Consider the following 576,716-nt stretch of genomic DNA (forward strand, 5'->3'; position numbering starts at 1 on the left):
AATGGTGAAATGCTCATTGGGTCAACAGGGTCAGACAAAAGCAGGTGACGGAGAAAAGACACATGTTAAATGAAAAAGAATTATAGCAAAATAAGGCGAAACATTATTTTATTTTATTTTTTAAGCAACCATTGTATTCATTCCAATATTAATTTGCTATGATTCAGATGTGAGTGATTCCTGTACAGTGGCAGATGGGAAGGTTCAGTCCGATCAGTACCGTGATTTGGCCCACAGCAAAAACCCATTTTCAGAATCAACCTGATCGCATCTACGAATTGGTCGTTGGGCAGGAAGCGGGTGGAATGACTCCAGCTGTTTCCCTGATGGATCAGAAACCATCATCTATTGATTCATCTCTCTGTTCTCAGGTCACATTGATCACTGGCAATGTTTAAGTGAGCTTTCTCTTCTCTCACATTCACATTGATTGTGTAGGAGGTTTGCTGTTGTTTAATAGGAATCTCATGGAGGATAACATTGGACAAGGACTTATGAGATTCCATTTCTACTTACTGTCCATCCGGTTAACAAAATGTCTATTGAACTTCTATAAATAAAGTACTTTCTGAGATGCTGAGATGACACCTTGCATTTAGTGCAACAACAAAAAAATAAAAAAAAATAAAAAAAATATAAAAAAAAGTAAAAAAAAATTAAATTAAATTAAATTAAATTAAATTAAATTAAATTAAATTAAATTAAATTAAATTAAATTAAATTAAATTAAATTAAATTAAATTAAATTAAATTAATAAAATGAAATAAATAAAAAAAAATGAAATAAAAAAAATGAAATAATAGAACATAAAATAATAGAAAATGCCAGGAGCTATGGGCAAAATTAGTCCAAAACACAAAACCCAAAAAATAATCGAGATAAGTCAAATCGCTTTAAGCGCGATTTCATGTTAATTGCGATTAATTGCACAACCCTATTATAGAGAGGTTTTTTTTACTCTCAAAATACTTAACTAAAACATTATTCATAAACACTGAAATTTCTCTGATCAATAATTTCACTGCATGCATTAGAGAGTTGCAGGTATGACATCACGTTGTAGGCCAAAAAAAAAGGAAGGTGGTTAGAATTTCAGCACTTCCAGTTTCCAAGTCATTGTTTTTTTTTTAATGGGGCTTTGGTTAAATGGCTGAAATAAGGTCTGTGTTGAACACAAGCTTAAAACACTTTCACGTTTTATTCTACAACATAAAATAGTATTTACAGTAAAACAGTAATTACCCCACACGTGATTTTTTTTAAGCCCTTACACGTCTTGAAAAAGGGGGTTTACTCCTGGCGACTGCATTTATGCTTCAAAATATGACGTGTTCGTCTGTGATAATTATCTTGGTGGACAAAATATGCAATTATCATAAACTTTTGTTGATCACAGAGCTTGTTTAGCAATAATCCAAAAGCCTATGCTATGAGAAAATCCTATTGGGTTTTTCTCAAGGGAACCAGTGAGATGCTAACTTCCGGTCGGTTACGTCATACCTGCACCACTCTGTAATACAAGGTTTTATTTGGTCTTTTTTTTTTCTTGGTGGACATAAAAGAAACCTAAAAACTTAAAAACTTTAAACTGATGTGACTAGAAAAAAAACACATTTTATTTAAGGGAGGCTTTAAAACTCATTGTATCCTAGCTGTGATTTCTATCACGCTTCTCGTATCGCATTTAGGATAGTAAGTGTATAGGCCTATTATTATTCACCCCATGTCTACATCGAACATATCTAAAACCTCTCTGCCTTATCTGGTTATGCTAACAGTCCTCCACAGTATTTCACAATGCACTTCACAACACTCATCCTCTCTCCTCTCAGTCAGCTACACGGACTCTTTGAAAAGTTCTGCGAGAGATCCTAGTTAAATGAAAAGTTTGATCACAGCCATCATGTCATTATCCGTGGGATCGAGAGTGGCAGAAGGCCGGGTACGGCAGCTTTAAAGTCAGACGGCAAGCCACTCTGCATACAATTTCCTCCACGAGTCCCCAGAGGCGGAGCAGTGGTAATGGAGAGCAGGAGCAGACTGTCATTATCTCCCTCTGTGACGCTCCATCTCATTGTAGAGCAACAGCACATTAGTAGACTAACTAACTACATGCGGAATAGGGGCAGTGTGGCGCGTGGTCGAGGATAAAGGACAAACATATGCTGCGGGCATCATTACGGTGGTGCTAATCAGCTTTTAATGGAGTCACAAAGCATTAAGACTCCCTGTATTGTTTTAAAAGTTATCCATTGCTTCATATTGTTCTCTCTTGAAACGGATGTAGTTTTAATAAATCTTGCACAAATATCGGGTGGACGGATGTAATGACATGTATACAACAGCCCTATATGCCACCCCTAACTTGTAAACTATAAAGCGGAATTGAATTAACGCAGATGCACAAATACATTCACGTTATGCAAATAGCAGTTTTAACACTTTCATTATGTTACATTTTCAAAATCTCTCAGTTAAACTATATCAATCTGACGGAAGCAACGTGAGGTTATGTTGTGTTGCAGCTGCTGTTTAGTGCTCTCCATGTCAAGCATCAGTGGGTGTTAGATTAGACTCGCGGCTGTGTTCATGTGCATGTCTTGTAGGCAGGACTGACTTATGGTCAACAGCAGGACAGTATCTGCGATCGTGACAGCTAAGGTTAATAAAAAGGCACAGATCTGTGCTTCAGGGTAGAGAGAGAGTAAAAACCCTTGTCCTTTGCATGACCAGCATTCAAAAGGTATATTTAAGCCTCTGGTGGTCGTCGAGCGCCGGTCAAAAATGTGTTGTTATTGTTGTTTTTTTAATTAAATGAATGTATTATATTTTAGTTTGTTCATGTCTTTTATTTAATATTTTGTATTTTTAGGGGATTTTATGGTATAATGTTGGATTTATACAGTAGTCATAACCCATTTATTACTTGTAAACCACCTTTTGAGCAAACCTGAAAATGAACATTTCCAACTGAAATATAGATAGATAGATAGATAGATAGATAGATAGATAGATAGATAGATAGATAGATAGATAGATAGATAGATAGATAGATAGATAGATAGATAGATAGATAGATAGATAGATAGATAGATAGATAGATAGATAGATAGATAGATAGATAGATAGATAGATAGATAGATAGATAGATAGATAGATAGATAGATAGATAGATAGATAGGACAGGACAGGACAGGACAGGACAGGACAGGACAGGACAGGACAGGACAGGACAGGACAGGACAGGACAGGACAGGACAGGACAGGACAGGACAGGCAGACCATGGTCTGCAATGGTCAGTATCTATCAAAAGTGGTCCAAACAGAGGAGCTAAAAAAATTTAAGTTAAAGCTGGCTCTCAGAGAAAGGTGTCAAGAATACACCGTGCATTGCAGTTGCATATGGGTTTGCATAAGGGGCTATGTACGGGGGTACACCAAAAGAGCCAACAGTGGGCATGTGAGCGTCAGAACTGGACCATAAAACAATGGAAGAAGGGGACCTGGTCTAATAAATCAAGTGTTTTCAAGTATTCTTTTTATAGTTTTTATTATTTTTATTAATTTATTTATTCATTTAAATGCATAAAGGAAAAATCATGTATGTCATTATAAAACAATTTGGGTGTTTGCAAACAGCATTGACTTGTTTTATGAGTGGAGCCTACCTGGTGGAAAAAAAACAGAGATATAAATGCCTCAACAGCGGCTGTTTCAATTGACTGCTATATGTAAGCCATTCGCCTTGTTGGAGCGGTGTGATGCTTTGGGCAATGTTCTGCTGGGAAACCTTGGGTCCTGCCATCCATGTGAATGTTACTTTGACACACACAACCTACCTAAGCATTAATGCAGACCATGTACACCCTTTCATGGAAACAGTATTCCCTGGTGTCCTCTTTTAGCTGGAAAATGCACTCTGCCACAAAGAAAAAATGGTTCAGGAATGGTTTGAGGAGCACAACCAGTTTGAGGTGTTAAATTCCCCAGAACTCAGTCCAGTCAATCATCTGTGGGATGTGCTGAACAAACAAGTCCATACCATGTCGTACCATTCTGATAAAAAAAAAAAAAATTTACAGAAGATGACCTGAGGGTTAAATGCTGTCTGATATCTAAGGCAGAGGTCTTCAACCAACTCCCTGTCACATTGCATACAATTGAGTGTTTCATTATTTCTTTCAAAACACAATAAAATCAGAAATAGGTTGTTTCCATGTAATGGTTATACCAAGCGGAGCAAAGAGCTGATGGCTTTTTATTCAGTAGTTCTATTAGAAGTCAAACCCCAGCTAGGAAAAGGTCTGCAGGGGGTGTCCATATGCTTTATTATGCTCTATAATGGCTGAAATTCCACCTGTTTCCTCAATAGAACGCTGTGGGGGGAGCTCAAAAACTTCAGTTCAAACTTGCTGCTTGGCAAAAGCAAGTATTAATTGAAAGGATGATGTAATACTTTGTAACAGAACAAGATTGTTCGAGGATTAAACTAGGTCACTAAACTTTTACAGTATGTCTTGTTTTTAAGAGTTGGGTCAACATGTTTTGCGGCACATTCCACGTCTTTTTTTATTTCAAGTATTCTAAATTATGTATGTTAACTTGTAAGGGGAGACTGGGACTAGTTGTCACACTTTTTACTCCAGTAAAAGCTTCTCGTTGTAGGTTTACTTTTGAAAGTCAGTTTAATTTTGTGCTAGTATATTTTATGAGATATAGTTATTTTTATATTTTTCCTTTTCTTTTTATTAAAATGTTTGTTTTTTTATTTCATTAAGTTGAACTAAATGAAAGATAAATGTTTTCCTGGATGCTAGGTGAAATAAAATACAATAAAATAAGTTAAAATATTGTATTTCACTTAACATTTATTTCAAGCAACATATATATTTTTTTTCTACAACAAAAAAGCACAGAAACATTTTCGTCATTATTAACCATTCAGGGGTATGCAAACAGCGTTGACTTGTTTTATAGATGGAGCCTATACCAAGGAGAAAAACACAGATATAAATGCCTCAATAGCAGCGTTTCAATGGGCCGGTATACATAAACCATCCACCATATTATAGCAGCATTTGAACATTCGAGAGCATGCAACAAGACGAAGGTGTCAGCTGACACTACATTAAAAAGTAACCATAGTAAAAGTAAAACCATTAAAAGTACCATATTGAAAACATATATAACAATACATATTAAAAAACAAACCAACACATTCTCACCTGTGAAGTTATTCCACAACCAGAAGCTGTGCAATGTTTTAGGATCATTTATTCTTTATTGACCATTGCAAAATGGCGGAAGCACTGACATGCTGGAGTCACAGACTTTTCACATAGGAAAAGATGTGTCATGATTCAAGCATTAAAAAGCATTGTTTCAAGCATTAGAAACAAACATTTATGAGACAGTTGTCAGAATTCATTAGTGAGTTGATTTCAAATATGAAATTTAATCGTAATACTTGACGAAAAGGTTTGGAGAACTGTATGTTTCCCCATTCAAAGAGATAGTTTAAAAGATGGCCGTCGAGTGAAGCCACTCTGGTGGAATGTGGAATCTACGTGTATATGTCTATGGCAGAAAACGATATAGATGGAATCACTTTCAGAATGATTTTTTTCCAGATGATGAACAATAAAAATCTTGAAAGCCAATCTGAATCCATCCTGCTTTAAAGGAAGTGCATGTAAGATTGTGGCCAAAACTGGTACTGCAATCACGATCCCCTCCCCTCTGACTCGAGGTTGCCAGATTGGCTGCAGGATCCAGCAGGAACGTTTGTAGCTGGAGCTGAGGTAACTAGAGCAGAGCTGGCAACCCGGATGCCGAAACACTACTGACTTCGTGATTGGTAGATCGGTGGAGGGCGGAGCTTCAGGCCAAAACACAACATGCCAACATCAACATCAGATGAGGGATACAACAACAACTTTTAAATGACAATATCCTACTGTTGTCAGTGATATAAGTACTTTAAATTAACATTCTTTCTTAATGTCCGGGCCATTTTATGATAAATTGAAATACATTTCTTACATACAGTTCCTTTAAAGAGCTTGAGCATTTAAAGCAGCATTTATGCATTTGTACTTCGACTATAAAATAATTATAGATATAAGCCTACATAAAGCCCATAATTTGTTCGATTTATATAGCGCTTTTCAAGGCATTCAAAGCGCTTTACATAGAAGGGGGGAATCTCCTCAACCACCACCAATGTGCAGCATCCACCTGGATGATGCGACGGCAGCCATATTGCGCCAGAACGCCCACCACACACCAGCTGATTGGTGGAGAGGAGACCGAGTGATGAAGCCAATCAGGAGAGGGGGATGATTAGGAGGCCATGATGGACAGAGGCCAATGGGCAAATTTGGCCAGGATGCCGGGGTTACACCCCTACTCTTTTTCCAAAGGACATCCTGGGATTTTTAATGACCACGGAGAGTCAGGACCATACAGACCACAGGGTGAGCGCCCCCTGCTGGCCTCACTAACACCTCTAGTGTCATAGCCCTGTTCTTCCCTACACAATACACAAATGATTCACATTTGGTGGTGGTTGAGGAGATTCCCCCCTTCTATGTAAAGCGCTTTGAGTGCCTTGAAAAGCGCTATATAAATTGAACAAATTGTTATTATTTATTATTATTAATAATATTATTATTTATTATTATTATTATAATATATTATTATTATTATAAAGTGATACAAATATATAATTACTAATTAACTCATATTTACTATAAATAATAATGTTTAGTGCTGTTATTCCTATATGGTCTCATTAAACCAGTGAACTGGTCCTGATTTAAAAAGGTTGCATGATCACTACCCTAAAACAATATGTGAAATAAATGAAGTGCAATCTTTTTTCAGTCATGTTTCTTATGTCACAATCCATTCATTTTATGTTGACAGTCTTCTCGCAAACCGCATCAATAAGGTGATTAACGTTAGGAATTTTTCAACAGATGTGTTTTTAAAGGTTTGATGAATAAATTAACATGAAGTGGCAGAGGATAAGATGACAAGAGTTAATGTCAAGTCTCGTGTGTATGAAGTGTATCTGTGGGAGCATGAAAACTCTGTGAAACAGAGCAAAGAAAATTCAAGGCTCTTGAATGTTTATAGAGCATCACACATGACTAAAAACGGCACATGATTAATGTTCTGGGTAATTCACATCGATCCATCAATCAACGCAACAACACTAGTCATGCAATGAAGAATAATTCTTAATTATACATCACTGATGTACATATACTTGATGTCATTTTTCTTAATATAGTATATCAAAGTGGAAGGGACAATTAGACATTCAGCTGAAAATATCAATTGTCACTTGACTTTTTGTCCAATAAAGTATACAGGTATTAATGTATACAAGTATTATTATTATTTTTTTTTTTTTGCAATTTGAAAGTGTTTGGTGACATTAGCGATGCAGAAATGACATACTTCACCTTTAAAGAGCATTATGTTCTCAGTGAGAATACAACAATGAGGATGTTCTTACAGGAAAGTAAAACAACTGACAGAAAGACTATAGGGAGATAATCCCTTCAACGTCCTGCATTTTGATGATAAAGGAATTTTCAGACGCAATCCCTCCAGGAAGTATTTAATCCCAAGAAGACACACACACACACACAAAAAAAAACTCCTAGCTTGCATGATCTCAACCACCTGGAATCACAGTGAGGAAGTGTAGCCTGCTGATGTGGGAAGATTTATAGATGCCTGCTCAGGCTAATTCCATTAAAACACAGCTCAAGTCTTTCAAACACATGATTTTAACAGAATATATTTATAACATAAATTCCCCTTTTTCTTTTCTTGGCGGCTCAGAAAAATATTTGATCAACTTAGCATAACAATAATAACAGTTGGTGAGGAACTGATTAATTTTCCCTCATTGCACTAGAGGGTTCATTTTGAGTCTATTGTATGAAGTTACATGTTTGTTCCATTTTCAGTATGTTGATTTATTTTCTAAACAACAAAATGTAAGATACAATTTATGTGGGAGTACTTAAATGTCAAAGAGGCTGCATTTGTTTTTAACTGTGTGTGACACTCTGAAAAATGATGTTCAATGACACTAATTAAATAGCTAGCAGAGAACGTTCCTGCAAAATAAGCAACACTCACCAACTGTAAACTTTGATATGAGTTTATTTTATTTGATCATTTGGCCTTTATAATATCTTAAAAGCTCTGCTGAGATAATAGTTAATCACAAAACAGTCGGCCAAGCAGCAAGACGAACACCACAACAATATTAAGATAATATTAATACTGAAGTGCTCTGCCGGTTACCCAGACATGCAGTCTGATGTATGTTTCAAAAATACCATGACTATATAATCTGACCACTAGATAAAATTTCTTCACAATCAGAATCAGATCATTCCAGAGAGCTGCACCAATAAGGCATAACATTATGACAGTTGAAGTGTATCACACTGATTATCTCTTCATCACAGCACCTGTTAGTTGGTGGGAGATATTAAGCAGCAAGTGAACGTTTTGTCCTTAAAATTGATGTGTTAGAAGTAGGAAGAATGGGCAAGCGTAAGGATTTGAGCGAGTTTGACAAGGGCCAAATTGTGATGGCTAGATGAATGGATCAGAGCATCTCCAAAACTGCAGCTCTTGTGGGGTGTTTTAGGTCTGCAATGGTTGGTATCTATCAAAAGTGGTCCAAGGAAGAAACAGTGGTGAACCAGCAACAGGTCATGGGTGGCCAGGGCTCATTGATGCACGAGGGGATAGCTCAAGAAATGAATGCTGGTTAATGTGCCCTGCCACAAAACCAAAAATGGTTCAGGAATGGTTTGAGGAGCACAACAACGATTTTGTAGTGTTGACTTGGTCTTTAAATTCCCCAGATTTCAAACAGATTGAATGTGCAGATTGGATGTGCTTACAATACATGGAGGCCCCGCAACTTAGAACTTACAAGACTTAAAGGATCTGCTGCTAACATCTTGGTGCCAGATACCACAGCACACTTCCTGGGGTCTAGTGGAGTCCACGCCTCGACAGGTCAGTGCTGTTTTGGCAGCAAAAGGTATATATATATATATATATATATATATATATATATATATATATATATATATATATATATATATATATATATATATATATATATATATATATACTATTTTACTTAAAACTCTTGTTTTTATAATGTTAGTTCTTGAAAGAACCCTGAGCCAGTCCATTTAACAGATCTGATCTTTGTACTGTAGATTCTTTTAAAAGGGCCTTGCGATGGAATTAGGAAACTGCACAGAATTTTTAGTTATCACCAGTATGATCCCAATGAGACTTTACCTCCTCACTAATTAGCTTCCAGTGAGTTATGATAATAGGTAGCTAATTAACCAACGTAATGAACCTCTTCCTAGACCTCAGTGAGTTTATAGCACTTCCCTTTCCAACTGCAGCGGTACATTTAAGCAGCCTGATAACCGCCGGATAACCACTGGGATTTTCCACAGATCCACTTCAAAGAGTTGATGACCTTTCTCAGATGATCCGTAGAGCCAGAGAGATGTGCAAAGCTTACAGGATATTTATACTGAAGTTGCACATGCAACAATGATCTAAAGTTCAATGTACTGGTTATTTCAAAATACGTTTCTTAAAAACTTCTGAAATCAATTCCAGCAAAACACAATGCTATGTGACACTTATTATTATAAATCACATTATTAGTTATGTATGTGAGGTCAGATGGTCTAATCTTAAAGGGGTAGTAAAACACATTCTTTTGAAGGCTTGATTGTGTTTGGGGGGGTGCACTGTAATGTGTTCTTGCTTAAATTGTAAAAAAAATGCATAATATATTTCATATATTTTACCTTTATTCTACATTGCTCTGTCCCTCCTGGTAAAAACGGTCTAATGGTTTCTATGGTTCTATGAAGCTGGTCCCTCAAAAATACGCAATGGGCTCAGATTGATAAGCTGCCCATCCTCTGATGGCTACTTCAAGCAGGATAATGCACCATGTCACAAAGCCACTGAGAGTTCACTCTACTAAAGTGGCCCCCACAGTCACCAGATCTCAACCCAATAGAGCATCTTTAGGATGTGGTGGAATGGGAGCTTTCTGCCCTGGATGTGCATCCCACAAATCTCCATCAACTGCAAGATGCTATCCTATCAATATGGTCCAACATTTCTAAAGAATGCTTTCAGCACCTTGTTGAATCAGTGCCACATAAAATTAAGGCAGTTCTGAAGGAGAAAGGGGGTCAAACACAGTATTAGTATGGTGTTCCTAATAATCCTTTAGGTGAGTATATTATATTATATTATATTATATTATATTATATTATATTATATTATATTATATTATATTATATTATATTATATTATATTATATTATATACATTTGTTATTGTTACTTCACAGTGCATTTCTAATGTAAACAAATACAACTTTTTATTTTAATAATGTATTATTAAATGTTTAAATTAACATGAACAAAAACAATACAATTAATAAATGCTTTGGAATTGCAGTTCATTATTACTTCATGTTAACTAATGTAGTTAACTAATGCTAATTAATGAAACCTTACTGTAAAGTGTTACCATTATATTATATTATATTATATTATATTATATTATATTATATTATATTATATTATATTATATTATATTATATTATATTATATTATATTATATTATATTAATTATATTATATAGTTACAAAAGAATATATAGAATAGAATCTAATAATATAGTCCATCTGTAGGCTATACTGTAATCAAAATAAATCAACCATGGCATATAAAGAGACAACAACAGCATTATTATGCATTGCTATTGTTCTATAACACAGATACCAGCAAGTGTTTCAATAATGTTACTGTATAAGCTCTCTACTTTGCCCATCTAACTCCTGTAGTTGAGATCTGCACATTCGGGAAAGTGCACCATTACCACATAATGAGGGAGCTGTCATAAAAAATTACATCTAAATTTTATTACAACCTACAATGCGCTCTCTGCCTCTTGTCAGAGCATACGATGAACTCCCATGAATCAGAATAAGCACGCCCCCTTTTATGATTCATATCATTCATCTTACAGAGGAGCAGTCTCAGAAGATACAAAGAGTTATCACACTAATTCAGAACTAGAATAATAAGGGAATTTCCTGGGACTGAACTCTAGTAGAGAGGGTGAGTATAGAAAAGAGGTGTTGAAGGATTAATTAGGCTTTGGTGCACCTGGTGAGAATCAGGCCCAGTTGGAGAGTAATGATATATGCCCATGCTGGTCAAGGATTACAGACCGTGCCTCTGATGCAATCTTATCAACCCCATCCACTGTGACTTATTAATGCTCCAACAACACCAAAACACTTCCACTAAGTTCCTGTACACCACCTCCGGCAAACACGGTGACTTGCAGTTTCACTCACCAGCTTTGAGTGTTTTTCTCTCACAGTGAGGGTCTGTTTTTGATAAAGACTGCCAGTTCAACCAGTCGTGCACACAATTCCGTCTTACTGACATACCTGGGGGACTTGAGTCTGCATTTTCTTGTAAATAAAATCCGAAGCCTACAATCTGGCCACGCAGCAGGAGGCAGTGTAACTGAGAATTTGAAAGGTCCTTCTGACACTGTGAAATGTGCAAATCAGATTCTCAGTCATACTTTTAGAAGTCGCACTTTAGAGCTTTAACTCAAGTTGAAATGTGAAGCAATATCACACAAGCAAGACTGCAGCTCTACTGGATGTACGGTCTGTCATAAAAAAAAAAGAAGTGTACAATAAGTCACTTACATTCCAGATAAAATGTGCTCCTAAAAAGTTAAAAAGTTAAGTCCTAAAAAAACGTTTCAATTAGTTTAATTAAACCTAGTCATGACAAGCAATCTTAATGGCTAGTGAAGATTCTGTTTTAATGCCAGAGGATGATAAAGTACAAGAGCATATTCTGTTTAAACAACCAGGATTCCTCAACTAATGGCATTATGCTGGAGAGAGTGTGAATCCCAAAGCGTCCAATGCAGCAGAATAACCAGCCCAGCTGTCATAAAGTATGCTGACAAGTGTCACTGGGGAAGAGTTTGCACAAACTATCTCTGTACAGGAACTATAGTGTTATGCTATAGTCAGCAACTTTCCTCAAAATCACCATATTTCTCAAAACCAACCAACAGCAAGGAAATATATAATAAGACACAACATAAATAAGGTACACAAATTATATGTAGCCTACATTTATTCATATATGAAAAAATGTCCGTTATAAAATTGATAGTTCTAGTCCTTCGAAGCCATTGTAAATTACTCTACAAACATATGCCTGTGACCTCATTACATCAGTTTTGTTACTCTGTGTTTATTTTATGATTAAAATACATTTTAAAATGAATATTTTTATGCAATGAAAATATGCATGTTTTGTTTCTTGTATATTTTCATTGTCATGTGTTTTAACCACTTCAGCTCTGTAGCATATTTCAAATAATTATGACGTATGCAAATTTGGACCCAAATAGTCCAAATATAAGTGGTTAACCTGACACATGATATGTATGGAGGACCAACCCTGCACAAATTAAAAATAAATAAATGAATGAATGATTAAGTAAATAAGTGAATAAATAAATAAATATACACATATACGATCAATAAATGTAAAAATAAATGAACGCATAAATATAAAAATAAATGTAAAAATAAATATAAAAATAAATGTTAAATTTAATTAACAAATAAATAAAAGTTAAAAAGATATATTTTTATAAAAGCAGAAAATAATAAATTAAGGGAAAGATAATACAAAATTGTATTTGATTAAAAATGAATCATATTTATTTTATCAAGTCATTTATTCTGTTATTTATTTTCCTATTATCACATTTATTTATCTATTTATGTTTTTATTAATTTACATATATGTATATTTATTTATTCATTCATTTATTTACTTATTCATTCATTCATTTATTTATTTTTAATTTGTGCAGGGTTGGTCCTCCATAGATATGTGATACTGTTGATACAAAGCCAAAATGGAGTTCAAATTATTATTCTTTTTTTATTATCAATTCTAAAACAAGATATGCAATTAACAAAAAGCACTGTTCATTAAAATGCTAAATTTGGTATTACATAAAAAAATCCTGTGGTGAATTAAATCGGTCATTCAGCATTTGGCTCATATTCGCGATCTCATAGCCTGACAAGCCAGACCCACATCAAGTTGGTCTGGAAACTCACCATTGACAGGGCTCAATCCGAGGGGCGGGATAAACGGTTGTCTTTCAAACTCCCTCTGCACTGCGTGCACACAATTGGATAGCGCTACAACCAACCAGAGCGACGAAGGTGAAGCAGAGCTCGTTGACAGATTAAACTTTCGCCATATCCGGTCAGCAGAACACATCTTCCCTTCTTAAGAATGACTTCAGTGCCATTCTTTTTTTCTTTTAAAAGCCTAACTACAAGTCTTCCAGACGATTCGAAAGACTAGTTTCTGTGTTTACTAGTAGCACGCAAGTCATTATGTTAAGCCCCGCCCACCGACTCTATACACGATGTGATTGGCCATCGACAAGTGACAGTGACACTTATATTTGAATCAGTACTTGCTCTGCTAGAAAACGCTGAGCCATTTGAAGCTGTGCAGATTATAATTATATTTGTTTCGTTTTCTGTCTGAGGTAACTTTGAGTGAAACTTCGCTTCATAATTTTGTGTCAGACATTGTCACCTTGTGGATTAAATGTGAATTGCACTCATTATGCATTTAAAGGGTTACTTCAGCGATTAGCATATGGCTTTGTATCAGTAGAAACCCTGGAGAATATTCAAATTATTGTGCTTTCCCCTCTCATATCTCCCTGAGACAAGAGATTTATGCATTTTATTTCTGGAAAAATTCCTCCTATGATGCAAAATGGCGATTTTTGCATCATAGGAGGAATGTTTGCCCAGAGGCTAAAGACTACAGCCAGCAGAGGGAGCCATTTCCGCATGTTTTGAATCCGGCATTGGGGGATGGGAGATTACACTCAGCTTGCAGGGAGAGCTCAGCTTGCAGACAGGATCATTTAAACGAGCTATGGTGAGCAATGTAAGTCTTTTAACTTCTCAAATTCATTTCTATGAAAGTTAAGCTTGCAAAGGCATGAACTGAAACGCGCCAGACTGAACTCGCGTTGTGAATGTATGCCGCGAATGTAGTCGCGATTACCTCAGCTCTCATCACTCCTGCAGTTAGTGCTCAGTGCTGTGACACTCGCGGTGACTCGCTCATTATATTGAACAGACACGTTCAGTTTTTAATTGTAGTGTCTCTAACTCAGTCACAGTAATGAAGTTGTTGGCGTTGGGAATGGCCTCACAGGGCAGCGAAGCATTCTGGGAATTGTAGTCTTTCATCCCCATGGGACAAAAATACATTTTCTGTCTTTTCTCAGTCTAGAAGACACCAAATTCAAAAATAATTTCACATTTCTACTGCATTGATGACCCAGTTTAAATACAGATTCATCTTCCCAGTGCTGAAGTACCCCTTTAAGGGTTAAATAGTCTGGTTCAGAGTTTGCTGTAAGCCAGTCCCTTTTGAAGCCCTCCACCTTCCCCAGCTCCACCTGCCTAGATATGAGATTTATATTTGTCTATTTATGCAGCAGCATATCTTACCTGCTCACAACAGCGTTTCTGTAAATCTATTAGCAGTAGCAACTCCATATTTGCATATCAGCAGCAATAACCCAGTCAAAGCAATGTAGTCCGCTGAGACAAGTACATTAACATGCCATAAATATCACGCTAAAACCTTTCAGAGTTGACATGATTAAAATACAGTTTTATGTATTATGTATTACTGATTGTTCTTATACAATGCTTACATATCTTAATCTGAAATGAAATATAGATAAAGTCTACCACACACACATAATTAGCCGTTTGTTATATGCACCTACATGCTCTCACACAGAGTTTAAATCTGTACTCTGTGTGTATGTTCAAGGAGACTTTGGTTTACGTGCCATGTGGGGTTTACTGATTTTGCCTCAGTCGATGGACAGCATTTCAGAATCTCTGTAATCCTCATATACAATTCAAAAAGTGCATTTTAAACCTGCATCACCGAAACCTACAGCTGCCACAGCACAAGGGTAAGAGGCTAAGAAGAGCTGAAGGTAGATGGAGGAAAGAAAGGATAACAATTAATACAAGAAGACGTTTTCCAATCAGTTTATGCCCCTGTGTGAAATTAAATTTCTGTTTATGGGCACGCTTTCATTGGCTGTGATTGACAGCCCTGACAACACCTGTGAAGGGAAATAGTTTTGAAGAGTCTGCGGCGTGAGGGGGTGCACACAAATCTTCTTACGCTTGAGATGTAAACACACCTGCCACCTCGCATATAACAGCAGTGCAACGTGTAACCATACCTCTGTTCTACCAGATATATTCACCGCATAAAACAGAAGACTGATTTCTGTTTAACTTCATAAAGCACCATACAAGTCATTTTTAATCTGTATTTTTTTGTATTATTTTCAGTTAATTTTTTTTAACAAAAATCTAAACATCGTTGTAACAAAATACATTTAGTCTTTTTGCCCCATTGATCAGTTTTTTCTTTCTTTAACCATAAACCAAACAACGTTTAGTGTGTGAGGCTTAGACATATTAAGAAATGTAATTCAATCTCTAAAAACAAGTATTATAATATAACTTTTAATGTCAAGCACATTTCTTTTGGCTGTAAGCAGCACTCTTCTAGTTCTTATTGATGATTTTCAAGACCAATGAGGTGTTCACATGGAGACATGCTCCTTTCTAACATGGATAATAAGGCCCTATAGCACAAGCAGTAGCATGAAAGCAGGAAGACTATATATATATATATTATTTTTATTTTTATTTTTTTACTCTTTGGACACAATTATTGACACCCCTAGAATTTGTTATATCTCAGAAATATATTCCAATTCATGAAATTGTCTAGCTATGACTAAAATAAATAGTTTATCACAACGAGTAAATCCAAAGAATATAGTTCTGATGTGCAACAAAAGATTGTTGAGCTTCACCAAATAGAAATTGGCTGCAAGAAAATAGCTATAGCATTGAAAATCCCCTTTTGCACCATCTTGGCAATAATTAATAAGTTCCAACCACCTAAAGGTGTTACAAGTCTGCCAAAAGAGCCATTTCTGTCCTTGAATTGCTTAACTCCAGGTTGATTTGGAAAAGAATTATTAATAAGTGATTAAATACCTTTTTGGAGAGAGTAATCTGTACAGTAATCAAATTATACTTTTGAAGATGTAATTAATAACTAGTAATTGATTACTTTTTTAGAATAACTTACTAACACTGAACAGCACCTATCACCAAGTTGTTTGTGAGGGTTTCAAGACATATTCTCCTCGCTCATCCAAAACTCCAGTATATTCAGTTGTCAGACACGGCTGGAACTTCAAACGGTACCGCCTTCTGTGGTCAGATGAAACATAGTTTTAAAAATAGTTTTTTGGCAGCAAACCCACCAGATGGCATCAAGGATTCTATCAAATACAAATTAATAATAAATAAAAATCTGATGGCTTCTGCTAGAAATCTTATAATGGGCCATGGTTGGATCTTCCATCAGGACAACAACCCAAAACAAACAATCAAAATCAGCACAAAAAATGTGTCACTGAGCACAAAATGAAGCTTCTGTCATGGCCATCTCCGTTCCCTGATCTGAACCCTAAAAAATAAGTGTGGTGAACTGATAGGTCCGAGTCCGGCTCGAGAACGTCCCGCGCCGCGCTTTTTCTTCTCATGCGCGCATGTTTCTGGTGCTTTCTTTATAATGCACTGCGCGTATTTATTTAACTCTTCTACTTCCAATGTTTAGTGAGCGGTGGAAGCAGAGCTCTGCACACAAGTCCTGACACCTGCTGTCACACATCCACGCAAATTAAGAAATACAGCTAATGTTAGCGCTGTCCTCCTTAAAGTACCGGTACTAATAAAAGTCCATATGGTACCTTTTGTAATAGCAGGGTATCGCAATACTTTTCTAGTACCGGTATATCGTGTAACACTATTCGCAGCATACATTCACAACGCGTGTTCAGTCTGGCACATTTTTAGTTCATGCCTTTGGAAGCTTAACTTTCATTGAAATTAATTTGAGAAGTTAAAACACTTACATTGCTTAGCATCCGTTTAAATGAATGCCTGCAGCTGAGCTGTGCTGTGAGTGTGATCTCCCATTCCCCATACGCGAGTTGAAAACATGTGGAAATGGCTCCCTCTGCTGGCTGTAGTCTTTAGCCTCTGGGCAAACATTCCAAAAATGACGCAAATATCGTCAATTTGCGTCACGGGAGGAATTTTTCCAGAAATAAAATGCATAAATCTCTCATCTCAGGGGGATATGAGGTGGGGGCGCAAGATCATTTGATTATACTCCAGGGTTTCTACTGATCCAAAGCCATACGCTAATCGCTGAAGTAACCCTTTAATAGTCATTTGCCCCAACAAGTAAAGTCATAACATAATGATACCTTAATAAATCATTAGCTAATGATTAATTAAAGCATACAACTGGAAGTTGAAATGCATTCCCCCATTGGTAATTAACACATTCATTTAAATGTTTAGTTAATATAATATGTTATTAATAGGCCCGGGACTAGATTAAAAAAAATAATCTAATTAATTAGAGGCTTTGTAATTAATTAATCAAAATTAATTGCATTTTAATTGCATATAAATATTTGACCTGAGAACAATGAGAAGTAATTTTTCACATGTATTTTTAGTATACCATTGAATAATGACTGAATACATAAGCTTAAACAAACAAAACATTGTTTATTTATTTCTGTCCAGCAGACCAGTGCAATGTTTGTCATTAAGTGTAGCAAAAGCATATTTGTGATATTTGAGGCTCGATGTGCTGCGGTGATAAGCAAATTCCTTGTTGTATAACGTTAGCTTGCACACAACCATGCTCTTGTCGACGCTTCCATCCTTTTGTTTTTTAAAACAAAATTTCCCATCCACGAGGCCAAGCAAAGCGGTCTCATCAGCTTCTTCGTTCATGTTCACTGGTTTGTTGTTGTCGTGACTCGTGCGCGCTAGTTGGTGTTCCAGTATAATCGGTCCGTCGAAACTCATTCATTGAAAAACGTTCCGCGGTGCAAAAATAAGTGTGGTTAAAATTATGTTTTTTTTTTTTTTTTTGCGTAATTAATTAACGTGTTAAAGTCCAGTAATTAATTAATCTTACTTAACGCATTAAAGTCCCGGATCTAGTTATAAAGGAATTAATACATTATGACACATTTAACTAATAACAATTTAATGATTACTTAATCTATTAATCATGTAGAATCTTCATTAGTAAGTTATGTATTAAACATTAATAAATGGGTTAGTTCCAGTTGTAATACATTAACTCATGATTATCTGTGCATTAGTTAAGCATGAATTAATGCATATTAGTGCACCTGTGTTGTAAAGTGTTACCCATATAACAAATGGAACTCCATTTCTATGATTATTTTATGGTCCTTTGTCATTTTAGAGTTTGACAACCCTAGTCATGAATCACTTTCATAATAATTGAAACCTCAATACTGTGAGTAAATGATTTACATGTTTGCCTTTAATGTCACTAACTGTACAAAGACCAATAAGCAACATAATAACAAACACAATATTAAGTCATTTTGGTACACAGACATTTTTGGACAGCCAGTCGATCTAATACTAATTCAGGCTAAACCAAGAACCAAAGAAATGTTCAAACCACCCGACAACCTCACAGTTTCTAGTTTCAGCAAGACTTGGATAAAATTAACATAACACCTCTATCATATAACATTTGCCAAGCTATGAAGTTGAGAACAGATAAGAAAATCTCAGCTGAAGTTCTGCTAAAGCCGTCAGGGCCTGTTAGTGAGCCAGTATTTTACGTAACGGCAGTGTAAGGCTTAAGTCAGTGAGTCATGAGGCAAGTCAAGTGCTTCCATTGAATATAGTCACGCTTAACCCTGAACTGCTCCTTCAAAGAGAGACGCCAGCTGTCAGAATGTCAAACGGAGCAATGTAAAAAAATAAAAAATATGACAAAATTAGCAGCACTGCATTCATTTAAAGAGAAATTACTATACTCTTCTTATTAAATATTTATTTTATTGTTTCCGGTCCAAATATCTAAACTATTATTAAATCAAGATGCATTTACTAGATGAGTAAAATATTTTTTTTTTGTTTTCTATGGGGGAGGGGAAGGGTGAGTTTTTTCTTAAAACCCAATAGGGTAAAAAATGATCGTATTTCTGTTTGATAAAAACAAGAAACGAGGAAATGAGAACAAGATCATTTGTTTGCAGTGTGAAGCATATCTAGCCTGACGTGGTCATACTCAATTCTAGTCAGAATATGAGTCTGAAACTGCTCCATTGGGCTGTGATTATGAGAGGCGTGTTTCAACCGAACCAGGAAAGACATAAATTGGATAGACCTACAGACCTCCAATTCATGAAATTGTCTAGCTATGACTTCTTGTTCCACAGGAGTTTAAGTTTCAGGAAACACAAAGGCCAAATGCAATAAATAGTTTATCACAAAGAGTAAATCCAAAGAATATAGTTTTGATGTGCAACAAAAGATTGTTGAGCTTCACAAAATAGAAATTGGCTGCAAGAAAATAGCTATAGCATTGAAAATCCCCATTTGCACCATCTTGGCAATAATTAATAAGTTCCAACCAACTAAAGGTGTTACAAGTCTGCCAAAAGAGCCATTTGTAGATCCCAAGCCATCCTATGACACTCTTCTTTCAGACAAATACATTTGGAGTTATAAAATAAAAAAATGTCCTGGCTAATAATGGCTTGGATTAGCGTAGCTGGTGTGACATATGACTTCAGACATATAGCGTACATGTTTTAAACCGCATGAGGTGTTTAACTTTCTTTGTAAGTGAATATGGAAAGCAGTCTGGCAGCAGCTAGATATTTTACTTGTAAATATGGATATTTCTCGTACACAAACCCATTGATTCGCTTCAGAAGGCCTTTATTAACACCCTGAAGCCATGTTGATTATTTTGGATGGATGCACTTTTTTGGTCTTCAGATTTTCGGCCAACCATTCACTGCCATTATAAAGCTTGGATTAGCCAGGATTTTGTTTTTTGTTTTTACATAACTCTGATTGTATCTGTCTGATAGAAGAATATACCTTGGGTGGCTTGAGGGTGAGTAAATCATGTTTTTTTTTTGTTTTTTTTTTGGGTGAGCTAACCCTTTAAGAGCCTGAGCAATTTGAACTTAAACTTGTGCACAAAAGTTACAGAGCAACTTTCAATATACTGTGTGAAAAAAAATATTAGGCCCTACTCCACAACTCTAACCTGTATGTATAAGAACCGTCTGTGAGACGGTGTGAGCACCCTTCCTTTAATGTGGTTTCTTTGTTGCCGTCAGTCAGATGTTTTTTTTTTTTTTTTTTTTTTACACAAGGCACATCATTAGTATCTACGGTGAATCCAGAGGTATGCCGCTGTTGTATTTTACTGTGCTGTAATCATCACCAACCATTAAAGACTTCTCTGCACCTACAAAACATAATTGAATGTTTTTTCACATACACATGTAATATCTTAACCTGCTTTTTACGTTCCCAAACATAACCGATTGCGTTTATGTGAACTTGTGTGTTTTTGACTTAACCCTGGGTGTATTTGATCATTTAAGCACAACCCGTGAAAGAGAAAGGGTTCTCTTTTTAAATGGTCAGTTCACCCAAAAATTTTATTTATGTCTAATTACTTACCCTAATGTCGTTCGACACCCGTAAGACCGTCGTTCGTCTTCAGAACACAAATGAAGATATTTTTGTTTAAATCCGATGGCTCAGAAAGGCCTCCATTGACACCAATGTCATTTCCTCTCTCAAGACCCATAAAGGCACTAAAGACGTCGTTACAAAGCCCATCTCAAACAGTGGCTCTACAATCATTTTATGAAGCGACGAGAATAGTTTTGTGCAAAAAATAATAATAAATAAGGACTTATACAGTGATGGGCCGATTCAAAGCAAGGTTTCGAACGGTTATGAATCAGCATGATTCATGATTCGCCAATATCACATGATTTTAGCAGTTTGACACGTGACTCAATTCACGTGAGTCAATACGCTGATTCATAACTGTTTGAAACTTTGTTTTGAATTCGGCCCATCACTATATAAGTCGTTATTTAAATTTTTTGTGCACAAAAAATATTATTGTCGCTTCATAAAATGATTGTAGAGCCAATGTAGTGAGATGGGCTTTGTAACGACGTCTTTAGTGCCTTTTATGGTTCTTGAGAGAGGAAATGACATTGGTGTCAATGAAAACCTTTCTGATCCATCGAGTTGCAACAAAAATATCTAAAAAGTTTAGAATGAAATGACTTTAAAAATGAATGCAGAATAATGGCATTATAAAATGGATGCATAATAGGTAACCAATCAAGGTAAAACAATATTTAACAAAATCCATTCCATACTAGATAGATAGGCCTACATATCTACTAGTAGAAATTTCACTAGTGGGCAATGAAACGAGTGAAATGCTGACACGTCTTTATTTTCTTTTTTGGAAGTAGATATTATATTTCTAGATTTTTGAAATACATTATTTTTTTAAATTATTTTTTTTATTAATATGTCAAGTCATTTTAACTACAAATTTCTACCATTGGTGGAAAACAGATAAGAAAGTGACAAAATAAGACAATATTGCCCCTTTCCCAAGGCTGTAGACGTAGACAAGGTGACCTACTCAATTAGACACTCTACAGGCATTTACAGCTCCCGCTGAACCTACTGGAATGGGAAAACCATCTCTGCATATGGTTTCATTAATCATTAAGTCATTATGTTAAGCTGTTAGATGGAAATCACTCTTAAAGGGATAGTTTTTTTATTTACTCACCCTTAGGTTGTTTCAAACTTCTATGCATTTCTTTGTTCTGCTGAACGCAAAATATGATATTTTGAAGAATATGGGGAACTAAACAGTTGATGGACCTCATTGACTTTCATAGTGTGGAAAAAAAACTAAAATGGAAGTCATTGGGGTCCATCAACAGTTTGGTTAGCAACAATCTTCAAAATATCTTCTTTTGTGTTCAGCAGAACAAAGAAATTCATTTAGGTTTTTAAAGGTGAATAAATGATGACATAATTTTCATTTTTGGGTGAACTATTCCTTTAAAGGAACCACCGTTTTTAGAAATAGGACTTATTCAACTTCTTTCCTTAATTTAGGCAAATGCATTTTTGTCTAGTTCTGTTTTTGTTTCGCAGGGTCGTCGCTAGCTTAGCTTAGCATAATGAATGGAATCCTATGTTGTCAACTAGCATATCCGGAGTAAAAGTGATTTAAAAAAACCCACCTAATCACTTCTTGTGGCCTGCATATTCACAACTAGTACAAATAGTGATGCTGATCAAGACTAGGCGATTTCCTAGGCAGATATTGACTTGGGACTATATTATGGAGAAGCAAAAGTGAAGCACTGCTACTTGGGCGCCAAGATATCACGGCTCTCATCCTCACCTCCTCTGGCTGTTGAGTGATCGCATTGTGTTGTCACCCTGATGTCTCTGCTTCCAAGCAGTGTTTTTTTTTTTCTCTCTCTCTTTTACTCGGGACATGCTAGCTGGCAACATAGGATTCCATTCATTATGCTAAGCTAGCGGCAACCCTGCTAAACTAAAACAATGCATGCACTGAGACAAAAATTGCATTTGCCCATATATCTAAATGTAGGAAAGAAGTTGAATAAGCCCTATTTCTGAAAATGGTGGAGTGTTCCTTTAAGTTAAATTTTGGCAAACTGCATTTGAGGCACACAAAAAATAAAAAATAAATTAAATTCTCTGGTCTGATTTAAACTCGTTAAACTCTTCAGCCTGAATGCCAAGCACTGTGACTAAAATGGCTCAACACTGAGCTAATACTGTACCTACAGTGAAACATGGTGATAGCAGCATCATGCTGTGGGGATGTTTCACTTAGAAAATAAGCCTTATGTTTACAGATAATTTTGGCAACCTCCAGGACATTTTTGAGTACATTTATATAGAAAAAGCAGCAAACAATATAGCATTTCAATCTTAAAAGGCTGTACTTTTCAAGCTGCATGCTTCTAATTAAGGGCTGAAATTAGTTTCTTAATCATATTCACATATTAAAAATGTTAAACACCCAAGAACACTGTGGCCCATTCATCAGGGTTTAGTAAAGCTTGAACACACCCATGTTTTGGGCATATGAAATGTTGCATATTAGTAAGCTAGGTCATACAGTCCTAAAAAAGGAAGAATGCATCCACCTTTTTCTTTTTGGGGTTAAAAAAGGACATAACATTATGCTATGTGATGATGGTTAGTTAAAGGTACAATATGTAAGATTTTTGAATTAAAATATCAACACAAAAAAAAAAAATACTAGAACAATGTTATATATTTAGTTGACTTGTATACTTACATTATCGTGCATATACTGTACTTACAGACAGTGTCCGTGCGTCGCCTATCAATGACATCATACCCACGCGTTACCTTCGATTTCCGTTTTTATTTTGTAGAAACCATGGAAACACCAAAGACACTTTAATATTATATTATGTTTTTTATTAGACAGGTGAGCATCTGTTTAGATTCATCAACAGAAAACAGCGCTGCATTACCCCACATACGCATGACCGGAAGAATAATAATAAAAGCTACACTGCTTTCGCTCAAGCGCCCTCGTTCTGCTCCAATGTTCAACCCTGCTTCATACTACAGCAATGTTAATAAATCTTTAATACAGTACATTAGCTCATTCATGAATATGATTTCTGCCCGAGTCCCATCGGATTCTTTTCCACCGGCTGTAGGGTGAAGACAACAACTTCCATGATTCCACAAAATCAAGGCGCCATCAAGGTACACCTTTGTTTTGAATAAGTGACCTCTACTGGCAAAAATGACATATTGTGCCTTTAAGGTTATATTACCGTTATCGCAATCGTGTAATCTAAGTCGAACATGTCCTCAATGTGTAGTACATTTTCAAATGACATCAATACTACAATGCTCCGCAATACTATAGCAAACACAGTTTATCTCCATCTCAATGACATTCCCACTAATGTAGTATATTCAGTGAAAAAGTGGGTTTTCTCAAGCTGTGATTAATGTAAGCTGCTGTAAAGCTGTTTATTTGATGCCAGAATCATGGCAATTTGTCATTGTAAATCTACTAGTGAAAGAAAGCTGGTTAGAGGACGCGGAGTCTAACAGCTGGATGAGGGGGTGATGCACTGAGGGGTAAAACATCCGCAGGAGCTCCCTACTATAAGCAACGGTTGCCATGGCAACGCTGGGGGAAATTAGGTGTTAAAGGAGTATCTTGTTATGCACAAAAGCACCAGTAATTTTGGTTTGTAAGTTAGACAGTAGATATATACAGTCATCAGAGTGTGGAAACATTGCATACTTAAGTGCTTTTTGTAGTATTTTATGACATACCAGTCATCAAAATATACTATAAAACCACTAGTGTGTGTGCGTGTGCCCGTGTTTAAAATGTGTGACTAATGTCCTGTAATATCCGATGGAATATTTAATGTCTTTTTTTTTTTTTTTTTTTTGCATGTGTCCATTTTAGAAATGCTGCTCCACCAGTTCGGTTTAATATCAGTTAACTGTGGCAGTACCGAATCTTAAGTTTTAAAGCAGCTTGCTTTGTAACACCTTCCCAGCATCTGAAATGTGGGACTGCAGCTTCAGCGCCCTGGGTGGAATTTAGAGACAGAATGATGATTTCAAAGGAAGCTTATTCAGCTGTAACAATCCGATGAGGAATTCAGTCTCAGGTGGTGGTGGAAGTTTGCAGTCGGTCTCTGAGCAAGAGGGGATTTTCCAACCTCTATTTATTTCCTTTAAGCTTCACTGCTTCTAACAAAAAATCATTTGCCCGTGTGCATTCGTAGTTTCAAGGTGTGTTTATTATGTATATACTGTATACATCATATAGATAAATAATTGTAAACGTGGGTTTAATGACAAATAAAAATGCAGCAGTTATACTCATCTATACTAACATTATTTAGATGGATTATATGTTGAAAGCGTCTTCTATGTAGATGCTGAAGGACAATATATTGTATATTGTAAAATATAATGTATTGGATAATATATAATTATATAAGAGTTACATTTGTTCTGTATTAGAAATAACAGATGCACAGTTCTTCCTTAGTTTTGTAAGATGTCTGAGAGACTCTCCAGGTGGTCTGAAACAGTCGACTGGTATGGGTGAAAATTATGATTATCTGCAGAGCAGCAGTGCTATCATTAACCTGTCAAAGTCATTGTGGTTGGAGTTATTTGAAGTGTCACCATTCAATTGCACAAAATATCACACGGTTATCAAGCTGTGCTCCAAACTTTTGGAGGTCGCTTGTGATATGATATCAGATGTGAGGATTTTCTAGGCCCTGCAGGGAAGGTCCTCAGATTTCAGCTGGTGAATGGGCCTATCACGGAACTCTTCTGGGCTACTGCACCGAAGTCTTTGCAGAGGAGAATGATTGGCCCTCGTCTGGGATACGTAATGTACCAGCGAGTTGATGCTGCAGTCACATTTCCATGGGTTATCCTGCAGATACACCTCCTTCAACCCTAAATCAATCAGAGATGTCAATAACATGTTAGACTTAACAGATAGGAATACATTTGTTTTCCTGTTTTCGACCACACACTATAGAATTTTTGAAGTCATTATACCGTATTATGTACCTCTGTTTAAGATCTGTGGATCCTACATCCTGACATAACATCACATGAAAAACCGAGGTGCGTATACAATGTTTTCAGAATTTTAAGGTAAAGATGAATCAGTTGAATGATTATTTTATAAGCAAAGTTTCCAGCAAGAGTCTTCTGCTTTCTCAGTCGAATGAGCCAGATTACTGACTCTTACCTTTTGTCTTTAATGGCTCTTGGGCCCTGTTTAGCGCACTTCTCATAATCTTTAGCCCCCATCTAAAAAGAGTCAATCCCAGAGACCCTTCCCATGTTAAAATGGCCAAAATTACAGCTGAAAAAAAATATGTTTACAGCCTGGTACAAAAAGTGGTTTTGGTCTATATAGCTAATTTCACCTTCATGACAACTTTGAGGGGGGATCATTTTTTTTAAACTCATCCATTTAAATTATATTCAGATACTGCATAATTAACGGTGTGGGCACTTTGAGTGACAGGTGGATTGTACCTCAGCTCCATCCACGTCTCGCCTCTTTGCCCATTTTCAGTTGTCCGTGACGCACGATGAAGCACTGCCAAGATGGCCCACTTGCCAAGAAGCCCACTTTGGGCTTCAAAAATGCTCTTCAGAAACCCGTTTTATTCAGTCTGTTTTCGAGTACCTCTAGAAAAGTGGTCAAAAGTAGACAAACTCGAAACGTTTTACACCACTTGATGCGATCAACTAAAACACATCTTAATACCAGGTGTAAACAGGGCCTAGGAGCCCCTGTCCCAATCATTGAATAGTTATGCTGAACGGAGTACCACTGGACTTGACTGCAGCGACCAAACAGCAAATTCAAAATAAAGAATCGTGCTAAATATACAACCGAGTCTCCTGGTTTTTCGCTTCTGAGTTTCCTACACCTGCTAGCAATTATCTTGAGAAACCCATATTCTTTTCTATTACATTGTGCTCCATCTAGATAAACACAGAAGCATGTCTCATGGTAACACCCCCTAAGAAACAAGTCAGATGTGTCGGGAACCTTAATCCAGCCTAATATGGTGTTTCCTTAGAACTGATAGTAAGCTAGTCATTCGGGCAACCCATCTACTAGGTTTTAAATATTCGATTTTGAAAATCCTAATTCTTACCTTGCATGTTGGCTAGCATGTTGCCATCAATGGCATGAAGTCGATTCCCACTTAAGCCCACATGAGTAAGTTTAGGTGTATGGCGGAATACGTCAGCTGGCAGGCTCTCAATTTCATTCTTTCTGATATAAAGCTCCTGCAGATTGGAAAGACCTTCTAGTGTGGACGCAGTAAGTGTGGAGAGCAAATTGTTGTCCAGCACCAGCATCTCAAGACCAATCAGGGGCCCAAAGGTCCCAGCTTGAATATTATTCAGCTTGTTGTTGTCCAAGTTGAGAAAAAGCAGCTCTTCAAGTCCAACAAAGGCTTTGGGCGAGATCCTTTGGATGCGGTTCAAAGAAAGGTCCAGAACTTTAAGGGCAATCAGAGGCTTGAATACATTTGGTGGGAGAGCAGTGAGGCCGTTTAAGGGCAGATCCAGCTCTGAGAGGTTCCTCATGCCAATAAACATGTTAGGTTTCAGGCTAGCTATCTGATTCTGGCCCAGCATGAGGAAGCGTAGGTTTAGGAGATCTTTGAAGCCCTTTACTGGAAGTTTGGACATTCTGTTTCCTTGCAGATTCAAAAGCATCAATCGCTGGGCACCAGCAAATGCTTCAGGGTGTATTGATTTGATTGAGTTTCGCTCCAAGTTTACGCTTTCGATTTTTGGGACTGAGCTCAGGATGTTGTTTGGGAGGTCCTGTAGAAAATTTTCACCTTGAAAATAAAGAAACAAAATGAAGCAAAAGAGGATGGTTTGATTGGTGATGATGTAGCAAACATCGCTATGTTCATACTAAGGGTTAAGAACTTGAGTGCAAACAGTCAGGTCCCGGAAGTTTTTTTTTTTTTTTTAAACAATCATATTTAGCAAATTCCTGGTGAAAAACTACATGAGCCTAAAAAAGAAAGTTCCAGCAGTCAGAGAAACAAAACATGCAAATCATGCCAAAAAATCTCTTTACTTCTTGCCCATTTCCATCAAGAACTGCAAATAAGGCGATAGCCAGTCTACTTATGCTCTCAAAGTACTTAAATATTTGTAATATGAAATATGTTGTTTCTATTTATGTCATCAACATCTTTAAATCAATAATTGTGTATTTTCCATTGTTTTTAATTAGGGCCCGAGCACAGATGGTGTAAGGACCCTATTGTAATAGCTCAGCCTGTCATTCTCCTTTTCCGAAATGGATCGCATTTTTGAGGGCCTAAACATGCTTGAAAACTCAAGAAACTTTGCACATGATATGGGTTTCAGAATTAGGTATGACAAAATCTTCAAGTATGAAATTTGGTAGACACATGTAACACCCCAATACCAACAAAAAAAGTCCCTGGGAGTAAAATCTGAACAGGAAGTGATATATTTGGAATTTTCTCTGCCAGATTTTTGCTATTTCCAGACGCTGTACTTTAACAGGCTCCTCATAGCGATTTCATAAGATCAACATCGTATTTGGTCAGTCTTCTCTAAAAGCCTTTGTGACATCAAATTGCGCAGATTTTGAGTTTTCCCTGAAGGGTGTGTCCATGGAGGCCTGACAAAGTTTGATGTTTCGCCATGAAACAGAAAGTTGTTGTAATTTGGGCATACAATATGTGATCTGCCTCAAACTTAACATGTTTTATTAGAGTCCTGGCATGAAGATGTCTTCAGGTCAGGACTCTAATAAAACATGTTACGTTTCTATATTCAATATTCAATAAGTTTCTATATTTAAATATTCAGTTACAGACATAGTGCCATCTGTGGGCAACAGGAAATGTTTTACAATGTGATTAACTCCTCATAGAGATTTAACCAGAACATCACATTTGGCCAGTCTAATCTTAAGGCTGCAACGATGTTAAATTGTGAAGATATTGAGTTTTTCCTCTGTTTCAAAAGTCTGTTTCACCTCTGAAATGAATCACATTTATGAGGGCCTATCATGCTCGAAAACTCATGAAACTTTGCACACGCATCAGAAGGGGCGAAGATTTACGTCTGTTATTAGTTTCAGAAATAGGGGATTCAAAATGGCTCAATAGGGCCACCTACAAATTTTCTTTGCATTTTTTTTATTTTAACAGATAAACATCAAATTTGGTCAGTCTAATCTTAAAGGAGTACTTCAGCAGTGAGGAGATGAATCTGTATTTAAACTGGGTCATTAATGTAGTAATGTAGTGAAATTATTTTTTTATTTTGTAATTTCTAGACTGAGAAAAGACAGAAAATGTATTTTTGTCTCATGGGGATGACTGCTTCGCTGCCCTACAAGGCCACTCTCAAAGCCACCGCTACTAGATTACTGAATCACTTTCACTTTCCCACCGCGACAGCGTTCTTTTTCATAAAATCAGTTCAGTTAGAGAACAGACACTACAATTAAAAACTGAACGTGTCTGTTCAATATGTGATTTAGCCGCTGAGGGTGTCTCACAGCCCAAAATGCTGCTGGAGTCACATTCACAGTCATGGATGAGCTTGTGATGAGAGCTGAGGTAAACGTGTCCGCTGCATAGATTCACAGCTCATGTTCAGTCTGGCGCGTTTTCAGTCCATGCCTTTGAAAGCTTAACTTTCATAGGAATTAGTTTGAGAAGTTGAAAGACTAACTTTGCTCTGCTGGCCGCACAGTTTAAACATGAATGCCTGAGGCTGCAGCTACGAACTGAGTGCTGTGAGTGTGATGTCCATCCCCCACGCTTGAGTTGAAAACATGCGGAAATGGCTCCCTCTGCTGGCTGTAGTCTTTAGCCTCTGGCCAACAATTCCTCCGATGGTGCAAATGGACGATATTTGCATCATGGGAAGAATTTTTCCAGAAATAAAATGCATAAATCTCTTGTCTCAGGGGGATATGAGGAGGGGAAGCACAATCATTCAAATATACTCCAGGGTTTCTACTGATACAAAGCCATATGCTAATCGCTGAAGTAACCCTTTAAGGCCTTACCAATGTTAAATTGTGAAGATCTTGGGTTTTTGCTAAAAGGCGTGTCCGTGGCAACCTGACAAAGTTTGTTTCGCTATAAAACAGAAAGCTGTTTTATGTCAAGCATGTCCAGAAATTGCATGCTTTACACTGTAATCCAATCCCATAAACGCATTTAAATGTGCCAAGACGTACCCAACATGCTAGAAACATGTTAAATCAAGCAACACTTGGCTAAGTGCTAATGTATGCACCACCAAACGGGACGTTGCTGTAACTCAGGCATACAATGATCAACCTGTCTTAAACTTGGGTGTAGTCAAAAATATAAACAATACCCAACCCTTTTAGTTATTATTAAAGACGTTAAGTCTTGTACCTTAACAACGTTTTTTTTTTTTTTTAAATACCTATGGGAAAATACTTCTGGAACCAATGCCACTGAAAAACTGAACACTGCACTGTTGCACTTGTACAGACAATACCTTAAATTCTGCAGCTGATTTATATATATATATATTGAATGAGAAACCTGAGCTGTATCAAGGGACAAGAATGGAGTCCTGAACCAAAAACTTTTAATGGTAATTTAGATAGAGATATTCTGGATTGAAAATAGGGTACATTCTGAACAGGTAAGGAGTAAATTAAAGTTACAAGAAGATTCTATTACTAAGAACATTGCACTATTACTGAGAACATTGCTGCTCACCCATTTTTAGGATCCACGAGTCCAAAGGGAGTTTGAGTGGCATGCTCTGAAGTCCCTTCTTTTGACAGTTTACTTCAGTCTTTTCCGTACTGGATTTCTGGCTGCATTTACAAGCAGTGGGGCAGTTTTCCACGGCCTCTGCAACCCACAGCCACAACATGGCTAACCCTGCAACCAGCTTCATAGCTGAAAACACGCAGAGCCATTGATTTAATTATGTCACGAAGGACATTATAATCCTACCGAAAAGAGCATTAGAGGTATTAGTGCAAAGAGAAACCCACATTTTGCCTTAAAACGGACATACCGTTTGTGTTAGATGCAAATTAGTCATGCAGACTTACCTTGTGATCAGATGCTAAATGGACGTCTCAGTTCAACTCTGCTTTTTCACGCAAAGCAAGCCGTTCTGTGCTCGGAGGAAGTCTGAAATGAGCCGAAATGTTTGCCCCTCTAGCAAAGTGAGAGCTCTGCACAACTCCCAGCACAGCACGTTGGTGAGAAAAATGACATGCACAGATCATGACAGGTTTCCCTGCCAAACGAACTCCTGCGTCCCTAGAGAAAAATCTGCCGGCATGCGTTTTGGCGTGGGTGTGTGAATTCACAGGGCACCTTATGCACGGCTTTGATTGTTTAACTTGGCAAAGGTACGGTCTGGTTCACGGCAGACTGATGTCACTGTTATATCAGTGAGCTGCACACGTGATAATAGGGCAGGTCGATGAGCACCGGTGATCGGTGGAGTCGCCGCAATCGCTCGGCCCTCGGAGAGCCTGCTGAGCTGATAAGGACAAGGACCTCATACATCTTTCCCCTTGGGCTTTTCTTGGCATTGTCCGCCAGGATTAACAGTAAGAGCGAGTCACAGTTTCTCAGTTTCTCGCGAGCATCATCAGTGTCACTCTCGTTTATGCGGCCCGAGCGCTTTGAAAGAGGAGGGCTGGCTGCAGGAAACGCGCAGACCTCCAGAGATGTTATTACAGCTGTGTCTTTAAGTTTGACGTGTCTGCTCACCGAGATGATTTTATTGCGCGATAAAGACGAAAACTCTTTCGAGGACCGCCAACAGCAACACAATATGCAAGCCATCTGGAGCAGCATAATTATAATTTTCTCCAGCACCAAGCTGAGAAAAACCAACGCACCACCTCTAGCCACCCAAAAAGAGGAGCAGTCAGAGCAGATGACAAAAACGCCTGCGTGATTGTGATTTATGTGTTAATGCTGCATCTGTTCTTTAACAATTATTAATTTCTGTATCAAGTAAACAACAACAACAACACAAACAGCTAGAAAAATAAATGCTTAAAATGGATTCCATGACTGCTTTTACTGCGTTCATGAAAAAGCTACTTCTTTTAACATCAGTGAATCCCCAATCAAATGTGTTAATAAAACTGCATCTCAAATAGATTTTTCAATGCACTATAGCTCTGCGCTCATGCTCACTGATGCCAAATAGTGCCAAAACCGGACAAATTCCTATAATTTCCAGTGCCGTAATAAATTGCAAATGGAGCCAATCAACCGTGGCATGCTGCAGACAAGAACAAAAAAGACTCTGGCTGAAGACAAAACCTCACATACATTCTCAGATTTATGTCCACCCCCAATGCCTAGGCTCTATTAAAAATGCCCATCTTGCTCTGAAAAGGAGGAAACAATGGTTAACCTTTTATATCAGTCCCTGGCGAGTTATGATAAATGTACCCGGCTTGGAGCAACACTATTAAACACAGTTGAATGGATTTTTGAACGGACACGGATTGGATTTCACGTGATACAACAATATTTGACTTTGATCAAACGGTTGTTTATACAGTCACAAAAAGTACGTGTTCGAATGTGTCAAACTCACAGGACATTGTCTTGGGAAAGAAGAAAAGAGTCTCATTTGAAAGTGAAAAGCACTTCACACAGATCCAGGCTAACAGATGTTGTCTGTAATAAAGTACAATTTAGCATGACACTAAAACCAATTAGCTGTCTAATGTGCACGTTCATGGGTACTTCATTTGTTGCGCATTGGCCAAGGAACTAAATGGTTTCATGCATCAGTCACTTTTGTCATTTCCCTTGATGGGGGAAGTGATACTCTGACACTAGATCCTTCACCCCAGGAGCCTAAAATAAACATTCTTATGCCAGTTGACCAATCACAGAGCAAAGCTTACATCAATTGTACATCACATTGCTGACATCTAGTGTTAGACTGTAGCTAATGCATAAGAATATCACTGATGTGTCTAAAAGGCCTGTCCCAATACCCACAATTGCATGTTTTTTATGGAATGTGGAAATATTTATTATAAATGAATTATCCGTTTCACTTCATTATTTTTTTTAATTCATGTGCCCTCAATCTTTAACTCATCTTGCAGCAGCATCTCATCTCTTCTCTGATGATGTGTTTACTGGCGCGAAACACCATGTGTTTGGTCGCTTCTAACTTGATCTCCGTTTGGTACCATAGTGAATGAACTGGGTTTAGTGGGCTAAGCTAAATGCTATCAGACTGTCACCGCGCGTCAAAGAGATTAAGTGCACGCACTGAGACGAGAGAGGTATGTGTTCAAATCGTCTTAGTTAAGGAAATAACAGTTTAATATGAAAAAGTGGTGAAGTATCCCTTTAAGACAAGTCATTTCACTCGGCGGCCATCTTTGAAATGCCTTTCGGGCATAATAGTGCAGATCCTATTTCTCTTTGAATGGGGAAACATCAAATTTTCCAAAACTGCTCGCCAAGTTTAGGATTAAATTTCACATTTGAAATCACCAATGAAATCCAAAAACAACTGTCTCATAAGTTGTCTCTAAATGCTCGAATCATGGCAAAAAAATAATAATAATTCAGCCAAAGGGCAAAGGACAAAGCTAATGCGCATACGCAATCCTGAATGTGCATCTCAGAACAATGCCTGTTTCTGTAGTAATTGGAGCTTTTAAAGGGGGGGTGAAATGCTGTTTCATGCATACTGAGCTTTTTACACTGTTAAAGACCTGGATTCCCATCCTAAACATAGACAAAGTAAAATAAAAAAAACTAATGTTGGACGTTTGATGGAGTATTTCTGTGTCAAACATACTCCGTCCGGTTTCTCAAAAGTTTCGGAGAGTTTTTTTCGAGTATGGCTCGACTTGACGTTACTAGAGCGGAAGGTCCTTGTATGGGCCGTACGGGCTCTTCTCCCGGTAGGGTGCGCAGGCGCGTGACTAGAGCGAGAGAGGAAATGCACGCCCATACACTCCCGCCGCGCTCCACTTTATTCCTATCTGTGACATCAAGCGACTTCAACGCTTCAGCACAGCAAGTCACTGCTGTCAGGACTTCCCCAAATCATACCAAAGAAGTGTGTTTTTGACAGAGCGGTCCCAGCGATAAAGGTTCGGTCCTGCTTTGGAAGCAGCCGGTGAGTAAAACTGCTTCAAATGTTTATGCTGTTGTCGCGTGAGTAAACATCAGTTAGTCGCATACAATAGTCCATAAACCGAATCATGTCCTCATAAACTGCGAGGAAACACACACAAATGTTGACAGGCCACTAAATACAGTACATACCACAGAGACGGACGTCCTGCTGCTACTGTTTCTCCTGTTCAATTTATTTCAGCCTGGATCATATATCTATTAGCTGAGCTGGATAGCCATGGGTTTCTCCACGCTTGAGGACGTCACCGCTTTGCGCTCTCGTCATTTTTTAGCTCCGCCCACTGGATACGCCTCCAGGCGCTCGTTTTTTTCCGGAAAGACTCGGTACAGCCCATATTTCTTTTATAAATACAATAAAACTAAAGACTTTTCGGAGATATGAAGGATGCAATACTACTCTATAGGTACTCAAGATTGGCATGAGATTGACTGAAACTGAGTGTTCCCCCCCACCCCCCCACCCTTAAGGAAAGCTGCAGGGACGCGATGACTTTACTGATCAATACACTTACACTTAGAAGGTGGTGCTTAAAGGCGCACTATGAAGGTAAAATAATTAAATAACTTGGCCAGTGTTATATATTTTGTTCAGTTGAGTTCTTTAAAATATCCCAAATGTTTCCAACTATTTGTAAATTCTGAGAAAATTGCTATTTCAACCAATTAACTGGGATGTCTGAGGGAGTCGCCTGTCAATTATGTCATATCTGCGTTACCCTCGGTTTCTGTTTTTTGTTTGTTTGGCAGAAACGCTTTACTCTTAGCAGTGTGAACAAGTGTCACAGCAGCCGCTGAGCGAACGCACAGAGTAACGTCATAACATCATTTTAAACACACTTAAATGTATCTGATATGATAAACAGAGCTGCGCTACCTCATACATGACAGGAAAAGCGTAAATTACTGTGTCCCGTCATAATAAAAGTCCTGTTGCTCGCGAGCCGTGTGTTTGCGTAACAATCGCTCCAGCGGCCTTGCTCAGCTCCCTCAACACTCGGTCCTGCTCTGCTTCACACTACAGTAACGTTAATAATCGCATCCATGAACATGATTTCTGCCCGATTCCTATCCCGATTCTTTTCCACCGGCTGTGAGGTGAAGACCACATGTCCGAAGATTCTCCGCTCAAACTAGGCATCATCAAACCATGCCTTTGTTTTGAATAGGCGCCCTCTAGTGGATGGTAAAATTACATAGTGTAGTTTTAATCATCATATTGGCCATTGCACTTTCCATTCATACGTACTAGTTTAATAATGGAGAGACTTTCGTTTGTGTTTTTGACCAACACTGTTAACGTTACGTGACATGAGAACAATTCGTTATTTCGGTTTGTATGTTAGCAGGGACTCACTAACTTTAATTGTAACTTAAAGAGAGTATGAAAACCAGAAAATCCTCTCAGGATACCTGGAATCAGTGTTAAAGTACCCCAGCCACAGCGTTTTACCATTTTTGTAGAATAAACACCATCAAACTGATGACAGCTTCATTTTTTCCCATGTTTCTCTTTGGCGCTGAAACCTAAAGTTGGTCGAGGTGAGTAAGCAAGAAATGCTCAACTGCCATTGGGTCATCTGCATTCGAGAGGAGGGGCTTACCCGATAAGTCAATTGTACTATTAGTATAGGCTATACTTCTTTAAAACTAAAATGAGGAAGTATACTTTCAGTCTTCTTCTTATGAACGTCTCAGAAATGTACTTAAAATTACACTGAAATATGCAGTGCGTAATATTTATGAGACAGAATATTTATGATATCTATCGACAGAAATGCAATATAATATACATAACTATGCTTTCTGTGCTGTATAACTACTAGGGATGCAACCATACAGTTAGTCCACGGTTCAATACATATCTCAGTTTTTAACCACCGTTTTCGGTTCAGTTCATTTTTTTTTTGTTGCTATTCTATTAGGCAACAGGTACAGAAAGAGGCTAAGGAGAAAATGTTTTTATTGCTATACTCTTTCTTCATTTTACTTAAAAGACTTGAAAAACCTTACTTAAACTTAAAAATTTACTTTAAAAACCCCTTGTACATATTCGTAGTGTATTGTATAATATAAAATAAATATATATAAAGATTTACAGTGGCAGCTCAGAGATGTACAGTAGCATTTAAGTATGAAATTATATGAATAAATGTCGGCTAAAATTAAAACTACATAGTCTTCAATATACATTGTGTCACAATTCACCAGTGTGTGTGCCCATGATCACCACTAGAGGGCACTCCACCCCGGAGTGTCACTCCATCAAGTACTACTTTACCCATTATCCTTTGCCCGGACTCATTAGCACTCACTGTTTACAGCTGTGTCTCATTATCCTATTTTCCTCACCCTATATAAGCCTGAATATCGCTGTCATTCATTGCAAAGTCTTGTCTTGTCTCACACTGCATTTCTGAGTGTTATCCCTGAATTCATTGCACTTGGTTTGAATTCTTGCCTGTCTCAGGTTACCCTTTTGTCGCTGTCCCTTGTTTTGTTTGCCTGAATGGACTGCCTACCTGTGTATGACCTTTTGTCTTTTCTCTGACAACGATTGTGGATTATCCTTGAATAAATACTGCATTTTGATCCTACCTTCTGTGTCAGAGCAGTTCGTTTCACATTGATTAAAAGCTACTGTAGTAAAGGTCTTTTTTATTCAATAGCAGTGATTGATTTGCTCTTTGTCCTTTTTTGTTTTATTAACATAATTTTAGAGGTGAACTCTCCCTTTAAGGACAAATGTTCACAATCACTGCGCTGCTAAAACGTGTTCGCATCTCATATACAGACACACACGATTTTACTTTCACTTTAGACATAACCGACTGTTTATATATGTTAAACTTGTGTGTATTTGACAGTATTAGCACAGTAATCACGTGTGTTTGCCAGGCTTCCATGTCAAACCGTGCATAAGCATGTGAATGAAATGTTTAACCGGCAAGGCTTTAAAATGCATGCAAATAATGAACTTTTGTGATTGTGAATAACTAGTGTTCCTTGAGTATAACTCTCTGACACCAGCATTTTAAGCGTGGAAACACCCCCTAACTTTAGTGCATGTGATTGGATATTTGCTCATATCGTGTGTGTAGACTCACAGGCACACTCAAACAGAGCCGATATAATCTGAGAGAAATATTTCACACGGAGAGAAATAGAAGTAGTTAATTAAATGCGAAACTGGGGTGAAAAACGCAATTCACAAGTGTGTATTGAACCGTGAATGGCATACCGAACGGTTCAATATTATATTGAGAATTGTGGCATCCCAACATAATGAACCGTTATGTTTTTTGAATGAGCCATTTGTATCTACGTACACAGCAGGTCTCTTTACAGTGGTCACCATTTTGTGCCACCATGTTTTTACAGTAGCCCTAAATGAACAAACTTCAATACAGTGCTAGCTATAGACTGGGTAAACCCAGCCTGATCTGCCGGTGATTTGATTTCACCTGACAACTCAGTCTGGAAACCCAAAAATGTATTTCTACTGCTTCTGTTACACTTTTGCAGGTCCCATTCACAGACTGGCTTTTCCACGTGGCACTCTGTTGATGGGTTTAACACGATGACAGATATAGAGAAAGTTGATCACACCTCTTGTGGTCTGATTGGTTGATGGACTATCCAATTGCATACAGTGTTATTCAAATAATGCTCGATCACACCTCTTGTGCAGTAAAATACAGAGCAGACTCCTCAGACCAATGTTCAGTTTTAAATTGAGCTTGGTCTGGTGATAGCCAGACAACTCTCTGTCTCAGACAACAACATTTTTGTCCTGTTTCAGCTTTTCAATGTGCTTTGAAAGGGAGGGGTGAGCAGTGGGAGGTGGCAATTCGCAACCTCACTACTAGATGCTACATAGCCTGACAAGCCAGACCCACATCAAGATGTTTGGTCCGGAAACTCACCATAGACAGGGCTCAATCTGAGGGGCGGGATAAACGGTCGTCTTTCAAACTCCCTCTGCACGTGATAGGATAGCGCTACACCAACCAGAGCAACGAACGTGAAGCAGAGCTCGTTGACTGATTAAACTTTCGACATATTGGTCGGCAAAACTCCGAACACATCTTCCCTTCTTAAGAGAAACTTCAGTGCCGTTCTTTGTTCTATTCTCAGAGAAAAGCTTAACTCCAAGTCTTCCAGAGTCGCGGTCAAAGCTGATTCGAAAGACCGCCGTTCGCCAGCTTCTGTGTTTACTAGTAGCACGCAAACGCAACTCGGCCGCCCCGCCCACCAACTCTATACACGATGTGATTGGCCTGACCAGATTTTGTTTTTTACAGCTCAGACGTGTATTGAGAGTTGCTAGACAATACTCGCGGCAGATTAGATTTGCTGCCGCTAGGGTGCGTCTAGATTTCTAGGCTAGATGCTACATTTATTTAACTAGTAAACAATAAACTAGTAAAAATGAAATTGCTGTAAACTAGTTGTGTACTGAAAGTTACTACCTTCACACTTAAACACTAAAGTGGCCAATTTAGTCCCAAGTAGTATTGAAATAGTACACAAGTATACTACTATTAAATTGATATTAGTATACTAAGGCCTACATAAAGTATACTTAATTATTACTTGAACTCTACTTAACGCTCACCACACACCAGTGATAGGTGGAGAGGAGAGAGGGTGATAGAGTCAGTGCATGGGGTTTAGGAGGCCATGTAAGGGCCAGTGCAGAGAATTTGTCCAGGACACCCCTACTCTCCAGTGCCATGGGATTTTTAATGACCAGAGAGAGTCAGGACCTTGGTTTAAAGTCTCATCTGAAGGATGGTGCTTGTTGCAGTATTGTGTCCCCATCAGTGACCTACACAGAGCACAAGGTGAGCACCCTCTGCAGGCCTCAGTAACACCTCTACCAGCAGCAACCTTGTTTTCCCAGTTGGTCTTCCATCCAGGTACTGACCAGGCTCAGCCCTAATTAGCTTCAGTGGGAAACCAGCCTTGAGCTACAGGGTGATGTGGCTGCTGGTTTTGATATTTTTTCATTTTTTTAAATTTCAATTTTCGATTATTTTTTTCTTTCAAATTAAATTCAAAGTAACTCACAATGACATGCCTAATCCTTCAGCTCAAAATATTTTACACTGGGTGCCTTTGCTGACCTATAATAAAATTGAAACCATGATATTTCATGACTCTTGTCACTAGATGGCTTAATTGCCCTATATGGCAAATGAGCTGTTCTGCTGGGTCCTAAAGTAGTTTATCTTCAGCATGCATTCAGATACACATGCAGGGCTCCACATTAAAGCTTGTCCGCTTGTCCAGGACAATTGGATTTTTTGAAGGGACAAGTGAAAAATAATTGTACTTGCCCGACGGACAAGAGCCTGATTAAAAAAAAAAAAAATCAGCGAATCACCAAAATGCAAGAATGATTGTGCATTAATTTAGTGTAAGTGGATCGATAGTGGTGGATAATAATATATGATCAACTGACAATAACAAGGTCGCGCTGTTGACACTCGTGCAGCCACTCGAGGAGAAATTACAAGAGCGTTTAAGATGTTTCCTGAATACCATCACGACTGAAAATGACACTACTTTTATATGACAGTTTCATAAACAATTAATTAACATTCACTTACATTTACATTCACTTAAAGTCACTTACATTTTAGATGCTATATTGAGTGCTTTTGTTAGATTTCAGCAGCGAAAATCGTTCACACACAGCAGAACCGTAAAGCGAACGATTCAGTGTTTGAATGAATCGTTTGAATGAACGACTCAATGACTCACACATTAAGACGGCCACCTGCTGCCACCTACTGGAGGTTTAGTTTCATGTTTAAACATACTTTCCAAAAAAAAAAAAAAGTCTATTCAAAACTACAGATCTCAAAACATTGTTTAATGCAGTTGTAATTTTTCAGTGTAAATTATTTTATTTTATTGTTAACAGCCCTTATAGTGTCTTAATTTAGTTTAATGTATTGATCAAATTTAACAATATAAAATTAAACCTGAAGCATAGCATATATTTAATAAGATTAGGGGGGAAATGCCCTTTATAAAAGGTAAAAATATCACAAATTTGAAATGATTCAATAAAAAAAAAAAATTCACAAATATGCAGATTTCAATGTGTCAAAGCTGATTGAACACTGGTGAGTATATTGCTTCAGAATAAATTATAGTTACAACACACACACACACACACACAAAAGAAATATCGAACTTTTTTCCGGACAAGCAATTTTTTTACTCGGACAAGTGAATGAACGATTTACTTGTCCGAAGGACACGCACATGAACATGCTTAATGTCAAGCCCTGACATGTAGACATTATAAATTTGAGCTATTTTAGTTAACATTTTCAGCAATTTTAGGCTTTCTATGAGAACTGAAGCATTCCTCATATTTCATTTATTCCTATGGGGGTCAAATTGACCTGCGAGGGTAGGATTTTTAAATTTAAACTACTAAAAACTCCTCAAATCTAATCAATTTTTTAAAGGTTCAAGTACAACAGAAGTCCTAGAGTCTTGAACCAAGTTTTTAGTGGTTCGAAAATTAAAAAGCCTACCCTTGCGGGTCAAATTGAATCTTTGACCAGAGGGTAGGATGAGGGTTTACTAAGCGGGTGTGACGCATCACCTAAATCTTTCTGCTTGAGGTCACATATGCTGCAGATATCATGCAGTACAAAATAAAACACTGACCAAAACTAGCAGGTCCTTCTCAAAAAATTAGCATATTGTGATAAAGTTCATTATTTTCCATAATGTAATGATAAAAATTAAACTTTCATATATTTTAGATTCATTGCACACCAACTGAAATAGTTCAGGTCTTTTTTTAAATACTGATGATTTTGGCATACAGCTCATGAAAACCCCAAATTCCTATCTCAAAAAATTAGCATATCATGAAAAGGTTCTCTAAACGAGAAAAAAGTTTTTTATCAGTACATTAAGGAAAATAATGAACTTTATCACATATGCTAATTTTTTGAGAAGGACATGTACACGTTCAGAATCTTACTATTAAATTATTGCTAGGCAATGAGGTCCTTTTTATTTAAAAAACAGAATCATCTTGAAATATTTTTTTAACCTCAAACTCATGAAAAAAGTACTGCAATTTTTAGATCCCTATTACACTATATGTATTTTGTAAGGCAAACCCTGCTCTAAACAGCTGATTGCAGTCTTTAACCATGCTACATTGTATGATTTTTGGTTTGCCTGACATCTGTACCAAACAATGGGCTACTATGGGGCTTTCATCTGCCTGCCTTCATTAATTCTCTATTATTTCAGAAATAGATCTTTCGTATGGCAGTGTTGAGTATATTGCCTAGTGGGGCTCTTGCTTGTGCCCACAAAGCCCTAGTTCACAAACATTACCTGCTCAGCCTGTGCTTTGCTAAAATTATAATTAATTGGTAGCTGTACCAATCAGATGACAATTTTTTTGTAGTTTTTTCTTACAGACTCCTGAGTTACTATATGCATGGACAAAATTTCTTTTCTTCTTATATAATATTAAATCCAGCCAAAATAAGAAATTTGAAATCTTTACAAATAATCTAAAAATTGGGGAAGAACATTTAATATATTTTGACAATAAGATTCATTTCTTGTTTTGATAACACATTTATCAGTTACATGTCATTTGACCAGAGTGGAATTATTGACAGAAAAAAAAAAAGCAGAATACAAAGAGGATGGTAAAAGACTAACAACTACAGTAGGAATCAAATCAGACTCAACAGTCAAACGCAACTTTGAATATCTACACATTAAAAAAAAATCTAACCTGTAAGAAAAAAATAAGATAATTATGTAATCAGTACATTTCATTTTGCGGACATGGCAGTCTTTTTTTCTAGAATGGTTTAATTAATAATGGGTATTAAAAATAGCATTTTTACAGAAATTGTTTGTAACAAAAGCGAACACTCTAAAATGTAACCAGATAAATAACATTGTACAATGCTTCTTTTCACTGCGATTAAGTAATAGCTCATCTTAGCTATAAACACTTATATAAAACTCATAAGGACAAATGCCCACAAGTGATATACTTGCATAAAACATATGCAAAAGTAATAAGTTAAGAAAAGCATTACATTACACATTCACAGTTGAGCATTGTCATTTTAAATTAAAACCTTAATAAAAATGTTAAGAAGTTGCGCTACCTTGTACAAGATTTAAGTTCAAAGTTCAACGTTTTTGTTCACAGCACACAATTATGATTTTGAAAAATATACTGGGACACTTCACATAGTGCCTGAAAACCAGAGTTTTCTACAAAAAAAAATCTAATTTTTACAGGAAAAATCTGAGGTAGCAAAGCCAAATTTTGTGAACTTTGGACAAAAGAAAGTCTTTTAGCATAGTGCATAGTGCCTAAAATGCCAACCAAAACAAATTTTTGTATTAAATATGTACAGAAATTAAGAAAATATAGTTGTTATTGTTGTTTTTCCTTCACAAATTGCTGGTCCTGAGAAAGAACATTACATCTTTTCTTACTATACATATTAAAAAAGAATATTCCATCATACACAATATACAAAAGCATTATGCAAATTGTCATTACAAAAAGTCAACGGTAAATAGCCAAGCAGATACTTTGAATGTGTATATGTGTACATGAGATGAGATGGCAAGTTATGGATGAGTAAAAAAAAAAGTACATCTGTACAACAATATACATCTTTAAGAGATCAAACTCTGAAAATTGGGGCAGTGTCCACAATCCGTAAACCTTTTGTGCCAAGGCAGAAAATTTGGTTTCAATTTGGTGCTCAATTGCGAAAAAAGTCAAAGATTTAAAATGACAGCAAGCTGCTAACAACTCATTCCCTGTCTGATGTTCAATGTCATCCTGAGGAAAGTGTTCTTTGCCTCGAGTGTCCATAACAGATTGAGTCTGTGAGTTCTCAGTATATCCCAGGGAAAATGCGGTACGGGACAGCTTTGCAGTAGTCTTCCCACGCAGAGCCGTACTTTTTCCTACACTGACGCTCATCCCGTGCATTACGGTGCACCAGCAGAGTGATCAAGTAGATCAGGTAAAAGTATGGGATCAAATGGTTGAATCCTAAAGGACAAGTCAGGGATAAAAGTGGTGGAATTGAGTCAAAACAGGCTGATTAGATAGCCTAATTTCATCAGAAAGGTAAACTGAAGCAAATACTAACCACATGGCAGAGACCACGCCAAGCCCATGATGATATCACCCAGGTAATTAGGATGACGGACGAATCCCCAGAGACCAGACACAATAAGACTCTTTCCAGTTGCAGTAGGTATAGTTTTCAGGTCTGATAAGATAAAGGAAAAACGATTTAGACCAAAAAGTCTTACCATTTTATGTTTATTCTTTTGTTTTATCAGTTTCAAAACACTTACGAGACACTGCTGGGTCAGACGGGTTTTTCCTGAAGGCAAACTTCTGAGAGTTGGCTTTCCGGAAAATGTAGTACCCAACTCCTGATGGAGAGGTTCAAAAACTCAAGGTTAAAGTCTGTTCATATCAATATCCTGTTCTTAGTGGCTGAATTAGCATATACATGTACTTAACGGTGTAGGGGGGGAAAACTGACCATTCATAGTGATGAGGGTAACGATCCAGAATACTGAGAGGTCATTGGGATGGCTGACTAGATAGTATGCTTGACAGGTGAATGTAAAGGGAACGAAAGCCAGATCTCCAAACGTCAACATGAATCCGAAACCATCGTAGACAATATCCATCATGGTCAGAAGTTTCTCCTGAAATACACAGTGATTTTATTAGAATCAGTTCATGGTTTCCACAGTGCATTAAGATGTATTTATGTTCATTTGGAAAACTCTTGTATGTTGTACCTCATGCCAAAAGCCATCAACAACCCACAGGAGCTGGAAGATGTTGACCAGGAGCATTGCTGGAGAGGGATGCTCTAGATTCTGGTGCTTCATTTCAGCGAGCAACATCGCAAAGTTAATCAATACCTGTGGAAAAAACAGCAATTATGTTTCTTCAATATGAAAAAAAAAACACTTTAAAAGGAAAATAGTTTTTTTTTAAAAGATTAAGGAATCGCAAGAAATCTGATTGCTACTGATTCAATCTGGTAAATGGCAAAAGTTTGACCACAAGAGGGAGCAAAAAAACAATAACAATACTCACCCAACCCATCAGACCTGGGCGCATTTCACAGAAGAACTTGATATCGAAGTTTTTGATGCGGGGATTTAACTCTCTGCCCATGAAGAAATCATAAATAATGTAGCCTAGAGGATTAAAAAGAATAAGCATAATCTAGTAACTGTACCTGACATATAAATGCAAACCATTCCTTGCCATCTCTATAAAATGACTTTATTAAGAAGGCTTACTTCTAATCATAAACAACTATGACTGGTCTATTTTAACTGGCACTGTTGAAACTTGAAAGTAACAGGAAAAGCATGACAACTTATTTATGGATGATCATTTAAACCCTAATAATGGGTATGAGAAACTTTAAAAGCCATCGAAGTGAAAGTACTCCGAGCTAAAATGGGAGAAGTCAGTCAACACAGCTTGATCTCACACTATGCGTCTTACCAGAGTTCCCTCCAGGAGCGAGTTCTTCTCCAGACGCCCAGCGGGAGCGGATGAACAGGTAGACGCTGAGAAGAGTGACGATGAGCAGGGCAGAGGTGTAGAAATGCAAGAAGTGAGCATGGATGTAGCTGAGATCCACCTCCTGGTACACGGCAACACCGACTGCCATGGCCGTGAGGAGGAGCGCATAGAAACCTGATGGACAACAGAATCGGAGATCATTAAAAACAGCTCGCTCACAAATATTAAGCAAGCTTAATTTGAAGTCTTTTCGATCATTGTCAAAACAAAAACTTAGTTCTATTAACATTAAAATGTATCAATATTGAAGACTGACCATTAATCCTATATTTCAACGTTTTCCCGTTCTTGAGAGGCATTCCTTCAACGAGCTGTAGGTTGGAGAGAAAGAGGATTTACATCTGACCACCATAATCTGTGTGGTTATTATCTAAAACCACTAAAAGTAGCTTTCATTAAATCAAATAAAAGTAAATATTAAAAAGAATGAAAATGACAAAAGAACAAAATAACTAAATCTTAATTTAAAATAAAAAAAATAACAATACAAATGGATTTAAAATATTTTAATAATAGAATATAGATAATTATAAAATTACGCTGGTATAGTACTGTCATGTTTGATAAAAGCAAACTTAAATGATAAATCTTTGTATTCTGCAGATTTTCCTAATATTCAATCATAATGACTAAAATCCTATATCATGATATGCAAAATTTTATATTACAGTAATCCTCAAATATTTTATATATTGCATAACCGTGTAGTTAGGGATGCACCGATATGAATTTTTATCCAATATCGATAATTTATTGTATTTGAAATACGATAACCGATATATTGGCCTATAAATCAATATCCAAATTTGATTAAAAAGAGACTGATTAAAAAAAACAAAAGTCTCACTATTGAAAGCCATGTCTCAAGCACTTCAACATACATCAAACATATGTAACATAGCTTGAACAAATTTCCTTACCACTTTCCTTACCAAAAACAAACAAAAAAAACTTATAAATAAAAAAGCAATGCCTGCATAATGCAAACAAGTGATAGCATATACAAGTTCAGAATCTTACTTTACAATTACATTATTACTAGGCAATCAGGTCCTTTTTATTTCAGAAAAACCCAGAATCATCTTGAAATAATCTGTTTAACCTCAAACTCATGGAAAAGCACTGCAATTTTTAGATCCTATCTTAATTACCCTTAAGCGGTTGGAAACGAAACCAGATGTTTTCCAGAGAGGCTCTTTATCTGCATGCCACCTCTAGTGATTAATCTAATCTAGCCTGCTTCACTGCAGCTAACAGGCAAAGCAGAAACAAGAGCCATATAGTTTTGTGGTCATGTGCCTAAACCCAGGTCACAGGGACTCATGTGATTGCAGACGGTACCTTTCCGACAGGGAGCAGGGACAGGACGGCCTGGAAGAGAAGCCAGAGCAGGACGATGCCAAAGACCTGGCAGTCCCAGAGAGACTGAAGGGGAGGAAGCTCAAGGGGGAAGCTCTGAAGACTGGCATCCTTCTGCCCACAGAGAATGAGCAGGGCCAACACAGACACAGGCAACAGAAACATCAGGAAGAACACACCTGAAAGACAAGAGGGAAGGGGATCCTTTACTATAATCCTATCTATAATTTCATTTTAAATATGCTAGAGTTTAATAAGCGGAAATGCACAAAAATATTTAGTAATATAATAAATATAATTAATAGTTTACTGATGAGAATGTTTGCATTAAAAATGGCCATATTTGACACTTTTTTTAGCATTTGTTATTTATTTATGTTAGTCATTTAGTTTCATAACCGAATACTATAGATGTTGATAAAAATTGGTCTTTTTTTTAAATGCTCTGACAATCATTTTCCTCCAAAAATCTACACAAAACAAAATTATATTAATTCATTGACAAGACTCACCAACTCTTCCTCCAAACTCCAGATCAGTTGTCTTGATAACAGCAGGTGTTTTAGTTTGCGATAATGCCTCAGTCTCTTCCTTTTTCTCCAACTCTACTGCCTTGCCATCGCCCTGGTCCTTCCTGCGCCGAAGATTGTAGCGTCCACCTGCCTGGTTCTCTGATTCAGTTTCTGTCTTCTGCTATTAGAACATTACAATGAGTCAAGATTGAACACAAAAGAATACAAACCATTTCAAACAATAAATAATTTCATACCCACACACACAGAAAAGTTTGGAGTCATTCATATTTTTTAAAGAAGAAATTAATACTTTTATTTGATAAATGGCCAAAAGTGATAGTAAAGACATTTATGATACAACATATTTAGATTTCAAACTAAAATATTAAGTATGCAGAACAACTGTTTTCAACACTGATAATAATAGGAAATGTTTCTTGGTTATCAAATCAGCATATTCCAATGATTTCTGAAGGATCATGCGACTGAGGACTGGAGTAACGATGCTGAAAATTCAGCTTTGCCATTGCTGGAATAAATGGCATTTTAAAATATATTAAAACAATTAATGTTTTATATATATATATATATATAAATTGCCACAATTATTAACTGCGGCCTTGGTGAGCACAAAATACTTCTTTTTAAAAGCATTTTACTAACCCTAAACTTTTGAACTGTAGTGTTTATGTGTTACAGCCACCCTAAAACTACTGATTCCCAGTTTGAGAAACTGTAAAATAAAAATGTGTTGTGTCAAGCTTAGTCTCAATGTTTCAGTGGCAATCAATCTCGCCATCAGTCTAAGTCAAGAAAAAAAAATGTTACTATTATGTGGCTGCACTACTGTAAGGCTAAAGCAGTCTGGTCATGCTTTGGAAAACCCATGACCTTTTGTCCCATGAGGAGAAACATGCTGAAAAACGTGAGGGTATGATTAAACAGAAACCACAGTCAGCTTTAGCTTTGTGTGCACAACTAAATGGGCTCCTGTCACACATGGGAGGCACAACATGCATGCATCATGACATTCCAGCCTTTACTAGACCAGTTTCCAACATATAGAAACATACCTCAGTGATTGCAGAAGCTGTTTTATCTGTATTATTTTCTTCTTTCTTCTCATGTTTGCTGTTGCTATTGTTCTCATGTGTCATCGGCTGAGAGAGATGAAAGTCAAGGACACATGAGGTGAACAAATGAGGAAAGACAAATAAGATAACAGCATTAAAATTAGTGGGTTAATGGCTCCGAATTAGATTAAACTCGTATACTTGCAATCAACACAAGAATGCCAGTTGTACAGTTTGTACTGTATTTCTTAAAAAACAAATGCATCCTGGTCAGAATAAGAGACTATATAGTGTGTGACTGTGTGTGATTTCAAAACTCATTAAAAAACTGATATGAACATCCTGGGTGAAGACAGAGCATGTAAAGAGAAAGAAAGACGAATGTGTGTTTGTTTTGACCTAACATGAGTGTCCTTACCAGGGGTGTGAGTCGGACCTCCAGCGCTTCTTTGAGTTTGTCCTTACGTAATTCTGTGGTGCGAGAGGAAGATCGACGGGGCGTCCTAGCTGGAGAACGGGAGCGACTACGACGAGGGCGTCCCGGTGAGCGAGAGCGGGATCTGGACCGAGAACGTCCAACACCCTGCTTAAATATGGCCAAGCTCTGCAATAAAGAAAACAATATACACAAGACACTGTAATTTAAGTTCAGTTAAATCTCTGTTTACCTGGCATTTTCAGAAGCACAGATTAGAACCTAGAAATTAACAAAGTTTTAGGATTCTGAAACATTTGAAGAAATAATATGACATTAAGAAATATTCTGCTCAATTTCAACGTTTTCATTTTTACAGAAGGTCATATGGTCTAGCACAAGAAGCGTTTTTGAATCATTCTCAAATCATACTGGAGAGGTTTTATACCGTAATATCAGATTCCTTCAGCTCCAGCTCAGTCCCGTCTTTGTAGATGACGGTGTAGAGCCGAGTCTTGTTTTCATAACTTAGCACCTTGACCTCATAATAAAGGTTACTGCCAGGCCAGCGGCCCATTACAGTATCTCCACTCTGAAACCTTGTAGCTGGCATCCTTGCTTACCTACAAAACAAATAACACGTTAACAAACTTCTAGACTATGTAACAGTCTGGAAATTGGGACATACTAGAAACAAACTGCATAAACACCAACTCAATGGTATGTTAATTATAGTATCGTTCAGCAGTGCAGTCCTTAAAGATGTAATTTCTGAGCCAATAGCATCAACAAACTTTCAACTGGTTTAAGAACTCAAACAGGTTATACAAGACAAAGTCCTCTACTGAGTTTATAGTCTGTCACAGAGCTTATATTTTGAAGGAAATTAACCTATGATAGCTTACAGTTGACTCTGCATATTAAACTGGGATTTACATGGAAAAAGCACACATGATCTAAATTCTATCTAGATCTAAATATTCTGTGTGAATATTTCAAACTTGTTCAATGGTAAACCCATGAGGGAAACACCGGAGTAGCTGCACATGGCCTGATGACAATGAAGCGGTGATGTCAGCTGCCGTCTCAGAAGTGCTGATGGGTCTGAATTACACATCCACACTGTACTCTCGGCACCAGTGCTATTGTTGAGCTCTCAATGGCCTTTATGAGAGGGATTCTACTAGGGCAGCCCCCTAATTTTCGACTAATGGTTAGTTGACTAGAAGAGGCTTAGTCAACCAAAAATGTTATTAGTCGTTATAGTTGCAGAAAATAAATATAGTTACTTAATGATGAGTCCTTGTGGTAATTACAGTATGCCAGGCAGGAAATCCAAACTTTCGCCTTAAGTATACCGAGCGGTGTGATCACTATTTTTCCTGACAGCAGCGGAAACAACTCAAAATACTCTGTCAATTTTGATCATAAAGATAGGAGTAATACATAATTTGAAAAGTAAAGGGTCTTTTATTTGTGCAAACACACCTTTGTAAAATCATCAACTTAAAGGGTTAATTCACCCAAAAATTTCAATTCTTTCATTAATTTCTTCCCCTTATGTCGTTCGACACCCGTAAGACCCGTAAGTTCATCTTAGGAACACAAATTAAGATATTTTTGTTTAAATCTGATAGCTCCCTTCACTGACACCAATGTCATTTCCTCTCTCAAGACCCATAAAAGGCAATAAAGACGTCGTTACAAAGCCGTCATTACTATCTCACTACAGTGGCTCTACAATCATTTTATGAAGCGACGAGAACAGTTATTGCAAAAAAACAAAAAACGAAATAACGACTTGTAGTGATGGCCGAATTTAAAACACTTCTTCCTGAAGCCTCTGAGCTTTATGAATTCGCGTATCGATTTATGATTCAGATCGCGTGTCAAACCGCCAAACTGCTGAAATCACGTGACTTTGTCGATCCTAACTGCTGATTCAATACACTGATTCATTAAGCTCCGAAGCTTTGCGAAGTGGTGTTTTGAAATCAGCCATCACTATATAAGTCGTTATTTAGGGAGTTTTTTGCACACAAAAAAACGTTATTGTCACTTCATACAGTTATTGTCACTTCATAAAGTTATTGTAGAGCCACTGTAGTGAGATGAGCTTTGTAACAACGTCTTTAGTGTTTTTTATGGTTCTTGAGAGAGGAAATGACATTGGTGTCAATGGAGGCCTTTCTGAGCTATCGAGTTTCAACAAAAATATCTTAATTTGTGTTCCGAAGATGAACAAAGGTCTTAGGGGTGTCGAACGACGTAAGTAATTAATGACAGAATTTTTATATTTGGGTGAAATAACCCTTTAATCTCTGCAGCCCAATACACAGAAAACATTATCAATAAATTATTGAAATGTTTAGACAGTCTCCTTGCTGTTTTTTCACGACACATTTATAATCATTACTTTTGCCGTTGCACTGTGGTAAGTGTTATGCATGTGCTTGAGTGATGATTAGGCTATGTATTATATACAGGCAATTAAAGGATCATTATTATAATTTATATGGTTCATTAATAAGAGTGATTATCTTAAATGAATGACTAGTAGACTAGAAAAAACTTTAGTCAAGGGCAGCCCTAGATTCTACTATCATACAGGTAACATGAACTTCTGGCCAAATAAATGACTTTTTCTAGCTACAGACAAAAACAAATCATAAAGAAAAAAAAAACAATAGTAATTGCTTAACAATATTAATAGTAAAGAATTTTTATACATATTCACACTTTTCTTATTAACTGGTTCTTTAAATTTTGATCTACAGATAAGTGGCATTTGGTAGGTCTCTAGAGAAGAGTCCAAAAATACCATTACACTACATTCAGAATTATTAAATATTATTATATTTAATTATCATCTAACTTTTAACTGACATCCATTCTAAAAAATAAAATAGCATTCAAGTTTAAGTACCCCCAAACCAAGACTAAAAAAACAAGAGTTTGCAACTATTTAAGATTGCCAAACGTTTTGCATAATATAGTAAATTCATAAATAATAATGTTTTAATAATGCATATTACGTTTTTTCATTGTTGCAGTTTAACGATTATGCTCTAGTCTAGTGTCATCATATATTTTAACATAAAAACAAAATTTGTAGATTTTTTAATTTAACAAACGCTTGGTGCTGATAAAAAAAAAAAACTAAATAAAAACAGAATGCTTAGAAATCCTTGCAAATAAATTGCTGTAACAACCAAACACCACCACAACATGAAGCTTAATTTTTTCTTACCACCAACACATGAATTATATCAGCATTAGGCAAGTAACGTTGTGAGTAAAAAAAAAATGTCGCTCACACATATAGAAGCATTTTAGCAGTCAAGCACACACTCCATTATAGGAACCCCCCCCCCCCCCCCCCCCCCCAAAAAATCTTATTAAAACCACATGTAAAGCGAAACCCATAAAAACATTAGCCATCTAAGTTACCCTAAAACCATCTAATCCCATGAAACACATTCCAGACATTCTTGAACCAGAACACACTGACACACACCCAACACTTGAGTTGAAGTCCAGTGCTGCAGAAATCCCATGTGCTTCCCAAGAGTTGAAGTGAAACTACAGAGCAAAAGATTTAAACTGTGTGAATGTGAGTGGGTGGTGTCTGTTGCCATTTGTTATGCAAATGTAGGGCACACGACGACACGCGCGCTTTACTATCACTACCAGCGGCTATTCAAAATAAAACTTACTACAGAAAACCTGACTTGTTTAAATCAACACATATATCAGACACTGACCACATTTTTTAATTTTTATTTGACACGAACAGACCAACAAAATACGGCTTAGGCGGACTGAATATAAATCCTGAAATGTTTAATACAAAATAATAAGTCAGTAAAATAAACTGCCGTTGTTTATTAGTGTTTTTCATGTGATACGGAGGCAAACAGCATTCACGTGCTGTTCCTTTAACATAGCAAAAGAATGACAGGAATGGAGGGAAAACGTCATGTATTCAAAACCATTGTCAGTCAGCATGCGAGAGGCTCATACACAAAACAACAACATTAAATCAGTGTAAATAAACAACATGTACAGAAACAAACTGCTATATTAAACGAATAGTGTATTTAACACATATTTACTGCAAAACCACAGAGTCAAAAGGCTATAACGTGACTATTTTTCGTGGAACGAAGCACTTGCACTTTCGTGGACAAACAGAACAATGAAACCGAAAGGTCCAATATGAATTAAGATATTAACTTAAACAAATGTTAAAAACGAATGCAGAATTGAATTATGGCGATAAAACAGACGAGTTGTGTTAAGACGACAATAAATGCGCGCCTTGCCCAAGTTTCCTGTGTAACGAGCCGGCTGGAAATTCGGGTTATTCGTTCAAAACCAAACACCAAAACAACGATAAACCGTTTTATTAACATAAATAAAAATTATAATTGTTTGGTCGAATATATGCAGAAAGTAGTGACTGTTAAAAGCAATTATGTTTCAGTAACTTCATAAAGCAGAGTTGCGGGCGGACCGAGCGCAGATCTAGTTCTGTACCGTTAACTACGCAGTCACAATAAAGGCATTTCCAGACAAAAACATTAAACGTGCAAAGTGAATTCAATAAGATTTCTTACCTTCAATCGATCTTAATTCCCTAATAATCGCTAAATCTTATCCACGGAACTTCATAAAATAAAGAATATTGTTTTAAAAAACTGGTCCCCGCTCTGAATACGTTCCTCCCTCTATGACCGCTCAACCTACCAGCGTCCTTGAGGGCGGGAAGCTCTCTGATTGGCTGGGGGTTCCTGTTTTTAAATTTCTGAATTTTCTGATTGGACTGCGGAGGAGTTTACGTGAGCGTTGATTGGAGACGAGGCATTGCGCTCGAAAGGATTCGGGTTTTACAAAATGGAGTCCTTGTCCTGACGAGAAAGTTGATCGGTGAGATATGAGAAGAGAGAGGATAGACAGCCGACGTCATACGTTGTGCTTGCCTTGTACCACGAAAAGTTTCTTGTAAATGCTAAATATAGTTCATTATTAACGGGTAGAGACACTTAAAGGTTCAACGTAATGTTTATTAAACTGGAGTTGACGTTAATAACTCGTATTTTTCAGACGTATCAGTTGGAGGGTAATACTTTTGGAATACATTTCGAAAACGACAACGGTTAACTTGAGTCTTTTATGTGGAATTCTTCTGGATTTAATTTATTCAGATTTATACTGTTTATAAATGCTTTTAATCACCCTTTTCTGATGTAACATGTTGATTGAAAGGTGTTAATATTGTTTCGTCGTTAATTATATTAAGCTTATAATCTTGTCAATAGAAAAGGTGGCATTTTAGAAAACACTGAATACAGTGAATATAAAGTTTAGAATGATAGACAATCCATTTTATATATATTTTCAAGGGTTTAAGTTTAAAATAGTATTTTGTAATATTACATACGGTATATGTAAATCTTATATTGAATGTAATTTCTATAATGACTACATAAAATTATTCTAATTTTTTTTTAACTATTATTACAATAAACAGCTTCGTGTAGAAAAATAGTCCATGCGTATGCAGTTTGCGGTCTCATTTGTCAATCCCACGTGTTCATTACAAACCTAAACTGTTATGCTGGAGTAGGTGCACAGCAGCTAGTCTCACTCAGTTTCCGTTTTTGCAAAGTTGCATCGCTGCATATTACTTCAGGAGAACTGTAGCAATGCCTTTACATGATCAGTCCTGGATTGTGCATGGTGCTTGAACTGCTATAGCTGCTTTCTAGCCCATGTAAGATTGCACTGGAGCTGTGTAAACGCGATTTGTGTTACTCTCATCTTTAGTTGCAGTGTTAGTTCAGTCCTGCCTTCTTCCTGTTTCCTGCAGCAGCAAACAGAAAGCAGCATTTGCTTTCAATGAGATGTGGTGTTGAAGTTATGCCATATTAAACAAGGTGCAAAATAGTAAGAGTTAAATAAGCTTTCAAAGCTTACTAAGATAAAAATGGAGTAGATATTAATTTAAAATAAAGGCATTAATATATATGTTGTAAAGTTTACACCCCTTTCAGGATGGGTTTGCGGCTTTTAATCAATTCAATTTGTGCTTTTCAATTCATAAATAAATGCACACATCAATGTATTGCAATTTTTATTTAATTTGCTCAAACAAAACAATGTTAGCATGTAAGAAACTTCTAATTAACATGAAAACAGTATGGTACAACATGAACGATAAAAAAGAAAGATAAGGAAACTGAAAATTGCATTACAAGGACATTCAGTTGAATATGACCAGCACAGTCTGCTCATTATCGAGTCTCAATGTGCCATTAATGTTTTGCTAATATAGTTTCAACTGATTTCCACCACGACAAAGATCATTTCTCAGATCCCACCAGCATACATGGTCTTAACCATAACAACTGTAATGCAACAGAAAAAAAAGAAGAAAAAAATGACACTGAGAAAAGAATGTGAACTCATGTTTGATTTTAAACAAGATCGTAAAAGTGTCTTTTTTAACTCAATGAAGCAAAATGCAAAACAAATGAATAAAGTTATGGCAGGTCCTAAATTAATACTCTCTATATATATATGCTTTTACATTTTTGACATATCAAATGCAACTTCCGAACAAGGCACAAACCATGAAGATCACAAACAGGTTTATCCAGGAATGAATCAACCCTGATCAAAACATTTCGCTTTACCTAAAGACCAATCTGCTTAACCTAGAAACCAATCAACAATAGTTATTTGTCGTCAAAACAAAGGTGGATCAGGAGAGTGTGAATTTCTAGAGATTACCGTTTAGCTTTGGTGATACTGCCGATCACGAAGTGCCGGCCGTCTTGAATCATTTGAACTTCTATGGGTTTTTAAAGTGCAATCAATGCTGTAAACACTCTATACAAACGTTCTGATTCCTTGAGAGATTATGTTTGAGTGACTACGCAAGTGAAAGAAAAAGAAAAGACTACAAAGGATCGACAAGTGACCATGGCGTGGGGTAAATGGATAACTGAGGAAAAATCTGATCTGAGAGAACATCACAAATGTTCTGTTATTCTCCTCGAAACTTGCACAGCCTATAATCACACTTCATGTTTGTACAAAGATTTCTTGTCTTAAAAAGCACATTTCCTAATAAAAGTTCCCTAACAAAAGTGTGTTGGAAGATAAAGCCCCTCTGAAAAACAGAGCCAAGTGCCTTCTGGTGTGCAGAAAGAGGTTAAACTAAATGATTGGACAGACAAAAAAAAAAAAAATCCCATTCAAAAAGCTTTGATGTGTTGCTTGGCCCTCATTAGACACTCCAGACTTCTTAAGTTGTTAATACTCCATGCAAAATGAATCATTTGCCATACATGATCTTTCACATACTTGAATCAAAATAAAAAAAGGAAGATTAGTCAAATGTCATCCCCCTGCAAATTTATTATGGCTATAAAGAGGTGTCTGTTGTGAACTGCACTTTGAGAATGCGTATGGAGAACATTCATCCACAGTTTGAGGGCAGAGTGGATAACCGATCAAAAATGAAAAAGAACAATGCGTAACAATGCTACACTTATTGCTTATGAACCGAAACCAAGATTATTTTTCGTGGCAACCATTTTCCCCTTACCGTTCATAAGAAGACATGCACTGAAATTGAAAGAAATACTAAAAGAGCCTACGGTGAATAAAAAGTTCATAGTATTTCTGGTTAGCACTATCTACAGATACGGTCTGAGCTGACGTTGACGTCAACTTTAACTTCGATTGGCTGAGAGGATTTTGGTAGAGAGCTACAATGATGTACAGTAGAAAGGCATTGTCCTTCGTGATCTTCCCGAACACTTAGCGAACACACAAGACGAAGAAGGTATACAGATAACAGTGGCTCATTAGAGACAGCCTGTCAAGCATTCACTTTTGAAAAGAGTCTGGATAATAATGGAAACCGACCAAAAGAGCGAGTAAGCTACCTGATATGGTCATGGCGTACATTACAACAGGTTGACTGAATGACTTGCAGGTATGTTTATTTTCTCATCATTTTAATGTACATATTCTGGTTAAAATAGTAGGAAGACAAGCTTTAGAGTCCTGCAGCAATAGACCATACTCATTTGGTTGGCCATATTCAAGGTTTTGCTCTATACAAGGCCAACTGAGTTAACATTTTTTCACCACCACCACCTTTTAAATTCATAAACAAAGCCTGCCCTTTGCTAAACAATGTGCCGTAGAATGAATGTCATCTGCTTGATTTACAATTTCACTCTTCAATGGTTAATACAGTATGTAGTTCAGTAATAGTTTGTCTATTTTCGTCATTTTCTTTCCACAGTAAAAGTCATCCATTGCATACTGACAGTCACTTCCTTAAGACTGTGTCCTGACTCCCCCTCAAGATGGGGCTTTTGGTGTATGGCGTTGCTTTGAGGCGTCTGGTTATCCTCACACTGATACGCCTCCTATGCCCCCACGCTCAAAGTTTGTCTTTCCCGGCATCATACTTGACAAATCCACCGAATTAACATGGTTATTGTGATCACCACTGGTTAAAACTGTAATTTTCCATTTTCATTGCTTTTGATAACTGAAGCTGACCTCTGAAGTGACATATTGTGGTTAAAAAATACAGGTGCATCTCATCCTCCTATGCAGAGCTTGACTTGCCCAACTCCTCCCTGATTGCTGAAAACACAAAGACGACAGAGTTAGAAACGGTACTGGTCAGATTCAGTTACATTTTACACTAAACGTCTCGCAGTCAAAGGTTTAGACACAAACTCATTCATTATTACTGTTTAAATATATGTTCGAACAGTGATGTCACTAAAACTATGAAAGAACACAAAAGTAATATTAGAATATGGCATGTGACCAAAAAAAACCAAACAACAACCTTAAATTGATACAATTAATAAAAGCTTTGTATGATTAACACGTGTTCTTTCACATACTCATTAAAATAAATGGTTTTATTTTTATTTTTTAAATTATATCTTTATACTATTTATTTTCTTTGAAATGTACTTATAAATAATTGAATACAATACTCGCATCTAACAAGTTTTTGTTTACATAATGTGTGTGTATATATTTGTATGTGTGTGTGCGTATTAATATAGGTGTGCATGTGTGTATACAGTATTCACAACATGTATAATATATACAGTATATATTATGAAAACAAAATATTAAATTAAATTATTAAATTAAATTATTTTATATTAAATGCGATTAATTGTGATTAATTGATTTGACAGCACGGATATATACTGTATATAAGTGCTGCCAAAGCGATGAATCACAATTAATCATATTTAACAAGTTTTTGTTTACATAATATATGTATAGGGCTGTCAAAAGATTAATTGTGATAAATCCCAAAAAATCCCCCCCAAAAAGTTTGTTTACATAATGTGTGTACTGTGATTAATTATTGTATAAATGTATATATTTAAGATATACTGTATATATCTTTATATAAGTTGTTCTTAAATATACAGTATTGTTCAAAATAATAGCAGTACAATGTGACTAACCAGAATAATCAAGGTTTTTCGTATATTTTTTATTGCTACGTGGCAAACAAGTTACCAGTAGGTTCAGTAGATTGTCAGAAAACAAACAAGACCCAGCATTCATGATATGCACGCTCTTAAGGCTGTGCAATTGGGCAATTAGTTGAAAGGGGTGTGTTCAAAAAAAATAGCAGTGTCTACCTTTGACTGTACAAACTCAAAACTATTTTGTACAAACATTTTTTTTTTCTGGGATTTAGCAATCCTGTGAATCACTAAACTAATATTTAGTTGTATGACCACAGTTTTTTAAAACTGCTTGACATCTGTGTGGCATGGAGTCAACCAACTTGTGGCACCTCTCAGCTGTTATTCCACTCCATGATTCTTTAACAACTTTCCACAATTCATTCACATTTCTTGGTTTTGCTTCAGAAACAGCATTTTTGATATCACCCCACAAGTTCTCAATTGGATTAAGGTCTGGAGATTGGGCTGGCCACTCCATAACATTAATTTTGTTGGTTTGGAACCAAGACTTTGCCCGTTTACTAGTGTGTTTTGGGTCATTGTTTTGTTGAAACAACCATTTTAAGGGCATGTCCTCTTCAGCATAGGGCAACATGACCTCTTCAAGTATTTTAACATATGCAAACTGATCCATGATCCCTGGTATGCGATAAATAGGCCCAACACCATAGTAGGAGAAACATGCCCATATCATGATGCTTGCACCTCCATGCTTCACTGTCTTCACTGTGTACTGTGGCTTGAATTCAGAGTTTGGGGGTCGTCTCACAAACTGCCTGTGGCCCTTGGACCCAAAAAGAACAATTTTACTCTCATCAGTCCACAAAATGTTCCTCCATTTCTCTTTAGGCCAGTTGATGTGTTCTTTGGCAAATTGTAACCTCTTCTGCACATGCCTTTTTTTTAACAGAGGGACTTTGCGGGGGATTCTTGAAAATAGATTAGCTTCACACAGACGTCTTCTAACTGTCACAGTACTTACAGGTAACTCCAGACTGTCTTTGATCATCCTGGAGGTGATCATTGGCTGAGCCTTTGCCATTCTGGTTATTCTTCTATCCATTTTGATGGTTGTCTTCCGTTTTCTTCCACGTCTCTCTGGTTTTGCTCTCCATTTTAAGGCATTGGAGATCATTTTAGCTGAACAGCCTATCATTTTTTGCACCTCTTTATAGGTTTTCCCCTCTCTAATCAACTTTTTAATCAAAGTACGCTGTTCTTCTGAACAATGTCTTGAACGACCCATTTTCCTCAGCTTTCAAATGCATGTTCAACAAGTGTTGGCTTCATCCTTAAATAGGGGCCACCTGATTCACACCTGTTTCTTCACAAAATTGATGACCTCAGTGATTGAATGCCACACTGCTATTTTTTTGAACACACCCCTTTCAACTAATTCAACTAATTGCCCAATTGCACAGCCTTAAGAGCGTTCATATCATGAATGCTGGGTCTCATTTGTTTTCTGAGAATCTACTGAACCTACTGGTAACTTGTTTGCCACGTAGCAATAAAAAATATACTAAAAACCTTGATTATTCTGGTTAGTCACATTGTACTGCTATTATTTTGAACAATACTGTATATGCATGTGTATTTACATATACATAATTATACACAGTACAGGTGTAAAAAAAAAAAAGAGACAAAAAAAGGTTTATTTTGGATGCGAATAATCATGTGACAGCACTAATGTGTATATATTAGGGCTGTCCCTGCTAAAACGTTAATGCATGCATTTAATTTAAATTCCTTAACGTCTTTATTTTTATTTAACGATTAATCACACAACAAGAGTGCGATTAATTGTGATTAAACACTAATATATTGACAGCCTAATGTATATGCATGTGTGTATATATATATATATATATATATATATATATATATATATATATATATATATTCACAAATACAAATCAATAAATGATCAAAATTATTTTAAGATCATAATAAACACTTTTGACTGCATGAATGTCAAGTATTTTTATGTTTCTAAAGTATTAAAAAGCTCAATGAGCATCATATATTGTGGCAGTACAATGCAACAAAATGTTACCATCAATAAGTTCTTCTTTCAGCTTTGATAGTTCCTTCCTCATCTCTTCTAGAATGTCCTAAAAACCAAAGAAATACATTAAGAATTGGATTAGAATAACGTTTGTTTCTACAAACCAAAGAGTCAGAAAGCGGATGTCACTAAACAGTGTTCATGTCAATAAGATTCCATTTAAGACTAGAATATATACACTAGAATGCAAAAGAAATTAGCTGCTATAAGGACATTGTGCCAGGTAAATATAGTGGCACGAACCTGTGCTGAGTTCTTATTATAAGCTATTATATACAATGCAGCTATAAAAGTATTAAATGACAAGAGAGCCAGATGAGTAGGTGTATGTTACAACATCAACACATTACAGCTGCTATTAGTAACTCCTCAACAACTAAAACACACAGAGCACTCGGGGAGAAAAAGCCGAGGCAGACAGAGCCGAGCGACTTGTGTAACTGTGTCCTCAGATAAGTGCGATTCCTACATATGCCTTTCATATCTAACATGCTCATTCTTAGAGAAGGGAGGCTTTGCCTTTGTAGAGAGGACTATAATTGTACACACCCACAAAAGCGTAACTGTGCACTGTGAACCATTATTTCTCCCTGAGTTTTTTAGGAAGTGCTGTGAGGAGAAATTGTACCAATAGCTTTGGTAACACTTTGCCAAACGTATTGAGGAAGTGAACAGCCCCTCTTTCAAACCCGAAGGGCTAAAAGGTTAAATGAGTTTCAGTTCAAGATAGTTACTTATTGGTTTTGAGAAGTACCTGTTTCAATCTGTCGTAGTCAAGAGCTTCTGTTGGCACCCCGTTGGCACTTATGGATCCTGTAGGAGTTGGTGTAGACCTTGGCCTAAGAAGAAAAGATATGGTGTGTAGCAAAGCTATTTTAGTCACAGAAGTCAACACTGTGCAGTCAAGATGCAAGGCAGAGGTTTAGTGACACGCTTTAACAGTCATTTCAGATACCGCGTAAATCTACACTGTTACAGCACCAATTACAATTGGTGATTCAAAGAATATACACAGCATTAATATTGGATAAACTCAAGATGTGTGAGGAAAATGCAAGCTATTTCAAGATTCACGTCCTTGAAATCATTGTACCGAAAAGGAAATTCACACAGATATTTATGCATAACTGGGTGACATGAAAATGAGCCTTTAGAGGAGCTGCAAATTCTTCAAAACTTACACATTTGTCAAATCAACCCCAACTAAAATGGCACAGCAAACCAAAAGTTGGAGACACGATCCACACTTCAAAACACAATGCAGCTGCCGTATCACTCTCATGCTTGACTGTAGCTGAATCAGACTTTTGCCAACACAATAATCACCATAGGGTGGTACATGGGAAATGATGGAAATGACGCTTTATCTATCCCATCGGAAAATAAATAAATGCTGAACAGTGGGTTGCCTTGTGTAAAAAGGAAGTAGAAGTCAAGCGGATAAGCACATTGTAACAGCTTAAAGCCAAAAACAAATTACAGAGCAAAAGTCATTTGAGAGACACAAGCTTTTACAGCCTGAAGGCTTTGTATCAAAGCTTTCTGCATTTTATATGTGAGAGGATAAACCAAATTAAATGCACATTTGTGGGGGGAGCATGTTATCTTTGAAACCAGGTGGACAAATTGGCAAGAGTGGACAAATGCTCCAGCTTCCTGATATGACCTTTGACGACACCTAGTACTGCACACTATATATCAGGATGGTCTAATAAAGATACTATGGTTAAACCTTCATAGCTTCCTCCCTTTCTCAAAGAAAAGACACATTCAAAAGGATGATTCTCTATAACTACAGGGGGGTGATTATTATTACAATTTACAGATTTTTTCCCCTTTATTTACATGAGGATTATAGTCTTGGAAACAAATTTTTAAGCCTTAATTTGTTACTTTACAATATGTATAGATTTTACTGAAATTTTATGTGAAAACGAAATTACTATAAACCCTTCGTATTGTGTGAAAATTATTTATATACATTACATTTTAAAAGTTGGAGGCCTCTTTTGCTCACCAAGGCCGCATTTATTTAAAAAAATACAGTATAAGCTGTACTATTGTTACATTTTAAATAACTTTGTTGTTGTATGTTTTAGTACATTTTTAGAATATTTTAAACAATAAAAAATTCCTGTGATGGCAAAGCTGAATTTTCAGCATCATTACTTCAGTCTTCAGTGTCACATGACGCTTCAGAAATAATTTTAATATGCTGTTTTGGTATTCAATAAACATTATTTATTATTATTAAAAATGGTTGAGCTACTTTATATATTTTTGAGGAAATTCAGAAATATTTTTTCAGGAATCTTTCATGTAAAGAAAGTAAAAATAAAATGTATTTATTTAAAATATATATATTTTTACAACAATGTACAAAAAGTCTTAGCTATCACTTTTGCTCAAAGTAATGCATTTAGATTGCTAATAAATGATTAATTTCCCTTTCTTTAAAAGAAAAACCAAAAGAAAAGAAAAAAAGACCCCAGACTTTAGAGTACATATTTACACAAATGACCCCTCATGTGCTGCCATATCCATTTTTTCAAAGTCCACAGGATCAAAAGTGCTCAAAGTTGAAGAAACACCAAAATAGTATATATGCATTTTTGCTATAAAATCAGCAGGGAAGCATTAAGCATTTTATTTATGCATTTCATAGTGATTATATTGTTGGCAACAGCAGAATCTTTGTGTAAGGAGAAAAAAAAAGGAAAAAGGAATAACTGTAGACAATCACTGCAGCAACCCTTATCCTATTTAAAGAGCACTCTCAAACAAAGTCTAGAACGAGTTCTCAAACTAGCCTCTTATACCTGTTTAAGGAATCATAGCACTTGTCAGTACCCATCTGATTTCTCCATGGTGTGTCCCGTCTGTGAGAGTAAAGAGACTAACCAGGTCAGAGGTCAATTGTATGGATCTGAGCTATTTCTTTTCATAGTAATCTTATGTATGCACTAGATCTAACTGAGGTGAAAGGAGAAATATTTCTATTTCAGTGTAAGCCCTATTGTAATGTGCTTCAATCATTTGTATAATCGTAAATGCCTGAATGGATGACATATAATAAGCAAAAGGAATGAGCAAATCCTTTAAAAAAAAATGCTGAACAGCTCTGGTACACACAGATCTGATGAGATGCAACAGCACTGTGCTTTAGTGATGTCAAACACGGGACCCGACTGCCTGCATTCTGACATGCGATTGTGAGGAGCCCCCCCCCCCCGGCCACAAGCACATGATGCAAAGCAGTCGAAGCGACAATAATTCAAATTAGCTTTGAGAAATCAGGACCTGGCGTAGAGTCAGATCCCAAAATCTGGAGAGTTTTCTTTAAAAGACACTGTGAGTTGGTGGAGATATAACATGCAAATGATTACCTTCCAATGACTGGTGATTTGCTACCATTCATGGTGTTTGTCCTCTCCCAAGGCTTTCTGGGCATATCTGTAAAAACAATGCAATGCAATGTTACATTTGATGATGCTGGTATTCTCATATTTTTAAAATAGTCATGGTTTTCAAATGGTTTTGCTTGAAGACCCAGTTAAAACCCAGTTGCTAACCTAATGATTCACAAGGAGCATTATTTTTTAGTTCTATCTTTCTTTTGCATTGCTTTCCCTTGCTTACCTGGTGTGCTACAGGCTGACACTTTTGGAGTTATGGTAGCCTCAATGTCATCCTAAGGGAGAAATACATTTTTCATTAAAAAGTATGATCATATCAATAAAATTAAGAGATGTCTTTATGTGCAGGTTTAGTCAGAGAATGTAGACAGCTGAATAAGGCATTATATTAACTCACAGCTTTCTGCTCGGGCTCTGGTGAGGATCCCTTCTCAGCAATTCTTCTCCTGTATCAAATCATTGGAACATATTCTAATAATTAACCCTTTTAAGCAAATTCCAAGACTTATCATTGTTTGAAAACTAGGCCCTGTTTCTATCAATGCAATCCTTCTGGTATTATAGACAGATAAATCACGCAGTTCACCTCCTGGCCAGCAGGGCGCTCATCTCCTCCATTAGACCTCCTCCTCCAGGTAAAGGACCATTCCCACGGGATGCCTCAGGCTTGGCACCACCAGAACTCACCGCTGGTCCTGCGGCTGAAGCCAGGGGCTCATCACTCTATGGTAACAAATAGGATTTGGAATTGAACATGTTTAGCATTTCTGATGATGTTTCCAAAAAAAAAAAACCTCCAAGACGTTATCCGTTTTAAGGCCCTGATTTACTTCAAGCGAACCAAAAAAACAAACTGGTGTGATGTAATTTCAAACAAAATCAGGTCAAAACCGAAGTTGGTTTGGATTTTGTTTCGGGAGTTCGAAACAGCTTGCCAAGTTAAACATCTTTGAACTATCACTGGTTCGTGAGAATATATCCCCGATGACTTTGACGTGAAAATCTTCTTTGGTTCATTTCTTCAGTCCGTTCTGCCGCAGGTAAAAACTGACACTGACACTGTTGTTTCATGTTTAATATGGTTAAGCTGTTTGATTTAAATCAAGAAATCTATTGTACAAAGTGCTATATAAATAAACATGATGCGACTTGACTGGAGAGATTAATTGCAGAGCTCTTGCAAACATATCCACATTACTATAGAACTTATTCACAAGAGCGCCATCTTTGAGTTTTAACGGCAATGAAAGCGAGGCTGAGGAATAAACATTCTCTCTTCAGTGGGTTGTACTGTTTTTGTACTGTGTTTTTTGGATTGTTGCCCCAGATGAAACGCTGCAAAAATATCTTTCCAAGAAATTTCACTGGACAAAAAAACTCCAGACCACATGAGCTGTGGAAAATGATAAGTGATCTTTGAGCTTTATACTGCTTTTTACAGTGGATACCAAGGAAATGTCTGCTGTTTTCTAAATGCTGTCCTTTAAGGGGGGATTTTTTATTATTGAGAGGAAAGCATGCAGCACATATTTACATATTCATCTAAACACTGCTCCTAATAGTGTATTCTATACTGATGTAAAAGCATTTCATTTGTTTTACCCTCAAGCAAAGAACGAAAAAGAACTTTGCCTTGAGTATATCAGGGCCTTTAGGGCACAGTGTTAAGACATTTCTGGTGTAATTCAATGCTATAGAGTGTTTAACAGGTCCCAAACCCTTACCCTTGGCACTTTCTTTAGCTTGGCTCCAGCAAGGGCAGCTGCGAGCCCAGAGAGCCCCTTGTTCTCCTCTGTGGTGGGTGAGGGGGTAAAAAGACCCGAGGGCAAAGGTGGGGCAGGGGGTGGAGGTGGTGCTGGTGGCGGAGCCTGACCTGAGGGTGGAGGCGGTGGCCCAGGGGGAGGGGGGGGCCCTGTTGGGGTAAGCGTGGGGGGCAGAGGTGGTGGAGGAGGAGGAGGGGGACCAGGGGGTGGCGGAAGTCCAGCAGTGGTGGGAGTCACAGTGGAGCCGGGAGGGAGGGGTGGTGGGGGTGGAGGAGTTGGCATCCCCTGTACTGAATCTGTAGGTATTAATAAATAAAAAAAAGAACATATTAGTTAGGATATGTCTTTGTAACTTCCTGTGCTCATCAGTTAAACTTTGATTTGTTCTATTTAGGACTGTTTTAGACATTAAAACATTATAACAGTCAAAATGAGCTAAATGGATGTCAGCATATTAATGTAATTAATATAATTTAGGCTACCATTGTAGTAATAATAATAATTCACATCCAAAACTTATTCATAAAAGTGAACACAGACAGATGACATTAATACATGATTGAACACGTGTCCATAGCAGATGATCATTATAACATGATACACAAGGAAGAAACTGATGATTTATAAAAAGATGGGAATATAAAACAAATCTGTACATAAATTAACAAAATGCAGAGATGTAATTGGGGTATTGATTTCACCCTATCTAATCCTTATAATGTAACAAAGTTGATCTTGCATCACTATGTATAAAGAGTAAAAATTTAGGAAGGTATCATCCTGGCTATTTTTAAAAATTTCCTTTTTTGGGGGTATAACAGCTGAAGTTTATGTGACATGCAAGCCTACAAACGCACTCAAGTTAATCATATTAGTGTGTAGAATTTAGCTCAATGTCAAGCTGCATCATGCATATGAAGTGTGAAGTCTAAAACCTCTTCTATAAATAATTCAGAGGAAGAGTTGATCTTATTTCTTCATTGCTGATGACCTGACCTCAAGAAAAGCTCTGTATGTAGTGTGTAACATAAACCTAGTCAAAGATGAAATGTTTTTCATTTGATTTAAACGTTGCTTTATAAGAGGATGTTTCATGAATCAAATGTGTGAAAGTGAATAATAACCAACGAGGATGTGGGGTGGCTGGTTATAGATCATGTAAAGCTTACTGTGCAATAACAGTTCACTTGTACATGCTGCTAACATCAAGACCTTCTTTACCATAAACCAATAATCCGAATGAGATGGTTGTGATAAATTGCAGGAAAAAAATGATGAGAACTGAAGCAAAGACATCCGCTGTGCAATCTTTGAGACTCGATTCAAAGTTTCACGAGAGAGTGGAGATGTGTTTTCATGCCATGCCATATCACACAATTACAGGCCACACAAACGAGCACTCATCCAACCGATGACCCTGGGAACCAGCACGACCCAACAGACAAGACAACACAGCAAAACATATCCTGAGGACTTTCACATTGAGCCAATAAGCAATCGATAGTAGCCAATTGCAGCCAAAAGCAACCCAGCTCAACATGGCAGGCCCCCTCCTCGAACCCCAATTAGCGGGTTAGTGGAGGCTGAGCGACACAGAAGAGGCCTTACCCGGCTGGCTGGGGAAGTCAGCAGGCTGAGTGGGCGGCTCTGGAGCACAGGAGCAGGAGTCTCCCAACCCAGAGTTAACAGAGTGCTCAGCAGAGGCGGGGAAGGCTGTGGAAGGAGAAGGGAGAACAGCAGGCTGGGGTGAGGGACAAGACACAAGGGGAGTGATGGGCAAGGTGGGTGAGGGAGAGTACAGGGGTGGTGGAGGTGGCGGCGTTGGGGGTGAAGAGAACGGCTGACCCGAGACAGGGGATGATGTGTGGAAGTGAAGCGAGGTGGGTGGCCCGTTGGGCGCCGAGATGGGCGAAGGGGGTTTCTGGGAGAGCGGACTGGGGGCCGGGATTGCGATCATCGGGCGAGGGCCCGTTGCCTTGCCCGGGGGGCTGCTGATCATGACCGGAGGGGAAGGCGGTAAGGGAGTGAAGTTGTTAGCCGTCCAGATGACAGATCTGGAGGCGGGAGGAGGAGGAGCTGGGGCAGGGGGCGGCGGTGTGGGCGGGGCAGGTTGCCTGCGAGGGACAGTGGCGTAATGAGGCAGGACCGGGTGGAAGGCAGAGCCTAGCGACGTGGCGAATCGGGAGGCTGAGTGACGCAGGGGCGGTGTCGGAGGAGTGGCCGTTGAGGGCGATGGCGTCGGTGGAGGGTAGCTGGGTGTGGAAGGAGAGACGGGTGAGGAGGAGGTGGTCTTGTATTCGGGAGGTGGAGGAGTGTAGAGCGTGCTTTCAAACGCTGCACACAACCGGACAGGACAGGAAGGAGGTAGCAGCAACCGTGCAAGGAGGAAAGAACACAAGACAAAGAGAGAAAGGGGGGAAGGAGACAGAAGAGAGAAAGGGGGCAAATGAAGCAAGAAAACCAGCAGAGACCTACAAGTCCATCATATGTACTTATTTCTGTCTATGAACAGGGAACACACTAGAATTAGTACAATCGGTTAGCTGTGGAAAACATCATGAACTGGAAAGGATAGATCACCTCCAACACGTGAGCAAAATGTTACACAAACATCTTGTTTAGCATGTAGTACTTTCAGGAGACTGCACCGAAGGGTTACTGTAACTCCTGGATGCACATGAGGTTAGCGTCATCACACACCTGCTAAAGGCTAGTCATCCACTCTCTGCATGCCAAGAAAAGGATAATGAATAGAAGTTATGCTAATGAAAACTTGTTTGATCTTTTTGCACTTTATACGATCTATCACTTTAAACTCTGAATTGGATATCAAAACTAACCCAATACTCATACATTTCCACTGAAACAACATCATTGGTGACTCATGAGGTGTGTCAGATTGACAAACATATGCACTAAAAGATGTACAAAACCATTAAGTTAAGTTATGGGTCAGTAAGATTTTTTAATGTTTTTAAAAGAAGTCTCTTATGCTCATAAAAATACAGTAAAGACAGTGCAAAATATTACAATTTTAAATAACTAATTTGAATATATTGTACAATGTAGCCTTAGCCAAAGAAAGTTATATCTGTGGTGGCAAAGCTGAATTTTTAGCATCATTACTCCAGTCTTCAGTGTCACATGATCCTTTTAATGTACTGCGGGTACGGAACGTATTCAGACCCCCTTAAACTTTTCACTCTTTGATATATTGCAGCCATTTGCTAAAATCATTTAAGTTAGTTTGTTTCTCATTAATGTACACACAGCACCCCATATATTGACAGAAAAACACAGATTTGTTGACATTTTTGCAGATTTATTAAATAAAAAACAAAAACTGAAATATCACATAGTCCAAGTCAGACTCTTTGTTGTGACACTTAAATATTTAACTCAGGTGGTGTCCATTTCTTTGGATTATCCTTGAGATGGTTCTACACCTTCATTTGAGTCCAGCTTTGTTAGATTATATCGATGGACTTGATTAGGAAAGCCACACACCTGTCTATATAAGACCTTATGGCTCAGTGCATGTCAGAGCAAATGAGAATAATGAGGTCGAATGAACTGCCTGAAGAGCTCAGAGACAGTATTGTGGCAAGGCACAGATCTGGCCATGGTTACAAAAAATGATTCTGCACTTAAGGTTCCTAAGAGCACAGTGGCCTCCAAAAATCCTTAAATGGAAGATGTTTGGGATGACCAGAAGAGCTATCGGGGGAGAACAGCCTTTGTGAGAGTGGTAAGAAAAAACCCAAAGATCACTGTGGCTGAGCTCCAGAGATGCAGTCGGGCAGATGAGAGAAAGTTATAGAAAGTCATCCATCACTGCAGCCCTTCACCAGTCGGGGCTTTATGGCAGAGTGGCCCGACAGAAGCCTCTCCTCAGTGCAAGACACATGAAAGCCTGCATGGAGTTTGCTAAAAAAAAAAAACACCTGAAGGACTCCAAGATGGTCAGAAATAAGATTCTTTGGTTTGATGAGACTAAGATAGAATTCTTTGGGCTTATGTATAAGCGGTATATGTGGAGAAAACCAGGCATTGCTCCTGTCCAATACAGTCCCAACAGTGAAGCATGGTGGTGGCAGCATCATGCTGTGGGGGTGTTTTTCAGCTGCAGGGACAGGACGACTGGTTGCAATCGGGCGAAAGATGAATGCGGCCAAGTACAGGGATATCCTGAACGAAAACCTTCTCCAGAGTGCTCAAGACCTCAGACTGGGCTGAAGGTTTATCTTCCAACAAGACAATGGTCCTAAGCACACAGCTAAAATAACAAAGGAGTGGCTTCACAACAACTCTATGACTGTTCTTCAATGGCCCAGCCAGAGCCCTGACTTAAACACAATTGAGCATCTCTGGAGAGACCTATAAATATCTGTCCACCTAAGTTTACCATTCAACGTGACAGAACTTGTTGCATCTTTCCAAAAAAGACTTGTGGCTATATTAGATCAAAAGGGTGCTTCTACTAAATACTGAGCAAAGGGTCTGAATAATACTTAGAAGCATGTGATATTTCAGTTTTTCTTTTTTAATAAATCTGCAAAAATGTCAACAATTCTGTTTTTTGTCAATATGGGGTGCTGTATGTACATTAATGAGAAAAAATGAACTTAAATGATTTTAGCAAATGGCTGCAATATAACAAAAAGAGTGAAACATTTAAGGGGGTTTGAATGCTTTCCGTACACGCTGTATAAAGATGTTGTATAAAATCGAATATATCTTACTGAGCCCAAACATTTGAACAGCATAGTGTACATAAATAAATAACTATGAAACCATCCCCCGATGTTATTAAAGTCCAGGCTTTTTTCAGTGTGCAACACTCGATTTTATACAACATTCTCTATTTACTAGTGTAAGGCAACACAATTTCCAATATATTTAGGGGTGTTTATATAGGAAATGCATGTAAATTCATGTTTTGGTTTATAGAGAATCTGCACTGTAAGAGTCACTGCCTGCCATATGTTGGCAAAATCTTTCTGCTCTAGTGATTCTCATAAGCAGCCTGCAGACACAGCTGCCCTCCTGCTGCGCGAAGCCCAACACGCCCCCTGAGCACTCTTCAAAATACACGTCAACACACAAGCAAACACAAATTATCATGCCATACATTCAGGTCACTTGCTTATTAACACTTTCCCATTGTTAAAGCTGGCTTTGTGACTTGAGTGCAGCTGATGTAAGTTTTTTTTTCCTTGTTTTAAATGATTACGTAACCTGTTTGTCCCTTACTTTCTTCCATTTCACTTGCCTTCTTTGCGTTTCTACACTATTAGCTTTGACAAGCAGACCAGATGACCCGTGATATAGCGCAGTATGTTCGCCAGAGTGACTTAATGAAATTCTTCCACTCCTAAAGCACAGGCGGTCACATGGCAAGACCAATCGGCTGTGCTCTAGATGGACTAATCCAACTTTATTAAATCAACTTGTGACTAGGGATCCTCACATACACCATTTTTAAAACTAATACGTTTATTTATTTACAAATTGCAAAGCATGCGAAAGTGAAAAAGTGAACATTTTTGGCTAGAATTATTCAATTACACCTTCCATTAAAAAGAAGTACCTGTATTCACTCATCCCTACTAGTGACTAATGATACAAATTTTGTTGCACCCATCCGGTAGGATCTCAGGTTATTTATTTGATAATCCTTCTCCCTGACATGACTCAGAAGTCACAGAGTCAAGACAAGATCCATTAAAAATACAACTGGCACACAGAAAGACTGCATAACAGACCTAAAACTCAACTTAGTGTCAATTCAACAGTCAGAATAAAACATTAAAAGCGTCTGCCAGTCAAAATCGCAGTGAAAAACACATCCTAGCTGTACAAAGCATTTACAAAAAACCACTGATAATATTCATGTGAGAAATTTGTGATCAGGAAATGTTATTCCTGCCTTCCTTGAGAGCTTTTGGAAGTGTGTCAAGTGAATATCAATGTTCGAATCTGATCTAAGGGGAAATACTGTCAAGATTTTAGTCTTCTAAAAATGACATCTTCACAAATATGACTCGCACTTTGGTCATGTACAACCGAAACCAGTTGAGGTTGCAGTTTAGCTTTAATACATTCCTGAGCAAACTATACTTTAAAGGTTTCTTTGTACTTATGGCATTTCTTCTGTGGAATAATCCATGTTACTATATCCAAAATATAGCAGCAGTGGCATACAATACAGATTATCTGATGCAAAGATCACACATACACCATCAAACTAATCAGCTCAAATGTTTAACACTTGAATGGTATTTACGCCTGTTAAAGCCTGAGGCCTGACCTCTTATACAGTCTGTGGAATACACATTCTCCCTCCCCCATATAGCAGAAAAAACGTGTATCTTTGGACGGTGCGTGATTCTGAGAAATGTATGTATCTAATGTGATGAACTCAAGTGCATACTGTTTAAACACAATTATATAACAGGCCCTTTAAAGTCAACAGTTAATCAAAATGTACCTTTTTACTTTCTTATTGCAAGTAAGTTCCTTGTCTTATTTTGAACTATTTATAGGTGCATGTTATTCCAAAGCAAAATAAATTTTGTAAAATCTAAAACCTTCCCTTTTCTGCTCATATCATTTATACAGGCTATTGGATAATTGTAGCCAATTAAAGGGATAGTTCACCCAAAAATGAAAGTTACCCCATAATCTACTCACCCTCAAACCATCCTAGGTGGATATGACATTCTTCTATCAGACGGATAAAATGGGAGTTGTATTCAGAGATGTCCTGGCTCTTCCAAGCGTTATAATGGCAGCCCAAAATTTGAAGCCCAAAAAAGTGCATCCATCCATTTTAAAAGTACTTCACACGGCTCCAGGGGATTAATAAATTGATGGGTTTTTGTAAGAAAATGTTTCATATTTACAACTACGTACATATAACGGCATAACGTACAATATCTAGCTTCCGGTGGACAGCCTTCCATATTTACCGTATGAAAAACTGCCATTATAAAGCTTGGAAAGGCCAGGACATTTTTTAATATAACTCCGATTGTATTCGTCTGAGAGAAGAACGTCATATACTAGGATGGCTTGAGGGTAAGTAAACCATGGGGTCATTTTTATTTTTTAATGAACTATCCCCTTTTTTTAAATTCAGTCTGAATACATTTTGTTACATACTTTTTTTTTTTTTTTGCACTATCCTATTTCTATCCTAGTAAGACGTAAAATTACAAACATTTAAACAGATTACAGCAACATTTGTATTGGTGCTTGGTAAGATCCACAACTCCTCTCTACTGTCAACTAAATCCCCCCACCCTGGAGTCCTGGCAGGTTACCCATATAATCCTAGTGGGCTGTACACAGGAGAATGTGAGAGAAATGTGGTTAGTTTCATCAGCTTTCAAGCTGTGGATTCAGACTCTTCCAACATACTGACAGATGGACACGTCAGGAGAAGATCGCCTATTGGTATAATAAGACGCAAGGAGTACTAGTGTTCCTTTCCCTCCGTCGAACTAGAGGCCAAGCACATACTAAAAATATATCTTACAGCGAGAACAACAAAAGGGAAATCCAAAAAAGAGATGCACAATATATCAAGACATTTATTTTTGTTTAACTTCTTGCTAGCGGACGATATTGGATGCTATGTTTTGGGCACTCGTTTCTGCCAATTTTTTGATTTTATATTACTTTTGTTACCTTAAAGAGATAGTTACAGAAGATTTAACCTTTTTTGAACACCCTTTCCTATAATGGAGGTCCTACCGTTTATATTCAAAAAAAAAAAAAAATTCTTTTCAGTCTTTTATCGGTTATCAGCCATAGTATGAAAATTATCAGCCAGAACTGTAATATCGGTGCATCCCCAGTTCAAACGCATAGCTAACATTAAATAAATGAAGTTTCAAGGGCATAATAACTGCAACACTAATAATAATAAAAAAAATATACTACTAAATCATTTCTATGTGCAGTAACAGCATTTCACAGGCATTTGCATGCTCAGCATAGTCTAAAACAGAAGAAAAGCCACGTATATTGTTAGTTTGTGTTAAGACCTTATTCATCTTTCGACCCCAGCCCATCCTGTCTACATCTTATCTGTCAGTCCTGTCTATAAAAAGACGTTGGAGAAGATAAAGGTGCTCACCGGCGTTGGAGATGCGTCTTCCTCTCTCCCAGTCCATCTGCTCTCTGTCCAGCTGCTCTTGGTGCTCCCTCTCTTGCTTCTCTCTCTCCGTACGCTCTCTCTCCATCAGCTCCCGCTCTGCGCGCTCCCGTTCCTGGCGTTCTCGCTCCAGCTGCTCCTGCTCCTGACGCTCACGCTCCAGGCGATCCAGACGTTCCTGCTCGGCACGTTCCCTCTCCAGGCGCTCTCGCTCCAAACGATCCCGCTCTGTGCGTTCCCTCTCGGTGCGCTCCCGTTCCAGCATCTCTCGCTCCAGCCGTTCCCGTTCTTGCCGCTCTCGCTCCAGTCGTTCCCGCTCTTGCTCCTTCTGCCGCTGGAGCTCTTGCAGCTGCCTGAGGACACATAAGAGCAGAAGGGGATGTGTGAGTTCAAGGTAAACCTATAACTTCACAATTACCAGGTTACACCATTAACAACCATGACATAACACTGCATTAGAAAATTCTGATTTGGTTTGTGTAGCTTTGGTACTATATATGCTATGGTTCAAAAGTTAGGGGTCCAGACGACAAATCGTTTTTTTTAAGAGAAATGAATACTTTTATTCAGCAAGGTCCGAAATAAATGGATCAAAAGTGACAGTAACAACATTGTCAACATTGATAATAATAAGAAATGTTAAGCATCAAATCAGCATATTAAAATGATTTCTGAAGGATCATGTGACACTTAAGACTGGAGTAATGATGCTGAAAATTCATCTGTCAACACAGGAATTAATTACATTTTACAATATATTCAAATGGAAAACTATATAGACAGACAGACAGACAGACAGACAGATAGACAGATAGACAGATAGATAGATAGATAGATAGACAGATAGATAGATAGATAGATAGATAGATAGATAGATAGATAGATAGATAGATAGATAGATAGATAGATAGATAGATAGATAGATAGATAGATAGATAGATAGATAGATAGATAGATAGATAGATAGATAGATAGAAATTTTAAATTCTGTTTGAATTTTAAACACAAAAAAAATTCAATAATTGCGTGGGAAGCATAAATTGTTTAAAAATCGTTCATTGAATCTCAGCATAATTTAAAATAATAGATAAAATATAATATAATATAATTAATAAAATAAATCTCCAATTTTAAAAATGCAAGTTCAGCTGGAATAGCCTAAAAATATTTTGTGCACAATACACTGGCAAAAACAAATCAATAAAAAGACACACAAAAAAACAATGTACTGGCAGAAAATTACCCGGATATATTCAGTAATTTTACGGACATTTCCGTTAACCCTAAAACATAACGTCCAAGTTCAAAAATAAAAATACAGGTAAAACACCTGTAAAATATTAATAGAGAAAATTCTGTCCAATTAATACAGTACATAATGCTCTATTTGACTGATTTATTTAGAGTGTAGATTTCATTTAAATAAAGAATATTTATAATGCCACAAATTTGTATATAGATAGATAGATAGATAGATAGATAGATAGATAGATAGATAGATAGATAGATAGATAGATAGATAGATAGATAGATAGATAGATAGATAGATAGATAGATAGATAGATAGATAGATAGATAGATAGATAGATAGATAGATAGATAGATAGATGATTTATGAGATCCAGATGATTGAAAAATAACCTTGAGAAACCTTTTGTGCTCTTCAATTTCAGACAGTGTATAGCAGGAGCCTATTTGGAAAACAGCTGTTTGGGGCCGTTACAATGTGGCTTAAAGGGCCTTTGGGAAATTTACAGTAAGGAGACTTTTATAGGCTTTTATAGAACAAATAAAAAAATGACTTGCTTTCTTCCAGATACGGACGCAGCTGACCACTAAAATCGCAGTACATCACATCACACACTAGAGGGCAGCACACCCAAAAGGGTCACAAGAAGTGTGAGAAGTGCCAACTTCAGCATCAGACCAGCTCGCCTGCAGATGTTCTGCTAAGTAAGGGTTTATGAAAGATTTGCTTGTCAGTCCTCTTGTGCTTAATCAGCATCCAGCACATCCCCATGCCCAGAATTCCAGTGTGTAATTACATTAGAGAGTCAGATACATTTAGACTGCGGAGAGCAGGGACAGTAAATGAAGAAAAATGGGCCGTTTGCAGCTCTGGCTCTGAAACTGGACAGATGGACCTAACTTGAAAACGAGGGGCAGAACAAACTGAAGAGCATTCATGAAACAAGGAAAACTAAATACAAAACGATATGAAGATGATATGGTGTTGTATTATTAGGAGTTTTACATCAAAGCATCATTTAAGGTTCATTATCCATGCTGCCCTTAATGTGCCATCTTTCCACAATATTTGACTTTAAAAACACTTTACCAATCATATTGTTCCAAATCCAAACCTGCTATAACACTACTGTGATCAAAAGTTTGTGTTTACATAATATATGCGTGTACTGAGTATAATTATTATGCATATATAAATACACGCATACAGTCAAACCAAAATTTATTCAGACACCATCAACATTTCTCACATTATCACAGTTTATTCGCTATAATGGTAATAAAATAAATAAAATAAAATATGAAAAGTGTGTCAGAACAAATTAATCTCTATAATGTCAGATAACTAAAAGAAAGGTAGGTAATGGATTACAATCAACCAATCAGCTGTTAAATATAAGCACAATTATATAATACCAATTTAGGTCAACCAGTTACCAAGCAATGCTTCATTTTGTTCTGTCTGTGGTGTGAAAGGTCGCATTAGAAATGTAGAAAATTAGAAATATTTTCTGCAAAAAAAAAAAAAAAAAAAAACCTTCAGCAAAACAGTCAGGTCAAAGTGTCTGAATAATTTAGGTCCCAAAGTTAAACTGCTAGTCACTATACAATTAATTTTTAGGTATGTCACAGTTTAATGTATTAAGCTATACATAATATATATATATATATATATATATATATATATATATATATATATATATATATATATATATATATATATATATATATATATATATATATATATATATATATATATATATATATATATATACATAATAAATATACACATATAAATATACATAATAATTATACACAGTACACACACATGTAAACGTGTGTAATCATTTGACAGCCCTACAAAATATAATGGGTTCCTAATCAAAATGATTTTAGCGTAATTTTATAGTCATTTAAATGATTAGTAAACAGTCCAGTGTAGGGGCTTTTCTCATGGCAAAAGGGAGAGCATATTTTTTCGAAGAAACCTGAATAAATAATGACATTTTTCATTTTTAAGGTGATTTTTCATTTTAAACTATTCCTTTAAGACACCCACTTTCACCTTTTGTTCAGTTATATAACGCTTGAGGATCTCCCTTTGTGTTTGTGAAAACAGACAGCAGCTCACTGAAGAGCTGTCATGGGAACCCGGATGATCAACAATCGGTTGTCACTGGGGTTTGCATTAAGACAGGTGATCCGGTTCTGTCCATCTGTCAAATAATCTCCCACATGTCTTTTTGCATGAATGGGAGTACATGATATCATTTCCTGGGACCTTGCCAGGCACACCTTCCACTCAGTATGACACTCATCGCCATGACAAATACCAGCTCAGGTGCAGTGACATCATGCCTCCACAAGTTTCCAAAGAGAACAAGATGGGAAAACCACACCCCCATCTTTTAAAAGACCCCTTGAGAAGAGCACGTTTACGCCTAAGGCTCCAACTGACATGGTCACACCTGCTTCGATATAGTCACTCATGCTGCATCATCGGTCCTGTCATGGAAACCAAACTCAAATCTCATAACTAAAGAACTCACAATACCTTAATAGGTGGAAACGGTAGTAGTTCTGTTCACTTACACAAAAGATATCCTCGATTTTGACTTGAAGGGGTTTCATTGCAATATTGTGTAACTTAAAGGAACACTCCACTTTTTTTAAAAAAAAATAGGCTCATTTTCCAAGTCCCTTAGAGTTAAACAGTTAAGTTTTGCCCTTTTTGAATCCATTCAGCCGATCTTTGTATCTGGCGGTAGCACTTTTAGCATAGCTTAGCATACATCATTGAATCGGATTAGACCATTAACATTGCTCAAAAATGACCAAAGACTTTATTCTTTCAAAGATAATATTTTTCCTATTTAAAACTTGACTATTCTGTAGTTACATCATGTTCCAAGACCAACGGAAAAAGAAAAGTTTAGATTTTTTAACCGATTATTGATAGGAACTCTTCTCTCATTCCTGCGCAATAATCAGGAAACTTTGCTGCCGTACCATGGGTGCAGCGGCGCAGTGATATTACGAAGGAAATAGTTCCTAGCTATATCGGTCTAAAAAACAAAATAGCAACATAATTTTCCTTTGGTCTTGGTACATGATGTTACTACAGAAGAGTCAAGTTTTAAATGGGGAAATATAGTGAAAGTCTTTGGTCATTTTTGAGCGCGATGCTAATGGTCTAATCCGATTCCATGATGTATGCTAAGCTATGCTAAAAATGCTACCGCCATATACAGAGATCGGCTAAATGGATTCAAAAACGGTAAAACTCAACTGTTTAACTCTAAGGGGCTTAGAAAATGAGCCTATTTTCCAAAAAAGTGGAGTGTTCCTTTAATAATACCTTTAAAGTAAATGTAGCAAAAAACAATTCTTTGGAATGTCTCGCTTCAATCTAACTGTAAGAACAACAGTCGTCTATTCAATTGACCTTACGACAGCAGTTACTTAACTACGCCCATCACTTTCCAAGGGCGGGTATGCATGTCTGCTAGGCTTGGGCGGTATCCAAATTTTGATACCGTCAAACCTCCTCCCTATTTTACCTCGGTATACGGTATTACCGTGAATAATTAAAACATTATGTAAGGCTCAGACAGCGTCAACAAACTGTTGGCTTGGCTTATATATATATATATATATATATATATATATATATATATATATATATATATATATATATATATATATATATATATATATATATATATATATATATATATATATATATATATATATATATATATATATATATATATATAGGCCTATATTTTTATTTTATTTTTTACATTTGAGCCCCTGCCCCTGAGAAACTCTCTGCACGTTTTATGCATACCGTTATGAGACAATTGACTTTTTTTTTTTGTGAGTCCCATGTCCACTTGATTTTTGTGGAGTTCATGCTTATTGCTTACATTGCCAGCTGTGTGACAAAAGGCTTCGGCAATATTACAGCATAGTCTGAGGGTGCGCTCGGTTTTTCATCCACGCAGCAGTGAGTGGATGGTGGTTTCGGATATGCGCCCTTAGGTTCAAGGTATTTCCATCTCTCGCGGTCATCTTTTTGTTGCACAATTTGCAAATTGCCTCGTCTGTATTTACTGTCAAAACCCAAAATACTTCCAAACTGCAGAAGTTGTGTTCTTTTTCGAGACCGAATAACTCGAATAAGTATTAGTATTAAATATTTAATAATTAATTGTTGATCAGCAATATGTAAGTTGATCTGTTTTTTTTTTTGACGGTTTGACGGTATTGAAACTGATACCGTTGCTATTTTTAGATCCCACGGTATACCGTTTTACCGTATTACCGCCCAAGCCTAATGTCTGCCAAATAAAATGATGTAACAAATAATGGCCTAAATTGGAGCAAGTGTTAATAAAAACTCCATGAACACATTTTTAATTTAATGGACTAAACATCGCTTTTGTCATAAAGAATGACAAGTCAATGCTTGTCAAAACGAACAAAACTCTGGCCACTCTGGATATTCAAATTACATGCGGCACAAAAACACCTTTTTACCATAGGTTAAGGAATTTGGCAAGAAAAAAAAAATAGCACCAAGGCTTCTCTGCGCAACAATTAGGGGGCGTTTATGCTACATTTTTCAACTAAAAACCATAGGGCTGCCCCCCAATAGTCGATTCATTTTTAGTCGACTAGAAGAGGCTTAGTCAACCAAAAATGTTATTAGTCGTTTATAGTAGGTTCGTTTATTAGTCGGGGAAAAAAAAAACCTCATGGGTTAGATTGGTAACAGCGGGTCCTTTATGTTGGGCAGAAAGTCCAAACGCTCGCCTATCATCCATCAACCTTAAATATGGCTTATCATTTGACACATGCAAAATAGTAGCAAGTTAACATGGCTGCTTGTTCTCACATTAACCTAGATAAATGTGGACTAGCCTATTATTAGGCACACATCCAAGTGTGTGTGCGGAGTGTGGAAGCTGAATTATAGCACGCGTACTGCATGACATGTTACGTGTTATATCAAAAGTAGCCCAATACGTCATTTGATGCAGACTCATTTTATTTCTGTAAACTTTCCTCACAGACATGAGAAATACATCTCTAAAAAGCTTGAAATGTCTATTTTAAAAATGGACTGATTCAAATGGAAAGAAAATATTCTACGATTATTTTATGAAACGTGCATATAAGCGCATGCAATATTCAGCGGAGATGACAAGTCAGCATCATCAACTTCATCACTGCAGCTGAAAACACTAGTATATCAATAAATTAAATGTTCAGTCTCCGTGTGTTTTTTTTTTCCACGACACATTCATAATCATTACACACCGGTGCGCTGTGGCAATATGTGCGCTTGAGCACCGATAAGACTATAGGGAATTAAGCCTCATTATTATAATTTATTTGGTTTATTAATATAAAATAGTCAAATGTGCGCTATTATTTGGAGCATATCCAAGTGTTTGTGCGGCGTCAAATTATGTAATCCGTATAAAATTTAGCCTACATTGGCTACAGGAGCATCCTCTACTGCGGGAAATTAGTCAGCATCGTCGACCTAATCTCTATAAAGAAAACACAGAAAACATTATCAATAATGTATTAAACTGTGTTTTTTAAAACATTCATAATGTGTTTTTCATAAAGCTGTATGTGTGTGCCTAAGCACATATAGACAATTAAAAGCTCATTATTATGATTTATCTTATTAATATACTAAAAACTGAAAATGTATTGTGCGTTTTTTTTTTTTGCTGTTCCTTTACATGTTTCGGGGACCTGAAAATGCAGACATTTGAAAATGGGTTTTAAAGTGCACGTTTTTGAAAACAACACTGCTACCATCTCTGTGAAAACTACAAAAACGCAAATTTGTGAAAACAGCCACATCTTGTGTATGATACAAAACCCTCTATAGCTTCTCCAACTTGTCAACTTCTGGCCTAGTGTGCATAATACAGCATTTTTAATTAAAAAAAAAAAAAAAAAAAATCCATGGATCCACGCGGATCCATGTGAACGGGGATTGTTTTGACAACATTGTCACCTGTATGCAAAAAAATTTAAGGGGGGGGGGGGGGGGGGGGGGCACTCAGTTTCAGTCAATCTCATGTCAATCTTGAGTACCTATACTATAGAGTAGTATTGCATCCTTCATATCTCCGAAAAGTCTTTAGTTTTATTATATTTATAAAAGAAATATAGGCTGTACCGAGTCTTTCCGGGAAAAAAAAGAGCGCCTGGAGGCCAAAACCAAATCTTTATCGCTGGGACCGCTCCGTCAAAAACACACTTCTTTGGTATGATTTGGTGAAGTCCTGTGACAGCAGTGACCGTGGAAATCAACTTTGAGACGTGACTGAAGCGTATGTTGTGAAGCTTCCCGTCATTTCTGCGTTCAAATCGGTTCAAATGCAGCGCTGCCTTCCCGGAATGCTGTGCTGAAGCGTTGAAGTCGCTCGACGTCACCCATAGGAATAAAGTGGAGCGCTGCGCGACGTAAGTGTTCACGGACGAGTGGATCTGAGCAAGTGTTTATGGGCGTGCATTTTCTCTCTCGCTCTAGTCACGCGCGCGCACCCTTCCGGGAGAAGAGCCCGTACGGCCCATACAAGGACCTTCCGCTCTGTTGATGTCAAGCGGACCCATACTTGAAAAAAAACTCTCTGAAACTTGTGGGAAACCGGAAGGAGTATTTTTGACACAGAAATATTCCATCAAATGTCCAACTTAGTTTTTGAAACTTTGTCTATGTTTAGGATGGGAATCCAAGTCTTTAACCGTGTAAAAAGCTCAGTATGCATGTAACAGCATTTCACCCCCCCCCCCCCCCCCCAATCAAAATAAGTATAAATTAAGTGTAAGTTCATTGTTTTCATGTAAACATACCCTCAGATTAGCAAAGGTAGACAAAGTACACAACTCTACTACTTGAGTAAAAGTACCATTGGTCAAATATTACTCCGTTACAAGTAAAAATTATAAAAACTGATTTTTACTTGAGTAAAAGTACAGAAGCATTTGGTTTTTAAAAGTTCTTTAAAATAGTAAATTTCCTTTTTTTCAATGCATTATTTTATTTTTGTTGCATTATTGAATAAGTACACATTATGCCATCAAGGTGATTTAAGCCAGTCAGTGACGCTCCATCTGACATGCTAGCATACGACTACCATAAACTCATTTCAATTATTGTATAAAAGTTACAAAGCTCTTTGCAAAGCTGCTGTCACTTTAAGGCTGAATGCAAGAACCCTATACTCTGATACACATCCGATATCTCCCAACTGTTTACTCTTCTCTGTCTCCCGACCCAGACATTTACATTTTTAAATATTTTATGAGACATGCATCTTTTAAATAAAATAAAACGCTCTGACTTTCCACTTCTGGGAACTTTGGTAGAAATGTAGCGGAGTAAAAAAGTATGATATGTCTTTCAAATGTAGTGAGGTTAAAGTAATACACTTCCAGAAAAAAAATAACACTCAAGTAAAGTACCGATACTCAAAAAGTGTACTTAAGTACAGTACTCAAGTAAATTAACTTAGTGGTACTGTCCACGTCTGCAGACTGGCTATTTTGGGCTGTCAGTCATTTATCTGTCGTAAGGTCAATTTTAAAGGGGGGGTGAAATGCTGTTTCATGCATACTGATCTTTTTACACTGTTAAAGACTTGGAATCCCATACTAAACATAGACAAAGTTTCAAAAGTTAAGGTGGACGTTTGATGGGAGTATTTCTTTGTCAAAAATACTACTTCCGGTTAGTCATAAGTTTCGGCAAGTTTTTTGAGATCATGCGTCCCCTTTGACGTTAATGGGGGCGGAATTTCCTTGTATGGGCCGTACGGACAATTCTACCGGAAGCGCGTGAGAGAGAGAGAGGGAGAGAGCGAAAGCAACAGGCTACGCCCATCAAAGCGCTGGCTTGTAGGCTGCTGCACAGGTGATGTGCACATAACAATGTCACCAAAAAAGTGCGTTTTTGGTTGGCAGACCAAGACAGTCCTGCACAGATTCCCCAAAAACCTCGCGTTAAGGCAACAGTGGATGTAATTTGCTTTTCCGGATCAGCAACTGAGTTGCGCGAATTTTTATATCTGTTCGCTGCATTTCGGTGCCGACTGTTTCATAAACAAGGCCCAGCTCGACGCCGGATTTTCCCGATCGCCTAATGCTGAATGATGGAGCAGTCCCAACGTTAGAACCGCAGGCGGTGAGTAAGACTGCTTCAAATGTCTGTGTTTTTGACTATGCTCATCAAGTAGCCCAAACATGATCACGTATAGTTAATTGATCAATAGAGCATGCGATGTGTAGTGCGTGTACATTTGTTTAGCTGGCCACTATATGTGTAACTTTATGTTTGTGTATTGTAAAAGCACTCCAAACAACAATACACAAAGAGGGGGGAAATATGTTGAACTAAATAAGCACGCTTCTTCATTCAAATGGGCTACTATTCCGTGTCTTTCTATGTAAACACTAACTTAACCTGCCGTGCAAAACCAGTCCGCTTACTGTCTACACAAACCACGCGTAAACACACACACACACGTGCACAACTGCACTTCCCACATGTACACCTTCAAAGACAAAAATACGACGATATAATTCAAGTATAAATATGTAAATAACACAAGTCGCTAAGCATATTATATAGTTAGTGTATAACTTGTACCACATATAGACGTCCTGCTCTAGTCGTTTTTGCTGCTGCTCCTGTTCAACTGCAGCCTCTGGGTCTGATTCCGGATCATAGATGTATGGCTGTATCTGATTAAAAACCATATTTTTATTTTGAATAAAGTTTTTTTCCCGCTGTTAGGGATGACACAGCTTTACGACGCACTCGACTCAACACAATAGCAGCAGCGAGCACACGTCATTATTTAGCTCCGCTCACACGACACGCCCCCACCCGCTCGGCTTTTCTTCGGAAAGACTCGGAACAGCGCATCTTTCTTATATAATTATAAAAAAAATAAAGACTTTTCAGAGATATGCAGGATGCACTGCTACTCTATAGGTACTCAAGATTGACATGACACTGACTGAAACTGAGTGTTTCACCCCCCCCTTTAAGCACTTTAAACAACCGCACCAAGAGTCGGGGTTTAGCAAAGGGTCAATTCTTCAACATCTGAAACTGATAAAAGCGCAGTTGGGTTGAGTCGAGGGGAATAAAACTATAAAAACTAGCCATGAATCCACAAGGTCTATGGTCATCTTCCAAAAAGAGCTTCCGCGTGCATGGTCTACTGCCCGAGTTATCTATATATGCTTAATTTAGTTGCCTTATCTTTTGAGAGCTGCTCTTGTACCTGGGTTCCCAGAGGATGTATCCTGAGCCACTCCATTATGAAATGCCGTTGCGGGGTGGATTGCTGAGAGTGTGTCCCACTTCCCCAAAAATCCCAGCTGAGCCTGAGCCATGCTCTCAGAGATGTAATTAAAGAGCAGAGGAAGCCTCGCTCATGTCTGTGGTAATATACTACAGCAAAAGTTCACGCCAGCCACACCGGAGCCAGCCATAAGTCACCCCTGAACAGAACAAGCCCCCTACAGGAGATGAGGATTGACCGAACACTTAACAGAAATAGGGTAAAACGGACATGTGATATTGAAGGCCTATATTTAATTTTAGTTAAGTATGACAGCAAAGATGGGTCAGGTGAGGTTAAATGTTCATGATGCAACTGCTGTGCAATCCCAGCGATCCTACACGGATGGAGGGGTCATAATAATATCAAGGGCTTCTTGTTTTCGGAAGCTGCTGAAAATAAACCCTGAACAAACATCACTTTAAACCAAACTGGCGTTTGACCAACAGGAAAAAGGATTTATTGGATCGTATGTATGCACTCCTTGTTTCTTAAATAAGAACGACACCCCAGACCTGTTCACAAGTGCAGTTCGCACCATTTCGGTTGAGTGCTTTATTTGTGCCTAGTCACATTGGATACATATACATTCCCTGGCATAGGCGATCACAACATTCTGAAATAACTAGCAGCACAAACACTTAAAATTAGAAGTGGGATCTGCTCTCGGGCGAGACCGGAAGGGGCCAAAATATGGGGTTTAAAGGGGTGGTTTCGTGTTTGTTTTTTTGTAGGCTTGGTTGTGTTTAGTTTAACATGCCTTAATACTTCTTTATTTATGCCGTATCTTTCTTATATTTTACCTTTATTCCACACCACTGTCTCCACTGTCCTTTGAACTTTGCTTCCTGCTTCTAAAGCCCATCCCTCCAAAAACACAATGCTCTTAGATTGGTTAGATGGCCAAATGTAGTTTCATGTATTTTTATTGGCTGAAGTGCTAAGCACAGGTTGTCCTGAAACGCCACGCCCCTTACCGTTACAGGCAGAAGTCACATCTGGGACAGTGTTCATGTTAATAGCAAGGGTTTATGATGTCACCAACCCAGGAAGAAGCTTGTTGTAGTCCAAACCGGCTGTTTTTGTAGGCAATAAACTGCCATAACTTTAAAAGACAATATCTCCGTTTGCATTGAACTTTCAGCGCTGTAACTTTGCAGATACTGTTTATGCTCAAGCAGCAACATTACACACTAACTAAAGTTAAAAAAGTGAAATCGCATGCAACCACCACTTTAAAGGGTACAGCAACCCAGGCTGCTAGACGGCCTACGTTAGCAGGCCTTTTTCTCTTAAATTGGACCTCAATTTCATCTGTGAACTTAAGCATCACCTCTTAATGATCATGTCAGCAAAAACCAGCATCCTGGTTCTTCAACATTCCTATGCATTTACATATGGAGGTCACTTCAAGGTATGTTGTTTTGTTCCACTGCAATGACATAATGAAGCATGACTGGGATTGTTCGCATGTTTTGGAGCAGAGCCAGACATATTTGTCAAAGGGCCATTGAGTATTCTTTCAACTTAAGAATTTAAGAACTTAAGAAGAACTTAAACCTGCCCAGTCAACAAGTCAAGAAGTCTGTATAAAAAATAAAAATAAAATTGTAGGCAATGGACCAAAACAATAGCAATTTGGAATCTGCACTAGTTTAGAGCAATTTTACTGCATACTTGCGCTTTTTGAATATAGGAAAAAACTACAAGCAATGCAAAATTTGCTTACTTTTTTATTCTCAAACACCCCCTTCTTAAGCATGGAATAAGGGCTTAAAAGATGGGAAACATGCAGCAGATCCATTTATTGGCGTCTCCGTTCCTGACATGAGTTACCAAGGAAACAGTAGCTAAAGGAGTGTAGGCGGCTCACAGCCTGATTCAGAATGTCTTCCAACAACTTACTACAACAGATTCTAAAGGCAGTATGACTTCATTGGATTTTAAAACAGGGCGATAATGCAAAACACAACACAGAAAAAATTTACAAAATAAAAACTAATCATAAAGAATATCTGTATATATTGCATAGAAAAATGTAAGTACTATAACAGTGGTGCTCGATTAGTCAAATTAAAAATCCTATTTTTATCTCCTATTCTTAGTATTTTTGTCTTATTTTCCAGTAAAAAAAAAAAAAATAATAATAATGTGAAACAACATTTTACATTTATCTTCATTATCTTGAGAACATGTACAGTACCAGTAAAAATATGGGGGGGGGGGGGGGGGGGCTGGTGTTGTTTGTCTCCTCAAGGGTGTAGATTTTATTTGAACATTTGGGGTTGAAGTGTGAACCGTTTAACCATTAAAGGTCACAGAACCAGAAGGTCAACTCTCCCTTGTGAGATTTGTTTATTTGTATGTTTATTTTTGCTAAATGGCCGACACATGCAAAGTTGGTAAATAACATAACTGCAAAAAAAGTAGTTAACAATCACTTATTTGCCAAGTGCCATAAAAGGCAAAATTTACTTAAAATATTCTTCTACTGAACATGTTAATTTCCTTCAAGAACAACTATTTTTACACATAGAAAACCAATTTAGTCAACAATTCAAAAAGCTCTTGATTCTAACTTGTACTTGGCCTTCTAAAAAAGCAACATAGTTCTTGTAATTGTTTAACTATAGCATTTGTTACAATAAGGATACAATTACAGATAAGATCATTGTTTATTATTATTTTATTTTTTTTATCTATAGCATTTGTTATAAAAATAGCAACCTACACATTTCTAAACTACAGCTACATGTCACATTTGAAAAAGAATTCTTTAGTGAAAAATCTTATCCCATAACAGATTATCTATTATAATTTCTTCAACAAGTTTACCACAATAAATACACTAGAACATGATGAATTCAAGTAAAGGTGGTCAGGAGTAGTTTAAAAAGCTTTCTTATTTAAGTTGGTGGAGGATGATATTTTCCCATCTTTTAATCAGTATTTGTAGTTTATGTGTTAGATTTAGATCATGTTTGACCTACTCCATAGTATTTTAAAGTGATACATTCTCAATAGAATTCAAATGGTTTGCACATTTTATCTGGTGAACGAGGATTGTCGCGCCATGCATGCAAAATGAAGCAATTTGGCTTCAGTCATATTGCACAGATGATTGGTCCGTTCAGTTCATACAGCTAATAAAACCAATGAACGTGGGATGCATATAATGAATTAACAGCCTGGTTCTATGTTTCGTGTGGGCACTCAGAGTACTAGCACAATGTGAGAAGTGCTGGTATACGCAAGGAAAAGAGAGTGTACGCTACTGATTAAAGGTGTCAAGAACTGGCTTTTTTATTTTTTATACTGTTGTTTGAGGTCAACTAATGGCGTTTGTCTGGTTTTTACATTCGAAAACATCATAACTAATAAGTAATAGGTTATTTTCTACGCTGGTTTTGAGGCTGTCTTCTGAATACTGGGTTTTGATGGGCATGCCGCACTGGAGAATCGGAAGTAAACGCCCACTAGGCTAGGATTGGATAAGATTTGCATATTTAATGATGTTTTTATTAAACAAGGTTCGGGAGGAACTCGTTCAGATAATTGACACAGGTGGAGAGTTCTCAGCTAATCAACAAAAGAGGTGTATATATACGCAGCTGTCTTACCTCCATTTTGTTGATAGTTTATCAGCATCCCTCCACCACCCCTTCTCCACATTTTGGTCTTTTTGGTTCCAAAACTACTTACATACGAGGGGATACTCTGGGTTCGGGCCGAAGTCCGAGCTTGAAGCCCTCCCCCCCGGACAGCACGCCAAATACGCATTTAAATTTACTCTCTATAAATTATATGTAAGTGTGAACTCATGAAATGAGCTTCAGCTGCCCTGTCAGTTCAGTTCACATGAGGGAGGGATTGTTTTGAAAGCGGCAACTAAAATGATTCTCTTGATCAAAGGGCTCATAAACATCTTTATCACAATGATTTTTTTCTCATCCACCCACACTTGATTGGAATATTATTTTTGTATTACTTGGCCCGCCCGATTGGTGGATACAAGCGTGAACCACGCACACACACACACACACACACACACGCACGGACGCAAGAAAAGAATATTATTTTACTATTTGAAATTCACCGGCCTGTGGACGGGCTTACGTTTTGGTAGCCAGCTGAAGAACACATAGCTCCGGGACTACTATTGCATATAAAAAAGACCTATTCCTGTACCATTCATGTCAGATCCAATATAGAAGGCACAGCATGGTGTTTTAATCTCAATATGTCTGCAAATCCAGCTTGACCTGAGACTTGTTAACAAATGATTCCGCTTGAAATGAAGCGAACACACGTACATGTCTTCCCCACGTCAGCTGGAACTTCATTAAAAATAAATGAAGTATCACATTCCTACACTGTAAAAATTATTTAGAATCTGGTTGCCTTAAAATTTCATTGAGTTCATTGATATCAAAATTTGAGTTAATACAATAAGCATTTTTTGAGATTTGACAACCTTTATTAAAATATTATTAAAAGATTTTGTAAGCATATTGGGTAATTGTGTGTGTGTTTTATTTCTGATGACGCAGTGAAACATGCCAAATAGTGCTATTTTCATGACTTATCAAATTTTTTATGTGGTTAGGATACAAGAATATTTTGAGGTTCTATTTATTAAACAAATTTCCTTCATTGTATCAACTCAAAAATTATATTTCAATAAACTCACAATTTTTAGGCAACCAGGTTACTTACTTTTTTAAGTTAAACCAACAAAAAATGTTTACAGTGTAATGTTAGGATCCGAAAGGAGGCTTATGCAGCGACTGTGTTCTTCCACAACCAGGTTATTATTATTCTGTAGAGGCGGTTTTTCGCCACACAATGACGTAAAGATGCGAACACGATTGTTTTCTGGGCCTGGTGTCTATAAAAGCTTTTCTTTGACAAACAAGGAAGTTTTCATCTCTGAAACTACACTCTAAAAAATAAGTCAGTGGCTTAGTAAATATCTCAGTAATAATTAACTTTATTAACTTAATAAAATCTCTCAATATCATTTACTTGATGGTTTTAGTTAAACATACCAAAATAATTGACTAAAAATCCAACAGGTAATTTTGTATAAAATGTATAGTTATATTTAAGTTTTTTTCACTAAAATAATTTAGTATTCAAATAACCAATTCTTTATTTTAAATATACTTAATACATTTGCGAAATTTATTTCAAGATATTTGAGAATGGAGAATTAAACCGATCTGTTTCAAGAACCACAAATATTACTTAATTAAAATCAAGATTATTAATATTTAACACACACTGAAGAAATTGAGTTAATTTACTCGATTAAAACAATGCGCCCCTCCCCCACCCTCTGACGTGACGACAGCTGGACGGTTGAGTGAGTGCGGATATTTGAATTCTCCTCAGTCACCAGAGCAGTTTCTTCTTCTCAGCGTCGCAGAATTGGGGCATTTCCTCTGTGAAATTCAGGTTTGTATGTTTTTTTTTTAATTATCTATATAATCATTACTGTGCTAAAAGGCATTTTATTTAATTCAAAACAACGTACAGGGACAGTGTGAGTCACCTTAAGTTAACGTGTGGCGTTGGTCTTTGAAACGCCTGCTGTGTTGCTCAAAACACACAACTTTATTCGTAAAGATAATGAATATAATGAATTCGGATGATAAAATCTTATTAAAACTGGGCACTGTTTGTTTGTTGTCAGGTTATGGAGTCTGGCGCCTCGCAGCATCTTTCAGCTACGAGTGAAATGCAGGACAGCGGTCTCAAGTTCAAAGTCCACCCGCAGACCGCTAACGTTAGTCCATCTCAGGCTCGAGAAACAGCGCTGATACGGTGGAAATGGGATAACAGACCGGTTGATTACACTTGAATTACTTTTAAATGTTTAATTTTTACTTCTAAAATGTTTGTTACATGAGTTTAAATGTTGTAAAATAACTGTTATTCTTTACATGTCAAAACAGTAATATATGCTGTAACGTCATTGCTGTACTCGACAATAAAGGCAATGTCATGTATAAGTGTGTTTGTGTGGACTGTGGAGTATTTTACAAAGGTTTAGAGGAAATTAAAGTTATACTATACAAGTTAGTAATACTCATAAATAAAAACAGTTCATATTAGTCATAAATATTGCTTATCATATAAATCATATAAATGCTTTTTACCCAATTTTTTCTACTCAATTGAATTTGTTAATGTAACAAATGCAGTTACTCAGATCTACTTAATTTTTTTACTTACATTTACTCAGTTCTTATGGTGTCTATAATGGATTTCACTGCTTTAAAATTTACTCAATTTGTTTAGTGTAAAAATGTTTCACCAAAAAAATTGAGTAAATCATAGTATTAGTTTTTAGAGTGTACCAGGTTATTCTTACATTACCATGACCTTTTATATATCAAAAGCTCAAGGGAAAGTTGACTTCTCAATTCACCACCCCTTTAAAATAGACAAGAGCTGGTACTGAAAATCGGAAAAATAATTAAATGTAGAAAAGAGGCCAACATTGATTAAACAATGGCAGACCCACTGTGAGAAAGTGAGCAGAATGAGCACCATATTGAAGTATTTTCGACAAGTGCAATTCCCCTCTCTCCTGGAAAGGCCCAGCAATTTGGTTAACATTGGCTTTGTCCAAACTAAGCCATATGGTGTCTTTTGCGAGGCTTCCTCCAAAATTTCAACAGATTTGGGCCCAGCTCTCTGATTCCCCCTACACAGAAGGAAGAACATCTGAGCAGAGAGGGCGGTTCAGCTCAGCTCGAAGGAGCTCAGAAAGCAGGATGTGAGATTTCTGTAGCTGAAGGGTCATTCATAAAGAGATGACAGACATCCGCATTATTGTGCCGAAGTGTGAAGTGGTGATGATTATGACGACAATCAGCTTTAAATTATGCCATCAGTCTGTTAATGAGGTGGTGGCTCCAATCTCACCCTGCTAGCAGGATACGGTTGAGGAAATGGGCTTTTGTGTCTCCACCTGACAGATGTGCTGAAAGCTGGCAGAGCAGCAAACCTGTATCAGCGTCCCGCGGACTATTTTTGTCCAACCATTATGCCACTTCATGTCTTTTTAATCAAATACTAATACCGTATATTTTTGGCTCACAGAAACACGAGCCGACCCACATGTCACTGTGGTCCTCCTGGAGCAAAGAGGACCTAAAATATTAAAACAAAAAATAAATAAACTAAAAACTACAATCTATATATCTTTATATATGTAATCCCTCGGAAACTGTAATCCAAGATGTCCTGTGACACAGCCAAATATTAATTTTTCCCAGCATGAAAAGATCACAAATGTAGCATGCCTTGAGTACAAAGGATGGCAGTCTCTTCGACCAAAAAGGGTATAAATGCACAATTCTTTCTTTTTTTTTTTGTCATCATTTCATTGTGAGGTTAACAAAAATGCACAAGCCTCTAATTCAAAGCATGTGTGTACTAAAACACTCCACAAAATTAAAAGACGAAGACAATACAATCCTGAAAAAGCTCAAGCTAAAAAAAAGGACACCGACTCATACTGAAAGAATTTAGATGTGAAACCACAGAAGACAGAGTGACAAATCCTCTTGAAGTCTCCAAACTCCCCTTTTTGTTCATTGCGTCAATATATTTGTTACTGTGAGTATTAGGATATTATGCAACATCAGTTTTTTCACACTCATGGCTCATTTTAAGGTGGTCTGCATTGGACAAAAATATGTGCTACTATAGTCAAAAGCACATTTGCTCTCGAAATACAAGTCAATCACGTTGTGCATAAACAGTTCTGTCTTCAATTTGAAGGGATAGTTCACCCAAAAATGAAAGTTATCCAATAATTTACTCACCCTCAAGCCACCCTGTATATGACTTTCAGACAAATACAATAGTTATATAAAAATGTCCTGGCCAATCCAAGCTTTATGATGGCAGTGAATGGGAGCCCAAAAAAAGAGCATCCATCTATTCTAAAAGTAATCCACATGGCTCCGGGGTTTTAAAAAGGCCTTCTGAAGAGAAACGATGGGTTTGTGTAAGAAAAATATCCTTATATATAAAGCTTTTTGAAGCAAAATATCTAGCTTCCGGTGGACCACCTTCCAAATTCAACTTATGAAGAAAGTGTAACGCATCTCGTAGTTTAAAATGCTTACGCAACGTCCAACATCATCGTCAGTTACGCTTATTTCGTTAGTCGAGTACAGACAGTGGAAGCTAGATATTTTACTTATTAACATGTTAAATGTGGATTTTTTTTTTTTTACAAAAACATATCGTTTTGCTTAAGAAGGCCTTTTTTAACCCCCAGAGCTGTGTGGATTACTTTTATAATGGATGGATGCACGTTTTAGGCTTCAAATTTGGGGCTGCCATTTCACTGCCATTATAATGCTTGGAAGATCCAGGATTTTTTTTTATTATATATAACTCGGATTGTGTTTGTCTGAAATAAGAATGTCATATACACCTAGGGTGGATTGAGGGTGAGTAAAACATGGGGTCATTTTCATTTTTGGGTGAACTATCCCTTTATGTAGTGTTTTTTTTTTTTTTTTCAAGATGACTGTTCAGAAAAAAATCAACTGGTGTGCTTCGGAAGTTACTAAAATTCCTATAGCATGCTAGTATGTGATTCTTAATTTAGAGTGACCTAAGCAGCCTTTTGACAAATCTCATTCACACCACCAGAGTGTGGTCTGTCTGACAGCACTACTAATTCATCATCTGACAGAATACAGATGCACCGATGGCTGTTTATAAATGACTGTGAGGAACCTGCTTCTCATTCCTTTCTTCTGCTCTCCTTCTCAGACGCATTGTATCAAGTTTGCATCACGAGATGACATCAGACCGTAAGAATGCACCCAGTTCCATTGACTGCAATAGCTAAATATGGCTATGGGCCGGTACGCCACGGCCGGCCGGGTTGGCGGCAGCAGGCCAACTCCATTACACGCACTCAAAGACATTCTTTCAGAGAATATGAGCCCTTCGATTTCTGGCAGATCTTTCACAGACAGAGGAAAATATCCTTTTATGGAGCATTTCCACTATATACACTACAACACCTGGCTGATGAACACTATCTGTTACAATGTATGAATGAATGCTTCAACTTCCTATAAAATGTATAGTTCACCCCCAAAATGAAATTTATGGCATTATTTACTTACCCTCATGTTTCTGAAAACCTGAATGACTGACTGAGGAACTGTAACTAAACCTGATTCCTGAATTGAGTGACTCTTATGAGCTTGTTCTTTAAGGAATAGTTAAAAAAAGACAAGTTACCAGTTAGAATCAATCTGAGACAATGCCCTGTATTATTTACGGAATTAACAAAGAGTCTTTTATATGTCAGTCAAATAGACAACGAGAAATTCAAAGAGATGGATCAAGTGTTGGCATTGTTAAAGGCACAATTAGTCATTTTTCGCTAGAGGTCGCTTATTCAAAACAGGCGTAGCTTGACCACGGCAGGATTTTGGAGCTTTTATTACACAGCAGACGACTGCTTCTTCTGGTCATGTGCATGTAGGGTAACCATATTAGATATATTATTTGAGTGTGTTAGGTTATAATGTGTGTTCACTTGGCAGTGACTATTAGGCACAAACAATAGGACTAACTGAGCTAAAAAAAAAGCTAAAAAAATGAACAAATATGTCGATGAATGAATCCAAACGGTTGCTCACCTGTCTAATAAAGTACATAATATATTAAAAGAACAGCCCACTTTTTTTAAAAAATAGGCTCATTTTCCAAGTCCCTTAGAGATAAACAGTGGAGTTTTAGCATTTTTGAATCCATTCAGCTGATCTCTGTATCTGGTGGTAGCCCTTTAAGCATAGCTTAGCATACATAATTGAATCCGATTAGATCATTAGCATTGAGGTTAAAAAAATGACAAAAGACTTTCAATATTTTAAATATGAAAAATATTATCTTTGAAAAAATAAAGTCTTTGGTCATTTCTGAACTTGATGGTCTAATGGTCTAATCCGATTCAATGATGTATGCTAAGCTATGCTAAAAGTGCTACTGCCAGATACAGAGATCGGCTGAATAGATTCAAAAACTGTAAAACTCAACTGTTTAACTCTAAGAAAAATTAGCCTATTTTCAAATAAAGTGGAGTGTTCCTTTAAAGAGTCTATGGTGTTTCCATGGTTTCTACAAAATAAAACAGAGGAAATCGAGGATAACGCTGCTATGATGCACAGTCCGTGTCCTGGTTAAAATTGCTAATTTCCCTGGATTTAAACATTCTTGGAAACATTTGGAATAATGCAAGGACACAAGTCAGCAAAATATAACATTGTTCTAGTGTTTTTTTGTATTTTAAATCCAAAAATCTTACATATTGTGAAATCATTATATTAAAATCATTTTCATTCATTGAAATGCTGGAATAAAATAAAAAATAATAAAATCTAAATAGAACTATAAACAAATACAAAAAAATTACTACAATTTTAAATTAAACTGAATTTTATTTGTATTAAATTTATTAATAAATGTTAAACAAACAAATATTTATTATATAAATAATAGAAAATAACAATGGGTGGGTCCCATCATGGTTTCTCACTGTACTTCCTTATTTTAATCTGACCCAACACTTACTACACTCTGGCATGAAAGCATACTAAAACAAAGTTGTTGGTCTACCACAGCTCATACTGAAATTGGGTCTTAGGGCACCCTATAGTAATTATAGCATTTTTTCGCAATATAAATTCACAAACTGTCCAAAGACTCTCTGACCTTGACTACAACTAGAATACAAAACGGAGAAAAATCAATCGATGGAACACTTTCTCAAAAATAGCCAGTTTTGAAGGGAAGGCCAGAGCTATTAGGCCCTCCACAGCATTTATCCATGAAGGCAAGAGAGCCAGCTAGCACTGTCCATCCCACACTATTTTAATAAACTCAAAAACCCAGCCATGATGTGAACACTTGACACAAATGATAACAAATCGTTAACATGTCTGCAGTACACTGAATCCTTGTACACTCCTCAGGCGCTTTACTATGCCGTGGAGCACATCTGTCTGGTGTGAAAAAGGCAGCCAAACAATGTTTGTCATGCAGGACGTGAAACTGTGTCCAATGGCGTCTTCGTCTGGCTCAGAGCACTCAGGGAATACACCAATAGTTAATGTTGAACAGGCTGCAGGGGCTTTGCAGATAAAGCCTGTGAAGATTTGACATTTCTTCTGTAGCGAAGAAGTAGGACATGACCAATGCTGAGTCACCATCAAAAGACTGAGATCATGTTCAGTATTCTGAAGCACCCCAGACTCCTTTGGGTACGTCTCATGCAATGATGCATCGCTGATGGAGAAACAGTAACTGTAACAGAGCTGTAGAAGTTCTTTCACTTCTCTCCATCGATGCAAACGCTAATAACTTTCATTAAGTTATTAAGGACAAAACAAATTCAAAATGGGACCTTTTTATATAATAAATGTCCGTTTTTACTGTGAATGATGAATCATGCACATTAATCAAAAGAAAAAATGGGCAGAAGGATAGTTTTTATAATATTTCTGCCCCTTTGCAATAATTTTCTTCTAATGCAACCACAAAGGCACACATTAATAATCACACACAAACACACACAACCTTACGAATCACATTTAAATTTACCATTGTCATTACGTCCTATATTAAATATCCCAAAACGTTTTATCTATGTTAAAATTATATATGATAAAATTATATTGCCAGGCCAAAAAGAAAGTGGCTTGTCATTCGGATTTAAATAGGCAAATATTTAAAGAAACTGTATGTAAGAAATGTATTTGAATTAATCATAAAATGGCCCTGATGTGTCACTAGACATTAAGAAATCATGTTAATTTCAAATACTTAGATCACTGACAACAGTAGTCCGGCCAGGATATTGTCATTTAAAAGTTGTTGTTGTAGCCCTCAACTGATGTTGATGTTGACATGTTGTGTTTTGGCCTAAAGCTCCACCCTCCACCGATCTACCAATCACAAAGATAGTATTTTTTCGGCATCCGGGTTGCCAGATCTGCTCTAGTTACCTCAGCTCCAGCTACAAACGTTCCTGCTGATCCTGCAGCCAATCTGGCAACCTCGAGTCAGGGGGGAGGGGGAGAGGTATACACCGCTCTACAGTCATTTGAAAGTTATTGCAGTACCAGTTTTGGCCACAATCTTACATAGACTCTTAAAGGAAGTGTATGATTGGCTCATTATTGCCGTGATTATGATGTTTCTAGCATGTAATATATAATATCACTGATGGAGTTTGTAGCTTTTCATTTCTTAAACAACCATGTAGGAAGACACATTATGGCCATGATGTTGACCAAACAAGATCTTGACCAAAAATGTATGCACCTTTAGATGGAAATAATAACATTATATAAAATGTATTTCCATCAAGTGGTGCATCAATTTTTGGTCAAAATATTATATTGACAATGCAAGAGTCAAGCACTGTGTAAAGTCTCCTCCAGCGCATCCCAAAATCCTGCAATGAATTTAAGGTCTAGACTCAGAAGTGCCAAATCATGTGTGAAAATGATTCTTCGTGCTCCCTCCCATTCTTTCACAATTATTGACATTGTCATACTGGAATATGGTCATGTCTTCCTATGTGGTTGTTTAAGAAATTAAAAGCTACACACTCCATCGATGATATAATATATAACATACTATACTATAAACATAATATGACTGCAATAATGATTCAATCATCAGCTCTAAAGCATTTGCCTATTTAAATCCAAACAGCTACCCTTTTTTTTGGCTGGGCAGTGTGTCCTTTTTTCGTCATATAATAAATATAAAATGGCAAGTCTAACAATGCCACCTAACATGACTGTATTCACAATATAGCACAGCCTTTTATGCTTTATGGTAACATTTTACTGCAATAGCCTTAATGCAATAAAATCCAATAAAGATGCAATAGTTGCATCAATGGTGTGGTATTAAAGAAACAAGTAGAAGGAAAAACTCTGTCAAGCAGTTTGTGAGCTTTGAGCAAGCAGCCTCAACCTTGACTGCAGCTTCCTTTGGGAACTCGTTGCAGAAAATCTTTTCATTAACAAGACCTGGGTGAGTAAAAGCCTCCGTCATCCTTTGAAGTCCACAGAAATCTTGATAAAAACACGCTCATGAAAAAGCTAATTCAGAGCTTCAAAGTGGTGATTTAACTGAACTTAGTCCAACAGACATTAACATCACATTGCTGCGCTATCTGCGTTTGATTCTGCAGTGTGAGGGTTCACCTGGTTCATATTCTCACCATCACACATGCAGATGTCAACTCTGAATCTGTGCACGTGTTTGCCCATAAGGTGGAAGTTGTTTTTGTGTTTAAAATCATCTTTTAAGGTGTAATAAGCAATTTTTCACACTAACATTTTTTTTAGACCATAAATAAAAAACAATTTTGATGAATAAACTTACAAGGACAAAAATAAGTCCAATATCACTGTTCTATTGGTATTTGGGGAAACAAATAAGACGCCTTGAAACATACAATTTACTTATAACACCCTGCCTATAGCTCGTCCTGAGTCAACATTACATGCGGCAACATTAGGCAGTTTTGATCCTGTTTTTACATCGCTTGTTTCTGCTTCTTCTTCACATGTATTTTGATCTGGAGATCATGTACTCGTTCAAAGGATGCGTAATAGCGTCCCCTACAGTATAACTGTGGAAAAAAAGATTTTGGATTCGGATTTTTAACAGAAGTTTCATGGCCCCCAGAATATTCAGTTGTATACAAATCTGAATATGCTATACATCAAAATAAAGAACAGACCCTGTGCTTTTTATTGTAGCTTCATGCATTCTTCTTTTTCTATTCAACACTGTGGGTGTTGCAAAAAGCAGAGAAAAATCATTTTTTTTGTTAAAGACTATGTCTGGATCAGATTCAGAATGCTGATCAAATCATAGATGGACAGTCCTATAGCTCGTCCTGGGTCAACATTACATTCGGTTACAATAGGCAGTTTTGATGGTGTTATTACATCCCTTGTTTCTGCTTCTTCTTCACATGTATTTTGATCTGGAGATTCTGTACTCGTTCAGAGAATACGTAATAGCGTCCCCTACAGTATAACTGTGAAAACAAGGAAAGCTGGAAAATTCCATCAATGGTGGGGAAGCGTTGTCTAATAAATGATGGAAAATGTTCTTGAATTGCGGGAAAAAATTGACTCAAGCTTCATCACATCAATACATGTGTACTATTTGCTGCAGTCAGTGTCTGTAACGGTATTTACCTTCTCTGCACCTCCAGCTCCTCCGGTGAAGGGCCATTCTGCACCTGAGGGGTCTGTCTTGGCAATGGGGGGCCTGTGGAAAGAGAGGAAAAACCTGAATTAAGCATCAGTTTGAAAACTTATGGTAAAGAAATAAGGACTTTTGCACTGAACAGGCCCCAAAATAGTAACAGAGGACCAGGTTTGAGAGAGAGAGAGAGAGAGAGAGAGAGAGAGAGAGAGAGAGAGAGAGAGAGAGAGAGAGAGAGAGAGAGAGAGAGAGAGAGAGAGAGAGAGAGAGAGAGAGAGAGAGAGAGAGAGAGAGAGAGAGAGAGAGAGAGAGAGAAACATGGAGCTGTAAGACACATCGATCAGGTGAGTTGGACAGCAAGAGTTAATTAGGACATTTTATATCAGGGAAAGGGGAAAAGATTATCTGTAAGAAGATCCCATCAGCAGTAGTTCAAGCGACTGTGCATTAAAAAAAGGCTACCCACCAAAACAGAGTCGGAGCCAGGATGAATTACTTAAGGGAGCATCCAAAAAGCCAATAATGTAGATAAAGTGAAATATTTGTCACTTAAACTAAACTAAATGTAACACTATTGGCCCTATCATACACCCAGCCCAATGCGACGCCAGGCGCAATGCAAGTGTTTTTTGCTATCATTTTCACATCCATGCCGGGAATATATCACGCAGAATAAAAACAGAGCCTTGATATGATCTTGTTTTACAGCACAGCTTGGGTACTTTTGCCAGGTTGGATTTGAGAGAGCAGGGAGGCAGAGGTCGGAATGAAAGCTTAGCACGAACACAGGACAGGTCCCTGCCATGACACGATTGACTAATCGATCAATGCAGCATTGTGCAGGTGAGAGAGGTCTGTTTACAGAGTCTGGAGGTAAGGCTCTCTCTGTAGCTCATTACCAGACTACATATGCCCTCCGCCATTTCCTGTTTATTTGCTTCACACAGCAGGGCATTGCAAAAACAAAACCTTTTTTTATCCTTTCACCTGTTTAACCACATTTTTCCCACTGCAGTTCAATCATTTTAGTGGGGGTAGGTCATCTAAATAGCCACATAGCCAAACTATTTACTACAGAGCAATAGTTCTTGTCCATATTGCCAATTTGAGACCTTCTGTCCGACAAAGAAACAACAGTTAAAAGTTTATATAGTTTTTACACATTTCACAGTTTTATCTGAAAGGGGGAAAAAAAGAAAAGAAAAACAACTGGTGAAATCATTTAGTAAACAAAAATAAAAATAAAAATCTGTAATCGTGATTAAAAACATCAGAGATTTGGATATTTTATATTGTGATTATTTCTCAGTCTCCAAATTAACAACTTATATATTTTTAGGTGTTAAACGGAAAAAATTAATCGTACGCGTTAACACACTAATTTTGACAGCACTAAACAAAACATTAAAAAAATCGTAACATTTAAATTGAACAAAAAATCGTTAAAAAAAAACAACTGAAAACGCAACCATATAAAACTTGAAAATAACTAAATATAACAAAATTTAACGCAAACAAAAAAAACATTACACACAAAAAACTACAAAAACAAACCTAACATTTAAAATGAACAACAAATAAAATAAAAAAACAGAAAACGCAACCACATAAAACTTAATATCTAAATATAACAAAAATTAAAACAACAAACAAAAAAACAAACATAATGTTTAAAATAAACACAAAATAAAATAACAGTAAAGGCAACAACAAAAACCTAAAAAATAACTAAATAAAACAAAAATTAAAACAAAAAGCGCAACAAAACAACAACAACAAAAACAACATAAAACTGTTAACGTTAACCCATAAAACAACATTCAACAAAATATAACATTTTTTTAAAAAAAACAGCAAAACATATAAACAACATTTAACATAAAACATAACATTTAAAGGTGCCCTGGAATGATTTGAAGCAATATTTTAAATTGTTCTTTGATATCTAGAGGGTATTTGGCTTATTTAAGGTCAAAAATTGTCCAGATACAGTTTTACAGGTCCATTTACAACCCTAGAAATTGTCCCTAGGGTGTAATGCTCTGTTTTTGCCTTATTTGGAAGAGTCATTAATATTAATGTTGAGTTCTGCTCTGATTGCGCAGCTCAGTGATAGCTAACACATCTATAACATCCGTCATGGCAATGATTTTACAATGATAGCCTCTCAACTTTGAATCACGAACTGAACTGGTAGCGCGTAAATATGTTGTTTGTACAGTAACGTTTCAGTTTGACAGTAGAGTGCTGATTTAAAAGTCGATTTATTTAGCCAAACAAAGTAATGTAGAAGCCACTCAAAATCGTCAGTGTTATGTTTACTACTCACCCGCTCCAAAATGATCATACTTCAGTTCTCAAAAATGTATATTTATTTAACAAATTGACTTGAAGCCTTGTCAAATGACTATCTTTTACACTTGGATGGTGGAGAAGGTGACGTTAGCTACAATGAGCGATCTGTAAGAAACTAAACAGTAGTAGTAAACATAGTTCGCTTCTGAGTTATGTGTTGATGATGAAATATAGGCTCATTTAGATTTCAATCAGTCAAAAAGGATCGACATACGTATCTACTGTTGTATTTTATGACAACACTGACAGGAAAAAATATTAACCTTTGTCATTTGACAAACTGTTATGTGTGCTACTTGGAGTTTCCAATACTAGCATCTTGCGTTAAATCTAGACAACACAGGGGATATTATCGTAATGTTGTCTTACTAAGAAACTTTCAATTTAATCCGAAATGGGTTTGGCAGTCTATAAGTGGATAACATCACTACTTACTGCTTGCAGGAATACAGTTGGAATCTGCCCTTTCTTCAGTTTTAGACGCTGAGCGAATCCTGCTATATTGCCCCAGGTTAGAAAAACTGTCTGTGGTGAAATGAGCCGAGCAAACGAACAACTTTGAATTACTTTGTTGTGGTATCCAATTGTAAATAAACATCAAACATGACTGTTGACCTCCTGACAATGAACATGGGCTGACATGCAAGGCCCTAGGCAAGATTTACATATGAAGGAGGAGGCAACGGTGTTTGAGACTCACAGTATGTGATGTCCATGAACTGACTTTTTTCATTTAACTATGGCAAGGTTAATTCAATTTTTCATTCTTAGGGCACCTTTAAAACAACATCTGTCTTGGGATAAGTACTATTTTTTTAATCAATATGAAAGTTGGTGAAAAGAAGATCATGGCATGCAATGCGCACCAACGTTAAACTTTACCTTAACCAGAAACAAATGGCTTGCAGAACACATTAATTGGATTAAACAAGTCTGAATGTAGAATTCTCCCTACAGCTCAAGACTCCATGAAAAAATATGACATTAGAGCTGAGCCATCTGGACAAGCCAAGCAGTAATCAAGTCATCTGTCAAATCTATTCCAACATTACAGTTTTGTGCCCCACTTTAAGAAAGCCAAGCGGTCCTGACTGCCCATGTGTGTGTAACCCACTCTACACTCGTCCCTTCTCAAATGTTCTTTGTCTTTAACACATAAAACACACCTACGTTAGCCTTAATGTGTATGCAAAAGGGCTGTTATATAAGCAAACACCCTAAATTCATCCTCCTTTAAAACAGAAACAAACATTACTCTTAAAATATGTTGAGCTAATCATAAATGAAAATCACAAAACCAGTTCATATCTAACGAGTCAGCAGATTAAGCCACTCCAGAGACTGAGGTACAAATGAACTTCATTGGTTATTATGGCCTCTTTATAGAGATTTTCAAGTGCAATGAATGCAATTTAAAACTCGAAAACAAAGGCAAGCATACTTGGCCCATTTAACCCGGACAAACTGAACAGCACTTTAAAGGCTGGCTCTGGTCCAAAAGCACTCAGTGTCAGCCTTAATATGAACCGATCTGCCTTCAAGCCAGTTCGGTAATGTACTACCATTAGATCACACACTGATAGCATTACCTCCACTGTACTTCCTATTCTACCAATATTCACAAATAAAACAATACAAATAAAACATACTATACATATGTAATAAAAAAAGAGTATATTTTTCATTTTATAATGTTATTCATTATAAAAAGTCACAGCAATGTGTTATTTAAACAGCACTACCTATTAGTTTATTAGAAATTGCAACCAGAAAATTATAATAATCAGACAGTGAAACCAAAGATCTCACACAAACACCAAGTCGTTTAAGTTTCCAACCGATTCAATTGATAATTTACAGACTGACATTAAGCTAAAGAGTCCGAATAGCACCTACATGAGAGGAGAGAACCACCGAGCCTCTTCTGACAGCAGATGTACTGTAGAAGTCCATCCTGGTCTTTAGGTGCACTTGTAACAAGTGCACTAGAGCCGTTCGCATCAATCCCCAAACTGCCATCAATGACTCCATGAGATCTCAGAGACAGCAGCATGTTGTTCCGGCTATTCTCAAGCAAACACTGCTGTGGTAAAATAAGACCGGACCAGTAGGCTAGCAGTTAGACGCTCTGCCACAGCGTTCACAGAGCAGGATGTGGTCCACTTATTGCACTTTCCGGACCTGATCAATTATTCATGCCTGGATGGGCGAAGGGTAAAGCGGTCAATGTTACAATCACATCATAACTATTACGATCAGGTGGGTGGAGAAAAACATGGATGTATTTCTTAACCCTTTCGAGAAAAAAAACAGCAAGGGACGCAGATACAGAGGGACTGAAACGCTGCCTCTGAAACCTAGTGAGCTACATACAAAGGACAATTTAAGATTTACATTTCAGGAAAATTCAAAGAAAATGTTTCCCACACAATGGATCAAAGGCGTCTCAGGAAGTCTCTTTAAATTACTGACGGGGAGATAGCTTGTCTTAAAAGGCACAGGATCAAATAATGAGCTTGAAATCAGGTTATCGGATGATGTCACCAACAACTAATGGCTACGAATACACGGGGTGCTTACTTTCACAGAGTTGAATCATCTCTAAAAATTCATACCGCACACTAGGACCACAATTAGAGACATAATAAGCTCAAGGGAGGTAAAATACACACGGCTTCCCTCTGAAACTTAATGGTACCATATACTAATATTAAAAATAATATTGGCTCTCATTTTGTAAAAAAAAAAAAAAAAAATCAGGTCTCCAATTGAAAAAAATTCTAGTGACTGACCATATGTACATTTTTCAGCTGGCCAAATTGAATTTCTGCGAATTGATGCAATTTCATTCAATTTGGCCAACTGAAAAATGTAGATGTGATCAGTCACTAGAATATTTTCAATTGGAGAGCTGAATTTTTGGTAATGAGTGTGTTCTGTGTATATTTTTTGCACTATTTATTATTTTGTAACCCAACATTTTTAATGTGGTCCTGCCTCTATTGCCTTATCAGTGAAAAAGTGACTGCTGGAAACAACCAAGAATCATGGTTTTTGCTAGCATGCATTTAAGCGGAAACACAAATATTAGTCATATAACTTGCTGGATTTCTAAATTTACGAAATAAATATAAGAACAACTGAAACCACACGTACGCAAAAATAACTTGCTCTGTATGGCTTTATAATCATGTTAAGATTAATTTCATCCTGACATTCCCATAATTCCATTGAAGTATATTGCATTAATTGTATATAATCCATATATAAAATGATATAATGAAATTATTAAATACAATTTGATCATTAAAGAGTAAGAAAAGCTGCGTTATAGCTTCAGCTGCGAGGTTTCTGTGAATAACGGAGATATGCGCATATGTACAGCTGGCCAATGAGAGCTGTATTTGAGGCATGGACTTCACTAGACTCCTAAAGGTGTGCTGTCTGTTGTATCTGGCACCAAGATGTTAGCAGCAGATCCTTTAAGGGTCCCCATGGTTCGGACTTGTTTGTTCAGCATCTCTGCACAGAGTCAACACCTCAAACTCATGTTGTGCTCCTCAAAGCATTCCTGAACCATTTCTGCTCTGCGGCAGGGCGCATTATTTAGCTGAAAGAGGCCACAGCCATCAGGGAATACCATTTCTGTGAAAGAGTGAACATGGTGTGCAACAATGCTTAGGTAGGTGTTACATGTCAAAGCAACATCAACATGGCAGGACCCAAGGTTTCCCAGCAGAATATTGCCCAAAGCATCACACTGCCTCTGCTAGCTTGCCTTCTTCCCATAGTGCATCCTGGTGCATATGTTCCCCAAGCAACGCAAACACACCTGGCCATTTACGTGATATAAAAGAAAACATGAATCATCAGATTAGGCCACCTTTTTCCCATCGCTCAATGGTCCCATGCTGATGCTCACGTGCCCACTGTTGCCACTTTCAGTGGTTGTTTCTATCAGAAGTAGCATTCACTTCTTGAGCAATTTGAGCTACAGTAGCTCGTCTGATTGATTGGGCCACACAGGCCATTCTTCTCTCTCCACGTGCATAAGTGAACCATGACCCTGTCGCCAGTTCATCACTGCTCCTTCCTTGGACAGCTTTTGATAGATACTGACCACTGCAGACCGTGAACACCCCACAAGAACTAGTTTTGGAGATGCTCTGACCCAGTCGTATAGCCATCACAATTTGGCCCTAGTCAAACTCACTCAAATCCTTACGCTTGCCCATTTTTCTGCTTTTAACACATCAACTTTGAGGACAAAATGTTCACTTGCTGCCTAATATATCCCACCCATTAACAGGTGCTGTGATGAAGAGATAATCAGTGTTATTCACCTGTCATAATGTTATGTCTGATCGGTGTGTATACATTTGGAACATTACATTAGGGTAAGTAAATGTGACCAAAAATGGTATCTCTTTAAAGCTACACTGTGTAACTTATTCTTAGCTAAAAACACTTAGTTCTTTCAAAAATATATGTGCTCATTAATGTATATTTACTTCTTTTAAGTAATAAAGTATTCTCGTAAGTTTATAATATGCCATTGAAAATGCATACGGGTGAGGGGTTCGAATGCTGGTCGCCATGTTGCTTCTCCATCTTGAAAGTACATTAGCCAAAGAGGGACATACCCGTAAATTCAAGCTTCGCCTTTCGCGTTTTAACACTTGACTCATGGACGAGGTCGAACTGGAAGCCATGTTAATCTTGGACTGAATCGGCCACCGTAGGAGTTAAAACGAAAACAGTATTGAGAGGAACAGAAACTAATATTCTCTGGATGGTCATATACCTTTTCACTAGCCTGACAAGCCAGACCCACATCAAGATGTTTGGTCTGGAAACTCACCATAGACAGGGCTCAATCCGAGGGGCGGGATAAACGGTTGTCTTTCAAACTCCCTCTGCACGCGATAGGATAGCGCTACAACCAACCAGAGCAATGAAGGTGAAACAGAGCTTGTTAGATTAAACATTCACCATATCCGGCCGGCTAAACTCCGAACACATCTTCCCTTTTTAAGAATGACTTCAGTGCCGCTCTTTGTTCTTTTCTCAGAGAAAAGCTCAACTCCAAGTCTTCCAGAGTCGCGGTCAAAGCTGATTCGAAAGGCCGCCGCCGTTCGCCAGTTTCTGTGTTTACTAGAAGCACGCAAACGCAACTCGGCCGTCATCATTATGGCCCCGCCCGCCGACTCTATACACGATATGATTGGCCCGTCCAGATTGTGAGGAATACAGCTCAGAAGGGCATTGAGAGTTCCTAGACGACACTTGCGGGCAGATTAAATTTGCTGCCTCTAGGGTGCGTCTAGATTTCTAGGCTACCTTTTCACCACTAGATGGGGGAAAATATATCACAGTGTAGCTTTAACATTTAAAGATCTCTCAAACATTCAAAAGAGCCACATTAAACAGTTAAATTAACCCATAACCCCCCTAGGTGTGACAAGGAAACAGAAAGCAGCTGATTGACAAATGTCCCACCAAGGTCATGGTTGGTCAGGTCAAAAAAATTAATTTACATGGAAGCAATAGTGTAGCAACTAATTTACATAAAGATATTGCTCAAATCCCTAAACCTATGAGCATTGGTAATTGGGATGTTTCCCTTAACAAGCACCATTAATCCTGCCCAAAGGCTTGACAATCAGACTAGGATTGATACGCCACCTTTTCTTGAAAGACAAGACCAATTTTTCCTCCTCAATGTTTTACAGCAACATTTGGGTAAAAAAAACATCATCTGACGCACAGCCTCATTACCACACCCTGATGCTGTCACCTTGTAAATACAACACACAAATCCCCTTATCATTCATATGTGTCGCACAACACGGGCACAAGCTTTCCAATTAATTCCACAGTTGTGGTTACGCAAATGGGAAATTAGAGTCAAGTGCTGCATCATTTTTTAAGACGAGGAAGCAAACGATTATTCCTCAAGCTCTAAACAGATTCTGATTGAATAGTGAGCAGGTCAGTGAACCAGTTAAATGTGATGTTATTAAAGCAATTTAGATGAGTCAAAAGAAATGCTTTAAGTCAACGAATACAAAATGAATACAGGTTTCTGTCTTGGGGTAGAAAGATCAAGATAACAAAGACTATGTGTGTACTTGCAGACATCCTGGGATTTAACGAATATGGCATCATGGTTTCGGCGAGTCTCGTTACTCATGGCTCCAAGTCTGAGACCAAAAGTCTGGTAAGACATGGGAGTGGGACCTAAAAATAGCAGAAGTTACCAGGTTCTACTTACTACAACTTGCTTAAAATATTTGTCCATCTAGTAACAGTCAATTAAATTCAAAAGAGCTGTATTGGCATGAGAAATGGTACATTGCATTCCCAAAGCAGTGTCTCATGATATATCACCCTGTAATGTAAAAATTAAACGAAACCAAGCAAAAACCAAACCAAACAAACAAAAACAACACAAACCAAACACAAACAAAAGCAACACAAAAAGTTACACAACACAAATAAATAAACAACACAAATAAACAAAAACAATACAAACACAAACCAAAACAGCACAAACAAACAACACATATAAACAAATCAACAAAAAACAAAAACAATACAAACACAAAACAAACAAACAAACAAAACCAATAAACAAACAAACAAACAAAAACAACATAAACAAAACAAAGAAAACACACAAAACAACATTAGTTGTTACTGGGTTCTACATATTACAACTTGCTCACAATAGTTTTATTCCATGTAGTTACAGTCCATCATGTCCACACAGATATGATCCAATGTAAACATAAAACAAATCATTTTTTATTTTATTTTAACTAGTAATGCTCCTAGCCTTAGATCAGCTGTTTTGTGCACAAGGTGTTGATGTTTCCACCAGCATTACACCAGAGATATTAAATAGCATCACCTGATCCCACTTCAGCTCAGAGTGGGGCAAATGAATGCAGTGACAGGAATGAGTTGCAAAACCATCAGGGGAGGCTTTTTGATGCAATGTTGCCTAATAAAAGAAGCTCTGCTTGGAAACAGTTCTGTCATTTGTAGTCCAAGTGAAACAAGAGCACACTTTTGATTGTAAAACCCAACCCCGAACATGTGCAGAGTGTAAACAATCATATTTAGTACTTCTGAAATAAATCAACAAGACTGCTTTTACCCAAAGACATCCTGTCAAACAGCAGTCCATGCAATGCAACTTTTGTTGAGATGACTGACATCCTTACAGGCTAGTCAAACTAGCTTCATTACATTGTGTAGACTATCGCAAACACGTCACTTACACTTCTGACAGAAAACGGAATGACATTGGAAAACTGTATTATCTTGGAAAGACAAATTAAATAGAGGAAAAACCTACAGGATAAGCAAGTTTGAGAATGTGAGAATGGCTGGTAAAATACTGACTCAGCACACAGAGCTAAAACAAGCACACATTTCACAGAGAAAAACAGAACCGCTCTCGGATCGTTATGGACAATCGGTTTCAGACATTTAGTGGTTTTCCGTGATAAACTTGGCATTGCAGTGCTATTAAACCCAGCAAATGAGTGTGGAGAGGTTAAGTGGTTTGATTGGATAAAATAGAGCTACAATTAATATGCCTTGACCAGTATTTTGGTTTGACATTCAACAAATTCAATTCTAGAATCATGTTCCTGTCATGGTTTGAGGGAACTTGAAAATTGCAATGAGCTTGTGCTATGGTAAAAAAAGAAAAAAAAGAAAAGAAAAACGATTCTACAAAATGATAAACAATGCGCAAATAATGGTGAATGTTGTAAATTGAATCGTTATACTTTTCATCATAATTGTGCAATATTGTTATTTTGTACAAGTTTTTACTGAAAAAAGAAACTAAGCTTAACTTAATAAATGTGCCATTAATACAGACACTGCATCCGACAAGTTTGCTCACTGATACCCCAACTCAGAATCTCTGGGCTTAAAGAAAATCCAAGGGTTTTCCCACTTATAATTAAGATTTTTTTGGGACGTTTATAGAGGAGAGTGGGGCACAACCTAAAACGTTTTGACTTTCTCAGTTTGTGTAAATCCACTTGGGGTTTAGAGTATACATTTTTTCCCACATTAATTGCACACGTTTAGTACAATTATGTGGTTTTGTTCCATTAATACGGTGTATACTTTTTTGTTGATTTCCCCACGAAAGAATGGAAGTGAAATGTGACAACATGCCCCATAGGTGGGATACATTGTAACATGAGGGGCACATTGTAACATGAGCAAATGACAGCTTAAAATGTTATCTGATATAATCAAAAAAATATCCAAAACAAACTAAAATATTTTGTCAACAAAATTCCATTATTAACTTTGTGAAATAAAAAAAGGCTTTTTTATCATTAAAAATACACACATTTTTGATTTTGACAACAAACACATCACTAATATAGCTATACAGCATAGTTAAAAACAGAATAATGATGAATCATTTCTGAACATTGACTGAGTCCTTATTTACCCTTTTCTCATGGTTTCTAAAAATAATTCATAAAAGTATAGAATATACAGTAATAGCGTAGTTCTAATAAGGGCTCATTGTAACGCAGTGTTGCAACGCGCCCCACCTGCGCGACTGGGATTTAAATCGTGGCTCACGTCTTCTGCTGTTACATCAGCATTAAAGAACGATCTCAACTGTTAAATATCAGATATAATATTCAAATAATACCAGATTTGTCTTATTTTAAATAAACACAAAAACAGAGATGAAAAATAAATGTAAGAAATTTACTTTTGCTATGGTAAAATAAATGTTCAGTGATCTCTTCCAAAGATTTTTTTTTCTCTATATAGTGTTGATATGGCAACTAGTAAATACACAAAGTTTCGTAATCCTGGCATGTGTGTATAGTGTAGGTTGTGCCCCGCGCTCCCCAGCGTGTTCAACTTGTTCCGACATGGCTTCAACGCGCCATTAAAGGTTGCGCCACTAGTGGCAACAAACGGAAGTGCGAAAATAAATGTTTTAAATGTCATTGGTCAGCCAAACTGATAATTCCTTCCCTCAGACCAATGACAACTGGTTGAGCCTATGAATGGTGCACTTTAAATCAAGCACTACACCTTTTTATTTTGTAGCTAGTGTTAATGAAGCTAAATATTCAAACTATCATTATGATAAACATCATATCACATTCTTTAACTTCATTGGTGCTCAGGCAGATAATGCTCGTTTCGAAGACATGCCAACAACAGATCCAGACTTTTAAAAAGGTCAGATTTTTAAAAAGGTTAGATGTGTCTACATCTGGAAGAGGGTATATTTTGCTTTATTCATATCCATTTTATTGCATACCAAAAGCACATTACAGTTTGTCTGAACCTAAACGTGACATAATTTAGTCCTGTACCACACTAAAGTACCCGACTGCCCTTGCTGAGAGTCTCTGACGGTTAAAGCCCCTTCCCTCCCCATCAAACTCACTCCTCAAGATGATCTCAGTGCGGCTGATCTTCATCGGGAAGCGGTAGACTCTGGGGGCTGGCATGATGGGCAGGTGCCTGCAGGCCTGCCTTTCTGCTCTGGTGCTCTGAACCCGGACCAAGTCCCTCTGGGAGAGTTGTGCTAGAGATATTGAGCTAAAATATTGTATACCCAAGTCAGATTCCAACAAGAAAAATGTAGAATGTAAGAATGAAACTGTATAACTAAGCTCAGAACTCAAAATGAAGCTAATTCCAAAGCAACAAAGCTAACCTGCAGCCTGGAAGAACTTAAGAAATGGCAAAGACGAGCTCTGCCGCTATTGAGAAATGTAGAGGAAACCCTTCTGCAACGAGGACTATTAAGAGTCTGGGGCAAGAGGATGATCTCACCGATAAAAAGTGTTTGGGGCTACCGACGTCATCTTTCCCACCTTGGCAGTTGGAGCAATCGGGTGGTCATGTGGTGTCAGGTCAGAAAACAAACACATACCAGACGCAGGACCCAGCCCACCCCTTTCAAGCCATATTCAGGCTCCACAGCCAGAAAAACAAACTCTTTTTGGCTCAGGAATGTTCTGTCCTGCTATTTCCCCTCAGAGGAACCATGTCTCGAAAGATAAACACCTGTCCTGCCAAACTGTGAAGTCTCAAAGCAGGGTGACCTTCATTTAGACCTCTAGACGCAGACGCAGCAGGCTCCTGGGGGTCTACGTCTGAACGGGGTGAAAAGCCCGCTTTGTTCTGACATGGATGAGCTCATGCAATCCCACATATTTGACGACTGTCAACAGGTCATCACAAGACAGTATTTATACTCTGAAAGATGGCACAAAACCTTAACTCGTGACCTTCTTACATGTTGTGGTTAAGCGACAGACTTGGCATGATGCTATATGGAAGCTAGTGACTGGTAAAATTAGTGCTCCATTTGATTATATATGATCACATGTATTAGTAATAACAGTTACCAGGCACAGTTTCTGAGAAACAGAACGACTTTTCTGACTATACAAAGCTGTTTTTCCTGTGCTTCTAGTTCCAAATTTTCCTTCCTCCATCTTTCCATTTCGGAAGTGATGAAATGAAGTTCAGGACACATGAGCCATGTGAGCCATCTGGGCTTATAAAGATCAGATTTTTCCCATTTTAGGAATTAATAAAAAGTGGGTATTAATCTGAAAACTACATAAGAGGGAACTTGTGGCTTAAAATTGTGCACTGCAGAAATGATTATACATATTACACGGTCTTGCTCATCAAGCACATTAATCTCTTTTTAAAATTCTTACTAAAACTTATATTTTACAGTAAAGAGATACACAAATACTCATTAATAATTGCACAACACTAGTACCACATCAGTCGTCGGCTGATATTAGACTTTCTTTTTTTAACTGCTTCGTATCAGTCAATATTTGATATTGTGCATACTCATTTATATTAGATTTTTATTTTTATTTTGTCTTCATTTATCGGTTATTGCTCATAATTAGGGCTGGGAAATTGATTTACCGCATCCAAAATAAAAGTTAATGTATACATAGCATATGTGTGTGTGTACTGTGTATAATTAATATGCATATAAATACACACACACATGCATGTATATTTAAGAAAAATATATATGTAAAGTATGTATATTATTATAAGATAAATTATATAAATACAGCATATACATGCAAATATTTCTTAAATATATATATAAAGGAGTGTGTATTTATATACATAATAATTATACACAGTACACACGTTATGTAAACACAAACTTTCATTTTAGATGCGATTGATCACGATTAATTTATTGCCCAGCACTAACCATAATAATAAACAATTATCATGGGTATAATAATACATCATTATATTGATATATTGTGACATAAAAATGTGACAATGTATTGTTGATGTGGATATACTATTGCAATATTTAAGCCAAAATATTTATATTTTATTAATATTTACTTATTAATAATAATAATAATAATTATTATTATTATTATTATTATTATTATTATTATTATTATTATTATTATTAAGTAAATATTAATAAAATATAAATATTTTGGCTTAAAATATTGCAATAGTATTGCACCATGAGTTCAGTATCGCAATTTGTATCGTAGGTGTATTGCTACACCCCTAATAATGATTGTCTTATTGTATCATACAATAAGACAATCATTATTAGGGGTGTAACAATACACCTACGATACAAATTGCGATACTGAACTCATGGAATATGAATATTTGTGCAACTCGATTAAATATCTTGAATGAAAAGTTCAATAACAGTCCACATTGTCAAAGTGATTATTAGGTAAAGGACAAAGTCCTCAATGAGATTTCACAGCATGAGAAATCACACTGCTTCAGCTAAGCCAGGGTATTGAAGTAGCTTAACCAACAGCAGCTAAATTACCCAACTGTTACCGTCCCGTCAGCACTACAACAAACTTCACATCCGAGTCCCAAACCACAAACACCTGCCTGTCTGTGCCAGTAAGCAATCATTCCTTTGTTCACACATTTCAAGCAGTCATGTCAAGGTGGGAGATGAACAAAAAAACTATAGTTAAGAAAGAGTAAAGTTTACAATAATTAAACTCGATTTACCCGTGGGAATGATAAAAAGTGACATTTCTCATGTACACTCCACAGGCGGATTGTCTGGTTTGGACAGTTTGATTCTCGATGACAAACGCGTTCATACGTTTACCTCAACAATACATCAATCAGCACATCTATCACGCCTGCATGTATATATAGTCCATGTTGCCAAGAGCTCTATGGCTGTCTGCCTTGCAAGAGCTCCTCAGTCATGCTGGCAACAGCATTTATATAAAAAACTCACAAAATCTCTCACAGTCCATGGCTCCAGTGTCAGGGTAACATCACCCTGGCATGTGACTCTGTGTTGCACATTACACCCGACTAAAATTAGCAGACACATTCTAGGGGTTTGGAAAAAAGGGCTTTTGATTCTCCTGGACCCCTCAACCAGCATATAACACAGGGCTGGGAAGGTTACTTTTATTAGATGTCACTACTGATTAAAAAATGCATGCGTTACAAAGTAATTTGTAATGTATTTCGTTAGACTAAAGTTTTGTAACTTCATCGAAATACTTTAGAATGCTAAGGTATGAAACACAACATGACCACCAAACATAGCACTTGATTTTCATCTGCATGTTATTAGAAACAACACCAGCTTTCCAAAATATTTCTTATAGCAAATAAATGAAAAAATAACAAAAACGGGAAAAAAAATTTATGCTCAAGAAGGCAACATGATGTATTAAGATCTGGGGTGTGTACAGGGTACATTTTCAGGGAAACATCTAGTTATTAGCTTCCGAAAGGCAGTACTAAATAAAACAATATGATCTTTAAACATAAAAAAATAAGAAAAATGTACACATCCTTTTCAAAAGTTATCACCTCCTGCTCTTAATGCACTGTTTCTCATGGAAGCTTGTTCCTGCCACTAAATATAAAAATAGAAAGGTCATTTGCATCTTACAATTCTATTTTTTTTTCTCAGAATTGAGAGATTTACACTCACAATTGTGTGTTATAAAGTGAGAATTCTTAGCCTGACGTGGTCAATTCTAGTCAGAATATGAGTCTGATCATATGCGTGTTTCAACCAAACCAGGATATACCGACAACCAATCAGAGCAACGGCGCGACGCATAACGTTAGTTGTCAAATGTCAACAGAAATCAACAGCACTGTGCTGGCAAGTCAGTGTTTTTTTCCCCAGAGGGTTGTTTTCCATGTCCGCGGGTTGAAGCGACCTCAATTATGTGATATGTAGACCCAGGAATGCGAATTGTAGCAGGCAACCTCGCCAAAATAACAAATTTTAACCCAAAAACTGCATTTTTTCCCCCCAGAGAACCCTCTCACGAAGCTATTGTTTTGGGCTAGTAGTTGGCGGGTTTTGTTGTAAAAACTTGGCAACCCTGTCTGCACGCATGCTGGAATAAACGATCTTTGCCAGTGTTGTAAAAAAAAAAGAATTTAAGGTTACACAGTTACTTACCAACATGATCATCATTTCAGAGATAAATAGTGAAGGTGAATGCATATTCAAACAAGCTCTCCGTTTAGGATTTGGACAAATTCAAACTGTTTATCATCTGTCCGTCATTGTCTAAAGCCCGCCCTGATGATTTCATTGGTCCGAACAGTTTCTGTTCGGGCATAATCACTCCTCTATGGATCAAGTCCAGACCGAACTGCCCGAGCTCAAATGTTGTGGGCGGGGCTGAGATCGACTAGCATCCAGGCTAGAGAATTCTGAGATAAAAGTTTTGGCAATTACCTTAAAAATAATAATAATAATAATAATAATAATAATTTGGAGAAAAAAAACTCAATTGTACATTATAACTACCAACTGCGAGTTTATATCTCAGAGTTCTCCGAAAAGAAGTCAGAATTGTGAGTAAAAAGTCACAATAACCTAAACAAATAGTTCACCCAAAAATGAAAATATAAATACTGTTCGGTTTCCCGCAGAAACCGATCGTTTCGTGTCTTAACGTGTGTTAACAATGTGTCGCCATGAGCCGCAGGGTTTAATATGGATTCGTATGTCTATGTGTTTTTTGCTCTCATAAGCCCCTTTCACACTGCGATTCCGGCAAATACACAGATAATGCGACCCGGCATTTGTTCCCGGGCTGCTAGATTTGGTCCATTCATACGGCCAGCGAAATACCGTAATATGTGCGCTTTCACACACAACGCTTAACGGTCCCGGGTCGAGTTGACACGTGACATCCTGATGTGACGTATAATGGCGAGCGATCTCCGCTTCAGCGCGGATAGTAAGAAGCTCCGTGGTCTCGAATTGTGTCCAGTTTGCACACATTTCTGCTTGCTTAATATTAGTTTCTTTTGTAGACAAACACTCTGCGTTTAAAACACACTAGCTCTTCTGGCACTGCAGGGTTGTATTATTGAAAAAACAAGCTCTAGGAGTCGCACGATAACTACGTACACGTTGCTTTTGTTCACACAGCGCTCGTCCCGGGTCGAACCCCGCAATGTTACTAGGTCCCCAACCCGGGTTCAATTCGGTAATCAATTCCAGGACGTGGTTGCTTTCACACAGAAGGTGACCCGGCAATGTTCCGGGAATATTGCGGGTCTGACGTGCAGTGTGAAAGGGGCTATAGAGGCTCTCGCAACGGTTGGAGATAAAAATCTTCATTTGTGTTCTACTGAAGAAACAAACACACCTATATCTTGGATGTCCTGAGGGTAAGCAGATAAACATCACATTTTCATTTTGGGGTGAACTATTGGGTCGTGGCTCATCCATGCAACAACAGACAGTTAAGATTCAAGGGTATGTCACATTTTTTAAGTAGTATTTTGTATAAATTCAGTCACAGTTTACATTAAAGAGATAGTTAACCCCAAAAAATTAACCCCTGATTTACTCACCCTTTAAATCATTAGGTGTGTATGAGGTTCTTCTTGCACACAATTACAATCAGAGATATATTCATTATTATTATTTATTAACTTCCGTTAACTATTGCACGTGTTCATGAGAGACTGAACTCGTTCCAGCTTTTGACGTAGGATGCAGGCCTAGCGTAAGTTCCGGTGACAAACACAGAAATGCAGTGGATGGAGCAAAACAAAACTTGGTTCTCGCGAGAACTAGAATATTCTCACGGAGCTTCTTACGTCATACACTGGAACACCAGTCTCTCGTGAACGCACGTACGACAAAGTTTTAAATATAGTTATTTTTCTTACACAAATGCATCGATTCGCTTCAGAAGGCCTTTATTACACTGTGTCCTAACTACATGTGACGCGATAAGATTCCAGCGAAAAGCAACTTGTCTGTCCACACCAGACGCGAAGCGACTACGAGACGCAACAAATCATTCAAAAACCACAGCCAATCAGAACAAGGTGTGGGCGGGCTCTAGCGGCAAGTGCACGGCACCAGAGATTAATCTTGACGGCACTCGCATTATCAAATTCACAAACCATTTAAACTACTAAAATACATACTGAGTTACTAAAACAATCGTTGTCATAGATACTTGTTTGTTGTTCACAGTTTGAACGCTTTTGTTTCGATGTGTTTAATTTCAAGATCTGAGGTGAATTATCCTTTGCTGCTTTTAGTATGACAAAACAGGTAGTGCTAAATTATTTTCAAAGTAACATTATACACTTTTAACATTAAATAAAGCACATAAACACTACCTGAGATTAACATTGCCATGCTTTGTGTTGTTGTTCCAGCCGCTACATCGCACAAAAATAGAAACCGTTTCTAAAATAGATTCATCGTGTGTCGCCGTCGCGGCTGGTTAGGACAAAAACTCGAATTATCATGGAAAAGATACCTTTTATCGCGTGTCGCAGCGCGTGTAGTTAGGACATGGTGTAAACCACCCAGACTTTTATGATGGATAGATGCACTTTTATGGACTTCAAAACAGAAACAGCCATTCACTGCCATTATGGATTAGCCAGGACATTTTTTTATATAACTCTGATTCTTTTTGTCTGAAAGAAGAATGTCATATACACCTAGAATGGCTTGAGGGTGAGTAAACCATGGGATAATTTGAATTTTGGGGTGAAATATCCCTTTAAAAATGTTTAAATGAAATAAATTAGATTAAAATGAAAAGTAATCACTTTGTTAATCTAAATTACTTTTCAGATGTCACTGTAATTTGATTACAACCTATTTAAAATGTAACAGTTTTGTTTATGAAAACTGATTTCATCATAAATACCACTAATTTATGAAATACAGTTTTGTATTTTAATCAAGTAACTGAGCTACATGTATTTTGTTACTTCCCAACCCTGCATATACATGTCCCTTCAGGGGGGCGGAAGACAACCTGCACAAAGTATATACGCAAACGTCTCCAAAGAGGATGGCCAGTACCTAAACATAATGACATGACGCACAACAAAAAGGCACAAACGGATCACATACATTCCCATCGGGCCATGTGTGATGCTCCAAAAATACAAACACAGCAACTAAGAGTCTTAAAAAAAGAGATGACTACATTATTCCACCTGAGTCTTTGTTTAGACAGCGTAAAAGTCAGTGGATCACATTCTGGGATGGAGGCATGTGGTATTTGACAGGTATTAGCCCACCTCATGAATATGCTAGGTAAACACCGGCTGACATGATTTAGTAACAAGTCTCCCTAGCAACACTGCAATTGCCTGTGCAATCAACAGGGGGGGGGCATTTTAATTCTCTTTATTTTCTTCAGCATGAATATGCCAAGTGTGTTAATAAATAATAACATCAAATAGCCAAGAGCTAAATTGTTTAAAACAAATCAATTGTTTTATTGCCCGGCAGTGCCTTAAATTTACTAAATTACTTGATTGGTGATTTATTCTAAGAATGTAAATAAATACGAGTGAAAAACAGTCATGAAGGACTTCAAGTTCAAAAACGCATAAGTACTGTAATTTGAAATAATTTGCAGTGTCGCAAAACAAACGTCTACAAATCTCACATGCACCAAAGGTTATTGGCATCTTGAATGAACTTCATTCAGAGCTTCAGTAAAAGAGCTAATACACATACTGCAAACAAGATCATTTAGAGACCTGGACACAGCGCAGCCATTTAGCCCTACCGCAGCTGTACACAGCTTAATGTTGACAATGGAGTGAATTAAGGGGGAGCCAATTACGGTCATATGGGATCCTACTGCTGGCTGGTTAGTGCAGTTTAACACATTCCCCAAAATCACTGTGTCCATGCCAGGTACCTACTGGCATTAGACAATTGAGCAGAGATAGTGTAGCGCACACAACAGTGTTGGGGAGGGATGCTGCTAACGCAACTTCATTTGTTTGTTATGTGGCATGACAGTAGCTCTGTGGTTCTGAAAAATAGTCCATTTTTTCCAGTTACAAGCTGCTTTTTCTATAAAAATGTTTTATAAAAATTCACAGCATCGGAATTGATCGCGTCTCACACAGTTTTCCACACTTTTAACCCAATAGACAATAATCAAACATAATTTGCTTCCTACGCCACATTTTAGGTTTAACATTTTGTTCAAAGCTGCTGTTCAGCACTATACATTTCAATTCAGTAATATCAATTATGGTGTTTTCTAGTTTTATTATTTGAAACATACGCACACAAAAACTTTGGAGCAGTATCAGACTCAAAACTTTGGAGTTAAAGCTACACTGTGTGATATTTTCCTCATCTAGTGGTGAAAATGTATATGACCATTCAGTGAATATTAGTTTCTGTTCCTCTCAATTCTGAATTTGTTTTAACTCCTACGGTGGCCGATTTAGTCCAAGATTAACATGGCAATCCCCCTCTTCACATTCAACATGGTGCCATCCAGTGTTAAAACGCGAAAGGCAAAGCTTGAATTTACGGGTATGTCCCTCTTTGGCTAATGTACTTTCAAGATGGAGGGTCAACATGGCGACCGGCATTCGAACCCCTCACCCGTATGTATTTTCAATGGCATATTATAAACTTACGAGAATACTTTATTACTTAAAAGAAGTAAATACACATTAATGAGCACATATATTTTTGAAAGAACTAAGTGTTTTAGCTAAGAATAAACTAAAAAAAGTTACGCAGTGTAGCTTTAAATAAATAAATAAAAATTTAAAGAAATTAATACTTTAAGCAAGGATGCTTATATATATATATATAAAATAATGGCTGTTAGAAATTCTGCTTTGCCATCACAGGACTGAGATACATTTTTAAATATTTTAAAATAAGTTCTTATTGTAATAATATTTCAGTTTTTTACTGCAATTAAATGCAGCCTTGGACATAAGAGAATAAAAATAGGTAACCAACTACTGTAGTTGAACTACCTTAAATTATGAGCTATTATGTCCCCAACACTGGCACAAAGTACAAATAAATGTAAACCTAGCCTCTAATAAGGAAGAAAGTGGACTAAAAGAATGAGGAAAGGACGATAGGTGCAAGAATGCGTGCAAGGCAGATGAGAGGGGGAAGAAACAAAAAAATCCCAAAGGTGAAACTTCTGCGAGGAAGACTTCTCTCCCCCAAGGCAACAGGAGATGAGCAGACATTTCTCCATGTCTCTGGTGAAAATTTCACAGTAAACAGCATGTTACATAGTTAATTCACTCACTGTTTTTGGACTGCAACAGTCAGGATTTGGACTGCTAGGATATCCGCGCATCAGCAAAGTATGCATAATTAACATCGCTTTGCATAATTAACTTCCGTGCTATCAGGTAATTAATAGACAGTAATAAGGCCACAGAGTCTGAAGCTTCCTGTGGTGATAACAGGAGCCCAGCGCAGTGACTAGATAACTTTCCATAGTGAGATTAGTGAAACAAAGAACTGAAGGTCATGGAAAATGGCAACAGTCACAGGTTCTATATTGCTTGAATGAATATGGTCTCACAAATTCTCTTCATCCCTTCTCAGATACAAATAAATAAATACATAAGTAAAACAGAACTGTGGAAAATACAGCAGGTTTTTATAGTGGTACGTTTACACACACACAATAATGACTGTGGTGGTCAAACACTAAATTTACATAACCAACAAAAAAAGAAATGCTATTCAGCAAATTCAAGTGGGCCAAACGAATCAGTGAATAATTTTCTAGAGTTAGTTCATTTGTAGTGTTGAGCAGTTCATATCTATAGTAGTATCGCAGCTTTCATTGGCCAAGGACCACCCAGAGGCCGTCTGACTGACATGTAACTCAGCCAACCACAGTTAGTTTTGTTCCGCGTCACGTTTAGGGGCGTGAAAACGTAAAGTCGATGTCCCCGCAATAACGGCGTCCATCTATGAATTATTCTTTTAAGAACGTTGTGCAAGTATACTGCAACAGTGGAGCCGTGATTTCCGCATACTTTGGAAATTCCAGTGCTTAGTTGATCCTGGTCACTGTCACAGTTGTAAACACGAAGCCGCACTTCTTTCATGAGAAGTTGGTGTCAGGGCATTTGTTTCCAGGTGGACACACCATAGAATGTAAAAAAATATGGACGCAGTGTCCGTGACGTCACCCATAGGATTCTGAAGAGCAGTTTTGAAGCGTAAAGTAGGGTCGAGTGACTAACATGACTAACAGACAGCAGACAAACGGCTATCCACCTGTCACTCAAAGTGGCCACGCCTTTAATTATGCAGAACTTTAAGGCCTTATATAATGTAAACAAATGAGTTATTAAAAAAAAAAAAAAAAAAAAAATCACCCCTCTCACAGTTATAAAGGGCAACATTAGATATAGCCCAAAACCACATTTTATATCAGGCTGTAAACATTTTTTTTCTGCTGTAAAGTTAGGCATTTTAACATGGGGCTCAATGAGATTGTGAGCCAGTCGAGGAATTGCAGGTTAAGTCACTTCCGTATTGGCTTCAACAGAAACTCGAGGAGGTTGCTGCTTGAGACACACACGTTTTGTGTACATCCTGTAAAATTCAACCAATCAGATGACGACTTCGAGACTCCTGAAGTGTTCCCAGATAAGTGTGCCATACGCATCAGATGTTCAGCCAACATCTGTGGGCATGACGTCTGAGGTTGAGACCAGTTCATTTGGTTGCATTATCCGAACAAATTGACTCACTGAATGAGTTGCTAACTATTTGAAAGAGAGAGACATTCTAGTTTTATTAGATTAGATTGTCTTACTACAGTGAATCACTGCTCATTGAACAAAAATAGTTTACTACTGGAAAGGATTCACTGTTTTGAAAACAGGTGGCCTACTGTCATGCTACAGAAAAAAATAATTAGTAATTTTTACTACTTTTAGAGTTTAACTCTCTAAAACTGCTTAGAACCAGTGTTGTCAATGTGAACTAAATTAATTCATTACAGAATTAATATGAAATAAAATATAAATATTAGATGAAAAATGTCAAAGATAATTAGAAATGTTAAATTGGCAACTAACTGAAATAAAAAAAAATATATTAAGTTAAAGCACTAACATTTCCAAAACTGCAAAAAAAAAAAGAAAAAAAAAGAAAAATACAAATAAAATAAAAATCATATAAATGGCAAATACACATAATAAAAGGACTAAAATGAAATCTGATCATTTAAAATATTAAATACTATAGCAGTAAATAAATAATGCTGTAATAACTGCTCAGAACCCGGTCACAGTCAAACTCAGGCATGCGTTTCCCAAAAGCATTGTAAGCCAAATAGGGTAGCAACTTCTGTCATTATCAGCATAGTTCAATAAGTCAGTGTAATGATACCCTCATGTCATGATTCGATACACATCACAATACTGAACTCACGATCATGTACTCTTGATTAAAATGCTAAATTTGATATTACATCGAGGGTGGAAATGAATACGCTTGGACTTGGTTCTGGAGATAAGTGTTCTCTTTAGTTGGGCTCTAGACCCTTGACTGTGTAATATTATGCCGCCTTCACGTGCTATTCGAAATTTGATAATTCCCACTTCGGAAGTCATGATTACGAGCTTATCACAATCATATTTTGTAATGTGAGGGCGTTTATGTGCAATTTTTACCTAGGAAACTCGTATTTACGATAATTCCGATAGCAAGTGAAGGCAGCATTAGTGGTTCTCTGGCTGCTTTGTCTTTGCGAGACACATTTGTTAAGGAACAAAGAGTCAAGAGAAAATATCATCAAGTAATGTTGTTTATCCATTGATGATGATAACATCATCATGTATTGGCAGAATCCCTTAACTCGTGTAGAGTCAAATGCTCTGGCTGTCAAAGCGGTTATTAATAGTTTTGAAATATTAATTAGAATAGCCATGAGATCTTTCACTGTTGTGGTAATTTAACAATTTATTTATTTTTATATGCACAAAATGTTTAAATCTATTGCATTAATTAGAAACACACAGAGACATCAAGAATCCGCGTCTGAATCTCTACAATGGTGACAATCAAAAAAACTAAAAAAATTCAGATAAACAGATCAACTCTGAACATAAAACAAGCTACAAAAACATCAGAACAAAACAGCAAAAGCAAAAGCAAATAGTAAGAATCAAAGAAAATTTGTCAATTCAGATCCATAATTTATTCGTGCCGCAATGCAAGTTGGGACCCATGGGGAAGTTTTGATTGGTTGTACCCAGCATGGTGTACTGAACTTCTGGTGTACCCAGTTTGGTGAACTTAAAGGAGGGGGTGAAATACTGTTTCATGCATACTGAGCTTTTTACACTGTTAAAGACTTGGATTCCCATCCTAAACATAGACAAAGTTTCAAAAACTAAGCTGGACGTTTAATGGAGTATTTCTGTGTCAAAAATACTCCTTCCAGTTTCTCAAAAGTTTCGGGGAGTTTTTTTCGAGTATGGGTCTACTTGACGTCGATAGAGAGGAAGGTCCTTGTATGGGCCGTACGGGCTCTTCTCCCGGAAAGGTGCGCGCGCAAGCGACCAAAGCGAGAGAGCAAATGCACGCCCAAAAACACTGCTCTCAAGGTGCAGATCCACTCATCCGTGCAACACTTCTGTCGCGCTGCGCTCCACTTTATTCCTATGGGTGACGTCAAGCGGCTTTAACACACCCGAATAGCATTCCGGGAAGGCAGCGCTGCATTTGAACCGATTTGAACGCACAAATGACGGGAAGCTTCACAACATCGCTTCAGTCGTGTCGCAAAAGTGGATCTCCACGGTCCATCCAATCTGTTATTTTCGGAAAGACCCGGTACAGCCTTTCTTTCTTTTATAAACATAATAAAACTAAAGACTTTTCGGAGATATGAAGGATGCAATGCTACTCTACACTGTAAAAAAATTTGATTGATTTTTGTTGGTTTAACTTAAAGTAAGTAACCTGGTTGCCTTAAAATTTTGAGTTTATTGAAATTAAAAATTTGAGTTGATACAATGAAGGAAATTTGTTTAATAAATAGAAACTCAAAATATTCTTGTATCTGAACCACATAAAAATTTGATAAATCATGAAAATAGCACTATTTGGCATGTTTCACTGCGTCATCAGAAATAAAACACACAATTACCCAATATGTTTACAAAATCTTTTATTAATATTTTAATAAAGGTTGTCGAATTTAAAAAAATTGTCATTGTATTAACTCAATTTTAATTTCAATGAACTCAAAATTTTAAGGCAACCAGGTAACTTTTTTTCTAAATAATTTTTTACAGTGTATAGATACTCAAGATTGACTGAAACTCAGTCCCCCCCCCCCCCCTTAACAATTTAAATACAGTGAACGTGAGCACCAAGTTAAGTGAACTTAAATATACAAGTTTTGGGAGACTCCATTACTCAATTGAGGGAACGAGTTTACTCAAATCAATTGAGTTGAATCAACTTATTAGGGTTTTCAGTGTACACAATACAGATTGTCACTATGCATATTGTTTATTCTTGTATTGCGATATATCCTGACACAGTATATTGTTGCACCTCAAATGTGTCATTTCGAATATATACAAATTTAAATGTCGTCCTTTAGTTTTTCAAGAGATTTAAAGGGCATCATTGACGAGTTTACAACTAACCAAACTTCCCACATGCAGCCAGGAATTGTGTTTCCTGACATTTATGTGGGGAACTTATCGGGCAATAAAAAAAAATATTGCCGTTAATCTATTCTCAAAGTTGGGTTGGGAGCTGGGTCTATACTACGCAAGCTATGATAACTTCCACTTTGATATTTTGGCACGGATGTATGCCTAGAGACCGAGTCTTCGAACCTGCGTGTATGCCGTATGTATGCCTACTGTCAAATTACCACATCAAACGTGACGTGCTAACATGGATACAGCTATGAAGCTGCTGGGTTTGCTTCAGGGAAAATGTATTTTTAAGAAGCTTCCCAATGGAAACATCGACAAGACTAAGGTTGTCTGCACCTTGTGCAATGCAGAATTAGTTTACTGTAGGAGTTCTTCCAGTCTCGAGTACCACCTAAACGCACACTTTTTTGTCATTCCAATAGAAAGATTCAGTGGACTGTTTACGTGAGACGTTATCTAAACCAATCTGGGGGTTTACGTGTGCTTGCTTTCAGTCGGAATCATTTTGAGACATTCGCACACAGTTTGTCTGCCGCATCTGAAATGTCGACGCTGTCCGGTGTGCAAAGAAAGAGAAAACGCCACGCAGCCGCCCCGCGGATGACACGCAACAGAAACGCCACGCTCACACCACGTTGCCAGCCGGTTGGGGCAGCTTCTTGAAACACTTACGGCAAATTGTGTGGGTCTTGTCAACTACACGATTGCCATCCTTGTTCTCCACCGGGTAGCTGAAATGTTGCCATACTGCTGACTTAAAAGTTGGACCTGGACAGGAAGGATAATTCTGGGAGTTGGAAGAGGTGTGTCGCGATTCTGCCTCCTCACATCGCGATACAGGTTCGTGGACCTGCGTATTGCGATTTCGATTTCATATCGCATATCGTTACAGCCCTACTAAATGGCCACCAGGGCTTATATGGTTTTATAAAAGGTATTTATTTGTTTTATTTATATATATATATATCCAATTACTATGGATAATAATACTACTACTATTAGTTTGGACACATTACTATTTGTAATGTTTTTGAAAGAAGTTTCTTCTGCTCATCAAGCCTGCATTTATTTGATCAAAAATACAGGAAACAAATGTAATATTTTAAATGCAGGCCTGATGAGCAGAAGAAACTTCTTTCAAAAACATTACAAATAGTAATGTGTCCAAACGTTTGGCCTGTACTGTATAGACACACACACACACACACACACACACACACATGCATACAAGCATATATTATATGCTTGTCAGTTTTTTATTTAAAAACACCAAATTATGCAGAATATAAGATGGTAAATAATTAATTGATGAGTTGTCAATATAAAACAATACAACAGGGTATGATGTTACCCCAACATTTAACATATTGACATAAAATTATACATGCAAATCCATGTTTCGCTGCCTGTAGTTTAGTTGTGTCTGTGAATTGCAGCGATCCATTTGCTTGTCTTATCTGCAGTTTTTAACAGTCTGTAAAAATATACCTTAGATCTCAACAAACCTATCTGTAGAGTCAATCTCAAAGCTCTTTCCCGTTTTAGATGTGTTTTGTGAGTTTTCGCGACACTCACGCTGAAAATAAATGCTGCCACTCTGTCTTCTTGCCACTCAGTGGTCGTAACCGCAGTCACTCAGACTGCCGGTGATGTGCCATGCATACCCTCTATACTCTTTTAAATAGTTGTGAGTGACTAGCTAGTTGGTTTCTCCAACAATGCATCATACCGTAATATGGTAGTTAAGTGAGTTAAATTGTTGTACAGGAAATGCACTCCTGGTTAGAGCATGGGTCGTCTACAAGCCAAAAAATCTTACAGTGACATTAATGTGTCACTGAAACATTGTTTTCCGATAATGAAAGCCTAACTGAACAAAATCCAAATTTTGCTGAAATCAATACAAACAATCCTTTAAAAAGCTTCCTTGCCTCAAACACAAATGGGGTTAACAGAATGACCTGACTATTGTGATACACTGTAGAGAACAGCTCAATATGCAACAGTTCAAGACTCACTGATCAGCCATATCTCAAAGAGACAAGCAGAGACCAGTCCACAAAACAAAGCATCATCTGTTTCTAAAGGGAAAAGAGCCTCAGCAATGAACTGCCCTGCCACGCTAAGAACATTGAGCTCAGTATGGGGATGACCTCCCGCTGTGACCGTGACAGGGTCTCAGACGGCAGAGGAAAAATAGGCAGAAAGCGACACGTGTATGAGCACATGCAGACGCAACCACTGCAGATAAATGGATTGCATGCAGACTGTTATTCCCAAGCCAAGGCACCTCCCCCTAAACCCAATCAGCGCAGAGAGGTAACCCAGACTCTCTCTCTCTCTCATAAACAACACACACACAAAACAAAACCCCCTGTGAGCAGGCCCCGTTTGCTAAATTACAATTAATTGAGCACAATAGGCTGAGTCTGGCTCCAAATGTGACCTCACTAACTAGGCAGAGACCAGAACACAATTAAGTTCTGCAGGGCTTACCAGCGCCAAACAAAAACAGTAATAGAACCTTTACTAATTAGACTGTTTTAGATAGATTTAAATAGCATCTGACATAAAATACAAACACAAAGTGAATATTTTGTAATTTGCAGCATCAGCAATCTTATGGTAAAGCCTGTGCATTGGGGTGATTTTACAAGTATTAAAGGGTTAGTTCACCAAAAAATGAAATTGATGGCATTAATGACTCACCCTAATGTCGTTCCACACCTGTAAGACCTCCGTTCATCTTCAGAACACAGTTTAAGATATTTTATATTTAGTCCGAGAGCTTTTCTGTTCCTTCAATGTACATTATACTGTCCATGTCCAGACAGGGAAAAATAACATCATTAAAGTAGTCCATATGTGAAATCAGTTAGTTAATTAGAATCTCTTGAAGCATCGGAAATACATTTTGGTCCAAAAATAACAAAAACTGCGACTTTATTGAGCAATGTCTTCTCTTCCGGGTTTGTTTTCAATCCTCAAATAAAGATTTTAATGGTTATGAATCAGCGTATAGATTCATGATTTGGATAGCGTGTTAAACTGCTGAAATCACGTGACATTGGCGATCCGAATCATGGATCAATACGCTGATTCATAACTGTTTGAAACAATGTTTTGAATTTGGCCCATCACTATACATCGTTATTTCGTTTTTTTTGCGCACAAACTATTCTCGTCGCTTCATAAAATTATTGTAGAATCACAGCTTGACGCCGGATTTTCCAATCGCCTAATGCTGAAGGATGGAGCAGTCCCAACGATAAAGGTCCCAACGTTAGAACCGCGGGCAGTGAGTTAGACTGCTTCAAATGTCTGTGTTTTTGCCTATGCTCATCAAGTAGCCCAAACATGATCACGTATAGTTACTATATATATTACTATATATAGAAATTGATCAATGGAGCATGCGATGTGTAGTGCGTGTACTTTTGTTTAGCTGGCCACTATATGTGTAACTTTATGTTTGTGTATTGTAAAAGCACTCCAAACAACAATACACAAAGAGGGGGGAAATATGTTGAACTAAATAAGCGCGCTTCTTCATTCAAATACGCTACTATTCCGTGTCTTTCTATGTAAACACTAACTTAGCCTGCCGTGCAAAACCAGTCCGCTTAATAACGTTACAATTGTCTACACAAACCACGCGTAAACACACACACACACGTGCACAACTGCACTTCTCACATGTACACCTTCAAAGACAAAAATACGACGATATAATTCAAGTATAAATATGTAAATAACACAAGTCGCTAAGCATATTATATAGTTAGTGTATAACTTGTACCACATAGAGACGTCCTGCTCTAGTCGTTTTTGCTGCTGCTCCTGTTCAACTGCAGCCTCTGGGTGTGATTCCGGATCATAGATGTATGGCTGTATCTGATTAAAAACCATATTTTTATTTTGAATAAAGTTTTTTTCCCGCTGTTAGGGATGACACAGCTTTACGACGCACTCGACACAATAGCAGCAGGGAGCACACGTCATTATTTAGCTCCGCTCACACGATACGCCCCCACCCGCTCTGCTTTTTTCGGAAAGACTCGGAACAGCGCATCTTTCTTATATAATTATTAAAAAAATAAAGACTTTTCGGAGATGTGCAGGATGCAATGCTACTCTATAGGTACTCAAGATTGACATGACACTGACTGAAACTGAGTGTTTCACCCCCCCTTTAATTTGTGTTCCGAAGATGAACGGAGGTGTTACGGGTGTCGAACGACATTAGGTTAAAGGTGGGGTAAGTGCTATCTGATAACCGTTGTTGTTATTTCAAATCACCAAAAAAAAACACGCCCCTACCCCCAAAAGGGCCTCTGCCCTATTTTGATAGCTCCGCCCCACACATACGTAGCCCAGTAAAAGACTACAGCAGAATCTGTGTGTAACTAATCCAGGTCGAATATTCAATTAAAAAGTCTCCCCTTCCATCAGAAAAACACAAACCGTTCTCATGAAAAACTCGATAGAACACGAGCCGACAGTCCAGCTAACGATATATTACAATTATGACCGGATAAGGGTTATATAGATCATAAAAAAGAGGAAACAAACATATATTGGGAGTATAGTATCTTACTTGTCAGACACATTTTGAGGGCTGATGCTTGAAACAAACAGTGAGGGGTTAGATGCTCCATATGATGTGGAAATGAACGGGTCTTTATCATCGCTGAAGTGAGCTACAATACGATCACAAATGGACAAACAAGCGAACATGACACACGAGCATATTCAAGCAAAAGCAGCTAGTTCTCAGCTAATGTCCGTCATGTGCCGTGTGTTTTGAATAATGACGTGCACATAGAGAGAGAGAGCTCTTCTCACCATCAATAGTAGACACGCCCCTTACCTGCTGATTGGCTACAAGTTTGTTATTCCACTCGACCAGAGTCCTTTTTCTACAACAGTTTTGAAATAAGACTTACCCCACCTTTAAGTAATTAATGAGAGAATTTTCATTTTTGGGTGAACTGACCCTTTAACATGATAAATAAATACTACTAATAAAATAATTATTATATATTTATTTAACCATTTAATGGTTTCAAGAACGTAGCACTTTTATTAAAACCATTTTATCATCTTCATTTTAATAAACTTTTATTATAAGGTGCAGTGTGTAATATTTATGAGGATCTATTGACAGAAATGCAATTTAATATACATAACTATGTTTTCAGTGGTGTATAAAGGTCATTACATAATGTACCGTTATGTTTTTATTACCTTAGAACGAGCCATTTTTATCTTACACCGCTGCACTTACAGTGAAGTTATAATTTTGTGTTGTCATGTTTCATGTGTCATGTGTAGCCCTAAACAGACAGACTGCTCTACAGAGCGCTCGCTAGTCTCTGCTGTCTCAGACGATGACATCTTTGTCCTGTGTCGGCCACTGTAGCTTCTCTATGTGCTACAAATGGGAGGGGCAAGCGGAGGCACCTTTAAAGCACCTTTAAAGCTTCGGCAATGAGTCAACCAATAATTTTTATTTCTAATAATCAGAACTATCAATATTTTTATACTTTAAACAGATGATTCTGCTGAATTGCTTACAGTAGTTACTAATTGTTCAGTATATATTCTTTATATGATTTTTTCCCGAAGTGTCTGGATCACTATCACTTTTGGAATGCTGTGTAATAGTGCCATTAGCAACACAGACGCCAGTTCACACAATTCACACGTCATTAAACTTTGCACAATGGTGTGAAAACAGCATTCTCACCTGCATCCTGAGAGTTCAGCACCTCCAGGGCATGCATCATGGCACTGGCAAATACATTGGCATCTTCTTTGCTGCCAAAGTTAAGGCCGTACACCTGCCGTGCATCTCGCCACTGGTGAAAGGTTTGTGTGGCCTGGTTATATTTCAGCCCCTTGGGAATGGCACAGTTTATTACCACCTGTAAACAGAAGAGAACAGCATAATTAAATTCAAAGCAATACTTGAATATCAGTTGTTTTGAAACCGGTCCTAACTAAACTTAAAAGTTCAGAGGACTGTGAAGCACATATTGACTACTAAGCTGAAAGGGAGGAGCAGTCCATACAATTTCACAGGTAAAATGTGGTGCTAAACATAGTAAAAAAAAAAAAATAATAAAATCAAGCATATTAAAGGGATACATCACTTTTAAAATACTTGGTATACTACAAATACATGAACACATTTATAATTGACATATTGCTTGAGACTTAATGATATACATAATTAAACAAGTGCTGTCATACGATTAATTGCAACTAAACTAAATGTGTGTTTACATAAAATGTGTGTACTGTGTACAATATTATGTATATACAGTAGGGCAAAAAAGTATTTGGTCAGTCACCGATTGTGCAAGTTCTCCCACTTAAAAAGATGAGAGAGGCCTGTAATTTGTGTGATAGCTACACTTCAACTATAAGAGACAGAATGAGAAAAAAAACAGAAAATCACATTGTCTGATTAAAAAAATTTTTTTTTGCAAATTATGGTGGAAAATAAGTATTTGGTCACCTACAAAAAAGCAAGATTTCTGGCTCTCACAGAACTGTAATTTCTTTTTTAAGAGGCTCCTCTGTCCTCCACTCGTTACCTGTATTGATGTCACCTGTTTTAACTCGTTATCAGTATAAAAGACACCTGTCCACAACCTCAAACAGTCAAACTCTAAACTCCACTATGGCCAAGACCAAAGAACTGTCAAAGGACACCAGAAACATAATTGTAGACCTGCACCAGGCTGGGAAGACTGAATCTGAAAATAGGTAAGCAGCTTGGTGTGAAGAAATCAACTGTGAAAGACCACTGATAATCTCCCTCGATATGGGGCTCCACACAAGATATCACCCCATGCAGTGAAAATGATCACAAAAACGGTGAGCAAAAATCCTAGAACCACACGGGAGGATCTAGCAAATTATCTGCAGAAAGCTGGGACCAAAGTAACACAGGCTACCATCAGTAACACACTACGCCGACAGGGACTCAAATACTGCAGTGCCAGACGTGTTCCCCCTCCTTAAGCAATTACATGTCCGGGCCCATCTGAAGTTTGCTAGAGAGGATTTTGATTTTTTTAGAAGAGGATTGGGAGAATGTCATATGGTCAGATGAAACCAAAATAGAACTTTTTGGTAAAAACTCAACTTGACGCGTTTGGAGGAGAAAGAACGCCAAATTGCACTATACCTACTGTGAAGCATGGGGGTAAATGGGGCCATGTATCGTGACATTTTGAGTAAAAATCTCCTTCCATTAGCAAGGGCATTGAAGATGAAACGTAGCTGGGTCTTTCAGCATGACAATGATCCCAAACACACCACCCGGGCAATGAAGGAGTGGCTTTGTAAGTAGCATTTCAAGGTCCTGGAGTGGCCTAGCCAGTCTCCAGATTTCAGCCACATAGACAATCTTTGGAGGGAGTTGAAAATCCTTCTTGCCCAGTGACAGCACCAAAACATCACTGCTCTAGAGGAGATCTGCATGGAGAAAAGGGCCAAACTACCAGCAACAGTGTGTAAAAACCTTTGACTTACAGAAAATATACTTATTTCCACCATAATTTGCAAATACAGTTTTTAAAAATCAAATGTGATTTTCTGGATTTTTTTCTCTCATTCTGTCTTTCATAGTTTAAGTGTACCTATGATGAAAATTACAACCTTATCTCGTCTTTTTAAGTGGGAGAACTTGCACAATTGGTGGCTGACTAAATACTTTTTTTTACCCCACTATATAAATAAACACACTTGCATGTTTATATTTAAGAACATGTGTTATTTATTATTTCAATATATATATATATATATATATATATATATATATATATATATATATATATATATATATATATATATATATATATATATATATATATATATATATATATATATAAATGCAAATATTTCTTAAACATATACATGTATGTGTGTATATTCAATATGTACTTCTTTATTGCACAATGCACATTTCTTTATATTAAGCCTAAAATGTGTTTTTAATTTCACTATTAGTAAGGATTATATGATCTCTGTATAATATCAGTCTATAAATGCAAGATATGTAAAGTGTACCTAAATTATACTTGCAACAGTTCCACTTTAGCACAATCATATCCATAAGCATATATTTAGTTGGACCTCAGCACTATTTTTGGATAACTAAAGTGCATTAAGTATAAAACTAATGCAGACTTTCAGTATATCAATTTAGTATACAAAAAGTACAATTGCAGGGTATTTATATTAAGTACATAAATATGGAAATATATTTGTAGTATACTTAGCATAAAATAAATGCATTTCAAAATAATTTCAACTGTTTGGTTACCCACATCCTTCAAAATATCAGAAATTCATACTAGTTTGAAAAACCTTGAGGGTGTGTAAATGATGACATAATTTTCATTTTTGGGTGAACTATCCCTTTAAAGCCTTATCTGTACTGGGAAAAATAAAACTCATGCTTAATATAGCCAACATATTCCGTGTTTTGCAAAAACCTATGCAAAGTCATACTTTTCTCATGAGATCAAGTCGATAAAACTCAAGGCTTCAAAAGTAAAAAATTCTAAAACCTCTCACAAAACCACCTCAAAGCAGAAACATCTGCATTACTGAAAGATGACAGATAACGCTGCATTTCAGGGACCGAAACTCCTTCTCTAAAAGATTTACAAGGACGAACTAGAGATTGAAAAAACTGCTGCTTGCAGCACCCCTATTCTTGTGGATAACAAAAAAAAAGTAAATGCATTTCTTTTTAAGTGTCATAAAAGTTACTGAGGCCAGCTCGGCTCCAGACAGGTATTACAGCATTAACACTAATTGGTAAATATCATAACTGCAAATAGGTGGGAGATACTTAGATATCAAACACTTGACTGACTTCCTAAACTCACCCAACAGCATGTCCTCAACAGGGTGAATCTTTCTCGAGCTTCTGTGGTAACTGGCTGTTTTCCCAGTCATTTCAATTTCTCATCCTTTGACATCAATGTAATTATCATAAGAAGTGCAACTAATTAGCAAGCGTTATAAAAGGAACTGTGAACTGTAAGCCATTCTGTCACAACTGACAAGAGCAGAAAACTTCTCAGTTTTCTCAACACATTAATGAAACTGGGTCATAGTCCTATACAAGCAACAGAGTCCATTTTTTAAGTATATATACTTTTCATTTTTCAACCACTGGTAATGTATATTGTGTTTTTATTAGTGAGCCTTGTTCCGCTTGCTATGATGTCTTCTTCTTTCATTTGTGTCTACTAAATTAATAGTACTGGCACATTTGCAAGTATAGATCTGAACACATTAGTCAGTTATATATAGATGACAAGGCTCTCATGGTAGGTCAAACGTGAAACGCTGTTGACATTTCGCTTGTGTGCGGCGCTTTACTCATTTTGGTCATGAAACCATCATGAATGGCTCCTCAACAAATGCCAGCAAGTTTCCTGAAGTAATCTGACACGCTCCTCAGATATCACTGTGATGATTGTGCCGTTCATGTATTATTAAGGTAACCAGGACTAAAAAGGCCTAGCTACTCTCAAAGGCAGAAATAGGGTTTCCACGAAACACTGAATAACCATAAAATAGCAATGAGTCATGTACAGTGTCACCACCCCCTCAGCATTTCTGCCATTTGTGTAGCAGGGTGCAACAACCACAGTCAGTGCTGAATAAAGGTTACCTTTAAGTGCACATTACCTTGCACTTCACTTAAAGTGTAAAAAAGTGTCCTCACCTAAACAATGGAAAAGAAAAAGGTTTCTTTAACGGTTCATTTCTTCGCAGGAAATGAACCGATAAGGAAAGAACGAGGCCAGTCACTAATTAAATAAGCCTGCAGTGAACTATCTGATATGAAACACTAAATTTAGCAAGCAAAGGTGAACTGTAGCTTCTATTAAGGCTGCACGTTATTGGGAAAACAAAATTAGTCGCAATATTTTTCCAAAAATTATTTACACACCAGATATCCTTTTTTACTAGTTGGTGCAGGAAACTACAGTTGAGGATAGCAAAATAAAGTAACATATTATACTCAAAAATTCTTCATACAGTAAAATTGATTAAAAATTTGGGACCAAATTTATTCAGACACTTTGACCTGACCATGTTTTTCTTTAGTTTTTTTACATTTTTACTTTAATTGCTAATGCGACCTTTCACACCACAGACTGAACAAAATGAAGCATTGCTTGGTCATTGGTTGAAGTAAATTGGTATTATCTAATTGTGCGCTTAGAGGGTTACTTCAGCGATTAGCATATGGCTTTGTATCAGTAGAAACCCTTGAGTATATTCAAATAAATGTGCTTTCCCCCCTCATATCCCCCTGAGACAAGAGATTTATGCATTTTATTTCTGGAAAAATTCCTCCTATGATGCAAATATCGTCAATTTGCATCATAGGAGGAATTTTTTCAGAAATAAAATGCATAAATCTCTTGAATGTTTGGCCAAAGCATAGACTGTAAAAAAATATGGACGTAGTGTCCGTGACGTCACCCATAGGATTCCGATAAGCCGTTCTGAAGCTTAAAGTATGGCCGAGCTGGGCGTTGCCATCTTGTGAGCGAGTCATCGCGTGTCACTCCCGGATAACAGAAAATGGGCAAAAAGGCGGGATGTGCGCGGAGCTGAAGTGACGCAATAACTCTAGACGGCGGATAAATGGCTATCCACTTGTAACCACGCCCTTAATTATGCAGAGCCGTAAGGCTTTATATAACGTAAACGAATGAGTTATAAAAAAATTCACCCCCCTCAGAGTTGTCATGAAGATCAAAATTAGCCTTATAAGCCAAAACCACAAGTTGTACCAGGCTGTAAACATGTTTTTTTCTGCTTTAAAGTTGAGAATTTTAACATGGGGCTCAATGAGATTCTGCTCCCTTCTGGAGCCTGTCCCTAGTGGCCAGTGGAGGAATTGCAGTTTACATTACTTCCGTATTGGCTTCAAGAGAGATCGCGGGAGGTTGCCGCTTGGGCCAAAGGCTAAAGACTACAGCCAGCAGAGGGAGCCATTTCCGCATGTTTCTCGGAGCTACAGGCACTCATTTAAACGGAGCTATGGTGAGCAATGTAAGTCTTTTAACTTCTCAAATTAATTTCTATGAAAGTTAAGCTTGCAAAGGCATGAACTGAAACGCGCCAGACTAAACTCGCGTTGTGAATGTATGCCGCGAGTGTAGTCGCGATTACCTCAGCTCTCATCACGAGAGCTCATCAGCTCATTTATCTGACTCCTGCAGTTAGTGCTCAGTGCTGTGATACTCGTGCGGTGACCCACTCATTATATTGAACAGACACAGTTTAGTGTGTTTTTAATTGTAGTGTCTTCTCCAACTCAGTCACAGTAATCAAGTTGGTGGCTTTGGGAATGGCCTCACAGGGCAGCGAAGCATTCTGGGAATTGTAGTCTTTCATCCCCATGAGACAAAAATACATTTTCTGTCTTTTCTCAGTCTAGAAGGCACCAAATTAAAAAAGAATTTCACATTTCTGCTACATTGATGACCCAGTTTAAATACAGATTCATCTTCCCAGCTGATTGTTTGACTGTAATCCATTACATATCTTTCTATCAAAGTTACCTGCCATTATCAAGGTGAATTTGCTCTGACACGGTTTAACACAGTTCTTATCATATTTTGTGGCCATTTTCTAAACTATAGCGAATAAACAATGTGATAAAGTGAGAAAATGTTGAAGGTGTCTGAATAAAATTTGGTTTGACAATTTTACCAGATGATTTGAATAGCTCTAGTTGAAAATAATTAATTGTTCTATAATAATTAGGGTGGTTTAGAGAAGTGAATATGCATAAAAAATAATAAATCACAAGCAGTGCGCTTTAAGCAGTGCTTTATGTTTTTCAAGTAAATCTTCAGGTAAATCAACAGTTGAATAAATCAAATGTAAAATAAGTGTCTTCACTATATAAATGAAATATAACTAATAGAATTCATTCATTTTCATAATTTTTCATCATTATTTAAATAATTTTCTCTCTCTCTTTTGCTATTTGATCACCATTGGTGACAAACAGCTGTGCCATTGGTGACAAAACACATTAGGCTGCTGTCCCTTTAGGAAGAATGCACAGAACTAATTTTAAATGACATTCATCCGTTTTCTTTCGACTGTGTTTACATGGATACTAAGCGAGTGTTTACATAGATACTCATACTCAGTGTGCACGTATCCGATTAAGCGTGCGATTATTTTCTTAAAGAAAGAAAACTGAATTCAGCGTTCACGTGCTGTCTGTGCGGCTCAGTGTGCGCACAGAAAGAAGTGTGCGAGTACTCTTTCGACTTAAAAACACATGCAAATATGATTGTTATACTTTGCAATTAATCCGAGAATCACACAATTTCGGAATCGGGATGCAGCTGGCCCTATACTTGACATCACAATATCAATGCTAAAACAATATACTGAGCAGCCCTAGTTTCTATGCAACTTAAAAGAAAAACTGTTACCAAACAGGTTTTCAAAACACTCCCCATCAGCCATCGGTTGAAAAAAACTAATAGCTCAGCTTTCAGCTGAAAACACATTCAAGTGTTTTGTTTATAACAGAGAGTCTGTTATTTCTTTTGGTATATTGCATGTTCAGATATTCATACAACAAAATATTCAGGGGGCCATGAAACTTTTGCAAAGAATTATCAAAAATGATGGCGTTTGCGATGGCTGGCAACTTTTTTCAAAAAAAGGTTTCAGCACAATATAGCTGAACACTTCAAATAGGCTGTTTAAAGACACAATCTTACAGAGCCTCCACTCAGTAACCTTCATAGAGAAATTGATTGGCTGCCTATTAACAAGGATTTAATGGACTTGGTTATATCAGGATACAGCATACAAATAAGTCCTTGATGTCAGGTAATATAATGCAGACTTTAGAAATAGGCTGTGTTGAAGGACAGGACAGCAGCAAATATATTGGGCCTAAAAAAACAAAAGGATAATCAAAATTATAATACATACAAGCAAGTGTTGCTCATTTTAAACGCAAAAAGGTTGCTTAGTCAAAACTAAAATTAATATATACTAAAATATAATGTATTATATTTTAGTATATTAATATATATAAAATTAATAAACTACTAATAAAAAAATAATAATAAAACAATCCTTTTCATTCTAAAGGACAGAGCGAAGGTAGAAAATGATAATGTAACCTGAAACACTAAAATGCTGGGTTGTTTAACCCATGCTTGGGTCAAATATGGACACGCCCAACTGTTGGTATACATTTTTTAATTAAACTTTTAAACGCAGTGGTTGGATTTGTCAATACTTTGAGCCAAACATGATTTGAACAACCTAACTTTTTATTTTTTTTTATTTTTTTAGAGTTAACAATTTTTGATGCATGAAACCTTGACTTGTGTATTATAAGTGGATCTCAGGAAAAATTAAAAGAATGACTATATTTAAAAATATATATAAATACAAATACAACTTAAGCTCTACTGACCACATCTGTGGCATGCTCGCTTGCTTTTATAAAACAATTGGAAAAACGTGCAGAAGAAATGCAAGTCTATGGGCCAGATTTACTAACAGCTTGCGCCAACGCAAACCCTATTTTGCCGTTAAAAAACTACTGTCAGGATAAAAAATTAGCACTGAAAAGGCGTGGGTTATTTTTGCAGCTGAACTTATTGCATAATATGCATTTGTAGGAGTTTTCCCTTCAGACGCAAAATTTATGGGAAGAGAGTATTTAAATCAATTGATTTACTAAGGTTTGTGCTCATCACTTTACTGTTTTTTTGCGCCATTATATACCATTAAAAAAAAACATGTCTTAATCCAGATGCTAACTTGCACAGCTCTTGGTAGATCGCATTCACACGCAGAACTTTCCACTTTCTACTTCCATCTGTGTTTTGTTGGAATTGCGCTCACGCTATATACGCCATATATTTCCAATATAAGCACAAAACGGTTCCTGAACAGACGCTTCCGTTTTTAAATAACCAATTTTCCAACTAAAGTTTCAAGAGTACTGTGTTTTTTGTTCTGTTTCCCTTCATTATAAACAGTGTAGCTCCTTGATTAAGCTGCATTTTATGTTTTTACAACAAAAATGCATTACAAGCAACATTTAACATTGAAAGCATGTCCCTTGGTCGGCCATCCCACAGTTAGTGCTTTGAAGTTTAGAAGCAGTTAATGAAGTCTCTCCCACTTCATACTGGAGTTCACAAAATACACAAAAAGATGACCAATAGTTGAAAGGTTGCTTAAGCAGCACATACCGCTCACATGTAGACGTTTTAGCAATCTCATGAACTTTATGTACTGCTAATAAAAAGTAGACTACAGACATTTTTCAGTAATATGTCCTCACCCTATAAGTATTCAGTGCAGATTGTGCAGAATTTTTTCACTGCCACATTATGTTTCCTGAACACGAACATGGCAGTTTTACATAAGACATGTTAATAGCATTCAAATGGGACCATGCCAGGGTTACAATTAATCTCAGCAAATGCCACCTTAAACCCAGAGACAAATGGCTTCCTTACCGCAGTGAAAGAGTTCTTGTACTGAACCTAAAAATCATGAAAATAAGAAATTGTATACCATTTTCATTTAATACAGTAGCTACAGGGGATAATTAATCCAGTATTATTAATGCTTCGGAAAAAAATGGGATTTTTAATGTTTTGGTGACTTTTTTCTTAATTTCTGTTTAAACCATAAACCTTTGCATATTCAGTTTTAGGTCAGGATATAGATTGGGTGTGTGATAGATCCAAGATGTAGGTGTGAGGTGTGAAAAATGAAGATTTTTAACTCCAACCGTTGCTCGTATAATGCATGTCAATGGGGTATATTTCTATGAGAGTAAAAACGCATAGACATACGAATCCATATTAAACCTTGTGGCGACACACTGGAGTCTTAAGACACAAAACGATCGGTTTCTGCGAGAAACCGAACAGTCTGTTATATTTTTACCTCATAACAGACGAATATCATCTAGTATTCCCCAGCACTACACACACACACATATACATATATAGATTTCCATCTACGTAATCTACGTAAATATATCTATGATCACAGCGGGTTTTTTTTTTTTTTTAACTTTTCTGATGGAAGTGACTGCACTGCGGATTACTATATGAGATTTGTCTGATATGAGGTAAAAAAAAAAAATACTGTTTGGTTTATCACAGAAACCGATTGTTTTGTGTCTTAAGACATCAATGTCTCGCCACGAGCCACAAGGTTTAATATGGATTCGTATGTCTATGTGATTTTACTCTCAAACCCCATTGACACGCATTATACGAGCAACGGTTGGAGTTAAAAATCTTCATTTGTGTTCAACTGAAGAAACAAACACACTTACATCTTGGATGCCCTGAGGGTAAGCAGATAATTATCACATTTTCATTTTTGGGTGAACTATCCCTTTAAAGGAACAGTTCACTGAGGGGGAAAACTATCATACTCTCCATCATGAAAGTAGTTTCTTTCTTCCATGGAACACAAAAGGAGGAAAGGACAATTTACTGGCCATTCTTCCCCATATAACAATAGTGAAAGAGGACCTGGGCTGTCATTACAAAATGACAAAAAAGCAAGTAGTCTACATGACGTGTACTATATTTCGAGTCTTCTGAAGTTGCTATGTAGTGCTGTAATGGTGCTATGTAGTAACAGTCAAAGAGCATGAATCGTTTGAATCACCCGTTTGATCATTTTTTGGACATTGACATCTCAAATCCTCATTCACTTTCATCATATGAGAAAAAAGTCGCCAGTACATTCTTCATCATTTATCATTTCTCCTTTCATGTTTCACAGAAAAAAAAGACTTTTGGCGAGTAGATGATGACAGAATTGTTATCTTTCAACTATTCCTTGAAATCCAACAATGAATCACTTAAAGGAAAAATGAACAGTATTTTCCAAAATGTAGCCAAGCGTAACATTCTTGTAATGACAACAAGACCAGGAGCATTTCTCATGAGATGTTATTCTCTTTAAACCACGCTGCGCTGATCTGTGAGCCGCTCAAACCTCCCGTGTTCTGTGTCATGGGTCATCAAAGCAGCGCAGTGAAACCAGACCTCTCTCTGCAGGGGAAGCCAACAAGGCCAAGCAGACCACTCTCAGTTAAACCCACTGGATGTGGATTGCCTTTACGACGTTCATATTGGACTAGATTCTAAAAGACGTCAAATGCATACACATAATACATACTTTATTGTTAAAAAAAAAATAAGAGGAAAAATATAATCCCAATTAATGAGTTCTTTTTTTTTTTCAACGCCATCGACATCATTTTAAAATAGCAAATATCTACACTAAAAAAGTAACCCATTACAAGTAACTTGAATTGCATAATTCAACAAAATATCTGTTACATTTTCAAATAAGTAACGCAAGTTATTTTGTTTTCCTATTTATTGACTGACAGCTCGTCCCAATTTTGAGAAAAATCATATGTATAGGCAATGTTTGTAAACATTATGTTATTGTAGTTTTAAAATAAATGAGAAAATGCATTTACTAATCTCACTTGCACAAAAAAAGATTCAATATTCTTCAAAATTTATATTATTATTATTTATTTATATTTATTATTATTCTTCAAAATCAGTCCAAAGCAAAATCAGAATACCATACAAACCTCCAATAAGTTAAATAAAACATATATTTGTATGCATTTAATCTCAATTTATTGACCAATGTCTTGCTGCTGACCTTTGATGATTCTATTTAAACCATAAGCAAAAATGCCATTAAATGTTTTGTTTCTATTGGTGAAGTGTTTTTTTCCCTGTGTGTCCTATTCTTACGTTATCCAGAATGGCAGCACAGCTGAAAGGTTTGAGCTGCGCCCTCTATGTTACACATGTGAATTAGCATTTCCTTCACCCTGATGCGTATTTTTTTGTTTTTGGTGTGAAATGGTCTTTACCAAGCGGCAACTTCCCCTAGTTTCTGTTGAAGCCAATAAGAAGTGACTTAAACTGCAATTCATCAACTGGCCACTAGGGACAGGCTCCAGAAGAGAGCATAATCTCATTGAGACCCATGTTAAAATTCCCAACTTTACAGCAGAAAAAAACATGTTTACAACCTGGTACAAATTGTGGTTTTGGTTTATACGGCTAAGTTTGTGAGGGGGTGAATTTTTTTTAGAACTTACTCGTTTCCATGATATAAAGCCTTAAAGTTATACATAATTAAGGGCGTGGTCACTAAGTGACAGGTGGATAGCCGTTTGTCTGCTGTCTGTTGGTCATTGCGTCACCTTAGCTCCGCCCACATCCCACCTCTTTGCCCATTTTCTGTTATCCGGGCGTGACACACGCTGGCAAGATGGCTACGGCCAGCTCGCCCCTACTTTACACTTCAGAATTGCTCTTGGAATCCTATGGGTGACATCACGGACACTATGTCCATATTTTTTTTTATAGTCTAGGGTCTTTACATTTGCCCAAACATAGATTTTTTTTATATGTACAAGGCAAGCCCAGTAACGCAGAAAAAGTAACGCAAAAGCAATGCAACACACTTTTCTTAAAAAGTAACGCAATATTGTAATGCATTACTTTTCAAAGTAACTTTCCCCAACACTGGATCATAAATGCAGCATTTATGAATAAATATATTCATGAATAAAAGCATTTATAAATAAATCAATAAATACAAGTATAAATAAGTAATTAAATCAATCAATAGACAACATTTATATTAGCCTGACAAGCCAGACCCACATCAAGATGTTTGGTCTGGAAACTCACCACAGACAGGGCTCAATCCGAGGGGCGGAATAAACGGATGTCTTTCAAACTCCCTCTGCACGCGATAGGGTAGCGCTACAACCAACCAGAGCAACGAAGGTGAAATAGAGCTTGTTGATATATTAAACATTCGCCGTATCCGGTCGGCAAAACTCTGAACACATCTTCCCTTTTTAAGAATGACTTCAGTGCCGTTCTTTGTTCTTTTCTCAAAGAAAGCTTAACTCCAAGTCTTCCAGAGTCACGGTCAAAGCTTATTCGAAAGACCGCCGTTGCGTCGACCATCGTCATTATGGCCCCGCCCACCGACTCTATAGACGATGTGATTGGCCCGGCAAGAGTTAGGGGATTGCAGCTCAGAAGGGTATTGAGAGTTGCTAGACGACACTCGAGGGCAGATTAGATTTGCTGCCGCTAGGGTGCGTCTAGATTTCTAGGCTACTTTTATATAAAACTAAGGGTAAATATTGACCTCTCTACCTGTCAACAGATCATTTATTTGTCAATCCATCATGCTCCTAAATTTTAAATTTTCTCTTACCTGGTGGTCCTGAATTTTACGGCCCACTACTCTGAAGGCGTTGTTGCCAGTGTGGTGATAGATGTGGACTCGACTAAAGCCTGTGGATCCACCAGCCGGAACCCACTTCTTATTGGCGTCGTCATATACCATGACAGCAGCCCGCGCCTGACAGATACTCTGCTCACTGGAAAGGAAGAAAGAGAGAGACATATATATGATTGGCTGATGGAAAACATTGGTCTTCAATGGTTAAATTCACTCAATGAAACAAATAAAAGATGCTCTCTCGTTAATTTTCCTGACCTCCCCCGTCTCTGGTCTAATGTGGCAATAAATATGGGATCCAGTGCATTAAATTCAATGAAAAGTCATCAGAATTTAATAGTTCCTTAAACCTATGCAGACTCCAGTAGTTAAACGCTCTGTTAAAATCACAGAAAGCTTTAAACCACAGAGAAGTAACCATCCATCATGCGATCCTGCATTGGCACTCAAGTCCAGTACACCTTTATAGGTCATGCTTTCATTAAGCAGTCACCCATTAAATGTAAACACTGGAAATCAATTTCCCCTGTCTCTTTGCTCACTTTGCACTATAGAGCAACTCTACCTTGCATATAACACTAAATTATTTACAATGACTTCCAAACTCCCACTGCGTTAATAGAATAGCACAGCCACTGAAAGGCTTCTCTTGTCATGTGATCACATCGAAGCAACACTTTTAATGCAGGTGGCAAAAGGAGAAAGCAAGAGGAAAAAGTGGAAAAAGTGCTCTGACCGTAAAAAAAACTTCTTGTTGCGCACATCCCCAATTCTAGAAGCCTTGACAATGCATCTTAATATATCTTTCTTTGTCACTTTGTCGCAAAACAGACCACGAGAAAGAAATGAAAGCTAGATTTTATGTAACAGTTCATGTCCTAACAGTTCTAGACGTTCTGGTTAGCACATGGTGTAAAACTAACAACAATCACCGGATGTCCACGCTACTTGATTTACACTAACCTCAGTTCTCACAAGCATTGATGTCACTTAAAGGAGTACTTCAGCGCTGGGAAGATTAATCTGTATTTAAACTGGGTCATTAGTGTAGTAGAAATGTAATTTTTTTTTATTTGGTGCTTTCTAGAATGAGAAACGACAGAAAATGTAATTTTTGTCTCATGGGGATGAAAGACAACAACTCCCAGAATGCTTCACTGCACTATGAGGCCACTCCCAAAGCCACCGCTGCTGAATCACAGGTGTTTCTCAATGTCAAGGATGCTTCCTTGGAAGGACGGATCCTTCCAAGTCACTTCCTTCAGAGGCTAGGCGAGGCTCCTCTTTAGCATTCGGAGAACACGTAAATGGAACAGGCTAGCAAGTGCACGTCATTGCGTCATTACGTCAGTGAAAAGGTCCGTTGGCCATCAATAACGTTATTTGTATTTTTTTAATATCAATACAGTAGTTTGATATTTAAAAAAAACTATTGATAGAGGTGAGGGACCGTGAGAGCGGGCCGGTGGAGTGATAATGAGCGGCAGCTGATCGCCACACCGGTCTCGGCTCACGGCAGTGACGGGAGTATAATTGGAGGAGCGTGGAAGGACTAGGCCTGGACTTTATGTTATGGTTTGTTTATGTTTTATTATGTGTGTGCGGGCAGTCGCCAGTGAGGGGGCTATTATAAAGTTGTTGAACGTTTGGCGGTTCCCGCCTCCTTCCTTCCCACCTACAAACCCCGCTACAAGCATATTTGCCCCGTTCACGCTCCGAGTCCGACTCCGGGAACGTCTGATAGCAAAGCTGCGCGCATAGGATTGTGGGTGATTTGAGAACGCGAAGTGCGCGAAGGCTACTCATATGCATCCTTTCCTGTATATGACATATTTTTCAAACGAAGGACTCAGTCCTTGGTTGAATTCCGAGGATCCTCGACATTGGAACAGTCCTTCGTCGGATGTCGATGACGTAGCATCCTTAGAATTCTGGCTTCCGAGGATCCTTCCTTGACATTGAGAAACGCCTACTGTAACACTTTGACTTTCCCACCGCGATCGCGTTCATTTTCACAAAATCAGTTCAGTTTAGGGCTGGGACAACGCGTCGACGTCATCGATGACGTCGACGCAAAAAATACGTCGACGCAAAATATGCGCGTCGATTCGTCAGACTCAAAATAAAGATGGCGGCGCCGGAGAGTAGTAGCAACCATAGATGTACATAATAAAGTATATTATGTAATTAAGTATATTATTTATTATGTATATCTATGGTAGCAACACGAGTGGCTCCTCAGACTTTCAGAAGTGCAAGGCTTGCGGGTTGGCCACAGTCTATGGGGTTGGCGCGCGGTGCGCACGGAGCATCACAGGCATGCGCGCACGCGTTTTGTTGTCACGGCTACAAAAACAAATTTCTGCACACAGGAAGACAGATGTTTTGGTAATATTTGATGTATTTTAATCACAAAAACAAACGTGTGCATCAAGTGAAAGCATCGGACACATTGGCTACGTTACCTACATAATAAGCTGTTTTAAATTTAAAATGTTCAATGTCTAATCGCGCTGATGTGACCGAGGGTATCCATCCCCTAAGTGAGCAGTTTCATCCCAGGACTATTCCGGTTTTAAACGGAATATTGGCGCCCATAATGCACTCTACATGTAACTTTTTTCACTGTCATGCCGCGGATGCGCGTGGCGTTTCTGTTGCGGGTCAGCCACGGGGCTGTGTGGCGTTTTCTCTGCCTTTGCACACTAGAAGCGTGTCTGACGCGGCGCTGCTGCTGCTATTGATGCGGAGGGAAGCCCTATTCCTAATGTTAAACATAAATAGCCAACTGATACAGCAAAGAAAACGTCGGGAGTAGCCACATATCTATGGTATTGACGGCAAAATAGGCTACAGAATATGTCGTTCTGTATTGACAGTTGCAATATTTCAAAATCGATAATTGACGTTTTTTATTATTACAATTAGGCCTATATCTGCATTTATGTAAACCTACAGACTTTCAAACATGAAAATGTAATTTAATAATATGTATTCGCGTCAAAATGATATATAAACATCTTTTCCTATTCTATTTTGCCTGGAGACGCTCCCAACACGTGAAAAATAGGCGCTCTTCTATTTCTAGCATGCACGCGTTTTCCGCGCGTCACAGTCAGTGTGCAAACTTCAACCTGTTAACATGTGAGCCGAAACAAAAACGGACACGCCACGCAGCCGAGACGTTCACGCTTGCAGTGTGTCCCCGGATTTGATTAACCAACTTGTTGATATTTAATCGATGGGCATAGCCTGTAGGCTGAGTTGCATACATAGAAAAATCGTATAATATGTTTCTTTGTTGTAGGTTAATATTTATTTATTTGTGTGTGTGTGTGTGTGTGTGTGTGTGTGTGTGTGTGTGTGTGTGTGTGTGTGTGTGTGTGTGTGTGTGTGTGTGTGTGTGTGTAGCCTACTTTATGTTTTCAAGGTTTTATTGAATGCATTGCTCTTGTATAGTCTTACTTTGGAATTTTAAGAGCAATAAACATATATTGCAATGTTAAGGAATTCGTTTTTTCATTCAGATAATTAAATCAACATGTATAAATTGCTATTAGGCAATTAATGGGGAGATAATCGGTAATCGAATCGAATCGTAACCGAATCGGACAGGGAAAATTAATCGTTAGATTAAGCGATGCATCGAAAAAATAATCGCTAGATTAATCGTTTAAAAAATAATCGTTTATCCCAGCCCTAGTTCAGTTAGAGAACAGTCACTACAATTAAAAACGGAACGTGAAGGGGTCACAATCATTCGAATATACTCCAGGGATTCTACTGATACAAAGCCTGCTAATCGCTGAAGTAACCCTTTAATCACATACAAAACCTCTGGGAAGATGGAAACACTAAGACGCCACATGTCTAACAGAATCAAGTTAATTTGGTCAAATAAATAATCACGACAAAGCGCTGTGTAATGTACGTTGACAGACTGTTGAGTGTTTTGTTTTGCTTTTCCATGAAATCAATCTGAGGACTGAGATGAGATCCCGGGATCATCCGCCTAGCAGATAAGGGCTAATCTAACAGGATTGTCCTCTGAGACCAATCCCTGCACTTTAATTAAAGAAGAAGCATGCGGGAGTGGGCCGAGCGGGCTCTCCGGTGCTCTATGTCATATTACGGTGTAATTGATGGCAGACAGTCAGGGAGCAAATGCTTATTACAGGGGAACTGGCCGAGGGGAGGAAGCCATGACATGTACAAAAAAAAAAAAAAAAAAAACCTCTTTCAAACCTGTTTCAGTCTTTTATGGTTTGAATAGAAAACAATTTACGTCTTGCATCATTATTTAACCCAAGTTTTTTTTGTTTGTATAGAAACAAAGGAACAACTCAACCCAGAATCCTATTTTATTTAATTTCATGTTTTATATTTTCTTTTATTACTGACATCATATACAATTGTTTGGTTTTGGTTTAAGTCTTATTGTGATTGTAATAATTGTACCTTTTTTAACCAAGCAAGTCAAATGTATAAATAAATAAAAATATATTATAAGCATTACAAGTAACTTGAGTTACGTAATCGGATTAGTTTTTTCAAGTAACTAGTAAAGTAACATTACTTTTAAATTTACAACAAAATATTAGAGTTACTTTTTCAAATAATTAACGAAAGTTACTTTGTTTTTCCATTTATTGCCTGACAGCTCTTGTCGCTATGTTGAGAGAAATCGTGAGTAAATGCAGAGGCGGTGTGTGTGTGCTGTGTGAACATAAAGGTTTTTGTAGTTTTAGAATAAATATGAGCAGGTATTTAGTCATCTCACAGATTCACTATCAACCAAAATGAATACAAACAGTGAAATGCAATGCAATGAAAACAGCACTAATTAAATATATTAAATTACACAAATATATTTTATGCATTTAAATCTCACTTTATTAATCAATGTCTTTGCTACTGACCACTTCAACCATACTAAGCAAAAAAGACTTTAGATCAGTAACACTCGTGTTTCACTTTCGAACATTTTTACTGCTGAATTAAGCATGTTGAACTTTCTTCTCCTGCATCCTTTTCTTCTTCAATCCAGAATGAATGAGTACGGAACGTTTTTTTTAAAACAGCACCCTCTACTGTACAGGAGTAAATTTGCACTTCTTTAATTTATACTCGCCCCGTCCGCATGAGCGCTAATGTATGCGGCAAAAATGACTTCCGTGGCTGCGTCTGAAACCTGAAAAATTCTTCATTCTGAAGACAAATTTCAAGGTAGGAAGGCATCAAGGCATGTCAGAATCTGTTGTTAGCTTCCCTTCCTGTCTCCTGAGAGACTTTCATCTCATCGATTTTAAAGATTTATAAAATTTGATATCCCACAATCCTGTGCTTTCCATTCTGTGACAGTTGAGCAGGGGGAAAAAGCTAGCGTCCGAAAGTTGCATTAGAGGGTCAGTTTGTGTGTAAATGTAAATTTTTTACCAGCATTTACCACTTCTGGTGTAATTTCCAGTGAGAAATTATTAATGTAGTAATTCAATAGTTCTAACCAAAGCTCGCTAGATCATTAAAATGTTACACTACCTTAGAAGTCTGTCCGAAATCAGTTTCATGAGGTGCGTTCCAAAAACGCTGACTCACAAATCATTGTCTGATAAGGCAGTGAGGCAACGAGTCAGCTGCCTAGGTTTTCAGACGCAGCCCATCTCGTAGTATGTATTAGTGCGCGTTGAGTGACGCAAAACCACTTTTCGTATGGCGGTGTGCGGCACATTTTTTGCAGCTTTCCGTGCGGCTCCACATCCGAAGATGCACGAACAAATTAGTTGCTTATATTTACAAAATGAGCCTATAAAAGCAGAAATAAATCATTTTATTGAAAATAAAAGTCCATGTTTAATTTATTTATTTATTTAATCATGAAACTAAATGAAATCGTTGAGTGAAATTAGGAAATATATTTAAGATTGCTAATTTAGCTGTATACATGTGTACATGCATTTTGTTCTAACATCACAAGTAATATTATCAAGGTTTACTGAGCTTTACACTATTCTTTTTTAGTGTGGTTTTTGGTAAAGTGTACTAAAATAAATATCGTCACCTGTGTACAGTACTACTTCTGTTCCTGATGGTTTATAGAACAATTACTCCGAGTTGCCCTCTGTCGTTTCAAAGAATAGTACAACGGCGAGCACGTCGAGTATAGACGCCTTGTCCATTTAGGGAGGCGAAAGTATAAACCAGGCTTGAGGCTTATTCATTTTACTTTTGGTGTGAAAGGGCCAAACTCAAAGGAGAAACTCAAAGTAATGTAACATTACTTTCCATAAAAAGTAACCAAGTACCACAATTAGTTAGCCTGACAAGCCAGACCCACATCAAGATGTTTGGTCTGGAAACTCACCATAGACAGGGCTCAATCCGAGGGGCGGGATAAACGGTTGTCTTTCAAACTCCCTCTGCACGCGATAGGATAGCGCTACACCAACCGGAGCAACGACGGTGAAGGGGGAGCTCGCTGACTGATTAAACATTCGCCGTATCCGGTCGGCTAGACTCCGAACACATCTTCCCTTTTTAAGAATGACTTCAGTGCTGTTCTTTTCTCAGAGGAAAGCTTAACTCCAAGTCTTCCGGAGGCGCGGGCAGAGCTGATTCGAAAGACCGCCGCCGTTTGCCAGTTTCTGTGTTTACTAGAAGACTGTGTTACTAGAAGCACGCAAACGCAACTCGGCCGTCGTCATTATGGCCCCGCCCGCCGACTCTATAACCTACACGATGTAATTGGGCCGTCCAGATTCTGAGGAATACAGCTCAGATAGGAATTGAGAGTTGCTAGACCACACTTGCGGGCAAATTAAATTTGCTGCCGCTAGGGTGCGTCTAGATTTCTAGGCTAACAATTAGTTACTTTTTTTAGGGAGTAACGCAATATTGTGGGCCTTATCCATTACTCTTTAAAAGTTACTTTCCTCAACACTGATCATACCCAGAACTCTACTCAGCATTCCAACTGCCCAGCTTCATCTTCACAGCACAGACCTCAGCATTAAAAGCATCAGTAAGAGGGTGAGAGGACAACAGTTGACAAGGACGAAGAAGGCCATACTGCTGGTATTTGCTGATCTCATACCTGGAAATCTCATACCTGGAAATGTTTCACCCACACCTTGCTACTGTATGTTAATTCAATCTGACACTTCAGCATGCCTGGAGAACTGTGAAGTTCAAACATGCAGTACGATTACACATTAAGAACAGCGTCAGTCCACCATTCATGTTTATATCGTTTTTCTGATCTGGCAATAAAATAACCTTTACACAGATAATGTTTCAATTCAATCTCATATCAGAGGCGCAAATAAATTCCAAGGAGAGACAGAGGCAAGCACACAGGGTTCAGTACACAATGCACAGTCAAAATTATGAGAGCTACGCAATGTATGCTCGCATTTTCTCATCAATCGTAGGATTAATAAGCCATTTAGGGAATTGTCAAAATACAATTGCTCTGTGCTGGATGCAAATTTAAAAAAATAGCTTAATATGAATAAGCTAAACTACTGGTGTGTGGGTGATTATGCATGCTTTATGTATAAAATAAAGTTGAAAATGTATATTATTTGTCTTTCTTCAAGGCTCAAGTAAACAATGGTAATTATATTAATAATTATATGAATGTTAATAGGCAAATTACTTTCTGAATCTTTGTTGCATGTCAAGCGTTTGACATTTGGATTAAAGATGAACTGAAAAAAAGTCTGGTTAAAGCTTAATTGAACTAATTTGGCTGTAAACAAGCACTATGACAAAGTGTGATCAAAATTCGAACATCCAAAGTACTGCAGCAATGTAATCAGGAAACATTTCCATTCCTTCATCTCTTTAATGTCTCAGCACCTAAAAAATACGACATCCGAGGGCTTCGTGCTGAGGCTGCAGTGACGCGAGAGCAAGCGCTGCCTGCAAAGTGCTCTGGGGAAGAGCATGGTAAACCAAGATCTGATTATGCAACCCAGCGCCCACAACATCAGGAGAAATAATCATCAACCTTCTACACAGCTCAAAGTAACGTCCTCAATGACAGCTCCATCGTCTCTGCCCGTTTAACACACTCATTCACAAATAAACTAAGATGAAGGGATGCTTGTTGCAGCATGTGTGACACTGGCATTGCGCCTATAAACAAGGATGCGGATTCTGCAAGCTGACAACACACCTAAAAAAATAATAATTATGCAACATTGTGAAAATCACTTTTTTATGTGCTTTTTATTCAGCCAAGTCATCAGACAAGTTTGACTAACTTTATTCAAATGTATCAGCAAATGCAATTTGTATGCATTAAAAAGTGTTAATAAAATTGCATTAAATACTGTTTAGGTACATACTAATTGAAGACTAGAAAAAATAATATGCTGTTTTCATTTTATAAAAACAGTCAAAAAAGACATTTTGCTACCACTTTATTTTAGGGTTCAATTCTTGCTATTAAGTAGTTTCTTATTAGCATGCATATTAATAGGATATTGGCGGTTTATTTGTACCTATAAAGCACATATTAATGTCTTCACCTTATTCTACATCCCTTCCTAACTTAAACGCTATGAAAACCACCTTACTAACTATTAATAAGCAGTAAATTAAGAGAGCAAAGGCAAGTCACAGTTAACAGTGAATGTGTTTCCCATATCAACATTTTAAATTTATCAGCCAACAATGGCTGTTGAAATTATAGTGTCGCTGCTTTTATTTTTATGTAAAAATGTATATAACAAAATTATTTAAAAATTCATTCATTTAAGAATTGCATACTGTGCATTATACAATTCACAAGTTACAATAGACTACTTGTAAATTATACATAGACCTTGATATGCGTGTCAATGTACGATGAACTAGCCTGAAGGTTTGATATGAATCATGCATGTCACAAAGGCCAACTCAGACACACACACACTTTAACACTTAGGCCTAGTTCGTTTACACAGCTCAAATTGTCTAACACTATAACTCAAACAAGCTGCCATCTCTAAGCCACATCACAAATCCACTGAGACACCAGCAAACACAAATCTCCTCACGAGTCAAGCAGACCCACTGGCCTCAGGTCCAGATATCTTCAGCAATCCTGCTCAGAGGCCAAGGGATTTCTGAGATCTCTCGCAAAGAATATCAAGAAAGAAATGCAGACAAACAGGGAGACAAAGTCTCAGTAAAGGTTACCACCGCACCATAATATATTACAATAACCCTGTAGTTGTGTGATGGCTCAAAGTTGTTTCAGCTGTAACTCTTCAAACTTCATGCAACACCAACAGAGAAAACCACAATGTGTTTCACACAACGAAGGAATAAAGATCTTGATGGACAAAGCGAAAGAGATCATGCTGGCTGGGAAATATGCCCTCTAAACTTTCATAGACCATGCTGCAAGAGAAACAAAAGACAAAATAAAAGGGATACAATTTAGCCTTCTTTGAAAGCCATATTTGTATATTCATATTTTGCCAACTTAATGAGGAGCACACATTTGGGTCAGTGAGCCAATTCAGTTTAGAAAAAAGGATATTTTCATGGATGGCTAGATATATGCTAGCCTAGCTCTACCCTCCTACGTACTTCCGCTCAATTTTCATTTTCCTTCAGTACTACGTCTGGGACTGCTGTGTAGTCTTAGGTTTTCTCCAAACAAACCGGTCCAATTTTTACCGGTCCAATCAGCGAACAGAGCGAGTGGCTGAGAACGATGACGTTGATGTCGAGCGCTAGTTTGAGTTGTAGTTCAGTAATGGCGGCGGAGAAAGATGCAAACTAAACCATTCATTGCATTGTGGCACCGCTGCCGAATATTGAGAAGTTAAACCCCCGAGCAATAACAGTCTTTGCTGGGGTTGGTGGCCATGATGTTGTGGCCCTCCAACAGGGTAAATTCGGGAAAAGTTTGATTTTCCAGATCGCTTCGTTAGTGATGAAGGAGTTGGCTGAAGCTATTCGGACGGTAACTGTTTCTCGTGGGGTCGGAAGGTATTGCCATCATTTAAGTTACATGGACTGGTCAGTGATTTTATTGCCGTCCGTCTCTCACCACCCGTGTAAAAATCCCTGGCCGAGTTACCGACTGCTTTTGACAAACGCAAGGCCGTGTTGATGTAACAGCTGTCCTGATGTACATCTCTGAGTTTTCAACAATATATCACTTCAAAATTCATTGTTTGTAATCATTTTTGACCACTGCAGAACACCATACGGTTGCTTTGCTGTTATTAGGATGCGTTTATAGACTTGTATTTCCTTAAAATGCTGGCAAGTATTTAGAAGAGCAATATATTTCATCACCGCTCAAACAAATTAAAATAAAAGCACAAACATTTGAATTGGTCCGTTATTTATAGCAGCATTTATTATCATACCAAGTATATGACATTTTATTTACAGCATACAATGGTGTTACGGACCGCGTGAGCGCCGCGTTCCCGGTCACAGAACTCTCCTCTCCCCCGTGACGTGAATAAATCACAATCCGAATGCACAAATTTTAGGTTTTATCCTATAGTTTTATTACTGAGGTGGCATGCACATGTGCACTTTTATTTTGTCGGATTTCCATGAGTGAAACAGGCGAAGGGCGCATGACATAAGTCACGACCAAACGTTAGCGATTGGTTTTGGCAGATCCAGAGTGGCTCAGAGCAGATCCAATAGTTTTAAACCTCAACAGGGTGCCCGCCTTCGCGGAAATAAACCCTTGTCAATGGAGAGTGGCCAGACTCTATGTACAAATGAAATGTACGAGAGTCTGGTAAAAACAGGCTAGATAGACGCACCCAACACTGTAAAAAAAAAAAAAAAAAAAAAAGTCAGCCTGAAATTTTTAAGTACAATCGACTTGGATGTTTAAGTTATTTCAAATTAGATTATGATAAACTGACTTTAAAAAATGAGTTGCATTTTGAATAACTTATTTAAAAAAAAAAGTTTAACATTTCTTAACTTATTTTGATGAGTTAAAACAATGTAAAAAAATTGAACAATTTTTTACAGTGTAGCGGCAGCTAACGTAATTTGCTGCCCGGGACATCTAGTAACTCTCCGTTGGCTTGCGAGCTGTAAAAACCAAACTCTGGTCAGGCCAATCACATTGTGTATAGAGTCGGTGGGTGGGCTTAACAATGACGGCAGAGTTATTCCACCTAACTTCCCTGCTAACAAAGAATGGCATTGAAGTCACACTTAAAAATTGATTGTTCTCTCCCTACTGATAGTGCTTGGTTGTAGCACTATCCAATTGCGTGCAGAGGGAGTTTGAAAGACAACTGTTTATCCCGGCTCTCGGATTGAGCCCTGCCATTGGTGAGTTCTCAGACTAAACATCTTGATGTGGGTCTGGCTTTTTAGGCTGATGGCAGTAAGGGCTGGAAAAGCAAGAGAAACATTGGGTCGTCATCAGGTTTGGGGGAACACTGGAACATCTCAGGTCCTGTGACAAAAGGGGCTCATTAAAAGCCTTCTATGGTATAGCCCTTCTCTTTGGGCATTGACAAGTAATCCGATTCACAACTGACTGTTAGGAACTGATTATTTTTGGTAAATCAAAAGGCACAGAGCATACACAGCTCTGTCTGATTCCAGAAACAAATTGCTCATATGAGCTGGTTTGTTTAATGGATTTTGAATAAGTCTGAAACACTGTAATAAACTCAAATTAATAAAAAATAGAATCAGAAATTTTGAATCAGAGCTTGTGAAACAGAATTGAGCATCTGTATAGATATCATGCCTTATTTTCCAACAGGTTTCCCAAACAATCGCCTCATCTGTCATTGGTCAGTTAAACGGGTGTTTCCTCTCCAAACTCATGCCTTTGGCTGAGCCAATATAATCATGTTCAAGGATATTACCACCACATGGTTTACTTGTACTTACTCATGTCTGCATATTTAAACTGGGATACGAGAAAGCACACGAAAACTGAGAAAAAAAATTACACACTTCGAATTTAATAGAAAAATGGACCAAATAATCAATGGCAACATGAAGGGCTAAATATCTCATTTTAAACCATTCTACGTATCCCTAAGAGGGCAAGAGACTAAAATAACACTTCTGCTGCATTTTACCTACTCAACTAGCCACAGGTGCGTGAGAAAGAGCAGACAGGAGCTATTTTAAACCATACTCCTGTAACAGAGATGGCTCAGGCTGAGAGCTGACTGCTCACAGGGAGCTCGAGGGTCCACGGTATGGTGTAGGCGTAGCAGGGAGCTGGAAATAGGCTCCAACTCCCACTGTGAGATGTATACCGTCTCACAGCCACAAGGTGAGATCAGCATACAGCGACAAAAAACTGAAACCCTGAGCACCGTCTGCAAAATGAGATCATGATTAATCTCACAGGATATACCTTAAATACATACAAGACATAAATAACATAATACAAGAACAGGCACTTTTGACTTCAAAATTTTCCTTCTGTGGCCCGTGGAAAAGATGGCATACAGGTTTTGAAACAACAATTGATTAAAGTGACTATTATGCCTTTTCCAATATTCCCTTTCATGCAGTGTGTAATATATCTGTGTGAGAATCTAAAGGGTCCGCAAAATTTTACAGATAAAGTTAGTGAAAGAAAAGCAATTCTAAAATAATTCTGATTCTGAACTGCCGAAATTAGTCGTCAATAATACCAGTCTAACTTGCGTAACATTCAAACGTAACAATGCAACAAATTTGCATAATCGATAGTTTTCATTGGCCGCCCGAGAACGTCTTTCTTTGACCCACCCTGAAGCAAATATAGTGGGTTCGTGTTGTGTACATGTCATGAAGATGCTGTTTTCTGCACTGCCAAAGCAAATTCTTTGTGAACGCTTCCAAAGGATGAGGATGTTAAGAGTCAGTGGTTAAAATGTCTACAGTTATACAACAGCAGTATAACCAGTCATTTTACTGACGATTGCTTTTCAAATCTCTGCGAGATCAATGTGGGATTTGCAAAGCGATCCATTAAAGTTTTTTTTGGACCAACTTGCTCCTCTGAATCATGAAGTAGGATTAATTATCGATATATTTTTTACAGTGTTTACAATGTATAGTTGTGTTTTTATATATTGTGTAGGTCTCTGGCCAACTCGCGTTATTACTATCTTACTGAAATAGTTCTGCTAATCAGCTGTGGGCCACTATTACCTAAATTGGTCTCCATTAATGTAGATTGTTTGTCGTTCCTACTACTTAGAGTAATTATAAAGGATGGAGTAAGATTTTGGTTTGCAAACTATGATGTAACATCAGACGTTCACATTAGAAAATATTTTTTTATAATGATAAAAATAGTTGCATTGTTGAAAATAAGAACTTAAGTAACTTGATTAAATAAAGGTTAAATAAATTAATTAAAGCTTGGCTAACTTATGCACCATTACTGATGGACCTCAATAAATGAGAAATATACACATTGCCTAAAGACTTTTAGTCCTAAAGAAGTTTAGGTCAAACTGAGAAACGTCCTGCTCAAGTCATCCTTGCGATGGAGGTTGGCGTTTAATAACTAGTCAATGTTTCGTCACAAGACTCGCACTAAAATTGATTAGGTAAAATCCACACCCTTGTTACTGTCTGTCTTCACAGTGTGTACAATCGCTGAGCTTTCAGGAGGCTTCCGGAGCTGAAGTACAGATATGGTCATGAGCTTTTAGTCTCAAACACAAGCTTTAAGTGATTGACCAATCACAACATACTGGGCCATCTGACCAATCAGAGCACAGTAGCTCACGGAAAGGAGGGGCTTAGAGAAACAATCTTCAAACGAGTCATTTCCACTCTTTGAGATGAGGTGATTTGCAATGTATATTATTTACTAGAAATATTTACTAGAATATTATTTATATTTATTAGAAAATTTAAGTGTTTTTAACCTTTAATGTAAACCTGGGAACATGTATAACATGTATAATAGGGGAGCTTTAAATAATTTCAGTTTACAGGTGAGCCCCATTCTTATAATTACAAGCATGAGCAAATGTTTTCGAGGAGGAGTCAGTGTAGGTGAGGAATTTCTGAATTTTGCTCTTCTTATATGACGATAAAGGAGGCGTTTGGAAGGGGGGATGTCGAACTCACTATAAGAAGCAGCATGTCAACCAATTCAGCTCTTGTATCGGTTCTCCTGTGCATTTAATTTCCTCCATTTTGAAGAGGATACTATCCGTGATACAATCTTCATGCCAATTCAAAAGATTTCAGACGTAGTGATCACACACTAGTGTCGAGAGAGACATCCTCATAAGTCACAATCCCTCGTTGGTGTTTTTGCTCTCTTTTGGTCTTTTTATAGACTGAGGAATTAAAGCCATCACCTTAGCAACACTGCGTACGTGGGTGGGTTTTATGTGTAGCTCCTACATAATACTGGGAAAAAAGTCTGTATGAAGGGGGGGCAGAGCCATTCAGGCTTCTCTTTCACTTGCCTTTTGTTTTGCTCTATAGCACAAGCTCTAAGTGAATGATCAGCGCTAAATACAGTTAACTGGTCTATCCCCCAGTCTATCCAGAGTTATGTGAAAATATTAGATGGACGTTAATACTCTCAGACTGGTGTTCATTGTTCACCCTTACTATGATCCTTAGCAGCTAATGACAGTGACTGTTTCCTTCCTCAGTTGAGATGGAGAGTCCCTGAGCTGCCAACACCTCACCTCCTCCACAGAAACTGCAAAAACTGGCTTAAAAATACACTCCACTCACAAACCATGAGTCACGCAGAACACCCGTTTCGGTAGATGCCAGTGCAGATTCATTCATGCCATGCTTTGCAGGACAATGGGAGACATCATCACTGTATAAACAGCCCTGGTGACATCCTCTGCATGGGCAGCTATTTGTGAGAAGAGTCTGCTTTTAAGCCACTGGCAAGGGGACAAGAACACACTTAAAAAGGGCAGAAACCAATGCTAGCAGAGGGATGCTTATACAGTTTTAATTCACTGATATTTGAGTACGCACACAAAACAGGCTATAGGAAAGCTGAAGAAAAAAACTCAGCACCCTAATATCAACTATAGCATTAACTTTAGTGAATCAATTGAGAATTTTGTCTGGACATCATTGTAGGGGTGGGCAATAAGACCAAAATCTTATGTCCCGATATGAGTCATTTTATTCTATACTATGCAAATTCAATACATTTCAAATTAAAGTTACAAAAGTAATTCAGCCGTAAGAGGTTTTCTTTGTACTGTTGTCTAACTAACAGTAATGACACAGACATCAGCAGGTTTATTATGCTGTTGTCACTTTAGCTATTTCCCCGCCAAACACAGAATTTTTCGTTATTTATGAGAAAACGCTTCCAGGCCAAGAACCAGGGGTGTAACCCCGGCATCCTGGCCAAATTTGCCCATTGGCCCCTGTTCATCATGGCCTCCTAATCATCCCTCTCTCCTGATTGGCTTCATCACTCTGTCTCCTCTCCACCAATCAGCTGGTATGTGGTGAGCGTTCTGGCGCAATATGGCTGCCGTCGCATCATCCAGGTGGATGCTGCACATTGGTGGTGGTTTGAGAAGATTCCCCCCTTCAATGTAAAGCGCTTTGAGTGCCTTGAAAAGCGCTATATAAATCAAACAAATCATTATTATTATCATTAAAAACTGAATTTTCTGTGTTTTCACTATTAGACGCTAGGGGGCACTATTGCACATCTTCCAAATGAGTGCAGAATCTCCTGATCAAAACACACGAGTAAGACACAGTAAAACAAGTGATCGTATGTAATCACATGCATAAGAAAAATAACGTGATCATCATCATTAAACATCACATGATTTAAAACTGCCAAATGTTAGTGAATGAAATGTAGACCCAGAACGAGCTACAGGACTGTTCAGGCATTAAGGGTGTGGACAGACTCAATCTACTCCATCTGTGTTTGATCCTCGCTCTGAATCTGATCTGGGTCTTTCACAAAAACATGATTTTCTCAGCTTTTGGTTAAATTTTTTTTTTTTTTATTATTTTTTATTAAACATACCTATGTTCAAGTGTTGATTAAAAAAAAAGGAATGCAAGAAGCTAAAATAAAACTTTTTTTGTTTGTTTGTTTAAAAGAAGAGGCTTTTCCATTTGATATATAGCATGCTCAGATATTCATAAAACAAAATATTACATTTTGGTGAAAATAGTCAAAAACCCTGGCGGTGACTGGCAACTTTTTTTTAAAATGCTGGCGGGGGAAAGAGTTAAGAGCAAATGCACGGATCCAATATACTGTTACCATGCATTTCTTTTCTTTCCTTAAATGACTGTTACGAGGACACTTGCAACACACAAAGTATGTGTATTTAACCGTTCAAGGTCAATTACAAAGCGAAAATAACTCTGTTCAGTACTCACATGCCTTATGGCCAGCAGCTTTATGTGCACTTCTCTCTGACAGCCCTCAGGCCTAGTTTGCACCTGGTATTTAGAGGCGTTTTGATCAATTGGATCACAAGTAGTCAAGGGAGACATGCACCTTTACACCTGGTATTTTAATCCGTCTCTTTTGTTCTTACATTTCTTACTCGATTTGTTCGGTTTATGGCGTTTATGCCAATCACACTGCTGCTGGCGACAGCATCAAAGTGGCCGGAAGTCATTTATTTTCAATGTGAGCCAGCGGCTTACTCCGGCGAGCAGTGGCGCGGTGCATCTTGGACAATTTGGCCGTCGAGGAGACTTGAAATCAGGTCAACTTTATGGTAATGAGATATGACGCAGTTCAGCGGCAACCAATCGGAATGTAGTAGTCCTCCGCTTGAGAGGATTCCAGAGAACACAGTCCTGTAAACTTATGTTCCTATCACATTAGTTCAAACTTCAAACAGTAATGTAAAGATAAAGATAAATGGAAAAGAATTTAATGAAATTGTACATTTTTGTCAAGAATATAGTGATCATCTATAATTTCAATTGATGAAAATGTCTTATGATGTCTTATGTCTCAAGCATCAGTGAATTATGACCTATCCTCCCCTCTAAGACACATTGATGAAACCACAAAGCACTTTCTTAAAAAGGTCGAAGAAAACCTTGTCATTGTGGAAAATAAGTGTTTTGAATGTTTTAAGTCAGAGAATGTGTTAGTGAACTGAGGATGCAATACTTTTTAGACCACAAAACACTTCAGAGATTGTCTATTCTAACTGATTTACAACATGCCAATATATATTGCAGCACAAATGTATGCCTTTTTCCTTTAGGCGTCCTTGTTTGACTGGCCATTAAAAACATCAGCAAAATACTGCTATCCTAAATACATTTTCTCTTTGACAGCTGCCATCTGTCATCTTTATCTAAGCAGTGTGTCGGGTATAATCCACACAGTTTGACATGTAGGAAATTCAAGATATTCATGGTTTTGTAGTAAAGCCAAACGGATGGCATTATGACTTAAGTATAAGAGATGATACTTTCCTCTTTTGATGAGGAACTTGTACAATACGTTTCCACTTACAATTGGAACTCAAGCTAACAATAATTACGGTGACCTTTGACAGCATCATGGAAACCACAACCTTCCCTTCACACACACACACACACACACACACACAACTATTCTATTACATCTCATCACTGAATGGGTAAACCTCCCAATTTTTACCCTGAAAGTATACATTCACTTCTGAAGATAATACTTGCTATTCACTCAGCAGAGAAAGTGATTGGATGTAATTTGCCATCTCTTCGGGACCTGTATACCCCCAGGACTCTGAGGAGGAAAGTTAAGATTGTGGCCGATCACTCTCACCACTTTCTGAAGTTCTCCCTTCGGGTAGAAGACTGAAGTCTACAAAGACAAAAACCTTACGCCACAGGTTTTACCCATTTGCTACTGGCCTTATTAATGCTTCTTCTTATGCATTATATTAATGCACACTACTCTGACTGTATGTTACGTTTTTACCATTTGTTTGTTGATGTCTTAGTCTCTTTTGCTATTTTTTTTCTTAAAGCACCTACATACCACAACAAATTCCTTGTACATGTACTGATTCAGATTCAGATTCTGAATAAACAGGACAGATTCGGAACAATCGATTGTAAAGGAACATTTTGCAATTGTGTAAAAATGTGTTTATATTAAATAGCAACAACCACAATAATTATAAACATATATTTATAAAAAAAATACCTAATAATAATAAATACACACATACACACACAAATATAGATATATATAGATATATATTTATTTATAGACGTTTTTTTTTTTTTTTTTTTTTTGAGTAAATGTGGTGCTAAAACAAAGGTGTTAACCGAAACTAGCATTCCCGGCTCATAAAAATATAGTGTTGATACTATTATTACAGTTCTTTTTATATTATTTTATTAAAAATAAAATTAAAAAAAATATTTGGGAATGCTAGTTTCAGTTAACACATTCTCTCCACTTTAAATGTAAAAAAAAAAAATCACATCTCTCTCTCTCTCTCTGTGTGTGTGTGTGTGTGTGTGTGTGTGTCATATTTTAGATATGTATATAAATAAACATTTAATTTTTAGATTTAATTTAAATATTTTCCATATGTAAAAAATATAAACTATAAATAAATGCATTTAAAGTGGAGTAAATGTTACCAAAGCAAAATAGTGTTTACCAAAAAACAAAAACAAAACTTTAAAAAAAAAAGTCCTGGCTCATAAATCATAAAACTGGTTTTCCTTTGCAGTATCCAAAACATAAGCATCAGCAAAACAAGGAATTTCAAAAAGTCTCCTTATTCCAGAAAAAGCTACCGCCAACACCTCACCTTCAGAATGACTGAGGCTCTCTGAAAAACAGGTTCACACTGTGTTTACATACACCAAGGCAATTAATTTTTTTTTAACAAAGTAGCAGCATGCGAGTGCTGACAGCGACCTGTTTTGCCTCCACTGAGCACCCTTTCACACCCAAAGAACGCACAGTGACTTCTCACACCAAACCTTTTGCATGCATGGAGGTTCCCCTCAAGAACGTCATGAGTGATTCTTAGTCATGGCTGCGAGTGGCAGCATGGTTTATAAAAACTACATGGAGAAACACCTTTCCTCCAAAGAATTTGAGCACTTGAGAACATGGTTGAGACCCCTTGTTAGTAAAATGAGAACTTTGATTTGGTCTGCAATATTTGTGGGATGGGATAAACTAGCCATGAATGTTTGATGAGTGAATTTGCAGTGCACAAATGTTGGTAGCCTGCCACTGGTTTTACAGGCCAATTTGTGCATCTCCAATCCATTCCACAGGGAACTATTAGAGCACATGAAACTGTAATCTTACTGAAAACATTTTCCACCACACTTCCTAAAGCAGCTCACACCCTCCATAATTACAATAGAGCACCGCTTTATTAAACCCATAATCCCAGAGAGCCAACGATGGAGAACAAATTAAACCGATGTAAAGCTATGCATTTCCACCATGTCTTTGAGCTACATTAAGGATGCAACAGTTGCATAGGAAAACAAACCCATGAAGCCTGGGTGTGTACGTACCGGTGGACTTCCATTTTCGAAGGGAGGGAGCATCTTTCATTCAGTATGAAGCCGGACACCTTGCATTGTGCTGCAGACTGGAGCTGCATGGCTTCCCCCGGCTCCGACGCTGCGGATTCGATCCCGATCACACTCGCCTATTCATCGCGTTCCCTCTATTCTGAATGCATCAGTGATTCATTATTTAGAGATGGGCGCAAGTCAGCGGCGCTTCTCCATGCTGCTCGCGTACACAATCCCGCTTTTCACAGCGCTGGACGGTAACCTGGCAACAAGCATTTGAGTGCTCACAGTTGTTAAAGGAGATCACGTTTGGGAAGATGAAATTGCTACGCTGTGTTAATACTGCTCAACTGAGCAGGCTTTTTCCTGCCCTGCCTCTCTCTCTTTCTCTCTGTCTCCCTCGGTCTGGTCTTTCCTACCCCCACCCTCCTCCTCTCTTTATTCTGTGCTTTTCGGTTTCAATAGTGATTTATCTTTACTGGCTAAGCTTGGTTTTGAAGCAGCATGTGCACGCAGTCATCTGTGCAGAATGATGTAAACATTAGCTCAAACGCATTATTTCAAACACAAAACACTAATATTTAATGATTGAAAATGAGAGGTAGCTTTGCCATCAAAAAGAAGTAAACCTTAAGTGACCTCTCAGGTCACCCTGAACTACTTTAAGCATATATGTAAATGTGAGTGTAGAGCACTTACGGTGGGCTGACACTCAGTACTCAAGGGGGCGCTATAGTTGCCATTAGATGTTGGTGTCATTAAACAACACGTGTTAAAGGTGCAGTATGTAGTATTTTTGCAGGAAAATATCCAAAAACAGCTAGGCCAGTGTTATTTTGCTCAGCTGAGTTCTTACAATATCCAACTATTTGTAAATTGTGAGACAATTCCTGTTTTAACCAAGGAGCCGTGACGTCTAAGGGAGTCGCCTGTCAATTGCGTCATATCTGCGTTACCGTCGGTTTCCCGGGTTTATTGGGCAGAAACGCTTTACTCTTTTTTATTTTCTTCTGGATTCTGTTCTATGATTAAATACAGACACTTATTTCTTTCTTTTTTTAAACATTTTGTCTAAATGTGTTACATTTTGTTTAAAGAAATTAGATAATATTATACGTAGAAGTAGTAGAAGTACTATTACTACCACTAATTTGAGAAGTACATCTTGCTATACAATATAATGCTGTTTTGTCAATTTGAGGTCAAACAGAACTAACTCTTCCCCGCCATTGATGGAAATTTCCAGCTTTCCGTGTTTTCACTGTTATACGGTAGGGGTGCTATAACAAATCTTCTGAAAGAGTACTGAATCTCCTGATCAAAACACAGGAGAAAAATAAGCAGAAACAAGCGATAGCATATGTAAGCTATCAATAAATAACGCGCTCATTAACATTAAACAGCATCAAAACTGCCCAATGATACTGAATGAAATGTGACTCAGAATGAGGTCTAGGACTGTGCAACCTTAGATGGACTCAATCTACTAAATCTGTGTTTTGATCATCATTTTAAATCCGATCTGGTTTTAGTATTTGACAATAATGTGATTTTCTAAATTATTGGCTCAAAATGTAGCTTTTTCTAAAATGTATCCAAATTCAATTGTCGATAAAAAAAAATGCATAAGGTTGTTTGTTTGTTTTTTTTTAAGAAAAGCAACTGTTCTTTTTTTTTTGATAAATTGCCTTTTCTGATAAATTTTGCCTTTTTTAAATCTTCTAAAGAAATATTCAGAAAATTTGGTGAAAAATGATCAGAAATGCTGACGGTAGCTGGCAACTATAAAAAAAAGTTAATTTTATCATGAAGACTTGAGTTTTTAGCACGCGCATCTGATCGTCTTAATGTAGGTCAAATATAGGAAATGACTCCATTTATTGTTGATATTGTCGATTTTTTTGTTTTTGTTGTAAATATAGATTTAATCATTCAACCCTACCTCGAGGCTCTAGCATTACAGTAGTTATAAAGTAGTTTAAAAAAAAACAGAAAAAGACGGTTTATGCTGATATTTGAAATATAGCAACCCTAATCTGATACCCTTTGTAACGCACTCAGTAGAGAAAAACACAATACATCACTAAAGATGTACTATTGTATAAAACATTTACAGAGGTACAATATAATCCCTTTAAATTGAAAAAAAAATTCAAGGTACTGAATCTTCAAAAACCAGGGAATGATTTGCCCAGCACACTGAATTAAACTTTGTTCCAACTGCTGAAGGCTGGAGGCCAAAAAATGAGCAATCAATCTGAACAAAATTGCTGTCCACTACCCTGTTCTCAAATGGGAACAGCTCGACATGATACAGAGCTGAAGAGGGCAATAAAGTCAAATTATTTACGTATTTAAAGCATGATCTCTGAGCAGTAAAACATGGAAACATGTGACAGATGCACTCTGGGATCATGTGGTTTGGTGCATGGCACAGATCCTGTGGTTTGCGATTGTCTGGCTTGTCTCCACAGGAACAGATGGGTGTGAGTGACAGGTCAGGTGCAAAAGAAGGGCCTTGTCATTTTTGAGGGTGGGGTAGACTCTGATCATAATGCGCGGTCACGCTCTAAGCTTCCAGTCTGTAAACTGCAATTAATCACTCAGGCGCTGACGAGGGCAGCACCGGTCAAGGACCCATCCAAATCAACAATCACTGACAGGGACGGGTTGACAGCAAGAGAAATCAATATGACTTTGGTGCTTCTCAATAGGGGTGTCAAGATGCCAAACTTTTAGTAGTCGATATCAGTAAAAATTCATACCAACTGCAAAAGAGCAAATATGCTAATAATAATTTAACAATTATTGAATTGTAATAATATTATTATTTGTTATTTCAACGCCACAGCTAATATCCTATGATACTAATGCAATATTCAATAATAATAGAAATTCAGGTAGTTACAACAACATTTACAAAATGTATATGCAAGAAAATCATGAGGAAAGAGGAACGAGACTTCACTAATTTGTGTTGCCAGACCTTTCTTAAAAAAAAGAACGAGCCTACAATAAACCAAAATAAATCTAAATTCTTAATGGGTGTGTTCACAAATGTTCGCTTGATTCATTTGGACTGGACCAAAAATTTAAATTAATTCAATTAATTTAGTCCTGGTCCACTTAGTGTTCGCAGTGGCATTTTAACACCGAACCTAAAGGCACAGGGATATGTTAACAACCTGATAGGTCAGCTTTTATTACGCATATTTTGTGACGGAACGTACCGAACATCCAAAACAATGCTGTGTGCTGGGCTAAATGCTCTTTTTGTGTATAGGCCTGTCGTGATAGTCAATAAATCAATTAATCGAACCTTGCTAATTTTTCCGGCCGCGATAATTTCCACTTGAATGCTTGTTTGTTTTCTTCACCTCTAGCGCAGACTGTGTGCCGGCGTGATGAGACGTCATGCTCGGCCAGATTCGCCAGGAAATCGTGCTTCTTCGGTTGCAGAGCCACACGCAAAGTTACAAAATTTGACGTGCACACCGCCAAAGCGAAACTTTAGCTGCGTCTCATTTCGTTTAATTTTGAAGGCTGCGTCCTCCGGAGGTCACATCCTGTGAAATATGCAGTATACAGAGCATCCTCAATCAGAATTAAAAGAGACGTCCTTTGTAGGACACACAAACAATAAGTATCACGTTGTTATGCCAACACATTCTGCCTCGTTGTGCTCTCACGCCAGTTATATGAATGAAACTTATTCATAACTTGAAAATGCCTATGAAATGTTCCTTGTCTTAAAAAGCAATGTACCGTTCTAAACGTTTAAAAAGCACTAAACACTTGTAATCCTGTTTACCACAACTATCTGTTACTACAGACGTTACTATATCCTACAAAAACATGCTGAAAACTAATTACATTTAACCACCACATCAACGCTTGCATGTATACAGACTTTTCTTTCTTTTTTGTGCGGTGGTGGCGTTTTTTCTAATAATATAAAAAAAAAGATGGTTGTTAACAACAACGCAAAGAATTGTGGGTTATCTGCAGCAGCGAAGGATACACCTCACGCACACTCCGAATTCCTGTGAAAGAAGGGCACATTCGAAGGTCGCATTTGGAGTGTCCTACTCACTTTTTTAAATGAGACAGCCTTATGATGCATTCAGCCTTCAAATGTGACCTCCGGAGGACCAGCCTTCCGAAATGAGACACAGCTTTTGACTCCACTCTCCGCATTGACGCCATATTTGCTGTGTGCACCCTCGCGCTCGCATAGCCGCGTTGAGTATAAACAAGGCTTAAAGCTACACTGAAGTTGGCATTTTGATAAATGCAAGTTAATTCCTCAGTTCAATCTTACTGATCAATCTCTACAAACATAAGTTCCTGTAGAGATAGTAATACACAACCTCCTTTTTTTAACCAAAAAATTAAAAGCATATCATAAATGTCTTCTCTCTTGCTGTAGCAAAATCTCACCTATCCGCAGAGATGGTCAAGTCCAGTTCAGTTTTTGCATTACATGATTTTTTTTTAAAAACAGTATCCTAAATTGTGGATAATTAAGCTATATATCATGCTTAATTACATTTCTGGAGTGTTAACGATTAAAAGAAAAAACAACAACCATACAGAACCAAAAACCGTGACCCAAAAACCATGATACGAACCGAACCGTGGGTTTTGTGAACCGTGCCACCCTATGCACCTAAAACACAACCATCCGTTGCAGTTTTCATCCATTTTATTAATTGTTTTTGTTTGTTTTGATCATTTATTGTAGGGCTGGGCGATATGGCCCAAAAAAAAAATCCCCGATTTTTTCACCAAAAATTCGATTTACGATTTAAAACGATTTTTTCCCCTCCTACTTAAAATCAGTCTGCAGATGACAAAGAAATTGTTCAAAACAAGTTTTAACTTTATTTTGTTTAGGTAAAATTAAATATTTGCAGCTTGGTAGAAGTGCCACCTGGGGTGCAAAACTTTCAGCATGTGAATAACCCCGGACTATTCCACAGTATAAATGGGCACCATATCTTTTGCAATATACAGTATACATATCAAAGGTTTATGAATTGATATGCAGATAAAATTAACTTTTATTAACAACAGTAATGTACAAAAAAAGTATAGGGAAAATTTAAATGTAGCCTAATGCTCTTATTAAATATAGATTAGCATTGTTCTTCAATAGTCTCACACTGAACTGTTCGACAGCTTCAGTGATTATTAAAGGAGCTCTTTACTTTACTGTAATTTAGTCACAATTTGAAGAAAAGTTTAGTTTTTCCTGAGACTGTGACTTCGTACTTTCCATACATTAGGGAGTGGAAATCGCTAATAAATCAATAAGTGCTCTTCTGCTGGTTATAGTGGTGGGCATTTCATATATTTTTTTAAATAAAAATTCTACAAAATGGATTACACATTTTAAAAAAAATAAACTAAAAAAAACATTCAACTATTTCTTTCACAAGACCCCTTTAAACTTTTAGTTTTACAAACCATCACATTAAAAATAACATTACAATCGGATATCTAGAGCTTTGAAGTGCTGGAAATAAGTGTGAAGCTCTTGAAAACCATTGGAAAGTGCTTGAATTTTAATCTCAAAAGGTTGTACGAATCCTGAGATAAATAATGACAACAACCACGTTAAATCCAAGTGGTTTTACTACAGTACAATCGTGGTAAATGTTGGTGATTTGTGACTGAAACCCCTGACCAGAGCCGGCCCAGCCACTAAGCGACCCTTGCAATTGCAAAGGGCCCCGTGGCCTGCAGAGGGCCCCCTAGAGAGCGCACGCACCTCGCCTCATCTGTTTGGGGAGGTGTTTATTATACTCGAAGCGCAGACTGGGTGCAGGCGTGATGAGACGTCATGCTCGGCCAGATTCGCCTCGAGCTTCTTCGGTTGCGGGGCCGCACGCAAAGTTACAAAATTTGACGTGCACACCGCCAAGCGAAATTGGGTCTCGCGCACTCCTCGTTGACGCAATTTTTGCCGTGCACGTGCGGACGCGTCAAGTATAAACAAGGCTTAAAGCTACACTGAAGTTGGCCGTTTGATAAATGCAAGTTGATTCTTCAGTTCAATATTTGTGTCTAAAAAAGGCACATAAGTTCCTGTAGAGATAGCAATACACATTCTCCTCTTCTTTTTTTTTTGCCAAATAAATGAAAGCATGTCATCAATGTCTTTCTCTTGCTGTATCAAAATCTCACCTAGCTTTCCTCAGAGATAGTCAAGTTCAGTTTGTGCATGATTACATGATATAACAATTGTGTTAATACTGTATCCTGAATTGTGGATAAGTAAGCTATATATCATATTATGCTGAAGTAAATTTCTGGAGTGTTAACAAGTAAAAGCAAAAACAACAACAACAACCGTACAGAACTTAAAAACCGTGACCCTAAAGCCGTGATACAAACCGAACCGTGGCTTTTGTGAACCGTGCCACCCCTAATGTGTACCTAAAGCAGTTTTCATCCATTTTATTTATTGCTTTTGGTATTTATTCAAGTGTATTTTTTGTTAACAGACTGAGTCCATTGCTTTTCTTGTTTTTTGGTTGTTTTGTTAATTTATTGTGGATATTTAAAATGTTTTCCATATCAGAGTCTTTAGAGATAAAAGTTTATTGATCTTTAAAAAAGGTGTACCTGCATTATTATGCCATTATCATTATTTTAAATGAAAATGGGTTTAGAACGAAAAATCGTATCATTTATCGCAATAATTTCTTGACCAATTTATTGTCCAGCAAAATTTGTTATTGTGTGCTGTTTTTGCCTTTTAAACTCTGGTGTCAATTAAAAATGTTTCTTTGATGGTCAGTGAAAATCACTTTATCAGTCTTTTTATTCAGCAAGTTCATCCGTGTGTGTTCATTGCACTGCACTGCCATTCAGCTCAGTGGTATCATAATTTTCCTGTTAGACATCAAACATGGAACTCAACTCAAGAACTCAAGGTCTTTTATTGACGTTCTGTACATGTTACCACATAAGAACGAAATACGTACTCAGGACCAGCAGCGTAAAAAAAAAGATAATTATCATACAGTAGGCTACATAGAATAATTAAAACATAATTTAATAGACTACAAAATTTTAAAGTAACATAGTAGATATATGTACAGTATAGTTATAAGGTAGTCATTGCTTTTCTTTAGGCCTTACTTAAAACGGTCAAGGGCCTCCAACCAAATTTTGCTTAGGGCCCCCAAAGGTCTAGGGCCGGCTCTGCCCCTGACCTTCGCTCAGCTCTGTTTGATCTGATATCTGTGGTTTATAACAGAATTCTGCGCCGACCGCTTCCACTAGATCACCGTAGCGATGGTGTGTTGATTTAAACGGTCTCTCACTGGATCAGCAGCGCTGTGTATCGTGTCTGTCACGAGATTAGCCCGTGTGTGAGCTCGCGCTGCGTTCGTGTCAGCGCAGCTTTAAATGAGTAGGCTATAGCGCCTAGCGCGGTTCCGTTCAGACTTCAAACACACTTTGCAGCGGGGTATTGTTAATTGTTCTGTGAAAAACTGAACCAATTACGAATGACACTGTATGTTGTTAGACGCGATCCTTGTTGTTTGTGTACCTCTGTGGCAAACGCGCGCGGGGAGGGCTGAGCCATTACGGGAGCTCAGAGGGGAGCGTCGGCGGATTTGAAAGAGAAAACCGATTTTCATTCACAAAAATCGTCGTAAACTAAAAACTCGAATTAATTCATAAAATCGATTTATCGCCCAGCCCTAATTTATTGTGAATATTAAAATGCTTTACATTTTCAGTGTTAAATAGTCTTTCGAAATAAAAGTTTATTGATCTTTGAAAAGGTGTACCTGCATTACTATGCCATTATCATTATTTTACTACAATATTATTATTTATCGCAATCATTTCTGGGCAATTTATTGTCCAGCTAAATTTGTTATGACAGGTCTGTGTGTGTAGCTTACATTTTGACCAGCTGAGAACTCATGAAGGGCTTATAAAATGTGTAAAGGAGTCAAAACAGCAGCAGGGATCCCTCAGTCACACACACAAACGAAGACCTGCTGTGACCAAACTGCAGTGTTCACACTTCACAATGAATCGCACTAACAGAGCAATCGCACCTGGGTTTGTTTTGATTGAACCAAACAGGCCGTTCACAATCTGTTGGTCTTATTGTCAATGGGTGTGTTCACACTACACCCATTGACAATAAGACCAACAGATTGTGACCAGCCCACTTTAATGACTTGAATACTTTATGAGCCATGCCTCCCCGAAAAAAAAAAACAAGGCCAAACATGCTTAAAAATCAAAATACATGGCAACACTGCAATAGAGTGCTCTGTTGGATTGGATTTAAAACTTCATGAAAGCAAAAAATGTTCACTCTTGTTTTCCATTTCATTGATGGAACACACAAATATTTTGAGAACAGTGAGTGTTAAATCGCACTCCAGCAAATGTGCAAGTACAAGCAACAGAGTCTCACGTTTTGAGAGCAGCGCAGTTACGCAGGAATCAATTAGCTGCTCTGGATCTGAGAGCAGTATGCTAATAAGCTACGCTACGGACTACTTCAACAGCAAACGTACACCTTTCAAATCTCAGATTGACTGTAGTTGGCGTGCAACATCCCAGATTTGTCAGGCACTGAGAGAGCCACCTGGAAGCAACAGGTTCCCGTGAGTGGGCGGCGCAGTCGGGTCAGGCTGAGAGTGTGAAACCTTGAGCCCGGCATCGGCGGAACACATGGTGCATGGGAGGATGCATGCAACACCTCTGCTTATAAACCACATGTCCACAGGAGGCCTGGCACTGCCGTTTCAAGCTTTGTGCCTTTGCAGGCAGCGGCAACACCACCATAGAGCCAGTATGGGCTTGTCCCTTTCTATAAAACCAGCACTCCACAAGAATACAAGTCCCTACATGAGCATCTTCCTTTCGCCATAGAAAGTCACAGTGGCTAGTCAGAATTGCTTTGCTTAACCTAAATATGGCCATTAAAAAAGCTCCAAAATAACGTGCTCTATTAATCTGAAAATATGAGAACCCACAATCATGTCTACTATATTGTGACTTGGGGTGAATATTTGCTCTGACAAATGCCTAGATTGAAGGGTTGCGTGATTAATAATTTTTTTATTGTGATATAAATGTCTGCTTCTCGCTATTAATTACAAGTAATTGTCACGATATTGTAGCCTGACGTGGTCATACTCAATTCCAGTCAGAATATGAGTCTGAAACTGCTCCATTGGGCTGTAATTATGGGGCGTGTTTCAACCGAAGCGGGAAAGACCTCAATTGGATAGACCTACAACCAATCAGAGCAACGAAGCGAAGCATTGTCAAATGTCACAGAACTCAACTGCACTGTGTTGCCAAGTCCGCGTTTTTTTTTTTCGCAGATTGTTTTCTATGTCCGCGGGTTGAAGCGACTATTATGTGATATATAGACCCATGAGTGCGAATTTTAGCAGGCAACCTTGCCAAAATAACACAAAGTTTACCCCCCAAACGGCATTCTCTCTCCACTAAGATGCAAATTCTGTCATTAATTACACACCCTCATGTTGTTCAACACCCGTAAGACACAAAAAATATATAATTTACCACTTTATTTACAAAAATATTGACCTGCAAGCCAGTAGGGGAAGAACCATGTGTTGACTCAAACCATGACGCATGCGTGTCGTGTTGACTCAAGACCGGAAGTTGTTCCATGAAAATGCTTTGGATAATATTATTTTGTAAATAGAGAGGTAAATTATGTTTTTTAAACAAACCACTTGAGTTGCTTTAAAAAACAGGTTAAACCACTGGAGTCACATGCAATACTTTAATGAGATCGTTGTATTGCGTTGGGAGTATTGCTACTAATGGAGGCACAGAAAGCTTTCGGATTTCTTCAAAAATATCTTAATTTCTTTCTTATCGTTGTATTGCTACTAATGGAGGCACAGAAAGCTTTCGGATTTCTTCAAAAATATTTTAATTTGTGTTCCGAAGGCGAGTAATGACAGATTTTGAGTATTTTGGGTGAATTAACTCAATTTTTCAGTCCAGTGTTGTAGTTAAGTCTTCCCAACCTGGCGACCATACTCGTGCTCTGCTCTCGCTCTCTCTCTGGGCTACAAGAAAAGCACTGATGATTTAACACTGAAAAAATACAGAGGCTGATGTTGAAGTTTAGTAATGTCATTTTGAAATTCTGCTCAAATTAAAGGGCCATACAGCAAGTCTGTGTTCCTTCCCGATGTCGCATCTGTGATTTACTGCTACTAAATCTGTGAGTGAACCATCTCTGTGACAAACTGTAATAAATCCAAACATGAAACTCGACCCTATTGTTTGCGATCATGATTGGTGAATAAATGCACTTATGCAAAACCTCTGTGCTACAATAGAAAGTAAAAAAATATATATTTTGTATTAAGATTAGAAGTCACCCTTTTTTCATTTCCATTAGATGATGCCATCATAGTCCATGCACAACCTAAAGGGCTATTAGGTGAACGATTTAATGATTATCATGCAGCCCTACTAGATTCGATTATTAGTATTTATAAAATTACAATGCACCATGAAACTTGCTCAACTTGAGTTGATCCAAATCAATAGTTTTAGTAAAAAACATAATATTATGCCAATAAAAAATACATTTGAACTCAATCAAAAATACAATAAATGTAATTAATATACTTTGGCAATTAACTGTAGTAATCATAATCAAATATATTCAATCATATTTAATTTTCAGCAGATGCCTTATAAATCAATGTATTTTTACATCTATAATTGCTCAAAGCTGAAATGCAAAACCATGCGAATGACTTTACCTTAACATATGCAAGAACTCTATCCTGCCCCTAGCAACAACCTCCCAGTATGCTGCTGTATTCTAATATATGTGACAGCAGACAGACAGACTGACTGCTAGGGTCTGGCTCCAAGCAGGATTCCAAACAAAACTCAAACCATCTCAATGTCACATTAAAAACTAAATGCTTCAATAGGCATCAAGCATTAAATGACATTAAAACCATCAAGAATCACTGCATTGCTTTACATAAAACTTTTGGACTTAAGTGTTTAAAGGTGCTGTATGTAAGTTTCTTGACTGTACTAAAGCATAAAAATGGCATAATAAATTTGCAGATATTTCAGAAACATGCCAAGTTCACATACATGTTTCACTGGGGGGAAAACAGTTCAACAGCCACTTATTCTACTTTGAAATGTGTGTTCTGTGTCGGAATATCTGTTTTTATTTTGGTCCGTGTGATCCCGCCCACTGCCAATTTACCCAATTTTGTTTCAACATTCCGGGTTGCCAGCGTATTTTAGCCATGGAGGCCAGCAAACAAAGATATCGCAGATTCTACCCAACCTAAAAAACCTCTAGCTGTCAATATAACACTGCACCTTTAAATTTCAAATGAACTCAATACATCAGTATAGCCCCTAGCAGTAGAAAGACCATGAATCATCTGAAGTGGTGAGGATACGACTCATCCGGCCTTAGACTAAACAGACCTCTGAATAGTGCTGACAGAAGAGTTTCTTCATACCAACACTTACAGGCAAAACCTTACAAAAGGTTAAGTGAGGTCACCAAAAAATATACCACATTATGATCACTACTGACCCGGGGTGCCTTTCCCAAAAGCCTTGTTATGCAACTAACGGTCACCATTTCCATTGAACTGGATTGGGTAACAACAGAACTTGCAATCATAGCCGGCTTTGGGAAGCACACCCCAGCGTGGTAGAAACAGAAGTCAAGGAGATACAGGACTAATTCATTGTTATTTTGCTATTTACATACACATCCTTTCACTAAAGCTAATAATCATATGGTTTTGATTTTAGATCGCATCCAGTAAAAAAAAATGGTTCTGAATAAGCCAATTTTCACTTTCACTTCAAAAAGATGGAGGAATGAAGACTGTGCCCTTCAAATTTGCAAAAAGAACAGCAGAAGGCCACAGGGCTCTTGTGTTCTCTGCACTCTCAGAAGCAGACAGACAGAAAAATCCCCAGATCAGTACCAAACATCATCCTCTGAATAACAAATGGAGGGAAGTAACGCAGCACTGTACATATTCACTCGTTCTTCCTCTTTTACATAATAATAATAATAATAATAATAATAATAATAATAATAATAATAATAATAATAATAATAATAATAGACAGGTCACTTGTAAAGATGTTAACTAAGGAAGCATCACAGATGATTTCACTGGGACACCAGCTATGCCGAGGGGTAGAAAGAGACTGGATTAGTGCAAGCAGGACAAGCAAGGCAATGCTAATGATCTACTGCAGCACAGACACAAAGACCCATACAGAGTATCAATATCCCATGCAAGCAAACACATACGGTGCATGGTTCCAGGTGACTTATTCAGCAATTACTTCAATCAGCTCAGCAAACTATAATGACTGTATATGCCAGATGCCTGCTGCGTCATGACAGAGAGCCTTGTAAACCAACAGATTTTATATTTAGACCCTTGTTAGCATATATGAAAAAAAGAAAACGAAAAAAAACCAGCTGAATCCTATTATATAATATCACAAAGCCAAGAAAGAATCTCCCAAAATAGCATGCATCATTTCAACATTCAAGCACACAGACAAAATAAATGTTTAAAAAAAAGATATTAAGCAGGATTTCCCATTCATTTGCAAATACAGGAAAAGTGTGTGTATGTATAAGTGCATGTGTGTATATGTACATGTGTGTATACATATATGTGTATGTATGTGTGTATATACATACATACACGTGTATATACATATATGTACACACACAATGTATGCATGTATATATGGGAGAGTGTGTGTGTGGGGGGGGGGGCATGTTTTTGTGACATATGAGGACACAAATGTGTATAATGACATGGGTATGACATTGGCCATGTCCCCACTTTTCAAAATGCTTATAAATCATACAGGATGAGGTTTTTTTAGACAGTACAAATGCAGAATGTTTCCTGTGATGGGAAGGTTTAGGGGTAGGGGGATATAAAATACAGTTTGTACAGTATAAGAACCATTATGCCTATGGAGTGTCCCCATATGTCACAAAAACAAACGTGTGTGTGTGTGCATGTAGTATGTTGATTATATAAATCGTATGGTCTATGTTGATTATATAAAAATTATATATGTATGTGTATTATTTATTTATTATGAATAAATGACACGTCAGTACTTCAACAGATTTTAGAAATGAACACACATGGTGCTCATCTATAAGCAAAACAAGCAAATCAAAAAGGCATGAAAGTTTAAACAGACAGAACAGTGGAATAACACTCACAAATCAACTTTTTTATACTGAAGGTGCACCTACAGTACACGCCAAACAAAAAGCATCTGGAGATTTGTAAACACTTGTAAAAATAAGACTTGTGAGACTTGTCTTACAGAAACCACTTTGACAGAGGTGACTGTCAAAATCATTTTGAAAACAAGTCGGTTGAATTTGTACAGTGCTCTTCTTAATTCACATTGCTTCAAAGCAGCTTAACAGAAAACAGTGTCTAAGTACTCCTAGTGATAAAAAGGCAACAATGACAATGAAAAAGCTACAAAATCACACAATACTGTGATTTTGAACCAACTGTTTTGTACATAAAACCTGTCTGACTACACTGCTGAGCTCATTTACATATACACTGAGGAAAAGGAAAAAAAGCCACATCATTCCCCATCTGTTAAGGATATATGCACATGCTGGTGAGTTGCTAATTTATTGTTGAGACAGGAGCATAGTTCAGCAAAAACATCAAAACCCAGCTGGCTGTGTGGGGAGAAAGCAAACCACAATGACTATTAGAATCCATTGATTCATGATACCTTACACACAATATCTAATGAGAATGGTTTGTACTAATTTCTACAAACCTGGATACACCAACACAACTTTAATTTGGCATAATAATATTTAAAAACAAAACTGTATCACTGCTTAAGTGCATTTAACCTTTATACTGTACTTTAAAAACATGTTTGGTTGGCCTATATATAACATTTGTAAATAAAATTGATTTAACTTAAAATTAACTTGGATTGAAATTCAGTTAATTTATGATATTTAATTCATATTTAAAAATGATTAAATAGATATACTTGATCAAGTATTATACTGTATTTACTGTACACGCTATTTTAACCGTCACACTCTGATAAGCACATTTATTTTGGTGCTTTTGCCTACACCCTTCTCTGGGCTCAAAATAATTAGGTTGGTCACTCCGTTCATCCTAAATTTAACATAAGGTGGTTGAGTTTAATATTCACTTTATGTTGCGATAACCTCAATCCACTTTTACTTCAAGTTAAAACCTAATCAGCAAAAGCCAAAGGGTATACTTTATCGTCTCTATTTTTACTCAGACATCAGAGAACACCAAGATTAGTTATCAGGAAAGGCATCAAGTACGATTACTTTCCCATATGTTCATGATACAGAAATATCCAGAATTCATTTACAATAAATCCTCTACACGTCCACGCGCCTCAACCGACCACTTTCTTGGAGACTTACACGTCACGTGTCATTGCTGCGTGTTCCAAGCCTCCACCCGTAAGGAGTCTACCTACTCCTGTCCTTCTCTAAAGTTTCCAGATTCCTCTGAGCCCGAGATGTCCTCAAAGCTGTCAGTTTCCAGACGAGTCTGTGGGACTCGGAGACGGAGCCGGGACAGGCTTTGTCGTTAGGACCCCTCCCTCAGGGTTAAATCGGTCCGGCTGGGCAGTCCCCTCAATGTCCCCGCTCCCCAAAATAAACCTGCTGACTGAAGGGTGTCATCATGAGCTCACTGACTTTTTTCTCTTTCGCCCTACGTCTCTCATTCGTTTCCCAACTGGGGCAGTGGAGCAGTGACAGTTCATTTACTGTCTATTAAATCAAACCCAGATGGGATGATACAAGTCTAACAAGCATGAATGATGACTGGTAGTTAAAAAGCTCTGCTTCTATGAAGGTCACAAGAGGGCTACAAACCACAGGCTTTGAAATTAATGCAGTATTATGATGAATTCTACTTTATTAGGTCTTGGTCAACTTTCAGAATTGATCATTCACATCAACATGCTACTTCCCAAATTTATCAATTGGCTCCATTTCAAATTTGTCGGAATCTGAATTGAAATGAGCACACTTCATAGGACGGTGAACTGCAATGACAGAAAGAGGGATTCATGGAACCTTCTTCAGGTTCGACATCATATTTTCAATTTTCACAACTAGAGTTCACAAGTTTTTTTGTTGTTGGAAAAGACGTTTCATTTGCTGAACAATCAGTATGATGTCAAACAACAGTACAATCCATTGAACACTATTTCTATCCCTCACAGCTTTGTTTCAATTCCTGTCAACAACAAAAAATGTATAGCTACACTGATTAAGCTCTATTGTAATACAAAGAAACTGCAACTAATGCATTCTGGGAAAATAAGTGTTCTTTACATTTTTAAAGTAAGAATGAACAAATGGTTTTAAAACTTTAATGACCCTGGACGTCATTGTCCTCATTCACTTTTTAAAGTTAGACATCAACCTTCTTAGTATTCCGCAATCAATTCATTATAAACAATATAACAAGAAAAAAATATTATAAAATAATGCCCGTTTTAAACATTTTTGTAAAAAAACAAATACAAAAAAATAATTGTATAGGGTCACTAATGACCTGAGGTGTGTGTACGTATTTTTCTTTTACACAACCATAATTGAATCTCTGAGGACTGAATAAGTGCAATTCACCTTTTTTCCGCAAGGTGACAACGTCATACACAATGAAGTGATGGTTCACTCATAGTTACGGCAGGCAAAAAAAACCCGGAAAAATAAGTATCATCAACAAACCTTGAAATGGCTGAGCAATGTACTACAGAGGATGTATTGAACACAATCAGATATATGTGTCACTGTCTCTTGATGGTGCATCTGGATGAAGATGCTGTCAGTGATAAAAATGTTGACTTGAAGATGTTGAAAATGATAGTTTTGAGAATATGTTTGAGATTGCCAATTTGAGCCCGATGCTAAATGTACTGGGAAATGAGCTCTGATGAGGTTCTAAACTTACAAGCTCCAAAATATGCTTTATTTTATTCTTCTGTAATTGTAACACTAGGAGTTGTATATTATTGTAACAGAGATCCTTGTTGGATATAGATCCAGGTCGCTAAAGACCAAATATTTAATAATTAATTGGTGAAAACAAGCTGTCAGGCCCATATTCAAAATGTTTAAACTCTTTTCTCTTCACAAACACTTTTCTTATTATTATCGGATCTTATCGTGTGTGTGTGTATACAGTGCCTTGTAAGTATTCGGCCCCCTTGAACTTTGCGACCTTTTGCCACATTTCAGGCTTCAAGCATAATGATATGAAACTGTCATTTTTTGTGAAGAATCAAAAAGTGGGACACAATCATGAAGTAGAACGAAATTTATTGGATATTTAAAACTTTTTTAACAAATCAAAAACTGAAAAATTAGGCGTGCAAAATTATTCGGCCTCCTTAAGTTAATACTTTGTAGCGCAACCTTTTGCTGCGATTACAGCTGTAAGCCGCTTGGGGTATGTCTCTATCAGTTTTGTACATCAAGAGACTGACATTTTTGCCCATTCCTCCTTACAGAACAGCTCGAGCTCAGTGAGGTTGGATGGAGAGCGTTTGTGAACAGTAGTTTTCAGTTCTTTCCACAGATTCTCGATTGGATTCAGGTCTGGACTTTGACTTGGCCATTCTAACACCTTGATATATTTTTTTTTTAACCATTCCATTGTAGATTTTGCTTTATGTTTTGGATCATTGTCTTGTTGGAAGACAAATCTCCTTCCCAGTCTCAGGTCTTTTGCAGACTCCATCAAGTTTTCTTCCAGAATGGTCCTGTATTTGGCTCCATCCATCTTCCCATCAATTTTAACCATCTTCCCTGTCCCTGCTGAAGAAAAGCAGGCCCAAACCATGATGCTGCCACCACCATGTTTGACAGTGGGGATGGTGTGTTCAGGGTGATGAGCGGTGTTGCTTTTACACCAAACATAACGTTTTGCATTGTTGCCAAAAAGTTAAATTTTGGTTTCATCTGACCAGAGAACCTTCTTCCACATGTTTGGTGCGTCTCCCAGGTGGCTTGTGGCATGTAACTTTAAACAACACTTTTTATGGATATCTTTAAGAAATGGCTTTCTTGCCAGTCTTCCAAAAAGGCCAGATTTGTGCAGTATACGACTGATTGTTGTCCTATGGACAGAGTCTCCCACCTCAGCTGTAGATCTCTGCAGTTCATCCAGAGTGATCATGGGCCTCTTGGCTGCATCTCTGATCAGTCTTCTCCTTGTATGAGCTGAAAGTTTAGAGGGACAGCCAGGTCTTGGTAGATTTGCAGTGGTCTGATACTCCTTCCATTTCAATATTATCGCTTGCACAGTGCTCCTTGGGATGTTTAAAGCTTGAGAATTTTTTTTGTATCCAAAACCGGCTTTAAACTTCTCCACAACAGTATCTTGGACCTGCCTGGTGTGTTCCTTGTTCTTCATGATGCTCTCTGCGCTTTAAACGGACCTCTGAGACTATCAAAGTGCAGGTGCATTTATACAGAGACTTGATTACACACAGGTGGATTCTATTTATCATCATTAGTCATTTAGGTCAACATTGGATCATTCAGAGATCCTCACTGAACTTCTGGAGAGTTTGCTGCACTGAAAGTAAAAGGCCCGAATAATTTTGCACGCCCAATTTTTCAGTTTTTGATTTGTTAAAAAAGTTTGAAATATCCAATAAATTCCGTTCCACTTCATGATTGTGTCCCACTTGTTGTTGATTCTTCACAAAAAATTACAGTTTCATATCATTATGTCTGAAGCCTGAAATGTGGCAAAAGGTTGCAAAGATCAAGGGGGCTGAATACTTTCGCAAGGCACTGTGTGTATGTATGTATGTGTGAAATATGTATATAGTATAGTTTAAGTTTTATAAATGAGACTTTTGTATAAAATAAAATAAATGTAATTATATTTAATTAGGATGAATTACCTACTCTCTGAAAAATGTTTCAACCCATGTTTGGGTTAAATGGTCTATGTATTCGAATGTATGAATTAATATTCAAATTAAAATGACCTAATTCAAATGATGTAATTAATAAAATAATAAAATGAATAAGTTAATAAAAGTAAGTCAAATAGCAATTATGCACTTTGCTATCGGAATTCAAATTCAGGAACTGAGTTGTAATTTTAAAGGCATTGCTAATTCAATTCTGAATAGTGCACAGTACTCACCTCTGCTTTCAAATGTTCCAAGTGTTAAGGAACAAGAGGCTAAACACTCTAAACTCGACCCTAAGGTCTATTTCCACTCAAGTAAGCAAATTCAGTACATGTTGTAGTGATGTAACTGGCAGACAAGGGGTTAGTCCTTCAGTCCGAGGAAGCTTTTCTAAAGTTACCATGGTGAGGAGCTCTGCGGTGAAATCCTATCCTCGAAAGAGAAACCAAACTGCAAGTCTGAATGAGCCGGGATCCAAACAGAGGACCACTATTAAATAGGTCCCTTAAAATGCAGACAACCCTGTATCTTTCTCAAAGCTAACCTTTCAATGCTGGCCATTTGTTGAACTGGTCTCTATGGTGACTTGGCCTCGTCTGTCCATCTGAAGAGATGGGACCGATAGACTTGGAGGGGAAAGAAAAAGGAACAAAACTTTTGCTGTTCTCAGACTATCTGGAACTTGGTCGAAACATTCAGGAGGACAGCCAAAATCATTTTTCTCCATCTCTGGTTTGGAACAGTTGAGAGTTTTTGTGGTGTTTTACATAGCAAGTAAAGCTTGGGTGAAATCCCATAGTAGCAACCACAGTGAGGGCCTGCATGTTGTTATTGAGGAACTGAGGAGCAATACAATAATTCAAGCATATAGTCTGGCAGGGTTTGATCTGAATTCTCAAATGAAAACCTCTGCGGCAGGGAGTGTTTGCTAGCGACAGGGTGTTGCTACAACAACGTGAAGGTAAAGCACGCTGTGAAATGCAGTTTTTGTCTTTGAGCTTGTAAATGTTGCCAAACATGTCTCACCAAGTGCAACCAATGCCCTAAATAATGTGACAATCAACCAACCGCAGGTGACAACTCTGGGTTTTACTGCCACTGCTTTGAATGAAAGAAAAAAAAAAAAAGAAAAAAAAACCCTTTCTAAACATAAACAAGAAACATACACTTCAGGCTGTGGCCTTCTTGTAGCAGCTGCCAAACTTGTGTCTAGTTGTTGACAGCGCTGACTATAGAGCTCTACACCCAGTTTCTCAGGAAATACTACAGCAGCCTCTGGCCATCAGCATTCAGCATCTCTATACAACCAAAGTAGCCGCTGGACACTGCTTTCAGATACACTTTCCTTTCTATATTGAATCCCAGAGAACTGCTGTTATATGGAATCAGGTAAATATTCAAACAGAAAATAAACAAACATTCTCCATGTCAGCAAACTTCAGAGCTATTTGCCCATTGCATTAGATAACTTCTTTGCTAATGCTTTACAAATAAGGTTACATCTGTAACATTAGTAAATGCATTAGGAATCATGAAATACTGCACAATACTTTTATACATTATTAACATTTTAAGGTTTATAAATGAATGTGTTATGAACTAACATGAATTAAAAAGTTAGTTTTGTAACAATATGACGGTGAGTAAATGATCATTTTGGTTTTAGGGTGACTACTATCCCTTTAACAATGAGCATTTTCATAGATAAAATAATGCTGTAAAAAGTTCCTTGTCAGATACCTAATGCATTAAGTAATATTAATGAATTGAACCAAGGTTAAAATCGAGAATAAATATCTGGATCAAAGAGCACACCCTTAAAAACGTCAGGGAACAAAACCACACGGTTTGTCTAGGCTGTGAAAGCCTCGTCTCTTAACTTGGTCAACTAAAAAAACCCAGGTCACCCTCGGTGCTCTGTCACTCAGCTTACGAGCAGATTTCAACAGGCAAAAGCTGGATCTAGCGCTTCAGTGATGCTGAGACCATAATCCCTAAATCTTTTAATATCATGTACAAAATTTTCAGACAGAGGAGAGAAAAGTCATGGACAAAGATGAGGTCTAATAGCTGGGTCAATAATCGATGGTAGGAGTGGGCAGAATGACAAAACCATATCATGTGTATCATAATCCACCTAATCTTGCTGGGAATGCAAAAAAAAAAAAACACATATATTATATATATATATATATATATATATATATATATATATATATATATATATATATATATATATATATATATATATATATATATATATATATATATATAGTTTTTTTTTTTATCCACTAAATTAACTAAGTATCATTAGTTAATTTAGTGGATAAACAAAAATAATCCATTTAGTGGATTGTTTTGTTTATCTACTAAATTAATTCCAGTATCATTTTATTTTACTTTTTTGGGGGTTGGGGTTAGTGGTCATAAACCACTAATAAAATCACTAAAGTATTCATTACAACACAATGGTAAAATTGGCATCACTATAACAAAAGCTTCACACTATGTCAAAACTCAATTACTCAAATTAAAAGTTAATGTGACCGAGTATCAATTCAATTCCATATTAATGAGTCAAGTTCTACCATTATGATCTTATGAATACGATTTATTAATAAATGCCACCCTTGGGCAGGCCCTTCACCAAAGGGGTGGGGGGTAATTTTCATAATAATAATAATAATAATAATAATAAAGTCATTGAGTGACGTGGATGTGACCATTCATGTATCCCATTATGAATCATCTTCAGCTGCGTTTAGCTCTCATGAGCACTAATCTCTACAACACTAACTTTAAATAACACATACTCTTCAGAAATATCAATCAGAAGCTTAGGCTGAGTGTGTGTAAGGACTGGCCATGGACTAGAATGGAATTTTCTTACTCAAACCACTAACTGCTGCTGCTTCTGATTGCTTTTAGAGGGTAAAGCTGGCCATTGCTGCTGGTATAGGATCAGTTAACTAACATCATAAGAGCATATTGGCAAAACATTTAGTAAACGTTCCAGCTCGTATCCGTGTTTCCGCTCTGGATACCATCAAAGGTTTCTATTTACAACATGTTTTCCCAGCGTTGAGCCAATGTAGCCAATCACAACATCTGTTGATTTTTATATATCACAATGGCCAATCAGAAGAGTATAAGTTAGCACTGAATAAAAACTTTTGAGCAGCTACTAGAGTTCTGCGCATTTGTAAATATTCTCATTATAACAAACTATTATGTAAAAAGATATTCAATGTGCAGAAAAAAGGAACTTTATGTATTTATAAATGATTTTTTCACTTGGAGATCCACCATCCCCAACTATTTTAAAGGATAAGTTCACCCAAAAATGGAAATTATACTATTAATTACCCAACCTTATGTTTTGCTAGCTTACCACTGGGCGACACGGCATGCACGCGATGCCGACACAGGAGCTAGCCTATGGTGAGCCGCCGTTCTGCTGTAGGACTTGGAAGTGCTACACTGTATACACAACATCAACAGCGTAAGAGACTTGCACAGATGAGAAGAGATGGTTGAATAAAGTGGTTATTTTTGTATGTCTTATATACATCTTAATTTGTGTTCCGAAGATGAACAAAGGTCTTACCAGTTAGAATGACATGAGGGTGAGTAATTAATGACAATTTACATTTTTGGGTGAACTTTTAATGGTGAGTATTCCCAAAGTCTTTCAATTTGCCACAGATGTACATATTTTTATTGCCATTTTGTATGTATTGTTTTTATTATTATTGTGTTGTTGATGGAATTGAAGAGCTTTTGTGACATGTTCATGAAGTGTATGCATAATGCAAATGAGTTTGTGTAGTTTTAGGCTAGACTACCTGTGGTAATCGTGGTGTTGTTTTAATATAGATCTATAGTTGACCTAGAAGGATATAGGCCACTTGTCCAATTAACTCAGGACATAATAGTCATTGACCAAGTACACATTAGCATATTGACTGTTTTTGATCACAAAACTGATACATTGCATTGATTGTGGGCAAGTCAATTGTTTGGGATGGAACATAGAGTATTCTCCAGGATTACATTTCCTCTTAGGAAACATCTTACAAAAAGATCCACAGGAATCTTAACATATCTAGAAGATCGTGATTATTTATCCTTCTTCTTTAGCGCATTATGACTACATATTTTTAAATGACACAGAAAAACTTTGAACTGAATTGCGCACGAGTGGTCACTGACCAGTAATCAACTGATGGTTTAGGATTTTAGGACAGGCAATGCATTGTAAAAAAATATATATATAAATAAAAAATAAATAAATATGAATTTTGTAAAAATAAAAATAAAAATAAAAATGAACAATATAATGAGACTAAGCAGCAGATTGCATAATTGTGATAAGCCAGAACACAACTGCATAATTTGCATATATAAATAAATAAATAAATTGATCAATATATAAAACACCAATTTAATACCTAATTAACAACAAGTTAAATGAACCTAAATACCTAATAAAACTATCGCAAACCAACTAAACTTGACAACCTAGCCAACTAATTTAGCCTGGGAAAACCCAGACAACTTCTGGCAAATTTAGATTTGCTCTGCAAGTAGTCTGGCAAAGAGCTCATTCAAACCCATTTCCAATCTGGTGAAATCACAGCACCAATCAGAAACGTTCCGGCGGGTTTTATACGATGACGACAGCGCAGCAGCGGCTGTGGACCATCACTCGTGTGAATCAGCTATCGCGTCTGTTTTAAGCGATTAAAACGTTTCCTTTTCGTTAAAACCAAGCAAAGAACAACACTCGGCTACAAGATGTGGATTACACCGGCTACTTTGATGCGGAGGATGGGGAGTGTGATCATGTGCTAACGCCACACAGCAGCTCTGGATCTGGCCTTTATGTGCTTTTTTCCTCACACTAGATCTGGTAGTCATGTAAAAAATGTAAATAATTGTAAATAAATAACTAGCGTAACTATGCTCAAGTCTGAAAATTTTCTAACACATCTAAAATGACTGAATTTGAATAAAGTTTGAGACACAATTTTCCAAAGACTCCTCAATATTATTTTATTTTCAAAATATTGCAAATCATGTTCTAAACGCAAATGCTTTACAACAGGGGCAAATGCGATCAGAACTTGATGTTTTCTGTTTGATCATCAATCCAAGATGTTTCAGTCTGCCTGAAATGCTATTAGGTTTTCCAACTTTTGCAAAAATGTTGATGGAGTGGCGGTGGACACCAGCTATTATCATATTTATTTTATAACAACGGCAAAAGTCTTCAGAAGCCATTGCAACATCTTCCTCAAAATCACAAACAGAGAATTGCTGTCTCTGATGATTCTCCGTCGCTCTGCTACATCATCGTCCGTTGGTGACGCCCCTTTGGAAATGATTTGTCTATGAAGCTTTGCCAGACCAACTCAGTTACCACTGAGAATGGTCTGGTTTTAACCAGGCTACAACTAATTACCAAATGACTAACCAACTACATACATACTCAACAACCATCAAAATAAAATTAAAAAAAATTGGTTTATAAAATTAAGTGACTATTTGTTAAAAAACACTTGAGAAAAATTATTTTGCATGTTTTAGTTACAACTAAACCAAAAGCAGAGCGGTCATCTCCCCCAAAATAAACTCTGAACCAAACTGAAATAATGTTCTCATTAATACCCCACTGAGTCTAGGGATGTGTTTGAGTCTTTCTATCCCGCTTTCACTGAGGTAATCAAGTCCACATGGAGGTAAGAGTGAGCCGCTCCGGTACCAAACATGGCAATCAGTGTGTGATGAGTCATGCTCCCTTTTAAGCTGCCTTAACCCCCTGCTTTCCATTTTTCACTCACGGAGAATAGCTCTCGAGTCAGAGAACTGGATGCGTGCGGGTCTCCACATTCCACTCAAAGCTGGAACTTTAAGTGATCTGGATTGTTGAGCTCATCAGTACAAGCTGGGGCTACTCCAAAGAGGACCAAAAAAAGAGAAAGAAAAATCACAGCATACTTTCCACCTCTTCAGGCTATCAGTCATGAGGGCACCAAACTGATGCTGAGCACTAAAGCAGCACAGTACACTTTAAGTAGGGTTGGATGAAGTCCAAATACCATGAATACCAAATTGGCATCAGGAAATGTCTACAGTGAAACAATCGCAATGGACGATAACATTGGGCGGTTGTATGTGAGCATTAAGCTATGTTATGTGGCACGACATTTGGCTTTAGATAAAACTAACAGAGGATGTAGCTCTGAAATAACATTACCACAAACGATCCTGAGGGCTTGTGGTGTGATCTGCACCACTGTTTTGCACTAGAAACATGTTTGGATGGAAACATGCCGGGGTCCGGCATTGGCCTAGTTTGTATAGCCTATAATTCGTTTGCCATTTTTTGCACAATAAAACTAATCTTTAGGGATTAAATTGTGTTAATTAAACTGTTTTGATTATATTGTAATCAGGAACAACTTAATTTGCCGGGATCACGATACCGGCTCAACATTGTGATGTCTGTTTGATAATTTACTGGCCCAACCCTAACTTTCAACCAAGCTGAAAACCTCCATGATAGGTAGACTTCACTCAGTTATGATGAAAGACAATGTGAACCATGCCAGATTAATGTGGTTAGCCAATCCCAACAGAGATCGTTTATATACTAAAATGTAAAAGTTGATAATAAGGTTGATATGATTTTTTAAGTGCCCCAATTATGGTATTTAAATTTTTCCTAATTTTGTTTCTTGAGGTTTACATACATCAAAGGTCAAAATCAGTCCCTCTAAATCTCTACTTTCCATAAACCTGCTCTGCTCTGATTGGCCAGACGGTCCAGTCTGTTATGATTGGTAGTCTGTGTGTTGGAAGCTAACTCTCCAATTACTATAACTGTACTTCAGCTTAGGAGGCTTCTACAGCGATTGTACACACTGTAAAGACAGCAACAACAACGTGGACCAAAACTCCATCGCAAAGACGACTTGAGAACCTTTCTCAGTTATACTCTACTCAGTTTAAGGTGCATTATGAGATGTTGCAGCTGGAATTCCTCACCATCAGCATTAAGAAGTGCATGTCCATAAACAAACCAATGTGTTTGTATTTCTAATTTCTTGCAGTGCCCTTGCGGGAACTGTACCAATAACATTGCATACATTAGCTGAGCACTAACTTGAATGACTTATGTAACATTTAAAGTTTGCAAAAAAAATCTTGCTCCACCCTTTATCTTTACTCAAAGTATAAGAACGACAGACAATCTGCATGCATAGACACAGTTTTAGGTAACAGTGAGCCCACAGCTGATTTGCAGTAGTATTTCAGTAAGACAATAATAATGCGAGTTAGCGGGGACCTACACAATATAAAACACAAAACTACATATTTTGAACACCTGGTAAAAAAATATATACAGCAATAATTAATCATACATACAGGTTGTGATTTTGAGGAGCAAGCTCATCCAAACAAACTGGGTAGTGACCATCTTTCAAGAGCAAGCATTTTGTGAATCCTGCGTTGAACTCAGAAATTTGAGAAACAGTCATCAGTAAAATGATGTTTGGGGGTGAGTCCAATTGTTTGCGGGTAGAAAGCACAAAATAGGATTGGATTTAGGACACGCTCAGGACCGTACAATGATAACGAATATGAATTACTAGAGAAAAAAAAAGGACTATTCACGTTAATACTTTTTAAGAACTGCTTGCACTCCCTTAGAATAAATGTACTAATATTTGAATCTCTTGCGTACATGAGTGCCTAGTCGTACGGCCAGGACATTCATCACATTTCATACAATCAGAAATCATACGGCCGTCTTCTATCGCACCATACACAAGACTACACACTGATTTCTCTTTCACAGTTTATTTTTTTTAGCATAGCCCAACGAAAAAGTCTGTATCTGATATTTACAATAATATTGCTTGATTTATTTAACATATATCATATCGCAATTCCATAGCAATTGCAAATTGAATTGTGAAAGCAACTTTAGCCTACAGTACTAAAAAGTTTTACTGGACTTATGAGGTACAAGTACAAGATTCCTTTACTGAGAGAAGCAATAATTTCCAGATGTGTTTACATTATTTATGGCATATATTAGCGGTTCAGAAATCAGTACTATATCTGTTAAGAATAATAAATATACAAACACAAATTATAAAGACACATTTTGGGTAAGCTGTTTATTTTCATTGAGTTTTACTTTTTACTTTCAAGCTGGTAAGCTGAAAAATTGCGCACCATTTGTGAGTTTTTTTCCCCACGCAGGTCATGAGAGTGGCTATAGCAGTCCATAACACAGCAAGTGTACACCATTAAAACATTTTTTTTAAACTATATAACAATTTTTAACATCTACCTCCACTACTACACATTCGCTTATGTTGTGTCCGTGTCCTAAAGTCCACGAATGTATTGCGTTGGTGACATCACGTTCCCATTCTCTATACCCTGATGTGCAACAAAGATCATACTAAGACAAGACAGAGTGTAATCCAAGGCACATTTGACAATAATGCTAAATGATCTGGCAGCATTTGTCTTAATTAAATCCCAACTGGCTGCAGGACCTTCATTACGAAGCAGAAGCCAGCCATGTGACCCTAGCCTGGCCCTGCGCTAACACCCTCTGCAGTCTCCAGGGACAGCTGCAAACTGCAATCACGCAAGACCATACAACCTCCCTTGGTTTAATGCTACATTCACCATACTATCAAATTATCCATCTCATAGGGATGAGAGTATATACAAATGGTCAGCATGAAGACTTATCTTGGTCTCAGCTTACCCATGTATATTAAAGATGCAACTGATCAATTCTTCCTCTGATGTTTATTTGACAAATATTCAGTAATATGTGGAATTCAATCTTCATAAAAAAGCATTATGAAGTGTACTTCACCTTCAAGGTTTAGTAGTTATATTAAGTGTAGGGTGTTTTAGAGAGAAAAAAATAGTGTATCCAGTCATTCAACAACTCTATGGCTTTAACGGGCAAGCTGTAGTTAATCACGCTGTGCGCTGCACGGCTCTTAAAGTCAGCCCAGACTCTCAAGTCAGCCAAAGAGTCCGCTTCGGGGGTTTTCAGCAAGACTGCAGCCTGTGCATTTTCAAGCCATCCAAAAGGAAAAAATCCTCAGTGGAACACAACCATATTCACATTTCCATTTGTTCTCAGACCCTATGGAGTATGTAATTGATTTAGATATTAACTGACTTTAAAATTGTACCATCTCACTCCTTTATAGGCTTCTTTATAGGGGTTTATTCTTACATGAGACTGGAAATAGAAATCTGACTCCAAGATAGAAACACTCATGTTAACTACTTCATTCATGCTGGTAAGCACTCTAGTTCACCGGACCAAACAATAGACCAACAAATTAATTAATTTCCGCACATCAGTTTAGAGAAGCTGTCCATTATAACAAACCATTAAGAATTATTTGTTTGAGCTATGACTCAAACATATCCTTCATATCTCAGAAGAGTCTTTAGTTTAATAATATTTAAACACTGTAAAAAAAATATCAATTCACTGAAATTCAATTTGGCCAACTGAAAAAATGGAGACATGATTTATTTTTTTACAATGATTATGCTATAATGATTCTTTCCGAAAACAGCCAGACTTGTGGCGGTGTGCAGTGGGTGGAGATAAAGAGTCACATGCACACACACGTTCATGTTGTTCACATTATATACACTGCGCCAACTGCCAACAAAACACACATTTGATGCAGTTTCACTCACCGCCTGAGGTTTCGATTCATGACCGGGAAGGGAAGAAGAAGAAAAAAAAAAAAAGAAGAAAAAAAAACCAAACATGATGCAGTTTCAACATTGCATAACTACGTTGCTGCTCCAGAAAAACAAACTGCATCCACTGTTTCCTTAACGGGTTATTTGGGAAATGGAACAATCTTTCCTCACAACCAGAAACACACTTCTTTAGTGGCATTGTTGATTTTGTGGTCTAAAAACCAAATGACAGCGCTGCCAATGGCTAGCCTGGTTTTACCAGACTCTCGTATATTTCATTTGTACATAGAGTCTGGCCACTCTCCATTGACAAGGGTTTATTTCCGCGAAGGCGGGCACCCTGTTGAGGTTTAAAACTATTGGATCTGCCCTGAGCCACTCTGGATCTGCCAAAACCAATCGCGTTTGGTCGTGACGTATGTCATGCGGCCTTCGCCTGTTTCACTCATGGAAATCCGACAAAATAAAAGTGCACATAAAGTGCCACCTCAGTAATAAAACCATAGGATAAAACCTAAAACTCGTGCATTCGGATTGTGATTTATTCACGCCACGGTGGACAGGAGAGTTTTGTGAACGTGGCGCTCACGTGGTCCGTAACATCATTGTATGCTGTAAATAAAATTTCATATGCTTGGTATGATAATAAATGCTGCTATAAATAACGGACCAATTCAAATGTTTAAGTGCTTTTATTTTAATTTGTTTGAGCGGTGATGAAATATATTGCTCTTCTAAATACTTGCCAGCATTTTAAGCAAATACAAGTCTATAAACGCATCCTAATAACAGCAAAGCAACCGTATGGTGTTCTGCAGTGGTCAAAAATGATTACAAACAGTGAATTTTGAAGTGATATAGTGTTGAAAACTCAGAGATGTGGATTCGGACAGCTATTTCATCAACACGTCCGGGGATTTTTCCGGTGAGAGACGGGTGGCAATAAAATCACTGACCAGTCCATGTAACTTAAATGATGGCAATACCTTCCGACCCCACGAGAAACAGTTACCGTCCGAATAGCTTCAGCCAACTCCTTCATCACTAACGAAGCGATCTGGAAAATCAAACTTTTCCCGAATTTACCCTGTTGGAGGGCCACAACATCATGGCCACCAACAAACCCCAGCAAAGACTGTTATTGCATCTTTCTCCGCCGCCATTACTGAACTACAACTCAAACTAGCGCTCGACATCAACGTCATCGTTCTCAGCCACTCGCTCTGTTCGCTGATTGGACCGGTAAAAAATTGTTCGGAGAAAACCTAAGACTACACAGCAGTCCCAGACGTAGTACTGAAGGAAAATGAAAATTGAGCGGAAGTACGTAGGAGGGCAGAGCCAGGCTAGCCAATGGCCTCCGTAACCCGAACAAAGCTCATTGATGATACAAGGAACATACAAGAAATTTCTGTATGTTCAGGTCCATACTTTCCTAAACTTGTTTGTGTATTTTGCAAAGATATGTCCTTTAACTTATTTTTTACAATTTTGGCCAAGTTTAGTATGATAATCCAACTCTTTAACAGTGTAAATAAGTCAGAATGCATGAAATAGCCTTCAATTATATGGCATATACTGTCTGCCTCTAGGTCACAAACATTCATATAATTCTAACACTGAAAATGATCAGCACCATTGATAGATTTGGGTCACTCCTTTTCATTGAGAATAAAGAATACTGGGAAATCTTTCTTGAGCAAAACCGCTTTGATACTTGGCTCTTGATTAGCAGAACGTGTCGAGACCACGTGAGGAACCCCTTCGACGACTTATTCCTCTTAAATCATAATTTCTTTCTATTAATTACGAGCTGTTTTGCGCTGGGTCTAACACTCTTCCTTCGCTTTGCGCCGAGCAACGTATTCCCTCGCGGACAGCGGAGAGAACATTGATCAAATGAGAAAAGGGAGAGAAGCGAAGAAATTCTTCACATATTCACTCCGGGGCTGGCCACGTGCCATGAAAACACTCCAGAGGCCCTTTCAGCACATGGCCGGTGGGAGGACGAGGGGGGGTGAAGAAGAGAAGGGAAGGAGAAGTGGGAGGGCTGGTTAATATTCTGACAGCACAACACAGTCAGGCTGGATGCCGCAATGAAACTACACCAAATTCCTAATGTGCTCCCACTGGCCAGAAGAAGCAGGGAAACTGCATCGTCCTCTAGACAGCCCCAGAGGAACAGAAGAACACATATAGATGTGTGTCGGTAGCTGTAATGACTATCTTAATTGAACCAATGGTAATGGGATCATGTGCAAGCAAATGCATCTTGAAGACAGAATACTGGCCAACTGACAAATAACAACTAGCATGTGCTGGTAAATACTCTGGATCATTCTATGCATCTGTCCATGAAACCCTGTTAGTCTTTATTAACCCTCTCTGGGAGGGCTGACAGGTGTGAGAACATTCTGCTGTTGATGGCCTAATGAAAGGGAAGGCCCTGTTGACTAACTCTCACCTGTTTCTCCCACTGGTGCAAGTGTGTTTGGGATTGACAAGGACAGATAGAAAAAGAGACCACTAAAGTATGTTCAGCTGTTTCATAAAAAAGTCAATGCTGGAATGTCAGTGTTGGTAATACATTCAAGGAAAAAGCATATTCAGGGCATATTTCATCCCAATACAATAAATTAATTAATGAAATCCTTTATTTTATTTTTTATACATATGCTCATTTTCATTATCAAAGTAAAAATACTACTATTCTGATGTGTATTTGTAGCCATTGTAGTAAATATTAAAAGACATTAAAAATATATATTCCAAATGATTAATGTTTGTGTTACATGAGGAGATTATTTTTGTACTATGGTACTGGGAATTGTGGCTATAATGTGCTTAAAGGGTTAGTTCCCCCAAAAGTAAAAATTATCCCATAATTTACTCACCTTCAAGACATCCTAGGTTTATGACTTTCCTCTTTCAGCCAAACAAAAATCGGAGTTATATTAAAAAAATATCCTGGCTCTTCTTAGATTTATAATGTGAGTGAATGGTACCCTAGAAAAAGCACATCCATCCATCATAAAAGTAATCCATATTACTCCAGGGGGTTATTTAAGGCCCTCCAAAGAAAAACAATGTGTTTTTGTAAGGACATTTTTTTATTTAACTATAACATCTGGCTTCAGGTAACGACCATGCACAAGTCTAGTTCCAGACAAAACACCAATCACGAATTAGAAGTCTAAGAACAGCCCTATTGGTTTGAACCACAAGGGACATCGACTTTCACCTAAGCTTACGCTACTCCAATATCCTACTACATCATATGTCGGGTCAGAGGTCACTCTTCTGCCAGAACTAGACTTGCATTTGGCTACTACCAGAAGACAGCAATTAGTTTATAAAGTTATAAATATGGATTCTTCTTACCAAAACACTGCTTCGTTTCAGAAGGCCTTTAATAACCCCCTGGAGTCCTCTGGATTACTCACTCCCATTATAAAGCTTGGAAGAGCCAGAATATTTTTAATATAACTGATTGTGTTTGGCTGGAGAAAAAAAAAAAAGTCACACATCTTAGATGGCTTGAGGTTGAGTAAATTAAAGGATCATTTTCAGTTTTGGGTGGGTGAACAAACTATTTAAAAAAATGTATTTTCTTTAAAAGAAAAACAATCCCTTTTTTATTTCTTGACAACTTTTTCCATGAGATTCACCTAATTTATGAAACATGTAAACTGCACCTTGAAGGGGTTGAGGTTATGTAAACATGCCTTTTTGTTAGTAGATAAGGCAGGTGCAGAGTATGTCCCACTAACCTCAGCACACACCCAAACCCTAGAACAAAAATAAGGAAAGAGGTCAGAAAACCCAGTACCAGCAGTAATGTAACATAACCCTCAGACTAGGCAAACAGCAAGAAGAAAAACACTGAGGGGTTATAAAGACGACGTCTGCAGGACAGCTGCTCTCTATTTCACACAGATGGGTCAACATAAAGGCCACCTGTTCAGTACAGAAACCCTGAGAGATCCCAAACTACAGGCCAAAAGTGGCAAAAAAAAACAGTTCTAAAATGAGAAATGTGCTCATGAAGAGATACAAATTGCCCTGCATGGATGGAAGAATGGATGTTTTATTGAATCCCAAAGTGATGGGAAAAAGCATGAAGTGCAGAAGTCAAGTGTTCTTTACTCTGGCTGTGCAGAAAGAACACAAATACTACACAAAAACTCAACCTTAAAAGCCTTCATTTCTCGTCACAACATCTTTAAAGGGTTAGTTCACTCAAAAATATAAATTCTATCAATGATTACTTACCCTCATGTCGTTCGACACCCATAAGACCGATGGTTCAGCTGGGCTTTCATTGACACCAATGTAATTTCCTCTCTCAAGACCCATAAAAGGCACTAAAGACGTCGTTACAAAGTCTATCCCACTACATTGGCTCTACAATAATTTTATGAAGCTGTGAGAATTGTTTTTTGTGCGCGAAAACTAAATGACTTATATAGTGATGGGCCGAATTCAAAACAACGCTTCGAACGGTTATAAATCAGCGTATTCATGATTCGGATCGCGTGTCAAACTGCTGAAATCACGTGATAATGGTGATCCGAATCATGAATCGATACGCTGATTCATACACTCTAAAAAATTCTGCGTTGAAAACAACCCAAGTTGGGTTGAAAATGGACAAACCCAGAAATTGGGTTGTGTGAACCCAGTGAATGGACCCATTCAAACAACCCAATTTCTAAGTTTGCCCATTTTTAGTTGTTTTTAACCCAGCATTTTTTTAGAGTGTAACGTTCGAAAAATTGTTTTGAAATCGGCCCATCACTTCATAAATCATATTTATTTTTTGTGCACAAAAACTATTCTCGTCTCTTCATAAAATTATGTTAGAGCCACTGTAGTGAGATGGGCTTTATAACAACATCTTTAGTGCCATTTATGGGTCTGGAGAGAGGAAATGACATTGGTGCCCACTGCCCACTGTTCAACCTCAGGAAAATGTGTGTATCTTTGAAGAGCATTAATAGTGCAATTAGTCATGATTGTCTGAAATTCTCTACATGTACTGTCAAAGATCAACACTAAATACACTTTTCAGAAAGAAAAAGAAAAAGTTACAGGTTGTTCTGTTCACTCATGTTGCAACTTAGAAAATTCTGGGTCAAGAATGATACTCGTTTAGCTGACGTACTTAAAAGTAGCTATTCACTAAAAGATAACCAGCATGCACCAAAGAGTGGGATGATAGGATGAAAGGACATGAAACTAGTAAAACAGGGCACAATTCCACTGTAGAAGAAAGAAGGATGAACAATGCATTCAAAAATCTTAATGTTAATTTACTTAATCATCATTGTTTTCTTTATAGTCTTGTTTTCCAGTAAAAATCCTTTAAAAAAGCTACATTTACTACAAAACAAATCTAATAAGTTAAAACTAAACTTATCACACAATATATCTTGAAAGCATTTCTTACACACCTGCAAATTGTTGTTTCTTGTTTTTCTAACTACATTGATATAATTATCCTTCAAACTATTAATAAAGTACCGAGAAAAATATACTTCATTCAATATTTTCAAACAAGATTCAATATCTATGCTTCAAGTAAAATTCTCTCATTTAAAGGATGTTTAGATATTTGAACAGAGCTGACAATAGGGTCCTAGTTCAAAGCACATTCATTGAACTGATGGCAGCTTCAATCGACCAAATATTTCTTACGCATACACACATACACACACACACACACACACACACACACACTTGCAACAGCTATGATTAAAGGCATCATCTACCAGTTTGACTAAAAAGGGCTGAAATGGACAATCTCAAAATACAGTACTGAAGGCAAAGCAAAAACAAGCCAAGCCCAAGATAAATATCATGAAAAGAGAGATATCACACCATAAACTCCTAAAAGGTCAGATACTCTAGTCAAACTTTCAACAATTCCACAGAAATATGATACACAATGAGACATACCAGTAACAAAGATAGTCGTTCCAAAGATAAATTCTCTCACAAAAACGGCTCACAATCTCATGACACATCAGCCATCTCAGAAAACAGAAAACTATGCTTCTGGCAAAGGATGGACATAAGAATTTTTTTAAGAAAACACATTAATTATGTGACAAAGTTGCTCTCCCACTTCTAAACTTCACAGCAACAATTATGCAAAGTCAGGTCTTAAAAAATGAGACTGTGGCACTTTGAACTTTCAGATACAACTTTGAAAAAGGAAATCTGAATTATTGCTTACATAAGCAGGCAGTGCCATTATGAGTCTGATTAAGACATTTCATGATGCTGTTTTCATGTTTTTTTCAGGGATGTTCTCTTGGCTTTGTGTGCTGTGAATGGCACAGCTTGAGGTGGGCAGAAGGCAGACGGGCTGCTGGGTTCAATCGTGCAGCTGGATTAGGCTATGATCACAGATCTTTCAGAAGCACATGGGATGACAGAACTGATGCATGGCGTACAGGCTGAAGGATCACGTGACGCTTCTTAGCGGTGGCATATTAAATAGGGAATGCAGATGTATTCTTTACATTCAATCCGATATCGATATAAAAGGGCACAAAGAGGGATTTAAAAAAGACAAAAGACAAGCTTACATTAATGAAACATTTCAAATACAAGAAAGATTTTGCATGGGAAAAAAGCAAGTATTAAAGCCAACTACGCATACAAGATTGAGGGAAAATATCAGAGAAATAAACTTGTGGTATTCAAGTAGGCCATTTTTGCCAAATGTCAAAGTGGGATTTAACAGTATCTCAATCTCCAATAAGTCGATTTGAGCTTTCAAGTCCGTTTTTGATAAACAGTCTGAGAATTCAGAAGTTTAGTTTGATGGTTTGAAGCTCATTCTCTGTGGTCGGGACTGTTTTGTTAATCGGTTACAAAAGCCAGAGAAGGTTTTACAGCCAGTGTCCAACAATCCAGTTTCAGGGTCGAGCTCTATTGTTGTACACACAAAAGGGAGATGTTTTATTCACAATAGCAGGGCACAATATTATGTAGGGCATCGGGGGCCTGGCGACAAGGAATGCGGACCGATTGCCTCTCAACCTTTAAAGCTTCTATCGATTGTGCTTTAGATGGTTTTGTTTATATTAATAGACATCAGTGCATCAACAAATGTGCTAAAGCATCCTAGTTGGATAGTGCGATAACTACATTTTTACATTATAAGGTCATTTTTACAACAGCTAATAATTGAGATGCAAGACGGTGCCAGTTGGATTTTTTTAAATGAAGCAACAGGTCGAGTTTGTGGTGTGATATGCAAGATGTGAAAATTGCGGCAGTTTCAGTAAACCAGCTGGATATACACCGTTGCCATGGACGACAGGGAGAACTTGGAAACATCTCACTGTCAAATGGCGCAAATGACCAATCCGAGTCTACTAGCGTAAAAAGTGCTGATTGTTAATACTTAAAACCTTGCCATAGCAAGGAATGTATTTGCTGATAAAGAAAAGTCCTTATCCAAGTCTTCTTTGAGATAGCTGTACGACTGTGCAAACTCATCAGAATTATGTGTTGTGATAACATTCACAGCTGTTTCAACACTCTACACATTAGAGTAATTATCCGTGTCCTCCTCCGCAGCGGCGAAATGCAAGCACCACGCGCTGCCCCTTAAGCTTCTTACAAACCCAAACTTCACAACGAAAAAGTGTCCTTTTTATAGTGACAGCAGCCTAAAGGGAGAGTGCCTACCGAACAGTCATTCCAGCTACAGAAACAGCTTCACAAACACAGAGGGACGGTGGTAGAAAGGATGCTGTTGGACGACAGTAGCAAATCCGTCACTTGCTGTTGTGCTGTGTAGCAAGCCATCTTGAAAACAAGATGAGGGAAGCTGGCCAGAATTTTAAACCAAATGGACCCTCACCCCCACACACATGCACAAAACATTTCATTTTTAAGAAGCAGAAGCAGTATCTGTTCAAAGTGAAAAGGCCTTAATACTGGCGCAGTGATTCCGAACTGAACGCAGATATTGGGGATTTTTGTTGGTTGGCTTCACCTAGAGGAGAATCAGTAGTAGATCTTGTGGAGAAAAAAATCAAAGCACAAAATTTGTGTGGTTGTAGATAGGGATTCAGCCAGAAGGCATGAGAATGATGAAAACCACAAGCTCTCCAGTCACGTAGACATCCGATACGAAAAGGCTGGTTCCTCAAGGGGCTCAGATAAGTGCCAAAAGTCTGTTTAAAATGCCGGTACTGGTACTTAATTCAGGTCTTTAGAATTAAAGGAAATATTTTAACCTTCATACAGTCGCCATTTACATCACATATCCTCTGTATTTGGATTATATTCCAAAAAACTCTGTTATCAGCCCTGCCATGGACAATAAAACCATATCTGTATCAGCTGGACCAGTTTGGCCCAACGTTGGCAAAGCAGCAGCTAATAATTTAGAGTTGGGTGGCTGTTTTAGCTCCATTTTTCACACATCATTTCATTGCCTTAAGTCAAAAAGCCAAACAGGCCCAGCATAATTTTTCCACCCAGAGCTGTTTAATGGCTGCTGATTGATTACAATTTAACCAACAACAGGTAGAAAACTTTAGAATTGTTCCTTTCATAGGAAGTACAGATTAGCCCCAAGGCATCAATGCATAATGCATTATGTTTAGAGAGAAAGATTACGAATAAGTAAAACTAACCAACTAGTTATACCTCCCCAGCACTTTCCTGAAATTTTCTTCTTAATTAATCCAACAGACTTGGCACTTCAAAAACGGATCACTCCCAGCTAATCCCATGATTCCATACTCTTGAGAGAATTGGTCATGTGACAGTTCCCAAAAGTGTTTTTTCAAAGTTGGATTTTTATTAGAAACTTTAATTAGAAATTAAACTCATTAAAATTAATATAAATTATGAAATCAAATGAAATGAATCATCCGAAAATCAATGCACTAAAAATGAAAATCACTTTAAATTGAATTCCTCTAGTGTTAACACATGCCATTAAGTTCCTCCAAAAAAGGAAAAAGGGTGCATTGAATACATTTCGCATTCATGACCAGTCCTCGTTGAGGGAACAATTCAATGTTGATGCAGCATATGTGGTTTAAATTCGGAAATCATGCAATAATTAGACAATGTACAAAGATGGATAACCATTAGTCTTTGTCAGACCCATAAATTAGCATATTTGGACTGAGGACAGAATATTACTTTCAATTAAGAAGATTGAAAGTACTTTTGAAAATACTTTCTATGAGTATTTAAAGGTACTATAAACATGAAAGAACATTAGTTTCATGGCCAGACACAAGGGAACTTTGGACAAAAAGCTATGGACAAAAAAAAAAAAAAATTCCAATGAAAAAAAAACACACAAAAAAGCTTAATGTTCACTGCTTACATAGAACAGGTGCTTACTGTGAGCACTATAGAAAGGGTAAAGGAAACAAAATAGGGAAAATAAAGAAACCCAAGTAAACCAAAACATATGGCAGATATATACTTTCTTCTGCCTCTCAACACTTAGGAGACCCACATGTTGTAGAGTCAGCAAGGTGCTGAGAGGAAATTAGGCTGGTAACATGCTACACACAAAAGTGGTTTGTATTTATTTTTGTGTCTATATTAATAGGTTAGAGAGTTCACACTCCACAAACAAGCAAACCTCTATAGGTGCAAAAAGAGTTTTGGTTTCAGTGCGGAGCTCATTTTTACCATGCAAATGATTTGAGGTGATGATACACAGGGCAATTTTTTGAACAATGTTGCAGAGCGATGTTTTTTGGGCACTTTCCCATTGAGAATGGGCAACAAATTTGTATACTTTAGGTGTGTCTCACCTGGTTGCTGGTTAACGGCAATATTACCCCAGCAACATTGCTCAAAAAGCCCTGTGTATGCATCATCACCTTTAGGCTACACATCAAACGGTTGTTTGCTAACTGAATCACTTAATCATCTGATTTATTCAAAAAATAGGCTAATTCATTGAGGAACAAAGACGAGAGCACTCGAGTCAACTCTTCAGGTCACATAATTTAGTGGGAAAAAATAGAAATGATCATCTGTAAAGCGATAAGACGTGGACATATGAGAATTTATCAATATCTTTCTAAATGTGCACTCTTTTAGGCTAAAAGCCTTAATGGACCCGTTTAATGTAGCCACGTGATCACAAATAAATGGCAGCAGACGCAATTTAATGCGTCCTTCTATGTGCCATTGGATTATGGCCTTGAAGCTCGCATTTGAGTAAGGCCCGATAGTGGAAATTTGACTAACAATTTCTGACAGGCATAGAACCAAACAAATCAAATTAATGCAAACAGGTAAAGTCAGGGTCCTTTACTGGGCTGCAACCCAGTCAAACCCAATGGTAAGTTCGGTCATACAACAATTTGCAATGTCAAGCAGCATAATGAGCTGTTTTGTACACACTCTTGTGTTGATAGGGTTTGGCAATATATCATCAAATTTGACAATTTACACAGTTTCTATTCTGCACTATTAACCCGGAAAACACTTTATTTTCCATTCACTTATTTAACAACTCTATGTGCATTGCGAAACAGACCTTAGGTGGAAAAAGTGATGTGCTACAAACACGTTGTGCAAATGTAACAGGAACTGCAGTTTATCTATAGATGCTATCAAACCTAACAAGCCTATATTTTAAACACTCTGGAAGTTTTATTGGCCTATAAAGCATCTGGGGCATCTGGGAGAAGACCTGGTAATCAGAGGAAATAAGAGGCAAGAGGTACCATAAGAGGTAATCAGAATCCCTCAACTTGTGGCTTGCCACTGAATCAGTACATTGAAAATCCAACCTGCTCAGAGCCATGATGGCAGGTGTGATCATCATCAACCCTTGACAAAATAAATTAAGTGAATTTATAAGAGCAGCAACGGTAAAGGATTTGTGAAGACCACTCAAATGCAGTCACACATGGAGCGATTTGTTCATTAGGGACCTACAAATCCATGACAGACTGTTAGATTTCACAATCACATGCAAATCTGAAGCTAACAGACAGTGTTTTGCTCTAAACTCCAAAGGAGTCTGAAACACCTTTTATTCTCTACATTGTCTAGTTCGTATTTTATGTCTGATGGCAGCAGACTGTTCAGCAGATGTCTATGATGAAGATGGAGCTAGGCTAGAACCAAAATCTTGCTTCTAAAAATGTCGGTCAAGATAAGACAATGATCCCACACCACCTGATTCGAAGCTCATCTGCCTACCCAAAAAACAAGCCTAAGTTTCAAGGTGACTGCTAGCTAAGTCAACAATGAGTGTTAGGGGGAAATTATAGTGTCATCTATCTATTAATATTGCCTGCAATTTGTGCCATTATTGTTACATGTTACCTAAATAACCATGGTCAAGTAAGACTGATGCATGATTATGTTCCATTTTGTTATAATAAAAAATGAAAATGATTTTTTTTAAATCAGTCTACATAACATTACATAAAAATAGGCCAAATTGTTTAGATATAATCCAGCACATACTTTGCCTTGTTGCTGGAATTGCGGAGTGCAACAATGCATGTAACGAAACTGAATGATGTCAAAATGATGTCATCCAAACATATTCAGAATGTGAGCTTTGGTATATCCGAAGCACAGTTATTAAATGATGATATGACTTGCTTTAAACAAAGTAATCAGTGGTAATCCACTATGATTAAATGTATTTTTGATTGCTTTTTTCCAATCTAAATTCCTCTAGAAGCAACGTGGTGGTAAGTGAGGAGTGCAACAGGATGAGTCTGAGCACTGACGTCAGAGATAAAGAACTTTCACAGAGAGCTCTGTATATAAATGAGAGATGAAATGGAAAATATAATAGGTGACAGAGTGTAATAGAGGGGGGGGGGGCAGATGAGACAGTATCTCTACCAAAGAGAGTAATTACATAAGGAGAAAATGAAAAGTTTAAATGGCCCCTTCAATACAATTGTGCTCACATATTTTTCTGTTCTGATTAGACTTGAATATTCTGAGGGGACAAAAAGATACAGCGAGAGCATACTGATGAATTCATACAGACACTACAAAATTCAGAAAGCCTTGATTAAGCCTATATATAAGAGAGCAGCCTGATTTGAATTTGCTGCACTGGTAATTTGCTTAAACAGTCTGAAAAGACACAAAAAAGTGCTCAAGAGTACAGTTAAAATGCACTAATAAAAAGAAAACGACACATGACTTATTGAAGTCAATTCAGTTAGGCTCTCTCTAACTTAAAAGGCACTTATGATATATGAACCAGACAGCAGTGTAACTGACCTGGCCTTCTTGGAAATGGGTTGGGACTTTTCGACCTACAGTTAGTAACAAAAAATATACAATACCAGTCACAACCTGACACACTACTCATTCTTCACAACTACTTTTTTCCCCCACAAAAAAAAAATCAGCTATTAAGTGACAGACTGAAGTATGGAAATGGATCTTTATATATATATATATATATATATATATATATATATATATATATATATATATATATATATATATATATATATAGATTGAGTTATGCATGCTGGACACTGGATAGTTATTACTTTTATAAAAATAACTAAATAACAAAATAGATGCATTTATGAATTTAGTTTTGTGAAGAAACACACAGGCTTTGTAAGCTCATGAGAAACATAAATGCAAGTGTATCCAAGCTTTTGTCCTAAATTCATTCATTTGACTCACAAAAATGCTAATACAAACAGGTTCCTTCCTCAAACACATAATAAACCTGGTCGTGTCCACACAGTTAAAAGCTTGACACCTCCCAACACATGCTCGTGATGAGTAAGAGGGAACAGTCTGGGTCTAAAAATCACACAAACCACACCTGTTATGGCTAACAAACATGAACGCTCGCCTCCGCTCAATCACCCTCCAGAGCGAGAGACAATCCTGTTTTTGACACAAGAGGCATCCCACGTACATCTGAAGTGCTTTACTATGCAACACCCCGGTTCGTAGGAAGACAGGCCAAATAATACAGCAGAGATTAATCTAAACCTAAGGGGAAGGTTATGTCATATCATCCAAACTCTGTTTAAGGGCAGCTCGTTTCTGCTGAAGGCTGCCAACAGCTGGCTCTTTCTTCATATGTCTTTGGTGGGAGTGTGGGAGGAAATACTTAGTTATCCTGATAATCAAAGCAAGGCTTGAACATTTTAACACATGCTCTCACCAGATCACCATACACTGAGAACATGCCTACAACACAATGTAATGTAATGGAGACAATTCTCAGTAGATCAGTTATTAGCAACGAGTGTATGACTAATGTTTTTTTTTTATGACAATATTTTAATCCAATAATAAATGCGGGGAAATGGCTGCTTAGAACTGGCATCGTCCTCTAAAAAAATGAACCCAATGTGTAAAACTATGCTCTTTCATTCTCTTGAAGAGAAGTGTCAAAGTTGTCACATAAGCTCAACTAGGCTTACATGATGTATCCTAAAAAAAAAAGATCTCTGGAGTTCAGTGCCATGCTGCATTGCAACAACTGCATATTTACATGATACTTCATAATATGCATAGCCTGCCTATACATATGTGCGTTTTTCCTCACACCCAATATGAAGTAGGCTATGCAATTATGCAGCCAGCAACCTTTTACTAATTGATCAATGTAGCTGTAATAATTCGAATGATTACTTTTAACAATACTATAAATGAATCGCATAAATGCTACGACAACCTATATCATAAACAGCATTTATTTGATCTTCTGTTTGTTTATGAATTATTTATAGGCAGTGCGCAAATATAGCCACGCACAATTTTTCCCCAAACAAGAGCAGCGAATACATAAATGCCTTTGGGTTGAGATTAAACTAGATTTGACTTACCTCATGGTGATTTCCGCGCTATTTATTCGGTGTTATATAATTTCAGAGAGTTTACAAAGTTCGCACTTGATCACAAAAGATATGAATGAAACGCCGCAGGATCAGAGAGTTTGTCTCCCGAAAAGTAAAAAATAAAAATTAAAGTAAATAAAAAAAATAACTAGATCTACATGATCTACCGCATTGCAGCTGTATGTAGATGCTGCAGCACAAAGAAAATTGTAAGTGAAAATGTAATTTTCTGTTTGGTCTTGCAAGCGCCTGATCTTCTAATAGCGGCAACGTGCCGCTGGGATCCCCTTCTACAGCCACAGCACAGACGCATAGCTTTACTTGGCTACGTCACTACGCAAGAGACGCACAGGACACGCCCCCATTCATTAGGACTGACAGACATCAAATGAAATGTCTATTGTAAAATACTACTGTAAAATATTAAGATATAAGTATATATATAATATATATATATATATATAGCCGATAAGTGTAGGCTATGTCATTCTGACTATGATCTGTGTGCTGTCAGCTGTTCATAAAAAGAGCCATTGGTGTGCTTGCTTTGATGGTAGCAGTGAAGGATCTGATGGTTCATCACAAGTGTTCAAACCTTGCGACTTGAGCCCTTCATCTCGATTACCATATCAACTACCACTGTCACTCATACATCTCTGAATATTATGAACTGTGGTGTATATACGTAGCCTATATATGTCCAAGGTCTATGACTAAAGGCAAAATGAAAGAAATCCTTTGGTATAGATTAGAATTAGATTTTTCTGTGTAAATGTCCTGTTGTTGTTTTTTAGTCTACACTACCATCTACTGGTGCACTCTTATACAATTTAGTACACATGCTAAAATGTGCTCATGCTTGAGCCTCAGGACACCTGTTTTCTCTTCTCTTCACACATCTGTATCACAGTTATGCCATTGCTTTTTAGACCATACTTAGTGGTTAATTGAGTGTTTAAGTTAAATAACCTTTTTATAGTTTATTTTCATTAATATTCGTGTATTAGTATTATTAATATTATTTTACCCCTCTATCTGCCTGGTCTTATAACATTGTGTGGGCTGGTCTTAAAAAACATAAAAAACATCATGTTGTGTTAGATACATTTATTATTTTTTATTGATTGTAGCAAAAATGGCAATGCTCTAACAACATTTGTTAACTGAATACATGAAGAACAATTGATATTAAACATGATATAGATGTAACGAAGATCAAATTCCAGAAATATCTTCCCAATCAGTTTCTGCAGATGATGAGGTTGTGAGATGTGACAGCATCTGAAACACACAACTGAGTTTAGAGTTACAGTGTCTCTTCCAGTTTATGCAAAAACAATTATTTTTATGAAGGCCAAAATGAACAAAAATGAACAGTATGTGAGCCCTTTACAATGTTAAAAGGAAAAGGTGATGTAAGGTCAAAGAACTTTGTGACTGGGTATGATTATGCCTAAAGTAGCCTAATAATATTAAATATCTCATAATTGTTATATCTCTGTCACTCACTTGGTGGAAAAGAGAAGTAGCCTATCATTAACTAAACAGAGCTCACACTTGCATGTTCTGTTAAACTGAAAAGAGAAAAAGACATGATAGGTGGAAACTTACAGTTTGAAAGTTAAAATGTATTAGATATTTTAAGAAAGAAATTATTTACCTGTTGAGAGTGTGTTGAAGGTCTGTGTAGTGATGAGCTCCAGAAATTCAGTGATGAGGTGGCTTTGACAGGCGGGAATAAAGAACCCTAAACTCTAACACAAAGAACCATTTCAGCATATAAAGGGTTCTTCAGGACAACTATAGTGTAAAGAACATTTGAAGAACATTCTTTTTTCTTTTAGAGTGTATAATTATATATATATATATATATATATATATATGTGTGTGTGTGTGTGTGTGTGTGTGTGTGTGTGTGTGTGTGTGTGTGTGTGTGTGTGTGTGTGTGTGTGTGTGTGTGTGTGTGTGTGTGTGTGTGTGTGCGCGTGTGTGTCTATATATATATATATATATATATATATATAGTTTTTTATGTTTAAAAATTACACTGTATTAAAAAAATTATGTAAGTTGGGACACTTTTTGCCATTGAGATGACTGGGAAAATGTTATCCAGGATTACCCAAACAGTTCTTTATATTCTTCTATGACTCTCTTTAAATACACGTCAGTGTAACTGTCGATCACTGGACCTTTGCGGGAAATATGGAAATATCTAAAGCTAGTTCTTGTCTAGGATACGATGAGACATGGGTTTACCAGCAGGAAGCGCATGGTGGCTCAAAATGCCGAATACTCCTTTGAGCCGCATTGATGTTTTGTGCTTTCCTTTTTAACTCGAATGTGTAATCATTTCAAAATCTGTTATTCTACTGGCTACGTAGATAACATAACCATGGGAATTCGTTTTAGCCATTTCTATAAAATGGTTTTAAATAAAGTCATCGCAAATAAATAACTGATTGATCCGCCCTCTCAGTGCATTAAAATGTCACAGTTTCCACGTGACAGCGCGAACACTAAGCTCCGCCTTGTCTTTTCTGCTTATGCATTCTACACCCTAATTCCCTCTGTCTAATTCTATTTCTCTCAACCAATCACAATCCTCAAATCAGATCACGTAGACTACGTAGAGACTACTCGTCAGTGTGCACGTTTTATATTGGCTAGGTCAGCTGCCGTCCAATCAGAGTGCGGTTTTCTAAGACTAAAAGTGGCCATGTTTTATGCCACCTGGGTTTGCTTCTAACAGCTGTATTTTGCTACGCCTCTGAAGTATTTAACAAAATACACTATATTTCGTTTTTATTACATCATGCCTTATTATCAGACGTGGGAAGAGTTTGCGCGAGCAGCAGAAAAACTTTATTTGACGGACCCGATGAAGGTAATTGATAAACAGCCTTTTATTTTGAGGCTACCCGGCTACAAGCACAGCTCATGTTCACATATTTTACAGCCAAAAGCAACTTTAATTGTGTCAGATGTATTGTAGATGGAATTCGAATTGTTGTCGGTACGTAAAATACAATATCATGTATATGTATGCCTGAAAAGGATACTGTCAGCCAGAGAAAGACTGCAGTATTGAAACCTGATTTGTAGCAACTGATGCACTTAACTCTCTTGTCAATGTTCATTCAGGTCAGAGTGGTTCTGAAATATCGACACTGTGATGGAAATATCTGTATGAAGGTCACAGATGATGCTGTGGTAAGTTTTGATCCCTTTTGAAATTGTTTATGGTCTTCTGTAGCTCATGTTATATTCACTACAAGTTTCTACTCAGTGTTTACAGTACAAGACTGACCAGGCCCAGGATGTGAAGAAGATTGAGAAACTGCATGGGAAGTTGATGAGATTAATGGTCTCCAAAGAGACCCACAGTGGATCCATGGAAATGGACTGATCAAATCAAAGGACCTGTTGGGATTGGACTGTTGTTTATGACTTCTGTCTGACACTGAAGCGAGACTGATCTACAGGAGGATGGAGATTAAGTTTGGTTGATGTTTATTGACAATATACTGAGAACGTTCAAGATTATGCTCATTTTGAGAGCAAGCAGCAAGACGAGAGGAAACATCCTACAAGAGGCTGATTTTTGAGTTCTTATTCCGGAGGTCGGACAGTGTTGTAATGGTTATACAGTTGTTTCATTTGGTCAGCCTATAATTTAATTTTTTGGAGAAAGTGGGTTTTTAACAGCAACAACATCAAGGGAATACATTTCGAAGCAGGACCTTCATTTCTTAGATGACAATGAAATCCCAATTTGTATGTCTATGCATGATGTACAATGAATCTAAATAAATGTCTTTTTTCACCCATCCCATTTCATTTTACTCTTTCTAACAGCATTGCAGTCAGCAGTGCGTAACAAATGCTTTTAAAGATAAATAATAAAAAAAAAACGTTATTTTATTTCAACACTTGATATGCTGTCGTATAATGTCCAACATTTGTGCACATAACCTCTATCATTTTAGCCAAATTACTTTTTTAACCTCTTAACGTTCACGAGGACGTGGAAGCACTGATAACAATGTTAACGGCAATATGTACGATTTTTAGATTGAGATATCCAAAAAAAAACAAGAACAATGATGTATATTTTGTTGGCCTATGTACTTGGATTATCCCTAACGTTTCCAACGATGTTTAAATCCAGAGAAATCCGCCGTTTTAACCAGTGTTACGGACTGTGTCCTTGCGTCGCATGTCAGTGACATCATATCCAAGGTGAGCTACCCTTGAATTACAGTTTTACTTTAAGGGAAATCTGCTTTATAAATTGTTTTATTAGATAGGTGAGCAACTGTTTGGATACATTTATCAACAGGAAACTGATCATTGTTATATATGGAGGACTGCTGGAAACATTGATATGTTGTTTGGTGTCTGAACTATCCAGCAGCCATTTACTGATAACTGATGAAAAATAAATCAATCGATCAATAAATGTAAAAATAAATACATGTGTAAATGAATAGATTTAATATTAAAATATTAAAAAAAATTAAGAAGTAAATAAGTTAAAAATATATTTTTTATAAAAGCAGAAAATAAGAAAATTAAGAATCATATTTATTTTATTAAGTTTTTTAATCTTATTTTTCTATTATAACATTTATTTATCTGTTTATTAATTTACATGTGTATATTTATTTACTTATTAATTTATTTATTTTTAATTTCTACAGGGTTGGTCCTCCATAGTTATACCGCTCAAAATGGCTCGTCTTATTTGAATTGCTTGTTTTACCATGAGCACCATATTTAACCACGTCTCGGAGAACACAATTTTGTTAAGTGGCAAACATGGCATAATCAGAAAAGGCTTTTTCTATCATGCATTTTAAAATTAATTGCACATAATTTAGCAACAGTCATTTAGTCGTCTAGCTTTTATTAATGTGATATTCTAATCTGTGTTGCCAAGTCTGTGGTTTTCCTGTGGAATTGAATTGGCTATTTTAACACCCTTGCCGCAGCAGACCTCCACATTAAGCATGTATGTGCTTGTCCTTCAGACAAGTAACTCGATCATTCACTTGTCCAAGTAAAAAATTAGCTTGTCCAGAAAAGAAGAATTCTTTTTGTAAATGTTGTAAATATAATTTATTCTGAAGCAATATTCTCACCAGTGTTCAATCAGCTTTGATACATTTTAAATACCGGTATGCATATTTGTGATATTTTTACCTTTCTATAAAAGGCGTTTTCCCCCTAATCTCATTAAATATAGGCTATGCTTCAGGTTTCATTTTATTTTGTTAAATATGATCTATACATTAAATTAAAACAAGACACGATAGGGCTGTTACCTATCAAATTAAATAATTTATATTGAAAAATCACAACTGCATTAAATAATGTTATGAGATTTGTGTTTTTGAATAAACAAATAAGAAACGTTGAAAAGTACATTTAAACATGAAACTAAACCTCCAGTAGGTGGCAGCAGGTGAGCCTCAATGAGTGAATCATTGAGTCGATTCCTTCAAACGGCTAATTCATTCCAGAATGAGGCAGTCGATTATAAATTTGTCTTTGAAACTTTGATTCAACCGATTCTTTCAAACACTGAATCATTCAGGAACACAGTTTTGCTGTGATGTTACGGTTCTGCTGTTTGAAACTTAGTTTGCTGAATAAATTTAACAAAAATAGTCAATATTGCATATAAAATGGAAGTGACTTAAAGGTGCACTATGTAACTGTCCATCCGCTAGAGGGTGCCAATTCAAAACAAATGCGTAGTTTGATGATGGCAAGTTTGAGTGCAGCATCTTGTGACATGTAGGGTTGGGCATCGTTTTGATTTGAACGATTCTGATTCCGATTCCGATTCTTACTTTCGATTCCGGTTCTTTTCGATTCTCGATTCCGATTCTTTGAGGGGTGGAGTCAAAACATGTCACATCAATATTCAATGCTATTTTCAATACCACGGGGGAAAAGCGCTGCATATACTGTCAATTAGATATTTTTTACATAATTTTTTTTTTGTCTGTTTTTTGAAAGTCTAGGCAATCAAAAATGTCTTCTGAAGAGATCACTTTATATGATAAAGCTTTTAAGCTTTTTCTCTTATATAAACATTGATCAATTACTATTAAAATTATCTCACAAATATTTGCTAACTCAATGTATTTTTTACAACAGGGTAATTATGTTGCAATAGCTTACACACAGCACAAGTAAGCTTGATTTCGAATGGTAAATTGAATTTAAAAAGACGACTAAACAGTAATTACATAAGAACAAATAAACATATTATAAAAAATAGCACAAATAAATAAAATAGAATAAAATATATAAATGAAATAGACTGCTTTATTTTTTCAGGTAGGTCTAACATTCAGGTAAGAAACTGAATTAAAAAACGCAAAGTGGCTAATTAAATTTAAAATAACATTGGATAATGTTTTTTGTAGTTTGACTTTGAATGACTGCTGTCCCTTTAAGAACTGCGGCACTCATGGATCCTGAACACTGTTCCTGTTACTCATTCGTCATTTCTTCCTGAATTGTTCACGACTGTGTTTACATTAATACTCTTCTAAATGTGCACTGAGAATTTGGTTGATTGTATTTGACCAATAATAAGCTGGAAAAAGAAGTGAATATTTGCACTTGTATGTCAGAGGCGGCTTTATTACGGTATGTGTGTGTGCGCTTCAGATGTGAGCTTGAAATCTGAGGGATTCGTAGAATTATGTGCAATCCCGCGCGAAATTCAGACCGATCACACACACTAACACTAACACGCTGTCGTAAGGAAAAGTCCAGCAGAACGTGTGTCCGTAGTGTTCAGAGGGTTAACCGGGCTGAGTGAGAATATGCGGCTGCGCGTCAACTCGCTGTCAGTCAGAGAAAGAGAGGAGAGGAGGGCGCAGCTGGGATCGATAGGCTACTCTAGAAACTGAGCAGGCTATCGTATCTTTTCAGATATTTCCGTATCTATATTTTTGACAACACTAGTTGCACTGTTTCGACCCAGGCTTTTTAAAAGTGAAATAAATCCACACTTCAGAGCGCCGTTTACCGGACTTCCATGGCTAAAAGAACAAGCGGGCGCGCACGGGAAATTAGGTGGCCATGGAAACCAAAACTTGCGCGTTTGGAACCGAAGATCGGAACCGAAAACAAATTTTCTAAACGATTCCGATGGAATCGTTATTTTTTAAACGGTTCCAAGTTGGAACCGGTTCTCGATGCCCAACCCTAGTGACATGTGGTCTTCACCTCACAGCCGGTGGAAAAGAATCGGGATAGGACTCTGGCAGAAATCATGGAGAGACGGTATTAACATTAAAGAGGGGGGAGGGGGGAGGTGAAATGCTGTCTCATGCATACTGAGCTTTTCACACTGTTAAAGACTTGGATTCCCATCCTAAACATGGACAAAGTTTCAAAAACTAAGTTGGACGTTTGATGGAGTATTTCTGTGTCAAAAATACTCCTTCCGGTTTCTCACAAGTTTCGGAGAGTTTTTTTCCAGTACAAGTCCGCTTGACGTCAACGGGTCGGAATGTCCTTGTATGGGCCGTACAGGCTCTTCTCCCGGAAGGGTGCGCACGCGTGTGACAAGAGCGAGAGAGAAAATGCACACACATAAACACTGCTCTCAAGGTGCAGATCTACATCTACTCGTCCGTGCAAAACTTCTGTCGCGCCACGCTCCACTTTATTCCTATGGGGAACATAAAACGACTTTAACGTGCCTGCATAGCATTTCAGGAAGGCAGCGCTGCATTTGAACCGACAATTCGGGAAGCGTCACAACATCACGCTTCAATCGTGTCGCAAAAGTGGATCTCCACGGTCACTGCTGTCACAGGACTTCACCAAATCAACAATGTTACCAAAAAAGTGTGCTTTTGAAGAAGACTGATGTTGTTGCTTGTTCTGTTCAATTTATTTCAGCCTCCGGATCCGATTCTGGATCTTATCTGTATTAGTTGAAACTGATTGATAGCTATGCTTTATTAAGGGTAACGTTTTCTTTTCCACGCATGACGATGTCAGCTTTCAGAAGCTCTCGTGCTGTAGCTGCGCACTCGTCATTCTTTAGCTCCGCCCACACTATACGCCTCCAGGCGCTCGCTTTTTTGCAGAAAGACTCGGTACAGCCTATCTTTCTTTTATAAATATAATAAAACTAAAGACTTTTCGGAGATATGAAGGATGCAATACTACTCTATAGGTAATCAAGGTTGACATGAGATTGGCTGAAACTGAGTGTTTCACCCCCCCTTTAAGGGAAATGGCATCTAACTCTCAAAAGCCAAAGGCACATGTCACTATGCCTATTGGCACATCCGGTCTTCATTGGCATGTGCCAGTGGATAATGGCATGTGTCACTGATATTATCACGACACACTGACATGACACCTGATTGGTTCACACACAGTCGCGGAACATGTTGCCCCGGCCCAATTTAACCACATACATGCATATATATTCAGTTCATGACACCTTTAGTATGGCTGCACTACTGGGCCACTGTAACCCGCAGATAGAAATCGCATTCACGTGAGCACTGAGATGTGAAAAGGGCACTTTAACTTTGAACTTAAACTGAAGCCTCCTCGATCGCCCCCCCCCCCCCCCCCAAGTGGCCGGTCCCAGTATAGCCGAACAGAGGCAAACTAAACAATCAAATTTCACTTCAAATATTTTTTCCCCAGAGTTAGTTTATGTCATTGTAGGCAGTTATCATCGTCATGAATTCATTTCAAGCGTTCGTTTTTTTAAAATAAGTTTAGTTTTAGTTAGTCATTTGATGCTATAAAAACGGGTGTGTGATGTCATGATTGACAGTTGAGATCGACATCTATGAGTGAAGTTGTCACTTGGGCACTAACAGACTTTTTTCGGGATTTTTGGGAGCTGATTGTTTTCTTTAATTTAATTTCTACAGTTCCATAACTGTTTATTTCTGCATCTGTGAGAGTATGGGCGGGCTTTTGATATTTTTGATATATTCCTGCTCTATACGCAACTCTGGTCCCGGACTTTTTTTAATATTATTTACTGTTGCACTAAAATCCAAAAGTGAAGAATTTATGTTATTTATTACCTGATTGTTCAAGCTACCTCACAGAAGTGCTCTGTTTGAGTTGTTGAATCTTAAAATAAGGTGAATTAAATAAAAAATAAGGAACATCCTGGATCGTTTTATTCTTTTTTTATGTATTTTAGAAGTATCGGATCGGGACTCAGTATCGGCAGATTCTAAAAATCAAATGACTCAGGCTAGGACTCAAGGGCAAAAAACCTGATTGGGACATCCCTAGTATCAAGTATAATTGTTTTAACCCATAGACCGTAAAAAAATATGGATGACTCGACATCATCCGTTTCCGCTTGCCAGATTTGAAGCTTTCAGGCGGCCTGCACGGCGCTGACATCTTGGGAACAAGTCTGCGCAGTAGCGATTTCGGGACCGGAGTTGCTAAGAGCAGGAAGTACAGCTGCAATATCAAAAGCCCGCCACACACTCGCAGGTGCAGAACAATTAATTATGTTGGTGTGAAATAAACAGTTATGGAAATGTAGAAATTAAAGCTAAGGCTCTGTATGTTCAACATGAGTCCTTGAGATACCTTTCCATCGGATGTGGAGGTGAAGCCAACAACTCCAATGATTCCACACTCATTCATGGTGTCAAAAAAGGTACGCCTTTGTTTCAATCTGTTGCGACCTCTAGCAGCATAAGAGAGCCTACATATTGTGCCTTTAACCTTTCGTTTTATATTTGCTGCTGGGACTTCAGCGTTTGTAAATAGATATAATTTACTAAAAATCTGACTTACCTGTTCACGATGACCAACACATAGGCTATTAGTAGATTTGAGGACATTTCCTCATGGAAAAAAAGTATGGTCTATTACCCCTGTTGTAAGTGTACTAAACACTTGGCTATATCTTGTCAATATAAGTTACATTTTATTATGTTACCGCAATGGAGAAAGTATTTTGTAAGCAGGCCATCCTAGGGAGATTTTCAACACTGTCGGTCTTCAGACAATCTTCACTAAACAGCCATATGTTCTGTTTAATGAGGTTCAAAATAATTGGTCGTTAGATAAACGTGTTTTACCTCAGAAAACCCTTCCCGAACAATTGTCTGGTCTTCTCTCTTTGTGCGGGCGGCCGCGCGCTGCTCCAGACCTCACGTTTTTTCGCGAGTGAGGACAGCGCCGCCGTTGGAATTTTTTTTTATTATTTTGATTAAAAATGATTCATATGTATTTTATCAAGTCGTTTATTTTATTAATTGTCCTATAATCATTGTTTATTTATTAATTAATGTATTCATTCATTCGTTATTTATTTTTTATTTCTGCAGGTTCATTCCTCCATATGCCACGCACAAAGCCTTAAATAATATGAACATTTACATGTTGTGTAATTAAAATGTTTGGCCGTTTTTAAAAATGTATTGGTTTAAAAAGAGAACTTGAAACCATATCTAAAAATGTGAAATATGAAAACGTATTTTCGGTGAGCAGTTAGCTTTACTAAAATAAAACGACCACTATTATCAGAAAGAAAGAATAAAGTAAACAAATGTCACAGAAAAGAATGACAGAAATGTGTTTTCCATTAGTGGAAGGAAGTGTGCGCAGCGCCGCCTGAGCGCCGCCTTCGTAACTGCATGCATTTCCCATAGTGCATTTGGGCTTATGTTGCGTCTTCCCATGCGTCTTCCCAGCAAACACAGTTGTGACGACGTCGTCAGTTAGTTGTCATTTGGTCTGTGTAACATTACTTTATGACAAACGTTGCGAGGACATCGTGGTAAACGATCACAGCATTTCTTTGCTACTTATTGAGGCAAGTGTCTGCTGTTATTAATCATGTTTTTGCATGTTTTGGCTAGTTACTTTAACTAATATTAATCTACAACATCAGCAGAGCCTACTAATCGGATAGTGCGCTGGGATTTTTGATGCTGATGGGTCTCAGCTCGTTCTTTTCATATCGTATTAATTAATGCAGTAATAATAATTAATTTTTATGAATGACTATTCAAACACTTTTGGTTATACAACTTTCAATAATAACTTTTATTATTAAAACTTCCCGTTCTTTGCAATAAAGAGTATAATTTAGATTAGTCTATTGTTATAATTCCACTATTTAGCCTTTGGATTATATATATATATATATATATATATATATATATATATATATAACCCTTTGAAAAAATATAGTTTACCTGCAGAAAAAGTAATTTGTCTGGTGATATGTTGCATGATATTTCTGTGAATAATTCATAATTGTAACCGCACATTATGCTGAGATTCCTATTTATAAGGTATTTACAGTGCATTATGAGTTAGACAGAGAAAAGCTTTGTCATGCATGGTGACCCACATGTTGTTACCACAGAGCTTTGTCCACCCTAATCCCAGTGCTGGGAATGTTGTGCAACAATAAACCTTTGCTCCATTTTGGTGCATGCATGCATTAAAATCATGTTGCCTAGAGGTTGAATAAAAAGTTGCTGGTTCAGATTCTGCAAGGGGTGATCCATGTTGGGAGTCAGGTTAAATCTAGCTGATAATAAATATTATTTGCTTCATTCCAGGCCTTTAAACCATGTACATAGAGTTGGCAGTAGCATTGGGGCTCGGGGCAGTGATTGCTCTGGTATTCCTGAAGAAGAGAAACAATGTCCTGAAAACACAGGATGGGTGGTGGGGTGTTGGAGCTTGTCCCCAAGGACCTGAGGACGATAGTATCCGCCCGTTCAAAGTTGAAACAACTTCAGAAGAAATTGAGGTAAATCCTGATGTCATCATCAGAATCCAATTTTGCATAATTATCTCTTTTGGATTTGTCTTTACATAAAAGCTTTTTTAAATTCCTTAGGATTTGCACCACAGGCTGGATCAGACCCGCTCCTTTCCTTCTCTTGAAGACAGTCAGTTTAACTATGGCTTCAACTCCAAATACCTTGATAAGGTTGTGTCTTATTGGAGGAATGATTTTAATTGGAGGAAACAAGTGGATAAACTGAACAAATATCCTCATTTCAAAACGAAAATCGAAGGTGAGCCAAAACTAGTACACAGCAATAGAGAGAAATACACAATAAAAGTATGCTGATTTGCCAAAAAAAAAAAAAACTAATATCTAATATGATGAGTTAAAAAAAAAAAGTGAATGAAAACTTTCACGTTCAGTATTTTTACAAAATTGAGCTTTAATGCACTAGTCAACAGGGCTAAAGACTAACGTTTTTCACTTAGGAGCAGAGTGGCCCCGAACTGAAAATTTTAGGGGCACAACCAGAAAATTTAGTGGCGCACACCGAAAATCAACATGCTAATTTCAACTGTTTTACTAATAAACACTCAAAAGAATGACACAATTTTGAGCTAATAGCGTTTTGTATGAGATGTGACAGAACATGTGATTTGTTGAATTCAGTGCCCTTTATTGACCGAGACACTTTTGAGTCTGAACGAGAGATCTAGGTTCATGAACGAATTGAATGAACTGGCACATGTTGTTCGGGAAGTTAACATAATGAACCAGTTGTTGAACGATGCTGATTACCACCAGGTAGAGCTTGGCTCGTGTAGTTTGGCATATTTTAAAGCAAAGAAAGAAATGTACACTTTACCACTGTAATGAAAGCGGTGAAATAAAGCAGGCGGATGGTTAAATGATTGATGTGCAGAGTATAAGCACTGTGTAACGAAGTTCGTGGATGGAAGGAAGGAGGCGGGAACCGGCGAACTTTCAAAAAATTTGATTCAAAATAAATAAACAAAACGAAAGTAAAACCGCAGGCAGCCCCTCACGGACGACTGCCCACACACGCACACACATAATAAAACGTGGGCAGCCCCTCACGGACGACTGCCCACACACACATAATAAACCGTAAAGCAAAACTCAACATAAAATCCAGGCCTGGTCCTCTCTCGTCTTTCGCTGCCTTTGCTCCTCCTTTTATGCTCCCGTCACATGGCTGCGATACGAAACCGGTGTGTCATGCAGCTGGCACTCATTAACACTCGTCACCGGCCCGCTCTCGCGGTCCCTTGCCCCGCTGCTTGCCACACACTGGTTTTGTGTTTGTATTATGTATGTTTGAAAAGGTTTCTTCTTTTAAATAAAATGTCTTCATTACGTTTGAGTCACGTACTTCTGTAAAAACTGTAAAAAATAAATAAAATTAATAAAACGTGACAGTATTGGTTAAATAGATCTCGTGTGTCACGTCAGCAAATATAGCATTCTAGAGAGCATGCAATTGGAGTGATCTTTAGCATTAACGCGGCCAAATTTACTGGTCTTACATGTGCAACTGGATGCAAAATTCAGTTGCACACACTCAAATTTTGGTAGCAAAATGCAACCATTTGGTCAAGTGTACCAGACAAATATCAAATGTTTCATTTTAATGACAACCTATATAAAATGTATCATTTAATTTACAATCTGCAAAGGAGGGGACAAATATGTTCACTTTTTATGTTTTGTTACCAAACGCTGTTTGAATGTAGTAAAACACCCACATATATTGCAGAAAAAAATCTGTGTTTGCATTTTCTTGTGTCACTGACCATAATTCTAACCTTGACATCAGGAATAGGCTTCAAATAATGTTATAAGTCTAATAATCATCTAATAATTGAACAAATCGTTCTAACTTCTCACAAAAAGAATCATATTTTTGTGGCAGTTTTGTCCTCAGTGAGTTTGGGATAAAACAATACGTCCACCTTACAAATGGTTGTCGAAAGCAGAAATGCTACGGAATGCACGTTTTGGTGAGAAAGTGTATACAAGTATAATCATGCCAAAATAAGTACGAAACAAATGTGTGATTTCATTCAGCAAATATCATCCAGGGCAGACTGTTGTTTTTCACAGATAAGACACCTACATTTTGCATGTATTAAAGTACACAACAGATTTCATTTTTGTTCTGTGTTGTGTCCTCTATAAAAAAAAAGGTATTGATATTCACTATGTTCACGTGAAACCGAAGAACCTACCAGAGGGAACCCGCGCAGTGCCCATGATGATGGTACATGGATGGCCAGGCTCCTTCTATGAGTTTTATGGTATCATCCCTCTGCTTACGGAGCCAGCCAGCCCTGATGACATAGCCTTCGAAATCATTTGTCCCTCAATACCTGGTTATGGTTTCTCGGAGGCCCCACATAAGAAAGGTAAATGGCAAACAACCCACCCTGACAGATATTTTGTTGTTTCAAAAACGTATAATTTTATTGATCATAATGTGTTTTGGGCAGGGTTCGACTCTGTATGTGCAGCGCACATATTCAATAAACTGATGAAGCGACTTGGTTTTAACCAATACTACGTTCAGGGAGGAGACTGGGGCTGGATTATTACCACTAATATGGCCCAGCTGGAGCCCAAGTATGTATAAAAGCATTGGTTCTCAACTTTTCTGACTTCAAGGTTCCCCTTTGTCCAAGACCATATTCAAAGCCCCTTTTATTTTAGCTGATATGTACCTCTTGTATTTAACATTTTAATTAAGATTATGTAAAAAAACAAAAAACAAAACTATATTAAAAAGAGTACTTCAGCGCTGGGAAGATGAATCTGTATTTAAACTGGGTCATTAATGTAGTAGAAATGGGGGGATATGAGGAGGGGAGGGGGAGGTCATTTGAATATACTCCATGGTTTCTACTGATACAAAGCCATATGCTAATCGTTGAAGCAACACTTTAAAGGGGTGGTTCTGTGGTGTTCCTTGGTTGTGTTTATGGGGCACAGTATAACATGTCTTAATCCTTTTTCTTTTTTTTTATGCTGTATTTTTCTTATATTTTACCTTTATTCCACACTGCTGTCTCCACTGTCCTTTGCTTCCTGCTTCTAAGAAACCCATCCCTCCAAAAACACAATGCTCTTAGATTGGTTAGATGGCCAAATGTAGTTTCATGTATTTTTATTGGCTAAAGTGCCAAGCACAGGTTGTCCTGAAACGCCACGCCCCTTACCGTTACGGGCAGAAGTCACATCTGGGGTGTAAATAATCGTCATTATTGCCATACCAATTTTTGTTATTGTAGCATGAATATATGTTTCACAAAAAATAAAAAATTATGAGCCCGTTAAAAAACCTGTACATGCCTCTACTAGTCTACTGCACTGGCCAAATGAAACGCAAACGTGTTTTGCATGACTGTAGCTGAAATACCATGGTATCAAACTCAATAAATAACAGTTGTACACTAATAACAGAAACGTCAAAAATAAATAATGTTTGCGAGTGTTATTACAGGTTTGTTAGTGTTTGTAGCCGTTTGTTGGAGAAGTATGAAACATTTTAGTTAACTGCCTAGCGTAGCCAAACCACGTTTGTCTTGATGCAACCAAAACACACACATAAACTACACATTTAAAAGACATGTACTTACAGGTTTAGGCCCATAAACAGCAGCTTCTGCCTTTAAACTGGGAACTGCTTCATCTTTTAGTATGAGCCTTTGAGCCAGGGGCATAGCCATCTTTTCAGAAGTGAGGGGGACAAAAATGGCGTAATACCATTTTTTTTGGACCAATATAGTTTATCACATCTCTTGCTTTTAATTGGGCAATATATCAAATACACTGCTGAACAATAACCACTAATTAATATCTATAATATTATTCTCCTATTTTTATGCCAATTTTATGATTGGTTTATATACTACAAACACTTGTGCATTAAGACTCCATAGATTTTATGCAATGTAAAAAATATATATATATTCTGATGTAAATCATGCTGTTCTCTGTGTGAATATATAGTAAAGTGTAATTTATTCCTGTGATCAAAGCTGAATTTATCATCATTACTCCAGTCTTCAGTGTCACATGACCCTTCACTAATCATTCTCATATGAGGATCTGATGATCAACACACACTTAGGATTATTATCAGTTGTGCTGCTCATGGTGCTGCTTAATTTTTGTGGAAACCATCTAAACATTTGTGGTAAAATTAAAAAAGAGTAATTAATACTTTTATTGATCAGACATGCATTAAATTGATCACAAGTGATATTAAAAATATTACAAAATATAATAATTTATTTAATAAATGCAAATAAATGCTGTCCATTGAACTTTCTATTCATTAAAGAATCCTGAAAAATAACATCTAGGCTATCATGGTTTCCACAACATTTTTAAGCAGCACAACTGTTTTCAACACAGATAATAATCATAAATGTTTACGAATCCACTTTTGGACTTTCTGTGAGAAAAAAAACTCATATTTTCCTCATCATATTTAGATAGGAATAAAATTACAGGTCATGCATAGATTAATTTTTTGTCTCTGAATTTAAATCTTGATGTATTCACATGTTTCTATGTAAATACACTTGCCCGTGACCTCAAGAAGCGCGCTATCAACCGAGATTAGAGAAAGCTGTTTTTAGCGTCGCTGTTAACTTGCCCGCCCCTGCGCAGGTAACGCAGATTCGAATCCCGCTCGGAGCGGGTCGACTAGGATCGGTGGACCCAGTAAAAGTGCGGGGGACAAAAATACATTTTATTAAAAGTGAGGGGGACACGTCCCCCGCGTAATCTACGCCCATGCTTTGAGCATTAAGATTCTTGAAGCTGTCTTCCATGAAATGTGCAGCACAGATGGCTAAATTTGCATTGTAATCAGCAGGAACTGAATTAAACACATTGTAACCATTGTTCCCGAAGTCCGGCATTATTTAGGGTGAAAATAACATTGTTTCGATGGCATGTCTGCAACACTCTAGCCTACTGCAACAGCCCTCTCTTCCGTAATGACTGCGACGTTGCCTCGCCCAATTTGTTGCGTGTTCTCGGTGGCAGTGTTTATCTTAATAGCAAGGGTTTATGATGTCACCAACCCGGGAAGAAGCTCGTTGTAGTCCAAACCGGCCGTTTTTGTAGGCAATAAACTGCCCTAACTTTAAAAGACAATGGCCCTCATTTATCAAAAGTGCGTATACCAAATTTCCAGCGTACACCCAAAACCACGGTGACTTTGAGATTTGTCAATATGGATGTTGCCGTACGGCATGCTCAAATCCTACGCCAGCTCAGGAGGTTGTGTACGCACGTTTGAGTTAGTGCGAAAATGTGCAGAAAAACAATTCCTAACACCACAAAACGCACTGACAAGATATGCTATATTATGACCCACTGTAAAAAACAACAACATAGTAATTATAAACTTCAGTGTTTATTTTTGAGCAACGTAGACTTCAATGTTTAATTTGTGTGACCATAGGCTACCAAAGCATTTGAGGCATGTATTCCTCCAGTTGCGAGCGAGACTGGGACTGAATAATTCAGACTGACAAAATAATAAAAATTACATTCTTCTTCTTTTAAATAATAATAATAAAATAAATAATAATGGCATTCTTCTTCTAAATAACAATGAGCGTCATTAATAATAAAAATCATAATAATAATAATAATAATAAAAAGAATCTTACAAATTGTCATGCAATTATTAATGTGAATGAATGGTAGGCTACTCCACATCACATCATCATATCGTACACCCCGATACATGTGCCGTGATACGAAATTAAATGCTAATTGTTTCAAAACATGTGCTGTAAAATAATGCACTGTGATAGGTAATTTCTCATCCAAACAGCTTTAAACTGCTGGAGTGCGCTTCTCAACCTCCACACTATTATCAGTACTCGTAATTTGGGTCCATATTTTGTTTTTGTGGGTGCCTTTAATCCCACTCTTTAAACTCCCAATTTCCAAATAAAACAATTTCGTTTTTTTTCCACTTTCCTGGGGATGGTCTCGATGGGCGCGTCTCAATCATCTCAATAGTTCAGTAGTCAGGGCACTGATCAGGGAGTCAGCCCATTGACTTATGTCCTAATCAGTGCCCTGACTAGTGGACTAGTAAGATGATTGAGACGCGCCCGATCTCCACGTCGGAGAAGTTTCGCTTCTTTGCCGTCTTCCGTGTGTTCATGGCGTAAAATGAGGGCGTGCGGGAGGCGGAGACTTGAATATATAGGGGCGTGTTATTCTAATGACGATCGTTTTCAGCCGCGGGATTTATCAAGGGCAGGTATGTCATACACCTGGATTGCAGAGGTGCGCACAGCTTCATAAATCAGGCGGTGAGAGGAGTGTAAGCATAATCTTACGCCAACATATACGCCCGTTTCTACGCAAGATTGATAAATGAGGGCCAATATCTCAGTTTGCATTGAACTTTCAGCACTGTAACTTTGCAGATACTGTTTATATTACACACAATATTACACACTAACTAAAGTCAAAAAAGTGACATCGCATGCAACCACCCCTTTAAATGATTTTAAGACCACTGTTTGATAAATACCAATTGAATCATCAGTTAGAATGCAGTAAATTATAGCCAGATATATCAAAGGAAGATAATGTGTACTAAAATAAACAGATTTCAAGAAGTACTTTTTTTTTGTTCAACTTTCTTCTCTTTAGAGCTGTGAAAGGGATCCACGTTAATTTCGTTCCACCTTCAAATTTTGGCTTTTCAATGGTGCTGTCTCTACTTTTTGGTCAACGATTCCCCAAACTCTTTGGCTTCACCGAACATGATGTGAAACGTCTTTTCCCTTGTATGGAAAAGCTCGTAGTGGACGCCGTGAAGGAGACTGGATACATGCATATACAATCAACTAAACCTGACACTGCAGGTGAGAGATGTATTTAAAGTGAATTAAATGGGTAAAAAAAATGGTCATCTTTGAATAGAGTGCAAAAGTCTGTGTCTGGAAATAAATACATTTTCACTATAGGGAACATTTAAAGACAGATCTACTGTCAGCTACAAGGTTGTTAAAGGTGGGCTAGGTAGGATTGATCTAAAACACTTTTGTCCAAATTTGTTTAAACTTTCTTTATATGTCAATACATATTTAAAATGTAAGTACTCTGAAAAGGAGAGTATAAAAATCAAGTGACTCTAGACTTTTTAATCTGCAATAAACACCGCTCATTATTTTCGGGTTGGGGACGAAACAAATGATTGGCTTGGGCGACTGTCACTCTCTCTCCCTACCATGGCGACCACCGCTTTCGCTACAGGATCTGCCCACACATGCGCGCACCCCTAGGAAGAGTAAAAGCATTAAAAATGCACGGTGCCGGGTTTTGCAGTCAGTGAAGGCAAACAATGCAAAAAAAGGAAGACAGTAGGCCTACATGTAAAGGTAATGCACAAGAAGTCTTTGGATAAACAAAGAAATCAAACGTGAGTAAATATCAGCGTGGCTTTCCAACGATGTTGAGAACTGAGGGACCTAAAGGGGCTGAAAAACGACTCATTGCTGGCTGTATTTCTGCTGGACAGGTAATCTTTCATTTTGATTATACATTTTTTCGGTTTATGTTTTCATGCATGTATCACTAGCACATGTAACTGCCTAATATAGCTAACATAACATTACTTAGCATAAAGTTACAATATTATACACTTAGCCATTAGTAAAGATGATAAATACTCAATATGCTTAGTTCAAGTAGATCGCTGTCGAGTTGAATTGTGCAAAACGTAACTTAAGATAACAAAATGCTTGTGTAAAAGCTAGTACATCACATTCAGGAATTTTTTTTAGAGCTAAGTTAGCTTTAGCTACTTCTAATCAGCAATGCTTTCATCATGGAAACTCTTACATGCAAAACACAGTATGTTATGAATTTTACACACGAAATTCATCTTTATTACAGTATAACTGATGTTATTGGGGGGGGGGGGGGGGAATTTATCAATGCTACCCGTTTTTAGCTTTGCCTTATAAATATAACTAGCTTGTTACCGAATTAAACAAAAAAAATATTTTAAACTTTACCAGTATCGGTATTGAGGGAATGCATCGACGTCACTTTCCCGCCGGAACACGCCCCCTCAGCCGGGGCTGAGTGGCAGAAGAGCTGCTGCGTGACCGCAGCTATTAGAGGAAAACGCGAGTATAGCAAACAATTATCAGTTTAAACTAAAGGTTGGGCTCGATATAGTGGTCCTTACAACTTACCACAGATTCAGTGATCCATGGATAATGACATGCAGCCAGGAATCGAAATTTTTATGGGCCTGATTTCGATGATTATTTATAACTGATCAGTCATCACATTTTTCGCTTGAATCCCGCTTGTGGAGTGGATCATCCACTGTGGATGGGTCAGTGTATTGAAGCCTGTATGTGGCCGCTTGTCACGAATGGAAAACAAAAGTTTTATTCAAATTCTGAATATATTATAGACCTATTAATAAAAAATAAATAATAATTATATTGCCCAGACATGGTGCAAAGAGTGCTCCCTTTATAATCACTAAAAGCTGTCACTCATTCAATAAATGCAATCTCATAGATTTCCGCAGTGAAGCTGGTATACAATAAATCTTATTTTCACGATGTCTGCACTTACAGAGACGCGTGTGTTAACTGAACTCAGCACCCGGACAAACAGTCGAGTGGTGAATGGATTCCAAGTTCAACACCTGTGATTGGCCAACTGCGTTGTAGATATCTACAAACATGTCTGTGATTGGCTACATTACTCACCGAGGCGAAAACACGTTGGAAATGTAATTATTTCACGAGTGCAAATACAGATACACACTGGGTCATTTGCTAGCTCCTTTTTGCTAATAATATGCTATTACGAATTCCTACGGAGGATTACAGATCCTAGACAAGCAGTTATCGGCAGCGTTTCCCTCTTAAAGCACAGAAGCAGCAGCAGGTTGGTGGTTTGAGTGAGAAAATTGCATGCTATTATCATGTCCGTCTCAAGCTAGGAACAGTGATGTCCACTGGGTCCGTGGACAAGCCTCCCCCTACTCCCCTTCTGGCGCCGGGCCTGGTTTTGTGTGTTTTCACTGTATTCACACTGTAAACCAGTGCTGCCTCCAGTGCTGTGGTCTTTCTGCCACTCAGTGGGGCGTAATCACACTCACTCCAGCTGACGGTGACGTCACGTGCATTCCCTCTATTCTAGCTTGATAGTGAGTACTAAAAGTATAATCTTATTTATTTATATTCATACTGATAAAGTTAGATGTTTTATTACATGTGATTCTGACATGATGTCATGCACACCGCTCCTCTTGGGTAAATAATGCGTCTTCCAGCAGAGGGGTCGGTGTAGCGCGTTCATGTATTTTGGGGGCGTGTCTTTGGAAAGAGCCCAGAAGGGAGAAGGTGGAGTGAATGGAAATAATGAGCTGTCTTTAAAACAGTTGTGAGAGGTCTACAGACACTCAAATTTTATACTTTCCTTTTTAGAGTACTTACATTTTAATTATGTATTGATATATAAAGAACGTTTAAACAAATTTGGAAAAAAAGTTTTTTAACCAATTCTTACCTATCCTACCTTTAATCCATGGTCTTTGTTTCAGCTGAAACCATCAGCCATTATTTTATTATTTTAAGATAATTGTTTAACAGTGGAATTCCTGGTGAAAATTAATACCTTGAGCATGACTAAATGATGACAGTTTTCATAAAGACTTTTTTTTAAATCCCTATGGTAAAAATAAATGGAAAAAATACTTACTGAACTTGCACTACTGAAAACAGGGCAGGCACTATTGCACTCTATAGACTCCACATATAAATCATTGGGTTATATATTTGGTTTTATTAAACACTGAATTAGAATTTTGATTTGAAGCATGACTGTATTGCACAGGCCGTGGATTGAATGACTCTCCTGTTGGTTTGGCTGCATACATTTTGGAGAAATTTTCAACCTGGACCGATCATGAGTTTAAGAACCTTGAGGATGGTGGACTGGAGAGGTAGTACTTTTTTAGTTTAGCTTCACAAAAAAATTGGTGTTCAGTTAAATAATCTGTTGATTCCCCAACAGGAAGTTTTCTTTGGATGATCTACTGACGAATGTGATGATCTACTGGACCTCTAGGTGCATTATATCCTCCATGCGTTTCTACAAAGAGAACTTTAGCAAAGGCTTGAACCAGCCCCATGCAAAGTAAGAGAAATACAGGCACTGATTAACATTATGTGAAGCTGTATCGTTTTTTGAACAATAGTCAATATAGTTTTCTATAGGTAATATTAGACACAGAATGTAGAATTTACACAGAATGCTTGTGTAAATATGAACACTACCATCTGGGATTGGAAAGATTTTTTTAACGTTTTTAAAAAAAATGATTATGCTCATCTAGCCTGCATTTATTTGAATAAAAATATGGTTGAAGTAATATTGTTAAATATTACAAATTTAAATAACTTTTATATTTTATTATCTTTTCAAATGTAATTTATTCTGTGATGGCAAAGCAAAATTTTCAACATCTTTACTCCATTCTTCAGTGTCACATGATCATTCAGAAATCATTCTGATATGATGATTTGATGCTCAGGTGACAGTTCTGATTATTACCAATGTTTGAAACAGTTGCTTAATATTTTTGTGGATATTGTACTTTTTTCTGGATTTTTTAATAGATAGAAATTTAAAAAAAACAGCATTAATTTGAAATTGACTATTTTACTGTCACTCAGTTTAACATCTCCTTGCTGAATAAAAGTATAAAATAAGATCTTACTGACCCTAAAGTATTCAATGGTAGGGCATAATGCAAAAATACTTCATTCATTTGCCATTTCTCTTTCACCCGATAGGCTTCCAGTTTACGTTCCAGCAGGTGTGGCCTCTTTCCCCAATGAGTTGATGCACACCCCTAAAATGTGGGCGACACAGAAATACCGTAGGCTGAAGACTTACACTCCTATGGCTCGTGGGGGCCATTTTGCTGCTATGGAGGAGCCGCAGTTGTTGGCAGAGGATGTTCAGAACTTTGTCAAGATTGTAGAAAAGAGAAAGAGAAAATGAAGAATTCCCAGCATTTATAAAATGACCATGAAGTTAAAAAATAAATTTAAAAAACTTGGACCACAACAAACTGCTAATCAACAGCATAATGAACAAATGTATTACATTTATATTTAGGTAACATCACTATTTAATGCTAGGAAATATACTAAGGAATATGAACCTTCATTTTATTGTAATTAAATAATTATATATATTGACAGGTTTTGATTTCAGTGCGATTATTTGTGAAGATGCTGAAGTGTTTTAACAGTATTTGAATGAGATGGGAGATGAATATAATTATGATATGAAATGGTATGAAATATTTTACTTGAACCTATCCTTTATTAAAGCACTTTTAAGCAGTTATTGAATTTTGGTGATATGTGGCAATGACTGAAAGCACAAAAGACTGTCAAGGAAGACATTTTATTGTTATCAAGACAAATTTATCACATTCTCATTACAAACATTTCATCAAGAGGAAAAATGAGCGTTCATGACTCAAAGTAATGCCCACTAGAGTGGCTGTCGGTTCCTCTATTCTGCATACATTTATTTAAATAAAATGATCATCGCTATAGACGCTCTGCAGGCCAATGCAACTGCTTCTTTTTCACATAAAGGAAAGTTCTTGTCGAGAACTTTCACGACCAATCAAATAAAGAGACACTAAGTGAAGGCACGCCCAAAGCAATGAAGCTGGTCTGACTCCATTGCTTATGGTTTTCTGGAATGCATATTTGGGAAAATAAAATTGGAAACCTTCCATAAAAATAAATATTCTCATAATATTTATACAAACATAAATATTATGCATTTAAATATTTATTTTGCACTAACAACTGTGCTTTACATATAAAATGTGTATTTAAAAATATGTCATAAAAAACAATTCTCACAGTAGAACTCAGTGAGGGGTTTTTTCCGTATCGGCCCCCCCACAGTTTTAGATTGTAGAACAGCATAGTTTATAATAGTTCAGTCCCTGTCTGTGCCTCAACATTTTGTCCTGTTGTAGACAGATTTAAAATGTGCTTGTGGTGATTTATTCTTTTTTTCATCGCTCAAGGGGGAAATGCATTCTGAATTAAGACACTCTTAGGAGAGAGAAATAATAATCATTGGAACAATTCAGATGCAATATTCAGACGGTAAATTCAAGTGTTTTATACTATTAAAAATTCAGGTGTTTTAAAGCCTTTACACATGATTCAAGTAATTTCCGGTATGACAGATGGCAATTGATCCAGTCTTAAACACACTACATTAGGACATGAGTAATGTTTAAAAAAAAATGTCTTACACAATGAATATAATAACAGAACATGAGAAATCAAGCTATGATTACATTTTACATCAAAGGGATAATCTCTATTGGACCATGTAAGTGGAATGCTCAAGTTTGTAAATATCAAACTAATTTCTTATTTCCATACCTGAAATAAATATCATTATTAAATCTAAAAGCTTGAACTGGATGGATTAAAATATAGTGTAAAAATAGAATCATTGAACACACATCGGCTCTGTAGCAGACGTTTGAGAATGCTAATTCACACAGGATGCGTACTTGCATTAAAAAAAAAAAGGAATGTAAGGATACACTCAAAAGGTTTTTTTTAACTTGAAATAGTGTCTTAAAAATAAGCCGTTAAGCGGAAAAAGATGGACACAAAGTAACTTTTAAATCACGGCAAGGTAGATTGTGACGGAACAAACTGAATACAGGACGAGTGAGAAATCAGCAATAAAAGATGTCAGAGACACAATGGCCCTCATTTATCAAAAGTGCGTACACCAAATTTCCAGCGTACACCTTGCGTACACCCAAACCCACGGTGACTTTGAGATTTATCAATATGGACATTGGCGTACGGCACGCTCAAATCCTACGCCAGCTCAGGAGGTGGTGTACGCACGTTTGAGTTAGGGAAATTCGCAGAAAAACAATTCCTAACACCACAAAACGCACTGGCAAGATATGCTATATGATCCACTGTTAAAAACCACAACAACAACATTCAGTGTTTATTTTTGTGCAACATGAACGTCAATGTTTAATTTGTGTGACTTTACCAAAGCGTTTGTTCTGTAGGCATATGTATTCCTCCAGTCGCGAGCCTGTGCGCTTTATCTGACGTTTCCTGGCCCGGCAGCTGCGCACGGACTGGGACTAAAATAATTCAGACTGACAAAATAATAAAAATGACCTTCTTCTTTTAAATAATAATAAGATCAATAAAAACGACACTCTTCTTCTGAATAACAAGCGTCATTAAGAATAATAAGCATAGGCTAATAATAATAATAAGAATCTTACAAATTGTCATGTAATTATTAATGTGACTGAATCTTACTCCACATCACATCATCATCATCACTGTCGTACACCCCAATACATGTGCCGTGATACGAAATTAAATGCTAATTTTTTCAAAACGTGCTGTAAAATAATGCATTGTGATGGTAATTTATCATCCAAACAGCTATTTAAACTGCTGGAGTGCGCTTCTCAACCTCCACTCTATTAAGAGTACTCGTAATTTGTGTCCATATTTTGTTTTTGTAGGTTCCTTTAATTACACTCTTAAAACTCTCAAATAAAACAATTTCGTTTTTTTTCCACTTCCCTGCATGGTGATGGTCTTGATGGGCGCGTCTCAATCATCTCACTAGTTCAGTAGTCAGGGCACTGATCAGGGAGTCAGCCCATTGACTTATGTCCTAATCACTGCCCTGACTAGTGGACTAGTGAGATGATTGAGACGCGCCCGATCTCCACGTCGGAGAAGTTTCGCTTCTTTGCCGTCTTCTGTTTGTCCACGGCGTAAAAATGAGGGCGTGGGGGAGGCGGAGACTTGAATCTATAGGGGCGTGTTATTCTAATGACGATCGTTTTCAGCCGCCGCATTTATCAAGGGCAGGTATTGCGTACACCTGGATTGCAGAGGTGCGCACAGCTTCATAAATCAGGCGGTGAGAGGAGTGTAAGCATAATCTTACGCCAACATATACACCAGTTTCTACGCAAGATTGATAAATGAGGGCCAATGAGTCTCGAGCAGTGCTGGGGGTAATGCAAGTTATGGAATCAGATTACTTTTTTCAAGAAATTAGCAAAGTAACATTACTTTTTTAACAAAATATTAGTTACTTTTTCAAATAAGTAACGCAAATGACTGTTTTCCCATTTGCTGACTGACAACTCTCATGATTAGAAATTGTGAGGTGCTGCGTGCGCTGTGTTAACATGATGATTATTATAGTTATATTGCATTTAACTCATCTCAATTGCAAAAAAACAGATTCAGAATGAATAAAAACATTGAATCGCAAACCTGCAATAATTAAATATGTTAAATAATACAAATATACTTTATGTATTTAATCTCACTTTATTAACCAATGTCTTTGCTTCTGGCCTTTGATGATCAAATTCAACCATGCTAATTAGCAAAAATGGCTTGAGATAAACATCTCATTTGTGTTTAACTTAAAGTAAGAATGTTGAACTTTCTTATCCTGCATCCTATTCTGAACATATATTTTCCTTCAACCGAGACTTAAAAAAGCCTTTATATTTGCCACAAATAGAACTGTTGGTTTTTTTATAATTAAAAAACAAACAAGCAAGCTCAGCCCATCCACGAAAAAGTAATGCAACACAAGTTACTTTCAATAAAAAGTAACACAGTTACTTTTTAAAGGAGTAACACAATATTGTAATCCATTACTTTCAAAAGTTAATGCCCCCAACACTGGTCTCGAGACTCTTTAAAAAAGTTGTTATCATGTCATGTTATTTTAAAAAATGCAGCGCCCATAAGCGAGATGTGGTTTGCTTAAGAAATTAATTCCACGTGTGATGAACATGATTCCACATAGTAGGATTCTTTGAAGACAAATGTAAAACTGTCACAAGACCAAGATGAGATGAACAAACACACAAAAAAACTCCAAAGGATGCGAGACTTCCACAAACTGTTGACCCAGAGCGCGCATAACCTGAAAACATAATCGATTATCTGCGTTTGTGAGATTGTGACAGGTTCAGAGAAAGTTCTCATTCCAGTCTTAGGCACAATACAAGGACATAAGAACCCTAAAGCAACTACAAATGGTATGGCTTAGACTGAGGTTTGAATCTGGACTAGACAGCAAAGCACAGAAAATGCCACTAAAACATAAACTAATTACAAGAACTCAAGTGCAACCAAATCAGTTCATATGCTAATACTGATAATTATGAGCAGTAACCAGCACTGAGGTTTCAATTCTATGCAGTTGCAGTTAGTCTTCATAGTACTCTTGATACTATAACAAGCATCTTTACTTATATATCTAAGATCAAATATGTGGATAATAGGCTATTGTACATTTTAAAGAACAATGTCTAAACATCTTTTCCTAAATAATCAACTATACCAAAATAATATACAATCTAGGCAATATATCATATTTTTGTTTTGTTGAAATCTTAAAGTACAGTTAGCCAGGTTCTCACAGTGCAGAACATCATGGGAATTCCATAGTAGGGCGTCCAGATGCTTAAAAAAACCATCCTATCAGGGTCAGGGCCATGCTCTGTTTGGGTTAGGCTACGAAACAACAAACTAAAGAAACAATTCACTCATAAAACTACATCATACATTCATATGAGGAGGCACTTGTCACAAACAATGGGCTTCATTTAGGTAACTACAGATTACACATGCATTAGATTCATTGTATGCATCACAATATGGCACGTCTTTACTGCAGATGACACGCTGAAAGTTTACTACATTTACTTTTTTTGATACTAGCAATTCTTCATTCGCTGTAAACTTTTAACTCAGTTTAGAGAACACATCGTCTGTAGCGCTTTCAAAGGCAAACAGAATGGAAAGGCTAATGGTAGTGAACTTTGGATGAAACAGATTCTTTGGGAGAGAGGAACCCCGAAACTTGAACGGCAGTGACATTAAACGACGAAAGATTTGTGCGAAACCGTGGTCTTTCTTCTGATGAACCATCCATCTTAAACCTGGCAGTTCAGCGTGCTTTCTTTGATTTGTACGTGTGCGTATATAAAGACCCAGCAAAATTCAACTACGTAATCTTATGATTATATCTAGGACATGTAAACTAAAAGATTTAGGTGATCACATCAGCTCAACACATCTCAATTCGTTTAACGGGATCCCAAACACAATATACCATTTTTTTAAGAGAGACCACTGACATCATAACGTATCACATATAAACAAGACAACCCCTCACCTCCATCGCTGGCATCTGTTGACATTCTGTTAACATTCTAACAGATGTTTTCCTCCTTGAGACTGTGGGAAATGTGTTAAGAGTCCTTTAGGTCTGTCGTAGTATCGGGTATTTCACAAAGCTGTTTCCTGCACCGTATGGGCCAGGTTGCAAGTTGGCTGGGCGGTTATCTGTTCTTCTTCCTCTTCCCTGATCTTGTCTTCTTCTTTAGTGCAGGCAACACCGTTGCTCTTTTTCTGGGCCATCTGGTACGGCTTGTGGTCCAGACCTTTAGGCTATAGCATAGAAACTGTCATAAATAGCCATTCATAATGAAAGTAGGAATGTTGTAAATAAAACTGGATTTTGTAAGTGATGCTAACCGAGCATTCTATTGAGTTACCTTTTCGCCGAGTGGGGTTACACAGCAAAGTTTCTCCCTGTACCGTTCGGGCAGAAAGAACAGCAAATTGCCAAGCACAGGGTAAATAGTACCTGGGTTCAAGTCCTTCTCCTTCCATGGCCCTAAGTGAACAAAGAACAATATTTTGTTTTTCTAATATTTTATTATATACAAACTGTAATTTTTTGCAACATAATAATCAATGTTCAATAACTGAAATAAAATAAAATGTAAACTAAAAAGAAAAACATAAACTCCAAAAACTTGAAATGTTGGCTTGCTAATGCATTTAGATAAAAAGGTTAAAAAAGAAAATACTAAAATTACTTAAAAGTGGTGTGTAATGCTATATTATATTTGTATATTCTCATGCTAAACATGGCCAACATTTCAAGAAACAAGTTGGACGTATGATGATGAGTATTTTTACAAGTTACGGAAAGTTTTTTTCAGAGTATGGCCCTGTATGATGTCATAAAGGGAGGAATTCCTTATATGGGCACTTCTCGTGTGTGCACATCAACCAGAGCGAGAGCGAGAGCAAGAGTGAGCCCATCAGCGAGCTTTGTTCGAGTTACGGGAGCCGTCGGCAGCGTGGGCTTTTTGATTTTTGGCCACAAAATCAACAATGTCAATAAAGAGGTGTGTTTCTGGTTGTGAGGGATAGATAACCTTGTTCAGCTTCCCAAATAACCCAGCGTTCAGGAAACAGTTGATGCAGTTTGTGTTTCTGGAGCAGCGAAGTTCTGCAAGTGTGTTTGTTTGTTTGTTTGCAAAGATTGTTCATTCTAGCAGGTGTGCAGACATGGTTGCCAAGTTTTTACAACAAAACCCGCCAACTACTAGCCCTAAACAATAGCCTCTCGGGGGGGTTCTCTGGGAAAAAAATGGTGTTTGGGGGGTAAAATGTGTGTTATTTAGGCAAGGTTGCCTGCTAAAATTTGCACTCATGGATCCATATATCATATAATAGTCGTTTCAACATGCGGACATAGCAAAAAACCCCCGGAAAAAAACGCGGACTTGGCAACACAGTGCAGTTGAGCTCTGTTGACATTTGACAATGCGTCGCTTCGTTGCTCTGATTGGTTGTAGGTCTATCCAATTGAGGTCTTTCCTGGTTCGGTTGAAACACGCCCCATAATCACAGCCCAATGGAGCAGTTTCAGACTCATATTCTGACTAGAATTGAGAATGACCACGTCAGGCTACCAAAATACAACTGCTAATAATGTCATTCTAGACCAGGAGTTTTCAAACTTTTTAGTGCTATCGCGTTTCCACCACAGGAACTTTCCACAGGAATCAGGGACTTTAAGGGTGGTACTTGGTGTGTTTCGACCGCAGGAACCAGGGTCTAAATAAACGTTTTGGGTAAAAATGTACCCATCAAAACGGCCCTGCTTGCGAGGTAGTACTTTTTCAAAGTTAAAGCAATTTTGGGGGTGGGACTTGGGCGTTGAACATGCTGATTGGTTGAATCAGCTTTTTTTATTTCAACAAAAAAAAAATCCTAGATGAGACGAGTAAATTCATCCTCGTCTCACGAAATACATGAAGGTAAGTGACCGGTGAACTCGGCAAAGAATAGAGTAAACCATATAGTAACTTCAAACACAGTCAAATTATAACTGTCAGAAATTAGTTACTGACACTTCCATAGACATCAGCTTATTTATGCTGCTACTTATGTGCATTTAAATGTCTGAAACCTAAAATAAACATGATGTAGTTGAAAACACTGAATCATTATGATATGACAAGCGCTGAGCGTGTCTGTCTCTGGCTCAGCGTCAGCCAAAGCGTAAAATGATGGCACCGAAATGAGGAACTGAAATCTGCGTTCTGATATACTCGTATAGGTACCGCTGCTATATTGGCAGCGGGTTTCGCTACCCAACCCTACGTCACCGCACTAACCTTCACGGTACTTTAGACCGCGATAGAAATGCAGACAGCAGCAGGTCTGGGGGAAAAAAAGAGTTACTGGGAAAAAGTTCCTGGGACAAATGGTTTCAGGTCATTTCGGTGGAAATGGGGATTTATATGATGATACTGATACTGTTAGGGACCCCCTTTAATAAAATATAAAGACACATATACAGTATATAATATATATGTGGTCATTTTTCCTTTATTCATGTGCAAAACAGTAAGCTTGATAATATTAAAATATCAAAGAATGTTTTTAAAAGAATAAGTGATTAGCTTTTATATGTCACTGGACTAAAGCATGAATAAATTGAACTATTATCTATTTACTTTGTGTATCCAGTGTATCTCCCCAATATTATAATTTAAGAGTAATAATTTTAAATTGAAGTGTTTAGAAACACACTTTACCTGTGAGAAAGCTGACCAGTAGTCCCACCACCACAACTGTGGTAGAATTATGAGCACTGTACCACATGTATGATAAAGAGTACAGCGCCTGAACTCCAGAAGGCCTGAAAAGACAAAAACACACAATAAATGGGCCGGGTTAGTCTGTAATATAGCTATCATTTTGAAAAAACTTTATGATTTGTAATCAGGGGCCAGCTGCACTATGCCACTACAGTCTGCATGAAACAGAAGTTGCAATTGTCTTCATTTCCCTATTGTGACGTATATGCATAAACAGCTTCTCGAACTAAATAAAAAAATTAGGGCAGGACTTGTTTTGTCCATTTGGGAATTGATTGGATGGTTGGATCATTGTGGTTTGCTATTGGTGTGATCTCATGTGAGTGACAGGTTGTCCCGCCCCATATCAGAGAAGAGAAGTTGCTTCAAGAGAAGGGGAAGTTATTTCAATTAAAGTTTATAAGGGCACATGAATTTTAAAATAATAATGTGCATAGAATATATTATAATAAATACAACAATATTCCATAAAAAAACAAGAATAGCCTATTTTGATTTCATGGTTACTTTAAAGGGATAGTTCATCCAAAAATGTAAATTCTGTCATTAATTCCTCATGTTGTTCCAAACCTGTACAATATTTTTAAAGAAATCCGAGAGCTTTCTGAACCATTTATAGGCAGCAATGTCATTGCAACTTTCGAGGCCCAGAAAGGTAGTAAAGACATCATTACAATAGTCATGTGATTACAGTCTAGATCAGATTCAGAACGATGATCAACCACAGATGCAGTAGATGGAGTCCATCAACACCCCTAATGCTTGAACAGTCCTGTAGCTCATCCTGGGTCCACATTTTATTCAGTAACATTAGGCATGTTTAATGTTGATGATCACTTGTTTTACTGCGTCTTCCTCATGTTTTGATCAGCAGATTCTGTACTCATTGAGAAGATGCGCAATAGTCTAACAGTCTAAACACGGAAACCGGGAAAAATCTGTTTAGCCGGGAAGCGTTTTCTCACAAATAACGGAAAATGACGCGTTTGGCTAAATTCTATTTTTTGAGTAAACTATCCCTTTAAGAACTAATGTGACCAACTAGCAGTTAGCCAAGCGATAACCTCTTTTTGCTCTCAAAATAGACAATCTATGCTGTAATGCAACAGACTTCAGAAAAAGTTATGACCTGTCTTAAAGAAACGATATGTATAACCAGTATGACCAGTTTATGCAACTGTTCACAGAAGCTAAAATAATCCATTTCTGATTGGTCTAACGTAATCAAGCGTTTCAGAGCAGAAACTGGATTCTTGAACACCATTAAATGTCTTATAAATACGTACCTGGGTTTAGTTGTCATGAGCGTCGTCATGACAGCTGTTGTCATGTTTCCTACATCAGGTATGAGGGTCCCATTTATCACAGGTGGTGCAGACATTCGTGAAACAAAACTGCCGATACCGATCCAGAAAGCCATGACCAGCCCAGATGCCAGTCCAACCAGGGCACCCTGAAAACACATTCAGTCCATGAAATGAAATCATACCATGAGATCATCTACTAAATGTCACTGCATTAGTGACATACTTACTTACTTAAAATATATTTACAAAACAGTTTTGGCTCAGTAAGATTTTTTTAAATAAATTAAAACTTGGAAGGATGCATTAAAATAAATAAATAAACATTTGTACAAAAAAAAAAAGTGTCAGTAAAGAGGTTTTCTTTTTTCAATAAACAAAGAACCAATGTAACTGAAGACTGGAGTAATGGAATAACGCTTTTTGACTTACAGTGGAATTGGCCCAAGGGAAAAACATCCCAAGACAGAAAACGCCAAGAAGAGGTCCTCCCACCATCCCAAATATACTGAGTGCTGCCTAAAGGTTAAAACAGATGGGAAAAAACACAGAGATAGACAGAAAGATTATGTTAACTGTGTGATCACATTTTATGAAATTGCAGATCAAATTAACTTGTATTTATCTTATTTTTATACCCATGTTAGATAATCATGGACCTCACCTGCAGCACAGAACCCATTAGGGATGCGATGTACGCCATAGCTAGGCACACAAATCCATAGCCGATAGCTGTGCGGGAATATAATAACAAAACAAAAATTATTTATCTCCCATGATGGGCTTTGATTTTAGTATGGACAATATCTTGTTTAAAGGGTTAGTTCACTCAAAAATGAAATTTATGTAATTTATGACTCACCCTAATGTCGTTCCACACCTGTAAGACCTCCGTTCATCTTCAGACACAGTTTAAAATATTTTATATTTTAGTCCCAGAGTATATGCAGTCTATGCACACTTTACTGTCCATGTCCAGAAAGGGAATAAAAACATCATCAAAGTAGTCCATATGTGACATCAGTTAGTTCATTAGAATCTCTTAAGCCATTGAAAATAGATTTTGGTCCAAAAATAACAAAAACTACGACTTTATTCAGCATTGTCTTCTCTTCCGTGCCAAACTGCTGAAATCATGTGACATTGGCGACCAGAATCATTGATCAATTTACTGATTCATGAACCTTTTGAATCTTTTTGGAGGAACACGGAAGAGTAGACTGATGCTGAATAAAGTCGTAGTTATTGATATTTTTGGATCAACATGTATTTTCGATGCTTTAAGAGATACTAATGAACTAACTGATGTCACATATGGACTACTTTGATGATGTTTTTATTCCTTTTCTGGACATGGACAGTAAAGTGTGCATAGACTGCATATGCTAAAATATAAAATATCTGTGTTCCGATGATGAACGGAGGTCTTACGGGTGAGGAACGACATTAGGTTGAGTCATTAATGACATAAATTTCATTTTTGGGTGGACTAACCCTTTAATAGTGCTGTACTAAAACCAGGAACATAAAGGGAGGAGATGGACAACTCATAGACAAATCGGAAAGGCTCTGGCTTCCAAATAGTTATTGAAAAATAACCTACCCAACATTTTCGATAACAGGGTGGCACGAGCCTCCGTCATGGCTGGGACATGTGGTTTGATCAGGTCCTCCATGGTAACCGTTGCCAGGGAGTTGAAGGCAGATGAAATTGTGCTGTAAGATAAAGCAAACACTATTTTAAGAATAAAATTAAAATAAAATTACAGTAATCACAAACTCTGGTTAATACCTGAGAGCTCCACTAAACAGGCAGGCAACAAACAGTCCCGGTAAACCAGGAAGATCTCTCAACACATCCATAACAAAGTACAGCACCATCTAGAGAGAGAGAGGTACAATATAGCAATGTATATGTTATGTATATGTTTATTTATATGTTTTACATGTTTTTTTTCTTTCTTTCCTTTTTTTAAAGGACATATTGTATGGATCTATCTATACCTGTATAACTTGTTATATGTTTAATGCTTTGGCAACATTGTACTATCCGACAGTCATGCCAATAAAGCTGAATTGTGAATTATAAAATAGTTATACTTGTAATTTAAAATAGATTCAAAATCAGTTATTTTACAACAATTTTTCAATCAATCAAATGACTGCATTTTTTTTATTTTTGAAAGGTAGTGTAAATTCAACAATGTTGTGCAGAAAAACAGGAAACTATAAACACTCACTAAACAAAAGTATAACACTCACTTAAACACTCACTTAAAACAAAAACAATAGTTGTGTAAAGAAAAAAGAAAGAAAAAGAAACTCCGACCTGGTCATTCGTTTTGACATAGCCCTTATCCAGAGGGCTCTCCTCCCCATATCGAGCGAACATAACAAGACCCATTAAACAGCCCAATGTGAGCACGATCTGTTGGCATGGAAACACCGCATAGCAGGACCTGGAGAACAACACACCCTAAAAACTTTTCAGATTGTACTGGCCACTTTATGAAAACAAATATAAACCACCAATATACACATAATAAAGAAACATCACCATGGTGCTCTGAAATCATAGAGTTTTGTTGCAAGTAATTTAATATAAGAAATGCACCAATGGTGTATAAAACAAGTTTACAGTTTCAAGTTCTATTGACTTAACCAGAGAGAGGTGTTTTCTTACATGATGGCCTCTTTCTCTGTGCGGGAGCTGAGGTATCTCTGGACCTGAGCCTGATTCACTCCATACAGGGCCAGCATGAGGAAAACGCCCCCCACTCCTAGAGTCCAAAACGTGTGCCTCTCTAAGGGGTCAGGGTTCAGGCTGTCACAGGGGACCACAAAACAATGAATGAAGGCTTCAACTGCAAATCTGGTATGTGGATCAGTGCTTGTTAGATAATTTTAAAGGAACAGTTTAACCAAAAATGAATGACATGAGGCTGAGTAAATAGTTAGTTTTGGGGTAAACTGTTCCGTCAAGTCAACTCATATCTGGAGCAAAATGATATAAAATCGCAAAACTCACTCAAGGCCTGAGATACGGCTGCCGTTTTGTGCTTTCCTCCATACCTCGGCGATGCCACCAGCCTGGTGGGTGCCAACCACGATCACTGCCAGCTGCCCCGCAAACATCACGATTGTCTGGAACACGTCAGTCCAGATCACTGCTTTCAGACCACCCTGGTGCAGAGAAGTGAGGAACAGGTGAGTTACAATGTAGTAGACTACCATTCTAAGGTTTGGGGTTGTACAAATGTTCAATGTTTTTGAAAATAAGTCCCTCTTGCTCACAAAGGCTGCATTTATTTGATCAAAAAGCAGAAATCCAGTAAAATTGGAAAAATAAATCTTGTGTAAGATTATAAAATGTCAATCAACTTACCAATGCTGTATAAAGTGTGCTCACCAGTCCCATGGCTAGCACTGCCCCCCAAAGGTCAAACCCTGTAACTGCAATCACAAACAAATCCAAAGAAAGATTTACTAGAGAAAAAAAACTAAAATTAACTTCTGATCTGATACACAGTCAAATGCATTTCTTCTAATGCATAAATAGTCTAATTTACCTGCATTTAGTGCAAGTGCGGGAGCATACAAGACAACTCCCATATAGATAACCTGTGAAAAAATGCACAAATAGGGAGATGTTACAGTTGCAAGCACACTAGATTGTATGGGGACATGACTTTTTTCTCAGAAATTCCCCATCTAGTAACTGATAGTTTTGAGAATCATTACACTTTAGATCCACAACACTGAGTAAAATATTGTCCATCAATGGGGGGGAGTGTCAGAATAAGTTTGTAGGTGAAAGTTCAAGTTTTTATACTAACAACGGGGGTCTTTGTGCCTAGCAAAACTGGAGTAAAAGACAATATTACTTTAGATTATTAGATAATATCCTACTTGCTGCATAGACCCAGGTGCTGCACATAACTCACCATCTGAAAGATGAAGGTCACAGTGCCACATATCCGGACACTTTTACTAAAACGAAGCTCCAGATACTATAAAGAGGGAAAAGAATGAAATGTAATACAAATAGAAACTCCATAAAGCAGTTCTGGGTTAGCTGAATGATGGCAATTTACAAAAAATTACAAACAAAAAAAGATGTTCAATCATGAACATTGATAATAACAAGAAATGTTTATTTAGCACCAAATCAGCATATTAGAATGATTTCTGAAAGATCATGTGACTGAAGACTTGCATAATGATGCTGAAAATTAAACTTTGCCATCACAGGAATAAATTATATTTAACCATATATTAACATAGAAAATATTATTCAGTGATTAAATATTGCTGTTTTTCTGTATTTTTGATCACAGCCTTGGTGAGAGACTTCTTTCAGAAACATTAAAAAAATCTCGCCCACCAAACTTGTAATGGTAATGTACATCTTATTTACTGTCATAAAACATTATGTTTTTAATCACTGGAATGCTTGGTTTTGATTGGTCCGAATTTTACTGCCAAATATTTTTGTATAAATGAAGGTTAGGGTTTATTTTGCTATCATAACTGATGGCCATTACAATTGTACATTTTAAAACTAAAGCCCTATTCGCATGGGACTAGTATTATCTAGGGACCTCTGGTGATTTGTAATAATTGCACCACTACAGCTTCCATTTTGCACTCTTTTATGAAAAAACTGAAAGACAATTTAGAGGGATTCCACCCTTTTTAATGAATATCAAGGGCTTTTCCATGATCTTTCCAGTTGTTTGATGATTACTGGATAAGGACTTTTAAAAAGACTAATTCACTATGAGTCATTCACTGAATTGTAAACCAATTTCGATTCATTAATAAACAAAAACTCTGATTCCCAAACTGAGATACAGACTCCAGTCTCTCAAACAAACAAATGCAGTGAAAGTGCTACCTCATAGGCGCTGCTGAGGCGAAGCCGATAGAAAACCGGTATGAAAATGTGTGCAGGGATGAGCAGGCCCAAGAAGTAGGAGCAGCCCAGGAACCAGTACTGCGTGCCATGTGTGTAAATCTCAGATGGGGCACCCAGGATGGCTACCGCTGACTGAAAGGTGGCCAGCAGCGAAAGGGACACCGGAAGGCAGCGCATACTGCGGTCGGCCAACAGGAACTCCTGTGTGGTCCTCTGGCGACCCCCTGAGAAGGCGTAGTAAAGGCCGATTCCAGCGGAGGCCACTAGCAGCACGACGAAAATCACGTAATCCACCGTGCTGAAGTGCATTTGAACTACGTCCCCCATGTTGCCGTGAGGTGTGGAGAGGAGCACACGGAGCGGTGTGGCCCCTGGATGATCACTGAAAGGTCAGTGGATAGTTGCCCATTGCGTCATCATGAAGGATTGCAGGTGACGTGCTGTAAAAAATTAAAAGACTGTTTAGGCCAAAATTCTAACAGAATATCTATATTATACTTACTGATTGCCTACTAGACTTACTTATTACACACTCTTTTTTACAGGCAAAAATAAACATTTAAACTAATGCATTACACAATATGTGCAAAAGTGCTCAAAACACTTTAGATTAGGCTACAATTATCACTATTAACTAATTACTAACTATGACTTTTAACTCAATAAACTGCTTAATAATAGTTTGTAATGTTGTTGTTTTATGTTTAGGCAGGGCCGTAACCGCCATAGACATTGAGGGGGACAGCTCCCCGTCAATAATTAAAAATGGCCAAATATTCACTAATACGCAGAATCTCAGGACTAACAATATATTTGACGCAAATTAATGCATATATTGTTTGCAAATAATCCCAAAATTATTATTCTCCAACTAGAATTAGACCTAGAATTCCATTCACTGTTGTTTCTATGCTTTATAAAAAATTGATGTTAAAAATGGCCCCCCAATCTTCAAGACATGGTTATGGCCTTGTGTTTAGGTATTGGGTAGAATTAAGAAATGTAGAATATGGTCATGCAGAATAAGGCATTAATATGTGCTTTATAAGTACTAATAAACAGCCAATATCCTACTAATATGCATGCTAATAAGCAACTAGGTAATGATGAGAATTGGACCCTGAACTAAAGTGTTAACTTCTCTTGCACTCAAAAATAAATGCAAGCTTGCAGTCATTTGTGGAGGGGCGGGATTTAAGCAGACTAAACTATCGAGTAATTAAATTTTGCTTAAACAATGTGATGTCGGAAAAAAAGAAACAAACATGGATGAATTATTAGCATTTAGATCTATATCATGCATTTGCAAAATAGATGATTGAATTTTCATTTCATGCTGACTTCAAACTGTTTTTCATTCGTAAATCAAGCAACAACAATTCTTCAAAATATCATTTTTGCATTTTGTATTACACAGAAACATTTAAATCATGCAGGTTTGGAACGATAATCTTGTCAACAAAATTTTTGACAAGAAATGAGTTCTTGTTACAAAGATGAGACCCTTCATGGCAAGAATCAAGCTGTTCATAAGTTAACTATACTATGAGATTATTCAACTATATCCATAACATAAATACCTGTGAACTTCTCTCTAACTTCTGTATGTCAGTATGTGAAATACAATGTTGTCACAGTAGCCAATTTCTTTTATAATATCAGTAGAACGTCTAGAACTGCTGCTGCAAAGACAGTAATGTCACTAGAGTGAAAGCTGAAAGCACAGTTGGCGTGCCTTTGTTTGATTAAATCTCTACATCATGTTTTCTGAGCTGCTGATAGGTGGCCTTAGGACACAGCATGGTTTTAGCAGTCCTATTCAACATAAAAAACATCAACAAAGGTTTAATAAAAATATATAAAAAACAGAAGACTCCACATCTAAGCAAAAATGTATCTAAATCCAATTCTTTTGACCTAATTTTTCTACATATGCAGATACATAAATAAAATCCTTTAAAAGCTATATAGTCTCCTTCTCTTAATGTCTTAATGAGCCAAATAAATTTTAAACCGCATAAAAAACAGCAGTTTATCAATCGCACAACCCTCCGGTCTTGTGAGGCACATTATGAGTCATCATGTGACTTAGAATGTCTTTTTAATTTAATATTGTGCCTCTAGTGTTTCCTGTCTATTCAAACCAGCTTACACACAACCAGTCTAACATGTTCTGACATTCTGTAAGGTTCAAGCTTATTCACACAAGCATGTAATGAATGCACTGTGTTTTAGTGTATTCAGTCCAGAGAAGTCAGCCGTGACTCGGATGCAGAATGAGAAAAAATGTAATAGGTGATGCTGAGAGGATGGTGCTGATGAAATAGTAAGCTATTGTACTATTCCATCTAAGAACTTGGCGATTTCCTAGGCAGATATTGACTTGGGACAATATTATGGGGAAGCACAGGTGAAGCACTGCTACTTGGGCGCAGAGATATCACGCAAGCTAGCGGCGACCCTGCCAAACTAAAACAATGTATGCAGCCATGCACTGAGACAAAAATGCATTTGCCCACATTTCAAAATGTAGGAAAAAAGTCCTATTTCTAAAAACGGTGGAGTGTTCCTTTAATCTTATATGAACATAGATACACCTGAGGTCAGTAAGTATTTGTTTTTTAAAGATGCATTACGTTGAACAAAAATGACCATAAATACATTAATGTTACAAAATATTTTAAATAAATACTGTTCTTCTGAACTTTCATCATCAAAGAATCCTTAAAAAACTCTATTTTCATAAAATTATTAAGCAACACAACTGTTTTAACATTAATATTAAAGGTCCCATGGCATGGATTTTTTATTTTATAATGTTTCCTGAGGTGTACTTATATTGTTTGTATGTTTTTTACATCAAAAATTTTCATAATTTAGAAATAAAATGCATTTTTTCTATTCTGATGCTCTTATATACTTTCTGTCCTAAATGTTTCAAGGGGCGTGTCTGCTGTGAGACTTTAGTGAAAACACTTGCTGTTGTGATTGGCTGACATCTTTGCATTTGAAATGAGATGTTGTGGAGGGGGCGTGGTTTAATGAGGCACAAGCAGCAGATACAGCACTCAGTCCAGACAGAGAGACAGAGCTGGGGAAAGATTGCTGAGAAATTGTTATTGTACCGATTTGTTGAGAGCGCAAGTTTATTTTGTTTGAATCTGAGAGCTCTGAATAAACACGAGTGAACTTTGCAACGTTATTTCTCTCACAAAATGCTTTCACCACAGCTAACAACAAACACGACATCAACATGAATACAGTAAGAGCTTCTGGTAACAGCGTCATTCATTTTACCGGCAAGTGTGCACTGCAGATATACGCGTGATTGACCAATCCAAACATTATAAAGAGTGTTTTTTGATCGCTCTCAGTAGTTTAATGATTTAAATAACAATTTTGTTTCATGCTACAAACAGAAACATCATAAAGTTGATCGTTTTAGTCACTAGCTTGATTCACTGATGCCGCGGGACTGACAGTATTAAACGATTTAGAAAGAAAGTCTGTGTGAACTTGAATGATTAGCTACACATCAGGAATCACTGATCCCAGATCAGGCATTAATGAACACTGTTACTCACTGTTTGTGGCGGTGCTGTTGAATCCATATAGTAAAGCATGAGCTGACATCTCAACTGATAAACTGACTCCATTCTCTACTAAATCTCTGAGCAGGCAAAGCAGAGGAAGGGGAGGAAACCTTTCCTGGTATGACGTCATAACAGGAGAATTCAAGATCAGCTCGTCTGAGCTCTCATTTTCTCAAAGGCAGAGAAAGACAGCGTTCACACCGATCAAAATTTCTAGCCAATTTGGGACAATATTCAGGCTAGGGGAACTCATATTAATGTTGAAAATGTCATGCCATGGGACCTTTAAGAAATCTTTCTTGAGCAGCAGATCATCATTTTAGAATGATTTCTGCAGGACCATGTGACACTGAAGACTGGAGTGATGAAGTTGAAAATTCAGCTTTGCCAACACAGGAATTAACTGCATTTAAAAATATTTTTAAAAAAAATAGGGATTCAAAACATAATATTTCACAATATTACTGTCTTCTTTACTGTATTTTTTATTTATAAATGCAGCTTTGGTCAGACTTCTTTCAAAAACATTAAAATAAAACTTCAACAGTGAACAGAAGGGAGAACTGTATCACTTTGTTGAATATTCCCTTCGTTTAAATTCATCTGCACACATTTAGTAGCAAGCAAGTTTACACAATATCCTGTAAAATGGTTAAAGGTCAACCATCATACTAAACTTTCTTGCAACTGTGTAAGTTTACTAACTCATTTACTGACTACAAGTGCAAAATCTGTAAATTAGTTGCATACTATAGAGCCACAATCCTGTCCTGTCCAGTGGAACAATACGTCCTACAATGAGGCACCATGTGATTCTGGTAAGCTGCCTGAAGGGAACTACAGCAAATATGGCATTTTACATTTTGAGGTAGAGCTGAACAATCCTGGATAAATTGAGAATCAACATCGATACCAATTTCACGATTTTCCCATGAATCTGAACAGACAAACTAAAATGAACATGGGTTCTGACAAAATGTTAAAAGCTGCAATTGTTAATTGCCATTTAATTATTTATTTATTTTTTATTTATTAATTTTGGTTTGGATACAAAAAAAAAAATCTGAACTATAAACTTGTATCCCAGTAATTCTGTGATAACTTGAAAATTTGTAACAGACACAATATATAAAAATACACACACAAAGTGAATTAATTGGTACTTTTGGCAGCAGGTGAGTTCTTTGAACAACCAATTCTCTTAAATCTGATCCAATTTTAATAATGATAAAAAGTATTTTTTTTTAAATTACAACAGCTTTATTTTATCATTTTATAGGATTTGATTGTCAGTTGTAAAACTCAAGCAAGAGCTTAAGATTCATTGTGTGTGATCAAAGCTGATGTGTTGGCTATTTGCTAAGAGATAAGTCTCACGTGTGCCATAAGAATATGACAACAAAAGACTCTGACCTAGAAGCTATGTGGCAATTCAGATAACAGCACCACGCAGGAGATGTTTGGGCTGGAATGGAGGATTTTACACCAATTTAATCATTCTAATTTCTTATGTGAAAGAAAAGAAAGGACAAACCGGTTCTTATCTAAAGGACAGTGAAGAAAATGCAAGGACACACAGGCAAAGATTTGTCAACACTTCTTCCCTGTCAAGGTGGAATATAGCTTGCGTATTTTTGTTTTTTGTTTGTTTAAACCTAAATCTATGATGGATAAGAAATTAAATGTATCCAGGGGAAAAAAGGGACAAGCCTGGATCTTTTATGGTCACAAGGCTTTTGATGATCAAACAGTGGGATAAAAACGCAGCAAAGTGTCTGTCGGTTTGATTTTCTTGAGCCTTTATGATCAAGCCCTGCTCCTGCCTATGACTTATTAAACACAGTTTATGGCTCATCAAATGTAAAAGCATCAGAACCCACTGTACGACGCTGAGTGCCCTGATTTAGATGATCAAATAGTAAACATCAGCTGTTCTAACCATCCAATCAACAAACAATCCAATGGTTCCAGTATTTATGCCAGTTTATAGGCGACACTTTCTAGTACCAAAAGAGTAAATCTAGCTTGACGTACAACTTTCAATATTAAGCAGAAGTTACATGGCAAAGCTGTCAGTCAGGTATAATATAATATAAAAGTCTGATTAAGAAACTTAAACACTGTTAGAGTCAATCTTTAGCTGAAATCAGAAAACAGGAAATAAAACAGGGCGTTTTCAATAGAACAAGTTCTGACATGAATTATAGTACTGGTGAAATTAAGTAAGTGAAAAGCTGTCACGCTACTTAAAATACCAGGCTCACAGCATGCCAGAGGGCCAATCAAAATGATTAACAATGCCTGAAAAGTCATTGTTTCGCCACCACCAGGATTAGAATATTCAGGGACTACATGTAAAGTGCCAAGGCTATGAAAGAGAAAAATCCGTCATTGTCTACTCATCTTTTTGCTGTTCAAAACCTGTAAGACTTTAACTAACCCTGAAACCCAATGCTGTGCCTATCACTACTGTAGTGCATGTACATTTTCTAATTGATAGCACAAACACCCTTTCGAGTCTTGACATAGTGTTCAGACAAAAATTACTGGTTTCAAATTGCCAAACATTTGTGGAATATATTCATAGTTGATGTGATAAAATACATTTTCTAGTTATTCTGCTGAACAGACGTGATCCTGTGGAAATGACTTCATTGTGTTTATTCAAACAGCCATTTGGTTAAAATAAATCGCAAAAATGTTTCGAAAAGTAAAGTTAGTTCTGAAAAAATAGATGCCAGATGCTTTCCTTCACTATCCGGTCCAGGCCACCGTCAAACACAAATTATAATCTATGTTCTACCACTTCGAAACCAAGCAAATGCCAAATAATGAGTGAAGAGAATGTAACAAGCACTAATGAATTAGATAATGAACAAATACAGCATGGAATCATTAGCTGTGTTTACATGCTACCAAATAATCCATTAGTAAATGGATTGACAGCTCAATCTGACTGAAAAGTCTTCATGTAAACACCTAAAGCCTGGCACACACTTAACGACAAGCTGAAACATTCTAAGACTGAAATTAACAGAAAACGGACTAAACGCAACTGGCACAGACCTGGCGCGTTTGGGCATGATCAGTTCCGAAACTGGAAAAGACTGCGCATGTGCAATGATGTAGAAATGGCATAATAGGGTATGACAGCATGGAACGAGCAGCAGTTGCTGTTAAAGGTGCACTGTGTAGTATTTTTGCTGTAAAATATACAAAAACCACTAGGCCAGTGTTATATATTTTTATCTTACAATACCCCAAATGTTTCCAACTATTTGTAAATTGGGACATCTGAGGGAGTCGCTTGTCAATTGCGTCATATCTGCGTTACCCTCGGTTTCCGGTTTTGTTTGGTAGAAACGGTTTACTCTTAGCAGTGTGAACAAGTGTCACAGCAGCTGCTGAGTGAACGAACAGAGTAACGTCATTTTAAACGCACTTAAATGAATCTGATATATAATAAACAGAGCTGTGTTACCTCATACTCATGAACGGAAAAGCGGAAATGGCGTCGGCGACTGTGTCCCGTCATAATAAAAGTCCCGCTGCTCATGAGGCGTGTGTTTGCATAACAATCGCTCCAGCGGCCTTGCTCAGCTCCCTCAACACTCGGTCCTGCTCTGCTTCATACTACAGTAACATTAATAACCGCATCCATGAACTTGATTTCGGCCTGAGTCCTATCCCGAGTCTACTGGCTGTGTGGTGAAGACCACATGTCCCAAGATTCTGCGCTCACACCTGGTGTCATCAAGCTACGCCTTTGTTTTGAATAGGCGCTCTCTAGAGGACGGAACAGTTACATAGTGTAGCTTTAAATAAAATGTCATAAATGACTCATGCTATTCAAACATTCTCCTACCACTCATCGCCTGTGAAGGCTTTCCTGTAGCTCAAACAGTAGAGCGTGGTACTAGCAATGCCAAGGTCATGGGTTCGATTCCCAGGGAAAGCAAGAACTGACAAAAATGTCAAATGTGCACCTTAAAATGCAATGTAAGTCGCTTTGGATAAAAGCGTCTACCAAATGCATAAATGTAAAATGTAAATCTAAGTGTCGCAGAACAACATGCCATCAATCCTCACTTCATACTCTCATCCACAGACACTATTTTTAACTTAACACTTTATATCTACGGTTTAACTGCTTGATAAATATAAGCAGCACGGCATAATGGTTCATGTGCTCGTCATCTTCTAATCCGGACCTAAATATTAAGTCTGATCTTTAAAACAAAGAGAAAAAGCAATATAGGAGAATAGTATGAGCAAACAGCAGGAAAGTATTTAGCATTCGTGTAAACACTAATTTCAGACTCAACAATCTAAATGAAACCACTCCGATTTAAACAAAGGGTGTGCATGTAAACACAGACATTGTAATACATTTGCATCTTTTTGTGTATTAATTGCTATTGTATCGATGGGCATGAACAGGACATGTTTTCATTTTGAGGTCTGAAAAAGAAACAAGGTCATCATATGGCATTAGAACAACACCAGGGTGAGTAAAAATTGCAATTTGCTCAGATATGCATGCATGTACTTTATGTAGTCTTGTGAAGTCTGCATATAATGTTCAACTCTTATTTTAGTTCATATTTTTAGCTCTTTTTTAATTATGTTGTTTAGCACATTTAATATAATTTAATTACGGTATGTGTGGTTTAGTTTTTGTAGTCCTGCGTCCTATGTTGGTCATATTTTAGCACTTTGAGATTCTTCTAAATGAAAAGTGTGTTATAAATAAAATCTATTATTATTATTATTATTATTATATGTACCCACCATGGTCTTGGAGGAACGCTGGTTCATTTTGCTGTAAATAAAGCTACTCTTATGTTAATTTTCATTTTTGGAACAACTAAACCTTTACACTTTTCATCCAACAAAACATTTATTGGGGCTGTATAATTTCTTTACAGCAGCTTATGCAACCCAACGTTCTAAAACAATCTGGCTGATTTGGTTGCAATACTATGCACATGTTACTGTTTACAGTGACATTACATATGACATCTGATAAATCCAAGCATTTGCCATAATGACAGCCACTTACTGGTACATTGATTTTTTATGACAAATTAATGTCCTGAAGGCCTCTTTAAGTATTAAGTATTACAAAATAAAGTACAATCTGGGTTCTATGGGTTGAAATGAATTCTCTTACAGATAGGCTACAGTTATTATAAATATTTTCATGACACCAGTTCTGCAAACACTGACATGTCGCGCGTGTTATTACACGCTTTATCAGTAGGTGACACCATGACATTTTCACTGTATGTTTTAATGGCGGGATACGACACTGTTTTAAATTACAATCTAATCAAAAACGACATTTGATGTACGTAACATCAAAGAAAAATGGCGTTTAGTTCAATTATATCGTCCACTATTAACGGCCAATGCCCACGCGAGCACGAGCCACGAGCTTGAGAAGGAATATATTGCGCGTGTTATCAAGAAAAAGAGCAAGGGATATTTTATTTCATTTCATAGTTAGATAAGTTACATGTTTAACCCGATTTAGCGTAAAGCTACGAAAAGCTATATTGCTAGATTCCACATGTTTACTGTGGATGACTGTCCTTTAACGTTTCATACAATCAATAGCTGCGGAAAATACCACGCTGTCTAAAAGGTAATGACATGCTGATGTAAAAGAATGACACAATTTCGTCACGACAAAACGCATTGTGCGCAACCCAGTAAACATATAACGTTACAGTAAAAAAATAAGTGTAACGTACACTCCAACGCAAATAAACAACTCTCTCATTATAACAAACGAGGCTGCCCACGCTGTAGCGATATGTGCGCGTGCAGTTTTTAGACTGTTTTTATTCAGTCATTCTGCTCAGCTATCATGTATTATCTTACCTTGGTCAGAGTTCATGCGATGAATAATGAGTGATGAATGAAGGAAGGTTTAGACCAGTCTCGGTTCAGACTTCAGAGACCACCCCTACTCTCCTTGACATCACGGCAAAGGTTGCAGCTCCATGTGCTTCTGACGTCACGCTGGAACGTCATCGGGATTGTTACGTTGAGCAATATGGCAAGCCGGATTAAACAATATGGCAAGCTGGACTAGTGTAACCCTAAAATGCAAGACTTTTACCAATCATTACATATTCAGGACTTTATTGACCCAGGTCTCTGACACGGATCTCTACCTGTCGCGAATATATAAGCTTCCTAGTTTAAAAAATGTAAATTGTTTAAATTTTAAGAAATTTTTCATTTTAAGAAGATTAAAATCAAGCATTTTTGGGTTCAGTTTAAGCAGATGTTACCATCATCTGTCCTCTCCAATAGTATCCAGCTGCAGCCCGGCAGCACACCAGTTTCAGAACCCATCCACAGAACCGGAAGTGAGGGGCGGGGCTTAAACAGTCATAGTTGCGCTATCCATATATGTAACTTTCTTTTGTCAAATATAAGGTGTTTTCACATGGATTTTGATCTTACCGATGTCTACAATATTAAAGCAGCACTTGGCTACTTTTGCTCTCGGGGTCCCCCTACAGTCTGGAAAAAATAATGTCCTCAACTACTGTCGTAAGATCTGTCATCCTACAACAGGGGATGCCATCGCGCGTGCATTTGTTGATATGACAGCCCTGATAGCCCTGAACTAGTGATGCGTGGGTCGTCTCATAATCCGCGGACCCCGTATGTCTATTTAATGGTCGCGGGTGCGAGGCGGGTTGTAAAAATATATACAGTGGTGTGGGGCGGGCCAAATAACTTCATAAAAGCATCCCGCGGGTTGGTGCAGCACTAACAGTTCCCCTGAACACTGCAAGAGGAGTTCAGAGTTCTTCTGGCGTCGCATGTGAAATGTCTTCATCCCAGGTACAGTCAGTGGCATGTTTCAGCATGTCATATGAATATAATTTCATGGGTTTTATTTTTTTCAAACGCCAAATAATCACGATGCTCACGTTTACAAGCCAGCGTCATTATAGTAGTCTATTGGTTACCGTTTTACAGAATCTATATGATACTTTCAGTTCAATGTTTATAATTTCATGGGTTTTATTTTTTTCAAACGCCAAATAATCACGATGCTCACGTTTACAAGCCAGCATCATTATAGTAGTCTATTGGTTACCATTTTACAGAATCTATATGATACTTCAGTTCAATGTTTGAGTGGTAGGTAATCATCGTCAAGCAGGACAGCATCGGTCGGGCACGCCTCCTTCAGCTCACGCCGACGAGCAAACGCTGGTCACATGTTGATCCTCGTCCTGCCTTTAATCCCATCACTTTTTCGCTTCCTTTTATTGCTTTCCTCCAACAAAACCTTTTCTTTCTTATTTGTCTGTGCTGCTTCGGACATGACTATATTATCCGACGAACAAAGTTGGGCTCGCATGTCCGAATTTACGGAAGTGTGGGTGTTGGTGGAAGTGACATTATTGCCGTAAAGCAGTCGAATTTTGTAGTTCTTTTTTTTCTCGGGTTACTACCCGAAACCCGAAGTTTAAAAGTATGATTAAAAACGATACAGAAACCATCAGGCTATGGCAGACGTGTCATTCAACCTATTGTAAGTCGATTTATCATCACAAGAGTCTTAAAAAATATATTATGAAGGTTGAAAAGTTACCTAGTGCTGATTTAAACAACCATACTTTTAGATAAAGTCACTTTTCAGTTCATATAATATACATGTCATGATGTAGCCTACAATGATCAACATTTTAAAACATAGCCTGATGCTTATAGGCTAATATCAATGAATACAAAGAAAGTAGTTTATACTTCATGGAAACAGGCTAAAACTATACACAGTTTTTATTTTTAAAATATTAATAAATGAATAACATGTAAAGTGTTTCCCATTAGACTATAGATATATTAGTATTATTTCGATCACATTCATGTTGTTACAAATAATACGGACAGAAAATAGCCTGAGATTTAATGTTAATGGACACAAACACTGTTGTTTATAGTTACTTCGAAAATACTACAATTTATTTGTATTATTGTAAAAATATATAAGGCCTACATTAACATGTTATAAAGATTTTCCCATTTGACTCTATATTCAATCGTATTATTTTGATTAAAAACAATAGAAAGAGAGTGTGACATTTCTATTTCTCAAATGTCAAATAAAAATAACTATATAATACAAAGCCTTAAAGTGAAACATGTTTTTCTCTGAAAGAAAACAAATAGGACATATATAAAATATTTCTAGGGGTGGTCACGTGACCCAGAGTGAGATGGCTGCCTGATTTCTTTGCTCCGCTCAAACTTTAAAATAATTTACATTTCTCTCCTCCGACTTCTCATTTTACTTCGTTGAACGGATTTATAACTATGTCAGACACACCTTCTGATAAAGATTTTCCTATTTTTGGCTCGACGCGCTCACAGAAGGCTAAAGAAAAAGATAAGAAGAAACCAACTCACCACGCGCCTTCGGCTGACGCTAACGTTAACACTGACGAACCTCTTCTAGATATGTCGCTGATTTTATCAGAAGTAAAAGCCAACGGATCACGCCTCGATGGAATTACTAGCCGTCTGGAGGGGATAGCCAATTCTGTGTCTTGCCTTCAGAATTCATTTGCTGCCCTCACTGAGAGAGTTACGGGCGCCGAAACTCGCCTGGATGAGGCAGAGCGGAGGATTTCGTCGGTCGAAGATTCGGCAGCAACTACAGAAGGACAACTGGCCAGCTTGAAGGTGACGGTGGATCAGTTGCAGACAAAGATAGACGATCTTGAAAACAGAGGCCGTCGCAAGAATCTGAAAATAGTGGGTCTGCCAGAGAAAGCGGAGGGCGCGGGCCCGCTCTCAGCGTTTCTGCGAGACATGATCCCTAAGTGGTTGGATCTGCCTGCTGACTTCCCTGCACTGGACATCGAGAGGGCCCACAGATCTCCCACCTTCGCTTCTGCCAGTCCGAATTCAGCTCCGAGAAGTATTTTAGTTCGGTTTCTACGGTTCACGGACAAAGAAGAAATACTGAAAGTGGCCCTGAAGAAGACTGTTACTCACAATGGTTCAGAGCTTCGATTCTACTCGGATTTATCAGCTGGCCTGTTGCAGAAACGCCGCGAGTTCGCGTCCGTTGGTAAAGCTCTGGCTGCTCGCGGTCTGTATCGGGGATTCGCCTATCCAGCCAGACTCAGGTGTCTGCACAACGGAAAGATTAAACTGTTCAACGATCCGAAGTCAGCCAAGGATTTCCTGGACTCTCTGGACGATTATCATTGACTTCTGTTTAGATCGGCACTTTGATTTTCGGAGGAAAATTCTGATCCCATTGGACATGTCATATACGATATATATAATTTAAGGTAACCCAAAATGTTGCTACTTTCCGCGACATAGGTTTGTAAGGTCTTAAATATCATGTCGCGGCCGGTATGAAAGGGTAATCTTTTCTTTTTCTTCTCCTCTTTTTCTTTTATTTTCAAAAGTTTATTTGTTTACCTTAATATTTATCATCCCAATGGTTTCATCTATTACTTTTTATGTTTTGTATTATAACGTTATTCGTTAGTGGAGCGAGTCGTGACGGGGCCGTATAACTTGGTGGTATTATGCTATCAGCTGTTTCAAGGCTTCTTGTGTTACTTTGTGACTTTTTGATATCATCTGTGCCTCATCGTTTGGGGATGGGGTCTTGGGGGGAGGGGTTCTCGGGTTTGTTTTGCGTTTTACTTGTGGTACTCTTTTGTTCGTATTTGGTATCTCAAACTGACAATATAATTTTCCATGTTGTTCTTACGACTCTATTCTTTTCTGTATGCAGAACGCTCTTAAATTAGTAACTTGGAACGTGAAGGGCATAGGTCATGTTATTAAAAGGAAGAAAATTTTAACATTCCTTAAAAAAGAACATGTATCAATCGCACTACTACAGGAAACTCATTTATCTGATTTAGAACATATGAAGCTGAAAAGAGATTGGGTTGGTCAGATTTATTTTTCCTCATTCACGTCTAATAGTAGGGGCACTGTAATCCTCATTCATAAAAACGTACCATTCATTCTCGAGCATGCAGAACATGATACTGAAGGAAGATTTGTGTTGATTTCAGGTTTAATTCTTGGAAGACACATCACTGTAGGAAACGTATATGCTCCAAATACGGATTGCCCTAATTTTATGTCTTATGTTGTCTTAAAATTTAATCAGAATTGCAAGAACATTGGTTTTTTGGGAGGTGACTTCAATTGCGTACTTGATGGAAATTTAGATAAATCATCACCCCAGGTTTCAAATGGTAGTAAATCCTCACACATTTTGCGCAATACATGTAAGAATCTTGGCCTGGTGGATATTTGGAGGGAGCTGCATCCTAAAGACAGAGATTACACTTTCTACTCCCATCCTCATAACTCATATTCAAGACTGGATTATTTTTTCATACCCTCTGAATGCATACATCGTGTGAGCTCTTGTCATGTTGGCCCTATTGTGTTATCTGATCATGGCCCTGTTTATTTAGAGATCGATATTAATATATCAATGCAGAAGTCAACCTACTGGAAATTTAACACTTCATTTTTAAGCAATAATAACTTTCTATCTTTTTTTAAACAGAAAATAATTCAATATTGGCAAGACAATCATAATTCGCCAGTTTCCCCTGCATTGAAATGGGATGCTGCCAAAGCCACGATGCGGGGCCACCTTATTGCTTATGCTTCTCTGATGAAGAAACTTAGAACCCAAAAAAGGAAAGAATTAGAAGCTGAAGTAATTTTTTTTGAAAAACAGCATAAAAGAATCCCAAATCAAGCTAATTGGATTCTGTTAAACAATGCAAGAGCCAAGCTTAATCTAGATCATGCAGAACATGTTAAAAAACTATTGTTTTTCAGTAAACAGCGTTATTATGAATTTGGCAACAAGCCAAGTCGCCTTTTGGCATATCATTTAAAAAAAGAGCAGAACGATAGAACCATAAAAGCAATTAAGACGTCTGAGGGCAGATTGACCTTCGATCCCTTGGACATAAACGCTGCTTTCTCTAATTTTTACAGAACACTTTATACAGCTGGGTCCAGTGGTTCCAGTGAGGATTTGCTGAATTTCTTAAATGAGATCTCTCTTCCTAGCATTTCGGAGGATACTAGAGCTTTTCTAAATGCCCCCTTTACTAAGGAAGAAATTTGGCAGTCTATACAATCTATGCCAACTGGTAAAGCTCCTGGCCCAGATGGGTTTCCGTTAGAGTTTTATAAGCAATTCTGGCCTGAACTCTGCCCAATTTTAATGCAAGCAATTAATAGTACTCTAGATTCAAGTTCTATGCCTGAATCCTGGTCACTGGCGGTTATAAGCCTACTTCTGAAAAAAGACAAAGATCCAGTAAATTGTTCTTCTTATCGCCCAATCAGCTTACTCAATGTGGACTATAAAATTATTGCAAAGTCTCTTGCTCGGCGGCTCGAAACGGTTTTGCCTTACATAGTCAACCCAGATCAGACAGGTTTTGTGAAGTCCAGATATGGCTCTGATAATATTCGCAGAGTGGTGAATATTATTGATCATTTAAATACCACCAAGGAACCTGCCTTCATTGTATCCCTCGATGCCGAAAAGGCGTTCGACAGGGTGGAATGGCCTTTTCTTTTTGCGGTATTAGAAAAAATAAATCTAGGATCTAATTTTATCAGTTTGGTTAAACTTTTGTATTCCAACCCCATAGCTCAAGTTAATACTAATAGAGTGTTGTCTGACAGATTTTCAGTAAGTAGAGGCTGTCGTCAAGGCTGCCCACTCTCGCCATTGTTATTCTCTTTGGTTATTGAGCCACTGGCTGCTGCTGTGAGAACTAACACTAATATACATGGTATTAAAATAGGCCTAGAGGAACATCGTATATCCCTTTATGCAGACGATGTTCTGCTCTATTGTAAATATCCTGAGACCTCTATTGACGCATTACTTGCCGTAATCGAAAAATATAGTAATTTCTCAGGATATATGATAAATTTGGACAAATCTCAAGCTCTGTATTTGCACGTTCCCCCTGAAGCCATGACAAAATCCCCTTTTAATTTAGCTCTTTCCGGATTTCAATATCTGGGAATCAATGTCACACCCAATTTGATCGATTTGTATAAGGCTAACTATCCCCAGTTAATTACAAAAATCAATCAGAACCTATCAGATTGGTCGATTCTTCCAAATTCTTTTCTTGGTAGGATCAATGTTATAAGAATGAACATTCTTCCGAGATTAAATTTTTTGTTTCAAAATTTGCCATGTTACTTAAGTACAGTGTTTTTTAAAAGGATTAATTCTTCAATTTCTAAGTACATTTGGAATCGTAAAAAACCCAGACTCAAACTCTCTATTTTGATGAAACCGAGGGAATTAGGTGGAGTCTCGCTCCCAAATTTTCAGTTATATTTTTGGTCTGCACAAATTAAACACATGTTAAGTTGGTTTCTTAACAGATCTGATTCACGATGGACTGGGATTGAATATTCAAGATGCTTTCCTAGAATGCTATGCTCTCTGCCATTTATCTATAATATACCAAAAATTGAATCCCTGACCAATATTTTTACTGTGTCAAATACTCTTTTGGTGTGGAAGGACGTTAAGAAATATTTAGCTATTCCAAATAAGATATCCTTTAAGTCTCCTATCGCACTCAATCCTGATCTTTCCCCAACCGTACAGAATATTGGTCTCTTGTCCTGGAGGTTGAGTGGAGTGTCTGAGTTTGGTCACTTATTTGATAATGGTCAGATGAAGTCATTTCAGTCATTAAAGCAGGAATTTAACCTGCCCAGTAATGATTTTTATAAATTTCTTCAATTACGACACTTTTTGGAGTCACACTCAAAAGAAGGCAATATGCGATTTGATCTTACTGAAGTGGAAAAACAGCTTCTTTCTTCATTTACTCTTAAGAAGAAGATCTCTGAACTATATTCTTTGTTGTCTAATGTTGGTCCTTCATCTTTTGACAATTTGAGGGTGATATGGGAAAAGGACTTGGGATCAAATTTTTGCGATGAAGAGTGGTTATCTGTTTGTACAAATGTTTTCCCCAAAGGTGTCTCACTTTCGGCTCACGAACAAAATTATAAATTTATACACAGGACTTATCTAACTCCAGCTCGCCTTCATAAAATGTTCCCCAATTCTTCTCAGTTATGTTTCAAATGTAGGTCAGTCATTGGCACGGTGATGCATGTGTTTTGGGAGTGCGACAAAATCAAAGGTTTCTGGAAAGAGATACATAAGATTATTCAAGATATTATTGGAAAGTCCTTCGCACTATCTCCAGATGTTTACCTTCTGAACTGTAAAGCTAATCTGCACCTTGACTGTGACAAAGAAAATGTGCTGAACTTTTGTATATATTTAGCGAAAAAATGTATATTATTACTATGGTCAACTCCTCAGATACCTTCAGTCAATATGTGGATAAGTCAAGCAGCCACTCTTTTACCTCTGGAAAAACTAACGTACGATCTGCATCAGAGATCAGATGCTTTCTGGCGCACTTGGTCTTCTCTGTGGAACTTTCTGAAAGATGCTCAGTGATTGATATATCCTCTTAACTATTGGACTATAAAATGTCCCTGTCATTTACTTAACGTGACATGCCCTGCTGTATTATTATTATTTCTTATTATTTTATTTGCAATTTATATGTCCTCGTATGAACAAGTATTTCTAAAAGATTGTAAGATATGGCTTTTATGGCTGTATGTGCTGTTGTGAGATACAAGTACCACTGTGTTGTGTTATTGTAAAAAAAAAATAATAATAATAATAAAAAAAATAAAATAAAAAAATAAAAAAAAAAATATTTCTAAAATAATAGGTTTAAAACAAATTTAAACGGCACATAATAAAATTTAAAACATGCAAAAAACAATCTTAAATGCTATCTTAAAACACAAAAACTTGTGGCTATGCTATTAAGCCCAATATGGCATTTCTGCAAAAATACTTGAAAAGATTCAAGTGTTTCCATCCCTGAAAATGAAATGAATGTTGTATTAATGAATAATTATTTATTATATAGACAAAAAATATATTTTGACAAATGCAAAAAAAGCTTTAATGATAAAACGTGAAAGACGTAAACAGATTCATATTCGTTCACCACCGTATCATGACAGAAATATCACACACATATCACAACATATTCTCCTTAATGCTTCTGTTCACATCTCACTGGCTTAAATGTATGTTTCTCTTATTCAAGGATATGAATTGAAAAGTAAGTTTATTTAAAAGTATTGCTGTCAAATATTGTAGACATTGATTCGATTAAAATCCATATAAAAACAACTTCTATGGTAGTGCCGCTCACTTCCAGTTCTGTGGATGTGGTTCTGATGTTCTGAAACTGGTTTGCAGCAGGGCTGCAGCTGGATATATCTTGTCCTCATCAGAGCTCATTTGCAAGTGCATTCAGCATCTGGCTCATATTTGCCATTTCAAACATATTCTCAAAACTCATTTATCAAAGTCTTCACAATCAATATTTTGTTCACTTAAAGCTTCTTCATCCAGATATGAGAAGTGACAATGACACATATTTGAATGTGTCCAGTTGTTGCTCTGCAGTATCACTGAGATTGATTTTTTGTTTGCCACCATGTGGAATAAAGTGAATTGCACTTATTTTGTCATTATAGACTAATTTATTGTTGTGCAGAAAAAATATAGGCCCTACTACACACTTGCACACCTAAAACCTAGTGAAAAAAGGCATTCTTATATTATTATTTATTTAGTTTTTTCTTGTTATATTGTTTATAATGAATTGATTGAGGAATGCCAAGAAGGTTTATGTCTAACTTTAAAAAATGAATAATGAGTGTGGTAGGGAATGATGTACTGGGTCCCTAAAGGTATGCATTTAAAGAGTTAGTTCACCCAAAAATGAAATGTATGTCATTAATGACAGTCCTCGTCTTCTCGTGTACACGTAGGAAGTTTTCTTTTTTTAATTATTACTTTTTTAAAATAAAAAACATACAGAAAGTGTAATGAGTAACGTGTGGATGATAAATATGCATTTTAAGCCATTTCTTGAAAATGAGTAAAGAGTTAAGCAGGTCGTTCCACCACCAAGGAACAGTCAAGGTAAAGGTCTGTGGTGATAGGGAGTGGTGATAGGGATTTTTTGGTTCTTTGGGAAGGCACTACAAGTAGCCATTCAATTGCAGAACGCAAGCTTCTGGAGGGCACGTAAGCCTGAAGTACTGAGTTTAGGTAGGGGTGCAGAGCCAATGTTGTTATAGGAAATCATAAGCGCCGTGAATTTGATGCGAGTGAGTGGCTATTGACAGCCAATGCAAATTGATGAAGAGAGGTGACGTGCTCTTTTCTGTTCATTAAAGGCCACTCTCAACTGATTCTGGACCAGTTGCAGAGGTTTGATAGTACATGCTGGGAGGGCTGTCAAGAGAGCATAACAATAGTCTAAGATCTTAAACAAGGAGTTGAAATGATCAAAACCAACTTTACTTAAACAATTATTTTAAGCTTTTTTGTAATATTTCACACAAGTGCAAAGGTAAAAAGGCGATTAGCGCCACCACTAAGCAAATAATGTTGCATAAAAATGGCATCCTTTTCCTCTTGTGTGTGTTTTGCCCACAGAACTGCCTTAAAGGGTTAGTTCACACAAAAAACATTTGAATTCTGTCATTAATTACTTACCCTCATGTCGTTCCAAACCTGTAAAACCTTTGTTCATCTTCGGAACACAAATTAAGATCTTTCTGATAAAATCCTAGAGCTTTCTGACCCCACATAGACAGCAATTTAATTGCAACTTCCAAGGTCCAGAAAGGTTGCATGTAAAGACATTGTTAAATTAGTCTATGTGACTCCAGTGGTTCAACCTTAATTTTATGAAGCAGCGAAAATACTTTTTGTGCTCAAAAACAACGACTTTATTCAACCATAGTCAGTCTCCTATGCTGTTGAAAATCCCAGTAGATCAGCCATTTCTGAAATACTCAGCCCAGTCCATCTGACACTACCACCTTTAAAGTCGCTTAAATCACCTTTCTTCCAAATTCGGATGCTGTTTGAACTTCTGTAGATCATCTTGACCATGTCTACATGCCTAAATTCATTCAGTTTCTGCCATGTCATGACTGATTAGACATTTGTGTTAAAAGTGCAGTTGAATAGGTGTACTTAAAAGGGGGGACACTCACTCAGTTTCAGTCAATCTCATGTCAATCTTGAGTACCTATAGAGTAGTATTGCATCCTTCATATCTACGAAAAGTCTTTCGTTTTATTATATTTATAAAAGAAAAAAAGTCTGTACCGAGTCTTTCCGGAAAAAAACGAGCACCTGGAGTCGTATCGAGTTGGCGGAGCTAAAGAATGACCAGTGCGCAGCTAGTGCCCGAGAGCTTCTGAAAGCTGAAATCCTCAAGCATGGAGATGAAAACGTTACCCTAAATAAACCATGGCTATCAGATTCAACTAATACATATATGATCCAGAATCAGATCCAGGCTGAAATAAATTGAACAGGGGAAGCAACAACAGCAGGACGTCCGTCTCTGTGGTATGTACTGTATTTAGTGGCCTGTCAACATTTGTGTGGGTTTACTCGCAGTTTATGATGACATGATTCGGTTTATGGACTATTGTATGCGACTAAACCTTAGCAGTAGCAAGCAAAACGGTTTTGCATGTCAGACTAGTGTAACGTTATACATAGAACAACAATGGAGTAACCTTTAGCGCATTTGAATGACGAAGCACGCTTTGTGAGAACGCTAGGTTTATTTTTTGGTGGTTTTACAATAAACAAATACAAAGAAACCTATATTGGTCAGCTAAACAAATGTATTTAAACACACACCATAGATGCATGCTCCATTGATAAATTAACTAACGTTATACACGATCGTGTTGTTTACTGATGTTTACTTACGCGACTACAGCCAACAACAGACATTTGAAGCAGTTTTACTCACCGTCTGTTTCCAAAGCAGGACCGTGAACCTTTATCGTTGGGAACCTTCCATCAAAAACACACTTCTTTGGTAAGTTAACTGTAGATTTCGTGAAGTCCTGAAAGCAGAGACCGTGGAGATCCACTTTGCGACGCGACTGAAACGATGTTGTGAAGCTTCCCGTCATTTCTGCGTTCAAATGCAGCGCTGCCTTCCCGGAATGCTGTGCTGAAGCGTTGAAGTCGCTTGATGTCACCAAGGGGGTAATCTAGTGCTCGGAAAGCGTTCCACCCCTAGGGGCGGCCATTGCTAACCAAGCCATCACCTGCTGTTAGCATCCCATTGACTCCCATTCATTTTTGAGTCACTTTGACAGTGAATAACTTTACATCAGAGGCGTTTAAAGACTCCATTTGTCCATTGTTTATTTCTAAAGAAACACGACAATGTATAAAAGGCTCCATTACCTTGTATCTTACACCATCGCCCCGTAGAAGCTGTTTTTGTAAAAATATGCTAACTATTGCGTCATAACCAACGCGACTCTGTCGCACAGTTGAGAAATTACCGTATAGACCCGAGGAGACGCTCGCAGGCAATCTTTACTGTCTATGAGGCAGTCGGGGGGACGTGGAGACATAAAGTCTGATAAAGTCAAGGGAGAAGAATGGGGAGAAGCCCATAGTGAGCCAAAATCAACGGGACAAAACATTTAAACAACGTGATTCAGATTTCAGTTTCCACAACTACTAGAAGATCTACAGCTGTCAGACAGGAGGCTCACGTCACATCTACGTCATCAAGCTCAGTCTGAGCCTGCGCAGTTCGCTCAGCCATCAGGAAGTGAGTGCTCCTATACTGACATCACTTAACGCCGTAGAAGGCAATGGGATCGCTCCGTCCATTTCTTTACTGTCTATGGATGTCACCCATAGGAATAAAGTGGAGCGCGGCGCACAACAGACGTGTTGCACGGACTAGTGGATCTGCTGCACCTGAGAGCAGTGTTTATGGGCGGCGTGCATCTAGTCACGCGCGCACCTTTCCAAGAGAAGAGCCCGTGCGGCCCATACAAGGACCTTCCGCTCTATTAACGCCTTCCGCTCCAAAATCGAAAAAAAAAACTCTCCGAAACTTGTGAAAAACCGGAAGGAGTATTTTTGATCCATCAAACGTCCAACATTAGTTTTTGAAACTTTGTCTATGTTTAGGATGGGAATCCAAATCTTTAACAGTGTAAAAAGCTCAGTATTCATGAAACAGCATTTCACCCCCGCTTAAATAAAGGGGGTATATACTGTATATATATTTTTTTATTATTGTATTGTACTATGGCTAATTTATAAAATTTTCTTTCTTACATTTTAAAGTATTGTTTTGTTCTTGTATACCATTAGTAAAATAAAATAAAAACACTCATTAAATGCATCATACAAAATATTGCATGACATTTACTTGGCTATTTGTCTTGAAAAATGTGTAAAGAAAGGTTTTGGAAAGCTGGTAAGAATTTGTGTATTTTAAGTAATATTTTATTTTAAAGATGAGTTTGAATGATTTCCTTTATACTACTGTACTCCAAAAGTGCTTTACAAATAATATCATGGGTTTCTTCTCAACCACCACCAAAGGTTTGTAATTTAATAAATAAAAAAGTTACACTTTAGTTTAAGGTTTCATTGTAATTATATGTTTAAGTACCAAGTAATACTGATTAACTACATGTAACTATAGAATAAGGGTCGGATTAGGGTTTGATTGAGGGTTAGTCGCATGTAATTATGCATCATTTACTATTATATGGTAAGATAAACTTGATTTCATTACTAATTATAGCTATCAAGAACCCCATTGCAATTTATAGAGTGGATTTGCCATCTTTATTTTCTTAAAGAAGTTTTAATTGGTTGTTTTATTCCATCTCGTCTCGTGGATAGAAAGTGTAAAGAAAAAATATATATATATGGCCACAACACATTTAGGGGACACCAATCATGAAAACCATGCTTTAGTTTTGTTTCCAACAAAAAGTGAATAAAGTTTTAAAGGTGGGAAGTACGGTAGTCCAAAAGTTATTTGAGCCCTTCACACTTTGACCCTTGTCAGCTCACAAGTCGGAAACCAAATCAATGGAATGGAGCACAGGGACAATCACTTCTGAATGTAACATCTTTAGAAAAGCTCATGAAAAAACAGTAACAATAAGCATTGTTTAATAAAAATAATGCACAATAAATGGTACAGTTAGAAACAAAGATTGTTTACATAAACTGAAACAATGCTGTTTGCTTCCCAATTTTACCTATCCAGAGATCAAAATTGAGCACTGAATTATTCAAAGAGAACTCCATTCAAACTGCACATTCAGTTTTAATGGAATTGAGAAACAGGGTCTGTTCACTCCTTTTTGTTGGGTGCATTCTGGAAGGCAACAAAACAGTCCATGAGAGTCCATTAGCTCAGTTGAGTTTCCTGATGACTCTATTTATGTCCTCAGCTCTGGGTCCAGGGTCTCCCACATCTTTCAGAAGTCCAACTTTGTCTCTAGCAGCATGTCTTGGTACTGACAAATGGAACGGCAACAGGAAGTTGTTTGCCACCCTGAAGTTCTTTCCAGCAGAGTAGATCTCATGTATAAGGTCCTCCAAACAGATGATCCCATGCTGCCCTTGAGAAACAAACAAAAACACATTTAGACTTTTTATTCGCTTTTAATTGTCATTTGGAATATGAACATTATTAGACAACCATGTCATTATAAAATACATTTTGCCACTGTCTTTTAAATTGCTAATGCTGTCAAATGATCTTTGCAAAAGGTAAAGGTTCTACTTAAAGTTGTGTTATGCAAATGAAAAAGCTCAGCATCTCACAGAATGAGAAGCATCTACCATGTCAATTACTTACCGAGATGCCTCTCTATGAGTGTATTGTCGGTCAGAGGAGTCTTTCTCTTATTAATCCTTGTTTGACCTCTTTTTAATATGAGCTCACGAACTGATTTCAAGTTGGGATACCTGTTAAAAAGATCACAACAATAAATCAAACCAGTGAAACTCAAATAAATACAGGGGTTTAAATCCCAATGAGTCAAAAACTGCTAAAGGAACAACAGTTTTAAAAAGTGCTTTTCACTATTATTTACCACAGGATCTGACTTTTCATGGGTTTAAATAAGATTTTGTTATAAGATACAATAAAACAGCTTTGTGCATCAAAACCACTCATTTGTTGGTAAAATAAATAAATAATAATTAGTCAAGTGGATGCTGCACACTGGTGGTGGTTGAGGAGAGACCCCTGACGTGTGTTAAGCACTTTGGGTGTACAGTAGTACATATGAAAGCGCTATATATAAATGCCTCATTCAATCAACAAATTTCCTCTGAAAGTAACATTTTGGACAATCCAAACATGCCAGTGTCTGAGTAACATGAATAAAACCACAAAATGAACTTCTGTAAACATTTGGTAAAATAAGTATGAACTACGCAAAAAAGCATTTTGAATATTTCCAGTACGTTTTATAATTACTAGGGATGTAACGATTCAGGCGGAGATGGTTGAAAATCGATACAAATGTGTGACAATTCAAGTAGTGATCGACCGATATTGTTTTTTTTATAACCAACACTTAGTTGCGTGTTTATGTGCCCGATAACCAGGCCCACACGGAATCTGTGCACGCAGAATTCCACAGATTGTAGTGTACGTCATTTGAGAAGCATACACAATCGCGTGTGTAATTGTGAGGGAATGTAGGCTGCACTTATTGATGTGAATTTTTTTTTAGTGAAAGTGATTTTTAAATGTCTAAAATAAAATTGACCACAGAGGAGTTAAGGAAATGTCACTTGTTTACAAAAAGTACTTATTTATAGCTATTAATGCGTGTTAATTTATTTACTTCAGAAGGTATTTAATTATTTTGCTGTATTGTTGAATGATATGAAATTGTTGATTTAATGAATTGTCTACAATAAAATTAATTTAGTGGATGTAGCCTGCAATAAGAGATCAAGCTTTGTTTTAAAAAAAACTTTCAACATTAACATTCTATTTGGATTGTAAACTTTGAATAAAAGTTAAGAAGGGAATATTTAATATTTTATTTGTAATGCTTTCAGTTCCAATATTTTTAGATCTTTTTAACACATTTAAAATCATTCTGCAGATTTTTCAAAAAAATCAGTGCAGAAATCACAAAAAAATTCCACAGATTCTGTGTGGCCCTGCCGATAACAACATATAGAACCAATATTTATTTATTGCCATTTCTTTTCTTTTCTTTTTTTACAATTATAGCAACAGCAATGAACTAAACAAACTGTACTATTTAACACTTTTTAAACATTCTAATATTTCCAATTTCACTTTGTGCATATACAACAAAATACTTCTACATCTAAGTCTGAAAGAGTTCAATGGAAGGAAAAAAAAAATCGAGGCGCAAAATCTTCAGTTTCTGAGAAGGGTACTGCAGGCCTGCCTCAAACGCAGGGCTATAATGGCAGGCTTGCAAGAAATTTTCAAAACGTTCACAATATGGCGCCATTTATCGGTTAATCCGATATTACAAAAATATCTATCTATATTTTAAATATCGAGATATCGCCCACCCCTAACACGATGCAATTGGCCCAACCAAAGCTTGGCTTTTACAGCTCAGAAATCTATTGAGAGTTGCTAGACGACACTGGCTGCAAATTAGATTTGCTGCCGGTAGGGTGCGTCTAGATTTCTAGGCTATCCGAATATGGAAAAATGCTTAAATATTGGGAAAATATCAGGAAACCGATATATTTCGGTCGATCACTTGATTCAAGTCGGTAGAGATGTTAAACGAAATGTAATGCGCATTTTAAACAGCCTCACTTTACAGGCATGATAGCAATGAGCAAGTTGTAGCTAGTGTTGTGGACTGGGCGTGCAAATTGAAGCGAAGAATGAAATAAGCAAATGTTTTCAGTTGGGAAGTATAGAAGTTGGGCGTGAGCACAGTCAGCGCACCCGCGTGCATGAGCTGTCGCCATGCTTCTGTTTGACGGCAAGCGCAGTTTTTAATTGATGGGATATCATACACAACTTTTGTTCCGATTTCAGCACCGACTGAAAGTCTACACTAGTTGCCAAAAGTCAGAGCCAATCTGAAAATGTTGGGCAGTTGGAGTGTTGTATTTGGAATGACTTGAATGTCTGGAAGTGTTTGATCCAGTCATATAGTGTAAGTTTTACAAAGGATGCCTAGTAGTGTTTGTCACTATGAAATCAAAATTGACAATTCCTATTTTATGTAAAATTGCAGCATTATAAAAGATTTATCTATGAACATCATTATTTAAGAACTCATGTGCCCTCAGTCTTTAATGAAAATAAGTTCCCCTCCCTTCTCTTCCGATGCATTTACTTGGGCGAGGCCGGGACAACCTGTCACTCACATGGCATCACAGAAATAGCAAACCAGATTCAAATTTCTGTCAATTCAATATCACAAGAGTGAAGAAAATACCACTGCAACTTCTGTTTCATGTCGATTTTAAGTCATATAGTGCTTTCTAACCTTTAGCCGTTATGTACAAAAAATTAGCATTACGATTACTCACCCCCATGCAACATAAGGTTCCACAGTCTTGAGCATTTTTATAGAAGTCTTGGAGACTTTTACAAAGGTGCCACTGAAGATCTTTCTCAGCCTCAGCATCTGAATGACCTTCATTACTTTGGGGCTCACACCTTTGACCCTACAAGCAATAAGAGAAAATTAAACCACCAAGCAGATGTGGAACAATACATACTGGACAACCTTGAAGGGATAACAAAAATTCTGCCATCATTTACTCTCCCTCATGTCGTTACAAACCTGTACGAGTTTCTGTCTTCTGTAGAACAAAAAAGATATTTGGAGGCTCAATGTTATTGTTGATGTTTCTTGTTAGGTTTAAAAATGGCATGAGGGTGAGTCAATGATTTCAATTTTATTTTAATGTCAATGTGAATAACGCATAAGTAGAAATTACTCTCTGATGCGGGCAGCGAACACCAGACCGTGCTTCGCTGGCGGCATGGGAGGCGGAGGTCTTTGTTTGAGTCTTGCGAGCCGTGTCTCATCTCGATGCTTCCTCTTGCTGTTTCTCAAAAACACCTCCAAGCGCTTAAACTTCAAGGGGATTCCTTTTTGGACCTGAAGAAGTTGACAATTTCAGTTTTGACCAGAAGCTATTATTAGCCTATTAAAGGGATAGCTCTTCCAAAAATGGATATGATCCCGTGATTTACTCACCCTCAAGTTATCCTAGATGTACAGTCTTCTTTCAGACGAATACAATCAGTTATATAAGAAAAATGTCCTGGCTCATCCAAGCATTGTGAAAAAGAGCACCCATAATAAAAGTACTTCACATGACTGGGTGGTTAATAAAGACCTTCTGAAGTGAATCAATGGGTTTGTATAAGAAAAGGCTCCATTTTTAACATCTAATAAAGTCAAATATCTAGCTTCCGGCGAACCGCCTTTCGTGTTCATCTAACGGAAAAGCATAACTGCTGCGATGTATGACATCAGAATGTTGACCCGTGTGAGGCATTACAATTTCTTTGCAAGTTAAATACGAAAGGCTGTATGGTGGAAGCTAGATATTTTACTTTATAACATTTTAAATATGTATATTTGTCTTACATAAACCCATCGATTCACTTCAGAAGGCCTTTATTATTAACCCCCGGAGCTGTATGGATTATATAATGGAAGGACACACTTTTTTGGGCTGCCACTATAATGACTGAATTAGCCAGGACATTATTTTAATACAAGTCCAACTGTATTCGTCTGAAAGAAGAATTTCATATACATCAAGGATGACTTGAGGGCAGAGTAAATTATGGGATCATTTTCATTTTTGAGTTAATGGTCCATTTAACAAAAACTGCTTATAAAGGAAGAATTCTTACTTTTCTCTTCTGCTGTAATGCAAGTTTGGCTTGAGTTGCTTTGATAGCCTGGTAAGCCTTGCGTTTCTTGAGAAGATTCTCAGGAACAAGCTTGATTACTTTCTCAGTTCTGAACAAACAAAATATAAGTAAATATTATTAATAAATAAGTCAAAAAAGGACAGGCCTTCTTATTCAAACTCATCCTCGGGAATTCAGCAAGGCAAACATCAGAAACAAGTTTCTGTCTGCTACCATGGTTTATATTTACGACATGAAACGGTGGATAATAGCTTCTGCTTCGCTTCAATATGATTAACGAGATTGTGAGGTCAACAAATGCAATTTCATGGGTTGTCTGCTAGGATCCGTCTCTGTACAAAAATTAAACTAATGCTGCATACTATAACTCTAGTGTAAATAAAGAAGCTAAAACTAGCTTTCTCCATAATGCCAATTTACGTCATGTAGCTCCTTACCCCAACGAATACAGTAACCAATTCACACAAAAAAAGAACTAAAATAAATATCTATTAACGTTACACATTACATTACGGACAGTCAGTCATAAAAACCCGAGTTGCACAAACAAATGGGAATAGTCGCGTTGGACCGCAAGAACTTATCAGCGGTCTGCTGATGAACTGCGATCAGCTCAGACGCTCCATGTGAAAACTAGCTCGACTTCATCCCCTATACTCTTGTTTATACCGTACCATCCGAAAAAAATAATTGTACCAGCAGATTAATGTCATTATAACGATACTAAAAATTAAAATTATGAAAGGATAGTTTTGAAGTTTATCACAGATGGTTTAAGATTTTTTTCTGTCAAGATAAATACGCACCCAGGTTCTGCCATCGCGTTAACTGTGATCCGTCGCACGCAGATGACGTTTATTTTCGTTTTATTTACTTTTTTTTCGTAATACTGCCGCCTTTCCCCTTGGAGTGCCTATTACATGGCTGCTTCACAAACTGGGATCAGCAGTTTCCCACACTCACGTTCACCACCATTCATATGCAGGTGTTACTATATTGGAAAATGCTGTACAAGCATAAATTTACGCCACATAAGGCTATAATTTGGAATAACAGATTTTTAGCCTATAAGAGTAAATCTTTATTTTATAAAGACTCGATGGAAAAGGGAGTTTGGGCTGTAATACATTTAATGGATGACAATGGTAATATGTTATGATAATCTTTAAAAAAAGTTTAATTTGGATTGTTCAGCCTATAGACAATATTATTTAGTTGTTAAAGCTATTCCTGTAGCATTGAGGAATCGAATTAAAGGTATATTACACTACTCTTCTGTAATACCCACACTTTTGGATTTGTTTATTGACAATTATAATTTCTGGGATGAAAAATGTAATAAGGTTTTGAGATCACTTAATACAAATGAATATTTTCCTCTTCCTGTTAAAAGAAAAAATCTTTCTCTAAGGTTTTCAAAAGTTGACACTAGCAAAGTTAGAACCAGAAACTTGTCATTTCCTTTGTTACCTAAAATGAAAGAAGTAGGCCTACATTTCAAAACAATTAATGATATTTATCCATGTAACGAATTTCTAAGAGTAAGGGTTTAATTTGGATAGAAATGTCTGTACATTTTGTCAAAAAGATAGCCCATTGAATCTCATGAACATCTTTTTTTATATAATTGAACGATTGTTAGGTCCTTTTGGGACAGATTGTATGAGTGGTTGGAACTTGGAGACAAAAAATGTAATACCTGCCTTTGATTATCATATTGTTAAATTTGGTGTCTTTTTGGACAACAAACACATGGAATTTTTGTATGACTGTTATGCCAAATTTTACATACACAAATGTAGATTTGTTAAAGTTTCTCCATGTTTTGAGGCTTTTAAAAATGACTTTAAAATGTTATTTAAATCCTTAAAACAACTTAAAATGAGAAGTGCCTTAAAGCTCTCTAAATTACTGGCAATATATACACTGTCAGAAAAAAGGTACATTGCTGTCACTGGGGCTGTACCCTATAAGGCACAAAACCAAAAAGGTACAAATATGTACCTTTAAGGTACTAATTTGCATTCTTAAAGTACTGATATGTACCTTTTAAGGTACTAATATGTACCATTTAGGGGTGTGTAAGGTACAAGATGTACCTTTTCACTTTTGTACCTTAGGGTACCGCCCCAGTGACAGCACTGTACCTTTTTTTCTGAGAGTGTATGGATTAGCACCTCCTGAAATTGAATTTTAATCTTATAATTTTCATTTCATGTTCATTAGGTTTTTATTTATTTATTTCATTTCATTTCTTTTCTTCCCTTTTTTTGTTTTGTTTGGGTGTTATGTTATTATTATTTTGTTTACAATATGCTGCTTGGTTGTATTGTTAATGTCTATCATTATTTGTTATTATTGTTATGTCTATGCCAATTTGTTATTTGAAATGATTCAATAAAAAAATAAATAAAAAAAACATCACCATGTGATTACTTAACAGATAGATTTAAAATTTGCACACGCTGTGTATTTTAACAAATACATTATGTTATGATAACATCATACTTAATCAAATTATCTATTTTTAGTACTTTTAACTAAGTCACTGAAGGAAAAACGATCTGTATTTGGCGACTTGTGCATTTTTAAACAAAATCCTATCTTTGACTTGGTGGCGCCTGCTTTTTGCAAAGTTCTTTAATAATAAATATAATAATAATAATAATAATAATAATAATAATAATAAAATTCAGCAGTGATATCTGTCCGAATTTCCCCACATCCCCTCTACAGTTAATCAAACTTCACTTAACTAAAACCTTACATTCTTTAATATCAGATTCTATTTGTTGTTATTTTTTTTTATCTCCTCAACTTCCTGTCCTAAATTAGCTTTATATCCTTCTCAATCTAAATGATAAAAATCTATTGATATTCTCTGGATTTTTTAGTCAATTAAATTAATTATAGCCTACAAAGTCAGTGTAGATTTATTCAATTTTGTGGGGATTAATGTGGGATAAAATCTTTAAAATGAAATCCCTATCATGCATATGCATTTTTATGTGACTGATGCTTTCGGCCTAGTGAGAAAAATGAAAGTGGGACATGCAGGGTCATACTCAATTATTGATTTTTTTTTTTTTGGGGGGGGGGGGGGGATGGGGGGGGCATCCTTTTCTTTAAGTTGGCATGAAATGGATATTGCAACAGTATTTTCCCCCCTATTTTGATGTAGTGACAGGCAAAGAAGTTTCTCAAACAATAAACAAATTACTTGATTTTGTCCATTGGGAAATGATTGGATGGTTCATTGATAAAAATGATTCTGTGGTGAAGTAAATACTACCCTACAGAAAAATTAATGTAATTTCTACATGGAAAAGTTAGTTCAGGTAAGAATTGAAAACAACAACAACAACAAAGTAAATTCTATAATATTACTCAAATCATGTTTATAGAAATTAAAGTGTAAATATCAATGTTATAAAAGTAAGTGGCCAAACTTAGCTTTTCTGATACTGGTGTTCCAATCAAGGCATTAATAATTGATAAGTTTGACTTTTCACTGTTTTCCAGCTGTATTTGCACTGTTTTATCATTGCTGTTTTTGCTGCGATTTTGTAACATTTGGAGTTAATTTTCTACTTAGAATGACACATTCACACTCAAATGATCTATCTAATGTGTATGTGTGTACTGAGGTCTCTGTGTGGGTGGGTACCGCGATATATAGGCAGTATTGCATTTTTTTTTTTTACTTAGATACACTGATTTAATTCAATGTTCAATTAGGCTATTTGAGTAAAATGGTAATTTAGTTACATTTACTTTACTTAGTTGTGTAAATTTTACTAAATAGCCTATGCAAAAAGAGATGTAATTAAGTATAATATTTAGGCTAGGCTACTTTCTATTGAACTAAGTTCAATAGAAAGTAAATATTACAAGTTGTACAGAGAGGAAGAAGTAAAATTGAATTGAAATATGTTAGTGCAAATTATTCTGAAGATTTTATCATGTAAATCCTACAAGTTATTTTTTCAGTTTTGGATCGTTGCGACAGGTTGTCCCGCCCTTACGCCCATAAACACGAGAAGAGATGTTTGTTTCAGAAGTTGGAGGAAAAGTTATTTTGATTAGATTACGAGGACCCATGACTTAAAAATTATCTACACGGACAAATCATAATAAATACCTCTTAAAGTTCGTTACAAAAAAAGGTGTAAATTGTAATTCCATGGTTAGCCTACTTTAACGTCTCTTTTCCTCTGTTCCACTCGCTGCAATTCACCACGTAACTCTACCTGCCACCCTATAAACCCAGCGCTAGCAAACATAATCATACTAGTTTCAGATAGAGTTAAAAGGACACAAGAGAAAAAACACAACAATCAGTCCGGTGAAGTTGGAGCATATTAAAAACCATTCTCTGATGGGCCTCAGCGACAGACCGCGCTCTCTATCCTGCACTGAAGGGTCCCGTGCCGTCCGTGCACTACGCAACCCTGCGATTCCTCAATCACACACAAACCTGCGCAGCCAATCAGATCTCCAAGCCACGCGTCGCCGGGCAACCTCCTCGCACTATGCCATAGAGATCAGTGCAGTCGCGTAGCTTCTGCGTGACGTGAGCGATCCTCCTGTTTGTTTGTGTAGCTCGAGGATGAAAATGGCGGTGGGGAGAGATCAACGCGAGAATTAAACATACAAATGACCATTTGACTTGGATGACAGCAGCACTGCAGGTCCGCGAGGGAATAAAGAAGTAGCTTATCCTTGGTCAAGTGCATTTACAACAACAAACACCCAGAATTCAACGCGGAGAAACTGCGTCCTGGATTTAAAATAGCTCCTGAATTTAGCCCGCTAACCTCGTTAGCTTAGCTAGCCTTCAACTGGAAGGTTTAACGGACACCACATTAACGGAATTATTCTGTCAGAATACGATAAACTCCGCTTTTCTCGACTTACCTCTCAAACGCAAGCTCGGTTGTGGGCGCTGGGCGTGTAGAATGATTTGCATTTGACTGAATGCATAACTAATCGCTCCATCTGGCAGAATTAGCCAGCAAACATCATCCTCCAGCCTTCTTAAAGTTCAACGAGCATCTGTAAGAGGAGAACGAACCGAGCAGGTAACTGGAATGCATTCACGTTGTGTATTTGTTGATGTTGAGAGGAGAGATCATGTGGCAGGGATGAACCAGCCAGAGGTTACTTGCTCTGAACAACCGTATTCAGAAACAAATTGCTCAGAGATCTGGTTTGGTTTAGACAGGTGGTTTGGTGTGGTGGATTAGACAGGTGGAAGCGATGTGGCGTTTACAGATTGCTTTTTGTCAGAAATGCATATGATAAATACTGCCTTTCATACATGGAAATATGAATCCCCATAGTGAGATCGAAGGATTTGAGGTGCATCCCTTTGGTTGTGTTGGTCATTTAAGAGCAAGCTAATGTCATGTCAAGGGACTCGCACCTCAGGTCTGCAGGTTTGAAACGGAAGCGTTTTGATTTAGTTGAGACTGCAGTTAGATCTTTTTTAAATAATTTGACGAGTTTAATAAGAGTAGTACGATTTTCTAACAATATTCAGACTCTTATTATATTAATTTACTATTAATAATATGAATAGTTGTTGTCAATAATAACAATAATGATAATAATGTTTCTAATTGATATCGTCATTATTATTGACAATATTATTATTATTATTATTTTTATTATTATTTTTATTATTATCATTTATAATATCATTGCTGTTATTGTCTGATCAGGTGTTAGAATATTATTTTATCTTGTCATTTTATTCTTTGTGCTTTAGGGCTTTTTCAGGTGCATTGCTTTTTGCGCAGTTTATGGAGACACTTTCTTTAAATAATTTGATTAATATAAGATTTTCTAGCAACATTTAGATTTTGTTATTATTAGTATTGTCAAACTAATTATGTCAAAACTAAAATTATTAGTATTAATCACATCCAAAATAAAGGTTTGTGTTTACATAATAAATGTGTACTGTGAAAAAATTGTATGAGTTATTTATTAAATAAGTATATTTATATATAATATAAATATGTATACTATACGTGCAAACATTTCTTAAATATACATGCATGTGAGTGTATTTAGATATAAATAATAATTGTACACAGAGCACACACGTATTTATTATGTAAACACAAACTTTCATTTTGGATGCGATTAATCATTTGGCAGCCCAAGTTGTTGTTGTTATTAATAGTTTTTGTTGTCAGTAATTGTGATGACAAAATAATAATTTTGCCTTAATTGTTGCTATTAATTCACTAGCCAATTTGACCAATTCTTGCTGTTATTATATTATTTTTTTATTCTGACAGTATTCTACTTGCTGTAGTGAAATGCGTTGTTGATTTAGATGCAATATAGGGATAGACAGTTAGTTAGTTCTTTGAAATATTTGAGTTTAATGAAAGTAATATGATTTTATTAAAATATTCAACTTTGTAATAATAATTGTAACAATAAAAAAAAATAGTTATGGCATAGAATATTATTATCATTATTATTACTTAGAATAAAATAATAAATATACTAATTTGATGTCATCATTGTACCTTCCTTAATTGATCAGGTGCATCAAATATGCTTTTATTCTACCATAAATCATATCCCCTGCTCTAAGTGCTTCTTTTTTGCCACTGGGAAATTTTTTAATACTTTTCGAAGGCCCCAAAATATGTAAAGCTTGTGGTCAGAATTCACAGCTCACTGTCATCCCTCTACATTCCAGCACATATTCATATAAGCATGTCCCTTACATGAACCTGTCAGGGGAGGGACAGAAGATGTGAACTTGCTTGTTTTCAAATTGCATTCTGTTTATGCTTTAGTGTGACTAAATAGGGGTTTGGAGCTGCTTTATAGCTTTATTTCAAGTCAGTCGTCTCGTCTCAGTCTACAGTGGAGGATTTCAAAGGATATGAACTCAGATAAAGTAAGGGTATTTGATTTTAAGGAGTCATGTAAATGGTCGTAAGCAGTTTAGTGCATTGCTCTGGTTTTCAGTTTTTCACTTGGGGTGTGTTCACACTTGTAGTTTGGTTTGCTTGGTTAGTTTGGTCCAGACCATAAAAAGATTGCCATAGTCCACTTAGCATTCACTTCACATTGGCATTTTAACACTGAACTTAAAGGCACAGGGATATGTTCACAACCTGATTGGTCGGCTTTTACAACATATTTTTCTCAGCAGAACTTACCGAACATTCAAAACAATGCTGGGCTGGGCCAAGTGCAATCGCTATATGCACATAGCCTACATATGATTGTAATTTGACGAGTTGAGTACTCGTGAAGGGCTTATAAAATGTGTAAAGAATTCAAAACTGCTGCAGGAATCCCTCTGTCACACACACGATGAAGATCTGCTGCGAGGAGTGCGGTCAGGGCTCCAGACTAACACGGCACCGGTGCCACTAATTTCTACAGATGGTGGCGCCAGCACCTGATTTGGTGGCGCTGGAGGAAAATGTATCAAGTTAATTAAATCATAAATTGAATCATCGAATCGATATGCAAATAATATGAACTTTTAGTAATAAAAGTAATGCACAAAAATCTAATATTTATAGGGAAAATATAAATATTCTACTCTTATTAAATATACTGTTATTCTTCTGTAGTATCATACTGAACTAAAATTAGCACTTTTTACTTGTTTACTGTGTAATTCAGTCATAAAAATGTTTTTTTTTTATTTATTTATTTTTTTCATGACACGTTGTGACTTCCTATTTTTTCCCCATATGTTAAAAGTGCTTGTTTGCCATAAAGTGGCCTACACCTTTACACTTTTAGTTTTACAAATCATCACATTAATTGTCCCAATCATAGACTGTAAATTTTTTTTGGGGATGTAGTGTCCATGACGTTACCCATAGAATTATGAAGAGCAGTTCTGAAGTGTAAAGTAGAGACGAGCTGGTCGTTGCCATCTTGGCAGCGCGTCACCCTGCGTCACGGATAACAGAAAATGGGCAAAGAGGCTGGGCGAAGCTGAGGTGACGTGATGACTAACAGACAGCAGACAAACGGCTATTCACCTGTCACTCAAAGTGCCCATGCCCTTAATTTGCAGAACTTTAAAGCAGCACTTGGTAACTTTTGCTGCGGGGCGGGCAAAATAACTTCATAAAAGCTGCCCCGCGGGTTGGTGCAGCACTAACAGTTACTCTGAACACTGCAGGAGGAGTTCACATGCAGGTGTTCTTCTGGCGTCGCGTGTGAAATGTCTTCTTCCCAGGTACAGTCAAGCGGCATATGTTTCAGCATGTCATATGAATATAATTTCATGGGTTTTATTTTTTTCAAACGACAAATAATCGCGATGCTCACGTTTACAAGCCAGCGTCATTATAGTAGTCTATTGGTGACCGTTTTACAGAATCTATATGATACTTCAGTTCAATGTTTGAGTGGTAGGTAATCACCATAACAAGCAGGACAGCATCGGTCGGGCACGCCTCCTTCAGCTCACGCCGACGAGCAAACGCTGGTCACATGTTGATCCTCGTCCTGCCTTTAATCCCATCACTTTTTCGTTTGCTCTTATTGCTTTCCTCCAACAAAACCTTTTCTTTCTTATGTGTCTGTGCTGCTTCGGACATGACTATATTATCCAACGAACAAAGTTGGGCTCGCACGTCCGAATTTAAGGAAGCGTGTGTGTTGGTGGAAGTGACGTACATGCCATAAAGCAGTCGAATTTTGTAGTTCTTTTTGTTCTCGGGTTACTACCCGAAACCCAAAGTTTAAAAGTACGATTAAAAATGATACAGACCCCATCAGGTTATGGCAGACGTGTCATTCAACCTATTGTAAGGCGATGTATCATCGCAAGAGTCTTGAAAATATATTATGAAGGTTGAAAAGTTACATGGTTCTGCTTTAAGGCTTTATATAATGTAAATGAATGAGTTATAAATAAATAAAAATCATCCGTATAGACCAAAACCACAATTTGTACCAGGTTGTAAACATGTTTTTTTCTGCTGTAAAGTTGGGAATTTTAACATGGGGCTCAATGAAATTCTGCTCCCTTCTAGAGCCTGTCCCTAGTGGCCAGTCGATGAATTGGAGTTTAAGTCACTTCTGTATTGGCTTCAACAGAAACTGTGGGAGGTTGCCGCTCGGTAGTCACGGTGTCGCGAGATCCGTCCGTAAATGAGCTTGCGTTGTCTATTATAGCTCCGAGCTGATAAATTATAGTTCCGTTCTTCTTTCAGTACACTTATGATAGGCATGGTGCAGCGATCAATGGCATTTGCGCAAAGAAAGCGACACCGTAAACAACAATGGAGGACTTACAGCAGTTCTTGTTCTTACTTCATGGCATACGGCTTTTGTCACAAGAAGAAGGCATGCTTTTACACAGCTGAAAATGCACACGCAAGTGACAGTTCTTTGTCAACCAATCAACATTATGCAATAAGTCTAGCTCCACCCTTTAGTACCAGACTACTGTGGTACCCTAACAAAAAGATGCCAAAAAAGTGATACGGTTCGGAATCCGGGTACCATTCACAACTTCTGACAACGGAAACGGCAAAAATTGCGAACAGTACTGAACCATACCGCTCTGTAGAAACGAGCTGTAATATAATGTGACTACTGATGATAAGTTGCTGTGTTGTCTTATAAACCTACATAATGTTTTTGTTTATTTTCTCAACTCAGTGAGTAAATACTTAGTAGTCAAATCCATGTTACAGCACGACCAAAAGACGACGATATCACGCACCGGGCTCTTGCAGTTACCTTCCCTGCGTGTTGGTGGGAGCGTCTCTCTGCCGCAGCGTGGAGAGGGGCGCTCAGCTGTGCCTCCCCAGATGTCAGAGAGCTGACCTACATCTCTCTCGAAAAAAAGCTTGTGCAGCAGCCTGTGAGAATGTGTGGGGGTAGGGAGAGCGCGCCAGAGTGAACTAGCAAATGAACGAGTAAGGGACAGAAAAGCAAGCGTGCTCAAGCCAGCTATCAGACGCCCACAATGTGAAACGGCGAGAAAAGATGGGGGACCCAGTGATCAGTGTCCCACGTCTTGTTATCATGCCCGGACTTAACAGCAAGTCTGGGTTGTTTTACAAAGTGGACGGTAATTGCACGAGACAGACAAACTCTGCTTCCCCTTTGCATGTGAGTTTGGTCGAGGGGCAACAGTTTGTGCGAGTGCAGCATCTGCTAACTGCTTCCCTTGCCCTAGGAGTTGTATTTACAGATAGCAGAGGTGGGAGGGACAGTCTCGCCCTTAAAGTTCAGAAGTACAGGATGTTGTAACAAGCTCAGTGTGAGTGAAACATCAGTTTCTCCACAGAGAACCTGTACATAGGAAATTTCTCAGCTGTTACTTTTTTTTTTTTTTTTTTTTGAATTGAAATTTTCTCCCAATTCATTGAATTACATTTTTATTTTAGTTAAAGTCACAATATGTGATCTTTGGATTAAAAACTAGAACAGTGTTATTTTGCTGACTTGTGTACTTACATTATCCTAGATGTTTCCAAGAATGTTTAAATCCAGGGAAATAAGACATTTTAACCAGGACACGAACCGTGTCCATGCGTCACCTACCAATGACATCATACCCGCTTTACATTCGATTTACCGGTTTATTTTGTAGAAACCATGGAAACACCAAAGACACTTCAATATATTATGCGTTTTATTAGACAGGTTCACACTTGTAGCGGATATTATTTATTTAGATACATTCGTAGATAGAAAACGAATCATTGTTATATACAGGTCCTTCTAAAAAAATTAGCATATGCGATAAACGTTCATTATTTTTCATAATGTAATGATAAAAATTAAACTTAAATATATATTTAGATTCATTGCACACCAACTGAAATATTTCAGGTCTTTTATTGTTTTAATACTGATGATTTTGGCATATAGCTCATGAAAACCCAAAATTCCTATCTAAAAAAATTAGCATATCATGAAAAGGTTCTCTAAATGAGCTGTTAACCTAATCATCTGAATCAACTAATGAACTCTAAACACCTGCAAGAGTTTCCCGAGGCTTTTAAAAACTCCCAGCCTGGTTCATTACTCAAAACCGCAATCATGGGTAAGACTGCCGACCCGACCCTGTCCAGAAGGCCATCATTGACACCCTCAAGCGAGAGGGTAAGACACAGAAAGAAATTTCTGAACGAATAGGCTGTTCCCAGAGTGCTGTATCAAGGCACCTCAGTGGGAAGTCTGTGGGAAGGTAAAAGTGTGGCAAAAAACGCTGCACAACGAGAAGAGGTGACCGGACCCTGAGGAAGATTGTGGAGAAGGACCGATTGCAGACCTTGAGGGACCTGCGGAAGCAGTGGACTGAGTCTGGAGTAGAAACATCCAGAGCCACCGTGCACAGGCGTGTGCAGGAAATGGGCTACAGGTGCCGCATTCCCCAGGTCAAGCCACTTTTGGGCTATAGAGAAGCAGCACTGGACTGTTGCTCAGTGGTCCAAAGTACTTTTTTCGGATGAGACCAAATTTTGCATGTCATTCGGAAATCAAGGTGCCAGAGTCTGGAGGAAGACTGGGGAGAAGGAAATGCCAAAATGCCTGAAGTCCAGTGTCAAGTACCCACAGTCAGTGATGGTCTGGAGTGCCATGTCAGCTGCTGGTGTTGGTCCACTGTGTTTTATCAAGGGCAGGGTCAATGCAGCTTGCTATCAGGAGACTTTGGAGCACTTCATGCTTCCATCTGCTGAAAAGCTTTATGGAGATGAAGATTTAGTTTTTCAGCACGACCTGGCACCTGCTCACAGTGCCAAAACCACTGGTAACTGGTTTACTGACCATGGTATTACTGTGCTCAATTGGCCTGCTAACTCTCCTGACCTGAACCCCATAGAGAATCTGTGGGATATTGTGAAGAGAAAGTTGAGAGACGCAAGACCCAACACTCTGGATGAGCTTAAGGCCGCTATCGAAGCATCCTGGGCCTCCATAACACCTCAGCAGTGCCACAGGCTGATCGCCTCCATGCCACGCCACATTGAAGCAGTCATTTCTGCAAAAGGATTCCCGACCAAGTATTGAGTGCATAACTGAACATAATTATTTGAAGGTAGACTTTTTTTGTAATAAAAACACTTTTCTTTTATTGGTCGGATGAAATATGCTAATTTTTTTAGATAGGAATTTTGGGTTTTCATGAGCTGTATGCCAAAATCATCAGTATTAAAACAATAAAAGACCTGAAATATTTCAGTTGGTGTGCAATGAATCTAAAATATATTCAAGTTTAATTTGTATCATTACATTATGGAAAATAATGAACTTTTATCACATATGCAAATTATTTGAGAAGGACCTGTAGCTCAACGCAGCTGGTCTTATCGTTTAAATCTTGTTTCATGATTTGCCGTGAGTACTTTTCATGCCTTATATCGATCTAGCTCAGCGTTTCCCAACCGGGGTGGCGCGGTGCCCTTGCACCACGGTTCATCTCACATCTGATAGCGCATCTTTAATATGGGTTGGAACTTGAAAATAATGCTTTTATGTATGATTCTTTTAATCGATACACGTGCTAGCTTCTCAGTGATACATTACAACAGCGATGACGACGTTTACAACAAAACGACCCGAGAGCAATCTGTACTGTTACACCTCTAGTGTAACGTATGTGAGGGGGTGCCACAAAATGTTGACAATTTTTAAAGGGTGCCTTGACAGAAAAAAGGTTGGGAAACACTGATCTAGCTTACTGAAGTGTGCAACAAGTGTCTTATAGTAGCAGTATAACAACTCAACACACTCAAATATATCTAATATGATAAAACAGTGCTGTATTACCCAACATTGGCTTGACCGGAAGGAGTGGAGTCGGTCGTCTTCGGTGTAATAAAAGCTTTGCGAAATCAAGGCGTCATCAAGCTACACCTTTGTTTTAAATAAGCAACCTCTAGCGGTGGAAAATTACATTACTGTGGCTTTAAATTTGACATGATATACAGGGTTACTGTTGTTTTAATTATTATACAAATCATAATTTACATTATAATGTTCTTATAAAATAATTCTAAGGCAAATGCCATTAATATATTAACTATATGAGCAAACCTTTTTTGTTAGCTTTTAAATTATAACTTTCATCTTGCTTTCATCTATAGAATCAAGGATGTTCTATCTGTCATAGACTTGTTGTTATTCATAACATTATGCTCAATTAGTACAAAGATAGGTTTCACTAATGCATATTGCAGACAAAACAGCTTCTAATTCTGTACTTTTTTTCTTGTTTTTCCAATAGAAATATCTAAACATTCTTAAACCAAGATATACTTTTACATTATTTCAGTCTCAAAATTCCATAACAACAGACATTAATTAAACAAACTTTTGTTCCTTAATTTTGAGTTTATTGAAATTAAAAATTTGAGTTGATACAATGAAGAAAATGTGTTTAATAAATAGAAATCTGAACCACAAAAAAATTGATAAATCATGAAAATAGCACTATTTGGCATGTTTCACTGCGTCATCAGAAATAAAACACACAATTACCCAATATGCTTACAAAATCTTTTAATCATATTTTAATAAAGGTTGTTGAATCTCAAAAAATATTCATTGTATTAACTCAAAATTTAAAATTTCAATGAACTTCAATGAAATTTTAAGCAACCAGGTAACTTTTTTCTAAATAATTTTTTACAATGTAGGACCCTTTAAGACATTATTACTTTATTTGAATCAGTTAAAAGACACATAAAATGATGATATTCTTTAACACGGCATGTAAGGTTGGGACATTGATACAAATATTTGACTTTCCCTTATCCACTTTTGAAGCTTAAGCAGAATTCTTAATGCATCAATAAACAAAGCCTTTTTATTTAGCCTTTATTGTACTTGCACCACAATTTTAGCTTCATCTGTGCACATATGAAGTCTGCGAGCAAACATATTTGCTTATGCATGCATACACTGACACTGCACATCATCATCAGTCATTATCATTTAAATCACTTCTAATATGACTCAAGTATTTTACTTTATTCACCACATTTAATACTTGATCTTCCATGTAGAATGAAGGTCTTCCTTAGTTCAAACAACAGGACATTAAATCTTAAAATGTATAGAAACTTAGTAAGTTCTTCCTTGAAACATTGGAACTCAACAATCCTGTTTTTATTGTCACACTCTTGAAACAACACTCCTAATTCTATGGATGCAGTAGTGCTACATGATTATTAATGTAGTCAGGTTATGCTAGTTTCTATAGGGTTGAATGTGTAAACAATGACTGGAAGCCAAGCCATAAGAAAAAAGTTTGATTGGTTGAATATGTATTGAGATCGCAAAATCTAGAGGGACTGACTGCTGTGGAAACGTGTCAACATTGAGCAGCTGTTTGAGGACTCTGGAAAGTGGTTTAAAGTCAACACCTTCTTCTAAATATTTAGCATTTCACCCTTTCCATCATTTGATTAAAAAAATTCTTAGTTACCTATAGAGCATATAAGTAAGGCCAAATTTGTTTAAAAAATAAGCCAACTTTTTTCAGTAAATTTCCAACTGTAAGACTTCCTCGTAACAAGTCCTGTATTATAGAATTTTGTCTAGAAAAGACGTTCAAACTTACAGTCAGAATTTACATTTGTTGTGGTCAATGTGTATTAAAATATGCAGACATTCACTCTTATTTTTGTCTGCCTCATATGTAAAAATGTAAAACATTTCTTGATGTGTCATATTTAGTTATGGTTTACATAAATGTCATATTTTCAATTTCAAAATTTCATAAAAAAGTAAAGTAGTTTGCATCATTTGTTATTACTGTTGGTCACTGAACGTTTTTATCAGAAAACAATTGTCAAATTTTAAATGTTTAGCTACTTGCATGTCACTATGCACATATATTTCGCTGCTATATCTAAAGTGCTGTGTTGGAATTTGCACTGTAAGCCCCGCTTTCTTTGATTTGATTGGCCATCTCACTCATTCTGACTCCTCATTTTTTCATTACTATTTTTAGGTAACTTTTATATGGTTATGATAATTCAGATGTTCTTAACCTAGAATATTTAAAACCCCATCTTCTGCTGTGTCGAGACAAACTATGGTATAATATTAAAAGTTTTGTTTGAATTTTTGTGGTCTCATTTACTGACTGTATTTACATGCTTGTTCTGTATAATTTCTCCGTTCTTAACTCTTAGGCTATTAGTAAACCCTTTTCTAATTTAAGTGTTTTTGAAAGACATCTGTTATGCTCACAATGCTGAATTTATTTATTTAAAATGACAGGAAAACAGCAATATTATTAAATATTATTACAATTTAAAAGAACTGTTGCCTATTTTAATATATATTTTAAAATGTAACATTCTTGTGATGGCTGAATTTTAAGCAGTTATTAGTCAGTGCCATGTAGTCGTCCAGAAATTATTCTAATATGCTGATTTGGTGCTTAAGACGCATTTCTTATGATTATAAATGTTGAAAACATTTGTGATGCCTAATATTTTTGTGAAAAGCACAGTTTATTTGAAAAATTACTTTTTGTAACAATGACTCACTGCCACTTATAAAACAGTAATGAATCCTTGATTTATAAAAAGTATTATTTTGTTTAAAAAGTTTGAATGGTAGTGTAGCTACATGTTTGATAAATCAAATTATGTGATTTAATAGCAAATGAAGATAACATTTGTTTATCAACCTGCATTATTTGGTCTGCATTTGCTTGCAAAATTGGTGCATTTCACTCATTATCATTGCTGGTACATAATTGCCATTTGCATGTGTTAACCAATGTGGTTTAATATCAAATCCAAATCAGAATTTACAGGTGAAAGGATTGCAAGGACTTGTTTAGATTGTCTTGAGTTTCTCATGATTCTCTTCTACTAGGACAGCGTACGATTCCAGTGTTTTGAAAATAAACAAGACAATGCTGACACCTGTTTTGATATTTTCATAAAAGAAACATTAGTGAATAAGAGACAATAGCTACATTTGTTCATAGCTGAATTTGGTTTTATTTAACCATACTGTCATTTTAAAGTTGAGATTTTATTTTCCTGTCACCTGTGTACACTGGATTTAATAATAATAATAGATTTAATTTATAACGCACTTTTCATTCCAAAGATTCTCAAATTGCAAAAGATTTTGATTGAGAAAAGTGGGTATGATTAAAGAACCCTGTAAACCCTAACGCTCAAAATAATTCATTGGTTATTTAATTAAAACATTAAACATAACCAAACATGAGCTCAGTTGTGAACAGATATATGTTAAAGACATTATTCATTCAGCAAGTTTCCAGTCCAATTCTAAAAATTTGAGATTACATGATATTTTATCAAGCTAAATGTATGAATGTATGTTAATGTATGATTACGAAATAAAACCCTGCAAATTCTGCTTACTAAAATCTCTTAACTAAAAAAAAATTGGAGGCAATTTATTGCCTAATTGTTTTTGAGTGTTTTCTTTAAGTCTTAATTTCTCTAACCAGAAACTTGAACAAACATATTTATCCAGTTTTTAATGTATTACACATTTCATATAAAAAGTATCATTTCAAATTCAGCTGTTTCTCTCAGGCAACATTGTATCATCATGGAACACAAGAATTAAAACTATCATATCAAGTTATCATATCATCCTCATCCTCATCACTATCTCTCTCATTCCCGTCCTCTTCTCTCCTTGCTAGATTGTCACTATGACCTAATCTTCCTCATCACAATATGAAAGTTGTGCAGTTGTGTTTTATACCTTTTTTAAGTGCTATAGAAAATGTGCAGATAAGAATATGAGCAGCCAGCTATGTTTTTTTTGTTTTTTTTTTTGTTACTACCTCTAAAACATTTGATGATATATTAAAATGTTCTTAAAAATACTTCTTTACGTAGCAGTGAAGGTGACTGATATTTTTTGGGTGATTAACCGGATAACCGGAGAAATATAGCCATGTGACCTGTGCACATGTTGAACCAGGACACAAAATGGACCCCTGTGGGTCATGTGACCAAGTTTCTTTGCTTTCATTGATCAGTGTTTGAGTTCTTCCATGAAATAGGTTTGACCAGTAAATTAGGGTTTAATTTTATTAAAAGTAAACTAAAATAGACTGTTGCCTGGAGGCAACAAATAAAAAAAGAAGTTTTAAAGGTCTTGTGCTGCCTATATTTCTCATAAAGATCACAGTGATCAGTTTACAGTATGTCTGGTGAGTGGTAGAATTAAAAAATTAAATTTAGCATTTAACCTAATGAGGGCTTATCAATAGTTATCAAGCACCCTAAAAGCCTTTTTTCTTCCTTGTTTCAGTTTCCTCATTTACTCTCCCCATTACTTTGCAGAATTTTTATTTATTTATCATCTTAAGCAGGCTTTAACTCCAGGCATTTCTTCCTATTAAATACCAAAATAATTTTAAGCTTATTTTTGGCTTATAGCTCAACATCTAAGTTTTGTTGTACATGTTGTGTTTTAAAGTAATGAACAAAGCATTCATTATTAATAAATGTACCTTACATTTTTGGTTTTAAATCTGTTGGTAGCCTAGTTCTTTCAAATATCGACTGGTGCTTAAATTGATAGCCTACTACACTTCAAATACCTTAAGGGCCCCATGAGAATCAATAATGCTGGTAGAGAATACTGGCCTGGAACAAGAACAAAGTCAAAAGCTTTATGGTGTCCTAGTTGCTATAATCTAGAACGCATACACACACACACACACTTGTTCAATCAAACCATCAGTGATCTGTGCCCTAGGTCTCACATCTGTTGAGGTGAAGTAAAAAGTTCTTAATTATCGCAGCAGGAAATGTTCTCTTTCATCTTCTCGCTGTATACAAATCATCAGATTTGATCACAGCTCAGCGCCGATCAGCTGCTTGCCCGAAGCTGGTATGAAAATAGATAAGCTCACCCCTCATTTTATGTCCTCTTTTTTTGAGAAACTTCATGGCAAAGCTAGACTTAATAGATAATGTGTCTTAAGAGGCGTTCGCCAGGACAGTGATTTGCAAGACGTTGTTGTTTTGTAGGTCATTTTCTCTTTGTGATTCATCCACAGGTTGCAGTGAGCGCCCCTTTCCTCCTGCCTCCCCTAGTGGGATGGTTCCACATGACAGGGAGGGTATGGTTCTGTAACCCCCTCTCTGTCCTCCAGTCCCAATCCCATCAATCCAGTGGACACGAGCCATAGTGTTCCCCTCAATGAACATCCCCCTGGAGCCCTAGATCAAGTAAGTCGGCCACATTAGGTTTTACAGACACTGACTCAATGACCTAGACAAACTCTATACACTTCAATAACTTTAGTTTAAAACATCCACCACAGTCTCCTTTTTTGAAAAACAGTTGGATCTTTCTAGACCCATTTTGTGTGGCCTGTGAAGATGAAAAGTGTTTCACTCCCAATGCTGTAGACATACATTAATGATGAAAACTAGATGGACTAATCTGCCTGTTTTCAAGGGCAGAAAACGTTTGCATACTTTTTAATCTTCAAGGTCCTCCGTGAAGTCATTATCTGTATTGATGGGGATATGGTGCAATGGTATGAACACTTTACCAAGCCCTGGTGTGGCTTATAACTAGATGTAGTCTAACAGACTTAACTGTTGCTATGGCAATGCAATGCAATGAAAAAAAAAAAAAACTATTTTGCACCAATAAGCATCTTAGACTACTCTGATTTGGTGTGTGTTGAATTTTCACATTCACTAATAGCATGACATTCATGCCAGATGTTACATAACTTCCCTGTTTATTTCTGCATTTTTGTTACCTTTTCCTTTATAAGTAAATAGTAGCTAACCCAACCTAAGTAGTTTAGTTTATTAAAAAGCACAAGCACATTATGGAAGATTATAAATTAAATAGACAAAATACAAACAAGACATAAAATGAAATAATTAAAATTATCATTTTAACTTTAAAATAAATAAATACATTTAGCTAAAGCTAAAGAATTCCACTATATGTGAAATTTAACAGGATGTGGGTGACAACTGAAATGCAGGCTTGTTTTGATATTCTTTATATTTTTCATTATGATTTACATGCTCATGTCATGTTGTTCCAAACCCAAAAGACTTCTTGTTCATCTTCGAGAAACAAATGAAGAAATTTTATTGAAATTTGAAAGCTTTTTATTAATATGAATAACTGACATTACATTCTTTTTATAACTGAAATATTTAGACTTTTGACACTTAAATTACCATGTAATTACATTAAAGATGACTGTGACATGTAGGGTTAGGCAAAATCATGTATACACTAAGGACTAAGCTATCAGGCTAATCGGGGACCAGTATCCTAGTACCAGTACATAAGCTAACTAATACATTAAAGGTCCCATGGCATGGATCGTTTTATTATTTTATAATGTTTCCTGAGGTGTATTTATATTGTTAGTATGACTTTTACATAAAAAAAAACATAATTTAGAAACAAAAGGCATTTTTTCTATACTGATATTAGCCCTCTGGCTTGAATGCTCTGTTTCAAGGGGCGTGTCTGCTGTGAGACAGCAGTGAAAACACCCACTGTTGTGATTGGCTGACATCTGCATTTGAAAAGAAATTGTGCGGAGGGGGCGTGGTTTAGTCAGGCGCAAGCAGCTGCAGCGCTACCTGCCTGCCAGTCCAGGCAGAGACATGGAGAGCTGGGGAAAGATTGCTGAGAAAGTGTTATTGTACCGAGCTGGGGAAAGATTGCTGAGAAAGTGTTATTGTACCGATTTGTTGAGAGCGCTTTGAGAAAGTTACACAGTGTAGCAACAGAAACAACGTGAAGTTGATCGTTTTAGTCACTGGCTATATTCAAGCTAGGCCGAACTCATTAATGTTGAAAAACCTCATAAAATTAAATTTTCATGCCATGGGACCTTAAATGGTCATTATAAAGTAGTTCAAACAAGATTTATCATAACATGATTTTTGTAAGAATTGTAATCAGGTGCTAAAGAAAGTACCTATTAAGTAATTTCAGCCAATGGGATAGCCAGGATAAGACCTGATTTGTCGCCACACCAGTGAAATCTAACACAATACTTTGCTTCTTCCACAGGTTGCATTGGGTGTCCATTCTCTGCTGCCTCCCCCCGGTGGGATGGTTCTGCATGACAGAGAGGGTGTGGCGCCGTAGCCCCCTCTCCTTGAGACCTCTCCCACCTCATAAACCCAGTGGACCACAGCCATAGTGTTCCCCTCAATGAGCATCCCTCTGGAGCCCTAGATCAAGTAAGTCAGCAGATCATGCAGCAGCTCAAATAACCTGAACTGGCAACAGCAGAAACTGTGGGTCCAGCCGTAGCAAACCTTATAGGAGGAAATACGTACATAATCATCCAGTGTTGTGGAGTAACCAACTAGAAGTTGTGATTGGACTGGACTGCATCTATGTAGCGTCACAATAGCTCAGCTGCTTTTCAAAATAGTCTAGCGCTTCCAGTAACAAGATATTTTCTCCGACTAGTGGTGGCATGACTAAAAGTTACATCACCCTTGTTTATGTCACATTATATCACATGCAGCCTCACGTGTGCCAAGGCAAAAATCGAATTACTCTCAACATAATATTGGGTATTAATTTTAATGATTCAGCCCATTTGTTCATACATTGTTTTGTGGTGAAATAATTTGTTTGTTTGATTGTCTTCAAGCTATTGTGCGCCTTGTAGCTTGTTTCTTGTCACTCAGTAGTTTATCTACCGCTTGTTTTATTCACATTTGGATAAAGGCTTCTGTTAAACGAACAAATGTAAAGGTAGAAGCAGATTCTAAAACAGTAGTTAAAATAGTCCTCTTAATGTTGAAGTCACACAACTGTCAACTATTGTCATCTCTGCAACGGTAAGAAGTTACTTTTGTTCAAACATGCAAGGTATTCAGCTTTGAGGCATTTCAAATATGAATGAGGGACAGTTGGTGCAGGTAAAAAAATTCCTGGCCTGACTGTCCAGTTTCTTTTTTTGTGCATATGCTTGTACGAGATTTATTGTGGTACTTCGACAGACTTTAGTTGTCATGGTAATGGCAAACCTGACTGTGCCTCCACCACATCTGTCCGTGCTGTGTTTTAATTTGCAGTTTAATTTTCGCACTCAAAATAATTAACAGTATGGTTTTTGTGTTTTTATTCTTGTTACATAATCCGATTTTGCTGTGTTGTTGTTCTTGGTACTTTAGAAGGACTTTCCACACTTTTCTTGTCTTATTTCTTTTTTAATTTTCAAAGTATTAATTCAGATAAAATGTAATTCATTCTATTTTCACAAACAGGCTTATATTCTTAGTTTGTAGTAGTCCCGGTTAATAAGATTATTGCAAGTAAATCCAACCAGCGACATTAAACAAACAATTTGTCATGCCAAAGATTGGAGGAGTGGAAAAGAAATAGGAGCTTCTGTGAATTAAATTAGCTAAAAATGTAATAAATTGGTAAAGCAGAAAATTGCAGCAGTATTTACCTGCGTCTCTGTGTGCATTTAAGAAGCGGTGTGTACAACATAGGTCCACAGATGTAGGAAAAGCTGTCAGATGGTATGTTTTGTTTACATACTAGTCATCAATATTACACGAGCTATAATCAAATGCAAAAACCTACGGCTAAAATGTAATGTGCTCCATTTCCTTATGTATGGACAAATGCTCATGCTAATCACTGAGTTGCTTGGAAACCAGCGGAATTGACAGACCTCCCTCCTAATACGAGGATAATCACTGACTTGCATGACATTAGTCAAAGACCCTAATGGCTTCTCAGTTCAGTTTGGGGAAAAAAGGCAGTCGGCTAAGCTTATATGATGGTTGCATGAGCACGGCTGTGTTTTCATTCAAAGTGTTTGTGCTGATTGTACGGGGCTGACACCTGCTTTCTTAGCCGTAGTCATAGTCAGACATTTCTTTATTGCTTCCGCATACTTAAGTTGTACTCTCCCAACAATTTTCCCCATAATTATCGGGTTTTGCTTGACCTGTTTTATGTTATGGAATCTGTGATCTTTTGATATCAACATTACAGTTTGTATAATTTAATGCCGATGAGGCTCAGAACAACAAAACAATCTCTTTTCGTGGTTCAAATTCAGTATTTCATTTGTATTCAATTTAACGCTTGTTCCTTTGCAAGACTGCAGCCCGGGGTCATAGGAGGCGAAAAAAGTACTATGGAGGCTATTGGAGAATTAAGTGCTTGCTCAAGGGTGCAATTACACTGAAAAGGAAAAAAGAACTGTGGAGACTGTGAAGTGGTGTAGTGAACGGTGGTTTTCAAATAGATTATGATAAAACAAAAGCATTCAACTTTGTAAATAAAAAATGTGTGTGCATGACAGGATGTGTGCATGAATGAAGATATGAAGATGGCAAACAGGTAGATTTCATTATCTTTGTTTTTTATTATCACTATCAAAGATAATGCAGTTATAAAATAACAAACATTGATTCTTTCTCAAACTGCATAAGAATGCATTGACCCTATTTGATACTAGGCTTGTTTGCATGGGACTAGGCTTGCTGCGATAGACTGTGTAACCGATGTTCAATAAAAGAATTTAGTTCAGTTAGAGAACAAACACTTTAATTAAAAACTGAACATGTCTGCTTAATACAGCATTTACGGCCGCACTGTGATTCACAGTGCGTGTCCGATGGCGCTTTTTTCGTTCATTCCTATGGAAACTCAACTTCCATGGGAATTAATTGAAAACACTTGCTTTGCTTCACACCATTATAAATGCCTGAGCGGCCATGCACATTTTACTTCCGGTTTAGAATCAGCTAATTAAAAGCTCCCACTGGTGATACCGGTATTACCGGTGTTGTCACACATCAATTAAAGATAGTTTACCCAGAAATGAAATACAAATCTCATCTAGTATTCCCCAGCACCATTACTTCTGCCGAATATGGTCAAAATACCTGTGCGATCATAGATATATTTATTTAGATTCTTCATTTGACCGATTCGCACAGGCACTAATGAGAAATTATCAGCCCGATAAGAAAAAGTGGCCAATATATTCAATTCGTTAAACACTGGATTATATCATTCAGATGAGACATTTCAGATGCACACTGTTTAATCGCTTGAAATATGATTGGAATCACACACACACACACACACACACAAGGAAAATGCAGTTAAAGGGTTACTTCAGCGATTAGCATATGGCTTTGTATCAGTAGAAACCCTGGAGTATATTCAAATAAATGTGCTTTCCCCCCTCATATCCCCCTGAGACAAGAGATTTATGCAATTTATTTCTGGAAAAGTCTGGAATGTTTGGCCAAAGGCTAAAGACTACAGCCAGCAGAGAGAGCCATTTCCGCATGTTTTGAACCCGCACATGGGGGATGGAGATCACACTCAGAGCTGAGCTCGCAGCTACAGGCACTCATTTAAACGGAGCTATGGTGAGCAATGTAAGTCTTTTAACTTCTCAAATTAATTTCTATGAAAGTTAAGCTTGCAAAGGCATGAACTGAAACGCGCCAGACTGAACTCGCGTTGTGAATGTATGCCGCGAGTGTAGTCGCGATTACCTCAGCTCTCATCACGAGAGCTCATCAGCTCATTTATCTGACTCCTGCAGTTAGTGCTCAGTGCTGTGATACTCGTGCGGTGACTCACTCATTATATTGAATAGACACGTTCAGTTTTTAATTGTAGTGTCTTCTCCAACTCAGTCATAGTAATCAAGTTGGTGGCTTTGGGAATGGCCTCACAGGGCAGCGAAGCATTCTGGGAATTGTAGTCTTTCATCCCCATGAGACAAAAATACATTTTCTGTCTTTTCTCAGTCTAGAAGGCACCAAATTTTAAAAAATAATTCCACATTTCTACTACATTGATGACCCAGTTTAAATACAGATTCATCTTCCCAGCGCTGAAGTACCCCTTTAAGTGTGACGTATAGCGTAAGTCTGTCATATAGGATACATAGTATTATAATAAGAACATTAAAATTGTGCTTGGGCCATGGCTTTTAGGGGTGAGACTTTTGTTTTTGCAATCAGGCTGTCAAAAATTAAATCATTTGGATTTAGAGTTATCAGCCAATGTGTCTTTTTCAAATATGTCGGCTTTCAAATATATCGACTTTATCAATACGATTATCATACAAAATTGTCATAACAGTGCTACCCTATAGCTTGCTTTTAAGTAAAGATTTTACAGCAAAACCTAAGGTGGATGTTTTTAGAATAATACTAAAAGGCCTTTTACCAGATGAAAGACTTGGATTGCGTACAGGAGTTTTTCCTGCAACATTTTGATCATGTTGAGAATTTTAGATGCCTTAAATTGGTGTATCAAATATTATGGAGTAGGATTTATAAGGTTAAAGTAAACATCCTAAATCAAGGCATATAAACCATGAATGTCAAACAATATGCTCCCACCCTACAGGTCTCATATATTCCTTGTTTCCAGACAGCCTCGTGATTAACATTTAAAAAATGTAGTTTTGCATATTTTGTGTATTCCTTGAATCGTGTCAGATTTCTACGATTAACTTTGGTTATATTTGTGCTGTGGGAAGCTCACGAATCTTTAAAAAATATTGAATTAATTGGCACGTCTTCAAAGCATGAGTCACGACTGTTGCTTCAGCCTCACACTGTGTTCAGATTTTCAGGCAGTCGTATACATTTTCTCTCTACTCTGTATTGCTATGGGGAGGTAGACAGCAACAGTGACTCCACGGCTTCTCATGGAGCAAACCATTGATGGACGAAGGGGGACGGGTGCGTGCAGTCAGGCATGGGATTTGTCCGTTTTTTAAACTTACTCACTCCGCCACTGGTCTCCTCTAAGAGGGTCTCTCCCCTCTCCTGTTGAACTGTGCCTAATTATCTCACTTTTATGAGACATTTTTTCTCTTTTCGTCTGGCGTGAGTGCTGATAAGAGTGTGTAAACGATACTTTTCATCACCTCTCCCTCTGTTTATGGTGGTCTGTCCCTCTCCCTCAGTGACATACGTTGCTGCTCTGTCTGCGCGCGAAGTGATTAGTGTAGCTCTCGACGAGAAGGAGCCCTGTATCCTGGGAAATGGCGAGATACGCGGCCGTAGTTCGTGCTGACAGAGGGGTTAGCGCGACTGTCGTGGACCGTTCTCTAACCGGACAGGCTGTGTTGGCCAACTTCATAAGTGACAGCTGAGCCCTGCCTTAGGTGCGTGAGTGAGCGAGAAAAGGAGAGAGCAAAAGGGAAAATCCCTCCCACGGTTTTTTCTCCCATAAGCAGGTTGTTTACCTTTAGGCATACTGTGTGTGCGTGCGGCACATATGCGCGGGGGAGTGTGCGCGCAGAGCATGTGAGGGAACTGCAGGCCTCCCAGGGCTTTCGTAGTTTGTTTGTCTGCTCAGGGAAGTGTGAGGAGAATTTACACATTAACATGAAGAGTGAGCGACCAAAGTGAGCACAGATTAAAATGGTTGTTGTGGCTGTAGCTAGAATGTTTGTGAGGACTTTTTTTTGTACTTCAGGGAGTGCAGAATTATTAAGCAAGTTGTATTTTTGAGGATTAATTTTATTATTGAACAACAACCATGTTCTCAATGAACACAAAAAACTCATTAATATCAAAGCTGAATATTTTTGGAAGTTTTAGTTTTTAGTTTTAGCTATTTTAGGGGGATATCTGTGTGTGCAGGTGACTATTACTGTGCATAATTATTAGGCAACTTAACAAAAAACAAATTTGTACCCATTTCAATTATTTATTTTTACCAGTGAAACCAATATAACATCTCAACATTCACAAATATACATTTCTGACATTCAAAAACCAAACAAAAACAAATCAGTGATCAATATAGCCACCTTTCTTTGCAAGGACACTCAAAAGCCTGCCATCCATGGATTCTGTCAGTGTTTTGATCTGTTCACCATCAACATTGCGTGCAGCAGAAACCACAGCCTCCCAGACACTGTTCAGAGAGGTGTACTGTTTTCCCTTCTTGTAAATCGCACATTTGATGATGGACCACAGGTTCTCAATGGGGTTCAGATCAGGTGAACAAAGAGGCCATATCATTAGATTTTCTTCTTTTATACCCTTTCCAGCCAGCCACGCTGTGGAGTACTTGGACGTGTGTGATGGAGCATTGTCCTGCATGAAAATCATGTTTTTCTTGAAGGATGCAGACTTCTTCCTGTACCACTGCTTGAAGAAGGTGTCTTCCAGAAACTGGCAGTAGGACTGGGAGTTGAGCTTGACTCCATCCTCAACCCGAAAAGGCCCCACAAGCTCATCTTTGATGATACCAGCCCAAACCAGTACTCCACCTCCACCTTGCTTGCGTCTGAGTCGCACTGGAGCTCTCTGCCCTTTACCAATCCAGCCACGGGCCCATCCATCTGGCCCATCAAGACTCATCAGACTTCATCAGTCCATAAAACCTTAGAAAAATCAGTCTTGAGATATTTCTTGGCCCAGTCTTGACGTTTCAGCTTGTGTGTCTTGTTCAGTGGTGGTCGACTTTCTGCCTTTCTTACCTTGGCCATGTCTCTGAGTATTGCACACCTTGTGCTTTTGGGCACTCCAGTGATGTTGCAGCTCTGAAATATGGCCAAACTGGTGGCAAGTGGCATCTTGGCAGCTGCACGCTTGACTTTTCTCAGTTCACGGGCAGTAATTTTGCGCCTTGGTTTTTCCACACGCTTCTTGCGACCCTGTTGACTATTTTGAATGAAACGCTTGATTGTTCGATGATCACGCTTTAGAAGCTTGGCTATTTTAAGACTGCTGCATCCCTCTGCAATATATCTCACTATTTTTGACTTTTCTGAGCCTGTCCAGTCCTTCTTTTGACCCATTTTGTCAAAGGAAAGGAAGTTGCCTAATAATTATGCACACCTGATATAGGGTGTTGATGTCATTAGACCACACCCCTTCTCATTACAGAGATGCACATCACCTAATATGCTTAATTGATAGTAGGCTTTCCAGCCTATACAGCTTGGAGTAAGACAACATGCATAACAAGGATGATGTGGTCAAAATACTCATTTGCCTAATAATTCTGCACTCCCTGTGGTAGGAAAGGGTGAGATCCTACACTTTCATGTTCTTCACGTTGTGTTCATTAGGATATTTCATCAGTGTTAAATAGGATAAGATTTGCGTCAAATTAGGGTTAAATAGTTTGCTTTTCAGGGGTTTTCCTGGGTCAAAAATAGTCTTTGGTAATGGCAGACGAAGCCGGTACTGACAATGAATCTAAAATAAATGAAAAGAAAAGAAAGTTTGTAATATTAACGTATACCGATTATTAATGGAGTAAAATAATCACTGTCACTATACATCATAAAACAAAGTGCTTAGAACAGTTTTATATTTAAAAATCTATATATGCATATATAAAAAGATACTGATATATAAAACTGTTAACACTTCTTATTGCTTTAAATAAAACAGGGAGCTGACCTCGCTGTGAATATTGTGGAGAGTGGGGAGCCTAGGAGTCCAAGAGATTAAGAACCACTGCATTGGAGTAAACTAAACACACACACCACTTTTCCACCAGCATGAACCGGGTGCTAGTTCAGAGCTATTGACGGTTCGGGGTTGGTTCGACTGACAAGCCTTCAAAGAAGCGGTTTGCCTTTCCACGTGCTAGATGGCCACAACAAAGCCAGGTCTTGGTCACTGTATACGTATCATCTTTCCCAGCAACACTAGGGTGGCAGCGGCAAACACAAACACACCAGAATTGTTTTGAGATAAGGAGTTGTATACTCTCCAACCGTTCTTGCAGTACATTGATGTCATACATCGATCGGCCTGTGCAGCGCAGATGGATCTCGAACAAGCCTTCCATTTGGTTCCACAATGGTAGACGTTGCGTTGCTATTGATACGCATGGCTTTGCGAACTTATATCTACATTCCAACACGGCGAATCCAACGTGTTCGTGCAGCTCTCAGTAAAAGATGGAGATTACGATTCAGCTGCTATTAGCTCGATTAGCTGCTATTTCAAAAATGCCGGTCACAAGTTTGTGTTCGTCTTGTTGGTCACGGTAACCCTGTCCCTAGCACCTGACTCAAGTGTTCTTCCTTCTAGACCAGTATTGTTTTGGTGCTACTTAAGAACCACTTTTCCTGGTTAAGAGCTGGTGCTTCGGGTGTCAAAAGACAGAACTGATTTTAAACTAGGCTCTGGCTCTGAACCAGCACTCAAAATGCCTTGGTGGAAATAGGGTAAACAGCTGTGCAGCATACCTGGACACTTGGGGTCTATTTTGTGATGTTGTAAAACAAATCTGCTGGACTAGTCAACAACATTGGCAGTGAAGTTCAACTGGTCATCAAACATTAACCCCAAGTTTCTTATTTATTTTTGTGTCATTGAACCTTAAAAGTTGCGATTCTTCTTCAAGGCAGAGATGTCTGAAATACAGTCATAGATGCAAGTCGTGATCATGGTGTTGTCAGGCTGGAACGATGGATAGTCTTGCACAGCATCTGCAGTGATAGAACAAACTCTATGCCTTTATGATTAAGTCCAACGACTGATCAAAAACGGGCTAAGTACTGAGCCTTGAGGCACCCCACACATATTTACCGAATGCATTCATGTACTTACAAAAAACTGTGCAGTGAGACATCAAAACTCAGAAATCTGATGACTAGGCAACAGCCGTCAGGTTGCCCTGAAGACAGCATCCAAAGTGCTCATACTCACAGAGGACCTCCCATAACCAGGCCAGCAGTCAGTGAGCACAGGTAGCCGATTGGCGCCAGGGAAAATTCACACCCTTGATATAAAGAGAGAGAGAGAGACACATGCACACAAGTACACACATGTTTGTCAGCCTGGTGAAGCTAAATTACACCCGGTTTACCTGGTTTTTATTAATGTTTAATGTGTAATAGAACTGTGTGTTGGTTATTTCAGGTAACATAGCATTACCTGTTTTGTGTGTGTGTTTGTGTGTGGGTGTGTGTGTGTGTTTGAGTTTTGTACATATATGCTGGTACTGATAAATTAATAGACCTTCACGTTTATTAGGGTAAATTCAATAATCGGTGGCATCATACTTATGATGAAGTCTTATTATGATTCTACTAACAGGGAATGCAAATATTTTGCATGTGTAGGAAAAAAAGGAAACAAAAAAGTGTAAAGTTTATTTAGACATCAAAGTCACATTATGGTAGCGCTTGAAAATTAAGGGTCTTTTTGCCTTTTGGCAGAAAAAGATACAGTGTCGCTCTCTCTTATCCACTGCTTTCAGAGATTTAATTATAGCTCCATTAAATAGCCCCACAACTTATTAACAGATATAAGATTAAAGCATCAGCTTACATGCAAACTTTCTCAACCAAAGACTAATGACTAAGAGTTTATAAACAGGATCAAGCTGACCTATAGACAAGATTTATGATTCTTTCGTCAAGTGCTTTCATACAGCTTTGCCGTTAAAGCATTATATCCACTGCATTTGGTGAGGGAATTTGAAATCTGATTGGACGTTGCCAAATATTTCTTATCTAGCAAGAAATATGAGCTTCAGAAAACAGCAGACGGTAAGAAAAGACTAACTTCTTGGTTGAAAGACAAATGTGTCTTGTGTAAAAAATAATAATTCTTAAACTACTGTGCAGAGTAAAAAAAAAATATGTTAATGTGACTAGACAGGCAATGATTAAATAGAAATATCGATCTTCTGGAAGATTGGGGCACAAAAATGGTGTGCTGTTAATGATGATTTGATTTTCATTATCTTATTGTGAAAAATGTGCTGTAAACTGTCCAAAACATGTTTCAGTTATTGAAGGTAAATATCGGTGTCCCGTGTTTAAGGTTCTGCAAATGTTTTGTACAAGTCACGCAAACATTTCTTTTGAAATTAGCTTCAGCTGATGCTGTTAACTCGTGCAACATGAGCAGTGTGACTGGTTGTTCTCAAGTCTAAGCACAGGTATCTTCATTACCCAGTGGGTTGGTTTTACTCAACCCTTAACGGAGCAGGGCTGAACACTGAGCACATTTGGGCTGGCAAGCTGTTGATAATTACAGTAAGGGCTGCATATGCACGGAAGTCATTATGTCCTGGTGGATTTTCTTTTTGGATCAAGCCTTATTTCTGAACAATTTTGCACGTTCACATGCATGGTCATGATTCGCCTTCTCCGGAGCAATGAAGTGAAAGCTTAGGGGCCTCAAAATTTGGGGTAGTAAGCTCGAAGGTTCCCTTAACTCCCTCCGAATCTTCTTAAAGAATTCTCAAATGTGTGAATTAGGGATTTATAATGTTATAGATTGTTAATCTTTTAAGTGCAGGTTTTATTTTCAGTGGATCTTTCAGCAGTGATTACCATTTTGAAATGCTGCTAAAGCTCGTGATACAAAAAATTGCTTGCTCTCTCTCCTAAAAAGGCTGTTCAAGTGTGTACATTTTAAACCCAGGCTAAATTCTGTGAATTGTTTATTTTTATTTTTTCAATTTAAATGGGCCTGTTTAAGGTGAATTTGCTGGAAATGGAGCTGCCAGGGATTAGGGGCCGCTGGAGGTTTTCAACAGAGCCACAATAGCAGCCTGTTCAGGCCTTGCAGATCAAAGCGGACTATGCCTGAGGAGCCAGGCGCTGGTCTGGGTGGCGGCCTCCCCGAGTGGAGAAACCGAACATAAGATGTGGTGAATGATCCTCTTCAAACTGAAGGGATTGACAAAGCTCAAGATTACTGATAGAGCAGGAATTACTTTGGAAGTTTGGAGTTCAGTCTCAGTTGGCTGTCCGAGGTGAGCAATTTAAGTCATACTGTTGAGGCACCAAATTATGGGGTGGTGTTACCTAGTGGGTAAACATGATAACTGAAATGAATTGATAACCAAAAGGGTGGTAGGTTTGTTGAGCTATAGAGAGACTTGAGCTAAAACCTAAAGCTCAAGATGCTCTTGGGAAAATTGATCTGGTTCTATCATGTGAAAATTAAAATGTTTTATAAATATTCTATCCATCAGTTTCTTTAGTTTGCATTTCTTTAAACTTGAGGCGTTCATTTGATTGAACATCACAACTTGACATCGTTTATCTAGTGGGATCTGTTCTATCAGATGAGATCTAGTGTGATTTTGCCATTTAAAAGGGGTGCCTAATGCTATTTCATACATTCTGACTTATTTACACTGTTAAAGAGTTGGATTCTCATGCTAAAAATGGGCAAAATAAAAACAAATGCTAAATACACTCCTTTAGGATTCGAACAAGTTCCTTGTACGTTCCTTCGGAATTCCTTGTATGGGCACTTCTATAGGGCGAGACACTCCCGGATGAGCATGTGTGCACATCAACCAGAGCGAGAGCAAGAGCGCGCCCATTAATGAGCTTCGTTCGGGTTACGGAAGCCATTGGCAGCGCTGTCATTTTGTTTTTAGACCACGAAATCAACAATGTCACTAAAGAAGCATGTTCAGCTTCCCAAATAAGCCAGTGTTAAGGAAACAGTGGATGAAGTTTGTTTTTCCAGGGCAGCATCGAAGTAAACTTGTCTGTGTTTTGTTGGCGATCGGCCATCTAATTGCATATAAGTGCATATAATGTGAACAATAATTGTGCATCGAAAGTTATCCAGGGATAATGCAATGGTGTGTGTGTTTGTGACTTTTAGCGCCGCCCACTCCATGCCTTCACAAGTTCGACTGTTTTCAAAAGAAATCGTTACAGGGTATCTGTCTATTATAAATATGATCAAACTAAAGACTCTTTTGAGATATGAAGGATGCAATACTATCTGTAAGTACTAAAGATTAATATGAGATTGGCAGAAACTGTGTTATGTACCCTTTAAGTGCTATTCACCAGGGTACAGCCACAGACAGGCATTTTTATCCTCTGTATTGGAGTGTGTTCTTGATTTTCATCATCCTTAAAGTCCTACCAGCAGGAATAACAAGCTTTCTATCCAAACGTTATATACACCTGATATTAGTAGCTACAGGAACTGTAAAGTCTTTTGTTATTAATGTGTTGCTTCTGAATACCCTTCATGGTATGTTGTGCAGTGGTATGCTTGTGTGTATCACTATCACAAAATGCTGCATATTCCTTTATGTGAAGCTTGGAAGTGTCCTGTTTCTATGGTAACATTCTGCAGCTGAGGACACCTGATTCTTTTAGGGAACACTGTGCGTTTGCGTGAGGTGGATGAAGTACCTAAAAGCCAAACTTGAGTAAAAGTACAGATATCTAAACAGAAATTACTAAAATGGTCCAATCGGCTATTAAAAATCATGTTCGGTGTATCACTATTAGTATGGCAGAACAGCATCAAGAACATCTTTCTATATGAAAAGAACAGCATCAAGTTTATGTTCAGTTTTAGTTTCTTTCATTTAAAAATTAAATGAAAAATGGGTAAATGTTAAGGTGCCCACCACCCCCTTTTTTTTAGTTAACAGTAAAAAAAAAAAAAGTTTACAATTTAAAGGTGCCCTAGAATGATTTGAAACAATGTGTTAAATTGTTCTCTGATATCTACATAGAGGGTATTTGGCTTATTTGAGGGGAAAAATTGTCCAGACACAGTTTTACAGGTCCATTTACAACCCTATAAATTGTCCCTAGGATGTAATGCTCTGTTTTTGCCTTATTTGGAAGGGTCATGAATATTAATGTTGAGCTCTGCTCTGATTGGCTTATTTCAGCAGCTCACAGCAGTTCAGTAAAGCGGCTCGTGAGTCCTGACCGTCCTGACACAACACAGACCGACTAAATTAAACTTTAAGCAAAACATCTCAAAATGGAGATTGATAAAATGTAGCCTACTTGTTTATTTGGTGTTTTCACTTCATCAGCTGCAGTTCGTGCAGTTGCCAGATTTCAGTAATTAAATCCCCCAGACAGAGCTGAAGGGGTACTTCAGCACTGGGAAGATAAATCTGTATTTAAAATGGGTCATTAATGTAGTAGAAATGTGAAAATCTTTTTGAATTTGGTGCCTTCTAGACCGAGAAAAGACAGAAAATCTATTTCTGTCTCATGGGGATGAAAGACTACAATTCCCAGAATGCTTCGCTGCCCTGTGAGGCCATTCCCAAAGCCACCAACTTGATTACTGTGACTGAGTTGGAGAAGACACTACAATTAAAAACTGAACGTGTCTGTTCAATGTAATGAGTGAGTCACCACGCTTGGGGCTGGGTTGAAACAATCGATTCACCAATTCTGAATCGATTTTTATATTAATTTCTAAAGATCGATCCGTAACTCAGAGGATCGATTTAATAATAGGCCTACATTTTCCCTGTGAATTTTAATTTGTCGCGTCATTGAATTCACGCATGTGCGCGAGGTGGAAGTACATTAAAACAACAAACATGGCAGCTTTGAAAACTCCAGAACCGCCGCGGACAGAGAATACTAGAGTAGGTAAACAAACTCAAGCCGAAGTTCTCGTCACTATACCGCCTCCGCCAAAATGGAGATTGATAAAATGTAGCCTACTTGTTTATTTGGTGTTTTCACTTCATCAGCTGCAGTTCGTCCAGTTGCCAGTAATTAAATCCCCCAAACAGAGCTTTTCTGTGAAAAGAAACCCATATATACTCTGGTTTTTACCTAAACATGTCCAATCTGGCAACCATATACACGCAAGCTCTCTCTCGCGCACGGACAATCTGAATACACCAATAAACAAGTAAGCTGCATTTTATCAATCTCCATTTGCGATGTTCTGCTTAATGTGTGTCATTCAGCCTACATTTTAGACTTGTCTTTTTTCGGCAATGATATTGCATGTTTATATAACGTTAGTCACAATGTAGGCTAACGTTACGCAGTGACTGTGATGTAGCCTAATCTGAAATACAAATAGACAAAAACATCATAGGAAACATCATACTTCAGTTCTCAAAAATATAAATATATAACTTATATTTTTACAAAATGAATAGCCTTGTCAAATGACTGTCGTTTTAACTTATATGGTGGAAAAGGTGACGTTTGCTAGAAGGATCGAGTGAACGATCTAAGCAACGTATCTATGGTTGTATTTTGTATTACAAAATAATATTACCCTTTGTCATTAGACACACTATTTAGTTTGGGCCGAACAAATGAACGATCTTGAATGAACTTGTTGTGGTATCGGATTATAATAAACCTCAACCATGACTGTTGACACTTTTTATCTGTGGGAAGGATATGTAAAGTCCTCAGGTTTCCTGAACAGCCTGGAACATGAAGTGTGTCCATGCGAGCAACTTGTTTTGATGATTCGCTCCATTTCCGCCTGACAATGAACATGTTTGGACAGATGCAAATGTTTGGGGCCTGCATATAAATGATCCCCAATGCTTGCGTCACGGTTGGCGTTATTTTGAGAAGCACTTTTTTTCAGTGGAGTTTTGGATTCATGAGATTTACATAAGAAGTGGGCAATGGTGTTTCAGACTCACAGTATGTGATGTCCATGTACTGAACTCTTATTATTTCACCATGGCAAGGTTAATTCAATTTTTCATTCTAGGGCACCTTTAAAGATTTGAACTACTGTTTAATTTGAATGTGGGAAGACTCCATGATTGTTTATCTCATCTGAAGATTTTTCAGAATTAAAATTGTGCTAAAATAGACTTTTAAGTGCATAGTCTGGCAAATAGCACATTCAAACAAGCATGCAAATGATTTGTTTTTTGTCTTCCAAATATCTTGCATCTCTGCATAATGCAGTCTCGCTGTTCTTGGGCTGAATACAAGTCCTGCGATGCTAAATGGCCTTTCACAGGCCGCTGAGGCAGGTAGAGCTGTGTTCCACTTCACAGACAGCTTGCACACAGCTGGGAAGGATTTCAACAAGTCCATTGTGATCCTTCCTAGATAAGATTAATACACTTTCATGTCATGACCTCAATCTAAGTTTGTTTTAATTTGAGGTTTAAAATATTGATTCATGTACTATCCATGCATCGATAAGTGATTTGTAAATTTGCCAACATTACAAAATGTACCCATACACTTATTTTTCACTATTGTCATGTAGTCTCATTCTGATTGCGGTGTCATCCTTTGTCCAAGTTGTTTTCAATTTTGGAAGAAACACAGCTGCAGTTAACTCAAGGTCACCCTAACAAAAAATGCTTTATTCCCACCTGTAAAGCATTCACTCAGAGACTTGCTCTACTTCAATGGCAACTTGACCTGGTCACGTTTGACGGTCAACACGTTGATTGTTGGAAGTAGTCACCCCATCTGGGCATTTGCTTCTGCTTGCAAGATGTTGGTTGCCTGGGTGACTGGGCTCATGGCAGCAGCATACTCTGTGAGGAATGCAAGTTCATCTGGATTAAACCTGTAAAACAACAACACTGTTTTATAACCCTATAGAAATATTCATCTGATACAACAAAAAAATGGACTGATGATAAGTGGAAGTTGAGATAGTGTTAGTGCTCAGGAAAAGGTTGGGAAGCACATTGACAGCAGTCTTTCCATGGCCTTGAACAAGTATTTCCACCTAATAGCATTCAGTGAATTTAAGCTTGTGTGTCCAATTTGACATTTTTTCTTTTTAAGGGGATGATCACTCTGAATGTGTTTTTGCTCTTTAAGGGGTACTTCAGCACTGGGAAGATAAATCTGTACTTAAAATGGGTCATTAATGTAGTAGAAATGTGAAATTCTTTTTTAATTTGGTGCCTTCTAGACTGAGAAAAGACAGAAAATGTATTTTTGTCTCATGGGAATGAAAGACTACAATTCCCAGAATGCTTCGCTGCCCTGTGAGGCCATTCCCAAAGCCACCAACTTGATTACTGTGACTGAGTTGGAGAAGACACTACAATTAAAAACTGAACTTGTCTGTTCAATATAATGAGTGAGTCACCACGCTTGGGGCTGGGTTGAAACAATCGATTCACCAATTCTGAATCGATTTTTATATTAATTTCTAAAGATGGATCCGTAACTCAGAGGATCATTTTAATAATAGACCTACATTCTCCCTGTGAATTTTAATTTGTCGCGTCATTGAATTCACGCATGCGCGCGAGGTGGAAGGACATTAAAACAACGAACATGGCAGCTTTGAAAACTCCAGAACCGCCGCGGACAGAGAATACTAGAGTAGGTAAACAAACTCAAGCCGAAGTTCTCGTCACTATACCGCCACCGCCGTGCTGAAGAAGCGCCGCCTGACAGAGAATACTAGAGTAAGGTAGACGAGTAAACTTGGGCTGCTGGATATGTCGAGAACGCGGCTTACGCCACAGCCGTTCTCACTGCAGCGTGCGCTTACTGCCAAGGAAGTTGTACTGGCTGCCTCTCCACATTGCGCGTTCGCTGACTAGAGCACTCTGGAAGGGGGATTGTTCTTTACAACCATCAATACTCCATTAATTTGCAGTTGAATGTCATATATGAATGAAAATATCAATATGTTGCATCACTACAGTCCTGTAATATTGAGGTAACAGCTGGAAAAAATGCTTTCTTGAAAAACACTTATCTAAATCTCAAAGATCGGGTCGGATCAGATTGGATCGAATAATGATAATCAATTCAAGATCTTGAGAATCAGAATCGAATCGATTCTTGAAATTTGAATCAAAACCCAGCCCTTCACCGCGCGAGTGTCACAGCACTGAGCACTAACTGCAGGAGTCAGATAAATGAGCTGATGAGCTCTCGTGATGAGAGCTGAGGTAATCGCGACTACACTCACGGGATACATTCACAACGCGAGTTTAGTCTGGCGCGTTTCAGTTCATGCCTTTGCAAGCTTAACTTTCATAGAAATTAATTTGAGAAGTTAAAAGACTTACATTGCTCACCATAGCTCCGTTTAAATGAGTGCCTGTAGCTGCGAGCTCAGCTCTGAGTGTGATCTCCATCCCCCATGCGCGGGTTCAAAACATGCGGAAATGGCTACCTCTGCTGGCTGTAGTCTTTAGCCTTTGCCCAAACATTCCTCCTATGATGGAAATATCGTCAATTTGCATCATAGGAGGAATTTTTCCAGAAATAAAATGCATAAATCTCTTGTCTCAGGGGGGTATGAGGGGGGAAAGCACAATCATTTGAATTTATCTCAGGGTTTCTACTGATACAAAGCCATATGCTAATCGCTGAAGTAACCCTTTAAAAACACAAAACACAATAGTCACTAGTATTGCAGTTATTATAGTACACAATATTAACAGTAAAGCTGTTAAATTGAAAATAAGGTGAGTGTGAGACGTGGCGTAATGGTCAGGCGTCCATCCAACGCATTTTTACATTAAAAAAATTATTAAACGCTGCAGAGCTGACTGATTGATCCAACAGAGCTTTATATATCTCCTCAACCATCACCAATGTGCATAATTCACCTGGATGAGGGGATGTGGAGAGTAGATGGAGTGATGAAGCCAATCAGTATATGTATATGGGCATGATTCGGATGCTTTGATGATGGACAGAGGCCAATGGGCAAATTTGGCCAGGATGCCAGGGTTACACCTCTACTCTGTTTCGAAGCACATTCTGGGTTTCATTCTGAGTGTCAGGACCTCGGTTTAACGTCTCATCTGAAGGACGGTACTTTTTGACAGTATGGTGCCCCCATCACTAATATACTGGGGCGTTATGACCCACACATAACACAGGGTGAGCACCCCCGCTGGCCTCATTAACACCTCTTCCAGCAGCAACCCATTTACCCAGGTCTCCTATCCAGGTACTGACCAGGCTCAGCCCTGCTTAGTGCTTAGCTTCAGTCTTAGGTGCTACCTGGTTGCAATGATTGGCCCAAAGCAGTGTACTTGCCTGTCCTGTCATCCTACGTGCTTATTCTGGTTCACACATAGACATAAGAGACAAACTTCTCATGCCAAAAAAATTGCTGATCTATATGGGTTATGAACTGAGAAATCAACTTTCTCTTGAGCCTTTGATATAGCAAAAGGTCATGACAATATAAGAATATCCTTTTAAGTTTCTGAGCTGAAAACTTATTTTAGTAAAAGAAAAGCTTTTAAAGACACCAGGCCCAGAAAACGAGATTCTTTAATCAATGAAGTATTAGAAGGGTGAAATGTTGCCTCTGTGTACGCTGCTTCTGTAGCTCCGCCCACCGACCCGTGAAGCTAAACTGATCGCGCTTCCGAGCAATAAACGTGCCGATGAGAGCAAGGTAATCGTTTGTAAACAAGACACAATATTTTCAGGCATATTGAGATTAAATCACAATGCTGTGCCTTTTATATTGGATATAAAAGGAATGGTGCAACACACTTATGGGAGTAAAACTGCGTTGTTACAGATATTGATTATGTGTACATAATGTGTCCAACTGAGCATACCAGCATGCTGTCACAGGCTGGAGAATCTCCTATTTGTTGGTTCATTGCGATTCGGGATCCGAACAGATCAGATCGGTCATGTAAAGTTATGGGCCAGGGGGCTTGCAAAGCCCAACATCCCAGGGCTATGTGTTTTCCAGATCAAAATGTAAGCACGTCGACAGGCAGGCGAATCTTAAATAGTGAAATAACATTCTTTTTTTTTGATCTGCGTTGTTAATGTTCACCACTGTCTCGACTTGATATTTGAAGAGCACACGCCCGCTTATGTGTGCGGTTCACGCTTATCCACTGATCATGCGGGCCAAGTAATAAAAAAAAAGAAGAATTACAGGTGGATAAGAGATGAAGCGTTGTGTTTGTTTGATAAATACATAGAACGTGGGGGAGAGGACGCTGGCGTTGTCTGTTCGCCGCTTCTCCACCCACAACAAATCATGTTAATGTACTATTAGATTTAGATTTAATTTTATTTCCTTATGTTTGTGACTAGTCTAACAGTCAGAGCTACAATTGGGACTGTTGCTGATTGCTGGCAGCCACTGAGAGGTCGTTGTTCGTCGTTTCGCCGTTTTCAACCGCTTCTCTAATGTTTACGTTTGAATTGCTGCGGTTGGTTTCTGGTTTGGAGGACATTTGATATTTTTCGCCGCGGGTGCTCACTGGTGGTCTCCCTTGGGCTTAAGCTGCATGGTGGCTGAAGTTTGCACCGGGCTAGCGTCATCCGGGCTCTCGTCGTCGGCGTCCGGCATGATGTTGGGATGTTCTGCTTCTCGGCTGCGCCGGCTGCACCGCTGTTCCGTCCTGCATTGCGACCGTGGAGCGACATCTGCGCCGGCCCCGGTGTGTCCACAGAAGTGCCCGGAGGAATGTTCTGCCTCCTGCATGGTGCTGCAGCGATCCCCATCGTTTGAATCATCATGAAGAAGACCCATCATCTGGTCTTCAGCTGTCGTGCCTCGGCGATGTCATCGGGACACTGCCGCTGGGAGAAATCTGAAACATGGAGTGGACCACAGTGTGCTGCGGAGCTAACAGAGACTTCCACCATCAGCTGTTTTCTGTCCACCATCAGCTCTGTTTCTGTTCACCATCAGCTCTGTTTCTGTTCACCATCAGCTCTGTTTCTGTTCTGTTTTCTGTGTTGGTTGATTGTTTGTAGTATTCTATATTTTTACTTGTTATTCATTTTTTGTTGTTATCCCCCCCCCCCCCCCCCCCCTGTTGCACTTTGAGATTCTTCGGAATGAAAAGTGCATTATAAATAAAATCTATTATTATTATTATTATTATAAATACGCTTTGAGAGCCCTGTCAGATAATTATTCCGTTTGCCGCTTTTAAAACAATCCCTCCCGTGAACTGACAAGGTAGCAGAAGTTCATTAAATATGCAAATCTTTTCCAATCCTAGCCATGGCCGTTTTCTTCCGAGTCTCCAGTGCGGCACGCCCATCAGAACCCAGTGTTCAGAAGACGGTCTCAAAACCAGTGTAGAAAATAGCCTATTACTTTTTCACTATGATGTTTTTGAATGTAAAAACAGCACACACGTCATTAGTTAACCTACAGTTTAAAAAAATAGAAAAGCCAGGTCATGACACCTTTAATGGTATTTTTTGTCCTGTTCACAAATTATCGGTTAATGGTAATTTACCAGTAAACACTGTGTGTAAGGGGCTATCGTCTTCAAAAAGCTGATTTTTCATTATAGTTATACTTTTTTTCTCACAATGAAAGTAGTATCACACTGGTGCAACTGCAGTTGGTTCAAAAAAAATATTTTTCTTTGTTGTATTTATTTTATTTTACAAAGCGACTTTCAAAGGAAAAACACAAGCCAACAATATTAGCACTACCTCCATACTGAGCAATAGATTAACTAGAGTAGTACAGAAGTTAAAGAGATATGTAACAGCAGAAACAAGTCCATGAGATGGTTGGAGAAAACGGCAAAACCCAATTCAAGGTCTTCGGTGGCAGAATGGCTGTCTTTGGCTGATTTCTTCCCAGTGTCACATCATAGTGGTTATATGCACGCAGTATCTTCGCGAATTGGAATTTCAGCGTTTTTTTTCTAACAGCAAGCGTTAGATCGTAGTGCAGGGTGGACTGCGCCACAGATCAAAGAAGGCTTTCTATTAGCAAGCCCTTTCACAGCAGATTTACGATTCGTCTGCAAGGAGCCATTGATTATGTGTATTGCTAGCAGGAATGAGCTGTCACTTCAGACCATGCCTGCTATGGAGTCATATGACTGTTATGCTCAATTCATTTGAGATACGGTACCCATCATACATTTTACAGTTAAAAGGGACCTATTTCAGAACTGGTCAGGCTTGAATCTTTGTTGTTTTTCCAGAACCTGTTGGTCGAAAGTGGTGCCTGGCATCCTTTCGCCACTATTATTTTGTAGTTCTAGATTATATAATCAAAGGTGAATACAACAACATATGTGTATCCGATAGAAACAACAACCATTACTGGCCTTTTCTCGTTTACTCCACTGGATGACTTCACTTTATTGTCCTGCTTTGTGTTTGTTTAGTAGAATGGTACCTTCAAGTTTGACTCTGTCGGCTGACATGTGACTCCCCTGTTTTCCAGGTGTGCATATGCTCAAAATGAGTGCTGCAGGGGAAAATGCCCTTGACCCCAACACCCCAGAGTCACGGAAGAGGAAGGGCTCTCCATGTGATACCTCTGGTCCCAGGTGAAGTATGAGATCAACTTTCAGTCTTTCTTTCAGTTCACATTACTAGTGAGTATTTGATAAGATCTTAGCAATTATGTCATTTACGTAATACAATGACATACAATTAGGCTACTGACAATGCCGTCAAGGTGTGTCGGGGAAGTATTTTTATTTATTTTTTCAAAGTTTTGTTTGCTTTTGCCAATGTTTTAAAGGAAACTGGGATGGGGAATGCGATCATAGCCCAGGCCGGAATCAAACCCCAGTCCCTGTGCACACAACAGCTCTTTATCGGTCATGATATAGGTCAACAGTGGGTTGTTTTTAGGTGTAACATAGCTGGCCAGTGTGTTTTTTTGTTTTTTTAATTAAGGTTTCCTTGTGTCAGGGTTGGTTTGAGGAGAACAGGTCTTTCAGGCTGAGTGATACTCTTCCATAGGGCCTTGGTGGGGCTAATGTAACTGCCTGTTTCTACAGCAACCCCACACAGCGCCCTGACCTGTGTATGCAGCGCGCCTGCGCACAACCTTGGCAAGCCGCTGACCTACTTTCTCTGCTGTCTTCTCCCACACACACACACACACACACATGGTAACATGCGCTCGCACTTGCAAGTCATTCGTATGTACATGCACTCGCTCACCCAGCAGCAGCACTAAAGATAAGCAATTCCTCCATTCGCGCACACGTAAGCCAGCCGTTGGTCAAGCTGGAGGAAGGGGGAGCTGATTGTTAGTGTCTTTAAGATTTGTGTATTGAAATTAGCATTCATTAATTAATTGATTTTGTACTATGCATATGATTCATGTTTTTATTTTATTTGTTATGAACCATTTTTACTTGTTTTTTTAAAATGTATTCTTATTTATTGATTCCCCTAGCGCTTGATAAATAAATATATGTAGGGCCATTTTATTGTTTTTCTAATTCCATTTTAATTTTTCTGGATAACGTTTTATGATATTAAATATAATAATAATTTAATATATATATATATATATATATATATATATATATAAATATAAATATATATATATATATATATATATATATATATAATATATACATACACTCACCTAAAGCGGAACACCTGTTCAATTTCTCATTAATGCAATTATCTAATTAACCAATCACATGACAGTTGCTTCAATACATTTAGGGTTTTCGTGCACAACCATTTCTAGGATTTACAGAGAATGGTGTGAAAAGGGAAAAACATCCAGTATGTGGCAGTCTTGTGGGCGAAAATTCCTTGTTGATGCTAGAGGTCAGAGGAGAATGGCCCGCTGATAGAAGAGCAACTTTGACTGAAATAACCACTTGTTACAACCGAGGTATGCAGAAATGTATTCGTGAAGCCGCAACACACACAACCTTGACCAAAAAGTCTTAACCAAGACCCCACCGGGTACCTCTCATCTCCACTACAAATAGGAAAAAGAGGCTACAATTTGCACACGCTCACCAAAGTTGGACAGTTGAAGACTGGAAAAATGTTTGCCTGCTCTGATGAGTCTCGATTTCTGTTAAGACATTCAGATAGAGTCAGAATTTGGCGTAAACGGAATGAGAACATGGATTCATCTTGTCTTGTTACCACTGTGCAGTCTGGTGGTGTAATGGTGATGGGGATGTTTTCTGGCACACTTTAGGCCCCTTAGTGCCAATTGAGCATTGTTTAAATGCCACAGCCTACCTGAGCATTGTGGGATTGACCATGTCCATCCCTTTATGACCACCATGTACCCATCCTCTGATAGCTACTTCCAGCAGGATAATGCACCATGTCACAAAGCTTGAATAAATTCAAATTGATTTCTTGAACATGACAATGAGTTCACTGTACAAAAATGGCCCCCACAGTCACCAGATCTCAACCCAATAGAGCATCTTTGGGATGTGGTGGAACGGGAGCTTTGTGCCCTGGATGTGCATCCCACAAATTTCCATCAATTACAAGAGGCTATCCTATCAGTATGGGCCAACATTTCTAAAAAATGCTTTCAGCACTTTGTTGAATCAATGCCACATAGAATTAAGGCAGTTCTGAAGGCAAAAGGGGGTCAAACAGTAATATGGTGTTCAGCTGTGAAGGCTCTGCCCTATGTGGTGGGGAGCAGTAGCTCATTTGCATTTAAAGGAGATACACACAAAAAAGCTCATATGTGATCCGTGCAGGCAAAATTAGTCATAATCAAAATATTATAATCATAATAAAAAATATTATTGTTGTTCTCAAAAAATAAAAGAAATAAATAAATCCTACAAAATGATTTATGATTTGTTGGAATCAGATTTGAAAATGATATAGTCAGAAAAGTACATTTTGAGAAAAGTCAAGCTTAAGATTTCTGAAGGTTCCAAAACACAATCACCTTTCCATAACACCTTAGAATCTCTGGTAATTTGACACACACAAGTTAAAACCAAATATCTATAGGAAATATATATATATATATATATATATATATATATATATATATATATATATATATATATATATATATATTAAAACTGAGACTTATATTACATTTTATAAAACGGCATAATAGGTGCCCTTTAAGATCTACTGTACCACACAGATGTTTTTTTAACATGAAATGTTTTTCCCCAACGGTTAACCAAACATTCACATAAGACATAACAGATAATGTTTGCGTGAATACTCGCCATGGCAGATATTTTGAAATACTGCAATTCTGTGGATATAAGGATCGCACCTTTTCTAAGGCGTCAGAGTGAGAGAGCAGGGGTGTAATCCCGATATCCTGGCTAAATATTCCCATTGACCCCTGTCCATCATGGCCTCCTAATCATCCCCATATACACTCATTGTCACACCATTTCATTCTTAAATTCATCTTAAAGTAAAAAAGTATATGCATTTTTAATTTACATATACACTACCGGCCTTAAAAGTTTTTGGATTGGCAAAATATTTTTGAAAAAAAGTTGGAAATGCTCACCAAGGCTTCATTTATTTGATCAAAAATACAGTAAAAACGGTAATCTTGTGAAATAATATTACAATTTAATATTACAATTTAAAACAACTGTAATTTAATGTAATGCAATGTAATTTATTTATTCCTGTTTTGGCAAATCTGAATGTTCAGCATCATTACTCTGGTCTTCAGTGTCACATGATCCTGCAGAAATCCTTGTATTATGCCAATTTGATGCTCAAGAAATATTTTTTATTATTATCAACGTTGAGAACACTTGTGCTGTCCTATACTCAGTATGTGTTAGAGCAGGGATTGTTGTAGAATAAACACTGGCCACTGAAACTCCCCTATTCGGTGTCTTTAGAGTCCGTGCATTTTTGTGCAATCTTTTCTGTTGCTTTCAGTTGCACAGTGCCTGCAATTATAGCACTCTTGTTTTTGACTGGATGATAAATGGGCTCAGATCTGAAGCCTTTGCATTCCATTGATATCTAACATTACTTCACCATAGCCCCTGACCATCTGTCTTTCGCTCCTATTCAGCCTTTCTCTCTTTCTGTCTCTCTTCTCAGCTTGATAACCCATGTGCAGCTTAAGCCTTTGAAGAATGCCTTCTAGTGCAAGGACTGCATGCGCCCGACCCTTATTAGCCCTACAATGATACATCTGTGTAAAAGTGTGTGTTTTAGCCTCGCTCTGGTTCCAGGCCACCCACAGTTTGTCCTTGAGTGCACCTATAGTCTCCTCTCGGCCCGGAATTCTTCCTTTTAACTGCAGAATCCCTTGCCTCTATCAGGTGGCGGAACGCTGAGGCCACTAAAGACGGGGTTCAGGGGCTGTTTGTGATCATAGTGCTCTCTGAGCATCATGAATTATTCAGACCCCAAGTCCTTGCAGAATGCCCACTCAGTCTCTATGCCAAACTTTACCACTTCAAGGCTTTGTCTTAAAAACATCATAACATAGACTAGCAACAGGCTGGCTTTTTCTTTTGTTTATTTTTTTCCCTTCCAAGTGCAGTTGGTTGCTCATGTGCCAGCAAAGGAAGGGAGAGCCGATTAGACTCTTTACATTTTCAGTAGTTTTTTCTAAGAAGTAGAGATCATTTTGTATTATTTTGTTTGTTTTGAACCATATATAGTTAATTTTTGTTTATATATTTATCTCCCCTCCCCATATTAATTATATATTTAATATATAAATCAGGGCTGTCAAATGATTCACAGTGATTAATCACATACGAAATAAAATTTTGTGTTTACATGTACTTATGTATATTTGTATACACACATAAATGTAGATATTTAAGAAATGTTGCATGTATATACAGAGATAGAGAAGAGATAGATATAATTTATATTATATATAAATACAAATATTTTATATACAAATATGACACATTTTTCTTAAATCTATCCATGTGTGTAATATATACATACGTATACACCAGCACACACACACACACACACAATTAATGTAAACGCAGACTTTTATTTTGATGCGATTAATTTAATATACTAATATTAATAAATTATTGTAAGTCATTTTAATTATATAGAAAGTATTATATATTCAAATATTGTATATTTACATTTTCAATATACTTAAATGTGCAAATTTGAAACTTATTTTCATATAAGTTTTTTGTGTCTTTTTTTAAAAGACAGCATTTAAAAGTAAAAAAAAAAGTATTATTGTGAAATATTATAATTTAAAATAACCTTTCTATTTGAATACATTTTAAAATGTTATTTGGGCTGTTCCTGTGATCATCATTACTCCAGTCTTCAGTGTCACGTGATCTTTCAGAAAACATTCTAATATGATGATTTGCTGCTCATAAAACATTTCTTATTATTATCAATGTTGAAAAAAAGTTGTGCTGCTTAATATTTTTTTGGAAACCATAGTAAATATTGTTCATGATTCTTTGTTGAATAAAACAGTTTAAAGAACAGCTTATATTTAAATAAATATTTTTTGTAACAATGCAAGTACATTTGTATCCATTTTATTTAAATCATACTGATCCCAAAATTAGTACTGTATTTTTAATAGATAACAATTAATGTATTTTTTTTTTTTTAAATATTGTAATATTTTCATTTAAATTGTAAGGTACAGTGCTTTTAGAATTTAAGTGCTTAGATTCTTTCAAGTAAGTGCTAAAAAAAAAGTTTAAAAAAAATTCATGTTTGTGTGTATTATAGTGTGGAGAAGCGTCGGCGGGAGCTGGAATGCCGCTATATTGACGAACTGGCTGAGTTGCTATCGGCCAACATGAGCGACATTGCTAGCTTGAACGTGAAGCCGGACAAATGCCACATCTTAAAGAGCACCGTGGACCAGATCCAGCAGATCAAGCGGCGCGAGCAGGGTGAGTAGAGGATGTCCGTGCTTTTCCTTTGAGGCTGTGTGTAGGCTGTGTACAAGTATTTCCATTCACTTCACCATACAGACAGGAAATCGACACTGGAGACGATTTTGACAGTTCAGTTGACTGCAACCATTTTAGTTAGGGTTTTTCCTCCATTAAAAATATTCAATGTGCTACTCTGCAGTACTGGTACCTTCTGATTTTCGTCAGCTTTAAAACTCTCCTGTGAAGAAATGTTTCTATTTACAACAGGGCCGTTTCTAGCCTTTCTGGCACCCTAGGCAAGATTCATATGTTACACCCCCCCCCCCCCCCCCTTTTTTTTTTTTTTTTTTTTTACTATAACTTATAAAGCAAATATGACTTCCTTATTTCATGGGCATATTGTACATGCATTAAGCATTGTAGGCTATTATGTATCTGAATACCATTGTTTGTATCGTCCTGAAACACTTAAAGCACTGTTTATTTAATTTGTATTTTTGTTCTCTTTTATTTATTTGTCCATTTTTGTTGGACAAAAATATACAAATTATTGTATTTCTGCTTGTTTACTTGTCTTTTGTAACTGTTTTGAGGACCTTTTGCCTGGCTACATGATGAGGATTTTTGCCATAACCGAGCAGCCCACGTTATCCCATGAATAAATTGAATAATAGTTAAAAGTTAATATTACAAACCATTTCTGCTTTTATTTGGATATATTGTAAGTAATAGCTCATGAGTAGGGTACTTTGTACCGTGTATGTGGATGACTGTGTTTGTCTGCCACCAGTGAGGAACATTTTTGACCCAAGAAAAACCCTGTTAGTACATATAGCACTTAGGATGTTTGGTTTGTTGACATCCCTAATCTGATTAGAACTTGTGTTCCTTTAGTCATTTTAAAGATAAATGAGGGAAATAAACCGACACGAGAAACACAACAAAAGGTTTTAATCTGGTTTTTGGACTGGCTATAAATCACAGTGGTGAGAACGACATCGTTCTCTCGTCACTCCTTTTTTTAGGAGCTTCTAAATTGGTTGCGGAGGGCTTTTAGTGAAATATTTTTGGGGGGCCCAGAGGATGTGATTATTTGCTTGCCTTTTTGGTTTGTTTTTAATCAGTAACTGGACAGAGCTCTCAGACAAAGCCATAAAATGAGAACACAGATTATGTCCAAGACATTTTTTTGAAGGTCTGCTGGGATGTTGACTTCCTGTATACCTCTCCAAAGTTTGAGTTCAGTAATGTTTTTAAAGAAATTATTACCTTATTTTACAAGGATGCTTTCAATTGATTTGAAAGAAAGTACATTAAAACATTCATAAAGTAACAAAGGATTCAAATGTTAAATAAATGCTATTGCCCCTTTTCTGTATGTCAAAAAATTCTATCATCAAAAAACTGTATCCCAGTTTCCATAAAAATATTAAGCAGCACACCTGTTTTCAACATTAATAATAAGAAAAGTTTCATTAACAGCAGCATATCAGAATGATTTCTGAAGTATCACATGACACTGAAAACTGGAGTAATGATTGCTGGAAAATTGCTGGAATACATTATATTCTAAAATATATAAAAATAGAAAGCAATAATAAAAAAGAAAAAAAAGAAATCTAGTGCTGTCAAATTGATTCATCGTAAATAAGCACGTTTTGAATTAGCGCACCTAAAATAAACATTTGTGTGTGTGTGTGTGTGTGTGTGTGTAAATACACATTTATTCACGTATTATTTCAGAGATATTTTCATGTGTATACTGTGTATATAGATAATTTATATTATATTTAAATATCACACATTTTTCAGAAATATACATGCATGTATTATGTAAACACAAACTTTTATTTTGAATGTGATTTAATCGATTTGACAGCACTAGTCATTACTGAAATTTTCATAGCACTTTATACTATCCATCTATATAAATATATAGTCGTGAACAAAATTGTTGGTACCCCTGGTAAATATGATCAAATATGGCTGTAAAAAATAAATCTGCATTGTTTATCCTTTTGATCTTTCATTTAAAAATTCACAAAAATCTAACCTTTTATTAAAGTAAAAGAATTGAAAATTGGGAGTAAATCACATGCTTTTCTCAAAAACAAGTTGGCCACAATTGTTGGTACCCTTTTATTAAATACTTTTTGCAACATCCTTTTCCAAAGATAACCGCTCTGAGTCTTCTTCTAAAATGCCTGATGAGTTTGGAGAACACCTGAATAGAAATCAGAGACCATTCCAAAAGATAAAAAATCAAAACCTGATGGATTCTGCTAGAAATCTTATCATGGGCCGTGGTTGGGTCTCCCATCAGGACAACGATCCAAAAGAAACATCAAAATCAACACACAAAGTTGTACCTGAGCACAAAATGACGCCTCTGCCATGACCAACCCAGTTTCCTGACCTGAACCCTATAGAAGATGTATGGCTGAACTGAAGAGAATAAGCACCAAAAATAAAAAAATTATCATTGTCATAGGAACTTGAGTAATTTTGTTAATCACATTGTGTAATCACAAATTTTGGCTTGACTCTTTCTTAAGCCAGACATTTTGGATCTTTGTCCTGTATTGACCAATCAGTAGGGGATGTTAGCTCTTATCAAAGCTAGATGTGAAACACAGCTTATCAAAGCTGTGTTATGTTTAGAGACCGATCTGCAGTGAAGTATTTTGGCTTTATAAGACTATAGATTATGTTAAGTCAACTTGGTACGTACGTTTTTTTTTTCTGGGAATATGCATTTATTATTGACATAAAGCATGCAGTCATAAAGGACTAAAGGAAAGATTGACAGTATTATTTCAGCACATATTTAGTTATTTTTTTGTTATCTTTATTGCATCACTCGTTATAGTTCAATTAATGTCCTATTATTACACACGTCCATTGTCTTGCTTTTCAAAGCAATATAAAATATAGATATTAACACTTCTCAAAGAAAGAGTCAGTTTTTTTTTTCATGCAAAGTCCTCTCAATGGTTAAATATTTTCTAAGAACTACCGATGAGACCTTGAATTGAGTAAAGTGCTTGTGACCCAAGCTCATTTCCTTATCATCATTACTCGTTTCAATTGTAAGGATTTATGGTTGACCTTAAAGCAAAACCAATGTAGTATTAATTGAATTGGCTAAGCCAGTACATGGGGCTGACTGACAAGAAATGACTTGGGTTGTTGTCGTCTTTATTTCCCAATAAGAGGAACCTTGAGAACTTGAAAGTGAATTGAAGTGTGAACAAAGCATGTCAGCTAGCTCCAAATCATCCTGTTATCTCAAACTTGGAAGTAATTCTGAACATGCACCCGGTCATTCTTCATTTTGACAGCGGTAAACATGTCATCTCATGATTTGCAGGCCTTAAAAAGGGTTTGGTTGGTATGGCTTAACTAAGGAGACCCTGGAATAGTGAATATCACTGCCTCGCAAAGAGGCCACGAGAGGATGTTTATCCGAAGATCTAAAAATTCATCAACGTCAGAAGGTTGTGGGGGTCTGCATATTAGGTGGGCAGTCACTGGCTAGCACAAACATTTTAAGCTGTCTCTGGTTTCTTTGCAGGACTGTAATGTATACACCATAATCCTTTAAAATGGCACTTGACAGATATTTGCTGGAACCGCTCTGCTATATCTGGCACATATGCGCTGTAAGGGGAAATGCGTTGTTATTATTATCAGCTTTTTTAAGTAGTGGGAAATGTGTTGAATTGTGTTGCATAGGTGAAGATGTATACCTTAAGCAGGAGGTGTAAACCGTTTCTATGACTATAAATGTAGATGTGTGACCACCTGTGATAGGGCAAGGTGATATGGCACTTTTCCTTTTTCACATTAGCATAATTTCCAACCTTTTTGTGCACAGCATGCCAAGGTTTCATGCATTTCAGGTTGATTTGTAATGAGAAGCAAACCTGTTGTCACACTTTAATGTCTCCTTTATTTGAATATTCATGATATTGGTTAATTTAATATCACCTAAAAAGTTATTTATTTGGTGAATATTCCATATAACGCATAGCCCAAACATCAGGTATTCAGTATTAATTCCACTCTGGACTGACACTTGGGCTTTTGCATAGAATACTGTTTAAAAGCTGATGTGGTTCACTTTAACAACCATGTTTTTTTTGTGCTCGTCATCCTTCAATAGGGTCATCTCACTCACGCGCTTGCTCTAGTTCTACAGTTCGTCACCCAGAGCGCTGGCCCTCTCTGTTTTCATTCAGAGCTCTCAGCCCAAGGGAAAGGGGGGCCGCAGGGGCGTGCGAGAGAGCAGCCAATGGCGATGCTGCCCTGCCCCCTGACCTTGTGCAAGAGAGGGCCTCTCGTAGACCTCAGCTTCCCCTCTCTTCCTGCGAGAAAGAGAAACAGGAACTTGCCGCCCCTCCTCTCCAATCCCTGGCTTAGGGGGGTGTTAATGTTGTCAGACAAGAACACACTTTCACCTCTTGAGCTTAACCTTTCAGAGGTGTTCCATCATCAACCTTAAAAATGTGTTTATCTGAAATGTCACCTTTTGACACTTTAAGCATGACATGGGACACCATGCAGTGTGTCTGTTTGTACCATGGTAAATATTTTGTGACAGGTCTTACTTTACCTAAACGTTAAGTGGATGGGGTGATGGTAGTAGTAATGTGTGTTAAAGACCCTATTTCCATTGATTTTTTTCCTGCAAAAAAATAACTACATTATGATTTATTCCGTCACCATGACATAAATACCCAGTTCTGGTCATCAAGGATCTACACATTAAGCATAAATTCAGTCAATTCAGAACCTCAGTAAATTCTTCTGATCTGTCATGGAAATATATACAATTTCAACAGTTTTGAGGCTACTTCAGATCGATCCTGTGTATGTGTGGCTATGGAAATATTTGGACATTATCAATGCGTTTTCCAGATGATATGAACGAGGACACTAGGACCAAATGTCACTTTTAGTTGGATGAAGGGTACATCAAAGACATTTTTCGCATTTCAGCCATGTTCTCATACAGCAGAGCGCACTTCATTAACATTCCAGCCCCTCAGCAAATGCACTTGAAAAAAATCAAAATCTGATTCAATTTGAAACCTGAGAAATTAAGTCAGAGCACAATTCGCATGGCAAAGGTCATAAAAACCGGCAGCCATTAGCTTTGCTGGATGGCTCTGTAGTTGAATGCCTGGGTGAAATTACTTTAGTATTATTCAGCTCATTTTAAGGACTGTGCATAATGATAGAAATTTGTTCACTTTGCCACTTATTTAAATTGACAGGATATATTTAGGAGGAGGAGACTCTTTACACACCTCACAATTTAGTTTTTTTATTTGAATACATTAAACGCAGAACATTGATTGGTTTTAAGATGATGTAGATTAAAACAAGCCTTTTTGTGCGATGCAACATCCGTTAAATGCAACTTTTTTTTGTTGTTGATCCAGAATCCTTTGAGAAAATCTAGTCTAGTATCGCAATTCTTTTATTGGTGCCCTGATGTTACGGTGTTGCAGGCGATTGTTGATTTTTGGTATGTGGTTTCTAAGGTGTTTTTTTTTTTTTAGCATGTTGCTGTGTGTTATTATAGGCCTGCTACGGTATTCTAGGTGGTCGCTCCAAGTCAGAAGAGCACAACCCAAAGTTTCTGTGATCTTCAGGACTTTGACTTGTATCCCTACTTCAAATATAAAGTTGTGGTAACATTTAATATTTTAAATATTTAAATTCGGCCTGTGCCGCGTTTAAAAGGCAGATGTTTCAAATGGCTTCATAGCATAAAGCAACATTCACGTTTGTGTATATCAATGGCAGTGCACACAGCACAACATTTTTGTGATTTATTCAACAAAAGTACAACCAATCTAGAGTACTTAATCTGCCAATTTAAGTTCCCCAACATTAATGTTGTATGATGAAGATAGTCATTATTCCGTCGCATTTCATAATTGAAAGGAGCGCACAAGCAGTTGTACTGTAGGCTATGTGTAAATAATAATAATAATTTGTTCGATTTATATAGCGCTTTTCATCTTCTCAAACCACCACCAATGTGCAGCATCGACCTGGATGATGCGACGGCAGCCATATTGCGCAAGAACGCTCACCACACACCAGCTGATTGGTGGAGAGGAGACAGAGTGATGAAGCCAATCAGGAGAGGGGGATGATTAGGAGGCCATGATGGACAGGGGCCAATGGGCAAATTTGGCCAGGATGTTGGGGTTACACCCCTACTCTTTATCGAAGGACATCCTGGAATTTATATTGACCACAGAGAGTCAGGACCTCGTTTTAACGTCTCATCCGAAGGATGGTGCTCTTTTATCAGTATAGTGTCCCCATCAGTATACTGGGGTGTTAGGACCCACACAGACCACAGGGTGAGTGCCCCCTGGTGGCCTTACTAACACCTCTACCAGCAGACACCTGGTTTTCCCAGTTGGTCTCCCATTCAGGTACTGACTAGGCTCAGCCCTGCTTAGCTTCAGTGGGAAACCAGTCTTGGGCTACAGGGTGATATGGCTGCTGGTACATAGAAATACGTAGAAAAAGGCAGAATCTGAACGCATTTGTATTAACGAAATAAAAGAACACAATCACATTAAAGAGCATTATTTAATTAGAACTAAACAAGGCTATACAACACCAGTTTGATGTCCCATTGCTTTCACTCACTTACTTTACTTTCGGATGCAATCTCCAGTCTTAGATCAAATTAAGTTGTTTAAATGAAGGGCTACTTCCAGAGTTTATCATACAAAAATAACATATAATCATGTAAAATACGTCACATCATAATTTTTAGGTTATAGCATGAAATGACGATATTGACAGAAATGAGAGATTAATAAACATTCTGAAACAAAAAACATACAACATTTAAAACATTAACAATTACAAAGTGTATTCTAGTTATTCCTCTGGCAAAGCAGAGTGCAGCTCTTCATTAAGATCTCATATCTTTGGTTGTACAGGCAATTGCCTCTTTCAGATAATGTTGCACAATTAAACACGTACTGTATCATGTGGGTCTAAATAAACAGTTTTAAAGATACCATGGCTGCATTTACATTAAAATGAGATCCGATCATAATGCATCCTCAACTTAGCATCAAGATGTTTGGTCTGGAAACTCACCATTGACAGGTCTCAATCCGAGGGGCGGGATAAACGGTTGTCTTTCAAACTCCCTCTGCATGCAATTGGATAGCGCTACAACCAACCAGAGCAACGTGAAGTGAAGCGAGTTGATAGAATTACATTTTCGCCGTATCTGTTTGGCAAAAGTCAGAACACGTCTTCCCTTCTTAAAGGGTTAGTTCACCCAAAAATGACAATTATTTAATTAATTACTCACCCTCATGTTGTTGGACACCCGTAAGACCTTCATTCATCTTCAAAACACAAATGAAGATATTTTTGTTGAAAGCTGATGGCTGAGAAAGGCTTCAGAAAGGCCTCCATTGGCATTCAGTACAGTCCCACTCACAAGACCCATAAAGGCACTAAAAACATCGATACAAAGTCCATCTCACTACAGTGGCTGTACAAAAATGTTACAATGCGATGAAAATAGTTGTGCGTGAAAAAAATCTAAATAATGACTTTATCCGCCAAGTTATTGTCTTTCGTGTAGGTCTCGGACTTGAACTCACACGATAGCGGCGCTCCTCCTCCTCTTCCAGGTCATGTATCTGAACGGCGGATCTGCGTCATATTCTCGTGCATGCGTTGAGTTCACGTCAATAACGTGGTGGATAAAGTCGTTATTTAGATTTTTGTGTGCGAGATGGACTTTGTATCGATGTTTTTAGTGCCTTTATGGGTCTTTTGAGTGGGAATGTACTGAATGCCAATGGAGGCCTTTCTGAAGCCTTTCTCAGCCATCAGCTTTCAACAAAAATATCTTCATTTGTGTTCTGAAGATCAACGAAGGTCACCCGTAAGACCTTCGTTGATCTTCAGAACACGAAGATATTTTTGTCCAACGAATTGAGGGTGAGTAATTCATTAAATAATTTTCATTTTTGGGTGAACTAACCCTTTAAGAATGATTTCAGTGCTGTTCTTTGTTCTTTTCTCAAAGAACAGCTTAACTCCAAGTCTTCCAAAGTTGCGGGCAAAGCTGATTCGAAAAACTGCCTTTGTTTACAAGTAGCATGCAACTCATTGCCGTCATTGTTAAACCCGCCCACCGACTCTATACACGATGTGATTGGCCTGACCAGAGTTTGGTTTTTCCAGCTCAGAAGTCTATTAAGAGATGCTAGACCATGCTCCCGGCAAATTATATTTGCTGCCGCTAGGGTGCGTCTAGATTTCTGGGCTATCCTCGACTACCTCTGGACCAGGACACGCTAATAACATTTTGATCAGAAGGGCGTTTACACTTGTCTTTTCAATGTGTATGTGAGCAACATCTGGATACAGGTTACATTTAATGCCAAGTGTAAACGCATCCTTCTGTGTGTGCTTTTCTTCGTTCATCTCTACACTATTGACAATACACAATGGACCTTTTTTGGACACAAAATTTCACTGAAATGTTACTAATGTAACAGGTTTTTTTTTATTGTTTTATTGTCCACCATGTGAGAAATCTTATTACTTAGAAAATCTGTAGCACACCTCTTCTCAACAAGCCGAAAGATTTGAGTGTCGTTCATGCTAAGGCCAATCACACCGCCACGTCAAAACATGGACAATGACTAAATTACATTACGTCACTTCTCAGTTGCAACGTAATGGCCGAACTTTTGTCCAACTGCACAAAACTTCTGCTCCTCTCCCACCACACTGACTTTTTAAACTCTTGCGTTCCAGAGTTCAGAACGAAACAAACCAGATTGATGTCGTCGCTCGGCAGAAGCTGCTCGGCGAGAGCTACATTGCTATTATGTGTGTAAATACGGAGCTCGAGCTCTGATCTAAATTTAGCCTTTCCTTCAAGAAGTCTTCACTTAGAATGCAGCCCAAAACAAACAGTCTCGTCCTCTCTTCTCTCCAGCTGCTGGACCGAGTCATGTTCTCATACGGCCCTTCAGAAGCTTTGATCTCGAGAGGAGAAAGAAGGTTAAGTAGTTTGGCCGCAGAATAATTATTGACACTTTATATCAGCTCTTTGAGTCTAACTGGGACAGGAGTGACCGTATTGTGACTCTTTGGTCTCAAGCGTTTCTCAAGAGTGCTCGCTGCACTTACTGCTGCTGGCTCCCGTCCAAAAGTATCACTTTGCTCGCATTAGTCTGAGAGAAGCTTCCGCTGCATAGCTTTCATCCACCCAGTCCAGCAGAGGAAGGAGGACAATAGTGAAATGATGCACGTTGAATAAAAAGCGCTAACACATAAGAGAAAGCTAGGATGGATAGGGATGCGTATGTTTTGTTTGGAGGGTGTGGATTATGATTATATACACCGCAAACTAAAACCTGCTGGTCTCAAACCAGAAACAAAAATTCGAGGCCAAAACAGTATTGTGTGCATTTCACTGTACCAACAGGAAGTGCATATAAATCCAAACTACCACTCAAAAGTTTAGATTTTTAAGTTTAAGGTTTTTTTAAGAACTAAGTCTTTACTTTGAATCAAAAATAGAGTAATTGAGTTAAATGTTTTATTATTTTTGAAAATTTAAATATTTATATGGGTGTTTGACTATATATGACTATATAGTGATGACTATATTTATATATGGGTTGCTTTCTATTTTATGCCAAAGCGTAAATCATTTAGATCTAAATTGATCATTTAGAATGCATTATTTTATGCTGATTTGGTACATCAATTTCTTATCAATGTTGAAAGCAGTTGTACTGCTTCATATTTTTTATATTAATATAACTGTGATGCATTCTTTTTCAAGATTCAACAATTGTGCCATTTATTATTTTTGTAGAAACCTTGATACATTTTTTCAAGATTCTTTAATGAGTAGAAAGCTCACAACGGCATTTATTTGAAATGTCTTTACTGTCACATTTGATCAGTTTACTGCATCCTATCTGAATAAAAGTATTTCTTTATAAAATTAAAAACTGAATGGTTTTATATATCCATGCACTCATAGTTAGAATACTTTGGTATCACTTGGTATCAATTTCTTTGTGTGTCCTCAGAGAAAGCGGCTCTGATGTCTCCAGATGATGAGGTGCAAAAGAGTGACATTTCGTCCAGCAGTCAGGGCATGGTGGAGAAGGAAGCCCTTGGGCCACTCCTCTTGGAGGTATGTTGGACTTTTTCTGTAGAAAACACTGAAGTCAAGGTTGTATGATGTTAGAGCATTTCCGTAGACCTGTCCTCATGTGAGCCTGGCCCAATTACTATAAAGTTGGAAATGGTTTGTGCAACAAACATCTTATTTTTGTCTTCTATCTCTGTTCTGTGCCCATTTCACAAGGCCCTGGATGGCTTCTTTTTCGTTGTGAACCGCGAGGGGCGCGTTGTGTTTGTGTCTGAAAATGTCACCGGTTATCTGGGTTATAGCCAGGAAGAGCTGATGACCTCCAGCGTCTACAGCATCCTTCATGTGGGAGATCACAACGAGTTTGTGCGCAACCTGCTACCCAAGAGCCTTGGTGAGTCTCTCGTGAGGACGGAAACAGTATGAGCAGAATGATAGATAAATGCCCCAAAATATTCACAGTGAAGTTCTTTTTTGTTCTTCACATAGGTGTAAAAAAAGAAAAAAGAAAAAATGTTTGAAATACCTCACTAGAGGTATATTGCTAGCCCCCGCCAACACTCCTCTAAGAGCAGTGCTTAGAAGAATATTTCAATATTTGCTGCACACTTTACTCTCAATTACAAAATAAACATACACTACAAAATTCTTATGAAGTAAAACCGTTTTTTCTTTGCAAGAAACTGAACATTATTTACAGCATTATTACCTGTAATACATGTTCCCAGACAAACAAGAGTCTGGAACTTAAGCTTCCTGTCGCATGATAACGCTTGCGCAATAATAAAATGCAGCGTGAACTGAAGGCAGTAGTGTCAATTTCACCCGGGATTTTGCCACTTCACAAATGTTATCATGTGCCAGAAAGCTTGAGTTCCAGACTCACTCGAACAATGATCTGTTTATGATGTATATAAAAATAAAACGCATATATTAGGGATGTCATGAGAACGTTTTTCAACAGTGCCGAAAGAACCAATGGTGTCGAAAATGTATGCACTTGGTAGGTTGAACACAAACAGATTATCAGAACAAATCAGTAATAAAATCAGTAATTAAATCAGTGTTTTTAAAACTTTCTGTGAGACATAATTTTTACAAACAGTAGAAATCTCTCTCTCTCTCTCTCTCTCTCTCTCTCTCTCTCTCTCTCTCTCTCTCTCGATCAATAGATTGATAATTAATTCAAATAAATGCCATAAATAATTAATTAATTAATTAAAATAAATGTAATCTTATGCAGCAATACTTTATCTGTCTCTGATTCAAATCTGGCAGAATGCTAGATCTAACAAGTCTTAACTGCAGAAAATAACCATCAGTTTTACCCTTCCGGTCCAATATTACACTGTAAACATCAGTAACAGCTTTAAGTCGTCAATATTGGCATATGTATCATATTATATACACATTGTGTTCAAAATTATTATCTAAGTGACAGTAGGATTTTACTATAAGAAATGTTGAGACTTTTAGTTTTTCAAAGAAAGTGTTTTTGTTTTTTTCCTCATATATTTTTAGATTACTTGTATCAAGCTCATACAGGTTGCTATAGTAATAGCAGTAAATTATGCGTAATTACAAATAACTAACCTAAACCAAAACCTAAACGTAAATCTATAGTAAGTACATGTAGTTAACTAATATTACTTAGTACTTATTTGTGCAAGTACAGTGTAACTACATCAACTTATAATAAAGTGTAACCGGAAAGCGTACTTAAAGAGGTTGTTCCACATTATTAAACAAGTCACAGTTCTCATGCAATAGGGGAGGAAGATCTTTCTGAAGATTAAAAACATGAAGTGGTGCAATGTCTTGCAAAAGGCGTGAAAACAACTAATATTGTGCAAAAACTGATTATTGAACTATCAAAAGATTTGTGAGTGATTTATGCACAGAATAACTTGTTAGATAAAGTGTTTTTAAAGAAAGTTTCTGTCAAACAAATGTACTGTATTAAAATGGCATCTATTAAAAAAGCCACTGTTGAGCAGCAAACAGTAATCCTTGGAGTTCCAAGAACCTCTCCATACTGGCTGGCTGTTGGGCATAAAGTTGCATTTCAGTCACCCCTAACTTTTAGATATGGAAAATGTTTAGGATACATTTTGAATTCAGTTTATTTTTTACTGGTTGTTGAAAGACAAAAGGCAGTTAGAGCTCTTTGTTAATCATTCACTGTAAATACTAGCACAAACATTAGAGGTCAACCTCTTTCATTTCAGAACTCCGTTACACTCCAGTGGTGGTCTTTATCTCGCACTTAACTTACCTTGCACATCTGTGTGTGTTTTCAGTAAACGGTGTGCCATGGCCTCAGGAGCAAGGCCGGAGGAACAGCCACACTTTTAACTGCAGGTTGCTGAAAAGGCCTCCAGACGAGGTGGACGCAGAGAATCAGGAGGCCCGACAACAGTATGAGCTCATGCAGTGCTTCACGGTGTCTCAGCCCAGAGCGGTGCAGGAGGAGGGTGAGGGTGAGACCACACACACACTCATAAAGTCATACCCGTATAAATATTTAGCTTAGGGCAGGGAGTCTGATGAAGCTGTCATTGACATTCCAGTGTTCAAATCTGAAATCAGGTTTTTTATTTTATTTTAGGGTACAAATGTCTGAGTCCATTAATGAAAATCCTTCTAATTTGCATTTTTCTTATTTAATAATGTTTAATTATGTTCTGTACAGATGTATTTAAAAAATGTTACATATAGGATCACGTTGTTCAGACCATGTCGATTTTGTCCACAGACCTGCAGAGCTGTTTGATTTGTATAGCATGCCGAATGCCCCGTCCACCTCAAATCCCTGTCAGTACGGAGTCCTTCATCACCAAGCAGGACCCTACAGGTAGTCTTTTATTTTACACACACACACACACACACACTAGAGTGCGGATCGGGCCGCATTTTTCTGTCCGAGCTCGACCCGCGTCCGACAGAGCAGTAACCGAACCCGACCCGAGCCCGACAGGCATTCAAATATTTATGTCCGAGCCCGACCCGAGCCCGACAGTTAAAATCAATTTTTTCCCCTCATATACTAATGACACGTACGTTTGTTTGTGTGGAAAGCCCGCTTTTATTAAGCAGCTGTAGGCATTCTGAAATGTTTACAGACGAGCGCATCAGCGCGCACACGGGGCATCAAACGTTACACAGAGCCCAATCAAATAGCCAACTGAAATTAAATGAACAAAGGTCTGCTAAAAATGGCCCACGCTAACAGAACAAAACATTAACGTAACACAATTGAAATGCTTATTGAAATGAAAGTCATCTTACCAATTTTCTCAAACTGTATGTTTCCTAAACTGCAACATGGGATCTATTACATAATCTATCCATCAAAGTTTAGGCTAATCAAGGTTTTGTGCAGAAAAAGGATTGCATCAACTGTGGATGGCTTCAAGGCTGTCCTGCTGCCAGCAGCGCTGAAGTTGCGCTCACTGGAATGACAGGGATGCCGCGGGCAATATGCACGCACGTGTTGCTCGTTGTTGTCACGGCGACATTAAGAAATTTCCGCATGCAGGAAGACGGATGTTAGGGTAATATTATGCATGTATTTTAATCACAAAAACAAACCATTGCATAAAGTTAAACAGACCCATTGGCTACTTGCATAATAAGCAGTTTTAAATTTAAAAGGTTCAATGCCTTATCGCGCTGACGTGACCGAGCCCGACCCGAACCCGAACGTCATTTCTAAATATCTGTCTGAACCCGGCCCGACCCGTCGGGTACCGTCGGAACCCGTCGGGCTCGGGTCGGGTATCCATCCTCTAACACACACACACACACACACACACACACGTTGTGTTTTTGTGAATTGTGGGGACTTTCCATAGGCGTAATGGATTTTACACTGTACAAACTGTACATTATATCCCCCTACACTGCCCCTGCCCCTAAAACCACTCATCACAGGAAACATTCTGCATTTTTACATTTTCAAGAAAAACATAATTTAGTATGTTTATATATCCATTTACATTGTGGGGACTGCTTAGCCTGACAAGCCAGACCCCCATCAAGATATTTGGTCTGGAAACTCACCATTGACAGGTCTCAATCCGAGGGGCGGGATAAACGGTTGTCTTTCAAACTCCCTTTGCACGCGATAGGATAGCGCTACCACCAACCAGAGCAACGAAGGTGAAACAGAGCTTGTAGATAGATTAAACATTCGCCGTATCCGGTCAGCAAAACTCAGAAGACATCTTCCCTTTTTAAGAATGACTTCAGTGCCGTTCTTTGTTCTTTTCTCAGAGAAAAGCTTAAAGGGTCATGAAACCCCCCTGCTGCAGCGGTGTTTTTTCACACCTTCGATTTGAAAAGGCTTGTTAAAAGGGGAGTGGTCGACTGTGAAAAGGTGGGATGGTATTGTGTGGAAAGAGGGAATGGTTTGCATAAATAGGGGAGTGTCAGTAGGTGCATTAAGATTAGCGATCCCAATAGCAGCAGTTACAGCGGTTCTGAGACATGTTCTTGGGTAACGTTGGCATAGTTTAGGCTACCACAGTGAGATTAAATGAGGGATGAGTACAGCGAATGAGAGAGCTATGAGTGGCGTGCAGCAGAGATCGCAAATCATTCAGCTCTTCAAAGTTCAAACCAGCATAATTCAGTGAGAAATGAAAATAAATGTTATTCTGCATGACGAAATATTATGCAAACGTGATAAAACTATATTTGTCCAAATATGCACGCTGTTTGGCAAGATGAACAGCGCGCCGACGTGATAAGAGAGCGTGAACCACCCAACATGCGATGTGACAGAGATGTGTAATTCTAGATTGGGGTAAAAGCGAAGGGGTTTGAGGCAAGTCTCGACTGCGCATCTGAAGCACAGAGCGACGCGCGCTGGGTTGCCGTGACGATCCGCGCTGTCTATCACTCGGCAGCTAAATCTATATTTGTCCAAATATGCAGCACACTGTTTCACTAAGAGACCGAACACATGCGGTTTAGTGCATGGCAGTGACCACAAATAAAACGGAGAGGACGTGGCTTTTGTTCATTAGCCTACAGATTACAGATTGGTTATTTTGCACTCCTGACATAAATTAGATAGTCAACGCTTGCAGGTTCGGCGTGCGATTCCTCAGGTGAATTTTACTTTACCGAGCCTTTGTAGCAAATGCTTCCACAGACTGCGCCCGCTTACAGCTCGCTCGGCGCCCTTACGTTACTTCGTATCAGCACAACGCCTAGCTTTCCTCCGTGACTTTTCCGCACGCTGCTTCCAAAACTTCCCCACCATATCTCTACAATAATGATGGAAGATGATGAGCCTGACAGAAGGGACTGTCTCATGCATATTAAAGTAAATTATCTTGTATGCATACTACAGCGCAGGGATTGGACTGAATGAGCTTTATGTCATGAATATATATCGAGAATCGCTCTGAGCGGTCGACGTCAGCATGTGCCCAGCAGCCCATACTTGGGCCGAAAAGCCCGAGCTGACGTCAGCATTTGTGACGTTGCTCCGACTAAGCTTTTCAAACCGGAAGACAGAAATCGCTCTGAAAAATGCTAAAATAACTATTTTCACATATGAATACCATTAATGAGTACCCTTAGTGTTTTCAATGATGTGCAGCCTATACATATCTGTTTACATCTCAAAAAAAGTGTTTTGGGGTTTCATGACCCTTTAACTCCAAGTCTTCCAGAGTCGCGGTCAAAGCTGATTCGAAAGACCACCGTTCGCCAGTTTCTGTGTTTACTAGAAGCACGCAAACGCAACTCGGCCATCGTCATTATGGCCCCGCCCACCGACTCTATACACGATGTGATTGGCCCGGCAAGAGTTAGGGGATTACAGCTCAGAAGGGTATTGAGAGTTGCTAGACGACACTCGCGGGCAGATTAAATTTGCTGCCGCTAGATTAGACTAGGGAACGCTGGCTTGCCCCCACAATGTAGGTGATTTCAGGTTTATATTACATTGTGAGGACATTTCACAATGTAATATAAACAAGTGCGCACACACGTCTATTTTCATAAAATATTATCATAAGATAAACCAAAGACTAAACTATTGATTAAAATAACATTTTGTCACATATTGTACATTATTGTAGCTCCTCTATTCCCTGTCTATCTAAAACACGCTAATTTCTATAAAGCCCCTTTTTCCTGATTGGTCAGCTGACCCAGTGCGTTGTGATTGGACAAGCACCTCAAAAGTGTGTTGGAAATGTAACGCACCTTGTAAAGCTTGTAAAGCTTCAGCTTCTAAAGAATTTGTAAACATTGTTGACAAATTTGTAAAATGTTTTACCATATCAGTTTGAGTCGGATCTTTTAAAAAATATGGATGATTGGTTAAAACTAACTTTGCAAGTACAACTTGAGCAGAAAAAAATATTAATTTCTCTTTGAAGCAAAAGCGTTTTTCCTTACACATCAAAGCACACATCATCTCCGCGACATGAGGACAACACTTCACCGAAACCCACCATCTTTCTCTGTGTATTGCTTTGGCGCCATTATGCTTATATTTCACATTTTGACCTGGATGTTTGTGGATGTAATATCTTGACTTCGATCAAGGCATTTTAGGCAGGTCTGGATCAGTGTTCTCTGTTTGATATAATAAAGCTCTTTGTGGGAGACTGAGTTTTGTAAGATCACTGAGTTTTTTGCAGATCATATACATGCACAAACAGATAAATTACATTCGGAAAAGGAAAACATTAAAAAGCATCATATGACCCCTTTAATCACCAGACATCACCTTCCATTTCATTGCGCTCAATTTTTTTAATAGATATTTTTCTGAACATCACGTAAGTGACAGGTACATTGAGCTCATGTGTTTCCTGTGATTGTCATTCCTGTGTAAATACAGATGTGTCTTTGTTCCTCAAAAGTCGTGCTTAGTTTGGTTCAGGAGAAGAATAACAAACATGCAGGAGAAGTATAACAAACATGTAGACTGAAACTGAAACTGTGCTTTTTCTATTCTTGCACAAGGAAGCGCAAAACTGTTTGTTGTTAAAACTGCAATGTGAAAAGCTTCCTTCTCTTGAACTTCTAGTCCTGTTGACAGAATCTAATGATCTTTCTCTCTGGGTGTGTGTGTGTGCAGGGAAAATCATCTCTATTGAGACGAGTGCTCTGAGGGCCACAGGCCGACCAGGTTGGGAGGATCTGGTCAGGAAGTGCATCTACGCTTTCTTCCAGCCTCAGGGCAACGAGCCCTCCCATGCCAAGAAGCTGCTTCATGAGGGTGAGCACTTTACTTGCTTCATGAGGGTGAGCACTTCACCTCCATACTAGCTATTTTGAGTAGTACTTGACGTTTTAAAGCAGCGATGATTTGACCTTGTCTTTCTTTACCTAGAGAACCACTGTTTATGATGTATTTGATGATTTACACTCAGATTTTTATTTATAGCTTGATAACTTTTGATCTTATTTCCTCATTGCTTTTTAAAATGTTCTTTCCCCACTATGACTGCTACTAAAAATTATTTTGATAATTAATCAATCTGTGGGTTATTTCTTCATTTAAAGATCTTTTTTTATTTTTTTAAACAGTTTTTACATTCAAAAACATCATAACTAATAAGTAATAGTCTATTTTCTACACTGGTTTTGAGGCTCTCTCCTGAACGCTGGATTTTGATGGGCATGTCGCATTGAAGGCTTAGAAGTAAACATCCACGTCTTGGATTGGAGAAGATTTGCATATTTAATGAGCTTCAGCTCCCCTGTCAGTTCAGTTCACATGAGGGAGGGATTGTTTTTAAAAGCGGAAACCGGAATGAGTCTCTCGATTACAGGGCTCCTAAATGTCTTTATCAAACAAACACAATTATTTATTTGTCATCCACCCACGATTGATTGGAATATTATTTTTGTATTACTTTACCCGTCCAGCCGGTGGAACACACACACACACACACACACACACACACACACACACACACACACACACACACACACACACACACACACACACACACACACACGTCTGGAAAACACAGCCTGGGACTACTATTACATATAAAAAAGACATTTTACTCACATAAGTGTGTTGCACTATTCCTGTCGGATCCAACATAGAAGGCACAACATTGTGTTTTAATCTCAATATGTCTGAGCTTCACCTGAGACTTGTTTACAAACGATTCCGTAGTGAAATGAAGCGAACACGCGTACATGTCTTCCCCACGTCAGCTGGAACTTCATAAAAAAAAAGAAGAAGTATCACATTCCTAATATTAGGATCCGAAGGAAGCTTATGCAGTGACTGTGTTCGTCCACAACAAGGAATAGCGCAATATCTTGCTATCTTCTTTGGCATGTTTATTGCTGCTGTCTAGCATGATCCGCACGGCTCCTTGAGTCAGTGGGCGGTGCTTATTATTCTGTAGAAGCGGTGTTTCAGAACAGATGACGTTAAGATGCGAACACGATCGTTTTCTGGGCCTGGTGTCTATAAAAGCTTTTCTTTAAATAAACAGTGAAGTTTTCATCTCTAAAACTCACAGGATATTCTTATTACCATGACGTTTTATTTATCGAAAGCTCAAGGGAAAGTTGATCACCCCTTTAACTGAGCAGCCAGAAAAATCTGTTTTGATTTGCAAGAAAAAGCTGTTTTATTTTCTTTATTTATTGAATATTCAATATTTTTATTGAAACATGTTATTCTGATTCATGTCTAATGCTTTCCTCCAATCAATGCAAAAAGAAGTTTATTAAAAGAAAAATAGATGTAAAGTCTAAAATTCTAAAACCAGTAATATAGTGGAATATATTAACAATTTACAACTGTAACAATGCTGACTCGGTGCTCAATCAACATCTCTTATTAACAATTTTGAAAATGGTTGTGCTGCTTAATATTTTGTAGAAACTCTGATGGATTTAATCTGTGTGTGTTGACAGTGATGGCCCACGGCACGGCCATCAGTCCTCTCTACCATTTCACACTCAGTGATGGGACGTCCCTCAGTGCACAGACACGCTGCAAATTTTGCTGCCCCCAAAACCCAGATGTACAGCCCTTCATCATGGGCATTCACACTATAGACAGGTAGCTATCCTCTCGCAGTAAACATCACAGAGAATGTTCCATGCATTTATATAAACATGAGTATTGGATCTTACTTTTTTTATTTGAACGTATGTTTTAGGGAACACAACACTGCTAGCTCTCAGGAAAACACTACCCCCAGCCTTACATCTCCTGCTGCCCCATCCTCCCGTTCACCTGCCCTACAGCCCTCCAGTGACCTCAGCCTCCATCTCAACAACAGCAATGGCACCTGTGCCACTCCTGGACCCCCCACACCCACTCCAACAGGCTACCTGACGCCCAGCCGCGTTGGGCCCTCCCAGCAGGTCAGCAGCCCCTCTCCACTAGGCAGCCCTCTCACATCCACCCCTACCTCATTCATGTCGCCCCGACCTCCACGGGGCAGCCCGGGCCTAGCCAGCAGCCCACGGGTGCCTGGCCATCCTTTTTCCCCCTCCGCGCCCGGCATCCACTCGCCCGCTGGCGGACTGACCAGGCAGCAGTCTGGCGGTGATGGTGTCAGTTTCTCTCTCCCCTCTCCCCTGCCTCCCAGACAGACTCAAACCCCCAGCAGCTCCCCGGCACGTCAGCCACCGGCCAAACCGCCGGAAGCATCCGCTGATGAGCCTAAGACTGTGGGCAACCCCAAACTCAACCAGCTCTTGGACGGCAACCCCGATGCGGGTGCCCCAGAACACGACTCTCAACCCCGTCCCTCACCCATGTCCCAATGCCCAGGCTCTCACAGCAGCCTGACAGAGCGCCATAAGATTCTGCACCGCCTGCTCCAAGACAGCAGCCCTGCAGATGCGGGTAAGGAGCCCGACATCAAGAAGGAGCCTCCGACAAGTCCCAATGCTGCCTTGGTAGCCCGGGGGCTCGGGAAGGAACCCCAGGACCACCAGCTGCTACGTTTCCTGCTGGATACGGATGAAAAGGACCTGGAGGACTTGCCGCCTCCGGCCGCCCTCAGCCTCCAGACGGTTAAGGTGAAGACAGAAAAGAAAGGGAGCAGACAGAACGCACCCTGTGCTGCTGCTGCAGTCACCAACGTGTCTGCAATTGCTTGCTCGCCTCAATCCAGTGACAAGCCTAGCCCGGTATTTACTCCCTGATTTATTCCATATTTGTACACCAGGGTCGGAATTTATTTGATAAATACATTAAATTAATAACATGAAGTTGTATTACACTTTTTAAAAATAACTGTTTTCTATTTTAATTGATAATTTAAATGATAATTTATTCCTTTTGCTGTAAAACTGAATTTAGCACCCATCTAATTTTCAGTGGATCCAGTGTTACATGATCCTTCAGAAATAATTCTAATATGATAATTTTGGTGCTCAAGTAATATTTCTTATTATCATAAATGTTGAAAACCCTGTGGAAACCCTGATACATTTTTAAAGGATTCTTTGATGAACAGAAAGTTTAAAAGAAACAGCGTTTATTTGAAATAAACAACTTTTTTAGCATTATAAATATATTTACTGTCACTTTTGATCAATTTAATGTGTCCTTGCTAAATAAAAGTATTTATTTTTAAATATAGATATAATTATAAATAAACGTATATTGTAAACATGTAAATGTATATAAAGTATACATTTCTTTTTTATAATTGACTCCAAACATTTAAGTTTTTGCATATTTAATCCTGAGCATAGCTTTTGAATATCTGATCACAAAACTTTGGCTGATAAAAAATAAATAAAAATGATTTCATTTTTTAAGTGACAATGAGAATGAGTAAAAATGCACATCATCACAATACTAAAATGTCATTTTAATTAAAAAATATTGAAGAAAGCTTAAAGAATTCACGAAGTTGTATTACAATAAAAGCGTAACAATGTTATTTCAGAGACAAATAGGTTTTTACAACAAGGTCAGTTTTCACATATTTTTGTCTAATATTGTTGATGTTTAAATATTTTAAATGTTTGAATATTTGATTCGTTTTGCACATTCACGTCAACCAAAACATTTTCATCAGCTCAAGTTAGATTCCATTTAAGCCAAATTAAAATTGACAAAAATAAATGAATTATGTTGTGATGGAATGTTAAATGAATTTTTTTGTCTCAAAAAATTGTGTTGCCACATTGCGTCTTCTCATTTGCATTAAGTTGAAGCCTTATCGCATCATCCCTGGCACAGGAAATGACTGTTCCTTATGAAAATATTTAGCTGATTTAAGCCTCTGCCACCATATTAGTGATACATTTTGTAAGCCTCATTCTTGCTGAGTTCCTTCTGTTATGGCCTTTCTTTGTGCTATGGTGTGCCTTTTGATGTTGATGACCTTTGCTCTCATTTCCACTCCACCACTGTGTCTGTTTACATGAGAAGCAGTTTCCCAGTACTGATCTGGACACTTTGAACCAGCTCTTGCCCACTCTGAGAAGCTCTGTGGGAGGTAAATCTATAGAAGAGCCAGTGCTCGTCCAGCCCAGTGAGGACAACCTTTCCATCGGGGTGAATGTGAAGAGAGAGTCCCCAGGAACATCAAGCCAAGGTGGGGCCCGTTCCACCAGAGTAATTATAAAATTCATAATTCCAAAATAACTACTTTTCTACTCATCCACTTCTCACTTTAGCATTCCCTGATGGATCAAATCTCTCGAATCAGTCCTCTTTTGAGTTCTGTGACCCCTCTACACCAAACCAGGGTCAGGTGCCGGATCTTGGGCAGACAGACCCGTTTCAGCCCTCAAAGGAGAGCAGTAGCCCCTTTGCCAGTCCAACCAGCCTCAACTCTTACAACACCACCACAGGTACAGAATCGAATGTGCTATAGCCATTTAAAACAGAAACAAAGTTTTAATAAGGCTTTTAACGAAATGTTACCGTCTATTTTGATTCAGGTCTGGCCAAGCTGGAGCTTCCTGATTCTCAGCAGTTCCAGCCCTTGTCCCTGGTTGAACCAATGACCTTTGACAGTAGCTTGGGCGGCCAGACACAGGCCCCTCTGTCCTCTCCTCAAGAGTGAGTGTTTATGAATGAGATTCCGTTGTGATTTGCACTCAAAATTCAAAAACTTTATTTTATTTGATGCACAGAGGAAAAACAAACTTTTTGCCTCTCAGGCCTTCTTCAGTGTGAGGTACAATGATTCTTGATGATTATCAGGCTACAGACCTGAAAAAAGATAACCAATATATATTATTATAATATGAAATTATTATTTATTTATATTTTATTGCAGCCTACTTCTGTCCATTTTTAATTTTCACTGTCAGATACAAAAATAATGTGCATTCTCGTATCAGATATTTATAATGAATATTTTCTAATTTTAACATTCATCTGTAAGAATGAATTGAGACTTACAGTTGACAAAATAAATTTAATATTATAGTATACAGTAGCTGTCTTTTCAATATAAATAAGAATCAATATAAATATTTATATTATATAAAGTATACATTTCTTCTTTCTAATTGACTCCAAACATTTAAGTAGTAGCATATTTAATCCTGAGCATAGCGTTTGAATATCTGATCACAAATTTGATTTTTGGCTGATAAAAAAATATTTTGACCATTTTTTATTTTATTTTGTAAGTGACAATGAGAACCAATGAAAATGCACATCATCCCAATACTAAAATATAATTTTAATTTAAAAATATTGAAGAAATTTGAAGAATTCACAAAATTTTATTAAAATAAAAGTGTACACATAATGTTATTTCAGAGACTCAGGTTTTTACAACAAGGTCAGTTTTCACATATTTTTGTCGAATATTGTTGATGTTTGAATATTTTATTAGTTTTGCACATTCACGTCAACCAAAACATTTTCATCAGCTCAAGTTAGATTCCATTTAAGCCAAAGTAAAATTGACAAAAATAATGAATAATAAATAATAAATGAATATGTTGTGACAGAATATTAAATAAATTAATCTTTTTTGTGTGTGTCAATAACACAAAAAATTGTGTTGCCACATTGGATCTTCTCATTTGCATTTTGCATTTTGTGTTAAAAACATTCTAGTAAATCATCTCTGATTAATATCAATTTTAAAAACTTTTGGTAGGTTAAATGTTGTCGTATCTCTCAAGAATCAAAAGAAATATTTATATTTCCAGTTACAATTACAACTGTAATACTGTAGTCCATAAGTCGCAGGGAAGAAAATATGCACTTTCACCATAATTCTATTTACTTGCCAGATCAGCTAACATGAGATAGAACTGTCAGCTGCCTTCAGAATCATAGACCATCTTGTTTCTTCTCTGCACTACGCAGGCAGTGCGTTCCGTGTCCGCTGGATGAGATGCTCTGTCCGCCCAACACTCCTGAGGGCCGTAACGATGAGAAGGCCCTGCTGGAGCAGCTGGTCACTTTCTTGAGCCGCACTGATGAGAGCGAGCTTGCTGAGCTGGACCGAGCTCTGGGCATCGACAAGATTGTTCAAGTTAGTATTACAAGAAAAAACAATCTTCACATACATTTTACCCTAATAAGAACAATGTGTCTAAGTTCGGCTGGTTCTACTGTGTCGCCTACAGAGTGGATGCCTCGAACCCGTCACCCAGACTTTTCCTCAGTCCCAGCCCCCAACACCTGTACCCATGGACCCCAAGCTGCCCAGCTACCCCTCTCAGTTCCCAACCTCACCCTCACAATTCCCTGCTGAGATGGGCACAGCACAGGGCATGAGTTTCGGGGCCCCTCGGATGGCATTTCCAGGCAACGTGGGCATAACAGTGCGGCCCGGCATGAACCGAGCTCCTGGTGTTCCCAACCAGCTGCGGCTACCTCCCAACCAGCTGAGACTCCAGCTCCAGCAACGTTTGCAGGGCCCACAGCAGGTAGATCTCCAGCTTTCACCTCATTGTGTAATAATAAATGTGAACGCACAATGTCTAAATCCCTCCTCTTGGATTTTGTTGCACTGTGTAACAAATCTAATGAATACTTTTGATTTCGCTCTTTTAAATAACATGCTGTGGAACTAACCTATTCTTTTGTCGAGTGCAGCTGCTGAGCGAACGCGTGATTAGTTGCTCTTGTTTAGTGGTGATCTATCTCCTCTCTCCATCAGCTCCAGAACAGGCTTGCAGCCATGGGCCAGTTCCCACAGGGGGGGCACGTTGCCATGGGGATGCGTCAGGGCATGCAGCAGCCTCAGATGCCCTCTCAGGTTAGTGTTGCGTGCACTGAGACAAATTATTAAAGCCATTTATAAAATGTTTACAGATTATCAGAATATAATTTTCAACAATAAAATGGTAACAAGAGTTTAATAAATGTTCAATCAAATGTTTATGCACTAAAAGCGGCACAAAACTTACTAAAGCAGATTAATTGTTGACTATTTTACTAGAGTCCTGTGTGTTTACTTGACCACCAAACAGCATTGTGAGAAGTGCTTGAACACAAATATCTTGCTGACTTAAACTAGTTTAAAGCAACACTATGCAACTTTTCCACCCGCTAGAGGGCGCCTATTCAAAACACAGGCGTAGTTTGATGACGAAAAGTTAAAGCGAAGAATCTTGGGACGTGGTCTTCACCTCACAGCCGGTGGAAAAGAATTAGAATAGAAATCATGTTCATGGATGCGGTTATGAACGTTACTGTAGTATGAAGCAGAGCAGGACCGAGTGTTGAGGAGCTGAGCAGCAGGACTTTTATTATGACGGGACACAGTCGCCGGCGCCATTTCCGCTTTTCCGGTCATGAGTATGAGTTAACGCAGCTCTGTTTATCATATCATAAAAATGATTTTATGACATTACTCTGTGCGTTCGCTCAGCGGCTGCTATGACTCGTGTTGCACAGTGCTAAATAAGTGTTTCTGCCAAATAAAACCGGAAAATGAGGGGTAAGGCAGATATGATGCAATTGACAGTCGACTCCCTCAGACGTCCCGGCTCCTTGGTTAAAATAGCAATTTTCTTACAATTTACAAATAGTTGGAAACATCTGGGATATTGTACTCCAAAAGTCCTACATGGTGCACCTTTAAACCAGATGAAACAACACTGACAAACAGGAGAAACGCTGTGTGCAATGATACAGTCAGATTACTACCAATCGGAGTAATTGAAGGTCTACCAATCGCCATCATTTACCATGGATTTACTGTAGTAACACTAACTGCACCATTGTGGGATATTCATATAGATTTTGTATTATATTATTAATGTAGACATGCACTAAAGAAGTAATGGAATATAATTACAGTGACCAGTGCATTCCATAATCAGTTTATTCCGTTTTAGTTGTCAAATTGATGCATATGTGTATTTTTACCCTTTCCCTTTTACAATCGCTATTTTGTCTGTAAGTGACTAAAACTAAAAGCTCCGTCTCTCTCTCACAGCCTCCACTCAATGCTCAGATGATGGCGCAACGGCAACGGGAGCTTTACAGTTTCCAGCACCGCCAGCGACAGCTTCTGCAGCAGAAGGTCATGCTGATGAGGCAGGGAATGAACACAGGGCCTCTGGGGGCTCAGCGAGTTCCTAAGGGTCCCCAGCAGCAACAGCCGCCACAACAACAGCAGTTTGGCTTTCCTCCAGGCTACAATGCCGTTCCTGGGAACACCCCTACCTCCCCGAGCCATTTTAACCCCATGGGAGGACCTCTGGATCCCAAGCTGCCTACCAGGGGGGGTATGGGAAACCAAGGAATTATAGGAGGCATTCAAGGGCAATTTGGGGGGCCTGTGAACACTCCTGTTCAGCAGGGGCTTTTCCAGCAATTTGGGGGGCCTGGTACGTCTCATTTGTAAGCTACTAATTTAACATCAGCAGGGGTTATTATAGTTAATATTTCCATCTCAGGAACTTTCCACAGGAGCTAGGGACTTTTGGGTGGTATTTGCTGTGTTTTGACTGCAGGGACCAGGGTCTAAAACAAGTTCCGGGTTAAAATGTCCCGCTCAGAAAGTTTTTTTAAACTACTACCTTAGGTGGGACTTGGGCACCGGACATGCTGAGTTCACGCAGCATTGGTTGACTGATTTTATTTCAACCACCACTTTTAAAAGTCTGTTGTGGTGCGTGCAGTAAAAGTTGTTTGCAATTCAAATCAACAATGAAGTTTTAAAAATACGACGAGGTTCGAGCTGTTCCTGGTAATTTTGGTTGAAACATGGCTTGAAACTAAAATAATTTTATGCTTCAAATAAAATAAAATTGTAATAAATTAAAATATTTAAAAAGTACACATTTTATTTAAGATAGTTGCAAAAGGAGCATTTCTTATTTTCATTTAGTTTACTTGATGTACTAAAATAACTCAATTGAAAATAAAATTCTAGTGAAATTAGAAAATATTAACTAAAACGTTCAAAAACATATAATAGTCTCTCAATGATACTAAAATACATTAACACATGCTTTTGTCATGTCTTAAAGAACCAATGTACAACTGTGTCTCTCACAGGCATGATCCAGCAAGCAGATCCATCCTTTGCTCCTGAGCTGAGTCCAACCAGCCCCTTGCTTTCACCTCAGAACTCCACCTCTCAGAGTCCTCTGCTCCAGCAAGCGCAGCCTCCACCTGGTTATCAGTCCCCTGACATAAAGAACTGGCAGCAAGGGGCCATTGGCAACAACAGGTAGGGTGTTTGATACTGATCACCAAAAAATATGCAATTTAGGTATCTTAATATTCATTTAAACCCTTTCATTTTGTTATGTGTTCAGCATGTATAACCAGGCAGGACAGCCTGTCTCTCAGAGCTTTGGGCAGCAAGGCGTTTATAACAACATGAGCATCACCGTGTCAATGGCTGGAGGGTCAGGAGCGGTGAGCACTCTACCTCCTATTGGATCATCTGTCGGTATGGGCAACAATAACCTTGGCAGTGTTACTTCAATGTGTAACGATCAGGTAAGATGGTCAATATGTTATGTATTTAGATGACTTAAAGGTGCACTATAGTATTTTGGCAGTAAACTGTCCAAAGGTCTGTGTTATATATTTTGTTCAGTTGAGTATTTACAATATTCCATAGGTTTCCAACTATTTGTAAATTGTGATAAAATTGCTATTTTATCCAAGGAGCCAGGACGTCTGAGGGAGTCGACTGTCAATTGCATCATATCTGCGTTACCCTCGGTTTCCGGTTTTATTTGGCAGAAACGGTTTACTCTTAGCAGTGTGAACAAGTGTCACAGCAGCCGCCGAGTGAATGTACAGAGTAACGTCAAAACGTCATTTTAAACACATTTAAATGTATCTAATATAATAAACAGAGCTACATTAACTCATACTTGTGAACGGAAAAGTGGAAACAGCGCCTACGTCTGTGTCCCGTCTGCTCGCGAGGCGCGTGTTCTTCATCTCCAGTGGCCTTGCTCAGCTCCCTCAACACTCCGTCATACTACAGTAACATTAATAACCGCATCCATGAACCTGATTTTTGCCTATACCAATTATTTTCCACCGTCTGTAAGGTGAAGACCGCCTCCCAAGATTCTGTGCTCAAACTTGCCGTCATCAAACTAAACCTTTGTTTTAAATAGGCAACCTCTAATGGACACAAAAGTTGCATAGTGCACCTTTAAAGGGATAGTTCAGAAAAACCTTAATTTACCCACCCTAGCCTGGCTCCGCCCTCCCACGTACTTCCACTCAATTTTCCTTCAGTACTCCGCCTGGGATTGCGGATTTTAACCGGTTCAAATTTTAACCGGTCCAATCAGCGAACAGGGAGTGGTTGAGAATGATGACATTGATGTTGTGCGCTAGTTTGAGATGACGTGCGTCACGACCAAGCGATTGGTTATTGCAGATCCAGAGTGGCTCTGGGCAGATCCAATTATTTTAAACTTAAACAGGAGATCCCCCTTCAAGGAAGTTAACGCTTGTCAATGGAGAGTGGCCAGACTCTCTGTACGAATGAAATGTTCCAGAGTCTGGAAAGAACAGGCTATACTCACCCTGCATGACCTTTTTTTCTGCCGTTGAACAGTTTTTGTTCTTATTGAAACTTGAATGCTTCCGTCCCCATTCATTAGAATTCATATTCTACGCTACAAGTGTTATTTTAGTATCATTGATGATGATTGATTTTTGTTTTCATTTTAAATTGTAAAGTTTTAGCAACTTTGCAATTAGCTTATAGTTTTAGTTATTTTAGTGCTTCAATTTAAACTAAATGAAAATAAGAAATCCAGTGTAATATGAACGCTCAGAAATTATTCTCATACACTGACTTGTTGTTTGATTAACATTTATTATAATTATAGATGTTGAAAATGCCTGTTATGCCTACCAAATAATGAAAATTCTGTCATTAATTACTTACCCTCATGTCGCTCCAAACCTGTAAGACTTTCATTTCTCTTTAGAAAACAAATGAACATCTCTTTGATGAAATCTGAGAGCTTTCTGTCCCTCCGTTGACAGCCTATGCAACCAGCCTAAATGAAATCTGTTCATCATGTATAACGAGTCTCTTCAGAAGATTTGGACTAAACAGCTCCATTCATATGGATTAGTTTCATAAGTGTCTGTGGCGTAGCTGCCTATTTTCATTTCTGCGTGAACTATCCCCTTAATATTTGTGTGGATTCCTTTTTCAAAAGAACAGCATTAATATGAAATAGAAATATCTTGTAAAAAATGTTTTTACTGTCACTTTTCATCAATTTAATGCATGCTCGCTGAATAAAAGTAATTTCTTTCTTCTAAAAAAAAAAGTTTGAAGTTACACTTCAAGTTGAACTTACATGACAGTCTTTCCTGTTTCTCAGGTACAGCAGGTTCAGGTGTTTGCTGATGTCCAGTGCACGGTAAATCTGGTGGGCAGCGACTCCTACCTTAACCAGTCGGGCCCCATCGGGACCCAGAAGGGGCCGAGCGGCACCCCCACAGCCCAGTCTCAGCAGAAGAGCCTCCTCCAGCAGCTCCTGACCGAGTGAGCCGCCCATTAACCATCTGCCAGAGGACTGTCTCCACATGTAGAGATTTTTATTCTTCACCTTTGGTTTCTATACAGTATATCTGCAGGGTCGGTGTCTGGGCCCAGGCTTGTGAGGTTTCATAGCCGTTCGACAAAGTGCTCATTCCTGGTCACCTTTTTAAACGCCTGTTTCCGAAAAGGAGAAAAGATCACGTTCCAGAATTTGCCAAGTCTGTAAAAAAGGACCTGCTGCTTCTGCCGGCTACACGTCCTGTCAGTCAGGCCAACGTTGCAGTGCTTCTTGGAGAGCGGCGCAGCAGCTGAGCTCGGATTGGTCGGATTGGAAACTGGGGCAGGCTTTTGCCATGGTGTCGCTATGTTCATGGTATATCGCTCAGTTTCAGCTGGATCTGTGACTGATAGGCTCTCCTCAGCAGTGCCTGATGATGGGAGGAACTTCCCGCCTCTTTTTATTTGTTAGTCGGTTCTGTTTGTTGCTGTTGTTGCGTTTGTTTTGGTCTGTTGTCGCTTTCAGAACAAGCATCGCCAGGATGGGAGACTGCTCTGTAGTGCGTATCCGTCTGCGTATCAGGCTTTCCTGGCAACACTGTTTTGAAACAGCAGACCGTTTTTGTTTTTCTTTTTTTTTTCTTTTTTTTTACGATGTCCTACACATTCTCGTCTCCCCCCAGCAGATGTGACTACGAGCCACTTAGGGTCAACTCAGCCTATCAGTGTTGTTTGCGGCAATGTGTTGTGCAGGTTGGTATTATTGTACAGCACAGATGGACAAAGTTGGGACAAGCTCACACTTTGTAATTTCCTTTAAAACGAAGCATCATCAAATTCCAGGCAACTCTCGTTTCGGAAGCATCGACATAACACCAGTTCTTTTTTTTTAAATGGCTAAATCTGTAATGTCACTTTTCACTGTTTTAAAGTAATCATCCGTAGGGGTCTCATGGCTCTCAAGGTCAGAGACTCGGATTTTTACGATAGAGATTGGTTATCGAACACCCCGGTAATTTTTACAAACCCTCCGCTGCATCGCACACAGGTGCGAAAATGTAGATTGTACATTGATTTTGATTATACAGTTAAGCGTTTCAAGGATGCTCTTGAAAACCACAGGAGCGAGGCGTCGTCTCGCACTCTCGCGTTCTCCAGCTCTTTGACTGCTCCTGAGACTACTGTTGCCCAGTCAGACACTGTTCATCAGCATTATCCTTTGTTCATTTACCTACCAGTCATCCACTCTTAAGAATCATTTCAATTTGATTCAAACCTAAACATTTGAAATGAAGCTAGCTGCGTGAAAAGTACTAACAGAAATCCTTTTTTTTTTGGAATTGACATGCCCACATAAAGACTTGCTGTGGTCGAAATTGATGTCTCACCATGTGAGCACGAAGTATTTCACAAATCGCGCAACGTCGAAATCGTGCTGCATGCGCAACCGTGTCCCCTTCTCACGTATTTTCATTCTCCTTTAACAGTGTTCTTTTGTTCGTGACTCACTTTGTGGAGTTTAAGTGCCGTGTCTTTGTGCGTGTGCTCTATATACAAAGAATGGCTCTTTTTCTCCAACGCTACACCAGCTTAGATTGTCCTCACGGGGGGAAATTATGTACAATTTCGTAACAGATCCTCATTCGTCTACGAAATTCAGCCGGCAGTATGTACTGTTGAAATCGAGCCACTTTTTGCTATATATAAATGTACATAGACATTACAAAAAGCAAGATGAATTGACAAATACATAACATACAAGTCTGTGTTTTTTTTCCAGTTTTCGGCTCACCGGAAAAACACAGATGTCGTAATGATTAATTTCTGCCCTCCTCTATGGGGAACAGGCAATCCTGTATAGATAAAATGTTTTTTGCAGTGGATAAGATTCATTTAATGAACCCTACCTTTCATCATTACCGTGTTTATGCCAAATATACCAAACTAGCAAACAGCGCCTATTAATGATGTTTTTTTTTGTTGTTGTTTTTTTCCCGTTTATAACGGCTCTCACAGTCAGTACACAACATCAAGGTACAATAGAACTATTCAGAACCTGGATTATCAAAGTATTGTGTATATAACAGATAAATGTGAATATGTATCTGTTCAGACTCAACAAAATGTAGTGCTCCGAGTTTGTGGTAATAACTACTTGCTTCCATTTTGTTTTTTGTTTTGTTTTTTTAGATGTGTATGGCTGTCTGAAAGCGTGTATGTGTGTGATTAATACTGTATATCTGGTGTTTAAAATGGAAAAACAGACAAATGTCCTGATTTTGATTTTCTTTTTTCTTTTCTTCTTTTTCTTTTATTTTCTTTTTTATAAATACCTGCAACTTTTCCTGTGGGTGTTGAGATTGCTCTATATGTGAGAATGGTTTAGCGACTGCTGAATGTGACTTTGCTGAGGGAGAAGCAGCATGGACTGGCTTTTGTACGGGTTAATTTAAAAAAAAAAAAGGCCATATTATTTAATTTCTCTGTTGTCAAAGTTTATACAGCTCTGACAAAGTGGAACCTTGGTTTGAGAACAGCACTGGCTTGTTGTAGTGGGGTTTCGTCAACTGCCTGATGTAGTTTTTGCCATGTGTAAACGGAATAATGACCAAAGCTTCAAGATACTAAAAGATTCATATCATATGCAAGGTTCATGCAATTGGACAAATGTAGCATCAAGTTTTTTTTTCCCCCTGAATAGGCGTCCCATCATGTTTATAACACTACCATTTTAATTTGTGTAGACGCTCCCTTCCCCCCAGCTGGTTTGATTGTTTTTTTTGTGAAGATGTTCAAAAGTGAATTATCTTCAGACATTCCCCCGTTGCTACTGATTTACCAAACATGCAAATGCCTCTTCGGGAGGAACTTTAGTCACCGTTTTCAGGAAGATTTCTAACCGCTAGCTATGCACGTTTAGAGGTTAAATGAAAAGCATTTGGCTTTGGGTTTTAAAAACTGACGCTACTCAAAACGGATTATTGCTTTGACTGCAGTATTCTAGCGAGCGACGCATGCTAACAAATATCTCCTGATTTTCTTTTTTTAACTCAAGGATATACATCATTTGTAGTTCAAAACAAGTGGTTTTGAGCTACTCGGGCTAAAAACGAGAGAACCATACTGATGCAACTATACTTAGATATTTGACTTTATTTAGCTGGATTCTTTATACCAAATTTGAGGTGCCTCTTGTACATATTTTCAGCATAGAGGACTGCTCCTCACCGTTTGATGAACGTTTTCTTGTTTATGAGGATTTTCTTATACTGACCTTTGTAAGACTTTTGCTGTATTTTACATGAATTTTTTACTAAAAACCTAAATGTACCAGGAACTTGCAAGGAATACAATCTAGCTTTGCACTTTACATGAACTACAAGGAAAGAGGCCATGTCAAAAATCCGAATATACGTTCGCGAAAAAGAGCGAATACCCCCTCCGAATGTATTTTCGCAAAGTGAAACGCCATTTCGCTTTCCACGGGAAAATCAAAAGGCATCTCAGGTTCTTCAGGAAGAACTTGGCTTGTCGGGCCCTCATCATTGGATCCCTTAAAAGAGCAGGGTAGCGGAAGCCTTTGCCACATGGGTGTTTTTCTGCTGCAGAACCGTAGATCTAACTATGCCTATCTTCTTCAGGTGCTCCACCTCCCCTTTGCCCCCGTCCTTTTAGACCTGGCTTTATCTTTTGAAGACATTCCTCATCTAACTCCGCTTTCTGTTCACCGCGGTCTGTGTCGTAGGCTTTGAGAGTCGTTTCAGGTGCCAAGTGCTAAGAACCATTTATGCAAACTCGTACAATCTACATTTCCTCATATCATAGTTGTGAATCCTACGTATCGACCACCACACACTCTCCTCGTCATTCAGATGTCATCTCTACATGGTATCATCTACAGTAGCTACTGTTTACCTGAGATTTTCACATATTGTAAGTGCTGCCTTATTAATATACAGATATTAGTTGTATTGGTGAAGGGAAGTCGTGCTTGTAGCTCCACTGAAACGGCGCTCGTTCTTTAAAGGCAAGGTTCCACTTTTCACCTGTAAAATTAATATAAATAAACAAATATATATAGATATATACATTTTACTCATTTTGTCCAGTTTTGTATAATACTTGTGAACTTTTTTTTTTCTTAAGAGGTATCATTGCAGCTGTGTGTGGGACATTATGAATGAAGATGTATCTGGGAGACTTCTGCATGTTTTGTCATGTTTTTATTTTGTTTTTTGTTTTCTCTATATCCAGGTTTATCTGGAGAATCCTACCTTTCTTAGGACGTTGTAGACAATCAGTCACATGCTGGGTCCAGCACCTGTAGGATTGTCCTGCAGGCTGCAAAACTGTGTTTCGCATCTACTGAATCAGTCTTATTTTTCGTGTCCATTTCATAGAATTATGTGGCTGCTCAAACTGAGATTTGAAGTTTACACACATACATTTACACATACACACGCATACACACACACACACACTCAGACAAACAAGAAACATTCACTCACACCTCGTGCATATGGCCCCTTTGTTGCTTTTCCAAGGTGAAGATACATACCTTGAAGGAAATTATGCTTTGACTAACAAATCTCTATAACATCCATGAATGTGAGAATGCAACACATTGCAATAAAGCACCATGTTAAAAAAAAGGACTGCCAGTACCATCTTTATGTCTAGGGGTGGGATCGTAAAGAATTTAAACTGTTTAAAATCAGTTCCATTTAATGATTATTTTGCATTTGAGGATGAAGTGTTTGGAAATGCAATGCAAAATAAATAAATAACAATATATAGATATAAACTCTATATTGTCATATGAACAGCCAGTCAGGTCTAATTGGCCTTTAGGACAACATAGCACATTAACAATTGTGAATATTCAGTCTTACAATATTCAGAGAGGTCAGATTACTTGGAAAAGTGTTTGATTCACTAGAATGAACCGATTCATACGAGTCTTTCACTCGAAAATCTTCACTGGTCATGCTTTTATGTTTTTTATTCACTAAAAGAACCGGCTCCTAAGATTCATTCGCGTTTGAGATTCAAACTTAATTTGTCGTAATGTAACTTTGTAGTTCACTCAAAAAAACTGTCTCAGGAAAATATTTTGCACTGTATGTTTTTGATTAACATAAAAGAACCAGCCCTTAGGTGTCTTTCGCTCGAGAATTGAGCTTGGTCGCTACACAACTACAGGTCCTTCTCAAAAAATTAGCATATTGTGATAAAGTTCATTATTTTCCATAATGTAATGATAAAAATTAAACGTTCATATATTTTAGATTCATTGCACACCAACTGAAATATTTCAGGTCTTTTATTGTTTTAATACTGATGATTTTGGCATACAGCTCATGAAAACCCAAAATTCCTGTCTCAAAAAATTAGCATATCATGAAAAGTTTTTCTAAACGAGCTATTAACCTAATCATCTGAATCAACTAATTAACTTTAAACACCTGCAAAACATTCCTGAGGCTTTTAAAAACTCCCAGCCTGGTTCATTACTCAAAACCGCAATCATGGGTAAGACTGCCGACCTGACTGCTGTCCAGAAGGCCATCATTGACACCCTCAAGCGAGAGGGTAAGACACAGAAAGAAATTTCTGAACGAATAGGCTGTTCCCAGAGTGCTGTATCAAGGCATCTCAGTGGGAAGTCTGTGGGAAGGAAAAAGTGTGGCAAAAACGCAGCACAACGAGAAGAGGTGACCGGACCCTGAGGAAGATTGTGGAGAAGAGGAAGATTCCAGACCTTGGGGGACCTGCGGAAGCAGTGGACTGAGTCTGGAGTAGAAACATCCAGAGCCACTGTGCACAGGCGTGTGCAGGAAATGGGCTACAGGTGCCGCATTCCCCAGGTCAAGACACTTTTGGGCTACAGAGAAGCAGCACTGGACTGTTGCTCAGTGGTCCAAAGTACTTTTTTCGGATGAAAGCTAATTTTGCATGTCATTCGGAAATCAAGGTGCCAGAGTCTGGAGGAAGACTGGGGAGAAGGAAATGCCAAAATGCCTGAAGTCCAGTGTCAAGTACCCACAGTCAGTGATGGTCTGGGGTGCCATGTCAGCTGCTGGTGTTGGTCCACTGTGTTTTATCAAGGGCAGGGTCAATGCAGCTAGCTATCAAGAGACTTTGGAGCACTTCATGCTTCCATCTGCTGAAAAGCTTTGTGGAGATGAAGATTTCGTTTTTCAGCACGACCTGGCACCTGCTCACAGTGCCAAACCCACTGGTAAATGGTTTACTGCCCATGGTATTACTGTGCTCAATTGGCCTGCCAACTCTCCTGACCTGAACCCCATAGAGAATCTGTGGGATATTGTGAAGAGAAAGTTGAGAGACGCAAGACCCAACACTCTGGATGAGCTTACGGCCGCTATCGAAGCCTCCTGGGCCTCCATAACACCTCAGCAGTGCCACAGGCTGATCGCCTCCATGCCACGCCGCATTGAAGCAGTCATTTCTGCAAAAGGATTCCCGACCAAGTATTGAGTGCATAACTGAACATAATTATTTGAAGGTTGACTTTTTTTGTATTAATAACACTTTTCTTTTATTGGTCGGATGAAATATGCTAATTTTTTGAGACAGGAATTTTGGGTTTTCATGAGCTGTATGCCAAAATCATCAGTATTAAAACAATAAAAGCCCTGAAATATTTCAGTTGGTGTGCAATGAATCTAAAATATATGAAAGTTTAATTTTTATCATTATTATGGAAAATAATGAACTTTTATTACAATGTGCTATTTTTTTTTAGAAGGACCTGTATTTGGTTCATTAAAAAGAACTGACTCAAAAGAGTCGTTTCTTCTAGAATCTTGCCACACGACCACACTTTGGAACATATGCAGACATCCATTGATTCTACAAAAAAAGAATTTAGGGAGGTAGCATATCAAGATCAAGACAGATATCAAGAAGTATTTTTAGAGTGTTGCTGCAATGTGTCCGAGACGTTCCTGTCAGACATTTATAATACGTCATTAAGATGTTTATGATTTAGTATGCATGTAAAACTGACTTTTTTTTAAAGGTGTTTATCAGATGCGTGTACACAGCAGGTGCTTTCCAGATAAACTGCTATTTATCAGACATTTTGCGGGAGACTCCTGGACCTTTTGATGACTGCATGGACCCTTACAAACCAGTCCAAAATTACTGACCCATCATCATCAGCACACAAGTCTTAATTTCAATTTTTAAATTGTTCAATTTAAAACCTCTTCCAAGTGGGTGAAAACTATTAGTATATTTTAAAAACATTTAGGATTATTGCAGATTAACTTTACCCAAATCGGGAAAAAAAAACATTGTTTCCATTTCAGATATTAAATATTTTATATTTTTCAATCACTGCACTGGTACAATAACATGAGAAGCATTTTGCTACACAGATATGGAGACAATATGTGGATGATCAAAGTCCAAAGACAGTAAAAGATGAGATGGTAATACTTCTACCAAGTTCATTCTGCCACATGCCTTTCTGACCAGTCTTTGTGTTTATATTTGTATATGCAAAATTCATTTGAAAAGCTTGAACTTTTTCAGGAAAGGCTGCACAGTCTCCTTAGGGTATGGCTTTAAAGCCAAACATGTGGGGATATTTTCTGGCTGCTCCATCCATAGTTTATGTGCTATGTCTTTTTCACGTAGTGTACTGGAAAGAGTTGAGAGAGATGCCTCATCTGGAGCCTGTGGGGGAAAAGAGAATATTTTCTTAGTAAAAATAATAATTATATATATATATATATATATATATATATATATATATATATATATATATATATATATATATACTGTAAAAAAAAAAGTTTTTTGTTGGTTTAACTTAAAAAAAGTAAGTAACCTGGTTGCCTTAATTTTGAGTTTATTGAAATTAAAATTTAAGTTGATACAATGAAGTAAATTTGTTTAATAAATAGAAACTCAAAATATTATTGTATCTGAACCACATAAAAAATTTGATAAATCATGAAAATAGCACTATTTGGCATGTTTCACTGCGTCATCAGAAATAAAACACACACAATTACCCAATATGCTTACAAAATCTTTTAATATTTTAACAAAGGTTGTCAAATCTCAAAAAAACTTCATTGTATTAACTCAAAATTGTAATTTCAATTAACTCAAAATTTTAAGGCAACCAGGTAACTTTTTTTCTAAATATTTTTTTAAGAATATATATATATATATATATATATATATATATATATATATATATATATATATATATAAAAATGATAAACTAGTTAATGGCTTTTAAAGTATTCTTAACAATAATTAGAAACCACACTACATACAGATGCTAAAATACTAAATGATCAGAAACGCATGGTGAATGTGCTGTAACTGCAGTAACTTACTAACCTGCAGCACCACTTTGTGCATGCTGTCCAGTTCTGCCAAATAGTCCTGTGTATCAGGGTCACTGTAATGTAAATGAATAGCTGCAGTGGCCGCGTGACAGGCTTGAGTTATAACCGCCCCTAAAGGCCAGGATAAAGTGTGTATCAGGTCTGATCGAACGATGACATACTGGACTAAACGCCTGGACGTGCCACTACTCGGCGTTGCCATTTTCAACGTGAAAAATTCCAGACAGGAAATGACAAGTAGCGAGTTCTTGTTTACGTTCCGGGGTTATTTCCATTTCCTTACCGGTAAAGTTATTGACTGGATGCCCTCTACTGGTTGTTTGAGAACGCTGCGCATTAATATTAAAATTCATTTAATAATAAAGATGTTGAATTTTAATAATCGGAAGAAAATTGTATCCATTAAAAATAACCTTTTGTGCAATGGAAAATCATATGGATATTAAAGTATAGAACCATCAATGCTAATAAAGAAAGCTTTATTTTTAAAAGTGTAGCAATTTACATAGGTTTTAAAGGGAAGTTCACCCAAAAATGAAAATTCTGTCATCATTTAGCCAACTCAGTCTCATGTTGTTCCAAACCTACATTAATTTCTTTTTCTGCTGAACACAAAAGAAGATAGTTTGAAGAATATAGGTAAACAGTTGATGGACTTCTTTGACTTCTATAGAATGGAAAAAGAAACAGTTTGGGTTAACTTACTAGTTCTCATTACTGGTTTCCCTTACTAGTCAGTTTACTTTTATCGCTCTAGGTTTTCTGAAATATGCATTAGCCTAATGTTTAGTCTTATATTTAATAGAATATGATAATGAATCAGAAACCTTTTGGTAAAAGAAAACATTTATTTATGTGTGTTTTCAAAAATCTATTTATTGTTGGAATAATCCTTTATCATAATCCTAAATGAATGTTATCTGAAAAAAAGAAAAATAAAGAAATATATATACAATAGTATCTCAATGATTCTGAAACTAGGAAGACCCACATGGTTTCAATTTATATTTTTCTGCAAGATTATGAGAGGTGATAAACTGGCAACAATTAACTAACAGCTGTCTAGTAATGTGGATTAAAAAATATTTTAAAAAGAAGAGAAAAATGAACAATTTCTGTGTCGATTTCAAATTTTTATAAACAGCCTTAAATGATTACAATGCCACATTATTTTCTCCTCAACAGAGACAGACAGCAATGAAGTATTTTTACTCTGCTTAAGTATATTTTTCAAGTGGATATACTTGTGTTTTTCTTTCTAAATTATTTCAAAGTATAATTTATATACTTTTTACTGCGTTCCATATTGAATATCATTCAATACTTAATTACATAAAAAATGTAGTACTGTTTACTTTTAGTAATTAGAAAATAATTTTAGTAATTAAAAGTTTTACCTGAGTAAGAAAGTAGTACATTTAGTAGTATTAACAGTAAAAAAAAAAACTTTTATTTATGAAATGTAGTGCAGTAAAAAATGATGATACTATATGCTTTGAAATGTAGTGAATCAAAAGTTTTCCAAAAAAACAAAACAATACTTCACTACTGTCCGCCTCTGCTTCAAAACATACAGTGATCAAACAAATTTGCTGAGTCTTCCTCATATTTGTGCCCTGCAATGTGTACCTGAATACCTCTGAATTCAGACCTAATAAAAAAGGACTGGAATGTTCAGCTCTGAAATTTTAAAGGGACAAAAAATATATATATATTAAAATCATTAAAACGAGCTGATGCCCATTGCTCGTCTCATTTGCTCAAATGTAAGCCAGAAAGTCAAAGACCAGGGAGCCTGTGAACAAAAACAGAGTTAGAAAAACAACAAAAGTGAATAAATCTTTAACAAACAGATTTGAAATCATAGTACCATTCTAAACCAAGTTGGTAGGAATCCTTTATAGAGAGAAATGAATCCTTCTCTTCTCACCGACTGAACTAGACAGTCAGTAGAAGACTTGTATAGAAGACCCCTGGAAACAGAATGATAAAAATGCATTGTTATATCAAAGCTTAATAATGTTCTTAATGAATCAGCTTTGATTAATACACAAACCAACCTTCCATTTGAATCCCGTGGCTGGTTCATTACTCTAGTTTTCACAACATCAGCCGGTGTTCCCATAATAGCTGCAACCAATCCTGAGCATATGCTATAAAAAAAAAAAAAAAAAACACTGTTGAACGATGTTATTATGTGTAAACATCAGTAGAATAACAGAATTTCACCTTGCCAATCCATGACAAATGCTGTTGTCCGGTACGGAGGTGTTTCTCAGTAGAAAATGCTTTACTGTATCGTATGTCATGAGATCTAAACGTGAAAAACCAAATGAAAAATATTTGACATATTACATAAATGTAGCTGTCAACAGATTTCTACAAGTCTTTGACTACCGTACCTCCTAAATTGACTAGGGCAGCTCTCTGGACGTTGGGAACCCATCCTGCCCAAAGGCCTCTTACTCCTCCTTCTGCTATGATCTTTGTAAAAGCATGGTACACCCCATGTACTCTGTCAGTAAAAACAAAAACAAAACAAAAAACATACAACATTTAGAATAAGTTTGATATACTCATAAAATAAAGATTCCTAAAGGGTGTTTTCACTGCAATGCCAAGCATAGAAGAACCATTTTGGTTTCCGCTCCTTTCAGGGATCAACTTGTTTTCTTAGTGTGAAGAACATTTTAATAATCTGAAGAACTTTTTCCACAATAAAGAACATTTTGTTCATTGGAAAGGTTATATGCCTTTATGGATATTAAAGGATCTTCATAGAATCATCAATGCTAATAATGAACCGTTATTTGTAAGAGTTTAGCTATTTAAAAGGATAGTTTACCCAAAAATAATTTACTCACCCTTAAAGCTACACTATGTCATTTTTCCGTCCTCTAGAGGGCGCCTATTAAAAAAAATTGTTTAGTTTGATGATGCCAAGTTTGAGCGGAGAATCTTGGGACGTGCTCCGGAAAGAATTGGGATAGAACTCGGCCAGAAATCATGTTCATGGATATGATTATTAACGTTACTGTAGTATGAAGCAGAGCAGGACCGAGTGTTAAGGGAGCTGAGCAAGGCCGCAGGAGCGACTGTTACACAAACACACGGCTTGCGAGCAGCGGGACATTTATTATGACGGGACACAGTAGCCGGTGACATTTCCACTTCTCCGGTCATGAGTATGAGGTAACACAGCTCTGTTTATCATATCAGATACATTAAAGTGTGTTTAAAAGGATGTTATGACGTTACTACACGTTCGCTCAGCAGCTGCTGTGACACTTGTTCACACTGCTAAGAGTAAAGCGTTTCTGCCAAATAAAACCTAGAAACCGAGAGTAACGCAGATATGACACAATTGACAGGCGACTCCCTCAGACATCCCAGTTAATTGGTTAAAATAGCAATTTTCTCAGAATTTACAAATAGTTGGAAACATTTGAGATATTGTAAGAACTCAACTGAGCAAAATATATAACACTGGCCTAGTGGTTTTTGGATATTTTACTGCAAAAATACTACATAGTGCACCTTTTAGTTGTTCCAAACCTGTGTGAGTTTCTTTTTTTTCTGACGAACACAAAATAAGATATTTTGAAGAATGTTGGTAACCAAACAGTTGAAAGGTGACCCCATTCACCTGTATAGTGTAAAACCCCCCACTATGGAAGTCAACAGGGCATCAACTTTTTGATGTATCTACTGACATTCTTCAACCCATCTTCTATTGTGTTCAGCAGAAGAACGAAATTCTTGCGAGCTTGGAGCAACCTTAGGGTGGGTAAATAATGACAGAATTTTCCTTTTTGAACAAACTATCCCTTAAACAAGAATTACGGCTATGCCTCACCTTGGCGGTTTCCCTTCTAGTCGGCGCCTGCCCTCCATTTGCATTTGAACTTTCACTAGATCTGTTGGACTGGCGATGAACTGGCCCAAGGCACCTGAAATCATACTGCCGATCACTGCTTTCCTATGGACATCACAGGACACATGCTGATCCCATCTATTTAGACTTTAATCACGGTCTTTTTTTCAAATTTCACAGATGTTTCCCTCACCAAACTGGAAAATTGCCATCTTTAGATCTTCCCAAGACAGATTCTCTGAGCTGTTCATAGGCCAACATCCTGCCGCCTGAATACACTATGGATGAAGAATTTCAAAGTTCAAAGACATGCATTTGGACATCAAATGTCCACTTATTTTACCAGGCATTTCATTAGGATTTTATTCTGTACATGCATATAATTTATAAAGTAGGCTGTTAATAAAGTTCAGAATCAAAGTGGACAATTCTTATTTTATGGAATGCTGTATTTATTATAATTTATCAATGTGCATCTTTTTTTAAATTATGTTTAATCAAAATAATTTCCCCTTCCTCTTGCAAGGACATCTCTTCTCTTATGATGTGTTTACTGGTAGGATAACAGCAAATCCCCAATAGCAAACCACAATGATCTAGTCAAGTCCTGTCCTACATTTTTCTTGTTCAAGATAGCAGAAGCCATATCACCCTGTAGCCCAAGACTGGTTTCCCACTGAAGCTAAGCAGGGCTGAGTCTGGTCAGCACCTGGATGGGAGACCAACTGGGAAAACTAGATATACCTGCTGGTAGAGGTGTTAGTGAGGCCAGCAGGGGGTGCTCACCCTGTGGTCTGTGTAAGTCCTAGCACCCCAGTATAGTGACGGGGACACTATACTGTAATAAGCACCATCCTTTGGATGAGACGTTAAAACGAGGTCTTGACTTTCTGTGTTCATTAAAAAAGACCCAAGCATTCCCAGCAGAACATTGCCCAAAGCATCACACTGCCTCTGCTGGCTTGCCTTCTTCCCATGGTACAACCTGGTGCCATGTGTTCCCCAGGTAAGCAACGCACACGCACCTGGCCATCCATGTCAAATCAATCAATCAAAACTTTTTTTCAGGACACACACGGTCCAAAAACACGTAGTGAAGTTTTATTGACTAATTTCGGGAGGAGCACATTCAGTTAATTAAATCAATTAAATAATAGAGCCGTCAGCTAATCAAACCTAATTATCAAGGGGTTAGCATGTCAGATAACGTAACCTATTTAAACAAGTGGAGCACGTCAGATAATTAAACCTAATTAAACACAAGTGGAGCATGGTTGGCTAATCAATCTAATCAACTCCGAGGTGTACATATACAACAGATTTACCTTCTCTCGTTGACCATTTTTATTTTAGCATCCCTCCACCACCCCATCTCCTCACTTCAATTGAATAAACTCTCATCAGATGTCAACATAATCCATAATACATTACAGTCTAGTTATAGAGTATCATTATCACAGGGGGAATACTCTGGGTTCAGGCAAAAATTCCTAGCCCGGAACCCTCCCCTGGACAGCATGCCAAATACGCATCATCTTTACTCTATTTAATTTGATGTAAGTGTGAACCCGTAAAATACCAATACAGTAATACCAATACAAACACACAAAAAAAAAAAAAAAAAACACAATATCACACATTTACATACAAGCTAAAACGCCAGTGGATCCACATACCGGAGAAGTATCTGACTGAACTTAGTGTTGGGTTCGTCAATAAATCACCAGATCATCCGCATACAACAAGCTGTTTATAATCATATTAGCAAAATGTAATTACATGTGATGTAATAAAAGAAAATATTATTCATCAGACCAGGCCACCTTCTTCTACTGCTCCATGGTCCAGTTCTACTCATCGTGCCCATTGTTGGAGTTTTCGGCGATGGACAGGGGTCAGGGGTCAGCATGTGTACCCTGACTGGTCTGCGGGAATGCAGCCCCATACGAAACAAACTGTGATGCACCGTGTATTCTGACACCTTTTAATTAACTAATTAACTTCTTTAGCAATTTGAGCTACAGTAGCTCGTCACTTTGATCAGACCACACGGGCCAGTCTTCGCTCCCCACGTGCATCAAGTGCACCTATGACCCTGTCACTGGTTCCGCATTATTCCTTCAATGGACCACTTTTGATAGATACTGACCACTGCAGACCAGGAACACCTCCAAGAGCTGCAGTTTTGGAGATGCTCTGACCCTGTCGTCTATTTGGCCATTGCTGCTCAAATCCATACGCATGCCCAAATTTCCTGCTCCCAACACATCAACTTTGAGGACTAAATGTTCACTTGCTGCCTTATATATCAAGACTGAGTAAACCCTGCCTGATCTGCCGCCAATTTGATTTCGCCCGACAACTCAGTCTGGAAACCCGTACATTCATTTCTACTGCTTCTGTTACACTTTTGCGGGAACCAATCACAGACTGGCGGTAGAAACTACAGAGCAGACTCCCCAGAACAATTTTAAATTGGTGATAGCCAGACAATAATATATATATCCCATCCAATAACAGGTGCCGTGATGAAGAGATAATCAGTGTTCACTTCACTTGTCATTGGTGTAACCCCTGCCTGGTCTGTGTAAGTCACAATAGATAGAGAATAGAAGACGATTACAACTTCTGTTTCATGCTGACTTTAACATTTTACCTATATGTCTGTAGATGGCTGGTGTGACCCCTTGCCACAATTTCAAGGCCCCCTCTTCTCGCACTATACCCAAAGCCGTGCTCAGCATGCCCCTGTATTTTGGAGACTGCACACTTCCACCATGCTGTCGGGAACCACCTTCACCCTGTATCTGAAGTCTGGTTTTTGTAAGGTCCAGAGGGAATGTGACTAAAATTAAAAATTGTAAAAAAGTGCACTCACAATTAATTATTTAAATACAGTAGGTAACCTAAATATTAGGCCTATTCAAATATATAATATTAAAAAGTATTATTAAGAAAAAAAACTATAAAGGATATATATCTACCTAACTCTGCAACAGTTGCTGCACATGCTGACAGAGTAAACTTTGATACTCGGGGCCACTGCGAATTTTCTTGTGGATGCATTGCAGGTGTCCTCCGATTCCCACAAAAAAAAAAAAGAAAAGAAAAAAAAGACCGTATTCTACATCAATTTTTCTAAAAGAATCCCGAACCTGGACTACATGCTCTTAAAATGTTTACTCTGTTCAAAACAGTACTATGACCTTTAACAAGAGGCGAGGGCGTTTTTTTTAACCAAGCCGGTTGGTCGGTGTAGTTAAAGACCCTCCTACGCAATACGTTCTAAACTACAAAAGAAGCGTCATGCACCTAAAACTACATTTCCCGAAGCAAAGGGGCGACGACAAGCTCCTTGCTGAGTTCGGCTGGCATCCAGGCTATCCTTGCGTGATTCCGCCCGTGATTTTTGTACGCATGCGCTTTTCAGCGGAATCTATCTATCTATCTATCTATCTATCTATCTATCTATCTATCTATCTATCTATCTATCTATCTATCTATCTATCTATCTATCTATCTATCTATCTATCTATCTATCTATCTATCTATCTATCTATCTATCTATCTATCTATCTATCTATCTATCTATCTATCTATCTATCTATCTATCTATCTATCTATCTATCTATCTAATTTTTATTATTATATTAAAGTCGAATTGTCGAATACACAAAAATAATGTATTAAGCTCTGGCTACAATACAAACCAGTCATCACTGTAATAGCAGTATCACTAATACATTTGCTTTTTACTGCCACCTGGTGTTGCAAATTAAATTTCATACAAGTTCAAACGTTTATGGATAGATAAACATTGATGATATAAATGTAGATTATATTAAACTAAATAAGTGGTAGGATTTATTGTTTGTTTATTCTTCTAAATGACCTATAGCCTAAAATTGTATTAATACATTTACATTTAGTTGATAATTGTTTATTGCATTGTAAATGTCAAAACAAGCTATAAAACAAAGAATTAGATTATTAAAATTATTGTTACTATTATTAATACTATTATGAGTAGCCTAATTTTAATGTCAACATGTTTTACATAAACGTAGTATCAGAAACTCTTAAAAATTGTACAGCTTATTGAGGTTACATCCAATGGCAAACTATTAGATATACTGCCATTCCAAATGTATCCGATAATTCACTGTTGGTGTACAAATAATGAATAAATAACTTTGTAACTAGGTTAATCTAAAGGGGCCGTTTAACGTGACGTCACACACACAAAGCCATCTATGGTTGTGCTTTCTCATTTCAATCAGTGATAGTCTGCAGAGCGGCGGCACAAAACCACCACAGAGGTAAGGAGCTTGTATATATAACTACTTTGAAATGTTTTATGATGTAAATTAATTATTTAAACGAATACATATGTTTTACCAGTGGAGTTATGGATTAATGACCCAGAATCTATGTACAAGCCTCTTTAATTCGCTGTGAGTGCCTTTTACGCACACAAAGTGTTTGCTTGTTTTTTTATTAATGTGTATTTCGGGGAATTAAAACCATGTGATGGTCGCATTTAAATTCCGTGTGATTCACAAAATGCTTCCATACAGTGTTTCACACATTTCTTTCACTTTCCGTGTTAAGATTCTCACTTCCGCATTGCTTGATCAAATGATAATCCTCGTGCTCAGCTGTGAAAGCGTCCAGCCGTTTATTAATTATTCTTCATTATGTTTAACCCACGCCTCGGTATGGTACCAATCATGCAGGACACACGTTTTATTTTCTGAATCAAAATTCAGTGTCATGTAATTAGTCTTTATTCAGCATCTGCAATAAGCCGGTAGGGTGCGGCGTTGCAATTCTCTACTCGTCCAGAGAGGGCGCTAAATAAATAGTGAATAGAACGTGTATAAGCATGTTTGTTGTTGTGTGATCCATGTAAGAATGGTAAGGACACAATAAAACTATTATTTATTATTCTAGACTCTAAGATAGGCCACGGGAAAATAGGCTTATGTCTTAATAAAGTATTTTATTGACTTGATACCAATTTGTGAGTAAACAAATTGACAAATAAAGCTTCAAAAAAGATTTGATTCTTTTCAAAGAATTGATGTAATGGATATTTTGTCATGTGTTTAAAGAAGTTTCAGTTTGTTAAATAACATTTCAAAGTGTTTAAATTCATTTTTGACTGGTCAGGTGTAGTTGTACCATACTTGAAATGAGCAGTTTTTACCAGTAGCCTATGTGAAGGAGATCTCCAAACCTTTTCACTCTGCCACAAGGATAAGTTAGGCTCATTTGGATGATTATAATGTTTGGAGTTATTAGCTTGTATCATAATAAAAGAGCCATATTTGCACTGAAGTTGAGCCATCCTGACATGAGACTATACAAATTGCTGGAAAATTTTTTTTCAATTATCTCAGTTGCTTTAAAACTACTGATATTTCTGAAATTTATTAAAAGGTGTCAGACCTAAAACGATGGCATGGTATTTATTTTTTATTTAGTATTTAATTTGTATTAAGACATAATTTTAAATAGTTTTCTTATTAGTCTTTGTTCAGACATTTGTGGCACCTGACATTTTGTGAGTTTAAGATAACAGTATAATATGTATTATTTAAAAGTGCTAAAATTAATTAAAACTAAATAGTTTTTACAGAATGATATATGTCCTGAATTTATCAAATTATTTAAAAAGGAAATAATGCACTTGGACACAAAATATGCACGTCATATTACTGACCCATGGATATATAATTTCAGCGGCAAAAATGAATGTGGAACATGAAGTTACGCTGCTCATTGAAGAGATTCGTCGACTGGGCAGTAAAAGTAAGTCTTGTACTACTATTTATTATTATTATTATTATTATTATTATTATTATTATTATTATTATTATTATTAAGGGATAAAGTATAATACCACTAAAGAAAATCTATCTTTTTGCGTTTTTTCTATTATATATTGTATAATTTCTGTGAGATGTTGAAAACTTACATACATTTTAAAATGTCTTAGCATTTTCTGCCTCCTTTTTTCATTAATGTCAGCAGCATGATTAGAAAATAAACCAAAGAGAATCTTGTTCTTGGATGGAAAAACATAAGACTGACTCTACAAAATTGTTTAGGGGATCAATGTCACAAATTTGCATATTGGTTTGGTGACCTAGATATAATGCTTAAGCCTTTATTGTAAAGCTTTGCCATATGGCAACAGTTAATTTCGGAAAAAAATACAAAAATTGCACTATGGTAAGTTAAAGGGATAGTTCACACCAAAAATGAAAATTGAATGTTTATCTGCTTACCCCCAGGGCAACACAAATGTAGATCTTCAGTAGAACCCCTTATATACTTGAATATGTTATACGTAAAAAAAAAAAAGGATGTTGTGTCCGTGACATCACCCATAGGATAAACAGCTATCCACCTGTCACTCAGTGGCCACGCCCTTAATTTGCAAAGCTTTAAAGGTGTCTTAGTATAAAATAATTAATTAACCTTGCCATAGTTAAATAATAAGAGTTCAGTACATGGACATCACATACTGTGCGTCTCAAACACCATTGCCTCCTCCTTCATATGTAAATCTCGTGAAACACCATGGAAAAATAAGTGCTTCTCAACATAAACCCAACCGTGATGCAAGCGTTGGGGATCATTTATATGCAAGCCCCCAACATTTGCATCTGTCCAAACATGTTCATTGTCAGGCGGAATTGACGGTAACTGGGACTGCAGGTAAAAAAAACGACACTTGAGGATAGCAAAAACAGCAACTCTCATGACAAACGTCATGTTCAGGCTGTGCAGGAGAAGTAAAGCTTAATATTATTTTGTATTACAAAATACAACCGTAGATATGTTGCTTACAGATCGTTCACTCGGTCCTTTAGCAAATGTCACTTTTTCCACCGTATAAGTTAAAACGGCAGTCATTTGACAAGGCTATTCATTTTGTAAAAATATATTATATATTTATATTTTTGAGAACTGAAGTAGGCCTATGATGTTTTTGCAAGCTTTCAGAGTACATCACAGTCACTGCGTAACGTTAGCCTACATTGTAACAACGTTATATAAACATGCAATATCGTTGACGAAAAAAGACATGTCTAAAATGTCTGAATGACACTTTAAGCAGAACATCTCAATTGGAGATTGCTGAAATGCAGCTTACTTGTTTATTGGTGTGTTCAGATGCGTGAGAGAGAGCTTGCGTGCATATGGTTGCCAGATTGGACATGTTTAGTTAAAAACGGATAGTATACCTGTTCTTTTCACAGAAAAGCTCCTTTTGGAGGATTTTAATTACTTAAATCTGGCAACCACAAGCACGCAAGCTCTTTCTCGAGTGTGGATGATCTGAAAACACCAATAAACAAGTAGGCTGCATTTTATCAATCTCCATTTGAGATGTTTTGCTTGGTGTCCTTCAGTCGGTCTGTGTTCTGTCAGGACGGTCAGGACTCACGAGCCGCTTCGCTGAACTTCTGTGAGCTGTGAGCTGCTGAAATAAGCCAATCAGAGCAGAGCTCAACATTAATATTAATGACTCTTCCAAATAAGGGAAAAACAGAGCATTACATCCTAGGGACAATTGATAGGGTTGTAAATGGACCCGTAAAACTGTATCTGGACAATTTTTTCCCTTAAATAAGCCACATACCCTCTATGTAGATATCAGAGAACAATTTAACATAGTTTCAAATCATTCTAGGGCACCTTTAAGGCTTTATATAATGTAAACGAATAAGTTATAAAAAAAAATTCACCCCCCTCACAATTGTCCTGAAGGGCAAAATTAGCCGTATAGACCAAAACCACAATTTGTATCAGGCTGTAAACATGTTTTTTTCTGCTGTAAAGTTGGGCATTTTAACATGGGGCTAAATGAGATTCTGCTCCCTTCTGGAGCCTGCCTCTAGTGGCCAGTTGAGGAATTGCAGTTTATGTCACTTCCGTATTGGCTTCAACAGAAACTGTGGGAGGCTCCTGCTTGAGTAGAACACAAATGAAGATTTTTAACTCCAACCGTTGCAGTCTGTCTAGGCATGTGCCGATATCAATTTTTCATGTTGCGATTAATTGCTGAAGCTTTTATCACAGTATACAATATTGTCACGATACTGAAATAAGTTGCAAAAAAAGTGTTGTCATAGCATAACAGCTTTAAGAACTAATTTTGTAATAAGAAAAATAAATTCATGTTTAAATACAATGCACCAAAAATATTTACAGCTCTGAAAAAAATTAAGAGACCACTTAACATTGAGAAATTAATGTTAATTGGTCTCTTAATTTTTTTCAGAGCTGTAAATATTTTTGGTGCATTGTATTTAAACATGAATTTATTTTTCTTATTACAAAATTAGTTCTTAAAGCTGTTTATGCTATGACAACACTTTTTTTGCAACTTATTTCAGTAACATTTTCAAACAGATTAGAGTGCAAAAGAATTAGGCTAAAGAACAACAGGTAACAGATTACAATAAAGTCTCATTATTTAATGCATTCACTAATATTGAGCAATAGCTACATTTGTTACAGAAAGTAAAATGTTTTTGGTAATGTAGTTAAGAAATACTGATCATTGATACTGATACTCCTAGAATTTGTTACATTTACATGCATTGCAGTTGGAGTTAAACTTTTTTTTTGTTCTACTGAAGAAACAAAGTCTCCTATATCTTAGATGACCTGGGGGTAAGAAGATAAACATCACATTTTCATTTTTGGGTGAACTATCCCTTTAAAGGGCAGGCCTTAAGGTAGCCAATGGTAGCTCTTCCATGTGATGAGAGTGAGGATGAGTTAGCTAAATTATAGGGAAAGACAGGGATTAAATGATAGGGTTCTACTTATTTTTGGTGTCCATGAGTCTCAAGTATACAAATCTATCAATTCCTAAAATAAATGTGTATTTAAATAGAGAAGAAAATCCTAATTGTATAGAAAATCTTTTTTGACCATTTCCATTGTTGGTCCAGCGTTGCCCTAACTTTGTCCCATTATAATTTTAGGTGCACATTTAGTTTCTTTTAGTCAGAATACAAATGAATGAAGATTCCTCATGCTGCTCGCTGTTCTTTTGAGACTGACTCTGTGTTGTCAATCAAGTATATAGATGTTAATTGGAGACTTTTAGGGCTGATAACGAAAGATTTAGGGCGAACCCTGACCACTCTTACTGTCTCACAGACGCGGATGGAAAGATCAGCGTCAAATTTGGAGTCTTGTTTAATGATGACCAGTGTGCCAACCTCTTTGAAGCTCTGGTCGGAACACTGAAAGCGGCCAAGCGAAAGAAGGTCATCAGTTTTGAAGGGGAGCTGCTACTGCAAGGAGTTCACGACAACGTCGATGTCATATTACTGTCGGACTGATTTTGACGGGCTTTTCTAAACCTGGGTGAAAAAGTACAAAAGTTTTTGACATGTCATTGCTACATTTTGATATGGAAATATACTTGAGAATGTAACACTTTTGTATGCTGCATTGGTATATTTTTATACAGCTATTTTTTTTCTCTCAGGGGAGTGATTTGCGCACAATTCTTTAAAGTAGCAATTTTCCCTGTTCAAACATCTCAACAGTCCTATCATTAAAATATATCAACAGTTATTGTGTGCATGATCATGTTACTGTTTTTTTGGGAATGAATTCATCAAACATTGTTTTCAACCTTATGGTAATGAATATCCTCACTAGTTAATATTAATTTAATAGATTATCCAATATTCTGCCTACACACTTGAAAATAAAGGTTAGTTTCTCAGTGATGCAATGCCATAAAAAAACATTTTTGATTTGCCAAAGAACCCAGTAAACGGCACTTAAAAAAATACATTAAAAAAAATCTTGTAAAGAACAAATGGAAAGTTTCCATGGATGTTAAAGGTTCTTCATGGAACCATCAATGCCAATAAAAAAACCTTTTGAGATTGTTTTGCAGTCTCATTACTGTGAAATTATTTTCATGCATAGGCATTCAAGTTACGTGTGCCAAAGTTTCTGGAATTAAAGGTTATATAAATGGACCAAGTTTGACACATCATCAGAACTGTTCCAGGGTGATACTGTTTTATAAAGCTCTTGTGAAAACATCCCCACATTGTACCTGTGCTATTCTTGTTCTATGTCTATTCTGTACAGATGTACATAGGACTCCTAATGGTGCAGTTTATAATCTCAGGAAGTCCTTAAATGTGCTGTATGTAAGTTTGTGGCTGTACTAAAGCATTAAAAAACCACAATATGTTTGCAGATATTTAGGAAACAAAAGTTCACAAATTCGTCTCAGAAAAACAATGCTACAGCCAGTTATTTTACTTAGAAACTCTGAATGTCTCTTAGTTTTTGGTCTGTGCGATACCACACGTTGCCAATTTTCCCAATTGTATTTCAACACCACAGGTTGCCAGTTGGTGGAAAACAGCATATTGCTTCCATGGAAGTCAGCAAACAAACAGGGTCAGAGATCGTAGATACTACCCGACCTAAAAAGCCTCGGCATTCATCTAAAAAAAAAAAAAAAACTAACATGCAGATAAATCGACTGTGAATCTCCTCACCTTCTGTTGTCAAATGCACTCTTTCCGGTTGCGTGTCCACTTCAACTGGCAACGAGCATGAGCATCGAGTCTGAGGGGGCGGGGGAAACAATATTTTGTATTTGGACTGCAGTACCCATTTCAACCACTAGCTGTCATTCTTACATACAGCACCTTTAACATGAACACCAAATAGGAAATGGAGGCTGTGTCCAAAATCGCATACTTTCTTGAGTATGTTTTTTTTTTTTTTGAGTTGCTTCACTGCCATTTACAAATCCTCTCCTATGGCCTCATGGGATAGTAAAGTGTCCACTGAATGCACACTTAAGAATCTCGCCAGAAGAGTTTATCTGGGTAATAGCCTACTCTTTTGAGTACTGTAAATAAGGACATTGGCTTGCTTATTTTTGTCACATACTGTTCCAACCCCCTGCCCGCCCTCACTACATAGTAGGGAAGAATGCGATTTTGGATGCAGCTTAAGTCTTCAATGATTAAATAGAGAGAGTGTTTAAAAATATGTACTGGATTATTACAGTGGGTGGAAATAATACAACTTTTAATAATAATACATTTTCTTTTATAAATATATGAATCTTCAGCATCCATACCTCAACATTTTAATCTCACGTGAAATGTCCAATTTGTTGTATATGGATTTCTGCGTTGCTTTTTGATTTCTGCCTTTAGGATGGCTGGAGACAGATTATTTAAAAGTTCAATTATCTCGGTTATATAAATACATGAACTGGATTTAAAACACTTCATCTTTATAATTCATGACAATAGGGTCTACTGAATTATAGAACTGAAAGGTGCAATTAAAAGTCAAAGAACGTAGATCAGCGGTGCCTGGACTTTTTACAATGAAGGGCCAAAAATCTAATTTGAGTGAAGTCTGTGGGCTAAAACTAAAAATTGCATTATATCAAACTTTTATATTATTTTTAAGTGGTTAGCCTTGGATGCCCTGATTTATGATTTCATAACTTTAAACAATCTGCTTAACCACTCTAGTTTTACTAACTTTTCCCCCCACTTTTTTACTAACCAGTTTTATTTTTAGTTTAATAATACAATGAAACTTTATTGCTGTTTTCATAATTGTTACGTTAACTGGTATTATAGAAAAATTAAATAAAAAGCAAAAGAATCTTGAATGTTCTCATGTTTAATTTATTGATTATGTAGAAAAAATATATGGGAGCTTCAGTTCAGTATTAATATTACTGTAATGTTTTTGCACCCTGTCAGGGGTTATTTTGTTGCTGATTGCACATTATCTCGTACATAACACATAATAAACAAAAGACAAGTTACAGTCTTGAGCTACACGGTTCTAGGCCATTTGAGGATCAGCTTTTTGTTTCTTTCTTTTTTTTTTTTCCAACAACGAGAGAATTCTTCCATGATGCCGAACAGACAACTAAACAGAATAACATGCAATTTACTAGAGGTTCTGATAAAATGTTAATTGCTGCAGACTATTGAAAAATATACTTAAACAATTTGAATGAATATTTCATTGACTCATTCAAAGACTTCACTTTTTCGTTACTGGATGAATCAGCGTTTTTGATCAAATATCTTGAATTAATGATTCAATAAACACTTATTTTTTCTACATTAATCTGTCGCCTCCTAGTGGATGTAACTGATATAATCTATTTTAAGTGTCGTTACTTTTAAAGGTGCAGTGTGTAGTGTGAGGATCTATTGACAGAAATGCAATGTAATATGTTTTCAGTGGTGTATAAAGACCTTACAAATGAACCGTTATGTTTTTATTACATTAGAATGAACCATTTCATTCTGCTTACACTGCGGTGTCCCCTTACAGTGATGTCATCATTTTGCGCCGCCATAATTCTACAGTAGCCCTAAACGGACAAACAGTGCTTGGCCAGTATCGGCCACCGTAGCTTCTCTATGTGATTTGAAAGGGAGGGGTGAGCGGTGGATGATTGCAATTCACAACCTCACCTCTAGATGCGGCTAAAATTTACACACTGCACCTTTGAAGGTGATTCATTTTACTCGTTATTTTGATCGTTACTGTAGACATCGGTGTTTATATATGAATTATAAAGTTTTATCCCAGTACTTCTGTCATAATCTGAATTACCGTAAGACAGAAATTAACGATGTGTGGTCGAAAAAACAGCTTGAGAACCAAAAACATCATTGGCCCCTGCGGCCTAGTTTGGGCATCTCCGATGGTTCTCTAAAGATTCTTTAGAACTTTCCAATGGCATAGCTGTAAAAACAAGTTAGGTTTTAATTAGACCCTCGATCTAAACTGTAACTTTGATCAGTAAAATTAAGATGACTGCTCATTCACGTGCATTTTTGGTTTTCTAGTCATTTTTAGCAGTGTTTCGATTATTTGCTCGGGACTCCCTTCAGTCTGTGCTATTAATAACTCTGAGCTCCGGGTCTGAATCAGAGATGGAGGCGGGGCCAGAGGAACATTCTCTCTTCAGAGCAGGAATCAAAACAAGAGAGGGACACGCCTTCTTCATGGTGTACCTATGCTGTCAAGACTGCCTGCACAAATCTGGAGGATGATAATCGAACTGTAACACCTGCATCTACCGTGCATAAAGATTCGCAGTGGATTCGTCAAGCACCCTCGACATGATATCCGCAGAAATGCTCGGTGGCGGTCGCTGACAGGCTGCATTCATACTGAGCGCTCCATTATGCCCAACCAAAAAAGCAACAAGGGGAAGAGAAATAAACGCACGAATAGTAGCGGGGACGAGCAAGAAAATGGAGCCTCTGCGTCTGCGGTTACAGGAGGAACTGCCGCGGTGTTGACTGGAGCGACGGCGGGTCCGCCGAGCGACAACATAAGCGGTAAGAACGTCACTTCAGTGAATGTTCTATCAGACGGTACGTTTCCCCGAAAGTGCGCGCGCGTTACCTTCCTCCTAATGTTCTCTCACTTGCAGCAACTTGTTTTGTGTGCGTGTCATCACCATCAGAATTGTTACGACTCTCACTTATCGCCCTGGCTGTACTGTAAGGTGGTATGTAGGCCTTGTTCAAGGGTAGATGCACTTGGCGTGGAGTTGCTTGTGATTTGGAGATAAAATGTTGTGTGCATAGTGTGTAATGGCATGTCATATCTCCGTAACGATGTGTAGTTAGAGTGTTTAATAATGCATTGAATAGCTTGGCTCCTGAGGTAATGGTGTTCTGTCTTTGAGTGGCAGCAATGAATAATGGAATGTCAGGGCGCAGGTAATCATAGCCCTTTTCATATTTAGTACTACTTTCATATTTAGCATGATATATACAGTATATATACAGTATATATATATATATATATATATATATATATATATATATAAAATACCATGCAGTAATACTAAATATATGATTACCTGCGCCCTGACATTCCATTATTCATTGCATTATAATTCCAGTATGTTTCAGTCAAATACCATTTTACCACTTCTTCACCACTTACAAAAAATCGCTTAAAAAAAACTTTTGTTGCATGCATGCATACAGATTGGGAACCACTTATAAGAGGAGCAGAACGTTCTTTCATTTTAGCATGTCCCTCACACTACAGTAGTAAACCCACTCAAAACACAAACATGCTCTTTGCTGACAACATATTTATACAAATTTGCTTTAATTCACAAGAGAAAACTGTTCTTTCACTCTATGCTCAACTAGTCTGATTTGAAAGTTAGTGAACACTTCAAACTCAAAGTGAAAATTCAAACACTTTTGGAAGGCTGCTTTCCAATCAAATTTGAAGACTGGAACTCTTGAATAATTGTCTTTCTCCATATCTCATGAGAGACACACATACACACATCAACTTCATTCACAGGAGTGTTGCGTAATATTTTTTTTCTTTTGAGTGGGATTTGCACCCACAGAGTTATTATAAATAGAAATGAATGTGTACTGACATTGAACGTTTTTCCAGTGAAGCTGCTTGAATCACACTGTCTATAAATAGATGTCCCTTAATTAATTTTTGCTTTATTCTAATGTTTCTTATGTCATTTTTTCAGGTTTATTTATTAATTCAGTCAGTCTTTACAGCAGCATACAGTACAATACATTTAACAGAATATTTATTTATTTACTGTATAATACAAAAAAGAGGTTCCTCAAATCCAGCCTTGGAGGGCCACTGTCATGAAGAGTTTAGTTCAAACCCCAAACTCACTTATCTGCAATTTTCTAGTAACTCTGAAGACCTTACTAACTGGTTCAGATGTGATTAGGGTTATAGAACTAAACTCTTCAGGTCAGTGGCCCTCCAGGGCTGGATTTAAGGAACGCTGGTATAAGCCATTGTAATCTGCATTATATATATTTTCCCTTAAAGCAACAGTTCATTCAGAAATGTTGTTCCAAGCTCATAGGACTTTCCTAAAGCACAAAAAAGACGTCAGGGTCTGTCACCATCTTCTTTTCACCTACAATGAAAGTGAATTATTCTAACCTCTTTTTTTGTTCCACTGTCTTTCATCAGTCATACAGGTTTGGAACAGCATGAGAGAGAATAAATGAATCATTTCTATGTGAGCTATTCCACTGAGCCTAAGTTAATATAATCTTCATTGTGTTTGGCAGAGGCCACATGTGCCACCCCATTAGTGTGCAGTCTGGGCCGTCCCGTTGACCTTGAGAAGGACGACTACCAGCGTGTGGTGTGCAACAGTGAACTCTGCCCCTACGGCAATTGGATGCACCTGCAGTGCTTCTATGAGTGGGAGAGCAGTATCCTGGTGCAGTTCAACTGCATCGGCCGGGCCCGCAGCTGGAACGAAAAGCAGTGCCGACAGAACATGTGGACCAAAAAGGGCTACGATCTAGCCTTCCGCTTCTGCTCCTGCCGCTGTGGCCAGGGACACCTGAAAAAAGACACTGACTGGTACCAGGTGAAGCGCATGCATGACGAGCGCAAGAAAAAGCTGCCGGAGAAAGGGAGCGGGAAGCCCAGCAGTGGAGCCTCCGTAGGTGGCGCTTGCGGCGGAGGTGGGCCGGAAGCTGTGGATGAGCCTAAGAAAGGGAAATCCTCTGCGAGCCATAAGCTAGCTCACCGTGGCTCCAGTCAGGAACTGTCTCGCAGACAATCGGTAGACTGGCAGAACTGTCAAGAGAGATGTCACGTCGGTCCCCCCAATGCCATCGGCGGGGTTCCCCACGGGCTCCGCTCCCCGTGCGAATCCCCCGCTCAGTCCCCTCCGTCGGGCTTCGCCCCCTTCCCCCCCCAGTCCCTCGGTGGCCCGCGTAGCTCGAGGCACCTGGGCGAGTTTCTAAAGAACGCGGTTCATACAGAAGGCCACAGGAAGCATTTCCTTTCCGGAGGTGTGGTGGCACGCGGGGTTCACCTTGAGCAGGGAGCCGGCAACATGTGCCTCCCTCGACTTTCTCCCGGAGACAACCCTGTGCAGTTCCTGAGGAGGCTGGATCTTTCCGAACTGCTCACACACATTCCCCGCCACAAGCTCAACACTTATCATGTGCGAATGGAGGACGATGCCCAAGCCGGACAGGGAGAGGATCTCAGGAAGTTCATCCTCTCTGCGCTCAGTGCCAGCCACCGCAATGTGGTGAACTGTGCCCTTTGCCATCACACCCTGCCCATCTTTGAGCAGTTCCCTTTAGTGGATGGAACGCTGTTCCTGAGCCCTTCACGCCACGATGAGATTGAGTATGACGTACCTTGCCACTTACAAGGTGAGCGAATCCACTATTCACACCCAAAAGGGGCTTGTTTCATTTTTTCTTGAAAATATTAGTGGGAAGTTGTTCTTCATTAGTGTCCTACTTCTCAGCTCACACAGCAAAGAATATCTGTAGAAATCAAAATGGATTCATTCATAAAGTTTTGAGTTTTACGGAATTAATTTTAACTGTAATTCTGTTTATATTCAATAAAAGTTTCTCTTTACATTTTCAGCGTCTCCAAACTTTGTTGTGCAGTCACTTTAATATCATCAATGCATTTATGACATTTTATATTTCTGATAAAAATATATTTAATCATTATAATCATTATAAATAATGTTTTTTGGGGGAAAAAAAAATCTCTTTCATAATGAATCCATCCCCACACTATCAATTGTTTTACTTTGATGAAAGGTTTTATATATATATATATACATATATATATATATATATAATGTATATATATATATATATATATATATATATATATATATATATATATATATATATATATATATATATATATATATATATATATATATATATGTGTGTGTATAATTTTTTAAAATTGTATAACTTAGAGATGCATGCCATGATATATGAGTACCAAATCAGTTACTAAATGATATTTGGTGGGGGTTTAACAGTATTTGTATTTGTTATGATTATTTTCCCTATTTTTACATTAAGATTGACTTTGCCATGCTCAAACTTAATTTTTAAAAAGAATAATAATTTGGAACCACCGCTAAATTTAATCTCTAGTAATTGTCATAATGAATATACATTTTAAATAAAACTTTAAATTCAGGCATCACAAAATTGTGTAAAGTATGAATTTACACATAAAATATCAATTATCGCCTTGTTTTTGGCATTAGTTCACATTGCTTTTTGTTGAGTCTGTCTCTTTTTCCCTGGTTAGAGATTACATTGCAGGCACACCATACATTTCTGATAAAATAGCAGGAACAACAAAAACCTTTCCCTTTCATGGCTTCACTATTTTTTATTAATTGTCAGTTGACAAACTCTGCATGATAACAATTTTACCACAAAAAAAAACAATTCAAGTGTAGCATTTGAGAATGAAATATGACTGTTGCTAAAGACTAAAGCAAGGACGTTTTGAGGCAAAGTGCCAAACTGATTGGAAATAAAACAAACCCTTTTCTTCTTGTAATAAAGAAACAAAGCATCTGTGACGGATAATAATGCTTTGATCACGGCATAGCATTAAATCCCCATTAGAATATATTTTCATGAATTAGAGGCTAATTGCAGTTTAAAAGGGTTTTCTGTTTATGTTCTAAAGGGAGGCTGATGCACCTTTATGCCATCTGTGTGGACTGCCTGGAAGGAGTACACAAAATCGTGTGTATAAAGTGCAAGTCTAGGTGGGATGGAAGCTGGCACCAGCTGGGCACAATGTACACATACGACATACTGGCGGCATCACCATGCTGCCAGGTAATGAATCTCTTTGTGCTCATAAACCATATAGCATATAATTCAATATTACGATGTATATTTTACTAAAATGTCACTACTCTCTGTCTGCCTAGGCACGGCTCAACTGCAAGCATTGTGGGAAACCGGTCATAGATGTACGCGTGGGCATGCAGTATTTCTCCGAGTACAGCAATGTACAGCAGTGTCCTCACTGTGGTAATCTGGACTATCACTTTGTAAAGCCATTCTCCTCGTTCAAAGTTCTCGAAGCTTATTGACAAAAGTTGCGTTTGCATGCTAGTATTTTTTCCCGTTTTTTCTATTCATAGTATTACTTATTTTGGGCTCTTGTCGACACTTTGTGTGGGATTAGTTCTCTTTAGGAACAAAATAGAATGAATCAAAGCATACAACGTTACGTCGGAGAGCACGTCTTTTATTAAGAGAAAGAGGGTGCGCTTTTGCGTATATTCTAACGCCATCCTTGAAATGTTTGAGCTTGCATTCAAAAAACAAAACAAAGCAACAACAATACTGTGACAAGTGAATGTATCTCTGTATGCCAAATTTGCTCTTTTTGTACAAAAAAACAAGAAAACAATAAAATATATAAAAGGATCCTTCTTTTTCACAGAGTAATTATTATTTATTGCATGGCTTGGTCAGTTTTTTTTTTTAATCTCAAACTCATTCCGCCCGGAGCCTGTCCACATAATTCCTGTTTTCCATATCAAATAGCAATGCTCAATGAACATCATTATTGCAGATGAAACAGCTTCTTTGATAAAGTAATGAAGGGGCGCTCTTATGTGGACAACCTTTGGTTTGTGAATCTTGGAAGACAAAGGCGTTTATTGAGTGAGAGAAATAAATAAATCATGTTTTAGATAAAATTGAAATGTGCTAGAAAATGTTTTAAAAGATAGCGCTTGTGGAAACAGGAACTAAGGCATGCGTGTTATTGTATGATAAAGCAAATATATATTTAATATAAATATTAAAATAATTAATGTTTACCAGACCATTAGATCTGCTGGATGAGCTGTGTTACCTCATACTCATGACCAGAAAAGCGGAAATGGCACCGGCGACTGTGTCCCGTCATAATAAAAGTCCCGCTGCTCGCGAGCCGTGTGTTTGTGTAACAATCGCTCCAGCGGCCTTGCTCAGCTCCTTCAACATTCGGTCCTGCTCTGCTTCATACTACAGTAACATTAATAACCGCATCCATGAACATGTTTCCATGAGGTGCCCTCTAGCGGACGGAAAACGTATATAGTGTAGCTTTAACCAAAAAATGAAACAAAAAAAGAAAGTCAAAACGGCAACCTCCTCACGGACGATTGCGGCACACACATAATAAAACATAAACAAAACACAATGTCCACAAGTCCAGGCCTGGTCCTCTCTGTAATTCAAGATCAGACAATCTGAAGATTGCAATGTTATCTACACAAAGACTGATTTTTTTATGTGTGTATTTTTTTAATGCATCTATATTTTATACAGGCTAAAGGTCAAATAAAGTACAGACCCGCTGGCTTCCTCATTCCCACTCATGACCATAACTGCAGATTCTAATACATTCACATTCTGTTAGAAGCTGGGATTGCCTGCAGGTATAATTCGCTATTCTCTGACTTCCTCTGAATCTTACATTTTTTAACAGTCTAGTTTGTTAAAACTAGAAGAGAAATGTGTTTGTGTCTGCTTTTATTTACATTTAAATAGGACAAAGGTGGCTTCTTTGTGCACAAAGAGGGAAGCTGTACCAAAATATGCCCAAACAATATATTTATTCAAACCCGTTCTTCTTTAGAATGTAACAGGTCTGTGAGGTACAGGGTGTTTAACCCAGAACAGAAAATGATGCGACAGCACTTACATACATAAATACAGGTCAATACATCTACTTGCAGGTATAGACACTGAATTATTCGGAACATTGTAAGCGTGAAAGCTGCTTGCCTTTTTAGGCTGTTGCCATGGAAACTGCTGCTTGGGTAAAAATCATGGTGTGCAATAAGAGTTATATTGTGCAGTGGACAGCAGTTAATATTATTTATGATGAATCTAACTCTTTTCTTTAAAAGATATTCCAGAATATATTTTAAGGTTCTTTATCATCATGGTTATAGGGTTGGGTATTAACATTAATGTTATGATATATGTTATAATTTCGATTCACAAGCTTACGATTCAATTTTTTATCGATTAATTTGAATATATACAGTATGTTACAGTACATGGCAACTTTTGGCACAATTTTGAGAAATCAACTTTCCCTTGAGCTTTTGATTTATAGATCAAGATAATATAAGATTATCCTGTAAGTTTCAGACCTGAAAACTTCCTTTTTAGTCAAAAAAATTATATAGACACCAATGAGAAACCGATCGTGACCTTCATTCTTACGTCATCGCGCTACGAAACACACCTCTACAGAACGTGTAATTAAGTAGCCCCGCCCACAGACTCATAGAGCTGATCGGCTCACAGCCAGCAGCAATAAACATGTGGAAGAAGATAGCAAGATATTGTGGAAGAACACAGTCGCTGCATAAGCTTCCTTCGGATCATAATATTGGGAATGTGTGATACTTCATTTATTTTTAGTGAAGTTCCAGCTCACGTGGGGAAGACCGTGTACTTGTGTTCGCTTCATTTCACTGCAGAATCGTTTGTAAACCAGTCTCAAGTGCTGGATTTGCAGACACAATGCTGTGCCTTTTATTGGATCCGACAGGAATGGTGCAACAAACTTATGTGAGTAAAACATCTTTTTTAAATGTAATAGCACACTCAAAAAATGACATGTTGAATTTACTTAAAGAATATGTGGCAAGTGGTTGCACACAGCTTATATTGATCAATTTTTACAAATAACAATTTAGTTATATGAACAAAAAAGTAAAGAAAAGTAAAGCTGGCACCATTTTTCTGAGTAAATACAAACCATTTGAATTTGTCACTGTTACATAATATTTATATGTGCCGTTTACTTAATGATGTTAAATGTATTTAAATAATGATGATACGTTAATTATGTAAGGTCAACATTGTTATCAATGTAATTTGCCTTTAAAACTTTTAAATAACAACAAGCATATTTTTAAAAATAAAATAGAAAATTAACTTATTGGACAAACTAAAAATATTTAATTGAGAGCAGAAATTCCATCCAATGAATTTGTATATAAGTGCCCACAGCCTTAACACAGGCACCAATCTTCTGCATATGGTAACCACAAATTTACAAAAACTCCTCAATGTCCAACATAACTGAACATTAAACACTAACATAAACTAATCACATCTTGCCCTTTACTGAAAAAAACATAAAATAACACTTTAATCCATACATTTTCTCTCCTAGCGCATTCCCTTGCAAAGCCTGCTTGGAACTACAGACCCAGTTAGTTATGTCAGCAAAAATATTTAATATAGTTTTAACGCAGATTAATTAAGTAAAATTCAGTTTTAAATATATTAGGCTGATTGAACCCAAACATATCTAATTTCGACACAACAAAAATTTTATTAAGTAAAATAAACATAATTTAAATGTGTCTTATCTATGAAGGGCCTGGATGATTTTTTTGAGTGTACTAGTCCCGGGCTGTACCAGAGCAAAACGTATGCCGTCTGCAGAAATTCTTTCTTGATCTGGGCGTGCACGTGTGTGTGTGTGTGTATATCGACCGATCGTGCGTGTGCGGCCATGTAATACAATTGCGGGTGGATGAGAAATAAATCATTATTGATAAAGACAAGTTGCAGTTGCTGTTTTCAAAATAATCTCTCCCTCATGTGAACTGAACTGACAGGGGCTAGATATGACAGCGGACCTGAAGCTCATTAAATATGCAAATCGTATCCAGTCCTAGCCGTGGGCTTTTACTTCCAAGTCTCCAGTCGGTGCGGCACGCCCATCAAAACCCAGCGTTCAGGAGAGAGCCTCAAAACCAGTGTAGAAAATAGCCTATTACTTATTTCTTATGATGTTTTTGAATGTAAAAACCACACGAACATTATAAGTTGACCTCAGAGAGCAGTATAAAAAATAAAAAAGACAGTTCTCGACACCTTTAAAATCTGATTTAAATGAATCGAGAAGCCAATAATTTTTACCAAACCTTATTTATACATTCCACGAGATTGCACTCTCGTAATGTTGATACGCATTCACATCTCGTTGCCCCCAGAGAGTGTAAATGCCCCTACTCTGACAAAGCAATTTGCTTTATACATTAACACCAAAATAACAGTAAAAAAGACAAGATAAAACAACAGATAATATAAATATTTATTAATGAAACATGCTGAAAATCAACCTATTTGAAAAATGTTTTTAGCTGATGCTAACTGGCTCGCTAACTAGATAGCTGGTGCTAACTTGCGATAGTTTTTTATTTATAAAGTCCAAATATCTTTATTCAACTATCTAGTGAAATTACATTTGATGGAAAACCAAAAGATGTGATGATTATAACATGGCGTTTTACCCCACAGACTAGATTTCAAAAAAATATTATGTTGTAATATACACGTTCTCCCACAATACATTCATTACTATTCTCACATGTAGCTGATGTTCTGCAAAACAACACGCTTTAAAACACATTTTTTCTTACTGTTAAAAATTATATCACTTAATGTGAAATCAGTTTTCTCTCAGGTATGTCCCCAGTGTAAGCTTCATGGTGAATAATTCTACATCACTCATAAATGTATCTTGACTTTATCTAGTGGTTATTACGGAAAATGAGTCATCTACCTTAAATAGCTATATTCTAAACACATACCCTGTCCTGTTGGATTTGTGCAGAAACTAATTAAATTGTGGTTTATTGAAAACAGGTGTGCTTTTACGTTTATAAGTGATTGGATGTGTACTAAAAAAAAAAAAAAAAAAAAACGAACAAAGATCCCATTGTCTTCTCTTGCATTTAAAGGAATGGCTCCAGCATCGTATAGGGACCAGAAAAAAAACGTTAAAGACTTGCGTTTATTGAAATAATTGTTTTTTGTTGATACAATGGAAATTAGTTTAATAAATAGAAACTCAAAATATTATTGTATTTGAACCACGTAAAAAATTTGATAGATCATGAAAATATCACAATTTGGCATGTTTCATTGGGTTCACAAATAAAATACACAATTACTATGGAAGTAAAACTGTGCCACTGGATTTTGAATTCAAATTTTTAGCACTGAATTTTTTTACATCGAATTTTTAACAATGAATTTTATTTTGCATCTAAATCAGACTTTGAATTTTAAAAGCCATCGAATTTCTAACTCTGTTTTTTTGCCTATGACATTTTTTCAGTGTTTTAAAAAAATTCAGTGTAAAAAGAAATTCAACGTCTCAAAAAATTCAGTGTAAAAAAAAATTAATGTCTCAAAAGATTCAGTGTAAAAAAAAATTATTGTCTCAAAAGATTCAGTGTAAAATAATTCAACGTCTCAAAAAATTCAGTGTAAAAATATTCAGAGTCAACATCCGGGTAACCAAGGAGAAGCAATCGATCCCTGTATCAAATCATCCAACATCCAGCCAATCATTTACGCTCCATTGGTCATGTGACGCTGAAACAGGAAGGCGGGGAAGTTCACTTCAGGTGAGCTCCAGAGCTCAGCAGCATGCCTCAGAACACACACGATGTCGCGTCGGTGAGTTTACTCATGACCAATGGAGCGTAAATGATTGGCTGGATGATTTGATACAGGGATCGATTGCTTCTCCTTGGTTACCCAGATGTTGACTCTGAATATTTTTACACTGAATTTTTTGAGACGTTGAATTATTTTACACTGAATCTTTTGAGACATTATTTTTTTTTTTACACTGAATCTTTTGAGACGTTGAATTTTTTTACACTGAATTTTTTGAGACGTTGAATTTCTTTTTACACTGAATTTTTTTAAAACATTGAAAAAATGTCATAGGCAAAAAAAAAACAGAGCTAGAAATTCGATGGCTTTTAAAATTCAAAGTCTGATTTAGATGCAAAATAAAATTCAGTGTTAAAAATTCGATGTAAAAAAATTCAGTGCTAAAAATTAGAATTCAAAATCCAGTGGCACAGTTTTACTTCCATAATTACCCAATACGCTTACAAAATCTTTTAATAATATTTGAATAAAGGTTGTTGATTCTCAAAAATTGTCATTGTATTAACTCACAATTTTAATTTCAAGTAACTTATATATATATATATATATATATATATATATATATATATATATATATATATATATATATATATATATATATATATATATATATATATATATATATATATATATATATATAATTTTTTTTTTTTTTACAGTGCAGTTAGCAACCACCAAGAATACCATAGAAACCACCTAGCAATGCCCAAGTAACCACCCAGGCCAAAGAACACTATTAATTGCCAATCAATTCCCTAGTAACCACCTAGTTCATTGGCAACTGTATAGTGATGTTCTAAAAGCCACTCAGGACATCTTAGCAACATCTTGGCAACTATTTTCTCCACAAAATATAAATATATATTGCATTTAACATATGACGTGCTACACAAACAAGTTATCAATTTGAAAATGTAAAAATGATTCAAGGATTTAACTGAAAAATTAAAGACAAATTAAAAATCTTGTCAAGAATTTGTTTCCCCCCGATTGCTTTCTTATTAGTTGTCAGTTCCAGACTCCAAAGTGTGCAACCTTTCCATCTCGTGTTTCAAAGTGACTTAAACCTCTTTCAGCAACGGCAACCATTTTCTCCAGAAAATTCGATAACAGCATTTAGCTGTTGCCTTTTTTCACACATTGCTTTGCATTTTACTTATATTAGTCATAAATCACCAAAGTCTTTGTGAAAGACAACATTATGTAGGATTAGGAACAGTAGACGTTTATTTGAGGGTTATTGAGAAAGTATTACAAGTTGAAAAAAAAGTCCATATTACACTTGGTTAGCTAGAAATTCATCCTTGAAGTAAACTCTCTTAAAGGAACGTGTCTGTAATTTTTAACTCGTTAACGGCAAGACACTTGTCTAACTACACAAACAAACTGATCTAGAAGTTTTTGCTTAGCTTTTATTCGGCCCCTTTGTAGAAACTTTCTTCTTGGCAGAACCTTGTTTTTTAGGCTGGGCTTTGCTGGCCTTTGCTTTGGCCTCTTGAGATTTTGCAGCCTTAGGTTTTGTCGGCGGTGCTTTGGCTCCCTCAGATGGGGCTGCGTCTTTCTGATTCTGCTCCTCTTTGAGGGGCTCTTGTATGGGTGGCTCTGGTTCGGGCAGCTCAGGTTTAACAGCTTCATCTTTGTCGTCTTCTTTCATGACATGCTGTGGCTGAGTGGAATCCTGTTCGACTGCCACTTCTGCTTTTGTCACCTCTTCCTGACTTGGTTCCTCTTTGGCAGACTCTTGTTTTCCTGTCTTTTGTTTTGTGATCTCTGGTTGTAGAGGCTCTTGAGGAGGTTTGGAATCCGTCTCAGGTTTGGCAGGTTTGGGATTTGTTGGTTCTAATGGCTTCTCTTCAGTTACAGTAACAGGCTTGGGTTTGTTTTCTTCTGTGGTAGAGGGTTCCTCTTGTGTTGATTTTGGTTTATCCGCTGGTTTGATGGACTCAAGTTGGGGAGGCTTAGTGATCACTGGAATCTCTTTTGCTGTCTCCACTTTTGCTGTCTCCTCTTGGGATGTCTGCTTTTGTGCGGTCTCTTCTTTTGCAGCCTCCTCTTGTACTATCTCCTCTTGGGATGTCTCCTTTTGTACTGTCTCCTTTTGTGTGGCCTCCTCTTTTGCGGCCTTCACTTTTGCGGGCTCCACTTTTGCAGACTCCTCTTGTGCCGTGTCCTCTTGTGCTTTCTCCTCTTCCTCACTATCTGATTCTCCAGCATCATCTGTTATGGGACTCACCAAGGAGGCTGCAAAATCCTCCAGACGGGTCTGTTCCACTCGCAGCCTCTCCATCTCTGCGGTCAGCATGGGGTTGAGAGTCGGCATAGGAAGTTGGACGAGCTCTGGAAGCTCATCTACTTGGGGCATGTCCACCGCAGGTGCTAAGGTCTCCTTATCTGAATGCCGTATTTCTTTAATCTTGTTGTACAAACCTTTTCTTTCATCCTGCAGGGCTCGGCACAGAGTCTCCAGACGGTCAACTTTCAAAGTGAAGAGCTCAAACTCCTTGGCCTTTTCTGATCTCTGTTGAAGTGGAATTAATCAGTGAGTGATTGCAAAGCTCAGGCCCTGTTTACACCTGGTATTCAAATGCGTTTTGGTCAACTGGATCACAAGTAGATGAGGGAAAGTTCCCATTTACACCTGGTAATTTAATCTGTCTCTTTTGTCCACTTTCATCCACAACCTTATTTCTTCAAGGGAAGGATCTATGGGTTGGTAAATGTAAGTTTTTTTTTTTTTTTTTTTTTTTTAGTTCTTTAAGTCTAATAAACAAAATAAGATTGAGCAATTAAAGGGTTAATTCACCCAAAAATGAAATTGATGTCATTAATGACTCACCCTAATGTCGTTCCACACCCGTAAGAGCGTTCATCTTCGGAACACAGTTTAAGATATTTTATATTTAGTCCGACAGCGTATCTAAGTGTATGCACACTATACTGTCCATGTCCAGAAAGGGAATAAAAACATCTTCAAAGTAGTCCATATGTGACATCAGTTAATTCTTTAGAATCTCTTGAAGCATTGAAAATACAATTTGGTCCAAAAATCGCAAAAACTGCGACTTTATTCAGCATTGTCTTCTCTTCCTGGTTTGTTTTCAATCCTCAAATAAAGATTAGAACGGTTACGAATCAGCGTATTGATTCATGATTCGGATCGCGTGTCAAACTGCCAAACTGCTGAAATCACGTGATATTGGCGATCCGAATCATGAATCAATACGCTGATTCATAACCGTTCTAAGCTTTGTTTGAGCAAATTGAAAACAAACCCGGAAGAGTAGACTGATGCTGAATAAAGTCGTAGTTTTTGTTATTTTTGGACCAAAATGTTTTTGATGCTTTAAGAGATACTAATGAACTAACTGATGTCACATATGGACTACTTTGATGATGTTTTTATTCCCTTTCTGGACATGGACAGTATAGTGTGCATTGAAGGAACAGAAAAGCTCTCGGACTAAAAATATAAATATCTTAAACTGTGTACCGCAGATGAACAGAGGTCTTACGGGTGAGGAACGACATTAGGGTGAGTCATTAATGACATCAATTTCATTTTTGGGTGAACTAACCCTTTAACATATGAACGTGCCAGATGGAAAAACATACAAGAGAGCCTCAGCTTTCATTTCTGCTCTGATAGCCGTAAGACCATGCAAAAGGTGCTTGGTAAGTTTTCGTCTTCAAACCAAGCTTGGGTCTCCAGCCAACAAAGTTTAAATCCCGTCTGGCCAGCACACTTCCCATAATATTTATGCATTAAGTCAGAAGGAGGAAAGTATGCGATCTTTTGTGGCCGTTCAAACCGTGTCTACACTACGAAAGCAATCCGACCGAATGCGTTTTTAAATACCTCTGGAAGTGGTCAAAAATGGACAAGCTCAAAACGTGTAAAAGGGCCGAATGGTGAAATACTGACAAGTCTTGTGTGTACGTTACCTCGTCAATCATTTCAACAAGAGCTTTATTGCAGCTTTCAAACCGCGTCTTCCATGTGTTTGACTCCTTTTCCAACTTCTTCATCTTCTTTGTCATCTATTCAAATGGAAATATGATCAGCATTTTGTAAGACGCATATGCCTTAAATAGACAAAGACTTTTAGAGTTGTTCACAGCAAAAATAATAATAAATCCTATTCCTCTTCTAAATACGTCTAATTTTTCTTGTTGAATTAGTTATCTAAATATCTAAAAAATCCCTGTGGCAAGATACATGAGCTAGAAAGAACACTACATAGGATATTAAGCCTGTTATCAAACTATGTATCTTTAATGTGAGTGTATTTTGTCTGCGCTGGCAGATTTGTTCACTTGTTTTAAGTATAAACAAGTAGGGAAAAACTGACAGTGCAACAAGACAAAATATACACTTTTAAAGAAACATTCTCTGGAAACAAGTTTTAATATTTTATGCAATGTTGCTTCTCAAGGAAAAAATTCTTGTGTTAAGGATTTCTAGGTATTTGTCCTGAGAAAAAAATGACTTATTAACTAAGATGTTATTTATTGCAATGTTTTCTATCAATTGTTGGATCCAGGTGTGCAACAAAACAAACCTTATCCATCTCCTGTTTGAAAGTGGCGTAAATCTCATTGCTTTTCGCTAATGTGTTCTGGAACTCATCAAACTTCTGGGAGTACAACACAATCTGTAAAAAAAAAGAATTAGAATGGGCATCCTTGAGAAAAGCATTGTAAAATAATGCTTAAATCAATGTAAAATGATAATTAATGTTAACTTTTTTGTTGTTGTTGCAGCTTTTTCATTCAATTATTATATACCGATCAGGCATAACATTATGACCTAATACTGTGTTGGTCCCCCTTTTGCTGCCAAAACAGCCCTGACCTGTCGAGACATGGAGTCCACTTTACCCTTGAAGGTGTGCTGTGGTATCCGACACCATGATGATAGCACTACAGCAGATCCTTTAAGTCCCGTAAGTTAAGAGGTGGGGCCTTCATGGATTGGACTTGTTTGTTCAGCAAACCCTATAGATGCTCGATTGGATTGAGGCCAAGTCAACACCTCAAACTCGATGTAGTCCTCAAACCATTGCTAAACCATTTTTGCTTTGTGGCAGGGCACATTATCCTGCTGAAAGAGGCCACAGCTACTAGGGAATACCGTTTGCATGAAAGGGTGTACATGGTCTGCAAAAATCCTTAGGTAGTTGGTATGTGTCAAAGTAACATCCACGTGGATGGCAGGACCCAAGGTTTCCCAGGTTCTTCAAGGAACCAAAAATGGTTCTTCTATCTATGGCATCATCGTGAAAACCCCTTTCCTAGTACCTTTATTTTTAAGGGTTTAATGCATCCTGGTGCCATGTGTTCTCCAGGTAAGCGAAACCAGTGACGCACACGCACCCAGCCATCTGTGGGCAGTGGACAGGGGTCAGCATGGGCACCCTGACTGGTCTGCAGCTATGCAGCCCCATACGCAACAATGCCCCTGTTGCTGATTCACTGTTCAATCATTGGACCACTTTTGATAGATACAGTGCCTTGCGAAAGTTTTCGCCCCCCTTGAACTTTGCGACCTTTTCCACATTTCAGGCTTCAAACATAAAGGGGCCTGCTTTTCTTCAGCAGGGACAGGGAAGATGGTTAAAATTGATGGGAAGATGGGTGGAGCCAAATACAGGACCATTCTGGAAGAAAACTTGATGGCGTCTGCAAAAGACCTGAGACTGGGACGGAGATTTGTCTTCCAACAAGACAATGATCCAAAATATAAAGCAAAATCTACAATGGAATGGTTTAAAAATAAACATATCCAGGTGTTAGAATGGCCAAGTCAAAGTCCAGACCTGAATCCAATCGAGAATCTGTGGAAAGAACTGAAAACTGCTGTTCACAAACGCTCTCCATCCAACCTCACTGAGCTCGAGCTGTTCTGGAGGGAGGAATGGGCAAAAATGTCAGTCTTTCGATGTGCAAAACTGATAGAGACATACCTCAGCTTACAGCTTACAGCTGCAATCGCAGCAAAAGGTACCTACCCTACTTTTAAGGAGGCCGAATAATTTTACACGCCCAATGTTTCAGTTTTTGATTTGTTAAAAAAGTTTGAAATATCTAATAAATTCCGTTCCACTTCATGATTGTGTCCCACTTGTTGTTGATTCTTCACAAAAAATTACCGTTTTGTATCATTATGTTTGAAGCCTGAAATGTGGCAAAAGGTCGCAAAGTTCAAGGGGGGCGAATACTTTCGCAAGGCACTGTACTGACCACTGCAGACCGTGAACACCCCACAAGAGACGCAGTTTTGGAGATGCTCTGACCCAGTCATCTAGCCATCACAATTTGGCACTGTCAAACTCGCTCAAATCCTGACTCTTGCCCATTTTTCCTGTTTCTAACTCATCAACTTTGAGGACAAAATGTTCACTTGCTGCCTAATATATCCCACCCACTAACAGGTGCCAGGATGAAGAGATAATCAGTGTTATTCACTTCACCTGGTCATAATGTTATGCTTGATTAGTGTATATTGATCATATTTTTCACTGGAAAAAAGACCAGTCGAGGTTTTTACAGATCTAGAATCTAACAATCCAAATTAGTTTCAAATTTTGTGTTCTTTGCTGTTTAAAATAAATAAATAAATAAATAAATAAATAGATAGATAAATAAATAGAAAAATAAATAAATAAATAAATAAATAAATAAATAAATAAATTCATTCATTCATTCATTCATTCATTCATTCACTCATTCATTCATTCAGGCCTAATGGTGCAACTGCACTGTAAACTGTTTAAATGAATTAAATGAGTTAATTTCACTCAAATATTACTGAAAGTTCTCTGTACTTAATAGAAAAATAGTTACATGAACTCAAAATCTGATTTATTAAGCTGAACGTAAATCGAGTTGCAGCAGATTTCTAGTTCCCCAGCAGCATTGCGTCAGGCAAGGCTGTATAAGGAGAATAAATGTTGAAATTAAGTGTTATTTTTTGTGTTTTTGCACAAGATTAATATAGGGTGAAATGCATTAGTGTTTAATGTTCTGTTATGATGGGATTTACAGGGGTTTCTGTTATGTTGAGGTTTTGTAGGGTTACCATTGTGGTGAAGAGTAGAGCCTGCGGTTAGGTCGAGGATGGGCTGCAAAACTTCAAAACTGCACATTGTTTACTTAAATGTTTTGAGGTAATTGGTTTCCACAAATGTTTCAAGTATGCAGTGTGCACTTTATAAAATCCATCTGCAATTGGTCAAGGCAAACGTTCCATTCAAAAAACACTGAGCTTTAAATAAGTGAGCACATCTGCAATGACTCTGTGTTTAATGTGTAAAGCAGTACTTTTTTACATGTATGGATTCACAACAGCAGTGGTGAATCAATTCATCGAGGTGTAATTTAGTGTTTAGCACGTCATAGGCACTTGTGAACCATAAGAATTTACTGACATTGGAATTATCTCCATAATTAGCTCATCTTTGTGGTGATTCAGAGAAACATTCATTTAATTACAGAAAAAATCAGTATCTGCACGATTTCTCTGTTCGAATCATACTGATCTGCGGAAATGTTATGATACTTTAGTAACCTCAATCCTTATTTATTATCATTGCATAAAAATAAAATAAAAAAAAAATCATGTCAAATTGATTGTCAAAATGTCTCCTTTTGTTTTTAACCCAGAAAGTCATACAGGTTTGGAACGGCATGAGAGTGAGTTAATGATAAATCCATGTTTTCATTTTTCTTAAAGTCCTTAAGCTTTCATGACTGCTTCCATCAACATCCATCTTTAATGGATCAATCCATGTCGACTGGAATGTATTCAGACAGTGCATTTAATGCGATTATACCTGCATGAGCACTGTAAATTGCTTTTTAAATGTAAATTTGTTTGTGGCTTGTCTCAACGAGAGGAACGCCACAGCTAGAGAAGAGAAAGTGCGGGATTGTGGGTAATGCCACAGCGGTAGATATTCACCTGGGCCTGCATGACTGTGTGCTGCTCTTTCAGCTCTTTAGCCTGTAGTTTCCACTCTGCAGCCTGAGTGAGTAACTGGTTAAACACAAGACACACACAAACAAGTGAGACCAAGAACTTGACATTACCTGTTTCTTCATCTGTAACTCCTGCTCCCTCATTGTGTAGCATTTCTTTGTTTTTTCAATAGCCTCTTTAAGCAACTAACAAAATAAATAGTGAGATGTTAACATGTGGCATTTTCAGTTTCATTAAAACATTTGTTATAATCAGGAACTTTCTGCTAAACTGTTAATTGCATGTCTCATGTCAGCACAAATCTCAAACATGGTGATGATCAACAATTGTTATTCAGTAAAAATATGAACTCTGAACCTTATGGCATCTAAATAACAGTGACAACAACAGCAGGAGCAGCATAAATCAAGCTGATTAATGCAAAGCAATAATCATTTCTTATACAATAGTTACCACAACTTTTTCAAGATGCAATGCATGCTAGGAACTGGCACAACATTGTTGAATGTAAAATAGTTTGTTCAGTACTCAACTCAGTTTGAATAGTTGGGACAACATTTGGACAAGGTTTGGACAAATACTTGAGAATCCAAGTGAAGGTCAACAAAACAAACTTAAATAATTTAATAAAGGTTTAAAAGGTTGTCTCAATGTGTTTTTTCACATTGAGACGACACTTTTTTCCACATTTTTTTGTTGTTGCTGTCTCGACAAGAAGTTTTAAGTTCATTACCTGGTAGTTATTAGATGAACAAAAGTATTTAAAGTTATTTTAACTGGAGCAAATTAGTTGAGTTAACCTAAAAAGTTGAATGCGATAAGTTGCATTGTTTTTAGGTTAGCTGAACTTTTTTTTTTTTTTTTTTTTTTTTTTTTTACAGTGTACACTTGAGAAAATTTACCAGGTATGGATTTTATACTATAGTTCAATTAACAAGAAGTTAACACTGTTACATTTTAGATGCAATATTGTCTGTTTTGCTCAGTTTCACAAATGAAATGAAAAGTCTCAAAAACAAAGCCACAGCAGCAGAACTGTTGTGCATCTCTGAGAAACAAACAGCAGCGTTTCGTTACATTAATGAATCCACTGATTTTAATAAATTGAGTGAGCCAATGAGTGTCCCATTCATTCAGTCACTTGCTTCGTTTCTGATTGAATCAAGCGTTTGAACGAATCGGTTGAATGACTGAATGACTCAATCAAAGACAGTCCCTGCGTCCCAATTCGCATACTATCCATCCTAAATAGTATTCGAAAATAGAATTAGTATGTCCCAAATCGTAGTATGTTGAAAAGAGTATTCCAAAGATTCCTGGATGGTTTACTATTTCCGGTCCGAATTCACAGTATGGATCGATGGGCACTCTAACGGCTGATATTGCCCACAACCCATTGCGAGTTGGACGAGGATTCGGTTAGAAGTACAAACGCGGATAAAAAGCGTTAAAAAACTACAAACATGACGGATGTGTGGGAGTTCGACGGTTAAGCAAGGGGGTAATCTAGCACTCGGAAAGCGTTCCACCCCTAGGGGCTGCCATTGCTAACCAAGCCATCACCTGCTGTTAGCATCCCATTGACTCCCATTCATTTTTGAGTCACTTTGACAGTTAATAACTTTACATCTGAGGCGTTTAAAGACTCCATTTGTCCATTGTTTATTTCTAAAGAAACACGACAATGCATAAAAGGCTCCGTTACCTTGTATCTTACACTATCGCCCCGTAGAAGCTGTTTTTGTAAAAATAGGCTAACTATTGCGTCATAACCAACGCGACTCTGTCGCACAGTTGAGAAATTACCGTATAGACCTGAGGAGACGCTCGCAGGCAATCTTGGGGAGAAGAATGGGGAATGGGGAGAAGCCCATAGTGAGCCAAAAGCAACGGGAGAAAATATTTAAACCACGTGATTCAGCTTTCACTTTCCACAACTACTAGAAGACCTACAGCTGTCAGACCGGAGGTTCACGTCACATCTACGTCGTCAAGCTCAGTCTGAGCCTGCGCAGTTCGCTCAGCCATCAGGAAGTGAGTGCTCCTATACTGACATCACTTAACGCCGTAGAAGTCAATGGGATAGCTTTGTCCATTTCTTTTACTGTCTATGCGGTTAAGTAGAGAAGTTTAGATAAAGGGGTTTGAGTGACCCTGTCAATATTTTACCTGACAAAAATATATTTATTCAGTGTTGTCCATATTATATTTCACATGCAGCAGCATTGTGAACTTTTGTAATGACATGTTTGGCCATTAACTTTTAAATGCATCATTATATTTAAACTGCAAACACATGAGGAGAGTCTCTGCATTAAAGACACACACATGGCAGATCAACGAGCGGCTACATTTCTCTCCGATACGGCAGGAGATTAAACTGAATGTGAAGGATTTGAACTGTGACGAATCTGACGATAATTGACAGGGCAGATAAACGGTGACGGGATGCACGTAACTAAGCGACAGAGTCCGTTAAAGATGGCGAAGTAGTATGTCCCGAAGCTTGCATACTTTTCTGCTACACACTCAAAAGTAGGCTATATACTTTTTCTTCACAAAAAGAGTACATACTTTTAGGACGTAGTATAAGTAGGCGAATTTGGACGCAGCAAGTGACTTGCTGACACCTACTGGTGGTGTTAATTTTATATTAAGAGTATCATTTTATCTTTCATTCATATTCACATCTAGCCTGGATGCCAGACGAATTTAGCCCCGCCCACAACATTTTTAGGTTGGGCAGTTCGGTCTGGCCTCAATCAATAGAGGAGTAATTATCTCCGAACAGAAACTGTTCGGACCAATGAAATCATCAGGGCAGGCTTTAGACGATGACGGACATGATCAACAGTAATGTAATCATGCACGTCATCAAAGGGGCTTGGATTATATTTGTTCGAATCCTAAACGGAGAGCTTGTTTGTATATGCATTCACCTTCACAATTTCTCTCAGAAATGATGATCATATTGGGTAAGTACTCTGTGTATTATTAAATTTTTTTTTTTTTTTTACAACACCGGATTGTGTATTCCAGTCTGATTCCAGCGCGCGTGCAGACAGGGTTGCCAAGTTTTTTACAACAAAACCCGCCAATTACTAGCCCTAAACAATAGATTCTCGGGGGGTTCTCTAGGGGAAAAAATGGCATTCACCCTCTGAGCTGCATTAAACAATCCATGTAAATATATCTAAATATACATTAAAGGTTTACGTGCAACAAATTATGTTGAATTTTTTTTTTTTCAAAAGCTACTTTTTGTAATAGTAAATTAATGCTTTTCTCATGTAACACAATAACGAATTGTGTGTGTGTCGATATATATATATATATATATATATTTATATATATATATTATTATTTATTTAGATCTTATTGTAGTTTTTTTTCATGCATATTTTGTCACTTCAGACAAGCAAGCGCTTTTCTTTGAATATTTCACATATATGCTGCCACATGGATTTGTAGGAACAATGGAGGGAATCATGGGAAATTTTCCACTGAGGAAACACACAAGTCAACAATGTTTTCTTTAGCTGACTGCCTCATTTGCATAACCCAATCATAACGTCAGTTATCAGCAAAAGTCAGACTATCATTCGTATAGATTGAATATTATGCTGCAGTTCCTTATAAAATTACCCTCCACAAGCTAATTATTACTTATATTTTGCACTTGATGATTGTTAATTTTAGACCCTGCTTGTAAATTAATTAATCGTAAGCACATGCAAATGATTCTGTCTGCTCTTCATTTTACTCGAGGCAAATCTGAAGAGCCAGTGTATCTTACATATTCTTTCTCTCTCTTGTGCTTCTCTTCAGCTTGACTGAGGAGCAGGTTGGCTTCTTCCAGCTTGGCATCAGAAACTTTCTGCTGTAGATCTCTGTGTTTGAAGATCTTCTCTAAAGTCTGCATAAAAAACACACACATGGAAGAATATATATTTAGACTATATATACTTATGCTTAAATAATTTTATTAATAATAAATATTGTATTATTTATTTTTTTATTTATCCCTCAGTTCTACTTATAATGATAGTAATTATTCAAAATGTTCCACTGTCAACTGTTAGTGGTATAATAAGTGGAAGCAATTGGGAACAACAGCCACATAAAATCACAGATTAGGGTCAGCGCATACTGAGGCGCACAGTGAGCAGGAGTCGCCAACTTTCTGCAGAGTCATTAGCATTAGCATCATGTGACTTTCAATTTAGTCAGGAGCAGTGCATAGAGAGCTTCATGGAAAGGGTTTCTGTGGCTGAGCAGCTGCGTCCAAGCCTAACATCACCTCTGGAGTGATGAATCACGCTTTTCTGTCTGGCAATCCGATGGTCGAGCCTGGGTTTGGCGGTTGCCAGGAGAACTGTACTTGCCTGACTGCATTGTGCCAAATGTAAAGTTTGGTGGATGGGGGATTATGGTGTGGGGTTATTTTGCAGGGGTTGGGCTTGGCCCCTTAGTTCCAGTGAAAGGAACTCGTAATGCGACAGTTTGACATTTTGGACAATTTCATGCTCCCAACTTTGTGGGAACAGTTTGGGGTTGGCCCCTTCCTTTTCCAACATTACTGTGCACCTGTGCACAAAGCATGGTCCATAAAGACATGGATGCACGAGTTTGGTGTGGAGGAACTTGACTGGCCTGCCTGACCTCAACCCGATAGAACACCTTTGGCATGAATTAGAGCGGAGACGGCGAGCCAGACCTTCTAATCCAACATCAGTGCCTGACTTTACACTTCTAGAAGAATTCCCATAAACAAACTCCTAAACCTCATGGAAAGCCTTCCCAGAAGAGTTGAAGCTGCAAAGGGTGGGCAAACTCCATATGAAACCCTACGGATTATCACTCTACGGATGTCATTCAAGTTCATGTGCATGTAAAGGCAGGAGTCCCAAAACATTTGCCAGTATAGTGTACCACCTCCAGAATATATTCCAGGATCAACATCCTTTGTTGTTCTTGGAACAGCTTTCGTTGTCAATCATTCTTTTACAGATAAAATCAGAGGGTGGCGATTGGTGGATGTTGTTACAGGAACATGTTCTTTCTGTGTAAATCACACTGAGCATAATGCGCCCTCTTCATATGATGTGTGTCTCTACTTCAGCCAGCAGAGGACAGTAGAGACACACAGCTCAATTTGATCTTGAGTCATTTGAATTCTTGCTTGAAAGAAGGGGGCTGTTTTAGCCCAACACACAGCTGTGTGAGCAGTCTCTGTGGTACCCATCAGGATGACAGATTGAGCTTAACTTCCCCTCACATCAGGCTTGTCATTCCACAGGCCGATCCTCATGTGATTAGATACAGAATACAAGAGTGTTCTACAAGGTGCAATATTCACTGTCAAACAGGGCGTGAATCACTGAGTCAAAGTCAAAAAATGCAAGTATATGCACTGCATATAGCAGGTTTAGAAAATGTGTGAGGGTGTTTTCTCTCCCTCGTCTTGTGAAATTACAGCTCTGGGAGATTCAAGCTCTAAAAGGTGTATACCTTTTTATACATATAGTAACTGTAAAGATTGCTGAACACTACCTTTAAAAAGTATGCAATAATTATGATTTTTACAAATGTTTTTGATATAAATTTCTTACCAAGAATGCATTTATTTGATCAAAAATACAGTAAAATTGTTAAATGTAATTCTTCCCCCCCCCCCCCTTCTATTGTAAAACATAAAGTAATTTATTCCTTTATGGCAAAGCAGAGTCACGTGATCCTTCAGAAATCATTGTAATATGCTGATTTGGTGCTCAAGTAACTTATTATCAATGTTGGAAAAGGTGCTGCTTCAAATTTTTATGAATACTATTAAAAAATACTATTTTATACTATGAAAATAATTCAAAACTTTTAAGCAGCAAGGATGCATTAAATTGATCAATGAAAAGTGACAGCAAAGACATTTATAATGTTGCAAAAGATTTCAGTTTCAACTTTTTTTTATCAAAATATCTGAAATAAAAAAATAAAAAATGTTAAAACAAAAAATATTAAACAGTAAAAATGGCTTTAACTGATGGTATTAAGAAACCATTATTAATAATTGAGCAACAATAATAATTGATGATAATTCAGCACCACCTGAAGGGTCATATTACACTGAAGACTGGAGTCGTACTACAGAGTCCCGCACATGGCATGCGGTAAAAACACACACGAGTAGGCTAAATCATGCGCACAATTTACTATTTCGTTCCCTCAACTTATAAACTGTGCGCCCGTTTTACTAATTCGTTCCCTCGATTTATAAATCGTGCATACTATTTACCTTTTTTTTCTTGCATGTCATGTGCGGGGCTCCGAACTACAGAGTCCCGCACATGACATGCAGTAAAAAGACTAGGCTAAATCTTGCGCAGGATTTAATATTTTGTTCCCTCGATTTATAAATAGTGCGCACATTTTACTATTTCGTTCCCTCGATTTATAAATAGTGCGCACGTTTTACTAATTCGTTCCCTCGATTTATAAATAGTGCGCGCGTTTTACTAATTCGTTCCCTCGATTTATAAATAGTGCGCACGTTTTACTAATTCGTTCCCTCGATTTATAAATAGTGCGCGCGTTTTACTAATTCGTTCCCTCAATTTATAAATAGTGCGCACGTTTTACTAATTCGTTCCCTCGATTTATAAATAGTGCGCACGTTTTACTAATTCGTTCCCTCGATTTATAGTGCGCACGTTTTAATATTTCGTTCCCTCGATTTATAGTGCACACGTTTTACTAATTCGTTCCCTTGATTTATAAATAGTGCACACATTTTACTGTTTCATTCCCTTGATTTATAAATAGCGCGCATGTTTTACTATTTCGTTTCCTCGATTTATAAATAGTGCGCACGTTTTACTATTTCGTTCCCTCGATGTATAAATAGCGCGCACTTTTTACTAATTTGATCCCTGGATTTGTAAAATCATGCGCACGTTTAACTAATTAATTCCCTCGATTTAGTAAATCGTACGCACGACCTATAAATCGAGGGAACGAAATAGTAAATCGCGCACACTATTTACCTTTTTTTCTTGCATGTCATGTGCGGGGCTCCGTATAATCAGCTTTGCCATCACAGGAATACATTTTAAAATATATTAAAATAGAAAACCTTATTTTCACAATATTGCTATTTTTACTGTAATTTTCATCAAATAAATGCAGCCTTGGTAAGCATAAGAAATGTCTTAATATAACAGCAAAATGTTAATTATCCCACACTTTTAACCAGCAGTGCAGTTTGGCTGAGTTTGAAATAACTGAAATCCCAGTAATGGCTCATTAAAGGATTCAGATAGACCAGAACAAAATCCAGTCAGATGCATTTTCAAATGTATTACAATCACTTATGGTGCACACATACTTGTAGCCTAACTAAAATCTAATCTCGACTATGCCTTGGGGTGCAGCTTTAAATGGATTTGTGGCTGAATCGCTTTGACAGATGTGTTAGATATTGGTGTGTTTGAAATAGTCAATTCATTTTGCTGGCTTTCGCTGTACACTGGCTGCACAGGTCTACTTCACACCACAAGCACATATTTATTTTTGGGCCCATATTAACAGGTTACAGTATTCACACTGCCTGTGTAAACAGAGCAGTGGTGTGTGGTAGGAGCACAGCAGAAGAGTAGCTTCTGTTATGCAGCAGAAACACTGTTTGAAAGGTGGATCTGCTGTAACATTCGTTTTGTGGATTCAATGCGTGTACAGATTTGTATAGCCTTGTGTGTTTAATGTAACGCGTGCTGATTGTCAGTACCTCCTCTCTCCGCTCATACTGCTCTATGATGGTCTTGAGTTTGCTGGCCAGCTCGCTGTTCTCTTGGCACAGCTTGTTGTTGCGGTTACTGTGCTGCTCGATCTGAGCCTGAATGTCCACCAGCGTGCTCTGGAAATGAGCACTGATCTCCTTCCGCTTCATTTCATCCGCCCGCGTCCTTTGCAGACTCTCCTCCTGCAGGGAGAAAGAGAGACGGAAACGTGTGGGGAAAACCTGGGAATATGTAGCCTTAAGTGATGAAAGCAATCTAGATCTAATGTGAGATGGGCAAATGATGTATTGCGTTTGATAGCCTTCTGTTGTAGAAATTACATTATAAACATTTTCAGAATAAAATGTTTGACTCCTACTAAGGCTTATTTCATAGCTCAGCTGGCATTTTACGTAGCCCTAATACATACAATTAAGTCATTTTTGTATTGTTTGACATCATGGTTGGAAATGACAGGAAAAAAAACTTGACATTTTCTGTTTTTGTTTGTTTTCTTCGCTCATACAATTGCATATTTTATCTCAATCATGTTCTTCACTTACAGTGAAAATGAGTACAGTAAAATGAAAATCACTAAATATTTTTGTTAACTGGAATAAAGCTGACATAATATAAAATATAAATAATGGATGAAGAACTGAAATAAAGTTAAAGTACTATAATTACTAAAACTAAAAGTAGTTCTGTCAAATCGATTAATCACGATTAATTGCATCCAAAATAAAAGTTTATTTACATAATATGTATGTGTGTACTGTGTATAATTGTATACAAATGTATATTTGAATACACACATATGCATGCATATATTTAAGAAACATTTGTTATATTTATATATAAAATATTTATAAATTAAATAAATTATATAAATATACAGTATATACATGCAAATATCTTAAATATTTACATGTATGTACGTGTGTGTGTATTCAGATATACATACTAATTATACACAGCACATGCGCACATATATATTATGTAAAAAAACTTTTTTTGGGATGCGATTAATCGTGATTAATCTATTTGACAGCACTAAATTAAAAATATAAATATAAATATACATAAAAAACAAATATAATTGACAAATACATATGACAAAATTGCAAAACCTTAGAATAAAATGTAAATAAAACTAAAAATAGAAATAGAAAAATAAAAGAGATTTAAAATATTAATAATTACATAATAGAGTATAAATAATACAAAAATAACACTAAACAAGAAAATAGAATGGAAATTACACTACTGGACATACGTTTAAATGTATATAAATGTACATTTTTATTATTTATTGTGTAAAAAAATATTGTCTATGTTTATTTCAATAATTGAAAAAAAATCTTATATTATAATGTTTCAATATTTCCATGATTGAATTTAATATTTTCATATTAGCAGATTAAGTCTTTGTCTGGGATTGTTTTAACAATAAAACATTAAAATCTATATAAAAGACACTTCTATAGCAAAAAAAAGGTATGTTTGATTAAAACATTTTAAGAGCTTTCATATGAACTTTATATAAATGTGTGATTCAAATGTATGCGAATAAGAGCAACCTTTCGAAAATGACTTCCACCATGTTAAAGGATAGATATCGTAGAGAATGACATGAAATTAAAGTGATGGAGGGAATGGACACCTGAGTGTCCCACTTGAGTACCATAGCTCAACATGTTCAAAGCAGGTGCGCTATGACTCTTAACGGCACTGTAACTTACATGGGCTGAGTGGTGAAGACCAGCTTATGAGCATATTAATAATCAAATGGTGCAAATGACATACCATGCTCTATAAGCTCTAGATTTGTGGAGCGAGATAAACAATATCATCTTTTTTTAGTACCTCGGATTGGACGTGTGCATGCTAAACAGGTCTGCCATCCCATGTGTGCGCTCTGTAAACATGAGCTCCTGTTTCAGATACGCTGGCTTCCTGACTCAGCTAATCGTAAGGAATCCAAGCATGGAGCGTTCCTCTCAAGGGCTGAAGCTGTTTGCTTGCCTGTGTTTACACATGGCATAAGTCTGAAGCTCCCATCTGGGAAAGGTGAAGCTGTTCTACCACTACGCAAGCTCATCGGGGAGGTGAATCATACTCGCATAAGCACAGGGGGAACGACCCCAGATTAAATCTAATTTACCTTCATTATAGCTGAGAGTCGCACCTACACATGGGGCTTAGATGTTCTGCTCTGACCTGCTCATTAATGGCTTCTTTACTTGAATAAAATTGATTGGGGAGTGAACAAGGTCAAAGCCAGCCTCTTGGGAGCGATAGCATCAACTTCCAAAGACATGCAGAGTTTATATTAGTGCAAGAATTGAATATCTTCAATGCCCAGAGGAGAAAATACAACGCAAACGTGATTAGAAAGCTTCTCTCTGAGTCACCTTACTATGGAAGATGGTTTCTGCCATGGAATACACAAAAACAAATTTTAGACTGTGACATGTATATTTACTGAGTAATTCAATATGGGGTCAGATGCCAATTTTCACAGTTGAGTAAAAATGGCTTTAGAAAGATGGCAGCATCAATATTTTATTTTCACACAGAGATTGGTAGATCTATTGGGTAAATTGGTTGACATTAGCAATCTTTGTTACATTATATGCCAACGGTGACCATTCAAAAATGGGAAAATGCGCTTTTGTTTTTTTAAAATCCAAGTTTGGATGGCTGTAACTCCATTTGAAGATAACTTAAAGCTACACTGTGTGATATTTTCCCACATCTAGTGGTGAAAAGGAATATGATCATCCAGTGAATATTAGTTTCTGTTCCTCTCAATTCTGATTTTGTTTTAACTCCTACGGTGGCCGATTTAGTCCAAGATTAACATGGCAATTCCCCTCTTCACATTGGACACGGTGCCATCGAGTGTTAAAACGCGAAAGGCGAAGCTTGAATTTACGGGTATGTCCCTCTTTGGCTAATGTACTTTCAAGATGGAGGGGCAACATGGCGACCAGCATTCGAACCACTCACCCGTATGTATTTTCAATGGCCTATTATAAACTTACGAGCAATACTTTATAACTTGAAAGAAGTAAATATACATTAATGAGCACATATATTTTTGAAAGAACTAAGTGTTTTTAGCTAAGATTAAACTAAAAAAGTTACACAGTGTAGCTTTAATAGATTATATTTCTTCAAACACGTTTTACTTTTGGTTCCTTAACTTTTAAGGCCCATTCATTTCCAGAGATACAGGATCTCAAAGTGGCTCCATGAGTAAATTGGTACACATTTTTAATGGTCTCACCAACAACAACTAGAAATTATTTTTTTTTCTTCTGTCATCACAATTGAATATTCCTGTCTATGTGCCATCAATGCTATCTTTCCCATTTTGTGTATAAGTATTAAATATATATCAATACCCTTCTATATTCTAATTCTTAATAAACTTTTATTTTGTAATTTTAATTTTAAAGGCCCTAGATATAATGTGGCTCCATGATCAAATTACTGAATATTTATTTTCTACACCAATGTAGCTTTATTAAATATAATCTATTCAAAATGAAAGTTCACACAAATGTAAAACAATGCGATCATCAAACATTACACAGGATGAAAATCTAAACTGCCTAATATAACCCATTAAGAGGAAACGACTGTGAAGCTTAGTGGTTGTTGATGGACTTGAATTGCTCCATCTGTTTTGATCAGCGTTCTGAATCTGCTCCAGACATAGTCTTTGATAAAAAATGTGATTTTCTCAGCTTTTTGTTTAAAATGTTGCTTTTTTAATGAAAAGTGCTGATAAGAAAAGGAAGCTTGAATAAAATGTATTCAAAATGGAAAGAGTTAAAGTAGAGTTAAAGATATATTTTAAGAATTAAAAAAGTAATACTGAAATAGGAAGTATACTTCATGTGCAATAATAATATAGTAAACTATAAGTATGAAATTACGTTCACTTAAAGAAAACTTACAAGTATACTCACAATACTACTTTCACTTGTAGTATAGATGCAGTACAAATAAGTAATAATCACACAATAATGTAGTGTACTGCTAATGTACTACTGTTACAGTTATAGTACACTTAAAAGTGGGCTGATTTAGTCCAAAGCTGTATTGAAAAAGATTCACTTAGAAGTTTACTACTAGTACATTCACTCTCAGACAAAAAGGTACAGCGCTGTCACTGGGGCGGTACCCTAAGGTACAAAAGTAAAAAGGTACATATTTGTACCTTACTAACCCCTAAATGGTACATATTAGTACCTTAAAAGGTACATATCAGTACTTTAAGAGTGCGTATTAGTACCTTTAAGGTACATATTAGTACCTTTTCAGTTTTGTACCTTAGGGTACCGCCCCAGTGACAGCACTGTACCTTTTTTTCTGACAGTGTTGTTATTAGTATACTACTTGAATATTACTTAAGTAATGTATGCTTCATAAAATGTACTTTCATAAGGGTTGCCAAAAGTTGCAATTACCAAAACAGAAAACAAGATTGTCTGTGTGAATGCTGGGACAGAAACCGCTCCCTTTTCAAGTCCTCCAGCACCTGTTCATTGAATAGTACAAATAGACACAAATCAGTTGCTGAACTGCAAAGAAAATGGCTCCAGGTGCTTTGCACAAGATTCATTCACCTCCGTTTTGTGAAATTGTCTCTTGGAAGGCAACATAATTGTTTGGCAGAGTGAAAAGGCATGAGTGGACCACTATATCCGACTACTGGGAGCATTTCATGTGCTGAGTTACAGCTTTTGTAAATGAACAAATATGGGGGCTCAGTTCAGAGACGGTCACTGTCCTTGAGTTTAGCTCCAACCAGCTCAAACTCACCTGCCTGGAAGTCTCAGTAATCCTGTAGATAAGTAACCCCCCCCCCCCCCCCCCCCCACCCAGTTTAGAGGAAACTCCGCCCCGCAGCCAATTCTAAATTAATTTGTCATGTCAATCCCAGTGCTGATTGCCTACACCAAACACTAAGCCCTAAGCCTACCCTTCACCCTAACCTTAACCAATGAGATTAGCTGCAGGGTGGGATTTCCACTGAAATGGTTTGTGGAAAAAAATCATGCATCCTGAAGATTAGCTGGATCAGGTGTGTTTAATTTGGGTTGGAGGTAAACTCTGCAGGACAGTGGCCCTCCAGGAGTGGAGACTGTACTGCACTGTAATAAGTTGGCAAAACTTAAAAAAATTGAGGCAATCAGTTGGACATGTTGGAAGAGTGTGATTTATTAGGTGCCATTTGGGAAGCATGCACTCTAAAAAATAATTCAGTGGCTTAGTAAATATCACAGTAATAATTAACTTTATTAACTTAATAAAATCTCTCAATATCATTTACTTGATGGTTTTAGTTAAACATACCAAAATAATTGACTAAAAATCCAACAGTTAATTTTGTCTAAAATGTATAGTTATATTTAAGTTTTTTTCACTAAAATAATTTAGTATTCAAATAACCAATTATTTATTTTAAATATACTTAATACATTTGCGAAATTTATTTCAAAATATTTGACAATGGAGAATTAAACCGATATGTTTTAAGAACCACAAATATTACTTAATTAAAATCAAGATTATTAATATTTAACACACACTGAAGAAATTGAGTAAGTTTACTCGATTAAAACAATGCACCCCTCCCCCACCCTCTGACGTGACGACAGCTCGACGGTTGAGTGAGTGGATATTTGAATTCTCCTCAGTTACCAGAGCAGTTTCTTCTTCTCAGCGTCGCAGAATTGGGGCATTTCCTCTGTGAAATTCAGGTTTGTATGTTTTTTTTATTATCTATATAATCATTACTGTGCTAAAAGGCATTTTATTTAATTCAAAACAACATACAGGGACAGTGTGAGTCACCTTAAGTTAACGTGTGACGTTGGTCTTTGAAACGCCTGCTGTGTTGCTCAAAACACACAACTTTATTCCTAAAGATAATGAATATTATGAATTTGGATGATAAAATCTTATTAAAACTGGGCACTGTTTGTTTATTGTCAGGTTATGGAGTCTGGCGCCTCGCAGCATCTTTCAGCTACGAATGAGGTCTCAAGTTCAAAGTCCACCCGCAGACCGTAAAGTTAGTCCATCTCAGGCTCGAGAAACAGCGCTGATACGGTGGAAATGGGATAACAGAACGGTTGATTACACTTGAATTACTTTTAAATGTTTAATTTTTACTTCTAAAATGTTTGTTACATGAGTTTAAATGTTGTAAAATAACTGTTATTCTTTACATGTCAAAACAGTAATATATGCTGTAACGTTATTGCTGTCCTCATCGACAATAAAGGCCATGTCATGTATAAGTGTGTTTGTGTGGACTGTGGAGTATTTTACAAAGGTTTAGAGGAAATTAATGTTATACTATACAAGTTAGTAATACTCATAAATAAAAACAGTTCATATTAGTCATAAATATTGGTTTTTTAAATGCTTTTTACCCATTTTTTTCTACTCAATTGAATTTGTTAATGTAACAAATGCAGTTACTCAGATCTACTTAATTTTTTTACTTACATTTACTCAGATCATATGGTGTCTATAATTGATTTCACTGCTTTAAAATTTACTCAATTTTTTTAGTGTAAAAATGTTTTACCAAAAAAATTGAGTAAATCATAGTATTAGTTTTTAGAGTGTGCAACATCCGCAACAAAAATGTTTGATATATATGATTTGGGATTGTGCAGGCTCCGATGCAATCAGGAGCAGTAAAATAGTATTTTTTGGGACAGAAAGTTGTTTGCGAGAAGGCTTAAATCAGGACACACACCCCAGATTGTTGGGGGTTGCAAATTGGCTTTTGCCTTTCACTTTTTTTTACGGTCCTTTAACATATTCTAGACTATAAGTAATGTTGCATCTACATGGTTACTGAATACTAACTACTAACTCTAATTAGAATGTTAGTAGAGTATTAGTAGACTGTTAGGGTTAGAATAAGTTGACATGTATTTGCAATATTACTTACAGTCAATAGAATGTCTGTTATGACATCACTTTGTTGGCCAAAACGCGGAAATGAGTTAGCATTTTAGCACTTCCGGTTCCCTCGCCCTAAAGTCTATGGTTTTTTAAATGGATTTTTGCTAAATCACCTGAAATAAAGTCTGTGGTTAACAAAGCCTCTAAATATTTTCACCTTTTGATCAATGACATAAAACACACTAGTTCTAACCTGCTTGTGATTTTTTAAAAACTTTATTGTGTCTTAAAAACGGCGGTTGCTAACAAGTTGCTAAAAGCATCCTTTGGCCGGGACTTTAGACTTCATCGTGACAAACAGGAAATCTCCAGTTTGTCCAGCCCGCGTTTCATTCACTTTTGAATTCTGTAAGTAAATGTATAATAATTTAAAAAAATAGCCTGCGTTTCAGCCTTACGTTCTTAGAAGTGTACCTAACGTAATACCTGATATACATAACGTTATATTTAGTCCTTTCAAATTGTAGTTTCCAAATATTGTTGTACACTGAAATCTGTGATATTAAGGTAAGCGATTACCAGTTCTTCATTTCTGTGGAGAGACTGTATTGTTTTGTTTTGGGGAAAATGCATAGGTTTTTGATCGAGGGAACCCACGCGCCGCTAACTTCCGGGTTGGCCTAAAAAGTGACATCATAACTTCGGCACTCTATAAGTTAGCAGATATTAAGCAGACAGTCTACTTATACTTTAATTAAAGTTAGTTGACATATAATTACAAATAGTCAACAGAATGTTGAAAGGGGACCATCAAAATAAAGTGTTACCCAATCTTCTTAGTGAATCAAAAGCATATACAGCTAATGACTCATATAAAACGGCTCTTTTGAATGGATGGCATGATCTCAACATATGATCTCAGCTTCTATTAGCCCACTATGACTGGAGTCTTCATCTCATGTCATTTGTTTATTTTTTAATAAAAGTACTGATTAATAAATAAATATGTAAATCGTTTTAAAGGGTTATCTATGATGTATATCTATGATCACGCCAGTTTGACCTTATCAGACTATTGCACGCACTAAGGCACATGAAGCCAGCGCTTTCCCAATCCGATCTTTTTTTCCCCCTCGTTTCAAGAAATATCTGCATCCACACGAGACTACTGAAACGGACTAAAAACGATATAGTTTGCATGCCAGGCCAGTGTGTGGCGCTGTAATTCTGCCACAGAAATACACTAAAAACGGAGAAGAAGAGTTGTGGCTAGAAGGGGTATAGCAGTGGTCGGAGGTGAGGCAAAATCTCACAATAAAATAACAATAAATACATTTGCTACTTGACAGATGTGTTTTATTAACGCCTACACCTACCCCGACCCTAAACATACCCTTACAGTAATGCAGATACGGTAATTAAATGACGCCATATTGATGTGCGCATGCCCAGTGCCCGTAGTTGTATCCCTTAACTCTTTCACCATGCTGGACGTTGTGATGACATCACCGTTTCAGAAAATATACGGATTCGCTGTACACAGGAAAACGGAAGATGATCGTTTTCAGATTTATCCACTTTGGGACCCGGTTTCGAAAAATATCTCAATCATGCTTCTAAAACGCCGGATCCGTGTGGACGAAATGCTGATATGGTACAAAATGTATGCGTATACAGCTAAACACGTCTCCGTGTGGACGGGGCCTAAATCTATTATTCCCAATTCAACAGATTTCACATAAAAAAAACTCTTTATCTTTTGTTGTGGGATGTAGATGTAGTATTACACCAACAGAATGGTAGAACAGGAGACCATGGCCTCTGCAGTGATTTGAGCCAGTGAGACATTCTCTTTGACTTTTGATTTATAAAAGAAGGGCAAATGCCACTGAAGCTTGGTAACACTATCCCTCTTGTCATAGTGACCTGTCAGCAGTGCTTTGAGTCTGAGAAGTCAGTGTCTGATCGACAGAGACACAGAGTCACTGCAGTAACATCCCACTGGGCTCAAACACACCGTTTCCTCAGAAGGAAATAGAGTCGACTCAATCTCAGCAATCAAAACACTGAGTAACAAGAGGACAACAAGTCTAACTCAACAATCTTCAACATGTCAAACAAGAAGTTGCTATAAGGTCTGTTATTGTGGTGTTATCAAATTCAGATGAAAACACCCCTGAATGGCATGTAAAAATAAAACTCTTTACATGTCAGTGTCAGTGAAGGGTTCTTATTTCATATCATTGAAATAACTACTAATGTTGAAAAGAGTTCATATTTTATGAAAACAGTGATAGAGGAATCTTCTTTTGAAGTTCAAAAGAACAGCACTTATTTGAAACATAAATTTTTTGTAAGATTATACACTCACCTAAAGGATTATTAGGAACACCATACTAATACTGTGTTTGACCCCCTTTCGCCTTCAGAACTGTCTTAATTCTACGTGGCATTGATTCAACAAGGTGCTGAAAGCATTCTTTAGAAATGTTGGCCCATATTGATAGGATAGCATCTTGTAGTTGATAGAGATTTGTGGGATGCACATCCAGGGCACAAAGCTCCCGTTCCACCACATCCCAAAGATGCTCTATTGGGTTGAGATCTGTTGACTGTGGGGGCCATTTTAGTAGAGTGAACTCATTGTCATGTTCAAGAAACCAATTTAAAATGATTCGAGCTTTGTGACATGGTGCATTATCCTGCTGGAAGTAGCCATCAGAGGATGGGTACATGGTGGTCATAAAGGGATGGACATGATCAGAAACAATGCTCAGGTAGGCCATGGCATTTAAACGATGCCCAATTGGCACTAAGGGGCCTAAAGTGTGCCAAGAAAACATCCCTGTCCAATTTTGGTGAGCTGTCATCAACTGTCCAATTTTGGTGAGCTTGTGTAAATTGTAGCCTCTTTTTCCTATTTGTAGTGGAGATGAGTGATCCCCGGTGGGGTCTTCTGCTGTTCTGCTGCGGTTGTAACGAGTGGTTATTTCAGTCAAAGTTGCACTTCTATTAGCTTGAATCAGTCGGCCCATTTTCCTCTGACCTCTAGCGTCAACAAGGCATTTTCCCCCACAGGACTGCCGCATACTGGATGTTTTTCCCTTTTCACACCATTCTTTGTAAACCGTAGAAATGGTTGTGTGTGAAAATCCCAGTAACTGAGCAGATTGTAAAATACTCAGACCGCCCCGTCTGGCACCATTAACCATGCCACGCTCAGAATTGCTTAAATCACCTTTCTTTCCCATTCTGACATTCAGTTTGGAGTTCAGGAAATTGTCTTGACCAGGACCACACCCCTAAATGCATTGAAGCAACTGCCATGTGATTGGTTGATTAGATAATTGCATTAATGAGAAATTGAACAGGTGTTCCTAATAATCCTTTAGGTGAGTGTACATATCTTCACTGCCACTTTTTTCACAATGTCATATTGATTTGTTTCATTTTAATAATATAAATGCAATAGCGTTCTCAGAAACAACATTTAAGCTGATTTTTAGGTTGGGAAAAAATAATATTACCAATGTAACATAGCCTAACTTTACTTCACAACTCCGATTTCTTAAAATGTCAGTAGATAGTGTTCTCACCTTCAGTGTCCTGTTATGTCTCTGAAGCTCCCTGCAGAGCATCTCTAGCTTGCTGCGGGCCAGGATGGCACGACTGTGCTCGAACTGAAGCTGATCTCTCTGCTTGACCAGAAGACCCTGTTTCTGCTGAAGCTGCCCCAGCTGTTTCTCCTCAGCCCTGTGTTCCTCCACCTGCCCGATACGCACAAAACACACACAGGTGTGATCCATACATCATCTCATGCGCCGCATCAACACCTCTGGCTGATCTAAAGCTGCTTTAAATAATGTCTGTCGGGTTTTGGAATGACTTTTTCAGTTTTCTCATATAAAGAGGGCCCAAAGACTGTAAAGATCAGGTTTTGTCAGAACTGGAAGAATTACTTCTTGTACGTTCTGCTTTATGTGCCCCTGCCGTTATCTCTGTGTTCTAAAATTGAAGAAAGTGTTGTGGCTTTCTTGTGTGGCATATGGCCTTGTTTTCAGACTAGCTTATTCAGCCCGGGGCGCCGTATATTTAGGTCATCGCAGTATCAGTGAAACCACTCTTAACATCACACCAGGAGTTCTTTTATTTTCTTTGTGTGTCAATCCGGTTTGTGTTCTATTTGTTTCCTCTTAACTGGCCTCTATGCATTGATGTTGCCGGTGATGAAATCTGTTCAGAGAGCGCTGCTCTCTTAGGTCTGGATACTCACCAGCTCAGTGTATTTCCTCAACACCATTTCCACTTTCTCTTCTGGTGAGCCGAGCTTGTTCAGACTTTGCAATAAGGATGAGGCCTCTTTACCTACGAGACAAGCGCTTTCCGTTCAGATCAGAGAATGAAAAGAAAAAGGAGATGAGCAGAAGCCCACAAGGGAGAGTTCTGCACGCAAGCTTCAAAATAAATCAATGGCAGAAGTAGTGTAATCACAGCGTGATCATTTTTACTATGCGATAAAATGGTTGAGAAAAGCAAACAAGGCTCAAGAGATACTCAGCTTTAAAGGGATAATTCTGGCATTATTTATTCATCATCATGCTTAAAAACCTTTATGATTTTGTTATTTCTATAGAAAGCTTCAAAATGAAACACAAAAAGTCATTAAAGCACGCTTAAAGGGATAGTTTACCCAAAAATGAAAATTAGCCCATGATTTACTCACCCTCAAGCCATCCCAGGTGTATATGACATTCTTCTTTCAGACGAATACAATCATTTATATTTAAAAATGTCCTGGCTCTTCCAAGCTTTATAATGCCAGTGAATGGCATCTCAAAATTTGAAGACTAAAAAGTGCATCTATTCATTATAAAAGTACTCCAGGGGGTTAATATAGGCCTTCTGAAGCGAATCAATGGGTTTTGTAAGAAACATATCCATATTTAACACGTTATAAAGTAAAATATCTAGCTTCCACCAGACAGCCTTCCGTTTTCAACTCATGGAAAAAGCGTAACTGGCTCGAAAAGGACGCTGGATTCGGCTGCCATTCACTGGCATTATAAAGCTTGGATTAGCCAGGACATTTTTATTTTTCTGAAAGAAGAATGTCATACACCTAGAATGGCTTGAGTAAATTATGGGCTAATTTTCATTTTTGGGTGAACTATCCCTTTAAAGTAAGTTCTAAGAACATTTTCCTAAACTTTCATAAAAAAAGGTACAGTGCTGTCACTGGGGCGGTACCCTAAGGTACAAAATTGAAAAGGTGCATCTTTGTACACCTAAATGGTACATATTAGTACTTTAAAAGGTACATATCGGTACTTTAAGAGTGCAAATTAGTACCTTTTTGGTTTTGTACCTTAGGGTACCGCCACAGTGACAGCAATGTACCTTCGTGTAAAATGTACCTTCATTTTATAATTTTGCTAATTTTATGGGAGTTACTTTTAAATGTTCTCTGAAATTTTGAAACAAGTAGTAACATAAAAATGTTAAACGGACATCCAACTAAAACGTTTCAGGAAAATGTTCCATAAACAATGTAGCTATAACACACAGAAAAATAGGGTGTCAAAATTGTACCTTTAGGGGTACAACAGCTTGTCGCTGGGGCAGTACCCTTAAAAGAACCAACGTTATTTTTACCACAGAAAGGTTCATAGTAGTACCTTAAGGTACGCATTTGTACTCAAAGGTACTAATATGCACTTTTAGGAGTAAAACAGGCACAAATATGTCCTTTTAAGGGTACTGCCCCAGCGACAAGCTAAAGGTAGAATTTTGACACCCTATTTTTCTGTGTGAAATAACGTTTTTGTGCGAACGTTTTGAGAACATAATTACAGACAAGATAACTTTGAATGAACATTCTTGAAATATAGAGCGTGGGTAATAAAGACAACTTTTATGATATTTTATGATACATTTATGGTACTTTTGTTTTCTTTTTGAATCTTGGAGGCACCTGGGCTGTGTTTCCCAAAATCATAAGTTGATTGCAGAGATCATTGGTGGCAGTTGTTCTACAATCAACTTACGATGCTTTTTGGAAACACACCTCTGTTTATTGTAATTGAATTGAAATGAGTGACCAGAACAATATATTGTACATTATTCAAATGTTCTCTTTTTGTGTTCTACATAGCAAAGTCATACAGGTCACACATAACAACATGAGCGTGAGTAAAGGATGATAGAATTGTCATTCTTGTCTCAAATTTTTCCTTTAAGACTAAGAGTGTGGCAGAAAAATAAGTCAAATAAGTGTCTGTGAGCATTTTGATGGTGAAGTGGGTGCTATTATTGACGTGAGGACCCTTTTCTTGAGAATGGAAATTTTCCAAAGAGTTGATTACTGCACTCATGGCACTCGACCATCCTGCTGATAGAAAAACCCAATCACTGTTTATGGCTCCATCTCCATCTGTGATTGAGAGGTGCTGCATACAACGTTTTTTTCAAGCATAAAACAGTAATCAGTATTCTCACTAAAAACTCTGCTATGTGGATCATTCTACAAAATGAATGCCATTTGTGTCACTCATTCTTACACTACAGTTCAAAAGTTTGGAGTCGTATGATCTTTATTTTTTAAAGAAATTAATTATTGAATGTTTGCAATGATGCATTAAACTGATCAAAAGTGCAGTAAAAATTATATTTTAAATAAATGTTGTTTAAAAAAAATATTCATCAAAGAATCCTGATTTTTTTTTAAATTGCAGTTTCCACAAAAACACCTTTTCAACATTAATAATGACTTCTATCAAAAACATTTAAAAATCCGACTGACCCCAAACTTTTGAACGGTGTACGTGTAAAGTTTACTTAAAGCTGCAGTCCGTAACTTTTTGCACTCTAGTGGTTAATAAACAGAACTGCATGCGTCTTGCAGAAGAACATTGCAGCCAGAGCTACTTCTCTCTGTTTATGTCTATGGCGGATCACGCAGGGACTGTGTTCGTCTGGCCTGAAATAGTCCCAATATAAACTCTTATTATAAGTGTACCATAATGATTCAGGGTAAGACAAAAACATGGTTTGGAAAATGGATTCATGTTGTACATTCTCATTATATAATTTTTCTATATCTTGAACACAAAAAAAGTTACGGACAGCAGCTTTAATGTGTTAATAGACATTTTTCATTTGTTTTCCTTCTTTCATCGTGAGGTCGGATGCCATTTTTGATGCTGACCAAAAGGCAACTCTCTTTGTGAGGTTTAGTCTTTTAGTTTGTCTGGTAAACCTCAAAACATTTGTCAAACTAAAAGAGAACAAGTGCAGATTTCTCACCCAGGCCCTTGATGAGTTTCTTATCAGCTTTCTGTTTTTTCTCTGGGCTGGCAGCAGCTTCTTTGGGCTCAGCCTCTTCATCAGCCTTCACCTCCTCTTCCCCTTTCTCCTCAGACTCCAGGATGGAGATCTGCTCCTGCATCAGGCTGGATGCCGCTCCATACGTGTTGATTATATCCTCTAACTGCCTGCTGAAGTCTTCCATGGGGTCCACTAGCTGCTCCTCATTGCCATCGACTTGTTCATTGGCGCTCTCAGAGGTCTGGTCACTGCCCTCCATCATCTGCTGCAAAAAAATCTAGTTAAATATATCATAAAGTGCTTCATAAGAAAGCAGATTGATTAGCAGAGGTAGAACAGCCAATTCCTTGATTACACTCTTGGCTTGATGCTGAAATGAGACTGTTGAAATTAATGAGAAGTGATTATGCATTACTTGCAGAAAGGTTTGATATGGCTCCCTGAAATCACCAGCCACTAAACTGAAGAAGACGGATGGCTTTTGGCCAGTCTGTGGTATGTTTGCATAAATAGAAGGGATTTGTGTTTGAAATGCATGAGGTTGTTTGTAAGAAATGTGAATTCAGATTTGGGAAAATGAAATAACATTTGATTAATGCATTTGCCTCAGGCAGAAACAATCCTAATAATAGAGAAGTGACTCTGAAAAATACATCTTTGCTGAAACTTGAAACTGACAATTGGAAATAACTGGAGGGAAATGTAAATGCCAATTTGCTATCTATTTATGATCTATCTATCTATCTATCTATCTATCTATCTATCTATCTATCTATCTATCTATCTATCTATCTATCTATCTATCTATCTATCTATCTATCTATCTATCTATCTATCTATCTATCTATCTATCTGTCTGTCTGTCTGTCTGTCTGTCTGTCTGTCTGTCTGTCTGTCTGTCTGTCTGTCTTTCTGTCCGTCCGTCCGTCCGTCCGTCTGTCCATCCGTCTGTCTATCATCTATCTGTCCGTCCGTCAGTCCGTCCGTCCGTCTGTCCATCCGTCTGTCTGTCATCTATCTGTCCGTCCGTCAGTCCGTCCGTCCGTCTGTCCATCCGTCTGTCTGTCATCTATCTGTCCATCCGTCCGTCCGTCCGTCCGTCTATCTATCATCTATCTGTCTGTCCGTCCGTCCATCCGTCCATCTATCTATCATCTATCTGTCTGTCCGTCCGTCCGTCCATCCATCTATCTATCATCTATCTGTCCATCCGTCTGTCCATCTATCTATCATCTATCTGTCCGTCCGTCCGTCCGTCCGTCCGTCCGTCCGTCCGTCCGTCCGTCCGTCCGTCCGTCCGTCCGTCCGTCTATCTATCTATCTATCTATCTATCTATCTATCTATCTATCTATCTATCTATCTATCTATCTATCTATCTATCTATCTATCTATCTATCTATCTATCTATCTATCTATCTATCTATCTATCTATCTATCTATCTATCTATCTATCTATCTACCTGTCCGTCCGTCCGTCTGTCCGTCTATCTATCCAAAATACTTTTAATTCAAAAGTCTGTTTCTTAATATCTATAATTAGTGATGTAGTTAAATATAGTTAGTGATCTAGTTAGTTCTTAAACATTTTTAATGCAAGCCATATAAAAGAATCACATGATCTGTAAGTTGCCTCGATGTCAAGTGGACATCTGAAGAGAGGCAATGAGCCGCATGTGACACACAAGGCTACGGGAGGGGGCGCAGAGAAAATAGCACAAATCACAGTGGCAGAGTATTGCTGAGCCTCTAAATCTGATGTGTCACAGATAGCGCCAGACCCAAAGCCCTTCAGCTCTACACGGCTGATTTCATGTGGAATGAACTCTGAGATTCCAGAGGTTGTTTATGTCCCAGCTCTGTTGCTTATCAGGTTAAAATTATAGCCCTCTTTCCACCCCATGTGCATGCATCCACTCCTCCTCCAATCCCATCACCCCTCCTCCTTCAGCAACACGGCACCTGTTGTGAAGCCACATGCTATTTTTGGACCCTCTAAATATGGACAAGGCTATTTCTTATTCCAGCCACGTAGCTTCTGATGTCAATGATGGCAGTTTTACGCAAAGTGGAAAAAAACGATGACTATTCTAATCAGTATACCTTCAAAACAAGAGGCTAAGAGTCAAGCAGACAGTTAGGACCAACTTTGGGAAATGCAACAGACAACATTACTTTGCTGAGTTTAATTGAAAATTAGATAATTATTACATTGGAGACTTTGTCTTCATATTATTGTCATTACAAAAAGCACAATAATAAAACCACACTATAAGGACTGAAACACAATATACACCCAAATAAAACCAACTAACTATTTTTCTCAAAGACGCACTTCTCACATTCAGCTCAACAGTTAAATAAAATAGTAAAGCTCAAAACTTACCCTACACGTGTCTGTTCAGGTTTGAATAGAAAAGGAAGACAATGAACCGGCCAGTCCACAGTTTTAACAGAGTGACAGAGAGACGTGAGGAGGGTCCAGGACTCAAGACAACAGCTGACAACACGAGCCCCTCAAAATAACCTCCCTGTAACACCAATGGAAACGTTGTCCAAACACTCTGAATGAACCGGGCCTGTCAAGATCTTTCTACTCAGGCTTTTCAGGAAGACAGCTGAAGGGCTAATTTTGTAGTATCCTTTAAAGCCTTTCAAATCAGACCTTTTCACGAGTTATCATAGATCTACTGATCCAATTCTCAATTCCAGTGGAACACTTTATCGAATCTTTAGACAAACTATAAAAGAAAATCTAATAAATAAAAGTGTGCATTGTTACTGGTTGCACTGGGTAATATAAGGTAACTATGGGTTAGGTTTAATTACTATAGTATGTACATGGGGAACAGGACTGTAAAATAAAGTGCTACCATGCTTTTATGGCTCATATATGTGACTCTAGAACACAAAACCAGTCATAAATACATTGTCAAAATCATACATTTTTCTTTAATGCCAAAAATCATTGGGATATTAAGTAAAGATCATGTTACATGAAGATATTTTTGACATTTCCTGCAGTAAATAAATAAATACATTATCATTATTAGTAATATAAGGTTGCTAAGGACTTCATTTAAACAACTTTAAAGGTGACCAACAATTTGGACCCTCAGATTCCAGATTTTCAAATATTTGTATCTTGACCAAACACTGTCCTATCCTAACAAATCATAAACCAGTGGAACACTTATTTATTCAGCTTTCAGACGATTTATACATTTCAAAAAAAAAAAAAAAAAAAAAAGACCCTTATGACTGGTTGGTCAAGGGTCACATATGGAGCTCAAACACAACCAATTTGAGGCAGATGCTTATATTTATATAGGCAAAAGTCAAATTAAATTCTGATTGCTTGTAATGTAAATCAATATGTGCGTTTACATGGAGCACTATAATCAGTTTGAAAGTCCGATCCGAGCCAAAATGCTCCATATAAACACCTCATTCGAATAAAAATGCCCAAACCGAATGAAATTGTAATCGCTTTGAGAGGGGTGGGATAAACCATAGACAGTAAAAGAAATGGACAAAGCGTTCCCATAGACTTCAACGACGGAAAGTGAGGTCAGTATAGGAGCACTCACTTCCTGATGGCTGAGCGAACTGCGCAGGCTCAGACTGAGCTTGACGACGTAGATGTGACTTGAGCAACCTGTCTGACAGCTGTAGGTCTTCTAGTAGTTGTGGAAAGTGAAATCTGAATCACGTTGTTTAAATGTTTTGTCCCGTTGCTTTTGGCTCACTCCCCATTTTTCCCCCTTGACTTTATCAGACTTTATGTCTCCACGTCCCCCCGACTGTCTCATAGACAGTAAAAGATTGACTGCGAGCATCTCCTCAGGTCTATACGGTAATTTCTCAACTGTGCGACAGAGTCACGTTGGTTGTGATGCAATCGTTAGCCTATTTTTACAAAAACAGCTTCTGCGGGGTGATAGTGTAAGATACAAGGTAATGGAGCCTTTTATGCATTGTCGTGTTTCTTTAGAAATAAACAATGGACAAATGGAGTCTTTAAACGTCTCAGATGTAAAGTTATTCACTGTCAAAGTGACTCAAAAATGAATGGGAGTCAATGGGATGCTAACAGCAGGTGATGTCTTGGTTAGCAATGGCCGCCCCTATGGGTGGAACGCTTTCCGAGTGCTAGATTACCCCCTTGGAATAAACGTTTTCATGAACTGATCAAACGAAAAATTCCACCATGTAGCCTAAACGAACTTACCCGATTACTTTTGAGTGTACGTCCTTCTGTGACGCGATGTAGTGCGCGCCTCCACAGCTAAAGAGTGCACGCCGCGCTCACACCAAGCTATAATGTTGACGAGAGGATAGTACGTTTTTCTTTGTTAAACTTTTTATTTCGTAACAAGTTGTTGGAATAATGACAGACATAGCTACACATCTCATCTTGACAGCGTTTGTCCCTGGCACTTTTTACTTAAACAGCGCCTGACAGAAGAATTATTTTTTTCTGAAATGATTTTTACACTTTACAACAAATAAATAGCTTTTATAAAACCGTGTAAGTCCTGGTGGCCGTTGAGAATTGCAATTGCAACAGTCCACCGGGAACACATTCCAACTGCATGGTGTTAACATTTCTGATCCGGCACACAAACATGTAACACATGTAAATGTCTCATGTAAAGAGTCCACTGAATCTTTCAATCGGAAGGATTTTAATCGGAATGACAACAAAGTGTGCATGTAAATGTGGCAATAAATAAATAGCTGAGATCTTTATAACAACATACTTAAATAAAATGCAAATATTATGCACACTGATCCTAATATTGTGTTGCTCACCCTTTTTCTGCCAAAACAGACCTGACCCGTCGAGACATGGACTCCACTAGACCCCTGAAGGTGTGCTGTGTGATCTGGCACCAAGATTTTAGCTGCAGATCCTTTAAATCCTGCAAGTTGCGGTGTGGGGCCTCCATTCATTAGCTCGTCTGTTTGATCCCCACGTGCATCAATGAGCCGTGGCCGCCCATGACCAGTCGCCGGTTAACCACTGCTCCTTCCTTGGACCACTTTTGATAGATACTGACCACTGCAGACTGGGAACACCCCACAAGAGCCGCAGTTTTGGAGATGCTCTGACCCAGTCATCTACCCAACAAAAATTTGGCCCTTGTCAAACTCACTCAAATCCTTACGCTTGGCCATTTTTCCTGTTTCTGAGGACAAAATGTTCACTTGCCACCTAATGTATCATACATTGTAAAATCAAGTGTTCATCTCGAAATATTACTAACAAAATAACATTTATTCTGGCATTTATTTGATAAAAATCAGTAAATATTTATATGAAAAAAGACACGTACCACAAAGAAGAATTATTTTGGAATGACTGAGTCTTTTACTCTCTAAAAAAAAATCTATCAAATGGCAGAAGGCATGTAGTAGATTGTGTATAGCAGGTTTTTCATATATTTTTTTATCATGTTAATAATTAAGAGCCCTCTAATTAGGAAGAATGTTTTTTTATGACGTATGTATGGTTTACATGCAGATCTGGCTGGCCCTCACAGTTATTGACTTGTGTACTGAATTCCTGAGGACCAATTTCTTGCAACAGTCTGCTTAGTATTGAGTTTTCATGGATCCTATTAGCATTTATATCACATTTGTCCACCATAATTCCAGTCAATTGTGCTCTAATCACTTCAAATCATTCAAATAGAGAATTGTGAAGTGATTAGCATCTCCAATGCAACTCACTTCATAAGTGCTTTTGTCTGCTCATTTCTAAACATTTGAAAATATTTGACATGCAACTACAAAACACGGCCACCCACCTATTCATCAAACAATATCATGGGGTCTTTAATGTATGACCTAGTGCACATTTACACACTGATATTATCAATTTTGAGCATCAGAATCATTATTTTGCTATTTACGGTGGGACTTAGTAAAAGCCCAAATGAGTCAAAGTGGTCATGTTAAGGATTTGTAAAGAGTGGTGGGCGATAGTCTTTACCGCAGTTCTCTCTGATAATCCTCACCCTCTTTGGCTTTTAATAGTGAATCTTTTAATCACCAGATAGAAATGATTCTGACATTGGCTCCAGGCTTAATTATTTCTCTCAGCCCCTGCATCTCAATTAATGATGGTAACGTCCTTGTTCTTTGAGAGGAGACACTGGATACAACTGGGCTTTTTTCTCTTGCTTGGGTGTTTTGATAAATGTCCCTTTAACCTTGAATCACATTTTGCCACAACTGTCAGCATGTTACAGAGCTGCCGAGGCAATGACTTGGACCGCAATGTTTCTGGCCTTGTAGGTTTTTACGGTTATATGCACAGATGGACTGGTATAAAAATGAGCAATACTGCTCAGAACTGCTCACTTCCTGTTTTCCATGACAAAGTCACTAGAATCTTGCTCCGTTTTATTTTTGGCTTGAGGGCTCCTCTAAATGAGCTGCTGACTCATGCAGTCAAATTAAGTCAGATTTGTCCACGTCTTCTGCCTCGCTCCCCTATCTCTCCAGGTGCTGTCAAATGCACTGATCCTTGGACTGTGTTGCAGAGACAGGGACGTCCATATATCCTGCATATCATTTGCACTGTGACAAGTTGTATTTAATGGTTGATAATGAGGCTTGCTATATTCTAAGATTTCTGCCATTTGTCATTTTTAAATTGCAGACTGTATTGCTAAAGTTGATGGCAGATGCTGGGAAATCTAAAGGTTGTTTATATTACATTTAAATGTACACTATGTAACAGTTTTTTTGTTCCAAATTAACAGTTGTCAAATTATCATCAAGCCTTCTTCCAAAATGTGTTTTTACCCTGATTCACAATGATAAGCCTATAATAAGTGCTTATATTTTAGACCTGTCTGGATGGTTTTCATGGGAAATTTGTGAACACGTCACTTGACTGTGTAAAGAATAGTTGCTCCGGCTACTTTGATGATGTGGGAGTGGTATTAGGTTCATTGTCACAATGAGTGAGAAAGGTTGACCTGGGGTATGCTAAATCTTGAACCCCTGGGGAATCAACCGTTTTAAACAAACAGAGGAGAGTCCGCAGGCAAAATAGAAAATGCGACAGAGCTCGTAATAAAACGAGAATCAACATTTTGGGTGAGATGACGAGAACTGAAAGTTCTGAAATGTAAAAGCAAAGTGGAAATGGTATTTTCATTTTTAACAGGTGAATAAGGTATTTTATTAAACAGATAAATTCCTTTCTAGCTATTTAACATAGTTGATTGTAAAGCATTGTGAAGGGTCATTTCATTGGGGTTGTTGTAGCCTGACGTGGTCATACTCAATTCTAGTCAGAATATGAGTCTGAAACTGCTCCATTGGGCTGTAATTATGGGGCGTGTTTCAACCGAACCAGGAAAGACATCAATTGGATAGACCTACAACCAATCAGAGCAACGAAGCGACGCATTGTCAAATGTCAACAGAGCTCAACTGCACTGTGTTGCCAAGTCCCCTTTTTTACCCCCGCGGGTTGAAGCGACAATTATGTGATATATAGACCCATAAGTGCGTATTTTAGCAGGCAATCTTGCCAAAATAACACAAATTTTACCCCCCAAACGCCATTTTTTCCCCTAGAGAACCCCCCGAGAAGCTATTGTTTAGGGCTAGTAGTCGGCGGGTTTTGTTGTAAAAACTTGGCAACCCTGTCTGCACGCGTGCTGGAATCAGGCTGGAAAACACAATCTTTGCCGGTGTTTAACATGAGATAGGCTGGAATTGTGTGCAGCTCGGTGTTGGTAACCTAACAACAATGGTGAATGGTGAATAAAAATGTTCATGATTCTGAAAATACAGAATTATTTTAGATGGATATGCTAGCACTGTCACTGACACTGACTTGATATGTTTAAACTAATGCAGGCTGCGCTTTTTACCTGTAACATAAGTCATTAGCATTATCAGGCTTGATTTGAAGCTGCTTTCTCGAGTCCCTCCACTGCTGACAGCAACCCAAATACGCTTAACCTAATTAGCTTAAAGAATATATGGGTAAACAAACTTGAGTATATATAGTAGTTTAATGAATTACTGACACTAAAACTCTTTTTTTTCACACTGTAATTTGGGTGAACTCTTCACAATATATTATCACTAATCAGGATACATATTGTTGCGGTTTTGTATTGCGATATATTGTGGCATGATATATTGTTACACTGACAATATATACCTGAATTAAACCAGTATTACCACTTGCCATAGTACAGCGTTTACTACAATAAAGTTGACCAAGTAGATCAGGTATTCAAGCTTGTTTGACTGAGTGGAGGTGGGTGAAAAACATAAAAACATTTTTTTTAAGTATATCATTTTTGTGATAAAAGATGAGTTCTAAGGGACAAAAGTATTCACTGCATGGGAACATTAATAATTTATGCAATTATTTGTGTTAATTTAATATATATTCAAAAATGTACCTTTCTTTCTTTTAACAAAAGAGCCCAAATGCTGTTTATTCCATGATTAAGAAAGTATACAAATAATTCGACAATAAACATAACTTAAAGGGGTACTTCAGCACTGGGAAGATTAATCTGTATTTAAACTGGGTCATTAATGTAGTAGAAATGTGAAATATTTTTTTTTTATTTGGTGCTTTCTAGACTGAGAAAACACAGATAATGTATTTTTGTTTCATGGGGATGAAAGACAACAATTCCCAGAATGCTTCACTGCCCTGTGAGGCCACTGCCAAAGCCACCGCTACTGAATCACTGTGACTGGATCACTTTCACTCAGGGCTGGACTGGGGCTAAAATTCGGCTCTGGCATACCCAGCACATCCGGCCCATGAGTTCCCCGTGAATGTTTTTGCTGGGGTTGGGGCCTTAAATTGGCGTATATAAATAAAACTAGGACAAGGACAAATAATGATAGATATTATCGAATTTGCAGCAAATGCAGATAAACTTTAATATTGCTTTTTTGTCACACAGAAATGCCCTTAGCAGTAAAGCACTGATGATTTTGAGCTAGGATGCAGTAAAGTAAATTTACTTCTTTTAAATGATGTGATCATTTACTCACTCTCGTGTCATTCCAAACCTGTATGACTTCTGTGAAACACAAAAGAAGATGTTTTGAAGAATGCAGGGCAACCAAGCCATTTTGGTTAGGCTACCATTTGAATATTGTATGAACAAAAAAACAGGCTCAAATTATTTTATTTAATTCATGGGATCCAGACTGTAAAACTGTTTTGTAGACTATAGTTTAATTCTAGGCCAGTTTCATTTAAATGTAACATCATGGTAGTCACAAGGTAAAAAACATAGACTGTAAAAACCTTGCTCCTGATTATATGGCTATATGGTTTCGAAAATATATAAAACATATAGAATAAACTATTATATTTGTAAGTAAAAAAATATTCACCTGTAAAAAATACGAAAACAGCCTCTATAAAAGTGATTTATATGTTGCAATATTAATTTAAGTAATATAGCAAAATTTTTAATAAATGTTTCTTCCAAAACACCATATTTCTTCTCTGTTAGCTGCAACGTAAATTGTGGTTCTGCTAAAGTGAAACGTTTGTGTGTATTGCTGTTTTCCACTTTACCTCGTCATGAACACATGCTCGCGGCTGTTTTCAGCTGATTTAACAGAACCTGTAATGTTTCCATATCATACGATTGTATAAAACAAAATTCGCAGTCAAAGTGCCGTATAGGCTAGAGCAGCATTTAAACACAGAGTACGTTCGTCAGCGGCTGTGTTGTGCGTTGTCTCGTTTCATGCGCTCAAATACTAATAAATAAATAAAAAATATATATAGCGCCTAATATGGAGGGGAAGTCTCTTTCGCGGCGGCTTGTCAATTCAGAAGACAAACCAATGGGCCGCTGTCGCTGCATGTTGTCAGGGGTACAAAAAAAACAAAAAACAAAACACTACCGGCTCCAAAGTGCGTCGGCCCACCGGGCAAATGCCCGGTATGCCAGATTACCAGTCCAGCCCTGCTTTCACTTTCCCACCGCGACCACGTTCATTTTCATTAAATCAGTTCAGTTAGAGAACAGACACTACAATTAAAAACAGAACGTGTCTGTTCAATATAATGTGATTTAGCCTCTGAGGGAGTCTCACAGCCAAAAACTGTGCAGGAGTCAGATTACATTCATCGTGATAAACGAGCTGAATGAGCTCTCGTGATGAGAGCCGAGGTAAACGCGACCACACACATAGATTCACAGCGTGTGTTCAGTCTGGCGTGTTTTCAGTTCATTCCTTTGGAAGCTTAACTTTCATAGAAATTCATTTGAGAAGTTGAAACACTTACTTTGCTCCTCCAGCCGCACCGTTTCCATGAATGCCTGCAGCTGCAAGCTGAGCTGTGAGTGTGGTCTCCCATCCCCCATGCGCGAGTGTAAAACATGCGGAAATGGCTCCCTCTGCTGCCTGTAGTCTTTAGCCTCTGGCCAACAATTCCTCCCATGACGCAAATTGGCGATATTTGCATCATGGGAGGAATTTTTCCAGAAAAAAAAAGCATAAATCTCTTGTCTCAGGGGGATATGAGGAGGGGGAGCACAATCATTTGAATATACTCCAGGGTTTCTACTGATACAAAGCCATATGCTAATCGCTGAAGTAACCCTTTAAACTTGACTAGATAATGGACATGAAACACAATATTGGACTACATCAAATGACGACAAAGCTAGACCAAAGACAGATGGAAAAATGAGGGCTATAAATGAAATATAAATTCTTTCTCTACAGATATTTTGATGACATGAATACTCATTGATGCTCATATTGATTTGAGATGAAATTGTTTTAGATATATTTTTAATATCAGAGAATTCTGATGATGCAAATGAATCTTGCCTATCATGTTGGTGAATCAAAGAACGCTGAATGAAAAATGGAAGAGGAATACAGATCTCTCTGATGCATGTGAATATCTTATGTCAGCTTGTGTTTTATCAGGGGGATGGAAAAGCATTTGATAGGAAGATGTGTCACGTATGTGTGTAGCTTAAGCTAACAGAGAGGATTTCTTCTCACGCTCTTAAGAAGACACACTCCAGCAGCTCTCCTGACATTGGATGTCACTGACTTGTTTGTAGGCTACAATATCTCCTTTGCAGGCTGGAGGAGGTGTCTGGATTCACAGTAGCAGAGGGGGGCTCAGAGCTAGCTGTTAGGTATGAACACAACCAACATTCCCACAGTGAAGGCAATTATAATAGTCAACTTCCCTCTGCGTTGACTCTAATGCAATTTGCACTCAGTCCTAGAGCGAAGGAGTGCGTTAGGCTACTGTACAGAAGTTAATTCTGAGTGGGACAAGACCGCATTCCCAGCTTGCAAGTCATGAACATTTTATTATGTTGGAGTGTCAGTTGTTAAATATAGACTGTTATACAGAATAGCAAGAGCATTATATAGCAGTTCAACATTATGACTTTTCTGTGGAAGCTTGTTTCCACCACAGAATAAATATAATAGCAACTTTTTATATTACAATGTTTTCTCAGAATTGTGAGTTTATATCGCGCAAAATAAAAGTGCCAATTATCCTTTCTTATTTAGTGGATGAAACAAGCTTCCATTTTTCTATATTTGTATCACTCGTTCCAGGAAGACCAAGACTCGTTCTTACATAGACACAATAATATATTGTGTCTATGTAAGTTACTCGATTTTAATTCCTTGTTTATTGAACAGTTGTGTGAAAGAAAAATAACACTAGTGATCATGCTCGTTCAAAACGTTGATTCATTCAAGAACAACACAAGCGTCTTTGTGAGTCAGTCTTTGAATCGTTTGCACTTTGCTCGTCTGTCTCAGGGTATATTTACATGACAACGATATGCTTAAAATGGACATGTTTTTTGCTTTGAGTTTTGCGCGTACCTACTATAGACTGTAAAAAAAATATGGACGTAGTGTCCGTGACATAATCCTTAGGATTCTGAAGAGCAATTCTGAAGTGTAAATTAGAGACGAGCTGGCAGTTGCTGTCTTGGCAACACGTCACACCCGGATAACAGAAAATGGGCAAAGAAGTGGGCGGAACTGAGCTGGTGCGATGAGTAACAGACAGCAGACAAACGGCTATCCACCTGTCATTCAAAGTGGCCACACCCTTAATTATGCAGAACTTTAAGGCTTTATATAAAGTAAACAAACGAGTTATAAAAAAATTCACCCCCCTCACAGTTGTCATGAAGGGCAAAATTAGCCGTATAGACCAAAACCACAATTTGTACCAGGCTGTAAACATGTTTTTTTCTGCTGTAAAGTTGGGCATTTTAACATGGGGCTCAATGAGATTCTGCTCCCTTCTGGAGCCTGTCCCTAGTGGCCAGTCGAGGAATTGCAGTTTAAGTCACTTCTGAATTGGCTTCAACAGAAATTGGGGAGGTTGCTGCTCCGTACCAACAAGACCCCTTTCAAAATGATCTTCATTCACACGGATCCGCACAATCTAAAAACGCTGTATTCTGCTGCAAGGCCATTAGATGGCGACGAAAAATTATAGACTCAACATGTAATGCGCATGTGCATGACGTCATCATTTTTACAGATTCACAAAACGCTGTTGTAGTATGAATGACAAAAATGCATAAAAAATGTTTTTATTTGAAAATGGTGCCGTGTAAACAGCCCCTTAGATGTTTCCCCTTGGATATTTTAGGAGGAAAACTTATTAGAAAATTAGAACAATTATTGACATAAGACCATCAGAATTTTAATGAGAAATGTCCTTTGACTTTCAACTTTTAAATCTTTTTTAACTCTAGATGGATACACACGTGGGATGATTGGGGTTAAACCAAAGTTCTCCATTTAATCTCATTGCTGACCAAAAGGAAGAAATGACATTCAAGAGATCTCATTTGTCTCCCATTATGCTGCCTGTCTTCTTCTTTTTTTGATCGTTTCAGTAAAAGAAAATCTAACACTATTCATTTGCTGACTTGCTAGGCCTATTTCCTTTAGGGAAAGCAAATGGCAAAAAAGAATTACTCTGCAAAATGAGCAAGCAAAGAGAAACAATTACATCTCAGAGGAAGACATCAACAGCAGCAATGGCTATGAAGCCTTATTAAATGAAAACTACCTCTTTAGCCCCTAGAACGGCATTATCACACACTGACTCATAGCCGTATCATGTTAATGGATGTGTTGATAGGTCCCATGTAAGTGTCCAATGCTCTTTCATGCAGTGCAATGACAGCATCTGCGGTGCATTAAGCTGTAAAAACATGCTGTAATGAAACTCACCTCTGAGAAGCAGGGCAGAACCTTCATTGACAGACTACTATAATGGATCTCACTTAGTATATTAAACAATGTCACAATCCAGATTAGTGTCATCCTTTATTTTTATTTCCCTGTTTACAGAATGTTTTATACACGGATTCAGTGTCATGACTGTTTTAACAGGATGATTGATATACCAAAAGGACATAAGTGATTATTTGACACTGGAAATTATATTTTAGAACAGGATTAAGGCCAAAAAGGTCAAAGTTTAACACTATAATTTGAGTTTGTAAAACATCTGTCTCTAATAAAGGTGCACCATGTAACTTTTCCGTCTGCTAGAGGGCGCATATTCAAAACAAAGGCGTAGTTTGATGATGCCACGTTTGAGCGGAGAATCTTGGGACATGTGGTCTTCACCTCACAACCGGTGGGAAAGAATCGGGATAGGACTTGGGCAGAAATCATGTTCATGGATGCGATTATTAACGTTACTGTAGTATGAAGCAGAGCAGGACCGAGTCTTGGGGGAGCTGAGCAAGGCTGCAGGAGGGATTGTTAATAAGATAAACGCAAAACACGGCTCGCAAGCACCGGGACTTTTATTATGCCACAGTCGACGGCACCATTTTTGCTTTTCCAGTCATGAGTATGAGGTAACACAGCTCTGTTTCCAGTGTTTTGAAATGATGTTATGACGTTAATCTGTGCGTTCACTCAGCGGCTGCTGTGACACTTGTTCACACTGCTAATAGTAAAGCGTTTCTACTCTCGGAAACCGAGGGTAACGCAGATATGACACAATTGACAGACAACTCCCTCAGATGTCCCGGTTCCTTGGTTAAAAAGGCAGCTTTCTCACAATGTACAAATAGTTGGAAACATTTGGGATATTGTAAGTACTCAAGTTAAGCAAATATATTACACTGGCCTAGTGGATTTTGGATATTTTACTGATTTTTTTTTTACATAGTGCACCTTTAAAAGCCATTTAAAGGGTTAGTTCACCCAAAAATGAAATTTATGTCATTAATGACGTTTGCTTTCAAACCTCAAATAAAGATTCAAACGGTCATGAATCAGTGTATTGATTCATGATTCGGATCGCGTGTCAAACTGCCTAACTGTTCAAGGCTGCGTTTATTTGATCAAAAATACAACTGTAATATCATGAAATATTATTGCTATTTAAAATAATTTGATAATTAAATTATTTGAAAAAAATCTGTTTTTATTTGCATTGCATACACCGTTAAAAAGTTTGAAGCTGGTAAGATTTGTAAATTTTTTGTTTTGAATTTAGGTGGGATTTGTTTGATAAAAAATACAGTAAAAACAGTCATGTTGTAAAATATATTTGCAATTAGTTTTCTGATCAATTTAAAAGTTAATTTAAAGCAGAATTTTCAGCTGTCATTAATCAAGCCTTTGGTGTCACATTCTTCAGAAATTATTCTAGTTAAATAATAAATAATCCTTGCTTTACTATTGAAAAATTGTGCTGGGCAATCTATTAATCAAAAATAATCATCCAATAAGCATCCAAAATAAAAAATTGTGTTTACATATATATGTGTGTGTATTGTGTATAGTTATTATAAATACACACACACACACACACACACACACACACACACACACACACACACACACACACACACACACACACACACACACACACACACACACACACACACACACACACACACACACACACACACACACACACACACACACACACACACACACACACACACACACACACACACACACACACACACACACACACACACACACACACACACACACACACACACATATATATACTTACCAAAAAACTTTTAACCAGAAATGTTTCATATTTTTTCTTGTCTGCTGACTTTAATGGCACTGTTTGTTCACATGCTCCAGAGTGATTAGTCACATGACATTTATGGCTCAGGTGATTGGCTCAATGCATCCCATGGCTAAAGATATCCTTGAGCAAGGCAGCTATTGAAGTATATTGTTACTCTTTAGTGTCTCTATCAATGTGAAATATGTATAGATTTAATTGATATGCTATGGATCATTGATTAAATGCAATCGTTCATAACAATTGTGAGCAGAGTATATCTGACCCAGACAATTTATTTCCCGAAAAATGGATTTCTTTTTGAAGACAGATATTCACTGGAGCGTTTAGCATTCCACTTCCATTCCTCGTTTCTCAGTAACGATGCCTATGTGTTTCCGTAATTACCATTCTTACTTATCTCTGCCCTGCTCTGTAAATGTAATTTCCCTTGTCGCAAATAAGATGGTTTTAATTCTCCTCCACTTCCACGAGTCTGTGTCTTTTTTTACTTAATTCTGAATGAAGTGGCAGAATTTGAAGCACTGCCAAAAATCTGAAGGACGGCAGACCTTGAAGAAGAGCGTGTGGCTGCATAGTCTCTGTAAAATTCATCGGGGAGTCTTATGACATTTCCTTTTTATTAGGCTCAATTATTGATATAAGCTGTGTTTAAAATTCTTTTCAAATTAACTTGCTGTAATGGATACATAATGGTGCTCTGAATAATTGCATTTGCAAGAACTAATGAATGAAGGAACTTGAGAACTTAGCTATCAAACACACTCAGTTTAACTCCATAGGCTCTTTACATGAGGATTTCCTTCACATTTAGCATGGGAGCAGGAGGTTGTAGATATCCTGTTGGTTTCTGCTATTAAAAATTGCATTACTAAAACATCCATTATAAGTCAACATCACCACATGCAGGGAAGCCATGAAACTACAATTAAAGTGGCATCATCTGAACAAAATGTGTTTCAAAATAACTTCAATAAGGAACACAGGTTGAATGTACTGTATTATTATATCCAAAGTGATTCATTTGTCTAGTATGACCCGGTTTCACAGACAGGGCTTAAAATAAGCCAGGATTAACCCTTTTAAGTAGCTTTTACTGTATGCCTTAGAAGAAAAAAACATTACTGGCATGCATCTTGAGACCAAACAATGGCACTGACATGTTAGCCCAAGTTGCTGCTTCCAGTTAAAACAGCTTAAACATGCATTTTAGTCTGGGACTAGCTTGCCTGTGAAACCGGGGGTATTATTGAGAACGTTTTAACCTTAGTTCACTTCAAAATTTAAATTTCCTGATCATTTACTTACCCACACGTCATTCAAAATGTTCATGTCTTTCTTTTTTCAGTCGAGAAGAAATTCCAGGATTTTTCTCCATATAGTGGACTTCAATGGGGTTTGCAGGTCCAAATTGCAGTTTCAGTGCACCTTCATAGGGCTCTACACGATCCCAGATGAGGGTCTTACCTAGCGAAACGATTGGTAATTTTCTGAAAAAAATATGAAATTTGATACTTTGTAACCACAAATGCTCTTTTTGCTTTGGTTTGTGATTCACCACGCATTACATGAAAACGTTGGAAAGGTCACGCATGACATTTGAAAGTACCTATCAAGTGCAAAGAGAACATGCAAAGAACAAGTCAAACTCCTTTAACAAAAGACGATTTTGAGGAGGAGAAACTGAGATGGCGTTTTTCCGACCCAACCCAGGTATTTCCGCCTATCTTTCCAACGTGATTATGTAATGCGTGGCTCATCGCAGGTCAGAGCATTTGTGGCAAAAACCCTTTATATATATATATATATAAAGACTAATCGTTTCACTACACTGTAAAAAAATTCGTTTTTTGTTGGTTTAACTTAAAAAAGTAAGTTTATTGAAATTAAAAATTTGAGTTGATATAATGAAGGAAATTTGTTTAATAAATAGAAACTCAAAATATTTTTGTATCTGAACCACATAAAATTTTTGATAAATCATGAAAAAGCACTATTTGGCATGTTTCACTGCGTCATCAGAAATAAAACACACACAATTACCCAATATGCTTACAAAATCTTTTAATAATATTTTAATAAAGGTTGTCGAATCTCAAAAAATGTTCATTGTATTAACTCAAAATTTTAAGGCAACCAGGTAACTTTTTGTCTAAATAATTTTTTACAGTGTAGATAAGACCCTTATTCCTCGGCTGGGATTGTGTAGAGCTCTTTGGAGCTGCATTGAAACCAGTGTTGGTTTAACTAGTTACTAAATAATTAGTTACTGTAATTTAATTACTTTTCCCTTGAAAAAGTTTTTGTGTATTTAGTTACTTCACATGTAATTGAACTAAATACAGTGTATAGAATGTAGAACAAATATACATAATACAATAGTGGAATTAATATCAAAACTTTTTAAACGCATGTTTTTATCTATCCTTCTCATTGTGTAAACGTTTGGTCAGTATATAAGAATATTGATGTAGTTTTTTGTATTTTGTATTTGAATGAATTAAAAGAGCCGTTTGATGTCTATCCTTGAATCACTTAACTAGTTGATGTTGATATAGGATTTAGAAAGTAATTAGTAATAAGTAATTAAATACTTTTTGGAGCGAGTAATTTGTACAGTAATCGAATTACACTATTGAAGATGTAATTAGTAACTAGTAATTAATTACTTTTTTAGAGTAACCTACACTCTAAAGAAACGGTATATAAAAGTGGTTCTTTGGCTTGTAATCGTAGGGGAACCACTTTAAGTGCTGTAAAGCATCAAATCTAGGAGATTCAGTGGTTCCTCAGCGGTTCTTCACTAGTTCTTTGGGATGACTGAGGTGCTATATAGCACAGAGAACCTGTTAAGCCCCTGTATGGTTCTGCAGCGGTTTTTCAGTGTTTTTTGGGGTGGTAAAGGTGTTATATACACCACTGCAGTACAAAGAACCCTTCAAGCCCCTTTAAAGATTCTTTACATGCCAAATAACTACTGTTGGTTCCATTTAGCAAAATTATTGAGGAAGAAATAAAATGTGCTATGGCACCTCTTATGGGTTCTACATAGCACCATTTGACAAAGGTGTAGAGCACCTTTAAAGATATGGTGCTATTTGGCACCAAAAGTGGTTCCTCTATGATTACAAGCCAAGAACCACCTTAGGTGCCAGATAGCACCAATGTTTTTTAGAGTGTACCCAACACTGATTGAAACTGCAATTTGGACCTGCAAACCCCACTGAAGTCCACTATATGGCGAAAAATCATGCAATGTTTTTTTACAAAAACATTCATTTCTTTTCCACTTAAGAAAAAAAAAAGACAGCTGAAAACTCATCTCTTCCGTAACCTCATCTTAAAAAAATTAATTCCTCAATTTTTCCTCTATTCCCTCTTTATTCTAGCTTATGCTACTCTAAGCAATGTCCAAAACGTAGTATTTCAGGGACTATTTGTGATTTTTCGCCTCTTCATGACGGATCGGATCGCTTCCTATATTTCTCAGGTGTAAGTCGCTTTGAATAAAAGTTTCTGCTAAATGAATAAATGTAAAAATGTAAATGTAATGACATGGGGGTGAGTAAATTATCAGGAAGTTTTTAATTCGGAAGAGAACTACTTTAAGTTTTTTGAATTGTACTAAAATGTTTAAATCTTGAGTTTATTTTCTGGACAGTAGAAAATGTATGCACTATTAATAAAAGGTCTCTGGTTCTTAAAGAGATGACAAATAAAATTCTCTCATCATTTACTCAGATTCATGTCATTCCAAACTCATAACACATTAAGATATTTTTAATGAAATTGTTTCTGTCCCTCTATTGACAGTCCAGGTAACCAAATTTTAAAAACATCTAAAAGGCATTATAACAATCCATCCAATCCATATGAATCAAGTGGTTTCAGTATAAAATCTGTTTCTTTATATAAAGTAATCAAAATCTTGCCACAAGACTTTGATTAAACTGTTTGATTTATATAGATTCATTTTAACCATTTTATCTGGACTTTCAGTGGAGGGACAGAAAACTCTCAGGTTTCATTGAAAATATCTTACTTTGTGTTTCGAAGATTAACCAAAGTCTTATTGGTTTGGAGCGACATGAGGGTGAATAAATGATGAAAGACTTGAATTTTTCAGTGAACTATCCCTTTAAATAAAAAAATTACACTATTTTAGATTATGATTAAAAAGACACTTATCCACACTTGTATTGCATAATCATATTTGCATTACATATAAACCACTCTGAAAGAACATTTGTTAAATACTGTTCTTGTCATGAAGGAATGAGAATGATCTATCTTGATTTCCAAAATATGCTAATGCTCAGTCATCAACTCTATCAACTCTTGATGGTTTTTAGACTTGCTGCTTGGCATTAGTAAGCTGACAACTCTGAGAAGCTTCAATTTCACTGCAGGACAAAGTCTGCTGAATGCTACCTATTTGCATGATAATTATTCATGCAGTGAAACTGGACACTTTACCCAGCACTTGGTCTTGCATTTAAATGCACATCTACCGTAAGCTTTTTTGAAATGTTAATTTCTTGATCTGGTTAAAAAAAAGTTTACAAACTGCCTAAAGTCAGTTGACAATTTAAAGGTGCTGTATGTAAGCTTTTGGCTGTACTAAAGCATAAAAATACCATAATATGTTTACGGATATTTAGGAAACATGCTGAGTTTACATACTCGATTCTCTGAAAAACAATGCTACAGCCAGATCTCCTTACTTTAAAACATGCGTTCAGTGTTGGAATGTCTGTTTTTGTTTTGGTCCATGTAATGCACTTCGGCAATTTACCCAATTATATTTCGACAACACAGTTTTCCAGCTTATTGCTGCTCTGAAGGTCAGCACACAAGCTGGGTCAGAAATTGCGGATTCTATCTGACCTAAAAAGCCGCAGCAGCCATTTACATCTCTATGAACGGAAGCACATTAAAATGTGGATAAACAAACTCATCAATTTAGTGTGTAAGTCTCGTCTTCCATTGTCAATTGCGCTCGTTCCAGTTGCGTGTCCTCAAACTGGCAAACCACGCCAGCCTCAAGTCTAAGGAGAGGGCGGGGCAAACAATATTTTGAATTTGGACTGCAGCACCCATTTCAACCACTAGCTGTCACCGTTACATGCAGCACCTTTAGAAGACTAAAAAAAGACTTTTCTTATAAACATTTGTTCTTGACTTGAGTTAAAAATAAAATGAAAACAGATTTTAAAAAAGGCTAAAACCTATTTCCTTGTAGGTCCACTTCAGCTTTGCAGCATACACTCTAAAAAATGCTGGGCTGTTTTAACCCAATGTTGGGTCAAATATGGACTAACCCAGCAATTGGGTTGTTTTAACCCTGCAGTTGGGTTAAATATTTGCTTAAGACAACCCAATCGCTGGGTTAAAACCCAACTTCAAAAAGTATATTTTGAATAAGTATGATGGATGCAATATTGGACCCACGGGTAGGGCGCAGAGTTGAATAGGTTCAAATGAAACTCTTGCTTCAGGATGTTACAACAAAAAAGTAGTATTATGTTGATTAGAACAGAACTTTTAATTGTAAAACTGACATGAAAAGAACACCATAACCAAAATTTGGAATCATAAATAATGCTGACACCCAAAAGAACAGGGCATTGACTTCAGTAATGAGCCTCTGCTGCTTTATTCATGTTTGCAAATTAAAATATAATAAATTAACATTTTTTTTTCTAAAAATATACAAAAATACTGTAAAACTTTCCTAGAAAGCCTCAACACAGTAGTATTGCCATGTACCGCATACTATAATAAGCACAGTGGTCTATCTATTTTGAAAACCGATGAAGATGAAACTCTTCTGTGTTGGGATATTTCCACATTCCCTTCCTTTACAACATTCCAGACGATGACATTCAGGATCAGGAATGTCTTTTCGATACACCATATAGAGCAACCCGGTAAACGCGCACTCTCGCTCACATTCATATCACTTCAATAGATGTTTTTTAGGCTCTGATATACACACAAGCATCATGGAGGCAACATAGGCCGGAGTAGATGTCGAAAGGGTGGAGAGAAGAACAACTTGAAGCATCTGCTCACAGTTCAGTGAATCTCCGAGCAGCACAGGGTTCTGGTAAATATGGCCACTAAAGTTTATAGTACATTGCTGATTGAGACAATTACACACTATTATCTACAATCATGTCACATAACCACCAACATTATTTAGAATATGCATTCACTGACATCTGATATCACTGGAGGTCTGAAGGAACAAAACATGATTTTTTTTAAAAAGTTTTTTTGTCTGCTACATTAATACTGAACAGACCGGGCTTTCTTTGCTTCTCTCACTCTCCAGCCCCTGCGTATGTGATGCATAGCATGACTCTTGGGTGTCCGACCATCCTCATGCAAAACAAATCCATTTGTGTTACGCAACGGCGTGAACCAGCTGATAGACGTTTACTCTCGAATGGTTTAATTCCATGGCTATGCTATCGTTTGGATTTCAGGGTTCCCACACTTCCTGACCACTGAATTGACACGAATATGACTTTTCTAGTCAGTTGTGATTTGAAGGATTCATTTTAAGAAATAGGGTGAATTCAGGGTGATTGGGACACTTTGTCATTGAGATTACTTGGAAAAAGTGCCTCAATCACCCTGAATTCACCCTACTTTATTATTAATAGAAATAAAAATTTAATTATATTGACTACAAATTCCCATGACCATTTACTATTTTATTATCCCCATGACTTTTTTAGGCCTGGAAATCACAATTTTTAAAAGTCCCTGGTTTATCCAGAACTGTGGGAACCCTGTGTTTTATGGATCTGAGAAAACACCAGTAATATCAGTCTCATAAAAAAAGGACAAAGCCAGAGAATGAACAAAAAAAGGGGGAAAGTCGTGAGATTAACAGCTCACTCGGCTGGGCTGTTGCTTACAAACAAAGTCTGTCATGAAATCGAACTCATTCTGTCCCAACCAAAGCTCTGGCAGCTCCTTTATTCGGTCCAAGCCCATTTCTATCACCAGTGACATCAAGACCTCCTCGTCAATAAAATCCGTGTCGATAACGTTGGGGGGCAGCATTGCTGCAGGCATGTGGTGGCCAGGCAGAGGAACCCCAGACGTGTTCTGCTTAGCGTTACTGTCTCGGAACTGCTGTCCTGTCCCGTTTAACTGGTGGCTTGCGGGGTGCAGTTCGTGCATGTAATGGTGATGATGGGAAGGATGCGTGTGGTGACTGTAGTAAGGCGTGTTGAGCTTCTGCAACTGCATGCTGGCAGCGAGCTGCTGCCCTTGTCCGACAAACTGGGAGTTAAAGCGGGCAGGCAAGTTGCCATTGGGGATCCCTCCGTTTATATTATTCCCAGAGGGCATTGAATGCCGGATCCCGTGGTTTGCGTTTACATTCCCTCCCGCGTAATGCATGTGATCCCCCATGATAACGTTGTAATGTTGTTGCTGTGGAAGCGCGTTGGAAAACTGTCCCATTCCCATCCTGCGCGCGGAGTGCTGATGCCCATTCACAGCATCTGGGAACCGTCCATGATTCATTGCCATCATTCGGTCTACCATTCCCCTGGAAAACAGTTAGTAAAAGTTAATATAAAAGTTAATATATAAAAAAAATCGCGTAGTTAAAAACAGTGCCGATAAATCTGCAAACTTGCAAAGCGCATAATGATTTGGTTTATAAATAGTTCAACGCTAAACGAAGCTTGTGTGCAACATGCACGAGTAAACACGCACGCGTCTAACTGTGTCATGAACATTATTAAGCAGGTTAAACTTTGTAACCTTTACCTCTCTGCTTAAATCTGCTGAGTGCGTCGCACCACCGCAGTCGGCAACAGCAAAAAAGTAACTGACAATCCCAGAGATGAAAGAGTTTACAATCCCTCCTAATCCAAGTCAATAAAAAGCGTATGCTCTCCAAACACAGACCGCATTCAGCGCCAGCCTCCGCATCAAAAACATCACGAAAAAAACTGCTGCATGCTACTCGGTCAGCACTCATATACAATCAAGCCATGGGCGGAGCAAAGCCAACCTTCAATCTGACTACACTCAAGCCTGTGGCAAGCCGTTTTATCATGTAAACCGTTCCTCTTCCAACAAACTTTGACTATACCCGCCTTCCGATTACTGAGTTTCCACATATTCAGAATGTTTTTACTTTTCATTTGTAAATGCTCTTTCATGCATACTGTTAAAGACATGGATTCCCATGCTAAACATGGACAAATTAAAAAAATAAGTTGGATGTGTTTCCGTGTCAAAAATACTCCTTTCGGTTTCTCACAAGTTTCAAAGCGTTTTTTTTTTTTCCGAGTATGGGTCTGTGTGATGTTAAATGGGGCAGAATTTCCTTGTACGGGCCGCAGGGGCTGTTCTCCCGGAAGGGCGTGCTCGACTAAGCGAGAGAGCAAGTGCATGCCCATAAATGCGCTTTGCTCGGAAAGAGCCGGCTGCACTGCTGTCACATCACTTCACCAAATAAACAATGTCAGCAAAGAAGTGTGTTTTTCATGAAGGTTCATCGTCGTGCATTGGAAGCAGGCGGTGAGTAAAACTGCTTCAAATGTCTATGTTTGTTATCGTTGCATACACATCAGTAAACAACATGATCGTGCATAGTTAATTTATCAATGGAGAATGTGATGTATGGTGTGTTTAAACACATTTGTTTAGCTGACCACTATAGGCGTTGAACTAAATTAATTATTTCATATTAAACCGAATATTCAAACATACACTGTAAAACATTTTTTGTTGTTTTTTGTTGGTTTAACTTAAAAAAGTAAGTAACCTGGTTGCCTTAAGATTTTGAGTTTATTGAAATTAAAAAATTGAGTTGATACAATGAAGGAAATTTGTTTAATAAATAGAAACTCAAAATATTATTCTATCTGAACCTCATAAAAAAATGGATAAATCATGAAAATAGCACTATTTGGCATGTTTCACTGCATCATCACATATAAAACACACAATTTTTAATTATCTTTTAATAATATTTTAATAAAGGTTGTTGAATCTCAAAAAAATTTCATTGTATCAACTCAAAATGTTAATTTCAATGAACTCAAAATTTTAAGGCAACCAGGTAACTTTTTTCTAAATATTTTTTTACAGTGTATTAACCTTTTATATTAATATGAATTATTTCATATTTAACCACTTTGTTCACACAAAGTGCTCTTCTATATTGAAATGCGCTACTATTCCATTGTTGTTCTATGTAAACACTAGTCTGATGTGCAAAACCTTTCCATTTGCAACTGTTAACGTTTAGTCACATATAGTCCATAAACCAAATCATGATTTGTACTCAAGATTGACATGAAATTGACTGAAACTGAGTGTGTTGTTCCCCCCCCTAATAATTCTGCATTGATCCAGTCCTTTGGCATCTTCCTGGTCTTGTTTGGTATGGCAGTTTGACTTGTGCTTATTTATTTCAGTTACTGTATAACTGAGCACAGTAAGTAGTGTAGTAGTAACTAGCTGAAAATAATGTCTGCAGTGACATTTTTGCAAAGTATCTTAATCGGAGAAAAGCAGGGCTTTGAGTAACTTTTTTTTTTATAAATAATGCACACAATTTAATAATTATTTGCCTCAATTTAATAAACAGTGCGCACAATTTATAAATTAAGGGAACAAATTAATAAATCATGTGGACAGTTTATCAAATTGAGGGAATTAAATAGTAAATTGACTGTACTATTTAGCAAATCAAAGGAACGTAATAGTAAATTGTGCTCATGATTTATAAATCGAAGGAACAAATTAGTAAATCGTGCGCACTATTTACTTGTGGGGCTCCATATCTAATATTAATTAGTAGTAATATGTGACCCTGTCTGTGAAACCCCGGCTAAAGTAGCAAAATTTAATTATGAGATTTTGATCGTCAAAGTGCAATAGCCATAAAAATGACGAAAATACGTACTTTGTGTTTATTGCTGTAAATGATAAATTATACCAAGGGGTTTGAGATACAATGCTCAATTTTTAATTCATAACATTATAAATACTGAAATTAGTGATTTTATTGACACTACACTTTATACTTTTGCACAAAAAAAAATATCGGATGCGGGTTCCCTAAACGTTGATTTTAATCATCTCAGGGGGTTTTCATCACAACAACACCAGCTGATTCGTATGATAGACCGGTTCAGGAACTTATTTTTTTACCATTAAGAAGAGAAAGACATTATTATCAATCGGCACGAGCGGCAGTCAGGGCATTGCGGCTTAAGCCGGGTTCAGATGTCTGGTAAGATATTTTCGTTTCATCACCAATATTTTAGTATTTTCTTCTTTGTTTTGTAGCTCAACATTGTGCCAATAATAACCATCTTAATTTAAAGTCATATTAGGCCTGCTATGTGTCAATTTAAAACATGTTGTGGATGCTGGTGCGTCAGATTAATGGAGTGTTTCCCAACCGGGGTGCGCGGGGTGCCGCGTAAAAGATTTCAGCACGCACTTTGCACGTGCTGGCTCCTCAGTTATACATTACAACAACAGCGATAATAAAAGAAAAACGTGGGCAAACGGTCTCTCTTAGTACACTTTGTTCAATGCATGTGAGTGCTGCTGTATCTTCGAATATAAATACGGATGTAGAGCCAGAAGATGCGATTGAGAACTCACGTGCGATCACGATGTGAGAAGATTTGTCTTTGTGCGGTAATCCGAAAGCGTGCACTTGCACGTCTCAGCGCGCAACTATTGAGTTCTCTTTCAAGTCTTGCGCTTGAACGAACAAACTCACACAAGAAGTAGCCTATGTCAACATGTCCATCTTGATGAGTATCCAAGCAGACATAGTCTGAATATGCCTTAAGTGAACATACAGTTGAGAAAGCGACACCCCTGGGTCTTAAAGGAGCAGTAAACTTTACAGCTGTCTGTTTAATGTCAAAGATGATAAGAAATCACTCACTGCTCTTGATTGAATAGCTTTTGTAAGTTTAATAAGGATTGATATTTAATTTAAACAGTTAAATATGCAGTAATTTTTCATTTGATTACTTTATTCAATTTATTTACCTAAAACTAATGTTAGACCTAAAAAGAAAAGAAAAAAGCATTATTTTATTATCTTTGCTCAATAGTAATTATTTGTGCTGCTGCTTGTATTTAAGTTATTTGTTCTTATTTTCTTTATTTTTATTTGAGAGTAGTCCTTTTTTCCATGAACATAGCAAATACCGAACCATACAGAAACCGTGAACCTAAAACTGTGATCCTAAAACCTAAAACCGAATTGTGAGTAATCTGTACCGTTACACTCCTGGCGTAACCTATGCGAGGGGGTGCCACAAAATTTAGAACATTTTCAAAGGGCGCCATGACTGAAAAAAGGTCAGTGGGATACACTGGATTAATGAATTAAGTTATCTAGGCTATTTGACATGGCAGCGCTTAAACGCGAGCAGGAACAGAAAATAGCTGATTGCTTAAACAGCTTTTTCGAAACTAATCTCGGTGGAATTACCCCGAATAATGATATAACCGGGTTTATAGAAGAAAGTGCAGGTTGAGGGTACATGAGGGTAAATAAATTATGACAGAATTTTCATTTTTGGGTGAACTATCCTTCTCTTTATTTTTACTCCAGTACTGTACTGGAGCTCAATGTAGCCGAGTAAAATAATTTAAGTTAGAGATTTTCTACTGAAATGTAATATATTAATTGTTTTATATATTAATTACTTTTTCCATGGATATTTAATTTTATTAATAAAGTTATACAAATAATTTCAATTAATCGACTTGGTAATTGTTGCTACAATCAAGCACTTGTACCCCCAATTCGTTTGAATGGTTTTGTGCTTTTTGGATATACGCATCATAATAAATAGGCCTGTTTTACAAAACTTTAAGAATTTTCCCATAAATGTGTCTTATATCACTGAAAATGGGAGAATCTCAGCTTTAATGTGGTATATGGCTCATATGCAGGATAATTATGCATCAAATGTGTTGCAGTTTTAAAAATAAGCTTGTTTTTACATTGGAATTTCTCAAAAACATGATTTTGTGAACATAGCCATACTCAGTTAATATTAGAGATATTAAGGTTATATTTTAACAGAATGTTCTTTACATTATGTAGGATGATTTTATGTAGAAAACAGTGAATCACAAAAAAATGACTTTAGGAGGGTTTTCACAGACAGGGTCACATATTACTTATAAAAACAATTCTACAACAACAGCAACAAAAATGTTTCAGTGTACTTTTGTACTGAAATAAATATTAAAACGGCTTGCCACAAACGTATGGATCTGCGCTCGTGCAAAACGTGGACCTGAAGCGCGCGACCAATCCCCTTCCGCGCGCATGGAGCAACACCGCTGCACACATTACCTCATTGCGGCTATTTCTGTTCACGGCAAGAGTGAGCAAAACATGGAATCACGTTTCACAGGTTTTTAAAGGCAGTTTGCGTGCTCGAATCAGTTGATTGAGATAAACAGGGTTGGTGACACTAAAACTTCCTGAATCATAAATCCTACCAAGCTTGCTATATAATATGACTTTTATTAAGTTAGGACACAATTGATTGAACCAATTACGATGTTTAAAGTGATTGTGAAATGAGTATCAATTGAGCATCATCCTCCTGAGCTGACAGTAAAAGTCTCTAAAATAAAAAGGATTTACAGTGCAAAAACTAAGAAAGCATTGTAGTTAGTTTTGAGATTAGAGATTAGATTAGAGTTGATTTGCAATCGTGTTAGTATTTATTAATTGTGTTGTGTGATCACACTGCAACTTGAACACTAATGCAAACTGTCAGTTGTCCACAGTCAAACCTAAGCACACGAAACAGGACAAAGAAAAAAATGAGCAGCAATTAAATCCCAGGAGAGCAGATAAGACGAGTCTGTCTGCACTACTGCCAACTAATCTTCACGTTCTGCACGTCCAAACCAATTCGCCTGGTGGGAGACAGTTGACAGTGGGTTTGATCTCAAGAAATCATGTAAACAAACCAAAACATAGAAATGTGTAAAAGTTATAACGTGCAACCGTCTAACATAAATTTATATAACGGTCTTAAAGGGATAGTTCACCCAAAAATGAAAACTAGCCCATGATTTACTCACCTTCAGTTCAGGTGTATATATGACATTCTTCTTTCAGACAAATACAATCAGAGTTATATTAAATATCCTGGCTCTTCCAAGCTTGAATGGCAGTGACCACACAAACACATCACTTTGTGGAGTACATTTATAATGGATAGATGCACTTTTATGGACTTCAAAACGGAAACAGAAACACTGCCATTATAAAGCTTGGATTAGCAGTTGATTGTATTCGTCTGAAAGAAGAACGTTATATACACCTACGAATTGAGGATGAATAAATCATGGGCTAGTTTTCATTTTTGTGAGAACTGTCCCTGAAAAATAAATGAATGACTATTAAACATTGTCACTTTTTGAGTGGTTTGCTTATCCGACAAGGAAGGCATATTTTCTTATCTCTATGAGTTTGTAAGTTATTATTTGAGGAATGATCTCATTGTGAGTCTTGGTAAATAGATGCTGCCTGTAATAGATAATAGAGAAGTAGATAAGAGAGCAAAAACATGTTCTGGAGGATAAATAGGAAAAGAACACCTGCTTTAAATTCAACAGCCTGGTAATAATGTCAAAATTAATTGCAGTCTTGATCAGAGCTTCATGCATTTTAAACATCTCGACTTTAAACACAAGCCATTCCAGGTCAATTGAAATGCATATGCATTTACAGGAAAGCTGCACCATTGGTTGATATGATCATTTGTTTAATGGGCCCATTAACACAGTCATTAAATAATTGTTGCCATCTTTGCATGCGTGTGTTTGAAAAGTTTTGTCTGAGCAAATCATCCAGCATGTGATGTGTGAACAGGAGCATTGTGCTATTGAGAAAGGCAGATAACCTCATTCCTTCAAAGCAACTGGTTAAAAGTTGCTTTCGGGTGAATTGTGCCTGCTAAAAATGGCAAATAGGTTTTTCCCCTTTAATTTCAATATTATCATCTAAAATGATACACTGTTTGAAGAGAGAAAGCCAGAAGGATGATGTCCATGTTTAATGAAATATCTATATATAGACAAGCATAATCGAGAATCAGATTAACGGCTTGTACTTCATTAATTTTGAGACACTCCTTATTCTGTCAAACGAGAGTATGCTGTATATCTTTAGAGTTTGTATGCATAGAAAGACCTGGACACATCCAAGTGTTCCTTCAGATTCAGAGGCTGCTTTGACAATAGCATTCCAGAAGCCGTCTAATCCCAAAGTCATGCCTGAATCAGCCTCGCTAGGGAAACTAACTAATGAGCTTTACACCCTCTAAGCCTTGTGTTCGAAACCTATTGCACATTTGTGTCGCAAGAAGACACTCATTGATTTGGGAGCTTTTGTTTTGAAAGCAAATGCAACATGCTCTATTAGTGTTTTAATATACTTTTTTCTGTTTGGTTTATTCGATCTAATTTATCGCCTTAGCCTTAAAAAAGAGCACTGCTTTTATTAGATGTGGTGTAAATATGATATTTTTTAATCTCTCTGCATTGTAACCTTCAAATAAAACTGCCAAGGGCCATATGATTTTATTTTAGAGAACTGGGTTTATAGACAATAAATCACAGGTAAATTGTTACCTATACTCCAAGTTTCATTTGAGGATCTTGAGGATATTTATTTCATGTTATAAAATGTTGTCTAATGTATTTTCCAATCTTCAATGGAGGGTGAATGTGATTTCACCAAGTATGTTCCTGATAAACAACATTCTGGAACAACATTCCAATCAACCAATTAGATTTAAGGGGCAAGTTTATGCAAAGTAATTTAGGGGACCTGTTACCACAATTTAAATAAATGCATGGTTACAAGTTAAAAACCTTTTAAGTTGCAAACATTATTTTGTAGAGTTCTGTTGACGTTGTTGATCATTACATCAACGTAATATCATCTGTAATTTAAACAACATTGTTGTAGTAACTTAAAGGTGCCCTAGAATGATTTGAAACAATATGTTAAATTGTTCTCTGATATCTAGAGGGTATTTGGCTTATTTAAGGGCAAAAATTGTCCAGATACAGTTTTACAGGTCCATTTACAACCATATAAATTGTCCCTAGGATGTAATTCTCTGTTTTTCCCTTATTTGGAAGAGTCATTAATATTAATGTTGAGCTTTGCTCTGATTGGCTTATTTCAGCAGCTCACAGCAGTGCAGTTGTTCAGCGAAGCGGCTCGTGAGTCCTGACCGTCCTGACACAACACTTTAAGCAGACCATCTCAAATGGAGATTGATAAAATACAGCCTACTTGTTTATTGGTGTTTTCAGATCATCTGCGTGCGAGAAAGAGCTTGCGTGCATATGGTTGACTGTACATGTTTAGTGAAAACACTGGATAGTATACCGTTCTTTTAACAGAAAAGCTCTGTTTGGGGGATTTAAATTACTGATATCTGACAGCCGCACAAACTATCTTCTTTCCAAGCGGCAACCTCCCGCGATCTCTCTTGAAGCCAATACGGAAGTAATGTAAACTGTAATTACTTAACTGGCCACTAAAGACAGGCTCCAGAAGGGAGCAGAATCTCATTGAGCCCCATGTTAAAATTCTCAACTTTACAGCAGAAAAAAACATGTTTACAGCCTGATACAAATTGTGGTTTTGGCTTATAAGGCTAATTTTAATCTTCATGACAACTGTGAGGGGGGTGAATTTTTTTATAACTCATTCGTTTACGTTATATAAAGCCTTAAAGTTCTGCTCAATTAAGGGCGTGGTTACAAGTGGATAGCCATTTATACCGTCTATAGTCATTGCGTCACCTCAGCTTCGCGCACATCACGTCTTTTTGCCCATTTTCTGTTAACCGGGAGTGACACGCGATGACTCGCTCACAAGATGGCAACGCCCAGCTCGCCCCTATTTTAAGCTTCAGAACGGCTTATCGGAATCCTATAGGTGACGTCACGGACACTATGTCCATATTAAGTCCATGCTTCTTTCCCAAAACAAAACCATTTATAGACTCGTCTTTTTTCGTCAATGATATTGCATGTTTATAACGTTAGTCACAATGTAGGCTATGCAGTGACTGTGATGTACTCTGAAATACAAGCATACAAAAACATAATATTTAAGTTCTTTAAGTATCCTTGTCAAATAGTCGTTTTAACTTATATGGTGGAAAAGGTGACGTTTAAGGATTGAGTGAATGATCTGTAAGCAAAAAATCTACAGTTAATAATATTAACCTTTGTCATTAGACACACTATAGTTTTGTATGGTACTTGGTGTTTCCTATTATTACTGTACTAGCATCTTGTGTCATCTAGACAATGCTGTCTCTAAGAAACTTTTAATTTAATCAGAAATGGTTTTAACAGTCAATAAGTGGATAAAATCGCTACTGCTTGCAGGAATACAGTTGTAATTGCCTTTTTCTTAGTTTAAGACTGAGCGAAGCTTGCTTGAAATTTGCCGAACAAACGAACGATCTTGAATGAACTTGTTGTGGTATCCGATTATAATTAACTTTAACCATGACTGTTGACATTTTTTATCTGTGCGAAGGGTATGAAAAGTCCTTCCGTCTCCTGAACAGCCTGGAGCATGACATGTCTCCATGAGAGCAGCCGTTTTTGCTATCCCTCGAGTGTCTCTTGTTTATGCAGTCCCAAAGATTCGGCTCCGTCAGTTCCGCCTGACAATGAACATGTTTGGACAAATGCAAATGTTAGGGGCGTACATACAAATGATCCCCAATGCTTGTCACAGTTGGCGTTATGTTGAGAATCACTTATTTTTCCGTGGTGTTTGTCATTCACGAGAAGTAGGAGGCAATGATGTTTGAGACTCACAGTTTGTGATGTCCATGTACTAAACTCTTATTATTTCACTATGGCAAGGTTAATTCAATTTTTCATTTTAGGGCACCTTTAACAAAATTGGGCAGTGGATTTCTAGTTCCCAGCATGCTTGGCATAGGACTGTATAAGGTGAAATAAATATTGAAATTAAGTGTTCATTTATTTGTGTTTAGCGCAGGGAAAAACATTTTAATGTTTAATGTTGATATGTTTGACATTTAAAGGTGCACTGTGTACATTTTAGTGGCATCTAGTGGTGAGGTTGTGAATTGCAATTGCCCACTGCTCACCTCTCTCTTTCGAAGCACATAGAGAAGCTACGGTGGCCAATACAGGACAAAGATGTCCCCTGAGACAGTAGAGAGTAGCTAGCACTCTGTGGAGCATTGTCCGTTTAGGGCTACTGTAGAAACATGGTTCCGCGAAACGATGACTTCACTTTAAGGGACGCGGTGTATGTAGATAGAAATGGCTTATTCTAAGGAAATAAAAACATAAGGGTGCATTATGTAAGGTCTTTGTACACCACTGAAAACATATTATATTACATTTATGTAAATAGATCCTCATGTAAATACTACACATTGCACCTTTAAAACTGTTTCTGTAATGTTGAAGTTTTTGTGGTTACTATTGTGCTGAAGAGTAGATTGATTCTTTGCTGTGCTAAAGCCAGTGAGTGACTAGTAATATCTTACTTGTTCATTTAATATAAGTTATGTATTGCTAAATACATTTTGTTAGCATGTGCTGTTGATTTTAAATTAAATAGTGTTAAGACTACATTTTCTGACAGGAATATTGTTCCAGTGTCTACAAAATATGTTGATCCAGGAACATGTCTTACTTGGCAAAATCAGTAGAGAGTCTCACATGAGATGAGAATGTTAAAGCACAAATAAATGAGTTGGTAACCTCAAGTACTTTCTCACCCGAGAGCTCCTACCTTTGGGTCTTGAAATGTTTGCACCTGTTGCAGTGCAGTGTGTGATACCTATTTACCCTTTTAAATACTGGAACTGTCAATAAAAGTCATACTGGTGTGTGAATGATAATGAAGTTAAATAACAACTGAAAACATAACAGCAGCACATGTAACAGCCATGTGTTCCTTATCTCAGGATCACTTTTCTGTCCCTGTTGCTTTCACTTCTTTGCTTGTGAACAGTAATGCTTGTCCAGTACAAGCATTTAACATTGTTTGATTAGGTTAGATTATGTTAAGTTTTTTGAGTAGCTTTAGCACCCAACCTGACTTTCACTTATTTAATTTTTTTTTACATTTTTAATATACCTTTAAATGGGACCATAAACACATTTAAATAAGTATAACATATGTCTTGATTAAATTTTACATTAAATCTATGTTAAATTGAAAAAAGAATCATGAGCTGATTGCTCAATTTTCTAAATTAAACTAATGTAGCATTCTAGAACATTTTGTCATTTCATTCATTAATATCAGTGCATACAATTAAATGCATTCAACACATTTAGGTAAAATAGAAGTTTACTTTATTTGGTTTAAACTATACATGGATAAATTATGTTTGCGTTAATATAACATGCAAAAAAAAAAAAAAAAAAAAATTCCAAATTTAATTACACCATGGATAAACATATCCAAGATATGGTGAATATAAAAGTTATAGTCTTATTTACCTCTATTCAGCAGTAATTGAACAGTGAACTGAAATAGGCTGAAATAGGCCAGAAAAATCTCTGGACTATTGTCTCTGTGAAGCATTGTTTCATATGACAGAGCATTATATTAAAAGTACAGTAAACCCCTCTTATGTTTACCCAAGGGAAAAAAGAAGGGTGGATTTTATAGATTTGGCACAGGGCCAGCTCTACGGGACTGGGGTGCCATATTTACTTTTCACATGCGTGATTCTGAACCAATTATGAACATTTATTTTTAGATGATAAAGGTCAATAAACAGTCAAAACAATTTCAGAGAATTTAGGATAGGATTTGGGTCTCATAGTTCACTTCTGGGCAGCTAGCATAACTAGGCTATAGCTAAAAAAAAAGTAAAGTTAAACTAAAAAATAAAAAATGGTCGAAATAAAATCAATTTTATAGGCCTAAAAGGTGGTGCTATCGAACTCAAAAGTGCGGATGATATAGGCCTACAAAATATACAGAATATTATTAAAACGAAACAACAACAACAACAACAACAACAACAACAACAACAAAAAACAAACAAAAAACAAAACAAACAAAACAAAAAACACTAGCGAATCGATGTCCGTTTGTAAATGAATCTCTCTTTTTGACTCGGTTCTTTTCAATGAATCGGTCCGTTGGACATGTACAGCTGCTCAGCCACGCGCTGGAATGATTCGTTTGGAACATCTTCTCACTGTGTAACGTAAACAGTAACTAAATAGTTTATAACTCGGGAAATATAACTTAATATATCACCGCAAAAGTAGGATATTTACATACAATACAATCCATCGAAACATCGTGTTTTTCCAGCAACGGAGATCTTAATTAAGTTCAACACCTAGTGCACCTTGATCGACTCTGAAGTAGGTAAGTTAAAGGGGGGGTGAAACACTCAGTTTCAGTCAGTGTCATGTCAATCTTGAGTACCTATAGAGTAGCATTGCATCCTGCATATCTCCGAAAAGTCTTTATTTTTTTAATAATTATATAAGAAAGATGCGCTGTTCCGAGTCTTTCCGAAAAAAGCCGAGCGGGTGGGGGCGTGTCGTGTGAGCGGAGCTAAATAATGACGTGTGCAGCAGCGCGCTGTGTGTTGAGTCGAGCGTCATCCCTAACAGCGGTAAAAAAACTTTATTCAAAAAAAAAATATGGCTTTTAATCAGATACAGCCATACATCTATGATCCGGAATCAGACCCAGAGGCTGCAGTTGAACAGGAGCAGCAGCAAAAACGACTAGAGCAGGACGTCTGTATGTGGTAAGTTACAAGTTATACACTAACTATATAATATGCTTAGCGGCTTGTGTTATTTACATATTTATACTTGAATTATATCGTCGTATTTTTGTCTTTGAAGGTGTACATGTGGGAAGTGCAGTTGTGCACGTGTGTTTGTGTGTTTACGCGTGGTTTGTGTAGACAATTGTAACGTTAGTAAGCGGACTGGTTTTGCACCGCAGGCTAGTGTTTACATAGATAGACACGGAATAGTAGCGCATTTGAATGAAGAAGCGCGCTTATTTAGTTCAACATATTTCCCCCCTTTGTGTATTGTTGTTTGGAGTGCTTTTACAATACACAAACATAAAGTTACACATATAGTGGCCAGCTAAACAAATGTACACGCACTACACATCGCATGCTCCATTGATCAATTAACTATACGTGATCATGTTTGGGCTACTTGATGAGCATAGGCAAAGACACAGACATTTGAAGCACTCTTACTCACAGCCTGCGGTTCTAACGTTAGGACCTTTATCGTTGGGACTGCTCCATCCTTCAGCATTAGGCGATTGGAAAAGCCGGCGTCAAGCTGGGCCTTGTTTATGAAACAGTCGGCACCGAAATGCAGCGAACAGATATAAACATTCGCGCAACTCAGTTGCTGATCCGGAAAAGCAAATTACATCCACTGTTGCCTTAACGCGGGGTTTTTGGCGAATCTGTGCAGGACTGTCTTGGTCTGGCAACCAAAAACCCACTTTTTTGGTGACATTGTTATGTGCTATGTGTAATTGTCACCTGTCCAGCATCCTACAAACCAGCGTTTTGATGGGCATAGCCTGTTGCTTTCGCTCTCTCCCTCGCTCTCTCTCACGCGCTTCCGGTAGAATTGTCCGTAAGGCCCATACAAGGAAATTCCGCCCCCACTAACGTCAATGGGGACGCATGATCTCAAAAAACTTGCCGAAACTTATGACTAACCGGAAGTAGTATTTTTGACAAAGAAATACTCCCATCAAACGTCCACCTTAACTTTTGAAACTTTGTCTATGTTTAGTATGGGATTCCAAGTCTTTAACAGTGTAAAAAGATCAGTATGCATGAAACAGCATTTCACCCCCCCTTTAAGTTAAGGTTAAATGCTCTTTCCCACCGTTTCCAATAGTAACAGTAAGACAAGAATTAACAAATAAACCATAAAAAGTACAATGACATTACCATGGTATTCTTTGAAATGGGCCTACATTGGCGTTCCAGGTAAAATGGTAACGTATGCCTGTATTAATTTAGTAAATGTTTGTTAGGATATAACTAAAACTGTATCAGGGTATAATGCTATTATCGTGTGGTACAATAACTATATACTATATGTTACTTCATCGACACAATAAAAATGGTCATATGTTCATAATTTGATTTTTTTGATTTTTTATTAACGCAGTTTTACGACGTCACACACTGGTCACCCATCTTCTGGTAAGTGCTGCTTATTTATAACAAAATACTATTAACATTAATGTCCTTAAATCCCTTCTTTATTATATTCTATTCCAAAATGTAAAAAAAAATCAGAAGCCGCCAAAATTAAAAGTAGAAAAACCCCAAACTTTGCAAGCCTTTATTAGCTATAATTAGAGGTAGAATAGATGTGAAATAAGTGCATGTTACAGTTTAGATGAATAGCAGCAAGCCTCCGTTTTTATGTTGTTCAGTAAATATTCTTCAAATGAATATATCAATATTTCAGATTATAGCATGTAGTTTAGCATATCAGCAGGCCAAATGAAGGTGACATTTTTTGGGTCAGTCAGCTCTAGTGCATTAAGCATGTACCAGCCTGCTTTTCTACACGTAATGTCTGACATCTCTTTTATGGTATGAAGTCTGTCTGTCTGAGGAATAGACATTGACCTATTTCTTCTCTCTCCACTTTCATATTTTAGCTTCTTTCTTTCTTTCTTTCTTTCTTTCTTTCTTTCTTTCTTTCTTTCTTTCTTTCTTTCTTTCTTTCTTTCTTTCTTTCTTTCTTTCTTTCTTTCTTTCTTTCTTTCTTTCTTTCTTTCTTTCTTTCTTTGATATAGTGCATTTATCTCAAAGCCAGCCAACCGTATAAGTGCCAATTATGAGTCAAATTTTTGCTTATACAGGAAAAAACAAACCCCCACATCATAATGAAATGTGATTGTTTGCATGTTTTTCAGAAGATACAAATGCATCCATGAACTGTTTCTGAAACATGACAAAACATGTTGTCTAAATGGTCTGCTTTTAAGTTTTTCCTCTTTACTTTTTGATAGTTTAATTAGCCACCCACCATCACAGTATAGGAAACCGTTCTAAATTTACATTACAAGTTAAAAAATCAGGGATATGTTTTTTTTTGTAGAAATATCTAATATCTATGGATTTATGATGTGTTTTGATTGTGAGGTTTTCCCTCACTAGATTTTCTATGGTTGGCTAAGGGCCTCTTCAAGAGGGTGTATTTTAAATGTTAATTATCCATATCATATGTAAGTAAACATATGTAATTATCCAGTAAATGTGACCATTGGTTGTTGTTAATGAACTGCTGAACTATGAGTCATGTTTGTGTGTGTATTAGAAGTGTTCATTTGAGATCCCCTATGAGATTCTCGCATCACATTAGAGAGGGGACGCCATGCATTGCTTTGCCATTGCTTGACACGTCTGTCAATATTTTCAAATGATTCATCTACAGTGTCATCCAAGTGTATTGATTTATACTGATGTGCGAAGCAATTTACCAGCACAGTTTTTCTAGAACAAAATATACTTGACAATGATGCATTTCATTTGGTCAGTGGGCATGCTTTTTTCTTCTTTTAAAGTAATTCTCATATATTAAGCGGCAGTTTTGTATAACTGGGAGTCATGGAGAATTTGTGTAAACTGTTAGTTAATTCCTCTGTTTGTGCAATTTCCTTTTATGTCAATCTGTTTTTTTACGGTGCATGTTGCACATTCAGAAGGTGTTTCTTTTTTGAGAGTCTTTTCCACTGAACAAGCTACTCCAAGGCGGTCTGGAAGATGATTCCGATGGACTGTAGAAGGAATGTGTGTATGTGATCGCCATATTCCAGCTATCCCGAAGTGGGAAGGCAGACTGGTTTCTCAAGCCTTCATTTGTTCATTTTGCAAAGACAGGATGTTTACAGACAAAGTCACCATAAATCAATTCATTTAGCCTTTTAAGTGGTGTGTGCACGCATGGCAGATGTGGGGATAAGTTCAGTCAATTAGAAAGTGCTGAGGCATAAGGCAACTTTTGCAACAATTACGCCTCCACAGTTCATCAAGGTTTCCATTGATTTATGGAGTTGCAAGTGTTGTTGTTGTTTCCAGCTTGTCTGTGAGGTCAGAGCCGGCCTGCTTTGGCGGTTTAGATACCCATGTCTGATGTTGAATATAGATCTAATCTGTCTTTATTTGCATGAACTGCTTATTTGAGTCACTAGTTACATTCCCCTCACCGCAGTTTCCTCAGGCAAAGCTGTAAAACTGTTTTCTGCCATCTCAATTAACTGTAAGATGTTTTTGAGACTTGAATGCTAATACATGAGCAGCCTCATGTTGTGTGTCTGTAACCATTTCACTTCCTTTTGGTACAATCAAATGAATTGCTGGAAAACCAAGTGACTATGTCTACATACTATATGTCTATGACTACACTTCCTCGTGTAAACGTCTTCGTGTGACGTGTGCAATGCTAAATATAGTAAATGGTGTCTAAAATATTTAAATACTTTTGCAGTGTAAATAGAGCTGAGCAGACAAGAGAACATTATTATTATTAGAATATCAGTATTGTGGAAAGTTATTTTAAAAAGTAATTCATGACAATATTGTATTACGTCTTAAAAAGTAACTTTTTAAGTAAATTGCATTACTTAATTTGTCACGTTACTTTTGCATCACTTACTGTCATTTGGACTTGCTTGTTTGTTTTTAATATCATAAAAAACTAAAGTTACCTTTTTTTAAACTTACCTTTACACACCTGTACAGTAGAGGGCACAGCTCAAACAAACCTTTCAGTTGTGCTGCCATTTTGGATTACAGTAGAATAGAATTAATTTTAATCAAGCGGCAACCTCCCGCCGTCTCTCTTGAAGCCAATATGGAAGTAATTTAAACTGCAATTCCTCGACAGGCTCCAGAAGGGAGCAGAATCTCTAATGAGCCCCATGTTAAATTTCCCAACTTTACAGCAGAAAAAAACATGTTTACAGCCTGGTACAAATTGTGGTTTTGGTCTATACGGCTAATTTTGTACTTCATGACAACTGTGAGGGGGGTGATTTTTTTTTATAACTCATTCATTTACATTATATAAAGATTTAAAGTTATGCAATATTAAGGGCGTGGTTACTTTGAGTGACAGGTGGATAGCAATGGCCATTTTTTCCGCCTTCTATGGTCATTGCGTCACTTAAGCTCCGCCCACATCCCGTCTCTTTGCCCGTTTTTTTTGTTATCCGGGCGTGACTCGCGATGACGCGTTGCCAGGATGGCAATGGCCAGCTCGTCTCTCCTTTACACTTCAGAACGGCTTATCATATAGGGCTGGGCGATAAAACGATAACGATAATTATCGCAAAATAATTTTTCTCAATAAAACGATGATAACCGTTCACTAAATTCTCGATATGATGTTTCTTAAAAAACTAAGTTCGGGAGAAGCACGTTCAAATGATCTACCCAATCATGATGTCATTCCAACCAGCTGTCAACAATCAGTAATCAACATGTCTACCAATCAGCTCAAGTGGAGGATCACATAAATACCCAGTCAACTCACCAATGTTCCTTGTCAAAGTTTGCAGCATCCCTCCACCACCCCTTCTACCTCACACGCACCTGGTTAACTTTCCTAACCAGAGATACGGGGGGGAGTACTCTGGGTTCGGGCCAAATACCGAGCTCGGAGCCCTCTCCTCGGACAGCACGCCAAATACGCATACCATTTATTCTATCTGAATTATTTGTAAGTGTGAACTCGTGAAATAATGCTTGGGCGCTATGCGTAATGCTGCGCATGCACTTTGCAGACCGGGCGTCTGTGCGCAGCACGCGGTGTTGTTTACAGTCAGTGGCATACAGGCTTGGAGGTTCCGAGTGAAGTGGAGCGAGAAAAATGAGCGATAGTGAAGAAATTTCAGCGCTCACGACCAGCTCGGAGGACACGGATATCGTTGACAAGAAAGTTCACTCAACTTCAGTGGTTTGAGGATATTTTGGCTATCCAACATAAAACAAAGTGACGTACGTGCACTGCTTATCATAGGTTCATCACACGGAATATAATTATTAAATTATCTTGGTTCTTCGAAGATCTTCCATATAGCATTTAGCCCATCACAGCCGTAAATCTACATTAGCCTAATATCAGTTCACGCATAGGCTTATCACCTTGCTAGTTGTGGTGGGGACTTACAAGCTAATGTTACCAAACTATAATCACTAATACATCAGACTTGTGGAAAAATACATAAAGTGAGGAAAATAAGTATTTGAACACCCTGCTATTTTGCAAGTTTTCCCACTCAGAAATCATGGAGGGGTCTGAAGTTGTCATCGTATGTGCATGTCCACTGTGAGAGATGTAATCTAAACAGAAATTCAGAAATCATAATGTATGATTTTTTAAAACTATTTAGTTGTATGATACAGCTGCAAATACGTGTTTGAATACCTAAGAAAATCAATGTTAATATTTGGTACAGTAGCCTTTGTTTGCAATTACAGAGGAAAAACGTTTCCTGTAGTTTTTCACCAGGTTTGCACACACTGCAGGAGGGATTTTGGCCCACTCCTCCACACAGATCTTCTCTAGATCAGTCAGGTTTATGGCCTGTTGCTGAGAAACACAGAGTTTGAGCTCCCTCCAAAGATTCTTTATTGGGTTTAGGTAGACATGTGCCGATTTTCGATATTGCGATATTTCACGATAATACATATGCACGATATTGTTATTGTGGGCACTTCAAAATATCATAAATAATAATTTATTAACAATTATAATTTGTTTTATAATGCACTCAAGAATACTTTGCCCATCAACCGTATAAATGCTCAACACCCCTGTATTCTGCGTCAAAGGGACACACGCTAAGATGTAAATAAGAAGCACATGAACGAGTGAATGAGACGCTCTGAATGAAGCGCGCACTCAATGACAGCAGAGGGCGCTGATGAAAGCAGTGGTTACACAGGAAACCCTCCAAACGCAACCGCGCTAGTTAAGTTAAAACAGCCATTCGTTTTTTGTAATCTCAAATGTTGTTCATCACAGCCCCAAATACTTAATACTTAAATACTTAATAGGCTATTTATTTTCAAACTTAAATATTTTTATGTTTTAATCCTGACTACAACATGCTACAACATATTTTTTGATTATTTGCTATTGTTCAGTAAAACTTTCAGACATACGACTTCATTAGTTAACATGTCAATTCATTATTACCAAACTGACAATGAAATATATTTATAAAGAATTAATTATTCTAAGTAATGTTAATTTTTTAGTTACTGTTTAATAACATTAAAATCAAAATCAAAATAACTTTTTTAATGGACCTAAGATAAAACTAACAATGATCAGTATTTCTTAACTAACATTACCAAAAACATTATACTTTCTGTAACAAATGTAGCTATTGCTCAATCTTAGTTAATGCATTAAATAATGAGACCTTATTGTAATTTGTTACCTGTTGTTCTTTATAGCCTAATTCTTTTGCACTTTAATCTCTTTGAAAATTGTACTTTTACAGCTCTGGAAAAAATTAAGAGACCACTTAACATTGATTTCTCAATGTTAAGTGGTCTCTTAATTTTTTACAGAGCTGTAAATATTTTTGGTGCATTGTATTATTGTATTTAAACGTTCAGTTATTTTTGTTATTACAAAAATAGTTCTTAAAGCTGTTATGCTATGACAACTTTTTTTGCAACTTCTTTCAATATCGTGATAATATCGTATACTGTGATAAAAGCTTCAGCAATTAATTGCAACATGAAAAATTGATGTCGGCAGATGCCTAGGTTTAGGTCTGGAGACTGGCTAGGCCACGCCAGAACCTTGATATGTTTCTTACAGAGCCACTCTTTGGTTATCCTGGCTGTGTGCTTCGGGTCATTTTCATGTTGGAAGACCCAGCTTCGACCCATCTTCAATCCTCTAACTGAGGGAAAGAGGTTGTTCCCCAAAATCTCGCAATACATGGCCATCCTCTCCTTAATACAGTGCAGTCATCCTGTCCCATGTGCAGAAAAACACCCCAAAAGCCTGATGCTACCACCCCCATGCTTCACAGTAGGGATGGTGTTCTTGGGATGGTACTTATCATTCTTCTTCCTCCAAACACATTTAGTAGAATTATGAACAACAAGTTCTATTTTGGTCTCATCTGACCACATGATTTTCTCCCGTGACTCCTCAGGATCATCCAAATGGACATTGGCAAACTTAAGACAGGCCTGGACATGTGCTGGTTTTAGCAGGGGAACCTTCCGTGCCATGCATGATTTCAAACCATGACGTCTTAGTGTATAACAGTAACCTTGGAAATGGTGGTCCCAGCTCTTTTCAGGTCATTGACCAACTCCTCCCGTGTAGTTCTGGGCTGATTTCTCACATTTCTTAGGATTATTGAGACCCCACGAGATCTTGCATGGAGCCCCAGTCCGAGAGAGATTGACATGTCATGTTTAGCTTCTTCCATTTTCTAATGATTGCTCCAACAGTGGACCTTTTTTCACCAAGCTGCTTGGTTATTTCCCTGTAGCCCTTTCCAGCCTTGTGGAGGTGTACACTTTTGTCTCCAGTGTCTTTTGACAGCTTACTTACTTCTTACTGATTGAATGGGGTGGACAGCTGTCTTTATGCAGCTAACGACCTCAAACAGGTGCATCTAATTTAGGATAATAAATGGAGTGGAGGTGGACATTTTAAAGGCAGACTAACAGGTCTTTGAGGGTCAGAATTCTAGCTGATAGACAGGTGTTCAAATACGTATTTGCAGCTGTATCATACAAATAAATAGTATAAAAATCATATATTGTGATTTCTGGATGTCTCACAGTGGTCATGCACCTACGATGACAATTTCAGACCCCTCCATGATTTCCAAGTGGGAGAACTTGCAAAATAGCACTGTCTTCAAATACCTATTTTTCTTACTGTAGGTATCATAATTGTTTTTCTTTGGTGATGTATTAATAACTGGGCATCGTCTGTATCAAAAGAGAAATAATTTCATCCGATAGTGTAAAGGTCCCATTATTCGCGTGTTTTCGAAGCTTTGATTATGTTTACAGTGTGCAATATAACATGAGTTTATGTTTCGCGTGTAAAAAAAAAATCATACAATTTACTTATCTGTACAGCGCTGTTTCTTCTGTCCTAAAAACGGCCTGATGATTTCCTTGTTCTATGAAGTCCCTCCTTCAGAAACATGTAACGAGTTCTGATTGGGCCAGCGCTTCCCGTGTTGTTATTGGACAGCAGCTTAGCGCACTTTGCCCGGAAAGGTCCCGCCTCTTACCATAACGGAGAGATCCAAGCGCTGAATGCGCGCTCTTCTCCACGTGAGAGAGCAACAAGACCACGCCCCATTTTTTGCGTGTTCTTGTGGGCGGAGGGTTAGTCAACAAACGGTTCTAGTGACGTCATTACATCCCTGCACTTCCTGCTGTAGTACAAACCAGCCGTTCGCTGTAGGCTTTGAAAGGGAACTTCTGTTAAATAAAATATCTTGATGGCATTGAGCTTTGAGCTTTATAATTTTACAGGTATTATTTATGCTCTAATTACACACTAACTAAAGTTTGAAAGATGGAATTGCGAAGAATGGGACCTTTAAAGTGAATAAAATAAACTTAACAGCCCTTACTTCCACAACTATTGAACTTTGTACTCTCTCTCTCCCGGCAAGCCCACTGTCGGTGAGGTGTGTGTATGTGTGCGCATTGTGGGATACGCAGTGGACCAATCCACTGTGAGCAAGAGATGGGAGACTCAAAATGTTTCTAAACTTAAAGACCAGGGCGTGGTCCTGGTCAAGACAATCTCCTGAACTCCAAACTGAATGTCAGAATGGGAAAGAAAGGTGATTTAAGCAATTTTTAGCATGGCTGTTTGTCCAGACGGGCCGGTTTGAGCATTTCAAAATATCACCAAAATTAGACAGTTGAAGACTGGAAAAATGTTCCCTGGTCTCATGAGAGCCACATTTTATTTTATGTAATAATACTTGATCGTTCAACTATTCCTGTAACTGTATTTAAATAGGGAAAACGTGGAGGTGTTTGGTCGCTTAACTTGATCTCTGTTTGGTACCATAGTGAATGAACTGGGTTTAGTGGGCTAAGCTAAATGCTATCAGATCGTCACCGCGCGTCAGAGAGATTAAGTGCACGCACTGAGACGAGAGAGGTATGTATCAACTCATTTTAGTTAAGGGAACAACATAGTTTAATATGAAAAAGCGGTGAAGTATCCCTTTAAAATAAGCAATAACAATTGATGTATGTATTGTAATTGATGTATGTAGTCATGAAATCACAGACCCTCTTTTTAAAATGACCGCCACTTGTGATTAGTTTACCCAAAATTAATGCTAATACAGGACCTATGATCATTTTTGATGCATACTTGTAACTTCTCTGAACTCCTGCATTAATTTGTTATGGTCTGAAATGTTAATCCAGTACTTTTAGTTTCCTGCAGTTTCCACTGGGTCTGGGTCTGTCAATAATTGACAGGAGTGATAATGGCATGTTAACAACAAACCTTTGTTGGGAAGAAGCTGGCAAAGCAAATGCTACGCTTTTGCAGTATTAGCTAGTGACTCTTGAAAACTTGCTCAATATTATGACATTGTCTTGCTCATGTAGCTGCCATCCTGTCTAGTGAGCTTCTGCTCAGCGTGGCAAAATGATTGTGGAATTCCGCCGTCCTGGCGCATACACTCTTCTGCTTCATTTCACACTGCCGTAACAGAAATGCAGGGTCAACAACAGAATTCCACTGAGTCTAACAAATTAGATTGCAGGGCTAGAAACTAGGTGTAATGTGTTAGTAAAATGGTTCTGAATCAACATTTATTGTGTGCTGCTGATATATATCAGCATTTTATCATGCCTGCATCCCTAACATTTATTGATTACTGTTAAAGTTAAAGGAATGTTCTGGCTTCAATACAAGTGAAGCTTAATGAACAGCATCTGTGGCATATTGATTACCACACATAGAAATTAATTTTTTACCCTTTAATTTTTATAATTTAACTTGTTTAACTTAAGTAAAATTCACAGTTAGGCAAGTACCAGAGGGATTATTAAAAGCTGAAAAGTGAAGTTCATGTTTTTGTTAAAGCACTTTTCCATTAAAACAAATGTGATATTTTGGTTATAATATAATCATCATTATATAGATAATCATCATCTTCAAAAAATCTTCTGTTGTAATCAACTTTATGCCGGAATTGTTGCTAAAGCGCTACATTACATTACATCTATTCATATAGAAGACACTTAGATAACACTTTATTTAAAGGTGTAGTTTTACAGTGCTGTATGTACTAAATATAGTAATAACAATAAATTATACATAGTTACAAGTTACTAACCTTAAAGTACAATGTAATACATCACCTTAAAATAAAGTGTAACTGACTTTATTCAAAGCAACTTACAAATGAGGAACAAATATTAATACATCTTACTAACATTAATATACTGAACCTGGAACATTCCTTTAGCTTAATGTTATGTGGTTGTAGGTCAGGTCACTACTGTTGACATGCAGTTACAGTATTTGCTGTTAACATTAACATTTTCAATTGTGACTTTTCTCGTAAAATGTAGCATATTCATTGTTCTAGTTCATTCCAGTACATACATTACATTACATTTGTACTTATTGTAGAAAAGATCATAGATCAAAAAAGAGACAGCTGTGATGATTTGCACTTTTTTTGGCTTTTTTTGCATTCAATTCATCATTGCATTAATCTGGAAATGCCACAGTACAGACTGAGTTCACTTCGCTGAACTGAGGACATTATTCCCATCTTAAGTATGTCTAGCATTATTCCCCTCCGCTGGCTGAAAGCACTCTGATAAATAAACATTGAAGCAATCCAACTTTATGCTGGTCTCCAAGCAACAAGAGTCATTGGAAATTAATACTCAACCCAACAGGATGAAATTGACAGTGTACTGCTTGCTCCCCTGAATGTAATTGGCAGCCTGAAGCTATTAAATTAAGCAGTCTGAGCTTGAACTGAGCTGTTTGATGAAAAGCTTAATTTTTTTTTGTTATTTCCATATTTCTTTCCTGGATGATGGTTAGTGGCCATCTTCCCAGCAAACATGACTAAAGTAAGATTGACAGATCTTACCTGAATGATGCTAACGTTTTGCCTCTCTCTTTGTTTTGTACACATTCACCCACAAAACACACATTCCTTTAGACTTCTATTGATATTTTATATATATATATATATATATATATATATATCAATATATCTTCGATCCCCAAAATTACATGTATAAATGTTTTTTTCCTGTGAAAAAAATGCATTCATTCCTTGAACCTGCAGTAGGTAACTTTTGTAAAAAGGTATTTTTGGACCCACTTTATATTAGGTGGCCTTAACTACGAAGTACTAACATTGTAATTAATCATTTGATACAATGGATTTATTGTGTACATGCATGTTTTTATATTGTACTTTCATTTTCAAAATGACCTGCATGTAATTATATTTGTAATTCATTTCTGTAGTTTGATTTGTAATTACACAGTTGGCACTTCCCTTACACCTAACCCTACCCTTAAACTGACCCATATCACCACACCTGCCCCTAACTCTACCCATATCCCACCTCAATATCAGCAAAAGTGTTTTGCAATATAATTTGAACACAATAAGTACATTGTACTTACTTTTTGATGTAAGTACATAGTAGTTAAGGCCAACTAATATAAAGTGGGACCGTTGTTTTTTTTTTTTTTTTTTTTTACATATTAGTTAAACCTGTCATTATGTCCTGATAGTAGAATATGAGACAGATAATCTGCGAAAAAATCAAGCTCCTCTGGCTCCTCCCAGTGGTCCTATTGTCATTTGCAGAAGTACACCGCTCCAGGTAAGAAACAACCAATCAGAGCCAGGAGGAGTGTCTTAGCAGTGTCAATCTAGCTTGTTTGCGCTGATCAGTTTCTGAACGCTCTCATGCACAGTGCGTACAGTCAGGCGTTAAAATTCAAGATTACCGGTGTGCTGCAGCTTTGCTTACTATGGCGGACAAACAATTCAAACGGCCAATTCCTCGAGTGGAACCTGCAAATAAAATAAAGACGGGTGTACGGAAAAAGTCTGATGACGATGATTAAAAAAGACAATAAGAAAGAATTTGATATAGCCTGAAATAATATTGGAGTGGCTTTAAAATATTGGGGTTAATATTGGAGTGGCTTTTCCGAGGTGGAGGAAGCTAACGTGTCCTATCCATCCATCCATCATCTTCCGCTTATCCGGGGCCGGGTCGCGGGGGCAACAGTCTAAGCAGAGACGCCCAGACTTCCTTCTCTGGCCACTTCCTCCAGCTCCTCCGGGGGTACCCCGAGGCGTTCCCAGGCCAGCCGGGAGACATAATTCCTCCAGCGTGTCCTGGGTCTTCCCAGGGGGCTCCTCCCGGTGGGACGTGCCCGGAACACCTCCCTAAGAAGGCATCCAGGAGGCATCCGAAATAGATGCCCGAGCCACCTCAGCTGGCTCCTCTCGATGTGAAGGAGCAACGGCTCTACTCTGAGCTCCTCCCGAGTGACTGAGCTTCTCACCCTATCTCTAAGGGAGGGCCCGGCCACCCTGCGGAGAAAGCTCATTTCAGCCGCCTGTATCCGGGATCTTGTCCTTTCGGTCATGACCCACAGCTCATGACCATAGGTGAGAGTAGGAACGTAGATTGACCGGGAAATTGAGAGCTTCGCCTTACGGCTCAGCTCCTTCTTCACCACGACAGACCGGTACATCGCCCGCATTACTGCAGATGCTGCACCGATGCGTCTGTCAATCTCCCGTTCTATCCTTCTCTCACTCGTGAACAAGACCCCAAGATACATAAACTCCTCCACTTGAGGCGAGAACTCCACCAACCTGAAGTGAGCAAGCTACCCTTTTCCGACTGAGAACCATGGCCTCGGACTTGGAGGTGCTGATTCTCATCCCAGCCGCTTCACACTCGGCTGCAAACCGTCCCAGTGCATGTTGAAGGTCCCGGTCTGAGGTTGCCAACACGACAACATCATCTGCAAAGAGCAGTGATGAAATCGTGTGGTCCCCAAACCGGACACTCTACGGCCCTTAGCTGCGTCTAGAAATTCTGTCCATAAAAATTATGAGCAGAACCGGTGACAAAGTGTCCTAAAGAATTAACGTGTCCTAAAGAATAAAAAAAAAAAAATATGCAGTTAGCCACATTTCTGCTTGACAAGTAAGTATTTCTGCTTAATTTGTTTAATTTTTTAAGAATTACACAACTGTGTCAAAACACAACTAGCCGCATAACATACAGATAAAATGTCACGCACTGTGCAAAGCAACTATGAAACCTACAAATTCACTGGCTTGTCATGATACTGAAATAATGTACTAGTAAACCTTATTTAGCATTACATATCAATAGAATAATTACTTGCATACTACGTACGTTAGTTACCGTCATGCTATCTTACTAGCTATTTATTACTCATAGAAATAGTTATACGTCATGTAGTTACATTACATGTATTGCAAAATACGTAATGTTTTGAGGACCAAGTTTGTAGTCAAAGTATGGGCAGGCATGGTCATGGTCAATGTAAATCATATTGTTGATGTTTCGTCCGTACCAGTGAATGTGCCATAACTGTTTATCCGCCGTCATCGGCGGGGCGGGCCTGTGCATTCACGGAAGGCTCCATTATGATGGGGAGGAGCTGTGGAGGGAGGACTGTAGCGCAGCAGAGAGCAGGATGGGGGTGACCTGTGAGTTGTGCTTGTTCAAATTTTCAGGCTAAGTCAACGTTTTCTAATAACTCCCTACTGAAGCTTTAAAACAGCTTGAATATAACTCTACACCATGGCTTTATTTAGTTTTTGGATCAATGAATATGCAAATTAGTCCCCGCCTCCACTCGCTCGCGCCAGCTCAGAGATCCACTCGCTCAACTTTTCTGTGGTCATGGCTCTAGACGGCGACCAAAATGGTTGCAAATGAGTGCGAGTTTTCAGTGTCTTTTGGTCCCTGGCTGGTACATGCACTCTGTTAATCCTTCGACACGCACAATTACACCGGTATGATCAGTCTTGGCTGGTCCCTGCAGTGGAACATAAGGTTTATTTTAGGTTTCAGACATTTTAATACACATAAGTACTAGGTAAACAATACATTAATAGTTTGTAAAGCGGCAATAAAAATCCATTAAAATATAAATGTGGATATAGATACACATTGTGCAAGTAACTATAAAGTTTATTCTCTTCCTCTATTCTATTCTATTCTGACAGGTATCTTACGACAGCAAACAAGTTTGTGAATATTATGAGTTAAAAAGGAAAAAATAAATAAAAGCAATACATCTGCCATAAAGCGCTATTGCCGCGGTGTGTCACGACGAGTCACCATGTAAATAATACTTTTAAATAAAATAACACCTATAGCAATAATGCTTTTTTTTATGTATGTTATATATATATTTTAGTAATGCTTTATTTTAAATTTATGCTTGTACAGATTAAAATATTTTGCAAATATCAAGCTTTTAGTCACTGTCAATCTTTACTTCTATGCAAAACCAGCATGATTCATCAACACTGACCAGCAAACATATCATAAACTTTAGGAGTCAGCTTTCCCAACAGTCCCATGATTTCACAAAGCATGACATGTTCCTGGATCAACTTTTTGATCCTAAAAGTTTTTTTTATTTTTATATCCTAACCCTGACCTACAAACTTACTATCTATATGGTAAAAGTCTTCAAATCTGTCCAATGAGATTTCTTCAAGTGCCCAAATACATTTTTTGTTGGTGTAAATTCAAGCTTATAGTGAACTAGTGTTTATTTGTGCTAGCCCTTAAGCACTGCTGCAAATAGATACATGCATTCCACATTGTTAAAACTTAAAAACCCAACTGTTTTTCTCACAGTATATCACCATACCCTGAAATTTCACCCAGAAATGGGATTTCCGTTGGCTTGCTAGAGAGAAGATTAGGGCTTTGTCTTTGTCCTTAAATTTCACCAGAGCAATAATTAGCTTCATCTCAGCAACTTGATTAGAGCAGTGTGGGCTGCCCTGCCATACTTATCTTTCTCATCTCGCAAAGGTTGCCAGGCAACTGCAGCAGAACATCATGACAAATGTTTACTGCAACAAAACTTACCAGATGAGTCATTTATCGCCCTCATCAAATAGTAGGTGAAAGACAGTACTTTCAGACAATTTAGCTTTAAGCCAGAGCTCACGAAAGTGATCTCTTCGCGAAATCGTCAGCATTAGGTATGACAAACTTCATTTGAAAGAAATGGATGCTAACCACCATCGATAACCATTTGACTTTCAAATTCTATATTGCTCTGCGTAATTATTCTTTTATGGCTTCCACATAAAATGTAGGTGCTTTGAGTATGAAATTACATGCCCATTACAAATGGCAGATTTGTGTGTGTGTGTGTGTGTGTGTGTGTGTGTGTTTTCAGATTTATAAAACTTTAAATGGCAGAATATTGTGTGTACATGCATAAGCTCTTTTTCTTCCCATGTCCTCCTTACTATATCCATACATGGAGCTTTCAACGCTTTAAAAATAAATAAATTATATGTGACCTTATCTTCATGTATTTTACATATGCATATTTGCCATCTTAGACAGATTTCATGTGGCCTAGGTAAATAGATGAGACAGACTGTAAATGTCACCTGTGTCAATGTGATATTACGCTGCATGTTCATAATCAGTACAAATATGTTTAGCCTCCCTAAATTAGTCTTCATCGAAAGTATCTTGAAAATAATTATTTTCATTACATCGGCCAATAGTTTGTAACCCTTTAAAGCCCTGAAGACATTTTTAGAATAGTTTTTGTTTTTTGAAAGTAAAGACTCATTATTTCAAAAATATAACAAGGAGAGTCAAAAGGTAGGTATAGTTTGATTACAAAACATTAAAAAAATTAAAATGATAAAAAAAAGTGTGCTCAAGGGAAATTTTTTACATATCTTTCTCATTTGACATGCAATAACTCAGGGAGGGAATAAGGTAGGAGGACGATTATTTTTGTTAAAGTTTCCCTTCATGTAAGCTGCATCAAATGTTGAGGTGATAGCATTAACTTTGGAACCAAGGTAGCCTTTTTGTTTAGCCCATGACACCCGGAAGGCATTTTTTAAAACTGTTGTTATTCTGTGAGAAATATCTTGTAATCGATTATGTTGATTTTGGACTCATTTCAATCGAGAGCATTCATTGTCAGTAATCTGTCATCCATTTGATTTTTTAGGATCTGTGCATGTTTCATAAAGTTACAAGCATGAACGCTACCCACAAGCTACATTTGATTTTACTTAGCTATATGTGCGCTTGTGGGGTTTTGTGTTATTTTATTTTATGTCTGGTATGTTATAACTTTGTGAGATCTTATAAGTGACAGATTACGGTGATTAAGCTCTTTTATATTGTGAGATATTTTTTTGATGATGTGCCATTTTCCACATTTGGAGCATGTTTCATGAAGTTACGAGTGAAAAATGCAGCATCTGAAAATGTTTAATATATTGGTCTGGGGGGCTTCACTTACAAAAACTTGTTCAAGTTTAGTCAAAACAATTAGCAATTAGACTCAGTTTACTGGTAATTGCACCATTATTTATCATCCAAAAAAGCATGTCTTAATTTGCGCTGCTCTTGGTAGATTAAGTTGGTCATTATTGAAATGATCCAGTTGCATCTGTGTTCTTTAATTTGTGTCTCTTCAAAAGATCACACAGAACTTTCCACTCCCATTGGCGCTTTTATGGGATTGCGTCGCTCCCATGCTAATTTGCCCCGGTTAGTAAATCTGGCCCTAGTCATTCAAATTACATCTATTTTGTGTTGATCAAGGCAGTTGTTTAAAAAAAGATGATAATTTAACTTTTCGTAGCTAGGAGGCACTCGCCGGCGGTATACTCTTAGTGACACTACTCAGCGCTCATTAAGAGTAAATCAAAATGATCAAGATACATTAAAAAGCTATTTTTAAAGGCCCACTGAAGTGCCTTGAAACACGCCGCATTATTTAATATGTTAACTTAATTTCCCCTGAAACGGCTCCAGCTGTTAGCAGCTCCTCCCCTTTTTGAAATGGCCAATAGCGTTTCATTAATAGCACGGTTTGACTAGAGCCTTTGTCTTGGCAAAGCCACAGTTTCCTCCTAATCTCTAACTGTTTATCATAATAATCTCCTCCATATCTCTTTTAAATACAGCACTCTGTGCAGTATTTAAATGGGTCCGATATGTTTTGTTGTATGCACACTCTAGCGCATATGATCTGTGCTGCGCTCTCGTGTCTCTAGTCATCGGCTTTGGTCTAGACTGTGTGTGTGCTGGGTTTTGGAAAACACCATCTTATTTATTACCTTAAGGCTAACTAGACATCTGCCGATTTTCGATAATGCGATACATCACGATAATGAATATGCACAATATTGTTATCGTGGGCACTTCAAAATATCGTAAATAATAATTTAGTAACAATTAATATTTTTTTTTATAATGCACTCAAGAATACTTTGCCCAACAACCGTATAAACGCTCAACACCGCTGTATTCTACGTCAAAGGGACACGCTCAGATGTAAATGAAAAGCACATGAACGAGTGAAGGAGACGCGCTGAATGAAGCGCGCGCTCAATAACAGCAGAGGGCGCTGATGAACTGCAGAATGCAGCGATTACCCCGGAAACCCGCAAACAAAAGCAAACGCGCTAGTGAGGTTTTTAAAACAGCCATTTTTTTTGTAATCTCAATGTTGTTCATCACAGCACCAAATACTTAATACTTAAAGACTTAATAGGCTATTTATTTTTAAACTTAAACATTTTTATGTTTTAATCTGGACTACAACATGCCCTAAAAATTAGAAATGTTCTGATTATTTGTTATTGTTCAGTAAAACTTTGAGACATACGACTTCATTAGTTAACATGTTAAGTCATTATTACCAAACTGACAATGAAAAATACTTATAAAGAATTAATTATTCTAAGTAATGTTAATTTCTTAGTTACTGTTTAATAACATTAAAATCAAAATTATTCTACACAATTTAATTTTATTCAAAACTTTTTTAATGGACCTAAGATAAAACTAACAATGATCAGTATTTCTTAAAGGACAACTCCGGTGAGAAATGAACCTAGGGGTAATTAACAGATGGTTACCGAGTAGATCGTACTCTGGGATGCGTTTTCATGAAAATCGAATGTAAAGAGTTTTATCTTTAAAAACAGATTAGCTTATAACGCTAGTCTATGGGGCACAGGGTAGACACAGGGTGGTAAAATTAAATCGCTAGTTAATACCACTAACAATGCTCAAAATAGCCTCACACTAACACGGTAGCATAATGAGGGTCCCTACATGCAAACCGAAGCATTGAGAACTTTGTAAATGTACAAACAGTTTAATAAGAAGACACTTTATAAACACAGTGCCTTACGCGTTCACGGACAGGCACCATCTTGGAAAACAGTCTCGACGAATCGATCCACGAGCGCTGTTCTAAGTGAGCTGGTCGATAGGAATTAAGTTTGTGCAGGGCTCTACATAACGCCCATTTTGGGCGCATTTACACCTGAAAATTACTGCGTGCGACTGTGAAAAAATATTTAGGCGCACCGGTGCGAGTGACCCGATCGATTCTCATGAATGGATGTGTTCAATCGGAATAAAAACTAAAACACTGAGTGAATCAACACTGAGAAACTGTTAGGCTATGTTTCCTACTGCAATCAACTGCTTTGCATGCCTTCAGTCAGCAGAAGAAGTGCAAAAACGTGTGCGACGGACTAGGCAGCACTTCGAACAACGATTGTTTACAACGATTGAAGTGAAACGTGTGTGACGAGTCTGACGACGCAGCCATGCGCACTTTACCCTATGACTTTACCAGACGCCTCGCGCTGTTTATTTACAGCCAAATCAAAATTAACTACCACAGGAGATACCACATTTGGATTATCATAAAGAAGCCCAGAAATTAGCGGATGCTTGGGGCATAAATGCCATCAAACAATAATGTATTAATACATTTAAAAAGCCCTTGAGTTAATCTTTATCACATTAGTATTTTTTTTTTAAACAGCATGTGTGAATCACACATGCTGTTTAAAAAAAATACTAAATGTATATAATGAGCGAGTATATCATGAAGATTTTTTCCAAACCGGGTTTTTGTCTCATTCTAAATCATTGTACACACAAAATAAATGATTCCCGCTCCGGATTAGCACAATATCTGCGTGACTCACCACAAACAGAGAGAAGTAGATCCGGTAGCAATGTTCTTCCGCGAGACGCATGCGGTTCTGTTTATGAAGCGCCAGAGCGCCAAAAGTTACAGCTTGCTAAAGCTCCGAGTATTGGCATGATTGCATGTGTGATACTGATCTCGTACAGCAATCTAATAGACAAGTTGATATTAAGTAACAAACGTTTTAGCCACAACATTGTCTATTTGTGAAAATCAAAGCCACACCAGAACTGATTCGCATCTCCAAGCGATTCGATTCAAATGAATCTTGTGTTTTGAACTATTGACTGAATGACTTGCCGCCACCTACTGGCGGTTTTTATTTTCATATTTATAATTTGCATGGACTTTTTTATTTAAAATATTAAACTTTTAAAGTTTAATTTATACATATTTCTAAATTCAAAAATGTATATGTAAAACATTCATACAACATTAACTCATGCATTAAATGCATAGGTGTTTGATTGTATGAAGTCCAGTTCTGCTTTGTGTGTGTGTGTGTGTGTGTGTGTGTGTGTGTGTGTGTGTGTGTGTGTGTGTGTGTGTGTGTGTGTGTGTGTGTGTGTGTGTGTGTGTGTGTGTGTGTGTGTATTTGTGCTGTACTCTCAGAAGTTAATGATAATATTATGTCAGAATTATGTTGAATTTAAGAAATTGACAGATGATGCATACATTTAATAAGATTAGAAAACATTGCTCTTATAATGGTAAAAAGGACCCTGGACATTAAAGGACAAATATCGTCCTGTAATAGGAAAGTTATAATTTGAATGTGTTTGATCGATTAGAACGTGCTCCTAAATTTTTGACTGTGCTCCTAAAATTTTTTAATTAGGAGCACAAGTGCTCCTCAAGAAAAAAGTTAGCGTAGAGCCCTGTTGTGAAATGTAATAACATGGACAATTTTATTTTTATTTATTTATTTTCTCTGTTGTGTTCAGTGTTTTCTTCCGGAAACAACGGACCATATGAGATTCCAAGTCACAGTTCATCACTTAGCACAGCGTTAATGGCTCGATGAGTCTAGACTGTTTTCAACGCGTAAGGCACTATGTTTATAAAGTATCTTCTTATTAAACTGTTTGTACACTTACAAAGTTCTCAATGCTTCGGTTTGCATGTAGGGACCCTCATTATGCAACTGTGTTAGTGTGAGGCTATTTTTAGCCTTGTTAGTGGTATTAACTAGCGATTTAATTTCACTACTCTGTGCCCCATAGACTAGTGTTATAAGCTAATCTGTTTTTAAAGATAAAACTCTTTACATTCGAGTTCCATGAAAACGCATCCCAGAGAACGATCTACTCTGTAACCATCTGTTAATTACCCCTAGGTTCATTTCTCACCGGAGTTGTCCTTTAACTAACATTACCAAAAACATTATACTTTCTGTAACAAATGTAGCTATTGCTCAATCTTAGTTAATGTATTAAATAACGAGACTTTATTGTAATTTGTTACCTGTTGTTCTTTATAGCCTAATTCTTTTGCACTTTAATCTGTTTGAAAATTTTACTTTTACAGCTCTGGAAAAAATTAAAAGACCACTTAACATTGATTTCTCAATGTTAAGTGGTCTCTCATTTCCAGAGCTGTATATATTTTGGTCCATTGTATTATTGTATTTAAAAAAAATTTTAAACAGTTATTTTTGTTATTACAAAAATAGTTCTTAAAGCTGTTATGCTATGATAACACTTTTTTTTACAACTTATTTCAATATTGTGATAATATCGTATACTGTAATAAAAGCTTCAGCAATTAATCGCAACATGAAAATAATAAAAAGATAATAGCTAAAAAAAGTTTATTTCAGGGGGGCTTTAAGCTTTAAGCCGGATTGTACACAGGTTCTAGGATTAAGTAAAAACCTTGTGTAATTTTGCGTTTCAAGTAATGCTTGCAATTTTAGTAAAAAAATAAAATATCCTCAAAAAAAAAAATCAATAATTTTTTTTTATCCTCAAAAAAACAACAACAAAAAAACAAAACTGCTGGCTTGATATGTCTTCAATTTACTCAGCTAACTTACTCTTGCAACATACTGTGAAGAATCTTGTAATGCGCAACAGCAATTTTTCTCACCCATAAGACAAAACTTCATGTTTTGCAAGAGAAACAACAAAACGAGTTTGAAATGAACTCCTCCAGGCCACTGCCGGACTCAGCAGGGGGACCAAGACCTTGTAAGCACTAAGGTCACAAAAGCAAAACAAGCCCTAATCAAGCACCCTTCTTTTTAAGTCGGCATTGCTCCGTGTATGAAGAATGGGCTTTATTCATTTCAACACAGATCCCAGACCCTCCACCCCCCAAACCCACCCCTCTCCGGCTCCAGAATTCTTGGCTGACATTCCCTCAATCTTCCAGCTCCAACAGGGCTCAAAAGGAACTATTTTTCCTCCCTCGTTGAGTCTGTCCCAAGGGCATTGCCGTCCCGTATGGCCTGGAGTTCCTGCGCCCTTTTTCCTGAAGATGCTGTGTCTTTAAAAGAAGGACTCTAACAGCTGTCTGTATCTGGAGTGGAGAAAGAGGGTGAAAAAGAGAGAGGGAGGGGGTTCTGCTGATGCTGCTGACTTTGTTTTTCCCCTTCCCTTGCCTTTCCAGCCTGGAATGCCCTTGTGACAACTGCGTGTCAGTATCCAAAGCGCTGCAGCACCGCAGTGTTTTCACAGCCCTCCAAACCCATTCCAATGGTGTTTTTTGCGAACCTAGCTCTTGTTATAAAATCCACATTCCTGCTCAACGACGGCACTCCCCTGTGCCGTTGCTCCTGTGTTACCATGGCTTGGAATTAGGGCGAAAAGCATGGTGTAAACAAACATAGGCCGGCAGGCCATGTGATGTTGACCACCTTTGGACCTAATGGAGACTGGCTGTCTTGCATTGAGGGGCCAAAGGTCTCTCCCCCACGCCACATACACCACAAATTAGTTGGGCTCTAGACTCATTTTTCTATGATATAGTACTACTGCCCCCAGTCTAGTGGGTATTGATCTGTATTTCTGCAAATGTTAATCAATGTGTAGCTGGAATTGGTACCCAGTGTGAGTGCATAAAATATGCATTTCCCCCCTAAAAACTTCCTACCGCTCAGCATGGGTACAAGGGCGACTGACAGTTAAAGCGATAGTGCACCCAAAAAAAGAATATTGTTTAATCGCCCTTCTGTTGTTCTAAACCTGTATCACTATTCCTTCTGTGTAACACAAAACAAGATATTTTAAAATGTCTGCATTATTTTGTCCATACAATGAAAGCAAATGGGATCAGAATTTGACAGAAACTTAATTTTTGCAGGAACTGTCCTTTTAAAATGTGAAATATTGAAAAACATTAATTTTACACGTACTGGAGCCTTGTAATTTTACAGTCGCTAAATAGATATGAATGGATTAGCCAAAACATGATATGCTAACATGTAGGGAGATAATGTACGATTCTGAATAAGCGAACAGAATGAAGATGTCCCAGTTTAAACTGTACAGCTGTTTAATAAAACATGGGCTTCTGATAGCTTGCTGGCACTTTTTTAAAGATTCATTTGGGGACTTAAGATATGCAAAATATGTCCTACTGTTACATCCTGTCTGTTCAGAATAGCAGAGTAGGAGAGGTGTTAACATCTCTATATAGCAACTTAATGCTGAATCTCTAAGCTGGCAGAGTAACGGAGAGAGATTGCCAGCTGTACTGTTGTGTTGCTTAAGCATTTTATTTGCTCTTCATTGCAGGATTAGTTTTAACTACACAATTTAAGCACTGAAATGGAGGATTTAACAAGTCAGAATGCATTTGGTTATCCATACGGCTTCATTTAGCTGTTTTCACGGACAGAGCTGAAATACTAATTTACTCATACATCACATCACAATATATAATAATGTGTGTAGATATGTGTGTCTACAGATAGAGAGATAGAGAGATAGAGAGACAGAGAGACAGAGAGACAGAGAGACAGAGAGACAGAGAGACAGAGAGACAGAGAGAGAGAGAGCCTGCTAGTAACTGATTACATGTAGGTGGATTACGAATTGCGTAATCAGATTACAAAAATGAAGTATTCGTAATTAGATTATATTACATTTTTAATATACTATCAGACTACAGTAACTTTTATAATCAGATTACATTTACTTTTATATTGATCAAATGAATACGTTATTCCATCTAAATCATTGATTCCTACTACTTATTTTTTATCTTTTAAATCTTTACCTTCTAAAAAACCTATGCTTATACGTTCAGAAGGTCTTCAGGGTTTGTGAAATTGACCAGCCACTAGTCACGAGTCTATCACTAAAAAACCCATACAGCATCTGATACCCCAATTTGCAGTAATCATTTCACATTATCACCCAGTGAATCATCTAACCATATATGACTCTGGAAGGCTTTTGTCTTTCAAACACATTTAAATGTGCACATTTACGCCATTTCATATTTATATGCAATGCATGGATTCTCCAACTTCTTTTTTTCAGCTGATCCTCTTTGACCTATATTTACTTGAAGTACTACCTGAGATTTGGGGCCCTATTTTAACGATCTAAGCGCATGGCGCAGGTGCACTTAGGGCATGTCCGAATTGAGGATCTAAGGCTGATCCAAGTAGCCGGGTATCGGTCAGACAGGACCGATCCAAATCCGATTCTGTGTGTATAATATTAATCCCAAATGCCCCACAAAAGGCATAAAAATGTTATAAAGCATCATTGACTCTTTGTGCACTTTGTGTTCTGAAGCCATTTCATAGTTTAATGTGAGGTACAGGTGAATATTTAAGTCAATAAATTCAATATCACGTGAACGCTTCCCTCCCTCCGCTGCAGCTGTCAGTCATTCTCCATTCAGCTTTCAAACTGTGTGTCACGTTCGGCTATGACAGTCAACACTATATTTGTATTTCGGCCCTATTTAATATATTTGCTTATTTTTAATGAATGTATTTTACAATGTGTAACATTTTAGAAGATTTAGTGCTACACTTATTCAGTTTTATTTTAACTTTTTTTTAAAATCTCCACTATATATTCTTTTTCCATAAATGTTTAGATTTTATACAATTATTGTGCACTCATTTTTTAGCCTTGACTGTGCCAGTCAAGGCTAAAAAACTAATTTAAAAATCTATTATTGATTATTAAATTCTCGTATAGAAAAATTACCAAAGTGTTTTGGGCGGGCCACAATTCAAAGTTCACAATTCACCCGTAGCTTTGCCACTGGTTTGTGTGTAATAAGCAGAGTGTGTGCTTGTTGTGCACCATGATCTTAACAAAGAATGGTATCTGGTAGTGGTGTATAAATACTGCAGAAAAGGAGTATTGGAACCGTTTCAGATGTTTCAGTATCAATACATATCGAAATATAAGTATTTTTGACATCGCATTTCTCATGTGGATAAAAAAAGTCAGCCTCAAACTATTTAATCGCTGTTAAGTCAAAATTCATGCTAACCATTCAGACATTTGAGTTCCTCTAGTTGGCTAGCACTGAAATTAACCTTATGTTCAGAGTCACTACAGTGTCTAGAACAGTAAAGTGGAAGACTCCTCCCTCAGTGTCGGACACTGATTTTGAAGTGGTCTTTCTGTCATAGAGCTGTTTCAGCTTCAGTGAGTCTCTGATTAAAGTACATGGATTCACTCATCCATGCTGTAGCAGTGTATGTATGCTGCACTTTTGTAGCCTCCAGACTAGGGATGTGTGACACAACTAATTTCATTAGTGTTTAAACTGTAATTTTGTAATCAAATAGTCGACTATCTAACAACCACCCTAGAGGAAAAAGTATGTATATGCGACCCATTTGGAATAGCCTACTTAATCTATGAATCAAACACTCAAATCCCATACTGAGAGCTGCTGGAAAAAAAATATGCAGTTTGGTTGCCTAGCATTGCATTATGATCATTATAGATTCACTTAAGTAACAGTAACCAATATAGGCCTATGCGTATTTATTATAAACAATTGGTAGTGCAGAACCAATAAGTTCTGCACTGCCAACAAACTCAACAGACTATAGTAAACAGATTTCCTTAAATAAAAGTTAGCCAGCATAAATCAGCATGTCAAGTTATTGTTGTTTGTTGCCATCATTTGCATGTTCAGGTTTTGAATGGGCTTTGTGTAGGAAAAATATAGCCTGAAGTGGTCATACTCAATTCTAGTCAGAATATGAGTCTGATACTGCTCCATTGGGCTGTAATTATGGGGCGTTTTTTAACCGAACCAGGAAAGACCTCAATTGGATAGACCTACAAACAATCAGAGCAACGAAGCGAAGCATTGTCAAATGTCTACAGAGCTCAACTGCACTGTGTTGCCAAGTCCGCGTTTTTTTCCATGGGTTGTTTTCTATGTCCGCGGGTTGAAGCGACTATTATGTGATATATAGACCCACGAGTTCGAATTTTAGCAGGCAACCTTGCCAAAATAACACACATTTTACCCCCCAAACCCCCCCCCCCCCCAATGAGAAAGCTATTGTTTTGGGCTAGCAGTCGGCGGGTTTTGTTGTAAAAACTAGGCAACCCTGTCTGCACGCGCGCTGGAATAAACGATCTTTGCTGGTGTTGTTAAAAAATAAAAGAATTGAATGATACACCGAGTACTTACCCAACATGATCATCATTTCTGAGAGAAATTGTGAAGGTGAATGCAGATACAAACAAGCTCTCCGTTTAAGATTCGAACAAATATAATCCAAGCCCCTTTGATGACGTGCATGATTATGTTACTGTTGATCATCTGTCCGTCATCGTCTAAAGCCTGCCCTGATGATGATTTCATTAGTCCGAACATTTTCCGTTCGTGGATAATCACTCCTCTAAGGATTGAGGCCAGACCGAACCGCCCAACCTAAAATTGTTGTGGGCGGGGCTAAGTTCGGCTGGCATCCAGGCTAGAAAAAGTATCTATACACACGATAACAGGTGGCTAAATCGCAAGAAATGACGTGTGCTGGCAACTAATTATTATTTGAGGGTATTCTATTTGTTATATTTATCTAGGATCTGTTGTTGTAAAGCATGTTTCATTCATAATGTTTCCCCTAGTTTACCCGGTTTAGGTATAAAATTTCATATCAGTTATTTTTTCCTTCAGCCTATTTTCCTTCATAACTTTGATTATGCCTAATTGGAAAATGACAGTTTGACATGACATAGACTTCAAGCTTACACAAAACTATTCAGATTTCTTTTAAAGGGGCAGTTCCCCTCAAAACTAAAATACTTGCATTTTAAAGCTACACTGTGTAACTTTTTTATTTTATTCTTAGCTAAAAACACTTAGATATTTCAAAATATATGTGCTCATTAATGTATATTTACTTCTTTCAAGTAATAAAGTATTCTCATAAGTTTATAATATGCCATTGAAAATACATACGGATGAGGGGTTCGAATGCTGGTCGCCATGTTGCCCCTCCATCTTGAAAGTACATTAGCCAAAGAGGGACATACCCGTAAATTCAAGCTTCGCCTTTCGCGTTTTAACACTCGATGGACGTGTCGAATGTGAAGAGGGGGATTGCCATGTTAATCTTGGACTAAATCGGCCACCGTAGGAGTTAAAACAAAATCAGAATTGAGAGGAACAGAAACTAATATTCGCTGGATAGTCATATACCTTTTCACCACTTATCACACAGTGTAGCTTTAAACTGCCCAATCTGTAAAATATTTAATAAGAAAACTATATATTTATGATTGTTTCTTTTTTATGATCCACAAGCTGCCTTTATGAAAATGTGCTTATAAATCATCTTTATATTACAGAAAGTAATATATTCCAAATAATCTAGGCTAAGTAAGAATAAGCTTTATTGGCTTTCATTAAGCCTCCTTGCCCACTGTTGAACCCTATAAATAGTTATTTCCTTTTCCTCATAACAGTGACTTATTATGACTCAATCTGAAGTAAGGACACACTGCAGGATCTCATTGACACAAGATTTCTCATAATGGCTCACACATTGAACAGAAAAGAATTAGAATGGGTATTAATTTTAAAACAGCACGTTTGGTGAAGAAAGTGGTCAGTTAGTTTTAATGTTTGATGGTTAAATGCAGTGGTTCACAACTGGTGGATTGCAAAAAAAGGCAACAAGCCATAAAATTGTGCAAAGTTAGGATATTTAAATAAATAGGCTCATTAACTTTTAAAAGGAGGGAGAAAAAGTTTACCATATACATTATATATGGTAGGAGTGGAGAAACCATGGGTGACAAAGTACACCCTTCCTGCTTCCATAGGAATTAGGGTCACACAGAATGTGTTTTTGTGTTTTTGTGTGTTTTTGAAAACACAGCTGGTCAATGGAACGAAAAAAGTGCAAGGTTTAGAGATTACTTTTTTTCAAAAAGTTGTACTGAAAATGTAAGACCCGAACGCACTGGTTAAAGACGTCCGTCTAGCCTGCACTTAAATCAGAAAACAAGTAGCGCAGTGGAATGGAAAAATGTGTTCTGTGTGAATGGGCCCTTAATTCTTTCCCCGCCAAACACTGAATTTTCCATTATTTGTAAGAAAACGCTTTCCGGCCAAACATGGAATTTCCTGTGTTTCTGTGTTTTCACTGTTAGATGCTAGGGGGCGCTATTTCACATCATCTGAATGAGTACATCTCCTGATCAAAACGTGTGAGGAAGACGCAGTAAAACAAGCGATCGTATGCAAGCAGATGCATATGAAAAATAACATGATCATCAACATTAAACATCATATGAATCAAAACAGCCTAATGTTACTGAATAAAATCTGAACCCAGGATGCATTAGGGGTGTTGACGGACTTGAGCTACTCCATCTGTGTTTGACCATCATTCTGAAACTAATCATCAGCAACTCTTTTTATAGAGACCACCTCTATAAAAGCAAAAGTTTTGGCAGTTTGCTGTTCTAAAGCATTCAGGTGTGTGTTAACACAATGCCAAGGAAGAAGGAATCTTAGAGAAGAGACTTAGAATCTTAGAGAAGCAATTTTTGCTGCTATCAATCCGGGAAGGGTTGTACGACTATTTCCAAACAATTTGAAGTCCATCATTCTACAGTGAGGAAGAATATTCACAAGTGGAAAACATTCAAGGCAGCTGCCAATCTTCCCAGGAGTGGACATCCCAGCAAATTCACCCCAAGATCAGAGAAATCAGAGAAATTGCTAAACACCCATGAACTACACCTCAGACTCTACACGCCTCAGTTAGCATGTTAAATGTTAAAGTTCATGACAGTACAAAAAAAGACTAGACAAGTATGCTTTGTTTGCAAGGGTTGCAGAGAGAAACCTTTTTCTCTCTAAAAACAAAACAAAACATGGCAGCACGGCTTAGGTTTGCAAAGTTGCATCTGAACTAACGTCAAGGCTTCTGGAACATTGTCGTTTGGACAGACGATTTTTGGCCAAAATGCAGGGCCATGTTTGGCGAAAACCAAACACAGCATTTCAGCACGAAAAAAACCTCAAACCAAATGTCAAGTACTGTGGCGAAGAGCTTGTTTTGCAGCGACAGGACATGGGCACCTTGCAGTCTTTGATGCGACCATGATCTCCTCTGTATACCTAAGTATTCTGGAGTAAAATGTGAGGCCATCTGTCCGACAGCTAAAGCTTGACCCTTGCACAATTTCAATGATCTCAAGAACACCAACAAATCTGAAACAGAATGGCTGAAAAAGAAAAGAATCAAGGTGTTGTACTGGCAAAATCAAAGAGCAGAACTCAACCTGACTGAAATGTTGCGGCGGGACCTTAAGCCATATGTGCATAAACAAATGACTGCAAACGGGCAATCATGTGAGAGACTGATAGCCATACAGAAAAGGTCTTATTACTTCGTATTTATTGCTGCTAAAAGTTGTTCTACAAGCAATTTAATCATAGGGTTTACTTAGTTTGTTACATGTGGCTTCTCAATTTTGGCTTTATTTTTGTTAAATAAATAATGACAATTGTCTGTCATGTGTTGTTGTTCATCTCAGGTTGTAACCTCATTTTAAGATCTGCTATAGACCTGAGGATTTTTTATGTCCTGATACTTAAAACCATAAAATTCCAAACCGTTTTCTTCATTTTAACCTGGTCAAGATGGAACAAATTGTATAAGATAGCGAATTTGAGTTGTGCAAAATCTACAACCTAAACCCAATATGATTGTATTGTGAATGCCATTCGTCCACGTATACAAGTCTGTCTCGTACAACAAGATTTTACAAGCTGTTATGAAGTTGATATCGGCATGGTTGGGCATACACACAGGTTCCCATTTTTTCTTGTGGATTGTGCTGACCACAATGTGTTTGCTGGTGAGAACATTAAGCCAACAATTTCACAATTACTGTCCAGTTGGTAAGTTTTGCTAGTTGTGCATGTTCTTGAAGGGTTAGTTCACCCCAAAATTAAAATAAGCCCATTATTTAATCACCCTCAAATTCTAGGTGTATATGTAGGGCTGGGCGATAAATCGATTTTATGAATTAATTCGAGTTTTTAGTTTACGACGATTTTTGTGAATGAAAATCGGTTTTCTCTTTCAAATCCGCCGACGCTCCCCTCTGAGCTCCCGTAATGGCTCAGCCCTCCCCGCGCGCGTTTGCCACAGAGGTACACAAACAACAAGGATCGCGTCTAACAACATACAGTGTCATTCGTAATTGGTTCAGTTTTTCACAGAACAATTAACAATACCCCGCTGCAAAGTGTGTTTGAAGTCTGAACGGAACCGCGGTAGGCGCTATACTCATTTAAAGCTGCGCTGACACGAACGCAGCGCGAGCTCACACACGGGCCAATCTCGTGACAGACACGATACACAGCGCTGGTGATCCAGTGAGAGACCGTTTAAATCAACACACCATTGCTACTGTGATCTAGTGGAAGCGGTCGGCTCAGAATTCTGTTATAAACCACAGATATCAGATCAAACAGAGCTGAGCGAAGGTCAGGGGTTTCAGTCACAAAACACCAACATTTACCACGATTGTACTGTAGTAAAACCACATGGATTTAATGTTGTTGTTGTCATTATTTATCTCAGGATTCGTACAACCTTTTGAGATTGAAATTCAAGCACTTTCCAATGGTTTTCAAGAGCTTCACACTTATTTCCAGCACTTCAAAGCTCTAGATATCCGATTGTAATGTTATTTTTAATGTGATGGTTTGTAAAACTAAAAGTTTAAAGGGGTCTTGTGAAAGAAATAGTCGAATGTTTTTTTTTAGTTTATTTTTTTTAAATGTGTAATCCATTTTGTAGCATTTTTATTTAAAAAAAGATATGAAATGCCCACCACTATAACCAGCAGAAGAGCACTTATTGATTTATTAGCGATTTTCACTCCCTAATGTATGGAAAGTACGAAGTCACAGTCTCAGGAAAAACTAAACTTTTCTTCAAATTGTGACTAAATTACAGTAAAGTAAAGAGCTCCTTTAATAATCACTGAAGCTGTCGATCAGTTCAGTGTGAGACTATTGAAGAACAATGCTAATCTATATTTAATAAGAGCATTAGGCTACATTTAAATTTTCCCTATACTTTTTTTGCACATTACTGTTGTTAATAAAAGTTAATTTTATCTGCATATCAATTCATAAACCTTTGATATGTATACTGTATATTGCAAAAGATATGGTGCCCATTAATACTGTGGAATAGTCGGGGGTTATTCACATGCTGAAAGTTTTGCACCCCAGGTGGCACTTCTACCAAGCTGCAAATATTTAATTTTACCTAAACAAAATAAAGTTAAAACTTGTTTTGAACAATTTCTTTGTCATCTGCAGACTGATTTTAAGTAGGAGGGGAAAAAAATCGTTTTAAATCGTAAATCGAATTTTTGGTGAAAAAATCGGGGATTTTTTTTTTTGGGCCATATCGCCCAGCCCTATGTATATGACATTCTTTTTTCAGACGATTAAAATCTGAGTTATATAAAAAAATTCCTGGCTCTTCTAAGAGCTTGATCTGACTAGCGTAACTGGTGTGTAATGCCGTCTACCGTATTTTGAACTGTGAGAGGCGCGGGCGCTACCCTTTTTCCGTAACTTAAATACGGAAGGTAATTTGCTGAAAGCTAGATATTTTACTTTATAAAGTTTTAAATATGAATATTTTTCTTACACAAACGCATCGACTTGCTTCAGAAGGCCTTCATTAACCCCTGGAGCTGTGTGGAGCAGTCTTTATGATGGATATAGATGTACTTTTATGGACTTCATAAACAGCCACTGCCATTATAAAGCACGGAAGAGCTAAGATATTTTTAATGCAACACTGATTTTATTTGTCTGACAGAAGAATGTCATAAACTGAATTGAGGGTGAGTAAATCATGGGATAATTTAAATTTTTGGGTGAACTATCCCTTTAAATGGCTTTTAATTGTAATATCAATAAATGTAAATATTAATTTAGCATTTTTGGTGCTGTGAGGAGAGGAGCATTTATGATTGGTAAACAGGATGAGGATGCAGAGGAAAGCAGGATGACTGACAATATAACACAGAAGAGCTTGCCAACCTTTTTCTGACCTCTCTGTGCCTGGCAGATGGTATTCATTCTTAAAAAAATGGATTTGCAGTACAGCCTCCGCCTCCTCCCTAAGGGTACATGACTGGACAAAAACAATCTTATTAGAAATTCAGGGAGTTGCACAATGGGGATTATTACAATGTGAAAGTATGTTGTTTGTGTGACTTGTCAATAATACACAGACAGTCTGTTCTATCGCACTATAATTGGAGAATAGAGTAGTATAGACTTGTTCAGTCTGCCTGTAATGCTTTAAATGACTAATACATGACGAGAGTACCAAAAAATGCTTCTTTAAAAAAAAATACATTTTGTCCATCTGAGTCTTTAAAAATAAAGTGTGATTGAGCTCAGAATTGTAGTGGTAACTCAAGGTTGGTGGTGGTAACTCTCTATTCTTTTTGGTCAAACCTGCCTTTAACTGTAGATTTGATAGCGCAAGCTTGAACATTTTAATTAATCGCTTTTGAATAAGCGGCAAAGCAACTCATGACTCAATGCATCTTTCCCATAAACCAATTAACTAAAAGCTCAACTAATTAAGTTTCACAATATTGAAATGAGACATGAATACATGATGCACAGTAAGTGGCTTTGTTAATTGAACATTGTTCTGATATTCTTTTGTTTGACTAATTTCTTGGCTCTTTTAATGCTAAATGAATTTATTTGCTTCCCGGGATGGTACGGTTCCTTTTGATTTGATTGTTAGATTGGTAGACTTGTTTAATGCTGTGGAATCAAATCATTAAGAACATCTTTTCTGCTTCCAAATATTGTATGTGATTTGTTGTCCTTTTCATGGAATAATACTACAACTATGGCTTTGGTAGAGTACTGTCCCACATTTCTGGCAAAACAATATCATGTATTCGGTAAATAAATAGTACGGCATATTACAAAAATAAAGATGTTTTTTTTTTGTTACGCAGTTTAATGTGCTGAGACAGCTATAAATTGAAATGGAGAAACACTCTAACAAATCATTGCTTCTTGTGTTTGAGCATCCCAATCCCTGTCATAGCAACAATGTTCATAAAACTGAGTTTTGGGTGTGAAATACAGGTCCCTCTCAAAAAATTAGCATATTGTGATAGTTAATTATTTTCCATAATGTAATGATAAAAATTAAACTTTCATATATTTTAGATTCATTGCACAACAACTGAAATATTTCAGGTCTTTTATTGTTTTAATACTGATGATTTTGGCATACAGCTCATGAAAACCCAAAATTCCTGTCTCAAAATATTAGCATATTTCATCCGACCAATAAAAGAAAAGTGTTTTTAATACAAAAAAAGTCAACCTTCAAATAATTATGTTCAGTTATGCACTCAATACTTGGTCGGGAATCCTTTTGCAGAAATGACTGCTTCAATGCGGCGTGGCATGGAGGCGATCAGCCTGTGGCACTGCTGAGGTGTTATGGAGGCCCAGGATGCTTCGATAGCGGCCGTAAGCTCATCCAGAGTGTTGGGTCTTGCGTCTCTCAACTTTCTCTTCACAATATCCCACAGATTCTCTATGGGGTTCAGGTCAGGAGAGTTGGCAGGCCAATTGAGCACAGTAATACCATGGTCAGTAAACAATTTACCAGTGGTTTTGGCACTGTGAGCAGGTGCCAGGTCGTGCTGAAAAACGAAATCTTCATCTCCATAAAGCTTTTCAGCAGATGGAAGCATGAAGTGCTCCATAGTCTCCTGATAGCTAGCTGCATTGACCCTGCCCTTGATAAAACACAGTGGACCAACACCAGCAGCTGACCAAAAGTGGCTTGACCTGGGGAATGCGGCACCTGTAGCCCATTTCCTGCACACACCTGTGCACGGTGGCTCTGGATGTTTCTACTCCAGACTCAGTCCACTGCTTCCGCAGGTCCCACAAGGTTTTCAAGGTCCCACAATTTCTTTCTGTGTCTTACCCTCTCGCTTGAGGGTGTCAATGATGGCCTTCAGGACAGCAGTCAGATCGGCAGTCTTACCCATGATTGCGGTTTTGAGTAATGAACCAGGCTGGGAGTTTTTAAAAGCCTCAGCAATCTTTTGCAGGTGTTTAGAGTTAATTATTTGATTCAGATGATTAGGTTAATAGCTCGTTTAGGGAACCTTTTCAAAATATGCTAATTTTCTGAGACAGGAATTTTGGGTTTTCATGAGCTGTATGCCAAAATCATCAGTATTAAAACAATAAAAAACCTGAAATATTTCAATTGGTGTGCAATGAATCTAAAATATATGAAAGTGTAATTTTTATCATTACATTATGGAAAATAATGAACTTTATCACAATATGCTAATTTTTTGAGAAGGACCTGTATATGTTCTTTTGATCAATGATTGCATTCAAAATCACATACTTACCGATAGTAGGAGAAATAATGCACATTATTCATAAAGGTGTAGGCTAAAAGTAATTAGCCGCAAAGTAATTACTTATTCAGAATAAGTACTCAAGAGAGAGTATGCAACTTCGGATGCAACTGGAGAGTCAAGGACAGTGCTTCTCTAACCTGTCCTGTGGACTCCCTCTTGCAGTCTCTATACTAATAAGCTGATAAGTTGAATCAGGTGTGTTAGATGAGGGAGACGCATGGCGTTTTTCAAAACCAAGTATGCAAACTTCCTACTTGCGTCCTTGGTAGTTCAGACTTGCCAAAGTCGACTCTGGAGAACGAACTCCCGATGACGGAAGGACACAAGTCCGGTAATTCTGCGAACGGAACAGCAGCATTTTGATTGCGTCACTGTAGGCCTATGTATATTTTAGGCTGTCATAGATATGGAAGCCTGTTTCTGCCATTAAATAAAAAAATAAAAAGAGTAATTGCGACTTTTTATTCAGATTATTTTAAGTTATAAAGTCAGAATTCTGAGATATAAACTCGCAATTGTGATATAAAGTCACAATTCAGACTTTTTTCTCTTAAAATTGAGAGTTATAAAGTCAGAATTCTGAGATATAAACTCGCAATTGCGTGATATAAAGTCACAATTCAGACTTTTTAGAATTGTGACTTTATATCACGCAATTGCGAGTTTATATCTCAGAATTCTGACTTTATAACTCACTATTGTAAAAAAAAAATGCAATTACTTAATAATTTTTAATTAGTGGTGGAAACGGGCTTCCATATATAGGATGAATATATAGCGCCATATATATGATTATCTTCACTGTATAAAATTAAATATGACATAAAGCACAACCCAGTCTCTTTTTGTTAAATGTCAATGTTTTAATGATAAGTAATACCCAATAGCCATTATAAAAGTATAAGAAACAGAAATAAAGCAAGCAATTAAAGGTGCACTATGCAACTTTTCCGTCCGCTAGAAGGCGCCTATTTAAAACAAAGTTATAGTTTGATGACGCCGAGTTTGAGCGCATCTTAGGACATGTGGTCTTCACATCACAGCCAGTGGGAAAGAATCGGGATAGGACTTGAGCAGAAATCATATTCATGGATGCGGTTATTAACGTTACTGTAGTATGAAGCAGAGCAGGACCGAATGTTGAAGGAGCTGAGCAAGGCCGCAGGAGCGATTGTTACACAAACACACGGCTCGCGAGCAGTGGGACTTTTATTATGACGGGACACAGTCGCCAGGCGCCGGCGCTATTTCTGCTTTTCCGGTCCGTGAGTATGAGGTAATGCAGCTCTGTTTATCATATTAGATACATTTAAGTGTGTTTAAAATGACATGATGTTAAGGATGGTTTATACTACTGCGTTGGACCTACGCCATATCCTCTATGCTGCAAGTTACACTTTGGTTTTCATTTATGCTTTTTTTGTGTTTTTCTCCACGTCAATGTGCAATTACACATACAGACTGCTAGTGGGCAGTGTCCACAGGCATGTTGATGGTAACCCCCCAGCCTCAAGGCAACAGTCGAAGAAGAAGTGGCTTGTTTACACTGTAATTTCATGTGCCTCAATCAGCACCTTAGTTCATTAGTCGGGGCACTGATCAGGACATAAGTCAATGGGCTGACTCCCTGATCAGTACCCTGACTACTGAACTAGGGAGCTATTGAGACGCACCCGAAGGATCAGCAGTGATGGCGGCAGATAACGGCTTTTCTTGCACCTTGAGTTGTTGTATGCAATACAATTTAAGCATCTCTAGTTAATTAGTAGAGCTACATTAAAGTCGATCTGGCACTTGTGTTTGTGAAATCATGCAGTGCTTGTGGCCGCTGTTTTTAACTTGCTCGTGGACTGACTAGCGTTTCAATCGATTGCTGTTGCGGAGACTATTCATTCTGTTGAAATCACAAAACGAAATGCACCCATTGTGATGTGTCCCTGCTCTTGATATACAATCACTGATTAACATCTTTAGTTTTAATGGGAAAATAAATGAACTATACACAGTGGATCTATGTATTTATTCACTAACATAAAAAGAATCTCTGCACTACAAAATATTGTATGACCCCATGAGAGAGAATTACCATCCGAATAGGGCTTTACTACCCTGGGAAAACTCAGACAACTTTCGGCAAATTTAGATTTGCTCTGCAAGTAGTCTGGCAAAGAGCTCATTCAAACCCATTTCCAATCTGGTGAAATCACGGCACCAATCTGAAACGTTCGGGCGGGTTTTATACGATGATGACAGCACAGCGGCGGCGGCGGCGGCGGCTGTGGAACATCACTCGTGTGAATCAGCTATCGCGTCTGTTTTAAGTGATTAAAACGTTTCCTTTTCGTTAAAACCAAGCAAAGAACAACACTCGGCTACCAGATGTGGATTACACCGGCTACTTTGATGCGGAGGATGGGGAGTGTGATCATGTGCTAACGCCACACAGCAGCTCTGGATCTGGCCTCTATGTGCTTATTTCCTCACACTAGATCTGGTAGTCATGTAAAAAATGTAAATACTTGTAAATAAATAACTAGCATAACTATGCTCAAGTCTGAAAATGTTCTAACACATCTAAAATGACTGAATTTGAATAAAGTTTGTGAGACAATTTTCCAAAGACTCCTCAATATTATTTTATTTTCAAAATATTGCAAATCATGTTCTAATCGCAATACAAATGCTTTACAACAGGGGCAAATGCAATCAGAGCTTGATGTTTTCTGTTCGACCATCAATCCGAGATGTTTCAGTCTGCCTGAAATGCGATTCTGTCTGAAAATGCGAAAATTAGGTTTTCCTAATTTTGCAAAAAATGTTGATAGAGTGGCGGTGGACACCAGCTATTATCATATTTCGTTTACAACAACGGCAAAAGTCTTCAGAATCTAATGCAACATCTTCCTCGAAATCACAAACAGAGAATTACTGTCTCTGATGATTCTCCGTCGCTCTGCTACATCATTGTCCGTTGGTGACTTCATTTGTCTATGATGCTTTGCCGGACCATAACTCAGTTACTACTGAGAATGGTCTGGTTTTAACCAGGCTAGGACTTTACTAGTAATGTAATATTTACTGTTTCAAGTAATCTTTAGCTGATTGCATACTTTCAATTATTATGTTGCAATGCATAATTTCACTTGTCAGTGTCAGGGAACTCAGAAATAGGAGGACTCAAATGCTGAGATGATCGTGAGGAAAAAAAAGTTTATTAGGGAACTGAAGGACAGAACATAAGCAGTCTCAGTGTGACAGAACAAAAGCTCGGTTCTCTCTCTCGGTGGTTCCCGTGTGCACAGCACAAACATAAGCCAGCTTGCAGGAAGAGGAGGCAGGTCGTAGCAAGTAGCAACTCAATCTTGCTACTAACTCCTCATCTTAAGGTTCCTGAACACAAAAGTCAGCAGGTAATAACAGAACACATACACAGGAACACAGAACATGAGACGTTCACACGACATAGCATATGATCAACTGACAACAAGAGGTAGACACAGCTGGGCATATAAAGGGTAGAGGGAACGAGTGACAGGTGTGGGAGATCAGCTCGTGATCAGCTCGTTATCCAATCACGAGCTGCAGAGAAATGACAGGACAGGACAAACAACAGGAAGAGCCAGTGTCACACCCTGAACCTGTGACAGAACCCCCCCCCCCCCCTCAGGGACGCCTCCTGGCGTCCCCAGAGGACTCACCATGACGCCGATGGAATTGGTCAATAAGAGCGCGGTCCAGCACGTCCCGAGCCGGAATCCAGCATCTCTCCTCTGGACCATAACCCTCCCAGTCTACCAGATACTGATGACCTCTGCCCCTCCGTCTCACATCCAGGAGTCGCCGTACCGTGTAGGCAGGCAACCCCTCGATGAGTCTGGGGGGCGGCGGGGCAGAGGTCTGGGGCTGAAGTGGGGAGCGAATAACGGGTTTGACCTTGGAAACATGAAACACCGGATGAATTCTCTTAAAATGGGGGGGTAATTTGAGTCGAACCGTCACCGGGTTTACCACCTTAGTTATGATATACGGTCCAATGAATTTAGGTCACAGTTTACGTGCGGGAAGTTTGAGGGGAATGTCCTGGGCTGACAACCAAACCTTTTGACCACACACGTAAAGTGGGGGCTTAGAACGGTGGCGGTCCGCCGACGCCTTGTTCCTTTCGCCAGTCCGGGAAAGGGCTTCTCTGGCGAGCCTCCACGTACGGAGGCACCTCTGAATAAACGAATGCGCGGATGGAACAATGGCGTCGGTTTCTTGGGAGGGGAATAATGGGGGCTGGTAGCCTAAACAGCACTGGAAGGGCGATAACCCCGTAGACGATACCGGGAGTGAGTTATGTGCGTACTCGACCATGGTTAACCTGGAACTCCAAGTCAACGGCTCTGCCGACGCCACACAGCGCAGGACTCTCTCTAAATCTTGGTTGGCTCGCTCAGCCTGACCATTCGTCTGCGGGTGATAACCGGAGGATAGGCTCGCTGTCGCCCCCAGCTGCCGACAGAACTCTGTCCAAAACCTAGACATGAATTGGGGACCCCTGTCAGAAACCACATCTACCGGGAGGCCACGAATGCGAAAGACGTGGTCTAAGACAATGACTGCTGTCTCCCTCGCTGAAGGTAGTTTGGGGAGGGGGATAAAATGAACTGCCTTCGAGAACCTGTCTACCACAGTAAGAACCACGGTATTGCCACTGGACGGGGGTAGGCCTGTGACAAAGTCCATGGCTATATGTGACCAGGGTCTCGAAGGAATTGACAGCGGTCGGAGTAGCCCTGCCGAGGGTCGATTGGAGCCCTTACCCACCGCACACGCCGGACAGGCTGATACGAACTCCCGAGTATCCCGCACCAGTGAAGGCCACCAGAACCGCTGCCTGATCAACGCACCTGTTCGAGCCGCTCCCGGGTGGCAAGCTAGACTGGATGAGTGACCACACTGAAGAACGCTAGTTCGGACCGACTCCGGCACGAACAACAGACCCTCTGGGCACCCCGCAGGAATTATGACGTCGCGCAACGCCTCACGGACCCTGGACTCCACCCCCCAAGTAACTGCCGCGACCACCTGGCTGGGGGCCACGATGGTCACTGGGGAAGTGGGAATAGCCTCAGCCTCAAAAATCCGTGAGAGCGCATCGGGCTTACCGTTCTTACTACCGGGTCGATAGGAGATCTCAAACCTGAACCGTCCGAAAAATAATGCCCAGCGAGCCTGCCGAGAATTTAGCCTCTTAGCGGATCGAATATATTCTAAGTTCTTGTGGTCGGTCCAAACTACGAATGGAACCCCCGCGCCCTCTAACCAGTGACGCCACTCCTCCAATGCCAATTTAACAGCCAGTAACTCTCTATTCCCTATGTCGTAATTCCGTTCTGAAGGGGTGAGACGATGAGAAAAGAATGCGCATGGGTGTATTCTGTCATCTGAAGGTGACCTCTGAGACAAAATCGCTCCCACTCCCACCTCTGACGCATCCACCTCCACAATGAATTGACGAGACGGGTCGGGGTTAGTGAGAATTGGGGCCGAAACAAAGCGGCTCTTAAGGTTTTCAAACGCTTCTTGAGCCTGCGTTGACCAACAGAATCGAATTCGTGTAGAGGTGAGATTCGTCAGTGGTAGGGCGACCTGGCTAAAGTTCCGAATGAATCGTTGGTAAAAATTGGCGAATCCCAGAAATCGCTGGACCGCCTTACGATTCTCTGGGGTGGGCCAATCAGCAACCGCCTTTACCTTCCTAGGATCCATTCGGATGCCTTCAGGTGACAGAACGAAACCCAGGAACGGAACTGACCGTGCGTGAAACTCGCACTTCTCCACCTTAGCAAATAAACGATTCTCAAGAAGCCGCTGTAACACTCGCCTGACGTGCTGAACATGGTCGCGCTCGTTCTTGGAGAAGATCAAGATGTCGTCGAGATAAACAAATACAAACCGGTCGACCATGTCTCTAAGCACGTCATTGACGAGTGCCTGGAAAACCGCTGGGGAGTTTGAGAGTCCAAAGGGCATAACCAAATATTCAAAGTGACCTGTCGGGGTATTAAAAGCGGTCTTCCACTCGTCCCCCTGCCTAATCCGAACCAGGTGGTAAGCATTGCGTAGGTCCAACTTTGTAAAGATGGTTGCTCCCTGCAAGAGTTCGAACGCTGAAGACATCAACGGCAAAGGGTGGCTATTCTTTACCGTGATGTCATTCAACCCCCGATAATCTATGCAGGGACGCAAAGAACCATCCTTCTTCCCCACAAAGAAGAACCCCGCCCCGGCTGGAGAGGAAGAAGGACGTATTATACCGGCTAATAGAGAATCGCTGATGTATCTCTCCATGGCCTCCCTCTCAGGACCGGAGAGCGAATAAAGGCGCCCTTTAGGTGGAGAGGTGCCAGGTAATAATTCTATCGCACAGTCATACGGGCGGTGCGGAGGAAGAGATGAAGCTCGGGATTTACTGAACACCGCTCTCAAGTCATGGTAAGCCTCTGTTACATCCGCCAGGCTCACCGGTTCCTCCTGTAACGCAGAAACAGACATTAATGGGGAAGAAGCAGACACCAAACACTGAGACAAACAAAATGGGCTCCACGCCAACACTGAATTGAGAGACCAGTCAATGTGCGGGTTATGTTTAACCAACCAGGTGTGCCCTAACACCACTGGAGCGGAAGGAGAGTGTATGAGGAGGAATCGAATCTCCTCTGCATGATTGCCTGAAATGGTGAGGTAGATGAGATTAGTAGAATGGGTAATCCTGGTGAGAGGGGTACCACACAAGGTTCTGGCTAAAATAGGTTCAGCCAAAAGAGAACAGGTAATACCCATGCGCTCCGCCAGTTCAATGTCCATAAAATCACCCTCAGCTCCAGAATCAATCAAAGCAGAAACTGGATGGGTAGCCCCATCCAACTGCAGAAAAGCCGGGAGAGTGGAGCGCCCACCAGATGACAGCAATGTGTTAGGAACACTCACCACGCTTCGTCCCCTGAACGGTGAGCGTCGCTTCTTTCCGGGACAATCAGCAGCCATGTGAGCCGCCTCCCCGCAGTAGAGGCATAAGTGATTGATGAGACGATGGCGGCGTTCTGAGGCAGTCAGGTGAGCTCTCCCGATCTGCATAGGCTCCTCCTCGGATAAGCCGACATGCTGTGAAGTAGCCCCTCTAGGGACTGGTGTGTCTCTGAAAACCTTGTGAGTAACCCCCACCCTCCGATGCTGGGCACGGAGGGAAATACGGTTGTCGACCCGGATGGCGAGATCAATCAATCCGTCGAGAGAAGGCGGTAGCTCTAAGGAATAAATCTCATCCTTGATGTACTCCGCTAATCCATGTAGAAAGTGGTCCCACTGTGCCTTGGGATTCCACCCACAGGATGCTGCGAAGGTGCGGAACTCAATAGAATACTCAGACACCGATCGAGTTCCCTGTTGTAACAGTGACAAAGCACGTGCCGCCTCCGTACCCAATGCTGAACGATCAAAAACCTTGCGAAGTTCCTGGGAGAAATCCTTATAAGATCTGCAGCAGCTGTTCTTATTGTCCCACATGGCTGTTCCCCACTCTCTCGCAAGCCCGGCGAGGTGCATGATGACGAAAGCCACCCTGGATTCCTCAGTCCGAAAGCATGAAGGCTGGAGTGAAAAAGTTAATGAGCACTGCGACAGATATGAGCGACATGAATTGGGCTCACCAGAGTAGGAAGCAGGTGGGTTAAGGCGAGGTTCAGAATGGCGGGGAGTGACCACCTCAACGTCAGGTGGATCTGGTGCCGTGGGAACCATGGGAGGATTGGTCTGAAGCTGTTCGAGTCGATGAGTTATCTCGGCTAGCTGATGTGACATCTCTGACATAGCCTGACGAGACGCTGCTATCTCCTCCTGCTGTCGTCCTAAAAGAATGCCCTGTTGGGCAATGGCACGACGCAGTTCAAGATCATCCGCTGAGTCCATTCTTGGTCAGTTGATTCTGTCAGGGAACTCAGAAATAGGAGGACTCAAATGCTGAGATGATCGTGAGGAAAGAAAAGTTTATTAGGGAACTGAAGGACAGAACATAAGCAGTCTCAGTGTGACAGAACAAAAGCTGGGTTCTCTCTCTCGGTGGTTCCCGTGTGCACAGCACAAACATAAGCCAGCTTGCAGGAAGAGGAGGCAGGTCGTAGCAAGTAGCAACTCAATCTTGCTACTAACTCCTCATCTTAAGGTTCCTGAACACAAAAGTCAGCAGGTAATAACAGAACACATACACAGGAACACAGAACATGAGACGTTCACACGACATAGCATATGATCAACTGACAACAAGAGGTAGACACAGCTGGGCATATAAAGGGTAGAGGGAACGAGTGACAGGTGTGGGAGATCAGCTCGTGATCAGCTCGTTATCCAATCACGAGCTGCAGAGAAATGACAGGACAGGACAAACAACAGGAAGAGCCAGTGTCACACCCTGAACCTGTGACAGTCAGCATTTATCAGGCCATATTAAGTGTAAGATTATGCATGCAAAATCACTGAATAAAATAAATATATAAAGAATATTTATTAAGCATGAAATATTAAGCATGAAACGGACTAAAATAATATTAATAATAAAAATATATTTAAATGTTTTAATATAAAACATTTTTTTTACATCACAACTAGTTGCTGTTCAAGACTTTGGGACTGCATGTCCCATTGTTTACAGCTAAGGAAAGCAAATATGGCATCATTCAAGCTGCATACTTTCTATTAAGTCTTGCGCCATTTGAGCAACTGCATTTGAGATAAATGTCAATGATAACGTACTGTAGACCGCCTTGTGCATGACAACCAATATCCTTCAATTGCCAAGTATTGCCAGTGGGGCATTTTTAAACCCCCATTTAAAAATACACACATCTTCGGCTTTGTACCTTTAGTCATTGCCTGCAGAAAGAACATGTAATAGGTGCATAAAATTGGCACGATCAGATACCGTAGTCATCTCTGCTCTTTTGAAAGATCTTTGAAAAAGGCTCTTCATAAACTTCTTGTGTAAAAGGCTAAAGGGATATTCAATCTCAAGGGTTATCCTTATCCCTGGGAGAATCGTGTTTTGCCAGATAGATAGCGCTTGTCTTATCCGCTGCACCTTATAACCTCCCCTGCATCTAACATATTCATCTACTACCGTTGTTTCCGCAGTCAGTCACACATCTACATCTCATTGTTTATGGGCTTATTTTGCTGTCTGTTTTCCTTTGTCTCGCTCTGTTGTGTTTGGATCCCTCCCATAAAAAGAATGCTTTGGAAAATAGCCCTCTAACTTTTTTTTTTTATGAGGCTAGAGAAAAAGTGAGAGGAAAAACACAAGTGCCTGGAGCATCTTAATGCTTTTGAAAGGGGGGACGCAGAGGAATGGGGGTAGGGAGGGAAACGGCACATTTGCAGCTTTCACCTACCTGGAAGGAAAGGAACAGGCTTGTGTAAAGTGTGGAAGACAGTTGAAAGAGGCTTAGCGGAATGTGCTACTTTGCCGCAACGCATGGCTGTAAAAATAGTGCAAACTCATAAAGGTTAAACCACATGGTTAGAATAAAGATTGTAAATGAAAAATCCACAGTAAGCCGTTTAATTCCCATATACACACACAGAAGTACAGAGGACCATTTTCACACTGAGATGCGTTATTAACATTGTAATTCTAGCAGTTCTTTATATATGTTTTTGTTTTTTACACTTTCTAATACAATGACAGAGGTAACAATGAATCTCTCAAGAAAATATTTTTTTCTTTTTGTAAAATCATAGAAATGCTGTCTTTTGTATTTCCTTTCGCTATTGGGGATGCAAAAATGATATCTGTTGTAGTTTTCGTTCACCAGTATAGTTTACCCAACTATGACAACTTTCACTTTTGAGAACCCTGGAAATGTGAATAGAGTCCATTGTCAGGACATGTTCAAAAAATTACAATGGTAAGCAAATTAAAGTAAACACGAGGATGTGAAAGTGTAGTAAAAGGGAGGAAAATCATTGGAATTGCTTATGGTAATGTTTGGAAAGAGGCGAATAAAGCTTTGACGAGACAAAAAGGTCAGATTAGTCATCCATAAATGCTGTGCTTCTCTTATCGTGGCTATATAAGCCTACTCCCCCTCTTTTTACAGGTGGCCACTTCAAAACTTCTGTTAAATGTGTGTAGTTGAAGTGCCGTATTCACTGCACTCTTGTTCTAAACCAAATCCAGTTGGATTGTGAGATTTAGCAGGGAAGCTAGAAAATGGCTCATCACAATATGTGTTGCAAATGTTCAAACCTGGCATTTAGCTCTGTCAGCAGGAAGACGCTGGATCAGGTTACAACCTTTGAAATGCAAGGAGGGAAAAAACGCTCCCCTCCCCCCATTCTGCAGACTGGGCTATTTGTAGCTGGAGCTTCCAAACAATGTCAGCGCAATCACACCATGCAGCAAAAGACACTGACAAATTTCATGCCTGGTTAGACTCCCCTTGTTTGTTATGATCCCCTTCATCCTCCCTTTCTTTGTTGTAGGTGCTGTTGCCATTTCTGATGTCATCCCCTAAGACAGCATCTAAGATGCTGGTGCTACAGAATCAGTGGTGTAGGTTTCATTTGAATGTATGGTGGGACAATACTGGGCGTCTCTTCATCACACGCACAATACAAAATAAGCTTATGCCTCATTTTGCGATATATGTTGTGGGTATAAAGAGGTCTGTTTTAGACAACCTTGAACACCAAGTTGTTTAAAATTCCTAAAGAACAGCAGAGTCATCATTTATTCATGTTGATTTGATTTCAAACCTAAGGCCAAGTAGACCAAAGGGAGGATGTTCTTGTTGTTCTTATTTACAATAAAACTGAATGATGAATTGGGGATGTGAAGCTCCAAAACTGTTATTATATTCCAAATCTTCATTTGAATTGATTTTGTATATGTGACCCTGGATCACAATTTGTATGGTTGTATGGTTTGTTAGGATAGGACAGTATTTGGCCGAGATACAACTATTTAAAAATCTGGAATCTGAGGATGCAGAAAAATAGAAATATTGAGAACGTCTTTAGCAATGGGAATCAGTACTTACAGTAAAAAGGAATGCAATAATTTACAAATCTCATAAACTTATATTTTATTCACAATATAATACGGATAACATATCACATGTTGAAAGTGAGACAATTTGAAATGCCATGCCAAATATTGGCTCATTTTGGATTTCATGAGAGCAATAAGAGGATGGAAAAGTTAAATGTACATATAAGGAACAGCTGGAGGACCAATTTGCAACTTATTAGGTCAGTTGGCAACATGATTGGGTATAAAAAGAGCTTCTCAGAGTAGGGCTGTCAACAAATATATTAAATTCGAATATATATTCGAATAGTTTATAAAAAACGAATTTCGAAGGTGAAAATGAATATTTGAATTAAAAAAAATAAAAAAAGGGAGAAAAACGCCTGCGGTAGTAGAGTCATGGCTATCTGCTTTGTGAGTGGGCGCGCGCTCATCGGCTTCAGGGACAGGTCACAGAAGTCACTGCTGAAAGTTGACACGTCTTGCATGGAGGATGACAGAAAGTGCAGAGCCCAACTCGACCGCAGCAGAGAAAGTGATTTTAACCCTCCAAAATCTAAAAAGCCATGTCTGGAAGCACTTTGGATTTTGGTCAGTAGGAGGTAAAATTGTTAAGCCGTGAGATAAAGTTGTATGCAAGCTATTTAAGATAAAGTTAGCATACCATGCCTCATTGTATTTAACGTTAAACAAAAATATTACTAAAGTGTAGGCTACTTTACTGACTGAATAGATATTGTAAGAAGGATAAATGCACTGCTTCCACTGGTTTGATTATTTCCCGTATTATGTCAAGGAAAAGTTCTAATGTTTAGCACAGCTCGCTCAGAGCGTTCAATATGCTGTAAAACTTAAATTAATATTAATAATACTTGTTTTAATCACTGAATGAAGCCTGCTATATTTGGGACAAGAGTCGCGACCTTTAATTGCTTGCACCAAACTCTTGCTCAGCACTCAAAGTTTGTTCATTTAAACCATTATGCGCAGAGAGTGTGAGGGAGAGAGTGAGAGAGAGTGAGCTCTGCGGTCTTGGCCCTTATGATGTGAGCTCCAGACCATCAGCGGCGTTCATTACTCATGTACCTGCAGATAACAGCTTCATCTAGTTGATTTACTTGTGTTTTTTTAAGTAATACATTGTCAAATATGTTTAAACTAAATAGACTAGCTATACAAGTAGTTATGTCTCTGAATTATTTGTCCTGTTAATGACGTAATGTGACATCCAGACGTTGTCTTTTTCATGAAGACCTTGAATTTTCTAACATGACAATGCCAGACCACATACTGCATCAATTACAACATCATGGTTGCATAGAATAAGGATCCGGGTACTGAAATGGCCAGCCTGCAGTCCAAATCTTTCACCCATAGAAAAAATTTGGCGCATCATAAAGAGGAAGATGCGACAAAGAAGACCTAAGACAGTTGAGCAACTAGAAGCCTGTATTGGACAAGAATGGGACAACATTCCTTTTCCTAAACTTGAACAACTTGTCTCCTCAGTACCCAGACTGTTATAAAAAGAAGAGAGGATGCCACACAATGGTAAACATGGCCATGTCCCAACTTTTTTGAGATGTGTCGATACCATGACATTTAAAATCAACTTATTTTTCCCTTAAAATTATACATTTTCTCAGTTTAAACATTTGATATATCATCTATGTTGTATTCTGAATAAAATATTGAAATTTGAAAATTCCACATCATTGCATTCTGTTTCTATTCACAACTTGTAGTGTGTTGCAACTTTTTGGAATTGTTTTTGTATATTTACAGTAGGAAATTTACAAAATATATTTATGGAACATGACCTTTACCCATGCGACTTATATCTGGTTTTGTGGTCCATTATATTTTATAATTTTAGAAATTGAATTTGTTCATTGTATTTAGCAGTCATTAAAAGTTAATCAGAGAATGATTCATTTATGACAATCTCATAAATAATTTTCACTATTGATTAGGAAGTGTATTTTTGGGTTTGATTTCCAACATTATTGATATATTGGTCAAAACCCAAGCAACATTGTTCTGATTCCTCACCATGTTTTCCATGGTGACAAGACAGTATAAAACAAGACAGTATAGTCGTGTCCTTTTTAAACTGCAGGCAATGACCGACGAGTTTGAGAGAAACCCAGGAGCAATGTGATGGTCAGCCATCTGTCTTTGAAATTTTAGAGGCAGCCGTCACCTCAGTCCAGAGTATCATGAAGCTGCAGTCTGAGCAATGGCTATGGCAGTGAAGGCTGAAGCCCTTGGCAATTAGAGTCTGGGTGAAATATTTGCTCACTGTGAGAGAGAGAGAGAGAGAGAGAGAGAGAGAGAGAGAGAGAGAGAGAGAGAGAGAGAGAGAGAGAGAGAGAGAGAGAGAGAGAGACTCCCCAGGAGGGGGAGAAGGAGGGGAGGTGATGCACCCGAGGGATTCTCACTCAGGTGAACAGAAGCTGCTCGTGAGCTTCTTTCGATATGGAAGGTTGTGCAAGGCTCTTTATCTCAGCTCTTTTTTCTGTAAGCACAGAGGATGGCAGGGGGCCACTGCTTTAGAGAGTTTGCTCTTTACACTGCCGAGGAATTAACCTTCAAAACACCACTGTTATATCCTGGAGAGGTTAGCGTTCTGCCTTCAAAGCGCCACTGTAAAGTAGACAAAAATATTTGCACCACGGAGATGGGGTTTTGAAATAACCTTTAAAAAGTTCTGCCTTGATTTTTGAAGTCTTTAATCTTGCACTGGTTTTGGTGAAGGTATTTCATGTCTAGATGTAATTTGTCCAGTTGGTCTGTTGATCCATTTGTTGTTGCTGGGCTTCTTGCGTTATAATTCGTGTCTTCCACTGCCCTCTGGACTTTTCCTGGTGGAGTTATGACATTAAATTTTTCATCTCATGTCAGGCTTGTGTGAAGGAGTATCAGGAACAGCAATATAGTCTGAAGTTTCAAAGTTGACAGCTGGGTTGAACAGGCTTCTGCTGACACACCTAACATTTTTCTTGATATTTAGTATTTTATTGGCTGTGAAGGAAAATAGTTGTTACATAGTTTGTATATTTTGCTTACAGTAACTAGATGCATTGATTTTCCTAGCAGTGGGTCAATGACGTGTGTGTGTTATGTTCAATTTAAAGAATAAACAAACACTTACATTCTTAAAAATAAAGGTTCTTTATTGGCATTGATGGTTCCGTGAAGAATCTTTATGGTGGAAAACGTTTCTGTGTGACTGGGACATGGTTTTTAATGGGGAGACATTTATTTTTGTAATCAGGCTAATATATCGGTTACCAGCTTTGAATTACAAAGAATTATCGGTTATCAATATCGGCCAAAATGTGCATATCGGTGCATCCCTAAGTAATGCACACTATATTGTTAACATTTTGGTTTAAAAAGCTTTTACATTTATTGCAATTATTAATATTGGACATTTAATTGATCATGTTCATTTTAGATGATAACATCATAATGCTCACTTAAAATTTATCTTTAAAAACATTGATAATTTAATAACACTGTTATAATCTTTCATACTGTACATTATCATATTGTGATGCCCAAATTCATTTTTAGCTTTTAAAATGTTATTTTGTTTTTGGTGTTTGTTTTTAATTTATTTAGAAAAAATACATATTAATTATCAGTTTGCTAGTATCTGTCAGAATATCCGTGCATCCCTAATTGAAACAACGCTGCAAAAATAGCTTGTTCTGTATTTTCAGACATCAGACAGACCCGTGTTATTGCTAACTAAAACTTAAACTATTGATAAAATAATAGAATATGAAAAACTTAAGTTTTCTTGGCAAGTTGGCAACTTCCTGCAGTATGTTTAAGTTGAGCTATACTAAAACTAAACATAAAGATAAAAAACAAATAAAATTACAAAAGCACATAAAGTTAACTTAAACTTAAACTTTTTAAATCTGAAAATAAAATATAATTGAAAATATTGAATACTATAGCATAAATAGGCTTATAATTCAAAACATTGAGACAAATTTTACAATGTAAAATTACAATGGTCTGAGGGTGTGATAGCTTTAATCCTAAACAGGCTCAAAACAATAAAAAAAGTAAATTGTTCTTGTTTTCCAGATTTTTTTTTCTCCCATGGTGTAACAAAATGGCAAACACCTTGATTAAGGGAGGGAATATTTCAAGTGCATTACTAATTACGGATGAATCACTTAGCTGCAAAGGCATAAACTGAAGGACAAACCTGATTGTTTCAGTACAACATTTGCAGGCTCACCCGGGAGCATAAACAGCCTGTCGATTTGAATTAATATAATTTCCAGTTATCTACTGTATAGGGATAATGACAACACTAATGAATTGTATAACGCCTTAAAATAAAGCCTTTGAATGTAATCATCTTTAATGACGCAAAATCTTATGTTTTTGAGATTGCTTTTTAATAGCTTTTTTTGTGATTAACTGTGTAATGGACCAAACTTCAATCCATGTAGTCAAAAGGCAACATGCAAAGTAATGGACAAACAAAGATCAAATAAAGATCTCTTTAACCGAAATGAAAGACAAAACCTTGATTCATCTTGACAAAAACAACTGCTACAAATGTAGGTCAATCCACATCACTGCAGCTTATCTCAACAGAGGCTGCTCGGGATGTATTACTGGGGAAAGCAAACACTAAAAGAGAATGTGATCATCTGAAGTCACGGTTGAGCAAACACTAAAGACTAATTCAGTATATACAGTCAGTTGAAGTGAGTGATGCAGTACCAAAGGAAAGGCTTTTTATGGTTGTTTTCTTGAAATTAAACAGTATCACATAAGCAAGATGGATGTTGTAAGGATTGTCACTTGCTGAATCATATCCGTTAGGGGTGTGACGAGACCCTCATGAGACGTAAGTCTGCAGGTGCATTTGGAAATGTTTTAACTAATCATCTGTTATGTATTATACATTATGTATTATACAATTTCAGTTCTACTTTCTGAAATTTCAAATGCATTGAAAGACAATAATATACAAGCATGCTAAAGGTTTTGCTACAAACTCAATTGACTGGTTTTCACATGAGTCTCGACCTATACTGTGCATGAGCTTCCAGAACTTTTGACTGAGGCTGTGACATCCTAATTCAACTCCTTTCTACAAATTGAACCCAGAAATAAAACGGTATACATAACACAAATAAATATGTTTTTTTCCCTAGTCTTATTAAGTGCAAACAATAAGTGCAACCAAGTACTATGTCAATATTCAAAGTGCAAACAGAGCTGAAAACAGAGAACCAGATCTAAGAGGTGGTTACAACTAGGCCAGCCTGTAGCCGCATTTCCACCACAGGAACTTTACCCAGGTACCAGGAACTTTGGGGCGGTACTCGGTGTGTTTTGACCGCAGGAACCAGGGTCTAAATGAAGTTCCGGATAAATATTTCTCTCTCCAAACGGCCCTGCTCGCGAGGTAGTACTTTTTCAAAGTTCAGGAACTTTCGAGGGCGGGACTTGGGCGCTGAACATGCTGATTGGTATAGCATTTTATTTCAACCGGCATTTTTAAAAGTCTTTTGCGAGGTTCGTTCTACGTTCAGTAAATATCAAGTCTTGCTCTCTGTCTGATGGCGCGCGTTTGTCTCGGCCATCTCACGTTCAATGTCCGTAATAGCTGATAATAATATACATTGTCATTTTAAATCTAGCTTTACAAGCTTTCTGAATATGCTGCTCTTTTCTGTCGTTGTTAATTACCTCTTTAGTAAACCTATACATAACCAGCAAAAGCAGCACAGCTTAAATCTCTCCCATACTCGTTATACATTTTTTTACATTTTATTTTTCACCATGTAAACGACCTGACCGATTACATTTAAGTGTGCGTCCTGATTTGACAGCGCGCACTAATGTTGACAAGAGAGGAAAGTTCATTTTTCTGAGGGGTAAACTTTTTCTTTCGCAAGTTATGAAAATAATGTTGGAATAATGACACAGCGTATATTGCCCCAGGCAGTTTTTACTTTAACCTGACAGAAGAATTGATTTTTTTCTGAGATGATTATTACACTTTACAACAAATAAATAGCTTATATAATACTGTATTAGTCCTGGTGGCCGTTAAGAGTTGCTATGGCTACAGTTAACACATTCCAGCTGCTGGAGAAAACAGCATTGACATTTTTGATGCGGCAGACAAACTGCATATAACAAAATGATTGTGAGTGAAAGTCATCGCATGTAAACACGATCGGTTTAGATAACGTCTCATGTAAACAGTCCACTAAATCTTTTAATCGGAATGACAAAAAAGTGTGCTTGTAAACGTGGCTTGTGTCGCGCAAAAAATGATTACTTTCCGTCACTGACTTGAGGAGCATTTGCGCGCAGTCCTACATCACCGGACTAATTTGCCTAATCTTAATGGTACTTTAGATCGCGGTGGAAACGCAGACCGTTGCAGGTCTGGGGGGGAGAAAAGTTCCTGTAAAAAAAGTTCCTGGTAAATGAGGTAAATGTCACAGCAGCTGGTGAGCGAACACACAGAGTAACGCCATGACATAATTTTAAACACACTTAAATGCATCTGATATGATAAACGGAGATGAGTTACCTCATACTTATGACCAGAAAAGCTGAAATGGCGCCGGCAACTGTTTCCGGTCATACAAAAAAAATGTCCCACTGCTCGTGAGCCATGTGTTTGTGTAACAATCGTTCCAGTGACCTTGCTCATCTACTTCAACATTCGGTCCTGCTCTGCTTCATACTACAATAATATCATAATCACATCCATGAACATGATTTCTGCCTGAGTCCTATCCTGATTCTAAAATGGCAGCTATGGGGGCATAAACTTAAAGCGTGTATTTGTGCCTCTTAACAGACACAAAATGCAATTAAAATGTCTGTCCAACATGAACTGGGCCCTTACATGACAACGAGATGCGATTAGCCTCTTAGCTTTTGTTTCAATTCACCTAAATAGTGTTTTAGATGGCTAGCTGTAGTCTCACGCTGAAGTCCCATGCGAACGCAGTTGTAGCTGGAAAAAAAGGCAAATAGTCCAGTTGGGAAGGGCGTCGTGTGTGTAAAGCATTATTTTATTACTGCACATCTTTCCTCAAGCAGTGTCTGCCCAGAAGGATAAATAAAGTTTACATTACCTCCACAGTGGTTGCACCCGTCTTCGAACACAGAATGGCATTTTTCTTCAACTGGCCCCGCTGTGTTGTGTCTGTGTAAGTTAGTCAAGTGTCCGCTGCAAATTTTCACATTCTGTTGCCACAATTCGGAAAGGCACAAAAGTGAACCATTTCTTCTTCACTTGTGAGCCCGATCGGGTGAACCAGTAGCCAAATCGGACTGAATCATTCTTAACGGTTCGTGTCTCAAATCAGCGCTGATCACGCAAGTTACTTTAGTTGCTCACTTTCTGACATGAGTGACAGTCCCTCCGAATAGAAATAAACTAAAGTATTGAATTATTTGTTGTAACTCCAACTGTTCACATAACTGTAGTCCATGTTTTGCTGAGAGAACTGATGAACTCACAAGCAGCTGAGACCGTGCGTGTGTAACTGAACGTGCAGCGCTTCTCGGATCAGCAGTACAGAATTGAAAACCGTTTCTTTCGGACACGATCGATACTGAGAACCGACGAGCCGATGAGAAGAGGCTCTTCAAACACTCGACGCTCTTCCCAACTTGACTATTTGCCTTTTTTCCGGCTTCAACGGAGTTCCCTTCCCTTTATCGAGGGAAATCGCACTGCGTCGTCAAGTGACGACACTCTGGCAATGCCCCCAGCATTACGCGACTGAAGCATGAATGAAATCTATCCAACTCTGATTAGTGTTGCGTCAGGACGTAGTAGATATGGCATAACCGGAAGATACAAAGCGACGCTGACACACACACACACACACACACACACACACACACACACACACACACACACACACACACACACACACACACACACACACACACACACACACACACACACACACTAGCTTTTTGCTCTTCAGCGTTACGTGCTCTGTGTTTGAATTGTTTGTCTATTTGTTGTTGTTTGTCCAAAAAAAATATTTTGTAAAGCCGGCAGGCTCGCGAGTCCCGTGGTTCTGTCCCGCGTCTGTTGAGGCAGTGCGGCGGTGTAGATCAGTGGGCTCGCAAATGAACTTGTCAGCGGGTCTTGGGACTGCTGAGGCTTCTTCTCATAAAGAAAATCCTCCCCGACTAAGCTCTGCTGGGTGGCCGCTTCAGGGCGTCGGGCAGGAGGCTCGGTGGGTACCAGAGATCAGCCTTGAGAGGCTGGTTCCCCTAGTAGAATATCTCGGTGCATGGTTATGCCTCACGAATATATCTGCATGGGCCCTGCGTACCATGGGCAAAGGGGTACAGACTGCAGTTCAGTGTTCCCAATAGATCTAGGGACGCATATTTCCAACCTCCATTCTTCAAAGATATAATGATCAAGATAAATGTAAAAATTTGCCGAAGTTGTCCTTTAAGGAGCTTGTGCTTACTTTGGCTTTCGATACGCGATCGCACGTACTCTGTGTATATGGAGCGGCGTTGCTGAACACGCATTTTACAAAATAAGACATTTATCAGATGCTTTAAGGGTCTGTTGCATTTGAATCCTCTGCGGTCCTGTCAGTCAGCTCACCTTACTCTCCTCGCGTGATCAGTGAACTGTGATTCCTGCGACTCATGCTAGATGAGCAGACAATAGTTTACAGTTGAACACCGTTATCCAACTGAATTAAATGTTATTTATTCTTATTTTTTTAAAAAAAGCAAAATGACAGTGGAGGATGTAATGAAAAAAGCAGCGGTGGGATATTCTGTGCTAATTTCACCCTTATACACCGTGATGGCGAGATCGCGAGACAGTCACTCGACGAGAAACATCATCACATTCTAATCTCGCCACACCCCTAATATCTGTGTTGATATTCAGTTCAACAGCATGATTACTAGTGTAATATTATTTTTATATAACTGTCTTTAAACAAAGTTAATAAATAAATATTTTCATTTGTTAGCATTTTCTTGCATGGAGTAAGTGAGTATGAGTTTTCTTGATGCTATCCAGGTCAATAGCATGCGCAGGGAGGCTGGGAAGATGCCTTTTAACACCACACTTCACTGGCCCACACCAAAATAGTCCAGACTAAAGTTAGCTCAGCATAACATGGTGCAGTGCTAGATGGCCCTCCACTTTGAATTCATTAACACTTGAATCTCACACTTCACTCTTAGTAGTTTGAATGAGGACAGTTTTGCCCGCTCGCTCTCTCTGTTGTTAAATTATTCATGAAACATATTTTCATGTAGAACATTATTTCCCTGAAACAGTTTAGCTATCATACTTCTCTACCTAAACACACAACCTTTCTAGGGTCAGGGTCTAATTTGTAATTTATGGTGAAGTATGCTGTGGGGTTGGTAATAAAGTAATAAAACCTTGAGTCTAAGCTCTGTTTATGCATGTTAAGATGTTACTCATTCTGCTGTCCTAATTCCAGCTAATTTATAACCTAAAATATCTTTGAGAAGAAGCCTACACTGAGTGCAGATGGGCAGCTGCGGTTATTCCCATGTTATTTGCTTCAGCCCTTGTGAACTTGTTTCTGGAGCCAGTCCTCAAATAATTGATTCAATTCTAATATAAGTGTCTCCTTATATGAGGCAAGAATCCTACACGATACCTAGAAATATATATAAAAAATGAATAAAAATAAAAATCCAGTTGGTTTAGAGGTACTCTCACTTTGAGTGGAAGATGTCTTGTGTTCAAACCCCAGCATCCATCCGCCCGCCCGCCTATCCATTCGTTATAGCAGCAGTAGTGTTATTATAATGATTCAACTATCCAAATAAAATTGAGTATATCTTTTTTTTTTTTTTTTTACAAAGAATTGTGTAACTCAATTACCACAAAGTTTTTATTACAAGTTAGTCACCAAATAGATTGTCACATTATCATATTAAAAGGATAGCTCACTAAAAAAATCAAAATTAGCCCATGATTTACTCTCCCTCAAGTCATCCTATATGAGATTATTCTTTCAGGCGAATACAGTCAGAGCTATATAAAAAAAATTTCCTGGCTCTTTCAAGTTTTATTACGGCAGTAAATGGCTTTTTCTGTTTTGAAGAAGAACAAAGTGGATAAATCCATCATAAAAGTGCTCCACATGGCTCCAGGGGATTAATAAAGGCCTTCTGAAGTGAAGAATATCCATATTAAATTTTAAAAACTAAGATAACAAGCTTCCAGCAGACGGCCTACCAAGTCGACTTATGGCAAAAGAATTTTGAATTCATTTTGAACAAATGTTTAATATATATATATATATATATATATATATATATATATATATATATATATATATATATATATATATATATATATATATATATATATATATATATATATATATATATATATATATATATATATATGATTGTGTTCAGCTGAAACAACAATGTCATATACACGTAGGATGACTTGAGGGTGAGTAAATCATGGGCTAATTTTCATTTTTGGTTTAACTTCCCTTTAAATATATTTCAATTGCTTTCAATATCAAGAAAGATTATAAAAAATAAAAATACCACCTTCTTTTTTTCAAGGTTGCATTTATTTGATATACAAAGAACAATTCTTCCAGGTTTGATTATTTTGAAATATACATTTATTTTGTAACAATGTAAACGTATTTACTGTCACTTTTGATCAATTTTAAGTGCCCTTTCTTAATACTTGTAATGACCCCAAACTTCTGACTGATAATATAGATTGGCAAACAAAGTGTCAGTATTTATCACTTCAACAAACAATATTATAAATATTATTCATTTGATCCATACTAAGTACTGAAAAACAGAAATGTTAGGCTATTATTCAAAATTTTAATATGTAATTTTTAGCTTTTGCACAGTAATGAAATCAGATGTTAATGGTTATGTGACGCAAATATGTAATAAAACTGTGAGACTTTGAATAACTGAGTGAAACCATCAGTGATATTTCACAGTCACTGTGTGTGCATGTATATTCTGGCTGCTCAAAAGATAAGATGCATCCTGTTCTCAAGATCATAGTTTGTGAAAGCTCAATGTGTAAAAAGAAGCATCAAGAGACGATGAAACAAGAAAAGGTTCGATGTAACAATACAGCATAACAGAAGCTGTCAACTGCCGCAAAGCTGCAGAGGGAATTAAGACGCCTGTTTTATGAACACAAACTGCCTATAAGCACTGTGTGAACTTGCATTGAAATAAGTAGATTTGAAGTATCTCCCGTTGTGGTAAGAAACCACAGTTTGTATTAGCATCATATTAAAACACGCAAATGATTAATCTCAACAGGGATGATATTTAAGACGGCAGTGACATCGCTGAGAGTATTTGAGCAAATTTAGATTTTGCCCTGCTGTGATCTCGAGGACTAGCACGGTCACAGCTGAAAGATAAACAGAAGGCAAAGGAGCCTGATTCTGCCAAATTGTGTCTCTTGTAATTATCACAATAACACTAAGCAATGGGGTCGGTGTGGGAGAAAAAAACTTGACCGGGAGGTTTCAGCAATATCCTGTCAGTCAAGGCACACTGTTAACTCGAATGATCATTGCACTGAGCCATCTTCATCAATCTAGGGCAAATCATCTCTCTGAGAGAGAGAATTTGGAATAAGTGATGAGTGACATCTTGACGTGGAAAAATATGAGCCGATCACTTTCTTTCCTGCACTGGCACCGACGTGGTAATTAACAAGGGCAGAAATGGGATCAGCTGATGACTAATAGTTAATTATCACTTATGCCTGTTACTGCAGATGGCTGCACAAATGTAAAATAAAGACTGCAGTGAAGAATCCTCCTGGTTCCTTTGCCACTGACAGGCACGTTGGCTTTCAGAGGGTCTTGTTAATTTATCTGACACTGAAAGGTAAAGCTGTGCAATACTGGAAAAAAACTGATATTGCGATATTTGGTTTTTTGGTGATTTTTATATATTACAATATGACATTTTAGTAGCTGCATTTGGAAATAAATAATCATGTTTACAAGGGTTTTTTTAGGGGAGGAATTTCATCTGCATTGAAAATAAACAAATAGTGAAGTATAAAAAAACAAGTATAAATACAATAGAACAAAGTTACAAGTGAAATATATAAACAGGGATTTGATTAAATAAAGAGTGCTTTATTTTTCAGATAAGTCAAATATTTAGGTGAAGAAATTGAATAATCAAATGTAAAATAAAAGCTCATATTTTCACTGTAATAAATATTATTCATATTTAATAGTACTGTCAATCCATAAAAAAATTAAGCGCACATTTTTTTTCTGTATTAATTTTGATTTAAAAAGATCTGAGTTTTATATTTTTTATTATTGTAATAATTCCCAATTATGCTCCAAATTTATGTAGAAACTTAAATACAGTATATTTTAAAATGTGTTTAATGGAGGTCAGTATCACTGATACTGATGCCTCCATGAATTTTTTTTAAACATTAATGACATTCAAAATTACAGTATAATTAAGTTATATCAACTTCAACATTTATTAGGCTTTAAAAATAACAACTTTTAATTTAAGTGAACTTAAAACAATCTTCACATAAACCCATTATGAAATATACAGAAATTGAATAAAGTTATCGAAGAGTCTGCACTGCATAAATAATAAATTAAACATAAATATAAATGAATCCTTATTAAAGCTACAATTTTCTCTGTTAACATTAATGACAGACATCACAGCAAGTGGTTTATTAGGCTGCTGTCACTGTAAATCTGACGCAGATGTGACATGCTGTCAAACACATCTTTAAGACGTTAGCTTATGAAAATACATGACAAAACATTTTGGCATAACTGTGCGTTATTGTTTGTTCAAGTGCATAAGAGAACTTGATTCTGGTGCGCTGTCTGGGCATTCACAGATGGCCCGTTCTCTTTTGTCTTGACACGCTTGAATTGTTGAAAAGCATTTGCATGAATAAGGGCATAATGTAACGCTAGCCCAAGGATGACAGTAAAAAACAGATGCTGCATTAATTGCATTAAAGTTACAAAAGTATTTTTCTTTGTCTTTTAATTTTTTTAAAATATATATATTAATAACAGACAGCAGCGGGTATTGTCACTTTAAGACCTAATGCATGAGTCCTATATAATGCATATCAGTTTTATTTCTCAATTGTTTACGTTCACATGCGACTGTGTTTACAAGGATACTACTTTCCGAGCAGTGTGACATAATTTTGCGTGTATACCCTTTCAAGCACAAAGGCTATCTTCACACATGTTTGTGTATCTCATTGGAATCAGATCTAAATTATTGACTGTCCAAGCTATGTTTTCGCTATGTTCAGATCCGTGTTTGTGTTGCCTGGGCGCTCTTTCACTTTTTCAAGAATATATGAATTGGTTTCTATGGCGATGTTGTTGTGTTGGTTGACATATGCCAAAAATAACACAAACATGGAGGGGTTTGCAACAGCATAACTTTGTTTCTGCAGCGATTTTCAGTAGGTTTTTTTATAAAAAAAACTTGGACTTGTTTACATTTTACGAAATCCGTATTGAGCGATCAGATTGAAATCGATTTCAAGAAATGTGTTTTGAGTATTTCAAAATCAAACCTCAAAACCTCAGATTTAGCCATTCATGCTTGCTAAATTGGATCCCAATCAGATATGCTCAAAAATCTGGGACTGACAGTCTCAGGGCTTCAGACTGCGACTAAAACGGTTGCATTTGCGTCCAAAAATATGAATTTGCGAGTGATATTGTTGCTGAGATCGCCACTGGTGACCATATAAATTTACATGTTGTGATTTAAAAATTGCGTGCCTTTTTACAGCAATGTTCTGTGATGAGACGCCCATCACATCTTTTGTTGTGTTAACGTAATAAAATATGACGACGCTCAGCAAAGTTACAGTGGAAATAAACCTCACTGAGTCTGAGCGTCAAAATGCGCGTCAGAAACGGATGCCAAAACGGAAAATATCAGGCTCTTTCAAAGCCCTCATCTCTATCGAACAACGCTGACGGCTGTGCCAGCATGAGACGTGTCAATGAATGAACAGTCAAGTACTGTGAAAGTGCTGGAAGGCAAGTGTCTATTTTGTGCACACAATGTGGTTAACCACAACAGTTAAACATCAGCTGTGTGCACGCGGACTAATCGACAACTATTCTCTTTTTTAATTGATACTGATATGGATTCTTATTTTCAAAATATATTTTTCTTTGCTGTTTTCTTTTACTGCCTGAACTTCACATTATTTGTAGCTGAGCTATCCATAATCACAAGAGGATTTGTACTCAAATGTCATCCTTAATGTCACTTTTAACTTATTTGTTAATAACTTTTTGGCGCTCTTTAATGTGATTAATTGCTAAGAAGCATTTTGGCTTCGGAAAGAGCATGTATAAAACACCTGAAAAACAATTGTCATGTCAAAATTTTATTCCACACCGCCCATATAATTTCACATGAAAAAATAAAATGTGTTTATTCTTTTGTAGCTCCTGAAAATGTTTTAAATTTTCCCCTTATAGGAGCCGATGGCTCCCTAATTGATTTATAACTTGTCTGGAGCCCTGAGTTTGAACGAGGCTAAAAAGACGAATGCTTTAAACTTGCTTGAACTTTAAACTAACAGGACTTAAGCCGTACACATTATAAACTTTCATTTTAAAGCCACAATATGTAATTTTTCTAAACTAGAGGTTGCTTATTTAACGCTACACTGTGTGATATTTTCCCCCATCTAGGGAGGAAAAGTATATGATCATCCAGTGAATAAAAGTTTCTGTTCCTCTCAATTCTGATTTCGTTTTAACTCCTACGGTGGCCGATTTAGTCCAAGATTAACATGGCAATCCCCCTCTTCACATTCCACACGGTGCCATCGAGTGTTAAAACGCGAAAGGCGAAGCTTGAATTTACGGGTATGTCCCTCTTTGGCTAATGTACTTTCAAGATGGAGGGGCAACATGGCGACCGGCATTCGAACCCCTCACTCGTATGTATTTTCAATGGCATATTATAAACTTACGAGAATACTTTATTACTTGAAAGAAGTAAATATACATTAATGAGCACATATATTTTTGAAAGATCTAAGTGTTTTTAGCTAAAAATAAACTAAAAAAGTTACACAGTGTAGCTTTAAAACAAAGGCGTCTGGATTTCGTGGAGCTTTCATTATGCCGCAGACGTCTGCTTCTGCTTTTTTCGTCGAATCCAGCGCTGTTTTATCATATTAGATGCCTTATTTGAGTGTGTTGAAAGTTGTTATAATGCTACTTCGTTTTTGCTCGGCGGCTGTAGTAAGTTAGATTGATATCAGACATGGTAAAACATGATAATCACAGAAATAATACTAACTTTGTTGAGCTATATAAGAATGATTCAGTTTCTGCTAGTACCATATCCAAACAGTTGCATATCTGTCCAATAAAACACATTTTAAAGCATCAGAAATCGAGGGTAACACAGGCATGATTGATAGGCGACACACGGACATGAACTTTGTCCTAGTTAAAATAGCTTTTTTCTCTGAATTTAAACATTCTTGGAAACGTTTAGGATAATCTAAATACAATTCAACTAAATATATAACATTGTTCTAGTGTTTTTTGGATATTTACATCCAATAATCGTACATTTTGCGCTTTAAAGATAAGTTCAACTTTGCGTTCTGAACCATGGGGCCTGGTCCATACGAATCACGAATCAGCTACAATCTCTAGACTACTTACTTGACTTTGCACATCCTGACTATCAACATGGCTATCGTGGATGCTCACATCATAGTGTCGTTGGTAGAAGGATATATTGTGCAGCCGTACTGAAAGGAGGAACTGAAATACTGGAGAAGCCCCAGATGAGAATCTTTTTAGGAGCTCCAAAGCTGTCTGTTTGAGCCAGATTCGAAATTATGATTAAAATGCGAGGAAACATACTTCATGCTATTTTTAGTCTAGTTCATAACACTGATTTCAGCACTTGCACCAAGTATCACTTTCACGTTGAAATCGAAATTGGCATTATGAGAAGCCAGTGGTACATTTTTGTTGTTTTTTGTTGCAGTGTATAATTTAGTGCCACGTTCAAATTTGCAGAAGGCTGGATAGAATGGCTGGATGTGGCAAAAGCAGTGTTTGTAAATATGGTACCATCTGTAAGCCAGTGTTTGCTGGGATGAAAAGTATGTAAGTATAGGGTAAGTTTCCCTGTGTTGAAGACACAGAAGACTACCTTATAATGCTGGTTGCTAAGGCATGATTTTACTGTTTTTTTGGGGAGGAATAGCCATCTTTTTTAAAGAAAACATTCATTTTGAGATATATTCTTTTTTAGGACATGTATCCTTTTGATTTCTGGTCATCGAGGATACAACATTACTGGAAATAACTTGAATAGGAAACAATTCCTGGAAACAACTTTTATTTTTGTAAGTATCCTATCATGGGTTTTAGTCCATGTCTGTTAGCCTTAAAGGAGTAGTTCACTTTAAAATTAAATTACCCCATAATTTACCCACACTCAAGACATTCTAGGTGTATATTACTTCTTTCTGATGAACATAATCTGAGTTATATTAAAAAAATATTCTGATGCTTCCAAGCTTTAAAATGGCATAGACAGGGTACATTGAGTTTGAAGCTCAAAAAAGTGCATTTGGTTGGCACAAATAGCCCATCGATTTTAATTAAGCAGTATCTATTCATATGTATACCCCACTGTATAAGGAAAAATAAGTTTGTCTTTTTAGCACTATTTTAAATTTTTGGGGGGTTTTGCTCACATTCATTGATATTCACTTGTGTGTGCTTATATAAGTATTATTAAAAAATATTAGGATGCAAGTTATGAATGTTTTAAAATTTTATATTAAAAAAAATCTAGTGTTTGATTTTTTCTAAATATAGCCCGACAAGCCACCTCAAGATGTTTGGTCTGGAAACTCACCATTGACAGGGCTCAATCCGAAGTCCGGGATAAACGGTTGTCTTTCAAACTCCCTCTGCACGGTGTGTATGCAATTGGATAGCGCTACAACCAACCAGAGCTAGTTGAAAAATTTAACTTTCGCCGTATCCGGTCGGCAAAACCCCGAACACATCTTCCCTTTTTAAGAATGACTTCAGTGCCGTTCTTTTCTCAGAGAAAAACTTAACTCCAAGTCTTCCAGAGTCGCAGTCAAAGCTGATTCGAAAGACTGCCGTTCACCAGTTTCTGTGTTTACTTGAAGCACGCAAACGCAACTCGGCCATCATTATGTTAAGCCCCACCCACCGACTCTATACACGATGGGATTGGTCCAACCAGAGTTTGGCGTTTACAGCTCAGAAGGGTTTTGAGAGTTGCTAGACGACACTCGCGGCAGATCAGATTTGCTGCCGGTAGGGTGCGTCTAGATTTCTAGGCTAATCTAAATATGTATTCAAATGCAACACCTACACTGTAAAAAACTATCTAGAAAAAAAGTTACCTGGTTGCCTTAAAATTTTGAGTTCATTGAAATTGAAATTTTGAATTAATACAATTAACATTTTTTTGAGATTCGACAACCTTATTTTTAAAATATTATTAAACGTTTTTTTTAAGCATATTGGGTAATTGTGTGTGTTTTATTTCTGATGATGCAGTGAAACATGCCAAACTGCTATTTTCATGATTTATAAAAAAATGTATGTGGTTTAGATTCAAAAATATTTTGAGTTTCTATTTATTAAACAAATTTCCTTCATTGTATCAACTCAAATTTTTTATTTCAATAAACTCAAAATTTTAAGGCAACCAGGTTACTTACTTTTTTAAGTTAAACCAACAAAAAATAACCTAAATTTTTTACAGTGTAAAAATAAGTAAGCAGTTATGATCTGCCATACTTTTAGGCAACTAGACCAGATAGGCCTACATGTATATTTATTATAAAGCCAATCAGGCGCATAGTGGGTAATGGCATTACAAATGAAAATTATTATCTCCATAATACATCTCCATCACTCTCCATAATGAAATTATACTGTAAATAGGATTGCCGTTATAATTAATGCACACTGCTGTACTATTTACCAGAAATTGCTGCAAATAACTGTATAGTGAAGTCCATCTCACTACAGTGGCTCTACAATAATTTGATGAAGCGATGAGAATAGTTTTTGTGCAAAATGACATAAACTTCATTTGTGTTCAAGATGAACAAAGGTCTTACGGTAAGTAATTAATGCCAGAATTTTTATTTTTGGGTGAAATAACCCTTTAAGTGTGAGTTAAGTGTGAAAGGATTTGGTATTAAAACTTAAAAAAATTATTTTTAAAAAACTGTTTAATATCAAAAGCAGGTTTGGCTATTTGGTGTGAGATTTACTTGGGCAGAGTGAGACCATGAGACTGTGTCTGAAAGCTTGTGTCTTACTCCAAATGCGTGAGAGTTGGCAACCCTGACTTATGGTCGAATGAAACGCACCGTGTATGTGCGTATGTGTGTGTGTGTGTGTGTGTGTGTGTGTGAGAGAGAGAGAGAGAGAGAGAGAGAGAGAGAGAGACATGTGAGTGACAGAGGGAGAGCAGGGAAATGAAATACAGCTGAATGAATACGCTACGTGTTTTAAATGGCTTAAAAAAAATAACAAAATGTGGCGGCTGGTGTTGGTGCAGTATATATTTGTGGGAAACACTGGATTAAATGTATACATCCCAAAGTCATACGTGTAATGAATATACCACTTTGCCTTTGATTAGCGAATACACCTAACAAATTGTGTGTATTTGGCTGCTCAAACGTGCATACTCTATGGAGCTTTCCAACCAGAAGGCGGTTGGAGTCTTTGTTGGACATTTTCAACATCAAGTTGGTCAAATGCTAAATTTAATGTGTGAAAAACAGGCTGTTCTTGAAAGTGATAGCTAAACATTAGTTGAAAACATCTGAATTGTATTGTCACGCATTTGTTTTGAATTTGTTGTTTTGATGTATTGCAGTTGTTGCTGTGACTTATGTGTCATTTTTAAACAAAGTTCCAAGTCATGAATTCACACTTGGCTCTCAAAAGATTTCTGACATCTACATGATGTGATTCTTGGCTGTAATGAGCGGTCGGCTTTGGGCAGTGATGAGACATGAGTAAGAATCATCATTTTCTAATGAACCTTTTTGCATTAACATGCCATTCAAATCAACCACGGGTTTGCTGAGTGCAGAGGGGTTTTAGGTGTATGCAGTCGTGGTGTTAAACATATTTGTTGGCTGACTCATGAAGAAGGTTGAGAATTGTGCCATCATACACACACACACACGCACACACATATGCACGCACTGTGTGTAGGTTTTATCTCAGCTCTGTAACTGGGTCATTTTATAGCTGCTTAGCTAGCTTGAGCTTGATTACCCAAGAGTCTTCTTTGTTTGCCATTCAATTATGCAAAAATTTCCAGACATCCTGTTGCTGTACTAATAGTATATATGGACAAGATTCTCTTCTGAAGTCATATTCAAATTATGTATTTAACCTTATGCTTTATAGGAAAGGAGAGTACATGCATGTGAGCAGAGGGGAGCTAGCAAATGAGAAGGTTTTTTTTTCTGTTCAACTGCAATGTTTTAGGAGCCTTTTATTTACATAATGCTTTTGGGGAACACAACAGCAAGTTGGTTTAAACCCTAAACAGAGTTTGTTGTTTAGTTATATTATAGTATATTTGACCTTGAGTGTGTTTACATGCACAGATATATGTATAGGCATTAACCTGATTGCTTTAACCAGATTACCTTGAAACAGTAGGTTCTTGAAATCCGATGACATATGAAATTATTAATCAAAATGTTGGGTCATGTAAACAACTTAGTTGGAATATTCTGTAATTGACAAATCATTTTTTATGTATGCTAACTTTGAAATAAACATGTTTTTTTTTTAAGTCTCATGACCTACATTTTGTAAATAATTCACTCTTGTGTGTTTTTGTGTTTTAGAACACAAATGAGAATAAATGAGTTGATTTAATTCATAGTAAAATGCAATGGGGGGATCCTTTGGAGAATATTTTGGTGTGACTAATGGAACAGAAATTACACACATTTAAGCTTCAATACTGTTTCTCTATTTATTTAATGGTTAGATTTTCTTAAGTGGCTCTTTACATATATTAAAATTGTCACGACATTTGCATGTCATAAGATGTTGAGATGCACATTCACATCACATATACATCTGAGACAGTGCTACACACTGATAAGCATACGTTATGCATGGACTGTTTCATGTTTTATTTATTTTCGGATGGGCACACATATGGTCCCTGTATGTGCAACAACTACAAATGTGGTTCATTTCACAAGGCTCAGGGTGTAAAATGCAGACCTTGATATTTATAGGCTTCTAGTTAGAAAAAATGTGTCATGTTGTTCTCTCTGTTTACGTGAATTATAAATGCTTGTGGCATCTAGTTTGCATTTGCAGCTTAGATAGTGAAGTTTTATGGGGACATGTATACAGTGCGTCCAGAAAGTATTCACGGCGCTTCTGTTTCCCCACATTTTATGTTACAGCCTTATTCCAAAATATATTAAATCAATAATTTTCAAAATTCTACATATAATATCAAATAATGACAATATGAAAGAAGTTTCTTTGAAGTCTTGCAAGTGTATTGAAAATAAAAAAAACTAAATTCACGTACATAAGTATACAGCCTTTGCTCATTACTTTGTTGAAGCACCTTTGGCACCAATTACAACCTCAAGTCTTTTTGAGTATGATGCTAGAAGCTTGGCAAGCCTATTTCTGGGCAGTTTTCCCATTCTTCTTTGCAGGACCTCTCAAGCTCCATCAGGTTGCAGCACTGGTGCACAGCCATTTTCAGATCTCTCCAGAGATGTTCAATCAGTTTCAAGTCTGGGCTCTGGCTGGACCTCTCAAGTTGTCCTATACATATAGTTCACATAGTTGTCCTGTAGCCACTCCTTTATTATCGTCTGCTTCACCCCAGTCTGAGGTCAAGAGTGCTCTGGAGCAGATTTTCATTAAAGGACAACTCTGGAGAAAAATGAACCTAGGGGTAATTAACACATGGTTACCGAATAGATCGTTCTCTGGGATGCGTTTTCATGAAAATCGAATGTAAAGTGTTTTTATCTCTAAAAAAGATTAGCTTATAACGCGAGTGAATGAGGCATAGAATAAGTAAAATTAAATCACCAGTTAATACCATTAACAAGGCTCAAAATAGCCGCACACTAACACGATAGCATAATGAGGGTCCCTACATGCAAACCGAAGCATTGAGAACTTTGTAAGTGTACAAACAGTTTAATAAGAAGATACTTTATAAAGACAGTGCATTACGCATATACAGACAGCAGCCATCTTGGAAAACAGTCTTGACCAGTTGAGCCACGAACGCTGTGCTAAGTGAGCTGATTGATAGGAATTAAGTTTGTGAAATCTAATTACATGGATTATATTGTTTTTTGAAAATATATTGTTGACTAGCTACAACGGAAGAAGGTGTCTCATATGAGATTCCAACTCACAGTTCATCACTTAGCACAGCGTTCGTGGCTCGACTTGACGAAACTGTTTTCAAAGATGGCTACTGTCTGTATATGCGTAATGGACTGTCTTTATAAAGTATCTTCTTATTAAACTGTTTGTACATTTACAAAGTTCTCAATGCTTCGGTTTGCATGTAGGGACCCTCATTATGCTACCATGTCAGTGTGAGACTATTTTGAGCCTTGTTAGTGGCAATAACTAGCGATTTAATTTCACTTAGTCTATGCCCCATAAACTAGCGTTATAAGCTAATCTGTTTTTAGAGATAAAACTCTTTACATTCGATTTTCATGAAAATGCATCCCAGAGAACAATCTACTCAGTAACTGCGTTAATTACCCCTAGGTTCATTTTTTACCAAAATTCTCCTTCAAGGATTTATCTGTACATTGCTGTATTTATCTTTCTTTCGATCCAAACTAGTATCACAGTTCCTGCCACTTAACAAATATCCCCACAGCATGATGCTGCCACCACCATGCTTCAATGTAGGGATGGTATTATCCAGGTGATGAGTGGTGCCTGGTTTCCTCCAGACATGGCGCTTCAATTCAGGTCAAAGGGTTCAGTCTTTTTTTTTATCCAACCAGATAATTTTGTTTCTCATTGTTTGAGATTCCTTCAGGGGCCTTTTGGCAAACTCCAGGTGGGCGGTCATGTGTATTTTACTGAGGAGTGGCTTCCGTCTGGCCTCTCTACCATGCAGGCCTGATTGGTGGAGTTTTGAAGATATGGTTGTTCTTCTGGAAGGTTCTCCTCTCTCTACAGAAAAATGCTGGATCTCTGTCAGAGTGACCATTGGGTTCTTGGTTACCTCCCTGACTAAGGCCCTTCTCATCCGATCGCTCAATTTGGCCAGGCAGCCAACTCTAGGAAGAGTCCTGGTGGTTCCAAACTTCTTTCATTTACTATTTCTGTACCCTTCCCCAGATCTGTGCCTCGGTAACAACCCTGTCTCAACGGTCCACAGACAATTCCTTGGACTTCATGGCTTGGTTTGTTCTCTGACATGCACTGTTAACTGTGGGACCTTATATAGACATGTGTGTGCCTTTCCAAATCATGTCCAATCACCTGAATTTACCACAGGTGGACTCCAAGCAAGTTGTGGAAGCATCTCAACAAGAGTTATTAATGGAACATGATGCACCTGATCTCAATTTTGAGATCAAACCTGAGCAAGATTTCAAACAAACTTCTTTCATGTTGTCATTGTGGGGTATTTTTTGTAGGATTTTGTGGCAAATAATAAATTTAAACAATTTTGGAATAAGGCTGTAACATAAAACTGAAGTGCTGTGAATACTTTCTGGATATATTATACATATATGTATATTATACATTCATTTCTTCTACACGAACACTTGTTTAAGCTCAAACTAACATGTGTAACCTAGGCAAACAAGTACGAAAAGGTATGAAACAATATAAAAGCATTTCATATTTTTAAAAAAAGTTGGATAATGGAGTTTTTGTCACCAAATAATTATTTGATTTCTTATGAATTAAGCAATATAAATTGTAAAAAAAGAAAATAATTATTCTTCCCTTTGTAAAGCCAAAATATAATCATTACTTTCAAAAACAATATACACCATGAGCCAAAATAAAATGTCATGCTGTTGGATCCTGAAATTTCTATCACGGGAATCCATTCTAAAAGGATGAAGCTTTGAATGCACTTCAATTTACCCAGAGGTGTTCAAGCATGCAATGTGGTGGGATAGTCCTGTGTCTTTTATCTGGTGGTGGCAGGGATTGACATATTGATTAGATAGTAGTGGAACATTATTCTTGTGCCTGGGACTTGCCTTATTTTCTGCCTGTGTATCTATGCCATCGTTTTCTACATGTTCTGAGGGCTACAGATAATGGCATATTAGCATGAAATAGTCACATGAGCAGAATCTGTTTGTTGATTGGTGCTGTGGAGGTCAATGACTGCCTCACACTCTTTGGGGCTAAAAGTAAAGGCATAGGAGATCACAAATGTATATATACAAAACTGTATTTTGCAGTGCTTTCAGATAAAAAAAATATTTCATCATTGAATAAATTAGCACATCATTTGTGTCAATGATGACACATCATTTGTGTCATCGCAGCATTATTAAACTTTTTTTTGTACTAGTAAACTTGTTTGTTACCTAAGTCTCTGGTGGTATAATACATTGAGGTGTAAGATACGCAACTCTCCCAGTCTTAATAAGTTTGATTTAATTAGTCAGATAGGAATGCACTCATATTAATACCTAAAGCACACAATATATTTTTATTCCAAAGAAAAATGCTATTGTATGCTTTACATTTTCAATCCCTCCAAAACCAACCCAGAACAAACTGCCTTAGATGAGAATTAATCGGTAATACAGTCCCTGACAAAAGTCTTGTTGCTTGTGTACAAATTGAGCTAAAGTGCTGCTGAAATATATTTCTAATCAAGATTTTTTTTTACAATAAATGGCTCATTTTAATCCCACCAGCTTTTGTGATAATGTTTCAGTGAAAAACTAAACTTTCAAAAAGTATTCTAATATTCACAGCTTGGTAAAGCCCATTGAGTCAATTTTTGCAAAGACATAAGTGTTGTCGCCTTGTCATATGAGCTTCCCCTGTGACTAATATTGGATCAATTAGGTCTCAAGTGTGTATAAAAAGAACCCCAGTACACTAGACCTTCACATCAACTGCAACTAGACCTCTGCAAACATGCCTAAGATTCACCCTGAGACTAAAGTTTTGATTATCAAGAGGCTGAAGACCAGATCCACTGCAGATGTGGCAGACACCTTCAATGTGTCTCAGCGTCAAGTACAGAGGATAAAAAAAAGATTTGAAGAGACTGGAGACGTCAGACCCCGCAAGACAACTGCTCGAGAGGACCGTTTGTTGGCTCGAAAATCCAAGGCCAGCCCATTTTCCAGAGCTCCACGAGACCTGGTCACCTGAAGTCCCTGTGTCAACCAGAACAGTTTGCCGGATTCTGTCTTGAAATGGCCTCCATGGTCGAATCAGTGCCCAGAAGCCAGCACTAAACAAAAGACAATTGAAAAACCGTGTGGCATTTGCCAAGGCCCACAGCCTGCTAAAAGGATGGATGCAGGAAAAGTGGCAGAAGGTGGATTTTTCAGATGAATCTTCTGTTGAATTACACCACAGTCGCCGCAAATATTGCAGGAGACCTACTGGTGCCCGAATGGATCAGAGATTCACCCAGAAAACAGTGGTTTGGTGGCGGAAAAATCATGGTCTGGGGTTACATCCAGTATGGGGGTGTGCGAGAGATCTGCAGGGTGGAAGGCAACATCAATAGTCTAAAATACCAAGAAATCTTAGCTACCTCTTATATTCCCAACCATAAAAGAGGCCAAATTCTGCAGCAGGACGGTGCTCCATCGCATACTTCCATCTCCACATCAAACTTCCTCAAGGCGAAGAAGATCAAGATGCTCCAGGATTGGCCAGCCCAGTCACCAGACATGAACATCATTGAGCATATGTGTGGTAGGATGAAAGAGGACGCATGGAAGACGAAACCAAAGAATATTGATGAACTCTGGGAGGCATGCAAGACTGCTTTCTTAGCTATTCCTGATGACTTCATCAATAAATTGTATGAATCCTTGCCAAACCGCATGGATGCAGTCCTTCAAGCTCATGGAAGTCATACAAGATATTAAATTTGGATCTCACAGCACCACAACTTAATTTGCTGACATATTTTTGTATTTGCAGTAAATTTGTTCAATTTCTGTATAGGCGACAAAACTTTTGTCTTGCCAAAATTTGACCTTTCTGTCTTGATTAAATGATAAATATTTTTTCTGTGAAAATTGTTTATTTCAGTGCATTAAACATCATTTGGGAGGGTTTTAGCTTTTCATATGAGCTATTTCTAACACCAATTAATTAATTAAAAGTCAGGTTAATATCAGGTATTTCTAGAAAATAGATAAGCGACAAGACTTTTTTCAGGGACTGTATTGTAATATGGTTTTTTTGCATATTGTTTTTATTTATTTTCAGTGTTCATTTCATTTGTCATTTAATAATTTTAGTAAATTTTCATAAATTGTTTAGTCTTTTTGTCATGGGCTTATCGTTTAAGTTAGCACGTTTTCCTGCATTTGATGCTTGTTGAGCATGGATTTGAACAAATTAATGCAATGTTTCCACATTCTGCGTTTGCGTTTCCAAATGTTGCAGTTCGAGTTTCATGTAAATCAGGGGTTAGGAATAAAATAATTTATATCCTTACCGCTACAGTGATAGAGAACGCGTTATACTCGTAACTCAAGACAATAGCGGCTGGCTAAACTTCCTTCTTCTTTTATTGGCTGCAGGATGAGCTGTCAATCTAGAACTAGTGGACCAATGGTGATACTAAGACCCACCCCTGATTTACATGAAACTCAAACTGCAGCATTTGGAAACGCAAGTGCAGAATGTGGAAATGAGCAAAGGAGAAAAGAGCACAGGCATACAAAAAATGAAAATAAGAGCAGAAAACATGATTTTGTTTGCAATTCAGATCATTTTGAATTCATGATTCAGTTGAAACTTGTTTACACTTTTGATTCACGCTCATTTATTTTTTTTGTAACCGCGTTGTTTGTGATTCTGGTTAACTTTGCATTGATTTTTCAGTTTTGTCCATTATATTTTTATGCTTTTATGTGATTTTAAAATTTTGATTCACGCTTATTTTATTTTTTTATGCGTGACCTCAATTTGGCGGTCATCTGATCCCATAATTCATGTCTCAAGTGAATGTAAAAAGTTAATCAGTACATTAAATCTTAAATTGACATCATCCTAATAAACAATCTCATTGAGATGACTCTTGACTGAATCACTTTTGTAACTTTAATAAAAATAAATGTATGGTTTATTTAGAAGATTGTCACTGTCAGAAAAAAGGTGCAGTGCTGTCATTGGGGCGGTACCCTAAGGTACAAAACCAAAAAGGTACTAATTCATACTCTTAAAGTACTGATATGTACCGAACGATATGTACCGATTCACTTTTGTACCTTAGGATACCGCCCTAGTGAAAGCATTGCACCTTTTTTTCTGAGAGTTTTCAGTAACTAAATTGATGACAAGAATTGTATCAAAAATGTTAGTTTTTAGAGCAAAAATAACTATATTATGATATATCGTTATTGTGAAATAAAATTACTCATATCATGATATAAGATTTTGGTCATATCGTCCACCCCCTAATCTCAGTAGACTTCTTCTTCTTTTTTTCCTCTTCTTTTCTTTTCTTTTCTTTTCTTTTCTTTTCTTTTCTTTTCTTTTCTTTTCTTTTCTTTTCTTTTCTTTTCTTTTCTTTTCTTTTCTTTTCTGTATTTTTGTTACATGTTCTTCCTACCTCTTCAACTGCAGTGTCGTAAGCTCATTAAATGAATGTCCATTCCTCCTAGTGTTTGAAGTCAAGTGGAGAATACTAGCCACACTCAAGGGAGATGTGGGAAACTCCACCAGTGGTTTGAAATGGACTTAAGGAGCTAGGATGCTCTAGCAGAAGATTGAAAGTTCAACGTAAAAGACTGCCTTACGGCAGTGGCAGGATGAAACCGTAGGTGAATCAGCCCCCTGTGTCCTGAAGTCACAAATCGTTCGGCCCCCTGACTGTGCTTCTAACCTTTACACATACACAACACTCAGGAAATGATTTAATAGGCTTCTAGAGGCTTTGGATGTGTATACTGACAGAAAGATATCTCCTTTTATTTGTCATTGGTGAGACAGAAAACTTTCCGTCCATGTGTCCGTCCTTGTCCTTTGGTAGAGGAGGCACAATCTAGCTCCCAAATATGTAAAATATGAATTGATGTGTGTTTCTTTCTTCAACTATGTGTAATTTGCCCCATGGACATTTAAAAGTAAAATCATCTACTAACAGTGAACAGTGGCTATAAAGGCACTATGTTACAGTTTTGTCATTTTTATTTGTCTTTTTGGTGTTTTTATTTTATTTTATTGAATTGTCTATTCTGAATGAGTATAGATATAGAATACTTTTGTGTTATAGATTTCAACACATGCACAAAAAAAGCAATGTATACATCCTAAATGAAATGAAACATTTTCACACATATGGAATATTTTGACAAAATGAGAGCTTTATTGGAAATACTCAACAAAATATTCTGTTAGCAAGTAATATTTACCTTACATTTCTTATATTTCATCTCAAGCATGCTCTTTTGAAAAAAAATATTTTGTGCAAAAGAAGTTTCGGACATTTCGCATTATTATAGATTTTATTTGTTTAGCTAGCAAATGTACATATTTAAAAAAAATTCTATACTGGGTTTTCAGTAGCATTTCATTTGGAAAACAATAAAAAAATGTATTGTGACCTTTATATATCAAAAAGAAAAAGTTAATGGAATCAATCCAATGAACATATAAACAGCCTTTTAGAAATACTACATTCATGCAGCAATTCAGTTTTCCTGGTCAGTTACCAAAACTATTCGATGAGGTAAGCAATAGGTCCTGACAAGGACAATAAAACACTTTTCCAGTGTCTCTCAGCTCTCACTAGACTGAGGTCTTTTGTTCATCAGTCTTTAGATCATCAGCCTTGACGGAACTGTCTAGTTAATTTTCTGTACTAAAGAACTAAAGGTTTGTAATGTTTTTCTGGCTTTAAATCAACCTTAGAAGTAACAGTTTGGTAAACATCAATTTATTAGGGAAACACCACCAGAAAACGCGTGTATTGCACAAAGAATTAGACGGCACATTGATCCAGTGGAATGTTATGGTCAGATGATGATCTGATAATGGGGATATAACTTTAGTTCAGGCTAAACCCATCCCTAACATCATTTGTTTGGAATGGAGTTGAGATGTTAAGTTAGAATTACAGCATGGCTTCATTTATTGTGTATGGGAGTCTTGGGAGAGCAATAAATTCCATCTATCTGCAGTAATGCACCTCATTAAATGTTAAACAACAATGTGATTTATAAAAATGAAAAAAAAAGAAAGAAAGAAAAACACTTGAAGAGGAGCGTGTAGTTCAGTTTGTGGTGATACGAAGCAATGTGTACTACATATTTCAAGGGCTTATTCCATCCCTACTCTTCACCCCAACAAACAACTGCAAATGGCAGTTTAGGGACAGTTCACACAGAAATGAAAATTACCCCATGATTTACTCACCCTCAAGCCATCCTAGGTGTATATGACATTCTTCTTTCAGACCAATACAATCTGAGTTATATTAAAAAATATATCTAGGCTCTTCCAAGTATTATAATGGCAGTACATGGCATCCCAAAATTTGAAGCCCAAAAAGTGCATCCATCCATTATAAAAGTACTCCACACGGCTCTGGGGGGTTAACCTCTTAATCCCCTATTTTTAAGAATTTTCTGAAAACGACATACTGCAGATCTGCAGCTCTTAAACTCTATGGTCTATATTCATATATATTGTCTTATTTTAAACTAGACACTTGAAATATTGTTACTCAAGAGTCATAATAACTCAAAATAGTATAGGAACAGAGTAAAACAAGGGGAAATATGCATGCAAGTGACTCACGTTTTTTTAGGGAAAAAATTATGAGATTTTAATGTTGAGGTCCTGAAAATAACCTAAATATAAAGCTGAATGTCTGATTATGTTTTGATTCAAGTTTGAGGATGATTCTCCGAAAAATGAAGCTTCTGTACGCTTTTATGGCAAAAAAAAGTCTAGTATCCCTTTCAAAAAGGCCAATTATATTAGAACATTTCTTATTGTAAAGAGTAGTTTTTTATTCAAATAAATCTGCAATAAACTGCTAATTATAATGCATTTACAGTCCCTGAAAAACTAAAGCAACTATTTACAGGATATACAAGTGTAAAAAACGTATTTAGTTGATAAAGATAAAGAGAATAGTTTTGTGAGCAAAAAAACTAAATAAAGACTTAGTGATGGGCCGGTTTCAAAACAATGTTTCAAACGGTTATTAATCAGCGTATTGATTCATGATTCAGATCGCGTGTCAAACTGCACACAAAAAAAAACTGTTCTTGTCACTTCATAAAATTATTGTAGAATCACTGTAGTGAGATGGACTTTATAGCGAAGTCTTTAGTGCCTTTATGGGCCTTGCGAGAGGAAAGGACATTGGTGTCAATGAAGGCCTTTCTGAGCCATCGGATTTCAACAAAAATATCTTCATTTGTGTTCTGAAGATGAACGGGGGTCTTACAGGTGTCGAACAACATTAGAGTAAATAATTAATGAGATAATTTTCATTTTTGGGTGAACTGACTCTTTAATAAAGGCCTTCTGAAGGGTAATCGACGGGTTTGTGTAAAAAAAAAAACAATCCGTATTTAACATATGTTAAGTAAAATATCTAGCCTCTGCCAGACCGCCTTCTGTATTCAACTTACGGAAAAAGCGTAACTGGCACGATATTAGACGTAATGTAAGAGTTTTGAACTGTGAGAATCATTATTCTGGTTTCACACCACATGCACAAGCAGTATGAAGGCATTGCATATAACATACTGTATAATGGTTTGCATGATAAAAAAGTTAGGATATGCCTCGAGGTGTAATGATTTACACAGGCCTTTGAAGTTCTTTTCCACAGCTCATATAGTGATTGTGAAACACGGAATACTTCATCACGTTTTCATGGGGAAATTTGTTATTTTTCATGTTAATCAGGTACATTTTGATCGAGAACAATGCACTGGGGTTTTTATTCAGCATGAGCAACGCAGCAAAAATATACTGCCGCTTCTGCTTTGCTCCTGCGATGCGCTGCCGCCTCTGCATGCGGTGTGAATAACATGGGCATCCAAAAAAAAAAAAATTATCTGCTAACGCATGCAGTGTGAAACCGGCCTTACACTTTCTTTGTTAGTTGAATATGAAAGGTGGTCTGTTGGAAGCTAGATTTTTTTACTTTATAAAGCTTTAAATATTGTTTTTTTTTTGTACACTATCCCATCAATTCGCCTCAAAAGGTCTTTATTAACCCCTCGGAGCTGTATGGATTATATAATGGAGGGATGAACCTTTTAGGGCTTTACATTTTGGGCTGCCATTCACTGCCATAATGCTTGGATTATATATTTTTTTGATGTAACTCCAATTGTAATCGTGTGAAAGAAGAAAGTCATATACATCTAGGATGGCTTGAGTGTGAGTTAATTAGGGGTTATTTTCACTTTTGGGTGAACTATCCCTTTAACAAATCATAAAATCTGTCCTGATGTAACATGTGTATATAGTGTCAATCAGGTTTGGAATGACATGTTAGTGAGAAAAGGCTTTTTCCTTGCATGCCTCCCAAACAGCTTGTTGGCATGTAGAGTGCATCTGATGGTTGTTTTGAAGACTTTGTGACCCCAAGATTCCACTCTTTGATGCAATTCTGTGACAGTGAGCTTAGGACATTTTTTTACTTCTCTTACCATCTTCCTCACTATGCGTTGTGGCAAGATAAACTTGGGACCTGTTCCAGCCTTGTTTTTCACTGTTTAGTTGTTTTAAACTTCTTAATGATTCCTCTGACTATAGATACGGGGAAGTTAAGGCGAGTGGCTATTTTCTTGTAGCCATTGCCTGACTTATGAAGGTCGACACACATCTGCCTTTCTTGAATGGTGTTTTCTTGTCTTTGCCATGTTGACAAATGGGTAAGAGAATTAGGGCTCTGTGTCACATCATATTTATACCCCAGGGAAGCAGGAACTCATGAATTACTAATTAAAATTTCCAAGATACCCTAACCAACTAAATTACATTTTTTAGAGGAATTGTTAGGGGTGCCAATAATTGTGGGACACATGATTTCAAGTTTTTTTTTCCTAAATGTGTGATTTTTTTTTTTTTTACCACCAAAGTAATGTACTTAAATGAAAAGTTGGATTTTTCTCTTTTTTTTTGCATTTGGGTTCTATGTTGTTTTAAAAAAAGGGAGAATATTTAGAAGTCCACGAAATATATAATATAATAATTATAATATATTAATATAATATGTTCCATGCAATGAAAGTCAGTGTTGTATGGAAACCATTGACTTACCAATGAATATCTTCCTCTATGTGCCAGTGAAAAAAAGTCATACAGGGTGACATGAGGGTGAGTAAATGTTGATGGAATTTTCCTTTTTGGGTGAAATAACCCTTTAACTTTTAACCCTTTCCCTGTCAAAATTCCTCCATTTACATGTCTAGAGGGTTGCTTCGGGACATTGCTAGTGTGTAGAAACTTGTTTTACAACAACTTTATTTTCTGTTATACAACACAAAACTTTTCCTGTTCCTCGTTTTGTAACTTAAATTATGTTGGCAATAACTCAAAACAGCACAAATTTATTTTGGCGCAACATTAGGCCATAACAGTGTGCAATTATTTTGGCATCAAGTCACAGCACAAAATTGGCATAGTATTAGCTCATAACAACATAAAATCAATTCAGTGTAGCATTTTATGCAAACAAACAAACATTAACGCTAGAATATGAACACAAGAACCAATTATGACTAGCATTAGGCTATCCTGCCACCTGGACAGTGCCAGAGATTATTCTGCTGCTGAATGTCATCTCAAGTGTTGTGTTTCGCTGCATGAATGGCTTTGAGAAGATGCTGTTCATAGTGATGCATTCCCGTTCCCTGAATCTTTGCACGAGATTTGTGTCCCATTGTCACAGATAACAGCCCTTTTGTAGCTGTCTTCATCAAACATCTGACTACAGTAGAAGTATTTATACTTGCAGACAAGATAACCCATACCCATCTGGAATAGTAATCAGTGGTATCTAGTAGATTCCACCCTAAGGGAAATGGACCACATAGATCAATGGCAACAATTTGTCATGGCTTGTCAGGCAGCCCTGTTCACACCATAGGAATGAGTCTTGAGGGCATGCTGTTCATGTTGCACCACACGCAAGTTCACTAAGTGATTCACGTGTCTTTGTCTGCAAACCTTTGCGTGGAGTCATTCATTTATTTTTGTTTAATTTTTTTTTTTTTTTTTGCTGAACGATGCCCTTTGTCATCCAGCAATTGCAATATGATTTTCTAATAAAACTGCTGTCCAAAGGCCCTAGTGGTGTGAACACTAGGCCGGGGATGTATAAACCTTGCTGCAGAATATTGATTAGATGATGTATTCAAGTGTTGACATTAACTTTTTTGCTCACCAGCTACTGTGGCAAGTGGTTTTCCAAAGTTACTTGCCGTTTAGCATTTTTACTTTCCACAATTATTACATCGATACCATGGGGAAAAACTGCCATATACATATTTTTTATATTATCTCATAATTTGGCAGCAGATATTAGTACACTCTAAAAATGCTGGGTTAAAAACAACCCAAGTTGGGTTGAAAATGGACAAACCCAGAAATTGGGTTCTGACCCATTGAATGGACCCATTCAAACAACCCAATTTCTGGGTTTGTCCATTTTCAACCCAACTTGGGTTGTTTTTAACCCAGCATTTTTTAGAGTGTATGAACATTTCATATCAAAATTATTATCAAGTTATCATGATTATTAATATTATCACAGTTTTGTTCAGATGAGCTGATGCACACACTGAAAACATTTCATTAGGTTTTATATTTGAAAAATCAACAAAGAACAAATAAAACAAGCAGCTCTATGCACTTTTTAAGAAAGATTCTATTATGTGGCTTTTCCTTCCCTTCAGAAGAGAGCAAAACTCAATCTCGCCTATGACAACCAAAGAGCTAGAGCCGCCCATGAGTACAGAATTTAACTCTCTTTTGCATCTGAATGGACACATACACATACCATTGTTAAAATGTCTGTTTTGGAGAGTCTTCATAGAAATACAGCAGCCTAATAAACCTAATATTGTCTGTGCCCTTAATATGAATCAAACAACCAAAGATAAAGACAAAAGCATTCAGTGTTTTTAATAGCTTTAATGAGGATTAATTATATTTAGTTTATACAAACGTGTCTGCTTTAAAAAAATAAAGATTGACATATGCAAGTTGTTATAAAGAATGCATATATTATTAATTGAAAAGAAGGCCATAAATTCTTCTTTAGGAGAAGTGTTTTTATTTAATTTTAAGATAAAGATATGGTATATGCCACAGCAGTTAAATCTGTGTCTGTATTGCATGTTCAAACTTTAATATGCATTACCATTTAACAAAACCCATTGAGTCGATTAAATCTACTGCAGTTAGATCAAAAATCATATCATATTTAGTCGAATAGTCATTTAATTACCATATTTGTATTATTGTAAGGGTAGGTTAAGGGTTGGGGACCCCATGGACATCGCTGTTCCGGACTTGATAATAGCGTGTACTTTAAACCACTGCTGCTGCTTCTGCTTTTAGAGGGAAAAGCTGCCCATAACTGCTTGTGTAGGATCTGTAATCCTCTTAATCCTCTGTAAGAATTCGTATTAATAGCATATTATTAGCAAAAAGGAGCAAGCTAAAAAATCCAGTGTGCATCGGTATTTGCACTCGTCAAATGATTACATTTCCAACGTGTTTAAGCTTCGGTGAGTAATGTAGCCAATCACAGACATTGTAGATATCTTTAACGCAGTTGGCCAATCACAGGTGTTGAACTTGGAATCCACTCACCGCTCGAGTCTTTGTCTAGGTGTTGAGTTCAGTTAACACGCATTAATCCTCTATAAGTGCAGACATTGTGAAAATAAGAGATTAATTGTATACCTTCACTGATTAATATAGCGAAACTTTGTGAGATTGTGTTTATTGAATGAGTGACAGCTTTTAGTGATTATAAAGTGTATTACCGCATACACTCTTCAATACACTGACCCAACCGCATATAACGTTACATGTGGGATTCACTCGAAAAATGTGATGACTGACAGTTATAAATATTATTGTTGAAATCATGTCATTATCCATGGATCACTGAATCTGTGGTAAGTTGTAAGGACCACTATATAGAGCCCAAACTTTAGTTTAAACTGATATTTGTTTGCTCAACTCGCGCTTTCCTCTATTAACTGCTGTCACGCAGCAGCTCTTCTGCCACTCAGCCCCGGCTGAGGGCTGGGTTCCCATGCATTCCCTCTATACCCCTTTCTAGCAATAATATCTGTCTGCAGACCTGCAGTTTCACCCCAGCCGCGGTTTTGCCCGCGCATGCGCAGTTTCACTACAGCGGTTTTGCCCGCGCATGCGCAGTTTCACTACAGCGGTTTTGCCCCACGTATGTGCAGTTTCACTACAGCGGTTTTGCCCGCGCATGCGCAGTTTCACTACAGCGGTTTTGCCCCACGTATGTGCAGTTTCACTACAGCGGTTTTGCCCGCGCATGCGCAGTTTCACTACAGCGGTTTTGCCCCACGCATGCGCAGTTTCACTACAGCGGTTTTGCCCGTGCATGGGCAGTTTCACTACAGCGGTTTTGCCCGCGCATGCGCAGTTTCACTACAGCGGTTTTGCCCCACGTATGTGCAGTTTCACTACAGCGGTTTTGCCCGCGCATGCGCAGTTTCACTACAGCGGTTTTGCCCCACGTATGTGCAGTTTCACTACAGCGGTTTTGCCCCACGCATGTGCAGTTTCACTACAGCGGTTTTGCCCACGCATGCACAGTTTCACTACAGCGGTTTTGCCCCACGTATGTGCAGTTTCACTACAGCGGTTTTGCCCCACGTATGTGCAGTTTCACTACAGCGGTTTTGCCCGCGCATGCGCAGTTTCACTACAGCGGTTTTGCCCCACGTATGTGCAGTTTCACTACAGTGGTTTTGCCCGCGCATGCGCAGTTTCACTACAGCGGTTTTGCCCCACGCATGTGCAGTTTCACTACAGCGGTTTTGCCCCACGCATGCGCAGTTTCACTACAGCGGTTTTGCCCGCGCATGCAGAGTTTCACTACAGCGGTTTTGCCCCGCGCATGCGCAGTTTCACTACAGCGGTTTTGCCCGCGCATGCACAGTTTCACTACAGCGGTTTTGCCCCAAGCATGTGCAGTTTCACTACAGCGGTTTTGCCCGCGCATGCGCAGTTTCACTACAGCGGTTTTGCCCGCGCATGCGCAGTTTCACTACAGCGGTTTTGCCCGCGCATGCACAGTTTCACTACAGCGGTTTTGCCCGCGCATGCGCAGTTTCACTACAGCGGTTTTGCCCGCGCATGCGCAGTTTCACTACAGCGGTTTTGCCCGCGCATGCGCAGTTTCACTACAGCGGTTTTGCCCGCGCAAGCGCAGTTTCACTACAGCGGTTTTGCCCGCGCATGCGCAGTTTCACTACAGCGGTTTTGCCCGCGCATGCGCAGTTTCACTACAGCGGTTTTGCCCGCGCATGCACAGTTTCACTACAGCGGTTTTGCCCGCGCATGCGCAGTTTCACTACAGCGGTTTTGCCCGCGCATGCGCAGTTTCACTACAGCGGTTTTGCCCGCGCAAGCGCAGTTTCACTACAGCGGTTTTGCCCGCGCATGCACAGTTTCACTACAGCGGTTTTGCCCGCGCATGCGCAGTTTCACTACAGCGGTTTTGCCCGCGCATGCACAGTTTCACTACAGCGGTTTTGCCCGCGCATGCGCAGTTTCACTACAGCGGTTTTGCCCCACGCATGTGCAGTTTCACTACAGCGGTTTTGCCCCACGCATGTGCAGTTTCACTACAGCGGTTTTGCCCGCGCATGCGCAGTTTCACTACAGCGGTTTTGCGAACAGCCTGGTAAAATAAACACCATGCATATTCTGCCTGGGGTAAATGCATAAACTTGAACAGAAATAAAATGTACTTTTAAACAGGCTGAAAGTGTGGGAATATTATTAATTTGTTGGAGACATAACCAAGAAACAAATTTAATTTAGCCTACATTTATTTATTACATTTAGCTAGGCTACAATTTACATTTTAAACATTTCATTATTTCACCATTATAGCTTTCAGAGCGTTTTTGCAGCGCAGCGTTTATTTCAGTTGAGACTCTTTGCTTGTTGTGATACGGAATAGCCGCAAAAAAGTGTTTTCTCATTTCACAGATAGTTTGTTTCTGTATTGATTCTATATAAAAATGTTGAAACAATGTAAAGTATTTGCTCTGACTCTTGTTTAGAATAATTTTGTCCCATTATTATGCTGCTTGTTTTCATCTGTTGACGTTGCACACGCAGAATGTGGTGGTTGGTCGGTGTTGTGTTTTTCCCGCCCCTCCTCCACTTCGGATTTACAGCATAATCAGTTGAGGACTACTGTCTTAATCAACTAAAATTGTTCTATTATGCAGAGATTGGAACATCTAATTAGTCCCAGCATGCTCATGGGTAAATCATGTATTGTTTATATGATATTTGTGAAACTGTACTCAAATGCACTGGTGCAGATTTCAAATGTGTATTGTTTCTTTGTTGCCATTTGAAATCTCTTTTAGGAGATGACTGCCTCCAGACAAAGCCAAAACAGATCAGAAAATGTAACTAAATTGCACTCCCCAATAGAAATGTTTAGCATATAACAGGGCACAAATGTCACCTCCTGCCATCTGTAATATAACTCATTGAATATGGCCATGCCATTTGGAGCACAGGGGACAGCAGGTCTAGGCTGCAACTCACTGACATTCAAAGAGCACTAGCACCCTGCCATGTTGTTTAAAAAAGAGTCAAGATCAAGAGTAGGTAGGAGACAACCGAACGCACTTCAGCATTTACCAGTTGAAATTATGCCATTTTGGCTTTTTAGTGTGTGTCAGAGGTTAAAACTATTCAAAAATAATCATTCTTTCATGAGCAGCTGCTTGTTTGTTTTTTTCCCTTAACAATGTAAAGGTTGAATGCACATGTGCGATTGGCTAATTATAGCAAGGATTTGTGCAATTTAGGGAAGTGTCTAGTCTTCTTGACCTATGGGATTAGCCCCCGTTTTACATATTGATCTTAATCTCATTGTCTTTGTTAAGCATACAAACCCTCAGGCATCTTCTAGTCCCAGCAGATCAGTCAGAGTAATCAACGAAATACCATCTGATTCAATTAAGATGGGAATAAACCATTTAAATGAGGAAATAGTCAATGTTCCATGTTTGTTCTTGAGTCCTCTGTTAACCCTGTACTTAATCAATGTCTTGAACTGAGGAAATGTCATTTTTAACACTCTTTTTACATTTACATTGAATCATTTAGCAGATGCTTTTATCCAAAAGAATGAGGATAATAACAGAAGCAATCTAATCAACAATTGGACAACAATATATAAGTGCTGCGTCAAGTCCCGGTTAGTCGAGTACAGTACATGCAAGTTAAAAAATAAAATAAATAAAAAGGATCAGGTTAAGTTAGGCATGTCATTCCACCAACAGAGTTTTTATTTCTTTCAAGTATATGTTTATATTATTTAAACCATTTTGACAAAGCTAATTTTTTTGGCCTAAAAACAGTTAGATTATCATAGATAGGAGAGTCCCAAATCCAACCAGCTATCCAGGTCTAGGCACACATCTTTCTGAAGATAAGTAATACTATAATAATTGCATTTATGCTTTTGCAAATAACTCTGGAAGCATATGGGCTATAATCAAAACTCTTTTTCCCTTACAGTGGTTGCCTATAATTTCCTCCTCTTTTCATAAAAAAATCCATAATTTAAAATTTTCTGAAAAGATATATTTTTGAAACTCACTTGAAAGACCCGCATTGACTCTGTGATGAAAAAAGAAAGAAAAATATATATATATTTGTTGAAGTGGCAGAGATATAATACCATATATACATATATATATATATATATATAATTTTAAAAACTCCCAACCTGGTTCATTACTCAAAACCGCAATCATGGGTAAGACTACCGACCCGACCCTGTCCAGAAGGCCATCATTGACACCCTCAAGCGAGAGGGTAAGACACAGAAAGAAATTTCTGAACGAATAGGCTGTTCCCAGAGTGCTGTATCAAGGCACCTCAGTGAGAAGTCTGTGGGAAGGTAAATGTGTGGCAAAAAACGCTGCACAACGAGAAGAGGTGACCGGACCCTGAGGAAGATTGTGGAGAAGGACCGATTCCAGACCTTGGGGGACCTGCGGAAGCAGTGGACTGAGTCTGGAGTAGAAACATCCAGAGCCACTGTGCACAGGTGTGTGCAGGAAATGGGCTACAGGTGCCGCATTCCCCAGGTCAAGCCACTTTTGGGCTACAGAGAAGCAGCACTGGACTCTTGCTCAGTGGTCCAAAGTACTTTTTTCGGAGGAAAGCAAATTTTGCATGTCATTCGGAAATCAAAGTGCCAGAGTCTGGAGGAAGACTGGGGAGAAGGAAATGCCAAAATGCCTGAAGTCCAGTGTCAAGTACCCACAGTCAGTGATGGTCTGGGGTGCCATGTCAGCTGCTGGTGTTGGTCCACTGTGTTTTATCAAGGGCAGGGTCAATGCAGCTAGCTATCAGGAGACTTTGGAGCACTTCATGCTTCCATCTGCTGAAAAGCTTTATGGAGATGAAGATTTCGTTTTTCAGCATGACCTGGCACCTGCTCACAGTGCCAAAACCACTGGTAAATGGTTTACTGACCATGGTATTACTGTGCTGAGTTGGCCTGCCAACTCTCCTGACCTGAACCCCATAGAGAATCTGTGAGATATTGTGAAGAGAAAGTTGAGACGCAAGACCTAACACTCTGGATGAGCTTAAGGCCGCTATCGAAGCCTCCTGGGCCTCCATAACACCTCAGCAGTGCCACAGGCTGATCGCCTCCATGCCACGCCGCATTGAAGCAGTAATTTCTGAAAAAGGTTTCCCGACCAAGTATTGAGTGCATAACTGAACATAATTATTTGAAGGTTTTTTTTAGCCTGACAAGCCAGACCCACATCAAGATGTTTGGTCTGGAAACTCACCATAGACAGGGCTCAGTCCGAGGGGCGGATAAACGGTTGTCTTTCAAACTCCCTCTGCACGCGATAGGATAGCGCTACACCAACCGGCCAGTCCAGATTCTGAGGAATACAGCTCAGATAGGAATTGAGAGTTGCTAGACCACACTTGCGGGCAAATTAAATTTGCTGCCGCTAGGGTGCGTCTAGATTTCTAGGCTAGGTTTTTTTTGTATTAAAAACACTTTTCTTTTATTGGTCGGATGAGATATGCTAATTTTTGGAGACAGGAATTTGGGGTTTTCATGAGCTGTATATCAAAATCATCAGTATTAAAACAATAGAAGACCTGAAATATTTCAGTTGGTGTGCAATGAATCTAAACTATATGAAAGTTTAATTTTTATCAATACATTATGGAAACTAATGAACTTTATCACAATATGCTAATTTTTTGAAAAGGACCTGTATAATACACACACACACACACACACACACACACACACACACACACACACACACACACACACACACACACACACACACACACACACACACACACACACACACACACACACACACACACACACACAAACACACACACGCTCATTAAAAGTTTATCTTCAATAACATACATTTTTTAATAACCAATGTAAAATGTGATTTTCAGTGTATTCCAAAAATGAATATCAATTTTTCATACTGCATATTATAATATTGTAATGACTAAATAAAAATAAAATAATGGATTTTTAAAATAGTTTTATTTAGTTTATTTATAGTTCCAATTTTTCTTAAATGTTAATATCTGCCATTTATCAGCTATCTATAGAAGGCCTGAAAAGCAACGTAAAGAAAATAATTTAAGAATAAAGTCTTAATATTTTAAGAATAAAGTTAAAATTACGAGATGAAAGTCATAGTATTACGAGAATAAAGTTTTAGCAAAACGAGATTAAAGTTGTAATATTTTGAGAAGTCAAAATTACGGGAATAATGTTGTAGCAACACGGGACTGAAGTATATAAATATTTTGAGAACAAAGTAGGCTATATTGCGGGAATAAACTTGATTATTTCTCGAGGGGGAAATCACAGTATTACGAGAAACAGTGTGATTATCACAATGAATAGAGAGCCATTCCAACAGCATGGATGTGGAAGATTTAGTTAAATCCGCGTGATTACGTTAATTTAATTTTGCCTGGAATTCGCTTTGAGATTCTATGGAAGCTACAGTCTTACAAAAAGCTGAAAGTCTCACAAAAATAACATTAGCACAAATAATTCAATCAATGTCAATCACAGTGCTGATTTCATACAATGCTATGCTACAACCAATTTTAACCCCTAAACCTACCTTACAGTGCCTTAACCAGTGAAATTCACTGCAAGGCAGGATTTGCGCTGAATATCTAGTCAAATAAAATGTCAGTGCAGTCATTTGATAGTGCGACTTGAGATCACTGAGCTGTGGTGTCCGTAACACCCTAACCGGACATTGGCACATTTTTAATTGGACAAAGCGTCATTACCCCCTCCTACCAGTGAATCTCTAGGACGCCCCGGGACGCCCTAATCGCTTAGAACACAGCAATAGAGTGGAACTTAACTTTCCTATGCACTGATCTGGGACGGCTCGTGAGAGAGCTCGCGGGGGATTCTTTGCTTATATCATTGAGCAGAGGTTTAAACTCCGGTCCGAACACCACTGGCCACAAGCTCTGGGCTCCTTGCTGACGAAGCATATTTATTTATAAAGGCAAGGCAAGTTTATTTGTATAGCACATTTCATACCCAATGGCGATTCAATGTGCTTTACATATAAATTAATTAAAATAGTGGTAACATATGCATGAGAAAAAAGAAATACCATGTGTATGAATAAAAAATTTAAAACATGGATAGTTAAAACAGTTGTAAAGATAATAAAAAAATAAAAAAATGGTCAGATCCACAATAGTGGTTTGAAATAAAAATAAAACATCCTTCAGTTTACATCCTCACTCTTAGAAGAAAAGGTTCTATCAGTGCTAAGTAGTTGGAACCCCTAAAATGTTCACTGGAAAAAAAGCTTTTCTTGCTATTTTTGTCTTGTTTCTAGTCCAAACATCTAAACATTCTTAAAACAAGAAGTATTTACTAGACAAGAAAAAGTAATTGTCTTATTTTAGGGAGAAAAATAAGACAATTACTTTACATCTTTCAAACTTTAGTTAGTGTTTAATGTTGCTGTTAGAGCATAAATAATACCTGTAAAATTATAAAGCTCAATGCCAAGCGAGATATTTTATTTAACAGAAGTTCCCTTTCAAAGCTTTCAGCGAACGGCCGGTTTGGATTACACCCCTGCACTTCCTTCAGGAATGACGTCACTAGAACCGTTTGTTGACTAACCCTCCGTCCACAAGAATACGCAAAATAGGGGGCGTGGTCTTGTTGCTCTCCCACGTGGAGAAGAACGCACATTTAGCTTGCATCTCCCCAGAGGCGGGACCTTTCCAGGCAAAGTGCGCTAAGCTGCTGTCCAATCACAACACGGGAAGCGCTGGCCCAATCAGAACTCGTTACGTATTTCTGAAGGAAGGACTTCATAGACTTCATAGAACAAGGAAATCATCAGGTCGTTTTTAAGACAGAGGAAACAGCGATGTACAGATAAGTAAATTGTGTGAAAAATACTGTTTTTTTACACGTGAAACATGAACTCATGTTATATTGAACACTGTAAACATAATCAAAGCTTCGAAAACACGCGAAGAACGGGACCTTTAAGAGAGGTTTCGCTAAGATAAGAAATGCATTTTTTTCTTTGATAAGAAATGCATTTTTTTTTGTGCAGTGTTCTATATAGAACCCTTTTTAAGTGCCAAAGGGGTTCTTTCTTGTCATTATAGAACCCTTTTAGCATAAAAGGGTCTTTGGAGTATACTCAACTATACTTCTATATATAACCGTTTAAGGGTTCCAAATACATAGCGCCGATAGAACCTTTTCTTTTAAGAGTGTTAAAATTATGTGATTGTATACATACGTATACAATCACATAACCTTCATTTCTTTCATAACACGTTCATAACATCCATTTGAATCACTATTCCCTGATTTTTACTCAGGAACCTTCTTGTTAAACCCATTTTCACTCATCATACCCTTCCAGAGATTTACACATACTAAAACCTTATTGTCAAATTTACTATTTCCATCAAAATATAGCATATTTTATACTTTTATTTATTCTAATATTAACTAGAAACAATGTTTAATTTATAAATATTTATTTTGAAATATAAGTTAATGACAATTGGATAAAGCCAGAGCCAATAGCAATTGTGTTTTCACTTGGAGACCCCACCCCCTTTTGGAGGTTCTGCCTACTTTTGGAATTCATGCACCATTTTGGAGTTCTTCGGTCTGCAGTTATGCCTACTTGAAATATTACAAGTCTATATCGTATTGCTACAACTTTATTCTTGTAATTTTCAGTTTATTCCCAAAATATTACGACTTTGATCTTGCATTGCTATGAAATACTACAACTTTATTAATTCTTTATTTTTTTACATATATAATAATATAATAAAATATAATATAGGCTTATTGATAACAGATTTTTTTTTATATATATCAGTAATGGTACATCCAGATATGAGCCAATATATTTTTCAGGGATGGCTTATAATGTCTAATTGAGATGTGTGTTGTGAAAACTTCACAAACCTTTGTACACTTGGACAGTATAACAATCTGGTGGGAAGGTACATCCTGGCATCCACATGACATTTTCTTTCAAATTTGTCACTTTCCCCTTTTTTTAAAGTCTAAAGTCTGCTGTGACATGATTGATTGACTAAAATTATAAACTTGTGGTCATAATAATATTAGCAGTGCTCAATGTTTTGACTGGCCGGCTAGTTCAAAGATCTATGAGAACAACTCGTCTCAGAGTATATTTCAATTCAATTAATCTCTGTTTGATGTATGCACATAAACTGGCTTGTCATGACTACTATGTTCTAAAGAATTCAGAAAATATCATGGATTACAGTAAGTGGAAGTGAATGCAGAGTAAATGAATTTACCCTCTGGTATTTTCATGTGATGGCCTGCTCTAATGAGAGACTCTAGGTCTGCACGCAAAGCAGGACATGTCCTTTTACGACCCTGTGATCTTCAGTCCAGCCACTGCAGACAAAAATGTAACATTTTTGTGAACCCATAGGCAAGTAGAGTAAATGTATTTTGGAATATGTTTGAAATGAAGGCAGAACAACAGCAGATTTTTTTCTGAATGACATCAAGCATATGTCCTTGTGGCAATAATGATCAAAACCGTTCTTTTAATACAGAACAGTCTACCCGTATTGCTCGTTGCACCATGTATAATTCATAAGTGAGCTCAGCACTGACTCTGTGATGGGAAATATAGTGCATCTCTAATGGCTGAAATCATTGAAGAGAGCAGGTGTCCTTACTATCGATAGGGCAGTCTTAGGGGAAATGTGAGTCTACATTATTGTGCTATGCAGGCTAAGGTGTAAATAATAACCAGGCTGTAGGGTAATTGCCCTGCGAAGGAGCAGCCATTCTGTCTTTACGCATATGGGAGCAGATGTACAGATGCCCAGAAATAATGAACTTTCTCCTGTAGAATTAAAAGGTGATTTATGTCCTTCAACGCATCAATGATAATGCAATTATTAGCCCTGAACATGATCACTTAACTTTCAAAAATGGCTAGGTTGTTTATGTGCACATAAATTGGTTAGATCATTCTTCTTTGCTGAGGAGAAGTGCGACCCAATTAAAAACAGAGTGTCTGGAAAATAAGTCACTCAGGCTTTTGACAGTGGAAGACAGCATCAGGTTTTCACTGTGTTACATCATTAACTCGCACACTCTGTGGGAAGAAAAGCAATAAATATTTTGTAGAGTTGGAGTTGGTCACTTGCTGTCAGTAACATGCTGGTCATCTGGAGATGATGTCTAATCACAGCCAGATCGAGGAAGACAGTTGTGGCATATGGTGTTGTTGCAGTATTTCAGATATTTAAACTCACCCTAAACATTGGTGAAAAGGTTTACCTCTGTATTTAGAACCAGTTTAATCACACACACACACACACGTTTTTTTATTGAGACAATGGTTTTTTATGCTGTACAAACCGTATTTTCTATCCCCTTACACTGCCTCTGCCCCTAGGAAACATTCTGCATTTTTATTTATAAAAAAAAAAAAAAAAACTCATCTTGTATGATTTATAAGCATTTTGAAAAGTGGGGAAATGGCCAATGTCCTCATATTTCACCCTCTCCTTGTAATGTCATACCCATGTCATTACATTTGAATGTTTTTTTATACTGTAGAAACCGTATTTTCTATCCCCTTACACTGCCTCCGTCCCTAATCACAGGAAACATTCTGCATTTTTACTTTCTTAAAAAAACAAACAAACTGCAGACCAGTCAGGGTGCACATGCTGACCCCTGCCCACTCCTGTGGATGGCCGAGTGCGTTGCTCTCCTGGGGAACACATGGCACCAGGATGCACTATGGGAAGAAGGCAAGCCGGCAGAGGCAATGTGATGAACTGCATACCATTTCACGATATGCCCTGGTGGCCTCTTTTAGCAGGATAATGCGCCTTGCCGCAAAACAAAAGTGCCTCAGGAAGGTTTTGAGGAGCACAACGAGTTTGAGGTGTTGACTTCCAAATTCTCCAGATCTCAATCCAAACAAGTCCAATCCATGGAGGCCCCACCTCACAACTTACAGTACTTAAAGGATCTGCTGCTATCATCTTGTTGCCAGATATCACAGCTGTTTCAAGGCTGTATTCAAGGCTATTTTGGCAGCAAAAGGGGGTCAACACAATATTAGGTCATAATGTTATGCCTGATCGGTGTATAATACCTAACTTTGGCATTTACTCTCCCTTTCCGGTATCATGGCAAAGCATGCTGGGAAATAGAAATCGCAGCCCACTTTCAGGTCAAATTTTAAGTTTGTCTGAATTAAAAGAAACCAGTTCATAAACCTCAAAACAATAAAAACAATTCAGATAACTCAAAATGTGTCAGTTTTGTGAACTCAATAAAAAAGAAAGTTATAAATACTCATTAAAGTAATCATTTGTTTGAGAAAATTAAAAAAATGTTATTCAATTTAAGTTCACCTTGCTCAAATTAATTATTTTGTGCATTAGGGTTTTCAGTGTAGCCCATGTTTTGTGCGTATGGTAGCATGTTTATTGATAATTTACTTAAAAACACTTGCAACATATTCTTTTGTCAGATTTCCTTATTCACATCTGAAGTAAAAAAAATAAATAAATCCTGTTTACTACCTAACTCAAAGTAATGTTCCAAGGGTGATAATAAATATTTAACCTGCAAATAACTTTGAAATGCATTATAAACAGCAGTAATTTTCAGTCCTTTGAGTGTGCGTTTAAAAAAACCAATGAAAGTAAAAATGAGAAGTCATTCAACTGATTCAACTAAAAGCATTATTTAACTTTTTTTTTCTCCAGCTCCCTTTTAGTATTTTGTCTTGAAAAGATGTTGTTATTATTTTATTTTTTTACATTTTATCGGCTGTGGCAACACGTGAGATGTATTTGTACTGTTGCAGCATAACTGTGCTGCCCAGCATGCAATTAGCCAAGCAAACTCAGTGCGCACTGCGCATTTGCCTTTGAAGATCATTCACTGCTGAATTCTGGGATCTGTTTAGAAGATTATAAAAGCTTTACAAAAGCAGGTCCTCCTACACTGCAATGATTATGAAGACAGGTTGCAAACTGCGCTATCATCTGCATTTTAACTGCCAGCCAAGTGTGTGCCAGATGAAATGGGTGGTGATGGAAGCTCTCTGGTTGGCCCTGTAGATTACTAAGAAGGAGAATGAAACACACACAACTCACAGATTCGAATTACAGCAGGCTGTTCCGGACCGCATGGCCTGCCCACACAGCACTCCAGACTATCATTACAGGGCTAATAAAGTGATTAAAGAAAAGCTGGACAAAAATCCCACATTCTGTGACAATGCTGCAGATTCAAGGCTGCTTTATCTCTCATTGAAACTAAGCAGATTATATTATGTTAACCTGAGTGGGGTAAATATAGATGCGTAAACTTTAACAAGTGGCATCTGCTTTAATTCACGTTAAACACTATTTTTCAAAAAATTGGGGTTCGGTAATATTTTTTCATTTTTTAAAAAATGTACCTGCATTATTTAATCAAAAATACAAAAAAACTTTAATATTGTGAAATTTTAAAATAACATGTCTTTTTTAATGTTTGTTAAATAGTTTTTGATCCTTATAAATGAAATCTTTTTCATTTCAAACTATCCTCAAATGTTTGAATGGTAGTGTATGTTGCAGTACAATTCAAAATGTTTTTTGTTCAAAAGGAATTATTGCAAATTATGTGCAAACATGCCCAAAACATTTTAGGCCATGTCCACACTAATACATTTTCATTTGAAAACGTATATTTTTCTCTCCATTTTGGCCTTCCGTCCACACTGAGACAGCGTTTTAAGTCAATGAAAACGTATCATTTTGAAAACGCTCTCCAAAGCGGATACATTTGAAAACGCTGTCTTCGCGACGTAGTGTGGACTGTGAAAACGGAGGCTTTTTAATATGATGACCCATTTTTAGCCATGTGATGCAGTCATATGACCAATTCAGCCAAGATGGTGAACGACATTGTACAGCAGTTGTTTTGTATGCTTTCTGTTTTGACAGCCTTGTTAAATATTAATGTCAGTTTGTACATACTGCAGATTGAGTCTACATTTTCACTTGCTTTTAGCACTTTATATTCATGTGTTACTCGCAGCAACAACTCCACCTCACTGTCGGCCCATTTAAAAAACTCAGTGCCTTTTCTCGACATTGCCGCAAAATTTCAAAGAGTAAATAAACGAGTAGCGGAAATGACGCAAGTCAAAGCGTCTTGGATTTGCTTATGTGCAGTACGGTGATGTAAGCATACCCGGATTAGTGTAGACGTAGCCTTAATTAACAATATGCTTATTTTCACATACTTTTTCACAGACTGGTTCACACTTGCAGACTACCTTGATCTGGCATACTTTATAGCATTGCGAATCAGGGTTGTGTGTCATTCACATTTAAATTGAGAATAGGTATTACATTACAATTCTATTTTTGATTGGGAAATGTTTTTGAATGAATTTCAGAATTTGAATGTCAGTGATGGATAGATATATGGATCACTAAATCCATTTTCCTGTCACTGTAATTTAAATTCAGATTCAATTCAAATTTAAATTCTAAACAAAGCAAGGCATTTTTTTAAATTCTGAATTTCTGAAGTTTTACTGTCACATTGTCAGGTAAACTCAAATTGGCTCTTTTCCATGATTTGATCACACATACAAACTTATTTTTATTTTATTTTTTGCCATCTATGTTCCACTATGTTACATGCATACTTTTGTCATTCCAATTTAAATAATTCCGATTGAAAGATTCAGTGGACTGTTTACATGAGACGTTATCTAAACCGGTCTGGGGTTTACACGTGCTGACTTTCCATCGCAATCATCACAGAGCAGTTTGTCTGCCGCATCAGAAATGTAGACTCTGTCCTCTCCAGCAGCTGGAATGTGTTCACTGATGCCATAGCAACTCTCCACGGCCACCAGGACTTATTCGGTTTTATGAAAGCTATTTATTTGTTGTAAAGTGTAATCATCTCAGAAAAAAGAAAAAAAATTCTTCTGTCAGGCGCAGTTGAAGTAAAAAATGCCTATGTAATTATGTCAACATTATCTTCATAACTATGTCTATGTAATTATGCCAACATTATCTTCATAACTTCTTATGAAATAAAAAGTTTACCCCTCAGAAAAATTTACGTTCCTCTCAACATTATAGCCTGCGTGAGCGCGGCACGCGGTCAGTGGTAAAGGCGCGTCATATAAGGACGCACACTGAAAAGTAATCGGGTCAGGTCGTTTACATGGTTAAATTTAACGTTTGATCGGTACATGAAAAGGTTTATCCCACCCCTCTCAAACAGATTACAATTTCATTTGGTTTGGGCATTTTTATTCCGATTGAGGTGTTTATAATATGGAGCATTTTCATTCGGATTGGACTTTTAAACCGATTAAAGTGCTCCATGTAAACACTGTTAATTGCATTAAAGGGGTAGTTTACCCCAAAAGGAAAATTATCCCATAATTCCGATTGTATTTTTTGGTTGAACATTTTTTGGGTGAACTATTCTTTAAGTGCTCAATTTATTGTAAGATCTATTCTAGTGCATTTTGAATGAAAAAAAATGTTTTTTTCCCCCTCAAAAATACTGCTTAGTAAATTGGTGCAATAGTTTAGTGAATGTTCAGCATCAGATCATGATATAGTTGAAAGAATCTCATTGAGATGATATTCTTTTGAAACACTAAAGATTCATTCTCCTGATGATTTGTGTTTAAGCCTTCAGAGCTTAATTTCTTTGTGGATGTTAGCAAGTGTATATATTGGAAACGAGTCTCTCTTGGCATTCCTGATGCATGCATGGCTGAAGTGAAATCACTCAGCGTTTCAGCCCTTCTCTTAGTTGAGTAAGAGCCGCTGGCCCTGTGTAGGTCTCCACGGGGGCCTCATCCTTGCCTGTAAACCATGTTTAAACATCATAATAATTTTAGCACTACTCCTCTTTTCAACTCAGTGAATAAGATGGCATACCAGGGAGGCTGAGCTTTGTTACAGACACACAGATGTCAAGGGAAAGCTCAACTGGAATTCAGAGAATTCTCCAATGAATCATTTTTGTTATGAACACAGAGTGAGTTGGTAATGAAATAAGATTACATGTAGACAATTTTCATTTTTCTGACTCTTTAATTTCTTTAAAGAATTTAATTAATGTTTATTGCCTTAGCAGAAATGGAAAATAAAATATTCAGTGCATGAAGAGTATGATTCATTACAAATATGGCATGACACAGTGATATTATATTTTCCCTGAGGACTTGCAGTGTGCTATTCAGCATGCTTTCATGACTATAAAGTAGATCATCCAGTGGTTATTCAATTAAGATAAAAATCTTTGAATCTCAATGAATAGTGAAGATTAGCTAGTTGTTACACATTATTTAGTTTGAGATGGTGTATATTGTTTTACATTGCTGTTTCGTGAATATATATTTTTAATTATTGTATTTTTTTTTTTCTTTTTTCGAAAGCTTACATTTGAAAAAATTGCCAAATTCCTTTGTGATAATTTACCCCATGTGGTTTGACAACATGCACCACTATTGGGTTCAAGGAGCTGTAACTTTTTCCCTGTGTAACCTACAGAAATACAACATTTGACTTTCAGAATTGAATCTACATAAATGTTCACAAAAAAAAAAAAAAAAAAATGTACGGTGAAAAAAACAGTGTCTAATGCTATTTCATACATTCTGACTTATTTACACTGTTAAAGAGTTCACATGCTAAACATGGCCAAAATGTATTTCTTTATTTCTGTATTTCTGTGCTAAATACACTCCTTTAGGATTCGTAAAAGTTCCAGAAAGTTTTTGTTTTTTTCAGAATATGACCCTGTATGATGTCATAAAGGGTGGAATTCCTTGTATGGGCACTTCTTCCTAAAGAGAAGAGAACAAAGGCGCACCCATCAACGAGTTTCTTTCGGTTTACCCAGCATTAAGAAAACAGTGGATGCAGTTTGTTTTCCTGGAGCAGCATCAGAGTTCTGCAAGTGTGTTTGGTTCCCGGTCATGAGTTGAAACCTCAGGCGGTGAGTGAACCTGCATCAAATGCATTATCTTTAGCTCCGCCCACTGCACTCCGCCACAAGTTCGGCTGTTTTCGGAAAAAATGGTACAGTGTATCTGTCTTTTATTAATATGATCAAACTAAAGACTCTTCGTAGATATGAAGGCTGCAATACTACTCTATGTGTACTTAAGATTAAAGGGGTACTTTAGCACTGGGAAGATGAATCTGTATTTAAACTGGGTTAATTAATGTAGTAGAAATTAATGTAGTAGAAATGTGAAATTATTTTTGAATTTGGTGCTTTCTAGACTGAGAAAAGACATAAAATGTATTTTTGTCTCATGGGGATGAAAGGCAACAATTCCCAGAATGCACCGCTGCCCTCCGAGGCCACTCCCAAAGCCACTGCTGCTGAATTACTGATCACTTTCCCACCGCGACCGCATTCATTTTCATAAAATCAGTTCAGTTAGAGAACAGACACTAGTTTAAAAACTGAACGTGTCTGTTCAATATAACGGCCGTTTCACACCGCAAGCGTGAGCGGCGCGTGAGCAGCGCGTATTTTTTTCAGCGCCCATGTTAATCAATGAGTGCATTCACACCGGGAGCAGGAGCAGCACGTGAGCGTCAAGCAGGAGCGTCGCGTGAGCAGCAGTGAAGCGGGGGTTTCGGCTGCGAGCCTATTTTTGCTGCGCTGCTGACGCTTCTGACGCTCAATTAAAGTGAAAGCACACTTTTAAAGGACAAAATAAATGTGATTTCACACAAACAGTGCCTAAAATGCACGCAGGAAGCACGTGTAGTGTATTTGAACAATAACTGGAGTATGTCAGAGAAGAACACGAAGAATAAAAAATATCTGTGGAAGATTTTAGCAATTTAAACTTGTTTTGATTATTCAGTTTGGGTGAAAGTATGGTTATGATTATAAAAAAATAAAGTAAACTAGCCAGAAAATGAAACAAACTTTCGTTTAGTTTAGTATTTAATATTCAGACAGGTAAAGGCTCTCGGTCTGCAGCTGCAGTCACGGTGTAAAGCGAAAGCACACTTTTGATGGACAAAATAAATATAATACCACAAAAGCGCTCAAAATGCAGAAAAAGAAAAGAAGATTTACCCATTTAAACTTGTTTTAATTATTCAGTTTGGGTGAAAGTATTATAAAAAGTAAAGTAAACTAGCCAGAAAATATAATAATTTATTTTAGTTTAGTATTTAATACTCAGACAGGTATAGGCTCTATCATTGTGGGAGCCGCTGCTGTGACGCTGCACCAACGCTTCCAGTGTGAATACTGTCGCGCGTCTGCAGCTGCAGTCACGGTGTAGTTACGCTGAGGTGCTGCTCACGCGCTGCTCACGCTTGCGGTGTGAAACAGGCGTAATGCGATTTAGCTGCTGAGGGAGTGTCACAGCACAAACGCTGCAGGAGTCAGATTACATTCATCGTGATGAATGAGCTGAATGAGCTCTCGTGACGAGAGCTGAGCTCACGGCAGTCGTTCACAGCGCGTGTTTAGCCTGCCGCATTTTCAAATATATATAATAGGCACGATCATTCAAATATACTCCAGGATTTCTAATGAAACAAAGCCATATGCTAATTGGTGAAGTAACCCTTTAACATGAGACCCTTTAACTGATATAGTGTTAACTTACCAACTTATTGAAGTTCTATTTGTTTTGTACCTTTGTAATACACTGACCACCACCAAAAACAATTGTTGATGAGAAAGTCACATGATGAATCCAAGCTCATCACAAGCTGAGAAGGTTAATATTAATATATAAAAGGTCATCCACACAAACATTAAACATTACACAAGAATTAAACAAGAATTTTTTTTTTTTTTAGAACAACAATTAGATGTAACATAAAAACCCTAATGCACATTACTGGTTAGAAACTAAGACGAAACTGTTATTTCAACGAGAATATATTAAAGTTGAAGTGTCATGCAGGGAATTCTGTGATTGTCAATTTATGTTTTTTTGTACAGTAAATTATAAAATGACTTGTTCTTTTTCACGTTAAAAACTGTAATAATTATGTTAAATGTGGTTAGAGCTATTACTTTTACAGTTTTTCACCTTAACATTTTTACACCAGTGTGGAGTAAAACGTGACACCTAGCTCTGGTAATCTCTACTGAAGTTATGCTCAAATCAAAATTGACCATTGAGAATTTTGTGGATGAACATAATTCCTAAAGCAGATGGCCAATACAACTAAAGCTAAAACAAGAATTATTTTTCTGTGGTTTTCTCATTTCCCACCCTGATTCATTCGTTGTGTCTGTTGAAGGGGCTTGTTTAGGACCTCTACCATTCCCCCAGCATGCCTCAGCCAGCTGGCAAAGACTAGAGATGGTCATGAAGTAGTCAACCATAAAGTCTGTTAGTTTAAGGTTTAACATACTGGCATGCAGACAGAATCACAGAGAGAGAGCCAAGATCCCTAAGAGACAAGATATATTCTATTGAGAGTGAAAACATGCCAGTTTATATAGAAACCACAATGTCATAAAATCGTATTAGGTAAAATGAAAAGCACAACAACAAACCATAAGAATAAAATCTTTTTACTTTTAAACATGGCAATTTGTATTAAATTGTAGCAGTTCATGACATACATGTGGTCCAATTCAACAAATAACTGTGATCAAATGGTCTCAATTTGTATAACAATGATCAGCAGGAAGATTAAATGGGTAAGGCAATTTATGTCATTTTCGGTTATGCGGCGGTTACGCACATCATGTGTTAATGCTCTCAATAATAGGCAGCAGTTTTCAGTAAGCTGGTTCGTGTAATGAAGTGTCATTAGTTTATCCCATCTGCCAGTGCATTTTTGCCATCCAAGTGTGAAAAACTCAAAATAGCAGGTACAAATTACTTCCCGTTGCTTTTGGCTACATCAGTCTCGTTTCCAGTGAGCTGGAAGTGTACCCCCCCCCCCCCCCCCCCCATTTTCCATACTATGCCTGTGGGCCCTGAGAAAGCACATCCCATAATCTTGTTGGCTTGACTCCAGCAGGCTGTCCCATATTCAACAGGAGCTGTTTTCAATTCCGCAAACGCAGAGTTTTGGAATTAACTTTTGCTTTAATATACGGGCAAATCTGCTAAGAGTCTTTGATGTTTAAGATCAATCGCCATTGTGGTGTCTTAAACAACCCGTTTCTGAGAAGTTATGTGGGTCTGAACGGCAAGTGACTTGGGTTGTTTGAATTTTAAACTATATCTGAAAAGTTACATGACAATGAGTAAGAACCAGCTGTTAAACATATGTCCTCCTAAGTTGAGTTTTAAATTAGTTGTGTTTGCTTGGATTCTTGACCTTTTTCATATGCAAGTTCTTTAATACAATTTTATATTGCCCTATTATGTGCTGTATGAGTGGGAGTGAAATAATTTTATAATTGCTTTAATTAAACAGTATGGATAAAGAAGTACATCCAAAAGCAAGAAAGACACTTGATTAAGTGACAAGACACTGACTTTGTTTCTGGTTAGAGTCTGTTAAAACCATTTCCTGGCTTCCACCTATGCTTGTTACCCTCATTGTACAACACAGTCTCACCCCTACTCGTCAAATGTTGCCGAACGGTCAAGGGACCCTGACGTCAGCTGTTGACGCACAGGGTACCCCTAAATCGGCATTTTTCGACGTACTGGGTAATCCACTGATTTCAATGAGAAACCTAGGACGTCAAAAACAGACGTGTTGGGCATGTGCATGTTATCGTCATGATGGAATTTATTGGGTTATAATTTTTCCATTATGACATGTTGGAGTGTGATTCTCAATTTAATCAGCCAGCACAATTGTATTTACATTTATTTACGCTATGATACACGTTTGAAACAGTAGTCAAACCCCACCCCGCCCTAAACCTACCCATTTGCGTATTATATGATATAAAACACAGGCTGTAACAGACAACAGGCACACTTTATTGAAAAAGTCCAACTATTCCGAGGCCAAACGATTGAATTGTGCGAAGAAAAGACCCAAAAGCAATCACCGTCTCTATCCGCGGCGCGCGGCGCGCGGCGCGCGGCCCGCGCCCGTGCGTCACACTGAAGACGCCACAGGTAGACCCCTCGGCGTCACGCGATGGACGAAGACGAACTGGGAACCCAATTGCTTTCAGTGGGAAACCTTTGGCGTCAACATTAGACGGCAATTCTATCGGTATGAAATCGCGCTGAAGAAGTCTCATTCAGAACACATCGCGATGTTTGGCATCAGATCACGTGTGCCACATGTTGGTGAGTAGTCATACACATTATGTCCTAATATTTGATATAAAGTATTTTCTGCTTGTCGTTATCGATCATGTTCAGTCACTGCATTGTATCTGTCATCATCTCCACTGAGGCTTTGCATTTCTTTGCTTTCTAAATAAACACACCTTGCTAATAGGGTAATTTAACACTGTCACGTGACGTGCTATAGACCTTTAAACAGTTGTTAATATTTAATAATAATTACTAGTGTAGTTCCAACGTGGCATTTGTAGTAGAAGCACAATAAAAATAAAAAAACAACACTTGCCACGCGTTTACCACAGTATTGGTAGTTTTAATGTGATATTTGTTGTAAATAAACAGTAGCCACAACAATTACCATGCTTTAAATGCATTTTAATGTAAAATCCAAATATTGTTATTTAAATAGTATACTTTATAATGCTATATATTATATATTATGACTTTTGTCTCTCTTTCTTTTTTTTTTTTTTTACCTGAAAAGACCAAAAGGGCCTCTCGGACTCAGTCAACCCATTCTTGTTTGTGGATAAGTAACAGAGAAAACCGAAAGCTGCAACAGCAAATATTTGTAATGGTATGTATGAGTTGGTTTGAACCCTTTATCAAATATTTTATTTAGCATTTGTTGTTACTTATTCTTACAAATCCTATAGCTCAATCAGTAAGAACATATTCCCAAAGTCTTAATAATTCACAAGATTTAACAAGTTGTCAAATTCGTATGATTCTCGTACATATAGCTCTGAAAAAAATTAAGAGACCACTTAACATGGATTTCTAAATGTTAAGTGGTCTCTTAATTTTTTTTTCCAGAGCTGTATTTGTATATGAAGAGTTCAGATGCAAAAGCCTCAAAAAGCCACTTCGGTCACATGACATCAGATATTCGATTATTTTTTCTTAATCAGATCAGTTGCAATGTTTATAACGTCCCGTTTGCATGTAAATAATTTATGTGATCACAAAATCAAGTGAGTTATCTACATTTTCAAACAAATTCATATGATATAGCTTGCTATTATATACTTTTAATAATGGGAATGCACACATATCTGTGAACTTACTACATAAATGTATTTAACATTTAATTATGCAACGTTTTTTACAGAAATAAATCCTACAGTTATGTATAAACTGACAACATCATCATCATGTCCTGTCCTGGGCACATTGGGCAACATGTGTCCTCCAACATATTCGATCTGTGGCCACGTTTTCACATCTTCTCATGGAACACCGGCATTGAGGTCTTCGTGAAACATCTGTCTCATATCTTCCTTGGTTTTCCCTATCTCGTGCGTCCTCCTGGTGGTGTCCACTTCATAAGTGTTTTTGGGTGTTGTTGTTTGGGCATACATGGGACATGTCCAGTGAAGTGCACCCTTTGCTCTGTCACAGTGTCTCAAAGTCTTCACGTGGAGTCTGTAGAGTCTTATGATCTCTTTGATATATGCAGAACCAACATTCATAAACTGTTCTTGATGTCTGCCTATGCCTTTATCATCAGGAGTTTTAGTGAAGGACATATCTATTGCCATCCACTAGTTCTAGTCATGCATTGACTTCATGATGCCATAGTCCAATGTATATTTCTGCATTTGTTGTTTGTTTGAACAAATGAAGATAGTGAGAGTTAATACCTTTTGAAATCATTAATTATTTATTAAAACTTTTATTACAATGGTCACTAAAGTACATGTCCACCATAACTACCTCTATCATTATTTCACTATCATTATATCACTACCTTGTTAATGTAACTGTAACATGAATGTACTTTATAGAAGTATTTTCTTACTGAAAATGGTTAACATTTACAATAATCATCAACTATTTTAATTGGCATTTAATTTAGTTACAATAAAAGTGAACAATAATTGCAAATATATAGTATTAAAGTTTAGAATGTAAAATGTTATTTTTTTGCATATATATATATATATATATATATATATATATATATATATATATATATATATATATATATATATATATATATATATATATATATATATATATATATATGGGCACTACATTTGTATTTAAACTGTTTGACATTAAATATTGGAATATGCTTACAAAATTGTGTGCATTCATTGTGCTTTTGTTATATTTGTTTTAATTCCAAGAGGTCAGATTGTAAAGGATGGCTTAAAGAAGTTTATGCTTGTAGACCATTGCATAGAAAAAGGTTTCTCTTTCAAATATATTTATTATGCATCAGTTTAACCACACAAAGAAGACTTTCGTTTTAAAATGTGAGTTTTATTATTTAATTAGAATAAATAAATATTTAGCAGCCCAAATATTAAATATTTAAGGAATCTACCCCTTCAGTTGAACCGGATGAGATGTGATATAATTTACCATAAATGGACAAGGAAGTGTGACGCCTCTGTTCAGCTGGGTTGTCATTGGCTGTGACTTTATCGCAGAACGCGCTGTGATTGGACTATCTGTTTTAACCATATAAAACGGCGTTTCATGTTACAAAGTATGTTTTGGTGTTATTATTACGTCAGTTATACGTTAAGCTAACTATAAAGTGTCGCTATGTTGTGAGAAATGACTCCTTTACTGAGAACCCAACCCTAACCCTAAGCATTTCAGCACACTTCTATGAACTACAGCGCCATGTTTCCCATTGCATTGATACAATGACAGATATATGGGTAATGTAGTTTAAAAGGTTTCATAATGAAACAATAAATGTTAAGTAAATTACATATTTAATGGACAACTGGATATTAAAATATGTTCATTGTGTAAACCTTTATGACATATATGAGGGCCAAGCTGAAATTGTATATTTTACTGTGAGCACTTTTAAATAAACCTTTATGGCAGCTTTCCATATATGTCTGAAAACTGTGGCCAACATTATTTAGTAAACATTGCATATGCAGTTGTCCTGCCAATTTTCTCTGTGATACGCTAACCAGACTTTGAGTTAAAGCCATTTGAAATATGCTTTTTTTTTGCTCTTCCAGGGGCCACTACTGGGTCCCTGGAGGTGTAAGGGCAGTACAACATACACAGATATATTCTCCTCATCACGGACAACAAACTTTGAGTCACATTTAAATATCAGAGTATTTTGTCTTTTCTATTCTAACGTCATGCTTGTGTATAGGTTTTGATATTGTGAGACCATCTGATGAAATACAGAAATATTTGAAAGAAATGTTTTAAAATAATAATTATTAAGTTTTCTTTTCTTTTATGGATAAACACTAATAAATATAATGGATGAACCTGCAACAACTTGCCATTATCCATTTTCCAGAGTAAACAAAAACAATTTATATTATTTACACTTCATTATTACTATTAAATATAGGACAATGCACCATTAAGTAAAATAACAAGAGACATTGTCACAATTTCATCTACACCCTCTTCACGTACCTGGCATCGAAAATGTGCATGCTTTAATTTTTATTGCAGTAGTAGATGTACCAGAATGATCAACATGGATCATCTTCAGTTAAGCTTGAAGTGTTTGTAATCCTTCCCTTTATTTCACTGAAAACTGACATACTTGTCACAGCATGCAAGTATATACAACTTTTTGGAGCATTGTACCAAATATAATATAACCAGATAAAAAATGTTTACTTCTCAAGTAAAATATTCTTGGTAATTAATAAGATAACCTAAATAAACTGGTTGCCCTTACGAAACAAAAATATATTGCAATATACTAGAATTTATATTGCAATACATTAGAAAATATATTTCAATGTATCAGAAACTTCCTCATATATTTGAAAATATATAGCAATATATGGATGGACAACCTATTGCTATATATTGATTCATATATTAAAATACATTGATATACAAACAAAACTGAATTATTTCATGTATGTTTATTGAAACAAAGTATTTTTTGTGAGTTAAGCAAGCTCCTGCATATGTTTACAGAGGTTGATTAACAATAGCCCAAATCAGATGGTGCATGACATTCAATATATTTTCTATATTTAGAAAATATGATGGTGCATGACATTCAATATATTTTCTATATTTAGAAAATATTTCTATTAGGGCCGGGACTTTAACGTTAATTACGTGACTTTAACGCGTTAATTAATTACGCAAAAAAAAAAAAAAATTTTTTTTACCACACTTATTTTTGCACCGCGGAACGTTTTTCAATGAATGAGTTTCGACGGACCAATTATACTGGAACACCAACTAGCGCTCCGGAGTCACGACGACAACAACGAACCATGTGAACATCAACGAAGCTATGGAACGAAGAAGCTGATGAGAGCGCTTTGCTTGCCCCCGTGGATGGGAAATTTTGTTTTAAAAAACGAAAGAATGGAAGCGTCGTCAAGAGCATGGTTGTGTGCAAGCTATACAACAAGGAATTCGCGTATCACCGCAGCACATTGAGCCTCAAATATCACAAAAATGCTTTTGCTAAACTGGCAAACATGCACTGGTCTGCTGGACTGAAATAAATAAACAATATTTTGTTGATTAAGCTTATGTATTCAGTCATTATTCAATGGTATACTAAAAATACATGTGAAAAATTACTTCTCATTGTTCTCAGGTCAAATATTTATATGCAATTAAAATGCGATTAATTAATTACAAAGCCTCTAATTAATTAGATTAATTTTTTTTAATCGAGTCGCGGCCCTAATTTCTATATTATATTTTAATCTGTTATATTTTAAAATATATGACAGACAGTGTACATTAGATTATTTCATATTTACCATGTTTACAATATATATGATAATTATATACTATGTAATATAAATCAATATATTTAGGACATATGTTCCCATATAAATCTGATTATATTATCCAGTACATTGAGGTATATTATCTCATATAATTTTATATATATTTACATAAATATACAATGACTCTTCCAATATATAATTTCATATATTGTAGGATATATTTCAATATATATAGCAATATATTGAATAGTATAATGATATGTATTTAGTCAATATATGAAAACGGCAATAATTGCAGTATTGTCCCATATATTGCAATATATAACTTGCATATATAATATATTATTATATAATATATCATATGATATATTACCATGTAAATTTCACAATATATGGAGACACATGATATATATTGTCAACTAATATATTGAGAAATATATTGTCAACTAATATATTGAGAAATATATTTTTGTTGCGTAAGGGTGAATGTGTATTTACTGTACCAAACACCATACACAATACTCACCATACTTTATCACTCAACACTTTATTGGAGGATACAGTATACAGTTAATAAAGTAGAATAAAGTCAAATAAGATTCAAGATAAATAAAAATGGGTTTTAAAAAACACATTAACATCATATTAATCCATTCACAGCTGCTGAAGCCACACAAATGAGTGCCACATAATCCCATCCAGTCAACTATGATACAGAAAACAGATTTGATATAGTGTTGGAAAATAATGATTCATTATTACAACTAGACTGGTTTCTGTCTCTTCCCTCTATCATGTTCATGTTCTTCTTCTTCTAAACAGTTCGCCCACTTGTACCCTACAGTATAATCAATGTACAGATGATGTGATCACTGATGTTGTGTAGCCTTATTTCAACCAGAGGAAGAAGTCGTATAATCCGGTGTTCTCCAGTCCTGGTCTAAAAGTAAAACAACAAACACAATTCATATTAAGTTTAATGTACAGTCAGGTTAACCTATGTTCTTCAGTAAACTCTCCACCTCAAAATGGGCAGAAATGCCAATTCCTGATTTAAATTTACAAAGCAGCAGTCAGTACATAAAATAATATACACATTGAAGCATTATGTATAATATTGCAGCCCATAATATTAGCCAAGTACTGAACAAAAACTAATTTACCCATATCAACAGCAACCTTTTAAACAGTAGATCTTTTAAAAGATCTTTTAGAAAGGCATGGTCTCTTCTGAGCCTTTGTCAGTGATGCTAGATTTCTTTAGTTACTTGTTTCAAGAGCATCACTTGTGATAGCCTTGACAATATAAAATTGTTAAAATACTGCAATACAACTTTCATGGACAGAATTAAGAAATAGGTACCCAGGCACCAGACTTACCATGCTTATGAAGCACCCATGGCCATGTATAGTTCTCAGAGAGCAGAGTTTTTGCCTCTTGTATTCCTCCTTGGCAGCACATCTTTTTCCTGTAGAATTTGTGCCTTCTCTTGCTATCCATCTTAAAACACAAATGCAATGTGTTTAGTCTGTGGAGTATAAGGCCTTGTTTCAAGCCAAAGAACTAACCAGATATTACACATAATTCAAAGAACATTTACTATTCGATTCCTAATATGTCCCAACTCATTATCTTCTAAAGCTACCCAGAACCATCCATGGTCTACAAAACAATGGAGAAATACATGGAGTTTATAACAACTAAATGCTTTTTCCCACACTTGTCTGCTTTTATCTAAGACAAACAGACGGTGCAGTTTTTAAGAACTGAAGGCCAAAAGTGTAATAATAATTGTATCAAAAAGGGAAAACAAATATTTACCATTTTAAATAAATCCAAGATACAGAACCTCATTTGCTTATTTTAGGAGTTATTAAAAGATTTAGACATGAATAATGGTACGTATTTTATCAGAGTAGAAAGAATGATCACTGTTGAAATGAATAGTCCTTTGAGAGATCAACATCAAATTTTGTACTACATATTACAGCATTGCTTCAATACAAGACATACCAATGGACTTGCGCACTTTTCTGTCTTCTTCGGGCACAAGATGTCCATCTTCCTTCCTCACCCTAAACAAATGACTTATTTTCTTAGCTTGCTTCGATATAAGGTCTGGTCTTTCTTCTCTTCTGTAAAACAAGAAAGTCTCACTTACTCTGTGAAGCAAATACTATTGTTTTTAAAACATATAAATTAAGACAGTTACAATAAAGTTAATTTATCATAAGATTAAGGTGAGCATTTGATTAGTATATATATTAAAACTGTATATACTTTAGTATATATACTGATATTGATAATATTCAACTTTACCTGTGAAGGGCTGATTACGGCAAGATTCGCTGAGAATCACTAGAAGCTCTTGTAAGGGTTGACTCTTAAAAGAGCTGTTGAGTTTGATATTGTAGAGATCTTTTAAACAAAAATAAATAAATAAAAGTAATCTGCAAGTAATCCTGCAAGACAGAAAGAAAGAGGAAATTGTATTACATTGCATGCAAGTTGTGAGTTCATACATAACTGTTTCTTGCTGTAAAAAAACGTTGCATAATTAAATGTTAAATACATGTATTTAGTAAGTTCACAGATATGTGTGCATTCCCATTATTAAAAGTATATAATAGCAAGCTATATCATATGAATTTGTTTGAAAATGTAGATAACTCACTTGATTTTGTGATCACATAAATTATTTACATGCAAACGGGACGTTATAAACATTGCAACTGATCTGATTAAGAAAAAATAATCGAATATCTGATGTCATGTGACCGAAGTGGCTTTTTGAGGCTTTTGCATCTGAACTCTTCATATACAAATACAGCTCTGGAAAAAAAAATTAAGAGACCACTTAACATTTAGAAATCCATGTTAAGTGGTCTCTTAATTTTTTTCAGAGCTATATGTACGAGAATCATACGAATTTGACAACTTGTTAAATCTTGTGAATTATTAAGACTTTGGGAATATGTTCTTACTGATTGAGCTATGGGATTTGTAAGAATAAGTAACAACAAATGCTAAATAAAATGTTTGATAAAGGGTTCAAACCAACTCATACATACCATTACAAATATTTGCTGTTGCAGCTTTCGGTTTTCTCTGTTACTTCTCCACAAACAAGAATGGGTTGACTGAGTCCGAGAGGCCCTTTTGGTCTTTTCAGGTAAAAAAAAAAAAGAAAGAAAGAGAGAAAAAAGTCATAATATATAATATATAGCATTATAAAGTATACTATTTAAATAACAATATTTGGATTTTACATTAAAATGCATTTAAAGCATGGTAATTGTTGTGGCTACTGTTTATTTACAACAAATATCACATTAAAACTACCAATACTGTGGTAAACGCGTGGCAAGTGTTGTTTTTTTTATTTTTATTGTGCTTCTACTACAAATGCCACGTTGGAACTACACTAGTAATTATTATTAAATATTAACAACTGTTTAAAGGTCTATAGCACGTCACGTGACAGTGTTAAATTACCCTATTAGCAAGGTGTGTTTATTTAGAAAGCAAAGAAATGCAAAGCCTCAGTGGAGATGATGACAGATACAATGCAGTGACTGAACATGATCGATAACGACAAGCAGAAAATACTTTATATCAAATATTAGGACATAATGTGTATGACTACTCACCAACATGTGGCACACGTGATCTGATGCCAAACATCGCGATGTGTTCTGATTGAGACTTCTTCAGCGCGATTTCATACCGATAGAATTGCCGTCTAATGTTGACGCCAAAGGTTTCCCACTGAAAGCAATTGGGTTCCCAGTTCGTCCATCGCGTGACGCCGAGGGGTCTACCTGTGGCGTCTTCAGTGTGACGCACGGGCGCGGGCCGCGCGGCGCGCGGCGGTGATTGCTTTTGGGTCTTTTCTTCGCACAATTCAATCGTTTGGCCTCGGAATAGTTGGACTTTTTCAATAAAGTGTGCCTGTTGTCTGTTACAGCCTGTGTTTTATATCATATAATACGCAAATGGGTAGGTTTAGGGCGGGGTGGGGTTTGACTACTGTTTCAAACGTGTATCATAGCGTAAATAAATGTAAATACAATTGTGCTGGCTGATTAAATTGAGAATCACACTCCAACATGTCATAATGGAAAAATTATAACCCAATAAATTCCATCATGACGATAACATGCACATGCCCAACACGTCTGTTTATGACGTCCTAGGTTTCTCATTGAAATCAGTGGATTACCCAGTACGTCGAAAAATGCCGATTTAGGGGTACCCTGTGCGTCAACAGCTGACGTCAGGGTCCCTTGACCGTTCGGCAACATTTGACGAGTAGGGGTGAGACTGTGTTGCATTGTAGGGGGTTAAGGGCTCTTCAGAGTGACACGAGGAACCGTTTCCTAGTTTTGGTATGGCATGCCTTTCTCTGCTGTGCTGTAACATGTTCTGCCTCCCGTCAGTGTTTGAATACAAGAGGAAATAACTTGTCAGGACATGTTTCCATAGCTTTGCTAACTGGGCTACACTGGGCAGTATCATAGTAAGTCTGTAATTTTACTAGCGGCATTTAAATGGATCATAATTATAGCAGACCCTTATATTAGCAGCTCAGTCCAAATGAGAAAAGTCTGATGTAATCAAATTAAAATTTAATTTACATTTGAATGGGTGTTGAAAACCTTTTGCAATCTGTTTGATTATAAAGAACCATATAGCCTTGTAAACATTAAACTGTTTGTTTTCTGCTCTTGGGACTTTTTGTGCAGGAATAATGTCAAGATAGTTAACGGAAAGGAAACTGTAAAGTTCAAAGATTGATTTGAAGGAGCTGTTCGCTCAAAAAAAATGTAAATTCTATCATTGTTTATGCACCCTCATAATGTTCCTGTATCAGCAAAATCCAGCAGTAAATCTTTTTAATAAATGTAAATTACATGAACATACATGAAAAGGCTTGTCTAGATTACTAGAAATAAATTCAGAATATAATCATAAAAAATGTTTGCTACAAATCTACAGTATATTAAGTAACAAGTAACAAAAAAGCTTAAAGCAATTCATTGTTGTAAGTGCAGTCTTTATCAGTGTACATTAAAAGTCAATAAGGTTAAATTTGTATGGACAAACTATTCTTCAAGTATATTTTGCATTCTGCCGAAGAAAAAAAATTGTCATACAGTTTTGACATAAGTGTGTGTAAAAAAATAAAAAAATGGGAGCACTTTATTTTACAGTCCTGTTCCTCATGTACATACTGTGTACTTACAGTGGGTACGAAAAGTATTCAGACCCCCTTACATTTTTTCACTCTGTTATATCGCAGCCATTTGCTAAAATAATTTAAGTTAAAGTTTGCATGCAATTTCACTTCTTTAACTTTAGTTAGTGTGTAATGTTGCTGCTTGAGCGTGAACAGTATCTGCAAAGTTACAGCGCTGAAAGTTCAATGCAAACTGAGATTTTGTCTTTTAGATTTACGGCAGTTCATTGCCTACAAAAACGGCCGGTTTGAACTACAACGAGCTTCTTCCCGGGTTGTTGACATCATAAACCCTTGCTATTAACATAAACACTTCCCCAGATGTGACTTCTGCCCGTAATGGTAGAGGGGCGTGGCGTTTCTGGACAACCTGTGCTTGGCATGTCAGCCAATAAAAATACAGGAAATTACATTTGGCCATCTAACCAATCTAAGACCATTGTGTTTTTCGGAGGGATGGGGTTCATAGAAGCAGGAAGCAAACGACCCATTCAAAGAACAGTTGTGACAGAAAAACACGGAACCACCCCTTTAATTTTTTTTCTCATTAATGTACACACAACACCCCGTATTACCCTGTGATATTTCAGTTTTTCTTTTTTAATAAATCTGAAAATTTTAAAAATATGTCTGTCAATATTGGGTGCTGTGTACTGTGTACATTAATGAGAAAAAAAATGAACTTAAATGATTTTAGCAAATGGCTGTAATTAGGGCTGCACGATTAATCGAAATCGAACCGCAATCGCGATTTGGCTTGTGTGCGATTATGAAAGCTCAAAGGCTGCGATTTTAATGAAATAAATAAATGCCCAGTGTGTTAGCGAAGAGCGGCTCTGTGATCAACGCTGCTCCGTCTGAAAGACTGCGAGTTTGAGTCGCTTATAACGTGCGTTTGAAAAAGCAACACGAGTCAAACATCTTCACAAACTAGTGAAGCGCTCATAAACCTGTTCAGCAAAAGACAACGTTTAATAACATGTTTTACCTCACTTCATATCGTCAGTCGAGTGTTTGTGAGCTGATGTGGCTTCTCATCAGAGTGAGGCAGACGATGCGTTATGTTATAGTATTCTATGTCAATCAGCACTGCATTATAATACACTTTATTACTATGAAAATACCTTTGACGGCTTGAAGAACTCAAATACACCACATTTTGCTGCAGTCGTATTTATTGTCGTCATCTTTAATCAAAGCGTCTCTATCTTCTGTTTACAGAACGTCATTACTTCTCTGAGGCAGATGTGGCATTTTCCGCTCAAGGGCGCCCTCTAGCTTTCAGTATGAATTAAAAACTTTGGATAATCAATAATAAGAAAAAATTATACTTAATACATTTTAAAACTTAATAAACTTAAAAAATTATAAATTTATTGGACAATCCATGTTTTTCTTCAATGTGCATTAGTTTTTTCCCCCACAGTGGATGCACAAGAGGTTCATATTTCATATTAAAGACAGACTTTAAGAAATTGAAATCACAGATAAACAACAACAACAACACACACACACACACACACACACACACACACACACACACACACACACACACACACACACACACACACACACACACACACACACACACACACACACACACACACACACACACACACACACACACACACACACACACACACACACAATTAGTATTAGTATTATATTGTTATATTTATTCTGACATACTCTTTTTATTTGTAATTATGAAAATGTTATTGTAATGGTAATACGTCTTATTTTTTTAAAATATTTTAGCAGTAATAATAATCATAATAATTATCATTAGTCACATTAATATAAAAACACAAAATGTTATATACACACACTTTACATTTGTAAAAAAATATATAATAACAATAATCGCATTTTAAATCACAATCGCAATTTTATCCAGAATAATCGCAATTATATATTTTCCCCAAATCTTGCAGCCCTAGCTGTAATATAAATGATAAATAGACTGCATTTATATAGTAGTGCTTTTAACAGACCCTATGGCCATCCAAGGCGCTTTACATATTGCCTCACATTCACCCATTCATACACAGACGGCAATGTCATGTAAGGCGCCATCCAGCTCGTCGGGAGGAGCTGGGGTTGGGTGTCTTGCTCATGGACACCTCGACACTTGGTCAGGTGGAACCAGGGATTGAACCACCAACCTTTTGGACCAGACAACCTACATGAACCACTGAGCCACTGCTGCCCCTAATATAACAATGAGTGAAACATTTAATGGGGTCTGAATACTTTCCGTACTATTATAGTTATACTAGGTACTAATCCTGGACCTACCTCTAAACCTAACCTTTAACCCATGTAGTTATCTTATATAACCCAGTGTTCCCTTTCAGTCGGTCACGTTCGACGTACGTCTCCGTTCCCTCCTTCAGGGAACGAGGGTTACATACGTAACCGAGACGTTTTCTTAGGTAAGTACACTGTAAGTGCATGTACTGCAAAATAAAGTGCAGCTAATCATTTTTGGGTGAACCAAGGTGATGTGCAAACCATGGTTCAGATAGTGAAAAGTGCATTATAGTTAATAAGAATTGTTAACTTATTAATTGGCTGATATGTAATGTCAAGCCATGTGTATCATTTTTTTCCCTTACAAACAAACTGGTACGTAAAAAAAAACTTAACAAAAGGACCTTTCTACTGGAGTTCTGTGTGGAAAATATGGACAGAAAACCTCGGACATTTGGCTGTCCATAAAACAGACATCAAATAGCTCTGGGCAGAATTCAGCTGCGGCCAGCACAACACTCTCCAGAATAACACTAGAGCATGTCACATCTGAGCCAGCACAAACCAAATAGTTTATATTGGATTATGTGAAAGAGCTTGTGAGTGTACAATAGCAAATAAAAGGATGATATACACCCGCTAGTCTTGGGGTAAAGAAGAAGGCATCCGTGCGCTATGTGATTCTTCTCTGCAGGTTCTGTAGTGAATGAATAATAGAGAACAAGGGCATGCTTGCTCAGTGAGCGCAGCCCTGCCTGTCAGAGTCGCGGATGTGAGGAGAATCATACCCTTGTTTTTCTGGAAAATGTCCTTGTATGTACGTCGTATAAATAGGGGCCATGTTTAGTCCCCAATGCAAAAGAGCCACCCTGACCAAACCGTTGCTGCTCCTGGATTAGAAAAAGAATAACAAATGGAGAATGTGTTTTTGTTGCAGTTGCGGCCACAACACTGGGTCAGGTGATCTGCCGCAGCAATTCCCCCGGGGTATGCGCTTCGCTCTCTTTCGTAGAAATTTACTGAAGCAATAAATCTGGTGTGCTTGTGGAGAAAAATTAAAGTGGAGCCTCCCAGGAGGCGGAAGGGAAGTAAGAGAGGGATATAACAATGCCTACAAGTAGAAATCCAGGCTAACCTCTCCAGAGGTTGTGTCAACTCGGGAACAAAAGCATCACAACCTGAAGTCATGGCTCAAGGGCTAAAGTCCATTTAGTGGGGAGGGCTGTTTATAACGCCAATCCACTCTCTGGGAAGTGGGGTATTGCTTTTTTTTCAGTACACTCAAGGTTCATTTCTCCACCATTGGAGAGAGTACAAATACAGTTCTTGTCTGATGGGGTGAGCGGTTAAGAGGGCCTGAGGCTGAATATAATTTATTTAAGCATTTACATGAGATATTCAATAGAATTGCTTATGTTCCTCTGTTCTAAGTCACTTTGGATTATCTATCAATCTATATTTATCCATCTATTAAGACTATAAAAGGCCCATTCACACCAAGAACGATAACTTTAAATATAAGCGTCTACACCAGCAGTTTCTTTATATCGTTATCGTTATTGTTACTCTTATTAGTGTGAACTCTGCTATTCTTTAATATTGAGAAAGTTTTTTAGAACAATATATTTATTGTTAGCTTTATAGTTATTGTCCTTGGTGTGAACCAACTTAAAGGGTTAGTTCACCCAAAAATGAAATTGATGCCATTTATGACCCTAATGTCGTTCCTCACCCTTAAGACCTCCGTTCATCATCGGAACACAGTTTAAGATATTTTATATTTTAGTCCCAGAGCATATGCAGTCTATACACACTTTACTGTCCATTAGGGATGGGCATTTTCCCAAAATATTGTATTTGAATATTTGAGCTCATAAAAATAGAATATTCAAATATTCGTTTATTTAAATTAGATTTTTTTTGAGAAAATGAGAGAGACATTTCTTTTTCTTTTTTTCTCAAAAAGCACAACACGCTTACGTTATATCTTAAGGTTTTTAAAACATTAAACAGTGTGTAAAAATGCCTAAAAAACAAAAGCATTGTAAGCTCAAGGAGCGCGAGCGGACAGAAACACTTATAAAGCAGATCGCGTCAGTTAGCGTGCAGAACGTACACACACAAACACACACACGAGTCGTATATGGCTGTCGTGTTTGTATTGTTTCACATTTTCATGTTGAGAGAAACTATAATATTATTGGATTATGACTATTCTCGGGTGAGAAAATGCGCCACTGACAGGCGTTGCGGAGACAAAGAAAACGGTTAAGTGAAGTTTGAGTGAAGCACTTTGTGTTTTCTGTTCATAAACCCTCAGAGAAATTTAAAGGAAGCATTTGTCTCGAGATAATTTTGCTATCATAAGTTATCTCGCTCTTACTTGGGCAACAGATGCCCTTACCTGCACTCCTGAATGCAGTGATCGCTCATTCCACAGGTGTTTGGATGTCAGTGTTTTTTGTTTATGGTGGTGATATTATGAAAACTCAGTTTCAGTAATTGATTTCAACAAAAGTAACTCCATTTTGTAACATCATTTTCAATTTTTATCTAATAATTCAAACATCGCGAGGCAGACGATGACATTGTGATCAAATACACTTAACTTATTAACCTGCTCCACAGCGCCTTATCTTATCTGATCTTATCTGATCTTATCGTTTGTTGTTTTTTTCAGAGGTGGACAAAGTACACAACTCTATTACTTAAGTAAAAGTAAAATTACAACTTGTCAAATATTACTCTGTTACAAGTGAAAATTCTAAAAACAGAATTTTACTTGAGTGAAAGTACAATGCATCAAGTGTTTGCCAACTAAACTAATCTTTAATCTTTTCAGAAAACGGAAATATACACTCTAAATTGGGTTGTTTGAATGGGTCCAATCACTGGATTCATGGCCATGGGTGCACACACTGTGCCGAGGAACCAGTTATTCTTACATTTTGCTATAAACTGTAGCAAAACACTGATCAGTGTTAAAAAATATATATATATATGGGAAACTTCACATGACCATGCAAGAGTGATTACTGATAGGCTGTCAGCAAAAAGATAAGCCTTTTAGAGAAGAAAAAAAATCATCCACTGACTTTCAAAACTGTTACAGTAACGAATTTCGACTTTGATGTACTTGATAGAAATTTAGTGGAGTAAAAAGTACGATATTTGTCTTTCAAATGTAGTGAAGTTAAAGTCAGTGTTTCCCCCCTAAAAATAATACTCAAGTAAAGTACAGATACTTAAAAAGTGTACTTAAGTACAGTACTCAACACTTGGTTGTTTTTTGTTGGTTTAACTTAAAAAAGTAAGTAACCTGGTTGCCTTAAAATTTTGAGTTTATTGAAATTAAAAATTTGAGTTGATACAATGAAGGAAATTTGTTTAATAAATAGAACCTCAAAATATTTTTGTATCTGAACCACATAAAAAAATTTGTTAAATCATGAAAATACCACTTTTTGGCATGTTTCACTGCGTCATCAGAAATAAAACACACAATTACCCAATATGCTTACAAAATCTTTTAATAATATTTTAATAAAGGTTGTCGAATCTCAAAAAATGTTCATTGTATTAACTCAAAATTTCAATTTCAATGAACTCAAAATTTTAAGGCAACCAGGTAACTTTTTTCTAAATATTTTTTTACAGTGAAGTAAATGTACTTAGTTACTGTCCACCTCTGGTTCTTTTATTAATTTGTTCTATCATTTGTCCATTCTATAGTTAGTTTGCGCTATCGTTAGTTAGTTAGTTAGTTAGTTAGTTAGTTAGTTAGTTAGTTAGTTAGTTAGTTAGTTAGTTAGTTAGTTAGTTAGTTAGTTAGTTAGTTAGTTAGTTAGTTCGTTCGTTCGTTAGTTAGTTAGTTAGTTTGTTCTATCATTTGTTTATTCCTTTCTATGTAAAAATTCCATTTTCTATTTCCATTCTATTTTCTCCAAATTGGGTTAATCATAATCATAGTAACATAAGTGATATAAATGTTTTTTCGGCTAGCCGTAAGAACTAAATGCTAAAGAAAAATGTACTGTAGGTCAAATCATTTCATTAGCACATGCTATCAATAACTGCACTAATGAAACCACAATCTGTTGTGATTCCTTTCAAGTGGCATTTGGTTTTGTATCACATTGCACCCACTGTTTACAGCCTTGTTGAGTGCTGTCTGTTTGTTTTTCTTCTTCCAGTGTTGTTCTTCTTTCATTGGGCTTTTAAGGTTTGCCACATTTCCTCTTATTGGCACAGGGGGGTATGGAGCGAGGGAATGGTGCAGTAATAGCTGTTGAATGCACTGGCTGTGCGGCTCCTACCGCAGGGGCCCACACATTCCAGGATTACTCTTATTACCAGCCATTCTCTCAATGGGGAACAGAGTGGCCTAATGAAATATTCAAATGGATGAGGGGGATAAAGCTCTCCATTACTGAATTAAATTTTCAAAATGTTTGTGGTGCATATCTTTGCGAATGTGTGTGTGTGCATTAAAGAAACTGATTAAGAGTGTGCAATGATTATCAGCCTTATAAAATAACATTTCAGAGCCATTTGTGATGAATTGCTGCATGCCTCGTAATGATTTAATAAGTGATTGATTTAAAGCCTGTGTCAATGTACTATCTTCTGAGATCTCAAAGGGGGTGAGATGGACTCAGCAAGACCACTCATTTATTGTAATAGATCTATTGCTTTTACAAATCCACAAATCCTCTCTTAGCCAATTGTTAATGTTATAACAATATGAAATCTTAAACTGTTTAGGCGACACAATTATTATTACAAGTAAAATTCTATAGGACTAAACTCATCGATGAATTAAAAAAAAACTTCACAAAATATATTCCGAATTCTTAAGCATGTGTCGGGTTGCAAATGAATGTTCCCATTAGAAATAGACCCATCGAGAACAGGCTACAAACGCACAGTCGGAGTAAATTGAATGGGTATTGCTTAGCTTGAATCCAGGACTTGTAATAGCCCATACTCCAATGTTAGGTCTGCCTGTACATCCTGAGCAAATGATATCCTAATGGGATTTCTCGCAGAAATCTATTAACCTTGAGTCCACCCATAAATTTCATGCAGTTTAGCTAAATGATGACTGTAGAGAATGGCACCATGTAACCAGTGGGTGTGAAGCCGTAGTTAGATCAAGGATGATTTGATGACCCTCCTATTCAAACAAGGTTATAGTCAGATTGCTTGCATTAGATCTATATTTGACAAAAGATGAAATAACATAACAGCGGCATCTGTGAAGCGATGATTTCTGTATCACCCTGTCATTCTGAAATGTAATTGATATCTCAAACAATAATACATTACTCACATTTTTAATGATTGAATAAGATTTTAAACCTTGTATGATGATGCCTCTGGGTCTTTAATTAGCAACCTCATGATGAATGACATTAAAAGGATTAATAATAAAGGAATGACTTTGTATAAACTAAAAGTTTTTTTCCATGGTGGCCAATTTAAAATCTGTTTCTGGCATTGTGCACAATATTAAAGTTATGCTACTATGAGACACTTGTTGCACACTGCAGTAAGCTAGATCGATATTAAGCATGGTAAAACATGGTAATCATGATAAATCATGAAACAAGATTTAAACAATAAGACTAACTGTGTTGAGTTATAAACCAATGATTAGTTTTCATTGAATCCAAACATTTGCTCATCTGTCTCATAAAACACATAATATATTAAAGCTTTTTTGGTGTTTCATGAAATAAAGGACTATTTCCACAAAATAAAACGGAAATCTAGGGTAATGACACTCTGGTTAAAAGTATTAAAATGTAAGTACAGAAAGTCAACAAAATATATAACATCGTTCTAGTGTTTTTTTTTTTGGATATCTGTGACCAATCACGGAAAGTAGGGACACAAGTCGGTTCTAAGGCATTTTGAGTTATTCACAGATTCTGAAAGTGTTTTCTCCAAGTGTTGTCTCCGACGATGTGTAATCATATTTGGAGAAGTTTTGAATGTAGGCATTTAGAAAAGTTTAAAAGGGAGAAAACTGCCTCTAAAGTTTTGCAGTTCTCACATGCTGGGAGTGTCAATAGCGCTCATTTACATCTCATTTAGATAAGCCCCACCCCCTGTAAAGCTGCATGGTTGCTAGTAACGACAGACGCAACGGGAAAAATCGGACCGCATACTTTTAATAATAAAGGATAGCAAATGCTAACATTACTAAAAGTAATATATATATTTATATTTATATTTATATATATATTTATAATTATATTTTCTAAAAGCCCATTATCCGCTTGTTAAGTCGTGACATAAGGAACACCGTTTCTGGGTCCAAGCCTCAACTCGTTTCACTTGAGAACGCTATTGATGCCCGTTTATGAGCGCTATTTTTTCATATTAAACATCAAACATTTAAAAAAGTTAAACATTTTAAATACTTACAGTCTACACAACATTCTCTATTGTCACAGCGTTACAGACATTAATATTTTAATGATTTATAAAAGATGAATCACTGTCTGGCCATCTGGAATTTTGGTATGGAGAAAAAGGTTATGCTTATAACTTTTTTTGTAGTATTACACTACATTGTGCGTTTATATTAGCACCGTTTGTAGTTTTTCTTGTGGTATAAGATAGAGCGTTTGGCCCCGGAAGCGCTGCCGCGTGAGGTCAGCCTTAACAACCGGATAGTAATGTTTTTTTTTTGGCAAGTGATATACGATGCTAACGATAACTATTAAAACAACAGTTAATAACAATAGGTAGGTATGGGAAGGTTTAAACATAAGATAACGTGTACGTGTTCTTAGAATGAACACAAAACGACAAACTTTGGTGTTTATGGAAACTCTCCCATTAGAAACAGAAAAGTATTCTTGCAGATCTCATTGCCTCCAATGGAATAAGTAGTTTGGGCACACTTTCTGTTTGCCGGAGTCTTCTTTGTGAATGTGCGTCTGTTTGACGAGGATAAAGACAGAGAAATGGGTAAAATTCGGAACCGTGGCTATAGTGTAGGAGTTAGGCGCATGTCATCAAATTTTGATGCAAAACGATCAGAGGTTCGAGTCCGCCTTTTGCCACACTCTCTAACTGAGAAACACTTATTAATAAACACATGTTAGATGCTTTATTTTCAGTTTTCTAATATTTTCTCAAATCTTTTTGAAAATAAATGCCTCTCCAATCTGATATGAGATGGGAAAAGGGAGTAGAGAGAGTGTGGCAAAAGGCGGATTCGAACCTCTGATCGATTTGTGTCAAAACTTGATACACTATAGCCACGGTTACGTTACTATCGATATAGCCTCTGATATCTTAAGGCTGCAACATACTCCGCAAGAAAAGAGAAAAAAGTTCTCGCTCCCAGGGCTGCGAGAACAAAATGAAGTCATTTTGTTCTCGCAGCCCTGGTTCGGAAGTTCTCGCAGCTTGTTCTCGATACATCGCCTGAGCAGAACTTTTTTCTTGCGGGTGTCCGAGAACTATTGTGTGATTGGTCATACATTTAAAGTGGGCGTGGTTAAACGCAAGATGCGGAGAAACGCAGATGATCGGCACCTGCTTTTCTCTTGAAGTATGGAATGTAATGGCAAGGAAAAACTTTGTTCTTGTTCTTGCCACCTCGAGAAAACGAACAAATTTCTTTGTTCTTGCAGAGTATGTTCCAAGCTTTACGGTCTAACTCGTCTGATGCCAGTCTGATACATTCTTCCTCTTCTTCATCTTCGCTCAGTTGTAGATTAGGGATATTAATTATTATGCCGCTTTCATCGTCGCTCAGATTGTCTCTAGAGCTGGCCAGAGCACTGAATAAATAATTAGCCACACGTCCCTTGGAGGGCGGGGCAATAACAAAAGCCAGTATGGAAATACACACAGACAAAACAAGGCGATTTCAACCTCAAAATGTACGCTTTTAAACCAATACTGCTATCTCAAACACGGAGAGGCTTCTTTGTGATTTCAAACTAGCAGATTCTGCAAAAAAAAAAGCAGAAATACAAACAAAAAAAAACAACAAACGCTTCTTTCTCATTTTGCTCGAAAGCAGAGTTGCCGTCCCTGGTTTCCTTGACGGGTCACATTTTAATCCAAAAATTACATGTTGTGCCTTTAAGTAAACTTTAAGTAAATCAATGTCATGTAGAAGTAGTTGTGAAGTATTATGCTAATTAGCTTTTTTGTTAACTTTTTTTTTTTTTGTATTCTGTCGTCAATAAAACCTGTCACTTAACTTTACTATTAATATTTAGATTTTTATTCCACCACTATATTATTAGTAGTGAGATCTCTTTAATGCATGACAAATTAATCATTGCTATTATAATATTTGTGATTTAAAGGGTTAAAACAGGCGACGATGACCATATCGATTGTGTTTATTTTTCTTTGCTTTTTCCACTGTCCGTGACTGAGCTTTAGTGATTTAATGCTAGACCAAGTTATTTTTCTTTTAGCTTGACCTTAAAAATTCTAGAGCACACAATTTTGGAACGAGATGATTGATATTGTTTTTGTCTCTACAAAACAAGCTCTGTTGCAGAAATTGTGCCAAGAAAAAAAGAAAAAAATCCCCCTAAAAAATCCTTAATATCATATAACTACCCTGACACATTGCTTCTGATGGATTTGTTATTGCTATAGACGTATGTTGTAGACTGCGTTATTATTAAACTGCCTTCTGTGTCTTGGTCTAAGTAACTGTATCTTTCTGGAAACACCAAGCTTAATTAATTCTTTCATAGAGTCCGATTGATAATAAAAGCCAATGTAAACATGTACTCAGCAGTCAGGACCATGAACTTCATCAATCAATTTCACACTGTAAGGAAGCATTTCCAGCCTACTCCAGCTGCCTGTGTGGAAAGACAAGTCAATTGTGCTGTGCTTGACAATACTCATGAAATGGTTAGCTGGATTTCAATCGATGGCAAAGATTACCCAGTCATTTCACTGTCACTAGGGAAATGGTGGAGACTGAAAGGGAAGTCAACTATCCTCTGCTCTCTTCCAAAAACCATGCTGCCTGTGACTAATGACATCTGCTGCCTATTTTTTATTCCTTGAGGGGAAATCATTTAAAGACTGTTAAAGTCAATGTAAATTACTGTTCGCAACCCATTTTTACTTCCATTATATCACATGGAGTAACAGGATATTCAATGAGACAACATGTGGGGTGGGACTTGATTTTATGAATTAGAAATCCTTAAAACCTGTGCTGTGCAGGGAATTTCTAATGATTGTTTTTATTAAAATGTTCTTAACATTAATGACACAGACAACAGCAGTAATATTATGCCAGAATTTTTGTGATCAAAATGATTGATTTTGTGGTGGTAATTTCCAGAAATTTGTGAAAATTTTGCAATGTTTTTTAAAAATAATTATGAAACCACATTTTATGTATAATGTTAGAGCACAATATAGTCATACACAGCAAAAAAAAAAAAAAAAAATGCACAAATCTTGTTTATTTTGATATCTTCCTAAAAAAAGGCTAGTCCAGTGGTGTACAGTACTGTATAGCTTGAATAACATGATCATTTAGGGACTGGGAAAAGTAAATCACAGAAAAAAGTTATCAAATAATCAATTAATCAAGGTTACAGACAGTAATAAAATAAGAAGTAATAAACAAATTATAGGATGACAAGTTGACAAATACATAAGATAAAGATACAAACAGTGCTTTACATTTACATAGGCTGCTGTTTGTTTTTTCCACTTGTTGTTGTTTGATGGGTATAGGCTAAATTAAGTTAGTTTCACTTTAAAACCTACAATAATGGATCCAAACTTATTCACTCAAGACATAACTGCCAAGATGGAGATTAAGGCATAATATGTGTGTATTAAATAGAACACATTTCTGTATACTTGCGAGCGCTGACAGGCGACTAACACAGAATCTGACATTTGACACGCCTGCGCACCCATTATGTGCATCCCTATATATATATATATATATATATATATATATATATATATATATATATATATATATATATATGCCGTCCAAACGCTGTTATTTTCATCCTCTTTGTCCAGCCTTCCTAGGGACAGGGAGTTAGGGATCAATGGTTAAAATTTATTTACCCAAATCTAGCTCTCTGTGCTGCAGATTTTACGGAGGAAAGCTCACAATTGTCACAATTTCAGCTCCAACTTTAAAAACAGAAGCTCTTTACAAACCACAACCTGTAAGTATGATTTATTTTTTAAATTTATTTTTCAAATTCATATAGTGTTTTCCTGTAATAGTTTATATTGTTAATTGTACATTGTAGCAAGGAAGTAAACAAATGACAACGCTGTTTGGCTCTGCAAACCAGTTTGTTAACCCTTTGACATGTCCGATCACATTCTAGGCTGGTCCCTGGAGCGTACAGTCACATATAACTTATATGGTTAGAACGTTCATTGATCAACTGCCAAATTCATAAAAGTTAAATCTGCTTTAGCGCGTTGACTGGCACTGAGCCAGAGACTGAGTAAGTGAGAGACTGACTGAGCTCAGTGTCTTTTAATGTTTATTTTAGGTTTAATACACTTCAAATTACATTACACATTCACAAAATTGCCACATATATCAGGAGAAGTGGATGACCTTTGGTTGTAAATCCAGCATGCCCCATCTACCCACAGCCTGTGATTACTTTACCGATCAACTAACACAACCATTTTCTTACCCTGTTCCCTCACCTAATGCCACATTACATATATCAGGTGAAGTGAATGATATTGTGTTGTAAATCCAGCAGGCTCTGACTCCCTGTCAGTGTTGAAATCATGTAACGGCGGCACCCTGCCCCGCCCACAGCCTGTGATAACTTATCGATCAACAAACATGTGCACTAGGTGGTTAGCGAATCAGAACACAACTGGGCCAGCTAACCAATCAGGGGTGCGTTTCCCAAAAGCATTGTTAGCCAACTATGGTCGCAAGTTGCGTCGTTACCAACATAGTTCAACGATTCAGTGTTTCCCGAAACCATAGTTCTAACGAACATTCGCAAACTGCATCGCAAATTTGTGTCGTTGGAACGACAGCTCTCCACCTGTGGTTAAAGTCATAGTTCGTCGTTATTTTGCTGTGTCGACGGCATTGATTGCGCCACACCTGGGCTGTGTTCTATTCAGAGTTATCGACCCTGTGCCCTATTCCTTTAGATGATTTCACCATCCACTTTGAGTGATTTAAAAGACTTAAAGTTGTGGTTTAAGTTTATCACATAAATCGCCTTTTTATTATTATTACAAATTCAGTTTGAAACTATATAGAAGCGTGGCCTTCAGGATTATTCTCCCTTCGAAGTGCCCTCTGAAAGCATTAATTTTGCCGATTAGAACGCAGCCATTGTTTCGTTTGTGCAAAGAAACGGTGAGTCTGTCAAGTGGGTTATCTTTGTTTAATTTTAATTTAAAAACATTCCAAAATACATGTCTCATATAACAATATTGTAAAACAGTGTGTTAGAGGTTTTCACTTATATAAAATGTTAACACTCCTAAAGTAACAAAGTAACAAAAAAAATGTATAAATGAGTGATTTTTTTTTACAGAATTACAATATAGAATACTCTCTACATATGTGTGTGTGTATATATATATATATATATATATATATATATATATATATATATATATATATATATATATATATATATATATATATATATATATACAGTCTTGTTCAAAATAATAGCAGTACAATGTGACTAATCAGAATAATCAAGGTTTTTAGTATATTTTTTATTGCTACGTGGCAAACAAGTTACCAGTAGGTTCAGTAGATTCTCAGAAAACAAACAAGACCCAGCATTCATGATATGCACGCTCTTAAGGCTGTGCAATTGGGCAATTAGTTGAAAGGGGTGTGTTCAAAAAAATAGCAGTGTCTACCTTTGACTGTACAAACTCAAACTCACTATTTTGTACAAACATTTTTTTTTTCTGGGATTTAGCAATCCTGTGAATCACTAAACTAATATTTAGTTGTATGACCAGTTTTTTAAAACTGCTTGACATCTGTGTGGCATGGAGTCAACCAACTTGTGGCACCTCTCAGCTGTTATTCCACTCCATGATTCTTTAACAACATTCCACAATTCATTCACATTTCTTGGTTTTGCTTCAGAAACAGCATTTTTGATATCACCCCACAAGTTCTCAATTGGATTAAGGTCTGGAGATTGGGCTGGCCACTCCATAACATTAATTTTGTTGGTTTGGAACCAAGACTTTGCCCGTTTACTAGTGTGTTTTGGGTCATTGTCTTGTTGAAACAACCATTTCAAGGGCATGTCCTCTTCAGCATAGGGCAACATGACCTCTTCAAGTATTTTAACATATGCAAACTGATCCATGATCCCTGGTATGCGATAAATAGGCCCAACACCATAGTAGGAGAAACATGCCCATATCATGATGCTTGCACCTCAATGTTTCACTGTCTTCACTGTGTACTGTGGCTTGAATTCAGAGTTTGGGGGTCGTCTCACAAACTGCCTGTGGCCCTTGGACCCAAAAAGAACAATTTTACTCTCATCAGTCCACAAAATGTTCCTCCATTTCTCTTTAGGCCAGTTGATGTGTTCTTTGGCAAATTGTAACCTCTTCTGCACATGCCTTTTTTTTAACAGAGGGACTTTGCGGGGGATTCTTGAAAATAGATTAGCTTCACACAGACGTCTTCTAACTGTCACAGTACTTACAGGTAACTCCACACTGTCTTTGATCATCCTGGAGGTGATCATTGGCTGAGCCTTTGCCATTCTGGTTATTCTTCTATCCATTTTGATGGTTGTCTTCCGTTTTCTTCCACGTCTCTCTGGTTTTGCTCTCCATTTTAAGGCATTGGAGATCATTTTAGCTGAACAGCCTATCATTTTTTGCACCTCTTTATAGGTTTTCCCCTCTTTAATCAACTTTTTAATCAAAGTACGCTGTTCTTCTGAACAATGTCTTGAACGACCCATTTTCCTCAGCTTTCAAATGCATGTACAACAAGTGTTGGCTTCATCCTTAAATAGGGGCCACCTGATTCACACCTGTTTCTTCACAAAATTGATGACCTCAGTGATTGAATGCCACACTGCTATTTTTTTGAACACACCCATTTCAACTAATTCAACTAATTGCCCAATTGCACAGCCTTAAGAGCGTGCATATCATGAATGCTGGGTCTTGTTTGTTTTCTGAGAATCTACTGAACCTACTGGTAACTTGTTTGCCACGTAGCAATAAAAAAATATACGAAAAACCTTGATTATTCTGGTTAGTCACATTGTACTGCTATTATTTTGAACAAGACTGTATATATATATATATATATATATATATATATATATATATATATATATATATATATATATATATATATATATATATATATATATATATATAAAACCACCATAGTGCCACACTATATATATATATATATATATATATATATATATATATATATATATATATAGGAAAAACTGTGTCTACCTCTGTAGGGACAGGAGGAACTGAACTGATACCCCATCAGTCTTGTTTGCTTCCCTCTTACGTGCCACAGCCCTCTGTTTTGTCACACTTGCAAAGTCTTTCCACTTATTCCTGACTTTGTCTGGGCTTTGTCCATATCCATAGCTAGCATCGTTTATTTTTTAAGTGATTTCTGGCCAGATTAGATTTTTTTCAGCATTTGTAATGCTATTTTTCAGCTTTGAAAATAGCTGGACTTTACTATATTCCACAACCTTCTCGAAAAGAACTGCAATTTTAAGCATTGAAAATTGGGGTTTTCGTGCCATTTTCATGCACGTCAGAATGGCAAGAAGACAAAAATGGGAAGGATTGAGCAAAATAAGCAATCCTCAACAGTACATCACAGTTTTTCAAAACCCATCTTTTTTCAATTGTGGTTTATTAGCCTATCAATATTACATAAGACATATTATTTATCTGAAATTGTGAAATTATTGACATTGGGATCAGAAAAGAGCACATTTTTAACTCTGTGTGTGTATAATGTATTGCAGAACAAACAAATCATTCAATATTACAAGACTCCTACGTAACGTCATTTCAAAAGCTTAATTCGAGTCGAAGAAAAGAGAAAATAAAACTGTAGGTGGCGGTATGTGCTCATGTCTCCAGTCAGCCATTAGATCGAAGAAGAAGAAGAACGACGGCTCATACCAACTTAGTTTGAACTATGGATCTGTGACACAGGTACCATGGTTTCGGGAAACAGTCGTGACTATGTCGTTCCTTTTCACAAAGATGCATCGTACTATGGTGGTTAATCTGCGAGCTACGTCGTTGTACGGGAAACGCACCCCTGAGCTCTTTGCATATTTTTGAGGGACCGGCTTCATAGAAACCGGAAACCATCAGACCGTTTTTACAAGGAGGGACAAAGCAGTGTAGAATTAAAGTAAAATGTATGAAAAATAATGCAATTTTTTAAAAACGAAGCATGAACATGTTACAGTGCACCCCACAAAACACAATCAAGCCTTCGAAAGAATGTGTTTTACCACTCCTTTAAATGTTATGGCTATTCAAACGTTTAAAGGGTTACTTCAGTGATTTAGCGTTAAGCATTGTATTAGTAGAAACCTGGTAGTATATTCAAATTATCGTACCCTGAGACGAGGGAATTATGCATTTTATTTCTGTAAAAATAATTTTTGGCCAGAGGCTTAAGACTACAGCCAGTAGAAGGAGCTAGGCCTCTCGCCTCAAGCATTCATAACGGAGCGGGGCAGCGCAAAGTGAGTGTTTCAACTTTTTCAAATGAATTTCTATTAAACTTAAGCTTTCATTGGCATGATCTGAAAAGGCGCCAAACTGAACGCGCGCTGTAAATGTATGCCGGGCCTGCGATTACCTCAGCTCTAGTGATGAATATAATCTGACTCCTGCTGCTTTTGTGCTGTGACTCTCGTTCGGCTCACTCACACTTTATTGAACAGAAGCGTTCAGTTTTTAATTGTAGTGTCTATTCTCTAATTGAAAGAAAGGATTTTATTACCATGCAAAAAATCAAAATGACGTTTGGGCCGTTGTCGTGGTGGGTAGGTGATAAAGTAGCCGTTGCTTAGGGAGTGGTCTTGTTGGACATCGAAGCAAGTGCATTCTGGGAGTTGTTGTCTTTCATCCACATGATACAATATACATTTTCTGTCTTTTCTCAGTCTAGAAAGCACCAAATTCAGTTCATTTCTACCACATAAATGACCTAGTTTAAATACACATTCATATTCCCAGAGCTGAAGTACACCTTTAACAAAACACTCAATGTTGTCATATTGCAGTCATTATGGAAATGTTACTTTTGAATGTCCTCTGAACATTCTGAAACAAGTAGTAACATGTCAGATGAATGTAACATATATTATTATTAGCTACGAATGTTTGTTGGTAACTTTGAGAGAACCATGGTAGAACAAAGTTTCGCCAAAATTCTGGGAATATTCCCACTTAGCTTAGATGGCTTAAGTGATATACCAGCAGAAAAGGAAAGTCATTTCAGATAAAGGTATTACGTTATGAAAATGATTACCTAGACAAAGAAAGCCCCCCCCCCCCCCCCCCCCATGGAATAGCATGAATCGAGCATGCATTGAATAATTTATATTAAGATATATTATCATACATAGATGAATCATTTATTTTGCATTAGGAAGGAAATAGGGTCCATTTGCATGTTGACTAATTCTCATTCTGGTTAGGTTAACGTCATATTGTAAGATGACCAATAGGTTCTTAACTGATGTTAAAAAGGGAGTGGCTCTTCTGGCTTTTTTTCTTTTTCTTTTTTGCACTATAGCTCCATGTTTATACTTTCTTGGGTTGATCCTGTGATATTGGTTGCATTCTACATGTAAAATGATTGGATCTTCTAAAATGAAATTATTTTTGCTAGGAGTTACACAAGTTATTTTGTTTTTATTGTTTTTAAGCTTTTAATGGTTTAGGCAAAGGGTAAACTTATACTTAATTATTTGGAAATTATAGATATTAAAATGATGTGATACTTAAGACTGAAAATTCAGCTTTACCATCACAGGAGTTAGGTACATTTTAAAATACATTGAAATAGACAACAGTCATTATAAACTCTTTTACAAAAATCAAATATTACTTTTTTACTGTCTATTTGATCAAATAAGTGAGACTACTTTCATATTGAAATGTATAAATATAAACACACTCTGATGGAAAACATTTCAACCTATTTACTTTGTTTTTTTTTTATTCGCCTACACTAGTGTGTTAGTCTCTTGTGATCATATGTTATGCTTTGACTTTTGATGATATTCAATTTATAGCTTTAAACTTGCAGTTTTTGCAAATCTAGTCTAATGCTCTTTATGAAGCATAATTACAATTTTGAAAACATTGCACAGTTACTTTTGTAATGACAGCAAAATCATGTGTAATTATAATGTGAATATATTGTGAATACAGATCAACAGGAATGTACATCTGACCAAACCACATTTCTGGTCATAAATTTGAAACAACAAATCTGTTTCTTCCATTTGAGCCATTTTGCTGACTGGAATGGTTTTGCTTCTGACACCTATAGTAGAGCTCATAGGTCAGCTCACATGTGAATTCTGTGAGGACACATCGGTAAAAATTCAGGTGGGAGCCGCCGGAGGCCAGCACCAATATCAGTGAGTCTGAGAGGACACATGGAGAGAGGTCAGAGGCTATTCCTGGTAGATTAATGTCATAAATTACACTGCATTTCCGACAGATAAATTCATTGAGCTATGCTATCAAAATAGAAATCCCTGTTCCGGTAATGTCATACAGTGAATCATGGCATACAGTAAACAGCAAACCAATTCTAGCTTGCTCCAGGTGGCTGATGTTCCTTCTTCGGAGCCAACTGTGTGACATTTTGGGACCTGGAGAGGAAGGAAATAAAAAAACGGAAAAGTGGTGGAAATCGAAGCTGAAATTAATGCGAGGGGTTAACATAGGTTAAAATGGTGGCGGTTGGTTTGTTATTGTTGAGGTTTTAAGCATGTGTACATTGTAAAAAAAAAAAAAAAAGGCCAATTTTGAACTTTTGCAGTACAATCGACTTGGATGTTTAAGTTATTTCAACTTAAATTATGTTAAACTGACTTTAAAAAATGAGTTACATCTTGTATAACAAATAAAAAGAAGTTTAACATTTTTAACTTATTTTGATGAGTTAAAACAATGTAAAAACATATGTTGTCATAACTTATTGAACATATTTTTTTTTACAGTGTAGTCTTGTAGGACGTCAATGTGTGTCAATAGAAAATACTTTTGTTTTATGCCGACTTTAAGTATACATTTTAATAATAATATATTTATTATATAGGTTAATAATATTTTATATTTATATATTTATGAGAAATATTATACAAGTGCAAGTACAAGAGTCAATAAATAAATAAAAGTCCTGAAGAAAAAAAACCCGAGTGGATGGAGGCGTGTCGTGTGGGCAAAGCTAAAGAATGATGAGCACGTGCAGCTATTGTGTTGAGAGTGTCTAAAAGCTGTGACATCCTTTACTGTGAGGACATTTTTTTTGTTTAGAGTGATTTTACAATAAACAGACACCTACAGTAGCCAACTAAACAAATATATTTTAACACACACCATACATCGCATTCTCCACACTGTAAAAAAATGATATGTTCAATAAATTATGACAACATATGTTTTTACATTGTTTTAACTTATCAAAATAAGTTAAGAAATGTTAAAATAGTTTTTATTAGTTATACAAGATGTAACTCATTTTTTAAAGTCAGTTTAACATAATTTAAGTTGAAATAACTTAAATATCCAAGTCGATTGTACTGCAAAAGTTCAAAATTTGCCTTTTTTTACAGTGCATAGATAAATTAACTATATGTGATCATGTTGTTTAATTGCTGTGCTTATGCGCAGATAGCCAACCACACACAGACATTTGAAGCAGTTTTACTCGCCGCCTGTGGTTCCAACATGACCATGAACCTTAAACGCTGGGATGGCTCCATCTTTCAGCAATAGACGATCTGCAAATCCGGAGTCAAACTCAGCCTTGTTTTTAAAACAATCATCGCAAAAATGTAGGGAACAAACAAAAAACGTTCACAACTCTGTTGATGCTCTAGAAAAACAAACTGCATTCACTGTTCCCTTAATGCTGGGTTCTTTGGGAAGCTGTACAGGGTTGTCTTGCCCTGGCAAACAAAAACAAAAACTTATTTGGTGACTAGGGCTGTCAACGAATATTCTAAATTTGAATATATGTGACCAATCACGCAAAGTAGGGACACAAGTCGGTTTTGGGGCATTTTGAGTTATTCACATATTCTGAAAGTGTAATCTCCAAGCTTTCCAACGATGTGTAACACATGAAAATCTGATAATATTTGGAGAAGTTGTGGCCATCTGAATGTAGGCCTTTAGAAAAGTTTAAACGAGAGAAAACAGCCTCTAAAGTTTTGCAGTTCTCACCTGTTCTCACCTGCTGGGAGTGACAATAGGGCTCATTTACATCTAATTTAGATAAGCCACACCCCCTGTAAAGCTGCATGGTTGCTAGTGATGACAGACGCAACGGGAAAAATCGGACCGCATACTACTAATAATAAAGATGCTAACATTACCATCTAAACGGCCATTATAGTAATGTTTTTTTTTGGCAAGTGATATACGATGCTAACGATTACTATTAAAACAACAGTTAATAACAATAGGTAGGTATGGGAAGGTTTAAACATAAGATAACGTGTACGTGTTCTTAGAATGAACACAAAACGACAAACGTTGATGTTTATGGAAACTCACCCATAAGAAACAGAAAAGTATTCTTGCAAATCTTGTTGCCTCCAATGAAATAAGTCGTTCGGGCACACTTTCTGTTTGCCGAGGTCGTCTTAGTGGGTCTTACTGTGCGTCTGTTTGAAGGGGATAAAGACAGAGAAATGGGTCAAATCTGTAACCGTGGCTATAGTGTATGGGTAAAGCGCATGTCATTAAGTTTTGATGCAACTCGATCAGAGGTTCGAATCTGCCTTTTGCCACACTCTCTCTACTCCCTTTTCCCATCACATATCAGATCGGAAAGGCATTTTGCAAAAAATATACAAACAATATGACAAAAACAGTTCTTTATTTTTCAGCTTCATTAGGTCTATTTAACAGTAGCAAGTCAAGAAAGAAATGAAATAATCAAATATAAAACTGCTTACTTAGTCTTCACTCTATAATTTAACTATACACTGATTCTTAATAAATATATTTTAGTTATTTAGCCAAACGTGGTGGTTTTCTATTTTTCATTGTTTAACATTAATCACAGAATATTAGGTCTGGCTTAAGACCTGCACTGATCTAATTACCTCAGTTGTAGGTTACACGTTCACTAAATACATCTCCGACTGTGTTTACCTCAATACTCGCCAGACCGTGCATTTTTACATATTTTTGACCATTCAAACCCAAATAATAAGCCGCGAAAGAATTGAAGGGTGATCGCATGTTTGTTTTCTGAAAGGCGTGCGCGTGCGCTTCAGGTCAAAATCCGGCAGCACGAGCACGTCCCGCGCCGTGCTTTTTCTTCTCATGCGCGCATATTTCTGTTGCTTTCTTTATCATGCGTTGCGTGTATATATTTAACTCTTCTACTTCTAATATTTATTGAACGGCTAAAGCAGAGCTCTGCACACACGCCCTGACACCTGCTGTCACACATCCACGCACATTAAGAAATGCAGCTCATGTTAGCGCTGTCCTCCTTAAAGTACCGGTACTAATACAAGTCCATATTGTACCGTTTGTAATAGTAGGGTATCGCAATACTTTTCTAGTACCGGTATATCGTGCAACACTAATGTAGAGTATTATGAAGTCGTGAAGTCCTTATTATGATCGCTAATGACATTTCTAAAATACCAAATACCAAAATTTATTGAACAACAATATTTAAAGGTGCACTATGTAGTATTTTTGCAGCAAAATATCCAAAATCCACCAGGCCAGTGTTATATATTTTGTTCAGTTGATTCCTTACAATATCACAAATGTTTCCAACTATTTGTAAATTTGAGAAAATTGCTATTTTAAACAAGGAACCGATATGTCTGAGGGAGTCACCTGTCAATCTGCAATTACCCTCTGTTTCTGGTTTTATTTATCAGAAACGCTTTACTCTTAGCAGTGTTCAACAAGTGTCACAGCAGCTGCTGAGCAAACCCACAGAATAACGTCATAACAATTTTAAACTCACTTAAATGTATCTAATATGACAAACAGAGCTGTGTTACCTCATACTCATGACCGGAGAAGCGGAAATGGCGCCGGCTACTGTGTCCCGTCATAATAAAAGTCACGTTGCTCGTGAGCTGTGTGTTACACACCAATTGCTCCAGCGGACTTGCTCAGCTCCCTTAACACTTGGTCCTACTCTGCTTCATACTACCGTAATGGTAATAATCGCATCCATGAACATGATTCCTGCCTGAGTCCTATCCCGATTCTTTTCCACCGGCTTTGAGGTGAAGATTAAAACTTTGTCGGACACTTTTTGGTACAAGCAGACAACCTATCTAGTATTAATATTTAACCCCCCAACATGTGTTAACCCCCCCCCCCCCCCCCCCCCCAAGTGCTTCCATTTGCTAAGTTACCTACTGTAATTTTGGGAAAATGTGCAATGTAATCCAATTTATGTGCAAGAATGATCATTCAACAACATCAAAAAAATCAATAAATACCACAAGAGTATCACACCACAAAGGGGACTGTTGTGTCAGCACAGCTGTGATTTGGCATGAAGCAGCAGATCCTGGGCTAATGGATCTGCTGGAAGGCTAATGAAAACAAACCAACATTTACCTTCTGGCAACAATACACTGTAAAAAAAAAAAAGTGTAGGTTTTTGTTGGTTTAACGTAAAAAAGTAAGTAACATGGTTACCTTAATTTTGAGTTTATTGAAATTAAAAATCTGAGTTGATACAATGAAGGAAATTTGTTTAATAAATAGAAACTCAAAATATTATTGTGTCTGAACCACAT

The 576,716-nt window shown here is 37.5% G+C and overlaps 14 protein-coding genes, 3 long non-coding RNA genes and 1 other non-coding gene across 35 annotated transcripts; 7 read left to right on the plus strand and 11 right to left on the minus strand.

The window, feature by feature from the left end:
- Window positions 1-23,943: 23,943 nt before the first annotated feature.
- On the minus strand, window positions 23,944-31,700 carry si:dkey-1j5.4 (leucine-rich repeat-containing protein 15). 2 transcript variants are annotated; one of them, XM_067418644.1, is made up of 4 exons: window positions 30,930-31,700; window positions 30,586-30,824; window positions 26,968-27,666; window positions 23,944-25,741 (listed from the first exon to the last, which is right to left on the minus strand). In XM_067418644.1, exons 2-4 carry the CDS (start codon window positions 30,767-30,769, stop codon window positions 25,551-25,553), a joined length of 1,074 nt encoding a protein of 357 aa, XP_067274745.1. In that variant the 5' UTR covers window positions 30,770-30,824; window positions 30,930-31,700; the 3' UTR covers window positions 23,944-25,550. The 2 variants fall into 2 exon arrangements, with proteins under 2 accessions (XP_067274745.1, XP_067274744.1); XM_067418643.1 differs by having other exon boundaries at window positions 23,945-25,741; window positions 30,586-30,771; window positions 30,930-31,692.
- A 9,880-nt stretch (window positions 31,701-41,580) lies between these two features.
- Window positions 41,581-52,793, minus strand: lbr (lamin B receptor). 3 transcript variants are annotated; one of them, XM_067417844.1, is made up of 14 exons: window positions 52,659-52,793; window positions 48,488-48,662; window positions 48,043-48,228; window positions 47,625-47,711; window positions 46,549-46,726; window positions 46,019-46,215; window positions 44,934-44,988; window positions 44,597-44,791; window positions 44,177-44,280; window positions 43,873-43,998; window positions 43,608-43,776; window positions 43,414-43,494; window positions 43,203-43,325; window positions 41,581-43,102 (listed from the first exon to the last, which is right to left on the minus strand). In XM_067417844.1, the coding sequence occupies exons 2-14, from the start codon at window positions 48,650-48,652 to the stop codon at window positions 42,942-42,944; spliced, it is 1,827 nt and encodes a 608-aa protein (XP_067273945.1). In that variant the 5' UTR covers window positions 48,653-48,662; window positions 52,659-52,793; the 3' UTR covers window positions 41,581-42,941. The 3 variants fall into 3 exon arrangements, with proteins under 3 accessions (XP_067273945.1, XP_067273943.1, XP_067273944.1); XM_067417842.1 differs by having other exon boundaries at window positions 46,549-46,729; XM_067417843.1 differs by lacking the exon at window positions 52,659-52,793 and adding an exon at window positions 51,557-51,610 and having other exon boundaries at window positions 46,549-46,729.
- Window positions 52,794-54,162: 1,369 nt separating this feature from the next.
- enah (ENAH actin regulator) lies at window positions 54,163-203,102 on the minus strand. 9 transcript variants are annotated; one of them, XM_067417855.1, is made up of 14 exons: window positions 202,792-203,102; window positions 141,629-141,794; window positions 129,033-129,210; window positions 97,891-97,963; window positions 72,969-73,339; window positions 66,434-67,159; window positions 64,787-65,121; window positions 63,649-63,785; window positions 63,460-63,514; window positions 63,286-63,337; window positions 63,033-63,099; window positions 60,401-60,485; window positions 59,635-59,692; window positions 54,163-56,712 (listed from the first exon to the last, which is right to left on the minus strand). In XM_067417855.1, the coding sequence occupies exons 1-14, from the start codon at window positions 202,794-202,796 to the stop codon at window positions 56,675-56,677; spliced, it is 2,346 nt and encodes a 781-aa protein (XP_067273956.1). In that variant the 5' UTR covers window positions 202,797-203,102; the 3' UTR covers window positions 54,163-56,674. The 9 variants fall into 9 exon arrangements, with proteins under 9 accessions (XP_067273956.1, XP_067273955.1, XP_067273959.1 ...); XM_067417854.1 differs by lacking the exon at window positions 202,792-203,102 and adding an exon at window positions 175,659-175,797; XM_067417858.1 differs by lacking the exon at window positions 202,792-203,102 and adding an exon at window positions 161,132-161,519 and having other exon boundaries at window positions 66,434-66,538.
- On the plus strand, window positions 73,244-92,675 carry LOC137041497 (uncharacterized). Its single transcript, XR_010898110.1, has 3 exons — window positions 73,244-73,380; window positions 74,803-74,939; window positions 92,420-92,675. It is a non-coding gene; the product is annotated as an uncharacterized lncRNA (long non-coding RNA).
- A 910-nt stretch (window positions 203,103-204,012) lies between the features above and the next one.
- LOC137041491 (uncharacterized) lies at window positions 204,013-204,553 on the minus strand. Its single transcript, XR_010898109.1, has 3 exons — window positions 204,464-204,553; window positions 204,313-204,377; window positions 204,013-204,084 (listed from the first exon to the last, which is right to left on the minus strand). It is a non-coding gene; the product is annotated as an uncharacterized lncRNA (long non-coding RNA).
- A 950-nt stretch (window positions 204,554-205,503) lies between these two features.
- On the plus strand, window positions 205,504-206,740 carry srp9 (signal recognition particle 9). Its single transcript, XM_067418645.1, has 3 exons — window positions 205,504-205,690; window positions 205,948-206,016; window positions 206,093-206,740. The coding sequence occupies exons 1-3, from the start codon at window positions 205,619-205,621 to the stop codon at window positions 206,210-206,212; spliced, it is 261 nt and encodes an 86-aa protein (XP_067274746.1). The 5' UTR covers window positions 205,504-205,618; the 3' UTR covers window positions 206,213-206,740.
- Window positions 206,741-213,504: 6,764 nt separating this feature from the next.
- On the plus strand, window positions 213,505-225,882 carry ephx1 (epoxide hydrolase 1, microsomal (xenobiotic)). The gene is made up of 9 exons (XM_067417847.1): window positions 213,505-213,652; window positions 214,410-214,603; window positions 214,694-214,874; window positions 216,793-217,011; window positions 217,096-217,225; window positions 221,294-221,508; window positions 224,510-224,618; window positions 224,690-224,812; window positions 225,472-225,882. Exons 2-9 carry the CDS (start codon window positions 214,421-214,423, stop codon window positions 225,680-225,682), a joined length of 1,371 nt encoding a protein of 456 aa, XP_067273948.1. The 5' UTR covers window positions 213,505-213,652; window positions 214,410-214,420; the 3' UTR covers window positions 225,683-225,882.
- Window positions 225,883-226,079: 197 nt separating this feature from the next.
- Window positions 226,080-249,540, minus strand: slc5a6a (solute carrier family 5 member 6a). The gene is made up of 16 exons (XM_067417846.1): window positions 249,419-249,540; window positions 239,919-240,379; window positions 238,966-239,031; window positions 238,591-238,642; window positions 238,407-238,474; window positions 238,050-238,204; window positions 237,705-237,845; window positions 237,351-237,480; window positions 236,814-236,902; window positions 236,625-236,737; window positions 235,686-235,753; window positions 235,454-235,540; window positions 235,004-235,170; window positions 233,655-233,758; window positions 231,312-231,433; window positions 226,080-231,204 (listed from the first exon to the last, which is right to left on the minus strand). The coding sequence occupies exons 2-16, from the start codon at window positions 240,264-240,266 to the stop codon at window positions 231,043-231,045; spliced, it is 1,872 nt and encodes a 623-aa protein (XP_067273947.1). The 5' UTR covers window positions 240,267-240,379; window positions 249,419-249,540; the 3' UTR covers window positions 226,080-231,042.
- On the plus strand, window positions 247,416-247,490 carry trnaa-agc (transfer RNA alanine (anticodon AGC)). Its single transcript has one exon. It is a non-coding gene; the product is annotated as a tRNA-Ala (tRNA).
- Window positions 249,541-262,672: 13,132 nt separating the features above from the next.
- On the minus strand, window positions 262,673-268,366 carry rpl7l1 (ribosomal protein L7-like 1). Its single transcript, XM_067417862.1, has 6 exons — window positions 268,257-268,366; window positions 267,430-267,538; window positions 266,499-266,662; window positions 266,085-266,222; window positions 263,389-263,498; window positions 262,673-263,149 (listed from the first exon to the last, which is right to left on the minus strand). Exons 1-6 carry the CDS (start codon window positions 268,268-268,270, stop codon window positions 262,941-262,943), a joined length of 744 nt encoding a protein of 247 aa, XP_067273963.1. The 5' UTR covers window positions 268,271-268,366; the 3' UTR covers window positions 262,673-262,940.
- A 4,002-nt stretch (window positions 268,367-272,368) lies between these two features.
- On the plus strand, window positions 272,369-347,478 carry ncoa1 (nuclear receptor coactivator 1). 3 transcript variants are annotated; one of them, XM_067417848.1, is made up of 22 exons: window positions 272,369-272,531; window positions 285,488-285,659; window positions 287,491-287,663; window positions 308,325-308,430; window positions 313,571-313,737; window positions 323,841-323,947; window positions 324,122-324,299; window positions 326,206-326,385; window positions 326,661-326,759; window positions 331,011-331,151; window positions 332,819-332,966; window positions 333,067-334,048; window positions 335,304-335,469; window positions 335,552-335,728; window positions 335,819-335,939; window positions 337,209-337,377; window positions 337,472-337,774; window positions 338,008-338,106; window positions 339,292-339,685; window positions 340,359-340,533; window positions 340,622-340,808; window positions 342,677-347,478. In XM_067417848.1, exons 4-22 carry the CDS (start codon window positions 308,333-308,335, stop codon window positions 342,842-342,844), a joined length of 4,059 nt encoding a protein of 1,352 aa, XP_067273949.1. In that variant the 5' UTR covers window positions 272,369-272,531; window positions 285,488-285,659; window positions 287,491-287,663; window positions 308,325-308,332; the 3' UTR covers window positions 342,845-347,478. The 3 variants fall into 3 exon arrangements, with proteins under 3 accessions (XP_067273949.1, XP_067273951.1, XP_067273950.1); XM_067417850.1 differs by having other exon boundaries at window positions 326,206-326,379; XM_067417849.1 differs by lacking the exons at window positions 272,369-272,531; window positions 285,488-285,659; window positions 287,491-287,663 and adding an exon at window positions 292,454-292,600.
- A 2,687-nt stretch (window positions 347,479-350,165) lies between these two features.
- ptrhd1 (peptidyl-tRNA hydrolase domain containing 1) lies at window positions 350,166-351,467 on the minus strand. Its single transcript, XM_067418646.1, has 2 exons — window positions 351,220-351,467; window positions 350,166-350,541 (listed from the first exon to the last, which is right to left on the minus strand). Exons 1-2 carry the CDS (start codon window positions 351,427-351,429, stop codon window positions 350,371-350,373), a joined length of 381 nt encoding a protein of 126 aa, XP_067274747.1. The 5' UTR covers window positions 351,430-351,467; the 3' UTR covers window positions 350,166-350,370.
- Window positions 351,468-352,347: 880 nt separating this feature from the next.
- Window positions 352,348-358,491, minus strand: slc25a27 (solute carrier family 25 member 27). Its single transcript, XM_067418648.1, has 9 exons — window positions 358,086-358,491; window positions 357,758-357,946; window positions 355,295-355,379; window positions 355,084-355,206; window positions 353,630-353,742; window positions 353,457-353,541; window positions 353,288-353,380; window positions 353,098-353,200; window positions 352,348-353,022 (listed from the first exon to the last, which is right to left on the minus strand). Exons 1-9 carry the CDS (start codon window positions 358,165-358,167, stop codon window positions 352,951-352,953), a joined length of 945 nt encoding a protein of 314 aa, XP_067274749.1. The 5' UTR covers window positions 358,168-358,491; the 3' UTR covers window positions 352,348-352,950.
- Window positions 358,492-359,329: 838 nt separating this feature from the next.
- Window positions 359,330-365,192, plus strand: abracl (ABRA C-terminal like). Of its 2 annotated transcripts, none has more exons than XM_067418649.1 (3): window positions 359,330-359,420; window positions 360,847-360,915; window positions 364,288-365,192. In XM_067418649.1, exons 2-3 carry the CDS (start codon window positions 360,855-360,857, stop codon window positions 364,470-364,472), a joined length of 246 nt encoding a protein of 81 aa, XP_067274750.1. In that variant the 5' UTR covers window positions 359,330-359,420; window positions 360,847-360,854; the 3' UTR covers window positions 364,473-365,192. The 2 variants fall into 2 exon arrangements, with proteins under 2 accessions (XP_067274750.1, XP_067274751.1); XM_067418650.1 differs by lacking the exon at window positions 359,330-359,420 and adding an exon at window positions 359,511-359,555.
- Window positions 365,193-368,081: 2,889 nt separating this feature from the next.
- Window positions 368,082-373,420, plus strand: heca (hdc homolog, cell cycle regulator). Of its 2 annotated transcripts, none has more exons than XM_067418651.1 (4): window positions 368,082-368,537; window positions 370,248-371,357; window positions 372,664-372,818; window positions 372,914-373,420. In XM_067418651.1, exons 1-4 carry the CDS (start codon window positions 368,345-368,347, stop codon window positions 373,076-373,078), a joined length of 1,623 nt encoding a protein of 540 aa, XP_067274752.1. In that variant the 5' UTR covers window positions 368,082-368,344; the 3' UTR covers window positions 373,079-373,420. The 2 variants fall into 2 exon arrangements, with proteins under 2 accessions (XP_067274752.1, XP_067274753.1); XM_067418652.1 differs by having other exon boundaries at window positions 368,085-368,501.
- A 6,261-nt stretch (window positions 373,421-379,681) lies between these two features.
- Window positions 379,682-411,033, minus strand: txlnba (taxilin beta a). 3 transcript variants are annotated; one of them, XM_067417864.1, is made up of 10 exons: window positions 410,876-411,033; window positions 408,471-408,753; window positions 405,442-405,533; window positions 404,765-404,935; window positions 394,238-394,432; window positions 390,257-390,376; window positions 386,443-386,517; window positions 383,042-383,134; window positions 382,425-382,520; window positions 379,682-381,000 (listed from the first exon to the last, which is right to left on the minus strand). In XM_067417864.1, exons 2-10 carry the CDS (start codon window positions 408,751-408,753, stop codon window positions 379,888-379,890), a joined length of 2,238 nt encoding a protein of 745 aa, XP_067273965.1. In that variant the 5' UTR covers window positions 410,876-411,033; the 3' UTR covers window positions 379,682-379,887. The 3 variants fall into 3 exon arrangements, with proteins under 3 accessions (XP_067273965.1, XP_067273964.1, XP_067273966.1); XM_067417863.1 differs by lacking the exon at window positions 386,443-386,517 and adding an exon at window positions 386,571-386,645; XM_067417865.1 differs by lacking the exon at window positions 386,443-386,517 and adding an exon at window positions 386,571-386,645 and having other exon boundaries at window positions 408,471-408,756.
- Window positions 411,034-429,860: 18,827 nt separating this feature from the next.
- Window positions 429,861-431,585, minus strand: cited2 (Cbp/p300-interacting transactivator, with Glu/Asp-rich carboxy-terminal domain, 2). Its single transcript, XM_067418653.1, has 2 exons — window positions 431,384-431,585; window positions 429,861-431,159 (listed from the first exon to the last, which is right to left on the minus strand). Exon 2 carries the CDS (start codon window positions 431,153-431,155, stop codon window positions 430,487-430,489), a length of 669 nt encoding a protein of 222 aa, XP_067274754.1. The 5' UTR covers window positions 431,156-431,159; window positions 431,384-431,585; the 3' UTR covers window positions 429,861-430,486.
- A 117,140-nt stretch (window positions 431,586-548,725) lies between these two features.
- Window positions 548,726-550,576, minus strand: LOC137040848 (uncharacterized). The gene is made up of 4 exons (XR_010897994.1): window positions 550,488-550,576; window positions 550,182-550,303; window positions 549,548-549,668; window positions 548,726-549,107 (listed from the first exon to the last, which is right to left on the minus strand). It is a non-coding gene; the product is annotated as an uncharacterized lncRNA (long non-coding RNA).
- Window positions 550,577-576,716: the final 26,140 nt, after the last annotated feature.

Source organism: Pseudorasbora parva, chromosome 15 (assembly GCF_024679245.1).
Source record: "Pseudorasbora parva isolate DD20220531a chromosome 15, ASM2467924v1, whole genome shotgun sequence".
In the NCBI taxonomy this organism is placed as follows: domain Eukaryota; kingdom Metazoa; phylum Chordata; class Actinopteri; order Cypriniformes; family Gobionidae; genus Pseudorasbora; species Pseudorasbora parva.

What these genes read in the sequence shown, in the direction of transcription:
- enah (XM_067417852.1), bottom strand. Translation starts at nt 161,220, where the DNA reads ATGCAGCTCCAGTCTGCAGCACAATGCAAGGTGTCCGGCTTCATACTG. An exon ending in TCGAAAATGGAAGTCCACCG is followed by an intron (nt 141,795 to 161,131) that starts GTACGTACACAC and finishes CTTCCTTTCCAG; the next exon opens with TGAGCAGAGTATCTGTCAGG. An exon ending in GTCAGCCTGTAGCACACCAG is followed by an intron (nt 63,100 to 63,285) that starts GTAAGCAAGGGA and finishes TTGTTTTTACAG; the next exon opens with ATATGCCCAGAAAGCCTTGG.
- ephx1 (XM_067417847.1), top strand. Translation starts at nt 214,421, where the DNA reads ATGTACATAGAGTTGGCAGTAGCATTGGGGCTCGGGGCAGTGATTGCT. An exon ending in TTTCAAAACGAAAATCGAAG is followed by an intron (nt 214,875 to 216,792) that starts GTGAGCCAAAAC and finishes ATAAAAAAAAAG; the next exon opens with GTATTGATATTCACTATGTT. An exon ending in AACTAAACCTGACACTGCAG is followed by an intron (nt 221,509 to 224,509) that starts GTGAGAGATGTA and finishes TGTATTGCACAG; the next exon opens with GCCGTGGATTGAATGACTCT.
- cited2 (XM_067418653.1), bottom strand. Translation starts at nt 431,155, where the DNA reads ATGGTAGACCGAATGATGGCAATGAATCATGGACGGTTCCCAGATGCT.
- abracl (XM_067418649.1), top strand. Translation starts at nt 360,855, where the DNA reads ATGAATGTGGAACATGAAGTTACGCTGCTCATTGAAGAGATTCGTCGA. An exon ending in TCGTCGACTGGGCAGTAAAA is followed by an intron (nt 360,916 to 364,287) that starts GTAAGTCTTGTA and finishes ACTGTCTCACAG; the next exon opens with ACGCGGATGGAAAGATCAGC.
- srp9 (XM_067418645.1), top strand. Translation starts at nt 205,619, where the DNA reads ATGCCTTATTATCAGACGTGGGAAGAGTTTGCGCGAGCAGCAGAAAAA. An exon ending in ATTTGACGGACCCGATGAAG is followed by an intron (nt 205,691 to 205,947) that starts GTAATTGATAAA and finishes ATGTTCATTCAG; the next exon opens with GTCAGAGTGGTTCTGAAATA. An exon ending in AGGTCACAGATGATGCTGTG is followed by an intron (nt 206,017 to 206,092) that starts GTAAGTTTTGAT and finishes GTTTCTACTCAG; the next exon opens with TGTTTACAGTACAAGACTGA.
- lbr (XM_067417842.1), bottom strand. Translation starts at nt 48,652, where the DNA reads ATGCCAGCTACAAGGTTTCAGAGTGGAGATACTGTAATGGGCCGCTGG. An exon ending in GTTGAAATATAGGATTAATG is followed by an intron (nt 44,792 to 44,933) that starts GTCAGTCTTCAA and finishes GTTGTCCATCAG; the next exon opens with GTTTCTATGCGCTCCTCCTC. An exon ending in GGCGTGGTCTCTGCCATGTG is followed by an intron (nt 43,103 to 43,202) that starts GTTAGTATTTGC and finishes CTTGTCCTTTAG; the next exon opens with GATTCAACCATTTGATCCCA.
- ptrhd1 (XM_067418646.1), bottom strand. Translation starts at nt 351,429, where the DNA reads ATGGCAACGCCGAGTAGTGGCACGTCCAGGCGTTTAGTCCAGTATGTC. An exon ending in TGCACAAAGTGGTGCTGCAG is followed by an intron (nt 350,542 to 351,219) that starts GTTAGTAAGTTA and finishes TTTCCCCCACAG; the next exon opens with GCTCCAGATGAGGCATCTCT.
- slc25a27 (XM_067418648.1), bottom strand. Translation starts at nt 358,167, where the DNA reads ATGCATCCACAAGAAAATTCGCAGTGGCCCCGAGTATCAAAGTTTACT. An exon ending in TGCCCTAGTCAATTTAGGAG is followed by an intron (nt 353,542 to 353,629) that starts GTACGGTAGTCA and finishes TTTCACGTTTAG; the next exon opens with ATCTCATGACATACGATACA. An exon ending in CCACGGGATTCAAATGGAAG is followed by an intron (nt 353,201 to 353,287) that starts GTTGGTTTGTGT and finishes TTCTGTTTCCAG; the next exon opens with GGGTCTTCTATACAAGTCTT.
- rpl7l1 (XM_067417862.1), bottom strand. An exon ending in TTCGCTGCCCGCATCAGAGA is followed by an intron (nt 266,223 to 266,498) that starts GTAATTTCTACT and finishes TATTGCTTGTAG; the next exon opens with GGTCAAAGGTGTGAGCCCCA. An exon ending in ACTCATAGAGAGGCATCTCG is followed by an intron (nt 263,150 to 263,388) that starts GTAAGTAATTGA and finishes TTGTTTCTCAAG; the next exon opens with GGCAGCATGGGATCATCTGT.
- txlnba (XM_067417864.1), bottom strand. Translation starts at nt 408,753, where the DNA reads ATGATGGAGGGCAGTGACCAGACCTCTGAGAGCGCCAATGAACAAGTC. An exon ending in GAAACTCATCAAGGGCCTGG is followed by an intron (nt 405,534 to 408,470) that starts GTGAGAAATCTG and finishes CTTGTCTCGTAG; the next exon opens with GTAAAGAGGCCTCATCCTTA. An exon ending in ACACAGTCATGCAGGCCCAG is followed by an intron (nt 383,135 to 386,442) that starts GTGAATATCTAC and finishes TTTTTTTTACAG; the next exon opens with ATTGTGTTGTACTCCCAGAA.
- si:dkey-1j5.4 (XM_067418644.1), bottom strand. Translation starts at nt 30,769, where the DNA reads ATGAAGCTGGTTGCAGGGTTAGCCATGTTGTGGCTGTGGGTTGCAGAG. An exon ending in CTCGTGGATCCTAAAAATGG is followed by an intron (nt 27,667 to 30,585) that starts GTGAGCAGCAAT and finishes TTTATTTTCAAG; the next exon opens with GTGAAAATTTTCTACAGGAC. An exon ending in CATGCTAGCCAACATGCAAG is followed by an intron (nt 25,742 to 26,967) that starts GTAAGAATTAGG and finishes TGATTGATTTAG; the next exon opens with GGTTGAAGGAGGTGTATCTG.
- ncoa1 (XM_067417848.1), top strand. Translation starts at nt 308,333, where the DNA reads ATGCTCAAAATGAGTGCTGCAGGGGAAAATGCCCTTGACCCCAACACC. An exon ending in GATCAAGCGGCGCGAGCAGG is followed by an intron (nt 313,738 to 323,840) that starts GTGAGTAGAGGA and finishes GTGTGTCCTCAG; the next exon opens with AGAAAGCGGCTCTGATGTCT. An exon ending in AGCCTCAGATGCCCTCTCAG is followed by an intron (nt 338,107 to 339,291) that starts GTTAGTGTTGCG and finishes TCTCTCTCACAG; the next exon opens with CCTCCACTCAATGCTCAGAT.
- heca (XM_067418651.1), top strand. Translation starts at nt 368,345, where the DNA reads ATGCCCAACCAAAAAAGCAACAAGGGGAAGAGAAATAAACGCACGAAT. An exon ending in CGTACCTTGCCACTTACAAG is followed by an intron (nt 371,358 to 372,663) that starts GTGAGCGAATCC and finishes TATGTTCTAAAG; the next exon opens with GGAGGCTGATGCACCTTTAT. An exon ending in CGGCATCACCATGCTGCCAG is followed by an intron (nt 372,819 to 372,913) that starts GTAATGAATCTC and finishes CTGTCTGCCTAG; the next exon opens with GCACGGCTCAACTGCAAGCA.
- slc5a6a (XM_067417846.1), bottom strand. Translation starts at nt 240,266, where the DNA reads ATGGGGGACGTAGTTCAAATGCACTTCAGCACGGTGGATTACGTGATT. An exon ending in TAATGGGTTCTGTGCTGCAG is followed by an intron (nt 235,541 to 235,685) that starts GTGAGGTCCATG and finishes TTTAACCTTTAG; the next exon opens with GCAGCACTCAGTATATTTGG. An exon ending in CTCATGACAACTAAACCCAG is followed by an intron (nt 233,759 to 235,003) that starts GTACGTATTTAT and finishes TTGTCTTTTCAG; the next exon opens with GCCTTCTGGAGTTCAGGCGC.